The 489,927-nt window shown below is 40.1% G+C and overlaps 17 protein-coding genes and 3 long non-coding RNA genes across 44 annotated transcripts; 10 read left to right on the plus strand and 10 right to left on the minus strand.

The window, feature by feature from the left end:
• Window positions 1–645: 645 nt before the first annotated feature.
• On the plus strand, window positions 646–31,683 carry ubr5 (ubiquitin protein ligase E3 component n-recognin 5). 16 transcript variants are annotated; one of them, XM_037275063.1, is made up of 59 exons: window positions 646–887; window positions 4,285–4,329; window positions 4,417–4,498; window positions 4,829–4,905; window positions 5,506–5,625; window positions 5,998–6,319; window positions 6,539–6,698; window positions 6,888–7,040; window positions 8,939–9,150; window positions 9,922–10,038; window positions 10,149–10,259; window positions 10,453–10,607; window positions 11,105–11,222; window positions 11,648–11,889; window positions 11,965–12,074; window positions 12,729–12,841; window positions 13,284–13,430; window positions 13,510–13,621; window positions 13,724–13,878; window positions 13,949–14,146; window positions 14,274–14,493; window positions 15,416–15,425; window positions 15,501–15,542; window positions 15,986–16,137; window positions 16,577–16,672; window positions 17,096–17,222; window positions 17,343–17,440; window positions 18,165–18,319; window positions 18,417–18,508; window positions 18,625–18,771; window positions 19,120–19,238; window positions 19,322–19,448; window positions 19,666–19,795; window positions 20,152–20,312; window positions 20,537–20,776; window positions 20,925–21,048; window positions 21,873–21,984; window positions 22,117–22,248; window positions 22,654–22,911; window positions 23,034–23,302; window positions 23,484–23,695; window positions 23,801–24,031; window positions 24,709–24,782; window positions 24,860–25,032; window positions 25,457–25,609; window positions 25,965–26,182; window positions 26,398–26,518; window positions 26,680–27,052; window positions 27,170–27,257; window positions 27,337–27,481; window positions 27,745–27,875; window positions 28,081–28,141; window positions 28,531–28,712; window positions 29,052–29,136; window positions 29,220–29,375; window positions 29,780–29,893; window positions 30,056–30,200; window positions 30,304–30,389; window positions 30,947–31,683. In XM_037275063.1, the coding sequence occupies exons 1-59, from the start codon at window positions 826–828 to the stop codon at window positions 31,157–31,159; spliced, it is 8,583 nt and encodes a 2,860-aa protein (XP_037130958.1). In that variant the 5' UTR covers window positions 646–825; the 3' UTR covers window positions 31,160–31,683. The 16 variants fall into 16 exon arrangements, with proteins under 16 accessions (XP_037130958.1, XP_037130959.1, XP_037130945.1 ...); XM_037275064.1 differs by having other exon boundaries at window positions 14,274–14,484; XM_037275050.1 differs by having other exon boundaries at window positions 15,416–15,542.
• A 996-nt stretch (window positions 31,684–32,679) lies between these two features.
• On the plus strand, window positions 32,680–39,553 carry LOC119135890 (protein LYRIC-like). Of its 2 annotated transcripts, XM_037273868.1 has the most exons (13): window positions 32,681–33,415; window positions 33,605–33,727; window positions 34,604–34,679; window positions 35,075–35,257; window positions 35,600–35,650; window positions 35,761–35,904; window positions 36,392–36,463; window positions 36,540–36,608; window positions 36,690–36,823; window positions 37,554–37,667; window positions 38,005–38,139; window positions 38,568–38,691; window positions 38,782–39,553. In XM_037273868.1, the coding sequence occupies exons 1-13, from the start codon at window positions 33,083–33,085 to the stop codon at window positions 38,844–38,846; spliced, it is 1,623 nt and encodes a 540-aa protein (XP_037129763.1). In that variant the 5' UTR covers window positions 32,681–33,082; the 3' UTR covers window positions 38,847–39,553. The 2 variants fall into 2 exon arrangements, with proteins under 2 accessions (XP_037129764.1, XP_037129763.1); XM_037273869.1 differs by lacking the exon at window positions 35,761–35,904 and having other exon boundaries at window positions 32,680–33,415.
• Window positions 39,554–40,313: 760 nt separating this feature from the next.
• Window positions 40,314–45,633, plus strand: LOC119135997 (lysosomal-associated transmembrane protein 4B-like). The gene is made up of 7 exons (XM_037274056.1): window positions 40,314–40,559; window positions 41,145–41,256; window positions 42,429–42,502; window positions 42,754–42,876; window positions 42,961–43,059; window positions 43,646–43,741; window positions 44,685–45,633. The coding sequence occupies exons 1-7, from the start codon at window positions 40,461–40,463 to the stop codon at window positions 44,766–44,768; spliced, it is 687 nt and encodes a 228-aa protein (XP_037129951.1). The 5' UTR covers window positions 40,314–40,460; the 3' UTR covers window positions 44,769–45,633.
• A 797-nt stretch (window positions 45,634–46,430) lies between these two features.
• On the plus strand, window positions 46,431–52,771 carry LOC119135996. Its single transcript, XM_037274055.1, has 4 exons — window positions 46,431–46,746; window positions 49,118–50,269; window positions 51,849–51,914; window positions 52,034–52,771. The coding sequence occupies exons 1-3, from the start codon at window positions 46,659–46,661 to the stop codon at window positions 51,908–51,910; spliced, it is 1,302 nt and encodes a 433-aa protein (XP_037129950.1). The 5' UTR covers window positions 46,431–46,658; the 3' UTR covers window positions 51,911–51,914; window positions 52,034–52,771.
• Window positions 52,772–53,568: 797 nt separating this feature from the next.
• pop1 (POP1 homolog, ribonuclease P/MRP subunit) lies at window positions 53,569–62,029 on the plus strand. The gene is made up of 16 exons (XM_037273920.1): window positions 53,569–53,672; window positions 54,196–54,307; window positions 54,533–54,670; window positions 55,065–55,240; window positions 55,325–55,582; window positions 55,960–56,047; window positions 56,140–56,318; window positions 56,378–56,649; window positions 56,728–56,821; window positions 56,919–57,027; window positions 57,099–57,218; window positions 58,438–58,559; window positions 58,636–58,827; window positions 59,187–59,341; window positions 59,591–59,824; window positions 61,011–62,029. Exons 2-16 carry the CDS (start codon window positions 54,199–54,201, stop codon window positions 61,678–61,680), a joined length of 2,916 nt encoding a protein of 971 aa, XP_037129815.1. The 5' UTR covers window positions 53,569–53,672; window positions 54,196–54,198; the 3' UTR covers window positions 61,681–62,029.
• A 663-nt stretch (window positions 62,030–62,692) lies between these two features.
• LOC119135913 (NIPA-like protein 2) lies at window positions 62,693–80,040 on the minus strand. The gene is made up of 11 exons (XM_037273921.1): window positions 79,789–80,040; window positions 71,649–71,717; window positions 70,740–70,908; window positions 66,348–66,407; window positions 65,714–65,835; window positions 64,552–64,648; window positions 64,169–64,304; window positions 63,944–64,032; window positions 63,511–63,574; window positions 63,340–63,437; window positions 62,693–63,204 (listed from the first exon to the last, which is right to left on the minus strand). The coding sequence occupies exons 1-11, from the start codon at window positions 79,876–79,878 to the stop codon at window positions 63,098–63,100; spliced, it is 1,101 nt and encodes a 366-aa protein (XP_037129816.1). The 5' UTR covers window positions 79,879–80,040; the 3' UTR covers window positions 62,693–63,097.
• A 403-nt stretch (window positions 80,041–80,443) lies between these two features.
• Window positions 80,444–81,444, plus strand: LOC119136389. Its single transcript, XR_005100729.1, has 2 exons — window positions 80,444–81,007; window positions 81,286–81,444. It is a non-coding gene; the product is annotated as an uncharacterized LOC119136389 (long non-coding RNA).
• Window positions 81,445–90,578: 9,134 nt separating this feature from the next.
• LOC119136348 (potassium voltage-gated channel subfamily S member 2-like) lies at window positions 90,579–93,983 on the plus strand. Its single transcript, XM_037274698.1, has 2 exons — window positions 90,579–90,955; window positions 91,134–93,983. The coding sequence occupies exon 2, from the start codon at window positions 91,136–91,138 to the stop codon at window positions 92,573–92,575; it is 1,440 nt and encodes a 479-aa protein (XP_037130593.1). The 5' UTR covers window positions 90,579–90,955; window positions 91,134–91,135; the 3' UTR covers window positions 92,576–93,983.
• Window positions 93,984–141,779: 47,796 nt separating this feature from the next.
• Window positions 141,780–145,158, plus strand: osr2 (odd-skipped related transciption factor 2). Of its 2 annotated transcripts, none has more exons than XM_037274076.1 (4): window positions 141,780–142,037; window positions 143,470–144,165; window positions 144,389–144,488; window positions 144,713–145,130. In XM_037274076.1, exons 2-4 carry the CDS (start codon window positions 143,513–143,515, stop codon window positions 144,893–144,895), a joined length of 936 nt encoding a protein of 311 aa, XP_037129971.1. In that variant the 5' UTR covers window positions 141,780–142,037; window positions 143,470–143,512; the 3' UTR covers window positions 144,896–145,130. The 2 variants fall into 2 exon arrangements, with proteins under 2 accessions (XP_037129971.1, XP_037129972.1); XM_037274077.1 differs by having other exon boundaries at window positions 141,784–142,037; window positions 143,469–144,165; window positions 144,795–145,158.
• A 2,680-nt stretch (window positions 145,159–147,838) lies between these two features.
• LOC119136390 (vacuolar protein sorting-associated protein 13B-like) lies at window positions 147,839–359,528 on the plus strand. 5 transcript variants are annotated; one of them, XM_037274793.1, is made up of 68 exons: window positions 147,839–148,101; window positions 148,724–148,882; window positions 149,487–149,630; window positions 158,429–158,546; window positions 162,876–163,043; window positions 163,293–163,474; window positions 163,775–163,949; window positions 168,735–169,006; window positions 170,890–170,985; window positions 171,682–171,804; window positions 172,118–172,255; window positions 174,832–174,919; window positions 177,730–177,915; window positions 177,990–178,159; window positions 178,779–178,973; window positions 181,131–181,255; window positions 190,103–190,287; window positions 199,081–199,215; window positions 199,847–200,026; window positions 226,786–226,895; window positions 227,266–227,398; window positions 232,008–232,141; window positions 239,750–239,984; window positions 241,663–241,880; window positions 245,074–245,277; window positions 251,399–251,567; window positions 252,814–252,928; window positions 255,351–255,417; window positions 257,233–257,502; window positions 257,589–257,745; window positions 257,827–257,938; window positions 275,768–275,971; window positions 278,849–278,975; window positions 279,582–279,725; window positions 292,445–292,777; window positions 293,563–293,971; window positions 294,095–294,232; window positions 299,395–299,754; window positions 308,633–308,835; window positions 309,923–310,139; window positions 311,569–311,753; window positions 319,241–319,437; window positions 321,653–321,834; window positions 321,929–322,149; window positions 322,347–322,478; window positions 328,237–328,398; window positions 338,526–338,681; window positions 340,071–340,337; window positions 341,726–341,809; window positions 342,030–342,205; window positions 344,519–344,689; window positions 345,812–346,019; window positions 346,107–346,295; window positions 346,494–346,640; window positions 347,430–347,716; window positions 348,044–348,171; window positions 348,266–348,462; window positions 349,125–349,243; window positions 349,678–350,116; window positions 350,302–350,463; window positions 350,553–350,781; window positions 354,062–354,238; window positions 354,313–354,483; window positions 354,836–355,012; window positions 356,924–357,026; window positions 358,280–358,448; window positions 358,527–358,607; window positions 358,781–359,528. In XM_037274793.1, the coding sequence occupies exons 2-68, from the start codon at window positions 148,736–148,738 to the stop codon at window positions 359,027–359,029; spliced, it is 12,051 nt and encodes a 4,016-aa protein (XP_037130688.1). In that variant the 5' UTR covers window positions 147,839–148,101; window positions 148,724–148,735; the 3' UTR covers window positions 359,030–359,528. The 5 variants fall into 5 exon arrangements, 3 of the variants coding, with proteins under 3 accessions (XP_037130688.1, XP_037130687.1, XP_037130689.1); XM_037274792.1 differs by lacking the exon at window positions 255,351–255,417 and adding an exon at window positions 256,139–256,274; XR_005100731.1 differs by lacking the exons at window positions 257,589–257,745; window positions 257,827–257,938; window positions 275,768–275,971; ... (34 more) ...; window positions 358,527–358,607; window positions 358,781–359,528 and adding an exon at window positions 256,139–256,274 and having other exon boundaries at window positions 257,233–257,367.
• Window positions 359,189–369,538, minus strand: LOC119136391 (regulator of G-protein signaling 22). Of its 3 annotated transcripts, none has more exons than XM_037274797.1 (23): window positions 369,415–369,538; window positions 369,310–369,338; window positions 369,158–369,220; window positions 368,878–369,060; window positions 368,681–368,766; window positions 368,331–368,464; window positions 367,605–368,214; window positions 367,336–367,497; window positions 367,117–367,261; window positions 366,917–367,051; window positions 366,721–366,822; window positions 365,868–366,062; window positions 365,609–365,701; window positions 365,283–365,410; window positions 364,741–364,903; window positions 363,263–363,427; window positions 361,909–361,950; window positions 361,260–361,418; window positions 360,634–360,813; window positions 360,319–360,489; window positions 360,116–360,244; window positions 359,917–360,016; window positions 359,189–359,812 (listed from the first exon to the last, which is right to left on the minus strand). In XM_037274797.1, exons 1-23 carry the CDS (start codon window positions 369,434–369,436, stop codon window positions 359,715–359,717), a joined length of 3,294 nt encoding a protein of 1,097 aa, XP_037130692.1. In that variant the 5' UTR covers window positions 369,437–369,538; the 3' UTR covers window positions 359,189–359,714. The 3 variants fall into 3 exon arrangements, with proteins under 3 accessions (XP_037130692.1, XP_037130691.1, XP_037130690.1); XM_037274796.1 differs by having other exon boundaries at window positions 365,283–365,455; XM_037274795.1 differs by having other exon boundaries at window positions 365,283–365,458.
• Window positions 369,539–369,861: 323 nt separating this feature from the next.
• On the minus strand, window positions 369,862–373,953 carry fbxo43 (F-box protein 43). The gene is made up of 6 exons (XM_037273745.1): window positions 373,867–373,953; window positions 372,168–373,005; window positions 371,309–372,046; window positions 370,835–370,937; window positions 370,539–370,733; window positions 369,862–370,388 (listed from the first exon to the last, which is right to left on the minus strand). The coding sequence occupies exons 2-6, from the start codon at window positions 372,959–372,961 to the stop codon at window positions 370,140–370,142; spliced, it is 2,079 nt and encodes a 692-aa protein (XP_037129640.1). The 5' UTR covers window positions 372,962–373,005; window positions 373,867–373,953; the 3' UTR covers window positions 369,862–370,139.
• A 5,903-nt stretch (window positions 373,954–379,856) lies between these two features.
• LOC119135843 lies at window positions 379,857–402,013 on the minus strand. Its single transcript, XR_005100617.1, has 3 exons — window positions 402,002–402,013; window positions 400,782–400,786; window positions 379,857–379,961 (listed from the first exon to the last, which is right to left on the minus strand). It is a non-coding gene; the product is annotated as an uncharacterized LOC119135843 (long non-coding RNA).
• LOC119135837 (sperm-associated antigen 1-like) lies at window positions 380,791–393,038 on the plus strand. Its single transcript, XM_037273789.1, has 18 exons — window positions 380,791–381,055; window positions 381,399–381,558; window positions 381,637–381,759; window positions 381,839–381,894; window positions 381,974–382,074; window positions 382,167–382,272; window positions 382,360–382,490; window positions 382,763–382,869; window positions 383,730–383,859; window positions 385,139–385,597; window positions 386,967–387,066; window positions 387,929–388,081; window positions 388,262–388,419; window positions 389,207–389,348; window positions 390,044–390,170; window positions 390,369–390,527; window positions 390,680–391,006; window positions 391,183–393,038. The coding sequence occupies exons 1-18, from the start codon at window positions 380,916–380,918 to the stop codon at window positions 391,309–391,311; spliced, it is 2,808 nt and encodes a 935-aa protein (XP_037129684.1). The 5' UTR covers window positions 380,791–380,915; the 3' UTR covers window positions 391,312–393,038.
• LOC119135844 lies at window positions 385,412–386,411 on the minus strand. Its single transcript, XR_005100618.1, has 2 exons — window positions 385,929–386,411; window positions 385,412–385,832 (listed from the first exon to the last, which is right to left on the minus strand). It is a non-coding gene; the product is annotated as an uncharacterized LOC119135844 (long non-coding RNA).
• rnf19a (ring finger protein 19A, RBR E3 ubiquitin protein ligase) lies at window positions 393,490–401,918 on the minus strand. Its single transcript, XM_037273790.1, has 10 exons — window positions 401,709–401,918; window positions 397,956–398,943; window positions 397,331–397,539; window positions 396,987–397,131; window positions 396,405–396,567; window positions 395,725–395,839; window positions 395,478–395,639; window positions 394,936–395,149; window positions 394,715–394,858; window positions 393,490–394,628 (listed from the first exon to the last, which is right to left on the minus strand). The coding sequence occupies exons 2-10, from the start codon at window positions 398,669–398,671 to the stop codon at window positions 393,884–393,886; spliced, it is 2,613 nt and encodes an 870-aa protein (XP_037129685.1). The 5' UTR covers window positions 398,672–398,943; window positions 401,709–401,918; the 3' UTR covers window positions 393,490–393,883.
• Window positions 402,014–403,176: 1,163 nt separating the features above from the next.
• LOC119135839 (polyadenylate-binding protein 1A) lies at window positions 403,177–409,147 on the minus strand. Its single transcript, XM_037273791.1, has 15 exons — window positions 408,353–409,147; window positions 407,996–408,189; window positions 407,710–407,825; window positions 406,466–406,605; window positions 406,266–406,360; window positions 406,025–406,162; window positions 405,782–405,877; window positions 405,436–405,708; window positions 405,218–405,308; window positions 405,016–405,138; window positions 404,770–404,912; window positions 404,052–404,136; window positions 403,832–403,962; window positions 403,608–403,698; window positions 403,177–403,527 (listed from the first exon to the last, which is right to left on the minus strand). The coding sequence occupies exons 1-14, from the start codon at window positions 408,543–408,545 to the stop codon at window positions 403,609–403,611; spliced, it is 1,908 nt and encodes a 635-aa protein (XP_037129686.1). The 5' UTR covers window positions 408,546–409,147; the 3' UTR covers window positions 403,177–403,527; window position 403,608.
• A 952-nt stretch (window positions 409,148–410,099) lies between these two features.
• On the minus strand, window positions 410,100–415,568 carry LOC119135840 (14-3-3 protein beta/alpha-like). Its single transcript, XM_037273792.1, has 6 exons — window positions 415,427–415,568; window positions 412,613–412,924; window positions 411,870–411,993; window positions 411,516–411,679; window positions 411,347–411,442; window positions 410,100–410,917 (listed from the first exon to the last, which is right to left on the minus strand). Exons 2-6 carry the CDS (start codon window positions 412,913–412,915, stop codon window positions 410,882–410,884), a joined length of 723 nt encoding a protein of 240 aa, XP_037129687.1. The 5' UTR covers window positions 412,916–412,924; window positions 415,427–415,568; the 3' UTR covers window positions 410,100–410,881.
• Window positions 415,569–418,812: 3,244 nt separating this feature from the next.
• ncalda (neurocalcin delta a) lies at window positions 418,813–434,664 on the minus strand. Of its 2 annotated transcripts, none has more exons than XM_037273793.1 (5): window positions 434,370–434,664; window positions 424,960–425,369; window positions 422,615–422,720; window positions 420,479–420,598; window positions 418,813–420,258 (listed from the first exon to the last, which is right to left on the minus strand). In XM_037273793.1, exons 2-4 carry the CDS (start codon window positions 425,335–425,337, stop codon window positions 420,501–420,503), a joined length of 582 nt encoding a protein of 193 aa, XP_037129688.1. In that variant the 5' UTR covers window positions 425,338–425,369; window positions 434,370–434,664; the 3' UTR covers window positions 418,813–420,258; window positions 420,479–420,500. The 2 variants fall into 2 exon arrangements, with proteins under 2 accessions (XP_037129688.1, XP_037129689.1); XM_037273794.1 differs by having other exon boundaries at window positions 424,960–425,366; window positions 434,370–434,657.
• Window positions 434,665–461,842: 27,178 nt separating this feature from the next.
• id4 (inhibitor of DNA binding 4) lies at window positions 461,843–464,791 on the minus strand. The gene is made up of 3 exons (XM_037273958.1): window positions 464,191–464,791; window positions 463,661–463,722; window positions 461,843–463,138 (listed from the first exon to the last, which is right to left on the minus strand). Exons 1-2 carry the CDS (start codon window positions 464,617–464,619, stop codon window positions 463,675–463,677), a joined length of 477 nt encoding a protein of 158 aa, XP_037129853.1. The 5' UTR covers window positions 464,620–464,791; the 3' UTR covers window positions 461,843–463,138; window positions 463,661–463,674.
• Window positions 464,792–489,927: the final 25,136 nt, after the last annotated feature.

The raw sequence follows: 489,927 nt of genomic DNA on the forward strand, positions 1-489,927 counted from the left end.
TTATTTTGCAGATTTTGTGTAATTACAGCGCAGTAAGTATTAAGTTTTTCACCGGCCCTATAACCAGTTTTCTGTAAACCTCAGCCTCCAAAAGCTCTTAAATCACTGCAGATTCTTTTGGTAACAAAAGGTGCTTGCAATATAATTTCTACAAATGACATTGGGAATTTTGGTAGATTTTTGCAAGAATCATGGAAGTTGATGCATAAGATTTGCTTCTACGGGCCGCATAAAATAAAGTGCCGCCCAGGATCTGGCCCCTGGGCCTTGGGTTTGACACCTGTATGATAGGCTATGGTGGGTCTGAAAATGGATACCAGTCAATTACAATGCATCTATTGTGGAAATTTTGAAGAAAAGTCATCAAATTTCGGGGAATGACAGTCAATGCAGTCAAATGGTAAAAGGGTTCAAATTTGAACCGATCAGTCCTCTGGACCAGAACAGGAGAGATCAGAACAGCATCGTAAGGACAAGCTGGATAGAAAATGGCTGTATGGAATGGCTTCTAAAGTAATATTATTTTTGGACGTAGAATAGTGAGGGGCTTTTAGTACTGAATCCAATCCCGTTAACAGCAGTGTAACACGTTTCCTGTTTGGTGCTCGCGCTCCAACCAGCAGGGCGCGTGCATGTTCTCTCATCAACACACACACAAGAAGCTTGCTAGAGTTAAGATGGCGGCATGTTGGTGAGGAGGCTGTGCTCTAAACTCGAGTTTTCTCACCATTAAACGATTCCTATGAATCCGAAAATAGACAGTAGTCGAAAGAACAACAACTACCATATCTTTCGCACGCCTGGGTGTGATTTAGGATTGCCCCCATGACATCTATACACTTCGTGGTTCACCCGTTGCCCGGGACTGAGGATCAGCTCAATGACAGGTATTTTGTCGTGGCCCTTGGGAAATAATTCTATACCGTCTATTTTAGCGGCTTATGTTATATAGTGTTGGGGTTACGCTTTGTGAACGCTTGACGCTGTCATGTGTGGCAATGATTCCCCAAATAAGTAAAACGCCCCATTACTGTAGCGGCGAGACTAGGCCTGGTATTCCGAACAATCCTCATAGCTTTTTGCTCTATCTATACAAGCGGTATGCCAGTCCGCCGCCAGCTGCTTGCTAACCCGTTTACCTTACGTTAGCGAGCACGGAAAGGGCTAACGCTAGCTGCCTGCATCTCTGGAAGGATTGGCTCGCAGTCAAAGTTGAGATGGACAATGCGGGTTGGGGGATGGGGTAAAAGAAAAAAGAGGTCGAATAAAGCTCGTTAAACACGTCCTTATCCAGAATGCACCACATTTACCTCTACATTACACCCGATCCATTTTGACGGGTTACAAGATTTCTATTGTGCGTGTCTTCACTGTCTTGTCGATAATCCACATCAATGAAGAAGCTAACGTTAGGCTAGTCAGCTCAAGGCTAATGCTAACAAGGTTCCACACTTCCACGCTTTTGTCAACGCGAGACATTTCCATTTCAGGGGCTTTCCTGACGTATGGGGGGTGGTGGTTCGGGCGATCGTTAGCCTTCGTCCTTCGTGTCCTTATTTTTTTTCTATGACCCGAGTTTTAAACATTCTCAAACGCTTATTGTATGTAGCGAAGTGATTTCACGGCACCCAAGACCGAAGAGATAATCTTGTGTAATATGTTTGTTCGCTACCAAAGTCTATTCATTTCAACTAGTGACACTATTTTGTTTCGGTGTTTGCTATTCTACCAACTGGCTAATATATTAATAGTGAATTATACTGCACATGATAGCCTATTCGAGGAAATGACATACTCATGGTTGCATCATAGTACTTCGAGACCTTTACCGTACAATGAAAATTACATTTGGCTCGTAGCAAATGTCAAACCTTAGCTGATGATGAATTGATTTATAAACCCAATGGGGTATTGCTCATCTTTGCTACTCTGGAGACAAAAATGTATGTTTTTTAGACTGGGGGCACTCGAATAAAAACATAAAAGTGGTTTTAATTTAGTGTAAAATAGATAATAGCTAAAGTACATGAATGAAACAAAACACACTGCCCAGTATTAGGGACGTCCTAATTACATCTTTTTTTGCACACGAGCACGAGTTCTCTGATTTTGAGGAGCTGTCGATACCATGTCCCGATCCGATACCTCGGCAATGAGGGGAAAAAGACCATAGAGGTTATTTTAATTTATCCCAACACGAAACCTAATTTATGGCTTGAGCAGTTGCTTAAACCAAGTAAAACATTTAAATCCTTTGGGTTTTTTTGCACATATGTTTATGTGGTGTATTAAATTAGTTGCTTCAAGCTACACGCAGCTTCATTCTTTCTGCCACACGAAATGCTCAATTTAAACCCATTGCAAGTTGCCATTGCATTGACTCCACTTTCCACATTAAAATATTTCCATACTGCAGACAATATCGTTGTTACATCACACAGTATGTATTTGTTCTTTTGGCAATGTCCGTTCACCTCTGGGTTATTTTGTTGTGTTTTTGGCTCCTATAAAATATAAACAAACAAAAACAAAAACATTTGTAAACGCTCAATCTTTTCCCCTGATTAAGATTAGCTGAAAATGACGTGATCAGGCCTGATTATGTGATTGATAACGGGACATTTCTGTCTAGCGTTAGAGCTCGTACCTACTCCCAAAGTCTATTTGAGTTGACAGCAATCAATTACGTTCACGCTTTTCTGAAGAACTCATCATAGTCCGACAAATGAAAATTCCAATTGTATAATTTACATAGCACCTCATTCACACCATCCTTGTGCCAAGTGCTTTAATAATAAATTTTGATATGACAATCTTTGTAATACTTTTCCTCTTTAGGTCAGTATAGCTGGCTTTTATTCACTAGGATCACCCTCTATATCTATGTCAACGGTAGACACCCCCTTTTTTTTCTTTCTTTTGCTAACCTAGCTGGACAGAGTTTGTCTCTGTGCCCTAGCGTTCAAATTTGCAACCTCCTTTTGTTTTATGCTATGACGGTGTGAGAGGTGGGTTTCACTTACTATGCTGGTTTACAGTTAATTTAATGCTCATTAAGCTGTCCGTATTTTGAAAACTCTTTCTTCCTCGTTATGGCCATATTGATTGTTACAGATATTTAAAAAGAAAAGAATCACGTATGTGTTTGATAAGATGCTACAGACGGTGGCACCGCTGCACACTCCACTCCACTTGGGGTGTCAGCTGATAGTTAGTACTCGAGGCAAATCGAGGACCAAGGTCAGCGGTGTAAAGTGAAATTTCATCGCCAGAATATAATGTCCAATGCTAAGACATCAGTTATCTGCTAATGACAGCTTTATTTGTCAGAGAATAAATGTTATGACGCGAACTGTTGGAATACAAACAGTCATGACTCGTTGAAGTGTAGCTTATGGTGAATGATACCTTGAATCATTTCTATTTCTGTCCTTGAAAATATGTCTTTACAGGAAAATTACATTTGGGTCGAAGCAAATGTCAAATCTTAGCTGATGATAAATTGATTTATAAACCCAATAGGGTATTGCTCATTTTTGCTACTCTGGATGGGAAAAGGGTATTTTTAGACTAGGGGTACTCAAATAAAAACATAAAACAAACATTTTGTTTATCCTTTTTGTTCCACACGCTCTCGTAGTATCGAAGCCAGGGATATTTACCAAACACCATTTAGACTGGATAGGAAAAATTTATATAAGCATTAAGTGGTTGTTTCACTCTCTCATTCCACTTGTTTTATTTTTTTGGATACGAAATGGGGGGAATTCAAAGTTGTTTTGCGGGACTAGAGCAATAAGGTTGTTTTTTACTGCAGAAATGTTTTGCATGTTCTGCCATTTTAGGGTTGCAACAAAGGGGCAAACTTGCTAACGCTCGCATTGTCTTTGGAATGATAAATAGTTTTTCTTTAACAGTTTGTATTGGCAAGGGCCCAACGGACATGAATTTTTAATTACAGACTAATTGGCCAATTAAAATAAATCTAGCATTCATGCACAAAATAGTTCTTGCTTTGTTTCACAGCTGCATGTCTAATATTTGTAAAACCAATCTCCGTCAAAATTATTTTGTTGCCGGCTGTCGGGGAAGGCGTCTTTGTTGTGTTGAAATTTCTAAATATTTTTCTACAAGTGAATTTCTATACAATATGTTAGCAGCGCTGCTGCTTGTGATACAAGTGCTTCAAACTGTAATGCTGCGTGTTGATATTTTTTTTTTGTCTGATTCCACACATCACTGAGCTATCTTTCCTGATCAACTATTGCTGTCTTTTCTTTATAGGCTCCGTGAAGTTTCCGAGAAACTAAACAAATATAGTTTCATTAGGTGGGTTGTTTTTTTTATATTGTAACTTGAACACATTTAATTCTTGTATAATATTGTTAATTGACTTGTTTTTGTGTATAAATGCAGTCATCCACATCTTAACCTCCTGGAGCAGGCCACATTGAAACAATGTGTTGTTGGGCCAAACCATGCTGGGTTTCTTCTAGAGGTAATGCTGTTTTGAGATATTACTTGATACACATTATTAGTTGCCCAATTAAGACATAAAATATATTAAATGTGTGATATCTGATTTGATTTAGCAACACATTCAACTTTGTCCTTATGTCTGTTCCAACTCCCACTTCTACAGTTCTTTGGTTTTCATTCTTGCTTGAAGTTGCCAAAATGATCGCTATTTGTTGGAGAACCATTGGTTCTGGCAGGAGTTATTTGAGGATCTGAAAAGCGTCATTTCACATTTGAAAGTGTACTTCACTACCCAACTTGAAGATCTGCACTTCCCTGCCGCTAATTGTCAAAATAAATCTTATCTTAGGATGGACGTGTGTGTAGAATCAGCTTTGCTGTTCAGCCTGATCGCCTGGAGCTGAGCAAACCGGAGGGCGGTGATGGGTGAGTTTTCTTTTTTTTATTGTTTTATCTCAACTTGGCTTGTATGTTGGAAAATATTTAGAATTTGCTAAGGTTAACAGTTGATAGTTACTTCAACCAGACTTACTGTTCTATTTTTATTTATTTATTTATACTTGCCCAAATGGCTGCAATTTGCCTTAAATAAGCTGTTATTTGGTTTGTGTTGTTCGACAGAGCCACTCTCCTACTTCCCCTTGTTTGCCCTCTGTGCGTTTGGGGTTCTACATTTATCCTTAGAATTCAGTGTCACAAGAGTATTTGACATTTTAAACAAACCGACAAAGTTACATGCAAACAGGCATCGTATATCTTGAAATAGGAGAAAGCCGCCGCAGCCCCAAGGCCCTACCCAAGTAGTTTGAAAAATGTGTGGCATCCAATTCTGATACCCAAGGGTGTTGCCAAGCTAGTCTCCAACATACCCCTTTATTTGAATAGCGTAATACTGTAACAAATGGATCACGAGCCTGTCATTTGCTGTATACCTGGGATAATTTTACTTTCTTTGTAACCAGGTATTAAAAAATCAAGTGGGACACTTCCAGGCTTGTAACCGATTTCCCGTTTTTTTGTTTCCAGTTCAAAGTTGAGCACTGGTTCAGGGACAGGAAGGAGCTCCAGGCCAGGCAGGACGAGTGATCCTCCCTGGTTTCTGTCTGGTTCTGACACACTGGGCAGACTGGCAGGCAACACCCTTGGGTAAGTTCTGGCAGGGTTGTCAGAGACAAACGGTCCAATAAACTTTCAACGTATGGACCGCAGCTCGGTTGTTACAGCTGGATCGTGGTGTATTCCCTTGTCACATTTGCTGCCATACAACTGTTGGAGATTGCTCCAGTATAGCCATCAAAGGGGAACAAAAAGCTGTTCACCAGTCGGCACTGTGTCTTGACACATTGAATTAATTCATGTATTGATGATGATAATTTGCCTCACAAACTCCAGTATTGTTAGATATTAAAATTAATCAACTTGGCCTTTCAAAGAATTAATGTAGGAGTTATAAATCACACATGCATTTCTTTTGTTCTTCTGTGTGTAGTACTTTGACAGTCTCGTTATGTTGTGCAGGAGTCGCTGGAGCTCTGGTGTAAATGGAGGCAGTGGCGGAGCTGGAAGTGGTGGTGCAGCAGGTGGGGGTGGAACAGCTGGGGGTGCCAGTGGGAGTGGAGGGAGTGGAGGAGGGGGTGGAGGAGGAGGAGGAGGTGGAGGAGGGGGCGGAGGTGGAAGTGGCAGTGGAGGCACTTCTGGCAGGTCATCAACGGCAGCTCGTGACTCCCGCCGGCAGACCAGGGTGATCCGCACTGGAAGAGATCGGGGATCAGGTCTTCTTGGTAGCCAGCCTCAACCAGTCATACCAGCCTCAGTCATCCCTGAAGAACTCATATCCCAGGTACAATTAATCTTTCATTCATTTTAAAACATCTCAACCATGTCAGACGGATATTAGTCATTTAAATTGACAGGACAAACAACATATCCTGAAACCTCTCCAAAAAAAGAGACAAATTTGACTTAAATCCTACTTGCCTATTAATCTGGAGCTCACTGTCGTCACTAAATGTGCGATAATCTTGACGACTGCTTATGATGTTCCATTATTTATTTTCAGGCCCAAGTCGTCCTTCAGGGGAAATCGAGGAGCGTGATCATTCGGGAACTCCAGAGAACCAACTTGGACGTCAACCTGGCTGTCAACAACCTGCTGAGCAGAGATGATGAAGATGGAGATGATGGAGATGATACAGCCAGCGAGTCCTACCTCCCTGGAGGTATGTCATTCAATCTTAAAACCGGAGATGGGAACAGAAATGGTTTTATTTCTGCTTATGTTTACGTTTTGTCCCTGGGAAACAACACATTTCACTTATGCAACAATATTGGGGTACATGGAAAGAATTTGAAGATTGTTTTGTCGTGAAAATAATTTTAACCCCCAGTCTTTTTTCCTTTGTTCCAAGCAGAGGACCTGATGTCCTTATTGGATGCAGACATTCACTCAGCCCACCCCAGTGTGATTATTGATGCAGATGCTATGTTCTCTGAGGACATAAGTTACTATGGATACCCCTCTTTTCGGCGATCCTCTCTGTCCCGCCTAGGATCATCCAGAGGTACCTCTATAATGCATTTACAACATTTTAGCACAGGAAAGGTGTTGACAACTCGGCTTCAAATGAGTTAGTTCATCAACCATAAATGGAAATTGAACAAGTGACACGTGTGATACTTCTATCGAAAAGTCTCAAGGCAAACATACTGAAAATGGAAACTAGGGCGTGTCCACAATATATAATTATTTGACATGGTACAAAAAGTAAGGAAGGCTGCTTGCAACTGGTGACGTGTTCCATGCTCAATGAACTATCCTACTAGATATGACTCTTGTAAAACAAAAGGTAAGGAAGGCTGCCTGCAACTGGTCATGCGTTCCATGCTCAATTAAAAATCCTACGAGATATGACTCTTTTAAAACACAATATGTACAGCATATGGCCGGTCAGGTCAACCATTATTGGTAAATGATTGCTGGCTTTAAACGCGGAAACGGATGTACTGTGTGTCCCCGGGTTATCACTTGGATCACTTGCACTATATAACAGGCAGATGCTTTTGATTAATTAATATTTGCATTATTGTTTATAATACACTCAATTTTGGTGGCTCAAACAAACAGGGTCGTAATAGGAACGTGACTAACTATTACAGTCGGGCATTTCAAACCCAAACAGAAATAAAGTCTCTCAATGCAGTACATGTTAAAAGCCACGGATATGTAAATAATATGACCTTTCTATCAATTTATAGAAGCTGACATATATCAAGAAGAGTAATAGGTGTGAAATCACTTTGCTAACAAATGTTTTGGTTCCCTAAGACTTTTGTAAAGTTCTGGATATAAATAGAAATATTAGTTGTCTGTAAAAATGTTAACGTTTTTGTGATCAGTTTTAAAGTGTTTAAAAAAATGTTCAAATGTTTTTTAATGTTATCAAAAACGTTTTAGTTTGTATCCTCTAGTAATTTGTTGAATAGTACATATCAAATGAATTTGAAGTCAAGCTTTCCTCTATTATTTCACCGCTTTTTACTGATGTTAGGTTTTTGCATTGTATCGCTTACATGTCTTGTCTTTTTTTATAAGTCATAAAATACACTAACCGACAAACAGAAATCTTATTACAACAAATATTTTGCAAATGTTAGCAATCCGTGCTACCAGCGCAATAGTTAGTGTAGAGATGTGTAGGGATTTTTAGGGTGTTGACACTATATTTACCTGTCATAATGAGCAGACTCCTCTATTTCTTTCCACATATATCTTGTTACACAGTCAATGTTTACATTCTCAGATTTTCACAAAGCAAATATCAAGACATATTTTGCCACCATATTACTAAGGAACGCTATTGCTTGCAAGCTTAAATCCCAGCAGCATTTCAATTTTCATAACTATTAATTTCATGATATTTCCAACAAATATTGTGATGTAATTGCCCATCCCCTTATGCAAAAGTAATACAATGGCTTGAGCTGAGTTGTTTATTTTTAAATGGCCTGAGCTTAATTATCATCCCCTCGGCCTATTCATCTTGGTCTGTAACATGAATGTTTGGTGTCAAAAGCGATACGTGGTTGGTGTCACGTATATGGTGCATGGCTGCAGTACAAAATATGAGCTCTCTGAGAAAGGCCCGCTATGCCCAACTGCCTAAAAAAATAAATATTTAAGTTCTCAAGTTTATCCTTTAAAAATAAAAAGGCCAAGTCCACTGCATGGTTTCTCTGCCAATCCTTATGTCCTTATCTTCTGGCATTTTTAACATGAGAGCGTGTCAAATGACTCACCTATAACTATAGTCTTTTACCCAATCTTGAGCACTTTAATTTTGATTTGCAATACTGATTCTTAAGGATCTTAAATAGTTCTCTATTCTTAAATTCTGTTGACGGGTCTTTCCCAGAGAGTGGCTTACTTCTATCCCACTGGTGTGACCTTATTGCATACCAGTTCTCCTTCTTCCCTTAGAGCGCGACTCTGAGCTGTTGCGTGAACGCGAGTCTGTGTTGAGATTACGTGAGCGCCGATGGCTGGATGGTGCCTCGTTCGACACGGAGAGAGGATCCACTAGCCGTGATGGAGAACCCTGCTTGGACAAGAAGAGCATCCCAGTTCAGAGCCCCGTTTCCCTTGGAGAGGAGCTGCAATGGTGGCCTGACAAGGTAGGAGGAGCGCACACAATTATTTGTGTTGTGCCCGTAATATGATATTTCATACGATGACTCTAACCCAAGGCGGTTTTTATCGCCATTTCATGACCATCAGTTATTGGCACAGTTACATCTCTAATATGGTCCGACATTCTATGAACAATAATTATTGGCACATTTTTACCCCTTTTCTCTTTTTCCGTGTTTACCTCTTTTCCCCCCCTGCCTTTTTATTGTAAGTATTAAGAACAGTTGCAAATATAACATCCATGTTTAATGTTTTCAGTGATGTAGCATTAGTATTGTTTGTTTTTTAGTAGGGAAGTAACAATAACCAGACATTACAATATTATGAAGGTAAACAATGTTACTTGAAGGCATCTCATTGTTGTATTTATTTTAATTCATCCTTGAGTCTTTACTTGGACACACTCACTTTGGTGTTAATTATATTTTAATTGATATTTTATTCGTGTTTTTTTGTTTGAATTATGTTTTATAAAAAAGAAAACGAGAAAAAAAACGAGTATACTGTTATCGGGATACAAAATGTTGTCCCTATTTGCTTAGCTCTAGTGTAGCAATAATGATTATGATGTCATAGTGTCACAAAATTGCTTGTGTCAGCAGAGACACCCTGCGGACATTTTGAGATTAATCCATTGTAGAATGAGGCTTTTTTTAAAAAAACAATTTCAGATAAAAGGTCATAACATGCTTGTTCTAAATGAAATGGTAAAAATGTATGTGCATTCTAACATTGTGTTCCCCCCCCCCCTTCAGGATGGTGTGAAATTTGTCAGCATTGGGGCCATGTTCTCTGAGTTGGTGGCTGTCAGCTCTAAGGGAGAACTTTATCAATGGAAATGGAATGAACCAGAGCCCTACAGGAATGCCCAGGTCAGCAATTGAACATAATTTCACAATGCTCGATCACAGGAAATACATTTGTGACATGCTTTGAACGTACTTAAACGTATGAAATCACTATCACCCATTTTTCTCATCAGAACCCTTCCATTCATCATCCACGTGTGTCTTTCCTGGGGCTGGCCAACGAGAGGATCACCTTATTGTCAGCCAATAGTATCAGAGCCACTGTAGCAACAGAGACCAACAAGGTATACACATACACCCAAATCTCGATTTTTACTTGCTTCGATCCTACGCGACTTTCTAACGTGGTCTGGTCATCGACCCCATTCGAGGTTCAGGTGTATGGCTTTTTAAAATATGGACCTATTAAGTGGCTTACTGTGTTCAATTGCATACAGTAAGAAATTCATAAATCCTTCCTTTTTGTGTGTTGTATAGGTGGCAACTTGGGTTGATGACACACTAAGTACAGTTGCCGCTAAGCTTGAGCACACTGCCCAAGCTTTTCCTGAACTTCAGGGAGAGCGAATGGTGTCCCTCTACTGCTGTGCACTCTACACTTGTGCACAGTTAGAGAATGGCCTCTACTGGTGGTGAGAACACCTTACCTTTTAATATACAGTCATATTAAAGCGAAAGTCAAGACATTTTCTTTGCTGGAATATGTTCTCTGTTCCCCAACTAGTGTAAACACTGTATTCAGAATCCTACTATGCTTGTGGAATAAAAATTTTTTAGACTAATCCACCCATTTTCAACCATTCAAGGAGGCTGACAAGCACGTCCCCCCCTCCCCCCCCAACTGTCGACTGGCTCAGCTTGCTAAATGCCATGGCTTACCTCTTTTCTTGGGGTTTGATCTCGTAGACTTGCGGCGTGGCAATGGTGTGACGTCTCCATGAAATATTTTCACACATCAGACGGAGGGTGCATTTAATATGGACACTTACTGGGAAAAACAAAATCTGATTTCACCCAAAAATCCAAATTGAGCATTAAGAACTGCAATGAAAAATGTCCTTAGGATTTTCCTGCTTGTATAGGAATTGAAGTAAGGCCTAAATATTGGTGGTGTGTCATCTGTTTGCAGGGGTGTTGTGCCTTTTAGTCAACGGAAGAAAATGCTTGAAAAGGCCAGGGCCAAGAATAAAAAGCCAAAGTCTAGTGCTGGCATTTCCTCAATACCCAACATCACTGTGGGAACCCAAGTAAGATCTTGTTTTATTGATATTGTTATTCTTGTTATGACTCTGCTGCAGTCCACATAGAATTTTATTGAATACATATTACTTATGTTGGAAATTCAGTAGCTATCTCTGCCTTGATGTCTAGATCAGTTTGAAGAAAAGGCATACTTTTCACACTTCACAGTCACATTATACCATCAATTATTTTAGGCCAACCATTCTATGAACTGCCACGTATTGAGATCTCCATCCTTTGGGTATTGTACCTCTGGTTATAACCCCGTCATAATCATGCCAAAAAGTTGTACAATTTATGATTGAGTTTTTTTTTTTTACTTTGGTGGATACGCAAAAAAATTGCAAGTTATTGAACTGGAACTGGAGTGCTTGTTTTAATATATTAATTGTTACAACTAGAACATTTTTTTTTTTTTATCTTTCTTTAGGTATGCCTGAGGAATAACCCTCTCTACCATGCTGGGGCAGTGGCCTTTTCAGTAAATGCAGGGATTCCCAAAGTTGGTGTCCTATTGGAGTCTGTGTGGAACATGAATGACAGCTGCAGGTTTCAGCTGCGCTCGCCAGAGAGCCTAAAGAACATGGAGAAGACCACTAAAACCCAAGAAACAAAGTCAGTTTCATTGTATCCCCCATTTTACAGCAAACAAACGCAAATTTGTTTTGACCTGTGAGTGTCTGTAAGTTATAGGAATAAAATAAATCACCTAGATTCAATGAATCTAACAGTTATTATTCCCATTAGGCCTGAAAGCAAGTCAGAGTTGGTGAAGACTGAGATGGGCCCGCCTCCTTCCCCAGCTTCCACATGCAGCGATACCTCGTCCATCGCAAGCAGTGCTTCACTGCCATACAGTATGCATCTCCCGATTGACCTCAGCTTTTTCTCGAGTTGTCATTTTTTGGCTTCTTTCCCTGACTTCCAGCCTCCGCATCCGTCTCACTGTGTTCTCACATGACTTTGAAACAGGTGGTGCATGGGTTTTCATCAGCTTCTTGTTTTCCAAATTTACCGCTGGCTCTTACTCTTCAGTAGTGTGTATGTATGTATGTATACCTGTGTATGAATCATTAAGAAAGAAAATGCTGGTGCCCCGGTATTCGCATGGCATAGCAAGTTTTTGCGAATAACTGACACTCCCCTAAAAATTATGATCATGAGCTCTAGTAATATAGATAAACCATAAACATACAACAGTTTGATCCAAACCCACTCTTCTTAAATATAGTACAGTAAATATACAGAAGTAGCTTAAAATGATTCAACTACTGTCGTATGAAAGTCCCAGGGGAAACACACTTTCATTTACCATAAAATAATTTACTTCATGGGAAATACATTTTTCCCCCGGACCGTAATATATATATTGTATTTAATCAACATTACCAGTCAGTCATTGCATAATTACACTCCCCTGTAAAAAAAGATTAAAAAAATCATCACAGATAATAATGTCTTGTTTAAATTTGCTGCATGCGCTAAAATTTATTATTGTGTAAAACTTGCAGAGCGAAGGCGCTCCACCCCAGCCCCAAAGGAAGAGGAAAAAGTGAATGAAGAACAATGGCCTCTTCGTGAGGTGGTGTTTGTAGAAGATGTTAAAAACGTCCCTGTGGGAAAGGTCAGTACATAAAAGGTTGTGATGTATTGAATGTTTTGCATGTACAGTGTGCATCCGGGAAGTATTCACAGCACATTGCAGCATTATTCTACCATGGATTCAATGTATCGAGATTAAATGGAAACAATTAAATCAAAATTCTACACACACTAGAATCTTGACCGAAGCTGCCTCAAGATTGGTGTGCCAAACCTGTGGTATCATCAAAACAACTTAGGGCTGTTAAATATTTTGGGCAATCGCTGTGAATACTTGAAATTAAATATTTTCCTTGTCATAATGGGTGTGTTTGTAGAAGTAAGCCGCTGTAGTGTAAATAGTTTTCAAGATGGACTGTAATAGCAAGTACCTTAAGAGATCAGTTGTCTTTGGGCTATCCATGGTTCTACACAATGAAGGCCCATTTGAACACATTTCTATTCTATTCTCACCTGGTGCCTAGGTGCTGAAAGTAGATGGTGCATATGTTGCGGTGAAGTTTCCAGGGACAACTAGCAGTGTGAGCAACCAGAGCACTACTGCCCCCCCGGACTCTGACCCATCTTCATTGCTCCAGGACTGTAGGCTCCTCAGAATAGATGAGCTGCAGGTAAGAACAACACTCAAATCTGACTCTTTCCATTCAATGTCAAGTGAAATATTTAATGTCATTTGGTTTGTCTTGGCAGGTGGTCAAAACTGGGGGAACTCCAAAGGTTCCTGACTGTTTTCAGCGCACACCCAAAAAGCTCTGTATCCCAGAAAAGGCAGAGATCCTGGCTGTTAATGTTGATTCCAAAGGTTTGTCATTTGTTTATGTACTAGCATCCAAGTAATTCAAATTGTGCTTGTTTAATGCAAGAGAGAAAATTCCTTTCAGTAAAACATATTGCCGTCTTGCAGGAGTCCATGCAGTACTCAAAACTGGAAATTGGGTTAGGTACTGTATCTTTGACTTGGCCACTGGCAAAGCTGAGCAGGAGAATAACTTTCCGACGAGCAACATGGCTTTCCTAGGACAGAATGAGCGTAATGTGGCCATCTTTACTGCAGGACAGGTAAAATGGTGTACCCAAAGGATTACATGCCTTTTTATAGATTGATCATGTGAAATCATTTTCCCTGTAGGAATCTCCCATTATTCTTCGAGATGGAAATGGCACCATTTACCCAATGGCCAAAGACTGCACGGGTGGAATTCGGGATCCCGATTGGCTCGATCTGCCACCTATAAATAGTCTGGGAATGGGTGTGCACTCTCTTGCCAATCTGCCCTCGAACTCCACCATTAAAAAGAAAGCTGCTATTATCATTATGGCTGTTGAGGTAAATGAGATTTCACATTTAGCTCTGCAATATTCCGTTTTTCTTAGAAGCCAGCTGCTTTTCACTTGGTCTTTGTTTTAAAGTTTTGCCATTCAATGTGTGATAACCTTCTCCATTTCTTATTTAGAAGCAGACGCTGATGCAACATGTTTTGCGATGTGACTATGAAGCATGTCGGCAGTATCTGGTGAACCTTGAACAGGCCTTTCTGTTGGATCAGGGCAGCCATGCCCTCAGTGCACTACTTGGCCACCGTTGTGATGGAAATCGCAACATTCTGCATGCTGCTGTATCTGTATGCTTCCCTGTTAGTAACAAGGAAACCAAAGAAGAGGAGGGTAAGCCTGGTGTGTTATGCATGCATCGTCAAGTTGACTTTAATAGCCTGCATCAATTTCAACTCGACTAATTGCTGTTCACATTTTTGGCTTGTCGTCTTCCAATTGGCCAACTCCCAGAAGACTTTTGACTTAACCAACTGCCACTGTCACAAGATTGTAACGCTCTGTAGAGCAACAAAATGTCTATTCAACAAGACTTCCAGTCTTCATTCATTTGTGTGGGCCCAAGAGTATGAATATAGGCTGGTGGTGGATAAGAATAGCGGTTAGCCCCGCTTGTGTCAGCTATTTTGATCGACCCTAGTATTAAAGAATGCCTTCAAAGGAAGAATTGTGCTCAAAAGGATCTGGGAGTCACTTGGCAATGATGCAGCTGGTTGACATTTGCGCTTTCTTTTACGCCTCAGTGACAGCTAGTGATGGGCAATACAGCAGTTGTATCAGTCACGTGACTTTTTCCTAAAGCTATAACCACACCAACGTGGGCTGCTATGAGATTGGCACACGTGCCCACCCCATCAGTGTTCGGACGCATCGCAATTGGCCACATATTATTGGACATAATCTGTCATCGAAGCCTCACTTTTATGATTACAATTTTGTCGACTGCTTGCCAACCCCCCCCCCCCCCCCTTTTTTTTTCTTTGTCATCCGATTGCACATGGAATCATGCATGTATTAATGCTCCCGCTAACACGGTCTCATTACATCAGACTTGATCGTTGAAAGTCACTCCTTTTAGAGTGATTATGAAAAGATCTTATTGGGTGTATGTATTTGTGGTATATAGCCTATTGTGGCATTTGGATACATTCATGTTTAGAACATTTTCCAAGGACTTTTGTTCCTTTGAGTGAGCATCCCATTATTTCAATGGCTTGCTTTCTTCTGCTTCACATACTAATGCTAAATAATCATTATTTTTCAGAGGCTGAAAGGTCAGAACGAAACACATTTGCAGAGCGCTTATCTGCTGTAGAGGCTATTGCAAATGCCATCTCTGTTGTCTCCAGCAACAGCTCTGGAAATAGGACTGGCTCCTCTAGTAGTAGAGGGTAAGTGTTCGATTGTTCAAAGGGGAAAAAAAAAAGCATGTCACAGCATTTCAGTCTGACTCAAGTCTGGACTTTGACTTTAACCACTCCAAAACAGTCTCTTTTTGGATGATTGGCCTGCTGCAGAAAACTAGCATGTTTCATCTTAAGATCGTGAGCTCATGGCCAAACATTGGCCCTCAGTTTTCTGGTCCAAAGTGGAATTTGTGGTTCCATCATTCACAGCAACTCCTCTCGGTCCTAAATCCCTGAATAAGAGAGGGAAATACTTTAACTGCCCTTTAATGTGTAATTGGGTTATTTTTGTCTGATTCTTAAAGTTGGGAAACTATGCAACAAAGTCAGAGTTTGAGAAAAGTCAGAATTTGAGAAAATCTGTGTTTGAAGCCATTAGACTGTGTAAAGTTTAAATCTTAGATGATAGCAACGTGTCTTGTCTTCAGGCTTCGGCTGAGAGAAATGATGCGGCGCTCCCTCAGGGCTGCCGGCCTTGGCCGTCATGAGTCTGGTCCATCCTCCAGTGACCACCAGGACCCTGTGTCGCCACCAATTGCTCCACCAAGTTGGGTCCCTGATCCGCCGCCCATGGACCCTGGTGAGTGTGTTAAATAATAAAAGGTCACAAAGTACTACAACGTGCTTTATTTAATTTTGACTTGGTGTGGATTGAAACGTCCAATATATTTTCATTTGTCTCTCGACTCTAAGTTGAATGATTGGTCAGCTTAACAAACATCATTACAAACGGACAACAGATTGTAACCACTTGCCGAATTTGACAACAAAGAGGAATGTACATAGGGAATAATGCAGGGCATCTATCGATATCATCTATATCTAACTAGCCTTTTTTTCCATGTTATAGTCCTAATACTGTTTTACAATAATACTTGTGCTGGGCTTGGTTTTTAGTGTACGAGAGCGTGCAGTTACATTATTTTATGCTTTGGGACATTACAGAATTGACCCCATACATTCTGAATGAGGTTAAATATATTATTTTAGTCATGAAGTGATCCATCTTGTCTCTACAGAGGGTGACATTGACTTCATTTTAGCACCACCTATGGGTTCACTAACCACAGCCTCCACTGGGACCAGCCAGGGCCCGAGCACTTCTACCATACCAGGTCACTAAAGGCGCTTTTCCATTACCCTCGCTCCACACCGTAACGGCCTGGGTTGCCCCCGGATGTTTGCTTTTTCATGAGACTTTTTCATACAAATTGATTTTTCATCTCTATTTATCAAAGTCTCCATGCATTTAATGAACTTTACTTTGCAATGTCGCCATACCATGGAATGACTTCATATTTTGAATCACTCCAACAACAATGGCTGAAGTTTAACCAAACTTATGATTGGTTGGTGTAATGATACTTTTTTTTTTTTTTTTTTTTTTGCAAAGTCCTGTTGAGGCCCTTCTATAAGGCAGCCTATAGTGCCGAAATGGTGCGACCAGAGTGATTGTAAAATAATGAATGTAAAAATGTATTGTCACCCCTTCTGTCCTACTGATTCTCTCGATGTGTATCACCCCCTATCAATTTTAGCAGGACCATCCACAGAGCCATCTGTTATTGAATCGAAGGACAGGAAGGCCAATGCCCATCTTATACTGAAGCTGATGTGTGACAGTGTTGTTCTAAGACCACATCTGCGTGAACTACTGTCTGCCAAGTATGGTTCTTTACATTTATAGACATAATAATAGTAAAATACTTTTTGTTGTGCTGAGCAGATTTTGAGGTCATATGAACAGTTTTGCTTTATTTCAATTGTTTTGATTTCCTTTTAAAGGGATGCACGTGGAATGACCCCCTTCATGCTGGCAGTCAGTGGAAGGGCCTACCCAGCAGCCATTACTGTTTTGGAGGCAGCACAAAAAATGGCCAAAGGTAAGTTAAAGACTTTGCGAAGAGACCAAAAAAATGTCATGAAAAAGTTGACACAATGCAGAGAAGAATATTCTTAAAAAGGTAATCAGAGGGCCACTCGGTGTTTGGCCCGGGCCGCCAGTTGTACATCCCTGTACTAGCCACTAGTAGCAGACCAGTTCGCAGTAAAGACGCCCAACTTGCCTCCAGCTTGCTCCTTGTGTGGCATAATACCTCAGGGGAGGTACATTTTTGAACTTATAGTTATGCTGTACAGTACACTGGCTCGATGGCTTCCTGCACTCTGTAGTATGAGAAATATATAAGTATCGTACTGAAAGTGAAAAAGTCGGGACACCATCCCTACTTAGTTGCAATTTGAATAGATTTCATAATGACACAAATTGGTTGAAACTATATTGCTCTTTTTAATTCCTATTAAATCTTTTTTCACTCCTTAACCCCACTATGTGCAACAAACTGTTCTTGCTCATTTTCTATTTGCATTACTGTATCCCAATGGGGCAAGCTAGTTTCCAACAGACATTATTTCCCCCTCTTAGTACTGCTTCAGTACTCCAGGGAGGGATTATCTTTTGATCATGTCAGCTGTTGTTGGTAAAATAAAAACCGACTGCTTGTCTGTAAATTGAGAATCTAGACTTATTTTTTTCCTGCTTAGTAACTGGCATAATTTTTTCAATTGCTTTGTTTTTTGTGCTTGAATGTTTTAAATCCACTGTAGGCGACCCAGGCATTGCAGAAAAGGAGGACTCAGACTCTGTTTTCATGGAAATGATTTGCCCCCTGGGAACTAACCCTGACGATTCCCCCCTTTATGTCCTCTGCTGCAATGACACATGCAGTTTTACTTGGACTGGAGCCGAGCACATTAATCAGGTCAGCCCTCACACTGAACTGATGGACAAGATCTATGCAAATAATTAAATGACTTGAATTTTGAACACAAGCTGTCTCTGACTCATATTATATATAGGACATTTTTGAGTGTCGGACGTGCGGGTTACTTGAGTCTCTTTGCTGCTGCACTGAGTGTGCCAGAGTGTGTCACAAAGGACACGACTGCAAGTAAGTATTGAGTAACTTCTTTTTTTTTTTTTTTTTTTTTTTAAATCTTTGTAGATTTCTCACGTGTTTATAATTCACACCACACGTTGGATAATAATATTGTATTGTTATGACAGGCTCAAAAGGACCTCTCCCACGGCATATTGTGATTGCTGGGAGAAATGCAAGTGTAAAACACTGATTGCTGGACAAAAGGCTGCTCGCCTGGATTTGCTGTACAGGTTGCTCACTACCACTAATTTAGTTACTGCACCAAACAGCAGGTAAGTGATATATTCCCAAAAACGGACTGACTTACTCACACATGTATACAGCTAAAGCTAAATTTTACGTGGACTTTGGCGTCCAGAATATGGGAATCGTGTTAAACCTGAAAGCGCGTTGTATGGAAAGTCTTGTTTTTTTAAACAACTAGCACTAAGGTTTACTCACTAGTCATTTAGTGTCATACGGTCCTTAGCTCGTCCATTTAAGATAGTACTTGGAAATGTATTTACGGCGAAAAAAATTGGGGTCCATGACCAAACTGCTTTAGACAGAAAGTCGTGTAGAATCGAAGCGTGTACAATCGAGCTTCACCTGTATTTGTCTTGTTTTATTTCCATTTCTAGGGGTGAGCATATATTACTGTTCCTAGTGCAAACTGTTGCCAGGCAAAGTGTTGAGCACTGTCAATACAGGCCACCGCGCATCAGAGAGGACAGAAATCGCAAGGCAGCAAGTGCAGATGGTAGGTTCGCCATAAGCTTCCTGTTTTACCTGAGTCTCCTCATATCTATGCAGTATGAAAGTGTTTCCTTTTCCCCATTTGAGATTCTGATATGCCAGATCATGACCTGGAGCCTCCTCGATTTGCTCAATTGGCTCTGGAGAGAGTTCTGCAGGACTGGAATGCCCTTAAGTCCATGATCATGTTTGGTTCGCAAGAGAACAAAGACCCGTAAGTAGCAGTCCTATTCACTTACAGCAATACATTATGAAAAAAATGTAGGCGATAAATGAATATTTTTGCCATTTTGCCCTGGACTGAAACCTTCAAGTGACTGAGATTGGTCTCACATGGCCTATGGGCTCAGCATGCAAATGTCACATACTTGTTTTATGGGTTTGGTCACAAGTTGTTTGCTAATTGAATATTTTCCTGTTTTTGTTGTTAGTCTTAGCGCCAGCAGCAGAATTGCCCATCTCCTTCCTGAAGAGCAGGTCTATTTGAATCAGCAGAGTGGCACCATTCGTCTTGACTGTTTTACCCACTGCCTCATCGTCAAGTGTGCTCCTGACATCACTGTAAGTACACGCTGCACCATATTATTGCACCGTAAAATGTATTTGCTTTATCCAGCTCTTAAACATTCAGTATTAACCAACATGTTAAAGCTTGCATAATCAAGTACGCACCCGAGTGATCACCTATTCTTATACATTTGCTCATTACTTGAGGTTTGTTCCCACCTCCACCATGAATGTGTTGACTAAGATTCTGGATACAGTCCACTTTATCAAATCATGCCTGAGGACCTTACAACAATTTCTCCCAGCCATGTTACTTAGTGAAAAGCGAATGATTTTGTGAACCATTGACTATAACAATCAAATACATTTCTGAAAGCGGCACAGTATTCATTGTCTTTTCCTTGTTTCAGTTCATAGACACTTTACTTGGCACACTGGTGAAGGAGCTCCAGAACAAGTACACTCCTGGTCGAAGAGAGGAGGCGGTCAATGTCACGAGGAGATTTCTACGCTCTGTATCACGAGTATTTGTAATTCTCAGTGTGGAGATGGCCTCATCCAAGAAGAAAAAGTAAGGCCTCCACATATAAGCGAGGGAGCAATTTTTATTGATTTGATTGATTGTTAATGCTACAACAGACCGAGGATGAATTTCTATACCATGGATTTCACTTATTGTGGGGGTATTCTGGAACTTGCGGTGGAGGTGGATTTACTGCATAAATGTTTACTCAAGGTTGTTAATGAGATATCCCTCTGATATTTGTAACCCCAATTTTTTTTTCTTTTTTTCAGCAACTTCATCCCCCAACCGATTGGTAAATGCCGTCGTGTTTTCCAAGCGCTTCTACCCTATGCTGTAGAGGAACTCTGTAATGTGGCAGAGTCACTAATTGTTCCAGTGCGAATGGGCATCGCAAGACCTACAGCCCCATTTACTTTGGCTAGTACAAGTATTGATGCCGTCCAGGGCAGTGAGGAGCTGTTTTCTGTTGAACCACTTCCTCCGAGACCTTCACCCGATCAATCTAGCAAGTGTGTTGATTTTGTTTTTCTCCACTGTGTCTTAAATGAACTTGCAAGCAAACTTTTTATTTTTTATATGTAACTTAATAAAAAAAAAAAGATGACAGAAATCCATAAAAATATCTAAATCTTTTTTTTCCCCCTCCCATTTTCCCAGCTCTAGCCAGACTACTGCTTCTTATATTATTAGGAACCCCCAACCACGGCATAGCAGCCAGTCTCAGCCTGTCAGAGGCAGGGATGAGGAACAGGATGACATCGTTTCTGCAGATGTGGAAGAGGTGAGAGTTTGAAATCATTAAGGCGAAGGTTAACAGAGCATGCATTTTTTTCTGTCTCCTTAAGGACTGAAACTGTTTGAATTCTTTACTTTGAATCATGTCTCAAGAGGTTTTTTTCCTGTCTTAGATTAAATAGTTTTCCAAAATTTAAGCATACAATATGGTACATGTTTGTTCCTTGTCTAAAATGGTTAATACCGTGTCCTACTTGAAGCCCCCTTTGGATGTTGGTCCTGCCAGAGCAGGCATTGGCTCTTAAAAATCATATCATTCGATAAGTTATCGTTCAACCTGCTCCATTGCGCTTTCTTCTGTTGATTTATTTATTTTTTCTTTTAAAGACTCGTGGGCACTCAATCTGGACTTAAGTCAAACTTCAACACAAAACTTATTGTCTTCGTATGGCACTCTTAGATTTCACTGACAAGGTGAATACCAAATTTTATTGGGTGACTAATTTTAATATCTCAGTTTTTTAGTAAAAGATTATCCGAAGCTTACATAAAGTGCACTATGAGCATGCATTGGAAACCAAACCAAAGCAAATCAAAATTAGAGAAGAGCTAAACTCTTGTACAATTTCTTTGTAATTTAAGCAAAGAGTAAAGGCTATACAATATTTCTCTGAAATCATTGGTAAGAACCGCAACAATATGCTCTAGTCAAGAAAATCAATTTCCCAGATCAAGTAGTGCTGATCTATCAACACATGAAAGCAAGTTCTTTGCTGTCTGAATTTTTCATTTTAAACTTATTCAATTCTACAGTATATGTATGAATAGTAATTTGGAACATCCTGTACTTATGTTGTTCTCATCACTCAGGTTGAAGTTGTTGAAGGAGTAGCAGGTGAAGAAGACCATCATGATGATCAAGAAGAACAAGGAGAGGAAAATGCAGAGGCAGAAGGGCAACATGATGAGCATGATGAAGATGGTGCGACATAGATTTTTGGGAAGGGTTTTTTTTTTCTCAAGGTTTTCTTTTTTTTTTTTTTGGGCAGTTGTAGCTATAACCATGTCCTAAACGGAGGTTAAGTTGTTTCCTGTCTGTGCTTATCATTCTCAGGTAGTGACATGGAGCTTGATCTTCTCGCGGCGGCTGAAACGGAGAGCGACAGTGAAAGTAATCATAGCAATCAGGATAATGCTAGTGGCCGTAGGAGTGTTGTCACAGCAGCCACAGCTGGCTCTGAAGCAGGTTGGGTTTCATTTATGTTTGTATGACCTAAATAGCCCATTTACATAGTCCATGGTCTTTCCCTGTTTGTTTTATAAGTTCCCAAATTGTGTAGCACTATTTTTTTAATTTCTACAATATTTGATACTAATATTTCTCATGCTGAACTTGAGAGCAAAGTCATTAAAGCTATCATACAGAAAATCCCATCACAGGAAATATGTCATCACACAAAAGGCACTTTTTAAAATTAAAGCTGATCAACAGTGTACTGTTTAGATTTTTATCATTGTAATATCAAGTGGGCCTTGCAAGTGATGTGACAAACATGCATCCCTGCCTGAAAAATTACTGAAATGAAAATACAGTGCAGAATAATACTCAAACCACTAACTTCATCTGTTTATTTTTTTTTTTATTTGAAAGGTGCCAGCAGTGTCCCTGCCTTCTTTTCAGAGGATGACTCCCAGTCCAATGACTCCAGTGACTCAGACAGCAGCAGTAGTCAGAGCGACGATGTTGACCAAGAGACATTTCTATTTGATGAGCCTCTGGAAAGGACAACTAATGCATCCCATGCCAACAGTGCAGCTCAGGCTCCTCGATCCATGCAGTGGGCTGTTAGAAATACCCCCAGCCAAAGGGCAACTGGGAGTGCCGCACCCAGCTCCTCCACATCAGCTGGTCAGTGAATGATGTTGGCTTTTATTTCTTTGCATGAATACATTCTTCAGTGGTTGTTTTAGTTAAGTGTGTGTAGCAGCTGACGCATCCTGTATGTTAATATGGACACCTCTTGTTAACAGCGAGCTCCACTGGACTCATATATATCGACCCAACCAACTTGCGTCGCTCAAGTGCAATCAGCTCCAGCGCTGCTGCAGCAGCGGCAGCTCTGGAGGCCAGCAACACCAGCAGCTATCTGACATCTGCTAGCAGCCTCGCCCGGGCCTACAGCATTGTCATTAGGCAGATCTCAGATCTAATGAGTTTGATTCCAAAGTACAACCATCTTGTCTACTCGCAGTATCCTGCCTCTGTGAAGCTATCCTATCAGGATGCGGTCAACCTGCAGGTGAGCTATAGCAATTCCACCAATTGTTACATTTCTAAATGTATATACCGTTTCTACTTGTGAAATTTCCTTTTTCGCGGGTGCTTCTGGAACGCATCTCCAGCCAAAAATGAGGGATCACTGTACATTCTTTATTAGACTCCCTTACATTAAACAAGACAAATGTTCTCTGTCTTGAAAGAACTACGTTGAGGAAAAGTTGATTCCCACCTGGAATTGGATGGTGTCCATCATGGATTCCACTGAGGCACAGTTGAGATATGGCTCAGCTTTGTCATCTGCTGGAGACCCGGGTCACCCCAGTCACCCGCTCCATGCCTCTCAACATTCCGCTAGGCGGGAACGCATGACTGCTCGAGAGGAAGCCAACCTCCGCACGCTTGAGGGCCGCAGGTAAAAATCCATGAATGCAAAGCCATCAGTCGCAGTTAACCTTGCGGTGATTTTTGAGCAATTGGTTGTAGTTTAGTAAGGATGTTCTCGCTCATTCTGTTTCAGGAGAGCAGCCACTCTGTTGACAGCTCGCCAGGGCATGTCTGCACGTGGCGACTTCTTGAACTATGCCCTGTCACTCATGCGCTCCCACAATGATGAGCACTCGGATGTTCTTCCTGTGCTGGATGTCTGCTCGCTGAAACACGTGGCATATGTTTTCCAGGCGCTTATCTACTGGATTAAGGCCATGAACCAGCAGACCACTCTAGAGACCCCACAGATTGATAGAAAGAGGTAACCCCTGAGTACACATTAATTTGCTTTTGAAATTTAATGGTAAATGGACTGCACTTATATAGTGCTTTTATGTACACCACATGGTGCCCAAAGCTCTTTACAATGCGGCTCTCACACACACACACACACACACACACACACACACACACACACACACACACACACACACACACACACACACACACACACACACACATTTCTGAATTAAAGTTTCGTAATTGTCAGCATCTAAGTTTAGTTGCAACATGCTAAATTATTTAGACCATTACCAGAACAAATCTCTGATTTCCTACTTTTCGCTCTGTTTACATTTTATCAATACTACTCAAAAACATTGACAGATTTTGCTGAAGACAAGGCCTCCTCAGTTTTTTTGTCAGTTTTTACTCAATACCTATAGGTCTTGAATGGAGGACTGCAGTTTAGCCTGTTAAAATGTACACCCTAGAATGGGAATCCCTTTTTAAATGCAGAACAAGACAACTTGGTCGCCTGACTTTCTCAATCCTTGTGATGCAGCATTTAATGAGCTACAGAACCAAAAGGACATAATATAGTACTATCTGTTTTGTCTGTGCCTGAGATCTGTTCTCCTGTTTCAATGTCTTCCTCTTTTGTTTTAAAATTGTACCTCACTTCAACACATTGTTGTTCAAATTCATGTCTTTATACAGGAATCGAGAGATTTTAGAATTGGGTTTGGACAATGAGGACTCTGAACATGAAAATGATGAGGACACCAATCAAAGTGAGACACATCAATTTGCCCATTTTCAGAAACCGTGTATGTTTTTGTGGCCTAACAATGAGTTTGTCTTGCTCCAGGTTCAAATTTACAGGACAAGGATGAAGAAGCTGTTCCTGCTGAGACCGGTCAGAATCATCCTTTCTTCCGTCGCTCGGATTCAATGACCTTCTTGGGATGTATCCCACCTAACCCATTCGACGTTCCCTTGGCTGAGGCTATTCCATTGGCAGACCAACCTCACCTCTTGCAGGCAAGAATTAGTGCTTAGTCATTGTGCAGGTAACATCCATTATTCGTTATTAGTAAAGACAACCCCTGAAATCCCAGCCGCGGGGCACCCTCCTCAAAAGCCCTGCACACACTGTCTGCAAATAATGCGAATAATACCACAATTCTCCATATCATTGGTTACCATACAAGCATTTGCATCGCCGCTCCGCTCCAAAGAAGACAAAATGGAAGTAGTAGTCCTCATGGCAACTGTTGTATCGCTAGTTTAGCATGCAGCAATCTAGGTTTTCAAAGGAGCTCATGATGTTTTAAGTCACAATTTTACATTAATCATTCCCTGTCTGTATTGGTGAATAAATGAATCTCAGATGAGAGTATCATATCTGGTGTTTTTAATTTGTAGCACTTGCAAGATAAGTCTTCCTTATACTTATCCTTTTCAGCCTAATGCAAGGAAGGAGGATCTGTTCGGGCGACCCTCTCAAGGCTTGTACTCCTCCTCCTCTTCTATGGTAACCAAAGGTCTGGCTGACGCAAACGTGGACAGAAACTGTCTGGAGGTAAACTTGGGCACCTCTCTACCCTCCCCCTCTCAGGTATAACCACCCCCTTCACATGGAAAAACAGGTGGGCAGCTGTGTTCTAATATTCAGGGATGAGAATTTTCCACACCTGAATTTTTCAACCCAAAATTGACCATTCTCAAGAAACATGATTGTCGATTCGTCTATCGCCATTGAATTTAGCGATGCTAAAATGCTCGTCAAATGTTCTAAATTTGAGGACCTTCTTTATGATGGCGATATTGTATGTTCTGTTGCCCAGTCATTCAAATTGATATTAGAACACTAGCTTTTGCTTGCTTTTTTCCCCATTTACATATTACCATTCTTTCACCAACACACTGCCATCCCAGAACACAAGACTACATTAAATTCCACTAACCCACAGGTCCTGCCCACTAAGATGTCTTACTCAGCCAACCTGAAGAATGTGATGAGTATGGAGACTGCTCAGCCGACTTCTGAGAACCAGTCACTTCCAGACCAGGAGCTGGAAGCCTCAAAAGGTGGCCCTTCACCCCACGACCTTGCTGCTCAGCTGAAGAGCTGCCTGCTTGCTGAGATCGGCCTCACTGAAAGTGATGGGCCGCCTCTTCCGTCATTCAGGTAGTATTCCCCTTGTTTTCATGCCAATGTAATGCAGTGGATGTAAAATATTCATACCTGACATGACATGCTGCAGTTAAAAAAACACATCATGTCTGTTAACTGCAAGCAATATTTAGTCATGAGCATAATTTCAGTTATTGACTTTGGTATCTTTTAATGTAGTCAGAATATGACTAAACAGTGACACTCGCTATTTGCCTTACTGTGTGCAGACCTCATTGTAGCTTCATGGGGATGATGATTTCACATGACATGTTGCTTGGACGCTGGCGTCTGTCACTGGAACTGTTTGGTCGTGTCTTCATGGAGGATGTTGGGGCTGAGCCTGGATCGGTACTTATTACGTTGTTTTTATTTTTTATTCAAATGATCAAAGTTTTATTACCTGTCAGTTCATTGAAACCTTTAGTGATGCCTTAAAATAACTGCAGTGTATTGATATATATATATTTTAGGGCGTAATTATATTTAATGACTTTTATTTTTAATTTTAGATTCTCACTGAGCTCGGTGGCTTTGAGGTAAAGGAGTCAAAGTTCCGCCGAGAGATGGAGAAGCTAAGGAACCTGCAGTCCCGAGACTTGGCGTTGGAAGTTGATCGGGATCGAGACCAGTTAATACAACAGACCATGCGTCAGTTGAACACTCACTTTGGCAGGAGGTGCACAACCACACCAATGGCTGTACACCGAGTAAAGGTCACGTTCAAAGATGAGCCGGGCGAGGGCAGTGGCGTAGCCCGTAGCTTCTACACAGCTATCGCGCTGGCACTCCTCTCCAATGACAAGCTGCCCAATTTGGACTGCGTGCAAAGTGTCAGCAAGGGCATGCAGGCCAGCAGTACGTGTCATCACGATTACAATTCAAGTATGAAATTACAAAGAAACTATACTGTATTTTGGAACTTGAGTTCATTCTTGCATACTGAGCAGTTAGAGATTTCAAATGAACTCAAAAGTGAACTTTTTTTTCTCGTTTTTTTAGATCTAATGCAGCGTCTAAGAAACAGAGATCGGGAAAGAGAGAGGAGAAGTGGAGGTCTACGAGCGGGCTCCAGGAGAGACCGGGACAGGTGATCTCTTAACTACGTGGCCACAAGTATGTCATTAAAGCCACGCGGCATGTATGTTACATGTGTTTGTATGTTACAGAGACTCTAGGAGACAACTATCCATAGACACCAGGCCGTTCAGACCATCATCAGAGGGCAACCCAAATGATGAGCCTGACCCACTGCCTGCCCATAGACAAGCTTTAGGAGAAAGACTTTACCCACGTGTTCATGCAATGCAACCGGTAGGTAACAAGAAACCTTGTCAATTACCAGTTAATTTTACTTGGAATACATCAAAATTACTTTTTACACATTGACCATAAAATAATCCTGAAAACTTATTCTTACAAAATCTATCAAAGTGTGGGCGTCTTTGTTTACGTCTGTCAACGTTACCTATTTTTACAACTGCAGCCAGGGGGCGCAATATGGCGCCATAGATGAGATTTTTGGCCTATCTGGTGCCCGTCTGCACCAAATTAGTTGACTTGTTGCTTGTCTACAGGCCTTTGCCAGTAAAATCACAGGCATGTTGCTGGAATTGTCCCCTGCACAACTTCTGCTGCTGCTGGCCAGTGAGGATTCTCTCAGAGCCAGAGTAGAAGAGGCTATGGAGCTGCTCATTGCACATGGAAGGTTAGAATATATTAACCTCTTACACAATACATTCATAAAAACTCTGTAACCAATGCTTAATTTTTACAACAGTAGACCATATTCTTCTGGTTTTATTGTAAAACTATCAATTCCTCTTCATGACTGATACCCAAGTTCAATTAAATATCAGTCTTAGAGCACAACACTATCCAATGGGACTAACTATGAACTCTGTCTTACCCAGGGAAAATGGTGCTGACAGTATATTGGACCTGGGACTTTTGGAGGCTCCAGAGAAAGCACAGGTAAAGGTCTTATCCTTTATGTTCCATAACATAGAGGAACTCATGTCAATAATGTTCTTTACAACAATATGTTCAATGCACCCCTACTAGTCTAAACATGGCCTTCTGATGACTATTGTGTTTGTGGAATATGAATTAACAAGAAAAATCCACCTATTTTGCCACTTGCTGTTGACTTAAAATGACATCAGAGTTTCTCAGGGCTCATGTAGTGCCCGATTACGGCGCTGCTGTTTTCTGTGTTTGGTCATCAAATGACCTAAGTAACTGTGGATGTCATTTTGGGTTGACAGGAAGTAGCAAATTGCCAACCTAGAATCGCTTGACTGTTTTCCTTCACACAGCCCCTGCTGTGCCATTAACCTATTTTTCTCTTGGGTTTTGTATAGCAACAGGATAACCGAAAGCGCCATGGTTCAACACGTAGTGTGGTGGACATGGAGCTTGATGACCCAGAAGATGGGGATGACAACGCTCCACTCTTTACCAGCCGGGGAAAACGAGGCTTCTACTCGCCTCGGCCTGGAAAGAACACAGAGGCCAGACTCAACTGTTTTCGTAACATCGGCAGGTAATGAACATCAGTGGACCATCACATATTTGTGGTTTGGCATTTGTGAATTCCCCTATTTGTAGACTTTTTTTGTATCCTGTTTTTTTTTTGTTTTTGTTTTTTTTGCTCTGTTTTGTTTTTCTTACTTTTTTAAATAAATCACAAATTCTCAATGTAAAATGTGCACAGTTCATATAGTAGGTACTGTAGAATAAGTGGTTCGGAAGATGACTGAATGAACTTTAAACAATTAATTTTCTATCCGCGGTTTGGTTTAGTCCCCGTCTCAGATTCCTGTTGGTCTTCACCGTCAAATTCTTCAGGATTGTCTTTTTAATGTGATTATTTTCATTCTAGGATACTGGGATTGTGTCTCCTCCAAAATGAACTCTGTCCAATAACGTTGAATAGACATGTAATCAAGGTCTTGCTTGGGCGAAAGGTAGGCAAAAACCCTCTTATCAAATACAATTTGTGACATGAAATTGATTGTACTAACAATAGGTACGCTGTCATTCACTGCAGGTGAACTGGCACGATTTTGCATTCTTTGACCCGGTAATGTACGAGAGTCTGAGGCAGCTGATCCGCCATTCACTAGCAGGTGAAGCGGAAGCCGTTTTTGCTGCGATGGATTTGGCCTTTGCCATTGACCTTTGCAAAGAGGAAGGGACCGGACAGGTAATGACACCATTAGTATTCTTTCGCCAAAGAAAAACTTCATCCTAGGTGGTCACACCCACGTAATTTCCAAGTTGAATCACCACCGATATATGCACAGCCCTAGTTAAAACCCACAAACAATTATTTAGAAATTCGCAGTACAGCAGGATTCACTGTACTTCCAAGTACTGTATCCACATTGAGCTGTGATTGTTGCAACATATTTAAATTGTAATTTTTTCGACACCATATGGCCCCACATTCACCAATTCACGCACAGACAGTTGGAATGAGCACCATTACACAGCCAGTGCAAGTTAATGAAAGCCCCACAATGCTTCTAGGTAACTGTGGATAAGACACTTGTTAAATCTTAGTATTTTTAGACCTGATTTAACTTGACTGTGTTCCACCTGATCTAGGTGGAGCTTCTCTCTGGTGGGGTCAACATGCCAGTAACTCCCCTCAATGTGTACGAATATGTGCGGAAGTACGCAGAGCACAGAATGTTGGTTGTGGCTGAACAGCCGCTCCATGTGAGTCCTTTTCCTTGGTTGTGAATATACCATCAAAACATCAACACAATAAGTGTTCGTCCAAACTTTGAAGGTTTATTGTCATTATGTAAAGTAGTGCTGTGGAAAGATTGTCATGTTAATGGACACATATATTCATGTTCTTTATCACATCGATCCAAGGCGATGAGGAAGGGTTTGCTGGATGTACTTCCGAAGAACGCCCTGGAAGATCTGACTGCTGAGGACTTTCGTTTGCTTGTCAATGGTTGCGGAGAGGTCAACGTGCAAATGCTCATTAGCTTCACCTCCTTCAATGACGAGTCTGGTATGTCTGGATCTTGCATCTGTCAGTCATCTTTGTTAACTTGGAATACAGTTCCTGCATGTGTACACTGAAAATACCAAACAAAGACTTGTTTTATCAACAGGGGAGAATGCAGACAAACTACTGCAGTTTAAGCGGTGGTTCTGGTCAATAGTGGAGAAGATGAGCATGACAGAGAGGCAAGATTTGGTAAGATGTGATTCATAAATCTCCACACATGATCGGGCCTAATGGCACAATAGTTTGGAATAAGTAATGCTGAATGAATGGGTGTTACCCCATTTTTCGGAACGTTATGCGCACCGCGCAACGTTGTTTCAGCATCAACGAATGAGTCTATTTTAATACATTTTCATTAGTGCTGTGCACAAATGGGTGGTAATACAGCCATTCGTGCGAGTGGCTGTAGCAAGTAAAAGATCAAATTTTAATTTGCTGACTCGGATCAGATGATGTGGGATCACCAGAATTGACGTTTTGTTTACAAGGTAATCTTTAATACGTTTTCAAAAAATGGAACATCTGATTTTAAAAATGCTAAAGGCAATGTATAGATTTAATTTGTAGATAAAGCGCGATTGAAGTGTTCTCCAGTTCCAATTAGGGGTTTTTTTTAACTTTTTTTTTTAAAAACTTTTTTACGTATCCCCCTCAACAGCAAATTAAAAGATTTCAAGTGTGCCTTACGGTAGAAAAAATGTGGCGCATTCTTGAATGGCTAGACTCAATCATTTTCTGGTTATCAGGTATACTTCTGGACCTCCAGTCCATCCTTGCCAGCCAGTGAAGAGGGCTTTCAGCCAATGCCCTCCATTACCATTCGGCCTCCAGACGACCAGCACCTCCCCACAGCCAATACCTGCATCTCGCGCCTCTATGTGCCACTCTATTCTTCAAAACAGATACTCAAACAGAAGCTCCTGTTAGCCATTAAGACCAAGAACTTTGGTTTTGTGTAGTTATACAAAAAAAGAGTTACAAAAAAAAGTAAAACATGTTTACTGTTGTGTAATATTTACTTAGCTCCATTTTGTAGATTTATTTTTTGTCTATACAATTTTATTAAAATTCGACATACTGTCGCTATCTCCCCAGAAAATATTTGTGTTGTGAACACAAACTGTTAATTTTTTTTTTCCCAATTTTTATTGTTTTTTTCTTTGTGTTAAAATTAAATGAAAAAGATGTATACAGTCCAGAACATTCCTGCATTGGCACTGTAAAATGTAAAGCCCGCAGCTCTACTCTATTAGCCAAAACGTTTGCTTCCCAGGAATTTAGTCTGACAGAAAGCTGTCTGCCGAAACCCAGCCAAAGATAACGGCAGTAGAGGTATTTAAAAAAAAAAAAAAAAGAGACACTGTGATAATAATTTTCCTTCCCAAGAAAAGTGCTATCACTGATAGTTCACTGCTGCCTTTGTTTGTTTTTTCTTGTACAGGGGGAGTAGGGAATTTCAAAATAAACTTGGATGCAAAACGTTTGACATTCTTTTTTTCATGCAGCAAGCATTCAAGGCAACATGTCTGTGACCGCGGTGTCTCGACATATAGAATAGAATAGATCTTTATTTGTCATTGTCACATGTACAACGAAATTTAAAAAGTGCCAATCGATCCGCGCATGTGATAAAAAATAAATAGAATAAAAAGATATCAAAAAAACAAGCTAAAAACCCACAGAAGAACATACACAGACATAATCATTTACGTTTAGCTGCATTCAATGTGACTACCGCTGTAGGGTAAAAACTGTTGTTGGTTTGACAAGCTATGATAAGCTTGATTCACTACAACCATGGTAACGACAAACACGCCTGGATCCAGTTTTTCTTGATAAACTAACTGTTTTTCAGTCTGACAACAGGTACACTTCAATGGGCAACTCAAGTCATATTTTCTTTAAAGTGATATGCAGTAGCCTAAACAGCAATTGCATTAAAACTGCTCTTGTGGAATATAAATTCTGTGGCAAATCCACCTGTTTTTATCCAGCCCACGGAGTTTCCATTTTTTTCATTTATTGTCAACTATAAATGACAGTTGCTCAGGGAACAATCATGTCGCAGTGTTTTGTTGATTGTGATGATTTTTAAATTGATCATTTAAAAAAAAAAAAAGAAATAGAACCCACATGAAGACTGACCATTGTTTTATGAAAAAAGAACATTGACCAAGTTTCAATCCCATATCATCGAATTATGTGACTACAATGAACTTTAAATTTAACGTGGTATCAAATGTAACCTTTCTGTCCCTCAAATGCTGTTTTGTGAATGCAACAAAATCGTGTTTCAAATGAGATTCACAACATTTTAATTTATTTTCATTATGACATTTAATTTTAGTTCAACATTCTGTCTCAGTAAGAAAGAGTCCGTTTTATTCCGTTTCGGTTCACGTCAGATCTTGGAAACGTGTAATGGAGTATGACGTTTTCTGTGTATACTCTTTGTACGACATTGGGATTTTCTAACTTCCGGTGTAAATTGAACGCACCACATATTTGAGAGGGTATCGTTTCTCCTCCTCCTCCAGTCGACTCGAAGCCATATGAGGTGAATGTGGCTTGCTCGTGGTCACTGCAGACACATTGAGAGCAGAGCTTTACAATTGTATCCGCTTTATTACGGCCTACGAAGCGCATATCGGGGTTGAAAAGATTTGTCGATTCAGCTAGGCTAACTGGTTAGCTATCTAGCTAGCTTGGCTACCTGTCTAGTCGTTAGACTGATGTAGTTAGTGGACGGAGGTGATGTGTTTAATGTTTTCCATCATGTCAAAGTCGTCTCGCTGCTATTTTTAGCCAGCACCGCAGGCTCGGTCAGCTCATAAGGGCGGCTTTTAGTTGTGAATCGTTGGGAAGCTTTCTTAGCAACACACATGATTGAACAGTGGAGGGACGCGGCCTCTCAGCAGGCCGAGCAGCTTGTATCTCGTGTGAATGAATTGCTGTCCAAAGGCCAAGAGTTTTTGCGAGAACAGCTCGGTGTGGATTTGGCGATCAAGCCCGAACTCATTCCGCCATGGGTGATACTCGTTGCGGCGTGCACCGGCTTCGTGCTAGTGCTTGTAATATGGGCCTCGATGTGCCAGGCTCTCTTCAAGAAACGGCCTACGATCACCGTTGTGGAGGACAACGTCGAGGTTAAACGAAGTGCCAGTAAATCAGTCAAATCAGAGGAGCCGAAGAAGAAGAAGAAAAGGACGGAAAAGGCACGTAAATAGACCCGCTCTTCCCATTTGAATGACAATGGTACTCTCACCAGAATTAGCTGCTAAGCTAACATTCCGAACCAGAATTCAGTCGGATCCACCCAATGGTCCTATGAAATAAAAAACACTGCATTCATTTTATTTTGCATTTGGCGAAACGTTTTGTGTCGTTCTTAATTTTGTCTTCAGAAAGCTCAGCCAAACGGGAGAGCTGTCACTGAGGAGGTACAGGAAGAAGCGGCCATAGTTGAAGATAAAGTGCCACATCAACAACCACCTCCTTCACAAACCAAGAATGGAAAAGCTGATGAGGTAATTATCCGACCCAACCCACATACGTTGTCTCAAACCGCTAGTTTGATTCCCGTTTCAATATAGTTGTGAGCCACATTACACTCAAAAGGTTTTCAAATGGACGGATTGATGGATTACAAAGATGATTAGTTGTACTCCGTCAAAAGTAATCAACAACACTATCTCTGAAAAGTGTTTCTATTTTCAACATGACCTGCGAAGGGCAAAATGTCCCCTATATTTCTCAATATGAAACTGCACTACTTCATCAAATCTACAATGTTGTGCAACATGCCTAACCGTTGGTTAATGTCAGTGATCTAGTTCTTCTACAAAATGGAAAATTGCAATCATTGATGAAGCATTAACATGACAATCGATAATGGTAAGACCTGAAAAATAAAAAATGTGTGCCGTAAACTTTAGTGTAAAGTAGTCAATGTCTTGAGCTTGCATGTATGCATTTTATTGATTCTGTGAAAAGGAAAGTGTCTGGTGTGAAATGTGTGCGTCACCCTTCAGTGAGGTAACCACAGCAGCTGCGCGTGTTGGGTTTCAGTGTTAACTGTAACCTGCAGATGCTGCAAACACTCACCCTGTCGGCTTAGGTCAAAGCAATTCTATCCATACTACCTCCATGATAGCATGAAGTAGCAACCTGTCAAATAGGTGTTAGATATCAGTGTATGGACTAGTGTAGATGTACTTACAACTTGGGAATTATTAAAAGGGGTCTTACCCTGTGAATATAGTTTCACTTATAAATAGACTTGAGTGTGCGTCTTTCGTTGCTTGCTGATGAAATCTTCTGCTGCAGCTCAATGTGTTGTCGATCTTTTCCCGACAAAATTGCTCTAGTTCTTCTGGTAATTATGGCGATTTCTCATCTTCTAGACAAAGAAGTCCAAAAAGAAAGCCAAACAGCCAGTGAAGGAGACGGTGACTGCCGTTGGAAAGGAGCCGGAGGAAGGTTAAATGTCATTTATACTTTTTTTTTTTAATATTGATTGCGTTCAGACAACAAGAAGTTTCACCAGATGATAATGTGAATGTCTAACATGTTTTCAACCTAATGTTATGTAAGATGGAGCACTCATCATCAATTACTTTATCTTGTGTTTATTCTTCAGATTTTAGTTATCAGTGTTGTAGAGCTGCTCAGTGAAATACTTTGTGAAGGCAGATTTGTTTCAAAGGAGGTTTCTTATGTCTGTATTTCATGTGAAGAAATTGACAATAAAGCAGACTTTGACTTTGACTTATGGTGTATAGGCAGGTGCATTTTCAGTGGAGGATTGTCTCTTTCATCATACTTCCTTATGGACTACTCTCTAAAAAAATGTTTGCAACTAATTCCACATTCAGGGACCTGGGAGACAAAAGTCAGCAACAAGGAAAAACGTGAACAACGCAAGAAGGACAAAAATTCCAGTGATGGCTCCGCCAGTCCTGGTGGTGGTGGTGGTGGCAGCACCCCTGTGAGCGTTACTCCAGAACAGCGTAAGGCTCCAGCAGCCACTGCACCTGCCAACCAGAAGAAGAAAAAAGGTTTGGATTTTCATGAAAGTTGCACTTCTTTCATAGAGTTCATGGCCCAAGGTTTGAACATCACAGTGGTCAACGGACAAACCTTCCACACTTTGCTAATCTATGTCTTTTGCAAATGTCAGTCTCCACTAGGATTGGGTGGTATTTGAATGACTCTGGTTCTAAACGATTCTCGATACTGATCCTCTTTGGGGGCTGGGTCAAAAATGTTTGGATGGTTTAAATTAGGGCTGTCCCATCTGGTTGACAGACAGATGAGCATTGACTGAATGTTGTCTTTATTAGATATGGAAGTGTACCTTATATTTTTTTTCACTTAACTCGATTTTTTTTTCCTGTCAGGGGAGTCATCGAAAGTCACAGCAGAGAAGGTTAATGCTGCCGTATCTCATGGTAATTATCAGTGCAATGGATGTTAACACTGGTATCTTATTCAAGCTTGTAACTTTATTGCGTGTTTCTATATTCTTGCCCTCGACCACACCTTTCATTGTTGGTATCAGTCAACAAGTGTGAGGCACCAACAGTAGCAGCAGGTGTGGGTGACAGTCAAGGGGTCAAGGTTCCTCATACTGTTGCTCCAAAGAATCAAGGCCCTCGGACTGCCACAAAAGACCCAGCGCCACTGTGGAAGAGTGACATTGATGGTAAAATGGAGAAACATTATTTATTTTAATAATTAAAACATCCACAGTACAGCTAGCAATGTGACAAGTGGCGGCCATCTTGGTGAAATTTTCCAAAAAGGATAGAATGAGCACTTCACATGTCTCTTAAGATCCTCCATAACAGATACATTTATGAAAAAAAAACTGTTTGACTGAAGTACGTGACTGTGTTCAAATTATGCTATTGAAGTCGTGTTTCCTTTGAGCAAGTGAAATATCACGGTAATTTGGACACCTTGGAAATTTGGCTTGTATGATCTTATTTGTGGATATTTTTAGCTGATTTTTGCCAGCTTTTGAAAAAAATCAGGTAATTCAAGTTTTGAAATGGTTAGCCTCACATTCGAGGAAGCAATACAAACAAAGCAGTGATAATTTGCCCAATTTACCATTTGGATAATAGGTAATGGCTTCAGCCATTTATCAGCATTCATATGTAAAATGCACTGTTGTCCCCCCCCCTTAGATTCATGGACTGTGATTGACCGTGTTCCAGCTGATCTAGGTTCCTTTACTAAACTGGGTGTTGGCACTGCTGGTAAGTGAAGTGCATTTGCACTGTTTCTTCCCATTGGAGGGAAAACCATGAGATACATGGGGTGTCATGTGTTCAGATCCGCTGCTGGGAGATAACGCCCCATGGCTCAGTCAGCCCAAAGCAGATGATGAGTGGTCCGGATTCAGTAAGAATTGTCAATATTATTCTGATATCCACCTTTTCGCCACAGTTAAGCATGCACTCACTTACCCATATTTCGATTCAGATGGTGGATCAGCAGATACCAGCTCCGACTGGAATGCGCCCGCTGAAGTTTGGGGTAACTATGAGGCGCCGACCCCTGTTCATGAACAGCCTCCAAGTGAGCCCGCTAAATCAAATCTACAGAGTGGAGCTGCTGTAAGTAAGACCGAGCAGAGCCCTAGAAACGTTTGAAACAAAACCTATTCTAGATGCTTCCTGAGGGTGTTGGACCCCAGGTAGCTGTCCTCCTTTTCTGCCTGGAAGCTCCTAATACCTCAATACATAAAAGCATCTTAATTCAAGAAGTGAATCAAAATGTCGAGCTTTTTGGATATAACAATGCTTGCTTTTGGAAAAAAAAACAAGTGGTTTTCTTTTTAATCAACATCCTGAATGTATTTAGGAATTACATACTATATTATTATGGCGTCATTAGAATCCAAACTTAAATAGTATTCTTTAACTTGACCAGCAGATGGCGCAATTATATTGGTCTTTTGTTTTGTTTTTTCTTTTCTCTATGTGCAGCTGTTCTGCTCCGTTAACAGTACAATCATAAAAATATGATTATTTTTAAAACAAATATGTGTACTGATGGATTTGCATGGGGATGTCTTTCCTGCTTAACTCAGTTATGTCAATTAGTGACTCGGGGTGGGAAGAGGTCAGATTTGGGACAACCAGTTCTGTCCATCCATTTAGTTGATTCCAGGTTCTAAAATACTTGGTTACTAATGTTATGCCTGCAATCTTCAGTTCCCACAGAATTTCCTTTAAAAATATTTCTGTGTCATCAGTTTGCTTTTAATATGTAATACATGTACACTTCATGTCTGCTGGTTTTGAGTGAAGCCTCATCAAATGTACTGGTGCATGTTTTTTACAGGAGGAGGAGGATGATGAAAAGGAAAATGGAGAGGCAGCTTCTGATGGAGCTACTAAAAATAAAAAGAAGCGGAAGAAAAAGAAAAAGGCAGCTGAGGAGGGAGAACAAGGCCAGGTAACTGCTAGTCTAGTGCTAATGTTTTGGGCAAATGAATCGTAATTGCACCTAAGTGTGTGTGTGTGTGTGTGTGTATTTTTTTAATTTATAGTGTGGTTAAGTTGTTCTCCAACTCTGACATGTTAAAATGTTACTTTCAAAATAATGCCTCTACATTAAAAGGCAGTTGGAGGCTTTCATTTTTTCAAAATGAAACATCTTGGAAATCTCCAGCATCACTAAAGAGAATGTTTGACTTTTGTCGTATTCAGGGGTGGACATGTAATTTCAGTTTATCATATTTTCAACACAAGCTTGCTAAACACACTAATTCTAACTGCCTGCCCCTGCTTAGCATGAAGTTCCAGAGACGAAGGTAGAAGTTACATCCCTACTGAAAGATGAAAAGGAAAAAGAAAAGGAGAAGAAGAAGAAGAAACCGAAGCAGCAGCAGCCGCCTGCTCAGGAGCATTTTGCTGCTGCTGTCGAGGTTGGTGGCACTGAGATTTTGGGTCATATCACGTGACGCAAAGTATACACAACTGCCATGTTTTGTCTAGTTGAAGAAGTCAACTTTGTAATGTATTTAGTTTTCCCATAATGTTATGTAGGATGGGCATCATTAAGATTTGAGCAATACTCCGCTTTATATTGCTTATCAATCTGGTGCTTTAACTGTGCTTTATCAGTACCTTTTTAATGTAAATTAAATCGTCTTACAACTACAACATTATGGTAAAATAATATCAATATTATCAGGAAAAAAAAGTTTCAACAAATCATCACTCCAATGTTAAACATAGTCATTTAGTACAAAAGTAAAATTGAAAAATGACAAATGTATGAATTTTAGTGCTAATTAGAAAGGTAAAAGGTGCAAAATAACTTTCAAGTATTCGAAATGGATTTGCATCGTAGGTGAAATTGGAGAGACCAGTGAAAGGCAGCACATCTCAGAAACCTCTTGCCACACAAGTGCCGCTGAAGCAACCTGAGAGACATACCACTGCTCACTTAAACCTTCCTGCTCCAGCACAACAGCGTGAGTACAATGACCTGACCACTTTGCATTTACCCCTAAAGGGTAATAATGCCCAAACTGTGTTTTCTTTTTGTTTGTTTTTTTTAATAGAAAAACCAGAGGAAAGTCAGGCCGCCAAGGTGTCAAAGAAGAAGAAGGCAAGAAGGGACACATGAGTCGACTTTGCAGTCAACCATATGCAAACGACTTGACATCCTGATTATGCAACAACTTTTAAAGAAAAGAACTCTGACCTACAGTCAACTAAATGGACTTATCTTAAATCATGACTTAAAAAACGAGAACGTTTTACACTGTCGTTTAGGTCATGGAAAAGTGACCCTAGAAGCAGCTTAATCTAATGTCATGCTTTGTGAATTAATTTTTAAACATGCTTTTGATACGGTCTTGTAATTCTTTTGATTGAACTAAGTGAAGGAGCTAGTCATTAGAAATGTAGATGTAAAGAAATTGTCGTGGTGACTTTTGAGGTTACTCAGCATGACATGCTGAACCGGCCTTTTGTTTTGTCAGCTGTACAGTGAGCATCATTGAGTGAAGAAGCTCAGATGTTAATTTGAACAGTTTGGCTCAGCGGTGCTTGAACATGTCTATTCTGTACTTTTCATGGTCTGTGGGATTCCAGCAGACTCTGTCCATCCGGTTTATTAAGTAACTTGTCTGTTGTGCTGAGACTTCCGATCTTTTGCGGTTTTTACGCCATATGCTTTGTTACCGCAGTTATGTTGGACCCACTGATTGAAGATGCGCCATGTCTTCAACCTGTTTCTGACTTTCCAGCTGTAGTCAAGTCTCAAGATTCTTTTGTAAGAAAAAAAAATGTAATAAAAGTAAAGCGGAAGCCATATGTTAAAAGACCAAAGTTACTGCGCACTGTTATTTTTAACCCCCCATTTCTGTTATTGGTGAACTGGCTTTGCATGTTAGGCCTGCCTTTTTTAAGATAGCAAGTGTTACGGACTACTCAAAGACATTACTTAATATCAAAGAAAAGCCAAGTAAATAAATAGTTTCTAAACAATTTCATAAGTAAACGATCCAAACCTCCAGAATCATCTAAGAAGGTAATTACTCTCTGAAGTGTGTAACTGGTTGAAATCAAGCTTTGGTGATAAATGGCAATGAATCTTTGATCACTGTAGAGTAATTTTGTCCCACCGTTTTGATTCCAGTTTAAGGGCATACCAGAGGATCAATTGGATTTATAGCTAACTCGAGTACGTGAGTTGAAGTCACACTGATAACCTGGCTTCATTTCGTAACGCACCCTGTGTTGAGATGAATCGTTTTTCATTGGCGAGATGCACACTTCAATCAATCTTTTTCTTTTAGGTATATAAAATCAGCATCTAGAATATGATTCTCTGCATTTACCGGAGTTATTTTTGTGCAATATTTTGCTTGATGGTATGAAAATAAAGTGATAAAATATGCAAATGTAAAAGTAAATTAAAAAGGGTGAGGTAAATAATGGTTGAAAGTATATATATATCTCTCTCCATCTCTCAAATTTAAAAATTAAATGTGGCCCTTGTTCACAAAAGTGCGGGTTCCTCTGTGAATTAAAATGTCATGCTTCAGCAAAATGTTTTATTTTGAAAACCGGAAGTTGCATTAAGCATGTCCCGGTTTTTATACGCTGGCGCTCTGCAGGTAATCTGCTCACAGAGCTAAATAAGAAGCAGGGGGCAGAGGTTGTTTGTCATTCCTCGGTGTAGACTGTGAAGGCACGCCCCGAGGGAGCGCCGACATCATTTTCAAAGGTTGACATGATGACAACATCCCCGTGGGACTTGTGGTACTCTACAAGCTGCTGTCTATGCTGTCATGTCCGCACTGGAACCATCATCTTGGGGGTCTGGTACATGGTGAGCACCGCAATCCGCTATTATCTGCAAGCTGTACTACTGTATCTACAAACCCAGAGAGGACCATAAAATTTATTATAATCATGAAATTCATTCCGAATACAATCTCATGATTTCAAATTCCCATGCTTAATATGCTTGATGTTACTCCTGTTAAAGGCAGATCAAATATTTGAATGAATGTATTGGCTTTGAAATAAATGACAAGTTGTGACTAGATGCAATTTCATATGTTCATAAAATATGACAGACTTTCCATAGTGTGGTTGTAAAAGACAGGGTAAACAATCGCACACGTGGAAAAATATTGTGACCCTCCTAATGAATAAATTAACTGCGGTCCTCCTCATGTAGCTTTTGTTACAGGGTGCCTATTGAATTTTCCATGTATGAGTCATCTGCTGAAAAGCTGTGCTTGGCCAGACGAAAGCCCTAAACCTCATTAACTCCATTTCTAAATTTTTACGTCAGTATTATGCACACACTGGAAACTTCATTACATTCGCACAAAAGACCTCCGTCAAAATTGGAAGTGACTGAGTTATTCCTCGTGTCTTATCTGCCCATATGCTGTGTGTCCCTAAGCTCATCAACGCTGTGGTGTTACTCATCCTGCTCACAGCGCTCAGTGATCCTGAGCAGTACCACCTGACCAGTGCTGAGTTGGCTAATGACTTGGATGTCATGGATGATGCCAGTAAGTTACGTTTGTCCCATCAGTTTCACAGAGAGTCTAAATGGAACCTCTCCACAGATGTCCAGAGAATTTTGAATAGCAAGCACAAGGCACAGCATTCATTGATAAGGTGCTGAGCATTCAAAAAGCCTCCTCCTGTTGGAGCAGGTGTCCACTCAAACCAGTTTGACAGGTGGGACGCAGTGAGAGCCACTGTTAGCCTTTGGACTGCGGTGTCCTACTTTTGAGGGATTAAGCTGCCTGATGATAGTTTTCTGCCATGTCAGTGCTTTTGGACTTTTGACCTTCAATCAAAACAGCGCACTGTTGTACAGCAATAAGTAAGAATGAAAGCTTTGAAGGAATGGAAAGTGGCTGGCGTGTCATCTATTATTGATTGTATAACCGGATCCTTCTATGACATTGATCAGTGTGTTTTGCATTCAGGATGAAGAACGTTATACCTGGTTAATAAGAGCTAACTAAATGTTTGATGAAGTAAGGCAAAAGAAATACAGCACCAGGACCTTAGGAATGTTACAGACAAAATAGAAAAGGTACATTTAAGTTTAGAATATTCCCAGGGAATAATTGTTATAATTGTAATAATTGATATCCAAAGGCCCTAAGGATTAAGAATTAATGGCCACTTTATACACCTAGTTTATCGTCTTGCTGAAGTGAGTCCATTTGAGAGGGCGGCATGTCTCATGCAAGTGGACAACTTGACACCCTGGCCCATCTACTGCTGGACCAATAGAGGCCCAAGGATTTTGTTTCCATAATGACTAGAATAGGCGGGGAAAAAAATAGGTGAGCAAGGTCTTTTACTTGGGAGAGCAGGGTGTGGGAGCCCACAAAGACAATAGAAGCATTTGAATTCTTGAAGGTAGCGCTTCATCAATGTCACTGCGTGATATTTTATAAACACAAATCGCATCATGCCGACAGCTTCATCAAGCAGTCAAATATGAGCATAGCAGAAACTGACGTGCTAATGCTAATCTGTGTGTTCAATAAAAGCCAGTGCAGCTCTGCTTACCTTATGGCTTTGATATCATAGCAGCGTTTCTGTATGACAGTTTGTCTGTGTGATAATGCTTGTGCGATTAATATTGTCCACTTTTTACTACGACACATTTTGCATCTTTGTTTTGCAAATACAAAAACGTTGCCTTGTTTTTCTGCTTCAGACATGTGCATTGCCTCGGCCATCTCTCTGCTGATGATACTCATATGTGGGATGGCAACGTATGGGGCATACAAGGTAAAATGCACGTTTTCCCATTTATTTCCCTTACCCTGAACATTTTAATACTTGGGCATGTGCACTCTTGCAATGTAGTTGGGTTTATTTGATCACTCAGTGTGATTTGATTTTGTATATTCAGGGAAATCCAACATATTATACACCTCTATATATTTTCCCTGCAACACAACTTAAGATGTGTTTGGCATTTTAGGTCTTAACAGCTTGTACAAATTGATCCTCAATCTCCTACCAAATCTTCTTTTCAGTTGTGTGCTGCCTGGATCATCCCGTTTTTTTGCTACCAGATCTTTGACTTTGCACTCAACACCTTAGTTGCTGTGAGCATCGTGGTTTATCCAAATACCATCCAGGATTACCTGCAGCAATTGGTAAGTGTACTGAGTGGCAACGTAATAGTGTGTCATCTATACATACATGTTTCTGAGCTGCATACTTTGCTCTTTCCTCTTCAGCCTGACAATTTCCCTTACAAAGAAGAGGTTGCTGCCCTCAGTAATGTGTGCTTGGTTGTCATTGTGTTGATATTCCTCAGCTGTATTCTGGCCTTTAAGGTATGTTGTTTTCATTTAAGTGCATTCTTTTTTCTAGCACAACTTTCGAAGTAAAGTCGGTTGAAAGTCAGTTGCTGATCTGTGAGGCGAAAAAGGGATATTTCTGCTGTACAATGTATCCAAAAAATATTGTCATGTGCAATATGCGTGTGTCACAAAGATCCATGAATCCTTCCATCTGTTTTCTGACCCGCTTATTCTCATGAGAGTCACGAGTATGCTGGAGCATATCCCAGCCGACTTTGGACGGAAGGCTGAGTACATGAGCCTGAACTGGTCGTCAGCCAATTGCAGGCCACGCATAGACGCTCTCACTTGATGTTGTGTACTGCACAAGATCATTTAGATGTGCACACACTACGACACAACATGACCTAAATATTTTTTTGTGGCACCAGAAATTATATATATATTATATACATTATTATTATATATATTATTATAATATTCTATTATATATTATACAATATATATTATTTAATTCACATCATTCACCTTCTCCTCTATTATGAATGAACCAAAAAGGATGTTGGTTTTATTGTATTGTCACTGCTGTCATACTTTTTTTTTTTTTTGCTTCCTCCAGGCTTATCTGATCGCCTGCGTGTGGAACTGCTACAGATATGTGTGCAGCCGCGGCACTGCGGAAATCCTGCTTTATGTCACAACTAATGACACAACTGTAAGTCACACGATTCCAAATAGTCCACAGGATAATGCAGTATAGTTTTAGGCCACTTCAAACTACAACCACAATAACAAACATGCTGGGGAATTGATATTTTTTTGATTAAAAATATGAATTACAATATTTCAGAATTGATACAGCTTTAGTACTGATTCTCATTAGATTGTGCCACTGACCGATTGTAATTTATTCCAATTGCTATGCACAATAATTCATGTGTGTTTTATTTGGGGATGAGCAATCTGTAAAAGACCACATTTTTACAAATTGTGCATATTTTTGTGTGTGAGGCTGATCTTAATTTTCCAGGAGGTACCAGTCTTTCAAATGCTGTGCTCTTGATCGTGTTTGCCTTTTCTGTGGATCTGTGTGTTGAATCAGCCAAGTGGGAATAAAGCTAAGACTGACAATGATTGTTATCGGTGCAACTAATCACAGTTGCAGGCTATCAAAGCGTATTGATTATTGAATGTGTGTTTCCTCCTTATGAGATTAGAGCGGTTTAGCTTGGCAATCAAAGACTGCAGTGAGTGAACCCTCAGTGACTCACTGTTTAAAATGTGGGCTCTGCAGGTCCAATATATTATTATATTATATAGCTTTAAATGCATGTTGAGTCACAAAGAAAAGCTTACATTACATCATTTTGCAGCATTGTTTTGAGTTGAAATCCCTCGTTCCACGATTATAAAAAACAGATCTATTGATTTAGCTAATCAGAGCGTCGCTATTGTTTTGTCAGCTGCTAATAGACTTTAACAGTAAAGCCACAGCAGATGACAGTGAATAATTTTCTGCAAAAAAAAACTGTGGTGAACTCCAGTACTTCTTGTTTCAGTCCTCTTCTTTCAAATTTATGCTTTCTCAAATAAGTGTTAAGGGAGCAGTAGAGCAGTCCCTCTTATTTAAAACTATGTGTCCTTCATTTTGGCTATAGGTCCTGCTTCCTCCATATGATGACTGCATCAGTGTTCCTGGCAAACATGGTGCCCCTCTGTCCTCGCCTCCTATGACAGCATGAGAACATGGCCAGGATCCCTCTGACTGGAGCCTGATGTCAATACGATCCATTTGTGCACCACACTGCCTCTCCGGTGTCCCTTATGCTCATGTTGTTTGTGTCATGAACAAGGTCATCCCGCACACGTATAGTGTAAAATGTACACGCACACCACATACTACCACCAGCGTTACCAAGCCCCTACTTATGTATCTCATTCGTCCTATATACCCTAATTCAGTGCATTCGAGGAATTCCTGAAATATTTTATGCATTCGACTTTAATAATACCATTAAGAACGCAACTGAAAGTTTAGTAGTTGAGAGATTATATATATATTTTTATTAATGCTGCATATGCCGTTTGTGTATTCTGTGACTTTTATATTTGAGCGATCAATGCCCAGAGTAAAGAGTGAGTACGGGGTTAACATGTGATTCTTGTTGGTTGCATCTCTGCTCATGAACTGGCTGGGATGCCTTTGCTGTCTTTGTACTGTCGATTTTTCTCCGATGGGCTTAAAATATCACATTGGCAAAAACACGTTTTGAGAGTGTGTCCTAATGTAATCGTGTGCAAAGTTTTTGTCTCGCTGTTGATGAGAAAAAAAAAACAAATTTGGATGATATAATGGTAGTTTTGATTGAGTGGAAATCCATTTGCAGAGTCTTATCAATTTAGATTTGGAAATGATGTTACACAAGCAAAATGATTATGGACCTCAGCAGTGTTTTTTCTTTCAATCAAGACAGGGTTGTGTTATGTGGAAACACAGTTTTGTTTTGGGATAAGTGTTCTCCAGAACGCAAATGCTATGCTGGGATGTGCAATCAAAGACACAAATTGTTGTTTTCTTGTGCATTAAACTCAAATTCAAATTACAAATGCTTGTGTTTTATAGTTAGTTACAATGTGAAAATCATAATATACTATCAATCATTCATGACAAGGAAATTTTCTCTGTATTCTTTGTCTGTAAATGACATGTGCCCTTGGAAACAATTTGTAAAATATTACAATTTACGCAAAGCGCTAATTGTTTATCATCATATTGGTTGGAATTATGATTATGACTACGTTTTTCCCAAAACAGATGCTCAACTGTGGGTAATATATTTTGCCGAAATAGCCTTTAGAACATTCATAGATGTTTCTGTTTGGACTTTTGGACCAGATACACTTTTCCACATGGATACCAATTTTATTTTTTAAAAATGTTACAATTATTTCCCATTTCCAATTTCGTGGACCACATATAATACCGCTACGAACCACTAGAGGAGCGCGGACCACCGGTTGACAATCCTGCCTTACACCATCAGCGACTCTAATGCCCAACATTTTAAAATAAAATCATATCTGCAGGATCAGTGAACACTTCAATCAGACAGGCACAAGCACAAAACCAGGAATGGTAAATAGAATAAACTACGCAGTTAATTCACACATTACATGCTGATGATCCGTGTAATTGTTAATCCTATGCAGATTTTGTCTTCACAGAAGCCCTTTGCAAAGCGACATTCTTTGATCACATGTTACCACAAGGTGGTCCCAGTCTGTTGGAAGGGAAAGGAACAAACTGCTGAGGTGAGCAAGGGGGTCACACAGTCCATACATGTTTGTCCCCCCCACCTCCACCTCCTGTCTCCTCCTCCTCTTCCTCCTCCTCCTCCTCCTCCTCTTCCTCCTGTGTGAACAATATGAGTGTGTGCACGAGGTAGACAGGGAAGACTGGACAACAGATGTTTGGGGGACATCAGGCAACACATGATCACATAGGCACACAAGGAGTGTCGCTGTGATCACAGCTACAAACTCTCCAAAGTATTTGTCAAATAGGATTGCTAAATTACTACTGTATTTGTTCATTATTTTGTTTTGTTTGTTTGTTTTTTTGCTCTGCAAACATGGGCTGCTCCTCATCCAGTACACAGACTATAGATCAAGAAAAGAAACCAGGTACAAAGCCTGAAGAGAGCAATGGAAGTACATTGGGTAAGTTACTTTTCATTTCAACATCTACCATAATGTAATATGAATCAAGTTACTTTCATTCAGTGAAGCTCTGCTGAAGGGGGTGTGTCCGCTCCCCACTGCTCTGGTACACTGTGTGCTTTCTTGCTTAACTCATATTGCAAATAATAACTTCGAGGTAACTTTATAATGAATGATGCCATTCTCATGAAACTTCAATATCTGTTCTTTTTTGTACCGTTCATAACAAAATTTGAGTATTTGTAAATCCAGTAAATCCAAATAAAGTAAAAACAATCCCAATTATTTCGTTGTATAATCACAATACATTAATTCAACAAACTGTTTATCATTGTAGTTTAGAATAGCCATACATAAAAGCTGAGCTTTTATTTGACCTCTGGAAAGCGATCTGAAAGAATGTACACATCCCCCCCGCGTGGAATGACACAATGGAATAAGGAATTTTCTATCTTAACATTTAGACATAGGCTTTACTGAAATAAGAATCATGCCTAATTATGCAATCATACTTACTTTAACTTTAACTTAACTTATTTACTGCCTCAGTTTTTCCATATGTACAGGGCAGTGCTCGCCACAAACCATAATTGTCCATTCATGGGTCAAACCTACAGGCACATACACAGCTTTGCGCACTCACAAAAACTCCATACATACATGCATGACAATCAACTATTGTTAGCCAATGTTCCCTTTTTATCGTGAATGCACAATTCAAGTTAGCATTGTGCAAAAGCTACATTCATATCTGTGTAGATTTAAAATAACAAGGGTGGGTGGGGGTTACCGTGTGGTAATACTTAGCTATGTACAATAACACAGGTCAATGGAAATTTTCCAAGTACTATGTCAATTTGGGCAAACAATAAGAAACACTGAACAATTGGAAATGTGCATCCCAAAGTATAGAGAAGGCTGGAAACATGGCTGTGTAGCAACTTTGCCATTTGCATCATTACCACTGGGTCACTTTGTGATGTTTTTTTTTCCAGACACTTGTAGCTTGCACACTACAAATGAGAGCAGTTGGCATACACTTTTCCCCAGACGAGCTTGTTTCATGTGACTTGTACAAACACATTGTGTGCTATCCCAGCCACCAGTGGTCCCATCTAGTCCCCCGGAATCCCTGTCAGCCCCCTCCCAACCATGCCACTGTTTTGACTACCACCTCAGTCATCATTGGCAGACTAATCATGTTGTCTCACGAGTCATCCATGTATGCAGGGAACTCAGTTTCAATCCATTCTGATCAGACTTTAAGCAGAAGTTCATAATGTTGCTTTCCAAATTGATATTAAGTTGAAAGAATCATTAATGCTACACCATACAAAGCATAAGTGAGTTGACAATGACAATAAAAGAAAATAACTTGGCAAAGCTTGGTAAGACCCCCAAAAGGCAGAGCAGGTGATTGAAGCTGTTTGACTTACAATCGGTTAGACTTTGGTAAATGCGGTCTCAAGGTGGAGTTTCTGAAATTTTAACAAATTTATTTAATGACATTTTGCTTGTGGATGGACAAAATGCATGCAAATATACATTTTGGAAAGCTTTGTGTTCGTGTGAAGGCCTGATTTGAAAAAGCAGACCATGACATTCCTTTCCACCTATCAACTCTTGGCTCTTTACACCATTTCAGACAGACAAATAAAATCAGACAACCACTGAGTCGAAACATTTCAGCCATTTAGTGAGCAGATCCTTTTTGATTTGGTCTTCTTAGGGGCGATCTTGGTTATAATCAAGTAAGCTTGGCTCTTATGAAACCCGTACGCATTTACTTAAGAACAGGTTGCTTGAAAAACCTCTGCACACTTTGTTTTCTCTCGGATCGTGCTTTTAACCCGATGCATTAACAATTAATTAATTTCAGTGAATGTGACTTAAGGGGTGTGTCTCAAAAAGTCACATGTGATTTATTTGCCCTAAGCAGGTCTCGTCAAGCTTCAGGGATACAGCTAAGAATTTCCAAGCCTCACTTTAAACTAAGGAAATGAAAATTTTGTTGTGGACATTCTTTCTGCTTTTTTGTTTACGTAACATTTCCTCTCATCAATTGACCATTTACGTATACCACATGACCGGGCAAGTAGCCATAAGGTGATGCAAATTCCCCGGCAAACTCGACAAAAATCTGCTTTCCCGCAGGCGGGATGCTGGAAAGTGATACATCATTAAAAAAAGCTAAGTTTCTGGAGATTTGAATAATGCCCAAGATTCTGTTTTGGTTGCTCAACAGTTTTACATACAGTAAATGCTGTGTGACGAATGAATGGATGTCTGACATGTTTTTGTGACATTGGACTTGTAATTATTGATTCACATCAGCCAAAAATCATCATGCCTTTGCTTGTCTGTTTGGCAGCTGCTCGGAGCACTACAGAGACCATTGAGGACAAAGCACAGTTGCCTGTAAGTGCCTTAGCAGATGATCTCCAGCAAGTAGCTGATGATGGGGCAGAGGCAACATTAATGGCAATGGAAGCCCAGGAGGATCTTGGCTCTGGGGAAAACCTCTTGACTGATCTTGAACCACAACCAGATGCTTTCAGTGCTGATGAGCCTTGTTCAGTTGCTTCAGCAGAAGCTTCCAGTGACTCCGGATTCGCGGATGTTGCTGTAGAAGCAGTGGAACGTCTGATGGCCAAACCACTTTCAGAGGAAGAGATCCAAGCCATGGGAGGGTGCGAAATGGAACAAACAGAGGCCCCTGCAAAAAAAGATGATGAATGTTGTAAGACAGATGATCCTGTCCAGCAAGATGATGATCCGATTAAGGGTGAGGCACTTGCTGTAGAAGAAATGAAGGCTGAGAGATCTGAACCTGTCCAGGCTGAGGTTCCTGCTGTCCCAGCTGGGGCATTTCCTGAGTCTTCCAACCCTGTTGATGAGCCTGAGGCACGGGAGGCCGTAGCTGAAGTCCCCGATGACGCAATCCCATCTATAGAGAGTGAAACTGAAAAATCTCCACCGCTTCCAGCTTTACTAACAGCTGAATCTCTTGCTTCAACTGAGACTGCATCAAATGAAGTGGAACCAGTAGCTGAAAGTTCTAATGAAGTAGCTGGAAGTGCTGCTTCGGTAGAAGATTCAACCATTGCTAAGTCTTCGGAGGTAAAAGAAGCTATCATAGATCCAGGGATCGCAGTGGCGACAATTCCCGAGATGCCTCCTTTAGTTCCGGTTACAGATGAGACACAAGCTGCTGTTGACGAGTCCAATGAATCTGTTGTGATGCCTTCAGAATCTGCTCTACAAGCAGAAACTTCTGGTCCTGCAGAAACGACCTCTCTTAAGGAGCCTGCCTTGGTCCTGGATGTCCCAGTATCTTCAACACTGCTTTTAGAAACATCATCAAACAAAGAATCAGAAGTTGCACCAGCTTTTGGAGCCTCTCCATCTACAGTGACGAGTGATTGCACTGTAGAAGTTCATGCAGCTGAACCTACCCAAACAGAAATTGAGGCAAATTCACCAGTCACTGCTGCTGATCAAGCCTCTGAATCTTCGACCGAAGGTATCGACTGACTTTCTTGAGCTCTTTCATTTAACTCTGCCATCCAGTTGAGACGTATTGTATAGATGAGTGTTCATTGATTTCTTTGTTTGATAAACCATGAGAAGGATGGGTGCCAGGTGTCAAGCAAGAATTCATTCAATGTCAGCAAAAATGTGGACTAGCAACTTTTTACTCACTCGTTGAATCTTGATGGAATTCTTACTGACATACTGCATTCGCCTTAACAATTGTCTAACAAAGTGTGCTGCCAGGTCAAACTTTTAGTTCACAATGACAGTTACTTGATTTATTAACGCCCAACCCTGCTAACTTGTCTTGGTGTCATCCCTCATTTCATCATATAAGCTAATTAATGCCTGACAAATTCTGACAATCATTTGGGTAAGTGGTATGTGGCTAATCTACGCAAAGTTGGTCATTGGGCCTGCCCAAACACATTTAGACTGGCAGTGAATACTTTCTAAAAGATAAGATCTTGTTTGCATCCAGATAAATAATTAATGGGAAAAGATACATATCTAAGCACGTAAACATTGAGGAAGATTGACATTCACTATGGCAAAAGTTTTACAATTGTTACCATGCAGACGACTAACACACAGTTGGCTAGCAACCAAAAACACACGATGAATTGTTCCACTGTCTTTGAAATGAACAATCCAATTCACACATCATGTCTGAACTACATTGTTTGCGGCAGACAAGACATCGTTAGTCTGGAAACACACACACGCACACACATAGTTCGAATGCAAAATGTAATGCTTGTTTTGAGCGAGTTCTCTGTGGCAGCATTTTGTCAACGCAACAGACTCAGTCACGCAAGTCTCACGGCAGACTATTCAGTCCCTGCTGCTTCACGTTATGTAAGACAAATGCTCAGCAAGTCTAACCAGATCACAGCCAGCCGGCCATGCACATTATTAGAGGATTGGTGCATTGGAGAAAAGAAATCTGCTGATTTTACTGCATGATACTGTACTGTGCAAAGGTTTCAGCCAACTATTAACTAACTTGAAATAAGCCCTTTTCGCAGCTAGGTTTGAGAGTGGTACGTTCCTTTGTTTGTTTGCCTCAATATAGAGCTTGCCACACAGTTGTAGGAATGCTTTTGATGTGTCTTGATGTATATGTTTCACCACATGGTAAATATAGAAACTATGTACAGGCCAAAATCATTATTTCCTGATTTGTCTATTTTTCTGGCACCAGAAAGTCCTCCAATATGGTACCTTGAGGCATATTAATGAAAACTACTTTGACATTTTGCAAATGAGAACATTCAAATAAATGTAGAATACTGTATCTGCCCGTAGCTAGTATGAATCATTTTGGTCAATGAATGAATAATGCTGTAGATGGTTGCAGAATGCTCCATATTTTTGGGAATAATTCTGCTTCTCTTTAATTCTTAAATCAGCGCATTGTGTGTCATTGGGAATTTAAATAATGGCAGCTACCACCTTTAACATAGGAACCAAGAAAATAATTTCTTGCAAATGAAAATATCAACTGACTGAGTGTGTGTGCGCGTGTGTGTGTGTGTGTGTTTGTTTGTTTGTTTGTGTGTGTTCAGCGATGTCAGCAGCAGAGTGCCATCAGGGTATGGAAAAAGACAGAGCCAAAAAGGAAGAGTGAATTGGTAAGAAAAAATAAACTATCATATGGAATATATGGAAATGGGTCACCATCATAGCTGTAAATAAAATACTGAATAGTAGTACAGTGGTTGTGTTTTTTAACCATTTTCTTATCTTTCAGCCAGAGGAAATCAACTACAAAATGGAAAAACACCCAAAGCTCCAAATGCAAAGGCAACTGAAGGAAAAAATCGATGCAGCACCAAAACCAATGTACCCCAAGTGTATATCTGAAAGATTAATTACACTTGTTGCTTAATTGGTCACTTTTCAGAACAGATATTGGACAGATTCTATTCCTTTGTATTGGAAATAAGCCAGCATGGTCCAAATGTATTCAAGTGACATCTGTGACAAATACTAATGATTAACATTTTACAGACAAAAACAAATACTACATAGTGCCAATAACATATGGTTTTCAGGTGCAAAAAAAAGTCAATGGTATAAAGGTTTTAGTTTAGGTCACTTCCATAAGTGTACTCATAATTACAGTTGGGATTTGCCTACTAATTTGCTTGATGTTTTTCATAGGACAGTGTAAAGAATGAGTCTTAGCATTTGGTTAAGAATACAAAGGATCTATAAATGAAGTTAACAAGATGAGATGGATACAACTATGTTAGCAGAGACAGATCACAAAGCAAGGCACTGGTGCTGACTTCAATTGAATTACCTCTAATTCTGACTGAATATAACTCCTACATGTCTAACAAAATAGAATTCAAATCAGATGGAAGCTGCAGAAATATGTACTTTTTCATGTCTTTTGTCAACCTTTTTGTATATAATACAATATATTCCTTTTATGTAATTCTGCTAACAGTGTACAGAATAAAGTTTCACTCAGTAAATCTCACTGTCTTTTTTTATATAGAGTTGAAGAAACTATTTAGCTCAACCAATCAGATGGCAGAAAAATGCCAATCCATCCATTAAATATGAAATATAAAATGTAAAAATGGTTAAATATATTGTTCATAGTGTTTTTCAATTTGTAAAACCATCACAGATTAAAAATTCCTTCCCTTAAGTAGTGTATTTTCTATCATTCAAACATGTTGGAGTAATAATAAATGATCATTTCCATGAGTTGTTGGGAAAATATTTGAGCACGGAGAAACAGCGTCCTCAAGTGGTTGGAAGATGCTCCAAGCATTATAGCCGAAGAGCAAAACAGCATTCAGCTTTTGATTTTTTTTTTTTTTAAACTTTGGTGCATTTTAGAAAGTTACATTTATTCATGCAGTATTTCGAATACCAGTCCACTCATCTCGTCGATGACGTCACACGGATGATGGCAACTTTACCGTAATGCATCGTGGCGAACGATGTCTGCACAAACAAAAACATCAAATTTGGATGTGAAACACACATATATTTGAGAAATTGTTAAATCAGAGTGAACATTTTATTTCACATAATAAAAATATGAAATTTGGACTTGTTAGAGGCAAGGGTGTAAAACACACATATATTTGAGAAATTGTTGAATCGGAGTGAAATTTTTTACTCCACATAATAACTAACAGTTGCGATATTGGTTCTTGTCATAGAATCAAAGGATTATGCAGCCAACATTGAAAAAATAAATAAAAATTGAGGTTCCTTCTGATAAATGTTGCTGCTCATAAGAACTACAACTCCCATGACCCCCACATATACGGAAGCAACTTGCACGCCGTACGGTACACACGCTGCCTAGCTAGCTTGTCCTGAGCGAAATCGATTTTGAAGCAGAATTCCTCACATCCACCCAGGTAAATGTAGCAACATAATACTATTTCATTGCGATTTAGTTTGACAATCACACAATTGTTCATGTCTCCCTGAAATGACGTTGTTGGTTTAGTAAGAATCTGTGTTGTTTTTAAGTTAGCCTGATGTGTATAGTAGGGAATTACATTAAACGTTTGATTTGTATCATGTCTCTTAATGTCTGAAAAGCAAGCTGAATTGTCACCACAATTCATGCACACATCTCTGCTCGTGCCTACGTCAACCTCTGAAAATATTAGCACGATCGCTTCAATATTTGGGATTTTATAGACATCTATGAGCGGCTATGGGGAGGAGAAAAGGCTTAATCAGGATAAAGCCCCAAATCAGGCAGATTTTTCTGATATTTTCAGAGGTTGGAGTGGACATAAGCCGAGATGCCAACATTAACTGTGATGAAGAATAATTGCAGTATTGTGACATTCAACTTTTATCTGTTCCTGTCTGGATTGGATTAGAACGCCTGCTGAGTCATATTGTGAATACAAACGTCTGCTTTTACAGAAAATGTCTGCAGCTAAAGTCAAAATGCGACTGAAGAAACTGAAAAACCAACCCGCTAATGTGCAGTTTGTGTCCTCGCATGGTCATGAGGAGGGCAGCCCCCATCCCAATGGTAACACTTGATCTTCTGACATCCGTTATTCAATGTTTGTCTATCTTTCTTGTTTCCCTTTGGCTCACTATGTTCCCAATTGTTCTTGCTTCATCAATTTAACCAATTACACAGACAGTCAAACACATTTTACAACAGAACAGCATCTCAGTTATTATCTCGTCTTCAGTATTGTTATAATGACAATAAAGACATCATTCTTCTGTTGGAAACTTTGCCGCTCAGGTGGAATTGGTGATGGTCCATCTGACAAAGGTCCACCTTATGTAAGAAAGAAGAGATCCCACCAAGAGACTGGGTGGGTCCGTGGACACCAGAAAGATGCCGGAGTCTATGCTAACCAGATCCCAAAGATAATTAATGGTAAAGAGACCTTTCTTCTTGTACGTGAGCAGACAGTCAATGAATGAAGGGTTAAGGAGGATTAACCCCTAGCTGCAAATATGAAAATAGCGTAATCAACTTACTATTTGTATTCTTTCAGTGTTTAATTGGAATTGTTTTAGTCATCAAGCTAACATTTGCTCAACAATCTCAATAATGCGACATATGTCTACCAGTAAACTGCAATGTGGTTGGTGCGCAATTCTAAATTTGGAATCTCTTTATTGCACACTGTGAAAATCCATTAAAAAAAAATCTGCAATATAGTGAGTTTGTGAGCAATGAGCTGTGACGTAGTACACGAGAGGCTTCTTGCATTCTTTGAACGACAATTGCTGAAGTTCCTCTTGCCTTTGTCAAACTGTATCTGCAGCTGGAGTTTTTGCCAGAGCCAGGGCAGCAGAAGTAAGTGCCATGCTGAAAGCAGTTACCAAGACAACAGGCAGCTGTCATGTCTTTGGAGCGCTGCCGAAGCACATGAGGAGAAGAGCGATGAGCTACAACACCAAGCGTCTTCCTTGCCGACTCAGAGAGCTGGCCAACAGAATGGTAGTGTTCACAAAGTATTTTCTTTCCTGACCTTTTTGTTCTGTTTGCTGACTTGAGTAATATTTAATTTTGGACTAACCACAGAGAGAGAAATGCCTGCAGGGCAGCGTTAAAAAAAAGGAGCAGGCTAAGAACAAGAGCCGCAAAGCTCGCCGCCGTCATGGAAACGTGCTGCTGGAGTTCAACCGACGGCAGAGAAAAAACGTGTGGCTGGAGACGCACATTTGGCACGCCAAGCGCTTCCACATGGTCAAAAAGTGGGGCTACTGCCTCGGGGACAGACCCACCTTAAAATGTTACCGCCCCAGCTACCGAGCCATGAGCACTCATTGTCTGCTGCAGGTACGGACCCTCACAAAAAGCAGGAAAAGATGTTTTCTAACCTCTTGTTTATTGCACATGATATTTTGAGACCTACCAGTGATGGATGAAAATCTGCTATATAAACACAGTTTATTTAAAAAAAATTTTTTGACATGCATTAAATGTATTTAAGTGCTATCCAGCATGTTGTGGCACAACACTGTACTACCCTAAAAGCACCTAACTTTAAATTCGGACAAGCCTGTATGGTGTAAAAAAACAATTTAAACTAATAAAAGGTTACTTAAAAAAAACAGATATAATGAAGGCTCTAATGATACGTTGTGATAAAGGAGGGTTTGCTGTAATAGGAATATTACTCTGTGAAAGAGATTTTTTTTTTTGTGACCAAACAGGACCTGTCATATTACTGCTGCCTCGAGCTCCAGGGAGAAGAAGACAAGCTCCTGGATTGTCTGTCCCAGCTGACCAGCAAGGAGGCTGGTGAGTGTGCTCCACCTCAAAAACAAATGCAGATTCTGATTTGTTTTATGGAGCTCATTTGCATAGCATGGACTACTTTTCTAACTTGACAGGCCCTACATTTGCCCAGCGGTTGTGTCTGTCTGGACAAAGACAAGGTAGCGTCGTGTTGTACAGGGCTGGACAGTTCCCCTCGCAGCCTTTGGGTCCAGTCACATTCCTCTGGAGACCCCGTACGCCCGGCTCCGCTCACAGGCAACTGTGGACCTGGGTTCATCCTTCTCTTAAACAGGTAAAAAAAAAAAAAAAAGCAAACTTTTACTTCTTTACTCAAATATATTTTGCTTCCAGGATGTCCTCACTGAGTTCCAAAGTGTGTGCCAGTGTCAGCCCGTGGTCCCACTGCCTGTGCCTTCGGTTCTACACGCAGAGGTAATCTCGGCCACAGATTTGGAACCAAAGCCTGATGAAAACCCTGCAACCAAGCAAACACCTGGAACGAAGAGGAAGCAAAACCGCAAGGATGCAAGTGGACCTGTTGCCAAGAAGATCCTGGGCGATGGAACCAGATCTCCCAACACCCCTGTTACTTGGAAATCAAGTTCAACTGGAATATTGATCAAGTTTGTGTTCTTCCTCTATCTGGGTCGTTCGAAAAATCTGCAATAGGCGACATAAAAAATATTGTTTATCTTTTGTAGTGATCTCACAATGGAGATTGTACGATATCGCCTGATTGGGCCGCAGTCCCACTCTGTGCTGACAGACGCTTTGGAAGCTGCTACAGACTGTGATGTGAGAGAGCTGTGAATTTTATCAGCACAGAAAGCAGAATCTTTTGTATACCAATCGAGCCAGTGAAATTGGGTTGCGTTTTTTCTTTTTTTATCAGGAAATAAGCAAATCGCAGTCCTCCTGCCTCTGGTGGCCCGATCACTGCAAAGATGAGAGCAAAGTGAAACTCCATGAGCAGCAAACTGACGTCTTTCATACACTGAAAGGTTGACTATTTCCATCATGGTGGGAATTTGAACGAGTTTGTCATCTAATCGTTGTTTTTGAATACGTCCAGGCATCTACTCAACTGCAGAGCTGCCCCCCGGCACAGTGCTGGGGCTGACAGTTGATGACCCTCGGCTGAATATCCCCGCAAAAGCGGTTAAAGCTTTGCCTTGTGTAAAGGAGGCCCAAGGTAAAATCTGTTCCATCACAACTGAGATGGTGGAAATACTGGTGGCTAATTACAACAGAAATTTTTAATTGAGGTTTACATGTGTCATTTAGCGTAAGTTTGAGTTAGTTACTTTAGAATTTGACTGCTAATTGGAGATATTGAAATGACTTCATTCATACTGTAGGCGTTTTCATAACATTTCTTTGACAGGTCTCTGCTTGATGGCTGTTGCTTGGAAGTGGATTAAGAGCTTTGCCGTGCATAGTTAATTAGTTAATAATGTCGCAAGCAGACAAATGTTTGTAGTGGTCTGATATGGAAATGAACAACCCCACTGTTGTGTATCAGTGTGGCAGACGTGTTGTGACTTTCACAAATAGGCAGCAAAGAAAATATTTACTCGGTTTAATTTCACTCTTGTTGGGTGGGCAGACATTACAAAGACCCAAGTATTTCCTTAGAAGCCATTAAAAAGTCAGTTTTCCATACGTGCAGTACGTCCCTCAAGGTCTTTTTAGATCTTTCATTAGTCCAAGGTACGAAGAGGATTGTGAAGGGCAGGTCCAAATAAGTCTGTTCTTCTCTGTACTGAGGCCGTTTTACAGAGTGCACCTCTGGTCCTGTGCTCCTGGGGGGCCTCTGCTCGGCCATGCAGATGCTCCAGGTTCGAATCCTGGCAGGACCCTGTACTCCAAAAACGGCATCAGTGACAAAAGACGACTTATTCTCTGCCTTGTAGAATTGTCACTTCTTTGAAATGGGTGACACACTTTTCACGCCTCTAAATAATAGAAATGTTGCTCGGCAACATGAAGAGTTTGCCCCAGTTTTCTCCCTCGCTTCCTCACGGGTCTGAGATGAATAAGCAGCGTAGAAAATGAGCAAACTATACAGGAAGACACGCTCTTTCTTATCTGCTTCAAATGAGGCTTATCGAAGGTCATTATGGAGGAGATGGATGCTCTTGTCTGGAGGTTGGAAACGGATAATTACAAAGTCAAATGGCTTTCATTTAGAATACCGCATTTCCCATTCTCAAAATTCTGTAGGTTTGTCTCATTGAATATATTGTGAATATGAGCTGGGTTAGCACATTTATGGATATGACTATTAAATTAGCTCTCTTCGTCGATGACCAAGTGAAGTGATGAATTTCCACAGAATATCACGAAGAAGCCTATCTGCCGAGGTGTTGGATTATGCAGGGGTATGCTCGTGTGTGTGATGTTTCTTCCAGAGGTGGATGACGAGAAGAGAAAGGAGCTGTCATTGCGCGGTGTACCAGAACACTGTTGTCGAAGTTTTCTGTGGGAGCAGTCGGTGCGCAACAATGTCACAGAGAATAAAATTTCAGAGCAGGTATCTGAAAACATAATCATAGCTTTCCTCTAGCTTCATTTTCCAGTCTTTGGACTTATAACTTTACATCTCACAGGACTTAAACCGTATGAGGAGCGAGGTTCTGGTTCCCGGGTCCAGATTTAGGCCTGTTCCCCCGCAGGGTCGAGTTCCCATCCTGCTGGTTCACCAGCCTGGCAAGCAGCTGGGACACGAGATGAATTCCTGGGGTGCCGGATGGGACCTGTTTCTTCCTAAAGGCTGGGGCATGGCTTTTTGGATCCCACTGGTCAGTATTGGGAACCATGCTTTTTATTTGTGGGTCTGTGTGAACATGAGATTCCATTGAAAGCCAAGGGCCCACCATTTTTGAGTGTTTCCTTCTTGATTTTCTTAAACCAGTTATTTTTCTTGGGAGCTTAACCTGCCTGTAACTTGATCTCCCACTTTGCTAGGTTTATTGGAATGTTATTGCCTTGGCGTGTCCATATTTCAAGAGTTTGTTTGTTTCAACATGGCCTGTGAAAATGTTCAATCTACCTTGAAATGGAAGGCAGCCCTGAAGCCCTCAGAGTTATTTTGTTTTTCAATCACAAAGCTCCTAATGCAGCACTTGCGCTTTCTCTCTGTCTTCTGTCCCTCTGCCAGGTATACAGAGGCGTTCGCATTGGTGGACTCAAAATGAGTCTGACGCACTCGCGGAATAAAGGCGTTCCGCACTTCCCCCACGATTACCCAGACTGCCCTGCAGGAGCTCGTTTTCAGGAGGAGCAAGAATCCGAGCTGCTGGAAAAGTTCAAAAGGTCACTTGAAGGAAATAATTTGAGTTTCGTTCAAAATGGATGTACCTTTTTCTTGACAACATAGCAATAGTACTTCATGTCATCTTGAATGGTATTTTTGTAACATCAGTGGGCAGCACAATTTTAAGTTAATGAACTTCTCTAAGAAAAGTATTAGTTAATTTTAGCTGATGCTCGGCACTTGCTTTATCTCCTAAATTGGGAGATTTGTGGGTTGACCAGGGTTTGACCTTTTGCCCTCCACTCTAGACGCCCGCCAGCCAAAAGAACCAATTACATTAAACATGGCTGCCTGGCTCCATTCTGTTGCCCGTGGCAACAGCTGGCTGAGGAGTGGGATGTTATTGGAAGCGATGGAGAGGAGAGAAAAGGAGACATCATGGCTAAAATGTCATCACGGAGTGACGCAGCAATCAAGTGTGAGATAACGTCACATCACGAAGACCCTGTGATGACGGCACAAACACACTTCACTGTCCTGAGGTATTCTGTTTTTCTTCCCATGATAATTGTCATTTATCGATGGTTCCCGTGTCAAACACGAGGTAAATTTGACATAAAATCCGCAAAACATTTACATTTATCATTCCAAACCTTTGAATGACATCATTGCAGTGTCGATGTGCAAATGTCCGCTGACTGGAATTTTGCTCCGAGACCATCTTAATGATTAGTGCGTCTCTTTCATTTCATCTTCCCAATTGATGTGACACATTGTGACTGTTTCATATGTGGAAGTCAATTTAAAAAGATGATGCAAGGTTTGCTTACTATTCTAATAGAGACCAGAGCAAAGAGGGTTTCTTGAGTGCCAAGTACAACTTTTGAAGTTTAATGTGAATGTATGAGGCATCTATGTGCTAGATTAGCTAAATTTATCAGGCTAGATTGATAATAATCTTTTGTAATGACATTACTTTTGGGAAGCATTTGCAGTGATTAATGTTAGCCTTCGCACGGACCCTTTTAGGGACTCGTCTAACTGCATTTAACAAGCTGTCCTTTGGACATTTACAAACTGACTAATCTAATGAGCACAACTTGAACCAGCGTAAGACTCTTTTATGCTGATTCCCTTGTCTTTAAGAGCTTCTGATAGATCTTTGGTATCATTTTTTTGATATTCATGAGTTTTATAGCCTCTCTCACTCTCTCCTCATCCTTCATACAGAGAAAAGATGAAAAAAGAAGAATTGGGGAAAAAGTGGTTATTTTCTGTCTGTGTGTTTATGTAAAGGGGTTTCAGTGTGTAAGGTGGATTTTTAAGAGTGAGAGATGTTATTTTTGGCCTATAGAATGCCTCATAGCCATGCATCTTGTCATGCAATCCCTTATTTTAGAGAGCCTCTAATGTAGTAAAGTGTTTTTTTTGTTTTCTTATATTGTACTTCCAAATGCCACCAGCTAGAAGGGCAAGAAATGCAAATGCCTTTCAACAAAACGCTTGCCCAATACAATATGGCTAAACTGAAAGGTTTCTGATTCTAAAATGGGTTTATATTTAAAGCTCTGTGTAATGTAATTTTGTCCAATGTATTGTCTGTTTGAGAAATGTGCCTAACGGCAAAGGAAGCAATTCATGTTTTTATTCAGTCCTCATCTGCAGCTCTACACATAAAGTGCCTTTTTAAATATTAATCGAACGTTTTTTCTTCCCCCCCCCCCCTAGGAACAGGAAGTCTTTGAAGCTTCTCTCTAGTTGGTGCATACCCACATCATCTAAAGGTCAGAGGTCACACCGTGTCAGGGAAATGCCACTTCTGGACTGTTCAGCAAAGACGTCATTTCTAGCAAGTCACGGAATGAGTTTGGTTTGGGTACGTCTGTCGCTGTTGTTGAAGGGCAAACCGGAGCTCCATGCCATGGTATGTGTGCCGACTGCCGATGATCTCAAGCTACTGAACAAAGGGCTTAGCAGTAGTGGCCCTCAGGAGCCCCCGCACAGGGATCGCTTAAAAAGCACAATCAAGCATGGGAAGAAGGGGACCAAGAAAAAAGCTGTTAAGACAAAAAGTCAAAACACCCCTTCAACATCTGAACAAAAGCCCACCACGGTGGAAGACCTCCAGCTAGCTTGTCCCGCTTCTGATTTTGTTTTGGGAGTGTGGCCAAATCCCCTGCCGAGCGTCACCTCTCACTGCTCACGAGTAACACTCGGTTGGGTGACTCAGGCTGACTTCTCCCTGTCGGCAGGCTGCGGGGAAGCTCTGGGCTTTGTGAGTGTCACGGGCCTCGTTCACACACTCATCAGTCAGCCTGTGGAACACCGAGGAATGGTGGTGCTACGCAACCCCATGTCTCTACAGTATCGCTTTGCTAAAATTAACATAGAAGTTTGAATGGAACATATGCAGAACTTGCTTCATTTTGAGGCAAATGCATTTTTTGGGTTTACGGGAAGCTGAACACTTTCCCTAACAGCTAGACAAAGAAGTTGCATGTTTTTTTTTTTTTTGCACAATGATCTCAAACCATGAGCCATCTTTGATTTGTGCATGATGTAAAATAAACTATCTGCAGATATAAATTACATTTTAGATATGTTAAACTAATACTTATCAACTGATCATGTACTTAAACTAAAAATGTAGATAAACTTTCCTCCCTCCCATCTGGTTATTGAAATGCATTTGTACATTACATGCAGCATTTATATGAAGTTTGTTGAAAATAAAATGCCACCGCATTAAATGTTTTGAGTTCAGGTTAATAAAGGGCACATATGTGATCGAAGTGTTGCATGGAAACAGGATGTCTTAAATCTGTTTAGTGAAGATGATGAAATCATTCTGGTGGAATACGTATATCAGAAAGCTTGGTCCCAGTTGCAGGTCAGGAGAATGACACAAAACCCATCGCTAAAACACACACGTGATATAAGCTGTGGTCCAAATTACGTGTCGACAGGTGGATTAGTCCCACTGAGAATCACAGAAATCATTGATTGTGTAAGACCACTGAACAACAAAATGAATGTACCATCATTTTCATCCAGGTCATGTCTTTATAATTCTGTTGGCCTATAACCCAGTGGCACACTTGAATTCAATTTCAGTAAAATTGTATTCATTAAATCACCCAGTGTTCCAAATTACAGTATTTGATTTACCATTTTTGTGTTATTGTCGAGTTTTCTTTCTTCAACAGAAGGGTACCGACAACTTAGCCTACGTGTATCACATTCACCAGTGGGAACAAAAACTTACCACTCACACAATAGGACACAACACAGGCAATTGTGAGAGAAGGCAGACTCCTACTTAAACATCAAATCTTGTATACACATCCCATAATGTGTGGGTGGTAAGAGGAAAGTAAGGGTTTGGTTGCTTAGCAACCCTTAACTTTAGATTCAGGTCTTCATGTGGTTTATTTGAGGTGTAGTGCTTGATATGTTTTTCATATGCCACAAAGTTTCATTAGCATGTTTAGTTAAGACACTGACATATGCACCAAACACATAGCACATCACTTTACATTTTGTTTCAAATTATGTACATCACACATTGATGGATTTATTGGTTCATATCTGGCCAAAGTGTTTCTCTGGACAAGTTGACATCAGGTCACATGAAGTTCCGCTTTTGGGAGTTGTTAATTAATAGTGCCATAACACTCGGGAGAAGTGGACTATTTTTCTTATCTGCATATAAAGCTAGCCCAGAGAATGTCTTCAAATGTGTTGCCCATTCACATTTGGGCCAGCAGGAGGCATGTGTTCACAGACTTCCTCAGTCTGAACAGATGGGACGGGTCTTAAGAATCTTCTATTTGGTCACCTCTGTTACACATGAACTTGGCCGCCGACGATCCGTATGTCTGAGTTTTGGACTCGGGCTGCACTCTGTTTGTACGACTCTGTCCTGCAAACACAAACAAGAAGGCTCTGGCTGAGACTGCAGATGGAAATAGATTTTGCCAGTGCATGTGCCCCTTGTTGCCTTGTACAAGTCATGATGTAGATCACCTTTTGCTGACTTAAATGTTAGATAGCTTACCAGGTACCATATCCATTTCTATAAAGTTGCAATCTTGTTTCTTTGCTTTTGGTCTATTTCTGGCTATCAGAAAAACTCCCAGGAAGGATAGCAGACACCTACAAAGAATGTAGAAAGAGTTACTCCTCATAAAAAGTTCGTGATGCTTTATTGATGCTTTATATTGCTCACCCAAAAAGGAACATGAAAATATTCAGTAATGCCAAATCCTCAAATTCCTGGTAAAAGATTATCCCTGTAATACAAAATATATTACATCAAATGAAGGTGGTCAAATAGCACATAGAAATATTTCCTTTTACAAACAAATCTTTATCATTAGTGTTGTTGTGGCTCATCAGTTCTTACTAGTATATTTCCATGGTTTTTTTGCATCTTATTTGGATAAAATACAGTGCAATTAATAAAGATCTTTCAAATATTTTGACTACTGCACTTATTGGTGCTCAGCACAACAGAGCTGCTAACGTGTGTAACAAAGTCTCCAGTACTTTGTCTTAGTGCATAAACTCGAATTATTCTTTCCCCACATATTGAAATGACATATTAATTTGGTGCCTTGCTCATTAACTACGTTGATGCGATGCTCTGGTGCTGAACTTACCTGCAACAATGGCACTTGCAGTAAAAAACACAAAGTTGATTGGAACCACCTCTGTGGCATCAAACATTTTCATTGCCTGATTGAGAAACCTGTGGATGAGCCCAAGAAGTATACTGAAGGTTTGTAGGGAATACTTTCAAAAGAGATAAATAAATAGGTGGATTGACAAAATGATTTTGTAGGTTTGCTCAGAAAAAAAGATTTGAGGATGGACGAGGAACTGACTTGATCTGGAAGGCGCAGGAGGCCACCATGATAACGAACATAACGTAGAAGATGGGATAGATGAGCTGCAGGTGACCTTTTATCGTCTCTGTGATCATTCCCGACACAGCTTTCACTGAGATGACTGTAAGCGAGGCTGCAGAAATACAAAACACACTTCTGATAAGTTGCATAGCTAACATGAACCTCTTATGTTTGTGTCCAAAGAAAAGTATCTCGTCTGTCTCGATTAATCCATTATTTCACCGAGACATTGTCTCTGCATAAATGCGGCGTGACCACAGATCCATTTTGGTAACCAGGCAACAAAACAACACGCTACCCAAATTAGTTTAATTCATGACTTGCATGCCCTCAATCAGGCAGCGGGCACTTGTCCATACCAAGCAGCGCTATCAGCAGCATCACAATCACAATCTTCTTCATATTCTTCTTGTAGTATAGGAAGAGCAGGATGCAAAAGGCGATGACCTCGATCATCTAGAGAGAAAGGAGAGTGTCATTTATGCACAGTCCATTTTCTCAAACTTCACACAGAAAATGAAAGTTCCACTTGCCCTATATCTTACCTTGACTACCTCATCTCTATGACAAAAGTGCTTTTTTCAGACAAAGAGCGGCACTCTTTAATTGAAACAAATCATCGTGGCAGGCGGGGGAAAAAAAGAGAAATGTATTGCTGTTTTTGAACGAGAAGAGCTGTGTCCTTGAGAGTCCTAAAGCTTTGAGCTATTCAAGGATGCCACAAAGTGGTGAAAAATGGAGAATGAGAAGGGAATACAAAAGTAGGGTGCGGGGGAAAAGGGCAACCTGACCTTTGAATCAATCCAAATCATCCCTCTGCCCCTAGCTAATGCGTGCGTGCGTCTAAATTGCAGGATATCTTTCAGTGCGGTTCATCTAGTCTCCTATTAATATTACGCTAATTTTGCCCTTGCATCAGTTAAGGAAAGTGGACCAGATTCAAGTGAATTAGAACAACATGCGGCTTGTTGAATATATCGGTATTGCTACACAGGGCACACACACACGGCACTGACTGAAATATTTGGAGAGCTGCTTGCTTTTATCTTTCTAGACACATTCTTGGCTTGCTTTGAACAGCTTGTCCCGCAGGAATAAAAGGGAGAATTTGGAATATAAATGGAGATTTGGCAGAGCCGAATTTATCTGTATATGTTGCTGCGTTAGTACATAGCTTTTGTCATAAGCGCATTGCTCCCTATGGTAACAGCAAAATGATGTTTACAACATCTATGCCTAAGGTTCAAATGGAAAGACCACTATGAATGTGAATGGCCTTGCATCCATCTATCCATTTTCTCTCACGCTTGTCCTTGTCATTGGGGTCACAGGTAATGGATGTGTTGATCACCAAGTATCAGGCTTGTTGTTTTTATCCTTTTCTGTATCTTTTAGAAAAGCAGAGAAACCCACCATGGGTGGTTCTTCAGTTCTTCTGAATGCAGGACTAAATGGCTTTGGCATGAAAACTTTGGATCTGCAATAATTGAATGGACTGTATGTTTGGAAAGGGTTACATACAAGGTACAACAGGAAGTACCAGTTGACGACATTGTACTGGACCAGTTGGGCTGTAATGTGAGTGGACGTGTGGGGGGCAAATGTCACCAAGATGTAGGTTCCTGTTATTGCCAGTGTGACACCTAAAGACACAGACAAGAGGCGGGATGACAACTTGAAAGCATTCATTGCCCTCCGCCACCCCTTCTGGGTGAAGGGGATAGTTTCAATGTATCTCAAATTAAAAAAAAAAAAGACAAAAGAGTTCATTTGTCAACATCTCAACTGCACACATTCCAACATTCCAAATTCAAATATAAACTGGCAGATTTACACGATGAGATTCATACTGAATTTGCTTCATCGCATCAACACATGCTTGTCAGAGGGCATGACGTTAATTTTCGAGACTAAAGACGAAATGTATGGACTGACTGCATTGAAACAGCAGAAAGAAACAAATATAAAAATAAACAGATACTTGTGCCACAAATACAAAATTAGGTTACTGAATAAATCTCTCGGTTTCTCTCACTCTCACAAATAACTTAAAAGCAAATTTGATCAAACGCAACTTTAGGAAATGATTTCTTCACTCATCTGGCAAACTGACAGCAAGTATATGTTCTGTTATTGTTCCTGAGTGTTTGCTTACCCACAACGTCAGAGACACGAAAGTTCTCCTTGAGGAAAATCACAGAGATGAAAGCGCTCGCTAGAAGACAAATAAAAATATATTCCCATTACGTGAACAGTCACTGAAGCATCTGATTCTTTGTTAGCGTTATGAGGAATTATAAGCTCTCTGCAGTTTTGTTGTTTCCCATGCTGACTGAGTTCCTTCAAAATAGAAAAGTCTGGACACAATCAAATTTGTGAATGAAATTTGCAATATTGGTATATTTAACATGTAACTGAAGGAAATTAATTAACCAATTTAATTTTTTATGTGCAGCAAAATAAGCAGACTGTATTCTTAGTTAATTAAATGTAATAACTTTATTTTGATTTGTTTAATATACCGTATTTTTAGTGAGTGCAATGCCTCTCCATCATGTTGACCTGTTGGATATCAATGCGCATTAAATGTTGCAGCCTATTGGTCAAGTCAGATAAAATTTAATTCAAATTCTACGCGAAACTTATTACTAGTCTTATCGTGTTTTCCTATCATGCACAGTCCTATTTGATGAAGGCTTTATTAACCAATTTAGACAGAAATCCAGATCCTACCAAACAGTGAAAATTGTACTTAATAAGTTGACAGCTTAAGCTGCCTGTGAAATTTGTCGGAACGCTGAGATGGATGAAGCTTATTAGAACTTGATAAGAACACCAACATAATATTCCTTGTGGCATGTCAAATGAACTCATGTATCAATATCAGTGTCAGAAGATGAAATATTTCCAAATTTCTTTTTTGACATGGCAAGCCTCACAAATCGTGCTTGTGTTGCCCGAGGAGATGCAGCGAACCGCGATTGACGAGTAACCATTACAGAGTTTGGTTGTGACAGAGATGGATTGTGATGTAGGACCACAGACAAGCATCAATTGGGATGCAAAAAGATGGATGGCCACACAGGCACATAAACTGCAGAAAAAAAAAATGAGAGGAAAACACACAGACACACACTGATATAATATGAAGTAGATAACTGTCGAAATGTTGGTTGTCTCTTAAATGTCATCACCCTCCTGAGTAAATCATTTTCACTGAACTCACTGTAAGACGTATGCCTCATAGAAAATAGTGACAAACACCAACCAAACGACAGACGGCCAGACTGTCACCTTTAAAGTTGAATCAATGACACGAGATAAACAGATCAATATGACACACCCCCATATGTGCAATTAAATGTGCTGAAAAATGATCACTGTCAATTTTTATCACACATTGAATGCCAGGCGTTATTATAGCAGTTTATTTGAAATGTCAGCACAAAGGGTGATTTGTGTGGAAATGAACCCAAGCTAGTTTTAACACACAATATGCTTCAGTTAAAGCGATAATGTCAACACGACTGAAATGTTGCAACTGTCTTGGCGTGTGGCATAAGGCTTGCTTATTGCTGTAAAAGGACATCAGTGACTAATTGGAGGATTCAAAAGACTCTAAAACAGTCAGTTGTCAAATTTTTCATACGGTGGGCATTAAGGGCAAACATTACACGCATATTAAGTAATGTCTGTGCTTCTGGGAGCAGCTGGCTTTTGCCAAGTCACCATAGCAACACCATATAAATTGAGATTCACACAGCTTGATAAAAAGAGAAATGTGACAACAGGAACCTCTGAGGTAAACTGTCCTGTGTGGGTGTGTGTGTGTGCATGTGTGTGTGCGTGCGTGTGCACACTGAGCATGCATCAAATTAGTACGTCCCCACTACACAACCTCTCGCTTGTGTTTCCGGGAAGCCTTCCCGAGGGAGAACTCACGTCACACACGGGAAAATAAATCGAGGTGCCATTTCGGCAAAGAAACATCCAAATAAAAGATATGCCACCATAGAGCTGGGCAATAATTCAATATCAATATACATATATCGCAATTGACACCTGATCAATATCAATACAAATTGCACTCACTGTGATATTGATTAAAATATAAAAAGTCAGGAAGCAAACCCCAAACATGTCATTTACTTACCTTAAAGTCTACAATTTAATCACATCGATGTTTTATTTCAAATTGGGTCAACTACAATTAAATTGTGCTATTGTGATAACATTGCCGCTGTGTAAGGTGACCTTCAGTAGAGCGTGCCAGCTTCATTCCTCCAAGTGATGAATTGACATCTATGTCAAGGAGAGGTGAAACGTGGCTGTGCACAACAATATTTGGAAGGATGCTGTCATACCTAATTGTGACAAGTGGTCTCAGAGGAAAAGGACAGCAGTAACTGCTATCTGTGAACCCCCTACCAAGCCTTCACTCACACGCCACAGCACCATAGTGTGTTAGCTAGTGAAGCATATCTGGAGGAGAAAAAAAAAAACCTTCACACCCCCTGGGTGTCAGCACACTGTTTGCTCTTTAGTATAGAGTGTGACTTGATGAGTAAAGTGCTCTTTTATTGCGTATTTCATTCTATTGTCTTTGGCGGTATCAAAATGCTGAGGTGCTCTTTCAATATGCAATTAACCTGCAGTTTATATCCCACATTGAAGTATCAGACAATGGGCCTTCAAGTAAAATGGCTATTGTTCACACCTTTGATTTCATTGCTGTACGGCAGGGGTGTCAAACTCATTTTTTTCACGGGCCGCATTGTAGTCATAACTTCTTTCGGAGGGCCATTATGACTGTCAACCCAAATAAATGTATGAGCACCTCATATTAAATACAGTAAAAGCTACAAAACAAACTGACAAATAACTCGTTTTCAAATCAGACGAGTAAAAACTGGTCAAATATTTTTTAAAAAAGATATTAAAAGTGAAGACAATTTGCAATTCTAGTAATGACACACAAATTTGATGCACAATTTGTCTTTGCGGGCCACATGTAATGATGTGGCGGGCCGTATGTGGCCCCCGGGCCTTGAGTTTGACACCTGTGCTATACGGTAATTCAAAAGATAATCAAAATGTGTGCATTGAAAGCATCACATAAAGCACTTCAGTAAAGCTAAATTGAGTACAGCATTGCATTCAGCCCTCAACAAGATGCTGTTTACTTGAGTGCATTATTCAAGCTACTCAACACATGGCCATAGGAAAACGGTTTGAAGCATTTGGGTAATTGATATCATTAATAATCATGAGCAGCTGTCACCTCCGTTGTGGTGACTGATGAGTTGCGGGACGTGAAAAATAATATGAAATTGTTTAATGTTTAACCTGTGTTTGGAATGTGTGCTCAGAGCAGCTGTCAGCTGCAACGAGCAGACAGGCTTTGTTTTGATTGGATCGTGAGTCAGGCTTTGTTCATAACGGCTTAGTTCACACTGCAGACACTGTCAAATGAGCAAGTGTGGAAGTGGAGAGGAACAGAGAACGGAAACAAGATTGTAAAAGTGCAAAGCAGTCCAGAACATCACCTGCACCTACACTTGTACACTGGTTGCAATCACAAGGGTCTTAGAACAATAAAGATTTATACGATGGGTGTATCCGGCTATATCCGGCAAGGAGTCATGCCCTATTATTCTTATCTTAGTCCCTTCTGGATTAAGAAAGTATTGTAATTCAGATAAAATGTAATGTCAAAAGTTACATTAGGGGACCAAGCAATCATGGCTCATGTGTTTTGTGAAGGTGAGCCCTGATTGGCTGCGACCTGAGACCTGGCCACACTGATGTCATTTTCACTTGACAGCAAGTGGCAAAAGAGAGATGGATAAAAATGGGCACATTTTGCTTCTTAACTCATATTCCCCAAACGTAATATTAATTAGAATGCCGTGTTTAGACGAGTGGGGGCACATACAACATATTATTGTAAAGTCATTTTTTGGATGACTTCCCCTTTTGTATGTTCAAATATAGATGTGTAATCATCTTTTGTTTTGTGTAATTTTCCAGTAACTGCTTTGCCTCATATTTGGAAAACAGTGGAAAGATGTGTCTTCTTATAGTTTCCTCAAAGAGATATTATATGATAAATCTCCTAGAGAGTGAGAACTGGCAAAAAAAACAATACCTCAAGATGTGTGTTTAAATAAGTTTAAGCATGTTTTAATCACTTTAAATGAGTTTAAAACATGTGGGATGGGTAATACTGGAAAACAATATTTTTTAAATATGGTCTCTCTTTTTCACCTATCGCAGGTTGGTCTGAAAGTTATCTCATGCAATAAACGGGGGTTCACAGTACGAGGTGTTTCTTCCTATTTCTGTAATAGCACAAGAGAGAAACCTGAAATAGGTGACGATCAAACAGGTGCAGCCCTTACACAAATATGCATTTGGTGTTGCCAAATAAAAATCAAACGATCATCAAAACTGGACTGTTGTGTGAATGACAGCGACTGTGAAAAGCAGCCTTCCTAGCTGCCTTTCACAAAATAGAAAAGGAGCAGGTAAGAAGGTCACAATTTACCTATGACAGACACACAGCCCAGTGGGGCGATGAGGGATGCTGGGGCAAAGCCGTAGGCAGCAAAATTCCCCAGTTCACCAACACCCATGAGAAGCAGACCGCACCACCAAATCACGGAGGTGTAGTAAGGCTTGGAGCCTCTCTGGGACAGACAGACGTGGGCATATTTCTGGTAGGAAGAGAGGGAAGATGGGTTTGTGGCAGCTCCAGATTCATGCACTAAACACACTTGCACTTCACACTGTTGGCAATTAATCATACTGAACATTTTCAGTAATATGTTATGATAAGGGTCGTTGCGCTGCTCTTAACATAAACACAAAACTTTCAGCTGATTAGCATTTAATCAAAGAGGTGGCATGACACCAATTAGGCAAATCAATGATTTGAGAAGCTCTTCAAGCTGATTAAGGACACGTTCCTCCATAGACAAGCTGGGTAAGCGAAATAAGCATTCATTTTAAGCATTAAAGCAAACAAAAGTCGTGGGTCAATGCCAAAACAATAGATTTAGAATGATAATAATGTAATATTGATAATAAGTTGAACACCTAGTTTCAGAGTAGCATTTGTTTACCTAATCAAAGAACCTTTTACAGCCACATTTTGACGTAGGCCAACTCCCACAAAATGCTTTTTGGTCAAATATAGTTTAACTTCTTTCCCATAACAAACAATAAGAAAAAAATGATTTGTTCAATATGATGTAAACACAAACAAGACATTGCTAAGGCTATCTATGTCTATGCTTCTTTGAGCACCCTGACAAGAACTTGTGACATATCAGTAAGCGAAGTCATAAATTGGCAGAACTCGGATTATGCTGTGGGAGATTTGCACCAACGTGTGAAAACAAATTGGATTTTCCTCATTTCAAGTGCTGGCCTGCAGGATTGCAGAGCATCCTACCTGTATGTTGAGGGAAATGCTGATGAGAACGTTGCCACATATGGAGATGATGATTCCTATGAGATAGACCTGTGGAGACAAACAGTAAATAGCCGGGAAATTAGGTGTCGCTTCACTAGTCACATAGCAACTCCCCACAAGACTGCGAGTCTTCCCTCCAGCTGTCACTTTTGCAAAACTCATATAGTTGTGCGGGTTCGAGTATTTGCATTGACAGTTGAGACTGGGAATATCAAAGTATTGCATGTTGCATGCAACAAACAGACAGGAAGAATGGCCATGGAACATATGCTGGTAGACACAGTATCAAGGGGGAAAAAAAAAAAAAAGTACAGTCAAAATTAATTTCTGTCCCTCGTTACAATCTACACTAATGTGTCCTCTATGTCACCCAATGTTGCATTTGCTCACTTATTCTCTCTTTTCTATTTCCTCTTCATCCTCTGCTTCACATTCACCTCCACTCAGAACTTCACTTCGGCGTTTGTTGACTTATGAAAGACATAAAGCAAGGACGAGACCACGCCAGAAGTAAACAGCATTACGGCTTTAGTGTGCGAATGGCTTTGTCTAAAAGTGATATGTTTGATGATCATAGTGTGTCAACAGGATTTGGGAGAAGGAGGCGGTAGAAAGTAGATGGGCTGCTGGATAATGAGATTTGGGAAATGATTTCAATTAAACAGTGTGTGTGTCTGTGGAGCAGAATTTGAACAAAAGGACAGAATGTTAAGCGTTGATTAGATTTGATGTGAAATGTGTTTTTGGACTATTTTTGACTTAATTTATTATTGTATGACTTCATTTTGCGTCATTCACAGCACTTTGTATGCAGCGGTCGTTGTTTTAGTAAAGTGCTCTATAAATACAGTTTAGTTGACGTATTTTTCTTCCTAGGACCCGAACGATTAATCGTTCAGCGGATTACATCAACTGATTAAAGCTGATTTAAAAAAAAACATCGGTCAAAATTTGTCCTATTATTCTATTAGTCTCTCATATAACAATAAACATATATGGTCTTTGTTTTTTGCTTATTTTTGCATGTTTTTGCCCCTAAATATCTCTGTTTAAAAAAAAAAATACTGAAGGGCAAAGTATTGCAAAACAGTCAAATGTGATGTCTTTAATTCATTTATTTGTTGGAAGTTGGAAGTCAAAGTCATGCAAAAGGGAAAAGAAAAGAAAACTGCAATTGTGCACAGTTAACTTAAAGGTTTTACAATTTAAGATAATATAAATTCAGATTAGACCAAAGTCAAACACCAAGTCTCACACTTTTGGTATTTAACGCAATGTTGATAGGTGAACCTCACTCTGCCACTGTCTGTTCTTTGTAGTTTGTTTCTTTCGACTCAAGAATGAAGACACTGAAACACCTCAACTACACATGCAAGAAAACCTGAGTTTAAGTGTGAGCGAGTGCTCCTGTCAGAGAAAACAAACGAACCACTGATGTACAAGGCGTGCCTTCTGCTTGTGGCTTATTAACAGACCGTGTCTGATCACATACAGGATACTTTATATCCCAGAGCTCCCAATCAGTTGTGCAGGTTAAAATTAAGCGTATGCTCTCAGAAGGCAGCTGTCACATATTGTTGCACACATCAACTCCCTCAAATTAGATGCATTTGTTGATTGGACTATTTGTGGAATTTTCTTTGGATCTTATCCTTTGTTCTCGGAAAGGGCATGTCGTAGTTCACTGTGACTTTCATGCGGGTAGCGAGGGTTCAGTTGCCACACACGGACGGTGGCATTTTGAGAGTCAAATGGTTGTCTACCTCTACAGGTGTGTGCCCTGTGATTGACTGGCGACCATTCTGGGATGTCGTCTGCCAATCACTGCCTGTCACCTGAGATGGTCTTGAGCTCACTGTGGCCCTTAAGTGCGAAAGAAAGTGGATGTCTAAAATTGAATCATCCCTTTATTCTTGTCCTCAACTCTAGTGCTGTTCCCCAGCACCTGCAAAAAAAGAGACTATTGATGGCTTCATCCAGAGGTCAAATATTTAAAAAAAAGATATTATTAAAAGTGAAGACAATTTTCAATTCTAGTAATGACACACGAATTTGATGCACAATTTGTCTTCGCGGGCAACATAAAATGATGTGGCGGGCCGTATCTGGCCCCCGGGCCTTGAGTTTGACACATGTGCTTTACATGAACAGATTGCTATTGTGAGTTGGACACAAAGAGCCATGTTGTGTCCTTCCAAGGAGGAGGATCAGTGCAGTCAGCTACACCGTTCGCTTGCAACGCCATTATGCTTCCCTCATGTTATCAGATCATTTGGCTTTGAATATGCCACAGGGTTTGCGATTTGATTAGGTAACTACATTGTGCTTTTAGCGAGAATGAACCAACAGCATTCATTAACCCCGCAAAACGTTGTGCGACTGTTGTAATGTGTCTGTATTTTTACGGCTAAAATTATTAACTGATTGAGTGGGCATTTTTATTTTGGGATACTACAAATATTTTGGGTGAACCGATTCTAAAGATTCAGTTCTTAACTGGAATGCACATCACGAGTACAAAACAGTGCAGACGACCATGGGCTGCCAAGTCGAAATAGCCGACTGGCTAGTGACACGGGCTCTCGCTCGGTTGAACCTGGTTCGATCCCAGGTGTGAGCATATTCCTAAAGTTTCTTTTAGACTTGGGACCTTGCTTTGTATGCATATGCAAGTATTTATGTGTAAATACATAAGGTGGCCCTGCCCCTAAGTTGGCGGAGCAAACCAACGGATCACGCCCACAGGTGTCAAGCTCTAGTCCTTGAGGCCGCATTCCAACATGTTTTCCAAGATTCCCTCGTTAAGTGCACCTGCGTGAAAAGTTTTAGCTAGTGCAGAACGTGAAAATGAACAAAATCTTTTCACGCAGGTGCGCTTAACGAGGGTCACTTGGAAAACATATTGGAACGCGGCCCCGAGGACCAGAGCTTGACACCTGACCTTTGACCATGATATTTCCCTAATAAAGTGGCCTGTTATTAGGTACTCTTGAAAATGGCGGTGTACCTAATGGAGTGTCCGTGTGATTCCCTCGTTAAGTGCACCTGCGTGAAAAGTTTTAGCTCCTGCAGAACGTGAAAGGAGCTAAAACTTTTCACGCAGGTGCGCTTAACGAGGGTCACTTGGAAAACATATTGGAACGCGGCCCCGAGGACCAGAGCTTGACACCTGACCTTTGACCATGATATTTCCCTAATAAAGTGGCCTGTTATTAGGTACTCTTGAAAATGGCGGTGTACCTAATGGAGTGTCCGTGTGATTCCCTCGTTAAGTGCACCTGCGTGAAAAGTTTTAGCTCCTGCAGAACGTGAAAGGAGCTAAAACTTTTCACGCAGGTGCGCTTAACGAGGGTCACTTGGAAAACATATTGGAACGCGGCCCCGAGGACCAGAGCTTGACACCTGACCTTTGACCATGATATTTCCCTAATAAAGTGGCCTGTTATTAGGTACTCTTGAAAATGGCGGTGTACCTAATGGAGTGTCCGTGTGATTCCCTCGTTAAGTGCACCTGCGTGAAAAGTTTTAGCTCCTGCAGAACGTGAAAGGAGCTAAAACTTTTCACGCAGGTGCGCTTAACGAGGGTCACTTGGAAAACATATTGGAACGCGGCCCCGAGGACCAGAGCTTGACACCTGACCTTTGACCATGATATTTCCCTAATAAAGTGGCCTGTTATTAGGTACTCTTGAAAATGGCGGTGTACCTAATGGAGTGTCCGTGTGATTCCCTCGTTAAGTGCACCTGCGTGAAAAGTTTTAGCTCCTGCAGAACGTGAAAGGAGCTAAAACTTTTCACGCAGGTGCGCTTAACGAGGGTCACTTGGAAAACATATTGGAACGCGGCCCCGAGGACCAGAGCTTGACACCTGACCTTTGACCTTGATATTTCCCTAATAAAGTGGCCTGTTATTAGGTACTCTTGAAAATGGCGGTGTACCTAATGGAGTGTCCGTGTGATTCCCTCGTTAAGTGCACCTGCGTGAAAAGTTTTAGCTCCTGCAGAACGTGAAAGGAGCTAAAACTTTTCACGCAGGTGCGCTTAACGAGGGTCACTTGGAAAACATATTGGAACGCGGCCCCGAGGACCAGAGCTTGACACCTGACCTTTGACCTTGATATTTCCCTAATAAAGTGGCCTGTTATTAGGTACTCTTGAAAATGGCGGTGTACCTAATGGAGTGTCCGTGTGATTCCCTCGTTAAGTGCACCTGCGTGAAAAGTTTTAGCTCCTGCAGAACGTGAAAGGAGCTAAAACTTTTCACGCAGGTGCGCTTAACGAGGGTCACTTGGAAAACATATTGGAACGCGGCCCCGAGGACCAGAGCTTGACACCTGACCTTTGACCTTGATATTTCCCTAATAAAGTGGCCTGTTATTAGGTACTCTTGAAAATGGCGGTGTACCTAATGGAGTGTCCGTGTGATTCCCTCGTTAAGTGCACCTGCGTGAAAAGTTTTAGCTCCTGCAGAACGTGAAAGGAGCTAAAACTTTTCACGCAGGTGCGCTTAACGAGGGTCACTTGGAAAATATATTGGAACGCGGCCCCGAGGACCAGAGCTTGACACCTGACCTTTGACCATGATATTTCCCTAATAAAGTGGCCTGTTATCAGGTACACTTGAAAATGGCGGTGTACCTAAGGAGTGTCTGTGTGATTCCCTCGTTAAGTGCACCTGCGTGAAAAGTTTTAGCTCCTGCAGAACGTGAAAGGAGCTAAAACTTTTCACGCAGGTGTGCTTAACGAGGGTCACTTGGAAAACATATTGGAACGTGGCCCCGAGGACCAGAGCTTGACACCTGACCTTTGACCATGATATTTCCCTAATAAAGTGGCTGTTATTAGGTACTCTTAAAAATGGCGGTGTACCTAATGGAGTGTCCGTGTGATTCCCTCGTTAAGTGCACCTGCGTGAAAAGTTTTAGCTCCTGCAGAACGTGAAAGGAGCTAAAACTTTTCACGCAGGTGCGCTTAACGAGGGTCACTTGGAAAACATATTGGAACGCGGCCCCGAGGACCAGAGCTTGACACCTGACCTTTGACCATGATATTTCCCTAATAAAGTGGCCTGTTATCAGGTACACTTGAAAATGGCGGTGTACCTAATGGAGTGTCCGTGTGATTCCCTCGTTAAGTGCACCTGCGTGAAAAGTTTTAGCTCCTGCAGAACGTGAAAGGAGCTAAAACTTTTCACGCAGGTGCGCTTAACGAGGGTCACTTGGAAATACATATTGGAACGCGGCCCCGAGCTTGACACCTGACCTTTGACCATGATATTTCCCTAATAAAGTGGCTGTTATTAGGTACTCTTGAAAATGGCGGTGTACCTAATGGAGTGTCCGTGTGATTCCCTCGTTAAGTGCACCTGCGTGAAAAGTTTTAGCTCCTGCAGAACGTGAAAGGAGCTAAAACTTTTCACGCAGGTGCGCTTAACGAGGGTCACTTGGAAAACATATTGGAACGCGGCCCCGAGGACCAGAGCTTGACACCTGACCTTTGACCATGATATTTCCCTAATAAAGTGGCCTGTTATCAGGTACACTTGAAAATGGCGGTGTACCTAATGGAGTGTCCAAGTGACATCACAGATCAAACAGCCAATCAGAAAGTGGGGGTGAGGGCGGGTGTGGCACGTTTCACTTTCACTTAAGCTTTTTCCCTAATGAAGTGGCCTGTGATGAGGTACACCTCATGGACGCTTCAATAGGTACACTACACGAGGTAAAAATAAATAAATAAAGGGTTAAATGCACTTTTAGGGTATATTCTTAAACCTGGGATTGAACCAAGCTCTTACCGAGCAAGAGCCCGTGTCACTAACCAGTCGGCCATCTCGACTTAGTCATCCTTTGGTCGTCTGCACTGTTTTGTACTCGTGATGTGCATTCCAGTTAATCTTTAGAATCGGTCCACTCAAAATATTTGTTCAAAAGAATCGTTCACTGAATCGTTCGCTACACTTTCTTATTTATTTATTCTTTTTTTATATTACATATTACATAACGTAAAGCACATGTACATATTGTTAACCAAATGTCAGATTTTTGTTTTCATGCCCAAAAAATAAAAACAAGGAATAAAACACCAGACAAGTTTTAACAGGTTTTAATGTTCATTAAAATAATAACAATAATAATAATAAAAGTAAATTTCAAACCAGCAATCTAATGTGAAATTGCAGTAGATATATTGGATAACAATATTAAGGCGTATATATGCATACACATTATTGAAAAACTACTATAAGTAGATGACCCAAAGAGAAGCATAATCTCCCCGTTGTTGCATAACGGCGCATCCCTTCATGCAATAAAGTTAGCCGTTAGCTTGGAGAAAACGTGCATAAAAGAAGTGGTGTTTCAGTGAGTGGTTCTTTCTTTCCTTGGCAAATCTACATTCTGGCTTACATAGTTCACGCCAGGAGACGCAACACGTTCACTGACTGATCCGTTGATGCACGGGAAGGAAGGCAGTTCACCCACTGACTCGTTCGCGGACGGGAAAGTCAGGATTCGTTCTCTCACTGATCCGTTCTCGCGATGAACTGGAAATGCAAATCACTCACTCACTGACGCGTTCACTCACAGATCCGTTCAGTTGGAGAACGGGAAATGCAATTCACGACTCGTTCGTGAACGGGAAGTTACGTCATTTTCTTCTTCGTTTTGTTTTACGGCGAGGTGGCACCAGCTTCAATGCGCATTACCGACACCTACTGGTTGAAGTCATATGAACTGAAAAAACTTTAGGAAGTGGTTCGTTCACTGTCGTTCACTGAAAAAAAAACAAAAAAAAAACATCGTTTTTTCTGAACGAATCGTTCACTCACGAGCCAACACTAACAGTTCAGTGGCCTGGCATCCATGCAGCTAGCATTCTTTAATTTCCCCCTCAGCGGCAGTGTGAATGTGAATATGAAAGGTTGTCTGTTTGTATATATATTTGCCCTGTAAATGACTGGAATGGTCTTCCTTTTGCTTGAAGTCTTGCGACCCTGCCATAGAAAATGGATGGACGGATATTTTTGTAGACGCCCTGCAGGAATATGTCATCTGTTGTCCAGTAAAGCATCGAACAGCTATAAACACTAAGCACCGTTAACCTCATTATCTGGAAACATTAATGCGACACGGCTAATCAAACACACCGGATAAACCCGGTTGGGGTGTGCTGCACTGATTTTCATGCACACGACTGCAAATCATTCTAAATGCAGAAGCCATCTGAAGGGTGAGACAGAATGATATTGTTATGATGTTCACTGGCATGGTGGGTAGCTTGGGACAAAGGAGGCTGGGACCATTATCCGGCTCTTCAGGATTCTTACAGTAGATCCATTCTCTAACGCCCACCCGTTAGTCATGACACACTATTTGTGCCTCTCTTGCCTCCTCTGTTACTCTTTCCTCTGCGCCACCCCAAAATGTCACCCACAAGACAAGACAGAGGAGCACACAATTAGAGGAAAAGATGAGCATGAGGAGAATGTGAACATAAGGGTGGGAGGACAGAGGACTGACAAAGCAATGACAAACATGCACCAACTCTTAAATGCATTAATATATACAGACTTTATGGATTAGGACAGTGAGTGGCAGAGTCCAGTCTAAACAGAACCACTTTCAACATAATGATCTAGTCATGATTACTTGAGAAAACAGTGACAGAAGTCAGCATTAATATATCTCTGAGCTGGCTGGCTCCCAATACTCATTACACAAAAAGCTTTAGAGACAACTGTGCATTCTGGGGGGATGAACTTAATTTCTTTTACTGGCAGAAGTTCTCCAAATAGCTGGCACGGAGGTGACATTTTGAAAAAAGGTCCTCAAACTTAACTTTCATGTCTACGTTATGGCCTAATTTGAAAGGAAGGTCATTGGATCAGTGCAATTATACCTTCAATTTACACCAATTGTAGGCATTGGGTATTAAAACAACAAGTAGATGCACAGCCGTTAAAAGCACTTTTTTTTTTTGCAGTAAAGATATCAGATCAAGAACAATCTTTCCAGATTGTCTTTCAATCCATCTTTTGGAGGGGAGAAGAAGATAAAGAAAAATATTCAACGTGACTTTTCTAGGTAAGGGCTATAGTTTTATAAATAGCAAATTTTACCTGAAAAGGGTTTTCCATCATTTCAGCCCGGTGAGCCATGACAATAGTCAAATTAAGAGCATCCCAAGGAAGACTTAAATTCGCCATCATAACTTATTACAGTGCAGATATTTTTGGCTTCACATCTTTGGTCGCCCCTTTTCAGCTCTTTCCATCCCGTGCGCCCCGCGCCCACGCCGCAGCAGAACATTACCAGAGACAACTTATTCAAACTTCACTTTTCGATGACATGGCTGAACACTTTGTGGCAGTAGGAATAATGGAAACTTCCATCAACTAATGCTAAATACCACACATTTTTGGGCGAAGAATGAAATGGCAACTAATATTGTATTTAGACACATTTAGCCTCACCATAAGCCCTCCAAAAAGTTGCAGTAGTCCGGCGTTTCTAGGGAGAAGGGTTGCATTTGAATACGATGGGCATAATTCGGAGTGTCAGTGAATGCCCCATAACCTAAGAGCGACTGTTGCTCGACTGTATAGGTTAGGTCACTATTAATCGATATATGGAAAACTAGATTGATTATTCATAGTTTACTATTGTGTAAATTGCAAAGTAACCTTAAATATTTATTTTTAAATCGGTTATTTGGAGACCTTGTGCATGTGTTTTGATATAGCAAAATGTTTAAAATTGGGGGAAAAAAAAAAGGTTGTTCATATGCACAGTTAATAATTAAAATAATAGTTTATTATGACAGTTGCAGTTACAGATGTTGCCACCTACTGGGCATCTCCAAGGTGACGAAGTAACGTGAGGGATCGTTTATCACGTTTATAAAAGCAAACAGTAAAAAGGGGAGGAGACACATTGAAATTAGTTTCGTTTTGTGCTTCCAACCAAGCACGATCTAAAAACAAAAAACAAAACAAAAACAAAAAAAACTAGTGTCTCATCAAGTACCACCATAATGACCAACATTACAATACAGTAGCAGCCTAACTGGTCATGAAAAAAATATGAGATTTTATCCCTGAAAGCTATATCTAATTGTAATTGTATTATAACATTACTGGCAGTTTTAACAATGGCACTCACTGTACTTCAATAGAGGAAAATGGAAAAACAAAAACAATATTGCAACCTCTGTAAATAATAACATGCTGGATTAAAAAACATTATTAAGAGATTAAACATTTCATTTAATTATTCATTTGCAGTTGGCGCGGAAAAAAGGACTGGTTTGCACATCTGCCTGAAAGCCTGCATGGTAGGGTAAGTGAACACTAAATTGTCCATAGGACATGTGATTGTGGGTGTAAATGGTTGTTGGTTCTGGAGGACATGATGGATGAGTTCTTCTCAGCGATGCTTTAAAAATCCCCCTACTTCTTTTGGAAACATCTCACAGGTACATTTATAAAGTAAATGAGGGGAAATTATAAATATGTCGGTTTAATTATGATGCATTTTCAGTCCATCCTGTAATAAGACTACAAACAGCCACCTGACACTCTAGATGGGCTTCTAATGTTCTCACTTACAATCAACAGGTTTTTCAGTGTCTGAGTCCTCATCGGCCCTTCCATTTTGGGAAGCTCATCTGCAGCTGAAAGGGTGAAAGAGAAAGGCTCATCTAAACAAACGCTGCCCATGAAACCATGACACGCGTCCAGCTGCAGCTCTGTTCTCTGGTCAAAGAGATAAAATGAGAAAATACGGCGTGCCCTTTCATATGAGCTCACTCAGTGATGCGGCTTTATTTCTGTGCGTTTTTTTTCGGTTTCTGGTGTTAGCCATGGAAGCTTCATGCTCTCAACATTAACAGCTCTTGATGGCCTGCGAACAGAACACACATTAGGTGTTAAGGGCGGATCTACAGATGCAGATTACATTTTGCTTCTGTACAGTGTCAAGTCAAAGTCTGCTTTATTGTCAATTTCTTCACGTCAAGACATACAAAGAGATCGAAATTGCGTTTCCTACTATCCCACGGTGTCAAGACATATTACACCCAATTGGTCCACAGACAAACAAAACATTCAAGTAAACAATACAATAAGTAAAAATAAGAAGGCACATACAATGAATAAATAAGAGCAATAAATAAATAAGAGCAACATGCATACAGCAGACAGTCAGTATATAGCGCAAAAGTACAGTGTACTTGTAGTTGTAATCCTTTGTTATGTCCACTACCCTTCGAAATCAGTGTGAATCTGTCCAACTCATTATTGTCTTTCTTTTGAAGAAAAAAAACATTATTTGTGCTCATCTGAGTTCTGAGTCTGCTGGCTCCCTTTGCTTTAATAACCAACACCCATTTGATGGAATTGCTGTGGTGTGATAGCAAAGAGGGACCGGTCCCTAAGAGCACAGGCTCCTTCATTTCACTTGTCAAACTGACATGACCAAACATATTCCCCTTTTTATTTACAGTTTTTAATATTCTCTCAAAATGCTGCAGGTTAATAAATTGGTGTTGGTGGACGATCAGAGTGAGCTCTGACTGGCAGATTTTATTATGCATTTGGGCAGTGACAGTTTTCCCTGTGGCTATGGAGACAGCTTGACATCACACCAAATAAAGGGTTCCAAATATTACTGTTCTGTGACCTACCTGACTGAGAACAATGTTGGTGGGTAAACATGAGGAAATGCTTAGAGTGGAACAACAGTGAGGCAGCGTTTAAATGGTAGCGATAACAGGCTGAATAATGTGGAGTTGACAAAAGCAAGCAAGGGAAGGAGTGAGGTTTTGTGGAGAAAAGCTCAGGAGCAGCAAATGTAGTCGACGTAAAAAGACTCCTACGCACTCTTTGTCGAGCCTACGCCTCTGATTTGGAAGGAAAGGAAAACTTCATTTTCTCTCCTCTTGGTCTCATCCTCAATCTGACATTTTTATCTCCTCCTAATCTTTCTCTGCATTCTATTATACAAAACCACTCCTGTGTGTTCAGGACATGGTGAAAAGCACACAGCACACGGATTATTATTTTCTCTTTACTATTGTGTTATGAGTTATAATTTATGCACCTTACAGGATTAAAAAAAAAAAAGTAAAATACTAAACAATACAGCATAGCAGTATGAAATGTAAAAGCTGAGGGAAGCAATTGGAGTGATTAGACTTACTGTAAATCCTAATCATCTTTATATAGATTTAATTTACATGTCCTTCATCCTGGTATCGCCCCAAAGTAATAGCGACACACTGGTGGATCATTCATAATTACTGCAAATTAATTAAAAAATGATGAGTACTTTTAATGATGTACCTGTGCTCATCATACAAGCTCCCCCAACTGAAATCTAAGTGAGAGTTGTGATGTCATGGAGAAATGTGATGTGACTATTATAAAGCAGCTTTATGATTAAATGCCTTTGAGAAGAATGAAATCTACATTGCATGATGAAATAGTCAATTCATTTCTCTATTTTGAACCTGACCTTACTCTTTGAGCCATATCGCAGAAAAGTATCAATGGATTTTATAGATGGAAGTATAGGTGTCTATAGACCCATCATGGTATGTTGCTCACTTTGTGCTGGACTCTCATGCTTTTTTATTCATATGGCACCTTTCCAGATAGTAGCAACAGATTGGAAGTATTCCTCATTTAACTTTCCCCTTAAACCCTCCCAAAGAATCCTCCTGGAATTTCTAAAACTAGGGCAATTTCTAGGGACGTTTTCGCCAAGAAAACTATCATGTCACCGAAGATATGCTCAGAAAGCCATCTACCTAATAGCAAGATGTAATCCCAAAGTCCCCAACCCATGATCATCTCAACCATAACCAGATAAATAAAACAGACCCCTTGGAGCCCAGTTTTGTTCTCATGGTGAGCATGTTGGGATCAAGCAGCGGACTTCCTCACCCTCTATTAGCCCGGGACCCCATGGGCCAGCCTGCTCCACAAAACACATGGCAAAACACATTTCTTTCAACCACCAAGGACTCCAAGTCCAGTTCACACTTTTACTTTGTGAGCCCATGTAGGCATACAGAGGAACCTTGAGTTAACGGATTTTTAAAGGACAGAAAATAGAGATCAGTGCACACAAATTTCCCCTTTGTATAATTGATGTCTGTTGTTTACTGGTGCTGTGGCGCAAAGAGACTGGAACACATTTTTTTCCCAGTTTGTCTCCATTGACTATGGCATCCAGAGGTGAAAAAGGAAGCACGCTAACCTCATATGATTCAGAAATGTGATCTGCTGCATGCCATTATTTCTCCCAGCACCAGCAAGGTGAGGTAAGATAAGTATTTTAAAAAATCACTTTCAAGCTTTTTAAAAAAAAAAAAAATTTGTAATAATTTTGAACTGTACTGGGTGTTTTTATGCAGTGAAAATGTACAAGGCTATTTTTAGTCATGTTTTTTTTTCTTGGACTTAAAATTGCTTCAATTTAACGCATAATGGGCTTGAACGGACCACCACTCGCCTCTTATCAGTTAAATCAAGGTTCCACCGTAGTCACAGATTGCCCAAAAGGCTTTTTGCTGGAACACACCTTCCTATCCTACATTGGTACACAATTTAGAACCAATTTCATTGCCAGAACATACTGTATATCAAACTGCCACAACACATTGATATGGCACTTCAGTTAAAACTAGAAAGTCTAGAAAAACCACGTCCATGCCCAAAGTTCATGAATAAAGCAAAATGAGATAATCTCCCCAAAATTGACAAAGGTCTCAGTTAAGGCAAACAACAGGTTGAGCTGCAGTCTGCCGAGTTGGGAACTGATTTCTAATCCTAATCCTAAAAGTCATGGCCGAGGAGTGTCCAATCTATTTTAGGATTAAGGTTTCTCCAGATCACCACCAGCCATCAATTATTGTGATACGACCATCAAAGTGCCCAAAGTGTGTAATAGAGTTTAAATCCAAAGGGTGCAAGGCCTCTTCGAGAGCTAGATAATCGAACCCCCCCCCCCTTTTTTTTTTTTTTTTGCTGCAAAAGCACAAATAGTCATACCATGTCTTTCAACGACCCACAGTGTATGTATCCTTCTCATCAGCTGCAGAAAAACAACACTGTCACTGTCCACTGCTGTTTGACTTTAAACCCTCCACCAGTGTATTTTCACACCCCGGTTTAAAATGCAACAACATGACATCTTTTTAACCTTACTTTATAGATGTTTTTTGACTCTTCTGCATATAGAAATGCTCTAACGACTTGTTGGAACTTCCAAACTTATATGATGCAGGTAAGACACAAAATCAACATCTCAATCTTAATATAAAAAAAAATCGTGACAAGTTAAGTCACCAGAAATGAAGGTCTTTTGTTTGTTTCTCCTCATTAGATTGGACTGTTGACAGAACTTTTGCGACTTCAACAGAACAACCTAATCCCACCTGAGGTAACTACTGAAACAATGACTGAACTTCTGGTGGAAGAGACCAATAAATATCTCAAAATAAAGTAAGTGAGATGGCACCTAAACTTTACCCATGTTGACATGATTCATTGTAACAAAGAAACAAAAAGTCCAACCAACCAAACAAACATGTTCTTGCATTTGCAGGCTTTGGGAGTTTGAAGTTGAAGAATGTTTTGAGGCTTATGCCAAATTGGTAAGATTATGCAATCTTGAAAAACATTGGTAATTTATGCAGTTAACAGAATGTTTAGATCATTCTGCAATCTTCTCTTTTCAGACATTTGAGGTGAACACCAGCATGAGGATGCGAGACATTGAGTTTGAAGCGAGGAGGCTCCTGGACTCTCCTGAGATGGTCCCTCCTCAGTTAAAGTCAGTGTCTCTTGATGCACATTCATTATCTGTTCAAGCACATCATTTGTGCAGTAAACATACTAAGACACCATTTTATGATTATCACCCCCAGACATCCTGAGATTATCAACAAAGCTCAGCAGTTGGCTGGGAACTTGAAGCAGCAGGATGCTACTTGCGCCAAGATCTGGACACTGCATGAGATAGTGATAGAGGTGCTTCCAAAGGTCCTGCAGGGCTTCTGGTTCTCTCCACCGAAACCCCATTTTAGCATGCCATCCCTGTATCTCAGCAAAATGGCTGTCGGGGTGACGCAGGCTGTCCTGGATTTTATCTCCTTACCATTTTCCATGAATATCTATATCCACTTTTCCAAGCTCATGAGAGACAATGTGGTCCTGTCTATCAAGGATAAAGTGAGTCAACTTTTCCCGTTGGATGAGCAAGCAAATACCAATCCTGGCTTTCAACCAGAATTGCTTAAGACAATCACACATGTCGCAGTGAGGGAAATCTGCCTGCTTTCTCCTTTCTTCACTCCTTTTTTACCTACCCCATCTGTACCATTTCATGACTACTCCTCAAGCACTGTTTTACCATTATATGATGAAGACCTGAGCGATGAGCTCATCGAAGAACCAAATTCAGCTCAATCAACTTTAGCTCTTCTCCTGTCAAGTGAAGAAAGTGATATTGAGGAGGAAAATACCACAAATGAGACGACAATCAATATAGTTTCTACCTGGTTGAGAAAAAAAATCTGCTGCTGCTGACTATTTGTCTGTGCACATTGAAGAAAGAAGTTTTGTTCATTTGTCTTTAGCTCTTCTCCTGTGAAGTGAAGAAAAATCATGTTAGGCAGGATAGTCTCACAAAGAAGACAAGCAAATATAGGGTGCGTTGAGAAATTCATTCTGACACCTGAGAATGGGTTTGTTCGGAGAGGCGAAGTGCACCGTGTCCCCCGGGGGAATGTCGAGTGGGTGCACAGGCACTTCGTTTTTGGTTGAGTACGCATGCTCGGCGTGATGCGAGTGCACCCATATTTTGTACCTGGTTGAGGAAAAAAACAAACCTACTGATTACTGTCCTGTTAATTCAATGCATTCAAATTCATGACATTTATTCATTCATTATGCGCCTAGGCGAACCTTCTTTTCTTTTGGTTATTTCCTAGATTATAAAGCGCAGGTAGAAGACAGTGTTTGCAGCATTGTGTGCCATTGTCGGAGGGAACGCCGCCAACTCAGCCAATTGAAGCGGTCCAGAGAAAGCTGCACGGTCTTCAGGTCATTTAGATGCAGGAGATCAGCGCGCAAAGTCCATTTAAAAGGAACTGCTAGATCTCCACTATTGGATGATGTAAAGTTGGCCACAGTGAATGGGCACTTAATTCTAGATCGCCTTCCATCCTTGCTCGTGTGTCCATGTGTGCCAATGCACCACTTATTGGAGTCAGATCAAATAGAGAGAAATTCTCTAATACCATTAAAATATATTTGATATAACAACTATAAAATGTGGTTTGTTTATTTTTAAAAGATAATTTTCCCTTCAGTCGATTAAGAAAAAAATGATTGCCAGCTCCTTGTTGGGGTTTTGTATTATGTTTCTGGTTGTATTTTTATTGGTGAAGATGAATTGTGACCTGCCAAGACAGTTCACTCAAACATTTAAGCAGATCAATACAAATCCAGTGTCAGAATGAATGGATCTAAAATTGGCACTTCATTTGGCATGTGATCCAATTTCTATCCAGCAAACTGTACGTGTGTGAGGCAACAATAGATTCCACTTTCCTCGGTGTGCTCACAGATATTGCATTAAGGAAAACTCAATTTAAATAATCTCATCCAGCTATCATTTAAGAATTCGGTTCTGAATGTTGTGACCTTTTAAAAGCATTCAGAAGTGCAGCAGTAAAGACATGTTGGGATTAGGCTGCATCGCCATGCACTGCAATTGGATATATAGTACGCAACATTTAATCAGCATCATATAGAATTTGAGGTAAACACTGCGAGGATGATAATACACAAACACTCAATCAGAAACATTCCCACACAACCACAGATGAATCCCATGAGTGAAGGGGATTAATAGAGAAAATCTGCTATCCTCCAACATTGCGGTTAAGAGTGGTTTCAAGGCTGTTGTTAAGCTTGAAAATACCTCCAAACTGTCAGTGAGAGGATAATGTGATTCTCTAGAGCCTTACAATAGCATCAAATGCCATCCACTCAAGTTCCATACCACCGCCAAACATTCTTGGAAAGGACCGGAGCCAGTCCCATCTGATTTAGTAAAACCCGAAGCCAGATTTGAAATTAAAACCTCCTTGGTGAGAAGCAGCAGTGCGACCTACAAACTGCCAAATGCACACTAATTGGTAATGTTGTATAGAAAGGTCCACAGATTTAAAAAAATACAAATTGAAAGTAATCCTTTTATCAATTTAAAAATGTTTCATCCTTGGTGGGCAATTAAACAAACAAAAAAAACTATAAGAAGTTGTATTGGAGGTTTTGCATTATGGAAATTAGTCACATGCCTGAAAATTAGCAACCCTTATTAGCATATTTGTTATTGTTTCATTTGTTTCCCAACACAATTTAATGTTTCTCTTCAGACTTTAAGATGATGCCTAGTTTCAGTGGGATCTTAATTATGGTGGTGCTCTGACCAGCATCTGAATTTCTCAAAGCTTTCCTTGGAACGTTATTATAATCCATCAGTTTCTAATCAATAATGGCTTTAAAGCACAAAATAGAATAGTTATACCGCCCAATATTCTTTATATTCAAGTGACTATAAACCTCTGAGCCATACTTCTTATTAACAGTGACAAACCACTGAACGCAGTACAAATTGCTTGCTGTGACTTTTTTACACAGTGACCTTTAATACAGTATATCCTCTATACTCTATGACATTCACATAAGACAATCTGGTGTTTGTGTTTCATTAAAAGTATTATGTAACTACTTCTGTGAGGGATTTCTTGTTATCACTGACACGGAAAAGTGCTTTGAATACATTACCCTGACTGATTTTTAGTGCATGTTTCATCTGTAATTTAAGAAACCATCCATCCATTTCATTACCCCACTAATCTGGGGTCTGGTTGACGGGGCAGTGGTTGAAACGGAAATACCTGACTGCAGATGCTGTAACCAATCAGCCTTTCGATCTCCTGCTTTATTCATCCCTCTCTCGTAAACAAGGTCGCAAGATAAAAACACCTCTGCTTCGGACAGGATCTCTAACCCAGCAACCTTTTGGAGAACCACTACCTCAGATCTGAACTACATCTATCTGCAAAAGACAAGGACATAATGCCGAGGTCACCAAACTAGACGCCTGAATCCCTCGATGGCATCTCGAAATTCTGTCAGTAAAGGTAATGAACAGACTCTGTGACAAAAAGGCAGTCTTGTCAGAGTTCTACACTCACTGGAAATAAATGTGACTTATGGCCACAAATGTGGATCAAACTCTGACACGCGTCGCACAGGGACCAATCACTCCTTATTAGTAGGACCGATACTCCATTCTTCAGTAGTCCTCACCACATGACTGTCCAAGGGACACAGTTGAACACCTCCAAGTCCACAAAGCACATATAGACCTTTTGGGCTTACGATAACTGGTCCAGTGTTCCACGGCTAGGACAAAACCGACTGCTAGTCCTGAGATTCAGATTCCTGATGGATGTCCCTCTCCAGCACCCATGAATAGATCTGACTCGTGATATTCCTATAGTTGGAACACACCCTCCAGACAGCCACCATGGTCTTCCCATCCAGATGGTCTGTCCCCAATGTCCACACAATGTTCCAGGGGCGTGTCACCAGGACAGCCCCACATCATCCAGAACTTCGAGAGCTGCGACTTCAACTGTAGCAAGAGGCTAGCCAGCCTCAGAGTCCAAATAGGAAGGCACATCGATGGAATTGAGCAAGTCTATTCTACCCATCGACTCACAACATCCTGAGTTGAGGTCAGCAGTACCCAGTCTCCGCTACACACAACATCAATGATGCACTGCTTCCTTTTGTGATGCCAGACGGTGGACCAGAATTTTCCGTGGCCTCACCAAACTCTCATGCCGGATATCTTGTGTCAATGCCCATCAAAGCTTACCCTGCCAGTAGCCTTCAACTGCCTCCGCAGTTTCTTCTACTCACGCACTTTCATATCTCACCATATATTTCCTACGAGAGCATCGAATACTCCCAGCAGAGCATGAGAGTCTCCAGCAGGAGTACTCTGCAGCAACAGTCATGACACATTGCTCTCTCAAAAGCAGAGGGAGGCTACCCTCCAGTCAACATGAGTGGAGCAACACATCGACTAGCTTCTACTCATCAGAGTGGTGGATTAGCTGGAAGCCTATTCCATCTGATTTTGGAGTAGAGGCACGCTGCAGGCTGGACTTGTTTCCAGCCAGTCACAGGGCCAACAAAAATATAAACGCAAAACTTTTCATAAATATCTGAGCTCAAAGATCTAAGCATTTTGTTATGTACACAAAATGCATATCTTTCAAATATTGCAAACAAATCTGTCTAAATTTGTGTAAGCTGACAATCCAAATACCTCACAAATGTGCCATATTAAGATGCTGATAAATTATGAATTGAGTTACTAGCTTGGTCACGGAATGAAAAAAAGCTCTGAGTCAAGGTAGCACTGTAATTGTTGTCTAGCAATCACAAATGCTCTTGGAGGGCATTTAAAGCCCTCAAGCTGTAGCTTTCCATCTTGTTCTTTTGACCGTGGCTATTGCATGTGACAAATGTGTCTGCTCTCTTTGCTTGCTTTTTCTCTTTTATGATAATGGTTGGATTTACTAACCTGCCTGCCCCACTGTCTCCTATATGTTTACTACCTGGTCAGTGGTGACTCCTCTTAAAAGAGCCGATGTCCTCTCATCACCGTGTTGTTGAAAGTGGAGGGAGGTGGGCGGTGCAGTGGGAGAGCTACGTGTTGCTGCGCAGCAACAGATAGAAACGAGATGTTGGGGAGAGAGAGAGAGAGAGAGAGAGAGAGAGGGAGAGAGAGAGAGAAAGCCAGAGTGAGTGAGAAAGCAAGAGAGAGGGGGATGGAATAGAGCGAGCCAGAGAGAGGAATCCCCCTGTTCAAACAAAAGCAGTTGTCAGGGCGTGTGTCTGCCTGCATGCGCTCATAGTCCAGACCTATCCGAGGCTGTGATGCTGCAAGCACAGACGGACTATTTTCTTGCCTATTTGAGAAAGGAGTGTCAGTTCTTTTTGTATGGCTGCATCTTCACATGTGGCATCACTCCCCTTTGGAGGAGTTCATCCCAATCAACGTGACTGAGACGCGCCTGCAGTTTTCCAGGAAATACATGTTCATTTGTGCAATCTAGGGGGACAACTTGGCCACAAATTGACAGGATGCCATCAGTGGAATCATCTGTCGGGATTTGGTGAGCCGGTTGCGGTAAGTTCTTTGTTTCAGTGTTTGCTTCTAATTCTTGTGAATGCGTGTGAGGGGAACACGTGGTTGTACCGTAAATAGATGGTGGTTAATTACAAAGCACAAGCCAGCAAATAGTTCACTTACATCAATGTTTCTATTGAGACTTTTTTCTTGGATTTTTCTTTGTGTGCGTGCTCAGATATGACGGGTCAGGCCCTGAGGGAACCTGGTGGCAGGGCTCCCGCAGGGGACAGTGCCGCTATCCGCATCAACGTGGGTGGCTTCAAGAAGCGTCTCCACACAGACACGCTGTCTCGGTTTCCGGAGACACGGCTGGCGCGTCTTCTCCAATGCCGCTCCAAGGAGTCCATATTGGAGCTGTGCGACGACTATGATGACGCAGAAAAAGAGTTTTACTTTGACAGGAACCCCACACTTTTCCCCTACGTGTTGAATTTCTACAACACGGGCCGGCTGCATGTCATGGCCGAGCTGTGCATCTTCTCTTTCAGCCAGGAGATCGAGTACTGGGGCATTAACGAGTTCTTTCTCGACTCCTGCTGCAGTGGCTCCTACCACTGCCGGAAAATGAATCAAGACCGGGAAGAGTGGGAGGACAGGAGTGACGAAGGAAGCACCACTTCCTCGTTTGACGAGCTGTTGGAGTTCTACAATGACGCCACTAAATTTGACAAGCAGCCGCTGGGGAGCATCCGCAGGCGCATTTGGTTGATATTGGACAACCCAGGCTACTCTGTGGCCAGCCGCGTGATCAGCATCTTCTCCATCCTGGTGGTGCTTGGCTCCATCGCCACTATGTGCATGAACAGCATGAGTGAGTTCAGCCTCTTAGACGCCGAGGGGCAGCCCAAGGAAGACCTGCGCTTTGAGATCGTGGAACACTTAGGCATCGCCTGGTTCACACTGGAACTGCTGGCCAGGTTCGCAGTGGCCCCGGACCTTGTGCACTTCTTCGAGCTCCCGTTGAACGTGATCGACTTGGTGTCCATACTTCCCTTTTACTTGACGCTCGTCATCAACCTGGTGGTGGAGAGCAGCCCGGCGCTGGCCAACCTAGGCCGCGTTGCTCAAGTGCTGAGGCTCATGAGGATTTTCCGCATTCTGAAGCTGGCGCGCCACTCGACCGGGCTGCGCTCCCTGGGGGCCACCTTGAGAAACAGCTACAAGGAGGTTGGCTTGCTGCTTCTCTATCTCGCGGTCGGAGTGTCTTTCTTCTCTGTCATGGCGTACACGGTCGAGAAAGAAGACAGCGAGGACCTGTCCACCATCCCAGCGTGCTGGTGGTGGGCCACGGTGAGCATGACCACCGTGGGCTACGGAGACGTGGTACCCTTGTCCATTGCGGGCAAGCTGACAGCCTCGGCCTGCATTCTGGCGGGAATCTTAGTCGTAGTGCTTCCGATCACACTCATTTTTAATAAATTCTCCCTGTTTTACAAGAGACAAAAACAACTGGAGATCGCAATGCGAAGCTGTGACTTTGACGAAGGTATCAAAGAGGTCCCCTCGGTCAATTTGAGGAACTATTATGCGCACAAAGTCAAGTCTCTTATGGCCAGCTTGTCAAACATGAGCCGGAGTTCACCCAGTGAGCACAGTCTGAATGAGTCAATACACTGAGGGTGGTCCTTTGGGCACTGGCCCACGTACCGAAGCATCTGGCGTTAAAGCCCTATCAACTTCCATCATGTGGGACACAGGGTTGTGGGAAATTAGAAACACTTTCCATGGCAAGTTGGATGTGTTTTGCAATTGTAGAGTGATGAACTGGAAATTTGGGGTACTGACCATGAATTTCATGCAGTTATAACAAAGAACGTTTTGTTTTAGATGTTTTCTTTATTTGATGCTTTATAGAAAATTGTTTTGTTACTGCAGCTCATATGTTAAAAAAAACAAAAGTAACATTATATAATATGAAGGCAGCACATTGATCTAGGGGGCCGGCCCAGAGTTCTGAGATTTTAAATCTGAATCTCAGATTCGGTCTTTCTGTGTGGAATTTGCATGTTTTTCGTGTGTACTCTGGCCTCCGTATATGCAGGGCAGAGTAAATTAAATAGAAAATCTAAATTGTCTATAGGTGAGAATGAGTTTTAATCGTTATTTCTGTGCCTTGTGAGTGTCTGCTGATCATCTAGCCCAAAGCCAGCTGTGATAAGCTCATGAACACCAGTAACCTTAGGAGAAAAAGTGGGATGTAAATGAATGCATTTCAAACAATCATCTTGAATACTTTGTTTTAGATATTTTATATGTATTTATTTTTTTACATATTATCAATTCTTTGTAGGAAATGTCTTTGTTGCAGCAGCCACACAGTAGTATGCATAAAAGTGGTGTCAAAATGCAAAGTAAAATATGCTTATATACAATTCTGTAAAATCTGTAACTGTCAAAAATCAGACCAGGCAATGATGTACTCACATTCTGAAAACAAGTCAAGGCTATTTTATCTCTGGAAAAAAAAAAAACTGAAACGGATTATCACGTTTTTAAATTTATTTCAATTCAGGGATAGATTTGCACCCGTTTAAGTCAGGTGGTTTTAAATAGGTTTCAAAGACATCATTTGTGTGGATAAGTACAAAAAAAAAAATACATTCATGCTAACAGATACCCTAATTTTCAGTTTATTCAAGTGATTTGTTCTCAATGCCCATGTCTTTCCATGGAAAGTATTCAACTTGGAGTTTTGCAACCTTTCCTACTCTTCTCTGTAGCTGCGTGCAATAATCTTCGTGTCAGTTCTCAGTGGAAATAACAGAAAATTTAGTGGCGTCTGAGTATATCATCTCACCGTGGAGAAACAGTGTTTGACAAAAACATTCAATGAAAAAGACTGAGAATGCCGTGGTCGTTTTTGGTCAGTATATGTAGTCCAGCCTTCACCTACTTGTTGTTAAATCTGAAGTGCACTGTAAAAGGTGTGATTTTAGGAAGAGTCAAACTTGACATTGTGGTTTTGCAACATGGTTACTTCAGATGTCTGTCATGCAAAGTGAATTAAACAAAAGAACTATGTTAATTGTTTTTTGTTTTTCTTCATGTAGATTATGTTTAGCCTAGTGGTACTTATTAATCTAAGACGAACAGATGGACATTTGCATTGTTCTATATACGTAGTTCAGGGATGGCACTACACTAGGTACTATCACTCGATGAGAAATCTGTGTTGGTCCAAGTTAAGCCCCTCCAGCACATTATTTCATATTCTAAAATATATTTCCAAGTTACTTCCTCAGCTCCTTTATCTTTTTGTCAAGTCTCCCTATCGCCCTAGGAGTGAAACAAATCCTGGAGCTGTGCTTGGAGCTGAATGAGTAAAATGCTCAGATACAAATAATTCATACTGTCCACAAGCAGGTTTGGGTTTGAATCTGAATGTTTGGGTTTGAATCTTAGTTCAGACATGTTTAGGTCACGTTAGGTTAAAAGTCAGATGGAACAGGCAGAAATACTAAACAATACAGCTTCCCAACTGAAATAATGGGATATTAATGGATGAGATTTTGAATACCACATTAAAGGTAGTTGCAAAAAAAATAATCTGTTGGTTGGCCCAGAGGACCATTAGAAGGTCATCAAGCTTCCTTGCAGCTGGCACAGGCTGAACTCCTGATTACTAGTTCAGGAAAATGAGGGGATCGGTCCAATGTCATCCAAATATAAGTGTATGTAGGTCACTGGTACTCCTGAGGACGAAGATGGAAACGTCTCACCCCTCCCTTCTCCCCTTTGGTTTGTCTGCACCATTATCCTCTGACAGTAGCGACAGTTAAGAAGAGAGCTTAGCACTTGTTTGACAGTTGGCACACAGCTAAAGTAGACTACACATAATTGGGTCTAATATGAGCCTGTTCCCCCTTCTGATCAAAGTCAACAAAGGCCCCATTATCAGATGTCTATCAAAGATTATTGTGATTATTTATCCTGTGGTATTTACGGTCACAAATCCTGATACGTGTGGTCAACACCAACAATGGGCACAAAACAGGAGCCAATTAGGGAACCCTCTGAAGCTTGGACTGTTGCCACATACAAAAGGAGAGTGTTTGTACTGTATATATTGTGCGTGTATCATATGTGCGACTTCACCTCAGTCATTCAGCACGACAACAAAAAAACAAGAGAGGAGTTTTCAGGGAATAGGCAGATCGTTGCAGCGTCTGCAGTGGTGTGGACTCTGTATTTATCGGTAGGAATGAAGAAGCTGACCTGAAAGGCGGGTTGAGCTACGTTCCTACCGTCATGGGCTGTGGGTCAAGAGTGAAAGAACAAGATCCCAGATAAAAGTGGCCGAGATTAGTTTCTTCTGCAGGGTCTCCGGGCCCCCACTTAGAGATATGGTGAGAAGCTCGGTCATCCGGGAGGGACTCGGAGTTGAGCCGCTGCTCGATTAAGATTCTCGGGTATCTGGTTAGGATGCCGCCGAGACGCCTGCCTCACTGATGATGTGTTCCGAGCATGTCTCGCAGGCATGTGGCCCCGGGGACCAGCCAGGACACACTAGACACTATATTGCCAAATTGGAGACTAAAATCTTCACATATCATGTTGTCTCTTACAAACATGCCAAAATTATTGTCAATGATTGCATTCCTGTTGTCCTCACCTTCAAATGGAAAAACCTTTGAAGTCATGGCTTCCTTATCTCTTTTCCTAAAATAGAAAAAGGAACAACAACGAGTGACAGATGCAAAAGAGTGATAGCCTGGCTGAAACCTGCCACTTCGTGTCTGGGTACCCTTTCAGCTCCAACTCCATTCAAGAAGAAGACGCAAAATAACACTCCTGTCACTGCATACAGAATATGCCTGAAAATAAGGGTTTGGATTTTGACCTTTGCGGCGCTATCGGCAGCCCAACTTCCAGGTGATTCCCCCGAGGCTCTCACCATTCAATGAAAATGTCACAACAGTATTCCTCCCATAAAAGACCCGTTCCCCTCATCATATCTTTAATCATGTCAGACCACAAACTCATTGAAAGCACTTCATTACTTTTTCATAGATGTTCTTCGACTCAATTTAAACACCTTTTCACACCCACACATAGTATTTGCTCCTTAGGCCACCATTTATTTCACTATCTCACAGTTGCAGAGATAGTGACGAATGAGTGAAAGAAAGCCTGCTCTGCTTTGAATGCCAGAGCAAGCCTGCTCTGCTTTGAATGCCAGAGCGAGCCTTTACTCCATCAGTCAGGTTTTCCCTTACTCGGACGCATGAATCAATTTATTCCGGTCTGGTGATGCATCTGTACTCAAGTCACATCAGAGAGAATGGCGTCTGACTAGAATGGGTGTGGACTAAATGATGTTTTGTCGCTGCTGATCTTGTAAACCCTCCTCCAAGGACACTCATTCGTTCATTCAGACGGAACAATGGCAAAGGACCTATCAACACGAATGGTAAATGTCAGAATTGCCTTTTAGAAGTATTGCTCCTTTTATAGCACATGCCAAATACTAAAATTGAATTAGCCCAAAGCTCCTAATGTAATCAGAGGCAGTGCTGTAATGTCAAGACGGCAAATACAAAAAGTCGTACGATTAAACGGTGCCATTTGGAGCATGAATGTAGAACGAGCTAAACTGCATGGCCACATTACGAGCCGCGCTTTCAGACAAAGGTCAAAGTACAGTGAGAGATACTGTATCAGGATTAGTCAGTCTTTGGTAGCTGGACTCATCTTCCATGATGGTCAATCAGTGTTCAGTAAAATATTTACTGGCGTCCTTTTTTTATGGCTGTAGGTACCCTCACGCTATAGAATCACATAATAATAACTGCCCCATATCCATAATTACTATTGTCCAGGCAACTGGTAATCACAGCCTTGAGTAAATGTAAAAGACAGAAACACAGCCAATGACATTTCCAGAGTCGCAACAAAGCTGTTCATTACCGTAAGCAGTCTGTCATCTGTCAAGTCTGTAATGGATTGCAAAGCACTTACACAAATTTCATGCAGAAGAAATTATCCCGTTAAGACAGCCTCTGATCGGGGCCCAAACAGGTGAGTGCCAGTGGCATGGCATATCACAAGCCATAAATGTGCTCAATAAATGTTTTTAATTTTCAATTGTAATAAGTGTCAAGTGAAACAGACGACTCTGTGAACTTTAATTAAAATGCAGTAATAATGTCACTGTCGCGAGGCATTTAGTAAGTCGTTATTTGTGCTGCAATTGACTATTCTACACTTTGTCTTTCTGCTAACCTTGTTGTGTGGCTGAAAATTATAATTTGATTGGTTTAACATGGTATCCACGTGGTGAATGCAAGTCTTTGCAATAGTCTTCATTATTGGGAGTCACAAAGAACATAATGCATTATGCGGTTTTAAGCTAGACAATTAGGAGTGTTAATGTGATGTAATTGTTCAGTCTAATGTTCACACCTCTGGATAAGTTACATTCTTTAATTAAGGTTTTTGAAATGTGGAAGGAAGCTGAACTACCCGTAGCAGCCCGAGGGAGGCAGTTAAAAGGCAGCAATGCAGGGAAATCTCCCCTAAAATATTTATGTAAATAAAATGACAAACATACTGTATTATAGCTACCACATACTGTGGCTGGATAAAATAAAGAATCTTAATTGAAAATTAAAAAAAATAAAAAGTATGAACATACAACCACAGATAATAGGACCTACAACAAATGGCATATTACAATGATGCACACAATACAATTTTACTGTTTGTACTGTACCTCCCAAGAATGTCTAAGCTTGATTCACATAAAAATCTTACATCATACCTGTGTCCTTGTTTCAAACAATTTTCTTGTTGTTAAAGAGCACCACCGGGCTGGAGACATTTCTTCAGTCTGTTTTGGGGAACACAAACAGCACAGAATTTTTGATTGAGGACCGGAGTGAAACACGTCATTTGTGTGCACGCTAATGTGTTTTATTTGTCTGACACAAGTGGATATCGGTCAACGTCATATTGAATTTTTGAAGAAAGAAAAAAAAAATTCAGCTCAAAAGTAACGTTCTGATACCTTCAAACCTAATTTAAGCGGAACAATTGTGACATTTATAGATTTTGGCTGATATGAAAAAATATTTTTATGCCAGCCCTAAATTGTTTTTACGTAATACTGGTTAGAGGTGGAAAAAAAAAAAGTTAAGGAACAAGTCCTCGAATAAAAGGCCACAGGTACATGGAATAAAAAGAGTTACGCTCCATCCGCCCCAGCACACATAGAGGCTCATTATGGAAAGAACCATACAACAGTTGCCTGCACAGCTTCCAGGCTTTTGTAAAGAATTATTGACTTCAAAATGGCACAGTCTGTCACAGTTGCACTGTGGCTATCGACATGCTATCCAGCACCAAGATAGATATCTGCCTATACTAACTTTAATGAGCTGCTTACATTTACACAGAAAAGCATTTCGGAGATTGATTGGTGCCTGCATTCGGCTGTTTTTCAGCTACTCATTTTCAGCATGAGTCAACATATCTTGTCATCTAATACCTTCTCTAATCTCCCAAAAATCGAACCTAAATAAAACAGGCCCAGAAAATCACCACACATTGTCAGAGTGGAGAAATGTACATTTTGTAGTCTGCTTGCATATATACGTACATCCTTCATTCCTTCACATCTACTGTAAGGTTCTCTTTCTCTAGTTCAAATCAAACAAAATGTTTTATCGTTGTCTTGGTTTATTTCCATTCAAAAATTCCAAGAAAGAAAGAAAAAAGAAGGAATTTAAATTATATTCCTATTATTGTTTTATATATGTTGTTTTATTTTTATTATTACTGTTATTATTATTATTACACTGGAAAAACATGAGCATGCTGATGCCAAAATTAATAATGCAGCCTCTGGCAAATAACTGACTATAATGCATAACTGTGTGTCGGGATGTTCAAGCCAAGGACTTATGTATCTTCTGAATGTTACCCGACACTTAATCAGCAACCTTTCTCCCCTCACCATTTTTCCTCATTCCGAGAGGAAACCACTGGGAGTGAGAGAAAGCATCTTGATTGTTTTTAATCAAAACAATAGGCTCTCTCTCCAGGACCAGATGCCTCCAGCAGACCAACCGTATAATTGAGAAGAATTATATTGCCAGGTTGAGACGAGAGAGGGGCTTCTTTTCCATGCATATGCTTTAAGGATCATGGAATAGAAGCACGGAAGGAAAATTTTATGACGCAAATGACGACGCCTACTTATTGGCTGTTCTTGGTAGACACTTGTTTTTTGGGGGCAACAAACTTGATGTGCAGAGAATGGTATTGGGCATCTCTAAATGACCATGTTTTTTTCCATGCAAAATGCTTTAAAAGATTTAGAAGCAATGTAATCAGCAAAGAAAAAGGTGTCATTCAGTGTCACATGAACAGATACGATATAATACAAATAATATGCCGGAAAAGTGTCAAACGTTTTCATACTATATTATTTCTAGGAGTGTGAAATTTATATGGAGTATAGAATTTATGGCACAAAATTTGCTCTTCATAGACAACAGTCCTATTTATATACACTGAATTAACATTCAATATACTACCTCACTATAATTTACACCTAGCAGCAGCAAGACCACATTATATGCAAATTATAATGATGTCCTATACTGTATCAAATATGACTTCATATTGATAATAATGTTTGGTTTTGATGTCAGAGGTTTTCATTTTACAATGATTCTCACATTATTATTGTGGTTGTACGTTGCCAAGGTGAAGAACTTCACCTCAGCATTCTAGGAGTACTCCCTAATGATTTTCCACTCTTTTGTGTTAAAAAAACTAAACAAAATGTCAATGGAATGCATAATGGGCAGTGTCGATCAAAACATGGGCAATTATGCACATGGAGGATTTTCAGGGGAGCTGATTCATTATGGTTCTAAATTGAAACTAGGTAAGATATGCAAACACTAGACATCATATGGTGCACTTACAATAATGAAAATAAATGGTCTTAATGTCACAAGTAATAACCCCCCCCGCCATATCCAGTCTAATATCCCATTTTGTATTATCTTGTTGCATGTTGAAGCGTTCCCTGCTTAATTTTGATGTACTTTTACGTAAATTGCCCAATTTGTAATATCTGGATAACATTCAAACAAGCACAAGGAGAATATGCAAACTCCACACAACTGGAATGCCGCAGCCGATATTTGAACCCGAACCTCAGAACGATGGTACAGACATGGTAACTACTAGTTTACTGTGCTGGCTACTGGGCTAGTTGTTTGCTTATTATTATAATTAACTGCTGCTTCCATTATTGTTAAGAATAATGATCGGTTTGTATTTGTGTTGATTTAACGGCACTGCAAAAATACATATGTACAAATAGAAATGTATAGATCTTCTATTTTAATTGGTAAATTATTAAATGTTTCTCCCTCCATCTCTTTCTGCTATTTTCTTTTTAAAGAATCCACCTTGAATTGAGTGTCCATTTGTTTCACAATTAGCTTTAAAATAACGACAAAAATAGTTCAATACAGCTTTGCAAGTGATGAAGATGCAAAGTACGCTAAAGGAGCTCTAAAAAAAACAAATTGTCACAGCCACAGGAGATTTTGAATGTCACATTAATTTCCCCATTTTTTATCTGTGATCATGCAGAGGCAGTAGTGGCATTTATCTGCATCACTCCTTTGAGGATATTAATTTTAGAGACAATTCATTCCATCAAAACTCCAAATCCTTAATCATAAAAGGCCGCTTTTGCACAGTCGGTCAGAGCAATTGCATACTTGTGTCTTCGTAATATGCAAGAGGAGACATCATTGCAATGGTCATGGTTCCCAAGGAAACAGCTTCCACTCCCCAGAATTATGGGACTTTATTATTCATTTATTACTCTTTCTTAGACAAGAGGGGGGAAAAAAAAAGTTAATTTTCATAATCCCCTATTTTGCTGCATGGGCTGTAATGGAAGGGAAACCTTATAACATTTGTGGGAGCCAAAATAGATGAGACCAAAAAAAAAGGATAGGCGTTCTATATATCAGACTATATACAAATGATTAAAATCACATTCCTCTGGATCCTTTTGATGAACCCTTAGCTGGTTTATTTCAAAATTAGAATGCGTCTACTCTCAGTAGGCAATGCACACTTGGATTTGGGCCACCCAAAATGATGCAAATACATTCAAAAGGAGTTGGAAGAAGACAGAGGACAATTCAGCTCATTAAAGTAAAAGTGTGAATGAAACAAGTCATATTTATAGAACACAACAAATAGGTGTGTGTCAGTTTCTTAGGGTTAGAACCTGCTTTGACAGATCGGAATGAACAGATGGAAGAGGTGGCGACACAAAGCAAGGCGTTCAGCATTTTCATTCTAAAAATGGTTCTCAACGAAAGAATCACGCAAAATTTCAATGCAGCCTCTCATGTTGACAGTGTTGCTATCTAAAGATATACATCTAGATATGTTCAACAACTCAGGACAGAGCAACTTTTCGTCTTTTGATTTGAAACCCAACTGTCTTCCGTATGCAGTAAAAACAAAGGAATGGATCTTGGCGTTCCAATACTTTTGAATGTGGTTGTAAGTACCTGAAGGGAAAGTTGTTGCTGCACTACAGGACGTCTTTCTTTACACAATAATATGTTAAAGTTACAATATGTCATCGTTTTATTTCAAAATATTGCGGGAGAAATGGCTGGATTGTGTTAAACTTGCTTTTGCTCTACCGCAAATTAATTTTTTTTATCTAGTGAAGGTAGAGCATTTTTTCATTTGGTCGATTGAGAGTCTTTACAGTATAATTTCTTTCATCAGTTTCTAATGGGTTTTGAAAATGTCAAAATGTTGTAAAATGGCTTGCAGTGAATGAGTTAAGACCTAAAGTGCCTTTGTCGAGAGCAGCTCCTTAGCATCAATAATGGATGACAAGTCAAGACAACTTTTGAGCCCATCTAGTGCTTGTATAAACATTCCAAAATGGTCACTAAAAAGCCATTTATTTAGACGAGCATTCACGTAACACCTTATTTATGTTTAACTTTCATTATACAGCACAGTGCACAAGTGATAAGCAAGACGGATGAGTGGATGAACTTTAACCACATGAAGCACTTTGGGGGTCCTCTTGGTAAAAAGTGCTGCATCGTGAAAATGTCCTGAGATTCTGTTGGGCCAAACCCAGTGGACTGGATCTCACGCACTGCCTCTTCTCCCCCCGTCGCTCAGTAGCAGGTGTTCCCAGCATCTGGATGCTTTCTCCTATTAGCAGAAGAAGAGCCACAGCGTAGAAAAAAAAAAAGAAAGAGAGGACACTTTGCTAAAAGTGGCAATCTAGTGGAGAAATGACTTATTCATGTAACATAGAAATATGGATGATTGCAAGTTTTTACAACCCAGCAAGCTTTGTGCGATTAAAGTCAACCATCTGTGTGGATATTCAAGCCAAAAGAGAATTTGATTTAATGTAAAATTCCTATTACAGACAAAATCACTCCGTTACGGAGCTCAGGTTGGCAGGACTCGGCTCTCCACCCACAGAGCTCTTTCATAATGTCTAAGAGTGAACTCATGGTCACACACATCTCAAATTTGGATGTGTCCAAGTGTTTGAAAGGAATAACAATGCACTCTGAGTGCTGCGCACAATGCCAAAAATCAGTGTGGAGTGGGTTACAGCACTTTTGATATTCGTCTGCACTGGCTAAAAAATACGATTTTTGTGCCCATCATTTTCACATTCTATAAAGAAATTTATTTAAATGAATGTACAATCTTTCTCTGTATTGTGAAATATGGACAGTCTTGTGTTTTTTTGCCAACACTTATTTATTTATTTGAACACATTGATTTCCCAAGGTGCTTCTCAGCCAATTTCCTCTTGAAACTTGTTTTTTTTCCACATGGCTTCGCTCATGAAGATGAGACGATAGTGCTGGTAATTAGTTGTGAGATGTGCAAGAGGTTCAACAAGGACTTCTAGAGTGAGAGAGCATACTTGACAGCCGGACAAAGATAATGAACAGGTCCAAGATAAGAATCCTTGGCAGCAAGTATTCTGAACTCAGTGCTGCCACTGTGAAGAGGACACCTTTGGGTCTTGAACAGCCAGCCACATTATCGTTCACACTTATTTCATTCGTTCTTTTCCTTTAAAAGCAATGTAAACTCATAACACTTTAAACCTAAATACACTTCTATTGTTCAGTTCCAAAATAGAGCCAGAGAGAGCCAGAAAGAGAGAGAGATTTTAAAAAAGTAAATCAAATTCCATTAAATTACAAGCCATTATATGCAGTTGAATCTTTTGTGATAAATCTTCCAGAGAGAAAGCGTTGAAAAGATGGACAGAGGCAGTCGTGCTCAACAGCAGCATTAATGAGCAGGCGGTTGCTCCCATAAACACACAAACCTGCCCACCCAGCCCACGGTGATTCTCTCATCTCCACCAACATCCACTCAATACGAAACAACAGGATGGCCATGTTCACGACAAACGAGGTAACGACACATAACAGAAATTCAACCAGTGGTGGCCTTAAGTGTGTCAACAAGGAAAAGTGGCATGTCGAATGGTGCTATGACTAAAGTCTATTTTGCCAAAACTAAACGATGAGTTGATAGTTTGTTGAAAATCAACAACCTCCAATGAGACGAGGTGCTCAAGAATTAGAACAGAACACAAAAATACTAAGCTGCAAGCTTAAAGCAAATGTGCATGAAAGAAATTTCACGTTCTGACTGTGCATCCGAGCTTAAATACACAGACACCAGGCCATGCAATCATGACAAAATAAAGGTGACAGCAAAAAGGAGGACAGCAGCTTAGCAAGTGACCCAAAATGCAGTCACCACCAGTCAACAAAATGAGCAGAACCTTGTCACTCTTTTGTTACTCCCATCAACCTCCATTAAATTGGGCATTTGGCAAATAACAAGCACACTGTACCTATAACTGTGAACCCTTGGGGGAAAAAAAGATTCTTCAATCTGAACATTACCACATTGTCTCCAGCAATATATGTTGAAGTTAAATTACTGTATGAAAAACCAGATTGTGAAATGACATTAGTGTGACCAGGGAGGATCATTAGGTAGACAATTGCTCAGATGAGGTGATTTCCCAAATGAGGAGCAGTTATGCTGTGTTCATGTATATTCAGTTTGAAGCAGCAGAGCGTGGATGCTCCAGTCATCTCTTTCCCACCAATCTAGCTCAGTCCTCTGGATTTCTCTGTCATCACTCGACACACCTCTTTGACACTCCGAGTCATGTTCCCAGGCTCGAGACATTGAGGTAAATCTCTACTGATTGCTGTATTGTGTTGTTTCTTGGTGCTTAGAGAGTTGCCAGGGGCTGTAGATCAGCTTTGTTCAAAAAGCTGTTTGTTCTGCAGGCCAGCGAATTGCACCGTCAGAAACCTTAACGTAATTTATTTCCACGGCCATTTAGCACAGGCTCCCCTAACAATGACTCACACAGGAGCAGAGGCACTGCGCTGCTAATGATGCTTAGCACAAATCAACACACAGCTGCATTAAAAATACACCTTCAGAGGAAAAACAACAGTCGAAAGACTTAGCTTCACACAGGGATGCAATTCCACATTTAAAAATAATCATACGCTGTGAATGCGTTCATTAATATTCATCTATGTCAAGACATTCAATTCTCAGTGAAATTATCAACAATTAAACAAGGTAGGAAAAAGATGAAAAATAATATGCAACATTTTAAATTTTTTTAATGCAAATGTAAAATTGCATTACATTATTATGTAATGCTCAGTGTGATCACAGACTGGATAGATGTGTTTAAGACCAAGTGAATAGAGGAGATAGGAAACATGACAGTAGACAGTGAAGTAAAGAAGGAACACACGACACTATGTACGTCACTCTATGGACTCTATTTTCATGGCTGGCATCCATACAAAAATCCACCAAAAAATCTTAAAATAAAAAGAAACTAATTGCTATTCCAATACTGTATAGAAAGAGGAAGGAGAGTGGCAATACTGAATAAGACAAGAGCTCATCTGTATGTGTTCAGGGATTTAGTTGTGTGTTTATCTAATTCTCAACATCACTTTATCATCAATTGTGATTCGCTGACACCATGATGCCAGGATAATGAAGCCAGGGAGATGATTGCCAATTTGACAATTAGGAATTGCAGAAAAGTACACAGTAGGTAGATAGGGTAAAATATAAAAATCATGTGGTGCAACACTTACACCTACTGGTAGAGAATTGAATTGCATCTTCACAAACTAACGTCAAATGTTTGCAAAAAGGATTACAAAAGTAGCAAAACAATTTCCCAAAACAATTTCATAACATTTGCTTATCTGCTGAATGCTGACTTATGTCATGTCATTGTCATTTTCCTCTGAATCTAAATCTAAAAAAAAATATTATTATTAAACAACGTATTTATTTATTTATCTATTTATTTATCTATCGATTTATTTATTTATTTGCTTGTTTACTGGTACTCATACTGTTCAATACGCACAAATACATACAGACACGCTTATGCACTTGTGTGTTTGAAGTGTTAATAGTACATAAAAAGAACCCACATATATATGTTTATATTTTTACATACTCATGTGAGTCTGTAATGTATTCCCTGCGATAAGCAGGGCTTTGACTGTCTTACACATTAATTCACAATTGACTGGTTGACCCCATTAGAATAGGTCACCCACACAGGTGTCAACATAGCAAACAAACTCTGAGACAGAGAATGTCTTCTTTTCACCGCACAAATGAGGACAATGAGTTTGAGTCTTGCACTTTCTATTTGCTTCTAGATTGTCCAGATAAGCCTTGAGGTTCACTGCTTCAGTCTTTCTTGGCCTGTTGTTGCTGGCATTGTTGCCCTCTGTATTTCTTCCTTCCAACCAATTATCTGTGCCTCCTGAATTTTTACATGTTCAAATTTGTTGTTTATTGAAACACTTTATGTCAGACCAATACCAATTATAGTAATCACTCTTTGAGTTCTCACCAATACTGAGTACTAATATCACTAGTCTTTTGAAATCTAAAATTTCATTGAAAACAAAGACCTTTGTGTCTGATAGATGATTTGCCATTGTTTCAGACAGCCAAGGTATAGCGCCAACGAGTGCCAGGAGAACTCACTGTATGTCGGACTTTGAATGTCATAGTGGCCCCTGCATTTATTATGATTACTAAATTACAAGCTCACGTCAAAATAATAACTTTGTCAGGACAAAGTCAGCAATTTTATATTTAAATTGTGTCAGCTCGACCATATCTTATTTCTTTCAGAGCTCCTTACTGTCGTGTCCTTTTCTTTCTTTCTTTCTTTCTTTCCTTCTTTCTTTGTTTCTCCCACACAGTCTTGAGGCCAAGCACATTAAATGAAAGACAGGTTCCATCAACACCTGCGCTACAAGAAGCCCCCTGCGGTCTCATTCGAGACCATTCTCTCCCCGGGGCAATTGGATTTTCACTCAGAAAGAAGGTTCTGGCGACAGCTGTTTGACGTTGCTCTTGAAGCGAAGACTGCTGCTGCTGTCTTTCGGAAAAAACATTTAAAGGACATTAGGCGGCTTGGATCTGACTTCAAATGGAAACTCATTGAGGGTGCGAAAGGGTCTGACTGTGCAGCAGCTTGAACAATTAGCTATTGCTGAGTGTCTGGTTCTATTTAAGAGGAGCAGACAGTGAAAGGCTGTTAAGAAACAAGGATCTCCCCTGTAAACACAATATGTGCAAGGAGAGGGGGCGGGAATGTGAGCTGAGTTTGATATTGTCTGTTTGATATTGACATGTCAAATGTGACAAATATGTGGGATTAAGTTTGGGGTTAAATTAAGAACAGAGAGTTTTTTTTGGGGGGGGTGCATATCTCCTTACAACTGAAATTGTTTTGGTCTGATCTGACTGATATGTGAGGCAATAATCTCTGAAGAGATGGGAAGAAGTGGTCCCACAAAAGTGGAGTCAAAGCCGTGTGCGGCCGGCTTGATGAGATTCATAAAGTCGACTTTTTTTTCACCTTCCCTTCAGGGAGGAGAGAGCCGACCTGATGATGTCATCAACACGGTCACGTTAACCACGAGTGAGTTACAGGAAGCTTGAGCAATCCATCAAAAGTACAAAAGTCATTATTGTAATTCTTTAGGGGCTGAAGGCTACACTGAGCGTGCATTCATCCCTCATTAAAAAAGAGAAGGTTTCTCCACAGGCTAATGATAGAGACGTGTGTGCGGAGGAGCAAAAGTGAAATCATGCATGCATCACTGTGCATGTCATGATTGTGTGTTTAAGTGTGAGAGAGATCGAGCGGGAGATTCGCCTCATTACATTTGCTACCAATCGGACTCCCCTCGTGTTGGGCTCAGTGCTACAGGTCGGGGGTCCTTACCGGAATGCTGTCTGAACAGAAGCCTGAAATGTTATTAAGAAACTGTGGAAGGAAGAGAAAGCGTATGCCATATTTCTTTCCTCGCAAGCTCACATTAAACATCAGTAATTAGCTTTAATTCTTTGCAGATTTCTTGTGAATTGAAGCCACAGTGATGGAACTCTGATAGGTTTGGCACTTATACGACATTGTAATGGTTTCTCATCACTGCTCTCTGTGGGTTATAATTTCAACTGACCTTCATAATTGCTGGAATTATTGCCTTTCGAGTTAGACTTCGTTGACCACAAAGGATTTTAAGATAAGTATTAAAACATATGGTTATATTAACAGTTTTTTTCTTTTTTATAGGAGTAAGCATGTCTGCCTCAGAGTCGAGAGGTTCAATGTTCCAATTGCAGTTCAGGACTTCCTGTGTGGAGTTTCTGTCACTTAGTCCGGTTTCCTCCTACATTCCACAATTATGCGTTAGGTTAACTGACGATTAGTCTAATTGTCCACTTGTGCTGCGTTGTCTTGTCAGTCTGTATTGAGTTCCTGTTTTCCATTCACCTTGTCTCTGGTCATGATCATATGCTGTGTCTTATGTTCTATGTGAGTGTGTTACACATGTTTTCTATTATTTCAGTTTATCTTTTTCTGCTTCTTTTAAAAATGTTTAAATCATCCACTGTCAAAGATCCAACTGTTAAGCAGTGTTTTGGTTGAGAAATCACACATGCATAAGGAAATGGCTAGAGGATTGTTGTCTTCTTAGCTCAGGTGGCATTTGCCCTTTTCAAGCTGATAGCAAGTCTTGCATAGATGTAAAAACAAAATAACGATATTCTGTTTCGAGCCTTTTTTGACAGAGGTTTTGTTTAATCCCTGAATGGTATTTTCCATGAATTGCCATTCTCTGTGACCACGATTGTATATTAATAGCCTTTTGCACTCATTACATAAGTTAGTTTTCTGCACTGACCTTGTTTAGTAATCACAGTTCAAATCTTGCGAAACCATTTTTAATAGCTGCATCATTATTATTACAGATTATTCAGATGACTCTCTTATGCAGTCTTGGTTGGTTCTTTAAAATGACATAATGTCAATTTTATTTGAGGAAATCTACTGGAGTTTGTATAGAAAAAAGAAAATAACCTCAATGTGCGGTCATTAAAGATTTGTTCAAACACGCAATCCCCTGCCAGTGGCCGAGGGGAAAATGTAATCAATTATGCTCACATGGTTCTGCAGGAATTCTGTACTCCAATTTAGTTCTGGTTGGTGGAGAGAGGGGAAGGCAGGAGAGCTGGGGGAGTGAGGGTAGGAGAGCCATTTCATGCTTCTCCTAACCACTTCCACCCATGTATCTCTCAGATCATATCTCATTATAGCACCGGCGCACAGATTCAAGTTGGCATCGAGGAAACTAGGTCCATATTACTTCCTAATTGGTCATTTCCAGGGGAAGCCGTCGTTTGCTAAACCTACTTCCAGGATAGGGATTTCTTAAACAAGCATGGGCTTAAGACGGGGGCTACATCTGGGTGGCGGGCCGGCTGACAGGCAGGCAGTGATTGGGTCCGTCCCAGCAGTAAGTGGGCTGATTACAGAGCAGGCAACGCGTTACATCAGCTTTTAGGTTTCTGTTTACCTTAAGTCACAGGAACAATACTGTACATGTACTGTAATGGCTTCAATGTGAATGGTGACTGTGTCAGGAGACTACAATGTCCTTGAATGCGAACACTACTCGCTGATGCTACTGATTACGCTACTCGGGCCTCCTAATGTCATGTCTGGATTGAATATCTCAACATTGTGGGGTGCTGTGTGCTCATGGAGAAAAACTGGATAAAACACTTGGCTCAGCAACATTCTTCTGTCTTTACTGATTGCCGGTATTTACAACAAAAAGGTATACACCTTCTCACATCCATCATGGAGGCACCTGGTATGAATTCACAGAGATGATTCACTTGTGGAGCTGCACTGCGTTATGAGAATTGCATTTTTACTGCAGTCGGCGAGTATTAGAAACACCTCTCAAAATGAGGTTGTGCAGTTTTATACACCACAGTAATCAATATCTAATATTTCTCAAAGGGAAAGTTTTGAAGGCTGAAAATATGCTACTGTTCTCACATTGGCTCTTAAGTGGATTGTAATGTTTGCTCGGTCAGTGTATATTCAACGTAAATAATAACCTCCTGCTCCTCCCCCCTACAGCACTGCCTGGTAGCTTTAAAGTACTGACAGAACTTGTGCACATAAGAGGCTATTGGGTTTCTAGCTGCGGGTTACTACTGATGAGCAGATCTTTATCTAGTGGATGTTAATGTGTAATTTTTGTGTGACCATGCTGTAAGTTTGCATTTGCCACCGCTCTGGGTCATTAAAATGCTCAAGGACTTTGAAGGGCTGGGAAGTGTTACATGGCATTTTAGCGATGCTTGTTGAATATTCAGGGCAGCAGTGAGCGGTAGGTCCATGATTTAATTTTCCTGTTTTTCCCCAGTAAGAGGACGTGTTGAGCGCTGGGGGGCAGTGCACTGTCGAGTTGAGCACCTTCACCCACCACATGGTTGAGCACATCTAACAATAGACTGACTGTTGTACAGTGTTGGGGTCAGCGCTCCACTCACCTCCGCCAATAGAAATCACTTACAGAATTTCTAGGACTGGCAGAGTGCTGAGTGATCACTAAAAAAATCAATCCACGTCACATAGTTAAGCCACTTTGCTCTTAACGAAATCTGCACGAGCATGAACAGCCAAGTCTAAATAATAAAATGTATTTCACGACATTCTGGTCATGTACATGCACGTACAAGGTCCCATGTTATGTGTGATTTATCAGAAACACGAGGCAAAAAACGTTTCGAATGCGTATGTGAGTGTTTTCGTCTGGGTGCCGCACTACTGTAATAACATTGGCAGGTGGCCCACCCCACCACGGCCCTTTTGCTTCCCCCACCCCCGTCCTCTCCACCGCAATGGAAAGCAGGTGTCCGACCCTGGTCTGGGGACAGAATTGAATTAATGTGCAAAAACAAATGACTCCATCAGCAATGTCTAGAGGGGCTGCAGTGACAGCCCTACGTTTAGAACCCAGAGCCGAGCGCGCCGTCACCCGACACTGAGCCGACCGGGCTAATATCCACACCTATTACACAAGGATTCATGGGAAAACAACGGCAAGGCCAAAGGTGAGGATGAGAGAGGAGGTAGACGTGGAGAGCTGGGAAACGTACAGAGGTTAGAGAGGACAAAGCCGTATTCTTGGAATCACCCAGTTTGGTCGGTAACGGCCTTTTTGTCTGAGGTGAAAATGCACAGAGGAATGTGTTAGTCCTTTCAATCTGGAAGGCTTTGAGGAAATGTTTTGTCTAATTGGAAAGGACGGTAGTCAATACACAGGCGGGATCTCTCCCTTGAACGACATGCCCAAGTCTAATACCGTCTCCAATTTCAGGATTAGCCCGATAATAACTGAGCCAGTCATTTCCAGCATACACGCAATACATGCAAGCAGTTCTGGCAATGACATTGTAGCAGGGCACAGAGACTACATGTCTGAAACTATTAACTGCATCGAGGCTTTCTTGGCAGGGCGCTCATGAGAACCATCTAGAGAAGCTGTAAAAACGACAAAGTCAATATCAGAGATGACCACAATTGCAGGCACTTGGGGGAGTTGCTTCGGCCTTTCTGGGAAACACAGGCCTTCATATGTACACTGTTGTTATCTCTCTGTGGCATTCTTCATGCCGATATATTTCCTTTTTTTTATTTTTTTTTATTTTCTCAGTTTTGTTTCCTGCTTCTCTTGTCAATTTAGAGTTTGCACTCACAGTAAATACCATTTACATAAATAGGTTGCTGTCAGGCATGCGAGGGGCTATATTTATAACTGTTCAACACTAGTTTCCAGGCAACCCAGGGGATACCCCTCGTATGTACCCCGAGCTTCTATAGCCACTCCCACCAAACATTCTTGCACAGCCACCAACCCGCGGTAATCTTATCATCTCCCAGCATTATACCCTTCTCCCCACAACACAAAAGCCACCAGCCAGAACTATCACGCCTGACCCTGCCTTGCCCTTAACTTGCTCTCCTCAATCATGCAGTGATTTGTAACAACCGCTCTCCTCCCCTACTCGCCGCAATAGCTGCTCTATCCCATAATACTCAAACCATCCGCCATACTTTGATATTAAGGATTATGTTCCCTTCTGACGAGACGTAATTTCAGCCCCTCAATTTGTGGAAAAAAATGTATGGAATGACATCAGCAGCTATGAAAACATCAGAGAACGGGGGGGAGGGAAAATCCGGCTTGTTTTCGAGATCCATGCTGCCCGACAGTGGCAGATTACGTTGGATTGCGGTGGGGTGAAATCAGCAGGGAGGGGGGGGTCAGGGGTAGTTATCAGCTCTGATTGCATTATCTGGGAGCAAACAGGGACCGCGCTGAGTTGTGATGTATATGGGCTGGAAAGATTGAACTATGGTGTGCAGCAGGCCGGCCACTGTGTTACGTACAGGCCCGTCTGCATTTTCAGACTCTCACACGAGCTAAAGTAGTCACGCACGCTCATATACAACAAGCCGTCGAGTCATTCATAGAATGTGCTTGGCCCAGTGGGTTCATCTGTTCAGTTCAGTAATAGACCCATCTGTTCCCAAGGAGAGGAAAGCAAAAATCTAATAAGGTTTGAAGGTGCCCTTGCTCTCACTTTCTGAGCCAGCAACAAATGCCAAATGCATTCTGGATATATTGAGCTATCATTATTGAGATTTGATAAAATATCAATCTAAAATTGCCACCACTTTACAATATGGGAACTGTTTTGGAGATTTTATACTGTTCACATATTTTCAATTTGTTTGTTGGGATTGGTCGTTAAATCCAAACCTATATTTAGCACTATTGCTTTTGCCCTGTGTTAATTTAGAAAAAAACAACACAAAAGAGATAACCCTAAGTTCACTTCATTTATCATATTTTACTCAATATAGTAGTTTGATTTTACTCAACATAGTATTTTGAGTTACAATTATCATTTGTAAGAGATAAATCCAACATAAGTGGCTGTATAATATGAATTTATCAAATACTGTTCCAACTCTTGCAATTAATGATTTATAAATACTTCACGACCAATAAGACACCCATTGTAATGCTATCCTTATTGTAAAGTTATTATTACTAAATTTGAACCCAGCAAAAAAAATCTTTGTATGTGATGAATCTTGATTTGTCAGTGAGAAGCAGTTCATATTTATATTAACTTTTGGAAAGATTTACCAGCTCTACAATTTATACATTGTCTGATGAATGACCCTGCTGGGATCTCATCATTTCGTCTCTATCTGTGTGTCGCTTGCACTATTACTCATCACTAAATTTATGACCTCCAGCGAGGTCATCAAAAGACTTACACATTCCCAACAGTAAAGAAGTCAATGGAATGAGAGGGGGGTGGTCCTGTGAAAGGAAAGCAGTGAGTTGTAGTGAAGGATGTTGTGAGGGGAGTGAGGACGAATGGGGAGCAGGAGCAAGAAGAGAGATAAGGAGAGGGAGAGAAGTGCTGATGGCTGTAGGTCAAATGCCGCAAAGCACCAGTCAATAAAATTGAGGCCCACCCTAGAAATGTGATAAGGCGTTTCTCTAAGTGCGCTCGATATATCACAACAATAAACATGTTTCAAATGACATGTTTATACCACTGACAAAAAAAAAAAAGATCGTGTGGTTTTGAAACTCCTGCTTTCTTTTGAAATTTTATTTCTTGTTAGTGTGTATCATTTTGGCTACTGCGTGAAACGGACAAATTCCAGTATTCTCTCTTTCTTACGCTCATATTCTCATTCATCCGGGTCATTTCATTCTCAGCGCAGTGAATCGATTGCAGCTGAACGGCTTTGTTTACCTTAGAAGACTTTTTGCCTCTCATCTTCATCAGTTTGGCCTCAGGCTGGTGTAGTCCTAACCAAGCCTTGCATAAACTCTGTTTTAATAAATAAAAACTGTATCAACCTCAAATTAAGTGAAATGTAATCACTGGTTGAAATCAATTCCAACAGGGCTCGGATTGCAGCTCCAAACACAATTGTAAACTATTCATGTCACGGAAAAAATGATTCACCGGAATTCGCTCTTTAGCTAAACACGAATGTATCAAAGTATCACCTCTAAGACAATCCTAACTACTTTCAAACTGTAATTCTTTAGAAAATTTCATGGATTTTCAATCACTGATGGTGTAGGGGTGCAATGGCTTGACTGATTTCTTTAGATTTATAGCTGTAGCTCAGATGTCTAATGCTGCATACTGGCCCTTCATTCCAACAATATGCATGGCTTCATCTAATGCGTAACATAATACATCCCAAATTGTCATCCCAATCTGTTAAGCGCTCTGTGGGTTGCGTTCATATGGAGTAATACCGACTCTGGAGTATTCAAGGAAACTGGTTATCAATAAATGTGATTAATGATGCAATCAGCAGGCTCTAAAGTGAAAGAATTTATTACTGTCATCTCACTCAACCACTCAACCCTCAGTGGATTCATCCACACACTTGGAGGCCCCACTCACATATGCATGTACAAAAGACAAATTACACTCTCACTCGTACATGAGCACCACCATATGATACAAACACACACACATATACACACAATGCCTGTAAAAAGGCAATGAAATGTTTTTTGTATTTTTTTTAGTCCAGCTTTTCATCAACAAGTCTGCAAATTTGTCAGCCTGAAGTGCGAGTGTCTCACGGATCCTAGGATAGTTTATGGGAATTCTGTAAAAAGTGTGTCATAAAGCTTGAAAAAGAAAAATAGAGGAGAGACAGACAGACATATAGAAAGAATTAGGGCCGAAAAAATGTGCAGAAAAATATTAACCATCGGTGTCTGATGTACCGTGCAAATAAACACTTCCCAATTTCGTCTCTTAATTGCTATCATGCTGTAAATCTGGTAAACACATTAACTGTAGACGCTTAGGATGTGTGAATGTTTAAGTGTGTGTGTGTGCGTGTGTGTGTGTGTCCACGAGTGTGTGTGTGGTGCAGTCTAATATTTCCACCAAGACTGAGGTCCAGGAAACTGCTCCATCTGCTCCCAATGTAGCCGCTTTCATTAAATTTCCTCTTACAAAAGGGCATCACACAAAGCCCATCACTTTTGCGTCTTTATCTTTGGCCTCCTTAAAGACTCTCAAGAGGCTGTAATGGCCGACATTTACCTCAGTCTATCTGATAAAAGACAGTTTATTTGTTGTACAAACACCACAACGTCCCCGAGTACTATTGGAAGGCACACTTTCCCCGACAGGCACACAAAAACAAGTACACACATTTTCCTGTAGGTACAACAAGACTCGGGAGATATTTATGAACATAAACGTGACAGACATAAACCTGAAAGATGTTGTTTCGCAACCAGTATGTCAATAATGACCCTATATTTCGACAATGAAGCATTGCCCATCCTAAGCTTTCATTTATTTATAATTTGAATTTAATTATAACAAGGGCTAAAAAGGCACACTCCTCTTCTGTGACCTTCAATCTGCACGGGTCCCATAGGACATTATCAAAAAAATAATCATCTGTTCCACGGTTTGTATTTTTATGTACAATTTTGTTATTTTCTTGAGTCCACTCCCTTCATGTAACTTTAATTTGATATTCTCCTATTATTGTTTTTCGCTTAGCACCTCTTGCTGAGGCTAGTCCCTTTGTGTCTCACATTTTGGTCGTCTGCATGGTTCCTAAAATTACAACCGCAACAGAAATTGCAATTTTAAAAAGCACATTGCAGTCATTTCGTGTGCTCTGTTTTGAACATGTTTATGTTACACCCAGGCACACAAACCGTTTCTCACTCCTTTTGTGACCCCGATGCAAAAAATGTTTGATTCTGCACTGTCGGACAGTCTGACAAATAAACACAGGCTGACATCACAGAACCAGACTCAAGGGCTAAAAAGGCACACTCCTCTTCTGTGACCTTCTAACATTTATTCACCTCCCCAGTGGAAAGAAAAACAGACTGAGGGTGAGGTCCACTTGGTGTAGGTGGATGTAGAAGGGCTAAGCCCCATAGTGACTGTCAAGCACTGACACCACCTCCTCACATCTGTGCAATGTTAACATTGTAAGGGAGTGTGAAGGAAATAAGAAGACAGGAAGGAGAGACGGACAAAATGACCTTATGTTGCTTTTAGTTACCTGTATATTGCTTTAATTACGGATGTGTGTATGACAATTGACAGTGGGCGAATGGGTACACGGGAAAATTTGTGATACGTTTCTTGCAGATGAACTTGAACTGCCTGTAGCTGAGTCCTCTTACTGCAGTTCAGACACCTCTGAAGAATGCCACCCGTGGGAGGGTGGCTGAAGGCCTTGATGGATAGCTGCGCAGCCGAGACCAAAATAGTAAGAGGCTTCTCCACGAGTTAACTAATCGGGGCTCATTATAGATGATGTCTCGCCAGAACACAAACAGAGGCTCAACAAAGGCTCATGGTGAACTGACACCGTGACAATTGAGCAACGGAGGTTGTTGGCTAAGATCAGTATTTTATCCAACCAAGAATTTTTTTCAAGTCCATAAAACCAACACTTCTACATGTACTGTAAATAAATTCCCATTTAAAAAAAGAAAAAAAAAAAAAGGAATTTCACATAGCAGTAAAACAACAGCGTTCCCTCGTGCGGTATGATGTGCTTTTTAAAAACCCAATTTCTCTTCCCACAGCAATAAATCACAAAGAAAACATTAACTCATTTGTGAATCATTATAAAACTTCCCAAATGAAATACAGTATTATTTAGCTTGCAGACAGATATATTTCTCCACATTACAACTCACAGAATTTTTTTTTTTTAGCTGGGTGGTGAGCAGCAATGGATCCCCACACCAGCTGCATCAAAGGTACCAGCATGTACCACTAACGTGCATTAGTAAAGCAATATAAAAGTAAGATATAATATATATATATTATATATAATATAAATAAAGTAATATAAAATCCCATTGATATTATCATACTGAAAATGTCAAGAAAAAAACATTTAAATCAAGAATAACAGATAAAACAAATTCTCCACAAAGCTTCCATACACTATTCAATATTTCAAATTGTAGTAATTTTATAACTTGTTAATTAAAATCCATGAGTGGATGATTGAACACATCCAACAAAGTGGTAATTTCTATCTACAGTATATTGCTCTATTGATGGAATCTATTAGCAATATGACAAGTGGCCACTATCAAAAAAACATCTCATGGACAAATAAATTAAACAAACTTTATTTTTATTTTTTTTATTGAAGTACATAAGTTCTACCGGCCACCCTGCTCTTATCACAAATACTCATCCATATGTGTTATTTAAGTTGAGTTTTAAAGACAAGAATAGCTGCTTGAAATTTCACAGCAATCTTGGAGAATCTCTTAAAATCTTGGTGTATAATATTATCAAACTTCATGTTGTGAGTATCAAGTGTCAACGGTAACGTGGAAGTGAGATATTTTATGTTGCTAGGAAAACCCAGCATAATTGTTGTCTCATTCATTTGTATCATTTTAAGACCAAGTTGTGTATCATTATCAAACACTTAAAATTCAATATAGGTCATCATCCATGCATTTTTACCAAACTCAAAGTACAGCCGTCACACAAGTCATTGATGGCAAAAGTAAGCGTTGTCATAGCTGCAGCACCAAGACTACAAACAGGGAAGAAAACAAAACTGGAACATGAGGATCATTTAAGGTGAACTGATGTTTTGAACTTTGCGTCAAATACCCTTTGAGCTTGAAGGCACTCAATTGCTTGCTTATCATTCCATGATGATATGACATTTCCATGCACATTTATTTGATTACTGGTTATCAGAGCATTAAAAATAGCCCAAGTAATATCCTCTCTCGGTTGCTGCCGAGAGCTTCTAGATGATGGAAGATGGCACCAATAAACACTTCACCTTTGTACTGGGCTATCAAAATGAGTATCAGCGGTGACAATAGCAAAGATGAGTGAAGGATACGCACAACCTTTGACGGAGGGCAACTAACAGCACTTAATAGCAAACAGAGTACTGTGAAATGTTCCATCTACGTACATCATTTCCATTTTGTATAATCGAATGCAAAGTATTTGGATGGCACAAGTTAGAAATAAATCCTTTCAGCCAACAGTCATGATGATGACATAGGGCGGGACTGTTTATAGGCAAAACAAGCCATCCTTATCATATCACAATCAATATTATATAGCTTCATCAACATCCCTGAGTAGTTAAGTGCACTTTATATTCTGAACTCCACTTTGCCTGCAGGCCTCATTGCTCTAATGAGCCTGTTTGCCGCTCTGTCGTCAGCTTAGGGTGCTGGCGGCTATGTGATCCCACGGTTAACACATCGATGTGGACGCCTGATAACCGTCGTATCATTTATCTTATCACAGGCATTTGCTACAAGTGAGGAACTATGCCCGCAATCAGCTCATTTTTATGCTCCTAAACGGCGTTGTTTGAAAAGTCGTAATGGCAGCCTTCCTGCAACATGCGGATGAGAGTTTTCAACTCTTTCTCTCTCTCACACAAGTACAAACACATGCATGTACTGTACAGACGTATGAGAGCAGAGACTTACGAGATGGGAAGTCAATAGACTGCAGACTAGGAAGACAAACGACTGGCTCCAGACACACAATATGGCTGTTGGTTCCTTTACACATAATAGCATGCAAACACTGGAGAGGGACTTTTCTCACAGGTGTTTTGAGTGCATTATTCAAAATAGTGCAAGATTCAAATATTCAAATGTAGATCAATTGGAAAATCAGTAAAACAAACTATAGTTGTGATATAGAAAATACAGCCAAGGTATTAATGTAATGTACATACGTACATGTAGCAATAATACCACAATGTTATAATATATAATAAAATAATAATAATAATAATAATAACAATTGAATGAGATGATATGACTAGAATATACGATACTCATAATTTATAAATTGTATAATCTGTTTCTGTTTTAGTTGCTGTAGGAAAATGCAGGTTTCTACTGTTTGATAGTATGGTACTGTATGAACTATATTTACCATATACGGTTCCTTCCTGACAAAATCGCTAAAAGATTAATTATCTGCATAGGTAGGTACTGTGTCCTGTCATTGATATAGAACCAGTCATGTAAATATAAGTGATGAAAAGTATTTAATGATTCATTTTAATGTCACTTGCGGCATTAACATTTATAAACTATCAAGCAGGCAGAGAGATTAGATATTTTGTAGATATGTGCAAGTGCAGGAGTTCTTAATCGGTGAATTGGTGTGAAAGTTCAGAGTGACTCGAGTTAAGGAATCAATTGACAGTAGCTCTGATAAGAACTCACTACATTTTCCATTTTATATTTGGTTGATTTGCCATTAGGTGGCACTACTGCTGTTGTTACAAGGCAGTACATTGAAAACGCAGGAGTTTTTACTCCATCTCTCTACTATACACCTTCCTCCTTCCAATTCCTCCTATTTCAAGAAGCCAAATGTCATTTTCTTGACATTCGAAGCACATCGACGCCACATTTTTGCTTCTGTTTACGTTCATATATTATCTGACTGAACTCTGGCTTGGGACAATGAAAGAAGATATACGATCAAACTGTAAGATATGATTAAAAACTACTGTGGTGTTGCATACACATTGAAGTCATTCAGGATGGAAGTTTTATTATATTTGCTCCCAGCTGAAAGACATCTTGTTCAAAAGCCAGTGTCGTTATCTTGTTCAGTGCATCTGCTACATAGCGTTCCAAAGGGTTTGTGCGGCCGCAAAAACCTGAGAGTTGCTTGAAGTTAGCAAAAATATAATTTGAGACAAATCAGCACATATTGTAACAATCGGAAAAGCCCAGATGATGTTTTTTTTCTTTATTAAACAAGATTTTCCACTCATGACAATGACTGGCAAGGAGGCTATTTGTGGTCCAACTCTGACAGGTTGTAATGCGTTCAGCCTTATTTGCCGTACCATTTCACTTCTCAGATTGTAGAATGAGACACTAACATATGTCTTTTATGAATGTTAGAAGAAACAAAGTATTCTGAGGATGATTGTGTCCTTCTCTCGATGTGTTGATACTGAGCGTCAAAACAAATCCTCACATGAATGTCTAACACAGAAAACTGTCAGACATTGTCAAAACTGAAAACCTTGCACGATGAACTTAAAACACATTTTCAATATGGCATCAATGTAATGCAAGCTAAGAACATAACCTTTCTGCTCTTCCTATCAAGAGAGGCCGAAGATGAGCTTCAAATAAAACAATCTTCCCCCTGCCCAGAGCACATCTTGGTTTTTATTGTGAGCAAAGGTCAGCAGCAGCTGGCACAGAGAGGTCCAAAGCTGGAATAATCTTATCTCCCATCAGCTATAAATATTTGACAGAGACAGGCGAAGAGCCACGAGGAGAGAAAAGGGATGAAGAGCAGGGTCAGATGCTCAGTCGAAAGGACTTCAAAATATGAAATGTGATTGGGACAATTACATTTTAATTGCGATCTCAGAAATAAGCATTTAAAGACCAACCCGCTTGACTTCCTTGATACTGTATGTTTCTCATCATAATCGCAAGTTCATTCTTCTGGTTGGAAACACAGGTGGATCCACAAATAAACAAAATAAAACCGTCTGGACAGCGTTTCTATTTATGCAGCACTCCCATAACATTCCTAATCAAAGGAAACAACCCCCAAAACACATTACAGGTGGTCTCTGTTAATGTGTTTGTGTGGGTGGATGACCGGGGTGGGGGATTGGGGGGGGGTTACTATTCTATTCTTACATCCAACTACGTCAGATTTTTTTTTTTTAATCTATTCCATATTATCCAGTACTGACGTGTTCTGGTCCCCGGTTTTTTTTCCAGCATGTGGTCCAAGCCTCACGCAAAAGGAGAAGATTATATGAAGGGTGGAAAAACAAAACTAATTACTGAAGGTATTTCAACAAGCCAGTGCTGCTTAAAATGTAATTACATGGGTTTAGAGCACTGGCTCAGGCTAGGGTGACTGCAAATCTCGCAATGGCTGACCAGTTCCCGCTGCGCATTTTGACTGATGCACGAGATGACAGCAAGGCAAGATGACATTGTACACATGCATCGCAAACACACGCACATACACACATATATAATATATAAATATATATATATATATATAAATATATAATAAATATATATATATTATATATATATATATAAACATGATTCATCTAAGAAAAAATCTTGATACATTACAATGCAAAGTTTAGACTCTGAAGACCATCTCAGTTTAAAGATTTTCTTTTCCCATCGCCAATAAATCAGCTTTAAACAAACATTTAGTTTTAAAACCCAATGAAACGTTCTTCATCTTAAAATAAAACTCTTTTAAAACACTACAACACAGGTAGCGACGTTTTACAAGGACATCTTGTCATTTAATCACCAATTAACTACTGTAAACTGTTATCTTTGGATGGATGCACCTTTGAACGCTATCACAGGTGAAGAGTCGTACACAAAGGGTGGTAAAGCCATAAAATTAGGGGTAGCTGTTTGACTTCAGACAGATCGCTATTTGTATGAGGTAGAGTTGAAGGCTGTGCACTGAAGAAGCTGATAAGAGGAGCTCATCTTTCTTAGACCACTGATAGTTGCAAATACTTTTTAAAGGTGATGTGGATATTGCGAGCAACAGTTTTTTTTTTCCCAACCAATATTGAACTAAATTCAAAGGGGATGTAATATAACTAAGAAAAATCAGATTCAAGGCATATACCATGTCATATGATATTTTTACAACCAGTAAGAAGCCATGCAGTAAATGCGAAGGTATTTGGGGAAGTGGAGTCAACTAATCTTGAACAACAATTTTTTTCTGATCGTGCATAAAACATAATTTAAAGGCTACTGATGCAGATAAGGGCCTATGTTTTAATGTTGCTGTTGTGGGGAAGAAAACATTATCATTAAAAAACATCGCAACATCTGCTTCAAATGTTCTTAAAAAAAAAAAAAGGCCCTGCCTTCTTATGCAATATGACGGTGACACACCAGCCATAAACTACTGTCTGCTTATTCCATGGCTGTAAAAGAAGGTGTGTTTCCTTTGCCTGGTTTACAGCAGCTCCTCTTTAGTTCATCTTTTGACTTTATTCCTGTGGCTGAAAAAGAATCAATTGCAAATGTATGGGAAGAAAAGGCCACTTTGCTTTCCATGGACCGTGTTAATTGTGCTGTTAAAATGATGTATGAGCTTTTCCAGTCAGCAACATAATCCTGTATAGGCCATCACGAATACCCTTAAAACATTGGTTTCTCTCGAGGTCCGGGTGTAAATCTTACATTTACAACATAAAACACCTTCAATAAAACTAGACTCCATAATTTTAATATCCCCCCGACACTATCATTTGAATCGTAACCATCAAATATTCTGCTCCATCTTCTGAAGGACTTTTCCAACATCTCCAACTTGGCAACATGTGCTTTGGCTTCAATTACACAAAGGAGAGAATGTGAGTCACCCGTTATTGGACGTGACAAAAAGGCAGCTCACTCTCTTTCTTAGTCAGCTCCCGTCTCAGAGGGGAACATCTCCAAGAGCAACAAAAATGCACATAGCTATATTACAGCATTAACACAACATCACAGTGCCACAAACCTCTTAGTATTGTATAAAAAGCCTGTGTAAATATCCCTAGACAGCCCCACAAATGGAGAACATGACTTCCTCCTTGAAAGATGAAGGTTTGGAGAATGTAGAGCACACAGGCGGTGTGATTTTACAACAACAAAGCGCAGACATTTCAGTCCCTTGGATCATGCTTCAAAGACGTTAAACACTTGCAGAGAGAAATTCTTTGGATTCACGGTCATTTGGAAAAGTCGGAATTAGGGAGGAAGGAAGTTGAGGAGGAGAACGACTGCAGAGAAGAAGAACAAGGAGCCCAATACTCAAAACAGTCAGACTTTCAAATAGAGCGAACCTGTAAAAATGTCACTTCTGTAATGTTCACACTGCTACAAAACAAAGTTTATTTTTTTACGTTGAAAACGCTCTAGTGTAAATGGTCCCTCGGTCTGATAACATAATTTGAGTCGATCTCCCTTGCCCTGTCATCCTGGTTTCTTCCTGTCCCATAAGAAGCCCACATATACATACACTGTTGCCATTTGAAATAAAAATAATCCAATCTAAATCACGGGGGTCATGTGACTCTGAATGACCCAGTATGAGAGGCATGTGCTGACTTAGCTGCTAAAAAGGGCCATCCTGTGCCAGAAATCCACTCTGTGTCTCATCAGGTGGCTCAGTCCACTTACTGAAACCTCTGGCAGGATGTTTCGGGCCTGCTGGATTAATGGTACTGGCATCAACATCTAAGGGCCAGGACACAATATAATACGAAATAATAAACTCCCCCCAGGAAAGTGAGAGCCAACCATGTGGGTTAAGGGGGCTTTTGTCATGAAATTAATGACAGACCAACTTGACAACAGTATGTGCTGTTCTGACGTGCGGGCGTCTTTTTGTATTATGATTAATTCAGTGGAAAAAATTGTGATAAATATTTTCTGTTTAATCAAACACGATAGAAGAGTGGCGAGGAAATTTCCCTCATAGTCTAAATATTTGTTTGAATCTCGACTGAAGGCGTCACTGAAGAAAAAAAGTTCTGAATTTATTTAATTCAAATATTTACATCTCTTGCAAATGATTCAAATGTGTTATACTGACATTTTATTGGTTTTGTTTTAGGAAAAAGGGGTAAAAATACATCAGTTTAGCTTACATCAACTCAAATTAGGAACTGTTCCCCCTGTGAGTTTGCATGTTGTCTCTGGGCTGGCATTAGATTTTATTTTTTTTGCCTTCACTGGTTCCTCCCACATTGCAAAAACATGCATCTTCGGTTTAATAGAAGACTCTAAATTGTCCATAAATGCAAATTTAAGTGTGAATGGTTGTTTGACTATCTGTGAAAAATTAAATACTACTGTGTCCAACAAAATTTCATTGATTTACAAAACACATGATGGAAAAACAGATTGAATTTTCATGATTTGTTTGGATGGAATTTGGTTTCTGAGATAAAATCATCATCAAGCAAATTATTTTTTGAGTGGCTGTCACTTTATGCAAATACACAAAATTGCAGCAGGGAATTTATTTTATTCCACATCCCATGCCTTCCACTTTTTAGCTAAGCGTCTTTTCAACTTTTTATTCCTCCATGTTTAACTGCATGCAGGATGGTAGATGGATCAAATAAAAGCTACGTATCAAGTGAGGCATGTTTCACATTCCCCCTCACTAGTTACAAATGGCCATCGAGCCTACGCTTATTACAAGTTAACTGAAACCTTGTTTGGAAATGCCAAGTTCAACCTTTCCAGCTATGTTATCCTAATTAGCCTTGCAATGAATCCCTTTAAATATGGGGCTTGGAGTAGCTGACCCAAAGAGCTACTTGAATTCCCTGTGGGACACCCACATTCAGAGCCTGGGAATGACAGAATGGAACTAAAAGGGGGTTATGCTGCTGAAGATGGGAAGTGGTAAATTATTCACATCTATATCGGATATATTTGGCCATCATTTCGTGTCACCACAGTAAGAGTGGACAATAAAATCAGTCTGACCAACACTTCCAATTCTCATATCTCATCTCATCTCGAATTGTGTCACGAGTAGTTGTATATCTATTTTTCTCTTCATGTACCCATCCACCCATTTTCGATAGCACTTTGCCTCTTTGAGCTGGAAACTTTCCCACCTCAGCTCATAAAGCCATCTTTGCTGTTGACCAGTATAACCAGACAAGAGGGTGCAACAAAACTGGATACAAGGGCGTGTAGATAAATCAGTTCAATTTGTGATGATATTGTAATTTGTGAAAAAATATCGATTTTTAAATTGAGAGAGAGAGAGAGAGAGAGAGAGAGAGAGAGAGAGAGAGAGAGAGAGAGAGAGAGAGAGAGAGAGAGAGACCACAGATGGCTGATTATAATCATCAGAACAAGATGCAGCATCTGGAATGCAGTCATGCAGTAATTTTGTTCTTTTTCAAATAAAAACGAAAGCCGATTGTACTGGACACATTCACTTGATTATAGTCCAAGCAAGAGATGCTATTTGATTTCTTCTTACGGTGATGAACTATGTTGGTTGAGAAAAAAAGAAAATGGAAAGTAATTAGACAATAAAAAGGGAGGAATATCTTCAAATAAAGTGAATCTATGAAATTGAAATATACAAAGGACATTGAAGTCCAACTGCTGAGCTTTTTAAAATTAGGACAACATTTCTGGGAAACGTACATTTCTGTATGCCTCTGGTCACACAAATCACTCTCCCTCATTGAATTCAACCAATGTCAGCATTTGACAAGAGAGATCTAAGTAGAGCAAACCTCAAATGATGAATGTCGCATGTGTTTTACTTCTTTTTTTGTCATTTGCGGCTGGTATTCTGATGCTTTTTTCCAAAGAAGGGATCAGCTCCTCTCGCGTGAGGCCTTTGTCATTAGGTCAGAACCGTCTTCTTACTTTTACGTTTTGGTATGAGTGGTTAACCTATTATTATCCTTTGAAAAGAATGTTATAATGAGGAGAATTATAGCCCTATTTTAAAGAAAATGTCAGGTAAAAGCTGATGATGTGACAGAGATTTCAGAAATAATAATGTTTTTTGACTGTTATGGTGTACTTCTTCTCACCATTGAGTGAGACCAGAAGCTTCCCGAGAATAGGCGATGCATATAGACTATGAGTTATGAAGGCTGCCTCAATGGCGGGAACAAATTCCAGCAGCAATCCTGAGCTCTCTGATGTGAATTATAACATGGAGTTACATTGGAGTAGTTATGGCAATTTCCCTACTGTGGTTTCACAGCTTCCAAAAACACAAGCAGACAGTGTCATTACCGCACTTTAAGGCAGCCTTGTCGAACACCACAGCTTCCCTTTTCACTGCATTTCCACTACAAATACACAGATCACTGCACAAGGTTAAGAAAGCAGGGCCTGTGTATTTTGGCAGTTGGAAAATATTCTGAAGCAGCAACAAATCTGCTATATTTAGGCTTTGATAGCTGAGGGAGCAGCAGGAACCAAGGCCGATGTCAGTAGGAAGGAAGGACAAAGTAGCTCCAGCTTGCAAAGGTGATGCGAGAGATGCAAACCATATGCTTGCAGTAATGCTCTTGTGAATGAATGAGAATGTTCCACCAACTCTAGAGTTTGGTGTCAGAAAACCACATTGAGAATGAACATGGTAAAAATCATCATTGATATTCCAGCTGAAGGAGTTTTGCCCATTTGCCAAAAAGTGACAAAAATGACAGTAACGTCTCACTTTCCAGAACATCGCTAGGCTGTCCAGCAGATTTACAGCCCAGCAGTGAAGCAGCAGCTGGCCGTGCAACACGGGAGGGAAGCTAATCTTGTTTACATTCAATCTGCTATTTCCTTCCCTCTGAAGCCTTGAAAGAGCAAAGTCATGTAATACTTTATTGAAATTGTTGCAGAAATGGGCCTACTGGCAGCATGCAGCGAGAAGGGTTTTGCGGCCTGGCCAAGACTGCCTGTAGCAAAACGCAACAGATACACCCGATATTCTGAACATGCCGTCTTCTCGAATAACAATAACGCTAAACCGCAAACTCCAGGAGAAACCAAGGAAGCTTACTTTCTCTGTCCAACTGGATTCAAGCATGTGTTGAATATGATGAAATGTAACATTTACTTATGCGTGCCTGTCAATGTCTGCATTTACATTGATATTCAAGGTAAAGAATTTAGAACAGCAGCATTTTTTTGCCCAGTTAGTCCATACCTCGGAGTAAAAATATATTAATTTGCTGTCATGGTGATTTGCTGCACTTGATGCTGGGAAGCATGTTGGCCGCGATTGAACTATTTTTGAAACGGTCATTGAAAGTTATACTTTGTGTTGATCCCAAGCTGATGTTCAGATCAAAACAAGTTTCTTCATCTCCCTAATTCTGGGAATAGTAATGCCTGGGGGCTTGGATATGTTAAAGCAAGATTTTTGCTACGCTTGCTAATAGACACGTTTTTTTTTTTTCTTTTTTTCTGGTAAATAGAAAAAGAAAAAAGTTCGGCCAAACATTAACACCTATGGAAGAAAAGTTGTCAAAATGAAGTACAACGAAGGCCAATTACTTTGTTTTGGATTGGATCAATGGTAATTACTCAAGATAATAGCACAAGGAAGGAATATATGGAAAATCAGAAGAAAATGAGTCTTTTGACTTCAATCTGTTCATTCTAATAGTCCTGTTGAAGAACACATGAAATACTTTCATTAGAAAAATCTCCCATTTGTATTTCATAGTTAATCCAGAGTAGTGACTTAGGCAAAGCCAGTCAAAGGTTTGCACACCAATCAAATAAATATGAGAAATGCGCCTTTGATTGCAACTCACCCTCTGTCTTAATTTTCACTACGTCTTCATCCCTACAATTTTGCTTTTGAAGTCAGGATTGTCTGACTGTATGTCAAACCAAGTTTATTTATACTACATCCATTACCCCCCAAAAAATCTCAAAGGACTCCACACGCTCACAATTCACAGAAATCTGTTTGTGTGTTGCTGTAGACCTTCCTGGTCTCTCTTGTGTTTGTAACGTAGAGCCCTCTGCTACAACAAAGACTACTTTATCATAATTTATTTTGACAATTTGTTTAATTTGTGCACATGAACATATGGAGACACACACACACACACTCACAGACTTTTTTCCACTCCATGTAAACAAGACAGTTGTTTCATATTGATATACAGAATTTCAGAGTTTTCAGGTGTTAAAAGCACATGTGCAATAATCTGCCTCTCAGAGTAAGTAGTTGAGAGGCTACCACATTCCATGTAACAACACCTCTGGCTGTAATGATCTCCTTCCATCAGGGACGTTCAAGAGAACACAAATAGGCAAGGGAAAACATTGAACAGGCCTTGTTTGAGGGTCATCACAGCGCCCTTGTTTGAAACAAGATCCAAAGCCCAAGGATTATATCAACCCGGCCCAGGTCATCAACACCTAACATCACAATCCCCTCTTACAGTACCTACGTAAAGTGGGGAAAAAAAACATAGGCTGAGTCGTTTAACCATTTAAAAATCTCATGACAACAAATATGGTTTTTCCATTCAACAAATCCATAATTGGTGGTACCGTGCCGGGAAAAAAAATGTCATCCAGATGTTTTTTTAACTTCCAAGTATTCCACCTCACCAAAAATATATGATTTCTTTTCATGAATGTCATCATCCTAAAGACTGCAGCATTAGCGACACCAGAACAAGCTGCCCTTCCTGGCCACCTGACCCAAGTACGTCACTTGCACTTATACGTCGCCCTTATGAACTCATACTTGGCAAAAGTTGCTGTTAAGAGGTACCACAACCAGCCAAGTGCCTGAGCAAAGCCTGGATACACTACAGTGACAACCATGTTTTTGAATGGACCGACATGACATGTATTATAACCCCCCGATTCACCCAAAACGTGGTCAGAGATTTTATTATAGGAAGGAAGCCGTTGCCTCAGTCATACTGAGAGAAAAACACAAAGGCCACTGCCGTATTCACCTCGCATCAAGTTCCGAAGCAGCTGTGGCTTAGCCGTAAACGAAAACTCTGGTTATGAGAACACCTCCCTCAGGTGCCATATGGTCTTTGATTTTCCCGAGACTTCTCGTTTTTTGCCCAAAATCCTTTCCCACTATTCATGGAAGTTTTATGTTTATGTACTTCAGCTGCAATGATGGCAGAGCAATGATGCCAACTGCAGCCACGGGATTTACCACGTTTAAATGTGATGAAAAAAAAAACGGTGAAGAGTTCAGATCTTAGTGACAGTCCCGAGTCAGTTCCCTTGGAAAAAGTGGGATTTTCACTAACAAATGAGATCAAAATACAACAGAAGAGTGTGTTCCCTTTACGGAAACCAACTCTCAGACCAAAGCTGTGCAATCACCACATTAAAGAGCTCCCATTCTTCAGACAACCACTGGTATGCAGTGTGAATGCCAAGCTAGTGTTTTTCATTAGATTTCTCAGTTTTTTTTCATGTTGATCTGGCAAATTAACTTACAACAGGCTGAACACAAGATGCAGCTTGGAAAAGAGCATTGCAGCAAATTGCTTTTATCAAAAACATTCACTAGAGCTGTTTACTTTGGGTGATCTAATAAAAAAAAAAAAGCTCATGCTGAGAGTGTTTCAGTGAGTTCATGTGGATAAAAGACCACAGTAAAGCTCAATACAAGTGCCTAAACCACATGAAGAGGGTACACATTTTATCTTCATCACGGCCATTTGTTTATCACTTATTGCTTGTATCTTTGCGAGACAGTTCCCGATGCAAGCTCAAACATTGGCTTTTGATTGCTCAAATATTGTGGCAATCTTTAATGAAGCACATAAAAATTGTAAATCATTTCATCTGTGAATATGTGCTGAATGGTCCTTTCAAAGCCAAGCACAATAGTTTGGTGTATACTTCAGCACATGATTTGGGTTAGGAAGAAACTATGTGTAAGTAAACTGAAATGAAATAGTATGACGGCCATAAAGAATTTCAATGACGCAGTACATCCTTAGTTTGTTGTTCAACGCAACAATTGTGGAATTTTCAAAAAAATTATCAATTTGGTGAAAATTATGGATAAGGATTTTTGGCATATACTGAATCATTTGACACATCATTTAATGACAGAGCCGCTAACAAAATACTATCAGGTCTTTCTCTCATCCCTCATAGTCTCAAAATCAATATTCACAATGAGCACTTGCATACAAAATATTATGCAAAAAATAAATTATTGTATTAATTCCTGAGATTTTTTTCAAACCATTTCTGTGGTACTGTGTTTGCCCAGGGATTGAATAGTTTAATGTACTATTTCAAGCACTGCATTAAAACCTTAACACTATTCCTATGGCCCCAGTTTGCTCCCAGTGGTTCGCACTAGCTCAATATCAACCAACTCGGGTTCTAGCAGGTCACATTTTTATCGGATCTCCTTAAATCACTAAGTTATCTGCAAAAATCGATACGGATCCAAAAATGTGTGGCAAGGTGAGCAATGGGTCACTGTAGACCATGGACCACCCAGTTAGCGAAACCGGCGGCGGGCCAAGTAAGTTTAAAATCATTTGGCTGTTTCATTTTGAATGACTTTTTTTCTGAGCCAAACTCGTACAAAGATATCACTACAGTATGTGGGCTCCCAAGGGTTATGTGATTTTCTCAGTGGCGAGGTTAAAGGTCAAAATCAGCAATAAACTCACGGTCGCAATGACCTTAACATAAGAGGAAGCTTAACAATCTTTTCACAAGTTTTCGCTAATTTCTTAGAGTACAGGGATCATCAAACAATTGGTTACTGGTGTTCACAGGAAGCTAAAATCTTTTGGGCCCCCCACTGAGGAAAATAGTCATTATACAAGAGCACATTTACAATGTATTCAGCCTTTTGTTTTAAAAGTTTAATTCAGTCACAAGAGGCCATTAAAAAGGGAAAAAAGATCATTTGTCACAATCCCTTGGGGAGACCTTCTTTTTTATGTTGACTTTTCAATAGTCGAAGGCCCAAAGGAGTCAAACTTACCGTCAAATGGCCCGCCGGACCAGATTTAGCCAGTTTCGCATGACCTCCCTTGTCTCAAAGTATATTCCCAGCTTCCATCTCCCTGGTGATTTTCTTCATAAATGCAGATAGCACAGGCTCCTTAAGGTTAATTTGAGGACAAAGGCTGTCTCATCCTATGTGTACAGTAAAAACATTCATTTCTCATTTTTGAGACATGAAGCATTAGATACACAAGTATCGTGGCATCAACGGATACCGTCACAGGGAGCCTGTGTAGCACGTGGCGTACGTTAAAATGGATCGGAGAAGATGATGAATGAGAGTATATTGTGAGGATTATGCAAAGTTTGTTTTCCCTCCCGGTGTGACAAAGATGCGTGGAAGATTGGAAGGCATTCCCATTAAAGGATGAGCAAGGTAGCAAGCTCGCCAAGCGTTCCAATGAGAATGTGCACTTCATTAGTGGGGAAAAGGCTTGGGACAACCATGTTGGGCCAAGTACTTGGAGACTCTGGAACAGCTAATAAAAGTCCAAGCCAAGAGTCATACGAGTACACTTGAACTAGCACCAGTGAGTGAGTGAGGCAACCTAGCTCTCATCAGAAAAATGACTCGAGGTATTTAAAGACTGAAATAATATTCTGATACTCAATTTTTTTGTGTGTATGCAAAATAAGCGTTGAATGTATTTTGTGCGCTTTTTTTTGGGGTGGGAGTTGCGGGGTAGCGGTCGGGGCAGGTGGTGGAGTGCAGTGCTGGTGAACGTTTTTAAAGGCCTCCCAGCATAATAATGAATTTTCTACAAAAACGTCCTCAGGGCCCGAGAAGTCTCTTGACTCCACGATATCTGAATATCCAGATCCCAGCCTTTGCAGCTGGGCTGGAACTGCTCTGGTTGACTTACACTACAACACTGTGGGGTGGGACCTAAAGGGCAGAGGGTCAACACAACTTCAGCAGCCACCCAGCTGTTTCAGCTCAGGGAGTGCGCATGAAACAATCCCTATACAAATATATACTACAATATACTAACTCAATGAGCTAAGTAAAGTGAATTTCAAGTTGCGATACCACAAAGACCCAACTAAGAAAATAATTGTAAGGGGGAGAAATGACAGCACGGGCCAAACAATGCAAACTAGCTGGCATAAAAACACAAGTGATTATATTTGGCAACAAAGTAAAACACAAAACACCTTTTAAAAATGGTACTCTTGTATTCTTAAATAAACTGAAACCAAGGACATGCAGTCCTGGAATGAACATGATGCAACCAATGTTACTGTGCTCCGCTAACCCCAGAAAGACACATCTCGTGGCCAAATCAGGAGAAGTTGGAGGGCAGTCCACAAGGGAGTCCCCAAAGCTGCAGCCCACGAGCCTAAAGGAAGAGGTGGCTGAGCCAGTCCCAGAACTATTTAAAAAACAAATGACAGCCAGATGATAAAGATTTGCAGTATCGGCAATATATTCATTGTCCCTGGCTCTTAGTACCCATAGATCCATAATTGTACCGTGACATACACATGGGAACATGACAAATTTAAAGGTCAAAGGTTAAAGGTATGATCCCAACTGACTGTTGATTGGAATTCTTGCACATCTGTAATTGACACCATTATGATTGGTAGAAATAGGCTGTTGTGACTTTTTCCCCAAACTCCGTCATTACGTGGCTCGGGTCAGGGTCTTATGTAAACCACTTGTTGATAACCTGTTGGTAGTCTCAAGTGGGTGACTGTAATGGGAACATTTATTTCATAGATATCATTAATTGAACTACTTCTTCTAAATATTCCTAAATTTTCTGACTCGTATCCTTCATTGCATTTCCGTGATGACTTCGGTGTACTCACAGATCAGTTGAGTTTCATTTTGTTTTCTTTCACTCTTGAACGCCTTGGGTTTGTTTCCTGCTCGTTGCGCGTGGAGCCACCACCGGCGCTTGGGTGCACGCCGTAATTGGCATACGTGGCTGCTTTCCGACCATGGTTTGACAGTCTATCATTCCTGCGTTTGTTCGTTTGTTGAAATTTACTTTCTGATTGTCATGTCAATACAACACATAATAAGGTTCCAATAATGTAGCAAATTCACTTGATCACACACCGTCGATATCAGCCAAGGTAAAAAAAAAAAAAAAAAAAACGCTTCCGCGGCGTTATTTATACAATTACCCGTATCCATAGCAACCAAGTCTAACGCGTTACTAAACATTCATCAGACTTATTAAACCTAAAAGAAATATAGTAGATCGGATCCAGAGAAGTTGATTTTTCCATTTCTGAGAAAGTACTACACTATTTTTAAATTAAATACTATTTTACTGTAATTAATCATGTTCACCACATTGCCAATATAGGCTGGACAAGAGTTTGCAGTCACTGAAGAGATCCACAGCCTAATTCCGAATACTTTCTAAGGCATGTCCATCTCTTTCCATGGACTTCCTCCAACCCTTATTAATTAATAAACAAATCCAAACAATTTTTGTACATTATTTATACAACTTACAGCTGGTTCAAACTTTAAAATTTCAAAATATGATCATATTTGATGTTTTTAATTTAGTCTATTTTAGGTCTATACCGTGACCAATTTTAGACGTCTAAATTAGGTCTATACAGGACCAGACGTCTAATAGACGTCTATGGCTGACAGGGAATGCACTCTGATACAAAAGGATATGTGACCACAAAGAACTGTATCTTTTGTAATGGCATAACTTATAGGAGCCGTGAGATAAACACAAAGAACTCATGCGTCTGGTTGTCCGGGTTTACAGCTTTCCGACCTGTCCATCCAGTGGAACCTCTTGTGACTCATGTCATGCTGTCTGCCTTCTTACTGGGGTCAGAAACAGTTTGCATTTGTTCACAGCCCAATTAAAACTACTTGCAGCACGCAAGACTGCATTGTTAGTTCGAGCACTCATGGAGAAGCAGGGAGCTCTTTCAAGATAAATAGCTTTACAATGTTGGAGGGTCTCATTACAATGGCACAGCGTTAAATAACGAGCGTGGCCATTCTTACTCTTTGTAAGACCATGTTTCCATGCTGTTTGGCTGACTTTATATATGATGATTTGCCTCCGTCGAAATGTAAGACTCAATAAGAGTGCACTGGTGTTTCAGGAAGGCATTCTGAAAGAGACAATTGAAACACAATTGGAAATGGATACTTTGAGATGTCATTGTATAAAACACACATAAAATGACTTAATCATGTAATTGCCAAGCTGTCACAATTGTACTTAATTGATTTCTCCCCATATTGCCAACATTTTCTTCTCTTTGTGTAAACAAAGTCACTGGACAGTGGCAAAATAACACTGGAATTAGACCACTGCAAAAGCACTCAGCACATTTGAAGCCAAAACCAACTTTGGAATGTCAAATCATGTTATTGCATGACAGGGTAATAAAGAAGAATTGTTTTAAAACATGAAGGGGATAATCACTTCAGTTGAGTCAGCATGAAACAACAGCAGCGATTTTGGTGGCCTTATGCAGTATCACATCTTGAAGTCGATTTTTTGTCTTGTGTACAAGAGTTGCAACAATGTTAGCCTTTTATGTTGCAGAGATGAAATGAAAGAGTCCAGATGGTAAAAATGACAGAGATCAACAGACATCCAGTGTTGCAATCGTAAATAAAAAGCTGGTCCCTTTTGGTTGCAGGGCTGCGGTTGGTGCACTAATAAAGAGCATTTGTATCAACTTCATCTTTGCAGTATGGTGTTTTTTTGACACCATATGTTTGCCTTGCTGTACACAAACACCACCAACTGAAAATTCCAATAACAGCTAAATAAAAAAACATAAGAAATGCGTGAGGACTATTGAACTTCTGAATATCGAGCTTACTTGTCAGGAATTTATTCATTTTCTTTATCGGTTTTGTCTCACAATTCCAAAACATATCGTACACGCAAAACGCTGAGTATCAAAAAAAGGAGACCTAAAGTAGGCTAACTATTCTGTGGACACTTCGAAATAGTTTGCCATCTTCCAACTTGATGCTTGTTATCAAGTGAGTTGAGTTCAATTTGTTCAATTATATGTACCAAGTAAACTGCTATCAAGTCAATTGCAATCAATTAAAGCCAGCTATACCTTTATGAACATTGACACCATTTGATGAAAGGAAAAAAATATTTATACTTTTATAGTATTCTTAACAGGTCCAACAGCAGTGGAAAGAGTCCACGGGCCTTTGGCGTGTCTAGTATGAACATCCCTAACACTGAATCACCTTCCTCCACTTCAAATCCAAATATTCTTCCAGCACATGTGAAATTAATGTTACATCATTTCTACGGAATTCTCACTTGTGCTGTCAAATCTGGAGCATATTGCCAAAAGTATTTCCTTTTTAGTGCTCTCATAACAGAGATAAAACCCACACGGTTTATGAAAAGAAACTCAAATATTGGCAAGATAGTGCAAGGAAATGATATGACACACATTTGCACATTTTGAAGGTGTTTAAGATTTCCCTTTTTTTAGTGTATCATTTTGAATGATGTAGTTCCAGTTTCTCCTTCATAGTAAATTGTTTCCTGACAATAAATTGATATCCAAATGGCAGAGGCATACTGTAGACCGAGAATCAGGAAATGTAGTATTGGCTATGAAGGGGCCTCCACCAACTTGAGACACACTTTTAGGTGTTTAATATAATACAGTAATAGTGTTCATCTACCACTAACACTTTGGCTAAGATTATGTACTTTGCAGATCAACCCCGGGGTCTCTTAAACATTCATAGAACATAACCACTTACACAATCCATGTGACGCACACCACTCATGCAGAAAAAGCTTTTTGTTTCCATGGCAGGTACCTTCAAGGCTTTCTGAAATATCAATTCCACAGAAAAGTGGCATGATTTGTCGATGATTTGTGTTTTCATTCCATCTCTCTCAGTCAAGATAAAAGATGGCTGTGGAAACCAGCACAATACAGTTAACGCCTTATTACAAATTCCAGTGACTTATTTCCATCTACCGTGTTTTCCGCACTATAAGGCGCACCTAAAAACCTCCAATTTTCTCAAAAGCCGACAGTGCGCCTTATAATCCGGTGCGCTTTATATATGGACCAATATGGATTCGTGGATGAGGACTAATTTATTAAAGTAAGCTTTACGTGTTTATTTTGTGTGTTGTGTGATATTAACACTTGAGCAACGTTGAGTTATTGATATATTGTTATTGTTTTCACTATTTCGAGTGTTACTATATTGTGATTGCATTAACGTTTGAGCAACGTTGAGTTATTTATTCCGGTGCGCCTTATATATGGACAAAGTTTCAAAATGGGCCATTCATTGAAGGTGTGCCTTATAATCCGGTGCGCCTTATAGTGCGGAAAATACAGTAAATAGAAAGGAACGTGGTTTAAGAAACACTCTAAATAAACCCGGATATTGATGTAAAGTTGATGTAAACACAAAGTAGCCTGTACTTCTGTGTATTTCAACTCAGCAGACACAGCAGCCCACAACACTTGCATGCTTTTGCCACAGGGGGACCTTTTCCACCCACTTCAAACAAATACTCAAGTTGTGACTCCACTTCCCCCTGGTTTATGACAAAGTGCCTGTGTTAGTATAAAACAGGTCATTTGGACCTCCCTGGGACTAGTATGGTGGAGCTGTGGAACCTGCCAACATGTACAGCTGCCCAGAAGTCCCCAAGAGAGCAATAACTCCACTCTCACCTATATGCCGTAAACAGCTTAAACCCCTCTTAAAAGCACAAATACATTTCAGAAACAAGTAGACTTTTATAAAAAAAAAAAAACATTTCCTGTCTGGGAGTTGACTACATTGACTGTATAGATGCAGAAGCCTCTAAAGTTTCCCTGGCAGTAGCCAAACTTTCCCCTTTACTATAAGTAGTGTGCATGTATTCTATAAATGCATTAGTGAAAAACGGTGATTTTGTGGGCTGGAGGGGAAGTGATTACGAGTGACTGATGAGAGGGAAACACATGCTCCCTGAAGACTGCACCTGTACATTAACATTTATTTAGTGTGTGAGTGACTGTGTGTGTTAGCGTGTTGGAGCTTTTCTCCCCCCATGTTTACGTGTGTTTCCAATTCAACCATACAGACATGCACACTAATAATTCAAACACGAGTGGATCAGTAATCCATCAGCAACATGCTGTTAAAAACGTTTTCAGTTCAAAGTGACGGAGAATAATAAAGAGGAAGGTCTGCAATGCTGAAGGGATATTTTTAGCATTCAGAGGAACAATTGGCTTTTTTATGGTAGTAATTTATTAGTAACTGATGTGCACAGCAAAAACATATGGAACAAATATCGTGGATGACTTGAATTGTTAATTCTATGCTTATTTGAAAATGTGAAGAACCAAAAAATCACTTGCCTCCAGTGTTTTTCCCACAAGTCCTTCACAGCCATAGGTCCTTCTTGAAACAGTGTCAAGATCTGTATACACTTTTTTTTTTTAGATGGAAAACTATTTCCTGGCTTTTTCTGTGCTGGACTTCCATCTGGCACATCACAAAGAGAAAATAAGGCAAGGGAAGCAGAAGAAATTATACAAACTCAAACAGCACTGTTGATGTGGGAAAACGGGCTATTTATTGCAATATTCAGTCCACAACCAAATTAATCACCAAATGTTTTCAAGGTTTTCAAAGGGGACTGAAAATCATGACGAGCAGTCTGGTTCCCGATTCCTTCATCTCTCCATTCCTTACTTCAGCCCCTTTCCAGCTCTCGTTGTATCTCTCCATATTTCCAATGCTTCCACAAACATCTTTCCCTCCTTCCATTCTACAGTTCTTCCATTTGTTCATTTCATTCTCCATCCAGCTCCTTTCCTCTCCACCCATGAACAGTTAAAGCTTTCCATTCCTGCTTTCATCTCTCCATTCTGACTGTATTTCCATCCACCCAGGTAAATATTAAATACAGCGGGCACTGGGACCTTTTAAAAATGTCATTTCTGACAGACTGGATGAGACATGCTTGCTCTCTGTTGATTTATCCTTCCAAGTGTGCTGCAGAAACTTTGTTAATGTCTTCTCATCATGGCAGTAACAACACTTCAGCGTGGCCAGGAAACAGGTGCAAGAATTTTACTGTCCATCAGTTTACCAGTGACATGGAGTAGAATTGTGCCTGATACCTTGCATCAGTAATAACACAAAAGCCAAATATACAATCGAACATATAGACTGGACAATGTTAACATGAATTTGTTTGTAGTGGCTGACACGGTGGATCACTGGTTAGCACATCGCCTCACAGTTCAGAGGTGTGGGTTCCTGCTCCGGTCTTCCTGTGTGGAGTTTGCATGTTCTCCCCATGCCTGCGTGGGTTTCCTCCAGGTAATAAGATTTCCTCCCCCTGCATGGTAGACCGATTCCAAATTGTCCGTAGGTGTGATTGTGGGTGTGAATGGTTATTTGTTTACGTGTGCCCTGTGATTGGCTAGCGACCACCTACCACCCAATGACTGCCAGCACGCCCGCAACCCTCGTGAGGAGAAGCGAGTCGGATGATGCAATAATGGCAACAGAATTGTTGCAACATTTTGGGAAGTAATTTTGTGCACTTAGCACAACAACCTCACTAGAGCTTGTTTTATGATAGCAATCAAAAAATACAATGAAAGCAGGTCACGCTTATGATGTGACAGGAATTAAAGTAATGTCACGAGACATTAATATATATAATAATAATATAGAGAAAACTTTCCAACACCACTGCACAAACTTCAGAACTTTTGCCTACATCTCTTTTGATAATCAATCATGGTCAACAGTAGACATCCACCCTCTGCTTCATCTGTTTACTACATATTTACTCCACTTGCCACTAGATGGACCAGAAAGCAAAAAATAAATGTCATATTAATGGCAGGCAGCACTACAGAAGCATCTGGCCAGGACAAACAGCCCAAGGGAAGCTATTTGCTGACAAATGGGATTCAGTGCTGAGCTTCAGCAGCATTAACTGGTGGGTTTTATTGGTTGAACGAGCACGATATCATGGGTTTCTTCACTATGCTCTCTGGCAGCACGGATGACAGGGCAAGGAGTGAAGGCATTTGGTCACGCAAAGATGTTGGGTGCTGTTTAACAGATGGTGGGAGACCAGTGAAGAAAGTGGCAATGGACAGCAGATGGAGAAAAGATCAACACGAGACCAAAGATCTATTTTGTACATTCTCCATCCTGCCAGTCAACACTACTGGAAACACAACAATCATATTTTCTTAGATGAATGCCTCTGTCAGTGTCATTCAAAACTGAGCATTTATAAATTTTTGACTGGTCGGTGTAGCTCGCAGTGTTGTAGTTTGGTTATTTACCAACAGGAGGCAATCTTGCATTATACAGTAATCAACACTACATGTTTGAACATCCTAAACATGTTTTCAACTGCACGTTGCAATCCTGTTTGAAATATTTTACAGCCAGCTTTTGAGTTAAGTTGAGATAATGCAATATAAAAGAAGTATAATGTAATATAAAAGGAAATGACAACAGGGGTCTTTGAGGGAACTATTGTGCTGCATACAGGCTGAGGGAATGTGTAGGTGGTGATGTGGGTGTTTTGAAACCGCAGGAGGCAGGCAAGAGACACAGCGCTGCCTCCCCCTGCACTTGTAGTATGGACCTGACATCCTGTCAGGCAACATGCTTGAAGACACTAGCATAGAGAAACAAAGCTGGGAACTTCACTTTTTCTGTCTTTGATAGAAAAAGGAAGACAAAGATACCACAAGTGAGTACAGAGCAGAGGTCTTTATATTAAAAATTAGATTGGAATTTTTCTATGAGATTTCCATGCTTCTATGTATCACACATTTTGTCTCTTAAGAAACAAAAGATGGATGTCAAGGTAGGTTCCAGCACGCCCGCAACTCTAGTGAGGAGAAGCGGTTCGGATGATGCAATAATGGCAACAGAATTGTTGCAACATTTTGGGAAGTCATTTTGGGTGCATACTACTTAGCACAACAACCTCACCAGTGCTTGTTTTATGATAGCAATTAAAAAATACAATGAAAGCAGGTCACACCTATGATGTGACAGGAATGAAAGCAACGAGTAGTAACGAGACATTAATATATTAATAAATTAGCCTACATCTCTTTTGATAATGAATCATGGTCACTTTTTTTCTCTTTTGTTTCTTTCTTTTCTTTCTCTCTCTCTCTCTCTATATATATATACACACATATATATGAATTTTTAAAAAGATGCATAATTAGATGTCATTATGGATGTACAGTAAATCTTTTGTGTAAACCTGTGAGAGCTCTCAAGGTCTTTACTGATAATCTAGTATATCCCTTCTCTTTTGATGGTCACTGTTAGAAGAAAAGTGTCGGCCATTACAGGCTTGGCAGCTGCGCGGGCCTCCAACACTAAGGCTCTCTGGGAGTCAGATGATCACAGAGAATGATGGCGGTTGCTGAGACTCAAGCCAGTGTCAAAGGTCATTGCATTAACTCTCTGACATCAAATAAAACGACTGTATGCATGTCTCAAGAAAAAAAATGAACTCTGAGAAGGAAGGGCAGACAAAATTCATCACCTAATATCACTTATTTATCGTTTGAGCTTTTTGGATCATTTGAACAAAAGCAGAAACATTTCCCCTCTTTTACACTATTCACTGTTACTGTTTTATATGAGAGGAAATAAAGAAACCACATAAAAGTTAACACTGGCATTGTAAATTTACCACTGCTATTTGAAATGGATGCAAGCGTAATTGCAAACTTTGACCAAAAATTTAAATGGGATCATATAAATGAGGCTTGAAATACATTCCGAAGAAAAAAGGGTACGTCCATGAGTTTAACATAAAATCTTAAAACTATAAATAACACTGCTGCCGAGGGATTTAATTATCAATCATCAAATTGAAACGTGAAAGTAGTGTTTTTCAAGCAAATTAATGATAATACTAAATTATATTTAGCATTCAAACATGTTTAATCATATTTTAAATAATAATCCAAAATCATAACAAATAACATAAAAGTACATAAAAGTATGAACATAAAAGCTCAAAACTATAAATAACACAGTGTTTTTCAAGCAAATTGATGATAATACTAAATTATATTTGCATTCAAACATGATTAATTGTGTTTTAAATAACAACCCAAAATCATAACAATTGACTTATAAAAAATAATTGGGATGGGGTATATTATACTAAAATAGCTGAATTTGATAATGGAAGTCTGAGTAACATAAGACTGGAAACCACAAGCATGTTGTGTGCAAAAAATGTGTTGCACATGCTCTGCAGCTTGAAGAAAAAAAAAAGAATTCTTCAGTTGTGCTACTGTTGGATATACAATTTGCCTACTCTGTGAGCAGTGCTCATCATTTCACGTGTAACTCAATTTTCCTTAGTCCAAGAACAGTTCTGAGTTTATAATGATCTGTTTTAGTCTTGTCGGTGGCCGAGGTCTGAGATGTTTTATTTTTAAATATTTATTATTACTACTATTTCATGATGTCATTCAGTTCAGTAATCTCTGATTAAAATGTACTATGTTTTGGCAAGCTCATGGTATATAACGTTTCCCTAATGGACAAACACATGAGTAGAGAAGGCCTTGTCGTTATGGTAATGCATCAATAGGTGACGCTGCAGACTCGTGGACTGCACCAACATTTCTGCGCGTCACAGGCAGCCGCTGCAAAACTTCATTCAGTCCTTCTGCTGCCTTTACAGTTACACGACCACATGGAAGTTTGAATGCTGTTGCTATATTCAGTAGAGGTTATACCTATAATAATAATAATAATAATAATTAAACTATATATTGTATTATTACGTGTTCATGTATTTTAAATATTTAAATGTTATGTATTGTAACTTTATTGTTTAATCTAAATTGAATCAGCAAAATAACTAAAATCAACAGTTTTAACGGTTGAAATAGTTTACTTGAAGATACGCATAATGCCCCGTTCCGTGTATGAACCCCAACGTTTGATTTGATGCTCCTATACGTCTTCATAAACTCTATTTCCGAAAACAAAGCAGCGAAATTAATTACATATTGAATAATGGCACTTACAGATAAACAATTCTTCTCATGCATTGACAGGACGTACACATCTACTTAATGATATTTGGTCATGTCGCTTGCTCATGAATTTTAATATTGATTGAATTGTGCATAATATACTTTTACGTATTCGTTGTGAATAACAAAAATAGAAAACATCTCAATTTCAAACAAATTGCATTTTGTGTATTGTAAAAAAAGCTCCATGAATAACGAATGTCATCGCGTTAAGCACATTATTAGCACTTGAATATATATTTCTATACAATAATATCAAGAGCTTCATCAGTAGCCTATGAAATATTTTATTCTTACCCAAATGACACAAATGATTTATTGTGCTCAGCTTGCAGCATGCACTGTAAATGGTTTAAAGAAAATCTTGCAAGGTAGTCACATATCCAAAAGCAAGTATCGTGGACTCGGGGTACAATCAGACTTTCATGTACTTTATGTCTTCAAAAGCATGAGTTCTCTGCTATGTCTATAAGGTGTATTAAAGTGAGGTAAAATTGAGCTTAAAAGGGTGCACGCTTCTCTCGGCTGTGGGGCTCTAGTTGCTATCCAAACACAAATAAACAGAGGAGGAACATTGGACTTAATGATAGAGAAGGAGGGGGCGTGCCGGAGGCGGGCAGAGTGAGCCCATGCAGGAGCCCTAAAAAGTGAAGAATCGGTGCGCATTACGCACACTTGCAGCCTGAGCTGCGAACGGGACTCCCACGGTGCTGCTGCCTGTCTTCCAGACCCACTGATCACACTTCATGAGTGTGCACAGGTCCGAGGCACCGCACTTGGCTGCATGGCTGTGAAAGTTCCATGGACTTGGAACTTGGAAAACTTCTAGTGGCGCTGTACTGGAGCCGGCAGCTTCTGTAGTTACTGTGGATTATTGGCATACCGTAGGATTCTGACAGCTATTTATTGGGGTAAGAATGTGTTTGGAAGGCTCCATTCTGACACGCGTCACTCAAAGTGCACTTGTTTTGTAACTTTTCTGTCACTTTAAATACTTCTGATGAATGCGCGATTAAGAAGCGAGCCTGCAGCAGCACTACCAGCAGCAACAGCTCTTGTCATCTCTGCATAAACTCAATCAATCGATCGTGATTAACGCTCCTTGTTCAGCAATGTGTGGGTGAAACTTCACTCATTTTTTTTTTTTTTTTTTTGCTTTAATGCACACAAAAAATACGCGCAATGTAAACTTTTTTAAGAGTCCGGAAAAATGAACGCACGGAACACGGGCATGCATGCAAGTGTAAATGCAGTCCAAAGGTTAGGGAGAACTTGTTGATCAAAGTAGTGAGTAGGCTATGGGAGAGGAACAAGTGCCTGTATGGTGACTTAAACTGCACCTGTGCAACATTATGTTTAACCCCATCCTGTCTGAGCGGGGAGACCCATGATGAGGCCAAAAGAGCAATTCTGTGAAAGTGAATTCAAACATCTGTGAAATTACCCAGGCCTTTTCATCATCATCATCATCATGTGAACACGTAATCATCGTGCTTACAAGTTGTACGTTTTAACTGTTTCCCATTGTAGGAATATTTAATTTAATTTGCGTTTTATTTCAATAGATTACAACTATTATTCGAAACAAAACACGAGTCTCTTCAAGCAAAAAAGGGGTTATTTTTCTTGTTTTGCTTCTCTGCTATTAAGGATGATTTTCATCGTGAAGTAATCAAGCTCTCGGTCTTCTCTGTGCTGAAATGGACTACAAGTGAAACAATTTAGTTCATTTACTGTTGGCAGCTCACTTGATTTGTCTTATTTTTTTTAATTAATGAAAAAGTAGCTCAATGTCTTGAAGTTAAAACGAGGGAACAGAAATAAGTTGCTCCCAAAAACGATTAAACAATTAAATAAACAAGACGTACGATTTCAGCAATGTAGCACAAGACTATCCACTTTATAATAACTATATCAAACGTTTTAATATGTTTCAACATGGCTCATATGTCCTCAAATAATGTTAATAAATCACGTTCAATTTTAACATATGGCCCCATGAATTGAAATGGGAAACAGCTTGCGTTTAGCGTGCGCTTTATCCAAAGAAATGAATACATAGACTCCATGTCCATTTATGTTTAACTCCATAATAATCACTTCATAGAGTGATAATTTTCTGAGAGCATTTATTATAAAAGTGAAAATATTACGAAAAGTCTCCGCGCGCTCTTCTCTGACTCCCGCTTCGGTGTGTTAAATTGGAGGAAAGTATATTGCTTGCTTACCATTTATTCCCATTGTAAGATTGGACCAAATTCCGAATATGCCTCCTCTTGCAGAAGCATTAATTGTCTGTTGTGCGCACACAACTAACAGTGAACATGTTCTCTCTTTTCCAAGGGGTTGTCGGCGTGTCCCTCTCGCTCCGCAAGTGTGAGCCGCAATGGGGAGCAAAGCTCTGCACGCTCCGATCCCCCTGCACCCGCCCTTGCAGCTCACTAACTACTCCTTCCTGCAGGCCGTCAACACGTTCCCGGCCGACCAGCTGCAAGGACTATACGGCCTTAGCGCGGTGCACACCATGCACATGAACCACTGGACTCTTGGCTACCCGCACATCCAAGGACTGAGATCGACTATAACAGAAATGGCAGCCGCCCAGGGCTTGATGGACCCCAGGATTCCATTCCCGGCTTTGCCCTTCACCGCCGCCGCGCAGCTCTTCCATCCAAAACAAGCCTCAGTCATGCACGGCGTGCCATCGCTGCGCAAGGACAGGCCGAGGTTCGACTTCGCCAATCTGGCCCTGGCCGCAACGCAGGAGGACCCGCCGAAGGCTGCGGATTTGGCCAAGCTGGCGTCGGGACTCGGGGGAACCATAACCGAGCTGAACAAGCTGTCCCCGGACAGAAAACCCACAAGGGGCAGGCTCCCGTCCAAGACTAAAAAGGAATTTATTTGCAAGTTCTGCGGTAGGCATTTCACCAAGTCCTACAACCTCCTCATCCACGAAAGGACCCACACGGACGAGCGACCCTACACCTGTGACATTTGCCACAAGGCCTTCAGAAGACAGGACCACCTCAGAGATCACAGGTAGGTTACTATATATATATAACCCCCGCTTTACTATCCCGTAATAACAATGACATGACGCATAACGTCAGAGATTGTGACATAAGGCATGCTGTCTCCAAAGCTCCGTCAAGCACCCACAATTCAGACTTTTGCAAATGATGAATGGCCACTGTATTAAAATTTTATGAATGTGCGGTCAAAATGTTGCCTTCTTGCGCATATAATTATTTCTGTTTTACAGATACATCCACTCCAAGGAAAAGCCATTCAAATGTCAAGAGTGCGGGAAGGGATTTTGCCAATCCCGAACTCTAGCAGTCCATAAAACCTTGCACATGCAGGTGAGACGGCAATATCACAAACGTATTTATATGCAGCTAGTTTACGATCATGATAGGCTAATTCACGTGATGCACGAACAACTGCATGCGTGGGGATGTTAAAAAGTCGGTTGCGGTCAATCATGTAAACGTTGCAAAAGAGTTAGCACAATGGAAAGATATTCATGATCACAGTTCGATATAATTGAAAGGAATAATCCTTTGCTTGCTTTAAATCTAAACAGGAGTCTCCCCACAAATGCCCCACATGCGGAAGAACCTTTAATCAAAGAAGTAACCTGAAAACTCACCTTCTCACCCATACAGACATCAAGCCCTACAGCTGTTGCCGCTGCGGAAAGGTGTTTCGGCGCAACTGTGACTTGCGACGGCACAGTTTGACACACAGCCCACACCAGGACTTCTAGGTCAGGACAGAAATAAACAAAATAAACGGGGGGGATGAAATGGACACGAGAAGAGGAGTCAGCATTTTTTTTCAATGCATAGACAAGATCCAAACGCGGAAATTGCAAATCGCGCATGAATTGATTGCGCAGCATGTTGGACAACACCATGTAAATATCAAGACCATGTACATAAAAATGTATTTTCTGGCATTCAAATGACAAAGTTGTTATAAAAAAAAAAATTTGAATTGTATTTTAGAAATAAATATTTCCATTGCATATATCTGTGTGCTTTTATTTTTATATGCCTCACATGAACCAACGTTTTTTTTGAATTTATAGGTGCTATATGTTTACAACTCCCGCCGCAGAGAGTTTATAGTGTTCCACAGCGGGTGGAGTAGAAGCAAGCAGATATCGCTCAACAGACAGGCATTTGCACTAAAAAAAAAGAAGAAAAAAAAGCCCTTGGTTCATTTATGAGGAAAAATCAGCTCGTTATGACAGTATTAATACTACAGCAGTGTAACATAGCATAATCAAGCCATCATATTTTTTATCGAAATTACAGATGATCATGTTACTGACCTGCCAAGTCATGGAACGCATATGCGTCAGTATACAGCAGTCAATCATTATATATTTTTGAATACTACGGGGCAGGCTGGAGACAGCTTAATTAACTAAATAATTACGTCATCACCGTGACCGCAATTTTTGCGTCAAGTGAATTTGAAAAACACCGCAAGAGCGGCGTTTAATGCATGAAAACAAACAAAAAAAGTTTTGGAGATAAATTAATGTAAAATAAAAATTATTTATTTATATTTTAATAAAATAAGATAAAAAAAAAACCATGTAGGTCATGGGTACTTGTGAGTGCGCCAAAGTTCATATAGTTGTAGAATGGGTTTAATAGAATCCAGTTTTTGATCTTAAATATTAACCCCCAACACCGTCAGATCTGACAAACGACACAACACAATCATCTTTATAAGATCCTCCATGCATCTTTCTTTAATTGACTTTCAGGCTTGATGTGTGCATGCACAACAGCCACATAAAAAATCTAATTGTGTACAGTTGCTTGAATGTTATATTTCCGTTTAATGGTTTTATAGACCCTCCAAAAACACCAACAACAAACAAATAAAAAAATAATAACAGAAGTTTTTTTTCTTCCTGTTTTTAATTTATTTTTTGATGGGCCGGATTAGCAAGGGCCCATAACTGGAAATCCACTAGACGTTGACTGCGAGCAAGTGTTTGGCAAGTGTAAAATCTCCAGCAATGCCGTACCTTCATATGCTTTTTTATTGTTTAACAATAACAATAATAATAATAATAATAATACAAAGAGCACAGTCGTGGGAATATTATATGTTTCTAGAAATGACAACGTTTCGTGTCAAGATGAAATCATTCAGAGGGCAACATTTGGTCATTTTGCTCTGGCTGGACATCTTACAAACTAGATGCACAGAAGGGCTCGAGTTTCTGGCTGTCGTGTTTAGAGCAAACATAAAAACGGTATTCTGATAAAATAATTAAATTTACTGGAAGTAATAATAACAAAAAATAAAAATAGTAATAATAATAATAATAATAATAATAATAATAATAATGATAATAATGATAATAATGTTAGTATTATTATTTGATGAATCACGTTGTAGTTTCAAGTTGATCACCTCTTTGTCTAGATAGGTCAAGATTGACAAATACCTGAAAGCAAAATAGCAAAAGCAAATGGTTGATTTTAAATATGTACGTCATTTAATTGTCACATATGGCAGTGACTTTGCATACTTTTATGGTTAAATTGTTATCCAGTAATGCTTCCTGGTCAACATCAGACATTTTCAATTATGTTGGCCAACATGCAGTTGTCATTCAGACAGCTCACGAAACTTCACAGATGTCCGTTTGAGCAGTTCATGATTTTGATACAACCTCTCAGATAATTCAAATTGCTCATTGGCAATGCCATAATAAAACTTGATTCACAAGGTTTTGTGATGAAAATACATGAATACAATAATAGTATTGCCTGGATGTATTAATGCAAGTAAACTAGAGACTGAACATGTCTTTAAGTTTGGAGTAAATTTGCAATAACCACTATTCCAGACTTGCTCTGTATAGTTTCATGGCCACCTCTTCCAGTCTACACATAAAGACCGAAAATAAACCCACAAGGAAAACAAAAAGAAAATCACAAATCTTAAATTTGAGATATTGACTCATTTTCTCCAGTCATTTTCCAGTTGATGTAAAATGGAAGTGCTTATTCACAACCTCAAAGTATAGAGAATCACTGCAGATTCGGAGTTGTGCCAGCAATAATAATTCTAAATTTGGTTTCGGCCATTAGTTGGCATTCTTTAAACTTGCATCTATTAATCCACCGACCATCTGAAACTATGCACACACGAAAAGAAAGTGCGCAAGACATAAATGACAAAAAGAACTGACCAATGCATCGAAATGAATGACGGTACAATTATGCATGTAAAAATAATACAGTATTAAGAAATATAGCTGCATAGAGATGCGCATATTCTGTGTGCATGACGTCATTTCTCCCCTCCCTGGTTTGGGAGATGTATGTTTCAAATAAGGCCAAGGTGTAAAATTTAAATCTGAATCCATTTGGTCAGATTACGCCTCCCTTCTTGAATATTCAATTTTATCGCAAAACTTTTAAAAACCCAATTAGATTTAAATGCACAAAACCGGTTGCTTGGCTAAATGACCCCGACTTCCCAAATAATTTTTTGTAGTGGATTATAAAATATTCAGTTGTAAATCCCAAATCATTGATTAGACCTACATGATTACACATACAATACGACAGTGTATTCAGCTCACTCCGTGACACCAGTCGTGAGTAAAGAACTAGAAGCTCACTTTTACCAGCAGCCTTAAAGGCAACACCACCCATGCGGAAGTCGTAATCGTGTTTACTGATGACGTCGACTCCGGAGTGTCTGAGAGCTGCAGCTAGCATTTGATATTGCAATGCAATCGTAATTCTCAGTGCAAATAGAATAACCAGAGAATCCAAGATAGGGTCACGCGAGAGCGTGTTTTTTGTGTTATAATGCGTGTCTACCCGAAACGAAGTTAGATGACTTCTTTTAAGGGTTAGCATAGCTACTCTGCATCAGCGGCGTTGGTCACTTTCAGTGATGACAGTTCAAAGCTAGGCTAATCACATCAAAGTAAGTTTTGTGTCAGACCCTACTGCACCATTTTGGAACAAATGCCGTTGCACACGTGTTTGCGTGCACATTTAAAACGCGATCTCGATGACAGTGTATCTGCTTCACTCCAGTCGCATGTGCAAAAGTGAAGGCAGTTTAGCTAAAAGGTTGACACTGGTACTAAATTGTCGAGTTCATGCATTGAACATGGTCAAATAAGTAGTGACACCAACCTTTGCAAAAGGGTCTACTCTGCACATTCCGCCCTTGAATTGTCTATGCTGTCATGCATGCACCTGAAGTCTCTGCACTTATGTTTACACAGTACACACAAGTGCAACTTTTAAGTCATTTAATTCCTATATTGCAACCGTTTTGTTACAATAATATAACACTTACGGAGTAAGATGACTCCCTTGATAGAACAGCAGTGACATTGAGCAAAACCTACATACAAACATGATGGCTATTTTGTGTATGTGAGTAGTTGTCATCAGCTGGCGTTTGTAGTTAAAACAGAAAGGACTTGTGTATCAGTTGGTGAGTGATCATCAGGCCTTTGCAATAAAAACCCACGAGATTTAAAAGTAACATTGCTTTAAATAACAGTGTTGTCCTTTCTTTAACAATTGGTTTACAGAGGAGGGACAAGATGTTGGAGTCCTATGTCACACCGCTCCTGATGAGCTATGTGAACAAATACATAAAGAATCTGAAGCCATCTGACCTGCAGCTGTCTCTCTGGGGAGGGGATGTCGTGCTCAGCAAGTTAGACCTGAAGCTGGATGTGCTCGAACAGGTACTTTTTGTAGTATGTGACCTCTGCTGTCTTGAGCCTATTTTCATTCCAAAGGCTACACGTATTGGATTGGTAGGTACCTCATTAAAATGAAAATAAAGATGTGTTGTAAATTCAATACACCATAAATAATATTGTTAATCATCCTTGTAAATGTTAATGCTAACAATATAAAATGAGGATTCAAAATTGTGAAAAAGCACATCAATTTCTCTGCTCTCGGACGCTGGTTTTCCATGACACTGTACGGCCAAAGGTTCTTCCATATGGATGCAACCAGCGATGCCGTTATCAAGGCTTGCCGCAGTTTGCAAGCAAATTTACAGGGTAGTCCAAAATGATCCTAAACAATGAATTGCCAAGTAGAAGGCGCTTGCTTCAGGCAGCTACCGTTTGCTTCAGTCACCATGTTATTGTTTGGTTGAATCTGTCCACACAACATGAATCACACGCAAAGTGTCCTCCACTGACTAGGAGGTGAATCGATTCAGTGGATTTTCTGAATTGATATTGAATTGTAAGGGGAACTATTGAAATGTATTGATAAATCGATAATTTCACCCATCCCTAGTTTTTACAAATCTACTGTATTTGTCATTTATAGGAATTGAAGCTTCCTTTTACATTCATGAGCGGTCATATCCATGAGCTGCGTATTCATGTTCCCTGGACCAAGCTGGGCTCTGAGCCTGTCGTCATCACGATCAACACCATGGAGTGCATTCTAAAGCTGAGGGATGGAGACCAGGTTTGTTTGTATTATGAGCAAGACTCTTATTCTTTCGATGTACAGCACATTCTGAGCCTTATTTGGACAATTGCTTTCTCCATATGCCAAATTAAGATATTGTATTCCAGTTTTGTCTGTTACAGGTTCTTTATTAGAGTATATATGCACATTTACACCCTGGTGGCTATGCAACAAAAAGTATCTCTCAACATTCTGCATCTTTTTAATTGATCCTATATCAACCACTCCTATTGGTCATACTGTATTTACTAAATGAGGGGCCTCAAAAAGATAAGAAATGGTTGCAAAATTGCCTTAAATTTGTAGAGACCCCAATTACAGTAAACAAATCAGTCCAATGTGAAATGTATAATTTTTCATATCCGACCAAGGCCCCTTTTGTATATGTGGGTATACAGTACCGTATTTTTCGCACCATTAGGCACACTGGATTATAAGGCGCAGCCTCATTGAATTTTTTCTTTGAGAAATTGTTTCATATATAGGGCACACCAGATTAAAAGGCGCATAAAATAGAAGCTATACTGCATCAAACTCGTGCGTATAGCAGCTATCATTAGCCACCCCCAAACTCCCATGAGCCTCAGCTCGCAGACTCCCATGAGCCTCAGCAAAGTGTAAACAATCACATTTCACAAACTCTCTCCTATAAAAGTGATCGGAACCGACTAAAGACCGATTTAACACATTGGTGCTGCTTATTTATGATTCCATTGCATATTGAACCGTAAACATACTCAAACATTAACGGAACAGCCTATTTTGAAATGAAAGAACCTCGCGGGTACAACAGCTTTTCAGTGACGCCCCCTGACCACGGTTGCCATAATGCTGGGAAGCAATGCGACCTTGTAATTTACTAGTCGTACTAAAACGTACTGAAACATTTTGGCAGAGCGCCGTGTACAACCAGTATGGATCAACAAATTCATCAATTGATCCATATATAAGGCGCTCTGTGTTTTTTTTTTAGTTAATTTTAAGTTTTTAAGTGCGCCTAATACTCTGGAAAATACGGTAAATGGGATATGCATCCTTTGGGATTGTAGTCTGGATGCAGTCTCGATTCTCAGGTGGCTCTCGACCTATACATCATCAGAAGTCGACAAATATCACAATTGTTGAAAAAAACATGATGGCAGATGCTAAAAGGTCTGGAGAAAAACAATGTGTTTCAGAATTTACTGTATAAATATATGGGAGAAGCAGCCAGTTCAAGCTCTCATTCATTCATTCATTCATTCATTCATTCATTCATTCATTTGATTTAGTTCTAACAATTTTGACTTCTCATATTTTCCTTTATTTTTGATGAAAGGCCAAGTCAAACAATTGCCATCCATGCAAGTTAGATATGGCTAGTACATTTTCTTCCCCAAAATAATCTGTAAGATTTTTAGTTTTAAGGTTACAAGATGAGTTTAATGATAAACTGTTAAAGGGTCATAGTTTGGGTTATGTTTACAGTTTGAACCATTATGGACAATTATAAACCTTTTTGGGAAGCGGGTCAGTGTTGGCAATGTTTCTCTTCTAATGTATAGCTTTTGGATATTTATTTGAGTCTTTTTGTTGTGTTTGTATTTGGCTCACAGTCCAAAAATGATCTTATTGAATCGAGGCATAGCAAATATACTGGCACTTTTTTATTTTTATTTTTCTCGACAGCTTGGGAAACTTCTCCAGATATTAGAAGATGAGGCGTTATCAGCAGAGATTCTGGCTTGACAGTGGTTACAGTGGGTGATAACACTCCCAAGCAATCTATATTTCTTTACAAGACAGATAAGGCTTTGCTGAGTAACTCTTTTCCGGTTTTGGCTCTGTCTTTGCCTCATGTGGGAGTTTTAGCACTGCTGAGTGCATTTGCCACTGCTGTTGAGACTGTGATTGATGCACTGCTTCAGGACGATTAGGGGAGGTGTCTCTAAACATGCTCTTGGTATTACTGAACCTTTTCTTCAGTTGAATTCCTTCCAAAGTGTTTTAAGCTTTATAAATAAGAGATAGTATCCATCTAGTGTAATTGCTAATGACGTGATTCTGAGATCCACCTCTTAAATTCCTTTGAATCAAAATAGAACAAAAATAAAAGAGGTAAATACTGCAGACCAAAAATGTAGAAATTGAATGTGATTGTTGGAGAAATTGTAGTATGCTTCCTGAGCACCCGAGGAGGTGCTTTTCAACTGAGCTACTGAACTTACACATTTTTCAGGGTCAAGTAAGTTTGTATCTAAATGTTTTTTTTATCATTCATGATTTCACTTTGCTCCCATCCATTCTACTACATCTGGATCTGTTTTGGTCTTTCGTGAATTATATTCCTTTCTCCCTTTTTGTCCCCCATATATATATTTAATCTTTTGTTTTTGGAAGTGCAATGATCTGCAAAATGCCAATGGGAGAATTGCAAAACATAGTTTTTTTGGTCTGCCACTTTAAGTACCCATCTTCGGAGACAGAACAGGACCAAGTCTATTTGTGCTTGTAAATCTCCACTTACAAGGAGCATAAAAGACACAGGACAAAGTGAAACAAGGAGAAGAAAACAGCCTGTGGGAGTTTGCAATCAGAGAGCAAAAACTGGTTAATCTCTGTCCTGTTACCATCCGGAAATCTAGTCTTTGATTCTCCTGCTTTCAGGCAACAAATGGCTTGCAGAGATTGCACTATAAATCCATCTGAGCATCAGTTAAGCTCGGCTTTGTCTTCAGGGAAGAGGAGTCAGAAGTCGAGAACACGGAGCTTTGAAGCTTTCCTATAACTCAACCGCTTGTGATTAAATAGATAGACACAGACGAACGGAGAGACAGACTGACGGACAGTTTTTGTGTTTTTGTTTAGGCATGCCAAAATCGAATAAAAACAAATGTGGAGACTGCCTTTGAGAATAATATCACCTTTATTTAACCTTGGATTTAATGTTGTAATGATGCTCATAGTTCTGTCACTTTTTATTTGACTTGGAAAGAGTACAAGTCAAACAAATGATTTCTGGCAGGAATGTAACAGTTTAGAAAACATAATCAATTGTGCTTTATCAGTTTCTCCCTGATTTAAGTTGTAACAACTCCAGAGTGACCCAATGCTCGGAGCAGGTTGGCATTCCACGCAGATTTAAAGCATATGTTGTCAGTCATGAATGCAAGGCGTCACGTCATTCCACCAGAAAACTTAGCCGCCATTACCTTTGAGTCAGCTAATTCTGATGCAACGCTGCTTTGTCTTGTCTTTGAGGTTTAATGAAGTTTTGGGTTCCTGGTGGGATGATGTTACTGTTGCTCCTCAGACACAGGAAAGCAAGCCAGAGGAACAAAATTAAGGCCTGCGGCTTCTTCTTCTATCCATTGAGTCAAGTGGTGATCAATACACTCTGGACAGGATGCTGCCACTGCTCTGCTTAATCCTTGCTTTCAGCCCTTCCGGACTGTAGCAATTCCTCAGTGGAGCCGATTACTTGCTTGCCAGGCCCATGCACATATGGAGAATTTTGAATTCAGGTTGCCTTCTCTGGAGTTACAACAGGTTCTTTTCAAATCTGCTGAAATGCTTTTTAAAGCCCTATAAAAGTACTTGTATGTAGTTACTTGTAAGACACTAAGCCACGTTGGGCAATGACTGGTTTAACATGTTTCAAGGACACAATTGAAATGTTGTGTTTACCAAGTATGACAGTTTTCCGTTTGTGAAGTCAATTCAATACTTTTAACAATGCGTCAGTTGTATTAGAACCCGGTGTGTGAAAGCTATGCGAACGTGGCGCCTTATCCGTCCCACTCGCATGCCGAATCCTCCAGCAATTTGGCATTGATGTTTATCAGCTCGGATGAAAAGTCTTCTCCCATTTCTTTCTGTTTGATTTGCTGGGTTTAGAACTTTCAAATTCTCCAAGAACACTTAGGACTTTGCCGTGCCTGCCTTCCAGCTGTACCTCACATGTGCAATTAAGCTGTCAAAGTAGCCTCGGCCACTGCTTGTATTGTTCTTGGCGCTCGATGTGTTGCTCAAGAGATGCTTATGCCTTTTATTATGTGCCTAAAGCAGTGTATACAATAATGACCCAATGCAAGAAAGAGCGACCACCACTGTTGTGAATATACTGTCGTATATAGCGTTAGTCATAAATATTTTGGATTTCCTTTGATTGGGCAAAGTATGTGTTTGATTTACACGTGGTATGGAACTTTGTTGTTATTTGGATTAGAAATCAAGTTGCCCGACATTTTGGAATTTTCTATTGCGGGTTGTGGTTGATTTGACAAAGATGCATGTGTCTGTGTATATGTCAAGGGTCCGTATGGAGTGTTATACAGTACTACTGTATATAACACATTGCAGTAATCAGCATTAAGGGGTGGTAGTGCTGGCGCAAGCGGCATGCCTCTCATGCTCAGCCCGGCCTTGTGGTTAGTTGATGGAGACATCTGACAGACCAGAACTCCTTCGATCTAAATCTGGAAAAAAATCTCCTGTTTTATTTCTATCGAGTCTCCTTCTATTGCTCCCTTTCACTTTCTCGTACTTGTTGACTTGTTGGTCTCTTCACAATAATTTCCATCGTTTGTTCCTTGGTTACCTATTTTGTCTTGAACAAGGGAAATTATGTTTGAATTTGAGATGGTATCCTCGTGAGGACGAGCGGTTGGGAAGATGGATGATTTGAAATGGGAGATACGATGGGACATACTTTTTAATTCCTTGTATATGTAATCGTCGGCTCCTTAACCCTGCCCAACTGTCAAATTCAAAATTCTACCAAACAGTCTTTTGTCAACTGCTTATTTGTGAGACTGGCTCTCTGAGCTAGCCACTGGGAATTCTTTGGAGTCCAAGTCAGTACCTTGGTGAGGAAATGCTGAGTCGGAAAATACTTTGCTGCCCTTGTCAGGGGTTGCGTGTGTTTTTGTGCTCACACTTTTTTGACTTAGGGCTAAACATGCAGCCCCACCCATAAAGTCCACACTCATCATTGGCTCAGAAGTATATGGGGCCAGGTTAACATTGGCTCACTTGGAACCCCCCCCCAACAGCCTAATTTCAACAAGACACAAACTAGGGGGTGTGCATTGTGCTAGAATTTTTATTCATTGGGGTAGTTGATACCTGACAACTGTTTTAAATTATAAAAAATGAATCGTAAGTCTCTTCTAAAGCCCTTGTTTTTTTTTAATACCCCATGGACAGAAAATAAACAAATGTTTCTTTACCACTTTAGCTGACAGTGGTCTTTTTTTTCCCAAATATGTACGAACGAGCAAATTAAACACATCTCTTTAATTGTTTTATAATGACTATCAGACTTCGTAACGGTTTCATTAAAAACCCATTAGTGGCTTTTTTGTGGGGGTTAATCTTACCGATGAGTTTGAAGCCAAGGAACATTAAAAAAGTGTAATTTGATTCAAATGCGATGAGCTCTGTTTCACTCCACTTGCATTCCAGTGGGTTTGTTGTCAATGGGTTAAGCCGCTCTAAAAGGCCCAAGAGAAGTGTAGAAAAAGTGTCCACATACTGACATTACATTACCGACATTACTGAAACAATCACAGTCTTTTTCTTTTTTTTTGAGCCAGCTGCAAACCATTTTCTGAGAGTGTATGTTGTTAGTGTTTAAGCAAGCGTAGATACAAGGCAGTTCAAATACTTTGATATCTGACTGACTATGTGTTTTTTGCACTCGTTATAAATGACTGAATAATTGACTTCGCATTTGTATACCCAAATGTAAATTATTATATTTGCTGATAAAAAACGTATGAAACCCTTTATTTTGGCACACAATATACATGTTTCTAGCTGGTTCATATTCATGCACCTTAATTGAAATCAATATAACTTTTTAAATCAATAACTATATTGTAAAAATAAATGCGACTTTGGTTCAGTTCCCACTCAGAGGGTGAGATGATTCTTTATCTCTATTTCTGCCCTATGATTAACTGGCACTACTGTCCACATGGTTTTGTTGTGGTGACTTTTGGTTTGTCCCATCAGGGATCACCAGTCATTTGTCTGCCCAAATTCTGATGGGATCGGTTTTAATTCCCTGTAAACCTTAACCGAGTAAGCAGTTTCTCAAATGGGTGAATGGATGGTTGACTGTTGAACGTGTGAACCTCATGCACAGCCCGACACAAATATATATATATATATATATATATAATATATATAACTACAATATGTAGTTGTTAAAACACAGTAGGGTCAATAGTTTTGTTGACCCTGACATGAAAGATGGGGCCTCTATATGTCAGTTGTGAGCGGGGTGGTTTGGCGGGGTTCTGTCTTTGATAAAGACCTATTGGGTTTCCTTCATTTATTTTATCATGCCAAGACGTTTGCCCTTAACCGCTTGGCCTCCAATCCCCAGGCCTGCCACTTTGATGTCAGCATGAGTTTGCTCGGGACTCGCAGTGGAAAAACAACAGTAACCGTCAGAGTGTTTGCTTTGTCCCGACTGGTCTCGTTTTAAATTGCTTTTCTTTTACTCATCCTGTGACTTGTTGTTTTATATGTGCGGTTTTATTGCAGTACATTGCTTTTATCTTATTGCTTTATTTATTTATTGCAACTTGCTTCATAGCCTAATTCCAAGTTTTCTATGAGCGAAAGTGTTAGTTGTGGCTGAATATACATTTAGGCCCGGGAATCTACATATGACTAATAAAGTTGTCTGAATCTCAATTTGATTGGACTGTTTATGGCCAAGAAGTCTGTTATAAGAAAAAAAAAAACTATTTGGGATTGGTTTGCGGCCACAGATAAAAAAAAAAAATCTGCTATGGTCTTTCATTGAGTGCAGCAAACGTTTGACAATGCATGTAGCAAATATTGTGTAGTAATACAAAATGTGATGAGAGGCAACAAAGGTTAGATATTTCTAGAACCTCTTTCTCACCGGTTGTATGTTTATACAAAGAAACGTATGACACTATCTATAAAGACAATCTTTCTGATAACCAGCGCTGGCAGCGGGGTTTAACAAATTTTCAAGCGGCTCAGATGAGGGTCAACACTTCAGACATGTTTAAAACATTGCGTCTGGGTCTCTCAGCCATATGTCTGCAGGGGCCTCCCTGTGGCCTGAACCTCAACTGGTGCCCACTTACACCCACCCCCCATTGCCTATAGGCAATGCCACTTTCACAGCTAAATCCTATGCATCTTTTTTTCCTCCTTACTTTTTTCTGTACAATATTTTGTTTCACACTTGAACTGACTTGGCTTCAGGCAGTGCTTGTCCAGCCTCAGTCACCATTATGTGCTTCCTGTGTTCCTCCAGCCCTTGTTCCTCACTTAGTGCCCTTGTGTGGTAACCTCGAGTGATCCATTTGTCAGACTGCCACTGAGGCCACATTATGTTAAAAAAAGTGTTTTGAGCCTCTTGAGAATAGTTTACTGCCTGAAATGATATTGAGTGGTTAATTGCGCCCAATCCTGTTTTTTTAGTTTGAGTTGTTGAAACTAGTCTACTTTTAAACCTTAAACAGCTAGTTGGTTTGTTGGTTGTTGCAACTGCATAAAATTCAACCTGGCTCGTGCTTGTTTACTTGTTTTTAAAAATTATTTATTTGTACTTTTCTGTACGTCACCCTGGTTCAATTTCAAGCGCAAACAAATCTGTGTAGAATCTTTTAATTTCTTACATTGTTTGCATAAAGGCAGACTTGGAAGGCCACAGTGACCGCCATAAAAAAATACACTCGTGTGAATGCGGCTTTTTTTTGTGTTGACCATTTTACCACCTAGGTTGGCTGTTAAACGGTTACAGTGCTCCAGTTACCTTTCAAATTCATACACGGTGCTTATCTCACGCAGCCCACCAAGCTTTTGCCAACATCTCAGATTTTACAATTGTTGAAATGTTTTATCCTAAGCCTTTTCAAGATAATTATTTTTTTAATCCTCCCTACCGTTTACATGAATCAAATTATGAGGTATTTCTTCAAGTCAACCTTTTGTGTCTGGAGAGTTTAGCCTATAATAATCCTTTTGTGTTCTGTGTTATATGATTCTGATGGTGTCCCATATTGGCAAGTTTACATATTCATGACTGCCATCTTTTTAAACCAAAATTGTTAAACGTTAAAAATGTATTACAATATATTTTTTTAGACAACCTATAACAAAACAACCCCAAAAATCAAAACAATGTGCTTAGCGTGGATGTTTCCTGAGCACCTTGGGGTTGCCCTTGAGCAAGATACGAAATTCCCAAATCGCTCACAGGACCGTTGAACTTGAACTCTTTCAAATCTTTCTCGTCCTGCATGTTTGTGCAAGTGTTCTACGTAGTGTGATGAATGTACTGTAATATAAATATAACTATCAATTAAATGCAAAATCTATTTTGTCTCCATGTTTTCCATCTTCTCAATTATACTAAGCACCTTGCAGCAATGTTTCAAAAGGTGCTGTTTAAATTAATTTCTTATTGGTACTAATACATGCCTCCATGTTGCGAATGCATTCCTGACTTGCATTCATTCAGAGGTGATGTATAGTGTTGCGGAGGAAAGACCCTGACTCATCCAAGGCTCACTGTTTATTTGTAGAGCCTGTAGTGGGAGTAATGTCTGCTTGGGACCTCAAGAAACACTCAAAAACAGTGTTGCTTGCTTTCTGCCAGCTGAATGAATCTCACACTACACACATTTGCCGGGACTGTTGTTACTTTAAGCCGAATGAACACAATGACAGAATAATAACATAATTGGTCAGAACGAAATTGTTAGTTTATCACAACTCAGTCATGTCAGTGTCCATTTTTAAATAAGCTTTTTTTTTTTCAGGATGACCATGATAGTGAGTCCAGCTCCACGAGTCGCAGTATGTCAGAGAGTTCCAAGGCTGTAGGCAAGCCCCGCCGACTCCAACAGGCTGCCCCCAGTGACCCAGACCTACCCCCAGGTGAATGATGGCCCAGGGGCCAGTATAGCTACGCTGCCTTCCATCTTTTTGAATGACTGCCAATGAAGGGTGTGGGGGAGGACAGGGACACAGACTAGGCACCTATTCCTTAGGGGTGTAAGGGTCCACTAAAGTCACTTTTTGGTTCAATTCGGTTTCTTGGAGGCTTTGGTTTTGTGTATCTTCATTATGCAAAACACAGAATTTCTTTTTCATGTTTGTTTTGAAGAGATGACAAATAAATAACACAAAAAATAAAAGCGACCCATTTGGGTGATTGTCTGCTAAATTATACTGTAATAAATAAATACACTAACAATGAAGAAATGCAAATTTTTTAAGCAAGTAGGTCACGGAAATCGTTGACCGATCGTGATCGTCCACCGATAGTGATTGGCCGGCTTTTGAAGAAAAGTACGTGATCGGCATGTTGAACAATGCCTTTCATTGCCAATCACAAAAAACGATCACTCGTAGCTTGTACTTTGCAGGCTGCAGTCAACTAGATACCAGCCTAGTATGTGAAATGTAGTGACTCTCCCTGCTGCGCGTTATAGACCACACTGGTAGCTGAATCATAATATATGTTTGGGTGTTTTCTGCACTGTCAAAATAAAATAATATTCTGTTTTTGCATTTTTTTTAATCATCAAATTCAATAATTGATACTCATCAGAATAGCAGATTATTAAAATAATATTTTCATCACTCATTGGAGCTTTAATGACATGTACACCTGGTTGGGAACCATTGAATAAGCCTTGTTAGCCTTTTATATCAATTCACAAGTATATACATTTCTATTAAACAATTCACGTTTTGAAATGTTTTAATAATTGGAAAAACGTTTTTTGGGGGGGTGTAGAAGAAGAAGAAAGAAAGAAGAACGGAAAGGAAGGGGTATTCAGCTTACAGAGTAGGTCACAGTGTAACACCCAAGTTATACGAAACTCAGCGTGCATGAATATATGAACTTATATTCAGTCCTAGTTGGTTGTATCTGGGGAGGATCCATTTCCATGCCTGATGTTATGAGATAATATCTCTCCCCAGCTGTTAAAGCAAGGTACCTCACCTCAGATTCTCCCCTTGGGCCTGCATTTAGCTGAGCTCTGAGGTAGGTGTGAGGGAGAGAAAATCCCACCACACTTTTTCATCAATGCACCAACCAACTACAGTCCAGTAGTAATGGCAGTGCACAACTCCATCCAGTGCTTGGCATTTAACTTGGGATGTGAAGCTCCCATATAAGTGCTTACTAACGGAAACACTTGCCATTAGGCCCTGGAACACAGCTTTTGGGTAACCGCACAAGGACAAAAAGACCAGATCCTTAGATCACTATTCTAGATATTAAAAAAAACATTGAATACATTGAGAAAATACAAAACTACTTGGTAGATAATTGCAATTGTTTGGAATATAGACGGGGAGTTCTTCTGCTGGTGTTTCCAATGACGTAGTACTCAGTCATGGGTAGTTGAAGCTAGCAGACCAGTCTGAAAGCTTACGGGTTGAGGCTAACCCCGATTGCTGCTAGCCCTTGATCGCCAGATAATCTCCAATAACGCGTAGATAACAACTGTGTCCGAATGACAGCTGTATTCGTCATAAAATAACAAATACCATGACAAAAAGTCAACATGATTAGGAAACGGGAATTTTGGGTGCCAGTCCCAGATCTAATTTTAATTTATAAAAGTCGCACCTGACTTTGCAGACCAGCTAAACTACGGAAATAAAGTGTGATTTATAGGCCGAAAAATAAAAAAAAAAAAAAAGAAAAAAGACACAGACATACAGAGGATTGTCTGATTCCGTTCAAAATATTTTTTAACCTGTTTATTGATTGATTTATAATTTCCCCTAAAATTGAATACCAAAGCCTTATTTGCATTAAAAAAAGCAAACTTTTGGACTCTGTTGCAACCTGTGCTTCTGTGGTGGGATGCATTTTAAATTTCACTAGAATAGGATCCTAATTATCATAATTGTTATATGTCTCAGTCAAATATTTGCCATCAGGAATGATCGTTTTCCACTTTGTTAGGATCTTTTCCAGTTCTTATGAATTGCATTTGTTTAAAAACTGGCTTTAACTCTTGCGTAGTGTGAGTATGGTGCCCACTCATAAATGTTCCACAATTGTTGTGCCTCTACTACTCCTTGAGTGTGTCAAGAATTGTGCATGCATGATTGTGTAATTATGTGCGTGATTGGAGGAGATTGAGCTTTGCCTGGGCTGCAGTGCAAACACACTCCTGAGATAAATCCACAGTCCAGTGCTACTGCTGTCGTGGTACTGGGGCCTCTCCAAAGAGAATAAATACGGCAGCTGTTCTGGTATTACTGGCAAATGCTACTTAAGGATACCGAGTATCCCACCCATGCGCTTTTTACATGTACAGCTTACCTCTGTACTAGACAAGTAATATACTAAGCATTTTTGGGTTTGAGATATCTATTTCACTCTCGTACAAGAAAAGGAATGAATGAAATATGTCTATAAAATACATACCGTGATTACTTTGTTACAATTACCCAATTAAGGTTTTGTTTTCTCGCTTTATTGGTGATCCAAAAGAGAGTGAAAAAGTACATTTGTTTTCACAAAAATCCAAGATTTAATAGGGTTGTGTTGGTTGGAGTTGATAGACTTGCCTTGCATGTAGAACATTAAAGTCACAAAATGTTTTGCATTCCCACAAGCCCACTCTTTCCTCTTTTGTGACGTGGGTGAACATTTTTGAACAGCTTATGTTTTTGGCTGTAGGATACGTGCTGGCTATGTCAATTGTTTACAGAAGGTCACACGAGTGTGATAGTTCATAGAGCGTCTTTGTGTGAGGCAAGAATAAGTACAAGTGAAACATCCCAGCAGTGGACAAATTAGATCCAGAAAGGGAAATAACATTGCTGGTTTAATGTCCATGCTGCTGATGCAACAGCAGCTTTCTAACCGACCTCAGAACCACAGCCACACTCATACATGCTGCAGAAGCCAGAACACACACAAACTTTGGCAGGCACATGCTTGCAAAGCCAGGCACCTGTGTGACAAACACGCGTTGCATTTGTAGCTGTGTTTATGTCAGCCTCACCACTTGCAATTTTTCATGTCCAGTCAGGCACAGCAGAACACCTTGCTAATTTATTTGATTTAATTTCATCAAGAGCATCATTTAGTGCTGCTTCGTTATTGGGTCTGTTACTCTTTAGAGTATTTATGAAAATACAGGAAGATAAACATTTGGTTTTGGAAATAAAGTGAAAACTCAAGATGTTTGTATAGTATGTTTTACTATGCCGTGACTGTGTTGAACAGCACATTGGAGAAATAAATGACGGCACCGCTTCGATGGTTTGGAGTATTCTTTTTTCAGTATTTGAAGCACTTAAGGTAGCCCTGTCTTTTATATGGGAAATTTGGGATGGTGCCACAAGTGTAAAATGAAGTTTAAAGTGTTAGTGGATGACACAAACATTACTGAGCCACACAAAATAAATCAATCTCTGTGAAAATTCTGGGGGAGCCAGAAATCATGAGCCAAGCTTTATTTAATAAACTGCAGTGTGTGGCTATGGAAGTGCAACCAGGTAGGTGCCCGTTCTTTTTCCAAAGGTGATGTGACTTCATGTGAAAGGCCTTACATCATTCAGAAGCTCCAAAACTCTGTTGCTGACTAAATTATGTATCACGATCATTTTTGTTGGCTTTTTAAAAATGTTTACATGAAGGGAAAAGTTCTCATTACCTTGCCTCTCATTTTGCCTGTGGTAAGATGACATCACGTTTTTTCATTTTTTTTTGGACCTGCCTTTCAGATGCTCTATTTAAAGACGCAAAATCAGCCAGCTCTATTTCTTTGACAGGTGCAATCCTGGCTGTGTGTGTGTCATCAAATTTATTCCCCTTTTTGCTCGCACAAACCTTTACGGTAATTCAGGCCGTAAGCGGTGCAGTTTATAACTCTAAACACCGACAGATGATCCGGTGTAAATGCGTAAAACTGAAAACTAATTAACAAAGTGAACTTGCCTTAGAGTTGCAATACTTTTTGTAGGGGGTGTGTATGAATAAAATTAAAAGACACAAATGCGACAAAAAATGGCACTAACTTAAGAAAACAAATATTGTCGGATCATAGATTGCATCTAGCCTAAGTGTCTCCTAAGTGGATCGAACAAGATCACAAAAAAAGATAGTATTTAACCCTTCAAATAATTTTGCAATGAACTAGAAATTGTGAGCAAGGTTGTCTTGTCCAACATGTGTTGTACTCGTCTGTTTTATATGTTTCTTAATCGTATGCTTGTTTTGTGTTCTAGGTTATGTGCAAAGCCTCATCAGACGTGTGGTGAATAATGTCAATGTTTTGGTGAACAACTTGATATTGAAATACGTTGAGGATGACATTGTGTTGTCCGTCAACATTACTTCAGCCGAGTGCTACACTGTGGATGATGAGTGGGAGAGGGCCTTCATGGATGTCACAGGTAAGAACGGCAACATTTGTTGTGGTGAACAAAAACCTACACTACACCATTCAAAATCATTATGCATGTAAGATTTAAGTCAAACATTTTTCTTTTTTTTCCCCAAGCTAAATGTTGCCATATGTTGTTTCTCCTGCCAGTTTAAATTAATGTTATCAATGTCAGACAGTTTTGATAATCATTTACAATTTCTGTGAATGAGAGAGTTGGCTCTGAGATCAATATGTTGTAACTGTGCTCTTTCGACAGCCCCGGAACTCGTTCTTCGGAAAGTGATCAACTTTTCTGATTGCACTGTGTGTTTGGACAAACGGAATGGAAGTGGCAAGATTGAGTTCTACCAAGACCCACTGCTGTACAAATGCTCCTTTCGAACGCGGCTTCATTTCAGTTACGACAACATCAATTCTAAGATCCCCGCTATAATTAAAGTAAGTCAAAAAAATAAACAAACATCACCATTTCTGAAAACTACAAGTTCATTTTATCTCCCATATTGCCACATGCTGCAATGGCAGGAAATCTAATAAGACATCAATTAAAAATAGGCTCTGCCCTATAATCTTAAAAATTCATGTTATAGATAATCAGAAATAATTTGGTTTAACTAGAGATTAAATATAATTTTTTCCATTCATACCTCAGTGGACACCTGTGAACTTTGAGAAAAATGAGAAAGCTAAATTCTCCTTTTTTATTAATTTATTTCCTATGTCTTTCCTATGTCTCAGATCCAAACCATGGTGGATAGCCTGAAGTTGTCAATTACGGATCAGCAACTTCCCATGTTTATCCGCATTTTACAACTGATTGTTGCACTCTACTATGGGGAAATAGGAGCGCCTAAAGAAGGAGAACGAGAAGAGGGAAGCTGTCATGTCAGAGAACCTGGAACAAATTTACCTGGTGAGTGAAACGTGTTCTCATATTCATTTGTTCGTTTGTTCTTTCATTCCTTCATTTAAAAAAAAAATTGACTTTAGTGATTAAAACAATGACATCTAGGTCAATTCCTCGCACAGCTTGCATTGCTTAGCAAAGTTTTTTTTTTTCCCCAGATATTAAGATTTGCTTTGGTTTGTCTGATAGGTCCACCTTATCAACAGATTTCAGGTGCTAATTTACTCAGGGAAATAATTGTTGCCGAATAGAAAGACTAGTTATCCCCATGAGGAAAAATTACATCCCCTCACACACGCAAACACACTTCACTTGACATGATGAAATATGGATTTGATTAAGTGAGCATGCAAGGAAGTCAGAGCTCCAGGGATTCATTGAGCACCCCAAAGTGAGGACTAACTATAGTTCCTCGAATAACTCATCCCCGTCCGTCCCTTCTTTTGTCCATAGCAGCACTGGAATCGGCCTCGGTCAAGTTTTTCAAAACGATCTTTTTATAAATGGGACAGTAAGTGATCGTTGTGTATCTTCCTTATGTTGAGCATGGTTAACTGAACACAGACCATTGTCATCAAGCTTGAGCCTCAAGGATCAAGTGAAGAAACAAGGGTAAATCAAACACAGACTCATGTCTTAGTTTTTGATTTGAACCTCATAGGAAATCACACTCTTCACATCCTGGAGCCAACTAAAACACACATGGTCCTGACTTCATTTGCGGACGTGCGCACACTGCATAATACGCAATTGTACCTGGAGCATTTGCGCATGTAAAATTAGGTTTAATGGTCATACGCCTAGTTTTGGTTTTACTACGTCATTATGTAACAGTAACCTTCACTACTGTTTAATTCACTTGCCTATAATACCGTTTACAACAACAGGAACTCAGTATGGTTGTTGATTGCTATGTTGTTATGAGTTTCGGCTTGACCAATCAGAGATCAGCAAAACGAGTCACTCGCATTATTGGTTTGGCACTGAATGCCCTTCCTAATGCAACCCACCTTTTTTTTTCTCATTATTTGAGCTTGCAGCCGGTCGTGGCCGGTTATTGGGGTATTGGCCAGGAATGGAATCGACTCCCTCTGCATTGTTATAAATTTACAATTTTTTTTGTATAACGAAAGACACAACCATAACAAAACCCCACCTCATGCTCATTCTCATCTCAACACAATTGAGTTATCACGTCCCGCGTCTCAATGGGCCAACACCCTATTTGTAGCACTAGGAGCAAATAGAAAAAGTGGTAATCAGAACCAAGGGAGTCATGGAAGAATACAATATATTGTAGCTGCTTCACTTACTCCCACCAACCTTCTCCCTGCCTGTTGGCTGGGAACTGTAAGTTGGCGCCGTTTAGTTTGGTTTCCAATGCCAGATGTAAAAGTTGGTGTCATGCTACTGCTATTTGGAGCCTCTGAGAATAAATTAGTATCCTATCACAAAAATATACAAGGGGGGACCAACTCTTGGAACCCGAGCACCCACAGAGCTTGTTTTGCTGGAAGCCATCGGCAGAGTAAAGAAACTGGGTGTGTGTTTGCTGAGATAAGATTGGGAACAGCTCTGGCTCGTACATGAACATTAGGCTTTACTTGCGATTTTCTCCCAAATAGTAATGCCAGAAGAATTAGAGCTCAAATAATGTATTGTTGAGTTTAGTAATTCCTAACCAGCGCACTGTGGCACACAAGCATGACCATCTGTGGGACTGCTGGAATTCCACTGACCGGTAATTTGTCCCAAACATCTTATTTATTTCATTTCAAATATACCTTTGGCCATCTACCCATGCAGTGACTACATAATGCTCTTCCATTAGATGATAATCTACATTACCTCTGTAGCCAGCCATTACATTACAACAGAATAAGTCAAGGTTTCCTGCAAGTATATCAGCTTTGTGTTCAACTGAACAAGTCCAAATTTGAGTAATTCAATTGGTGAGTGTATGCAAGATAATCATTATTTGAGTACCGTATTTTCCGGACTATAAGGCGCACCTAAAAACCTAAAATTTTCTCAAAAGCCAACAGTGCACCTTATAGTCCGGTGCGCCTTATATATGGACCAAATTCCTAAATTTAAACTGGCAATCAATCATAAGTGGCCCGCTGAAGACTATGAATCATGAATCAAAAAGACTACGGATCATTATTTTGTGATTATAAAGTAATTTGTTGCGTCTGAAGTTGAAATAAAAAAGATAAAATGGAGAATGATTTGATTTGGATTAAAAATCTGACATGATGCATTAATGGTGCGCCTTATAGTCCGGTGCGCCCTATATAAGGACACAGTTTTAAAATGGGCCATTCATTGAAAGTGCACCTTATAGTCCGGTGCGCCTTATAGTCCGGAAAATACGGTATTCTTACTTTTTATGACATATATTTTGGTCTTGTGTCATGAGGTTTTTCTAATGAAATGGGTGGATTGACTCAAATAGGGACCACTGGTTAGTTATTATAGTGCATTGTGTTTCAGGGAAACAAAATAAACCAACAGCTAATAAAAGCCTTACCCATCAGTACATTTTGAATACAACCACATTTGATTGTTTTGACTCTTAGTTATTGATCTCACATGCTGTATGTACAGAAATATGCAAAAGTTTCCTAACGTCACTAATTCTCTTGTTTCAATTAACTTTTTCCACAGCAGCCCTTTTGAAGTAGTGAAACGGATGTTGCTAAATATTGAATGTGTCTACGCCTGAATATTGTTCAAGATTTACTTTGATGAGCCTGTGTCTTATTGACAAATTGTAAGGTCAAGGACTTGACCCATCAACGATTTAGTTGGGAAATTTAGTAGTTTTAGCAAATTTATGTGAGGATTATACATTTGTCTTTCGATGTACGTGTGGGTGCATGCGCACAATTTTATATTTGCGTGCATTAGCAACCTCTCTTTACTGTATGATTTGTGTGTAAGGGCCTGGAGTTTGTCCAATGGCTCATGCATATGATTTGTGCTCTGTAGTGTGTTTGCTTTGAAGGAGTGCTTGCTGTCACTTTTCTCATAGGCTCTTTGAATGGACCAGACTATCACACATATTGGTTAGAGGCCACGGGATAGAAGACGTCATATGGTTCACATATGTCAGGGTGATGACATGTCACAATGTTTTGGATTTAACAAAGCATATTAAGAGCATATTAATCGGGATACAAAAGGATGTAGCAGATAAAAAAACATGTTTATACACTATCACTTTCATACACTATCGTATGTACGGTATCGTATGCATGGGTGTCTGTCCTCTACCTGCGTATCTGTGTATCTGTCATCTGTCTATCTAGCCATTTATGTGTGTATTTGTATGCGCACACACACACACGCACACATATTTAATACTCTGCATTGTAATGATTTTTTTCATTTCTGAAAATTTTACTGAAAGATTATTTCCACACATAAGATACCCTTTAAACCTCAAATATTTGGCCAAGTTGTGAACGCTCTTGGGCTGAACTATATTCCTACATTTTGAGATAAAGTTGCAGAATCATTGAAGTGCATTATATAAAATGTATTGATGTAGGCTCCAAATATATAAACATTACCGGCAAGGGGAATTTGTAGACAAGTTAAATCATGTATACTGTATGCAACAAGAAGACACACCAGAGTAGGAGCAGTTCAGGGTTTGTTCATGTGTCAGGTGATCAGTCCACCTTTCCCTTGCATAAACATGGAGGGACATCTGCTGGCCTTTGAGGGCACAGCCTTTCTCCTATTTGTCCTCTTTGGTTTGTCTCAACGTCAATCAGATGGTCACTCACTTCTAGAGCCACTTGTTCTAAGCTGTGGAGCTATGTGACAGGTGTTAAATGCTGCCCTGGTGCCCTACTTTGGACATTGATACGCTTCTGATTGGAGTTATGTTGAATTCAGCCACTAAAGCTTAGGTTGACCTAATGTGGGAAACAGTGTGTCATTTTATTTCTGCAGATGCAGGAAATCAGCCCCACATCTCTGGGAATTTTTCCACTCACTTCTTTGGATTAAAACTTCAAAGTCTACTTAAGCCGCTGTGTTTTGATCATTTCATTGGTAATTGCGCTCTTATTCTGATTGTCTCATAATTCAAACGTAGGCTCTGTCAGCCTCGGACATGAAACAGAACAGCTTGACTTGTTGAAATGATAGCTCAAAGACTACAACTAAGGGAAAAGAGACCAAATTGAACAGAGAGACTGGAGGAGGGAAAGAGATAATAACCCATAACATTGGACTTCCAACTGCCAATTCACCAAGTGAAAGATTTAATTAAAATATGTCATAATTTCAACCCCTTAGCCTCTGGGATTCCTAAGCAATGACCTCACGGACAGTATTGTTTTTCCGCAGAGGACATGAGGCAGCAAGGAATGGGATTACACATTCTTGTGTATTGACATCAGTTTCCTCTTTCTCCATCTTTATGGAAATAGTCACAAGTTGAAAGGTCGGAATCAGAGAATGAACAGTGTAGTGTACTTTGTTCAAACCTGCGACTGGGGATTGCATTCCGAGCCGTTAGCTTTTGATACAAAACCAACCAATGTGCCAGTGTTTCTGCTTTCTTTACGTCCTTTTTTGTTTCACTCAATCATCACTATATATATTTTTTTAACCATCTCTTTTTCTGTCCGACATTTTTTATTCCCAATTTCTTTGTACCACATGGGTCTATTATTCACATGGTAAGAGACTTGTGTTGCACGACTAGCCACACAAGACTGTACGGTAAAATTGATGTGTGCTGTTTTTGTTATTTATCTATTTGGCTCTTAGGGATGCATATGGACATAGAGAACCAAGTTCCGAGCCAGTACTCCACTCAAGAGTTCTACATGGACTCAGGCCTTTCTGCAGATAGCAACGAAGGCTGGGTGTCTTGGGCGTGGTCCTTTGTTCCAGCCATTGTGAGCTCTGAGGAGGGCGAGGAAGGTCTCTACCAGCAAAGAGAGACTGGCAGCATCCCAAACAATCTCCAGCAACACACACCCAAGGATCCTATTGTTTCAATAGGCTTCTACTGCACCAAGGCTTCTGTAACATTTAAGGTAATTTATCACTTGCAGACTGCTGTTTTTTTTGTTTAATAAAAAGTGATATTAATTCATATTAAAATACTGCTTATTAATAGTATATTTTATTTACTAATTAATACAACATACATACACACGAAGAAGTTGATTCAAACAATTTAATTGAATGCATTGAATTAATACATTTAGTTAATATTGAGGCGTGTCCCTCGACAACCGAAACTGTTACTGTAATGAAAACCTGAACTGAAAAGCTGTGTAAAGAATGTAGTGCATGCATTGCCAACCTTTTTGTATTAGAACTTCCCAAATCACCATCAATTTGTTGTTATATATTATTTGTCGATGTTAACCCTCAGGTTCAGCCCCTCAGATCACATTACTGCACACTATGCCTCTGTGTGCTATGTTTAAATCAGAATTAATTACTTTTTTTTCGGAGTCATTGTAGACATCCAAAAGGATTTTTTATTTTTTTATTTTATTTTATAAATCTCTTACCTTTTCGGAACTGTTAGATAGTGGTTAAATACATATATGCTTATAACAGTTTGAAATTCATTGGCTTGGCAATAGAGGGTTAGTTATAATTGCGGATGAGATACTCTCCAGTTTTGTTTGCTCAGAGAAATTGACTGTATTCATAAAGTACTTTAACAGATGCAATTAAGCTTTCTGTTTCACCTCTGCGCGCCTTCCAAACTTTCATCTGTTCTCCTTCTCATTTGGCATTTTTATTCCAAGATGTGATTTATAGAGGAAAATAAGCACTGAATTTTTTTTGTTCATGGCCAATCAAGTCCACGATTTGCTCTAAAATTGAAACCCTGCAGCCTGACAATGCCTATCCAATGTCCTACTTTTAATTGATCACATTCCCCAAATAGCTTATTCTTCATACTTGTTAATACTTCTGCTCTCACTCTCTTGTCAAAGAGCAAAATATAGCTTCATCCACTTACAATTTAAATCACCTCCTTCCTTAGCATTATATCGAGGAATCTGCAGGTTAGTCCTCATGTGATTAATTGAAAATGGGAGAGGAAGGCCGTGAGTACGAGAGAATCGGCTCCATCAGTCGAAATAATAGGGCACAGCTGCTTCTTGTTCTGCACCTGCTTCCTGTGCAAAAGTTGAATGGGTTAAGGCCTGCACGGTTCCACTCTACACCCGCAGTTGTTACACCAGCCAAACTCGAAAGCATCCACTGCTCTTTCTTGTTGCAGCCAGCTAGCTTTGACCAGATGCTCTTTCGCATCCTTTCTTTGTTCAAGCTTCATTCCGAGGGGTAAACGTTTTGCAGTACAATTCCTATTTTACATCAGCTTTGGAATTTTCTGGGGAGCTCTAGTGGTGTTCTGATTACCATTCCCTGAAGAGCAAATCAGGGGCCTCGCAGAAAACTAGATAGGAGCTGGCGCAGTGTGATTTGTGATTTGATGAAAGTACTTGTGGTAAAGGAAATGACCAAAAGGATCATTTATCTTTTGAACAATATCTTGCAGGGCTTCATTGTTATTGAAATTTGGATGTTATAGTTTTTTTTTTTTTTTTTTTTTTAATCAAATTATTTTCAGAAGACAAATGTAATTTTGTATGCAGACACACACACACACACAGTATCAGACACATGTTTTCAGTTTTTTTAAAAGAACTATTTTTTCAAATTACATTGTGTTTTAATATCAAAGCATTAAGGTTATTAGAATTTTGGACGCAAACGTTTTTGCTTTATATTTATGTAAATAAATGCTAAGCTTGCAACTAAGCTTTATCGTTTGACTGATTCTATGAAACTTAGTATTTGGAAAATAGTATACTTTTAATCGTATAGTCAATCCTACTTATAATTAGAGCAACCTAACATTTTGACAATGGACTCTCTTCCACTATGTCAGCTGACTGAATCCCAGGCAGAGAGCAGCTACTACAGTCCCCAGAAGGTTAAATCAAGAGAAGTCTTGGGCTTGGAACAAGAAGGCATCACTCTTGAGGTAAGAATCATCTTTGTTTGTATTGCAATTATCTGTCAAAAATCCTGATGGTTAAAACGTATGACTATATTGTCTTTCTTTTTGATCCTCTCTTAATGCTTTTATTGCATTTTAAATTGCTGTCATGTTTTCTTTGGAGTAGATAACCAGCATACTTCCATCTCTAACTGTATTTATAAAGTCTCCCTAGTCACTTATCTCTGGCCACTTGTGAATGCAGTGAAATCTCTGCCCGAGTCTGATCATTTTCGCATTTCTCCTTTGGTGTAGATAGAAGTTTTTCTCTGATTGCTTACTTGGGATATCCATGTGTTTTCTATGTTTAAGCTTTTTACCAGATGTAATAATTCACATTTCCAAAGACAATTTTTGTAATTTATGCTTTTTCTGGACCATGTAGAGAGCAGTCTGAAAACCGGACCAGAAATAGAAAGCAAAACGATTCAGAAAGCCAGACCTCGTCATTATTGTTACATTCTGTGAATATTCTGCTTTCTGTAGATTTGCGTTAGCTTAACATAGTGAACATTGTGTAATTTTCATTCACGACTTTTCTCATTTAATGGCATTCCTGTTTCCTTTAAGATCTAGCAATTTCAGCTGCATTTAATTTTGTCTAAAGTTTCAGGCTTGAAGAGTGGATGGTTTTCAAAAGAGTCCATTGGTTTGACTTTTTTGACTTTTTAAAAATTTCAGGTGCTTATGAAAGGAGAGCCCTTCTTTAACTGTCAGATTGGATTCGTGGGCTTCCGCGCTCTCTGTCTAAAAGGCATCATGGGAGTGCGGGATTTTGAAGAAAACATGAACCGACCCGAAGAGGTAAGACAAACCTAAAGCTACAAATGAAGACCAAGAACATGTGGTGTGAAAAAACATGGAACATTTACCCTGGGTTGTAGTTGCTTTATTTACCTAAACCGGTGTTATATGCTCTTTCGTTTTTCCGTCATGCAATCTATGCCTTATTATTTAGTTGTTAAGCATTTAGTTCTTCTTAAAAAAACATCACTATGTAGACAGACAATTATTGACCCTGTTATAACTATAGAACCTGAAAGGCTAGTCAAAAATTAGTATTCTTCATTTCTCTCATCTTTTCTCATTTGTTCCATTTGTCTTTGTGCTCCTCCAGGATGCAGTGTTTTTCAGTTGTGGCGACACCCTAAGCAGCAAAGGAATGACCTACCTTACCAACTCCCTGTTTGACTATCGCAGTCCAGAGAACAATGGCGTCAAGGCTGAGTTCATCCTGGATTCAGTTACTCATAAGGTCTTTTACTTTAAAGTACTGGAGCAATTTCCTTTTTACCTTACCAGTCACAGCATTTAATTCCCATGTATTTTTGGGCCAATTACGTCATTTTACAACTTGTTTGTCAAATTAACATCATTTAGTTGTTGTATATCAATACTTGAGACTCACTTTCTGATTTCTGTTGAAATCAATTGTTGTTGAGACACTGTCATCTAATTACTACGCTCATCAAACGCAAATCTGCAATAACTGAATGCATAGTACGGACATGGCCTCATAATATGTTTCATGTGAAGATGGTGCCTCAGATTGCATGGTACTCTCCTTCCTGCCCACATCATGTGACCACTTAACAGTCGCGTGCGTTGTGATTGGAAAGTCACATTTGATTACAAAGCAGCTTAGGCACATACAAAAATGGCAAGTTATGAGAAAACAATCCCAAAATGATCCCAAGAGGTTTAAAGGAATTAGAGCCATATGAAAATGCTGCCCTTTTTAATTAGCACCTAGCTGTAATACTGTTTTGCTCGGGTTAGTGGTACATTGTAATTACATAAAGTTTTTTATGAAGCAATGACAGCTGTTACTATATTCAGAAGTACTAAGTACAGATGTATATATCTTTTTTTTTTAAGTTTAGTTATGTAGCCTATCATCTCTACATATCAGTAAGAAATAAATGTTTTATTTAACTTTAAATTTGCACATCTAATTTTAACCACTCAGCTGCTTGCACCCTTTAACGGAATTTTCCTCATATTGAACAAATAACTACCAACCCAAAGATTGTGCGACAACTCTAAGCTCCCTTCATCACAGCTTGAGTGTTGACTTTGCTCCCAAATGCTCATGACCATCAGTGAAGCATTTGTTTGGATATCCATCCATCCATCTATTCAGACTCGAAAGTCAAAGAGTCAAAGGTTTTGGTGTTAATTCATTAGCGGTTATGAAATCAGCCAATGGCTTTGATCCAAAAGCATGACAGTCTAATAGAGTTCCCCTTATAAATATTACTCATTAACCTGCTTTTCTGATAAGACTCCATAGAAATCTCTGTTTGGAGAGCTCAAGATTTAGTTTGGGGTTAGGTTAAGTGTGTGTGCACATGTGTGTGTGTGTGTTCTCTGTGTATCTCATACATTCATTTTGTGTTAGTTTGATTGAGTATGGGGATTTACCTTTCTTTTTGTCCTGTGTGGATAAATGCAAAGGTTCTTCTAATGCTATGCGCTTAAAAGGTACATATATGTTGCGCAATTTAAAAATGTCAACCGTCTACACTGTGCCTTGAAAAAGTATTCATACCTCTGGGACTTTTCCAAACTTTGTTTTTGATTGAGGTTCTTTTATGATCGACCAACACAAAGTAGCACATAATTGTGAAGTGGAACGGCAAATAAAAGTTAGAAATAGGTGTTGTCCATTTGTATGCAGCCCCGAATACTTTGTAGAGCCACATTTCGCTGCAATTACAGCTGCAAGTCTTGTCACTACCAACTTTGCACATCTAGACACTGAAATTTTTGCAAACATTTCTGCCAGAATGGATTGAGAGCATCTGTGAAAAGATTACAGGGGGCTCAATACAAACGCCGCAATATTTTTCAAAGTTATAGTCTCTTAAAATCAGGTGGGGATTCTGTCAGAACTGACAGGTCTATCAGTCTCTTACTGCCAAACGTGTTTGGCTGGTGAATGACGAATGACTGGACATTTAATAAACTGTAGCAACACTACTACTTTGTCGTAAAAGTTTTTACAATACCCACAAATGCTTGTGTACAGCACTGCTCGAAGTGCATGGATGTAAACAACATACCAGATATGTAGAGCAGAGAACAAGGGAGACAACAAAACTACCACTACTTTACCAGATCTCATAGAATTTTACAGTTTATCTGACCTTGTATCTCAATTCAGTATGAACTATATGCAGTATTTACCACATTTTTTGGAACCACATGTCAGCAGAACAAAAACGTACAATGCAGCATCATGGACTGCTTCAATGTGGATTTGGAATGAGAACCTTTTATACTTAAATTAGGCCAGCTCACTAGACATCACAAGGATGTCAGAAAATAATCAAGCACAACAGTCAAACTCCTTTTTCTATTGAAGAATGCAAATAATGAATCCTAATTTGACATCTTAATCAAGGAACAAGAATGTGCTTTACTTTCCTGTTTTTTTGTAACAGTAAATTCAATAGCAGACTATTGTATGTGTACCCTGCAATTAAATGGCAACCAATCTCTTTGGCAACGGGAGTTCGGCTTCATAACATTTAAAATGACGCACGGGAGGGACGACAGTTTGTTTCATTCAGCATTAAACTCAGTTTTAAATGACCATAAACACATAGTCATTAAAACCCCAGCAGCTTCTCCTAACTTGTTATACCGTGAACGTCTCTAAAAATGTAGAGATCAATGAGTTTTTAATTTTTAGTATTTTTTTTATCTTGAATTTTCAACCCATCTTTGTCATATCCAAGATGACCCCAGTCATTGCCACTCTTGAAGGCTATCAACTTGTTTGCTCCCTGACTGCCGTGTTTATCTAACTTTTCTTTTGTTTGACAGGTGACCTACACAGAGATAGCAGGCATGCAGCGCTTTGGTGCTTTCTACTTGGATTACCTCTACACAATGGAAAACAGCAGCAGCAAAGGTATTGTTTCAAGTCATTGCTCTTCACGGAGTTTGTTTGCTAACCTTGCCACCCCTACTCTCTTTTTCTTTATCCTTGTCATGTTCTCTTTTGCACTGGCCTGCCCTGCCTTTCTTCCTATCTGTCTTTTGCTTTCTGTTTCCATTCTCCTTCATCCTTCTTTTTCTCCTTTTCTCTCTTCTCCATAAATAAAACACCCTGGAGACTTGAATAAAGACATTGTCTTGTTTGAGTCACAGCCACCTGGTCCTTGACCCTTCCTGTCCTTTCTCTCACCTTCAACTTACCTGGAGGGCAACTGTCACAAAAGTGTTTAGTCTGCTGACACATATTTGAGTTTCATTCTTCACGATGCTTGTTGAAACACTGTTCCTCCTCTGTCTCTCTACCCGTAAGCACTTGAGAAAGTGAATATTACCTAATTAGGTGTCACTCTTTTTGGCTCGTGTTGAGAAGTCGGAAGGGTGTTCTCATTCTTGAACTGAAGCATTCAATGTTTAAGTCTGAAAGATCCAAAGTTTCCATTGAGTAGTAATTTATCTATATCTAACTGCAAAAAAAACAAATCATTGGACCTACAAATGTGCTTGTGTGATTGCTAAGTATTTTAATTTATTGGCAATTTATAATTTAAATTTATAAGAGGCATTCTCAGACATGATGAAGTCTGACTGACATGAAAGATTTATATCAGCTCAGAACTCCAGAGGGACCATGCGGTTTTGGCTTGATTCAAGGGCCCAATCCAGTCTGACAGACAAATGTTGAAGTGGAATCTATTTGAAGTTGAATTCTGGCCAAATTGCCTGTCGTTTATCGTGCAGTTTGCAAAGGATTATTGTGCACGATTCAACACCTGGAGAATAAATGATCCTCCTTCTGGAGAATTGGAACAGATTTTGGCAATCATTTAGTATAGGCAAGTTACATTATATGTTGGACATGGCACTTTTGCAGAAATACCATTTAAAATCTGGAATAACTTAACTAAGGGACTTTATTGATTAAAAACACATGACTTTATTACATATGACCAAATTGGTCAGAAAGCATGGTTGTACAACACTCATAAAATGTGTGGGGAAAAAACATTGGCTGATGATCAAATTTAGCAGTCCTAGTTTAGATGATAATCCAAAATTCAAGAAAAAAACATTGGTGCTGTCATCCTTAGCGGTCAAAGTTTTATTTTACAGTAGGAATAGTGTCAATATTCCTGTGGGATGACGATGGTTACCTTGTCAAATGGAATGCTTCTCTTTTGTCAGTGTGGAAACACACGGACCAGATCTTGTGTCGTCCAAACAAATTACTCTCTATTGCCACTGGACTAACATAAACTCTGAGTCAACTAGAAAACTAACCGATCCAAGTCACACTTACTAATTGACTTCAAATTCAAGTAACTTTCTTTTTAAACTTGAAGAATAGAGAGACCGTTTAAATCGTTTAAGTCCTTACCATAGTCTTCCTTCCTCGTCGTGTCACTATTAGTCAACTGTAGCCATATGGTTGATATTAGACCTAATCCTTCCCAGTGAAGTCAAACTGAAGAAGGGAAGAGGAAGTGGCATTGCCAATTGCCTCTTTTTAAATCTCAAAAATATATTCTCCATCACAGAACCACATTGCTTAGAAGGCAGTTCATACTTTGTCTTGACTTGTAAACTAAAAGAATGTTGTCTGTGGTGGTGGAACTTAAAGCAAGTTGTGACCCTTTGTCCTCTCACTCCCATTCAGCCACCCCTTTTATTTTTAATTTCTTCACTTTTATTGCTGGGGAGCACAGTCTTTTAAGTGGACCTCTGGAACTGAGGCCTGCAGAGACTGAAGGGACAGCTGTGTGAGTGGACATTTGGTATACTCATCATTCGAGAGTTTAATGCTGTGTGAGCCGATTCCTTTGGGCTGCATCCAAACCTTGCACAACATAACTAAACACCATTGTAATTGCTTAATTTTGCGTAAAATATATATTTGATTGATTGAGAAACCAATTAATTCATTTTATGTGAATGGACACATTTAATGATACTTAAAATGAAAATGTCAGCACCTTGAGTTTTTTTTCCCTCTTTAGGGATGTGCACTATCAATCATTTGTCTTTTTCTTAGAAAGGATGCAGACAAGTGTAGTGGCAACAATTTGAACTGTCTGAATCATGGTATGGAAAAAAAAAAAAAATCATGGCATTCACATTTTTGTTTTTCCTTTGACTCCAGCTGGAGTGCCCAGGGGCCTCATGTACAAAGGGTGCGTTTGTACAAAAATGTGGTGTACGCAACTTTGCACTCTCACGTTCAGATGTATCAAGAGTGAAATGACTGTGGGAATGTCCGGTGCTCCACAACAACTTTTTTTGTCGACGTACGCATGTTTTTCGTGCTGCTTCTTGGAGTTGTTGGCCATGGAGATTACTTTTCGCAAGGGGGTGGGTGGAACACAATAAATGATTCATCAAGTTGAATTGAACTAAAAAAAAAAAAAAAAAGAGAACATTTTTAGCACCGTTTTGGGAGCTGCATAGAATGATGTGGGGGGTCGGGTTTGCCCCGTGGGCCTTGAGTTTAACACCGGTGTTTTACACCATCGAATACTGTCGAATCAAGGTGTTTATCAGTTCGTCCCACAGGTATTTGGTTTGGTTGAGGTCAGACTGTCAAATTCACATACGTTTGATTGACAGAAAGTCATCTTTATGCTGTACTGCTTTCCACAAGTTGGACGCATGGAATTTGACAAATGTGACATTGCCGTTCATCTAAATTTCAGATCATTTGGGGTATATCATGGATTTTTCTGTTGGTAGATACTCAGGACTTCTCTGCGGTGAATGTGGAAGAAGTAACGCCAACCATTCAAGAAGCATCGATCAAGAGACTCGTGGTTGGACCTTTAGACATCAAACTGCACAGTAGCGCTGTCCATCGTATACTTAAAATGGTCACTTGTGCTATGGACCACGAGTATGAACCTTACTGCAGAGTGCAGACAGGTAAGCTATCGTTCATAATGTCTATACTTTGCCAATGTTGTTTTTTTTTTTACACACTTGTTTGTTGTTTGCAGAAATTGTGGAGGAAAGTTGTGGTCCAGTCACTCCGGAAGAAATTTCAAGCTTAGAGGAATTCATCCCTACCAGACTCACTTGTCTCACACTCCTCCAAGTATCAGTTACAGTTTCTATGGCCGAATTCAACCTTCTCCACATGCTGATGCCTGTTATCATAGGAGGCAAGGTGAGTGGAAAAATATACATAAAGCACTTTTTTCTCAGATCATTTTACAAAGTTAGGTCCATAGGTATTTGGACAGGAAAAAAGGTTTTCTATATTTTGTTTCTGTACAACACAACAATGAATTTTAAATAAAAAATTCTGATGCATTTTATATGTAGATGACATAAAGTCATTGAAAGGCAAGGTTGAGTAGCACTATTGTATTCCTGTTCCATCGGGCAACCTTGGTTCCCATGAATTAAAATTCGAACCTGTCGAGTTCATTTGCCTCCCACACTGCAGGACATTGCGATGCGATTATTGCGCTCACACTTTACAAGTAGATTTCAACATAAAAAATTGATATGGGACAAAGTACAGAACATAAACATGACACCAAATTGAAAAATGAATCTTTAAAAAAGACACACACCCAAACATGTATTATATATTTGTAGTAATAAGAGACGTATATAATACATACAGTATGTATATAATATATACATACATGTAAATGTGGAACTACATTTTATGTGTAATGTAAAACGTATTAAACAGACAACTAAAGCAAACACTGAGCAACCAGTTTTAGCATTAAGGTTGTCTCCATTATTCTTTCCCTCTATATTTAATTTCCTAGGCTGCACCAGGACCTGTCAACATAGCAGCATTTCAGCCAGTGCGCCCCCTACCATCTCTACAGTTCCAGATGGAGAGAGTGAATGTCGAGCATTCAGTGCCAATGTATGCACTGGCGTTGGCCAACACTGTTAGTGCGCTCAACCAGCCTACTGACAACCTCCTGCATCACTGCTATGCACATTTTTACCTCAAGGTAAATGGGACAGTTTTAATTTTTTTGTTTCATTCTGATACATTTCACGAGTACATCCTAGGAAAGAACAGGTGTTACATGTCCTACACTCGAATAGATTTGAACGACTAAGACACAGTTATTTTCATATTACATTTCCAAAAATTAATTTCTTTAAAAAGATTCCCCACATATGTTGGGAAATCTTAAAGACACACAATGCTTTTATGCCAGATTTTTTTTTTTTAATACACTCTCCCTCGTCCAATGTCTACGGTTAAATAACCACACTTGTAATTCCACCCTGTTATGGTGCAAATGACCCTTTACTGACCTTGATGACCCTTTTCCACCGGGTCATAAAAATCTTAGCACTGTGAGCTTCCTGACGAGTACCAGTCCTGCTCTGGTCCCGCTCAGGCATTGAGATGGGACGCTAAAGACCACTGTTGCCGCTTGCACTATGACCTTCTCATGTTGGTCTGTCGGGTTTTAGGTTTAAATCGTTAGTTTGGCATACATGTTCAATGACAAGTTTATATTCACGTGAACCTTTTATATTATCAGATGTCACTTAATACTATTTACTTATTATTATTTTGTCCTCCTCCTTGGTATGGTTCTGCACTCTTTATTACACAAATGGCTATAATTACCGCATAAACACATTGTACACCATCCAATGACAAGCGAGATCTTTTGAATCTATTGGTGAGTTTATTTTGAATTTATTTTTAAGACATAGCCTTTTTTTCTTTTTAACTTGTCTTTCTCTTACTGCTGGATCTAAACGAAGAAATGTTACACTTGACAAGCCTTGGACAGTGGGACACATGACTTCATCTCAACATTAGTGCCATGGCCAAAGCATGAAAGTCCTGACAACATGACTGCACTGATCTAAGATGCGCCACTCCGGCCTGAAATGGCATGGAAGTATTTTTTTTAAGGCAGGATGTGGGCTGGATGTCATGCTGTTAGCCCTTATCACAGGGTCACTGAAGGGTTAACAATCAACTGGTCAGTGGAGGAGGATCATTCTAACCAAACAGCCAATGAACATCTGCTAATTCTGCAATTAAGCAGTCAAATTCCACTCCTGTATTTTGAGAGTGGGCTCATGTCTTAGTGGAGGTCAGTCCGGCCACATCAGCACCCATTTCAGGAAGTGACTTGCAATGGGTATAAACTCAGGCTTATCTTAATCTTTGTTTTATGGAGATTGGTTGTCAGAGTTAAGGTGTCTGTTTCGATGGTGGTGGTAAGCCATTATCTCACCCCCACAGTTGTTGAAAATAGCTAAACTCAGCTTGGGAGGAAGGCTCAGGGGATGCATTTTCTGACGTTTTAGAACTAATAATAGCATTAACTTGCTTGAAACTAGACTTTTACAATAGAAATGCCTCATACCATATTCCACTTAAAAGTAGAATTAATACATGCAAGCTATTTTACTGTAAACTAAAATGTTTGGAGGACATCTGACACAATATGACCAAGACTGAAAACATTACATTCCTTTTTCAGTGAGCCAATTTTCAAACTACATATAAAAGCCAGAAGAAATTATTTTTTAAATCAGTTTTAAAGAATATCCATCCCAGGTTGTTCCTGGCCTATATACTAGTAATATCTGTATATAAAGTCAGGATTGCTAATCAACACAAAATGACAAATAAACTTTTAATCTGGTTGTAAAATTGGTGGCATGGTGGGACAGTGGTTAGCACGTCTGCCTCACAGTTTAGAGGTTGCGGGTTCGATTCCACCTCTGGCCCTCCCTGTGCGGAGTTTGCATGTTCTCACCATGCCTCCATGTTTTTTTTCCCAAAAACATTCACGGTAGGCCGATTGAGTGCTCCAAAACGTCCGTAGGTGTCCGAATGCGGTTTGTTGTTCATCTCTCTGTGACCTGCGATTGGCTGGCAACTGGTTCAGAGTGTCCGATGACTGCTGGGATAGGCTCCAGCACGCCCGTGACCCCTGTGGGGAAAAGCGGTATGGATGGATGGATAAAACTCTTACCTTAGTTTAAGTACAATATAGTGGTCAAAGCCAAATAGTTTATTAATAAACTTTATCAAGAGGGAAAAAACTGTAACTTTGCAACAATGTAGATTTCTAAACGAGCGAAGCCCTTAGAAATAACCTCTGTCATATTTTTGCTCTTTTCTTTAGGTGTTTGGGTTCCAGGCAGGCCTGACATGCCAAAACAGTACAGGCGGGTTCCCTCCTCTCATTCCTGTTATTCCATCCTTTAGCACAGCAATTTATGGGAAGATGATCCAGATGCCTGCTTGCTGGTGAGTACGAATAAAGGACTATTAATTTTTAGTTGTTTTAAAGCCAACAAAATCATGAAAATACTTCAAGATCCCTTCCACCACTACTTATTTGTTCATTGTGTGGCTGTCATATATTGGAACTGTCAATATACCCGCAATGCCATCAGTAGTATTTTTCTGTTTCTTATATTCTATGATTTTATTTAAAAACAAGGCATTTTCTGTTCTGTCGGAATCATACAAAAAGCTAAATGAATAAGACCGAACGAGATGTTATACGCAAAAATATTGCTAAGATTACTTACTTCATTTATCCATTCTTTTCTATTTATGACGTATCTGGTGAACCCCTGATACAAAACGGCATGTTGCCTGTGCACTTTTACTCACACCTTGCAGTCAAGTGCCTGACTTGGGAATCGATTTCCCCCTCATTACTTAGCCGCTGTCAAAGGGCTGCAGATGATTTAAACTTTTCTTGACTTCTTTTCCAGACAATTGTCGTGCGTGTATGTTTGAGATTAGGTCATACAGGAAACTAGAAATTCGCCATTTAGTCTTCTCTGTGAGCAGGTCTATGTCAAGACTGGTTTACATCTCTGTTCTCAATATGAAACTTGGAGGTGCTTGTTTGATCTCGAAGTGTGCCTTTTCTTCCCTGGCTACATCAAATAGTGGACTCAGATTTGAAACGGATGTTTTATTTTTCACTTTGTTTCTCTTTTAAGAAAACCTCACAGATCATACGGTGCTGGATTTCTTTCTTGTATCTGGGACCAGCCCTTAGAAATAACACTGACAAGCTCTCGCTGCATGTCTACTTCCCTCAGCTGATTAATAGACAGGGTGCCTCTGTGCAAGACTTTCAGATCTTTCAAGTATAACCTGACTTAGGTTTGACCTTTTCTGTCTTAGTGGGTATGCCCTGCTTCCTTAAATCAATCCTTCTGTAGTCAAAATCTAATTAACACAAACGGACAGTGTGTGCCTGTAAGAATGATGGCGAGTACGTTTGACAGAAGCTTAGGTTCAAAAGAGCAGCGACCTTGTGATATTTCGCTAATATGGTTCTTGCTTTTACAACCTGCCGACAAAAGCAACAACATCCCGTGTTCTTCACTTTTACAACATTCCTAGGAAATCACAATGTCTCATTATTTATGAGGGTATTTTTTTGGACAAGCCTACAGATGACTGGTGGTACTGAACGGACAAATAAGCACACACATTTGATATGGTTTGACCAAAACTTCCTTGGATGTATACAATTATGTGATGCAGATTGGATAACCACTGGGCATCTGTAAAGATCCAGATGCTCTCCTGTGAGTTTTCTTACAGTCCTCATGTTGCTTTTGGGCTTACCACAAAGGCTCCTGCCTCGCACAGTGGGCAGCCTGGGACTTTCAGTGGGGAAAGTACATTGCTCTGACATACTTTCTTTGCCAACCCTTAACTAGCCATGATTTATTTTGTCACATCTCGGATCTTGTAAAGTAAACTGCAATGTTTGCAGATTATGTAGAATGGAGAAGATAACCTTACACAAGTGTCTGCTTTTTTTAAAAATCATATGATTTTTGGCTGGAACTCTCCTGTTCAGCTAAACCTTGGGCACCTTACCCAACCCGTAATTTTCTTCGTTGTCGTAGATTGTCATTGTTACAAATCGAACACATGTCTTTTTTTTTTCTTCAAACCATAACACATTTGATTTGAGTGGCATAGTGGAACACTGTGTGAATTGCTTCTGCTAATATTTAACAGACTGTATTAGCAGTTGTTAAACAGTAAACGTGAATCTACCACACAGTCAGGTTCTCAGAGCATCTGAGTGGAGGTGTTCTTTAAGTGTTTTGCCATGAAATGGGATCAGGAGCATGGCAACTATTAGTTTGAGCCTTATTTGGTGCTACAATGTTGGCTCAGTTTGTTAAGATGGAAAAGTGATTTATTTTCTTCTCTATACTACTGCAATTCCTTTGGAAGCGTTTGTTCTAGTCATTTATGTATATTGAAATTTTTGGGTGAAATGACACTGAATTAATAGTACTGTAGTGTACACACTGAACAATATTGTTTGGACACTTCAGTTGACAAAAAAAAGTGGTCACTGAAATAATTTGAAACGGACAAAAGGAATCTTTTAAAAAGCAAAGAAGGGAAATGGACCTTTACAACTTTTATGGTATTTTAGTAATCTAATATTTTGTCAGACAACATTTTGAGGCCAGTCACTTCAGCCAAATTATTTATGCAACTCTGAGACTTTTTCAACTCTAGCTCCTTCCACACGGCTTTAGATTGGTTCTTATAGAAGGTCACTTCAGAATAGTCTACATAAGCTTTGATTCTTACCCATTTTAGGTCATTACCTTGTTGACGGACGATTGACTTGCAGCTGAGACCAAGGTCTCTGACAATCCTGTAGCCAGTAGTTTGCCCCTGATCATTTTTAGAGTTCATTGAAATCTGCAGAGATTTAAGAAAGGCTGTGTCAGATGTAGCAAAGAAGCCCCAGAATATAACTCCTCCATGTTTCTCAATAGGTACGGTCTTTTCTTGGTATTGCTTCATTTTGTTTCTACAAACATGATGTGACTTGCCAGAAAGCTACAGTTTTGGCTCTGTCCAAAGGATATTCTCCTGGAAGCATTTCTGTCAAAATGCATTTTTACTCGGTTTCAAGTTACTTCACTGACCATGCTGAACTTTTTTCAAAAGAAGGGCATCTGCAATCTACTTAGTCTGACATACACTTCTCTACAATTGCAATGTCTGGAGCTTCCAACTTCACCCGTGCCCAGTTTCAATTGTTCTGGCTGCTAAGACCTTAATCCCAAATAAGATCCTTGCCATAAAAAGTATGGATTGTTGAGGGATGTGGCACTTGTAAGGGGTGTTAGAAGTGCCACCTGCATTGATCTGCCCCCCTCACTCTCTGGCCGTGCAATATGCAGGGCCACGTGAAAGCATCAGCACTTGGAGGAAGGCCAAGTCTGGGGCCCGCCAGCCCAACCGACCACCAAACCCACGGCAGCTTAGTGTGGCCGGTCGCTTTGCAGACTATAATTCAGAGCCACGTCAGCTTTTATGTGGCACTTTTAACAGCCCCTGTTTCGCACTCAGCTATTTCAGAGGGGCTAATTTCTTAGACCATGTGGCATTACAGGTGCATGTTATATAGCCACAAAAAGCTCGTTTACCCTGTTAATGTTTCTGAACGCAAAGAGTTTTCCCTTGGTATCCAATTTTTGCTGAAACTCGATTACATTGTCAATAGTTGATTCTATTTTTAACACAACTTGAAGGATTGTTATACGTGGAAGTTGAAAGGTCCATTACGATGTCTGGACCAGTAGTCTAGACTCTAGATTAGCTCATGTGGTGATTTATTAAGGCTGCTTGAGGCATCTGAGACATGAGCCTTTCTGGTGTGATTGTAATGCCTCATTACTTCTGTTCATAGTTCGTCAAAGCTCGCAGCTCCCGGTCTGTGTATCCAAGCGAAACCAAGAATGAAGGAACGACTGCCGAGTTGTCATATACTTAATAGGACAGTCACAATGGGGATATAGTACCGTAATTTTCGGACTATAAGTCGCGGTTTTTTTTCATAGTTTGGGTGGGGGGGCGACTTATACTCAGGAGCGATTTATATACATATATATGTTTTTTTTTCACTTTTTTGGGCATTTTATGGCTGGTGCGACTTATACTCCGGTGCGACTTATAGTCCGAAAATTACGGTACATTATTTTTGATAATTGGCCAAATTGGACTTGTCCGTCCAATCTAATATCTTATTTTTCTTTTCTATAGTATTCATATATTTCAGGCAATACAAAGGCTATGTGGGTTATGTGCATGTGTCAGTGCCTGCGTGTTTTGTGTGTCTGTGTGTGTATGAATACTTTGTCCCATTTTTATTGTGAGGTTTTGTTTTATATTTGGTTTCAATGCAATGTATATTGTTGATGAATATAGCTCTACAGGTGTATTAAGTAACAAGGCAATGGAATAATTCTGAGTGCTTATGCTGACTGAAATCACTATAGTGGACATAATCGTGTCACCGTGGTGATTAACACTTGTCATCTGGTAACTGAAATCAACATTGATTGATAACTCAAACCAAATATATACTGTAAAAATATGTTACGTAACATGTTTAAAAGTCCGAAGAGTATTTATTCAATTTAAATTCTACAGTAAGGCATCTTTGTTAAACAATACGGTGAAATTAAGAGCAGGTGTTGATGTTTTCCGTTGACTGAAACTCGATTAATGCCTGAATCAGTCATCTGAGGAATTGAAGCTTGAGGGAGGGAAAACAGTGGGAAACGGGGAAGGGTGGGTGGATTATCAACTCTAAATGGATTATCACTGTGGTGTGCATTCCACTTTCCTCTCCTCCCCACAATTCCTCAGTCGTCGGTGCTGCTCCACCGCTTCCCATGAACACGTCTGTCCAGTTTTTGCTGATTCGTAGCTCATAATTCCTTTTTCTGTCTTCGGCCTCACAATAATATTGGTCATTTCACTGTGACATAATTAACAAATGTGAGTAACACTTGGAAGTATAACTGTGACAATAATTCTCATCCTAATAATGACCCACACGTCCACCGCAGCTGGACCTGTTAGACAGCAGCAGGAAGCTACGTCCAGTTATACACACAGACACTCACGCACAGGCCTCTTGGTAGTTCTCCTTTAACGCCCGATGAACCACGTCATTGCCATTTTCTCGCCTTGCGATCTGCAGCTGTCCGCACAACTTGATTAAAACATTTCTTTTAGTAATCCCTGTGTAATGAAGCTCTCTCCTGAGAATGTGTGTGTTCATGTGTAGGTCAGGGGTGCTCCAGATGGTGTGTGTGTGTGTGTGTTTATGTGCATGCTTCTGTGCGTGCGTGTTTGTGTGTCCATGTGTGTGGGTATGAGCCAGGGAGGTATGAAGGGGAGAAAGGAGAAGTGAGTTTCACTCTACTGTTTCTTAGTTTAGTTATTACAGGACAGATGACTGAGAAATGCACACATGGAACAAGTTTGACACAAGTCTCAGGAAGAGCAAAACCTCAAAAAGTAACGAGAAATCGAGCCTCTGCATCATCTTAATTTCTCACTCAAATCCAAAGGTGTTAGGTTTGTTGGCTGGATGTCAGAATTGCCTTTGGCCTGTGTGAAACTGCTCAAATTATTTGATGACAATCATTTCCAAATAGCAGCCATGCCATTGATAACATATGTAAGTACCTAATCTGAACTGTTTTATTGGACCTAAGGATGCTTTTCCTTTTTGTGATGCAGTATAACACTGAATACACAATGGTTTTCATACAACACATTTGAGAAATTTTAAAGTCACTGCTTTGAAAATTTGTAATGTAATCACTCCCTAAACAAAAGTTTTGTTAAAGATGGACAATATTTATTTTGTGTAGATATTAGACACATTTTTTGATTTATACTAAATTATATTCAGAATACCAACGTTTTAGCACCCACTAAAAGGTTATTTTTTGGACTTAAAACATGCCCATACTTCTGTTAGCCGAGCTCCGAGGAAGGGATCCAAATTAATTAAAATAGTTTAGTCTTAGTTGTATTTGCAATCGGAAAAAAAGCAGCAGATACTTGTTGACTGTTCTCTTTTGGTAATGTTTGCTTTGGTTAATCAAGTCCGGGTGTGACAGTGAATGATTTAGAGAAACTTAAGATAACGTCACTGGCTCCAAGACAGTGGCTATCAGTTTCGTCTATCTGACAAATATGTCACTCTGTAATGGATTATATTGGAGCTGCTGTGGAGTGAAGTAGTTCAGATAAGACCCATGTCAAGAGAAAGTAGCACAATGTAATGAGGCTTGATACGGATTGACTTAATTGACATTATTCCCACCTACAGCCAATATATATGAAAAGTCCATACTATAATTACAGACAGACAGTGAATATGCCATTGTGTAAATATAGTCTACTACTCCTTTGCGGTCCATTAAAGTGCACCTTGCTCCTCATCTCCTGTCGACCTTCCAAGCCCCACAGCTGTCTTTGTCACTGTATTTTGAAAAGAGCGAGGGAAATGATTTTTGGTCCTCTGCAGGATATGAGTAATAACAAAAATGAACACTGTGGAAAAATGTCTGCCGGTTCCAAGCTTGTATTCTGGGACACTGTATAAACCATTCTGACCAGCTGCTCTTGGCAATATACTTGCAATCATGGCAAGATGCAGGTTTATTTTATTTCTTTTTGGGGGGTATTTTCAGACCACAGGTGGCCCTGAAGTTGAGGAATTCTATTTTTCGCCTCTGTCAGAGCATTGCTATCGCTCACCATTATTTTGCTGGACAATTGATGACACCCATCACACATGTGCAGCAGTTATGGTTTTGGCATAGTGTGTAGTATTGCGCTTGCTTTAAAACTTCCCTCATTAAGGGAATTTCTGCGACTATTTGTCACCATTTGCATTTATGTGCGGATTCTGTTGGTAGAAGTAACATCTGTGTATGAATATATTCTTTTGTGAGGTGAATTTGGTGTTTTTAGAGCTAGACATATTCATTGATAGCTGATGGAAATGGCAGCATTTATCCCGTTACTGTTGATTCACACACCTTTTCGAGTTTACTTATTCATTTTAATCACTATCACTAACAGGTTGTGGCTTCCATCATAATTTGATTTTTTTGCCAGTCAAAAGAAGAAACAGATTCGGAAATAGTACATCTGCTGTTTTTGTTGCCTTAACCCATGACTCATAGCTTCAACATAACACCTTCCTTGTTTTGCTTGATTCAGAAAGGGGCAGTAGAGAGGAAGACAGATGTACCAGTCAGTAAGTAACACAGTCCAGCAGTTTGGGAGTCTTCCAGTTGACTTTGCCTCAATTTGGAGTATGATTTGTCACGGTACCAACAGAGGACAGATCTGGAAATGGGGGTTAATGCTGTTGAAATCCACCTACCACCACGTTAGAGTTATGAGGCCTTGTTTTTCCATAACTCCCGACTACTTTTCAATTTAATTTTAAATCCGACATATTTTTACTCGCTTAAGTGTTTTCAGTTGAGAATTTGTTGATCTAAATGACTTCTGTGGGGTCGGATACCGTCAATGCAACGAGACGTTGATGTTCAAGTCAAGGAGCGGGTGTCTTTTAATTTATGAGCCAAGATCGCAAATGGTTTGCAGGGCCATTTCGCATGGGTCTCTACGTAATTGTTGAAGTATGCTTTAATAAGCTCTAACTTCCCATGGTGGGAAGTCAACTTCAGTGTTCCATACAACAAATTGTTGGATGCCCAATACATGTGGTTATTTATTTAGTGTGGTAGACACTACTTTTGTTAAGGATTCAAATGTTTCTCTTTGGCGACATGAGTTTTTTGTCAGATGCTCTGGTTTCTGACAGAAAGCTCTTCTCCACGTTGCATTGCCAGCTGAAATCCGAAAAGTCTTGCTGTCCTCCCAGCCAACATCCTGACCCTAATGAGACTTTCTGCATCTGATTTAAGTCCATCCACATTGCTTTTTTACGATGAGTCTGGCATAATATAATAAAAGCAGGTGCATAATTAAGGTTTTAGAGGACCGCATGCGCATGACAACTCCCTTGGAATCACACTTGAATAAGCCAACAAACCTTTATCCTTTGCCAATCTGTCTATTGAAGTGGCTTTGCAAACACATTTGCTCCGCATGTGGGGCACATTATTGCTGCATGGTCCCCTTCACTTTCCTTTTGTACATCAGCAAAATGTAACTCTGTGTACACATGCACACAGGCATGCACAAACACATGAAAATCTGTTTGATGTCACGCGATATAGAATGTAACAGTAGTGATTTTAATAGCCGAGAAGCACGGTTGTCAAATGCACCCACATGGAGCTGTGGATTGAAAATATGCATGGTATCAAGTGAAACCTGTTGACCCTGTCACGTTTTCTCTTTGCTTTTATCTTCTTTTCTTTCAAACTGCCTCTATGCCTTTTTGGTGCCCCCTTTCAAGGCAGCATGCGGTTTAGTACTCCGCACCCGTCTGTGTATAGCTAACAGGTCGTGTCACCCTGCTGAACCACCCAGGAGGAGAATAAAGGGAAAGCTGAAGAGACACTGAAAGGAGAGCGAGAGAGAAGTAGAGAAGTTAAACGATTGCAGAGCTGCTTAGTAGGGGAGAACCCCGTGACATACTGCACACTTTAAATGGGATCTGAGCCAAGTGAATGTGTGGTTAAATTAACTGTGATGTTCATTCACATCACTGCCGACATTGGAAACTTAGTCCCTGTTCTCGTTTCACCTCTGTAGTCATTTAATCATAAGTACAGCACAGAATTCATTCATTGTACCAACCTTGAACACGCAGAAAGGAACCACTCTCTCTGACTTCGAGACTTTGTGCATGTGGTGGTGTTTTCTCAGCCAAAAAAAAAAAAAACACTTCTCACCTTGCAAGTAGTTTTAATACCTGACACGTAAATTTGAAAGGTATGTCAAGATGCTTGTGGATGTGCCGTAAAGTTGTCAGGTGAAAATGTACCTGTCAAGATTCTTTTCTGTGTTAGCTTTCTATGCTTGACATTATTTCCCATAAATCATCTTTTCTGTTTGGACTGAGCTCAAGAGAGGGCTTGGTGTCAAAGAAGCAGCCTACCCAAGTATTTTCCAAATAACTGAAGAAGCCTTGCTCTTCCTGTTGAGTTCTATCTTTTTATTTTTTAATCATATTGTGATTAAAAGTCAAGCAGAAACTTCCGCCAGTGTTTTTTTTAATTTTATTCAGCACATATCCTTCGCTTGTACTATCCTTCACATAACCCACTTTCTATGTTACTTTTTATTATCTTGCAGGAGTAAAAGGTCTTCTGTGCCCATCACAGAGTATATTTTGGAGCTTCCTCACTTCACTGTGCAGGCCACAAGAGCCCAGATGCATCTTCTCCAAGCAATCTGGCAGAGCTGGACACATGGCATGGTGAATGGGGCGCCATCAACACTCAGCGAAAGCCTTATCAATGAAGTTTACAAAGCTCCAGGTAATGTTAGACCCTAATCAACTGACATTTGCTCGTTGGTGGCCTCATTTGATTATGGATTTAAACCACCACACAGTTGAAGCTCTTTACTTGTTACTTCACTAATGCCTACAAAACCTGTGGAGGGCTATGGCAGGGGCTCAAGCAGAAGCCAAGGTGACATTCACCTGCTCCATATGCTCGCTTGTTAAAAGTGAACCCCCTCAAAAGTTCTATTGCGTCAGAAAACAGCATTTTGAGATCAGGAAACTGCAGTAGTAAACGTGTGGGGCAGACAGCTCAGCAATGAAATTAAATTGTCCATAGAGCCTAAAGTGAAGCCAAAGTAAACAGCATAGTTGGGTGATATTTTGGAGTTCCGTCATTAATCATGACCACAGAAGCATTAAAAATTGTTCCTTTACATAGTCATCATATAAAATGAAAACAGTCACTATTTCAGTCATATAAATGTTGATGGACTTGTCTTCTACGTGGTAGGGGTCTAAGTGTTGCAAGTGGTTCTGGAGACAAGGTTAAATCAACCCAAAACTCCTTTACGCTTCACATCGTCTGCTATATTAATGTTCAATTTCAGCAGTTTGCCTTTTTTGTTCAAGTCAAATTAAAACAGTAGCGCTTTTCATTTTGGTCACATCTGGACAGTCCTCTGGGGGGGTTCGGGGTTTTCCAACTCATTACGATTGCGTTGTTTGGTAAGCCGTCAGTCTCTGGCTGCCAAACCGGCAAAGCTACCTTTTTACTGTTGTGTGCCTGCCAAAAAGTATGAAACTGGTCTCCCGTGGAGTAAAGTCAAATATTCCTCTTCTCTCACTTTGCCTTCTGTTGGAACAGGGTTGAATAGTTACAAGAAGAAACATTTTAACATCTGGACATTTGGTTGCAGGATCGAAAAAAAAGGTGGCGAGGGAGTTTGCATTTAGGGCTTTGGAGGCAAAGAAGTGTTGAGTATTGCTTGTGTTTTCCCTAAGTTTGTAGTTGAAATGCCGAGATGTTACATGAATTATGGAAACGGCCTGTGAATGTTTGACGGCATTTAGGTCATTTTATTCTCAGTCGCATTGAATCATACAAATTCGGCAGGGATTCACTATTGAATTTGTTTAATATAATGATGTAAAACAATACGATAATGATAACATTGTTGTGGTCAGGGCATGCCGAGGACCGGAGTTGCCTACCCATGCTTTAGGGCATATATTAGGGCTTGAATTTATGGATAAAGTCTTAAGCGCGGATTCTGTAAATTCAAGTGTAAGTTTTTAAATATTTGAAATATTGTGATTTTCTAACCTCATGAGTGAACCTTGGTGATCTTTTTATGCTTGCTAATTGTTTTCAGTAACACAAGTTATTTAAAATAATGATATTTGAAATCCCTGTAGAAACAGTTATGTTTTGCTTTAACAGCACCAAAAGACTTCTGTTTCTTTTTAAAAGTGTTGACATTGTGGCATTCTGTTATTAATGTCATTTTCCATCTTAGCGGTGGGATAATTTTTCTCTTAATGTGGCTTTCTGACAGAGTGGCTATTGGTAATTTACATTGATTACAAAATCCAGAATTGGAACCAGGATTGAAACTTGTGTTTATTCATTTTTCACTTTAATGGCCGTTGCGTAGACCAGGGTTATCAAGCTCAATTACACAAGAGGACAAAACTTAAAACACACTTTAGGTTGATGGCCAACCAGGATAAACATTTATTCAACAGACTAAAATGAAATCTTTTTTTTTAAACATAATTACTAATTGAAACAAACGGTATACAGTATTATTCTAAAATAAATCAACTTAAATGTAAAATACCTTAGATGTTGCTCTACATCTGTCTTGTACAAATTCAAAATATAATATATGCGGCAGAAATTAAAACTGAATGGTCCAAAATCTGAGTTTACCAAGAGATTTTTGATAGTTCCATGCTTCCAAGTTAGTCTGAACAAATTAGAGCTGGCCCCTTTCTCTTCCAACATGACTATGCAGAAGTACACAAAGCAAGGTTCTTTCAGTAAAATGGCCTTTACGCTCTATTTTGGCATCCGTGGTCTTATGTCATCAGCACTGCACATCACAGCACCTCAAAAAATAGTGTGGCGTGTGTTAGGGAATGTAATTCTTTGCTGCTTGTTATCATGCCTCCTAATATGTTATTTTGTGCAGACATGGTGTAATAGTAATGGTGTCATTTCTAGTCATGCATGGTGAAAATTATGACTACTTTGGGAGTTGGTGAATGTGAATTAATGACACTTTGGTCTCTTGTGACATTGGAGAACCACACGAGTGGTTGTGTGAAATAGAAAGTCAGTGTTTGGTGTTTATTTTGAATGCAAGTTGTTTTTGAAGTAATTTCTACCCCCTTCTCTTTTGATGTTAGCTTCTCAATAGTCAAAGGTGTTTCATATTGAGTCAGGCAGATAACACATCTGGTCAATGTCCTTCGTGGGAGAGCTGCCTTGGAATGAGATTTCTTTCCTTGTCCAAAGAGAGAAAATCAAATGCAATCAAATTCACAAAAGCTTCAGGTTTAATCACAGGGTACTGACAGGCATGTTAAGTTTCCTCAAAACAATTTTGGCCTCAGGTTAAAGCAGCAGTTAGAAATTTGAAATCACTGGAGATGACCGCAATGCAACCACATCTTGTAAGACTTGGTTAATTTATTTTTAATTATTGCACAATGGCTGTAATTTTAACTCAACATGCAAAATGGTTAGTTGCCTGCATTTTGCATTTGGCCTTGATAACGTTTGAAATTATGTTTTTGTAGCACAGCACAGATGTCCTGTGGTGTTGTGTGTTCCGCTCAAATATGTTTTCTATGCTGATCAGTGATGGGACTTATGACCTTATAAATAAATGTTTATTTTATTTCTAGTGACACGCAATCTAATTAATTACTGAACAATTTCAGTTTGTTACCTTAAGTATCAGTTAATTAAAGCTGTGTTCATCAAACCAGTGGCATCTCCCTCTTTCTTTGATTCATCTTATCATTTAAGGGTCACAACACAATCATATAAATTATGCTGATTGGCTAAGGTGGAGTTAATTCTTATTGTAAATCAATCAGAGGTGGACTTAATTTATCATGTCAGCTGTCCACCCAGGTTAGAAACTATGTTTTTTTAGCTGTGACGAAACCATCAACTTTTTTGATTTGTTGACTGACTGTTTGATTTTGTTTCAATATTTTCTGAGCTTATCTGAGTCCACATTCTGGTTTTCTGTTGATTGTTTAATCTGATTTTCATTATGTAGACATATTCCTATACCACCGTAATTGTCAGCAGAACCAGTTGTTATTTATTCTGTTATACTTTTGGCATCCTTGTGTGGTTTTCAGTCGCAGTTATCATGGTAGCAGTAGCTGAAGGAAGCGTGTAATTCCCGTCTGCCGTGGCGTGCAGCCACTGCTAACCTCAGGTTCGGTGACACACTGACCACACTGACGTCCCACACACTGTGGCCGTCTCCATTTGTTTTAGCTAAAAGTATGTTCTCCATACTGTGTAATCTTATGGTAAAATTTCATTTAACCGTGCGACTGTAACTTTTGCAATTTTTGTCTGAAATCTTCATACGGACGTATCAAAATAATATAGGTTTCATCAATACACGTGCGTCAGGCGACCTTTAAAGATGAAAGACGTTTTTCCAGCAAATGATAAAACAGGTTATAAGTGAAAAGTTAGTTATTGGTCATAATTTCAGAGTTACACCCTGTATTTTAATGTTAGGGAGAGTTTTTAATTACATTTATGAAGTCAGCCTTGGATCTCAGTGACACAGAACTGTGATGAAAACACAGTCTGTTTCTTATTGTCATTCATTCATTCATTCATTTTTTTTGGGTCATTCTTGCGTTTCAACCCTCAGAGCAGTGTTTCCTTTAATGCAGTGCACACTGAATAAAAAAAAAGTAGTTAACCCCACAATTGCTTATGATATAAGAGGGACCATTGGAACACTGTACTTGTAATGGCTTTAAACACTGAGACAAACATTGCACTCCCTTTCATTGTTGCTCAATGAAAGCAAAATAAGTTGCCATCATAAATTAAAGTTAGGTGTTGAGACAGTTAAAGAAAAAAAACAAAGTCTGTTTCAGTATGGCCTTACCCCCTCACTCAAGACATTTTCTTTGAAGAGGTCGGATTGAGTGGTTGAGTCACCTAGCGTTCTTTAAATGGTAGCAAGAAATCAGGAGGAAGTAAGGAAGAAAGAGGGGCCTTTTTGTCTACACACAACCTTATTACTGACATTAAAAACACGTTATGTCAGCATCAGAAAACTGATAAATAAATCTTGGATGGAACTTGAGACGGCACGGCTCTTGTCAGTGCAAACTTCAATGGGCCACATACGGCCTTGTTCCTTTCCTGGCAGATCGTGATGATGTTTTAAGTCAGTCCAGACAGTCTGTCGTCTTTTGCTTTTGTCCTCCTGCATCTCTGTTCTTTTTTATGTCATTCACTTCTGTCTCGAGTTTGTATATGAAACCGAGGAAATTAATTCAAAACAGGAGATTTTGAGCTGTATTTTCCCATAATCATTCAAAGCATTGGATTGTTCCTTTTGAAGAAATCAAAGCAAAATGAAGCACATTTGTTAACCCTTAAACCAACATCGCTGGTCAACTTTAAACTGACACAAAAACACCGACTTAGTCTTTTGCCAGTGGTTTTTGTGTTGATATTTTGCTATCTTCCCAGTGGTGTGCAGTCAAGGCCTTCTTTGCTTGACTAAACATTATCAGAAACATTGACCTTCATTTAAAACTTTGATTAAATTGGATTATTTATTTCCAACCATTATTTATGTGTGTTTCTCGGTCGCCCAACTCATAGTTATGTGGATGTAGATTTATTTTTGTCCAATTAGAATCCAGGGTCTGTGTTGCCATGTTGATCTAATCTGCGCGGAGCCTTCAGAATCTGGCATGTGGCTCTTAAACGCTCACCTTAGTAATAGCTGTTCCTTTTTTAACGCAGTCACAATTTAGCTTGACCACTCTTCGCTCATGCTCAAAGTGATGTCTTTTTTGTGTTGTGTAAATATGCCCACCAAAGATTGGGTGATCGGGAGAACAATGTCAGACATAATTTAAAAATGTGTTTTCAAGTCGGTCTTTACAGAAAACCAGAACATTGTGAGGTTTGGTTGGTTGTTTTTTCTTTTTATGGGACGAGCGTCTTCATTGATTCACTGTGGTTAGCTGTTGCAGGCAAACTGCAGTACACTAATTGTCTCCTTACGAGTGCCAATGTCGGACTCTTGTAGGTCCCAGCAAATTCTTCTCACACTCCTCGCACATCCTTCGTCTCGTCTATTTTGCCCTGCATCTTCTATCCCCAACTCCATGACTCCACTTTCACTGTCTTCCAAGCACTGTGCCAAGACCCATTAGTGTTGACCAAATGACTTCCGCAAGACTTAATTGAGGTAATTCGGTGGCAGGGAGAGTCATGGTCTGGAAAAGCCAGGAACATGTGTCACTGCTTTACTGAGCAGACTGAAATGTAGGCAGCACCTGGGAAGGATGGAAATCATGAAAATTAGACCCCCAGTATTTGCCACCATCAACACTAACACACCAAGTTTTCCTTCACACGCACACATATACATTCATACATGCTGAAACTGGCATACACTATTCCTGTACCCCCCCCCCCCCTTCCCGAACAATGCTGGCACTGGGTCTATCAGTGCAAATACACTTACTTTTGTTGTTTGACTCTTCATTTTTCTAGACCTGTTGCTCAGTTTCAGAATGACAAATCCAGCTGCCCATATTTGCCCTCATGGTGTGTGTTTGATGGTGTGATGTAGCCTCTGGCCTCTAGCTGTGTGTTTATGTACTCCTTGCACCTGCCCTCATTTGACAAATAACAGCACCACACGCATTCAATTCTCTCGGTCACACACAGAAACACTCACACGTGTGCTTGTAATAGACACACTAATGCATTGCACCAAACAAAATACCACGTCTCACGGCAACAAACTACAACCCTGTGTGTTTTCTCTTCCTGGGTACCCCACTTTTTATAGTCTTAACAGCTGGACAAAACATTATTAAGTGCAGCTACTACCACCCCAGCAGGTGCAGTGTGCCCTTTAGGACAAATCTACGTGGCTAAGGGCTGTAGAAATACTTCTCTATTTCATGATTGTTGTCATATTCATGTATTTATAAAATGAACGATGGTCAATTATTGCAATTTCTAGAAAATATAATCAAATGGCTTAAAACACATTGAGAATATTTGCAGTACAAATCTCAACTGTTGGGTTTGCACTGAAAAGTGGCATTTAAAATTTATTTTCAAGCAGGACATGACTTGCTACAGACGGAGGAATTGTTTAAGGTCGATGGGCAACAAAAAATCAGTTGCACTACTTGCATCAAGAGGCAGGCTGGGAGACATAGACATTTGTTAACGTCTGGAGCTTAAGATCAGGGGATGCTTTGAGAATAATTGTCAATTTTTGTCTATGTGAAGCCCTTTGAGACTGCTTGTGATTTAGGGCTATACAAATAAACTTGACTTGACTTGATAATACAAGAGGGACTTTCATATAGAGAGAGATAGAAGAGAAGTTAGTGGTTAAGATTTTAGCAAATTGGCTGCAATTTTTTCGATTAAATGGTTGTGTTAAAAAAAAGAGACACGCTGGACAGACTGTTTCTCGGCTGGCTTGGGAATCCCCCAGGGTGAGCTGGACGAAGTTTGGGGTTCTCTGCTGAAGCTGCTGCCCCCGCAACCTGACTCTGGCTAAGGGGTGGAAAATGGATGGATGGATGGATGCATTACATTTAAGTGAATTTTAGCTAACCACAAGCAAGTTAGTCAGCCGATTAACACATTAGGGGTTCCTAACTGTCCTGCAAAAGATGAAAATTACCCTCAGTGACAGTTTACGACATGCAGTTAATGTAAATATTATTTGTTCATCTGCATTTGCTTATATCAGAAGAAAAAAAAAACATGAATGTCAAAAGAATGCTTGCTGGGTATCAAATAAAAGGAGGTTATTTTCACTCGTAAGTCCTATCAAAAGAGATAATGCAAGAATGACTATGATGCGTTCTGACACTTTTAGCTTCTTGGAAGAATGTGCATGTGATGAATGAATCCTCCTCTTTTCTCTCAACAGGTGGCCTGGCACATAACTCCCTAAGTTATCTTGAGTTCTTGAGCCATCCAGCTTTGTACTTGTTTGAAATTCCATTGCAGTATAGAAATAATCTTGACTGTATACATTAGAGCTGTCACAATCTGATCATGTCATTTTAAAATGATTTTGGGTGAAGTATATTTTTTATTTTTCTAGTATGCAAAGATATTTCCAAGTGGAACAACAATCGCATAGGTTTGTATTACACAACAAAACAATTTGAGTTTGAGCGAAAAAGGTGAGGGCCAAAAAGAACAAAACGGGTGCAAACAAAATGTGATTGGAGCGTCCCATCCCTTTCAATTTTGTTGTTGTACGCAAACAACAACAACAACGATGATTGTATATATTGTAAGAATAACATGCATTCAATATTAGTTTTATTAGTTTTGTAATTGCCATGTTTACACTAACGAGCAATACAGTAAATTAAATCATTCTTTTTGGGTTTTCATCATGGAATATCCTTGTTTTGGTCAATCAGCTCATGTTAAGACCTCAGTAGCCAGCTAATCTGTTTTACCTTTCTTTCTCTATGCAGAGAGGTAACAGCTCTGCGTAACAGCGGCGTAGCATTCCTGGCCTTAAACGGCAGTGTAAAAGTGGCTAATGACTGCCTGAAATCTGGAACCCATCAAAAAGGTTTCTCTCCCTGAAATGTTCTGCCGCGCCTTTGCTGCAACAGTCTTCATGGCTTGCTTCAGGGACTTTGCTTCAATGTGTGAAAGAGGGCAATCAACATATTGTCACAAGCGCTTAAAAGGAAGTTAAACAGAATCGTATCAATATTTCATAATTGTTGTGATCCCCAGCAGTGAAGACTTCTGTGAAGGGGAATCATTTTGATGTTGAGGATTTTGTTTTTTCTTCGTCACACCAATATTAATGCGTCTGTCTGTCCGTCTGCCCGTCCATCCTCCCTCTTCTTCCTTATCTGGGCTCAGCAATTTTTATGGGGAAGCTGAGACTTTTCTCTCCCCAGCCACTTTACCCACCAGAAGAGGTGGGATCTTGAGTTTTTCCCAGGACGGCCAGGAAACTTACGCCTAATTCACATTGACTGTGGAACGGATGCATTGCGGTGTCTGTACGGAATCTGTACAGCCTGCAATGCACACCGGCTGCGGTGCCTATGCGGGTCTGTGAATTTCCACGAGAAGATCACACTGAAGAGTCTTTTGTTCAAATTGACACACCTTTTGGACATTATTTCCGTGACTTTAGCCGCAATGCATCCGTTCCGCAGTCAGTGTGAATTAGGGCGTTAGTATCTCCAGTATCTCCAGCATGTCCTGGGTCTTCCCCAAGGCCTCCTTATGGTGGGATGTGCCCAGAACACATCACCTGGGAAGCATCCAGGATGCATCCTGATCACATTCTCGAGCCACCTCATTTGGCTCGGAGGCAGAGCGGCTCTACTTTGAGCCCCTTGGTAGGTTCTCCCATTTCTCGCATTTCCTTTGCAAAGGAAAGGGGTCAAGAACAACTAAAGTGCAATCAAGTGTTTAACGAAGCCAAAGCTACGGTATTCAAAGCTGTCGGATTTCACCTCACGTTCCCTGTTTTCTGCTTTTTCCTTGTTCTTCCTTCCCCCCACCTTTTATTAGGTGTGAAATCTTTAGGCTCGTCACCGACTCTTGAGGGCTCGCTCCAAAATCTCGAGCTGAAGTTCTGCAGCCGCGCATCGGTGAAATGTGCCTCTGGAACCGTGGGAGCTGTAAAAGTGTGTGCCAGGACCCCAGGTGTGTGCAGCTGTGCCCTGTTAAAACTTTACTGCCTGTGTAGGAGGGAGAGAGTGAGAGCGACTGCACTGCACTGCACCGCACTGGACTGTCTTTTACTTTTTCAAATCTTTACTTTTATGTCCTACATTCTGTCTCCTCGCTTTCCTTCTTTATGTTGATTCACTTCCAGCTGTGTGATTAAGTTGCCGTTTTCTCCTATGGTGTTGTCACTGGGCCTTTGGTCATGTCTTTGACGCAAGGATGTTATTGGAGACAGAGTCCAACAGGTCAACCTGAACATATGATGTCAGAAGCGTAAGATTTACTGCAGCTGTGGATATAGAAATCCAAAGAAAGAAATCTTAGCACTCACATTTTGTTCTAATCAAATATTCAACATCCATAGTGATGTAGTATGACAATGTTAAATAAAGACTGTGTATCAAAATCAATGTAATTTAAAAATAGTGTAGGTGACTGTACTTTGCAGAATTTTTGTAGTTGGCTTTGACTTGCTATTTTTTATGAATTTATCGTTACGTTCAGTCTAAGGAATAGATTGTTTGATATTTTCAATTAAAAAAATAGTACACTGTGTTTTAATGTTTTTAATTGTGATTACTGGAGAAACTGTGCTTATGCCCGGCAGGCTCAGGAGAAGTTGTAAAGGAGAAGCTTGTTCCTCTGATCCAGGGGCCATCTGATACTAAGGATCTTCATATGAGGCGATGGCTAAATGAGAGCCGCAAGCCTGAATCCCTTTTGGCTCCCGACCTGCTGGCATTTTCTGTGCAGGTTCCACAGCAAGGAGAGGATTGCAGGAACTCAGGTAAAATACTTCAACTATTATAAGGTGGCATTTTGCCTATGTGATGGCCATGTTAGCAATGCATGGACACACCATGTTGGAAGGGACAAGAAACCCATTATAGGCAATGAAAATCATGGCTGTTAGCTTAGCAACACTGTTGTTTAATGGCGTGAGTGCTCGTCGTGTCGTGCGTGTACATACGTATCTCTCAAATGTGCTATTTTTGGTACAGCACACAGTTTCTTTGTCAAGCCCTTACCTATTTCTCAACATTGGTTTCTCCCTTTAATATACTCCATTTAAATGTCACACTTGTACTGTTAACCTTTCTTTCATAATGCATTTATCTTACAAGTTGGTGGAAAGGTCAAATGCATAATAATAAACTTAATTCACATATCAATAAAAAAAAGACAGCAAAACAGCTGGCACGCATGTACACACACACACACACACACACACACACACACACACACACACACACACACACACACACACACACACACACACACACACACACACACACACACACACACACACACACACGCCTTGTGCACACACAGACCCGCTGAATAGAATAGAATCTGTTCTTAATATTTCTTTTATCTGTTAATCCTGTCAGAGTTGAAAAGAACCTATTGTTTGACAAGTTACAATTTGACCACAGTGCTACATTTTACTCAGCGCATGTGTCATGTCAAACATCTGAGAGATGAATTTCAAAACTAACCGTGACTTTCTGTGTTCAAGTGCTCGTGTGCAAATGTTTGTATGTAACAGACATATTTTGGGTATCTGATTGTAGGCCTGTGTTTTGTATGGTGGTCGGGGGCTTTCATCAAAGCCTTTGGTCCACATATTCAATGTCCAGAGGGTGACAGGAAGCCTGTTAGAGCAGTGTTAATGGAATGATGAATGTAAAGTTTCAGTGTGGCTGAGATGAAAAGAAGAATTGCACCAGTCTAAATGAGCTTCACCCTTTGCTCCCATAGGACGGAATCATGGGCCAACATTTTGTTATCATGACATTACTGAATTTCTGCTCATTTGGCCTTGTTATCGACCACAATTGATTTGTCCCATGTGGTTCTATGGAATCCAATCCATGTGTGATCACTGTATGAAAAGTGCAGGACTGCTGAAGTGGAGCAAACACTATGGCTGTAAAAAAATGAACTCCATGTTTAAAGTCACTAAAGGTATAAGGGGTTCAGGTCTAGTGTCACAAAAGACATATTTCAACCCCAAACTACAAGGTTTATTTTTTAATGTGGGCCAGACAATCAACCAGTCTTGTCCACAAAGAGCTCCTGCGACGTTTGCTTCGTTCAGTCCATGAGTAGAGGCAACTGTTTAGGCAGAACAACTTGTGGCTGACTTACTATGACAAGTTGTCCTAAGCATCTCACAGTTTCTGAAAGAGAAGAACATTATCTGGGGCGAATTTTTCTTGAACATGGCTGTGATAACAAGGTTGAGTGGAACCCTGGAAGATTCTTTCCAGGAGAGAAGTCTGGGAAAGTGTGTTACAGTCCAGGATGGTTAAAAATATTGACATCAGTGTAGGTCAGCCAGTCTATATTTAATCATTTACATTTAGATTGTTGAGCCTACTGATAAGAACTCTTTGGCCACATCTTTCACAATCTCCAGTAATGCTCAAGTGACTTGTTGTTTTGGTCCAAGGACATTTGCAGTCCTCTTTGGCTTGATCTCGGCCTGTCACAGCTGATTGATGAGAAAAACTTTGGGGGCCTTGGACAAGCCTAATGTTAGGGACCAGAGGGAGCAGAGGGCCAGAGGGCGTGTGAGGAGCTTGGCTTTATGCTCAACTTCAGGGCGAGCAGCGGCCTGCAGGTGTTTCCCGCCACCCTCCACCACAGTGACTTGCAACAGAGGAGGAGGGACTGTTGGGTCGGGTGTGCTTTATGATCATAGCAAAGACAAAACGAGAGAGTGAGTGAGGGATAGCATGTGTTCTCCCTAAGCACGCCAGCAGCTGCAAGACAGTGATTTATGCTTTTCTTAGAACTCTTAGCGCTCTGAAAATGTTACATTTAATCAAGCATACTGAGAGTAGAGCAAATGTTAAAGATGTTCCCTATAAAAGCCCCCTAGTTTTGATCTCTTTCCCAAACCATGGATGCTGTGGAAATAAGAGTACAAAGCGATGCGATCTTTCATCTTCATTTAAATATATTGAAACTTCCATAAAATGTATCCGCGGGAAGTGAACTGGCTCTTTTAATAAGAACATTTGTGTGTAGTTTTCCGATAGTTATTGGAGCTGTTTTCTCTTCAATCAGTCCTGCATTCGAAAGATGGAAGTACAAAAGGAGTTCATTCTTCAATGTCCCATTTTGGTGTAATGGTGTCTACCTTTTAAAATTCAAAACTTTGTGCTTTAATTGTTTATCATGACTGAGTGACCTGTCCACAGGAGTAGCACAGGTGGCATCGTGAACTACGTAAGCTTGTAGACCAGGAGTGTCAAACTCATTTTTCTCGTGGGCCGCATTGTAGTCATAGCTTCTTTCGGAGGGTCATTATGATTGTCAACCCAAATAAATGTATGAGCACCTCATATTATATACAGTAAAAGCTACAAAACAAACTGACAAATAACTGGTTTTCAAATCAGACGAGTAAAAACTGGTCAACTATTTAAAAAAAAGATATTATTAAAAGTGAAGACAATTTGCAATTCTAGTAAGGACACACGAATTTGATGCACAATTTGTCTTCGTGGGCCACATAGAATGATGTGGCGGGCCGTATCTGGGCCCCGGGCCTTAAGTTTGACACCTGTGCTGTAGACCAAAGACTAATGTGAGCAGATGGAAAAGAAGCGCCACCTGCCTTTGATCTGAATACTTCACCCAAAGACACACTCCAGCAAGTGTAGCGCCTGCATGTATTGAACCACACATGCTCTCGTTTTCGGAAACTGGAGCCTTTGAATGGGTTGCACCGTAGATGAGGTGTGAAGTTTAGGATATCCCTTGGTAGTCTCCTCCATTACAATATTTCAAAGACCTGCTGTACTTTCATATGTCCATCTATCATACTCCCTTTCACTCCTGTGCATGTGTTCATGCACTCCGTCGAGTGGTAAATCAACAGGCTGGCTTTGTTTCAGGCAGCAGCATGATGGCTTTAAGCTGCTGGCTTGAACTTTGGCTGGCTGATAAATCCACAGTAGACAAACTTAGACTAAAACTAAATTTCATGCCTCAATATAAGACAAATTTTGTGTTGCTCTGTGAAAGTTAGACCAGTCATTTATGGTATTTAGCAAAAATTCCCAAAAGTGCAAGTCACAAGCACCACTGGTGCCATGAAGATTGATGATGATTTTCTTACCAGTTTGTTTTAGTTTGTCCTGATTGATTGAATTTATAAACTTTGTAAGAACACCCAAAAATTTAGAAATTTTGGCCACACATGTAAACTGACTGACCTAAAGCAAGGGTTTTGTTTGCCTTGGCTCTCTTTGCCTTGAGCCCCAAAAAACTAGCTACGGCCATGGGCTAAACTAGTGACGTCGCGCACCGGTTGACATACCCAATGGGATAACTTGCGGCTCCAGCATTGATGAAGAAGGCAGATAGTAGCTGTAAGAACTATTGTGATTTGCACGACACATTGACCATCGACACTTCATACGTATGCCGATGAATATGCATCAGTATATAAAGCCCTCAGTTGCAGTGACCCCTCTGATGATTTTTTTTCTTTTTAAATATTCAGAGCAATTGGCGTCACAGATGTGATGAGTCACAGTTTGAGTCTGTGATTTCTGTAACATTTGGCAACTCTGCATCGTGCCAAAAAAATGTTCGTTCACAGTTTTGCTTTTTAGCGTGTCTTATTGAAACACAAAAACTTGAACCTTATGATGTCAGTTTGTTTATTTTGAGCCTTGGACAGGAAATGGGATACAAGTCAGGAATGAGGAAAACAAGATTGTTGTAATGTGCCGAGATATCCTGGATGAGAAACTGGTCCAGAGCTCACTTAAGATCACACTGGACAATGATCCTAAACACACAGCCAGATCTTAAACGAGACACAGAGATCTAAAAAAGGCTAAACCAGATAGTGCTTGAATAATGGTTGAAACAGCTTAAAGGTATCTGTGAGCTAATTTAAAAAGTAGAGGATGTAATTTTTGCAAAAGGTGCATCAACAATGTCTTTATCTGAAGTTGGAAATACTTTTGTACCTGCAGTTTCTTTTCTTTTTTTTTCATTCATTTCCTCCACGTCAAATTGCCATTCTAGTGTGTCGTCGGTAGACTATTGGTACATTAATAATCCTTGAGAATGAGTTTATTCCTTTTTGTAATGTAGAAAACGTTGAAGCACTGTATACCTCAGATATCTTTTTAATCTTTCTGACTGTTTGCCTCGTCATATTCTTCAGTACATATGTGGGAAACAGAACTGGTAATAGGGAGATTAGACTTGAGGGAACTCACTCCAAGCTGGCTATTGAGGTCAATCACAGCCCATTACCAGAGCTGCTCATCTGTGAAGTATACTTAGGCCAGTCTCACAGTGCTTAACGTTTGACTGGCGCTTGGCTGAGACGCAGTGGGCAGAGATTTGAAACAATGTCCGAAAGAATAAGAGTTGGTAGTGATAAGAGTGCTGAGGTTAGTTTGGCGTGTGGCTGGGGCTGCGCCTGTGGCTCAGTCTACTTTTTCCCTCTCTCATGATATCACTGCCTCCATGTGTTTACTTGACACTAACCAAGTCACAATTAGTTTGACTAGGAGTTAGTTAAGATCAAAATGACATAAGTTTGTTGTCAAAATGACATAAGAAGTAACTGACACTTTTCTATAGTCTCATAGAAGCAAGAAAAAGTATAAACATATTGCAATTATATATAATACACAACATGGTCAACTGATGGGAGAAGTTAATTATGAATAAACAAAAAGGTACTCGGATGGTGATGCTTTGAATTTGGAAGGAGATACTGCTAGTCCATGAAAAAGGATGTTATTGACATAATAGCACACATTTCTTACCTTAACCTTAGTCAAGTCAAAATCAAGGTGTTCCAAAGACACAGTTTCTTAGAGGACAAACACCCAAATACCGAGCCACCATTCATTTTATTCCCACTTGCTTTGGTGGCTGTCTGAACAGATTAGTTTTGAGTTTTTTTTCAAGTCATTCTTATTTCACCTAGGTTTTCAGTTTTGTGTGAATAGACCCATAATTGTCGGCAACATAGTGTAGTAAGTGGGCCAAACATAAAGATTTGGCCTTGAAGAGTAAAGAGAGGTCACTGTGGGTCAAGGGGTTCTCAAGTTGTCTTCTAAGAAGGGCAAGGTCAGAGAGAAAGAGAGCAGTAATGATCCTTATTCACCGTGTGAAAGTTAACCCATCAATTTTGTAAATGTCTAAATGCATTAAAAGTACTAAATGGCTTGTATATCGTGTGCACGTGTGTGCAGTTGTGTGCGTGTGGGAGAGAAACCACTAAAAAGACTTCAAATCATGCATTCACTATATTGTTATTATAATCATCTTTAATGTGTAGTTTTTAACTCTAGATTACCTAGCTGTCTGATACTTTGCAATTTCGAAGTTGCACTTACATTTAGTAAATTGATGAGAAAATTCAAGACTATTTCCCTTAGTGAAATGATTAGAGCTCAAATGATTAATCAATAACTCATAGATTATCAAATTAATCAATGTTATTAGTAAAATTAAATTATATCTAATTATTAAAATTAGTATTAAAATTATTAAAATTCCCTGTTCTCGTTAAATGATGTGCTTATTTTGATTTATAGGATGGAAATTGAGAACTGAAAACATCAGATTCATCAATGAATTTGCAAAATAAATGACAGATTAATCGATTATTAAAATAATGGTTAGTTGGAACGGAATGCCAGATTTTTCTTTTCCTACTTAATTTCAGGCTCAGATCAAAAATCCTAAATTGATATATGGATTGCATTTAATTGATTGTGTTTGTGACCTGGGAGTTTGGAACTAAGTACTGGCTTGTTAGCTATAACAGTCAGTCGTGACCATGACCACCAGTCCGTCAAATCATCCATCAACCATATTGTGTTGCAAGCCATATTGTACTCAGCTCCATTCTTTCTTTCTGCCACAGAAAATATGCTTTCGCCGCTATTTTTCTATATGATCACATTGTCTTCATCTCATTCTTGTCCAAACGGAACAGCATCATTTTCACAATCATGACACCATTGTTTTCATTCATTTTATTTCAACCTTTGTACAATGTCACACAAGCAAATATGTGACATTTTATCGAGCGGGGGTAATGGCCCATATTAGTCAACATGGCAGAACAATAACATTGACACATTGGTTCTGACTGCAGCTAATTCTTTTCTTTTGAATGAGAAGTGAAAGATAAGAGATTCAAGTGGACACTTGAGCAAAGTGTGATCTCGGACAGCTGTACTTGAACCCCAGATGCAACGTAATGAAGCAAGGTCCAGATGTTTTCTTCCCTACTACTATACCACCAACTACCACAATTTCACTTGCATACAATGTGGACATTTACACTTGAACGGGTTAATCGAAGGTATGCGTACAAGAAAGCAATTTAACTCTAAGATTCTTGAAACGCAAACATCTGATATAATTGTATATTTAAAAGCAAATTGATGAAGATTAGACTTGGTATAAAAACACGTATGAATTTTTCTTTTGCATTTGCATTGTTTTGAACGTTTACCATTTTGTTTGATTTTCGTCATCAAGCCTTTCACATATGCTGGCCAAACAGTTGGCATTGAAACCCGTCCATGGTTGTTTATAATCTTAACCAAATATTTGCCCACAACCATCCACCCACAGTTCTTTGCGTTTCGTTCTAAAGTTGTTGAAAGTAAACCAAAGTGAGATTTTTTTCGAACTAGGACAAGTGTGCTTCTGATATGATAGATGGTGGAAGGGAACATCACAGCAACTTCCCAGCATCCCATGCTTCTTTCATAGTTTGAGGTGTGAGTAAATTGAGTTCACAAGATAACATATCTTTACCACTGCTCCTAAAAAAAAAAACGGTTTACGTAAATGCAACTACTGGTAATTAAATATTAAAATCAAATTCAGTCCTGTGTCATGGTTTTACTTTTTGAATTTTTAATCTGAAACTAAAATGTAAGATTAAATTTAAAATCAGGCAAACAAACAAACATTCATTTACTTTTTAATTTTTGCATTTATTTTATTGACAATTTAGAATCTACAGAATGAGTGATTAATCTTGATTTTCTAAATTTGCACAGCGGTAATCTCTGGTTCACTCTGTACCAAACAAGCCGTTTACACTTTATCCAGCTCTTAGCTGAGTGGCAGAGGTGGGGGAGGTCAATTTAGTTAACCTTATCTAATTGAATGTTGTCACCAGATCAAAGGTCACCACATTCCACACAGTCAGATCAAACATCACACAACGCAGTCAAAACAATTGGCTTTCCCAGATCGCCTGATCATGGTCTTGGGGTTTTATTTTCACACATTAGAGGGGATAATATCTAGACTGACTATAGCAAGCTTAAAACATTGTTTTTCCTTGGATTCAGTTTAATTCCGTCCGTGCATCTGTATGGCATTCAACTATTTCCCATTACTCTAATGTACGTAAATATTAACTGGTGAGATCTGAAGAAAAGCCACACCTGTCCATTGTCAACATGAGTGATGAATGCTAAATTCTGCTGAACTTAACAAACGTAAAAGCAGCAGGCTGTCTTTTGTTAGCTTGTGAAATAAGCCTTTGTTCAATATCATAGCTTAATTTTTGACGTGGGCCCTGTGTGTCACGTAACTGCTGACAACGACTGAATAGTTTTCCATTTATCGTCTCCCAGTTTTGTAGTGTCCCATCTTGAAGTGAGATCCCCTCCCACATCCTGATATTTGAATTTGGTTACTGATTCATACGCATTCATACAGCAGTTCATACAGACCAACCAGAGTTCAGGCACCTACAAAGTGCTACTGAAGCATGTCGACTGGAGTTCTGTGCCAGCAGCTTCACCAATATGGGCTTGACCGCTCCACTGGCCATCAGAAAACATACTGCTGCCGTGGGAAAGGGAATGGGATGGGAACCCATTAGCTTCTTCACAGCTCAACTGTTGTAACCTGCCTCCTCCCATGTTCCATCCATTCCTAGTGTCTCCTAGCCTGTTCCTCCCACACTAATTCCAAAATCAAGCTCATTTTTTTTCCCCTTACCCACACTTTCGCAGGCTACACTGTTGCCCAAATCGCTGGCCTGAACCTCAGCAGTAGCCGTTTCAACAGATTTCAGTTTGTGGGTGTTTACAGTTTCACATTAAGCAGCAGTAGAGTGGCGAGGGATGACAAATTTGTCATGTTTTAAAGAATGGATTATGAATTAGCTTGACTTGGGTGATAAGGGCAGGGATGTAACAAATGTAGTTTACATATACTCACACGTGCATTCGGTCACAATGTCCTTTATTGATGGCTTGACTGAAATTTATATTGACTGGATCTAACAATAAAAAGTGTTTAGGATGCCTTCGCCACGATAAGGAGGAGGAGGTGCACGTCTTCCCAAGTTAAATCTTTCCATTCATTCTGTGTTAATGTCGATACCTGTTGTTCAACAGCAGCTGATGTGACTCCTCTTTTGGTAGGCTTTTGTGGCCCCCATCCTTTCGAAATGGGCATGGAAATAGAAAGGGTTGCATGCAGACTCAAAGTAAGATAGCCAAGTTAATGTGTTTGGATGTAAAAAGGCTTATACCCTCCACTCCCTCATCCCACTTAACCTTCATTCACTCCTCTGCCATGTTAGGCAGGAATGTTAATGCCAGCTGTCAATGAGACCAGTTTTGGAATGTGAATGAGATCTCCTGACAACGTAAACTTGAGTGGAATAGGTTCTAGTCCAGCAAGAGTTATGATCATTCAGGTGAGGAGTGCATCTCGCTCCCTTGGCCCTTCGACCACCTCTGGAAACCTAAGCCTCAGTGTTTGTGAAGGCCAGACAAAATCTTTTGACTGGTCATCTTCAGCTTTGCTAAACTTTTATGACCAGTTGTCATTCTCTGACTCGGAACACTCCTCATTTATGTGTCCTGTGCCTCTGTTTCTCATCACCCCTCTATTTCTTTTTTTCTTCCTGACTCACACTGTGACAAGTTTAGTTGGGGTACTGTAACTACATCTCTAAATTTCTATCAAAGGGTCATAGTTATGTTTGAAGTTTTTTAATTTCATATCCAGAGGAATAATGACAAATCATATAACTTCAGATTAGGGTGAGAAAGTTATAAATGTGTAACATTCTTTTTGCCATTAATATCTGTGTATAATCGCACGCTTGATGAATTACACGAATTGACCTGACCACATGCTCATTAAAGAAATTAATAAGGAAAACATTTTTGACCATGAAATATTATCCAATGTTTTGAAAGCTGTGGCTAATATGCCTCTGTGCCCACAGTGTGTATCAGCTTAATCAGCTTCCAGACTGCACAAATTGTCTGGACTGGGAGGTTTAACACCAGGCCTAGAGGCTATGTCCTTGCTTCTGTGTGAGTGAGCTCCACAGTTAAGGTGTAGACTGTGATCTGGGGCCTTGGACCTCAGAGACCTATCAGCTCGATGTCTGACAGCACCATTAGGGCTCTGTTTCTTTAAAACTGGGGGAGTTGATTCCCCTCATATTCTGTAAGCCTTATACAGACAGATAGGATCTGTAAGCATTTGTGCAAAGTGGTTTAGTAATCTCGTTTTTACCAATGTTTGTAACGTAATGCTTAGGGTATTTCCTCAAAGACCGGCCATGCCTTTAGTGTACGCCACGTCCCAGTTTGCTTGTTACTTTTTCAAATTATAGGGCGGATTATGTCAGGTACAGGTTAGGGATGGGTGAAGATCGATGCCAGGTATTACTTCATGATATCGGGACTCGTGTTGTTCACCGATACCAGTAACAGCCGCCGTTTTACGATCAGGAACAAGAAATTAGAAATAAAATTACAAAACCGCCATTAATTTTAAGCAATTTTAAGGACCGGTTACTACTCAATATCTGGTATCGTTCTGACAAAAATTGCTATTGACCATCCCTAGTTCTGATACTAGCATGATTGTTGAATGAAAGGCTTGTTGTACCAAACCATGCAATTTGAATTTATTTTTCAAGCAAAAATACATGGGCGGTAGTTGAACCCTTCCTTGAGGACAAGTTGCTTAGTAAGTTATAGCCTTTCTGTTCTTTATCCTTGCGTTGATCTCATTTTCATTTTCTATCTGATTAATGTGCCATGTTTTGTGACTACATCGCTGTCCTCTTGCTGCACTTTACATATTTTCCCCATACCGTCACCTTCCTGCTAATTGTAAATCACTGAAATTCTTAATGAGAAGACTTTTGTCTTGTATTAAAAAAATGTGGAATATAATCATTTGCACAAAGGCGTTTGGGTGTGCATACCGAATTTATTTGTTCTTGCTTTCTGGTTAAAGCGTCCCTATTGTCAATTGTCTCCTTACTGTTGAGCTTGGTGGCTCTTGTGAAGTTGTCCAATTTTACCGGCTCATGGAATCACTCTCAACCTTTAACCTCCAACTGCCTCTGACAGACAGACACCTAGCCTCTCTGAGACAGGTTCTAGATGGCTAAGCGGTAAAGAGATGTGTGACAATCCTGAGAGGGTGGAAGGCCTCAAAAGTGAACTAATAAACTTGGCTAATCTGTAAGCCCGATGATGGCCAACACTCTCCCACCACCTCTGCCACCTTCGATGTGTTGGCAAAAGCATTTCAGCATCGCTGCTTCTGGATCCGTCTTAGTCTCTGGGCTAGTCAGTCAGTCGCCCTGTCATTCCAATCTACCCAGTCCGCCAAATTCATTTTAGAGGTCCTTTAATGCCTCTGATTAAGGTGTCAAAGGTCACACTGTCGTGCTTTTCTATAATATGTAGAAAGACGGAAGGTGGGCTGGTGGAGTGGAGGGAGTATTCAGCAGTGTGATATGAAGCAGATGGGGGGGCTCAGCCCAGGGACCTAAATCACCTAGTCACATGGCAGATTTATGACTGTAGAACTTATGGTGCATTCACACTAACACCCTTCAGTTAGTGTTAATTGAATGAATAGTTTGTGTACCACGGTTCAGTAGGATTCACACCTATCCTACACACAGCAAACAAACTGGTTCGGATTAAATGAACTAACCCGAGACTACTTGTAAGAGACAATCTTCAAGCGCTAGTTCCATGTGATGTGAAAGCCAAGATGAAGCAGGTTGTGATTGATTTGCTCCAACCATGCTTGAAAATGATACTAGATGCATAAGTGTGTGCCATGTAAACCGAGTAAACCGTCAATTTATTGGATACATGTTGGGTTTAGCATGGTTACAGTTAGCACCGGGTCTTCCTTTCACCCGTAAGAATAAGTATAATGTGGCCAAGTCGTAAAAAAAAAAAAAAAAGGAACATGGCTATTTTCTGATGTATTGTATCTGAATAATTTGTCTTGTCAACACTAAATTTTGATCAGAGGTAGTAGCTTTATGTGCCCCTAAATTTGAATGCTGATTTTAAAAAAAATAAAATAAAAACATCTTTATTTTTCTAGCACTTCCATTTTTTTTTCTTTTATTTTTTTATTTTTAGATCTTTTCAACTTCTTCCTGTAAGACTTTGCGGAATATGGAATTCATCATGTGTTGCAATTTTTCTAGCACTTCTGTTTTTTTTTAGATCTTTTTAACTGTGGATTTCACCATTTGTTGCAATTTTCAGCTGTCGTTTCAGGGAAAAAAAAACCAACCTAACTATTAATTCATATGACCAAATATATATCTATATTACATATTTTTTAATGGCTAGATAATAAAACAAGGGCAAATTCTCAATTGGTGTAAAATAAAAATCATCTGGTATAAAACCCATCTTGCATCTCCAATTAAAATATTTAGAATTTTTTTTTGACCAGTGTTACTAAAGTAACATCACAGTTTGTCCATTTAGTATTTATTTTTGCTGATCCATTCACAAAGCAGTTGCTAGTACTTTACAATGAACATTGTTGTTTGCATTCTTGTCACCATTAAGCAAAAAAGCAACATTATTCACATTTGTATTTTGATTTGACAAACCAATGCCAGTGGGGTCAAAGATGTTGATACCCACCAACTGATTTTGGGCCAAGTAAGCGAACTCCAGGTGTGAAAGAAGCTTTAGTGCAGCATTAGTTCTTGCCATTGTCATAAATGAAATAATGTCATCTCAAGTGAAGGTGAAAGCAACTCAAATTCTGTCCAACGTGAGCCATAACGCCCCATAAATTAAAGTTGTGATGATAAGTAGCGCTACCTTGTGACACGCTGTTAGCGCCATAACCCTTTAACCTCTGATCTGTCAAGGTAGCCCCCTGCAGTGACAAGTTTACACTGCTGTTCACACCTTGCTTATCAAGCACCAGTCCTTCTCTGCTATCACAAAGCTTCACGGGGGCTTCCTCTATGCCACAGGGAAACTCGACAGGCCACAGCACTTGGGAGTTAAGGCCCTGCCTGTCAAAGAGACAAGGGGGAATAATCTGCAAATGACATGTTAATGACATTGTAAAATTGGATGTTCTGTACAATGTTTCTTTTACATTTTTAAGTATGGCTATGTTCTGCTCTTGTTTGCTAAAATATTTTGTAATCCAAATTCTTGTCAAACTTCACTGATGAGCTCATGACTTCCAACAGATCCTCTCAGCTGGTTGCTCACACAGTAGGTTGCAGGCAGACAATCAAGAGTTGCAGCGGAACATTTCGAGTGTTGTTACTGCTATCGGGGAGTTAACATGGGGTCACTAGTGACAAGGGAGGGAAAGAACAGCACACATCAGCAGGGTGCTGGAGACGGTGGTCCGACACCCACTGGTTAACGCCTGGCCTTTATTTCTTTTTGCTATACAAGTTTTTCAATTTGAAAATCTTAAAGTATAGTTTGTTTTTTTATAAGGAAGTATTAATGGCTGTACCCCAAAATTATACATTGTATAAATTGTACAACTTAAAGACATACTACGTGATCCACATATTGAAGCAACTCTTACCAAGGATCAAGAATGAGAGGATGATTCTCTGTTTTTGTGTCTAAAAAATGCAGTTGAAATTCAAATAACCCTTGCAAATACCCTTGCTAACATGATCCACATCTACATTTAACTTTTTATATTTATTCTACTTTGTCATTGTCAGCTCTTTGACCCCCAAACTGGCCTTTTGTCCGTGCACACACACGCATGTGTATTTGTGTGTATGTGTGTTTTTAGGAAGTGTCAATACATATAGATCTATATAATTTTGCCTTTGTCACATTTCCTTTCCCTTTCTCCCTGACCCATGTCTGTGACAAGAGTCCTTTTTGACCTCTGCTATGACTTTGTTACATCACTGCCCCCTTGTGGTTTGATACATCTAATGGGAAACCCTCCACCTATAACCTGGTGACAAACCACCACCCATGGTACAATGACAATGTTGTCAAGTGTTGTATTTTGGGATATGCCTGGTCCATTGTCTCTTTGCTGGTTAACTCATCGTAACTCTAGCTATCGTTTGAATGTTGACAGTTTGTGATGTGAAACATTTATTTGATGGTACTGATGATCTTTTTCCATTTGTTGAGGAAATGTACTTTTTTAAACAATTTATATGTCTCACCTCAATAGGAATTTATGACCTAGATTGCATAATTTCGCAAGATCAAAAGACTAAAAAGAGGGTCTGACATCCCCCCCCTAAAATACCTGAGCAAGTCACTTTTCAAAATATGATGAGTTCAGCCAGGATTCTATATGAATCTCCAAAGTGGTTGTGTGAAATATTTTTGTAAACATATCTAGTCTTGGCTGTGTGTGTGTATGTGTGTGTGTGTGTTTGTGAAGAAAGTTTTGTAAATGTTGTGAGGCAAAAGGAATGTGGCCATTCAGAGGTCTTCTCCTCTCCAAATAAATATTTGGTGATGACAGTATTGAAGATATGTTAAACACAAGCGGGGTCATTTTCTATTCAAATAAACCTCCAGTGTGGTGTTGGTGATGGGGGCACATGTGTGTCCGTATTTCTGTTGTGTTCCGACGAGGGAAGGAACGGCAGAGGCGGAGAGAGAGCTAAACATTGACAGTGAAGCTGACAACTTGACATTACTGTTGCAGTGGATTTTTACCCATTTATTGTGGTGCAAATTATTATTTCTATCAACAACGTGGAGTGATGGTGGGAAGAGGTGTTGATCTGATTTGACAAAGCGGCAACAATTCTAAAGTACAGTGATGGAAAAAGTATTTGCACACTTTGCAAATTCTTACTTTTTCAAAAGTTTGTTTAAAATCCTCAAACTAATATTCATATCAGGAAAAGATAACCCAAGCAAACATAAAATCGAGTGCTAAGTTTAATTTTTCAAAGCTACTTGGCCCTGTGTGGAAAAAAGTCAAACATATCGTTGGGCCATTCTTAGCATCAACAACTGAACTCAAAATTCTATGACATCAAGTTTTCTATAACCAGCAATGAGTCTTTTTTTTTTCAAAACCCAACAGTAAGTCTCTCCTCTGTCTTTATTTTTAATCAACAGTGGTTTTCATGTCGTCATGTCGCAGTTGTTGTTTTTGCCCAGTCTCTTTGTCATTGTTGAGTCATGAACACTGACCTTAACGGAGGCCTGCATTTTCGAAGAAGTTTCACAAGATTACTTTGCAATTGTTTTCCAACACATACGTGTTGTGACTTGATTTAGATGTGCCCCTCCTGTACTACCTATAAATATTAGATTGAACACGATTAAGGTTGGGTGTTGTCCCTAAATTTATGGAATAAATGTGAGCAATCTCCCTTTACCCTGAATCTTAATTAGATGCTATTTCTCATAAAGATTCATCTTCTTCTGTATTGTAAACCTTGTCTCACTTGTGTTACTCATTCATAAATGAATATTTATCGTTTACCATTGTAATGAGATGTGGTCCTCACTTGATTTTATCTGACTATGTCCTCAGATTTTATTTTCATTGAGTGTATTCTTTACAGTAAATATACTGCCGTACTGATTAGCCAAGAGAGAAGGTGGGATTCCACTACAGCATATCAATATGTCTGGCCTTTACGTGCCCCAAGAGGCAAAAGGCACACCACAATAAAAAGGAGAAAGTGATTTTACTGGGACTCCGTTTGACTTAAAAATAATCTCTTTGATTAAATGTGGAAGAACCTAGCATCGAGTAATAGTTAGGAGCCGGTACTTTTCGTGGTTAAAATGTCATCGGCCAACAGTGTCGTGTGCCGCAATGTCAACTTGGTTTTGATTGAAAGTCAAATTTTAACTCTGTCCCTTTAAACTGTGCTTTTGAATTTGTCACACCTCTATAAGCTATTGCTTATACTCAGCAGATATTTCTGAGGTACACTACTCCAAGGAGGTAATCTCTCTCTGGGTCCTCCTCAGTGGTTGACAGAAAAAGATGTAATCAGCCTTAGTAAAGCATATGAGGCGGGTCAGAGACGGGGGAGCCAGAAGCGTCACAGACTTTGTCCGCACTCCTTAAACTTTATGGTGGGCTGGGATGACAGCAAAGCAGAAAGGTCAAAGCTAGGACAGCATCAGTTTTAAGTAAATGTAAAGTTCCATTAAAATAGGAAAATTAAAAACAATGTTTTTCACCTTTTTTTGTGATCAAATTAAACATTTGCATCAAATTCGTTCAATGTTTTAAATCAGTAAAACATGAAATATTCTTTACACTTCTATGAATGAGTGACAGTGGCTGCGTCTCAGTTAGCCGTGAAACCCAATGTCTTCATTGATGTCACAATCGTCATTCTCCTATCAACTCTTGGGTCAATTTGGCATCATGTCAAGCAGATGAAATACTGAAATACGCTGCTGGCCACTCCAGTGAGATGCAAACCAGTGTTTTTTTTTTTTTTTTATCTGAAATTTCACCCGCTTATTTTGGTCTTCATTCTAATTTTGCAGCTGGTCATCTTTCAGTAAAAAATAAATCCCATGTCTGATCACAGTCGAACGATCAGTTGTTTTTTCCTGCTAAAGTATGCATTGTTGGATAGATACTGGTCAGCGCCTTGACGACTGTCATGGTACCTTTAGTATGCCGCTTGAACTCCCCCAAGTTCACTGTTCTTCGTCACTCTGACAAGTCTGCCTGTATGCATGCATGGTTGTGGTTTGCCTCTCCGCGGTTTAGAACAGAAATATACAGCAGAGTGATAATTGGATTTCCCCTGGCCGATTCAAATTACTATAGTAAAATTGAAAACCTAACATAATGATAGGTATTTTTTTGTTTGTTCTGAACAGCAAAAGATCACTCTGTATGATTGATAATGATTTCAAATAAAGTAGAAGTTTTTAACTACCGTATAGCCAACATTTAGATTCCCTGTTAGCAGTCATGCACTGTATATTATGTCTCATGGATCATTGCATCAGCATTCACTGTGAGACTAGATGTCCTGCAAACATGCCGAGGTTTCTTTGGACAGCAGCTCCACTTAACCTTTTCAAAGTGTGAGAAAGGATTTATTGTTTAGCCGCGAGTCTGTCGGTGACATTCTTTTTTCATGACTTATCGGATGGGTCCAAGAAAAATAATCCTGCACCTGAACTAGGTTTATGGGTCTGCCTGACGTCAATCCCCGCATCCACAGCAGTGACTTCACATGTATGTCCATCTGCTATTTGTATTGTTTTTGCTTTTAATGGGTAAAGTAGCTGTGGTGACCGTCAAATGCTTCTTCTTGAGATGAAAGCATGTTTGAGACTTGAATATAAAATGAGATAACGAAAAAGGACATTAAAATGAACTATGATCCTGCCCTGCAGGGAGGAGGACAGAAACTAATGACTGGTCATACAAGGTGGTATGGAACATTAAAAAACATTATGAAGTAATAAATCCACTGTGATCTATACGTTGTCTGAGTTTTAGATCAGCATTGTAAAATGCACAGTTAAGATCTATGTTTTACTGCATTCCTCGTTCTTCTTGTCATGAGCACAAAAGACTGACCTGTGTGCGACATCATGTGGGTCAATTCCATGACTTGGATATTTTGCTGCAGTAAAGCTCGCTATTTTGCAACACTATCTCCTGCTTTATCCAACATTTTCTGGGGCCTGACCTCACTGCAACCAAAACATGAGCTGAACACAATCCTTCAAAGTTAGGTAATGCACCATGGACCCATGTTGATCATCCCCCGGGCTTGAAATCGGGGATCAGTTCATTCTCTCCTGTTGTCTGGTCCTTATTACTTAGCTTCTCTGGAGCTGTTTGAGATGAGTGGCTACACCCAACTAAGGATCTCTATTCCCAAAAGTGGCCTCCAAGATCCTATTAAACCAGTAAGTTGAAGTGAGAATTTCAACACTGAGTAACTTTTCAACTTCAGCAGTGGGAAAATTTCAGCACCAGGGGAAAATTCTAGCAGTGGCCAGATCCGTTACTTGCATACTTCTTTTGTACTCAGATTAGAGATGTGTGATATAGACAAATATTAAAATTCCGACAAAGGCAATTTTAGATCATAATCAGGATGTCTATCCCAATATATTATTTCTTTAAAACTGCATGAAATTGATGGATATTTTTTTTTAGGATCTTGTCTTTTAAGGGCACCATGTAAAAGGAAATCCTATTAAACATTTGATTTTCATTTGGTAACTGTAATTTCATTTTTTTACTATTGTAAACACTTTTTTTTCTTTCGCCAACAATTTTGTCCACAGAAACAAAAAGTACTAAAGGAATAGATGATATTAGTTTGTGGTCAGCTCATATTTAGCTTATCATTGTTTCCCCTCCCTTTGGAGTGAGTGATGCCTGGGCAGAGGGAGGATATGTAGAGAAAGAAGGTTGATCGTCATGTTCCTCCAATGGAACTCTTTTGATGTGGGTTGTTTTTGTTTCTTTGAGGCTCTCTGCTTGGACTCATCCCCTACAGCAGCTGTTCACTTGGTCAAAAGCACAGAGGGTGAGATGTACTGAGCATTCTTTTATGCTATGCACACCGACCAAATTGGATTTTCAGACTGACTTGAATAATAATAATGAGACATCTATTTTATGTTTAAAACGGACACATGCAATAATGGGGATTATGGAGGTCCCAGGATGCAAGTGATATAAACTCAACCTTAAGAAATAAATAAATAGACCTGAGCTGAACTGAAGCTGTTCCGACTGGTCTTCTTGCCATTTGTTTTCTTGAGCTGTGTGCCTTCTGTGTTGACCTTACACTGTTGGTCAGAGTTAGTACTGGCTAAAATATAGAAAGAAAAACACAACATTGAAGCTAGGTCTCAATGGTTTCAACTTTCCTGCTCCTCTAACTTTCCCATTTGGCTTTGTGATTTCAGTTTCTTTCCACCATCTCTCCTTCCATATTTGTCCAACTTGGCTTAGTTGACCCACCTTTCTGACGTTTGGCTACCAGTAAGACAAATGACAACCACCTGTGCCACAAATTTGAACATAACCCTTTGTTTACTTATTTATGTAATTCCATGATTAATAATAGTGACACATTTAGACTCATTTGGGACCGATTGAGTTTTTTTTTTTTATCGAATAAATACCTCACCGCTACGCATGACCTCAGTATAGCAATTAAAGGTCCAGGTGCCTGTTATCACCCTTGTGATGGGCAGCTCCCTACACAACCAAGATAACATGTGCAGCCATAACAGCAAACATGAAAGCTAGTTGCAGAGAGATTGTGTACACTTTACTCCACAGCAAGTTGTTTAATGGGAGGAATGTTGCCACTTCATGTTTCAACCTTATGCCAAACAAATGATTACACGTGAGGAGAAATAAAAAGATACAAGCTCAATCGCCCTTGTTTGTAATACCATCCATACATTGTGAGATGTTGTTATTCTCAGGCCATGACGGATGGACTTTGCTCTTTACTGCTTCAATGCCTTAACTTTTCCTATTTTACAGCACTCTTATTCACTTTTTTCTCCCTCTCGCGCTCTCTCTCTCTTTCTCACTCAACCACTCTTTCCTCCCTTTCCTCACTAGTCCCCATGCCTCGGGCGGTTGTCTTCATTAACCCGGATTGTAATTATTTTTGTTTTAGTCTCGTATTGCTGACATCTCAGCTCAGGGGCTCCTCAATCAGGATTAACCCAAACCACAAGAAATCACACTTCACAGTCTTTTACAGCAGCCCCTGTTGCCGGCAATTTCAGTCAAATTAAAGGTTTATTTTATTTAGCTGTTTCTCCCCTCGACTCCCCCCACTCAAACCCTCCTCTACGAGAAAACAAACTCAATTGCTTAGCTTTCAATTTGCTGGTTGCCAGTGGCTGTCCTACGCTCTCTCTTGGTCTAAACAAAGTGGTCCTCTGTGCAGAGTTTTAATAGCAACACCAAGTTAGCACAGGTGGTAGTGGTATGACGGCCTGCTAGGAGAGAAAATTCAGTTTGGCTTTCTTGGTATGCTTTTATATCATTTAGTTGTTTGCAAGGCTTTCTTCACTGGCCAATGAAAGCACATACACATGTGGACAAAAGTTTTGGTACTCTTCTGTAAATAAAAACCTAGTGGCCACAAAAATGACTTTAATATGACAAAAGTAATAATGTATGAACATGTAATGAGATTTTTACCTATAAAACTCATGTGCTGCTTTTTGATTGTTGTTCATCATAATTATTTCACTAATAAATTCAATATTTTTTTTATTAAATTTTTTTATTGTACTTCTGATAAAAACAAAGATTAAACAATATTCTAAAATCCATGTTTGCCGTATGTAGAGCCCAACACTGTTCAAGCTGGTATTATTTCTCTGTTTTGTGGTTCTTCATCTCATCTTCCCACCCCAGGGCCATCTACTCTCAACACAGTAGTAATAAACTCACAACACCGAGTCAAGGATGTGTGTGTGTGTTTGTGCGCGCTGGTGCATGTGTGTGTGCGCGCGCGCATCGGCAGCAGTAGTCATAGACCAAGCAGTAGTTGTAAAACTTCATCACTTTGAGTAGTCCTTCGGGGGTCCTGGACTCCTCTCGCCGTGTGTGGTTTGACCTGCTTTGGCCCTCCAGGCCTCACATGCCCACTTAGATAAACAGGCAGTAAACACCGGCAGTTCAAGCACCACTCTCTTCTGCTCACAGCATATACAAGCTCGGGAGATGAAAGGACGGGTTGCCGACACTATTACCTTCTTCTAACCTCTGTCTCATAATTAAGAGTCCTGCCACCATGATCATGAAGCTTCTAATAATAATAAAATATCCAACCCGGATCACTGACTTGCAGCTTGCATGTGCTCTCGCTCTCCTATAAAGCCCCCCCCAGTCAGCCCCTGTACAAAACAACTCAAATGTGCCAAGCCAGCATGTCTTAATATGGGTTGTATAAGGTAGTGATTTTGCTTTACGTTGGAAACACATAGTACTCTTAACACAGGCCTCAGACTGGCTGAAGCTTGGGGAGGTTTTTATTTGCTTATCATGCTCTTGCTCTTATCCCAAAACAAGCTTGAATTAGTGTGTGCAGTCAGGGCCTCATTGTAAGCCTAATATTATGTTTTCTGATATCACACCCCGATTTATGTGAGGTCATGGTTGAAGATTGAATGTTTGGGTCTTGTTTTTTCTCATTGAGTGTATAGGCTCGGCTAACGTTGCCACAATATAAGGCTAACGTTGATCACTTGAGTCAGTTTTTTGGGTTCATTTTTGCATTAGTGGCAGATCATTCCACTTGTGTGCACTTCAGTCATTGCACTTGTGTGTGCGCCATCCCTAAGCAGAGACAGTGAAAGTGCCATCATTTTTTTAAAATATTGTCACAATAAAATATAGCATGTTTCAACTTAATACATTCACATTTTATTGGTTAGTGCTATTACTCTTTCCAAATTCTTGCGTAACTGGCTATATTGTATCCTTTAGGGGGGACCCAGTCATAAATTGCTGTCTCAGATTTTCTTCGAGCAGAACACTCATCAAAGTTAAAACTGACAGAAACGACTTTCGTTTTGATGCACTGTCGACACAATCATACATGACAATCTTGACATTCCTGTGTGATTTCATTGTGAGAAGTTGTACTTGTGGCCTGTTGTGGTATCTGTTAGAAAAACAGTTAATTAATCAGTTAGTCAAATTAATGGAAAATGGCATTTATTATTGGAACCTGATTTTGCTTATGGTTTTTCTATATGTACCGCATGCATTGAGGAATGTGCAGTCAAATACATTGTGGTAGTCTGCCAATATTTTATAGAGTTTGTAAGTTTTGCATCAAGATAAATGTTGAACTCTTCAATGTGTATGAACATAGCTATGTTCAAAAATTTAGGTCATTATAAAATACACAGAAGGAGGCCCAGTTAATGACAGACATTAGAGTTAAACTACCCCCTCACCCTTCATGATAAACTGAAAGTACTGAGCTTGAACTGTAGTAAAAGCCCATGAGCCGGCTGAAGGATAGCTGCGATAAGGACTTTTCAAGGTAACTATGCAAAATTCTGTCTATCTGTCGGAATTCAGCAGCAGAAGCAGAAGTCTGTTTATTTTAATAAGCTCAGAAGTCTCTCCTCCGTTTGCCTTATGTTACCCTGGAGCTCATTTTTAGTTCACACAGTGCACTCTATATCCATGATGGATATAGTAATGATACATTAATGCAATCAGGCCCTTGTCTGTTTTGTCTCTCATTAAGAAGGCTAGCTATCTTGCTGACAAGAGCCAGGTCATGACTTTAATTTTACATTAGAATGACATGAAATGAGAAAGACAAAACTATTATTTTTTGGGTCATGGTGAGGAAAAAGTGCCTTAAGGATACAGGAGGAGATAACAGTTGGGTAAATCCAAATCCTTGCAGCATGTTTCATTCGGGGCACAGGAAGGAGCTGCATTCTGTTTGGCTATTTTTCAGAGTCATTGTTAATTTATGAAGTCTAGGAGTTGGCGATAAAAGGGGATATGTTATAACTGTGTAGCTTCTTATCAACATCGGCCAAGCTGCTGTCCTGCCTCACTGCTAGTCCACAGTTCATGTAAAAAGAATTTTCCCCACATGCATCTTATATAGTATTGCATGAGATTACCTTTTAAATAATTTTAGAGTTTATGGAAAAATACTTAACTGTTTTGTATGTATGCATACTCTTTTTAGATATTTTTTGTTTTGTTGTTGTTGATTTCCTTTTAGTGTTCTTAAGGTAATCATATTGCATTGCTTAATCTCACATTTTGAAAATATTTGCTACTTAGGCCAGCACATACTTTTTGGGATTTTCTAGTTGATAGTTTTTCCATCTGTGATTCCTTATTTCGCTGATAAGAGTGGCTTGATGAGAGCCACTCGAAAAAGTTGTTCACACGCACAGTCATACACATGCTCATGCAGAGATAATGCATTAAACTGTACTACTGCATTATCTCGTCTAGCTGTATGTAATGTACCCAGTTCAATTTACATGACATAGGATGTACTGATTATAGTACTAATGCCATAAATCATACAGATACAGGCCCATTTACTTTCCAATATTCTCAGTTTTAGATAGTCCATCTGTTTATTTTCACTATCTTAGCCTTTGTGTCTTTTTCACTATCGCAATGTATGTCTCTCCTTTATGTCATCAATTTTGTATTTTTTTTCCCACGTTGACACTGTCTCTGGCTGAAGCACATATCCAGTACCTCTCTCTAATTATCATTAATCATTAATCATTGCCCCAACTACGCGCACACACATAAAACCACTGTTTGGCCTTTTTGTTTGCCAGGTGTCTGTTTCCAGTCAACCAGCCTGTGTGGCTCCTTCGGCAGCATTGCCCTCAGGTTGCAGCCCCACGTGGAAACAGCAAACAATGATTTTGAGGAAGAGTTAGTTTACATAGGCAGTATTTCGCTCACTTTTTTGGCTCTGTTAGTCAATGAAAATAGAAACACTCCCATAGCTTGACAAAGATGCATGTACATATTTTTATTTGAAATTTGAACATACTGTTCCTTACAACCAACCACCCACCCACCCACACACAGCTGAGTCATTTTTGCACAGTGCCAGCAGCTCCTGGTCTGTCACGAGCATACATGCACATAAACACACACACATACATTTATAGTTACCGACACTCACAGCGACTCCCAAACCAGTAGAACACCTGTCGAACGGCATGGCTCACTCCAGGACACCTTCAAGTTATGAGCTCATCGGAAAAGCAATTAAAGGCAGCATAGGCCCTGCACGCTTGCGTAATGTTTTGTTTTGCTACTTGGCTTCGAAATTAACTAAACCTGTCAGAAGTCATCTGGCTGACGTGAGCTGGGCTATATTTATTTATTTTCAGTTGGAGAAGCTGGACACATAGTTCCAGCACTGCCTCATGTCCAATAATGAACCAATTCTGAGGGGGCGATTAGCTGGCTTTACTCCCACCCTCTACTTGATGGGGGCGGGAGGCGGGCATGTCTTTTTTTGCCTGTCTAAAATTCTGATGGTTGGGTCATGGCCCTGTAGTTTGGAGGTTGTGCCCTTTTTAAGGTTGGGCCCTCTTTAACTCGCCACTTGAGGAACATTATGCTGTACACAGACTTTGCATTGTAACATAATATATGGTGATAAATACATAAAGAGAGGATATGACTTCAGAGGGATGATATGAAAGAAGTATTTGAGGAGTCAAGAAAAAAAAAAAGACATCAGAATATGGATAACATTTGTTCTAGAGATTTTAGAGGCCTTGCCTTAGTCCGTCCGGTCTCATGAGTCGACATGGACGCAGCCTGGGAGCAGCCTGATGTCAGAGAGCTGTAAAACAACACCAGCAGCCTCACACTCTCTTTTAAGTCTACTGGTCTTAAGCCTTTGGAGAAAAAAAAAAAATCACCTTTGACATTAATAGGTCCATTGTGGGTGAGTCAAGGTAAGTGTGTCCTCATATGTCGGCACATTCACGGCGCAGTTCACGAGTGTTTTCTCCAAGAATAATTTATGAAGTAAGAAAAACACATCTGTTATCATTGTCGTCACTTGCGGTAATTACCCATGTGCCGCCTTTTTAGAGCAGAGAAAACAACAGTTAGCGTGCTGCTGAGGTTGCCCCCCTAAGCATGTCAGGCTTTTTCACGATGCTGCCTGCTTCAAAGCGACTGTTGTGCCAACAATATGATTGAACAAGAACACAGTTGTGTTAATAGCCCGGGCCTTCAAAGATCCAAAAATCAGGTCAACACGTTGTGTCTCTGTGTTACTCTGAGATTACTACGGAAATTTTTCACTCTTGAAGAAAAAGACCATGACAATAAACATGTGTGGCCATATTTTCAATTTGTAAAACATACTGTATTTAGGGTGTTTTATTTATTTTATTTGTTTCCAAATGTGGACCAGTAACACCCCGTCCATTTTGGAGTACAATCAGTCTTCACTGAAACACACTCAGCCAATTTTGTGCCACTTTATACAACCTGGCAATCAAATGTCTTCCAAGTACAACTCTTTGAATTACAACTGTTGTAAAAGTGATGGGGAAATCCAATGGACTCAAAATATATCTTTGTTGTATAAGAGCATTTGTGACTTCTTTTCTGTATCGGAAAGCAGTTTTAGACTTGTAGTGTAAAATCAGTGGAGATCCTCCTTATTTCCTGACAGTGAAATACAGTTGCAAGGAAAAGAAAAGTGTGGATCCTTTGGGAATTGTTGGAATTGGAACAATCTGTTGGATGTTCCATAGCATATGGCAAACAATTGTGTGGACAAATGTTGTTTGGAAAGACCACACAATGCTATGTGTGGCAAAAAAAATAAATAAAAATAACTCGCAACACATCACCATCAAAACTCATTCCAACTTAAGTACGATGGAAGGGGCATCAGTGTTTGTTATTGCTTTGCTACCTCAGGGACTGGACCCATTGCTGGTGACAGGAAAAATGAATTTTCAAGTTTGACTTAAGACCTTATGTCTGCTAATGGAAACTGAAGGATGATACATGGGGACAACGACCCAAAGGGCTGAAGCAATGCAAAAACTGAATGGCTTCAACAGAAAAAGTACATTTTTCTGGAGTGTTTCAGAGTCCTGGCCTCATCCCGATTCAGATGCTGTGGCATGACCTCAAGAGAGTGATTTATACGACTAATGTTTGCTGAACTGAAAAGGAGGATTTTTTTTCTGTCTTTCTTTTTTTTTTAGATTGAGACTATTTCCAAACTGTTTTGTTGCACTTTTACAATTACATGAAGATAACATTTATTACCTACATTATTTATACATTTCTGTGGGTTTACATACTTTACTCTGTTTTTGTGTTGGTGTCTTGACAGCAGATAAGCTTCTTTGGTTGGGATACTTGGATTCAATTACACATGATGCATATTTTCTGTGCTTATTTATCTCTGTAATAATAAATCAGATAGGTTGCTGGTGATAAAGTTGACTTGTGGTGTGACTCACGAATATGTTTTATCCCGTACAGTTTTCACCCAAACCCTATATTTAAAGTCAATTTACAAAATACATCTTCACTATGTAGCTCATTCACTCCCTTCTGGGTTCTTTCTTGCTCACGCTGTTCTGCTCTATGATGGAACTCGTAGAAGTTGGCTTCCAGCACTGCACCTAAAGCCAAGTCCTATTAGGCAGCCACATTGTGGTAAAGGAGTTCAAGCCACAGGGTTGAGATTATGATTCCTATTTAGGAAAAGGCGAGAGTGGATGCATGGTGACAAAAGAAGACTGAAGGTGGAAAAAGTAGTGCAAAATGGAGGATGACAGCGATCTGGACGATGAAGTGAGAGATTGTAATGGTAATGTGGTGTGGAGGTTGTGGTACAAGGGAAGGAGGGGTGGAAGATGGATGGGAAAACACAAGGGCGGGTTATGGAATAGATTTGAATTAGGGAGAGATGCCAGAAAAGCTGTTGTTGAGGACACAAGATATTTGGGAGGTGCGAAAGGAAACATTACGGCGGAACTGATGGAAATTAAACGATGTCAGTCAAAAGATAGATGAAACAGTAAAGGAAGGATCCTAAGTTTGACTTGATGAAAGTGTTTGTCCTTTTTTGTCATTAAGTACACCAGAAACACAAATTTGATGCACGCACGCACCCACGCACGCACGCACGCACACGCACACACACACACATATGCACTCACTGATTTCCCCTTTGCCTTGGGGCCTGAAACAGCAGATTGGGGTCTTGTCCAAAGTACCATTAAACTTCTTGAAAGTCCTGCTGCTAGAGCTAAAACATCCTCCTGTCGTCATGCTGGGACATTCCACGGCACGCCAGAGATCCCGCACTAATCCTGCCGGCATGGGAATCATTATTGATAGGATCCTAACGCATTACCTCAGGGCTCGCTTATTGTTGGTAAAGATTATTATTTAAGAGTAAACCAAAACACGGCCAAAGTCTCAAGTTTCATAGAAATTTATCAGAAGAAAATGTTATTATTGGCTTAGAGTGCTACCTCTTTGAACAGTGCATTTGGAGGAAAAATAGTGCCTGCTGCTCTCCAACTAACAGCTTTATACACTCAAGATATTTAGGTCACACTGAGTACTGTGAGAGTAGAACAAGAAAGATGCAACACGATTGATATTCTTTGTATGGTAATCAAATTGTTCAGTCTCACTTGAGCAATTTTGTGAATTACACTTTTGCAATTCATTTTCTTTGGCCTCTCGTGCGTCCAGGTGCAGTTTTGCTGGCTAGTGTCCAAGGTATATCTATCAACGTGGACCCAATCATCTGCACATGGTTGCTGCATCAGCCTCACAGAGGGAACAGCAGGCAACAACAACAGGTGTGAGATGCTTCTTTTAGTTATGTTAGCGTTCAAACATCTTTTCCGTCTTCATTTGTGTTGATAAAATATAGCAACTATTGTGCTGTTGCACTCCCTCTGGTGTGAGTGAACGTGATACAGGAGTCCTTATGATAAATCACCCAATGTCTGGGGTGAGCGGCAACCATCATTATTTTGCCATGGTTGGGTCCTCATCCAAGTCGAACCTGACCCTGACAAGACCAATACAATAAAATTTTCTTAATAGGTATCTTGTATGTACAGTTCGTTATAATTCAAGTTAGACAGCCATTCGGCAACTTTCTGGAAATTTGAGATTGGAGCTAAACCAATCTATTGCTATAATCCAATCTATAATCTATTGCAGAATCCAGGTCCAGTTCCCTTGGCAAAGCGAAGAGAGGATGAGGTATCGGTTGCCAGCACACCATTGGTCAAGCAGCCCTCCAATCAAGCTTCTGATTATGAAAGCAGCCCTGTCAAAACCAAGACTGTCACAGGTAAATTTACAGTACTACCGTAATTTCCGGACTATGAGGCACAAGATGTGAACTGGTGCAGTTTATCTATGGATTTTTCATGATTTTTATGTCATTGTGAAAGGATTTTTTATTTTGGTAATACTGTTAATAGAATTTAGGACATTTCATTTAAAACACCTGCGTTTTACAGTCTGGTATGTCTTATATATGAACAAAACAGGATTTGCCCCTAATTTTAGCTAGTGCAGTTTATATTCTGGTGCATTTTATAGTCCAGAAATTACGGTAATCATCAAACGTATCCCACTGGCAGACCCTCTTTGATCAGAGGTATTACCACATTTCAAACATACTTATCATATTAACCATAACATTACATGAAATGTAAACATTTTTTGGTGTAGCAGCAGAATGCGTCCGTATTAAATGAAAGCGATGGTGAAAAAAGTGGCATATTTTTCAGGCCCTGTTTTGTATTTGTGCTATCTTTAGAAAACAGGCTACATTTGTGTTCTTGGGATTCCTCAGACTACCTTTGAAATAAATCAAAAATTACACAGATGGCTAATTGTGTTTGGAATGAACATAATAAATCAGGGGAAAAAAATTCAATGTCTCGCAACTGCATTTGTAGTGGATATTTACCTTGCTTCCATCTGGCCATGTAAAGAGCGTACAATGCTGTTATGGTAGCATCGCTACATTGTAATCAAGGGGACTTTTCTCCAGGCTTTTAGTGGGTGCCTGTTAATGTGCAAGCAAATGTACCTAGACGCACACATCCCGCTCATTGCAGATCATTTCCCGAGAAAGCGCTAAGGGCAAGGTGATATCATCCTGTAGTGTTGTTGCTGCCCAGCTCAAATCTCAGAAGCAATAATCTCTGCATTTGGCAAGAAAATATGTTACTCTGTTTTTCTTCCCCTCAGGTTTTAGTGGCTGCATGTTAAATATACATGGAGATGTTAAAAATAGCACTGATTTGTAGAACAAGCATTGCTGAATGGAATTGAATGGCTTTGTATATAGAATAGTGTGTTTTCATGTTATGGCATCACCCTCATACCTTAGTGACCCTGGCTTTTTTGTTTACTATTTTATCAAAATGTTTGTTTGTTTTTTTAACTATGGTGTGTGTTGTGATTGTTTGTTGCTGGAGTTTGAAATCAATATACGTCTGCCCGGACAATTACTTAAAGTGGTTCACATAAAAGTAACCTCTAAGTAGTTTTTTATCTCTCTCGAATGAATGTTCTTTTGGGAAGGAGAATCATGTTCCAAGTCCCAACCTTCTCATTGTTCGCTAACATCTACCAGAGAAATGAGCTCACTGGCCTTGCTTTTCAATCCTTCAATTAGCCATTGGCGCCCTAAGAGAATTCTGCTTTGCTGAGAAACCTATCCTCCAATCTGGCTCCGCTTCCCAAAGTTTGGAACGAGAAGTGCTGCCTTTGTTCCTGTCTGCTAGTGGTCTGGATGATGGGATTATGTGTAATTTTCTTGTTTACTGGGAGTACGAGAAAACGATAGAGTGAAATGGAAACATTTGTATTGTTTGTGCCATTAATCTATAAGGTTGTCAAAAAATATAGTTTGGTGGTCAGAGCCGCGCTCGTCAGAAAACCTTTTGGTAATCTCAGCTATGTAAGCATAATAATTTTCAACTGGGAACAGGAAAGTTCCTGGGTAAGAGACATTCGGTATAGACCTCACTTGCTATGTATTTGGTATAAATAAACAAAAAGAGCTGAGAGATGCATTTATGTACAGTTCACATAAATGATGGAGGGAACAGACGGGAAGACATATGCAGGCAGAATTTCGCAGTGTTCATAATCTCTTAGTAGCCTGATGGAAGTCTGGCGGGTTTTTATTGGCTGCTGTGTGCTTTTCAGAATGGGATAATATTTTCATTGTGGAGTTTATATATTTAAACTTTTTTTTCTTGTACAGCTAATAATTTATCAAGGTAAGGATGGTTGACTTGGCAAAGAAAACAAGACAAATTATAAATAATGAGATATGAGGCCCCTTCCCGAGAATACTGGTTATAGTCTCAGAGGGACTCTTACTGCTAAATTTGAAGGTATTTGGATGCCTCATACTGATTAGCCCATTCAAACAAGAGGGACTACATTTTCCTTTGTGTTTCCTTTTTGTGCTTTTATGAATGATAAGGGTATTAGTTCTTGTGGATCTTGGCTAGATGCTTCTAGGTCAAAGTGAAATGAACAGAAAGGGAAGTTGGAATTGTGAGAATAGGAGGAGATACCGTGATTCGAAACTGGACTCACTCAATGTCAGGGACACCTCAAGTCAGGTCAAGTCAAGTTTATAACCCTTAATCGCAGGGTTTTGCTGTCGTAAGTCCTTTTTAACATTTATATTCTGACCCGGCAACACATGCCAGAGGGACCCGATTGTTTCGTTCTTTTCTCCGTTCTTTCACTTACCTTAGATGACTTCATAACAATCTACTCATTCTTGGCCCCACTTTTAGCAAGGGGAAGCGATACTTGATCCGGAATCTAACAGGTATAATAATAACTGACTGAAGACCGACCACAGCTTCAAGAGCCAGCCCGGTTGTGGTAGTAAGAGCCACATGCAATATCGTAACAATCGTAAACCATCTCATGACATCATGTACATTCCATTCGAATCCCGTCCGCCGGACTACAATCACATGTTCATGTCCACTCCGATTGTGCTCTATACAGATGGTCAGATATATATTTAAATAAACAACTTGCATCTAAGTCAAATAGGCAGGAATTCTTTTTAGAGAATGCATTTTGCTGCCTTTTCTGTGCAACACTTCCCTTCACTAGAACCCTTTTATAATGCGTAACATGCCAGAGGACGTAGTGAAGAAGTGTGAAAAAATGGAGGGAATGAACTACATTTGTTACCTCATTAATGTGTGCCCATTTGTTTGTTCTTTGATTGCGCTATACCTTAGACTTGTTCTAGTCTTACATACCGATCATATGAGGCAGTGAGAGCCTGGGAATACATATGTTTGTAAATCCAATGTCTGCTGTAAAACCAACACCTTTTTATATTGGCACAGAGAACCTGCCAGCTGCCGTCAATCATGAACTTTTCCCTGGAACTTTAGAAGCTGTGGTTTCATTGGGACATTTGTTTTTTCTTTCACCACCTTTGCAGTAAAAATCTAAGAAGATATACATGTTATTCTTTTTACCATGTCTGCACACTTTCTTGTTCCAGAAAACTAAATAGGAATTAATAATGGTGCATTCTTACCTTAAGAAATATCCTGGAAAAAATGACCCACTTCGTCAGATATAATTTCAGAAAAAAATTTAAACTACGATACGAAATATGAATATTATACGAATACTAATAGAAAAACAAAATTCTAAAGCATTCTACATACTACAGATACCTTTATTTTGGCCGTAGTGTGTCTGTATATTGACATCCAACTTGGAGCCATGCAGTACACGTTATACACACATCACAAGTTGCAGGACTATTCTTCAGTGTCCAAGTGATTCACATATGTTGATCCATGTGGCCATATTATTGATGCATAGATGAGTGGTATCTGAGGAGGATTGAGTTTCTGTGACATCACCAAAGTTTCATGACAAATGTGGGATAGAGCTGCCGAGCAAGGCGGGTCTAAATCATGGAATATGTCTAAATTTGTCTTCTGAGAAAACTCTTGTTAATCTCTGACACCATGATGGCTTTAACAGGCACAGACGTCAGGCTAATCTGGTAGAAAGTGGATTCTGCCTGTCTACTGTACGTTCCTCTCAAGGGCTCTGTTTCTGCCTCTGTACTTAACCTTTCTCATCCCTCGTTTTGCTTCTCACATTTTTCCCACAGTGACTGTGCCTTAAACGCTTCTGGTGTGTTCTAAGATTCATTCAATCTGTGAAATATGAGGGCTTATTGCTGCTGTTCAGAATGAGTGTCTGCACAATCTGCTTTTGTCTGGACCACAGCAGGCATACCAGGATGTGTCATGTCTAGCTATTACTGTCTTGTGCATCTGTGTGTATAATATACGTGTGTGCACATTCTCAGTCGAAGAAAACCCAATATTGTCCAGCTAAATTGATCTTTATTTGAAGATCATTAACAGCACCCATCCAGTCATTCTATAGACTGTGATCTCAAAATATGATCATGATCCACTCAATTTCAATTTGTAATTATTTGTCCCTGTGTCCAAATGATCATCATCATAAAACATGTTTACTGTACAATTTATATTTTATATGATACTTTGTTGTCACCCAAATAATAGTATATTTATATCGTTTATAAATAGTGTGAAATTGCTGGGAAACTGGAGCCCATTCCAAGCTCAAAAATCAGACAAAACCCAAATAATAGTATACTTATATAGTTTATGAATGGTGTGAAATTTCTGGGAAGCTGGAGTCCATTTCAAGCTCAAAGCAGAGAATTGATGAAGGGATATTTATTTTCCCTACACAGGGACTTTAATACAGTTTATTGATACAAAATAGTTGAAGCCGACACTTAGGTCAATATTTGTTGCTATTAAAAACTTTGCTGAAAAAGTAATAACTCAAGCAGTTTTTTTGAGTCTTGTGTAATTTGTCATTTCCCAACTGTGCTCCAGAATCCCGTCCGCTTTCCGTTCCCATGAAAGTGATGCCCGACACCACAGCAGTCGAGTCATTGGCAACGTCAGAGGAACGGATGAAGCAGCTCATTGGCCATGCCTGGGATGCTGTTAAACGTCTTACTCTACAGGTAACAAAGCAAACCTCTTTTCCTGTTAATGTTAATGTAAGATGCATGTAAACAACCAGTAATGCAAATCCAATCGGATTCTTTAATTTCATTTAATTTTCATTGCTGGGACCACACAAACCGATGTATGTCAAACATGAAAGAGAGCATGACGTGTGCGAATCGAGGGGGGGGCTCCTTGAACCCAGATCTCATGTCAGGCCATTAAGCTGTTTACAGTACTTCCTCAAAAGTTAACTCAACCTTCTAATAGTTTGCCGAGCCCGTCATTGCCTCCACTTTCCTCTGTCCCCTTTGGCTGTGCAACTAGGACCACACCGAGCACTACAGCAGTAATTAGTAAACAGCCTGCCCTGTTGACACGGAGGTAGGACTGAACCAAACCGACAACCTGACAGCTGGTACCCCCACGCCTTGGATATCTCAAAACTGAGAGCATTCAATTGATTTTAGTGCCATGTAAACAGAATACCTATTGTATCACGCACGCTACATCTGCACATGTGCACGTTGGAATCCATTTCTTGCATCTTTTACAGATGAAGTTTGTGCTAAAAATAGCGAACGTTACAAGAAGAACATGTTGGCATTTAAATGCCTAATTTTCTACGGTTTCTGAGAACATTTAATTCTTATTAAAAGTAAAGACAGTTGACAAATGTCCATTGAATCCAATTCAGTTCAATAGGTTTGATCAACAAAAACAAACAGAATAGTGCAATTGTAGGGAGTAAAATATTTAAGTGGCATTTTGTCAGGATAAACCAAAAAAGTGAGTCTTAGGGCAACAATATACATGACAAAAAATTAACTTTAACTTCAATAAGGTTTTAAAAATTCAACCGCGTTTTTTGCACAACTAGGAAAGAAAACCCCAATGATGCAATACAGAAAGAGAATTACTCAAATGACCATCACAAATTACAGCAGTTGGCCTGCTTTACTAGAGGAGAGCATAATTATAAGATTCTATACCTGCTGAAGTGTTATGTGCTCTCGTTTTACATCTACAATGTTGAATTAGATTCATTGAGCTAGGTTTTAGTTCAAGTCAGAACATTTAAACTTAGTTTGCAGTGTCATTTTGTGCTTCACCATTGATATGCTTGTAAGCGATTTTGTTTGGCTGGTTTGAACCATGGCTCCGCTTAACTCATTGTGAAATGATATTTGGATTTGATTAAAAAAAAAAAAAACTTTTACTGTTAATAACTATTTCCCAAATATTCATCCCCTACCTGCATATTCATCCAGTCATCTCTTCCTCTCATTCATGTTCCCCAGTGGACACTCGTGTTTCCACACATGATATTAATGGCTTGTGATCAGGACTGCAATTTCATCTCAGGAATTTAGCAATGATTCCTTCTATTTATGTCTTCAATTCTGGCAAAGGGACATGTTGCTACCAAAACTGAAATGGGATCTACTTAAACAGAGAGATCGTTGCCATGGAAAAATGAAGTAACACTGCTCCTTGCAGCTGCTCGGAGATCGGGGTAGACTAAGGAGTAATATAGACAGAGGTGCTTTTTAAGGAAGAAGGTAAAGGAGATATAGAAAGGACCATTTGGTGTTGCTCTGATGGAGCTAGCCTGATAGTTTCCATGAGCAGGATTTGACCCCGAGCTGGAGCATTTTCTGCAGGCACATTACGTTTTCTTCTGACCCCTCCCCCCATTTTATCATCTCTCAATTGAGCATCTCATCTTGTAATGTTGCAAATCACTTTCAAACGAATATGCAAACAAAAGGAACATTTCGTACCTCATTTAATGTTTGATCGTATACTCATTAACTAGTAGAGTGTTTTCTTCTGTCTGTGATGATCTCATAAATGTATAATAATTCGATAAAACATACCAAAAAGTCAACCAGTCCACATTTTTGTGACAAATATGGAAGAGTGAAGTAAATTTTACTTGACTTTGACTGGCAACATGTTAGAGCGCAGTGGCATGGCTTAATTTGAAGGAAACTGTTCTTAAAAAGTATAGGACTGACAAATTCATGTCTGAAGAAATTGACTGAAACATGTTTTTTGGAATCTGTGTGATGGTGAATCTGGACAAGCTTTGTGGCAAATATCCGCCCTTTGTCTTGGGATGGAAGAAGATGAAGCCTTGCCAAACACAGGTCCGGTCAGCTCAGCTGAGGATTCAGTTTGGCTTGCTGTTTTCCATCGCACTACATAAATCAGCAGTGTATGCTGCAACCCAGTTCATTCCATCCGTTTTGAATACCTCTTGTCCTCATTTGGGTCACAAGTGAGCTGGAGCCCATCCCAGCTAACTTGGCAAGAGGCGACGTACACCCTGCCCTGATCACAAGTCAATTGCCGGTTACATATAGACAAGCAACCAATCACGCACACATTCATGCCTACGGACAATTTAGAGGCTTTATTTAACCTAACATATTTTAGATGTGCTCTGGAATGTAAAAGCAAGTGCTTGGAGAAAACACGCATGAGAAAATGCAAACTGCACCCAAACCGAGATTCAAACCCAGAATCTTACTGCTGTGGGGCATTCCATTCCTTGTTAAGTCTTACTTACGTATCACTCAGTTAACTGCATACTCTCTCTGTCTGGGCATAGCTTTTGCTTTGGAACTGGAGCCTTTAAGGACATCCTCCGGCCTAATTTATCCGAGGCCACCCCTTCGAACCCATCTGCAGTGGCTCAGTATGCAAAAAAAAGAGTCGAGAGTTGATTGTTTGAGCTCAGAGGGTGGGATCAGCCGATGCAGGCCAGGCCAGCCGCACTCTAAGGCCACTGTTGGATCAATAAACGTAGCGATCAAAGTTGCAATTAACCCACTGCGCTAACACAAACATCTAGGCCAGCAGAAACAAACAAAGCCTTCATGTCACCTAAAGCGTTTATTTTTGCAGATTTCCACCTCAGCCAAGGAGACCTCCAGTGCTTGTCAGCTTCTGTAAGCACTGTTAGAAGAGAGGAATGTGGGGCTTCAGGGATGGCTGACTGCCTTGCCGTGCTCCTGTGCCAGGCCACAAGCTCATTGCTTGTGGTGGCATGCGGCTGAGAGCGAGCCTATCTCTTGTCAGAGGGCATCATGCCTACATGCTTTTCCCGTAGTACTTTGGAAACCAAGCAGTTTATTGAGGTGGCAACAAATGCAGCGTGTATACATCCACACACCACAATGCACATCTGCACAGTTTCATCTTTGGATACACACATTAATCATCTACATTTCTAGAAGACACTGTTTACACGGCTACAACCACTATTCCAATTGTGTTTTGGGATACAGCTGGAAATGCAGCCTATGCCGAAGTAAGGGGAGCAAAAGGTGAACAGTGGGCGGAGTGCCCAGAGAGATATTTGGGGGGGATGCTCTGTGGACCTTCTATTCATCCGACCAGCCACTTCGGAAACACTGTCCCGTCTAGTGCAGGCACAGGAAGATTACATTTGGAGAGGTTTCAGGTTTTTAAAAACAAAGGGATGTGTTTTTCCGTTCACTGCCTGTCCCCCCAGTGAGATTTTTCTTCTCCTGAGTTGCAAATGTTTTCATCTGGGATGCGAGGAGGGTGTTTCTAATTTCCTTTTCTGCAGCACTGCGTCTCTGGTTCTGAATTGCTTTTGTGTGTATATGTGTGAGAATGAAAAGTGTTTGGGAAGAATTTGATATCAACGTCAGATAATGTGTGGCTGTGTTTAATATATTTTTTTTTCTCTCTCTCTGTGGACACCGTGTCTGTCCAAGGAGACCTTCTTGCCTTCTGGCAGTTACAACAGAAATTTGTCATTTTTCCTACCCTGCTGTTATTTGAAAGCAGAATAGGCAGACGATCTCATCATGATACCGCCGGTATAATGTCAGACATTTTTATTTTGTGCCAGAGCATGACATAAAAGTGCTGGTTTCGGCTGGTTTGGTAGCGAAAGAAATATATATGCCATCTATGAATTCATTATTTCATAAAATTAAATCTATTTAACAGTACTTTTCTTTGAAAAGTATCATAAATACTATTTCTCTTAAATCACAAATATTCATTGTCACTTCTCAATAAAAAAAATTTTAATGGGATGGTTTTTGGATGTAATTCAACTCCACTGTAAACTTATAAACAACTTTACTGATGCACAACCATTAGTAGAACACATCAATGCCCCATTTTAGAAATTAAATCTACACACTGAATCCACTGGGAGAAACGGCTGTATTTTTTTTAACCCACCTCTTTTTTTTCTACTGCTCATTATAATAGAAGGCAAAAAGGGAGAATCTGACTTTTTTTTCCCCTGGTGAAAGGAGAGAGTCTATTCTTTCATTTGGTAATTTGGTGTGTATATAACCATTGACCACAATATCCTGTGGGTCTTGAAAATGGCAAATTGCTCTAAAATGGCCTCTGCACAGTTGTTAACCCAAAGCATAACATAGAAAGATAAAATGGCTTGAAAGTTGCAAAAAACAACAAATAAACATGCAAGGTAGAAGCAATTGCTAGTAGTACATTTTTGGGCGTTGCCCCTGTCTCACTTTTTCTCAAAGTGGATGGGAAATCCTTATTTGTGGAAACGGACCCCAAATGCCTTCTGTGGTTCTATAGAAGATCTTCCTTTGGCCATACCTTTCAAAAGTATGTACGTTGGTGTTGTGGCTTCCTTTCTGGTGACATCTGTTCTGATGGAACCAGATAACTATCTTCACAAAGACTCAAGGGGAAAATGATATGCGAGTCAGAGGATATGCTCTCACTGCTGTGCATTGACAGAGGAAGTCGGGGACATTTTGTAGGTTGTGGTAGTGCTCGTGGAAGAGGAGAGTAGCTATTTGAAGCAGTTCACATGTGGCTGGAGTTGTAACACTATCTGATGGAGGAAAGAAGCGATTAGAAATAAAAGTGAGCAGAATTTGCCACAAAAAAGGGAAACGGTTTCAAGCTCTGTGATGTGATGCCAGATTTAAGTGAATATATTAAAATGGGGGGAAATGCAATTCAATTAACATACCCAACAACTTGATAAGCTTTTAAATATTTTATCATATGTCTCTTTATATTTATTTATTGCCGACCAGCAGATGCTGGTGCTGTGATCCACAATCCAGATTGAGTTAGTGCCTGAGTGATTGCAGATCAAAGTGTAAGAAGGTCCTGCTCCTTTTGAAGGCCTAAAATGACGGGATAAGGGCCTAAATCCCAGGATAAGCAAAATTCACCTCACAAATAGCCTGCATGCTGTCACTCAAAAATGACATCCGTTCTTGTCGTTGTTAGAAGTTGAACAGATTTTTTTTGTTCACGTGTGAAATGTTGAAGTTCAATATTTGATATTTTTCATCAGATTTGGATCAGATGAAAAAGATTAGATTTTGAAGTGCTGGAATTCCTCCCAAATGCTCGTTGTTAGTTCAAACTACAACTTTTTAAGACCAATTGTACAGCATCTACTTGTACAAATATGTACAAATATAAGCCCATTTGGTGCCTCATGTCATGCGATGAGTTTATTGACAAAATAAAGGTGATTATAATTATTCAATGACTAAAATGACACTAAGGACGTCACTTTTAGGCGACAAACAGTAAGGCCATGTCCAGTCATACAAACACGGATGTTTTTGTTTTTGGTTTTAAAAGACATTAAGAAGCCCGTGTGACAAACATACTAGCAGCAATGAATAGCACTGACGTTTTTGTTAGTCATTGTGCTTTGTTTGTTTGTGCGACTTTGATTCTGGGTACCTGTCTCCCCTTTGAAGGCAAAACGTTTTTTTGTTTTTTTAATGTAATTTATTATTTATTAGAAGTCTGGGTTTAGAGTTTAAGTCTTCAGGAAATTAAAGTAAGTCATATGTCCTCTGTAGTAATGTTTTCACAGTTAAGCCCTGGCACGTGCAGCTGCATATGGAATTGATTGGTTTAAAGCATACATAATATCGAGTTCCTGATCAAAATGGAACTATTTCTATCAATTTTGAATGGTTTTGACAGTACCGTGACATTGCATTGCACACTCACCGACACTGACATTGCCCCTTTGTTTTGTCCTGAATCATCCCGTCAATAGACATATTAGTTAACAAAAGCAGTTCCTGAGTAACTTTTTGCTTGATTGAATTGCTCTTTGACATCTTGTCATGGTGTAGACGTAATAACAAATCATATTCCATATGGTTCACAAGAGATGCCTTTAATGATATGTACTTTTCAAACCTCTTACCAACAGGACAGTGGATTCCAAATTTCTTATTGTACCCGAGTTCCAGTGGCAATCTATCCGTAATTTACGGTTTTTTTTTTTTCATATTACCCTGAACCACGGAGGACAGAGTTGTGTAACGGATATTCCACACAGCAATTACACTCTTGGCTTTCAGCTTGTTTTGTGCCCATTTCTAATTTTAGAATGTTCCTTTCACATCACTTGGAAATCCTGCTGTTCCATGGGTTTACCCTCAAATGATTATTAATTTTCCACTATTCTATTATGATAAAACACAAATTTATGAGTGGCTATTGCGTCTAGTTTCATGTGGCAGCTGTGGGCCTTACGCCCTGAGCATCTGATGGAACAAACCTTCGGTCATCCTGGCATCCTTGGTTTCCTGTCCTGACATTGTGCATGCTTTTTTCCCCCCCCAAAAAACACACACAGACCTGACATGCCCATCAGCGCATACTAAAGAGGCATCGTCATACAGGCTAACTTCTTCCATTCTTTTGTTTATTGGCTTGTTACGGAGCTGTTAAACATAATTGTGGGGAATACCATACTTGACCCTACACAACCTCAACTCAACTGCTATGCCTTTAGACAAGACACAAAGGCCGCACGCCCATTCTTTGCTCACTGTGTCGAGTACAAAACCATATTCATTATTGTAATTTCACTGTGAATGCAACTACATAATTACCCTTAACACATTCCCCTCAGCTCTTCCAAACTCTTTTGTTTTCCCTGCCTCCTGTCCCCTCCACATGGGCTTTCCATCTGGAGTCAATGGCCGGTCATGGAGGGAGATTTCTATGCCAATCTTTTACCTTGACCAATAGGCTGATGCAAAATTCGGTTGGGTGACGGAGTAAGATGGATATAGAGTCAGTCAGGGAAAAGGGATGTTGTCAGTGGTTTGGCTGCGATCAAATTATTGATTTATTTGCAACATTCTGACCTCAGGCTATTTCTGTCGTTGGATCTGTCAACTCTGTCAGGTCTTTCAGGTTGGTTTCAGAAATTGCATGTTTCGCTCGCCGTGCTTATGCGTGAGATACAAGTCAAACATGAGACCACAGTGGATTCATGGAGTTTTCTGAGGTAAACCACAGTGACCTGTTGTTAACAGTAGCTCGGGAAAGAGGATGAATGATAGCCAGTCAGCTATGGGGTCTTCCAAAATGATGTTGAGTCGACATTTTAAGCCCATGCTGTCCTTAGATTCGATGTGCTTGATAAGAAATGCAGCGTATTTACATGGTGACATCTTAACATAATAGACATTATGCGTAGCAAGATGATTTGACGCCAGATACAATTAGAATTTAAACATTCATTACAGGAGCCTCCACTGGTTTATTCTATTTAAGCTCTATGTCATGTTTTTCGTTTTTCTAATTGTTCTCTCTAGTTGGAGCTGCAATCGTGTTGTGTGTTCGTGCCCAATGACAGCCTTCCATCCCCGAGCACCATCATCTTTGGTGACATTCCTGGTACGGTGCGAAGCTGGTACCACAACCAAGCATCTATGCCAGGAACCCTTGTGGTCTGCCTGCCCCAGGTCACTGTCCTCAGTGCAGGGCACAAGTACATGGAACCGGTGCAGGAGCTCCCTTTTGTGGTCTCCAAGCCCATCCTAGAAGAAGGTAAGGTTTCACAATTGATGTAGTTAAATGCATTAAAAAAAAATCTAGTATGTCAAACTATGCTTTTAGTTTAATTAATAACAGACTTGCTGGGACAGGTTCCAGCACGCCCGCGACCCCCGTGAGAATAAGCCGTTCGGAAGATGGATGGATAAAAAATATACATTAGGACGAAAGAGTTTGAAACGTGAATACACCTAGAGATCCGAAGTTTGATATGACTATGAATTGACTTTAATGATATGAAATTAATCATTACAGACCAATTTTTTTAATAGAGTATTTTCAACACGTGGAGCTAATAATAGCATTGCGAGCTAAGATGGGAATTCATCATCATTATGGCCTTTTCATCACTAAGCAAACCTTTGACCGAATAGTACTCATTTACCATGACAAAAGACAAACAAACTTAAGTAGACCAACTTTGAGAGATAGAGATAGATTCTTGCACATGTGGTCTGCACACCTGGCAAAGTTGACATAAGCCCTGACAGTCCCGCAGTGTTTTTTCTTAAAATAACAAAAGTTGGGGGCACCCCGCTTTCAAGTGACATCAGAATTGGGCATACAGATTTTTAAAAAAAAAATTAGGAGAAAAAACAAAAACAGTGACATCAATAATTTGGTGATAATACTGGTAAAAGGATGGTGTTAACAATATATTCCTGCCCTTGAGAATGTCTCAATCTTCCCTTTCCATTTAATACAGCAGAGTATCTCAGCTTTAAGTTCATTAAAAGTGTATGCTTTTAGATTCACACGTGTGCATTGAATTTATGCTTTTTATTTCCTTGTATGTTGTACAGCACTCCACTCATGAAAATCAGAATTGCCTTTATTGGCCAACTATGTGAAATGTTTATAAGGGGAAAATGGATGAATGAATGAACAAATGAACGAACAAATAAATGAAAGAACGAACAAAAAATGAATGAACAAATGAATGAATGTATGTATGATTGAATGAACGAACAAAGAAAAAACGAATGAATGTACGAATGGATGGATGGATGGATGGATGGATGGATGGATGGATGGATGGATGGATGGATGGATGGATGGATGGATGGATGGATGGATGGATGGATGGATGGATGGATGGATGGATGGATGGATGGATGGATAGATAGATAGATAGATAGATAGATAGATAGATAGATAGATAGATAGATAGATAGATAGATAGATAGATAGATAGATAGATGGATGGATGGATGGATGGATGGATGGATGGATGGATGGATGGATGGATGGATGGATGGATGGATGGATGGATGGATGGATGGATGGATGGATGGATGGATGGATGGATGGATGGATGGATGGATGGATGGATGGATGGATGGATGGATGGATGGATGGATGGATGGATGGATGGATGGATGGATGGATGGATGGATGGATGGATGGATGGATGGATGGATGGATGGATGGATGGATGGATGGATGGATGGATGGATGGATGGATGGATGGATGGATGGATGGATGGATGGATGGATGGATGGATGGATGGATGGATGGAAGTTCATAACTGTCACAAACATCCCCAAATACGCTGCATACGTACACTGCATACTTCTCTCAACTTTCACATTTCATCTGGTTATCAATATCTACATTACTATGTTCGAATGCTCATGTTGTCTTGCTTTCTGTGATTTATACACTCACCAGGTGATGCTTTCCCATGGACAATCAGCCTGAGTCACTTTAGTGTGTACACTTTGCTGGGGCAGCAGCGCAGCCTGAACCTCCTCAAACCAATGGGGTGTACCTCCACACTGGCAGTCACGTCACACAAGTCACCCAACTGTTCAGAAGGAAGGCACTCTTTTGTCGTCTGCCTCCATGTTGATCTGCAACCCATCCAAGTCAAGTGCTCCAACCCTCAGGTCAGTCAGAAATCCCACAAATGTCTGAACCAGACGGTCAAATTCTATGTTTCATGGGGGCATTGTTTACTGTTGATGTTGCTACAAATAGGAAATCAAGATGGTCCTTCATGGAAATTACTTACCTGCTGTAGATACTGTATGTCCACACATCTACCTCACTATTAATATAATTCGCAAACCCTTCTACTGTGTGCGTCCCTTTTTTTCTCAGTTTTCTGCTGACTATATGAGCACAGACCACTAATTGATTGTGATTAGCTGTTCTGAGTTGGGAATCACAAATCATTAGGAAAATTTCCCCTTTTACCTCCAGCATGCAGCAAATGGCAACGTTGCTAACATAAATAGCACTATGTATGTGTGGTGAAAATAACAACCAAATGTTCCATGTAGGCTCCGTCATTTCTTTCAGCGTTTCTCCCAGCAATGAAATGGATCAGGTATTTTACCACTAATCACCATAGTTGTGATTTTCCTTTCTTGAGGAATTATCAAATAAAATTATTTTGCTTCATTTATGGTCAGATTGAAGCAATGTGTTGGCTTATTAGTTAAACACATCGTGGAAACCAAAGTTATTATACCATACTTTTGGTGAGCTCATGTTTAATATATGTTTAATACTGATATTAGCTGTATGAAATGAGTTTTTTTTTGTACACACTTTCCCGAGGCAACCTTTAGAGTGGTCAAAATGCCTCAGACCATAGAGATGAGATGTGGAGACGTTGCCAGAAATTGGTAACAGACATAGGCAACAGTACGTAATGTGTTAGTGGTGAAAACTCTATTTGAAGAGCTGGCCTTGGAAAGTTTTTTTGCCCTTTCAATGTGTAATTCCGTTTGAAATGGCATGCCCATGTCTGGCAGTGCTGTGTTTGGCTATTTTGATTATCTGCCGAGTCATTACTAATATTTAGACCTTTTGAATCTCTTTCCTACTTCTTTCCACGCAGCGGCTTTTGAAGAAGTCCTGCCAGGGTAAATCCACTCTTTGAGAACAGAGCAGACTTCCCACTCCCCTCCAGTTCTGCAATAAAAGAGTGAATATACAGTATATAAAATATATAACATATACATCAAGGCCTGGTTAGGAATGACTAGCCTGAGTTGGTGTGAAAAAGCCAACTATTTATGCTCCTCGCTGGCGGCATGCCCCATGACCATGAATGGTATCATTCTTTTGGGATGCAAAACAGCAACTGACATCTCACAATATTTTTATGTGAAGATGACAGGTCTTTGGATTGTGATGGATCAAATGCAGTGGTCAAATTTCATGTACTTTTGTGTACATGACAAATAAAGATGGCAGTGGTGATTATGATGGTGCTTCTTCTTCTACTTCTTCTTTTTCCTCTTGATAGGAAAAGACTACCGTATTTTCCGGACTATAAGGCGCACCTTCAATGAAGGGCCCATTTTGAAACTTTGTCCTTATATAGGGCGCACCGGACTGTAAGGCGCACCATTAATGCATCATGTCAGATTTTTAATCCAAATCAAATCATTCTCCATTTTATCTTTTTTTATTTCAACTACAGACGCAACAAATTAATTTTTAATCACAAAATAATGATCCATAGTCTTTTTGATTCATGATTCATAGTCTTCAGTGGGCCACTTATGATTGATTTCATAACACAATGCTTCGGGCCAGTTTAAATTTAGGAATTTGGTCCATATATATATAAGGTGCACCGGACTATAAGGCACACTGTCGGCGTTCGAGAAAATTTTAGGTTTTTAGGTGTGCCTTATAGTCTGGAAAATACGGTAAATAAAATACCAGGACGTACAATATTTGAATTTGATATAGTACGTACTGTAGTAAGTGGCTAACATTTTCATGGTAGCAGTTGGGATTAGAGTCAAGACTTTGCTCAGAACAGTGGTAATTTATTGGCCGTGGCTTTCCTTCTCCAGCTGCGTCACTTGCTCTTCTCTAGGCCTTGTGTTTGGTTTGATTTACTGGCCCCAGTTTTGGAGAATGGTGCATGGTGTAAGGTCCCTGTTGCCTTAGGCGCAGTCCACTTGCTTGGGTATGGCTAACAGCTGTTGGCTCTGTCCCTTCATGGCTGCTGGACTAATGTTAGCAGGTCTTCCTAGACATGTTTGAAATAAGCCAGCTGTAATGAATTGCACTGATTTCCATTTATTTATAGAAAGAATTCCCTCAAATGTATGTGCTAACAGGCTTACGTGTGTGGGCGGGCGAATGAGCAGCTGAGAAAAATAAAATTGTGTTTGGAGTTGTTTGAAGTTGTTGTTTTTTCTATACATATCGGTGCACCTTTTTCTTTCGGCGCACCGGCGGTAGTCGGGATATGGTGGGTTTATATGGGGTTGGTTGGCTTCAGAAACAAAACATTGGAATCCACGACTGAGCTCATGGTGAAAGTGTCGCTTTTTTAGCGTTCCCTCTTGTTTAAATAAGTCTTAGCTGAATGCATGAATAACTGAAAGCATCACACCACGTCCCCCTGCTTTCCCCTGTCATGTTTTCCACTCATGTTTTTGGCTTTGTTGTTGTTAAAAGTTAGGGCCTCAAGTGAGCACATGATAAATTGCTCTGAACACTTTGACGCCAAGCCTTCAGTTTTTCCTTACTGTGGTGAGGTTTTTTTTAAGGGGAAATTGATGAGACAACAGAAGTTTCCTCTGTGGCTAATTCTTTGGGATTTTTGTTGTGATAGATAAAGAAAAAACATTCAGAATCGTACGGCACATGTGTTAGCAGGCGGTGCCTTTCAAATGATTGCACATTCAAAATAATCACTTTTTGTGCCGTCTCAGAGTTTCAGACAAAATCCATCAGTGTTCAAGTTCAAGAGAATATGGGAATGGATTGTGGTCCATCTCTGGCTACTCATCTCTTTCGTCTGTCTCTTCAAGCTGTAACAAGATTTAGTGTCACGCAACTAACAAGCTGTCATGCCAAATCAGTGGTAATGACCTCAACTACACGAGAACTTCCCAAAGCAGCTGCTGGAGTAAAATTTTGGCCAAAATACATTTGAATCTGCTTTCAAATGCTACATATGACATGTCCTTGCTCTTGTAGGGGCAATTCTAAACATTTCTCGAAGAGGTGTCTCTGTTGTCCGCTATGCAAAGCGAGGCTCGGGGTTTACTGTATTTCGTTCATATTCCTTCTAAACATGTTCTTACCCATTTGGTCACTCCTCAGGTGCAGCTCTTGTATAAGCTCCTTCTCAGCTGGACGTCCACGTGGGCTCGTCTCCAGAAGCATGGTATTTTACGCCAGTCCACCAGTATCCCGGAGCCCCCCGGAGGTGCTGCTCCATCTTCTTCAGTACACAGCAGTGCTGGTACAGCTCTACCTGACACCAGCACGTACAGCCCATCTGCAGATGTGGGGTCCCCTACTGAGGTTTGTTTTACAGTCTTAAGGTTCTGCGTGTTAGAAATTTACCTGTCAAAAGAAACTTTTATTTAAAGTTAACCCGAACCCGAACCCTAACCCAATTCGTTTTTAGAAGTATTGCATACTCAACAAAGAATTAATTTAACTCCAAAAAATACCCAGTTACATTTTTCCACAAACTGTCTTGATTTTCAAGACTGTGGTGCCATTTTATTTTCTGAGGGAAATTAAGGTACTTTGTTAAAGTAGTTCCTGTTGTTGTCGATCAGATAATCATTCTTCTCTGAAAAAACGTATTCATTTGGTAATTATGCTTTTGCAGACATTATACATGCTCGAAAGGTCATGCAAGTCATTGCGTGTATGGTCCCATGAAACATACTTAAATTTACTACGACAATAGAGCTATTTAGCTTGCCTTGTTGTTCAGGTTTGGTTGGTGATGATTCAAAGGAGTTGATGTGTAAAAAGCAACAGTCATGCTAACAGCTTGAAATTGCTTCACTGTTTCTCGGTAAACTATTTCATCGCTAGAGCATCGTGTGATTTTTTTTGCGAAAGGTTGAAAAGCCAGCTCCATTAAAATGATGGTCTCGATGAGTGTTTGTGTTGTTAAGCTGTGGCAACCAGCCAATACTTTAATGACTACTCTTTGACCACATTGGACCTGTCAGAAATATGTGGCCCACCGGGATCATAGAAAAACGTTCGGACATTTGAGAGGCAATCAAGTGAGTCAGTATTCATGGTATTTTCATACCATGTGCCTATGTGCATTGGTTTCTGTGTTCATTTTACAGCCATCAACATTTGTTTATTCTTGCATCATTTGTGGAACCAGTGGCAAAGCAACATTTTCGTTAGTCAGGGACGGGTTTTGTGCGTGTGTCTATAACACAGCCTTAGAGTCCCCTGACAACCCACTTGTAACTGTTTACTTAAGTACAAACATTGGTAGAAGTGTTTAGTCCTGTGGAAGGTTGATGATTAAGCAAGAATGTAGGAGCTGTTTTGATAAGTCTCAGCAGTGGTGGCAGCACACTCTCCCCAAGAAGCACACCCCATGACCTCCTCCTACTCCCTCATTTTTAACTATAGCCAGACCATTACACATGCCAACTGTTACCCATCCCCACTAACAATTAAATCTTTCAATAAATGACAAATGTGATTTTGTCCTATAAATGGAAATAAACTTCTATATGTCTTCATGGTAAATGTTGTTTCTTGGATTGATTAATAATGGGCTTACCGTAGAAGAAATTACTTTTCTTGGTATTCTGTAATAAACGTAACAGTCATATTTTCCATTTATTTTCCATTTTCCCAGACATTGAATAATTCCTGACCACAGAAAAGTAATCTTTCATTTCACAAAGTCACTCATAGTGCAAAACCCCTGGCCCGCCACACCCACCCCACATCTTATTCTGCCAACAGAAAAGCGCTGCCCTCCACCCACCTATCACAACATAGTAGCATGCCATGAAGCCATAAAGTTGACAAAATTGCTAATTTAGCTTGTCTGTGTGTTGAGATTCAGCAAGTTACATTCCAAGGTCATTGTTAGTGACAATGCATGGAATAAGCTTTAAAAAAATCTTTGCCATTGATGGCTTTGTTCTATCCTCCTATCGTATCTTGTATTATCCACTTTTTTCCATCCTATCTTTCTTTTTCTACCTCACCAATAACAACCTATGTGAGTAGTTCCAGTCTGATTTTTTTTTAGGTGTTTTTGTTTTCCCCTCCACAACGAATCAGAAATAATAAAAATTAGCAATGGCCTTCCCTTGTCAACTGACTTTCAGCATCCTTCTTATCCTTGATGTTTGTGCGGCCTTTTGCACCAAATGCTACACATCCTCTTTAATATTCTAATCTCCAATGACATCAAACTGGTTTGAATCCTGCCCTACTGGCCCCATTCAGTTCATTCAACCTAAACTATTCAACACCCGGCCACCCCCTGCTCACCGAGGTGACCCCTCCTCTTCCCACTTATCTTCATTCCCATCTGCAATATGTTTTACAAATACAACATTCACCTTCATTGCCTTGTGGTCAACACCCAGTTTTACCTCTCCAGCAAACCCTCTTATCTCAGTCTCACTGAACACAAATCGTGATTCAGAGGTTTTCTCAAACTTATTTTTTCTCTGCCCAGGTTAAGAGAGTGGGCGTCAGCACTCTATAATTTCAAGCTCATACACTTTAGTGTAGATAGTATCACAAGGTCCACATACGTCAGATCGGCAGTAAAAATGTCGACTGTCATGTTGACGAGTATTCGTTTTCATCACTTTGGTCTCACTCACAAATCCCTCCATAAAAAAACTGGTTCATAATTCAGCTGAGTCATAACAAGACCCCCCCCCCCCCATCACCCCAGTCTTAAGGCACCTCCACCGAATGCCAGTTAAATGTCAACTCCATTTCCAAAATGTTCTGCTTACTTTCAAGACAATCCAAAACTTCACCCCTTTGCCTCCTCCAATGTTATTAAAATTTTAACCATACGATCTCGCTCACTCCGATTTATGTCCCCATCTCCATGTCAATATGTCGCCTGCCCTCCTCAACTCTGGGGGTCATTTTGCTACCCTTCTCTGGAATGCAATACCACCTGAGTTGAGCAATACAGACTCTTCAAAATCAAACTCAAAAGATTCGTGTTCAGAATTTCTTACTGGCCCTCTTCTAGTCACCCCCACACACGCATTTATGTTGGCCTATCAAGTTTTTTTTCTCAATATGTTTAACTTAATTTGAATCTTTGTGTGAGATCCTTGTGTGCTTTGAAACGCACATTTAAATAAGTTTAACTTGCACTACGACACCCAAGTCTACGTCCTTGCCTGTTTCATTCCCTGAAACATCACAGCCTGCTGTTGTCTGCCAGTGTTTGGGTCTTTCTGATGAGCAAAGACAAACTTTGCCGAAAAAATAAACTTGGATTCTCAACCCATGTATAGCTCAGAGGCCCCAAAATTAAACTGTATACTACTTTTGAAGGTGTGGGGAAAAAGAGGATGTGTGTGTGTATTTGGGGCCCCAACTTGGCAGTTTAGGAATGTGAAGGAACCCGCCTCACCTCGTGTTTTCTTTAAGTTATCACCTTGATGAGTGGAGCAGGAATAATTTCAAACAGATTAAACGTGAACTGAATTAGGTTTTATTCTTTCTTTTTTGGGCTAATGTGCTTTTTTCTAATTTTTGTTTTGTTTTATGTTTTCATGTTCTTATTTTAATCATTGTATTTATCTAATCTACCCATCTAGTAAAGATGGAAACCCCACAATGGTCACAAAATAACTTGGGCGGAATAGGGGCTGAATTTTGAACAGTCATTCAACAAAAACTGAAATCTTAAAGTATGAACACTTGTTCATTCATCAAGTAAAAACAGTGTAAGTACAAAGCCTTCAAGCTTCTGCTAAAAAGAAGATGTTCTTCTTTTCGTTGTACGTGAAGGTGGTAGAAGGCAAGCAAAAGGCAAAACGTGTTGGCAGCCTAGGAGCTGAATGCGATGAGCAACATAGCTCGGTAGAGTAGCATGAACGGCCTCGTCTCAAGTACAGATAGATGAGATCTTGAAATCCTACTTTTGCCTGATAGGCAAGCTGCAAGGGGATCTAGGGTGTGTTGAACTTGTCATCTCAAGTCGGGGAGCAGAAGTCTTTCGGCGGTTTTCATTTAAGCTGAATTCGGGGTCACAGGTCTGAAGTCCTCTGAGTTGGGTTAAGGTTCTTGGGGACTGGGATGAGACATGATGTCTTCCACGGGTTGGAATCTTCCCCAGATCTAGACTCATGTTGAAAACATGCTGGAAGGGCTCCCCCCAGCTCAGCAGCGCACGCCTTCAGCATTCTTGGACACACTTTGCATGGGCCTGCTGCTGCTGCCTTGCCAGGGTGGAGACGGCTTGCTCACCACTGACTTGATGTCTGTTAATGGTCGGGGAGAGGGAGGCCCTCGCACTGTCAATGTCCTCCCTTTGATTTATGTGGGTGTGTGTTGAGAAGGTAGAGGTTGATGTTCTGTCACACCAAATGTCATATAGCATAAATTCCTTGTGCTATTGTGAGGCCATTAAATAAAAATCACTGCACTACACTATTGATGACCCTCTTGTATTGTTGCATTGTTCACTTGACGGCTTGGTTCAGTTTCATTAAAAGTAGGTGTATACATGTATTCTAAATTTCATTTTCCACCCTGAACATTTGAGGTAAGTGACATGAAGTATAACTGCCTCACACTTTAGCCACTCACCATTCTGTAAACAAATACAGCGATGCTCAACCTCTGGCTTGTGGAACCATGGCTAGCGACATGCACTGTTGTTAACTCATTCTAAATGGCATCACAAACCTTTTATGTAGCACTGTGTGCATTGCTCATCCACAAAATATTTAAGTGTAACATATTATTAAATATTAATAGAAATAATGATTACAATATAAAACATTTTTGAGAATATTGATATTTTAGGAGATTTTAGCACAAGCATATTTCATTTTGACTGATTCCTATTTACCCATTAAATAATTTCAGTTTGCATTCTCTTCCCTTACTATGTCAACTGTGAACTGAATTGTGACCAAGTGACATAAAGAACCGTACTTTTAAATCCCCAATTTTAAGCCATTTGAACCATGTGAAAAAATTCTAAAAACTCTGGCTCCTTTTTTTTTTTTTTGTGGGGGGGTGTCCAGTGTTACAGCCTAACAACTCTTCACTACACTGTGGTCAGTCCCACAGTGCCAGCGGCCAGCTCCTACTTGGACTCTTGACATCACAGAGTGTAATCCCACTGACTGGCTAAAACTGTAAACTAAACAGTCGTAACCGCACACACACACGTACACACACACACACACACACACACACACACACACACACACACACTCACCGAGGGATATGTTTTGACTCCAGTTCAGCAATAATTAGTCCCCAAATGGCAGTTGACATTATATCTTATGAGACGGACCGAGCACCATTACTGCTGGGCTCATGTTACTCGCTGCCAGTCGTTGTTATTACATAGCACAGTGACACACAACAACCGTGTTTCTCTCCATGGAAACATATAATAACTGTTTTGACAGTGGATTGGAATTTCACTTATATGATCATTCGTACATACTTTGTCTTGGAATATAATTCTTTGGAAACAATTAAGTTCACCGTGTCGATGCTGCTAATAATGTTGAAAACATTATGTGTAATGTTATGTATTATTTATTAGTAATAATAACATTAATAATAAGGAATGGCTGTCATTGTTCATTTTTTTCTCATTCAGAGCTACATCTGATCATACTTCCCTAGATGTCTTTAATCAGTTCCAAAACATTATACTCTGAGAACGTGCCTCAACCTTTTTTTCTCACTTAAAATATATTTGACGGTGCACATGTTTCTCATCAGTGTATTGTGGTCTCCATACACTTCAATGTTGAATATGTTTTTAAATCAGCACGATCCAGCTATATTTTTAACACGATTGTCACTGAGCCCTTGTTGTCAGCCACTCCAAACTGTGCGATTAAATTCAATTTGCAAATTAGTGTTCTGCTCTTATCCTTCCCAAACTTTGGAATGGGGACATAGTTTCCTCATCTGGATCCTCTTAAAGACGCTGTAATCATCCCAGCAGCTGTGGTGTTTCTAATTGAGATGGTTGATAACCTCCCCCACCAGCCACAGCCAGGCTCAATAACCATGACATAATCTGTCATTACAAGGCAGCAATGGAATAAGCTGTGGAAAAAAAGAAAGAAAGAAAATCCCACATTTCTAGTGCTTCAAATTACCACATTGTTTATTTGCAGGTCTCTCACTTTCCAGTCATGCAAATATGTGTTTGGAACACAGATTTACTCACAAGAAACAACCCATATACCCGTCTCTGTGATCCTCAGCAACCTCTGTGCTAAGATGCTATATGATGGGAAAAAAAATCCAGATATATGTTGTTAAAAAAAATATGATGGAAATTAAGAATGTCATTTTCTTTTATGCAATATAAATCATCATTTGGGTCTTGTTACTTGCTTACTCACTTACAGTAATAAACTAAATAAACAGAAGCGTACCCTCTTAATTTTTCTTTTCTCCCTAGGGTGATTCGGTACCAGGAGGTGATGATGGTCCTTTTGCTGACACAGTGACCCTGGAACAGAAAACTAGCAGCATTGGAGGGACTAGTGGAAAAGTCAGCCTTTGGATGCAATGGATGTTACCCAAGGTTATTGTTAAACTGTTTGCTCCTGATCCAGCAGTCAAGACGGGTGTGTATTTTTTAAAATCTTTCAAACTTTGAAATGATATTCAACTTCATATTTTACTGGTCATCAGTGATAATGTAGTGGGAAAAAATAGATCCAAATTGTATCGTAAACATTAAATTGCTCACATTTACCTCTTGAGGTAGGTAGGCTACTTGACGACAAAATTAGATTATTTTTCCCTAGTATGTTTCCAATGTCACCAGAAACAGTTGGAATAAAGAAACAAAACTGTGTTCAAAATGTGTCAATATGTTAGAAATGAGCGATGTTATGGTATTAGAAAGGCTTCACAAAAAGGGCAAATACGTATCAAAACATTCTCTATTGTAACAACTGTACAAAGCAGTGTGGGGGTGTTCAGGGGCAAGGAAGAGCAAATAGAAGCATTTTGAGTCAAGAGAAGCATAGGGAAAGACTTTAACGAGTGAAATGCAGCATGCACTGAGCATAAACGTTCATTCATGTAACACCTTTGGAGTCTATGACTTGCTGGTGACCTCTTATACCAACCTGGGCACGTTCGTTCTACACATTATGCTGAAAAATCTTGTTTTTTAACGTAAGAACCCGCTTGGAACTTCGGTTTCTCAAAACCCCCACAAGGCAACAGTAATAACATTCTCAAAGTCCATTTTCCCAAGCCACTCTTTGACTGTGGGACTTTCTCAGTGGAAACAATGACAAAGATCCGCTCAGCTCACAGGCTTGCTTCAATAGTCTTAATCAGTTTGTTGAACGTGAAACTCATTTTGCCTGTGGTAGGTCAGTTTAGTTTTCACACAAGGCTCGGTGAGGAATGCACGTAGTATATGTACAGTATGTCTGTATAAATGCAAGTCTTTTATGAACAATCAGTGTTGGGTGACATGTACTGTACATTCCTCATTTTGGCAAGCTTAGGTTGTACTTAAGTCATTTTGCCTTCTTACTCATTCTCGTTTTCCAATGTGGTTCTTTCTGCCAGCGTGAAAGTATGACCATTGAAACAAAAACTATGAGAGCCCCTCCCATCATTAGCAGTCTTCCATTTTAAGGATTCATGTGCAGCCAAGCATTTGTAATGCATCTATGTCAGCATTTCCCAATGTCATATGAAAATATGGAGAGAGAAAAAAAAAAAATGTTGTTATTTCCCAACAGAAGTCTGCGTGGTCAGTGAACTGGAAAACAAAATTGCCTCAGTCGATATACAGGAATAATATATCTTAATAAATATATATATCTGTTTTTTTTTGTTTACCAACAGAAGTCTGCGTGGTCAGCGAACTGGAAGACTTGAGTGCTTCAGTCGATATCCAGGATGTATACACTAAGATCAAATGTAAAGTTGGCAGTTTCAACATTGACCACTACAGATGCAGGTGGAGTATTGCTAGCACACAAACACACATGTGCATACACACACAGCATCTCTCTCTCTGCACATGTGTATTCATGGGGAAACCATGACCATCACCACTTAAAACCCCAGTAATAAAAATAACACCCCTGCAACACGTACGCACACACTTTAGCGCCACTGCCAATAACACTTTTCTGTTCCCGTTCCACCTTCGTGAGGGGGACTTTTGGGATTATCACCCCAGCGTCATCGTCTTTCCAGACAGCTTGAGACCAGAAAAAATTGGATGGACGATTTGACTCTGCTTTGGGCTGGCCCAAGTCTGACTCACAGAGCAGATGAGTTCAGTTAGGCCATCAGTCATTTTATTTGCGCCTGTGGTGTCTGAATTGATTCATAGAAACATTAACACACTGGAGGAAAACCGCTTGGCGCTGTTCCATGACATCCTAATATATAGTAATCCTTCTCCAAGTCAAGTTGCATTTGGAATTCTATGATTTACTTTCTCCAAAGAAATTATCAAAGATCACGAAGCCAAACAAAGTGAAACTGGGGCGAAATTACAGTATACTTGTAATTGCTGTTTTTCTTTCCACATTTGCATGTTTCCAGTCTCTTTCTCCTCGTGTTTTCCCGGCTCGTCCTCATCGCATTTATATTGTTAGACTGGGTAATTCAAGAGTGCCTACTATGTACGTGCCTGAGGTCCACTTAGCAGGAGGCAATTCCCTCTTCCTTAGTATCGGAAGAAAAACCCAGCTTCTTGGATACCATAGACCATAATGTGTATGTGTGTGCGTTTCCAGTTCACTGTGCTTACATGCCTGTGTAAATACGTTCTTGGCTTTAAGTGCCTCCTTCTCTCATCGAGCCAGACAGTGAAGTGGGGATGGAACCTCCTTGCTTGAGTCCATATTGAAGCCTGTCGTTTGCAATGAGTCCATGAACCACCAAAATGATAACAGAAAAGGATTCTCGTTTGCCAGATTTTGCAATCACTTTAGCTGGTTCCAATTTGGTTTGTAATTGTCTTATGTGTTACTTACTGGCCAGAGGGGGATTCAAACAACTGACTTGGCTTTAAACATAAACATCAGACTTGTGCAGACCTCCCTGTTTTTTTTTTGTTTTGTTTTTCCTGTGGTCATTTGAGTTTGATTCCATGGGCAAAATGTGTTCCATTAAGTTTGCTCCACCACACTAAGCCAGGACAATGTCATTGGTGAGAAATCGTTTTCCAGTGTTAAGGTGTCATGGGTGATTACGTAATCTTACCTCTCTCTACAGGTGTGCACCGCTCAATTGTCACAAAGACTGGGCCAAGCTTACTCTTTTTGTAGACATCCATGTTTTTGCAAGAAGATACATAATGGTTCAATTTTCACATTTTCCAGTCATTTCTGTTGAATGCACGTTAATAAACACCCTTTAAACTGATCAGAGTTTTGGCAGGAAGCAGCGCTCCACAATGTCAGCCAGGTAACATCAATGTTTGTTCAGGACATAGTGGAGGCTCTATGGGCTCCTTGCCCACGGTAATCTCTATCATCTACATATACAAGAGAGCCCACTGGGATGGAGGTCCATATTCATCATTCGGAACAGATAATTGTTTGGTATTTCTGCACCCAGCCCAGTTTATTTGTGTGCAGTGGGTTGGTTTAAATTAAACCTGACACAAAAAATGTCTCATCTGGCTCTTGATGTCTCTCTGCTGGAAAAAATGTAAAATAGTTGGGTCAGTCTAGTGTTAGTGGTACATATATCCAAAAAGCCTAATTTTAATTGAACATTGACAAGAGCAGAGGAGTTGAGGGGGGAATGGGGAGAACAGAGAGAGGCCCCTCAGATGAATAGCAACATGTACGTGTAGTTTTAGGATACGCCAAGAAAGGTTCTCTAGGGCATAGAGTCAAGCAATATTCAAAATATATTTACACTTCTATGAGGCATGTATTTACTAGTTAGTTGCACAGACAATAAAAACAGTCCTAGAAGGGACTAGTGCATCTGAGCAGATGTGTTCACATACTGGGAGTCAAAACCAGGCCACCTGGTTTGAACATCCTAATTGCTAAACCAAATGGAAACAAATGAGATGAATGCTATGTTTATTTTAATGTTGTGCATTTTATTTCTTTACAGGTGCTCTTTGTTTCTGTGTGCCACAACAGTAATTATACACCAGAAGGAATATCTGGAGTTCATATCATTTGTTGATCTTGTCTCCATTAATGACTTTGAGGACTGTCTCTTTTAAAATGCTGTCCCGGTTGCAATTATATACACATACATACATGCACACCTCACCCTATGATTTGTTTATCTCTAAGATAGTTTAGAAGTTCTCCCATTAAAGAGATATCATCAAACTGTGTCACAGTCATGTAATCAATTCCAGATGCCCCATTAAAACTTGGCAATGTGTGTGTCTTCAGGCCAGGTCAAGGCTGGCACTCTGGGCTTTATGAAGGACTCCTTCTGCAGTGCAAGGAGACAGCTGTGGTGAGGCCTCTGCCTGTCTCAGAACAGCCAGCGCTAGGCCTCCTTCAAATTTATCTCTGCCATTCTATTGCTCCTAATCAGAGTTCTTATCATCGGCTCATGCTGGACAGACAGGAAAAGACATCATGATTCTGGTTGTGACTCAGAGTGCCCAGAGATGTTGCATTAAGATACACCCTAAAAAAATTTAAAAAAAATGATAGTCTGACATGACATTGAGACAATAGCATTCCCTGTCTCTCCAGTGGTTCTGATTGTCTTCATAATCAAGTGGATGGAATCTGGTGACATGGGCCTCCATTCTCTTGTTGATTCAAGCTAATACTGCAGATGGTCTTATACTGTTAACATATGTTAAATCCAGAAGTACTTTTGTAATTAACATCGTCATCCAATCATGCTTTTCTTGGATTGAGTGTACTTTACTACAAAAAACACAATTTAACAATTGAAATCACATTGTGATGACATATTCATACTCTGTTATAGTATCTGACCATCCCACAGTATTTCTGCTGGTTTAAGATTTTGCAGTTTCCCTTGGTTTTTACTGATTAACTCTTAACAGGTTCCAACCCATCATTCGATGAACTTCAATGAACTTGAGTCATCATCTCAGTAATGTTTGCTGTTTCTTCCCGATCATGCACACTTATATTTCCTCCCTCTCCTGCTCTCTCTGTCTCCCTTGTGCACCTATTGTGTCTTTCTTCACCTCCAGTACGGAGGAGTGTGTTCGACAAAGCTGTGGAGAAGTGGTCCTCTGTTGCACTGACAAGCTGAACAGGCGCACTGTGTTGGTTCGACCGGTCAGCAAGCAAGATTCTTTCAGCCAATTCTCTGGCTTTTTCCCTCCTGTAAGAAAATGGCTCTTCTGCTTTGTAGCTTTCTCTGCTATGCTTCATCTGTAGTGGCTTAGGTTTTGTACGTTCCTCAGAGATGTTTTGGCAAACAGTGCTTTTAGAATTTGACTTTGAAACGTGCCAGCTATAAAATATATTCCAAGCACTCACACTTAATTCAAATCAGTCACATATGATTCTAAAGGGCTGTAACTCTTAAGATATGACACTCTGAGGAATGTAAGTTAGTTTGCTTCAATTTTCGCCGAACCTCTCCCAAATCTATGTAATTTCACATGTACTATGTTTCATGCTGTTTTAATTTAAAAAAAAAATCTAATTTACAACACAATGATTTAAGGTTAATTTCAGAGATATTAACTGTCACTGTGTGTTTTTGAGGACACTTCTGGGTTTTAAGCAAAGTTGTCTTCAGGAGGAGTGTATTTTACATTACGGCTGTATACGGCTCAACCTTGATTTTACGTGGACTTTGGGGTCCAGAATCTGGGAATCGTTTTAACCCCGAAAGCGCGTTATTTAGAAAGTCTTGAAAATTTAATAAAATCAGAGACATGCATACGAGTGTATCGAGAAATAGCAGTAGGGAAACATATACTAAGATACACGTGTTTGCATTTGGGGAATAACATCATTGTTCTGGGTGAAAATTAATATGATAGAATTATGAATAATTATTATATTACCAATCGGGGTAGCGATTATGGAGGGACATCCAATCATTTTAGTATAAGCAGTCATGAAGATCAAACAGCATTTATTTCTGAATAATATTGGCCTGGTATAAACTGTAATGTCCATTTCAGATTTATAAAAAACATCCTAAAAGTGTCACTATTAATGTCCGTTGAATCTTCAGTTAGTATATTTAGTTATCATTAGTCGTACTGTATTTAGTTAAACATGATTCCGGTCCTGTTGCGGTAATTATTTTGTCCCACTCTCTCACCAGACGGCAGCTAAGGTCTTGGAAGGCTCTCACCAGCAACATGGATTCTTGTCCATTACCTACACACAGGCTGTCACCAAAAATGTTCGTCATAAACTCACCACACGACCTGAGCGGCCAGCACGCAGTTCTGCCACAGCCGGTCAGCGGCTTGCTGCTGATCCACTTGCGGATGGCTCACCTCAGTACCTGAGAGAAATCCTTTTGACAGCTCAGCCGTTTGATGTTGTGCTGTCCTGTCCTTTGTTAACTACTGTAGTTGGAATATTTCAGGTGAGAAATAGTTAATGTCCAAGTTATCAATTGTATTGTTGCTTTAAAAGCATGTTGACGATCTTTTGAATCATCCCAATTATTAGACGACAGTACCAAGACGCTACAAAGATCGTGGAAAGTCAGTGGGGCAACCAATGAGGAGCCACACATTGACTTCTCGGTCTTTACCTCTCATCTACATCAACACCAATCTGATCAGGGTTTTCTGCCCTAGAGCACCTGACAAATCTACTACACCAGGTACAAAATAGTCACTTGAAGACATTCTTAATTGGAATTCTTCTTCAGATTTATGCAGCTGTTGATTGTGTGTTTCAACAGATCTCCATGCAAATAAAGAAGACACCTTGGTATTAAAGTTGGGTTCCCTTAGCATGGCTCCTCAGGCTGATAACCCACTTACCCGGACAGTTCTACGCAAAGACCTCTACCAGTAAGATGAGCCATTTCTTCCCCAAAAAGAGCCTAAGCTACAAATCCCAATTCTGATCAAGTTGGGACGTTGTGTTAAACATAAATAAAACAAACATTTGATTTGCAAATCATTTTTCATCCGCATTTAATTGAATAAAAGCCAAGGTATTTGTTTTGTTTTTCCTCCCAAATATTCATCAATTGTAAATTTGATGTCTGCAACACATTCCAAAGAGAAGCTGGGACAGTGGCATGTTTACCAATTTGTTGCGTCACGATGTTGCTTGAATGGCAACATGTGTTGCTCTAACACGCATGTACCTTTCAGCATTGATGGTGCCTTTGCAGATGTACAACTTGATTTGCAAATCATTGTATTGTGTTTTGGTTTACATTTTACACAACGTTCCAACTTAATTGCTCTTGGGGTTTGTATTTCAGAAGTCTTCCATGACCTGATTACTGATTTATTGTTGCAATATACACTGCTGCCATACTACAGAGTCTAACAAATTTGATGTGGCCTATTAATTGAGGTGGTGTGACAGAGAACACAACCTGTTTTTAGGCAAGATTTTTAGGATTCCTCACAACCTCTAATTTGTCTTGTAAGTGTTTCCCCTCGTTTAATTATTTCACTATACAGCTAGTGGCTGCGCCACATCACAGTTAAGCTGCATCAGCAGTGACAAAGCACAATGAATGACATCTTTAGGGTCTACAGCTTCGGCCAGCTCAAACAAACGACTCATCTGGTTGAAAGCTGCTAGGCCGGGAAAATCTCAACTTCTAAAGGGAATATCTCGGCACAAAACATATTTCCCTGCTATAGGCAGCGTTGAGTCTCTGGATTGTGTCACAGCTGCCTGGAAACCACAGCCCCACATTGTGTCTGTGAGAAAGCATTTGTTTGAATGGGCAGATATGTTGCTGGCAAACATATGTAATGGGGGGGATAAAAGTGATGCCTTGTGCAGCTGCAAGTAAGATGTGTGCTGACACACGACGTAATGTGCAGGAAAAAAGGATGGATGACAACACTTGCTTAAGCCAGCGGGAATGTCTTAAAAAGGGAAAATGCAAGCAGCAGGCAGGCAGGGATGGCCTATGCTCAGGGGCATGCCCGCCAACCTGAAACAGATATTGAGAAAAACATGCATGGTATTGATCAGTTACCATAGCTACTGTTTTGACTGCCTCTTGTCAAGTTTTTTTTTTTTTTGTTCAACCCAGTTTCACTCGCTTAATTTATGTTTGTCATAAATGTTTGTTCGGCGTATACGTACTTTGGTTCCACAAAAATGTGTTGACCATGTTGTTATCTTGTCAAATGATGACTGATGAGCTTGTACACATCGAAGTAATTTGGTGAGGTGAAAAAAACAGCCTTGCAATTTCACCCTACGTATATATTGGCCTGAAAAGATCTCCTTCTGGTAGTTTGAGGCTCTGTGGCTATGTTGCCACATCTCCGCAAAAGAGAATGATGGGCTCATACAAATCTCTAGCCTGACTTCCATGCACACTATATTGACTTACTGCAAATGTATGATAGTTAGTGATGTGCACATAACATTCATAATGTTGTGCATATACTATAAGTGACGTGCGCACAACATACTGTACATATTCAAGATTCATTTTTGCACCCACCCTTCCCAATAGCACGTCCAGTCAGCATGTGTGTGTGTGTGTGTCTGTGTGCCAACAAACCACATTTGGAGTCACCACTTCCCTTTCTGTCTAGAACCCAGGAATTAAATCAAATTACTTTGTGTGAATATTTTTCTTGTCCTAACCAGGAGTTTTCTTCCTTGGTAACGTCTGCACATCACTTCAATGCGACCTTTGATGTTCCATTGCCACGAATGCATTTGCTTTATTTGCGCTGAATCATGCTGTATTTGCCCCCCCCCCCCCCCCATATAAAGTAAGTCACAGTCGATGGGCTGCGATCATGTAAACATGTGCGTGTTTACAAACTATAACCATATGTGGCTGCAAACGGCACAATATGTGCCAGTAGCCATTTGCTGTAGCTGCGTATAAAGCGCACCTCTAATTACATCCGTTGACATAAGGGAATGACTAATCCGAGATACAGCTATGGTGTTATTGTCTTCTGCACATGAAGTTGGTTAGAATGTCTAACACAAGGTTTGATTTTAATGCCACCCTGGGAGACAAGAGGCCGGCGAAGGCTAAGGAGAGAGCTACTATAAACATTCTGACAGCATATCTAGATGAGGGTCCTCCAAAGCTATCTCCAACTTCCATTTCATCCTGAACGTTTTCACGGCACTTCAGCCTCTCCAAAGAAGGCTAAATAAACCTGCGCCTGTAAGACTGCTGGCCCACGACGCGGTTCATTTGGTAGCAGTTTACGGTTTCATTTGATCATGTGATGTTGAATTTAGTTTCCATAAAAGAGGAGGTCCCCAGCGGCTTCTCTGCTAAGAAGGAATTATTACACAGGCCTCAAGGCGAAGCCTTTTTCTTCCCTCTCCATCTTGAGCTTACAAGGCCGCTGTCAATTTACACAGCTGAAATCATTTTCCTGTCTTAAAAAATTGTGCGCATGAGTGCTTGTCCGAGGAACGTCCAGCATGCGTTCAACCCTGCCTTTCTTGTGGTTTGGACCCTTTCTGAAATCACACAGATCTTTTACTCCCCACTTATGTGCATTTTTTTCTTAATTTTTTTGTGCCCGTTGCGGAACACCCAATTGAAAGCTTCTTGTTGGGTCACAAGTTTGTTTGACAAGGGAATACAGGTACCCCAGGGATGACAGTGTAGCATCTCCATAAAGCCACTGCGAGTGGGTTAAACCACATTTGTGTTCTCTTTTCTGGCCAGCGATTATTGATCGATTCCGGTCAACATTTGGTCGGAGAAGCAAGCTGGACAGGTGACTTTTTTTTTTTACTTGAGAAAAAAGAATTGTAAAATGAAATTAATATATTAAAGAAAGAACCTTTCACCACTATAAAACACTTTTTACTTGCATTGACAAGCAACATTTGAACAGTTTAAACTTTCATACAAGCAATGGAAATCACTTTATTTTATAGTATGCCATAGAAAATGTTGGTTCTCCAAGGAAAACCCAAGGTTTTCTAACAAGTGTGTCATTTATGTTGAATCCTGGATTTGTGGATATATTCGTGTCCTGCACATTTCCCGACAACTCCTAAATGACACATCTCTAGATTCCATCACATACCCGTTACCTCATGGTCTGTCTGAGAGAGACCAAGGGAGCATCCCGCAGTGCTTCAAAATATGTGTTTTGTTATTTTGTTTTGATTGGTGCACATGTCTGCGTTTCCATGGCAACAGAGGGGAAGGCTACTGCTGCTTTGTCAGCAGTAAGTGAGCGCAAAACCAAATGCTGTACTGTATCTAAAATTATTTCAATCTTCTCTTTTGTTATTTACTTTTCCGTATAAGTTGTGCACCTTTTTCATGTTAAATTTTCCAATTCCATATTAATTTCCTACAATGTATGGTATTGTGAAAACTAAAAATAAATAACAGTTGTGGTTATCACTCAGACAATTAGACAATTCTACTGTATCTTTCTATCTTGAAGTGCACATGTGCACACTCGTCATCTTTCTTTTCCTCATAAAATCCAGAATTCCCAGAAAATGGTTCATTAGATGCTTCAGTGCACACTTGCTTCATCACTTTAGTCTGCTGCCAAATTTCCCCATTTGTTTACACCAGCAAAAAGTGTGTCAACTCTGCTACACTGCTGCAGTGGAAATTGGCCACACACAGCGACAACTGGACATATATATTATATACAGTATGTATAATATATATATTGATTTATAGATTTTGCGGATGACACAAACATGTTCCATAGTATGTAAGCTGATCTCGATAAATGAAACAATGGCATTTTTTGCGAATGCCTCCAGGGAACTTTGTTTATGGAGCTAATTCTATGATAGAAGAACAGAGGAAACGAAAAAAAATGTTTGTGGTTTTGAACTTTGATCTGTGAACTACACTACCACTTTATTTAATAAAGTCAGCCACTCAGAATGAGGCTATCATTCTTTTTAAGGGCGTACGCCACACTGTCTAGACTGACCACTAGTCATCCCTCTTGCTTTTTAACTTTAGGCCCTAAAAGAGATTTGCTGAAAGTGCTGAGATCTATGAAAATTTGCAATTCAAACAAACTCAGACTTATGTATGTATCATACTTGGGGCTTAATCATCTTTTGCTGTTCTCCTAATTCCACTTAACCCTCATCCTAAAGTTGTTCTGCAGCTCCTCATTGTGTTCAGTGTCAGCAGTCTGTATGCAAACAGGGAGCTGTATACGGGGTCTTGTGTTGTGGTGTCTGCTGACTTCTGTGTACAGCTTGTGGTTCATTCCTTAAATATCTGTGGCCTCTCTGATGTTATTCTCGGGCTCTTTAGCTCATTGAGATGGTTGCAACGTAACACTTGTATTCCCCTGTTGGATTTCAGACATTTGCGGATGTTAGGAAGAAATACCTCCCTTGCTACGATTCCACTTTGCATTGTGTAGCAATATTAGTTGAACAGTTGTGATGGATTCTGTGAAGAAAAGGGGAATGCTGGGATTTCAAACAAATACACCACATTAAACTAGTACATTTGTTTTCATTCTTTTTGGTGGAAGCTGTTGGTCTTGGAGCTTGGTCGAAGGTTTTTCCCCTAGCCTGTGGTCTCTTAATTACCTTTGCAAGACTGAGAATTTATGGAATTTTTGACTGACCAAAGAAGATAGATTCTTGTCATTCTGATGACACGCTGATCTTTTCTCTAATCACACTGGGAGGTCGCCCAAGTTTTCTTTACATAATCATTTGACAGAAAATGTTTTCAAACATTTAAAACTAGAATAACAGTCAGTAGAGCAGCCCTTTGTCGAGGTTGAATTGCAACAAAGGACAAACATTGTAAAGCCCCATGTTTGTGTTTGACTAACCACATCACAGTGAGCTCCGTTTTGTTCAATCTGCAGTGTGCTCTCACAATAATGATAGCAAAGGTCTTAATTTGTTTTAGTTCAATTTTAACTTGCTGGCTCAATGTTGGCATATGACATTTTGTTGGTTTACTTACCCATTGGTGACTTGGTGTGGTCAGTGTGGTACCAGCTGAAGTTAGATGTTTGTATTGTGACCTCCTTTGCACCATATTATTTTTTTTTATCCCCACTAAGTAGTGTCAATTATCACAACTTGCAAGCTTGATGCTCACCCACTCTTCCTGGTAGTTGTTTTTGTTGCACACCGCAAACACACATTTATTGCTGTTTCTGTTACTGTTTGTGTTTGCTGGTTCCCGCGTGGAAAACTTGGCGTCAAACTTTGATGCCCAACCATCGTTAAGACCAAAGTTTGGTGCTGCAACATTGCTCTGGGAGAAGCCACCTATTAAACCTGAGACTGGTGGAGCAGTTTGCTTCTAAGGGGTGGGACAAAATACTTGTTGAAAGGTGATAAGACTCATTGACATTACAGAAAGTGTTTGATTTCAGTGGAGCTTGGACTGACCCTGTAAATTCCTGTTTACTATTCATGACAGTAACAAATGACTCCTTGTACTTGTCAAAAATAAAGATGTCATAATCCAACAATGAAGAATCTAAATGATAAATGGAGTGTACTTAAGTGCATTGGCTACAAAATATTGTGCTAAAATGCTTTCGAAAGCCTCACCTTCACTTATCCTAAGTATTTTAATGTCAAATGGCTTACTTTATCTAGTATCATTTACTGTATCATGGTCAAAGATACAACCCGGGATGGTTTTCCATGCCATAAATACTTGCTGGCAGTTAGCCGGCAATCTGTCATCATAGATTGCAGAAATTGCGTTGAAAGTCTTAGGAAAAAAATGTCAAGGGTGCCATCATTTTTCTGTATGTCAGTTTATTTATTATTTTATTATTATTAAAATTATTCTAGTGAACCACAATTCAAAAGGAAAGTTTATTGATATTTTTCTGTATTTTTTAAATCATATTATCATGAGTTATTTCAGTTGACGATTGTGTGTTTTTCATGAAATGGGGGTGGTATCAATGGGCTTTTATTTCCAAATAAATTTCCAAGTCCAAATCACTGTTTTACCGTATGGCCCTAAAAAAAGAATCGCGCAAGGTGACAGACCTCATCTGCGAGCTGACCGGAAACTGCTCTTGTGTTTTGGCATGCTGCTGCCAGTCAGGTTGGGGTGCATGATGACAGATGTCGTTGGGTTGACCACTCAGCTGTGCTCCTTTCATAAAAGTGCCTGATTCAGGGGTTGAATGCTTGGCCACTGGACTGTGACCTCAGTGACCTCATGTGTGTGTCCTCGTGCATCACCTTCATCCTGAAGCAGGATATGAGGCTCTAAGAATATACCCTATCACAAACTAGGAAGCCCGACTGCAAAATGCAATACACACATTTTCTTGTCAGTATGTGATGTGTGCGCGCTCAGCGGAAATTGTGTGTGCGTATTATCTTTGTGCTTGTATGTCCGTGTGTGTTGTCAAACCCCAGCCTCGCATATTATGATGTTTTTGTTCTTTTTCTCGCTGCGCATGACATGTTGATATTCTGGCATCCTGTGGTTGGTTTGAAGCTGTCAGAGAGCCTTTGAGTGGTCAACCACACAGCGTATCACGCACCAGGTGGTCGGCAGTATGTCGCCACTAATTTCTTTTTGGGAAGATTTACCTTGAAGTATCAGAAAGCGAGCAATTCATCAATATACAAAGCAAGGACTTTGAATATACAGTTCAGAGGTGTTCACATGGAAACATTCTTGTTTAAGCTTGAGAGTGTGCGTGCGGTCAGTAGTTACCTGCTACACAGTAGAACATCGCATCAAAGAAAAGACAATTGGCTGGCTGAAGCGAGGAGGAGGGGGGTCGACCTCAACCTAAAAAAAAAAAAAAGAAGGAATGTGCAGATGCTTTTAAATGCCCATGTGTGAAGCCACAAGCATAGCTCTGGGAAACCAATGAGAATCCAGTGGTAATTGTCTAATGCTTGTGTAATGAGAGGCATATTATAACCCCAGGAGGTCCAACCAAACTAAAGAACCAGAAGCTGTGCTCAGAACTTTTTTTTTTTTTTGCTCCAAGTCCTTGAGGGGGGTATTGGACATTTACACGAGCCATGGCTCAGTTTCTTTCTCCAGTAGACACTGGCTGGAGAAATTATCGAATTGCACACAGGTTCGTTTGGTTACATTTGATAACGATTTTTAGCCAGAAGGGACTCATAGTTGTTCCTACGGACATACAGTGAAAGCGTAAAGCAGAGCTGCAAAATATGTTTCTTATTCAGTTTGTGGACATTGAGCACATAATATAATCAATGTCAAAGACATAAAATAATCGCTTTGACACAAATTATTAATGAAAACGTTTTTCCATCTGTAATCCAGAACAAAATGAACTGATTTGTAAAAGCCAGATTGCAGAACACTACAAGTAACAGAACTCATGGAATATAAAAGTGGAACACAGACAGTGGAGGTATGTCCAAATAGGTCTCATCTAGCCAGATCCCTAAGCTTGAAACCTAACCTCGACCACAGACACTCGGCATGGTTATGACCCCTAAGTGCCTTCTATCAAATAACCCAAAACCGAATATTAACCTCAACCACCCCAGGGATTGCACTGTCTGCTGGGTACATGTGGTCCTGTACCCATCCCAATCATCTTTTGACCCCAAATTTAAAACTCAGAGATCTAGAGCCAACGTCGACTCCCTCGTTTCAACACATTGGACGACATGCTTCCGTCAGCTGTTTGACACTTTGTTCACTCCAAATGGACATCAAAATGGACGTTCCTACCACCTCTGGAGTTAGACATTTAGCTCAACCCACATCTAATCCAACCCCATTCTGTGGGCTGCAATGAGAAGCAATTGGACAGATTACGAGAGATTGTTGTCACATGTACAACTGTAATTGCCAGAAATTCCTGCGGCGCCTTCAATGTTGTAGCAGCATGTTGGCAGCCTCTCCGACCAGTTTTCAACAATTTTGGTGGGATGTCCAGTGCTGAGATTGTTCCTGTTGTGCCATATTTTCTTCACTCAGTAATGAGGGTCTTCCATGTCTTCGTTGGATATTTAATATCTTGGAAATTATTTGGCACCCTTCTCCTCAATGATACCTTTGAACAATGAGACACTGCAGATACTCTGGAAATGCTCTGCCGGACCATGATCTCTGCTGTGAGATGGGACTTCAAAAATGTCACAAAAAACATACTAGAACATCTGCACTTTGGGGATCTTAATCAAAGGCACTATAAATGGTGGCAGGTGTGTGCTGACCCCCCATTTAACTTGGATTTAACATGACTGGTTTATTCTGAACACAGCCACATTCCCACTTATTACCACATTATCTCATAGGTTTATTTTTACTTCCCCACTGGAAATGATTTATTTTTTTCCAGTTGACTTATAAAGGTTATAGATCACATTAATGGTGGAAAAAGTTTTGAAATGATTTATCTTGGTGTCATTTTTTTATATTGTAAAATCCTGGTAGAACAGGGGTGTGTAGATTTTTGATATCCAGTGTGTGTATGTGTGTATGTGTGTGCGTGCGTGTGTCCATTGTAGATTTGAATTAACCACAGAGGGAAATGTGAAGCCACCACATGGACAGCTCTACTGTGGTGGTCCTCTTTCTTCTCTCCATAGCATACCCGGCGCGCACACACACAGCAGCCCGCCAGTCAGCGCCCGAACCCCCTCAATTTATTACTGCCCAGCTCCAGTTTCACACATGTAATCAGGGGAAAAATTATTAACTCAAGCAAAATGCTTTGGTACATACGGTATATACGTATGTTGTAATAAAATATCAGATTGTTGGCTCAATTTCCATCCTTTCTCAGTAATGCTGAATGCAAGGTTTAAAGTATCACGCTTTCCAATGTCCTACTTTCATATCATCATTGAACAATTGTCGAGGTGCGGTGCCTGGCATTTATTTATTTTTCTGCTCAGGTCTCTCCATTTGTGTGACTGGTAATGAGATCATCCATGATGTAAAGTGTCATTATACATTTCGGATGCCTGTCTTGAAGTTTCAAAGAAAGACCAGTTAGTCAACTACAGACATGCACTTCATAAACAGAAGACCCCTGCCTTTCTTTAAAATTTGTATAAAAGTAGTCCCAAATAATATTATTAATAGTAGTATTTTATCACTTTGAAACAGGCATTGACATACAGTATGCGTAGAGGTAAACCGTACATTTTCTGTATCTGTGCTTGCTTGCATGTGTGTGCTAGTGAGCTGTGCAATATGTACAATAGTTGTTTTTTAAGGACTAATTTGTGTGACCGATCCATTCGTAAGGATGTGAGAAAGAACACCCATTATTGTGTCAGATGAATGCAAATGTTCCAATCATATCTTTCTTCTTTTAAATGCTTTGTATAAAATACAACTGGTCACCATACTTGCACTGTCCAGGATTGTGCACATGGACACACAGACACTGTCTTAACATCTGGGAACACTTTTTAACGTAAAACCTGCCCAAGTGTTATTTTAAAATCCATACGTCTTTATTTTTTTCCCCTTCGTCTTCTTCCTCAATTAATTTCTTTTATTCTCCATCCAACTAAAACAAGGCGAGTTCACCTTCAGATGACTGTTTTGTATTAGGCGATGCACTGCAGTCATTATTATGTATCTTATGTGACCACCCCCAATCCCCACTTCTCTGCAGGATGCTCTTGAACATTTTCTACATGTTCTTAACCTCCCGTTTTATTTGGACGCCTCTCTGCTGTCACTTTCTGGTCAGATCACAGGATGCTGTAGAGCATTTCCTGCCACCATGGCTGCAGGAAAGAGACAAAAAAGGCCCTGTTTGATGTGCCATCTCCTCTAATGCTTTCCACCTGGAATGTGCTCTGCACACATTTTGTGTTCAACAGAAGCACTTACATTACATCCTCCCTTCCTAGCCAATCCTGTCATTGCTCCAACTACAGCCTTTTGCAATAGCCATTCGTGTTTAGTGCCATTTAAGATAAGGCTTTGGAGCTAAGATTAGTTTACATTGGATTACTGAGCCATTCACCTTGGCATACGCATGCAGTGTAATGAATTTTTTTTTTCTAAATAAGGACTGAGGCACAGGAATGTCAGTTTTATCACGACTTATATGTTTCCTAGAATTATTGTGTCCATTTAAAGTTCCCACAAGTACATGCAACTATTTGGGTTGGGTGGATTTAAATGCCGTTAGGGGCCAATTTATTTTCACTTACACATGTTCTATATTGTTGTCATTTATTTTCGTAATGGACCATTTAAACTAGTTGGAACTTTTACTGTTCAGGGGATTTCTGCTTTTTGTGGGGGTGAGGGGACTGCTGTATCAGTCATTTTCTTTTACACAATTTGCACTGCTACTTAAACGTTTCTCTTTCATAAGTGTTTTTTTACAGTACTACTCTTCATTTTATCAGCATTTCTAATTGCAATAATGAAGCAGAGTACGTTACTCTCTTAGTGAGCTTTCCTCAAAGCGGTACAGAAGGAAAATGGAAGTGTCCTGCACTTTGTGGAGATGTCAGCTACTTTTACGTTGCAAATCTGATTTTATTTTGTGCACATATGTGACATGAATCAGATGGAGATTTTTTTCATTCTAACGACACTCATGGTTGTATTAGATGTTTTATAATTTTGTACAATTACGTGTTCTGGGTTGTTGGTAAACGTTCGCTATAGAGCTAGTTTAAACGTCATTGAAGGGAAATAGTCTGCTTCCAACACAACCAGCATGTAACCCCAAGTAGTGACGTTGCACGTTTATTACGCCATTTTTTTTATTTTCTATTTACCCCTTTGTCTTTGCCTCTCCAAAGAATATTTACGGCAAGGTTTTAGGTTTAGGACGGAATGGGATTGAGCCTGAGTTTCATCCTCCCTACAGTATTTAAGACAAACAAACTGTCATTAAGAATTGAGGCAGACGTGACCACAAAGAACCTACTGTCAAATGATGTGTTTTTTCAGCTTGTCCGCAAAGCAGATACAATACTCCATGTATACAATACTCATCAAATATGGCCATTATCTCCCTGATTTTTGTTTGTCGGAAAAAAATCAGCTTCTATCCAAAGAAGGATACGGCCTTGATATATAATCTTGCAGCTTTAAACAGTTGTCAGGATTCAATAATTGTTGTAAACAATGGGTAATTTACTTCAAAGTGCTTTGCCAATGGCCCGCTCTTTGACAGATAAAAATGGCCATCTTCATAAACAGTCTTAGCGTGTCTGTCTGGAATGTTAACCAGAATTGCAATACATGACCTCCTAATCAATATCAAGTGGGGGAAAAAATGCTCGTTGTTTCAGCTATTAAGTGGGCCTAATTTCTAATTTTACAACTCTATGAAACCCGCTCCCAGCCAAAGTATGAGTCAATAGTCCTACCACACAGTGAACAATCATACTTTGCTTTTCACAGCAGACTTAGATTTGCTATTCCCAAAACGTTTTGAGAAATGCACTGACAGGACAAAACTTTTTGGAAGGTCTGTAGCCCATTAGATCTGTTTTAAAAATAACACAGCATTTAGTATAATAACAGCATGCAAATAAACAAACTTGGTGGTGGCAATCTGATGGTCTGGGGCTGCTTTGCTACCGACGGACCGGACGATTTGTTGCGAACAAAGAATTCCAATGTCTTCCAAAAAAAATCATGCAGGGGAGCGTTTGGTCATCAGTTTGTGCCATTGAGATCAAGCGCTTGTGCTGTGCAGCAGGACGATGACGCGAAACATTTTAGCAAGTCCACCTCTGAAAGGCTAAAATAATAATAATAATAAAGGTTTCGGAGTGGCCAAATCAGCATTTGGTCTTAGATCCAATTTAGCTTATGTGATATGGCCTAAATGGCCTGTTCACATTTCCTGTATGAATTCTGTGGATTGGGATGGACCACCCCTATTTGGGAACCCAGATTCCACTATAAATTACCTGTGTAAAATACTGTTAAACATCCTTTGGACCCATAAATGACACTATATGGTATACTGTATATCGAACTTAACTTTAAGTTACTGCTATATGTGCTTTGTCTAATATAGTAGCTTAAAATGACTCCGTATGAGAAACCTCCCTGACCCCTCCCTTCTTCCCTACCACAGCCAGTTAGGAGTAATCTCTTCCATCCATGTGCTGAAAGATTAATTGATAAATTGACTCAGAATAAAATGGTGTTATTATATCAATATGGAAGTGCTTGGCAGGAAATAAGCATAGTTTCAAACTGGCGTCTGAAAAGTCATGTACACCTCCAATTCTTAAGATCCAAACTCAGCCTGACATGTTTTATAAAACATAACTATTCACTAGGTGAGTTTATGGAGCCTTGTCTTCCACTTACCATTAAACCGAATAACCAAAAAGATTTATAGTAGTAATACAGAATATTTTTAAAAGAGATGAAATCAAAATCTTATTTTGATGTGCTGACACTGAGAGTCGCATAGCATATGTGCCTATTTTCCATATCTGTGGAACTGGAGCTTCTGTAGGATACAAACACCTTTTTTGCACAATACCCGTTAAAACCACACATTGAACAGGTAGTTGTTGTTTTTTTTAAATTAAAATTTAACTCCTAATCATTGAAAGCAATCAGTTCCTTTATTTTGGTGGCCATCAAATGAGCTCTGTAATGGCGGTACCAACAGTGGGTGCACTAACAAAGGTTCTACATTGTTTGGAAGGCAAACATATAAAATTGTATCCTTCTTTATGGCCAGCTTCTTCTTTCTTGGCAATCGCTCCATGTTTTTGCGTTTCAACAAAGAATAATACTGCACAGTATGTGGAGACTCAAAACCCAGTACGAGATTGCAGCACATTGTCGATGTGCGGTACTCAACATGTTGTTGTTTGGTTTCCTAATTGTAAAACATTTAAGGTCACCTTTAAATGTGAATTACATAAAATACACATACATGACTAAGGTCAAATGAAGTACACATGGATTCTTTCTTGGATGAGCCGGATATGTCAAACGGGCCAGCCATCACGGAGAGCACGTCTGCCAGTGTTTAGATTTACACATCCGACACCCACTGTGTATAGAACAATATCACTTCCCTGACATGTAAATTGCGAGGGCGATCTACGACTTATGTTGAAATACTGCAAACACTGATTTTGTGTTGTATACTGCAGTGTAAACAGAGGGCCTCATTGTCTGGTTGCGATCATACATGACTTTCCTGAGGGTGGTATACGTTTGAGTTTTGAGAGATGAGATGAGTCATGCTGAGCAAGATTGTCGCGAAACTGCCAATTTGATCAATTCTAAATCACAGAGCCAGAAAGCTGCACTTTTCTTTATCATGTGTCAGCCCATTTAAGGGGAAAACACACTTGACTTAAAATACCAAAATTAAGTTCCTTTCTTCAGCCAAGTGTGACACAGTTGGAGTAGCTTGTTGTTGTCGTCTTCAAAATGTTATTTTCTTTGTGGCTGGGTTTCATCCATGTTGAAGTCATCGAAAATTAATGAGGAGAAACTGTGACTGACGGTGTTTTATATTTTGCTGACCATATATTCCACCACATCATTTTGCCCCCTCATTCTGAGGCTTGGTAAGCATTGTAATTCAAACCATCTAATTCAGATAATCGGTGGATGAAGCTTAACAGTTATTTGATTAGTTGACTGGGATCGTAAATCCACAGTTCATACGTTGCAGAATGTCTGGCAATTCATTGTAGGCAGGGAGGGAAATTAACCTACTAAATAATTGCAAGTTGTATGAATCATGATGCTTATGAATTCCCCCTCAACAGCCACACTTGCCAAGTGGCAGTCAAAGCAAACTGATTGAGAAGCCACTGTGCAGTTTAATGCTTTCACAGAGCTGCTGGGTGCCAATAAGGACTTGCTGGGTGAACTTTGAGCTGTGATGGAACAACACCAGAACCTCAAATCATTAAAAAAACAAATATAGAAGGACATCTCAGGTCAAACACAATCTATCCCAATTGTTTTTGCTATTTTTACATTTGCCAAATAAGTGTAAGAAAAAAAACATACTCTACCTTAACTGTGATAACGAGTGACAACAGCATCCAAAAGTTTTGGGACACCAAACTTACTGTTTTTCTTGACACATTCGTAATAACCTTTGCGTGCTTCTTTTATAAAAAAATAAAAAAACGTTTTTAAAGTCACGAAAATCTAAAGAAAAAGCATGAAACGCCCACCATAAATTATTTTTGACATTGTATGACTTCAGAGGCATTCAATGTTGGAAGCTCCAATGTGCGTGGTGCACTCTCGAATTGGAACATCTCTATTTTAACATTGCTGAATTAGTTGAGAAAAGGACATGCTGAACTTTCTATTTCAATGTAAAAACAGAGGACCTCATCTCCCCTAAATACACACACATTGGCTCATAGTCGCCTCAGTGAAGAAGTGCAAGGAGACATGAATTGCAAGTGATTGTTGGGGAAATGAAGTGAAAAACAGGTCCGGGATTGTGGGTTCAAGTTGTGGCTTTCGGAGTGACAAGACCCAGAAGCTGGCACTGCTCAGTATTCCACTGTTGCTTCCTGTACCACTGGCCGGGGGGCAGGGGTTTGGGAAAGGGTATGCATGGAAGTTGCAAAAGTCATGTGTGAGTGCGTGCACGTGTGCGCGTTACCCTGTACGATCACCCCTGTTAGTGTTTTAACACAGCTCACTGCTCTCACACTCCAACCATCAGGCCGTGAGCCTCAACCAGATCCCATTGTGGTTTATTTTACAACCTTGAACCACAGTTAGCCTTCAAAACCTCAGCATGGTAATCAGTCCGTCGCAGGATTGCACTTTTAACAAGCCCTTTTACTTATTTACAATATGAATTGCTGTACAATATAATTTGCTGCAATATTCTCAAGGTATTCAACTTTATTTTTCTAGCAATTATTTCGCCGCTGTCATGCAAATATATAGTCCATGTCTGGATTTGATTTTTAAAGGCATTGTTTCCCCATGTTTTAGGCTTCCACTTAACTTTGCTACAACATGCAGCAGCAGAGTTGGCGCGCATGCCTGTGTCTGTGTTTGCTATTTATCGGCATTCAAGGCATCAGCTAACGCAATACGGTTTCCAGAAGGTGCCTCCTTTAATTCTATCAGCACATGATCCCCTAATCTGCAACACCTCAATCACCAATACTCCCAGAAGTCTTCCCGATGAGACTAATCAAGATTAATGTTCTGTCAAACACATGCGTAGACCCAAAGAACATCAAAACATGAACGATAGGGCGTAACTATTTTACTATTATTGCTTTAACATTTCTTTTGATATATCTTGGGAATTTGGGCTATCAAGATTTGTACCGTATGTTACTGTGATGACTCACCTGTGGATTTGCAGGTCCTTCGTTCAACATACTGCCAGTGCTCAAACTGGTAGTGTTTGACTTGCCTGCCAAAATAATTTGGAACAACCTGCCTCATTTGAACTCCAATTGGCTCCTCTAACTTAAATTGAGTAGTTGCCTAAAGAAGGTAAACTGCTTCTTGCTATAATGACCATGAATGCCACAATACGTGCACTTACGGCATTTACGGCACTTTTGATCTTTTTTTTTGCTGTACATAATGTACAGTATTTTGTCGTTAAAAAAAATTGTCTGGTATTTCCCAGCTATTAAATAAAGTTGGCTCACGAACAAGGACAAACCAATGTACGATGTGCCCCCCTCTCCTCAAATACTCTCCCTCCTGTCCTGCCTCTCACCTGGAAAAGGGTGTCAATTATTAGTTGTTGTTTTCATTTTCCTCACTATTTTCCATGCGTTAGTGGCGCACAGATGTGTGATAAAAGCATGAGAAGAAATGGTGGGTTCCACCTGCCTTGCTCTACATGTTTAGGTCATACGTGGGTAGTGGGAGTGCTGTGCTTTCCCAAGGCCTTCTCTGTCTCTTGTTGGCCATGCAGTGTGGTCCTCACATGACCAATCAAATATGTCAAACCACCAGTCCCCCCCCCCAACACACATGTACAACAAGAGATCTGGCTTCAATTATTATTGCACCCCAAGGGAAGCTCCCAAAATTCCTCCCCTCCTTATTTGTCAGAAATGAAGCTCTCTTGTTTCCTACAATTGGCTGAAACATGTCGTTTGATATTAAATCACACAGGTTTCCATTGGGTACATGACCAAGAAAAATGTTTATCATTTATATTGATATCACCGGGGGGATGACCCTGCAGCTGAGCAATGTAGAAACTTGGCTGCAGATTGTCATGTTATGTTGATTATGAGTAAGAGGCTCTGCTAAGTGGAGAGGTAATTTGGAAAGCATATGAGGGAACTTGGGTTTGTTTAATGTGAAAGATAGTTTGTGGATGGGCAGAAGATGGAGGTTATGTTACGCGAAAAAAATACAACAATCAATCTAGACTGACATATCCCACCCAAATCATACTTGGGCTCTTGGCTTGATTCAAATCTAACTATGTTGATAAATGTGGTTCCAAATGTTGATTAAGGATCTGTTTCACTTGTTTGTGTGTCAACAAATCCAGCTAACTCTGGTTATGCGCCTCTGATCTCCCATCACAGTTGTTTTTGTATTTGATGCATATGTCATAACATAACGCACTCGCGGAGGCTTTTCTCGTGTGGCTAAGGGAGGAAAACGCTGAATGAAAATTAGCACTGACATTGCCGAACTAAATAAAACTACTCGGCTTGCCACTACATCTGTAGTCATTTTAAGCTCTTATTTATTCCATTTAAGCACTCATTTGAATTCACCAGCACAAATAAACATATCATAACAAACCAAAAGCTCTGATGTCATAAGCAGATGCTCGATTGTGATTGTTCCTTTCTGCTTTGTGAAATCATGCGCATCTTGTCTTTGGAGTGCATCATCTTTTCTTGGCACTGTTGGAACAGTGTTTGGATCTTTTCAAGTACTGAGCCAGCTATACCTACATATGATGTCTTTTCTCCATCTCTTGCCAGATTTGTGTTTGTGTCCAGGGAGTAACAAAAAGTGGGGCGATAAAGATATTATCTAAAAACGATGGTGCTCTTTTGCTACTGCCGAGACACTATTTTCTGCCAATAGTAGGTTGTCATTAAACTAAACTTGATGACACAGGTGAAGTCTGTGGGCTTGTTTGGTTGAGTAGTACCGAACGACTTGGTGGGGAAAAGATTTTGTAAGAAAGGCTCATCGGATTTCTTTAGCGATGAAAAAAGATGTATACTCTGTGGTCGGCATGTAATTGTTGGTGTATAGAACATATGTTGGACTTCTACATAAAAACCTTCGGAATAAAATATTTGTTTTGGTTTATTGCTCACATTATTTTACATAAATAAACCCCTTCGGCTGATAATTTAAATAAATTAACGTAAAAAAGGACCCTTTCGGCTGCCTAAAAACATACCTTTCTAAAAAGAAAAAAACAATACTTTTTATTCAACGCGCTTTCGGGGTTGACGCGATTCCCAATTCTGGACCCCAAAGTATGCGTAAAATCGAGAATTAGATGTATTTGAGAAGCTTTCATTTATTGGAGAATGTATTGCTTTTTATGTTTCTTTTTTCCCCCCATGTTATTAAATCCTTTCCTTATGTTTTTAATTCTCTTCCCTTACTGTATCGAATCGGAAGCCAACTGGGACCTTAAATCGCACCGTTCCGCCCCTGCTATGTGGAATTCATATAACATAATTTTGTGTGACAATCATGTGCTATGTTTCTGTTGAATTGTGCACCAAAGTAACAATCCAATCTTTTTTTTTTTTTCTTTTAGACGTGCATCAAACCTTGGTATCCTACGTGACCCAGGCTCAGAGGTTGAGGATCGTCAATATCAAGTCGACCTTCAGTCTATCAACATTGGCACAGCTCAATGGGAGCAACTTAAGCCAGAGAAGGAGGGAATAAAGGGAGGTGTATCCGCGGACAGTGAGAGGAACTCCCAGAACCCGGCCCTGGAATGGAACATGGCTAGCAGGTCAGAAGAAATATTATTGCTTTATCGCGTACAGACATTTTAACTCCATCATCATTTGTAAGGAAGTCATCACACTTTACCCCACCTTTTTCATTAAACTAATGTCTGGCGGAATCATTTATAACAGCGGCTGTCACAAACACATATGTAAGATGCACATAATATGCCTTTGCCAAAGAAACTGAGTGAGAGGTGAAGTTAAACATTTAGCACGTCAAACACAGCCAGATATTTTTATGACTTGGCAGCTTAACCAGTGGTGAAAACTTGAGTTATCATTGGACTTACTGTTCAGTAAATCTGTTTACTTGATGGAGGGACAACCCTTTTGGGCTTTGGACAGATGAAAGTTGCTTGAGGCTGTCGTTAATTGTGAGTGACTCACAATTCTGTCTTCTGATGGTGTTGTGGCATTTGGTCTGGCAAAAGGCTCAACTGGTAGTTTCAAGAGGTTTTAATGGTGGAGGAAAGTCTCCACTCGACACCGCTTTTTATTAGATAATACAAGTGTATTTAAAGTTGTTTAGGGTAAGTCTAAATATTTTTTGTCTCATCAATTTTTTTTTAAAGCGATCTTTCTGGCCATCAGTCATGAAGAAACAGATATTTTGGACAATATTAATACATTTTGTATTGATTTATTCTAATAATATTTTAGGTAATGTGTGTTGTCAGCAATAAATGTCCTCTAATTTATTTCTGAAGTATTGATCTGGGAGCAATATGCTTTCATTGAGGTAGCGCTCCCTTTAATGGAGCCTCTCTGAACACGTAATTACACACATTTGATGCTTCTTTTGTAATAGGCTTGGGAGCTAAAACAAGCATGAGCGTTACAGCCTGTATGGCCTCACATCCGTTTTTCATCTCATGTTTTGTGTGGGAACAGACCCAAAAATCACACAATCATGGGCTAAGAATTCTAATTTTGTCTTTGTCTACTAAAAACAAGTGTGAAAGAGTGCGGTGAGTAATCAATGCAGACCTGATATCTGGTCATTCGAAACATACCAAGCCATCGAAAGCATGGTCCAAACAAAGATTATTACAATGGTGACACATTTTAAAAATCTGAGAGGCCTCACATTGGACATCAACTGGTTGCAGGGCCTGACTTACTAAGATCCCAAATCACAGCTAATTAGCTGCTCTTAAAAATTGTGCACACTGATGATTGCCATGTTGCTTGTGATCCTATACAAAGATCCCAAATAAGACATTAAATTGCACCTTAATTTACACGAATAGACTATGTTTGATGTTGGCAATGGGTTTAAAACTGGGGCAAACTGCCCAATTTAAAAGGTTTTCCCCACAAAAAAGTTGGGAGCGCATCCCAAGCGTAAAATGACATTTGAAGTGATGCATTGGAGGGATAGTGGAGGCATATAAAACATTACTGCAGAAAAAAAATACATTGCAAACAGTAAGAATTGTTTTTATTTTAATTCACCCTTAGTGCATATATGACTTTTTCTGCATGAATTTTACTGTTGCACTCTCAATTGAAATCTTTTTGGGATGAACATGGAGCAGAGTTTCTGCGGGTCATTAAAAAACATTAAAAGTCAGTAATTGCATTTTCAGAAAATTAAGGCCTTAAAAGAAATCATTAAACATAATGCATCGCTTTACTTGTCATCTTTATTCACCTGAAAAATTAACACCTCAATCCTAACAAGATTTGATGCACGCCACTTCCCAAGCACTCACGTTCCCCTTGTTTTCCACATCGATACCCTCGCACTCTCTCCTGTTTTGGAGACTTGAGGCATGTTCTCTCCACAGTTTTTTGGGTTCACTAGAGTTCCAGTAGTTTTGGATCAACAGTGGCCTCAGTCAGCTTCCTGAGGTTTTGTGAGGAAATTCCAGCACCATGGATCCACTGACAGGATCTGTCCTCATCCCAGTGTGTAGTTGCTGGATAGGAAAGACCCTTTGTCAGGGCACTGTGAACTTTCTCCATCCCTCCGCTTGTCAGGCCTTTCTCATTTTGCACATGCCACTGATATTGCTGCTGTTTAGTTTTGTGCAAAATAAAAGCCACACTTTCCATGTATTCTTGTTTCCACCACATCCACTCTAAGGTGTAGGGAGACACACACACACGGCTCAATGTCAGAGGCCCCCGTATATCACGGGTAAACTGAGCCCTATGCGTTTTTGCTTTTCTGCTGAATGATAGCACCTGTCCCCTGCAACGAGACACTCATTGTTTCAATCCCTGTCTGAGGAGAGATTAGCTAACACCAATTGCCCCCATAGATCATGTCACCTCCGAATTAAACCTCTTTTGCCCGCTATTCAAAGAAATGTGTCAGAAAATAATAGCTTGAGGGCAGCAGTAATGCACATCTGTATTGGAGAAGTGAACCTGATATTGGTTCTGGCTGAGTACTGTACACCGGGCCACCTAGAAACAGGGCTTTTTATAATCCCGGCCAACTATAAATATTGTAAGCCATACAGCGTGATTGTTTTAATAGCAGCAGATGTGGCAATTAACACCACCTTATAAAACGGGCCTGTATATTTGTTTTACTGCTAACAAATGTTCCCACAAATATGACTTGATTGTGGGAATGCACATAAGTGAAATGAAGAAAGCCGACGTGAGAAGGTCTCAGTTTGATCTTGTGTATAGAATTAAAGGTTGTTCCCAATTGGGACTTGTCAAATAATGTCTCACTATGTGTCTAACCATGTTCGTGCCAGGAAGGTACCGTAAAAGTAGGTGTATATCTATAGTTTAAAATTGAAAGATTCCATTCGGTTCGATTAGATGCACTCGCACTTTTTAAATCAAAACAGTTTATTTTTGAATGAAAATCACCTTTAATACTTAACAATTGTTTGTTTTTCCATGTATTTGCGTAGTATCAGGAGGCACCAGGAGCGTCGGGCCATCCTGACACCCATTGTGACAGACTTCTCTGTACGAGTGACTGCTGCCCCCGCAATCATCTTCTGTAAGAATCTCTCCCTTGACACGGGGCAAGCAGAGGTCAGTGGACTCAGCACAAAGCATGTCAAAGTTCTCTTTTAGTTTGCATCATGGAAAGTTGGATACTCAATTCAGTAGAAGTTTGATCACTAATGGTGCCTGATTGTACCTTGACCTTCTTGGAATGGGTACTGCGGGCTTTGTTCACTGCTCTTGATTTATGGAGATGTCAGATGTACTCAACTTTCACCTCTTTACATACAGTAAGACCTTCATTAGGAATCCCACAGCCAGAAAAGCATGTAATGGAGGCTTTTGACCCCCAGAGTTCAAACCTCTGCTTATACAGCTGATGTTTTCTGGCACAGCTCACTCCAACTTCCTGCCTCTTTGATGCCTACTTTCTCCACGCTAACATGCCCCTTGACAATGCATATCAGTTAATTCATAAATTGCACTGACATCTTAAATATGATATGTTTAGGTCCCAAGGATTTGGAAAACGCAGGAGGAATTATAATGATTTATGTGCGATGACTCAAGCAGTGTATTACTGTAGATAGAATACATCTAAGACAATTATAATTCTTGACATTGTTTATGAATTGTCCATTTTCATCAGCTTCAATGATTGATTTGCAATTTGAACTGTTGGTCCTTTTCTAGGATATAGTGGTGTGTGGCCATTCCCTTGAAGTTAATGTGACCAGCAGTTTGGATTTTTACCTCAGCGTTGCTCAGGTGCACCTCCTTCAACAGCTTCTCAGAGACAACGTGGGGGGCATGGACACTCCTGTGCAAGGCACTGAGGTATCGACTACGCATTTCACATGCATGCGTTGCATTTCCCAGTAATTCACGTGTGGTTCTTTCACAAAAACACTGCTATAACTTTGTTATGTTGACTTCGCTAATTTGGTGACATGAAGATGCTCCTACAAAATAGTACAGTTTTACGCTTTATATATTGTACATATGTTATGATACAAAGTTGAGTTATCTATCCACTGACCTTTGTCGGCTTTGGATTTAAAAAGAAAATCCATCTTGAGTGTTTTCTTGAAATATTTCCCCCCCAACTCGCGCCTATACTGATGTGCATCCAACACATTTAAATATTTACTCAGCACACAGTGGATCTCTAATGTGGCTTTAGTTTACTGCGCTGTGCTCAGCTGCAGCTTTCAGGGCCTTTTTCTATTGTTTACAGGACAGGGAGCTCCCAGGCGCCATTTGCCCAGTCTGACCGCTCAATAAAACTTGCTAATGGAACACAATATAAAAATATTTACCAGCTGTGGTGAGGATGAGAGTCATAAGGAAGAGCTAAGGACAGGGAAAAGAAGACATGGTTAAATGAAATGAAAAGAATTGAGTTGACGGGCATGAAGCAATTCTGCTGAGCCACCTGTAGTTCTTTTCCAATTTTAATCCAAATAATGTGAATTTTCTCAAAGCTAAGAAGCATTCACTTTTCTGGTAAGAATAAAGGTAATCACAATTTTGAAATTAACTTATGTCATATCTAATATTACAACAGCGTGTTATAATGAATCTTGATGAATCAGTTGTGAATCTCCTTTGTTGCTTAAACAGTCAGAGCCATGGAGGTGCTAACTTTACATCTGCTCTTGATTTGGTCTCGAAGGCCTCACCTTTGACTGCTAATGATTCATGACTTGATTCTGCTGAGGGGCAGCTAATGGAAGGTTCATCCAGGTTCAAGGCGAGATGGGAAAGAATAGCAAGTACTCTGGGAGGTCTGTTACAAACTTGATGGGATAGTGGTGATCCACTCTTCAATGATCAGATTCAAAATCATCACAAGGAATTTGTCACCAACTGTTGAGTCACGTTAGTATTATCGCAGAACATTATACAGTAACCTGGTGGCATTGGAATGGAAGTGCTGCTTCCACAAGTGAAAATTATTTTCTTCACTGAGCTAGTAGTAGCCCTGGCCTATATTCTGCATTGGCTCAGCACTTATGGGGGGCCAGAGTCAGCAGTGGTTAATTTGATGAGACAGTAGCACCACTTCAAAGCAGGCTAATATCAGCGAGACAAAAAAGGGAGGTGTTTAACATTTGCTGTGATCAGAGACTTTTTGTGTTATCTTAATCAAAACAGGTTTCATGCATATTATTAAGACACTTTGAAAGTGTTTTATATTGGGGGCACATGCAAAATATGTGTTTCCACCTATGTAGGATTATGCTTCTATTGCCATGAACTTTTTTTCTCCGAGTAATTCTTTCTAAATCCTAAATTTACCATAGCATGCGTGGCTATTATTCACCATAAATATGTTCTGTATTTAGCTCAGTGGCTCCACGTGTTTAAACTCTGCATCTTCATCTGTGTCAGTGGTGTGAGTTAACTGTAACTGCTTCTTCCCGCTTCTTGGCTAGTAGCAAAGAATTCTTTTGGTCAATCAGCAGGAGCCCCATTGTGCAAACTACGAGGCCCTCTCGTGGTGTTTTTGATCACCGCATCCCCCCCAACTCAAAGGCCTACCAATCTGCTGTGCCAGAAATCTGTCTCACCCCTGTTAATACATTCGACTCGCCACACCAAAACAATCGTATCAGTCGTATGGATTCTGACATTGTTTGCTGTTGGAAGTTCCGAGAGTGAAAGCTTTTGATGTATTCAGAATACAACACAATAGATGCCAGTTTCTTTGCTCACGCCGTACAAAGAAGCCATAAAAGATTCAATTCATTTTCATTTGACAGTTTCCAAGGAATAAAAGATTGGATTTGGAAGGGTTATATTTGTAAATTACCAGTCAATTTCATGGGTGATATTTATAGTGTTTGACAGTTTTGTTTGGACTTCATTTATATATCGTGTTCATAACATGCTATCAACATTCTATTAAAAACAGTTGCTTATTGTGTTTTAGGAAAGCTTAAAAGGCATATCTGCTCTCAGTCAGCAATTTGGATTAAACACTGCTTCTTCCTCAGTGTCCCCTACTTCTAAGTCTTTTTTTTTTCCTTTCTTTTCCTTCCCACTCATTTTGAGAACATGCTGTTTGACTTGAACAGATTCCCCGCAATCCCGCGCACTGATTTCAAACAGTTCCCATCATCCCTCACAGCTGTGTTTTATTGTCCGGGTTAATGAATTTGTTTTGTAGAGGCTTTTGGGTTCCCTGGCAGTGGTGAGGCGAAGCAGGCATGTGGGCAATGTGCGCACATGCCTTCCATGGAGGCCTTGTGTGGGACTCGCTCGTTTCAATTCACTGAGCTGTGTGTGTGAGAAAGTCACGTATTGTCATCGGCTGTGATTGTTCCCATGATCTGTGGCATTTTATGCCATTGTGCAAAATAGTCTTTCATCCACAGTTTCCGCTGTTCACCCCTCGCCACTTAAATCATAATTAGACTACATGCAGATTGATTGAAGTCAAATATAGACACATCCAATTTACTCACACAATAAATGCATCGGTAATGTTCTTGTTTTTCTTGCTAGAGTGCTAAAATGTCCTGACTTTTATGTCTGGGGTGTTGCAGTGTTCCTGGATGAATTCATAACTTTTTGCATGGGTTACTTTTCCACACTCGCTTCCTGGTGGACCTGCTCCATAAGATGGTTTACGTTAATCATGATGAAGTGAAGCTGGGCTTGGTTCAGGCAGCTTTCAGCAGCAGGAGATGATTCAGTCAAGCAGTTCTGAATAGATAACAGAAGAGCTTGGACTTGGGCGGCAGTGTCATAACACACAAGAGTCTGTCCTCACTCGCACACGCATGCACATACATACATACACATGGTCCCCATACTCTCTGCATGCTAACATTATCACAGTGTGCAGATTGCTACCTGAGGGACAGTGGTACTGTAATGTAGCGCTGTCACTGCCAATCGATTAGTCTATCGATTAATTCAATAATCTGATCAAATTAAATCAAATGAGACAGGCTCAAAACCAGCTGTTCAGAAAATGGATGGATCAATCAATCAATAGATGGATGGATGACAAAACGTGTTACCCCATTATTGTTTTTGAACCATTTTTTCCATTAATCAATATCAAATAGGAGGATTGATGTTAGGAGTACTACTTGCTATTCTTATTTAACCCTTTGAACTGATTCAGTTACTGCTTTGGTTATGTTTATCCAAAGTTAAAGCAGTTGTTTGCAAATGTCTTAATTGGGGTCATTTTAAATGAAACAATTATTTTGTATTTAAAATAGCTGTAATTTATTTTTATTATCGATTTATTTATCATTTTTGACACTTTGATTGTACTCAGCTCTGCTTTGCTCACATTTAGAGTCCAGGACAAATTTCCGTTTGCTTCTTATCTCACTTTTTTGTCACACCTGCACAATGTTGTCACAGAATACAATATTATGCAATCATCTTTCAAAGATAATAATGATTACTTGATTTGGCAGTTTGATGATCAATCACGGTGGTTTTGCTTTGATATGTTAATCTTTTTGGTGATTATGTTTTGTTTTTTAAATCGGGTATTAACATAAAAAAATAACTTAAGTATTCAAAAGTGTGAATGCTTGTCTCAACATTCAACTCTTTTCCAGAACATTTCTGTCGAGGTAATTTGATTGTGTGAAACGTCTGCTGAGTGTACAGCTTTTCATTTGATTTTGACTTTTATCCATCACCTGTCCATCGACAAATCATTCTTGTTTGGCAACCGTGTGCGGCTCATATATAATTTGTCATTACCACGATCGTTCTCTCACGTTTCCCAAAAGTTGCCCAGCTATTTTCTCCGTCAAACGGTTAGCCCGATCAAGAGCAGCTCGTGTCTCTATGACTCTTTGCTCACACACGGATGCGGACGAGGTCAGCCATGTGCTTGTACCACAGTGGAAGAGGAAAATACCCTCTGGTGCAGGGGAAGTCCCACACGGCTTCATCCTCCACCTCATCCTGGGATGATTACACGCATGGGAAACGGGGCTTTAGACTTCCTTCAGCACTCACACAAGTGCACGTATAGAAGCGCGCACACCACGGCTGAGAGAAAAGGGTACTCTACAAAAGAACCTCTAAATTCTAAATCCTTCACTTGTTCATAACTTATAAGTTCATACTTCTTTTGCTCAAGTAGGCACATTGACTGCACTCACGCAGAGCTTCACTATTACAGCACCTAATTATAAAGCAGAGTACATTGCCAGCCAACACGAACTGCGGCGAGACGTGGATTTACAGAAGACATGAAACACGTTGGTTGGTAGCTGCTTTGGTTTGTCAGTGGGTTCGGAGAACACTTTGAAGCGGCCAGCAGTTCTCTGATGTTTCTTTCTTGTGTGCGTATTTCGAAGGTGGCCATTATACGAGTATGTCAAACTTCTAAGGTGTCACTTTTAGTTAAATGTTGTTGTCTAGTCTTTGCCTTTTAATGGACTGCTTGGAAATGTTACTGTCCAAAGCTTGGAAGCTCACTTGATCTTCTCCTTTTGTATCAGTTGATCATTTTTGTCAGTGTCGGCTAAATATCAGGAGCACATAAGATTTGGACCTGAATCTGGATCCTTTTTTTGTCTACAGTAAAGTTTCAAGTGAGCTGTCTCCAGAAGTGCTCCTCCTTGTGATGAGTGTTTCATTATTGTCTTTGAGAGGTAGAATGTCTCACTCGAAACTTTCCAAGACAGTGATGTGTCACAGCAGCGTTTTATGGCCAAGACAAATAACGAGTGAGGTCGGGAACAGACCGGTGGAAGCCTGAGCACGAATGGATGGAGAATGCAGCAGAAGTAGAAAAAAACGGACATGGCAGCGAGAAGAAGAAAAGCTGATGTTTGCTTTGATTTCTTTCTTTTTCCAAAGTATTTTCTGTAAATGTGGCCTTCCTCGGAGGTCTACTCTTAACCAATCAACTTGGCCATTAACACTCTCTGAGGGCGAGATTGCTTTTCCGCTCCCACCTTTTCCCACCCTGCTTAACTCTGTTCTCATTTGCCCTGTTGCCGCTGAGTACGATAATAAATAACCATCCCTCTACAGCCATCTCCTTTTCCATTTTGGCAGTCTTGCATCTGTTTAGGAAACACCGTTGACTCATCTTTTCTTCAACACCGTTTCTTAGCCAGTGTCCATCTCGCTGCCCTTCTTTTGTTATGAAACTATAGCTTTTTTTCACCCCTTTTCCCCATCTCTTACTGACCCCCCTGTTTGAATCAACTGCTAATTGACAGCCAGTCATAACAACTCACCTTGCCTTTTCAGTTCCCTCCACCCTAACCGTCCGACTTCTCAAAGCACACTTAAATTGGCCCCTTGGAAACTCAATCTATTTGAGATCAGTAGCAGCTGAATTTGCTCGTTCTTCAATCGGTTTTGGCGAAATTGGCGTGAAAACTCCAGATTAAATCATCAGGGTTGGAATTCTGTTTGAGCAGACAGCATCTTTTCAGAGAGGCAACGGGCCCCCTGTGGTCTACTGTGAGATCGGGTGTCAACTCAGGTGAAGGGAGTGAGGAATGCCCTCTGCCTGCAGTAGAGAGGGAGGCCGAGACTCGAGTGACCAATAAAAGCAGGGCTATCCTGCAGAGACGTGTACACATACGGTGATGGACTTCAGTAGAAAAAACAACAGGGTGCCAAGCATGCCACGCCAATGTTCACATTTTGTCATCGCCTCAGCATTGGAACATTTGAGGCTAGAAAAGACCAAAATCAACCAACACACAGGGCCTCCTGCTCAGCATGGAGTATTATACGTACTTCCGTTTTCATTTGCCTGCCACGTCCACTTTCCTCTCGAATAAAATGCGTCACCATAGTCAACATGCTGAGAAATAAGCGCCACTTGGTCCCCTTCTGTGTTGTTGTTCTGTAGCTTCTCTCATTAAAACTGATGTGTGATTTGATTTTTCAGCTTTTTGTGCTGAGACATGCCACTGCTATGCTTGCATGTGATTAAGGTTTTCATTGCTTGTTTTGCCAGCTGAATATGTTTGGTTTTAGCGTCAAACCCTTCCTTAAAAAACAGTGATTATGAAAGATACTTTCCTCTCATCTTGAACTATCTCTATCAGTTCAGCCAGAATGCAATAAAATCAGAATGTTCTTTTTTTTTTTTTCTATTTTTCTAATCTTTGTGGTACATCTATCCCCCATAGAACAAAAACACCCCGCTATTGTTGATGAGGGAATGGTGGGGGTCTTACACAACTGCCCTTTGTGAACTTAACACAGAGTACATCACATGTTTTCTCCCCCAGTCCTAGGAACATATTCAGACAGTAATTAATCAGTGAGTACTTTTTTTTCCTTTCTCGTCATTTTGAGACATAAACAGGATTCCTGGACTCAATTTTTGTTTTTTAATATTCATACCACATTTTAAACTATTAATAGGTGTCTTCTAAGAGTCCGTCATCATCAGACCACACATCTTTGCTACCGTAAGCCACACTGGCTTATTTGAATCGTCCCCATCCCGCCTCATGCCACTGCTGTTTTCCCTTCTGAGGAACACAATGTTATCTTGCAGCACTTACGGGAATTTCAGAAGAACCCTTCATGAACTAATGAAAAGCATCTCTCCTGTTTTTGAAGTCTCTCAAGTCTTTTCTTTTGTCAACCGCAAACTCATACTGAAGACAATGCATGGTGAAGTATCTTTTATTGTTTGTTTGTTGAAATCTTGATGCCAAAGCTAACGATGTTAAGTTAAAAGCATTACTAAATCTTCAATGACTTCTCCTATGAGCCAATATTGTAACCTAAGAATGTGTCCTTTCTGTTTCATTGCCTCTCTTTGTTTTCACCCTTAAATGTAAACTTGAGAAAAGAATTACAATGAGTCACTATGCCTTAAAATGTACTTTTTTTTTTTTTTACTATTACACATTGTTTTATAGGACGATGTCCAATGTTGTGAGAGTTAGATGACAAAATCCTATCAGCTATTAGTAGGCATCTGCACGTCTTCCTTTGAGTGTCGTGGTTTGAATCATGGTTACGGGCTCACTGTAATGTGTATACATGGTCTCTCTGCTGAAATAGGCCGTATAGCTCACCCGTAACCCTAATGAGTTCAAGCAGTCTATCATCCATCTTAAAATGAATGAATGGGTAGCTGCTAGTGGTTCCCTCGTTGAATGAGAAAGGAAGCAGATGAGGATGATTCTTTGCTTTGAAGTAAAGTCATTGTGTCCTAGTGCCATTGAAGAGAAACATGTTGACTTCATTCTGTGAATTGCAATCTTTCCCCACAATTCATTGTGTTTGACAAGCTTTGTGTGAGCTGTTATTGTAGTGTTTTTTGTTGCAAATTGACTTAATTTTTTAGTTCTGTTTTAGTTGCATGTGATTGTTGTTGTTTTTTTTACATCTAGGGATGCATAAATCTACATAGTTGGTATCATCTTATAAATGCTTTTAATCTATTTTATTCCGTGACAGCAAAATTCTCCCACTATCTTTAGCTTGATAACTTATCTCCCAATTATATGTTTCTATTTGGATTGCTGTTTTATCAGCTTATACAGAGTGAAAATATGTTGGTGATAAGGACTATTCTGAAATAAGCTGTTGGCTAGACCTTATTCTAAATCACCTCCTGGGTTTATATTGGTACATCTGACGGGGATGCTGAAGCAATAAATCATCTGTGCTCTCAGGGTGGTGTCTGTCAGAGCTTTTAAATCATTCTTGATTGCTCAAGATCAAGAGTGGAGTGAGTTAGGAAGTTTGAGAGTCGCACTCAGTCAACCTGCTTTAGGCTGCTAAATGTCATTACTCTGCATGTAGCTCAGTTTTGTTGAGCAACAGAAATCTGGGCTCTATTTGTAACAGCATATTTATAAGTAAACTAAGGCTGCACAAAGGCACAGGAGAGAAGCTGTTTTTGAAGTTTAAACAATTACAAAACCAAGGCTGTGGCTGCCATGTGTCCTAAGAACCAGTTTTTTGTTAAGTAGCTTGTCGTTCTCCATTTGGACTGCATTAACTCTCGCTTTTGCCAATTTTTCTTTTCATCATCCATCCTTTATAACACTGCATCTTTGTGTTTGAGCCAGGGCTTTCCCAAACCTTAAGGCATTTGAAAACTGATCAAAATCATTGTTGATTTCCCTTTCTGTTTTATTTATTTATTTGTACAGAACTAAAGACAGTGTCCAGTAGACATCCCTGAATGTGTAGTGAGCAGCAATTACTTTTTTTTAAGAAACCGTGGGTCTCTTTTGAGAATCAGTATTTCTAATTTTGATACCATACCCATAATAATCCCCCAAATATAGAAGTATTTTTCCATATGGGCAAATACAAATAAATGTAATATTGCAATGTAGCAAAATGAGAAAATACCTAGTAATTAAAGTTAATTATAACAATTGAACCACAGGTTTTTAATCAACATCAAAACTCTGATTATGGTTCAAGTTTGTATACTCATTTTTGTTGAGCTCCAAAGTATTTTCTTTCCAGTCTTGGCTTTGCTTCCTCTTGAAAAGTGCTCCACCTGACCCAATGCATTTGGAATGTCCAGATGCATAAATTGTACTGTCATTAAGATTTTTCTTTTCCTTAAGTATGTCCCGTGCACCCCACCCCCACCCCTCCCCGCACCCTGCATATTATTACATATCCAATCCTTCCTGAACAGATAAGATGGTGTTACCCTGCAAAATGTCAATGTAAAGTACATATAATATGATGTTGTCCCTGATTTTCCTAAAAGATTTGTCATTAAACCCCAAGGAGTAAAACCACCCACCAGCATTACAGAGCGCAGGGAGCTTGTTAAAATGGCCCCTCTTGGCGCCCTGAGCTTTGGAGTATGCCATGTTTAAAGTACAGTTGACAGTCACACTGGAGCACTCAACATCTATTTCCAAGCTCCAAAGTCATGACCTTCTATTGCTACTTTGTTGTGGTTCACTTTAAGTGCATTGCAGGTTGCATTTGTTAGTGAAACAACGTTGAATGTATGAAATGGCTGCCTTTGATGCCTTTCTTTGCTTAGTGGCTGCCATGAATGCATACAGAGTGAGGTGACTTCACATTATAAATGTCTTCCACCCACTGTTTAGCACAAGAAAATGAAAGGTTGAATGAAAGTCTTTTTGGCATTTAGTAAAGTATTATTGTTATTATTTTTTGACCTATTTGAGTGTTTTCTACCTTGGGCACAAAAGAACAGAGGCCTGCTATCGGCTTTATGGTTCTGGTAAACAATGGCAAGTAGCGCAACAGGGGGGTGAACTTGTAAGGGCAGATGTAGTCAAGATACAGAAGTTGATTCTCATGCAGACGTCCTGCAAGCAAGTAGCTCAACTGTATTGTGCCGTCACAAAGATTTAGTAATATGATTTCCTATGATTTTATTGAGAATGTTGCTGTAGTCACTGGAGAACATGAGAAACCTCTGCCAAACATTAATTCAACAATAAATATTGAAAGGTAGCACGACATTCCAGACCACCTCCACTCAGTCTTGCATGTTATCATCGAAAGTGAATGTAATCTTCATGTTTTTGGATTGGAAAAAGTTATAACTAACCATACTGTATTTTCTTTTCTTTTAGCAGTTCGACTCAACCTTTATCTGTGTGCAGTTACCATAGGTTGTTGTCATTTCCAATCTAAAAACCTTTGACATTTTCATCATTCACATATTGGAGAAAATATGTATCGTACCATTAAGCTATTACAAGACTTATTATCCCGTTTTTGTTTTACTTCTTTCCCCCTTGCATGTTTGTTGCTTGTCCCCCTTGAACATAATCATTTAACCAATGAATCCACTCTCTTTCAATAAAAGAAGTTGGACTTCACTATGGATATATGGCTTCTAAATAGACCCATGTGAAATAACATTCACCTACAGTATGTCACTTATGCTAAATTTACCGTATTCATTTGAGACCATATGGACTTTCCAACAAGTGAAAACCTCCAGAATTTCTTATTCCGTGATGGCTCAACCTGAATTGCAACCTACTTTTGATTCATCTGGAAACACTCAAGTTCATATGTGCTATTCAGATGTAAACCGTCTGTTGTCATATTGGACTAGCAAGCCAACACTGTAAACGGGTGGCATTTGGATGATGTGACATTTGCTTCCGCTTATTAGCCTTGTTCTAGCCAAGCTGTTCTGAGTTACACTGACAGAAATTGGGGTCACACAGATGCGCACTGATATGATTGGCACCTGGGAGACTCATGGTTTCACACTTTGGGGATTATCCTCCATTTTCCAGGACGTTATGCCGAGAGACTGTGAGAAGCATGACATCATGATTGGCCAATGGATGTTGTGGGTTGCGTGTGTGTGTCATCGCACATTCACGTTCACGATCAACTCACAGTTCCAGAGAAAGATTACACTGGGACGTGGAAACTGTGTTTCAGTGCAGCTATTATATAATGTAATCGAAAGTAATGGCTGGAAAGGGGGATTTCAGATGGGAGCAGGCATGTAGCTGCAGTGCATGTTTGTATTTGAAATTTATTGCCTTCTGTCAGTGAATAAATTGGCGTAACGCTTAAATCTACAGCCTTCAGAGCCATACGTTGTTAATACCTGCTCCCCTTGTCTGTGTGTAATCATAAAGGTGTATAACCAAGTCCAGAAATTCTGTGAGAAATCCAGCTGTGCGCTCTACTTGTTTTCATTATAGTAAAATTTATATTAAATCCTCGGTTTGTGAATGTGCTAATTGTGCACGCTTTGATTCAAACTCCAGTTTAAGCAACTGTATTTTCTCATTGTTTTTTTTTCCCCCCCTCTACCCCGCAATTGTGTTCCCCATTATCCCATATTCCACTTGTAAGCACATCTAAATATAGATCAAGAATTTGCTTAGGGGGCACTCTTTTGCGGTGGTGGTTATAGAGACGATTGGGTATTTGCCATAATTGTAAATGCATGTGTACAGCCTAAGCTCATGAAGAGAGACGGGGGAGTAAAAGGAGTGTTTTGCTTTTTTTCCCCCCAAACTCATGCTCTTTCCCAGCTGCTACACTTGGTTGTCCCTTCCAACAAAGGGTACTCATTAAGCAGACATTTAAACTGTGGTTGTTTTCTCCTCTTTACCTCCACAAAAGTCTTACCTGCTTAGCAAAACATTCTTGGAAATCAGCCCATACTCTTCATTTTTTAGCAAAACCTTACTTTTCTACAGAAATAGAAGTGCACATGCACATCCTGTCTACAATCAGCCTTGGGGGAAAAAAAAAAGGGATCTGACAGGGCCTATCCTGTGAAAGCCGGGCCTAAAAGAACAGAACAGGCAGGCGTGCCGCGGCGTTTTATATGGCTCTTGTTCTTAGCCTTTGATGACACTGTTTAGTTTAGGAAATATCTAATAAGTCAAGTATTCTGTCTAATGTGCTGCCAGTGGGTTTACTATTTGCTCAGAGGTCTTGAAACACTATCTCTGCCACGGCAATAATATACATTTAAAATTCCCATGGAGTGGGCGGGAGGGAGTGATGTAGAGTGCAAGGGGGGCAGCTGAGCGTACAGGCTGTAATAGCAACCATGTGCAAGTTGATCAGATGAGGGTACAATTGGATGCTCTGCACCTTGCATTCATTGGAAGCACTCCTTTCCAAAATAATGTAAATGTAAAAATAGCAGTGGATAACTGAATACAAACACGTGTACTGATGTGATCTGAAAACACGGTGTGGTAGTTGGCCACTAACCTTTAGTTATGCAGGCCTTTATAAAAAAAACTGAACTATTAACGGGAGTTTATATTTCATTTAGTTTTTTTATTTCAATCATCAATTTAAGTAATACACAAATAATTGCTTGCTTGTCATTTTGGTTCTTTAAGAGCCATGTTTTGTCATTTAAACATGTCCATTTGTTCATTATCGTTCGGATCCCTGCAGTCTGGCCTCGAACCGTATCTTCTGGCTATGAAATCTTTTATAGCCAGTATGGTTGGAACTCTCAACATCTGGAGCCAAGCATACAATTTGGGTTGCTTTATGCCCGATACCACAGCCACTGCAAAAAACAATTGGATTTTAATAGAGTGAAGCCCTTCGTAAAAGATATCTTCAATATTTCAAAGTTACTCAATGATGTTGGAGACCACAAAAAAGATCCCACAGCATGCCTTTAATGTTTCTGTGGCTATACGATGCTCTTTTTCATTGGTCAATTGGTCCATGGTTTTAATCAAGTCAGCTATTTGGTTTATGCCTCGTAAAGGATCAGAACACAATAACGCTCTGCAAAGATGAAAATGCTTCCATCTTTGTTCTTCCTTTCATTTATGCCAACCATTTATGCCAGTTTTTTCAAGTGTTTTGGTGTTTGTATTTGTAAAGTTTTCTACACCTTGATGTCAATCATTGTCATCTTTTCCTATGGTTTTTTTTTTTTAGCTGTCTGCGGATGTTAAAGTAACCATGATACATCCATCACCACACTATTGATCTTATCTAATCAGGCAATGGCATGTTGGTGTTCCAAGTGGTTGCAAATCCAATAATATAAGTGCAACACAAGCAGTAGTAACTTGAGAATCAAATGTGGCCTTTGTTTTCTTTGTGCTTGTGTGCAGATGCGCAAACATGAGCAGAAGCAGAGCAGTCGAGGCTCCTTGACAGGCATCGACTCCTCTTCTCGTCACAGTGGGAACGGGCAGGACAGTGGCTTCGGTAGCGACAGCGCTCGCATCCGAATTGTCCAGATTGAGCAGCAAAGTGGGACCAGTCACCACTGCATAGCCAGGCCCTCCCAGAAGTCCACCATTACCAAAAACCTCAACTTTATTCCATTCGACATCTTTCTTACTGCTAGTAGGCTGTCTGTCATGGCCTATGAATGTTCGAATCCCCCACAGGTCCCCACTTCGTTAGACAGCACACAGGATAGGAAAGAGCCCATTGAAAAGGTAAACACAACAACTGTGACTTGGAAGCTCCTTCTGGTGTCTGTGGTCATATCCCGTCTGTCTATACGTGTGTGTGTGCGTTCGTGTGTGTGCCTGTGTTTAACATAAGTAAGCATTTGTTATGTAAACAAATAATGAAACTTACTCAAATTAGGGCTCACGTTTCTTTTTCATTATTGATTAATCTGTTGATTATTTTATTGATTAATGGGGTTAAAAATGTGTTTTAATTTTCAAATCATCATTGAAAAACATTACTTTTTTCGAATCGACTGTGTAGAGAATGCACGAGTAAATAATGATTGTTTGTTTCGTAACATGTAAGAAAATTGGCAAGAACTTTGCCATTGTTTTCCAAATTCAAAGCAAATGTTTTATTTTGATTCAACACAAGAGTAATCAGTCCCATTTCATGGAGGACTACAGAAACTATTTAAATATATTTTGTAGAGAAGAAATTCCGACCATCTGGACAATCTTAAATTAAAACACAATCTAAACAATTCAGCAATTAACAAATAATGGATTAATTTGATAATCATAATGCAGAAAGAATAGATATCAATGCAGCATGCCAGGATTGCAGTAAAATGATAACTGGGAATTTTACGCATATTAATAATGCCTGTATTTGTTGAATGGGGAAAATATTTAATCTGACACCACTAATGCACAGTAAGAAATTTGTTAAATTATGTGTGGGCCTGTGAAAATAGTCACGGTATTTTCTTAATGTTTTAGTAAATTATCAAATAAATGTAGCAATCTGGTGACACCTTTTTCAGGTCGGTAAGAGTGCTCTCAATCAGCCCGAGATTCTGCCTGAGCCACCTCCAGCCTCGACCTTGGTATCTCCAGACTCCGCTGCCCAGGTTACTCTGACAGACCTAACGGCTGAAGACATCCTCAACAGCAATGTCCCCCAGCCTGTCTCCCCGATGCTGAGAGGCAGTCTGCTCTCCCTAAACTCCCTGTCAACCCCCAGCCGCTCCTCAGCTCGCCAAGCGCTCGGGGTGACAGTTGTAAGGCAGCCCGGAAGAAGAGGGCCTGCTGACCAGGTGCTGGAACCGCTGCTCTACCTGCAGGTGATCCAACCTTCTGCTCTTCTCAGCTGCCACCATCGTAAGCAGAGAATGGAGTTCTCTGTGTTTGATGTCGCCTTAAAAGGAGTGGCTTCCGACTACAAGTGCCTAGGTATGAGAGAGCCAAACAACGCTTGCAATGTTGCTTGGCGTATAATGTTTTACCCCTAAAATAATTTGCTTTTGATGTTGTTTCCTTGCTTTTTAATATTTCCATTCATGTCGTCCTGTTCAGACCAAGGAAAGACTTTGCCAGAGTCTTTGGATTACAATGTGTGCTGGCTCCAGACAGCAGCAGGCGAGGTGGACAGTGAAACAGGCATCCCTCCACCTCTGCTGTGCCTTCAGATTAAAGACTTCCTCAATGGACCTGGTAGGTTGCATCCACTTTTGACACGGCTTTTTTTTAAGAGATTAAATTTAAGATGATTTTTTTTAATCTAACGTGAACGCTCCTTGGGATTTCATTGTGTGTACCGCGTGTTTGCTTTTCACAAGGCTCGGGCCTGAAGCTAAATATTGAAACCCATGGGTTTGTCTTACGTTTTATCCAAATTGATCTGTAATAAACAACTGTGTGCGTGGGCTTTTGAATGGATGAGTAAGTGGAACTTCCTCATCCCTTTTGGGACTTCATCAATCCATGAACAGTGTGTGTAGGCGCAGGAAATCCTTCATAGTTTAGCTCCCTGATCCCAGTAGACCGCCCGGACTGTAGTTGTTATTGATGAATTTTGCCCCCTCAGCCACACACATCCCTTCCTGCTGTCCACGGAAAGCCCTCAGCATATCCGTCCACCAAGGATCGTTCAGAGCCACACAATGCTGCTCTGTACACCACAGAAAATACACAATGCAGCCACACACAGATTTCCAACTACCCATCTGCTTCTTTCAGAGGACACCAGAAGTAAAAAAAAAAAAAGAGTGAACCTTGACTTTCAATATCAAAGTCATAATTTTAAAATTTTAGCCTCAGAATTCTTTATCTTTGTTTTATTTTAGTGTACATCACGAAACATAGTAACGTGTAATAGTTCTGGAGTTATACCGCTGAGTCTCCTACTGGGCAGGCTACGCTGCAAATCCTCTGGATTCTTGTGTAATCTGTTGATCTCACAAATCCAACACTTTTACAACCTAATGTGATTTGGACAGACAAGGGGGAGGAAGGTAGAAATGTACCGTAAATCTGGAGGCGCTGGAGGCAACAAAAGCAGGTCAAGATAAAATGAAGACTGTTTTATCGGTTTTATTAAAACTCTCCTTGATTTTGTTTGTTCAGAAATTCTAAATATGTGAATAATATGCGGTGGCCACAGCAAATCACCCGCATGATTTGTTTGGTACTTTTTTGAGGGATAGCAGTTCCTCTTGTTCAGAATTCACCATAGAGTGTGTTTGTGTGAGAGATGAAGTATAAATTTGGTTTATCAAATTAAAGGCTTGTTAGAAAACTATAAAAAGCAGTGGCTCACAACAGGTATTCAAGTTTGATACAAATAATAGTTCAACCATTAAATTACTGATTGACAGAGCAAACCAGCAGCAGTCCATTTTATATAGGCTCCATCCTATTCTGTATATTGATTGATGGGGATTATTCCAGTTGACAGTCAGATACGAGGCTTATCAACTCCCGGCGGATGCTCAAATAGAAACAGACACTCGTTTAAGAGAACCCTTGGGGGGGGGGGAAATCACACAGTAAACACCAGTAATGAAATTGTCCCACCCGAATGCTAACTTAAATCTAAAGATGACTTGATAAATTACTAGTGTACAGTATTGTCTCAGTCGTGGAAGTAAAGGGAAGAGGCCATCATGAACAAGCTTAGTGTGAGGTTGTCCCTGCCTCCCACACACATCACAGGTCAACCTACGTAGGTTGCAAAGATCTGGAATTGACTACACATGCTACTGGTTTCCCTTCACCTAGGGCACCCTTCAAAGTTGCACACTTCTTCCTACACTTTTATTTATTTATTTATTGTTATTTATTTGGGCCGTCATTATTGGGGACAATCGGCTCCTAATGAAGATGAAGCAAATTTGCTTGTGCTTTGTGTACAAAGAACACAGGACCTACTATCTAACATTGAAGGAGGCATATTCATGTTATTGGGCCGCTTTGTTAAATAAAATAAAAAAAATATCATGCTTGATTTGCATGAGTTAGTTTTTATTTTTTATTACTAATGCCGTTCAGATGTATTGTAACTGCAATTTTGTCCATGTGTAACAACCAAGTAGAAAGAAATCGAAAGAGTGATGTATGCCGAAATTGTCTTCTGGATTTTTTCTAACCATCCACAATTTAATTGGTTTCTTGTGTAAGCCCCCCTAATGTTTTTTCCCCAGGGTGTGCACTGCAGGTGTATCATCTGCTTTGACACTGCTTCAGATATGTGATTTATTTAAATGAGATGTCATCGGGGCACATACCAGTTTGAGGCTATTTTTTGCTGTATGTTTGAAGCAATCTGCTTGCAATTTGAGCTTGCCTTTCTTTCAAATGACCCATCCAACCGACCCTCTCAAGGTCTTGATTCATGTTCAACTGGATGGTGTGTAAGCAGAGGCATCACAAACTGCAATTAACATAACTAATATACAATTTGGATTTTTAACTCCCCAATGTTTATCTGCGATTGCCTTAAAGTAGGTCAGTCTTTTTTTTTCCCCTCGCTCTTTAGTCATTGACAGAGTGGCACACCCTCAAACATTGTCTTTTCTGCCTTGTGTCATCTTCCCTAAACAGTTCCAGTCTCATAGCAGGTCATTCGGCAAGTCCAAAGATGTAACTGCTACCACTTGGAAACGAGAGCTCAGCCTTCTCTCCAATGAGAGGCAGGAGGTGATAGATTAGCTAGAACAAATTGGAACCATTACTCTTCTACGTCCCTGGTTCCCGTCAAAGTACGGCTTTTAAGAATTTCTGTCAGTTACTGTATACAAGCTTGTGCACCTCCGAACCATCTAGAACCGGTCTAATTTGGTTCAGATGGCATCCTAGGCATGTATCACTGGCCTTATATATGCATGAGGCTCTTTTGTGACTTTGGGATTCTACAGATACCCTTTAAGCATTTTTGGTCACACAAACACATCCTTGCACAAACATCCTCTACCCATACAGGAAGCGTGTAATTGGACACATCGCCACCTGTGTCTGACACAGCTGCTCTGCTGTCAAAAGTCAAGCAGAAAATGTCAGCCCGAGACTCAAAGGAGGGCGGAGATGAAAACAAACTTTGTGGTTGTTGCGCACACACGCAGCAGGTTCAAAGGGACAATGTTACGCTTGACCTTGCCAAAAATGCAAGGTAACCTGCTTAATAAGCACATTTTATCCGAGCACCACTGCCGTTGTGCATAAACGTAGATGTGTATGCACCGTTGTCACAGTTTCAGTAGTGCTAATCAAAGCTGACATCAGAGAGGGCCTGTGTATGATTCCTCCCAGCCTGTTCATATTAAGGACTGTTTTTTTTAACGACCAGCAGTAATTTTTGATCTACAGAACTGATGCCCGCTCCTTTTTTAGGCTTTCTACCCATAGCAACTACTCAAATACCTGCACTATTGAGGGCTCTTTCATATAAGCCACACATTTATAGGCTGCATTTATTCATCCATTTTGTAACATGGATTATTTATACAGAAAGGTGCCACACAGAAAAACCTTTAATGAATTCTTCAGAGCACCCGTCTCTATTACCTGCCCAACACTCACCCTTCGAAAAAAAAAAAAAATCCCTCTCTTTATATAATTATACAGTCCAATAGATATGCACATTTAAGAGGTAGGCCAGGTACGGATCTGTGTGAAGTCAGCAAGTCGACATACTATGAGTGAGATCTGACCAACAGCAGCGCCTGTGTGTGTTCATTGTGTTTTACTCTTTTCTCAATGTTTGACACACAACTGTAAAGTTCAAGGGCATTACAGGAAACACTATAATGTACTATAAAAAAACAACAACAAAACAATCCCAAAATTGTGATAGCTTAACAGAAATACACAACTATATAGCGGAGAAACACTTGGGGACTGGTATGGCAGAGAACACAGAGCCAGGCACAGCCCATGATGAGAGCCAACTTTATGTGATTGCAGCCTGGGTGGGGTTGATTAGGCTGGGGCCTGGTGGAAAAGTAACAGATCTGGTTGACTACAAGAGGACAGAAGCAAGATGAGCTACATGAAATTTGGAGAAAAAAAAACAGGAAGAGGGGGTGCACAGTAACTTACTGGTATGCTGAATGAACAGCTGCAATGCATGCTTTTTTTATTCCATCTCCGGAAAATTCCTAGTGTAAGTCAGATGGAAATGATAAGCTACATTGCACAGCAAATTGCACCTATCTGCCCTCCAGTTGCATCCTTCCTTTTGACCATCTGCCTCACTTCCACTGGATTAAACAAAAGAATCCAAGTTACAGTGGCTGGGTCTGTGTTTGCATGTGCTTGCTTGCGTACATTGGCTCTTTTGTCAATGCTCCTACTCATGTCATCTCGTTCTTGTACCTGGGAACAAGACATACTACGAAAGGTCTAAACCTCCTTAAAAGCACTAGTGAGGATACCATGAAAAGCAGCTGGACTTGTTTTGAGCTGCTTCCCTCTCCCATCGTCATGACCAAGTGGAAAAATGGGATAATGGAAGTGGTGTAACACGGCATGGAGTTAATTCATGTGTCTCTGTAAATTCCAGTCAAGTGTTTGAAGACTGCAGCGCACAAAGGCACAAGCAAAAGACGCCTTGAATTTATGTCTTTCATAAAGGAAAGATTCCCTTTCATGCTCTTCCACATTCATTTATGTTTTGTATATGTTTGATTATAAGAACAGGAGAGTGAGACTGAGACCATCTGTTCTCAAACACATTTTTGCAAGCAAAGCTGAACGATTAGAGAGAAGGACTTGAAGTTTGATTTATGAGATGCGATAAAATGCAGCGTCCCGTGGGTTTGGTAGCAGCACGTTTTGCTCAGTGGAACACTGATGAAGCCTGTCCCCTTTTTTATGGAACCAAATGAAATTTGTTCTGTTATGTTGGATTTTCAAATCACTAGCAGGGACCGTACCCAACTCCCTATTTATTCAGGTCGCGTCCTGGGTTAACACTAACATTAAGAAGACTTGTTTTAGCATTTGCACACACTAAATAGCCCATCACTAAATTGCCTATCATAAAATGAATAGACTAGAAAATTGCAATTTCACATTCACTGATGCAAAACCACAGAAGTCGGAACACCCACAAAGCCCTAAGACCAGTGTGTGTATGTGTGTGTAAGCATGATGACAATGCGTTTGTCACTTCCTCACTGAAAGCATTGCTCCTTTTAGCAGCCTTGATATCGTCCTAACTCACCATGTCATAAATATTACACAGTCAAGCACATTGTCTGGTTTTTAAAATATTGCCCTAAATCCATTCCAGGGAACTTGTGGTAAAATGTTGATAGTACAGTGTGTTTTCATCTTTTTTTATCCCTCTAATTCCATCTCTCTGCTTCCCTTGACAGCCGAACTGAATTTACAGTTCTCCCGCCCCTTGAAAATCAACCCAACACTGGTCAAACTGGAGCAGACCAAAGCCTACCTGAAGAAAATCTTGCCAAACCACACATGGAGCACCCTCACCTCTCATTCATCACCTGCCAAGATGCCAACCAGGGCCTTTTCCCCACCCTATCCAAGTCAAGGCCCGAGTAAAGCAAGCAGCATTGATGCCTTGGCTTTGTCCTTCCACAAGGTCTCGCTCCACACTACACAGATTGTGGTTGTCCTGGAAACGGAGGCCCATCCGATGAGGCCCAGCGTGACTGTGTCTGTGTCATCACTGATGGGAAATCTCAACTTAAAGACAGGCCCAAGTATTGAGGGTGAGTAAAACTAATTTGTTTTGGTGCACATGGAAATAACATTAAGATAAAAGATCACATTTTACAGTTGAGTTCAAAACCTCTTGTTTAAATGTGTTAATCGCTTCTGAAAAATTAATGCATTCTCGGTTGTACAAAAATGAAAAGTAGTCGACAATAGCAATACAATTCATTCACTCAAAACAAAGTCTCATCAAATTACATGCCTCAAGGTTAGAATGATCCAAAGGCAGCATTTTTGGACAGTTTGTATACAAGGGGGTTACTTGCTTCTTTCCTTTAGTTTGGGAATTTTCACATCTACATTTGCACTTCAGAAGTGCAGAGATATTTGCATTTGTTGTCATTGTTGCATCTTGCACCGTTTGAAATGTTCTTTCCTGTCTGACTACGATGCAGGCAGCGGGTGGCTAGCCACCTTGGTGTAATAGCAGTTTCTCTAAAAATCACTCTTCATCATTGTCTCCATGGCAACAAATAGGCTACAATTCTGACAGGTATCGCTATCAAAGAAGGGTGATGAGTAGTAATTAACAAGAGAGAAGACTGCTAAACTGCTCACAAACCGAGCAGTAATCGTAGTTACGAAACATTGAAGGATTTGCTTGGTGCTACAGTACACTTTTCACTGTAGCTTTGCTGGAATGACATGTCCAAGGTTTCTGCTCAATGGGTGCTATGACTTTGAACACATAATCAGCACACCAGATGATGCAAAAGTAGCACTTTGTGAAGCTTTCTTAAACGTTAACTCAAGATGAATGTTGAACAGCAGTTCATGTAGCGGAAACATCCATCTTCTACCCCACCGAAGAAAGTCGAGATGGTTTAATCAGCAGGGAATGTGATGGCCTCCGTCTTCTGGGAAACAAACTGTTACATTAATTACCTTCAGAAAGGCTATGCTATCAATAAAGGTCACTATACCAACTTGCTGAGGCAGCTGTGGAAGGTAATGAAGTCAAAACAGCTTGTAAAACTGACAAAAAAGGTTCTGTTTTCCCAGGAAAATGCTCTCGCACCCAAGTCTGTTGCAATCCGTCCATATTCTCCTGATTCGGCACACTCTTTTTTTTCATTGGCTGGGAAGATAAGGTCATATCTGCTTTTTGAGGGGTCAGGATGAGAATTATTCCATGAGAATCCAACACCGCTTGAAGAAGTGACTGGACCTCAAGGGACAGTATGTTGAGAAATAAAACACATTTGGCCATGTTTGCAAAGTTTGACCATTTCATCACTGTCAGACTACTAAATTTTTAGCATCACTGTCAGACTACAAATTTATTCGCAGCCCCCTTCCCCCCCTCCCTCTCTTGTGCTTGCAACTGTGAAACAATGCTGTTGTCGACAAAACAAAATCGTGCCTTCAAAGATGGTCTTGTGGGGGCTTTTCACAGCCTTCTTGATCAGTATTCTTCTTGTTCATCAGCTTTGAAGTAATGTCACTGCCATGTTTTATCCTCACGCAAAAGAATGTCCTTGTGGCATTCCGTTGTGTGCATTTAAATGTCATTTCTCACTTCTGTGCTTAACCACATCTGCAGTCATAACAGCTTGTGCATGCATTGCTAATTATAACAGAAGAACCAGAGACAGTGGCTCTTTCTCATGGAGTTAGAAGTTTCTTTTCTAAGTGGCTAGTTTGTACAGACTACATTGCTGTGGAACCTCTCACGACGGTTGCTGAGGGACAAAGACAAAATTGAAGCAGGGCTACATAAGTGCCTACATCTGTTTTACAGATGCTGATATAGGATTACATTATACTTTGATATGTGTGGGTCAGTGTCTAATTAAAACCTCCAACAACTTGCATTTTGTTTACTTTAGTATACTTAACTGCACAATGAAACAATACTACATGCTGCCCCAATTTTCATCAGCTTTTTCCATCTCGGATGTGTTGACGTTGACAAAAATGCACAATGGAACCTCTTAAGGGTGAAGACAAGTTGTTACCGGATGCTAGTTTGTCTCAGATTTGGTCAGATCTTTAGATAGGGAGAAAAAAATTCCATCGTGCCTTATGTAGTTTTGCGTAATAAAGAAAGGTGTTTCCCTCTGTTTTTATTTAAAAAGGTAGAAGCAAAAAGAAGCACTGGCGGACATTTATAAGGGAAAGAAAGCACGTGTTCAAAGTTAATCATTGGATGGTTATTGTTTTCCATACAAGTTTCACTGTATTGGTAAAAACATGCCGTCATTGAATTACAAATTGACAGGAGATACGGTACAAATATTTAGTTTGGACCAAAGTTGTTTTACTGATATTAATGCAATTTGTCTCCAAACTGGTTGTTGATATGTCCCAGCAAGATTATGTAGACATGCACATCTGTTCTGAGCGGCACTGCCATAAATATAACACTGTCACAATATGCTGCAAAACTTTTATTTGCTTCCTCGTAATTCCTATTTGAGCACTTGGTGAAAACCTGTGTGGTTTCTTTTTGTCTAGCTCATTATGGTTGCTAATATTTCTTCTCTTGGCCCCATCAGTGAAAGAATGTTGAAAAGTTCACGTGGGGTGAAAGTTGTCGATGTTGCCAGTGGAATACCAGAAAGTCAGTGTATGCTTGTGTGTGGGAAAGAGTATTTTGAAAGCAGATGTCCAAAACTTTGCTGTTGAGTGACTTGTTTGCCTCACCTTTTTTTTTTACTCACTGGAGAATTCTAGGACTCTTCTACACGTCTGTCATATCCCAAATTGTCTATGTTCCCCCAAAATACCTTCTCACAGTCTTTCCAGATTTGTTGCCATCATAAGAAGGCAGATGTCTTCAATTATAACAACTGATTGTTTGTTAGGATAGATCTCTCTCACAACGTTACATTTTTTTCTTTTTAACTTAGCCGAATCACCTCCATCACTCACCACTCCGGACTCTTCTGTCCAGTCCTTACCTCTGAAAAAAGATACCTTGGAAATTTACTCAGATGGAAGTTAGGATTTCATCTGGAGTAGCCTCAATCAGTCAGTTGAAATGACCCCCACGGGACTGGCTGTATATATGTGAGATGTTAGACAGGAGAATGTAATAAGACTACCGGTACAATATCTGCCACTACCGCTGCTACTCGTGTTGCTCTCCCAGCCCTGAGTAGATGATAGTTGATATTGATGAACCATGGCAGAACTGACCAGAAAGTCAGTGTGCTTGGAAGGAGACATAAGGTCAGGGGAAAGAAAGAGGGAAGGAAAATAGTTTCAAAGGAAGCATTGTAGAAGATTGATGAAACATTGAGGAAAAACAAAATAGATGAAACAGAATGAGGATACAGGCAAAATTAATCAATGCGCAAAGAGCAGATGTTGTGGAGGGGAGTCAAGATTCACTGGAAAAAGACGTCAGTGAACAAGAGAATGGCAAAAAGGGAAAGAATGAGATATGATAGAGGGCATAAAGTAGGCGAGAAAGCGGGCAAAACGGAGGTCTCGCCTGAATGTGTCATTGCACTCAACCCACCCCGGCCGGCTTGTCTTCATGAGACTCGAGCTGCTCTAACATCTGGGGATCTGTACCTGGTCAGAGCAGCCATGCTCTGCCAAGGAACAAGATGGAGAGAGGGGGGGATTAGGTTGACAGTGAGGTGTGTTACCAGATCCTGTGTTAATGAAAAGCAAGTGGGAGCCCCACATCCCTCCCTCCCTCCCTCCGTCCACGGCTCACCACTCCCCAAGGTAGAGGGGCATTCATAGTTCATTGGAAGAAAGGAGGGAGGTAGGCAAAAATAGAGAGAACAGATGTCCAAAGGTCCGTGAAATAGGACCTTCCCTAATCTCTCAACTCTCCGTCAGACTGCCCAAAGAGTGCCCCCGACTTCCTACGAACACACACGCCTACTTTTTCATGTGCATGTGTAGTCTGACATGCCAAGCTTTCACCTCGGTCCAGTGCCTCTGTGGACCCCTCCCAACAGCCGTGACACCCTGCCACCCTTAGCCCTCCTCCCAACCTTACCACCCCACTACTAGGGTAATTTGCTCTTGCACACTTGTAACGAAAAACGTCTGCAACAATGTGACAGTGACCCAATATTTATTTTGTGTCAATCGGTTGAATATTAATTGTTTTCTTGGATAATATTTGAATGATGATCAAATCTCTTGGTTTTCTCACTAAAAAAAATGCAACACAGTTCCAAGTTGTATTCTGTTATTCTACTTCAACTAACTTTATTGTATTCATTACTCATTATTTGTTCCCACAAAACAGACTTGTCAGTTTCCTCTTGCCACTCACAGGTGGAAAAGGCCAAAGAAACAGACATAATGATGAATTGTTACTTTTTTCCTCATGTGACTTAGATATTTGCCTTGTCTGAGATAGGCTACTCATAAACATTTATGTCATCAGTACTTATAGTATCACAATTGGGACATAAAAATTAAATATACCCGTAGTTGTAGCAATAAACTATTTATTTAAATGTTTACTAATATATTGCTATTTTAAAACTATGTTTTTTTAAAGATGTAAATTTGGAAAATGAACAAAAATATCTACAGCATTATCTTTTTGCCGCACTTTATGTGCACATAAATGTTAGTGCTTCCCACACTGCAGAATCTAACATGCCACGATTAAGTATAGAAATGTGAACACAGCTATTACTATTCATCAACTTTTTTTCTGCTTCGCTTACATGCAATTTCGCTATAAAAAAAGTTTTTCCTTTCTCGTGTGTGCGATATGGGAGGTTCTTGGTGATAAAAGACAAGAATTTAGAATCTGCAGTCTTTGTTCCGCTTGCCATTCCAGAACTTTGACAACAAATGAAAACATGTTTCCTAAAATTTCCCAAGCATTACTCGCCTTTTCTTCTGGATAATGAATTGGCTTGGCACATGTGTTACAGACCAACATTTATCACGTAGGGAACGTCTAATGACTTAGATGACATACAACACTTGTACTCGGGCTGTGATGTCCGCCCCTATGGAACCAGTTTCCCCTATAGTGGTCTAGTGGTAAGTGGAAAGTGTATTCCTGTGGTGAGTGACAATATATTATTTCTATTACTCTAAGCATCCCAGCTAGTCTACTGAGGGCTCTGCTACTTAGGTAATGACTCCTTTAGGTTTCATCTAATTGATACCAGTTCACCCTGAAGTATAAATCAGCCAGCCAGTGGTCAGATAAGGGCTGCCAGAAAGAAACTGAGACAGTAAATCAGCCTCGATCCTATCTAATCTTACCCAAGTGTTTGCCAGAGATGTATTTTACTTCACAAAAACTTCCATACACACCACCCACTTAGTTGCTGGAATGACATGTTATATGTTAGTCTGCAGAGAAAGGCTGGTGTGCACTGTATTAATGGCAGGTCTGTAGAATATTATACAGGTGAAGGTTAGCATATGCACGTCTCTGATTGAATGTTCTCAGCGTTTTGACATTGTTCCAGTTCTTTACATCAGTCAGCCACGCATGCACCAAGCTTCCTGGAATATGCTATCCTCATCTGATCATATACAGGGCCAATATATGTCGAGTTCTTATTTGCTGATTTACTAATGTCCACAGATTGGTACTGAAGTCGACAGTTACACACATACATATATGGTAAGGTATGAACCTAACGTATATGCCCACAAGTTAGCGAAAGTCCAAAAATGATTTAAAAGCCTATAATTTGGAATCCAATCACAATGAGTGAATGCGTGTACGGTACATGTTTATATACAAGTATGATTTTGCCATGTTACCTTATAAGGCTTTCAAACTGTGAATGCTAACACAGCATCAACTGCCCCCCGAAACAACAGCTGTAGGAGTTCCCCCGTGTGTGGTTGTTTGACTCTGCGTGTGCATACTGTACATGTCCATGCCTAATAAAGTTCTCCCGGTTGGTCATGTGTGAACCTCTTATTTTTATCTCCAACGTGACCAGCAGGTGTGCTTATTTTCCACTCAGAGCTCTGCTTAAGCATAGTTTTGCAACTTCTACACTGGCTTTTGTCGCTTCCTCATTGTGTGTTTAGCTTTCTGGTGCAATCAGGCCCTTAGAATGAATCTGACAGTAAAACAATATTGGATTGATACTGCAGTATTAAAAATGATATGTTATGAAGAGATTTCCAGCGGTTTGTGAACCAAAATGGCAGACGCGGTCAAGGTCAAAGGTTCACATTCCCAAGATGGCTGAGGTAGCTAAAGTCAAAGGTCAACATTCTGCTGTGCACAAATTTCAGTCCATCTTTTTCAGGATTATTTTTCTATGTCAAAGCAAGAACCTCCCCCTTTATGCAGAGCCTACAATGTCTGCATTTACCAAAATCTTCCGTTTTTATCAACATGCTCCCCATAAAAAGAAAAAAACAAGTTGGTGAAATATTACATGCATTAGAATCTCTTCCTGTTGAGTTTCTGTGTCATTTGTTCTGTAAACGCAACAAATTGTATTTGATTACCTCGACAGAACACTGCCGACACCTGGTTCATGCTCCTGTATTCCAAGTAGTTTTATTGCACGTTTCTGTTATGCCGCTTAATGTCTTTAGCTGTCTGCTGACTCATCTCCCGGGGCCCAAAATACAGTTACAGAGGAGGTTACAACAAGAGTCTGACTTGACTGGATGGAAAAATGGCATGTGATTCCCCCCGCCACCCCAAGCCCAGTAATCATTCCAAATTAAGCTAATTATTGTGAGCTGCTGCTGTTGGTGCTTCTGGTTCAAACTGCAGCATCGTGAGGTCAACTAGGCTATAAATGTTGATGAGAGTGTTACAGTAATTCCCCATTGTACTGTTTTTAAACACTTGTGTGTGATCTAAAGAGCATGTAGTGTGGTTTTGGGCTCACTAGTTTATACGTTCTGTAGTTTAACTATGGATTAGCATGTGTCTGTATTTGTGTCTCCCACTCAGAATCACTATTCAACATCTAAACAACCCTGCTCGGGGGTTTCCTTGAGCTGTCAAATAAATCCTCACCATGAAAATAATCCTGTTTAATAAATAACAACTCTCACAACACAACACCAGGAGACATCAGCAGGTAAACTGCCAACATGTATCAAGAGCATCTCGCCTGGAGAAATGACTCATCCCTGTGTAATCTTTCAAAATGATTTATACAAGAAAATCCCTCTTTCATTGGAACAGTGCTGCTGCAGTGTTACCACCAAATTTTGAATGAGATGCATCTTAGTCAGTTTTCCAATTCTGGAAGGATATGTGTCCACATACGTCGCTCACAAACCTCCACCCTCTGTCGTTAGTTAATCAGCGCCTGTTCCACTCCCACTTTCCAGTTCTCCTTAAAAGTCCACCTATCCTACATCACCCCAGACGAGCCCACTGGAATTTCTGCAAACAGCTGTGGCTTGAATGTGAAATGTTTTGCATTATTATTGATTGGATACAGGAATTGGCAAATGAATCCTGTGCCAAGTATGTAGTCCACTGGATATCACTTTCCAAATGGAACACTGGCAACAACCTTACCTGTATGCAGCTGCATTTTTTTGTTTGAGGCTGATGGATAGAATTCCCCCACTCTCTTTGTCCAAGTCAATAAAAAAACAAAGATGTCATGACGTTGATACGGTATCGGTTACATTTAACTGTAGCTAAGCTAAATTAGTCATAGCTGTTGAAAAGTGAAATGTTGTGTATTACACACTAGCTATGTTTGCAGAAGGTCATATTCATATGTGTTTGGAAAATAAGAAAACACAAGAAATTCACCTGACAAAAAAAAAATCCAGTTGCTTCAATTCCACCTTTGTAGATTGCTATGACCTGGATGACTGAGAATATAAGCAAACAAAGAAAAAGCACAATTTATACCTAGCACATTTTTCTGACACTTCAATCAAGCTGCAGGCTAAAATATATATATATATATAATATATTTTTAATGATCCCCTTTGACATCTGTGTAAGATAATACGGACTCTAGTTGTATGTGCACGCTCTATTTTTTGCTTCCCAGGACTCCGAGCCAAGCTCAGTGGGACCATAACTGCCGTCAAAAGGCAAAGGGCCACTTCACAGGGCATTATTAGTCATTCTGGTTTGAGGTTTCCAATGGGCTGGCTGCTCTTCTGTTGCCGGTGCTGTGACTGACCAGCTCAGCCCTGCCATGTTAACACTACTAGATGGGGTTGGAGTCTGCTGATTTATGAAGACTTAGAGGCCAACTTCTGGACAGCCGGTGACCACAGTTATGACCCATCTACGATTAAATGGAAGGACAGAGAGTGCTGTCTTATTGTGGTGGCTTTTGCTATGTTTGCTTCTTCAGGATGAGTGGGTGTTTGGCTTCATCATGCAGATTTCACCACAGGGTTTTTTTTTGTTCAGTCTCACTGTCTTGTTCAAAACATGTTGGCCAAGCCGACGTGAGATGATGGGACACATACTGGGTTTGTCAAATTCAGAAGTTTATTCAATAAGATTTAGTGTAGTCCACTTTGTTAGTGTAAAAGTGCATTCCTTGTTCTTCTATCATTTGTAATACTCTAATGAGCATACTCTGGAGCAGAGGCATAGAATATTTCAATTCTATATTTTTTCATACATTTTCTCCTTTTTTCAGTTATCGGTGGTGTTCTTTCTGTGTTGACACTCGTATGATGTCATGCACACGTTTTTTTTAGGACAGTTCTTGGCAGGAATGATTGAGTTGCAAGCTGTTCAACCTTATTTGGATTTGTAGGTTTCAAGGTAGTTATTAAATCAACAAACCTTGATTCTGTTTGATTGCCTTTTCCTGTATTTCATCTAATTCATAAGGTAATGTAATATGTCTGTGGATACTGTTTGCTATGTATGAGTGCTCTAACATTTTCCATCGTCCTTGTCCAATGTTTCTAAACGGTTGTGTAACCTTTCATCATTTCTTGTCACTTTTCCTGTTCTCCCAGATGCGGTACAATCTGCTTCTGTGCAGCTGCAGCTACAAGATGTGCTGATGAGAACAGGGCTGAAGGATAGAAGCCATCTCCTACTGGGGCCATTTTCTTGCAGCAGCTCACTGGAGGCAAGGTGGTGTCGGCACAGTGGTAGCCCTGGACCTGAAACCGGTCCCCCCAAACTGCTGCTGGATTTGAAAGGAGGCTTGCTGCAGGTCTAAATACCCTTTATATGTCATAGTTGCAGAACATTTCTCTCAGGAATATTCAGGGCTGAATACTTTTTGCAATTGTTAGATGCAATTGAAATTCCTTTTTACTTTGAGTTCTTTTTGGTTTCACTTCAATAGTATATATATGCTGATTAGTCTGTTTATTCTGCTTTTCCTCTTGGATTCAGCATTAACAGGTTAAGTTGTAGTACAGTGTGTGTGTGTGACTTCAGGTCTCATCTGCCATTTAAGTCATGGAAAATTATTTGGCTATTTCTAGGCCGGGTTATATTTTATATGTGGCTTTTTGCTCAAAGTTACATAATGCCCAAGCTGAGAAATCCCCTTTCCAATGTGACGAACTGTTTGCATTATTACTAATGTATTGTTCCACATCACTACTTCTGAGTGACCCCGCTCTTTATCTTTTTCAGTGGTTGCTCGTAGTACATAATTGCATGTTTCCTTTTGAAAATATTGGTGTTTGTGGTGTTTTAATCAAGTGCTGCACAAAAACCACTGGAATTCCTTCCGATTTCTTCATCTGATTTTCTCTCTCCAAATGCCTGACAGAAACTCCCTGAATTTTCCTGTTTTCAGAGTTTAGTCATAAATCTGTATGCACACGTTAGTTGGTAGTAGGCACACAGCGCCCACCATGTGTGAAAATCTTTTGCCTCAAAGATTCCTGGTCCTTTGTCCAAACCCCAGCAGGACCACATTGGTGGCGTGTGGGAATGGGGACATCGTGTAAGGAGCATGCTAGGTTGTGTTATTGCTGATGCACTGTAAAATGGTGACTCATGTGAATGCCTCATCATGTTTTGGAGGAAAAATAATGACCAACATCTGCATTTACGGTGCCCTCCTGAATTATTGGCACCCCTGGATAAATGTGTCCTTCAGCTTCTAAATTGTGGTATCAAATATTTATAATTGACTAGGGTCAATTGTGCTCTGGAGCAGGTTTTCCAAATGCACTGTGCTACCTGATCTTTCCATGAATTACTCTTATAGCTTTATTAGTTTGGTAAATCCTTCCATTTTCTCCACCCACCTAAAATCTAGCCACTCTACTTTTGCTCAACAGGTTTTCTGGGGACAAGAGCATCTTACCTGTCTGAAGCTGGTGGCGGAGCATCTACAAGCATATCACGCCACTCAGACAGAGCACTTGCTGGAAAACTGCCCGAAAGCCAAGACCTTCCAGACCCAGCCACCACCCTCCCCAGGTTCCTCTTGTTCTCGCTCAGAACACAGCTCTGATGATCTGCGAACAGGGCACTTTCAGTACATCCAGGACTCAGGTGAATATTAATAGTACTTGTATCTTGACTGGCAAAATTTGGGTGACACATTGGTTATCTGATGGCAGTGTCCACCAGAGATTTTTTGTATGAAAAGGAGTTTGAGCAGACTTGTTCTACTTAAAGTAACATGCTGTTTATTCACTTTCTTGGTGCTTTGTGTGTGCTGCTCTCAACATGCACACATAGGAACATACAAAGATACAAAGAGCATGAGACTACTCCTTGGCCGTGGACTAGTCATCCACTTTGTCAACCGTGGTTAATCTTTGTTTTTGGTCTGTTTTACATCTTTGAAGAACGTATATTGCTAGCACAAGGAACCAGGGAACAATCTGTTTGCAACATGTTGTCAACTGGCAGAGGAAAGCAGTCCCCTAAATACAGAGAAGTGCAAGTACACCCCCAAGGGCTGACAAAGGGACGGGAAGAACTCAAGGAGAACTGAAAGATAGAGAGAGAAAAAAACAAAAGGGTCTCTGCTAATGCGACTGAAAGTAAAACCATGAAAGTGTCTGTTTTTGCTTTTGTTTCGTCGTCTGTTTGCAGGAGAGTAATATGCTGGCCTCTTAACATGAAAGAAGCATTTGCCCACAGACAGATTTTGCTACTCCCTGAAATGTGTTCTCAACAAAGAATATCAGTTTTGTACCCCCTAAGGACAAAAAAATTATTCCCCACAAATAAACATTTTTCCAAAGCACTTGGATCCGAAACAGCAGCCACAGTTTTATTCAAACAGCACTCAGATGTTTCGATCCATGTCATCCAGCTTTTCAGGTGCTTGGCATGGTGCAGTCAATGGCTGTTTACAGAAAAAAGGTTTACTCAAGCCCTCTGTTTATATTTTGCTTCTTCGGCGCATGAACATTCTGAAGGCATGGAAACATTTGTTTTGTTTTAGGTTCCATAGAAACACCTATAAATGCATCAGCACGACATTTTACAATCTGGTCAAATCCCAGGTCCGATTTTTATTCCGAATGTGGAAATGAGATCCGAGAAGCCCTGACTAAAAACAAAAGGAAGTGCTTCTCAGAGAAATAGAGACGAGAAACAAAAAAGGCACAGGATTTGCCCTCTTCCTGAAAAAAATCATGTTATACCTGAAATTCATCTTTTATGAGGAATCCATGCTAGGTATAAATTGAATTTATAATAGATATTTTTTCCAAATTGATAAACTTGACAAAAACCACAGCTTTACCATATCAAATCGCAATCCCACTGAATGGAATCACCCTTAAAAATGGACCCATGTATCGAGGTACTCATAAAATCATTTTGTATTTGTCTTCTTCTGTGTGTTGTTGAAAACACTTGTTCATGATACATATCACTGCTTACAAATTTGGTGTACAATTGTTTCGACTTAGATGAAGATCTGATTACATTTTATGACCAATTATTACCAATTACTTTTTGACAGCTTCCCAAAGATGGCCAGGACCACATGAGGTTGTGTTCTACAGTGAAACAGAAGATAGCCCAGGACTAATGCTGTGGAGGTATCCTGAGCCTCGTGTCCTTACCTTCATCAGGATAACTCCAGTTCCTTTCAACACCACAGAAGACCCAGAAATCAGTACGGCTGACCTTGGGGACGCCTTACAGGTAAAAAAGGGAACATTCATTTGTGACATTGCCGACTGGGAACAGCAGAAATTCCCAGCATAGGACAAAAGTGTTGGTTTATGTCAATGTGAGTGTGCTGACCCAACTGTATAACCTGTCTGTTCCTGACAGAATTGGTCTCATCGGAGCATCTGTAGTTGGGAATGCCAAGATGACATATCATAAAATAACGTACACCTTAGTCTTGCAACACTGCTCAAACACAGACATACTGTACGCTCGTACACAGACGTAGATCACATTATCAACGATGTCACATCTGGAGGATGCAAAGAGTGACGGTGCGTTATGCATCTATGCAGGATATATTAGCTGTCTTGGAGTCGTGCTGCTAAGTCGAAGGTGGTAGGCACCTACAGAGCAGAGATAATCCTCAGTTCCTTCACTCCTCCTTGCTCAACATCGGTCACAGTGAAGTACAAATAAATTCTCCAAGCTGGGCTGCGTGCCAATATGATTCTCATGATCTGAGTCCAGAGAGACCCACACCTTACATGTTATTGAATGACATGGAGCCATACTGCCCCTCCAAACATGTAATGTACGGTGAGACAGCTGTGAAAGTCATCTTACATGCCCTGGTGTGAAAAGCCAGGTGTCTTCAAACCCAGATGAGGTTATGTTTTTGGCAGGCTGTTGCAGCTACTGAGTCTACTGAGGTTCAGTGAGGGATGAGACATGCTATTTATTTCTTCTGTCACAAGTTTTATCCATTTCTGTACCGTTCCAGCATAGTTATTTGAATGGCATGTTCCTCTTTGTTGAATCACTCTCCTTATTGTCTCCTTTGTGTCTGATGTACAAACATACTGCTATTTCTGACAACAATTTTACACCATCTCATAGTTTTGTCGAGACTAAAGTACAAATGTTATTCTATGAATGTACCAGCATAAGTTCTTCCCCAAGATTTCACAAGTTGCCCAGTCTCGGCCATTAGTTTTGCTATGATTCAAAATTTAATGTGGCGACAATCAACAAAAGTGTTGACATGGGCGAGAAAGAAATTTCTGTCTCATCCGCCCACCACAAATCACCACGCGAAAGAATTGAAGTACATTCGAAACACATTGTATTTTACACACATTCATTTTACTTTTTTGCCATGGTCCCATCCTAGTTGGATTCAGAAGCACTGCACAGTATCTTGCGGCCCAGAGATTCTGTGCAAGCTGGGCCCACAGCTGTAAAATCCGGAATGAGCAAAGCTCATAGACTTGAGCTGATTGGCCTCATATAGTGTTACAGTTGAAGGAGGCAGAGAGCGATTAGGCTAGAGAGTGAATGCTTGATTGAAATAGATGGCAAAGATGATTGGGGGAACTTCAGAATCAAGACTAAGCCAAAAGCAGGAGATAAATTATCATCCGAAGGATAATGCTAATATTTGGGTTACCTGATTTAGTAACCTGAAGGTGTCAAAAATTTAGAAACACTTCTCACTCTGATGCCGTGCAGTTGTAAACCACAATGAACGACAATCACAATCATTAGGGTGTTAATTTTAATACTTAAGACTTAACCCAATACCAAAATGTAGTGTTATCTATAAATAAAGTTGAGTTGAGTTAATGCACACTTGTGATGTTTAGGTCCTGGGCCAAATGTAAATTCCAAAATGAAATAAACTATCATTTTTGCATTGTTCTTTTATGAACCAAAGAAGAGCTTTTATTAGTTCAATAAGTGTTTTTGATACGTAACTAAATTGATGCTTGCTGTGGGAATCGGGTGGTTGTGTTTCCTTGTTCCATTATCTTCCATGAAGGGTAAACCCTTCATCTTATCTTCCACAAATGGTTTAAGTCTTGCTTTTAGAGCCCCTTTCTTTTCCTCTGTGGATGCAGTTTCAGTATTTTCTATGCATGAGTGTCTTTCGACGTTTTGGCTGAAACAGTGACCATTCATTAATATGTTATTTTGGAAGCCATTGAACTACAATGACTTTGGATATACAGGTACAATATGTTTGAGCTCCAACCACAACAATGATCTGCTCAAAAATCCAGAAGTAGTCATACTTTTTCAATATTAATCGCCAAAGCCACATATCAGTTGAATTTTCCAGTAATTTGTCCCACATAAAAAAGTTCCAATCACTAGTCGGTACCGGTCAAACAAGTCAATGACGTACTACAAGGCTCCAGAAGAAATGTCTGTCCTTTGTCCGTATGTTATGCTGCAAATGTGACTGATGAGGTTGGGCCTGTCTGTTTTTCCTGGACAATAGCCTTGCTTCAAAGTTTTCCTTGGCATAGATAAAGTATCTACCTAACTTATGTTGACACTTGTTTCATCAGCGTTCAGTTTATGACAAGCCTTGTTGATTTCTGAATTGTTACTTGTACACAATGTTTGGGCGGATGATCCTGGCATGTGCGTGACATTCCTGATTTATGTAAATCAAATACTTTCTTTTTTAGATGTGTACAGATCTAATTGTACTTGATGTGATCATCATAATCATTAACAGGCAGTTGGGAGAGACAGACTTGGCCATGACAAGTTAAAACACTTTGCAATGTTCCGCATAATCTTGAGTTAGTGCACTTAAATTTGGGCAAAAATAAATTCAAATTTGTGTGTAACTTAATTTTGGGTGAAGGTGTCTGTACACTTACACCAAGACCTTTAACTCCTGTCCATCATCTGTCTTGTCTGACTTTTTGTTAGAGAAACATGTTACTGCATATCTCAGATTTTGCATCAAAATATAAAAAAACAGTCATGAATAATAAACTTTCTGCCCTTAATGAAGGCAATTAGTCCATCGACTGCCAATACCGCAAATAGCACATTGATGACATCATTAACATGCATGAGACTACTCATGTGTGAAAATGAGTTGGACGGCAAAAATGCAGAATGCAACCTGTGGTTGATGAACATGTGTTTTCCACATCTTCTAATCCCTCTGTCATCTGGCATGTTTCTGGCCTAAAATAAGTCTGTTAAACAAATGATGAGTGCTTCATTCAAGTGTTGAAAGGAGCAGGTTCTCAGCCCCCCTCTATTACTGAAATCACCTTTGGGTAATGTGAAATGGCGACATAATTTATCTCTACGGAATCCATGCTGGACACGACGGAGCCCACTGTGTAATAAGCCATGAGAAAGTCATAGATGTATATTTGTCAATGCTGGATGGCAGGAAAGTTACCGAAAACTCAAAGGCTATACACTGCAGGTATATTGGACAATAAACATTATTCAAGAGGCCACGAAGCAATAGCCTTGACGCATGTTGCCCTCATTTGAAAAATGCATGACCTTTTGAAAAATATGATTGGGAAGTAATGATAATTTATTGGCTCCACAGCTTATGGTGTTACACAGCCAAACTAGCTTAAAACTTGTGTCCAAATACTCACATCAGTCTGTCAGTTGTGTGCGAGCACAGGGCTCAGGTTCAAGAGGGTTATTTGAACTGGACCCCTCAGTCATCAGCCAGAAGTCATTGTGATCCCAGATGTAATAGATTCAAGCCTCTGGCCAACAAGCAGCTAGCTTTACTTTATGCAGAAGTGCACATGTTTTAATTATTTCACTTCCTCCCAAGACCAGAAAAAAAAATACAAAAGAGTCAAAGGACGGAAATGCAGCCATAAAAAACACAAATGATTCGGTTTCTTTTCCAAAAAGAATTTAACTCACTTTGCATCTAGACACTACAGAGTGAGGGGGGGAAACTAAGGCAGTCATTATTTCTCAGGCCTCTAGAATTACCACGGAGCCACACAGAGATGGAGGCTGATAGATTTTGAGAAATGTAAAGTGAGAGGCGTAGGAAAAGAAAAAGAAATAGGGAGCAAAGAGAGCTGTCTTGTAATTCCTCTCCGTCTCCTACCTGTCATGTAAGGTTTTTCTGAAAATAGCTCTTAAGGAGTGATTGCAAGTGGACAAAATGCGATCCATATTTTCATTCTTCTTTCATTCTCTTCCTGTAACTGCCACACATCCTATCTGCTGCTCATGTGCTCCCTGTCTATACTTTGCCAAATAGATAAAGGCACTGGTTGAGTGGCTGTCGTTCTGTCCCCAGAGCATATCGTATTTATAAAATCAAGTTACCCTGCATTTAAATAGTTGCGGTTTCTCACTAGTTCCAGTGTTGTCCAGTGGGAATTCCAAATTACTACTTTCCCTCAATCACTGCTTACAAAATGTTCACGCAAAGATGAGGGGAAGTTGAAGGATGAAGGGAGTTGGTATGACAAACGGGAATGTGAATGTAAATCAACAAAGGGCCCGGTGAATAACTTTGTGACTTGACTTGGTTCTGGGGCTGGAATGGATTAACAAAAATCCTACGCCCAAATGGTGTTGCTGCTATTTCCACAATGAAGGGGACACTGTGCTTTGCTGTGAGCCGCTCAGAACTGTGAGTTGGATGGAGCAGTCAGACTCCAATTAATAAAAAAACCTAAGGAAAGTCACTGAGCTCAACCAGATCAGGGTGTCCCCCGCCTGCTGCCCGATGATTGCTAGGATAGGCTCCAACATGCCCGCGACCCCCGTGGGGTCAAGCGGTACAGAAAATGGATGGATGGAAGTCACTGAGCTGTTTAGCTTAAGTGTGACGTTGAACCAATAAGCACGTAAATGGATTTCAGCCAAGATAACTATTGTTTTAACAGGACAGCACTCAAGTGGACTTGTATTAGTCACAGTTAATGCAGTATAAAAGGAAAATACGGTTCATGTGTTTAATTGAATTTTGGGTTTTTACACCTCATCCACCAAAAACGTCAGAGTCCCACTTAACAACTTTGGCATTCCATCTTATCCCTGATTTGCCACAGTGATTAATGTTAACATAAATTAGCCCACATGAGACACCATAGCGGGAGTCATTTTCATAAAATAAAAACATTGCATATCCTGATTAAACATTTGCTCAAACTGATGTCAATTCAATTTTTCTGCTGGCTGACAAGACGTACAGAGCTGTGGATTTTTTTTCTACATCTATAGACAACAGTCACAGAACTACCTCATCAGTGTTTATCTTTTTAATAAAAGCCATGGAAAACAGGGCAGGGTACGTTAGCAGTCAGAGCCTCAGAGCAAGCTAAGGGAGTCTTCAGTTGCACAGGCATACTTGAACTTTGATTCAGAGATCACACCTGGGTTCATTGTGGAAATTGAAATCATTTCTTCATGCTGTGTGTTTGCTTTAGGTCGCCTGTCTTTAATTATCCTTCAGAGGGACTGTAATGTGTCAATCAGTCCAAGACAAGTAACTCCATGCAAAATAATAGTTTGAGGTTTGGCAGAAACTGAAGTACTTGACAGTGATGGAAGTCAGATCAACCAGCCCGCTCGAGATGTAAAGATATTTATAAATAGTTTTGAATATTTACTGTACTTGCCCTCAACATGTACATTTCCTTGGCATTTAAATAGCTTTCAAAATGGAACGTTAACTCAAGAAAAAGGGTTACCTGGCAGTCTCACATCATCAAGTCCTTAAGGTTTTCCAGCAGAGTGTGTGACGTATCTATAGTTACATTGTGTTCATCAGATAAGATATACACATACGATCACAGTGAAACTAACACGACTGACTGTATTTACTTCTACTTCAAAAGAACACCTGTATATACAAATACAGTATACAACCATATTGTCTTTCATAGTCTCATTTATTGTCGTTTCTTGAAAGCAGCCAGGTGATGTAAACAAAGCTGCATTTTCCACCTCAAGTCCATGATGGTTAAAAAAAAAAAAAAAAAGAAAACTCCCACATTTTTTTTTAAATATTGAAAGAGATTTGTTTTCCATCTGACTTAAATCGAGTTTGTGCATCACGCACTGCCAGAATATGAGGTAGACTATATGAATAAATAGAGAAACTATACATACATATATACATACATACATACATACATACATATAAAAAAGAAGCTTTACCGGCTGACTAAATTGAAGCAGTTTTTGTTTTATTAATTTTAGGTTTTGCAAATTTTAAAACTGTACTCTACTACATTCATGTAAATTTGAATTTGGTTAATTGTGCAGCTCTAAAATCAACCCAGGCAAAAAGTGCAGCAGTATCCCATGTTAAGAGGAGTATGATAGAAATACAACACTCTATCCTTTTAGTACATAAACTTTGTCGTATCAGCTATTGTGTGTTTGCAATAAAAGAAGTGGGGAAAAAAAATATGTCCTGCGAATTCTCTCTAGAGACTGTAAGTTTCCGCACCAGTGGCGAGTGTTAAGGTGGCGGGTGCACAAGTCTGTCGGCTGCAATTATGAAAAGTTGATTCCAGGAAGCCCTACGTGGCAATTCATACACAATGTAAACTATGGTTACCTCATCTGACCAAGGTTTGAGACCCCGCATACAAATTCAGGGGGTTCCCACTATACATGTGCACACTGGCCCTCTTGACAGTTCCAAATTGTCCTGGGAGCACCATAGCTTAGTAAACAATTTGATTTAGACAGACAATGCACTCCACGCACAGCTTCATGCCTTGGTGTCTGGCATTATCAGGTGGGCTGCTGAGAGCTCCTGCCACTACTGATTCATCAGTAAGCAGGGTTCTGCAGGTGGTCAGTGAAACCGGAGAACTTGGTTTTGTTCACACAGGAGCACCCACCCACCACATGCATGCTAATGTTGGCTCACTGTAACTGAAATGAATAAAGCCCTGCCAGCTATCAAATTGTGAAATGCTCACATAACCTGATTGTTATTCAGTATGAAAGAGAGCCCTAGGACCTAAATGTAAATGGTGCCTTTTAGCCTGCAGTTAAATTATGCTGTGGTCATGCAATTTTTGTTATGGATGTGACTTGTCATCTCATGCTTTGTTGGTGTTCTGTGGTGAAACTATTTTGTTGACTTGATGAGAAATGAACTTGTTTTTAGATAAATGAAAAGCATAGCACTGTGCCAATTACCATAAGAGAATGGCTATGTATCAAACTCTTTTTTGCTCAGTTGACAACAAAAGTACCTTAAATTGTACAGGGATACACTGAAAAGTATAGTTTGTGCAATAATAAATCATTGCAGTGATGCTATTTTTTGTCAGTCATGATTGTATTAGTGGGCTTGTTGGGTTTTGATCCACAAGTTGAAATAATGTAGTGTTCTGAACAGGAGTGGTGAAACAGAAAAATAAGTACTGGGACATTAGAGACCAACTACTACAAAAACCATTAGAATGTCGGGAGCACACATTACTGTAAGTGCGTTTGAGAAAGCAGCTAAATTTGTCTCTACAACAAGCAGTACTGTTCAGTTGGGTTCACCGCTGTTTAGTATGGCATGTTGGAGGAATTAGGGTTAGGGTTAAGAGTGTTCATCTAATCATGGCATGGTGGTGTAGAAGTAGTCCACTTTTGTTGGTCGTTGTGAAATGTGCCAATTCTCTGTCGATGGACAGAATGTGGTCATGGAATTAATAAACCTAATAAATAAATATTATGTAATTTTGTCACTTTTTTCCCAGGTACCATGCGGCCTAGAGTACTGGGATGAGCTCCAGCAGGCCTTTGTTCCATATCGGGACTTCAGCCTGTCGGAGAGCCGCCCCTGCCAGCTGCAGCTTCCCAGCCTCAGCTTCACGGATCAACAGAAGGAACTGGTGGCCTCAGACGTGTGGAGGATCGTCCTCAATAATAACAGCGAGGGAGGAGATGAGCAGAGGTAAAGGAGTGTTCATCTTATTGTTGTTCATACTGTATGTCCATCTCATTAATTAGAAGCTAAGCAAGACCACTTCACACCGCCTTGTTTCTACTAAGCATCATGGTCTGCTTTAGGGCCCAAAAAAAAGGGAAGAAAACATTTTCTTCCTGATCCAAACTGTACAGTGGCGAACTGAACTGAACAGTGCAGCTTGGTGGAAATTTATGTTCCCACTGCACTGTAACACTGCAGCATTCCCAGACATTTTCTAAATTCTGACTCTCACTTTGCGGAAGCTTGGAGAGGCCCCTTTGTTCCAGCATGGATGTGCCCCAACACATAATAAGATACATTCAAAAAAAGGTGGTGGCTTTCATCCCAAACACATTTGTGATGAATTAGAATCGAAGTTGTGAGCCAGGCCCTCTCATCCAACATAGGTGACCTCTGACCTCACAAAAGCTCAGCTCAATGAACGGACAAAAATTCCCACAGATATATTCCTGTTTTACAAACTCTTCCCAAAAAGGTGCAAGGTGTTGTTTGTCTAATTTTAAGTAGCTGTTGGAGTCGTGACACGGCGTCCCCGCTTTTAATATGAATCTATTCGTTCTGGCTTGCCTCTCTGTACACCAATTTTTGTTAAGATATTTGAGCTATTTTTACTATACTGTTTACATTTACATCCACAACGGGTGCAAAGGAAACTAATGAGAGTGCGACTAGCGCAGAGTGAGCAATGTCCCTTATCCCACATATGGTGAGCAGGAGCTGGGAGTGGGTTTGGAAGGCGTTCAGATCGGCCTAATGAGATTTCCCAGCACACCAAGTGCCTGTCAGGCCCCATCCGGATTCCTTCCTGCTTACCTTGAGTGTATCTAATCGAGGGAAAGCTCACGGGAAGCATGAGGAGTGAAAGCCCCCTTTGGTTTGGCTCACAAGTTGCCAGAAGGGTTGGGTCAACTTGTAACACCTCAAAAAGAATGTGTTTGGTCTTCCAGTCTTACTACCACTGCTTCTCTTCTCCAATATGTCAGCAAACACCTTCTGACTTCTTATGGGCTTCATGCATTTTCCTTTCAGTTTCTTCCCATCTTAATTCACTTATTTCCTTTCTCCTGTTTCCTCCTGAGATTTAGGGAACTTTAAGTGGAATAGAATTTGCCAAGCCCACATTCTGTGTGGCTTAGTGGGCTAGATGAGTAGAAAGGGAAGGACCACAAAAACATGGAAGAGAAGAAACCGGGAAAAAAAGACTTGCCAGAAAGAGTGTAAAACTAAATATACATCTGACATTCATTATAATCATACTCCAAACACGAGATGTCCTTTGTTTAAATCATTTGTCTTTTTCGATCACAAACGATTCTACTCTCCTAACTCACTCCTTTCATCTGTACTTAAGTTTCCAGAAAAAAAACACCAAGAAAAAACTTCAACATACAAATTACATTACAAATCATCAACATAAGATGCTTAACTCTTTTAAAGTGCGCCATACTATGACCATTGTTTTTACAATATTACTTGCATTTCGTCGCCATTATTTATTTGTATATATTAACTTATCATCATGATTATTTTATATTTTATTTATGTTTTGTTCATTTAAGGTTTTCATTTTTTAGGTATATTGGTTTTATCATTTTAGTTTAAGTATTTTGATTGTCCACAGAGGTAGGCCTTTGAACCGGGAGCTGCAGTGGGCCCTGGCCCTTGTTCTGTCTCGTGGGATCTCTAATCGCTCTTTGCAATTTCTTGCTGCACTGGGAGCGCCTTTCTACTGGCCTGTTGGTGCAGCTAATAGTCCAGTCCTGGTGCAGACTGCTGCTTTAAATTCATTCATTTTTTCAATGGGGTCAGGTGGTATCAATTTCAAACTTAGGAACAGTTTTGCTGATGCACATCAACCAAAAGGTGACATTGTGGTGCCCCAATTTAGATACTTTTTCTACTGCTGATTATAAAACAAGAACAAAAAAGAAGAATCAAACTTTATGCCTGGTGAAAGGAGAAAGGCTATTTTCTGTGAGTCTTGAAAATGCTCTAAAATGGCTGCCAGTGAATGAGTTTTAAGGTTGTGTTTTCTCACCTGCATGCTCTGTAACTTGCCTTAGGTCTAGTGAGTGTGTTTCTCTCAGATCATTTTGAACAAGTACTATGTGTGTTTCTGTCTGTGTCCTTGGGGACAAGCAGTGCATCTGAATTTTTGTCTGCTTCTCATCGCCTTCAGTTCAGATAGTGAGTCTGGATCCCAACTACCATGTGATCAGCTGGTATCTCCCATGGCCCTGGCAGCATGCACCCGTGTGGACTCCTGCTTTGCACCTTGGTTTGTCCCCTCCCTGGGTGTGTCCCTCCAGCTAGCACAGATGCAAGTCCACCTCTGCCACCATCTAGAACAACTGGGAACAGGTTAGGATACAGAAAACAGATCCATACTAAAATCAGTCAAGATGCAAAGTTTGAATCAAATTACATACATTTTGAATTTTCCCTCTTTTCACAGTTCCATCTCAAAAATGTCGACCCTTCCTGCCAGACAGGAAGATACCTCAGAAACAAGAGTTCATGGTCATTGGTACTTGTGAGCCACAGATCTTCTTGCGTCAGTGGACCAGTGGACCCAAACGTTGTCAGGAGTTCAACTTTTCCACGCAGCTAGACTGCAAGCTGCTAGAGTATAGGAATTTAACACACCTGCACGTTCTGCAGCCCTGTGTGATACAGGTAATTTACACTATAACTATTCAATATGATGAGGACCAATACTCTAACATAACATTTCCTTGCAATGGGCAGTGGTATAGAAATCCAAAACAAGATTAAATTGACTAAACAAGTGTGATGTAGTTGTAACAAATTGTATCGTACAACATTGATTGTAGTCTGTTGCTCAAGAGATCTGATTTACATTTCCGTTTCAGGGCCAGGCTACGGCCTCATGTTTACCCCAAACCAGTGTGTGGGATGCAAACATCTTTATGGAACCTATGTTTGCTACGGTCAGTCAGTATGCCATCCACACATTGGACACTGCCCTGAAAAGCTGGCAACAGGTAAAACTGACAACACTGTATATTCCACCACAAATGCATGGTTCATATTTTTTGAGCACTGCCAAAAATCTGCTCTCTGAGAGGCCAGCACCACATGGTGCACTCAAATCGAATGACCTAGATGCACGGCAATGTGGAGTTGAGAGGGGTTTTGTCATCATTGATATGGAATGATTCCTTCTTGTGACTGGTTCCAGGTCACAAGTCCAAGCTTTGATCATTCAGAAGCTTCAAAATTGCATTGCTCAATAGGTTATGCATTGGAATATGTTTTGTTTCTGACATTTCAAAGATGGAAATATTTCAACCCGTCATAGTACTTGCAAGTTTGTTCCTGCCTCACAGATGGGGTATAATGATCCAAAATCAGTCTTTGCAATTTGTATTTGTCTCTGGTGTGATAAATCACATTGCACATGCTAAATTTGCAGTATGTGCATTCACTCCTCCCAGAATGGAACATGTAAAATGAACTGTGCAGCAATATTGCCCATTTGGCAGAAGCAACCCGGGCACACCTGGTTAGTAGATCAGCTTCCACATCTCTTTGCGTGAGCAATCAATTATGCGGCCGATTTCGCAACTGCAATTCTGTATTTACAGAATTAGGGAAGAGCGTTAGTACTCACAAAAATTGTGCCAACGGATAGTTTGCATCTGGAGAAAATGTGGACTGTCAGTTTAAAAAAAAATAAAAATAATTAGATGATGCCTGTTAAGTATTCTTTCTCTTGAGTAATACAAACAAGCATAGGAAAGAATGGCATACAAAAACAGCTATTACATTTTTAGTTATTTTATGTCAACATATCAAAAACGTTTGTTTGTTTGTTTGTTTGTTTGTTTGTTTGTTTGTTTGTTTGTTTGTTTGTTTGTGGGAAAATTGTGGCAATTTAGTGCTTTTTGCTCTGTCTCAACCCCAATGTCAGTAGTGGATACAAAGATTTTAGGAGATGGACACTGCAATTTGTGCAGACAAAGAATTGTACTTTGTTGCACTTACATAACTTGACGTTCACATAGTTGACTTAATTGAGACAAATAAAACAACTTGAGGTTCATCTCCTCATTTTTGTCTGTCAGCGAAGTCCCAAGAAAATACTGTGTATGCTCTAATATAGAATATGCAGAAAAATATTGGCTTAAAAAAATGCAGAATGAAAACCTATAGCAAAATAGAGCACTTTACAAGAATAGTTTGGATTTTATACTTTGCTACATACACACACGTATAATGTGCAGAATGGGGCCGCATTTTTAGTTCGTTGTAAATCTTGACAAAGACGACTGCAACATATCTGTTGTAGGACTTAAGCACGCTGGTCCTCATCTTCCCTCCTTTCTCAACACTCACCACTGCCTCTGGTAGCCAGCACTGCACAGTGTTTGATGTAATGCCCAAGAAAATAGTGTAATATTTGAGTGATGACACCTGCCAAGACTTCATCTGGCCCAGGTCCTCCACCCACTTCTCTACCACACATACATGCTCACACACTAGGGACGCTCTGGTTTTGCATGGCTCTGCTCAGCTGTGCTGACTCATTATACTGGCCTCTGGAGACGTGAAGTATCCTCATGGTTTTACTTGTGAGAAATAATAGCTGTTTGAGGGTTTTATATCGAAAAACAGCTGTGGTCTTTACCTGTGGAAAATAAAATCTATCAAATACAAGTCAGTCCTAAATCAATCATTCAGCTGAGATTTTATTTTTACTCCATCTTCAAAGTTCTAATTTGGTCTTTTGGATGATTGATTATATTTGAGCATTGGTTTCATTATTTTATTGGTGCACGTTCCCAATTTCTATCCGGTAATTTAGCCGTAAATAATGCTTGTATGAATAAGCACACTGATGGAAACGCGTAGTGCAGCACGGAAGTAGTGTTTTAGACATGTTGATGTCTTTACCCAACTTGCCAAGCATGACCACTTGGTCATGTCATATTCCACAGGGATATTCTGAAATTCACTCGGGGAGTTGTTGAGTTTATGTATTGTTTTGATTGGACTAAACAGCAGCAACCTTGGAACGTCTACGTACTTTGCTTAACACAAGGGGGAAACACCATAATGAGGTAAATGTGCTGTACGTGGGTATGGGCGTTTTGGAGACGAGGGTAGAGAGAGGTCAATCACAAAACACAGATCTTTTTGAAAATGGTAGAGCACTGGGAAAGGACGGAGCTTTAAATGTGTGTTTAATTTAATTGTGACTGAAGCTTAGACGTACACACATGCTCTCACATGCGCACATGGTTCATACATCATAAAACGTGATCCAAATTGAAAACCTGCTTACTTGGACATTTAAACAGCCTTTGTCCTGCCACAACAGAAGACTGTATCCTCACTTGTTGTAAACATGTTGCGATTTCACATGGTTCCTGGTTTCAAGGCTGTCAGGAAGGTCTTTTGTGATGTGGCCTTAAGGGTCATCATTGAACCATATAGAAGAATCCTCAACTACCACACAAGTTAATGCTATTGAAGTCAGCCCTCTTTATTATATTTTAGCCTCATTTTCTCCATCCCCATCTTTACTCCTCTCCAAGCCCCTAAACCTCAGGGAAGTGGCTTTGGGAGCCACACAAAAGCTTGACACTATGTATTTTCTCACAAAGTCTTCACGGGCCTTTGTATATGCAAGCTCTGTTCTCCTTTGTCTGTTGCATACATGAACACAAACACTGCACATAGTGTTTCTTCCTCTGCAAATTGAAACAACATGCCAAAAGATAGCTTCCCCGGTAGTCGCAGATGTATGGGTGCGAGTCATCTATAGAAGAATATTGAGATCAGAGGTTCTTCTCGGCCGCTTCAGTGCGGCTCGCAGATGTACATTTTTATTAGGATCAACCCCTGGAGATAAATCATTTTGTTTCAGAGGGGGTCCCATCATACATTAAAAACACCAAAATTGAAACCAAAAAGAACTCAGTCGAGAAAAGAAAGGGCAGTAAAATACAGCCAAAAGGTTTGTTCAAATAAAAAAATTACACAAACATGTGTCCTAACTAAATACGTACCACTGTTAGGTAATTCTGATACAGCTAGTACATGAAGAGAGTTAAGTCTCAGACTGTTAAGCCCTGGGGTACGTAAAAGAAATCTGATTTTTCAGTCATGAAGATGAGCGCTGAAGAAAGGCCAATAGAATAAGGTTTGTTGTAAAACAAATTGCAAACAACAAATTCAAATTTTTGGGTCAGCTCACTAACGATAGCACCGGTAAGACCTCCATTATCAGTAGCAGAGAATTTATCGTTTAGTGAACTTTTAGACATGAAGCCAGATTGAATTGGTGATAAGTTATTGATATTAACAATGTACAACTATAAAATAACTTTTCAAACACCTTTGCAATGTAACAGACAATGTATGTAGACCAAATGTCATTTAGATCAAAACCACTATCTAGTAGTTATGTATCCATTTTTCCATATAGCAGATAGCTCACGTCATCGTAGATCATCGTCACTCATTTATAGCTCGATCTTGAGTGCATGTGTTCTTACAAGAATAAAACCGGATCCTTTTTTTGTGACATCCACCAAATGCAGCATGACAAGAGCGTCACCTTTAAAGGGGAAGTTGAGTCAAAAATTATCTTTGCAGAATTATATTTTATGTGCTCCCACTAGTCTAAACATGGTATTCTGTTGAATATTTTGTTCGTGTACAGGAAAATGAAATTAAGAAGATGAATTCAGCCATTTTCATTCATCTAAGGGGACTGACATTTTGACATTCTGCCGCCTTCTGCTGTCAACTGAAGTTGGCCTCAAAGTACCCCTGGGCTTGCATTGCAAATGTCACATGACCAAAACTAGAAAACAGGTGAGCTGTGACTTTTGCAATGCCAGCGGGGAATACAGAAAGGGCTTCGCAATGGAGTGGAGAGTTTCTGACTTTATGTTCATCTGGTTGGCCACTGTTAATGTGGACGAGTGTACATCTAACAATTGTTTCCTTATGTCCATTTTACAGGCTTCACTCTCTAGTTTCACATTTTATGTGTTCTTATTTTGAATGGGTATCATTATTTACAATTTGTATTCCAGACATTTTATAGGCATGCATGTAGTATGTGCCACTTGCATAGACTCTGAATACTCGAGTAACAGTATCTGGCTTGATGGGTGAAATTGATACGTTGATTCCTGATGCAGAAGCTGATAGAACTTCTCGTTTCATCTTGCTCTATTTAACAAGGCAGATTTTTCTTTTCAAATGTATTTTTCCTTATACGGTATTTATACACTTAAAATAGGTGATGGGAATCACGGTAGGAAAGTGTTGTGACGTGCCTAACATGTTGTCTTGTGGATTGGCCCAGAAAGATGATATCATCAAAGTACAGGATTAGCAAGATGGCACCACAAAGTTTGTAAACGTGCAGTGTCAGCTTTGATATGGAGCACATATAGTGTTCCACTGTAAAACTGAAAGTGGATTTGAAACTGGTGCAGCTGTTCCATTTGTATTTCGGTCAACCCCCCCCCCCCTCTTTTTCGCTCTCTCTCTCCATCCCTTTCTCTCTGTCTCACTCTTTCTCTCTCTCTCTCTCTCTCTCGCTCTGTCCTTCTATTTCTTTCTCGTTCTGTGTCCCTGTTTCCCTCTCAGTTTCTCCATCCCTCACATCCATCATCAAGTCCTGTTTCAGTGGGTTAAACTTTCCCATCCGTTTTCAATAGGCTCAGGACCTTAAACGTGCTTGGCAGTCAGACTGTAAGCTTTTACTGCCAGCCTCTTATAACCACCACCCCTTCCGCCATTTAAAAGTCTGTCATTTTTTGGAGTCGTGGGGCAGCAGTAAATAAGCTCTCTGAACTACATGCTGGGAGGAGTGCGCACAAGAGATCCCCTTGGGGCTGAAATGCTTTGAATGGAGTTCAAATAAAATTATAAATTGTACATAGTATGTTTGCCCATAAGCTGTGTATTTGATTCCATCAAATGATTTACAAGGCATCCATCTCTGCATAACACATCTTGGTTTTATCCGTGTGTTTAGATGAGATTAAGTACGCAGTATCACAATAACTCCTCGATTTAAGTTACTTTCTTTTTAATCCTTTTTTCAAAATATATCAAGATGGTCCTGAGCTCATTAATTAAATATGATCATCATAGTCATCATCATCATTTGCTGAAACAGCAAATAGGATGAATGAGTTATCGTTGAGTGTACAGTACAATTCATTACAGTTCATTACAAATAAATCAAAATCACAGTCACTCAGAAAAACACCAATTCACTTTTTTTCCTCAAATCATTCAGGCCGAGATGTGACCCGACTTGTTCACAGCTCATACTTGCCACAGTGGTTAAGTATAAATTACGATTATTAAGTGGTTGAGTTACTAAAACAATTGCTTTATGCCACTTAAGGAAATAGGATGTGTAAAAGTCAAGTATTTCTGACGTATAGAAACCAAGATGTATATCTGGCTCTCAGGTTCATTCTAGGCAGTATCCCGGTTCACTGTCAGCCTGTGATTTGTTTTACTACCCTGCTCCCACAAGTGAAATCACCACAATCTCCTACTGACTCACAGCTGACCTGGCAAAATCAGATATATTTATTTTTATGTAAGGACTCATACACTGCTATCTTGATGTTGTAAATGCACTCGCAAGCAGGGCACAATTCATGATCACATGCCTCAGAGCTTTCTCCCTCCTCTCACCCTCCTAAAAAGCTATGATTGATGATAGCGCTCACCTCTAACCATTGTATTGCTCATTCACAGAATGGAAATCCAGAGGCTGAGGAACTAGTTTACAGCCACTATGTCATCTGCAATGATACCCATGAGACTCTGCGCTTTGGCCAGGTGGACACAGATGAGAATGTGCTGCTGGCAAGCCTCCACAGCCACCAGTACAGCTGGAGATCCCACAAATCTCCCCAGGTAACATAAACACACAAAAGCGGGGGAAGTACCTGACTACCCAGTGCTCAGATGACGTGCTACTTTATACAACTTATATAGTAAAGACAGCAAACTAGTCATTATTAGTGGTGCTTCTAGACAAGGCCTCTGGATTTGACTAAATTTCCTTCAAGTAATTGAGTTTTTATATGTTTCGATTTCACTCATGATATGGCTTCATTCCATCACAATGTATTCTTACCAAGTCAAGCGCAGATATTTACATGTTGCACATGTAGTCAATGACAAATATGTTAAATTGTGATCTTCAGAAAGCAAACTAACTTTGCTTTTTGTTTTACGTCAGTCTTAACTAAGGTTAATTCTGGTTTGTTTTTGCCATGCGGTATGACATCATACCATTGTGAATTTACACTGCATGTTCACATTCACCCGTCCATTCATCCAGCCATTTTCTATACCGCTTGTTCTCATGAGTGTCATGGGTGGGCTGGAGCCTATCCCAGCTGACTTTGGACAAGGGGTGGTGATCATTCTGAATTGCTCCCCACTCAATCAGGCACACACTCACATTCACACCCAAGGACAATTTAGAGTCATCTGTTAACCTACTAAGCATGTTTTGGGAATAGGGAAAACCCACACAAGCCGATGTAGAACATGCAAACGGCACACAGAGAGGCCCGAGTTGAGATTCAAACCTGGTGTCAACTGTGACATGCTAACAGCTACCTCACCCCTCTCCTAATTTCCCATTCCATTCCAGAAGTAATTATTCTCTGTTGACCGATCATACAAAGTTGGATCCGTTTTTTACATACATAGTTGGAACTCTTTACTGTGTGGGTGTCAATATTGTGGTTTGATGTAGATCTGTTAATTTGCTACTCTATGGCTTTTGACAACATAAACTGAAAAAGGTCAATACTGTTCCAAACAGAGCATAACTGTACTGCGTGGCAGGCAGAGTGTTTCTTTAGTGGATCTGTCTGTGCCCAGACAGTGTTGGTAAAGAAGATTGATGATATTTAACCCTTTGTGGTTTTGAGGTTGAGTGGAGTGTGGGCTTGGCTGTTCAGAGCGTAAACGTGTGGGCTCGTTGAACACATTTACTCTACGACAAGTGTGAGAAAGTCAAGTTTGAGCAAAGACATTGCTATAATTACTCACAGTAAGTCGAGTTTTATTAATATTTCATTCTGGTTAAGCTTTGCTCTTGCATCATTTCAAACACCCACTTGGGAACTTGTAATCTGCCATATTGGCACGGCAAACATCACATCTCATGTCTGAAGTGAGTCAAAATAACCTCTGTATCTTCAATATGTCTCTGAAGAAACATTGTCCAATGATAAATAATGCTATTCCAAGATGGTTTTCTCATGTTATTTTATCATGCGGTTGTGATACAGCATATTAAATGTGTTCTCAAGATGAGCATGATTTGTGAAAGTAGATAAATAAGTAGAAGTGCAAGTCTGCCAAAACAATCCGCTAACTTATTAAGCTCGATGATAAATGTGGGCCCATACGTCCGCCTTAGGACACAAAATTATTTTTCAGGGTTACACAAATAATCAAACTGATAAAAGAAAGGGTTGTATTTCCTAAATGACAGCTTAGAGGTTTGTTTTTGTTGCTTTTGCAAATCATTTCCCAACAATTAATTGGCTGTGCTATTTTGCTTACATCCCATGCTGCTTCGGAGCGTCTCTAAAACAAGTGAACGTGATGAGCCATTAATCCCCCCAGACATCCTCTGTCATCACCGTGCAGTAACTTGTGTAGTGCAATACAACGTTGCTCCCTTTTACTGTACTTGGAAATTCATTTGAATAACTCATGACCTTTGCACCACTTATTTGCTTCCAACTGCAGACTCATTTCCCAGCTTATCTGATGGATCACCACAAAATGCTCAGATCAGTAAACCTGAGTCATGGAGGGGTTATTAACTGCTTTTGAACTTCACATGGATATCACAATTGCAACTGTTTTTCCTGGTACAGTGACTTTGCCAGTTCCCCCTACTCACATGAAAGATACAGTGAGCATACTGCCCATGGCCATTTTTGAACAAGTTTTTTTCCCCCCATGAAGGTACTATACTGTAGATCCTCTTTATCCCCCTTGTTCATAGTAATTTGTACTGCGCATAATGATTGGGGCCTTCAACATTTCCTCATGGCTCTGGTATGATGTTTGTGTCCCAGCTAAAATGTCCCACAGGCACACATAAACCAGAACTTGATTTTTCTGCTGTAAAACTATCTGTCCCCTTTTCTTGAATTCTCTTTCTTTCCCTGCGGATCCCCTGAAAACCCACAAAATGGGAAGCGGGTAATTGGTGGGAATTTGGGGCAGAAAGGATTGGATTAATCAAAGAAATTTAAAGAGTTGTAAAATCCACTGGGAAGAATGAAGCAAAAGCAAAGGGGCAGAGAATAATCTACGCTCACTGGTCCAGAGAACCCACAATAATAACACAGAGGAAACTCAATACAGTAGTACCTTGACAAGTGCACGAACTTGAGTTTTCCAAGTTGAAAGCCATCACACTTTCTTTCTTCTTTTGGGGGTGGTTACATGAAAGCCCCAGACACTCCTGCTAGATGGAGGCAGAGAATGCCAAAACTTCCAGCAACCATCCAGTGTCTCACTCACAATTTGTGAAATGTCTAAATTGAACTATGGACATTGTCAAAGAGCAGATTAAACTCGTAAGTCAAGGTAGCACTGGACTATGAAATTGCTCCAAAATGGCTCTCCAAAGTCTCCACTTTGCAGTAGCTATTTGTTCTCCTCCTGCTCTCATGCACAAATGAGCTAGTTCCTCAGGAGCTCTTTTACCTGTTGATTAGAAGCAGCCCTGGCTAAAGCGAAACTGTGGCAGGGTATGTACTTTCTGGACCTGGATTTGACACCTCTGTTCAAATCTAAACAGCTCCATGCCTAAAATCAGATTCAGGACACCATCATTCTCCTCCATTGGTGTTTTTTTTCTATCTTTAAATCTATTCCAACTGATCTGGTAATTGCTCCATGAGTTTCTGCATTCTGCCACATACAATGGAAACAAAATATCTAGCACCACTTGAAACCAAAGCAAGTAGAGATTGAGGCAGTAGCTGTGGAGATGCAGCATTCTTTCACCTGTTCTCACCTAATAGATGTGCTTGTAAAGAGTAAGGAGAGAAGGCAATACCTTGAAATGCAGTAACTTCTCATGTGCTTGTGTTCAAGCAAGAGCGCATAGCGTTAACATCTAAAAATCAAGTGAGTAATGTGTCTGTGTCCGAGCAGTCCAACCAGACAACGCTTCCAATGATGTTGACATACCTCTGAATATCTGTCACTTCTCTCCCAAGAAACGCTCCAGCAGAGTGTTTTCTCAGTGAAATGCGAACCTTGACTCAGGTCACACTCCCTCTCAGTGCTCCTATGTTTTTTTTTCTTACACCCTCTTTCTTCTGCCAATCATAACCATAAGTTGCATTAACAAGGATAAATGAGGCAGTCACGTTCTTCAGGTCGGCTGTTACCTGACCCTTACGCACACCTACAATACGTGATTGAATGTGTCCTACAGTCTGGAAATTGTCAGCACTGGAAGTCCAGTTTTGCTTTTCAAACTCCCGCATGCCTTCACACGCCAGCATTTACCAACCAAGTTAATGTGTATTTATATTGTATAACTATGCTATATATCATAGACTACTAGCCATTCGGTGATTAACAACATCCATTAAAAACACATCACCGCGTCGTGCTGTATACTATACTTTTGTATTTGGAAGCACGTAACATCTATTCCTCCCACACTCCACCCTGTTGTTTTTCAGGACTCTGGCGTGTGGTGTGGATAGTTGAAATATCTGACTACTCAGTACAGGAAGCAGCCTGGCTGATGAAAATCCTTGTGGTTCTTGTGGTTCAGCAGGGAGAGGGGCGTAGAAAGCCCCCAGGATTTAGGACTTTCAAGTGCCTTCAAGGAATTATCAGAATTTGAATAAATAGTGATTTACTTCGCCGGCAGGCTTCTAAGGTTTACTCTTTGTAGTGATTTTTATTCCCCAAAAGTGTATTCATTAGAGCATGAGCAAGAGTGGTCATTGCTTCAATCCCTCGGCTGATGTTATAAACCGTTGTGGGAAAAGTGAGTGCTTGGAAGTTCTTTGAGTAAAGGTTCTACCCAATGGATTAATGAAGTTGCGTCTAGGTCTAAATCATTTAATTAACTCCATTGAATTAACGGTGATTGAATGTTAGCAAAGTTGTTGATGTGGGGGTAGCATTCATCCCATGCACAAATACACTACACTAATTGGCATGTTTAATTCAGCAGCTTGATCAAGTCCTATCTCCTCGAGTGAAATTACAAATCATCTTCAAATCAGCACCTGGAGAACTCTTAAGACCACAGGCTTAAACTCTCTTTCCCATTTGTGCTCATTGAGCGCTTATGATTTGTTGCTATGGAAATAAAATTGAATTGACTTACTTGGAATGTTTGTCCATCCATCTTGCAAATCGCTTCTCCTCACGACCGTCGCTGAATTGGTCATCCAACAATATAAAGTAATGATTGGTTGTAGACACATTAACATTTTCACAACCCACCCTTTGTTCAACCTTTTAAAAAAAAGAATCAATTCGTTACATTCCCTGGTGCCTTACTTCAACTTCTATCGCCAGAACTTCACGAAAAATACAAAGACAATCACTCATTCATCATCACCCCGTTTTTACTGTTTTATCTCAGCATTCTTAAATCCCTCTCATCACTATCAGTCCAATATTTACTTAAGAGTGTTGTTTTTATCTCTCTGATTTTGCCTGAGATCGCATTATGACTCCATGGTTTGTATCAGATGATCCATTGTTCTGTCATGGCTCCTAGTGTGTGTGTATCTATGTTTATGTATTGAAGTAATTCAACTCCCTCTGTAGTTTGTCCCACAGGAAGTGCTCCTTCTCTGACATGGGGAATTAATTCAATTATCATGTTGATGAGAGTTGAACTTGGAGAATCTTTTTTTTTTTTCCTTTGTAATTTTTTTAACATGTCAATCTGTTAGCGTTTTAAAAATGAAAGGATGAAAATATTTGCACTTTCCTGCCAAGTCTCTGGCCTTGAATCTACAACAAAGGGCTGTAACTGTGTTTGGGCAGCAAAACCATTTCTGGTCAAACTCCACATGACAAAAGTCCCCTTAATGACTCTGCCGCATTGTGACTCCAGATTTAAGCAATTGAGATCCATCTTCCAACAAGTTCCTCCAATCAAATTGGGCTATGATGTCAGCCACACAATAAAGTCTCCTACTGTGACTGAAGTCTTTTGTTTTGACTCGACTCATATCTTTTTATTTATCTTTCCATTGCTTTATGAACACTTTCTGTTAGATTGCAATTATTTTTGGGTGTGTAATCCTAAATAAAATTTATTGAGTTTTATTAAATAAATGCGTAACAGATTGAGTCATGGTAAAAGTTAAATATTGAAATGTTCCAGGGAATGTTGGTCGACTGACGCAGACAGACCATACAGATAAATAAGGGAACATATTATTGAAAACTGATTAAAAATTGTTGACTCTACGAGGTCTGTGTTGAAGTGTAAAAAAATAAACAACAAAATAGAGGTTTAGTTGTCAGACTATTTCTAAAAATGTGTTATTGGATTTCAGAATGCACCTGGCACGATTAGGGAACAGGGACCCCGATTGGATTTTTGAAAAATAAATTTCCCTTCAAAAAATGAATGTGTCTTAGACCCCGGAGCGGCTTATATGATTTTGTTTTCTTCTTCATGATGCATTTATTTTGGAAATCCCCGCAAAACAATGCAACATCTATGATTTTGTTCATTTTTTTCTTGTGATTTCTATTTTTTTCTTTGTCCCACTTTAATCATTCCAACTTTAATCTGTTTTCCTTATCCTTATCAATAGTCCCACCTACCGAAAATTAATTCCTGGTCATTGTATATCATTCTGTCCTTCAGTGTCATTTCACATCATTAAATATCATTCCACAAGTTTTCATTCCACCTTCACATGCAATTTCTCCCAAAATTGCATTCCCTAGTTTACTGTCTTTTCCTCTCCTCCTGCCATTCAACATTGTGTTCCTCTTCCAGAGCACAATCATCCACATTCTTTCATGTTCTTGGGAACCTGTTTCCAATTTGTTAGGTGGCTAGGCCAGCTAAGTGGTCTCAAAGTCATTTCACCAGGAAACACATGCCACTGTTGCTCCATAATAGGATTTATAGCCCAGAGTATGAACTATATTCATATAATTTTTCCAATTTGAAATGTTTTATGGTGGTAAATTTAGGGCTATGTACAGTATATAAGTTACAAAAAAAGCTCACTTGAGTTTCTCCATGTCTAACTCGCAGGATTCTTTTAGGCCTCAGAGACTTGGAGAATGTGTTTATTTGTGTAAGATTTGTCCCTCTTTGAACTATACTGCACAGTGGCAGTTCCTGGCATGATGTGTGGCCACACAGGGCCTCAATAACTCCTAGACCAATTCTAAATCCATTATTACTCTGTAATGAACCTAGTGATGTAGAACAGTACTGTTATTCCATCCTCAACTCACAGTAAAATAAACAAGGTGGTCACTAAAAGAATATTGACCTTATCCATGCTGTAAGCAAAAGTGCCAACATGACACATATAGGTATGTAAAACAAGCACATGACTAATAACTAATTTAACAATAAGACCTAGGAGTTCCCAATGCTATTTTGTTTTCATTTATAAATATATAAAAATGTTAATTTGCAAAGGGACCACAATCATTATCTCCAAATGATTTGGAATCTTTTTTTTTTGTCTTGCAAATTGAGGAAACCTCAAACTAACGTGACCTTTCAAACTCAGTGTCCGGATGACAGACAGTGTGCAGCTCAGAGTGAGCATGTTTTGTGTGATTACATTCAACCATTTAGTTTCATAATCCCTCAGTAGATCATTGTGACACATGCATTGTGCTGGTTCCAGTCCGGTGCTGGAAGCTAACCAACCACCATCATTTAACCATAATCACAATATCTCCCCATGGATTTGTGTAAAAGAAAAATGGTTTGAAATTGGACTTTCACATTTATTTCTCACTCAATATACAACTTTGGAAATGCTTAATAATCTCTAATATTGAAGATTAGCTTTTGGCAAACGATTCCAGACAGTCGTGCACAAGTTCTGGAGTTCATTGGACGAGGCAGTAGATCATTCATTAGGTCTTGGGCTTCGGGACTGAAAGGTTCAGCTTGTTTGTTGGAGAGATGTTTGTCTGCTTGCCAAATATGTCGAGGTGCCCTTGAGGAAGGCATCAAACGCACTCAGAGCAGCTCAGGGGCTCAGAAGCGTTTATGCACCCCTTGACATCTTTCCATGAAAACATGCATGAGAGTCTCTTGAGAAAATGGAAATTTGGCAAGGGTATGAATAATTTAGGCCTTAATTTTCATTTAGCTGTCAGTTACAATGCTCTTGGCCCACTGGCCTGATGGTTATTCTCGTATTGGCATTCTTTTTACACAATAGTGTCAATTTATCATTAACGGTATACTTTACATTGTTAAAAAAATTCATTGAACAATAATGCTTACTCTTGGTAGGGTTCTCCCTTTATTGAATGTGAGTGCAAGGTCTGGCTTAATTCCTGGGCTAAAAGCCACCACATGTGGCAGGCTGTCTTTTTTTTTTTCTGTCACAAAAGTTGGATAAGTCAGAAAGAGGCAAAACAGCTTTGTATTTTTCATTCTTGTTGTCTTACGTGTTCAATTTGAGTTAGTGATGTTTTCTTGTTTTTCATTGCTTGAGTCAGAGCTGTGATGACTTAGATGTAGTCACCGTTTGAAGTTTGAGGAGAGACACTGTTATGACGTCTGCCTCAAAGGTCAAGTTGAGCCACAAGCGTGATAACGTGCGCAGAGAGCAGGGAGGGACGACGAGGTTAAAGGAGAGAAAAGTGTTGAAATAACAAAACAGTCCTCACAGATGGTGCCGAGGTGCAACACAGACTTCCAGTAAGTGCACTACCAAACAATTTAGACCATAATTAAGTTCAGTCCAGTCCTTCTCAACGACTCACTAAGACTGAAACTAATACTAAGAATGTAAAGCAGGCTTTTAAGTTGACTGCAACTTAAAAGGTTTCCATTTCATACCGGACAGCTTAGAAAGCGGCTCAAACTTGAAGGTCCTTTCTTCTAATGCTAGTGCTGCTTTAGGGGATTATATAGTAGTTCTCCACCCCGAGGCTTAACCATAACTTCCACCACCTGGTAGTTTACACCACGTCGCCACTTTCCCTGTGATCAAGCCCACAGGGAAGGAGATCCTGGAAATTATGTCACTTCCACTCACCCAAAAGGAAGTAAAGACAGTCGCAAATAAAGTGAATTCAGGCTTTGATTAAGAATGTTATTGTAAAGAAATCTGCCTTCAAACACTGAGGAAGGATTGCAGTGGAGGGAAACATGGAAGGTCTTGACCACGGCTCCCCGTGCCCTCCGACCCGAGGAGAAATTTGTTTTTTCTTTAAAGAAAAGAAGATTGCTTAAAAGTTGAGAACATTAAAGTAATGTGTAAATCCCCAAAACTACTTCAAAACCACTCAAGTCCAGTTGCTTCTCCTCTGAGAGTATATTGAAGCCAGCCGCTGTGTATTTCTCACTCCTTGCCTCAGTCCACTCTTTACCTTTCTGGCATTTTGCCTCCTGTACTGTGACTGAGGCAAGCTGAAAGTTGTGTTGGCGGCAACACTAACAGAGAGTTCACTCGGGTGGAATGTCAACCTCGTAGCCTCCAGAGCGGAGAGGACTTTAGATCTAGCATGAGTATTTATGATTCAGCTCCTGTATTGTGACTATCATTTCATGACAACACTGCATTGTTTGACACATGAGCTCTCGTCATGTCACGCTCGGAATAAAAACGTGAGACGAGAATGACCCTACTATAGCACACATGTGCTTTGTGCGTCAGTGAACTGGTCAGTAGTGATGAACTTTGCGAATACAGTACCTTCATTGTTATAGTAAAATGGCACTCTCTGGATAAAATCACATATCTTAACTGTCTGAACTTGATGATTATGTAGATATCAGTTTGCTAAATAGTAGAAATCCTAATTTTGTTGTATTGAAAATGATGACTTGACAAAAAGAATTGTCCCGTTTTGATAAGTTGTATTTCTGTCAGTTTTGGTGTAGAGTAAGGGTGTCAAACTCTTTTTTTTCGCGGGCCGCATTGTAGTCATACCTTCTTTCGGCGGGCCATTATGACTGTCAACCCAAATAAATGTATGAGCACCTCATATTATATACAGTAAAAGCTACAAAACAAACTGACAAATAACTCGTTTTCAAATCAGACGAGTAAAAACTGGTCAAATATTAAAAAAAAGATATTAAAAGTGAAGACAATTTGCCATTCTAGTAATGACACACGAATTTGATGCACAATTTGTCTTCGCGGGCCACATAAAATGATGTGGCGGGCCGTATCTGGCCCCCGGGCCTTGAGTTTGACACCTGTGGACAGCATCATTTTGATCCACTCACTGTGAAATCTGCAAACACAGAATTGAGTTGTCATCCTCATCACTATTGCCATATTGTGACCCATGGTTCAAGGAATTATATAAAACACAGTTGGAAAATGTTATCCAATGTAAATTTGGTCACCATCTGTTTATTGTCCTCCCAACGTCATGTGTTTACAGTCAGGCGCACACGCGGGTGTGCTCCATATTGAAGTGATGGATATGAAGCTGAAACAGTTGAGGGCCAAACTATCTGCCTCCTATTTTGACGTGTGCGGAACAGACTCGTCCGCATCCATCACACATGCAGCCACAATTAGCTTCCACATCAGCTGTTTTCCACCAACCAGTTCATTGAGTGTGCCGCCTTCTAGTTTTGTACAGCAGTAGGCCTGTTCTGCACCAGTAAACAGGAACTTTGTGTTTGTCCCCCTACCAAAATCTTTTAAACAAAGAATCCTGTTGTTTATGTGCCTTTTGCTTAGCAGTAAATAAAGAGCAAAGCGACTACCCTCTGATGTTAAGTGTGCCTCTGTCTTTGTTTTTGTGTGTGTTCTCGTCTCTGTTCCCCGCCGCAGCTGCTCCACATCTGCATCGAAGGCTGGGGTAACTGGCGCTGGTCTGAGGCTTTCAGTGTGGACAATGCGGGGACCCTGCTCAGGACCATTGAGTACAAAGGCCGCACAGCCTCACTCATCATCAAGGTGGTGCAGCTTAATGGGGTCCAGAAACAGGTACGCTACACGTCACAATATCTTTACAGTGACAAAAACAACAAGAAAATAACAAATAACTATCATTCAAAATCCTCCCTCCATTTATTTTTAATAAAAACAAAATGTAGTGTCTTAAAAACTTAATTATATCTTTACCTGCAAGAATACAACCACATAAATCCTTGTAGCTGTATATTGCTGTAACCTTCCAGAACCAGACGATCGGAAACTTGGTTGGATCCTATTGTTTTTGTAGATTTCAAGTGTGACAGTTAAATAACAGCCACATTTAAATTTAAAAAAATATCCACCACATGAAATGGTACGTTTTCAAAATAAAAGAAAAAAGAAGGAAAACTAGTAATGTCATATGTGACAGACTGGACATTTTCTTAATCTGAATTTCATGATGTGTATTTATCACTCTTAAAACTGTCTTGTTTATTTTTTCAACATTGTTCTTGGTTGTCTGTGCTACTGCATTGACCTTTTTGTTTTGCTTTATACCAATAGAAGCAATATGACATAATGTGTACCCACTTAGTCCACATCACAGGCAATCACAAACCTTGAACCATCTGTATTTGTATTTTTACACCAAAAGTCATGTTGTAATTTCCACAAATACAAAACAGTCACTGCATTTTGAAAAGACATCATGTCATCCATAGTAATGACACATTCTTGTTGACAGTGTCAATGACCCAACACATTTCCTTCTTGTCATCCAGACAGAACAGACTTAGACAACAATTTTCACAAGTTTCCTCGTACTCCCACACACGCCCTCCATCTTTTTTCCATTGGCTGGAATGATAGGCCAAGGGTGTTGGTCCAGTCCAACTCACAAACAACCTCAACATGGGACTGTTGACTACTCTGTCTCTTTTTTCACAATAAACCCTCACCACTCTATCAGTTGTATCAAAGAAGAAGCTGCTTAGGTCAGATGGCATCTGGGCCTGTCCACAGTCAGTCCCTTGTTGAGTCAAAATAAAATGTAAAAATAATAGTAACAATCATGTGGCCCCTCTGGAAATTAATTGGCCACGCCTGATTTAAATACACTGTCCTTATTCATTATTCATTCATCTGTTTATTCTTCATTTATTTATTCTTTATTGATTAATTCACTTCACCAGACAATTCAAAGTTGACATGATATATGACAGGCCAGAGGTGAGGTAAACCTTTTGCCCATCAAGTACCTTTGCCACCCAGTCGCAGAGTACATACAGTATAGACAAAAAAAAACATGCATGTCTTTGGAGTGTATGACAAATAATGAAAGAATAAATTAAAAAAACAGGCAAGCACAAGCAGACTGCAAGGACCAAACCGGAGATCAGATTCTGCTCATCATATAAAATGTATTTATTTCTATTGTGTCTATATTTGCCTCTGCAGGTGATAATATGCGGGCGACAGGTCATGTGCAGCTACTTAACTGAGGATATTGAACTTCGGTTGGTGCAGCACTATGTTGGCCCTGATGCTCAGACAGTAGTCAGAGAACACTGTGACTGCTTGGAGGCAGGAACAAAGTTGCCTTCATATATTCTGGAAGATGCTGAACTGACAGAGTTGTGCGTGAGGGCCAAAGGAGATGACGACTGGTCCCAGGATGTGCAACTGGAGAGGAGGGACAAGGGCACCAGCAGCTCTGTTGTACAGGTAAACTGACACTATTTGAGCGCAATCATCAGAAGGAAACCGCTTCAAAGTTTCTCACACTTTAAAATAAATTGCAAAAGGGTAGAAGTAAAAGACAAAATGTTGGGTTGAAATCTCAAATCTAGCTGTAATTAAATTGGCTGTCTGAAACCAAGTTTGAAGTAATTGTTGATTTTAACATTTTATCTGGTTCGTCACTAAGGTAGTACACTCAAAGGTATGCTTAAGCTAAAACCACAATAGATTGGACACACACAAAGACCCTTTGGCCTTGAAGAGCATGTCGACTTCCTGTATAGCAAATTTAAGGTTTGATTGGACCATTAGACACAGTAATAGAATCTTACAGTAATACTTACTATGACTGTAGCCCTCTTTCTGACAGTATAAATATACACAGAGTCCATTTATAGTTTCCTTCTCCATTCATTACGATGGTAGAATTTGCAAGGCAGGAAAGCTGATAAGCACACATATTGTACAATCCTATCTTCATCTTGCTGTTGTCTGGACCACCAACTGTGAGCGTATCCGGGTGGCCACCAAGGCACGTCACTTGAGAACAAACCGTTATCATCCCTTTACAAATGTGTTCCATTTTTGTAGTCTGTAAACCAAAGATGTTGAGAGGTACAAAATACAGTTTATGCTCCCCTCATAACATCACAAACTATAAACAGGAAACACTAGCTGATATGTGGGCACAAGCAGATGCTTGAGAGACACTTTCTCGTCACTAGATTAGCACCAGATGATCTCTGCTTCACTTATGTTTGTCACGCTGATTCTTGAATTGTTCTCGGCTTGGTCTGTCTTTTTCTTTTGTTTTGATATTTTATGAGCCTCTTGCAATTTTGCCACCCCAGCTGACTCCACTCCACGCCAGCCTCTCTGCAGACATTCATTCCACAGGCCAGATTGTCTCGTAGGGAAGGCTTGCTTTCCTTCTGGTTTTGCTCTTGCGCCCACAAACAGGCAACCTTGATTATCTTGTAGTTAACTCCCTTATTTTGTACTTCATCCTCTGGCAACCTGCTCGTGTTGCATTTCCATCCTTCTTACCACGTACTTTCCATGTCTCTACTGTCTCGTATTTGGCCCTAAAGCTTTGGATGTTATGATGATCTTCCCCATAGGTTCAACTCCAACATTCTAAGAATTGTATTCTCATTTATGCTCTGTCAACCTTAAACACTAGTGAAAAAGCACCCACTTAACAAGGTTTTTTCAACAACAAAAAAATGAATACAGTTATTTATTCTTACCTCTAAAAAAACAAGTACAAGTGCTTATGTCTGCTGAGTTTTGGATGAAATTACCACATCCTCCAGTCTGGTCAAAGCAAGAATGAAGTTTGTCCCACTAAAAAGGATTTTGCCTTCTTTCAGGTTCCATGTTCTGGTGGTTCTTTGCTCTTTGTCTGGTGTAATCTAATCATTATTGAGCCTGATTCACATATGCAACAAAGAGTGGTAAGTGTCCTGCATTCATACTTAAATTTAGATTTTTTTTCCGTTTACTTTGCAATGGGAAAATCGTGTCGCTCATATCTTACTGTTATTTGATCTAAAGACTGCAGTGTGCCTAATGTCATTCAGCCTTTTACAATTTTATTTCAGAAGTGCAATCCAGTTTGCATATGCTTAACAAGATGATGCACAATACTCTCTCCCTATCGATTTCCTCATTCAGGTTGTTTTTAGTCCACTGTTTGTAATGAGGAGCCACTTGCCAGACCCAGTAATCATCCACATAGAGAAGAAAAGCCTTGGACTGAGAGAGAGCCAGCTGGTTCCAGGACAGGGTCACCAGGAGCCCCTGTTCAACACAGAAGCAGACCTCACGCATCACCTCACTTTTCAGGCCAGGTAAATAGTAAGACATCGAAATAATAGTGAATAAAACCCATTGGCATCACCCTTTCTTGTGTGAATATTCATACATGAGTAAATTATTAGACATTTGTCATGCTCCTTCTCATTGTGGCAGATCATTGGTCTTGTAGTCGTGTTTTGTTGCAAAGGACAGTCTGACTCTTTTCCTGGCTTGTTATGCTTCGATCCAATGTAGTGGGAGAGACACGTAGGATTTTGTTCCACCACATTTTACTTTCTGTTAGCCAACATTAGCTCACAATCCAGGGAGATCCAAGCACCATTTCAGGGTAGAAGGAAGTGAGCTTGGCAGGAGAAACCCAAGCTCGATTCCAACATGTCAGGTCTCACCATAATTACCCCCAATTTACATAGAGGCTCTAACAGAGAGCAGGTTTTTGGTCCTACCTTGGCTCAGTGTGTGTTGTAGTGGAAGATAGATGTATCCACTCGTGTTCATGTGGATATACATCTGTGTGTAGTCTATTTGGTCGCTTAGTAATGTGTGAGTTAATATGTGTCAGATTAGGTGTGACAGTCATCGCTTCACGCGGACAGTCGCCACTGTCTGCCGCACCCACTAAATCACTTTGTGTCTGTGGGGGTGTGTGCGTACGTGGGTGTCTGTGTGTGTTTGTTCACTTGCTCAAAACATCCCGTAAGACGCTGTTTACGCTTTCTTGGGATAAAAATGTCGTTTGAATCAACACTTGCCCTCTAATAATTGTCATGCATCTGTAATCCATCTGAAGGAAACTGGATAACATCATCTTCATACCTCGTGTGTCATGTCACGCAGTGTATAAATGTCAGTTGCTTTGACTTTCAGTAACATTGGTGTTTACGCGTCAGTGTGGGTGGCCCCTTGGGAAATTACTACCAGATGTATACAGTGTATGGTAGCTACTCCTACCGTATTTGTCATCTGTGCATGAATAAACTGTCGTGTTATGAGAATGAACTGAGGGAAGTTCACTCTTTTGGTAGCAACTACTGATTGAATGTAATTGACTCCCCTGAGAAAGTTTCTTTGGGGGGGTGGAGAGTTGATATCTGGTCGCAAGTTTGTTTTGATTAGAGCTGCCTTTAAAAGAACCACAATAATATTGAGGTATATTTAGCTCCTGTAATTTCAGATAAGTCTCAAAAAGATTAAAGAAAAAAAACATTTCAGTGTCTTGTCCTTCTGAGTTGCAACCACAGTGATCCTTGGGTTTACCGTTTCCCCTGAGTAAACTGTGTCTCACCACAGACTTCCATTCTGCTTTCCCTGGTAGCCCAACTCAAGCCATGCCTCATCCCTTTTCCGTACTCACTCAACAGAAGCCACAAGTGGGAATGTACCTTTACGCGTGCACACACACACACACATCCACGCACATGTAAACCTCAAGGATGGATTCAATTTTCAATGTTCAATGGTCAAGGGCTCATATTTCCTTCCTGTAATTACACATAGTTGCGGGTTATAATGGACAGCGCTGCGGGTTCAACACAAGAGAGACAGACAGGTCTTAAACACAACCACCATGTCCTGATCAGGTCATCTAGGCAACCGCAATCGAAAACCGAGGCTTACAATCAGAAGCCTCTTCAAGTTTAACCCCACAGGAGGTGTTTGGAATGAAAAGCTTGGTGTCAACACCTTGTCCTTCTCATCTTTCTTGTCCCAGAACCTATACAAACTCCTTTTTATAGCAGAATGGATGAAGTAATTCATTAACATCCATAATTGTCGCCCTTTGTAGGCATTTGTACCCAATCATTAATGTTTTTGTTTTTTTAAAGCCCCAATATTTTCCCATTGTATTGTACCAGGGTTGATTAAAAATTGAACATAATTTGGGGAATTCTTTTTTTTTTTTTTTTTAAATAAATGCTTTGGATGACCTTTAATCATAGTTAATGGGTTAAAAAGCAGTGGGTTTTAACCTGGATTTAAAAGGATTTACTTCACTGTTATGTTTTGAATCTGTGTTCACTCATATTTGGATGCCAGCAAATTGGGGTACTGTAACAAGTATGTACTGAAAAGAATAAATGCTTTTTAAAGGTGATTTTGGGGAAATGGGTTATTTGCGTGGAAATTACGGTATGCATTACGTTCAAGTTTGCCTGTGAGTAGTTTCAGCTTTCATCAAACCTTTTCTATTTGAGTTTTGTCAACATTCAACATACACTTTATAGATGAACTCTTGTGTACACGGTATGAAGGGCTTCATTTCAAGTATTCACATCAGCTAACTGGGTCCCAGCTTTCTGGAAGGACCTTTAGACCTGATTGCATGTTCTTGCTGTCTTTTTCAGTGAGGATAAAGACGCTTCCCACTGTGCTGTGCCCATCTCTACAAGCCTCATCAAACAGATATTGGACAAAAATGGAGATGAGGACAACCTGGTGAACGTCCTGGGTGATTTCTATGGTCAAAAAGCGTCTGTTGAATTACCATGGCCCTACATCTCCAAAGACACTGACAGGTTAGTAGCGCCCTCCTCAGTGCCCTGTCTACATGAGCGCTAGTAAAGAATAGTTACGTTTTACACATTGGGCTATGCAGCAGTACAATATATAGTACAACTTAGATATTCTTTACAACTTGGGTATTTTTCCGTGGCATTCTATGTATTAGTTTCAGCAAGATTTATTCTACTCCACCGGTTGAGTGAAGTAAAAAGAAAAAACAATGCCCAGGCCATGTGGATAACAAAGAAGTGTTTATTACAATTATTTTGAAAGATGGATCCATGTCACTAAGGTCGCCACTCGGTGTAGGCCTGAAAGCTTAAAATATATTTTTGCCCTTATTAAATAAAAACATAATTGAAAAACATTTTACATTACTTGGGTTATCTTTGATATCTGTGATCTTCACATTTGTTTGATGTTAGAAATTAAAATGGAGGGAAAAATAGAATTTTGCTGCTTTACTTAAGAAGTGTAAAACAGCAAGTGGAGAGGAAAACTGTCCACTTTAGATAGATATGAATAATTAAATAGATCAAATACATAAATTAATAATTAATGGATCAAATAAATAAACCATAAACAGTGTCACGACCGTGACCGCGTGCCAAATCCCCGCGACGAGTTAAAAAATCTCACGGCATAGGGAAGGAATGAACCCCTCAGCCTCTCTGTAGAGCAAGACGGTTAGTTTTGGTAATTAAGGTAATTTGTTTAGTTAACTAAACTGACAGTGACATTTGTTTATCAGAGTTGCATTACAGGTAGCTGTGTGCTTGTTTCATATTTGTTTATGTGTCTGCGGGAAGAAGTTTAAAGTCAAGGAGTCATGGTGCTGCAGCTTACATTTATGTATACCAAGTTCAACACTGTATTGGTATGTTTGTGTCATCTGGCTAAACTCACTGTAGAGAACAAGCCATTAACATTGCCTGTATTACAGGTTTCCTCAAAACCACTCATGCTCAAGCAATGCATGTCAATTTATTACTATGTATAAAAATATGAATGCCCATTTGTTCTTGTGTTCCCTGTCTGCTTCCATTTATTGAATTATGTACATATACTACTCATTAGCCGCAGTAAAAATAAATTGTTGAATAGAAATGAGGTTCTTCCAATACTGCCTCTAACAGGTCCGTGTCGGAGCCTCTTGCCCAGTGGGATAGTCCCATGCAGGTGAAGTTATCGTGCTGGAAATCGGGCCTTCGCACCCTGCTGGTGGAGTTGCTGCCATGGGCCCTGTTAGCTAATAACTCCCAGTGGGATCTGTGGCTTTTTGAGGGAGAGACCATTGTGCTGCAGATACCAGCTGGCAAGGTCATAGTACCACCCAACTTCAAGGTACAGAGGCATCCATAGCATGTAGTTTTTAGTCTAAATAAATGACTATCTCTTTTCATTTTCCTCTGTCCCCTCTGCCTCTGACAGGAAGCTTTCCAGATCGGCATCTACTGGGCTCAAACAAACACTGTCCACAAGTCCACAGCCATGAAACTCGTCCATGATTTAACCTCACCTCGATGGAAGGAGGGCACAGATTCAGAGGTGGTAACCTTGGATGAGGAAGCTTATGTAGAGGCAAACATCACCTTGGGAGCATTCCGTGGCAAACAGAAGGTGAGGCACATGATTCACAACTCAGCCTTGGTGGACGATTTATCATTCTATTATGCAGTCAAGCCTTGTAAGTGTTGTCTCAATATAAGACCTATCTGCTTTTAATGCAACAGTAACGACAGCAAGTAAATAAATGCCTTGATTTATGAAGCATTTTATGACTAATATTTCTGTCTGTGTCTGTCGTTTCATCCATAGCTGTGTCAGTTCTGTGTGTCATCTACAATAAAACATGGCATCCAGATTCTCCAGATAGAGGACAGAACGATCCTTATCAACAACACTCCTTACACAATACACTACAGACCTCTGCTGACTGACCACAGGCTGGGAAGTGATGACCAGGTAGGTCATAAGTTGAATGGAAGTGTGTTTCTGTATCTCAAAATGGTAAATTACTAAAACAGTATTTTGTGTTGGGGAAAAACTGACAACTCAATGCACTTTTTTTTTTTTTTTTTTATTGTAAGAGGAAAGTTCCTGCAAGGCCAACATGTGTTTGCTTGTGTATGGCACTGCTTTAGGTCTGTCCTGTCCTCCTCCGGCTTCACACGTACAGTAAATACACTGTGTATATGACTCATACACACCCAGTAACGACCACACAAATGGATTAGAAGGCCATTGCAAACCATTTTCCATCAGATCATTTTGCTCCCCCTCTCCCCTTCCACTGTTTTCACCATGAGTCAATGGCACTTGGTAGGGGTATTAGACTAACAGCCAGAATTGGATGCAGGTTTCCCTGCTCGCTTTCATCTGCTACTTGTCCCCAAAGAGAGCAACAATGTAATGATGTCATTTTGCAAGCTTTCAGATCTCCCTAAAGAAAAAAGCCAAAGTGTGCCAGCTGCCACTAAAGTACATACTGAAATCCTAAAACAAAATGCCATAAGTAACAACAAAGAGTGTGCGAGAAAACATTACAGAGCACAATTCTCTGTTCCTCATCATGTGAGATCCTATCTCAGTGGCTCTTTACTGGGCCCAACACATATCAGCTACACAATTAACACAAAGCTGAGTTGGAAAAAGTAAATACAATAAATTACTATAATAATGAGGTTTGAACACGAGTACAGTACATTCATCTATATTTTAAAGATGAATGTTTCTGACATGTACTTTGCACAGGCTTGTGATATACCAGAGACGACCTCTTTCAACCTGGCTCCATCTGAACCATCATCTCAGACCAAACCCTGCTCTCTGCCATGCTGGGATCATCTTCACACCAGCATTGAGGGAAAAATGGATTTCCCCTTGCCAGTGAAATGCGTGCTTTTCAGCTCATTATCACGGCCTGATGCCAGACATGAGTCTACAGCATGGAGCCTTCCCGCACTCATCCGACCAGACTTCCTTAGGCAGAGTGTGTCGGTTCCGGGTGAAACAAGCTCCGGTGGTGGCCCGATCAGCAGGTGGGTAAACTGGACCACAGACTCTATGGCAGCAACAGTCAATTTAGTGCTGGGTACTGGACCAAGATGGCACAGAACTAAAAGAAAGATGTGCTGGGCAGTTTGTAGCTCACTAAGCAACAGCAATGAAACAAAGGTGGAATTTCCCTCAGCATTCCCACTCTCACTTCCAGAGCTTGTCTTGATACATCACAGATTGTCCCAAGTTTTCCCATGACTTTTGTTGGAGCTCTGTCAATGAATGCTTCTCAGATTAATTTTGTGAGGCAACAAGAAATTGTTATAATGTTAATCGTGGATTTTTTTGTTCATATTTGTATTTTCCAGGGCCATAGTCTTGACTTACCAGGAGCATCTTGGAGTTACGTACATGACTCTAAATGAGGACTCTTGTCCTCCCATGCTGGTTCACAATAAATGTCCTATCCAACTTTTGCTTAAGGAGAATGTCAAAGGTGAGAAGGAAAGACTGTGACCTTTCCACTGCCCCACATCTCCCATCTTAAATTGCTGAGATGTAACTAAATTTGTGAACTTCATATTTTACAGAAACTCCAAGGGCAGAGATCTACTGTTGTCCCCTTCCTGCAAATAGCTCGGTTCACCATGAGCTCTACTATCACTTTTCTAGTTTCCCAGACTGCAGGCAGAGAGAGGCACTGCCCACGCTCTTGCTCAAAACCACAGCAGATGTTGGCAGCACAGATTGGACCGACCCCATTGACATCAATTGCCCTGGTACTCAGGTAAAAAATATTTCTTTGTAGGAGGAATGACTCATCATTCACACAAAATTAGATTTCTTTTTTCTTTTCTAGTGGATTTGTGGTGTTGTGGCGCAATAGGTCTTAGGTTTTTATCTTGATGATGAACCACGATTGCAGGATCATAATGGGAGGCTTCTGATAACATACAGAAATGTGTTACAGGGTTAATGATTTCAGTTTTGATTGACACACACTCTGGTTATACAGTACAAGAGGATGTCACATGCAATGAATGTTTTGTGTGATCAGCTGGTGAGGGATTAGTGTAACCAGGAAAAGTGCGTAATGTTTAGTGTTGTGTCTAGCCTGCCACAGGTTGGGGTTGAGGCTGAGGCCGCGCTTCTCTGGTTACTGTGAGGTCCTCATCTGACCTCTGTGGTACGGGTGAGAGGTCAAAGTTGAGGCTTGTTATGACTGCTGAGTGAAGTTTTCAGTGGGCTCTTCGTTTTGTCACATGAGGAGTTGATCATGCTGGTCTGGGAGTGATGGAGGTTAAAATCTGACACACGCATGTTCGAGCACACATCTGTGAAAAGAATGTTGGGGGCCAGCTATGAATCTGATAGTTCTTTAGGTGAAAATCTGTTTATTTTTATGCTGATCGTGAATACCTTTGCTATGAATTGTTTTTTGTTGCTCAGGTGGTGTTCCTGCCAGGTTTTGGTTGCCTCTACATTGATGTGGGATATGAGAGCGGAACCTTGGTTCTGTCTCTGTCACCAGAGGGCGGTGTGGATTCTGTAATCACCCAACACAGCAGGTAGGCATGCTTGCTTGTCTTTCTTTCAACTAATGCATTTCTATGACCCAAATGGACCCAGGTGACATTGATTTGCAGTTGCTACACAGAAATCATTAATAAATGTGACATGCAAAGTGCTATTTTTTCCCCACCACAGCAGGGGAATAAAAGCCCGCTGTGTTACAATGACGTTGCGTTTCAGAACACGGTTCTTACAACTTTATTCCATTACATCAACACTAAACATCATTAAAGTTTGAATAGCAGAATATCTATGTGATTAAATATCAGGTTAATGTAAGCATATGACCTCAGACAATGTTTGTTATTGTGTTCTGTTGGTAGGGAACTCACTTTTGTTATGCTCTCTACTGTAAACAATCTGAACGCTTTAATTAATCTGTTTTTGAAGGAGAATGGGAATTAATTTTCACGCTCCTTTTTTTTCTCAGGCCAAGCAAGCTGTCCTTAACTGTCCTTCTGAGTGAGGCCAGCGTAGTGTTGAGTGATGACATCACCAGCCCCTTAGGATCTGTGGAGCTGCTAAGGCTCACGCTGACCAACGTCTTCCTCAGATTGGCCCCAGCATCCACCTCCCTGCCCCGTGAGGTGACCCTCGAGCCTGGAGGAGCTACGGAGTCCATTTTGTCTCTGCTGCCCGACGCTTCGCTGATCGAAGTGTACTGCTTGTGCCTGCAAGTGGACAACCAGCTATACAATCGTGCAAGCTTCCACTTCCCCGTGCTGCTGTGCCAGGAGCAGAAAGGAGTGTTTGAATGGAGTAACCGTGACATTCCCACTGAGACTCCTGAACTCCTCGAGGAGTTTAAACGTTCATGTTTCCTTCAGCTGAGGCTGACCCTGGCTGCAGACGGATGCACTCTGGAAGAGGTTGGAGTCCATTTTCAAAGCCTTGCATGTGTTCATCAGCGTACAGTGGGCACCTGTATGTTCACAGTTCGACATATGTGAATTTGATCAGCCGCTGGTTTTCGGGGGGTTTTATTTTACATTTTAAAAATCAGTGCACTCATTCAACAATCTCATAGCTACTTTGCTTGTTGTGTCCTCCACAGGTCAACTTCCAGGTACAGCCCGCTAGAGTGTACCTTGAAGATACATTTGTTTACTGTGTTAAAACCCTGTTCCACACCTTCATCCCTGACTCTGCTATTGCCTCAGTGAAGCCCCACAAGTATAAAGTAGAGTCGGGATCAGCCAACAGCCTCCCTGAACAGGTGCTTAAATCATGCCAGTAGAATTTGAATGAGCTGAAACAATCCGGGCCAATATGCAATACGTCATGTATGGTGTAAATGTCCTGCAGGTACTTCAATCAGTACAGGCGCTGGTCCGGCCTGTGCGTCTGCAGAAACTGACTATTCAGCCAATCAACCTGCTGGTCAGCATCCATGCCTCCCTCAAGCTCTACATTGCTTCTGACCACACTCCTCTAGCCTTCTCCTTGTTTGAGAGAGGGCCACTCTGCACAACAGCCAGACAGCTGGTCCACGCTCTGGCTATGCATTATGCTGCTGGGGCCCTCTTCAGAGCCGGTACGTAGTACTCTAGTTTTTTTCCTTTGACAATTACCAAGCATAAATATGTGAGATATAGGAGGTGAAGTGATAAAAGTTTGCTGTGTTTGTCAATTTTCTTTACTTCCACCTAGTGGACGAGTCAAATTCAATCTAATCCTGTGCTTCGTGAAAGTTATGGTTGCCATCACAAGGCCAAAAATCTGTCAAGTCATATGAAAATAAAGTCCTCAATATAAGCATGTGTTGAAAGTACAATTAATATACCGTAATTTCTGGACTATAAACCACACCAGAATATAAGACGCACTGTAAACCGGACTATAAACTATGAGGTGTTTTAAATTTTATTACCTTATGTAAGAGAATATGCACAAAGGGGATTGTCATGATAGAGATGGCTCTTTGAGGACGCATCCCCTTTATTGACATTTTGACAAACAAGTTACCAGTACATATTTGCATATTTTGCAGAATTTATACTTAATAAGTATAAGGGTACTCGTACTTAGGTACAGTACGAAATATGTACTCTGCTGTGTAAACTAGTACCACATGTACGGTATAATAATGACCTACACCATACCAGAAAAACATCATCAGTCTAACTTTTACACCTTACCAAAACAAATCCTCAAACCTTGTGCAAAAAGTAGCGATTTATAGTCCGGACATTACAGTACATTTCTTGGTGAACACAAGAATTTTAGATTAGATTAGATTAGATTAGATTTGGATATATTACATTACATTACATTAGTTTCTTTTTAGCAGTTATAGGTATCCTGTTGTCATTTATGTTGAGTACTGTATAATCGTCTCACCATATATGTAATTACACAAATTGATCAAGTTGATGGCTATCTAATCTTGACAATATTCAGTTTTTATGGCCTCGCTGCATAGTGTTTCCTGGTGACAGATACAGTAATACTACTCTGCGCAATACTCCCTTGGCATCTTCTCTCGTATCGTTTCCATTAATAAGGTGCTCATGAGTTTGTTCCAAGGCCATTTCATGTCTTTGACATGAGTGCACATTTCTTCAAATGTATTGTTTCCCGGGATTTTGTCATGCAGTGATTTATTAGTACCTAAAAGCTCGTCTGTAATGCACAAAGATAAAAAGTGCCAGCTGCACAATGTCAGTCATGCCAGTGCTCTCAACCACAACAAGGTTACACATATGCAATGAAGTCTTCCCTTTTCCATCACCTGTGAATGTAAGCTCACATATCTAATCAGCAACAGTGTTTCTGCTGAGGCTTACATTAAAAAACACTAACTTGTGAGGACATACGACATCATACACTTTAATCATGCAGCATTTGCCAAATGTGGCACGCGGGCCTTGAGTTTAACAAGGCTTCTCTAGAGGAAAAGTAGCAAAATCTGAATCCCCTTATGCCTGGCAAAGGCCTCCTCTTGTTTGACAGATTACTTGTGATACATTATGGTTAATCTAAGCAGTCACCATGGAGAAATCTGGCTATCAGGCCTTACTGAGGAAAGCCTCTGGCCCGTGCTCTTGTCCTGTCTCGTCGAAGCCTCCACATGTGGTCTGATTTAACCCATCATTTCCACATCAGAAATTATTGTTCTGGCTGGCTTCTTCCTTTTCCGCTGTATTTCATCACAGCCCTCATTTCTGCTTGTATTTCAACACCTCGCCATGTTCTCCACTTCCTGAGTCATCATTAAGTTGGGCAACCGTTGCATTCTGGGACTGATTAGCCTCAGGATGTATGTACAATGGTACATTTAAACACGCACACAATGTAGGCATATGGATAGCATGCTCATACTTACCCATATGTCCAGTTTGTGTGTGTGTGTCTGTTTGTGTGTGTACTATGAGTAGAAAGTCTACACGCCTCTGTTCAATTGCCAGGTTTTTATAATCTGAAAAAAATCCACCATTGATATGATTTAGTAATAATAAAGTATATAATAAATATATAATATATATAATAATATAATAAAAAAAGTAATAATAATAAGACAAAATAGTCATCATCAAGTGGAGAAGATATGGCGTTCCCAATAACTAGAAGACGTTCTTCCAAAGTTGCTGAAAGGTTTTCTCCTTGTAAAACTGGTCAGAGAGCGGCTGAAGCATATAGCATACCAAGAGATTTCGGACAATTCCATGCTGCCAACTTTATGGGAGCCGTTTGGTGCTGGCCCCCTTCCTTTTACAACGTCTAGTGTGGATGAATTTAACTGGCCTGCACAGAGTCCTGACCTCAACCCAGTACAACACCTTTGGGATGAATTAGGGCGGAGACTGAAAAGCAGGCATCCTCATCCAACATGAATGTGTGACCTCATAAAAGGTCTTCTGGAATAATGGTAAAAAATCCCCATAAACACATTCCTAATCCTTGTGGACTGTCTTCTCAGAAGAGTTGACGCTGCAAAGGGTGGACTGACGTCACATTGAACCCTATGGATTAGGGATGGGATGTCAGTTAAGTTTATATGTGAGTCAAGACTTTTGGAAACAGTTTTTTTTTCTCAGTTGCATGGGGAACATGAAAAAAAAAAAGGAAAAAAAAAAAGCTTTGACCCCCCACCTCTCCATAAAAACCTGGCATTTGATTATGGCTGTGTAAACTATTTATATCCAATCTATAAGAGCATAAGAGCACTGTAAATTGTAGCTTAGCTCCTGGCTGGCCTCAGTCCCTCAAATAGACCTTGATGGCCTCTGACTGACCACCATGACCTGAGAAATGAAAGTGGACAAGAAAGGTCGATTTTTTTCCCCACACATTATAGGGCAATGTCTGATTATGTGAACATGAACATGTGAGTAGAGATAGTATGAAACATTAACTTCATCAATTTACACATGCATGAGCAATTGTGTAACATTGTGAATGCAGTGATCGAGTTCATGTTGAAGATAAAATCCCAATGTTGAACATATTTTTAGGGAGAGCCTCACAGGCTATTGAGGTTTTGGCAAGAAACTGTTCAAACTCTCAGCAGGCTAGTTTGTGAGCAGGTGCTGCTGGTTTATTTTCTTACTCATAAAACCATTGCGGCTTCCACTAACATCGCACGTTACACTTCTGTTTGGGCTAAAATATTGGGACATTAGGCCATGACGCCTACAGTCACTAAGTATGGGGGAAAAAAATGTTTGTTTGTTTTTTTATTGAGAGTAATGTCTCGCTACATCAGATGAGATTGTGTAGTTTGTTTAATTCATCCATCTTGTAACAGCTTTCTAATTTCTCAGCATACATTCAGCTTCACAGTAGGCCTGTGCCTGTGTTTGTTCCTGTGTTAGGCTGGGTAGTGGGGTCTTTGGAGATCCTGGGCAGTCCTGCCAGCCTGGTGCGCAGCATCGGAAACGGCGTGTCCGATTTCTTCCGCTTGCCCTACGAGGGTCTGACTCGCGGACCTGGTGCCTTTGTCAGTGGCGTCTCCAGGGGAACCACTTCTTTCGTCAAGCACATCTCAAAAGGTAATAAGGAATGTTTGGTTTTGTTTTGTTTTTATGTTCTCATTATTAAACTGTGTCCATATGTGCCCATGCAGGCACGCTGACATCCATCACCAACTTGGCAACCAGCCTGGCCAGAAACATGGACCGTCTGTCTCTGGATGAGGAGCACTACACCAGGCAGGAGGAGTGGAGAAAGCAACTACCAGAAAGTCTGGGAGACGGACTTAGGCAGGGGCTTTCACGACTTGGCATAAGTCTGTTAGGTATGATGTAGATCAAACACTCGTCTAAGTGGTGCAAAAACACACTGGGTTTGAACTACAGTGACAGAAGGTGGAACACATTGGTTTTGTTGATGTTTAGTGTATTTCTAACAGTAGTGTATCGTTTGAAAATGTTTGAAAGGCTATTAAAATGATTTGGGGTCATAGTTTTGTCATATATGTACATATGTTTTCAATGCGGCAATATTTCACAAAGCACGTGCCATGTAAAGTCTATGCCCTGCCTCTTGTCCAAAGTTTGCTGGGATAAGCTCCATCTTAGCCTAATTAGGACAAGCCGTATAGAAAATGGATAAATTTCCAAACTAAACCCCGTTTGTTTTCGTTCCAGGAGCAATAGCGGGCATCGTGGACCAGCCCATGCAGAATTTCCAAAAGAACTGGGAGATGCAGAGCACAGCTGGTAGCAAAGCCAAAGGCGTCATCTCTGGCATGGGGAAAGGAATTGTGGGAGTTTTCACAAAGCCCATTGGAGGAGCAGCTGAACTGGTATCCCAGACTGGATATGGTGCGTTCAAAGTTGAGCTTCATGTTGTTTGTTTAAAACAAATGAGGTCGTTTCTGTCATGGTGTTTCACAATCATACAAAACTCAATTTTCACGGATCATCACACATGAAAACTAAGCGTATAACAGCTCCGTTTGAGATGCATTGAAAGATTTATTGCGTGCGTGCAAACAGACGTTTTGTGGCCGTTTGTTTATTCGAAAAGAAAATAGTGACTTGACTCAACAAGTTTTTCTAAGTTATGTGAAGCGGACTCACATTCAATTCAAGATAAGGCTGACTGTTTTGTTTAACTTAATACTCATTTAACTTTAAGACAATGGTTGAAATATTAGCCATACATTTTTTCTACATTTATTAAGATGTTTAAGATGGTGACACTTTGAACCCATTATTTCCGATAGAAAATAAAATCTTCCAAATCCCTCCCAATTTGTTATGGTTGGGACTAATTGCATTTAATTTGCATTTGCAATTCTATTCATGCAGCCTTGTCGTACGACACAGGGTTGTGTTGCTGATAAATCCCCACCATGACCTTTTGGGCTGTTTGAGCCAGTGGAATTAATTTACTCGGACGGAGTTGAGGAGTAAAGTCAGCGGGCGGTGTGTTTTGTCAACTAACAGTTTATAGCCTCGGCACACGACTATTGTGGTGAACCGCCCCCAAGCGAAGCGATGACTCCCTGAGTCCGCGTGGCACTCTTTCACTGAGTCCAACACAAACATGATTATAATATATTGGCATTAGCTGGAGATCATCTGCATTGATTTGTGTCATCATTCTTTCACTTCATTGTGTTCTATAAAAGTGCCTTGTATAAACAGCCACTCAGCTCTGCAGAGTACCTCTGGAGTGACATCATTAATAGAGCACTCCGCGTTCTTTATGGCTCTATTTCACTTGATGACTTCACTGGCTCGCCGTTGCCCCTCTGTTGACAGAGAGAACGGGATGAAGGAAAACCGACCACACGCACATGAACTCATTCGGACATACACATGCCAAACATGTCTTGTTTCCTAAACCCATGTATAGACCAGACCGTGAAAGAGGATGTAATATTGCCCTGGAAACAAAGGAAACCTCAAACACAAGTTTCTCTGATAGAAAATAATGGAAAGAGAAGTAATCCGTTCCAAAGTCAAAGTGTCTGCAACATAAAACCTTTATTAACTGCACAGGCAGGTTTTAATAACATCTCAACATCCTAAACTGTCATGCACATGTGAAATAAATCAGCCACTGGTAAAATACATTCCAGTTCATTCTTTTAACTTGGACGGACAGCCATGCTGAGGATGACTGCTTATGATTTTAGAGGTATATTTGCATTTACGTTGCCGTATTCAAATGAGCAGTCAGGATAGACACGTGTACCACTTCTTTTAGTTGTAGTTTCCGTTTCATATGCTTCTCTCACCTGCAGTGTTAATACTTTGGATCAACATGGTCACGGTAGGCACTCTATAGCTCCCACCGACCACATAAGTAGTCATCAAGGCCTATTCTAAAATGAGCTCACTTATGAGGGGTGTTGTGATTAATAATATAATAATTAGTATTATTGTTGAATAAATATTTCCTTCGATCTTAAATCTTTGTTGATATTCTTGGCAAAATGAGATGAACATGATCAGTGTCTTTACATACATGAATATCAATAATCGGTACCAAAGAAGTAGCTCTTGGTTTGGAACATTTTTGGTGACTCCTGCTATTGATGCTTTTTTTTGTCATTTTTATGCTGCAGTCCAGTTTGCCATTCATGACAAGCAGTCTCAACTCACTTTTTGTCCAATGTGTATTTATAACTAAAAATGTCGATTTGCCTCCATGTTGGAAGTTCTGTTTTGTATCTGATTAACCTCAGTGATAATATGAGAGGGTTTGTTGACATGTGCCTACAGGGATCCTCCACGGAGCAGGACTCTGGCAGCATCCTAAACAACTTTACCTGCCAACAGAAGAAAAATCCGCCGAAGCCCCCAACAGCCACCTCAAATATGTTTGGTATGATTTCCTCCCAAAATAAAATAACATGCCTTGTTCCTGCAGACACGGTCTTGAAGCCGTGCGTTTCAAGTGGGACATGTGGGCCTTTGCTTTTGTTGGCTCCTCTCCAGAACCTGGCGTTCCTTTTCTCCCACTTACCTCTCATCATTTTCTCTGTCTTGAAGGGTTCATTAACACCACCCCACTCCCCGAAAAGTCTGTTTGACCTTGATTCCACACATGGTAGCCAGCCTGCCCTCCCTTGTTCTCATCAAGCCATGTTAAAAGGTTTTTGTAAGCACTCTGCCAAAGCCTCCAGCTCAAAGTTGTGAGCTGTGAGTGGATCCAGAGAGATGCCTTCACGCGGAGGAGGGACACGTTACTCTTTGCGCCAGATGCTCTGGCGTTTGATCAATGAGCTCAAATGTTGTACAGAGCAGGCGTGGTTACCTTCAGCTTCTGCATTATTGAAATCGGACCAGAAATGCAGCGCTGCATCACATTTTGGCCTGCATTGCAGAATTACCTCTCAGTGGAATGCTTATAATATTAACAACGTTTATTAGAGGCCCGAGGGGAAGGGTGAATTGCATTCTATAATGAGCTTTCCCCAATGTCGTTTGGTTTCCATAGTTATGAAACACATATTTTTAATAGCAGCCGGTGATGGAAAACGGCAAATCTTAAATTCAATATTCCTTTGGAACATTCCACCTTAGATGTCGACACCAGAGAAGTTAGTGCTACGTAAAGGGGTGGAAAAGGGATAAAAATACATGAACGCTGAGAGAATTCTCCCTCGTGGCGTTATTGTTTTTGCATTTGCACTGAAACTGGTTTCCATCGGGTGTCCATCAATTATTTTTACTACTGCAGGTAGCCCAGACACTTGAAGGGTCAGATGCTTTGAGCCTAGTTACACTGAACAGAAACAAACCGTCCCTTCTGCTGCTTCTCACATCTGCTGTGCAATTGGAGCACCTGCCTTCCAAAGTAAACACAGCGTCCCAGAAACACCGCCGAACACTCGCCTTCCTTCACACGTACATCCCGGGCTGAGCACATGTGAAATAGGAGACACACGTTCTGTAGACATGTAAATTACAGGATGTATCCAGAAACATGTTGTCACTTCTTTGGGTGTATTGTGGCACTTTGTGTGGTCTATATGATGTGTATATAGTTCTATCATTGGAAGCATGTTTTTAACTGACTTTGTTATATGTTGACAAAATGTGAAATGAGAGACTGGAACTTCTCTCTGGCCACAGGAAAATGCTCCAATCTTTAGGTCGACCAGAGCTGCATATGGCCTTAGAGGTGACTATCGTGAGCGGGTCCGGCCTGGAGCATGCCGGATGTCTGCTGCTTACCTCGGAGGTCCTCTTTGTGGTCAGCCTCAGTGAGGACACGCAGCAGCAGGCCTTCCCCATCACAGAGGTGAACTCATGCATGACTGGAGGAAAAGTTTATGTGTGTTGCTATGCGCACTAAATGTTGCAGCTGCGTCCTCTGCAGGTCGAGTGTCAGCAGGAAGCGGGACAGCAGGGGCAGCTCACGCTCACATTGCAGCAGCAGACGGTAGCCAGTGACACAGAGGTGAGATCTTTGCCCTCATTGGGCTCATTTGAAGAAATTCAATTTCAATGAATGGAGCAGCCATCTTCAGTGATGTAGCGACTCAAGGCAGGTTGTGAGAACTCTCGCTTATGCGGGAGGTGCTTGAAGCCTAAAGTTGATAATTGTTCTCGTGATTTCTTGTCCTCCCTCAGGGCGAAGGTGTGCGAGAGCGTCTGTCGGAGCAGCAATATCAGCGCCTGGTGGAGTATGTGAAGCGAGCCTCCCACTATTTCCCTCCCTCTGCTTCATCACTGCAACTGCAGCCTACAGTGACGCTCGCTGAGCCGCCGCCCACTGTCACCAAGTCATACCGCTATCTGGTCGATCCCGCATTCGCTAAGGTATTTGTAAGCAAGTTCACCATGGTAAAGGATAAAGCCTTAAAAATCGGATTCCACTAATAGTTGTCTTGCTGAAATCGATCAGCTGCACTTTTTCACCTACCCATTGATGCAAAATATGCTCTAAAGGAACCGTTTGTTAATGATATGAAGAATTGCCATTTTGAATCCTTATTTTCTACTAAACAAGCATAAGAAATGAATGGCAGACACCAGAACTCAGATTCATTTTTTATTCATCATTGCAAAACAGTTTCTTATGTGTAGACCTAATGTACATGGTACATATAGTTCATAAAAGAGCAAAAGACTTCCTGTCAGCTATCATGTAGAATGAAGCCACAAACAGCAGCTGCCAACCAAATCAATCGATGTTATTTGATATTGTGTGATGTAACATGTTTTAGAGTAACACTGTACTTTATCACTGTACATTGATGCCAAACCCATGTTTTTGCCTTTTATAATGCGATTGTACTTTGGGGATCTGGGTAAGGTTTCATTGCTATGCCTTACAAATTATATTTAGAGAGTATTTATAATAAAAAAATACTATTTGTGTCTGGCTGTCATATGGCTTTAACTGCCACATTAAAAAAATACATTTTTAGGTGTATATATTGGTGTGTGTGTACATACATACATACATATGTATACATATACCCATTTACACACAGTATATACATCTGGAAAGGTTTTCTTGCATCTCTGATCTAAAAATCTAGTCATAATTCTTTGTTCCATGTTACTGACTTTCTTTCACATGTGACTTGGAGGATGGCCGTGAGGCCTTCTGGTGGCTGCCTTTTCTTCCTGTTGACGTCACACTGCCGTCAGAGGACACTGTGTAGACAGATGTGTTGAGTAGCAGTGACTTCAATGAGATGTCAAGATTAGAATTGCCAGTAGCAGAGATAAGGTCAAAGTTCGAGGTTGAGTGTAAAAACCTGAGTATGTGGAGAATGAGGCTTCTTTCTGACTTTGTCTCTTTAGCAGCCTCTCGTTTCTCTTCAGAGCTGCCATGTATTTGGAATACGACCACGAGAACTGAGGGAACATGTTATAAAAATGAATGGACTACATGGCTATGGTAGTTTGAGCTCATTTTATCTTATAGAATTTCATTTGTGTTGTAAATGATCTTACTGGCTTTGGCGAAAACAGCGTCAGGCCGCTCGTAGTCTGAGATGCTCTTTTTTCTACTCCCTTATCCTTCTCATTTTGCATATCATCATTTTCACTAGAACTGCGAGTTAGCCGTTTCACATATTCCTCCTGTACCAAGAGAAGAACTTTAATTTCAAAGTAAGACATGCACAATTATCATGACCATCTCTCTTGTAGCAGACCTGAGCTCTCCTCTCATCCTCTTCCTCCTCCTTCCTCCTTTGTCTCCGCACTCTGGCTTTGTGTTTGACTCGTTCATCTTGAAGCATTTCCAGCAACTGACCCTCTAGTACACTGCTGCTAAGCTCCTGAAACTTGGGCCAAAATCTGAGCAACTCACTGAAAACTGACATCTATGAACATATCGAAACACACACACGGCATAGTGTGAAAATGTATGTGCTCCCTTCTTGAATTGTGACTTTTCATATCACAAATGTTGCTGATCATAAAGCCAGTTTTTCATCTTACAAAAACCACCCAAGCAAATACATTACCTGTGCCTCTCTGAAAATATAAGGGCCCAGTTTGTGACGTTTCTCCATAATGTGCTTTGCCTGCTCCAGAGGGATGTCTATCTGCAGGGCCGGAGGTGAGGATGAATTGATGAAACACTTAATGATTGTGGAGATCTTCTGTTGAATTGTGGCCTCGTCACTGTGAGAATGACACAGGTCCTATAGGAAGGAGCCCAATGTAAACAAAAATTCAAAATGGCTGATGGTGTTTACAAAGTAGAGATGCATAATGATAAACATCAACATGTCTCATAATCATAATCGTCTCATAATTAGTCATTTGGAGAAGATAGCCCAATATTTATTGTAAATTATGTACACATTTATGCAAACATAAGTTCTTAATGTACTAATACTTCATACTATAACCAAAAAATTCTTCTTGGGGCCCCAACAGATTTTGAATCGGCTCTGCTCTCAGAAGGTATATAATGGAACCTGAGATGCTTGTCGTACTCGTCACCAATTTACTATGCCAGAATGTCATCTGTTATTCATTAAAATCACAATGCTACTGGTGGCCCGAGAGCCTTTACCAACTGTCCGCTAAAGTCATGTGACAAGTGGGTTGCTGCCCGTTTGCATACAATCCTGTATTGTTGTACCTTGTACCGCTGCACCTCCAGCCAAAAGAGCACATCATTCTCTAGGAAGTCACCCCTCGGAGAAACAAAGTGCTGGAAGTGCAAACAGGAGGCGGGGTTGAGGAGAAGCCGTCGAAAAAGAAGGATCTCCTTGGAGGAACTCATCCACAAGCCCTGACTCTGTGGAGAAGCGTGAGTAGCTTTAGAGATGATCAGAAGTGTCCACAGAGGTCAATAAATAGCATTGTTGCCTCCTCTTGCGGTAAAAGATCATCAACAACAAAAGTAACAATGGTATGGGAGCAATGATCTCACACAAAAATGAAATAATGATACTGTTCCCTGGAGAGGCCGCTCTTTTCTAGTGATGACATCATGATCATAAAGATCAAAGTCACAATCATGTTGGTCCTGTAATCACGCTGCTGCAAATGTTCATGTTTTATATCTGTGACATGCCGCCGTGCAGTAGGGATGACAACAGAGCTGCATGGAAAACACTATTAAAGCAAGGTTAGTTATGCTGATGCTTTAATCTTATTTATCCTGGATCCCATTTGGGAAAATTAACCGCTGGGCCAAAATGAAGTTTGACAAAGCCAGTGCTGGAAGCCAAGTGGTGAAGTAAATCACACGTCTCTCCATTCTAACGCTGTGCATGTCGCCTCACCTTCCAGCCTTCTTTTCTTGTCTTGTGTCGATGCGTGCTGTCCTATGACACAAAGTCAAAATGATCACCATAAACATTTGGACTCGTGTGGAAATGCTGCCCACCCTCGTTAATACTTCCCCTCAGCATTTTGTCCCTATGTTCTTGTAGGAAAACCCAAATTTCAACATGCCCTCCTCCTCCTCATTTATTATTTGCACCTTTCTACTCTAATCTCCTGCGGCATGTAATGCTAAACTACCACTGCTCCCTCTCCCTAATGAGAAGATCCATGTGGTAACCTTGATAACATGAGTCAGAGCAGCAGAATCTGTGCTTCGTGTGTTACCTGATGAGGCAACCTGAGAGAGAAAGACAGAGTAGTGATGCCATTTTGCGGTTTCTCACAAGTAGCAGACTTGCTAATGAGAACCTGGCGTCTTATCTCAAGGCCGTTAGGCAACAGGAAGCAAAGGCCGCATGGTTTATGTAGAGGAAGCCAAGGCTAGCAAGAGTCCGACATCTTACTCAAGAAATAAATGTGTTAGTATGCAGGAAAATGACTTGGCAAGAAAGATAGTTATTTAATTTATGCCCTTCAAACAAGATGACACTTGCAATTTAGTCATTTGTCTTCCATTTAGAATGGAACTCATGATTTCAACACCTTGGAGATATCTGGCTTATCATCTTCTGGCTTGAAATAACAGTTCTCAAGGCCTCATCGCTCATGTTAATGCAATCTGGCAAAATCTAATATCATTTTTAAAGGTCATTTAAGAGTTTTATGTCCAATGTTGGAAGACGAGTGAGAATAGAAAAATAGAAACAAAAGTGGAAAGGTGAGAGGTCAAAACAGTTTTAGTTGTCAGTATATTACAAGATATGCCATATGACTGAAAAATAATCTGCATTATGAGGACACATTTATCTCCTCCAACCAACACTGCAGTGTCACGATGGATTTTTTTAATCATGTCACTTTATTGCAGGGGTGTGGTGACAATAGACTTGAGACAACTTCTGTTAAACTTGACACTAACTTACACCAGTAGCATTTTGAGTTTTAATTTATTTGCAACTGTGGACTGTCTATTACAATTTCTTAGTTTTTTTTTTTGCCACTAAGCTCTTGCCAACATGACCACACGTGCTAAGCCACATTCGAGTCTGTTTCAAATTAGTGCCTGTTTGGATTGGAGATGTCAGCTTGAATGTGTCTGCTCCCACACCTCTGATCTGTTTTTGGGTGACATCACTAGGTCTGCCTAAGACCACCAATTTAGAGGAAAAAGAAAAATCTGAAATGTGATTTGTCCTTTCAGCTCTACCAAGAATGAGTAATCAGTATCAGTCGTATTGCCGTCTGCTGTACCTTTGCTTTGCGTTTCCACCGCTCTCTAAACTCTGCTGTGGCCAGAAACTCAGGCAGCCATTTTTTCTCAATGTGACATCGGATGATCTCCTGGATCTCCACGGTAACTGGCTTTGAGAGACATTCGAATTGCAGAAGCTCCAGTCCACCTGCCAAGTGCAATATCTACACACAAACAGAAACACATTTACAAACACACACACACAGGACTTTAGAGAGTCACTGTCAGACACAGGAAAGCCATGTCGTAGGTGGATGAGTGCACATGTCATTAAATCCACATGAGGCAGTGAGTCTAGTCAGATTAAACCTTCCCACTACGGGAAACCAGACTGAAAATTTCTGACTCATGCTGTTCTCAATATCATTCCCACAATTCACTTATTCCCTTCATCTCCTTTGTCTGCTTTCAGTCCTCATTTATCAGTGTCTTTCCTATTTATAATGGGAACGGAAAATACTGTAGATCTGCAGAATATCATTTGAAAAATGTATTTTAAGAAAAGAAAAATGGGCCAAAGATATTTGAGAAATTGTATACCTTCAGCATCAGAAAGTACCAGAAGGATTTTCTGTGAATGAATGATTGAATTTGTGGAAGGTTAACACAATAGGTCTGTCACTCAGATGATAGGGGAGGGAAAACAGTTGAAATTCAAGTGTAGTCATAAATACTGAACAATACAATTGTACAGCGATCTCCTTGAGTTGTCACTTTATTGTGATGGAGGCACTTGAGTACCCAAATGCTCCTAAAAGTCTAGAAAAAGTGAGCTTCACACCAATGATGTTGGTCCAAGGTGCAAAACCAGACTAGGCAAAGAAAGTCCATTAGCAGTTGAGTGGACTTTTTGGAATAGACATGGGAAATGATGCTTATGCACATCATATATTGAAGATACATATAATAACTTAATATGTTCGTCTTGGAGCTTTGCCCGCTTTGAGCAATCTTTCAGGCATATTGCTCGAGGCATTGCGTTGAATGGTTCAGTTTTATCGAATGTTTTCTCCAGTGACTTCAATCCTAAACTTTAGTCCCTTGATCTACAAAATCAAAGTGACCAGTTCCCTTAGACAGAATTCCCCCCTACAGGTTGTTTCAATCTAAAAAACTAACTTTAGACAAGAGTTTTTCCTCCTACTAGGCTTTCTCTTGTATTGTGGATCCAAACCACAAACCTCGAGCCCACCTCATTTTAATTCTAACCATGTCCGCTATTCTCTGATCCTCCAGTAACACCCTGTCAGAACTGTCAGCAGCAGGTCCACATAAGAGCAGAAGAGAAGAAGTAGAACATTCTAGGAGACCAACAGAGGTCTCAGTGTATTAGATGGGATTTGAAGCCTCGGCGGGAGCTCACGCTAAATCTGGACCATCATGTTCAATAGAACTTTCCCACGTTCTTGATTGACGATACGGTAATTCTAATTTGAAATGCCGTGACACATTCTTTGTACTGAGTTTTTCTACGTACATGATTCTGTTGCTCTTCAGTAGCAGGACTTTGGGAACTAAAGAAATAGTTTGAGTTGAGATATTTTCTCGCAATGTGAGAAGACCGGTCCTGTGTCAATGCCTTGTTCCTCTGAGGAGTCTGCCTGTACTGCTCCAGGTCCAGCCAGCATTCCAGGTGGATACTGAAGAAACATTTTTAAACACATTTTCAATTCAAACCGATGCACACACTTGGATGAAGTTTATTTACAGCACATTTGTGCGACAAGATAAGAGAAATTCTATTATCTTGTTTACATGACAAAAACAGATAAGCTATATGAGCAGTTGAGCACACATGCACATGACGACAAAAATAATTTTTATGATTACAAGATTAATATTCTTTCTCATTATGCGTGTGTGTGTACACACACACTGGACAAATCATTGTTGAGTATAGGCATAATGTGTCTGCTTTTCCAGATTACAGGACCACAATTAATTGAATAATAACACTTTAGAGCTTCTTAGGAAACAACAGTCCAAGATGAAAACAATGTGTTGCATCCAGTAACTAACCTGGCATCTTTATTTCGGAGGAAAGACATAAAATGCCAGATCTCATGATGGTGTCGAAGTAAAGAGCCTAAGCGGTAACCTTGGTACTGTGCTGGCACATTGGACCAAGACTCAAGGTCCCGGTGACCCTGAGAGAAGAGCCCGGATGCAGTATTCAATGGTGATGTTATTTGCTGCTGCACACAAAACACACAAAAACAAATGTGTACTTATATCTTACATGGAATATGTTTTCTGCACAGAAGAGTAGTGCCCCTGCACTGTTGAACTAAACATGACTTACTTTTGCACATTTGCTCTTTTAGGCTCACGTGTTTCTTACTCACTTGATGCTTGTTTTGTTTGAATTCTGCATACAAGTTCTGGAGCTCCCTGAATTGCCAAGTGTTCACACAGCGTACATTCTTGTACACGTCTACCTGAACACGTGCAGACATAGAGTAACTTCTGAACACAAAGTCTTACACTTCATTATTAAGGATTACATAGTGTATGTTATTGATATTTGCTATTTAAAACACTGTATGGTTGCACATTCTCGTGAAAAAGAATATTATTAATAGAAGCAGCAGAAACCATGCTAACCTGCAGGAAGGCTTTTTTGTCCAGGTCAACAAGCGCTGTCCAAGCCTCCATGAGGATGTTCAAGATGTGGTCTTCAACTTTATCAAAGAGCTCCTCAAAAGCAGGCGTCAGCTGGTTGTACACCTCCTTCTTAATCTCCTCTTTCATGCCAATGCTCCTGCTGGCAGAACTATGGAGGTATGTGGAGCAGATAACCTGAAAATTTACAAAAACAATTTAAACACTTCAACAGAGTTTAATACTCAGTTTTAAATAACATTTGCACTAAAACTAACTTGGGCTCCTTCATGTCTAAATGTAGTCTAAACATTAAACTTGCAGCCCAGTTAGCGCTGTTATCGATCATTTAGAAAGTAAGTAAATCCAGTTCTATATTACAAATAAACTAAAACGTGATTTTCTTTCAATATAATGTTTATTAGAGTGGTGGGGCTTAGGTGGTGGCCATAATATTTAATAAATAAAAAATTTGCACACACAAAAAAAAAAGGGGTGAATTGACTGCATGTTATGTATGGTTCCAAATATTTGTTAAGGACACCTCTGTAGCCAAAAATGCCTCACTACCAGCCAAAAAAAAAGTTTTATAATCTCTCTTGCAGTATTAGAAAGAAAATGAGTGCTATTTGTCATTTTTCCCAGAATGAACCATTTTCCTATTTTAGGCTGGCTGGATTTTCCTCGCTATAAAATGGAGTTGTGTGCCTACCAGGGGTCCCCAAGACTGATTTTGTGATTCTGTGTGTGAAATAATCAATGCTTGGGTAGCCTCTAAGAGCGCATTGTAATTTCTTTGAGTCATTTTTAGTTCAACTGTCTGTCAAAGGTATTCTATATTTGTGTGTTTGTGTACCTGAGCTATTCTCTGCACTCTGTAGGGATCCAGTCTGTCCTGGTAGAAGAGCTCATGATGGTGCTGGAGGTCATTCCAAAAATAAACTGCATTCTCCCATAACTTTAAAGGGAAAGAAATAATCCTCACAAACACATTGAATCACTTGGTGTCATTAAAATAAAGCTTAAATGTGAATGTATCTTATGGATTCTACCTGGTTTCCAGACTGCTCACAAAAATGAGTGAAGTATGAGCCAGCCTCAGGGTCAACAAATAATGCCTGTAAAACCTTTTCCAGTCTTGTGCGCTCTAGTGATTGGCTTCTGCTTGGGTGAGAATGCTCGCAAAACTGTAATATGCAGAACATGAAATCAGCCATTTGCAGCCATTCGAAAAATGTCTTAATTCTTTCACCTGTGGATTGTAGGGAAGCGGAAGCCAAGGTTCAGGACAAAGAGAACAAGGGGTCATTGAGGCCAAATAAGGGCTTACACACCACTCCCTATCAGGATCATTCAGGTCTACTTGAACTTGAGGGGATGTCCAGTAACGAGGAACCCTGTGGGGACAGCAGGAGCATAAATACAGGTAATATATAGTCAAAACTCACAAATGCGTGCAAAAAAATATCACCAATAGGATGTGATTGACTCCATGACTTTGGGCTGTACTGAGCACAGTCTCTCTTTTGTCCAGCAGGGGGAGGTAGTCAGCCCGAACCTGCAGAGCTGTTGCAAGCGTAGACTGTTCTGACTGCTGCTTAGCAGGTAGCGGCTCCTCATTAAAGCCAAAAAGCTGAGACAAACAACATATAGCATTTCAAACACACTGCTGCATCTTGCTAAATTTCTTAGAATGTAAAAAAAAAGATAGGAAAGACAAAGCAGTAGTGCGCTGATCACCTGTTCTCCCTCTCCCTGTTTAGGGTTTTCAGCCTCTCAATGTCCATCCAAAGACTTAACAACCTGCCTCCTGTTGTTCCACGCAAAAACTCCTTGAAGTCATCCATGCCTGGTTGGTTGCCTTGGTGACAGCCACCATGGCAGCAAACATCCTGGACTGTTTCCGTTTCTGAACTTGCCTCCGACATTTTGCTCTTATTCCCATCACAAATGTCATTGCCTCGACTCCATTTTTGGCATTCTTTACAGGATTTTTTAGTGTTCTCATCAACTGAACAGTGCCAATGCATACACTTGCATTTTTTATCGATGCAAGTACACTTTTTGTGGTTCTGTGCGGTCAACTTAAAGACAGCATCGTCAACTACCTTGTGAACTATTTGGGCAGCCAGGTTTTGCAAATCCAGTTCCGAGGCCTCTTCATGTATTTGCTTTTCTTGAGATGCGTCTGATGTCTCTCGGATGTTGATGTCAGCACCGTAGAGGGTTGACGCAAAGGAAGTGGAGGAAGACAGCTTAGAAGAACGCCTTGATGATTCACTGACATTTCTGTGGACTTGTGCGCTGTGGCCAGAGGATGTACCGAGCAGCTGATGTATTCTCACACAACCTTTACAGGGATGAAATAGCATTAGTTTGTGCTCAGAAGTTTGTATAACCTGGTTATGTAAACTTATGAGCACAACTGTATTTTGACTGGCAAATGTATCATTTATAAGCATCAACCTTGTTTGGATGAATTGTTCTCGTGAGCACGGAATCCTTCTTTGTCACTCAGAACAGCCGTGGCTAGACGACAGTTGCATGTACTCCTGTCGATGTTTATATTTCGTGCCCACTGAAACAACAACTTGGATAATCTACAGATGAAATGGGATGCACTCAGAAACACAGTACACATATAAATGAGATGCAACATATCCTGTTACACAAACTGTATCAAAAGTAATAAGGAAATGCACCTTATGCAATGATAGAATTTTCTTTTAATAAATGAAGTACAGTAATATGATGTGAAGCATACATTGTGCTGTATAGACAAATTCATACTGATGTTTTCATTTCATGCATTGTACCTGTACTCATGGTAGCAGCTACTTTGAAGGAAATAAGTCAATCTTTCCTTTATAATCCACTGAACCCCCTGTTTTCTGTCCAGACACTACAATGCCAGGGAGCGTGACAAAAGAAGAAGAAAAAAGACATTCTTTTATCAACAAAGTAATAATTATATTCTGTCTTGCTCTGGAAATGATAATCATACTTTACTTACCGAGACAGCGTAACTGTTGTCCACCAAAGGGGTTTTTGCCAGCGCTTTGACATTCTTATGAAGGATCTGTGATTTGGTGTATTCTAGTGCCGATCTGATTTTGTTGAAGGTGAACTCTGCCGCGTCGCTTGGCACCTCGAACTGATCCGTCTCCTCATTGTACAGCAAAGCCTGTGGGAAACACTGGGAAGAGATGCAAGACACAACGAGAATGAAGGTTTGTATTATTTTTTTCTCTAAAAATGCTTGACCTCAATATTAATAATATAAATGAATTTACCGGCAGACTTAAAAATCGATTTAACGTGTGAACAAACAGGTGATCGGAGGTCAGGAAGTTCTCCTGTGAGCAGGTGAAAGGGCACAACATTAAACTACCATGTTGTAAATTGTGAAATAACTTGTCAAATAAGTTTTAAAAGGTGTACTCACAAAATTATGAACAGTAAGCTGGGGAAACTCTGCCAAAACAAATGTTGGTAGAAAATTTCAAATGTGACAAATTCCAAAAGTAAAGTTTTGAGAGACAACTCTTACCTATTGAAATGTCACTATGCATGACTAGTGCCTCAAAAAGACCAATTCCTTATGCAATACTTGTGGAAAATCGGGTAACAAAGCTTTATGTAACTACACACTGTAGGTTGCTATGGAAGTGGATTCACTTTCACAATGGGAGGGGGTGGTTGGAGGTAAAAGTTTAACAAAAGACCAGTGGAATGTGAAAGGATGTATTTAGTCTCGTTGGAGACCCTTTAAACTCCAAATCACAATGTAGGATTTTTTTTTTTTTAAATCTTAAATGGTTATATGTTGATCCCCCTTCCCCAATATTGTATTACTTATTCTGAGTCGGTAGTTTTATTAAACAGCAAGAAAATGACAGATGCGATAAATGACCACTAGATGTCACTAGATATCTACAAATACATGTTTCCACAGACGAGGTCAAACAAGGTGATCAAATTATGTTAAAGACCGTTTTATTTAAGAAATGCGATTGATTAAAAATGATCTGAAATCACAACGAAGCCTCAAAGCATACTTCAATATATGTATAAAAGTACATCAACCACAGATGCCATGTGATTTAAGATTTTACAAAATTTGATTAAAAATGCAAACTTTGCTAGGGAAAAAAAATAGTACAGAAGTTGCCCATAGACTCCTAGCAACATAGGACTTCGTTTAACTTAGTCTCCTCAGTGTCATAAATACATTTATAAAACAATCAGTGAATGGAATCCTTTGCATCGACTTGATCATAGTCTCCTAATGTTTCGCTTGCTCTCTGCACTGCCCGGAAGTAATCCGTCTTTCTTGCGACGGCCTGCAGACTTGCTGGCACATTCTTTGGAGCCATGGAAAGCACACAAGCACTTTGTGCAAAACTCAAACGCACAGTCAGCTCTGGTGCAAATACCCTCGCCTTTCACAGTTTGACACTTTGCAGGATGCTGACATCGAGGACAATGTCTGAGGCATTCGTCGTTGAAGAGGGTTTTAGCAACCTGAAAGAAAAAGGTTTATAATATAATAATATAACCCAACTTTTTTTTTTTGGCAGGCACACTTTTATTTATGCCAAGCACTTCAAAGTATTTAAAATTCAAAAAATCAAAAGCCAAACACAACCACCACCAGGCAGTTATGAAACGTACCTCGATGAACTTGTCTCGTTTGCTGCTGCTGCCCAAAGATAAAGTGCTGTAATGTAAAGGGGTTAATGTGCGGGTTCCAGACTGTGGGGTGCAATAATTGGAGGTTCTAGACTGGGCCTGGACAGTTTTGAGGGTTGACCTTTTAAGAAGAGTCAATCTCGTCTCAGCATCAGCAACATGCGCAGTGGCGCCATTCTGGAAAATGACAAAGATTAAAGATTTGGGAGGAGAAGAAAAAAAAAAAAAAAAGTGTGACGCACACTAAGCGTCTGATATAGTTTCTCCTGTTTCTCTACCTCTTGAGCAGCTTCCACTTCACTCTGGTAAATTGTTCTCCTGGAATGAGCTTGCTTGTCCTGCTGGATTATTTCATCCCAGTCCTTACACACCTGACCACACCTGCAAAAACATCAATCAATGCATTTTACTTAACTTCATACTGAAAATTTTTGCCACAATGCATGGGGTCTATTTCTTTTATTGTGTATTTATTTAGTTTATTACATGAACCCCTTTATTGAGGAACACTCAGACTAGCTCAAGTGGAACCCTAATACGCAAGTTGAGTTTAAAACAATTGGTCTATGGACACAGTGAACTGTCAACACACTGTATACAGAAACTAACATTTTTAAGTTTAAAAAAATAATAAAAAAAAATCTGCTCCAATACAACGTAAAAGTCAATGTAGCGGTTACAAAAAAACAAAACAAAAAAAAAAAACCTTGAATTGGCCCACCTATAATGAATGATAAAAATCTAAATCTGACCTGCAGACACAGTCGGCAGACAGAAGACTCAATATGACAGCCAAGATGTGCCTGAGGTTCCTCTTCCTCAGCTCCGTCAATATGTCCACCTTCCCTAGGCCCATCTTGCGGCCAATCAGCCCTGCCAGCGGCATAGTTATCCCGAACAACTCGGGCGCCTCACCAAGAGCTGCGATGGTCCTCAGCTCCTCTTTTAAACTTGGACTTTGGCCAGCAAACATCTTGGCCCTCTGCTCACACAAAGTGTGTATCAGCTGTAAAGCGGGCGTCAGTGAGAGCTTGGATGTCTCCAAGGGGGTCACATTGGAATTCACAGATGTGGCGCTAGAAGGTGTGATGCTGTCAAGCTTGGCTGTGCTTTCACTTTGAGGCGTTGTATAGCCTTGTTGGGTTGACGTCAGTCCATCAGAGGTTGTATTGATACATTTCACAGAGAGAACCCTGCTAGGGGTCTCCCTGACAAAAACCTCATCTTCTTTACACGTTCCGCGGCGACACTGAATACGTTGATGTTTTCTGTCCGTCGGGTCTTCCTCAGACAACGAGCCTCCTTCCTTTAGAGTGGAAAGTCTGCGCTGCCGTTGCAAACGGGAACGCCGTTTCCCATCCGTCAGGTTGGGGGTTTCTGCGTTTCCTTTTGAGGCAGAAAGCAGCAATTCTTGGAAAGAGCCATCGTGGTCGACAGAAGAGTCTTGGGATTTATCGAGGGAGCTGAAGCCGCTGTCCTCGGATGGAGACCTGCAGCAGGATTCGCATCACATGTTACTTGATTGAGAAGTAAATTTAAAAAAAACATCACTGACAAGTGAAAGATGGATAATGTTTTTTTTTTTTTTTTTTTTTAAACGGGTAAGCATACCTGATACATTTAGGTGTATCTGTGGAAGACAGTGTGCACAAGACATTGGATGATTCATGCAGGGCACTCGTCAGGTTGTTGACTGGAGATGGAGAGTTGTCCTTGGATGAGCCTAGCAGCAATTTGCTTAAGCACGGTGCTTCTACATTAAGTTGATCAGCAGCATGAAAGTGCTGACTGAAATCGTCCGAGAGCGAAAGTCGTCCCTCCAATCTGTTGCTGTCACCTAGGTTGAGGGTACCATCCTCAAGAGTGGAAGTCCTTACCTGAGAGAAGAGCAGACGGCGTTTCCTACTACATAACGGGAAATCCTGCTCCAATTTTAAAGCGCCTAAGGTCAAAGCCTGTGGCGCTGGGTCCAGAGAGTCAAAAGACACACTAAGATCATGGTCGGACCCAATTGACGATTCTATCGGTGCGGTACATGGAGACTTTGTGTTGTCCCTTTTGACAGCTTTCGTGGCATTGCACATTGCAAGTCTATGTCGCAGAAAGCCATAGCTCTTGGATGCTCTGGGAGTTTCACACCAGTTCAGAGTGGAGGAGCGCTGAAGCCCCCGGGTGTCTTTGTGCAAAGATCTGATCCTGCTGCTTTCCTGAGGGGTGACAGCAAGTCTGACATTCTCTTTGGGCGTGTCACTGAGGTCCACTGAAGCCAAAGATCTGCAGGAGTCAAATCCACTAATGCTCTGTGGACTGTGGAATGAACCTGAGTAGCCGCTGTCAAAACACTCATAACATTCTTTGCCTTTGCAGTTGACATGGTGGACATTGGACTCAGGGGTACACTGCATTTTTGACCTCCTGTCTCCCCAAACAGCAGCACTCCTACAGAGGCCTGCAAAAGACAAAACAGAAATACAAATTCCAAGCCATGTCAGACACACACACACCGTTATAGCTTGAATGTCAAGAGATAGGTTAGGCTCAAACTCACTAAATTTGGGGTGGATCAGTGTGCATTGAGTTTTTAGTATACAGATGCACTTTTCCTGTGCAGGGATTTTCAACTTGCCAGTTTGGAATGCCACTTTAGCAAGGTGGTGATACCACCACATGTGTGCTCCAGTGTTTGTGCATCTGTTTGTTTGAGTGAGGAAAGTATTAGCACACCCCTGTGAATGAAGTAGAATGTTCTTTGCATTCAAATGCGGCATTTTTGTAAAGACCATCTATAGCTAAATTGGAACGATGTTTTATTCAACAATGATTTAATAATCTTGGTCCAACATTTTGGATCCAATACAAATCTGGACTGAGAAGACACTTATCCTCTCCTACTGTACAAGCAGCAAAGTTTTCACACCCTCTATGTTGCAAATCTCTTTGGTCATCAAAAGACATTGTCATTTTACTCTGCTCACAAAAAGTCATATGGGCATATTCAACTGATCGCCATGATACCGAATGTCAAACCCGACTGCATGGTGCCGCCGTTTGGCGAGCTGTTGACGCCAAACCTGCCAGACGAGATGACTGACCATAGACTTGTGCAGCTTGCATCACATTTTATGCGACTGGTGTCAATCAACACTGCTACCTTACGATTTTATTGTGTTCTTTCTGTTTTGCATCTATTTTCACTCATGCAATCACGGTAGCCTGACTACAAGTAGAAATTTAAGTCAAGCCAAACACTCTACCAGTTAAATTATTACCTGGACGGGATTTAATTTGTTAAAAGAATAAAGACACTTACCCTAAAATACCACAGAAGTACCACGGTCGGGCGAGTGTGGACCTCAGTTGACACCGCGTGCCCTAATTGCAGTCAAGTACTTTTTTTTGCAAACATTGCAACTCAAGCTGAAGCTAGTGTTGGCTCGTGAGTGAACGATTCGTTCAAAAGAACGATTCTTTCAGTGAACGCGAGTGACCGAATCACTTCCTAAAGTGATTCGTTCTTTTTTCAGTTCATATTACTTCAACCAGTAGGTGTCGGTAATGCGCATTGAAGCTGGTGCCACCTCGCCGTAAAACAAAACGAAGAAGAAACTGACGTAACTTCCCGTTCACGAACGAGTCGTGAATTGCATTTCCCGTTCTCCAACTGAACGGATCTGTGAGTGAACGCGTCAGTGATTTGCATTTCGTTCATCGCGAGAACGGATCAGTGAGAGAACGAATCCTGACTTTCCCGTTCGCGAACGAGTCAGTGGGTGAACTGCCTTCCTTCCCGTGCATCAACGGATCAGTCAGTAAACGTGTTGCGTCCCTCCTGGCGTGAACTACAGTATGTCAGCCAGAATGTAGATTTACGATTTGCCAAGGAAAGAAAGAACCAATCACTGAAGCACCACTTCTTTTATGCACTCCAAGCTAACGGCTAACTTCATTGCATGAAGCGATGCGCCGTTATGCAACAATTATGCTTCTCTTTGGGTAATCTTGATTTTATAACACTTATAGTAGTTTTTCAATAACGTGTATGCATATATACGCCTTAATATTGTTATCCAATATATCTACTGCAATTTCACATTAGATTGCTGGTTTGCAATTTACTTTTATTATTATTATTTTATTATTATTATTTTAATAAACATTAAAACCTGTTAAAACTTGCCTGGTGTTTTATTCCTTGTTTTTATTTTTTGGGCATGAAAACAAAAATCTGACATTTGGTTAACTGCTTTATATGACAATATGTACATGTGTTTTACGTTATGTAATATGTAATATAAAAAAAGAATAAATAAATAAATAAAGTGTAGCGAACGATTCCGTGAACGATTCTTTTTAACAAATATTTTGAGTGAACCTATTCTAAAGATTCAGTTCTAAACTGGAATGCACATCACTACTATAAAACCGTGCAGACGACCATGGGCTGCCAAGTCGAAATAGCCGACTGGCTAGTGACACGGGCTGTCGCTCGGTGGAACCTGGTTCGATCCCAGGTGTGAGCATACTCCTGAAGTTACTTTTAGAATTGGGACCTTGCTTTGTATGCATATGCAATCAAATGCAAGTATTTATGTGTAAATACATAAGGTGGCCCTGCCCCTAAGTTGGCGGAGTAAACCAATGTGGCCGCATTCCAACATGTTTTTAACGAGGGTAACTTGGAAAACATATTGGAACGCGACCCCGAGGACTAGAGCTTGACACCTGTGATCTTTGACCATGATATTTCCCTAATAAAGTGGCCTGTTATTAGGTACACTTGAAAATGGCGGTGTACCTAATGGAGTGTCCGTGTGATTCCCTCGTTAAGTGCACCTGCGTGAAAAGTTTTAGCTCCTGCAGTACGTGAAAGTGACCAAAAACTTTTCACGCAGGTGCGCTTAACGAGGGTCACTTGGAAAACATGTTGGAACGCGGCCCTGAGGACTAAAGTTTGACACCTGTGACCTTTGACCATGATATTTCCCTAATAAAGTGGCCTGTTATTAGGTACACTTGAAAATGGCGGTGTACCTAATGGAGTGTCCGTGTGATTCCCTCGTTAAGTGCACCTGCGTGAAAAGTTTTAGCTTCTACAGTACGTGAAAGTGACCAAAAACTTTTCACGCAGGTGCGTTTAACGAGGGTCACTTGGAAAACATGTTGGAACGCGGCCCCGAGGACTAGAGCTTGACACCTGTGACCTTTGACCATGATATTTCCCTAATAAAGTGGCCTGTTATTAGGTACACTTGAAAATGGCGGTGTACCTAATGGAGTGTCCGTGTGATTCCCTCGTTAAGTGCAGCTGCGTGAAAAGTTTTAGCTCCTGCAGAACGTGAAAGGAGCTAAAACTTTTCACGCAGGTGCGCTTAACGAGGGTCACTTGGAAAACATGTTGGAACGCGGCCCTGAGGACTAAAGTTTGACACCTGTGACCTTTGACCATGATATTTCCCTAATAAAGTGGCCTGTTATTAGGTAGGCGGCTCGGTGGCGCACTGGGTAGCACGTCCGCCTCACAGTTAGGAGGGTGCGGGTTCGATTCCACCTCCGGCCCTCCCTGTGTGGAGTTTGCATGTTCTCCCCGGGCCCGCGTGGGTTTTCTCCGGGCACTCCGGTTTCCTCCCACATCCCAAAAACATGCTTGGTAGGCCGATTGAAGACTCCGAATTGTCCCTAGGTGTGAGTGCGAGTGCAAATGGTTGTTTGTCTCTGTGTGCCCTGCGATCGGCTGGCAACCGGTTCAGGGTGTCCCCCGCCTACTGCCCGTTGACGGCTGGGATAGGCTCCAGCACTCCCGCGACCCCCGTGGGGACTAAGCGGTTCAGAAAATGGATGGATGGATGGATGGATGTTATTAGGTACACTTGAAAATGGCGGTGTACCTAATGGAGTGTCCATGTGATTCCCTCGTTAAGTGCACCTGCGTGAAAAGTTTTAGCTTCTGCAGTACGTGAAAGTGACCAAAAACTTTTCACGCAGGTGCGTTTAACGAGGGTCACTTGGAAAACATGTTGGAACGCGGCCCCGAGGACTAGAGCTTGACACCTGTGACCTTTGACCATGATATTTCCCTAATAAAGTGGCCTGTTATTAGGTACACTTGAAAATGGCGGTGTACCTAATGGAGTGTCCGTGTGATTCCCTCGTTAAGTGCACCTGCGTGAAAAGTTTTAGCTCCTGCAGAACGTGAAAGGAGCTAAAACTTTTCACGCAGGTGCGCTTAACGAGGGTAACTTGGAAAACATGTTGGAACGCGGCCCTGAGGACTAAAGTTTGACACCTGTGACCTTTGACCATGATATTTCCCTAATAAAGTGGCCTGTTATTAGGTACACTTGAAAATGGCGGTGTACCTAATGGAGTGTCCGTGTGATTCCCTCGTTAAGTGCACCTGCGTGAAAAGTTTTAGCTTCTGCAGTACGTGAAAGTGACCAAAAACTTTTCACGCAGGTGCGTTTAACGAGGGTCACTTGGAAAACATGTTGGAACGCGGCCCCGAGGACTAAAGCTTGACACCTGTGACCTTTGACCATGATATTTCCCTAATAAAGTGGCCTGTTATTAGGTACACTTGAAAATGGCGGTGTACCTAATGGAGTGTCCGTGTGATTCCCTCGTTAAGTGCAGCTGCGTGAAAAGTTTTAGCTCCTGCAGAACGTGAAAGGAGCTAAAACTTTTCACGCAGGTGCGCTTAACGAGGGTAACTTGGAAATCATATTGGAACGCGGCCCCAAGGACTAGAGCTTGACACCTGTGACCTTTGACCATGATATTTCCCTAATAAAGTGACCTGTTATTAGGTACACTTGAAAATGGCAGTGTACCTAATTGAGTGTCCAAGTGACGTCACAGATCAAACAGCCAATCAGAAAGTGGGGGTGAGGGCGGGTGTGGCACTTTTCACTTTCCGTGAAGCTTTGACCATTATTTGATTTATAAAAATAAAAAAAAGGATCAGTGTGTGTGTGTGGGGGGGGGACGATTTGAACGATTCGTATGAACAAATCTTTTGAGTGAACTAATTCTAAAGATTCAGTTCACTTAAAAGAACTGGAATGCACATCACTATCATGCGATGTTTAGATGATTTAAGATAAGCAAGTTCTAACAGAGAAGAGTGCGCATGGAGTTTTTTTTTTTTTAACACATATAAAAAGAAAGAAAAAGTGGCTCCAGACCATTTTAGCCAATTTGGTTGTCACTTTCAATCTCAAACTATTTATCGTATTCAGGAATAAATAATGACCTCAAATGTAATGTGCATATTAACAAAAAGATGATAATGAAACACAACGACGACCATACTATCGCGCACATGCAGACGTGAGGAGCGTAGAATTCAAATAACCTCTCGGTTTTATTCCATCAGTACGGTGAAGAATTGAACTGCAAACGCATCCAAAATGAAAAACCATGTCACGAGTGTAGCAGAGATAATGCTGATCACTTTGAGTTCAACAAGTCTCTGGTCAATTCGCTTGAGCTGCTCGCTCCATTAAACCATATAGTGGAAGTACCTTCCACTCAGTACAAGCGAGTGTTCCGTACTGTAGTGGTTAGTGCTCTGGACTCTCACCCCAGCAACTTGAGTTCAAATCCCAGTGGGACCAAAAAAATATTTTATCATGGAAAAATTTGCAACACAGGGTTAGAGGTTAGGGCTGGTGCTAGGGTTAGGGTTATAACCCTAGCCCTAGCCCTTACCTTAACCCCAACCCTAGTTCTAACCCTAACCGCAACTCCAGCCCTAACACTAACCCTAGCTCTAACCCTAACCCTAGTCAACCCTAACCCTAGCCCCAACCCTAACCCTAGCTCTAACCCCAGCCCTAGCTCTAACCCTAACCCTAACCCTAACCCTAGCCCTAACCCTAGCCCTAACCCCAACCCTAACCCTAGTAACCCCAACCCTAGCTATAACCCCAACCCCAACCCTAACCCTAACCCCAACCCTAGCCCTAACCCCAACCCTAGCTATGACCCTAGCCCTAACCCTAGCTCTAACCCTAACCCTAGCTCTAACCCTAACCCTAGCTCTAACCCTAACCCTAGCTCTAACACGAACCCTAACCCTAACCCCAACCCTAGCTATGACCCTAACTCTAACCCTAGCTCTAACCCTAATCCCAACTCTAGCCCTAACCCTAGCTCTAACACGAACCCTAGCTCTAACCCTAAACCTAACCCTAGCTCTAACCCTAACCCTAGCCCTAACCCTAACCCTAGCCCTAACCCCAACCCTAACCCTAGTAACCCCAACCCTAGCTATAACCCCAACCCCAACCCCAACCCTAACCCTAACCCCAACCCTAGCCCTAACCCCAACCCTAGCTATGACCCTAGCCCTAACCCTAGCTCTAACCCTAACCCTAGCTCTAACCCTAACCCTAGCTCTAACCCTAACCCTAGCTCTAACACGAACCCTAACCCTAACCCCAACCCTAGCTATGACCCTAACTCTAACCCTAGCTCTAACCCTAATCCCAACTCTAGCCCTAACCCTAGCTCTAACCCTAGCTCTAACACGAACCCTAGCTCTAACCCTAAACCTAGCTCTAACCCTAACCTCTAACCCTGTGTTGCAAATTTTTCCATGATAAAATATATTTTTGGTCCCACAGGGATTTGAACTCAGGTCGCTGGGGTGAGAGTCCAGAGCACTAACCACTACACTATGGAACACTCGCTTGTGTTGAGTGGAAGGTACTTCCACTATATGGTTTAATGGAGCGAGCGGCTCAAGCGAATTGACCAGAGACTTGTTGAACTCAAAGTGATCAGCATTATCTCTGCTACACTCGTGACATGGTTTTTCATTTTGGATGCGTTTGCAGTTCAATTCTTCACCGTACTGATGGAATAAAATCGAGAGGTTATTTGAATTCTACGCTCCTCACGTCTGCATGTGCGCTATAGTATGGTCGTCGTTTTGTTTCATTATCATCTTTAATGTCTGCAGGTGCAAAGCATTAAATGTCGGTAATGACGCTGTAGGGCGACGTTGTAAATGTATATCTTTTATGCAGTTTTGACCTTTTTGTTAACATGCACATTACATTTGAGGTCATTGTTTATTCCTGAATACTATAAATAGTTTGAAAGTGACAACCAAATTGGCTAAAATGGTCTGGAGCCACTTTTTCTTTCTTTTTATAAGCACTTACATGTGTGTTAAAAAAAAAAAAAAAAAAACTCCTTGCACACTCTTCTCTGTTAGAACTTGCTTACCTTAAAGCATCCAAACATCTCATGACAGTTGATGCTGAGCTCCCATCAGGCAATGGTAACATTAACGGGAATTTACGTCATTTTCTTCTTCGTTTTGTTTTACGGCGAGATGGCACCAGCTTCAATGCGCTTTACCGACACCTACTGATTGAAGTCATACGAACTGAAAAAAGACTCTGGTTCACTGAAAAAAAAATCGTTCTTTTGAATGAATCGTTCACTCACGAGCCAACACTATTTTGTATTTACCCAACGCGCGCGGAAATACTGAACGGATAAGAATGAGTCGAAGTGAAAGCGGGGTGACCACCGAGCTCGCCACGTTTGGCGAGTGGCTCCGTCGCTGCGCTTGAACACCTCAGATTAAGGGTTCGACTCCCCACCCCTGCGAAATGTGCTGAGTGTACTAATGCTTGACGAATTTCTCCCCGCAGCACAATCCGCATTGCATTGCGCTCTTCTCTCAACAGGGAAAAAAAATAAGCCAGTAACTTTTTCTCTGGTGAATACAGAATTTTTTTCGGGATTTTTTAATCATGTTCTTCTTTGGAGTGTTATATTAGACATTAAGGAAGAAATATGAATAAATGAATAAATGAATAAATAAATGCATACATACATACATACATACATACATACATACATACATACATACATACATACATACATACATACATACAATACATACAATACATACATACATACATACATACATACATACATACATACATACATACATACATACATACATACACACATACATACATAGATATAAATACACTTGAATCGTTTATTCACTTGTATTGTTTTGTTATATTTCTTTTTATGAATAATTCGAATAAATGAATGAATGAAATTGTTCGGGTTTGACAATTTTGAATCGTAAATTATAAATGCGAACGGAACTATTTGACGTCATCGGATGACGTATGAAATGTTGTCCCGTCTCCATGGGCAACGCTTTATAACGCCGTTTCCGGGGGTCTTAGTGTGGGTGATTAACAACAAGCACTAGAGGAAATAACGATAAGTAGTGCCTTTGCATTTACATTGAGAAAAGTATTCGCTATTCAAAGTTTTGTTTTTTGGTTTTATTGAAGTTGGGTGCACTAAAGTGGGTTTATAGCCATGAGTTCAGCTGCCTTTCTTCAAAATGTTACTTCTTCTGACTGCAGATCTATGAAGATCCCTGTGGAGCATATGGAATATGATTATATTGATAAATGCAAGGATGCCAAATACTTGGAGAAAATCCTTATATTACTCAGGTAATTGCAAAGATGCACGTTGTCTGTTAATTGTGCTTGACAAACAACATTTTCAGCTTTCATTGACCAGCTATTATGGCTATGTTGTTGTAGTTTGTGTAAAATTTTGGCTCATCTAGGCAAACCAAAGTATCATAACATCATGATATTTTTCAGGTTTCATTAAAATGTCAATAATATATTCAACAGTTTCTGTTATGGTTGTTAAGGTTAATCTGTTTGAATTTATACATCTTAAAAAGCATCCACACATGCAGTACAATAGACCGAACAATAATACATGAGGTCATCAGCTCTAAAATGGAAACAAGCACATTTAGCCTCACAATGTTGTTATGTCCAGGTCTGGCAAGGAGGGCATTTATCCTCATCTAATTGAGTTCTGTGAAAGTCGACTAGAGAAAATGAACCCTCGGAGCCGAGCTCTTAGGAAGGAAAATCCTGTGACCACATCCTCCAGCCTCCCAGCAGATGAATGGAGCCTTATTGCCGATGAGTTGAGGGTGCTCTATTTTACTTAATTATTTATTGTTATGGAGGTATCCTGAAAATTGTTCAAAAAGTTTGATTTTTTTCCCCAGATTTGGCAAGATGAAACCAAGGTGACAGAGACTTCCCTTAAAAAACATTTAATGTTTGAGGATGTTATGGATCAAAACATGCCACCTATAAGAGGGTCCAATTGCTCGGTTCCACTCAGCAGAGTAACGTCTCATTCGTCTACAGAAATATTTAAATAATTTATTCAACTGGATAACAACATGATCTTCCCCCCCCCAGCAGAACATTCCTCATAAACAAAACCGTGTACAGCCACGAGATTATCGAGAATGGGACAAGTAAGCGTTTCTGTTTCAAGATTTTTTTTTTTTAAAACAAAAGGTCTAAATAAGAAAAAGAACAAACATCTTCCTCTAGGTTTGATGTGGAGAAAGAATGTCAGAAAATTGATGGTGATGTCATAAACGAACCGCCTCCTATTAGCGACGCACATCCTACGACTAAAGTGGATCCTTTATGTAATTCATTTCAATTCATTTTTAGTCATACAGTGCCGAATACATCGTTTTGCAACTCTAACATCAAAATTGTGTCTCACCAATACATCTAGTGCTGACAGCAGAAATGAAACATCTTCTGGCAGAGCGTGAAAAAGACAAAGGAAATGAAGCTTTTAGGGCAAATGATTACGAGGAGGCAGTTGCGTACTACTCCAGGTTAGACTTTTAAAATGTTCTCTATATGTTGGGCCTCTCTGCCTGCCTTGAGATATTCGGTGATGTGGTTGTATTATCTAATCACAGGAGCATAGCCATCATGCCCTCGGTGGCTGCATACAATAACAGAGCCCAAGCGGGGATCAAACTCAAGCAATTTCAAAAGGCCATGAACGACTGCAACAGTGTATTGGATCTAGAACCCTGCAACGTGAAAGGTTCTGTATTCCCTTAAATAAATATATCTATTTTCTGGTGTTTTACTGTTCAATTCAAAAAAGTGAAATGTGGATATATTCATGCAACAGTAAAATATTTGTCATATTTTTTTAACACTTGACTTGAAGCAAGGTGTGGCTTTCCCCCCAGAAAATCGGAAAATAAAATGCAAAATTGTATTTAATCTGAAAACAGATTTAGGATTTTTGACCAATAGTCCGGTTTATTTTCTCTTTACAGTACTAGTAATGAGTTATTATCTCCTCTCCAGCTTTATTACGACGTGCCGCTGTGCACAAAGAAATGGGTAACTTCCAAATGGCTGTTGAAGACCTGACAGTGGTGCTGAGAGAAGAGCCACAAAATGTTGCAGCCACTGTAAGTTATACAAAGGTTCATCTTTGTTATGACATTTCAAGGTTATGAGCAGTGCACATTGGACAGGTTTTTTGTAGCCAAGTTCCGCCTACCTTTACAAAACGTGTGGTTGAGCAAATGCTTGGTTGGTTGAGCAAACAGCTATTTTCCACTGCTTAGGCTAAAAATAATTGTTCATTGTCTCAAATGTAGATACCACAATAGAAACATACTGGAGACAATAATTTGCCAGGATAAATACAAGAATAATTGTATTTCTTTGTGCCACGTTATAATGCGTGAACCGGTGAATTTGCAAGTACTAAATAGTAAATGTGTGGGGGTCTAGTAAAATGAAGATGATCTCATTTCAATTTACTCTCAAATTTTATGAATGGCAAATGGTGGATACATTTACTTGGATGACAACATGAACAGTGGATATAAAAAGTCTACACACATAAATAAATGAGATTAAGATACAGTCATTTAAATAAGTGCAATATTACAGTAACCTATAACCTAAAAATTCAAATGGGGGAAAAAAAAGTTTTAGGGAGGGGAAGTAGAACAACAGATAATGTTGCACAAGTGAGCAAACCTCTGTATGCACTGTTACCATTTGATAACATTCATGCCCTAAAATTCATTGAAATATTTTCTGCTAACGTTACTTAATTTTAATATTTTACGATTGTCATTTTGTGTCGTATTGTTGTTATTGCAGTTGCCCTGTTTGTCCCCCAGGTGTCGTTGCTTTTGTGTAACATCACTACAGCACGAAAACTGTTGAAGTACCGTAGATGGTCATTGTGATCATCTGTCCTGACGTAATAACATGTCATCACCAATTCTGATGTGTGTAATTATTTGTGATGTAGCAACTTCTGGCTGAAACTACAAAGAAGGTGAAAGAGGTGCGACACGGAAAAGAGAGAAAAGGCAAAAAAATAATCATCCAAGAGGAGCAGGAGGAGGATTTCCAAGAGACAATATTGGAGCAGACTCGTGGTGAGAATTGTTAAATATTAAAAACAAACTAACGTTATAAATGACTGATTCGCACTTGCACAGAAAAACCAATTAATCGAATCTTATCAACTGTTTAAAATAATTAGGACCAGAGAACGCAATGTAATTGCATCAATTCGTTATTTTTTATTTTGCAACATGTCAGTCTGAAGATGATTTACTGTTACGTGAGTTAAAGTGGCAAATCAAAAGTGCCTGAACTGATGCATTTATTTAAAATCCATATTTCCACCTTCCACAGCATTTACAAACGCATCAAAAGGTCTACCGTTGCAAAAATATTACGCTCCGTTTTAATTGACACCGTCTGAGAGGTATGCTTCATTTAGTGAGATATTTACTTTTGTGATTTTTATTCTAAATGTATGTATAAGAACGACAAAGCATATTGAGAGTGCTTAATTTTTGGAGAGTCATATTACAAACACCTCAATTCATGCAGTTTGTTTCACACCATTCAAATCATCAGAACAGTGAATTAAAAATGCCCGAGACAAATCCCAATACTATACCAGCACCCAGCCTTATTTACATCACTGCAGTTAACATGTTTTTTTTTTACTATGATGAATGTATGAATTAATAGCTCTATCATATTACAGTAATACATGTCAATAGTTTTAAAAGTACATCACTGCCCGTTTGCCAGTTACATCATTGTTTACATCATTGTTTCTTGTATATACTTGTAGTAGTTTTGTCATTACAATTGACACTGCACCTTATTATATGCACGTTATATATTGTTTTTGCTGGTGTATAGTATAGAATTAAGTGTGTCTTAACTATGATTTTTATATTATGCTGATGTGTGCTAAGCGTTTTTTAATTTATCTGCCACTGACAATATTACAATATGCTCAAGGCAGACTTTAATCATCCAGCTTCTGTATTGCATTTTAATAGACTGTGGAGCTGTAAAATTGTGGCATGTAATTTTAGCCTGCAGTATATTTGTGAGCTATAGTTGCCATTGTGGATGGCTGCCCTTAGGTTGTGGCCTTACTCCTGCTGGTGAAGTCATTCTGACCACAAATCTCTTCCCGCATGACCACGTGACACGACTGTACGCACGCATATGTTTTTTGCCCTACCCCCAACCCAACCAATGCTCTTGTAATTCCCCCTTCCGCTTCCTGCAAGTGCTCTGAATCCTAACCCTCCCCCAACTGTGATGTAACCACTGACTGCTTCCTGTGGGTGTGTTTCATCCTTCCTCCCTTCACACACTCTGTCTCACTCTCTTTCTCCCCCCTAGATTGTCCGGTTGAACCCAGCCAGATTGTGGGAGGGGACGGCTGCTCAGCTGCTCCTGCGGAGAGGGGAGACATGGGTAACGCGCAAAAGAGGCCCCATGGCAAAGGGGACGGGGCCCCACACAACGAGTCTTCGCACTCCCATCACGGACACTGGAAAGGCAAATGTGGCAGCTCAGACAAGTACAAAGTCCCACAAGAAAGCAAGGAAAAGGCAGCTAATGGAGCAGTCAAGAGGGGCTCAGTGTCCCCCCAGGCTGATCAGGCCGGCAGCAGCAGCAGCAAGAAAGCTCCAGCAGCTCCAAATGTTGGCGAACCTGTCAATCTCGATGTGCTGTGTGGAGCCCTCCCCTTGTCTCTATCCCGCTTAAAGAATGAAGGAAACCTGCTGTTTAAGAATGGACAGTTTGGCGAAGCGCTGGAAAAATACTCCCAAGCCATTCAAGGATATAGTGAAGAAGGTAAGGCCGAGCATCTTGTTATTAAAGTCTTAGGATATAAACAAAGGTTGTTGTGCGACATGAATGACATTGAGCTAACTACTCAACTGATTAGCTTGTTAATGTGTTGAGAGAAGAAGCTGGTACGTGTCCCCCTCACCTTCTTACACCTCCGCCCACATCTGAATAAATATAGCTTCTAATGATCAACACTGGAAAAGGCATGACCTTGCCGACGTAATGTCTGAATTTCAATCTGTTTCAAATGAAATTCAAGCAAAGCAATTGGTATGTTCCTCAGCAAGTCATAGAAGTTGTAACCTCACAAGTGGATGTGAGTCACGACTCTCACCCTAGAAGAGTGATGCGACACTTTGGGGTTGCTCCAAATGGACGGCGTTTTGGTTTTAGCCTCAGATTGGTACTAAGCCTCTCTGCTCAGGTCTGTTCTGGTCACATGACTGCCGGTCAGTCGCTGTGAAATTCGATGGCACTGCTGCTGTAAATCTCACTGGGGAAGCAAGCGAATGAATGAGGAGGAATGATACATGAATGAAGGGAAATTGATGGTAGCTTATTGTTTCTCTACTTTGCGCTGGACTCCCTTAATGTAGTCACCACCGCAGTGCTAGTTTGTGACTGTTTCCTTATGATGAAAGTCTGTGACTGACTGTTTAAAGTCATCATGTCTTTGCAACATTCTACACATGACTGTCACCTCCCATAATCTAATTTCATTCCATTTTAGATCATCTTTAAAAGTTTAGTCTTGATGTTCTGGACAGTAAATGTACTTTTTGCACACAATGGGATTGAGATCCAAATGTGTTGTAAATATTAATAATACAATATGGCTCTCACTGTATTCTGCCTCATCTCAGTATAATGCAATGCAATTATTTATCATTATAAACTACGACCACATTTTTCGATTAATAACTCTCTGACTTTGGTAAAGGATAAATCTTTTATACAACTTTTAATCGTATATCGAGTACCTAATATTGCCAGTGAATGTATGTAATCGGGAACTCGGACCCAAAATTAAAAATCGGCTCAGGCTATGTTTTCTCTGTAAGCAATTGAAGGAACTCGAAAACAAGTTGAAGTGGTTGAGCTTGTCAGGCTTGTTTTGAGTTTTTCAAACTTGGAATAATCATCCTTTTACGGGTTGGAACTTGTGTTTGTATCACATCATAAAATAGATCTATCACAAAAGAATGTTATACATTATTATTGCCTTGACGTAATTGAAAGAGACAAATGTTGATAATGCAAGAAACACTAACCCCTCACTTATTTGCTTGTCATTTTTAGGTGGACATTGTTGGAAATGTTCATTCTAGATTAAATGTTCAGCATTTATAGTTTGATTTTGTTTTTCTTGCAGGTATTGATAGTCCAGATGACCTGTGTATTCTGTACTCGAACAGAGCAGCTTGTTACCTGAAAGATGGCAACAGTCAAGAATGCATACAGGACTGCACACAGTGAGTTCCACCTTGACCATGAGTGAAAAGGAACGTTAATGGTTAATGGTGACAAATCTTCAAAAACGATTCATACAATGTTGTAATTGACCACTTTAATATAATAGTTCATCTCTATATTATAATTTTTAAAGCGGAGGTCAACCCAAAGAAATGCTTGTATGTGCCTCCACTAGTCTAAACACGACACTCTGATTAATATTGCGTTTGTGGAACATGAGTTAAGCAGCAAAATCTACCTGTTTTTATCCATGTCAGGGGGTGTCCATTTTGCCACTTGCTGTCGACCAAAAATGACATCACAGTTGCCAGGTCTCGGGTCACAGCCAGTCACGGCTTAGCTTCACAAAACTGGTGAGCCGTGATTGGCTGTGACCTGAGATGGCAACTGTGATATCATTTTTGGTCGACAGCCAGTTGCAAAATGTCTGCCCCCTGAGATGGGTTTTGTCTCTTTAACAAAACATTAATCAGAACAGTGTTTTGACTAGTTGGGTTTCATAATTTGGGGGTTGACTTTCCCTTTTAAGAGTAAGCACAAACAGTTGTATTAAGAGGCCATTTTGATGTTATGCTGCTTTCATAAAGACAAATTAGGTAACCAAAATGTTAGGAAAAAAAATCCTCACATCATATTGAGAGGTGTTTCTAACATTTTGGTTTCCCTATTGCTACAGAAGAGGGGTGCATTATGATACAAATATTTTTCAGTCGATACTTTTCCGACAACTGCATTAGCCACTGAATATACACAGTAATTGTCCAAGCAGGCATGTCTAGATGGACACCTCTCTCACACCGGCATCTGCTACGCAAATTGATCCTTTGCTGTGGTTTCCTCACATCTATTTATACTCGGCAGAGCTCTGGAGCTACAGCCTTACTCCCTCAAGCCCCTCCTGCGGCGGGCCATGGCTTATGAGTCCCTGGAGCGCTACCGTAAGGCCTACGTGGATTACAAGACGGTTCTCCAGATAGACGTCAGCGTGCAGGCAGCACATGACAGTGTCAATAGGTATTAGCCTCTACTTCTCGCTAAACTGTTCACTGGCTACTCACAGTCTCATGCACATTTTTCACGAGCCAGTATTATAATAATGCATCTTACGTTATGTTTGTACTTAACTCTTCCTTTACGTTTTGTTTGAGGGATGTTACATTCATATGTTCGCATTCCTGTCAATCAATCGTTCAGGATCACCCGCTTGCTGATTGAGGAGGACGGTGCGGACTGGCGAGAGAAACTCCCAGATATTCCTTTGGTTCCTCTTGGGGCACAGCAGCACCGCAGAGAGGAGCCGCCCAGCTCCGAAGTCCTCCAGGCTCGGGCCGAGAAGGCTGCCAAAGATGCAGGTTTGCGATTAAAAAAAAAAAAAAAAGCGACTTACTCTTGCTGTTTTTAGCCTATCTGCAGACAGACTGGGGGATTATGCTCTTAAGTGTGAAAGGAGGCTATAAATGTTCTCTCAGCTATTACGTCGCCAAGACACATCCTTGAGCTGTGATTGACTCATTCATGCACTTGCCTGCTCTCTGCTTGAATAAGATAAGATAAGAGGAACTTTATTAATCTCACGTGTGAGAAACTGCATGTAACAACAGCTCGATTTACAGGAAGGTACAAGTTGGGGGATAAAAGTGCAAAAAGAGACTTCAGGACCGAGCTTGACCGAATGAGCTTGAACAGAACTTTGCATAACATTGCCATCGCGGCACATACGGTGTTGGGAAGGTTACTTAAATATTGCTTGTTAATATGACGTTTAACTGACTCAGAAGCTCTCCTTGTAAAATGTATTGATTATTTCCGAGTGTCGGGGCAAGTGACTATCAGTACAAATTGCATAAGTGTAAAAAATTACTCTGAATACTTTACTCTCTTCCAAGTGTTATTTTTCTCCCTGTTTTCAGAGTGGAACCAAATAGACTTGTTTTGGAGTAAAATATACTCTACCACATGTAATTTGTAGAATTAGAATACTGTTTTTCCACCAGTTTTGAACTCAGACCGTTTTACAAATAAGTCAGGTCTGCACGTCCTCGACGCACAAATCAGCCCTAGTTGACTTTTCTTTCTTTTTAAATGCCATAAATTAGATTGGATTTGCGTCTTTCAGACAATGTGTTTTTTGTCATCTAGAAAGGAAAGCAGAAGTTCATTTTGCAGATATGAAGCAAGCTGGGAACGAGTTTGTGAAAAGGGGCCAATACCAAGAAGCCCTGGGAAAGTATTCGGACTGCCTTAAGATAAAGTCAGAGGAATGTACTATCTACACCAACAGGTTAGAAACATTTGAGTTCATTTTTTTTCCCTTCAAATTTATACACTGTAAATACCAAATATTTCATTTACTTTTTTACATTAATAATGAGCATTAAACATTCTACAGTATTGAAGAATTAAAAACTTGCTGTAGTGACATACGTGTTCCTCATAGTTCCTACTTGTTTTCTGCATTCCCAAAAATAATACCCCCTCCCCTTTAGTTTCATTCATGTCATTGATTATGCGATGGTGGAAACAGCCTATTGTGTTTGTGTTTGTTTTGCTCCGGGCTTTGCTGTAGAGCAACTTAGACTTTGGAGCCACACCTGAGCAAACATACAGTAAACACATGCTGCTGTTAAGACACATCAATGACATAACTACAAGGAAAATTGAGAGGGAAAAAAACACTTAACCATATTCAAAAGCAAACATTGCTTTAAAAAAAAAAAAAAAAACGAAGTGAAACCACTTGTCACGACAACTAACTATAATTATAACCAAAATGCCGGTTTAAACTAGTACTTCGTCGATCACATTTGTTTTTCTCACTCAAGAACATTTAAAAACCAAACAACACAAAAACCTACAAGCAATACTCAACCTAATACAAACTGAACTAAAATGGAAATGACACGACATGAGTCATAATCAGATGTGATATTAGTGGACAGAAACATAACGTATGTGTGTGCGTATCTGTGCTGGCAGAGCTCTGTGCTACTTGAAGCTTGAAAGATTTTCTGAGGCCAAGCAAGACTGTGACGCCGCACTCCAACTGGAGCCAAGCAATAAGAAGGCTTTCTACAGACGAGCAATGGCCAATAAAGGGCTAAAGGTGAGGACAGATGGCCAATATGATAAAAGTCATGCAGGTTAAGGTTCAATCCATTTTTGAATTTATGATTCGCTTTTGGCAGTCATCTGTAATGTTAGTATAAAAGTCACCAATGTTTGTTATGTTTTCTCTTCAATGCAGTTTTTAGACCTATTGTGTGAGTGACCTCCTATATTTTTTTATTGTTCCTCACGCCAGGACTACCTGGCATGCAGCACAGACCTCCAGGAGGTGCTACATCGGGATCCCAATGTGCAGGAGGCAGAGAAGGAGTTGGAGGAGGTGACAATTTTGCTCAAGCAAAGTCTCATCGATGCGTCACCAACTAAATCTCGGAAGGTCATCCCCATCACAGAGGTAGAGACACACCTTTTGAATAAATACAAAGCATATTTGCCATCCCTGAGACATTATTGGTCGTGAATTAATAAAGAGCATATGCTCTTAACTTCTACTCTACAAAGCCATCTTAACATAAATGCATGTCTATGCTTTCTTCTCCGTCACAGGTGGATGGGGATCAGGAAGCATCAACTGTAGCAAACTCTCAGTCTGACAGCTGTTTCGGGGAAGACTTGAGCAGAAAATTCCAACCCAGCAACGCGTACGAGTTTGGCCAAGCATTAAACAACGCCTGCAGTAGTGGCAACATGGCGGCGTGCGCCGACATGTTGGCTTCAACAGATCCAGAGCTACTTCCGCAGTTTTTGAGCACTCAGCTCAATGGGCAGACCATCAGCTTCATTGTCAAAGTGCTAGACTCTCACCTTCTGGAAAAGGACCCCAACCTAGTTTACAAACACCTCAATCATCTTCATACTACTGACAGGTTCTCGGTGAGTGAGCGCATTCCACATATACGACACTAGCTAACCTCATCCGTGCACAGAATTAAGGTGAAGTGAGGACAGAGCTTGTCAGGAAGGGTCTGGAACTAATACGGATGCCTGGCTGCGTTGGCACACGGTTCCTTTTCCATTCTAAATGAAGGCCTGTGTTTGCGTGTCCTCAGGTCGCACTGATGCTGCTGGAGAAGGACGAGCGGCGCCTCGTGAACCAATTGTTTGAGCACCTGTCATGTGTGGAAGGCACAGAGTTCACTAAGAATGATGTTCAGAACCTGGCCAACAAATACATCTGAGCCATCTGCATCCTCCCTGCCTGGCCTGAACTGCATGAGCTGCTGCTGCTGCTGCTGCTGCATTACCACAACTCTTGGATCTATGCAAAACTCCCCAAAAGATGCGGGATACTGCAGAATGTGTTCCAGAGTAAACACATTCAGTCAAACTGTTCTGTAAATAATCTGAGATTATCCAGTATGTTTAAAGAGTGTGTAAGGAATATCTATTTTCTTTGAAGATAATTTTGCTATGGAGAATTACTTTTTTTACCAGTCTAATGGATTCTGTACAAAGGACCTTGATTGTACTGGAAAATCGGGCTCAAAATGAGCCACATTTTCACAGTGACGTACAGTAGCCCAGTGCTTGTGGTCCTTGCACTCTCTGTCCTTTCATGTCAGATGGTTGATGAATGAGCTGCTGTCCAAGCTGCTGATATTCAGTGCATGATGACTTTCATTTCAGGGAATTTTAAGCTATTTAAGACTTTCCTTGCCTTTGGGAAAGATCATACTAATAGGATATACTGTATTATTATGGAAGATACAGGTTGGCATGATAGAACTGTTTAGCCACTAACAGCAACACCACCTGTGGAAAATACAACTCAAAACTTTAAATCATGATTATGTTGTTGGTCTGTTTTTTTCAGTAGCTTTTGATAGTATAGTGCTTAAAATAAGGTAACTCCCTAGTTCGCTTCAGTGTAATTTTGCCATTTCGGTTTGTAATCATGGACAAAAATGAATGAGGCAAATCCTAATTTATTTATTAGAAAACAGAGCTGGCACTATGAGGTGATGATCTAAAAAATGAGAGAAAATTGACTATTAATGCAAATAAGATCATGGTGATGAATGATTTCAAATGATAGAAGAAAGTTGCAACAATAAAAATATGTATTGTAATATTGCTGTTATCAGCCCCATAAATCTAAATCCTCTCATGATGTTTCTGTTCAAACTGGCCCCTTGCAATGAGCAGGGAAGAGTGGAGAATACTTCCCCAGATGCGTGCTTTATTCTGCCAATTTAAGATGTATTTTTTTGGAAAGCCCTCAGACAAGTCGTGCATGGGGGGTTTATTGGTTTAGTTAAAGGCAATAACTACATAGAGCACCTGTTGGAGTCTGGTTGAAGATACATCCAGCGAAGAGGAGGGTGGGGTTGGGGGAACAAACAAACATTTGGTTAAATTAACGAAAATAAGTCTCGAATCATTCCGAAATTCAAATATTTCCGGCCATTTCAAATCAAACTTATGGAAAATGTAGAAATACTGTATATAAATAAAAAAACGATATTTTGAAAGTAAAATTGACATTGTCAAGTGTTTTGAATGAGTGGAACATTTTGATGTTTGAAGGCTTTGAATCTGTTGACTAAGTTAAGTGTGGAATAATAAAGCTGAAAAATTTTGGAAGAACAGATTTACTCTGAAAACATCAAACATTCTCCACCTTGGATTTTGATATGCATTTACATGTACGTAATAAAGCAAATGAAAAACCACTCTCCGCAATTCTATCTGGCACTAGTGGTGTGTCTAAGTCAGAACCAATCTTGGGGATAAAGTGAGAAAAATGTTGAGAGTTGCGACATGCAGCTTTATTCAACTGAAAAAGAAAAAAAAGAATTCGGTAACATTTCCGGGTCAAAATCCAATTCAAACTGCCTGTAGCCACCTAAATGATACCAGCCACTGATCAGAAGCTCAACTGAAACAGCTGTGTACAAAAAAAGAACATTTAATGTGTCGCAGCACCAATATGCAACACAACAGCAAGCGAAGATGAACCCTTTACAGTATGCAGTATGTCATGGAACGTCGCAGATCAACAATATTACAGAAGAACAGATAACAGTGCAGGTGCCTTTGGCAGCTCTGTGTCGTCCGCTATTAGTAAAGTGTGTATGAAATCTGGATAGTTGATTGCTGTATAAAGAAAAGTGCACCAGGGTGTCTACTGGCCACAAGTCAACGATTAACAAGAGCCTGAGTGTTATCTTTGGTAGGTGATTGCAAATTATTCTTCATTTAGCATATTTAGTGTGCCTCAGAATCTGTTATTCGAGTAATGCTCCCCCCTACATTCTGCAGTATACAACGCGTCATTGTCTGGGGGGTTCTTAAGACACAGTGGGGAGAAAGTGAGAGAGAGAGAGAGAGAGAGAGAGAGCGAGACACGCAAAGAACACAAACTGCTTTTAAAGGCACCATGAGTGAACAAACAAAAGGTATCAAAACACACTCTCGTCTTACATCATGAGGCATGATGAAACGTTCCAAAACAAATGTTAGCAATCAAAGTTAAAGTAACTTTGTTGTCAATCAAGGCCTCTAGAGAAGCGCCCAAAGCTGAATGGAGAACAGTTTCCTCACAGGAACAACAAGGAAAACTAATCCAAACTGGCACAATGGTTTTCATCTCAAACCTCCACAGACTCAAAGAAATGGTCTAGCTCCTCCCACCAGCGGCCAGTTGACACGCAAGGCTCCATCCATGTCGTCGAAGGTGGCTGTTTTCTGTTGGTAACGTGACTGACTGAAAAGAGGGCCAATCTATGCAGCACTTGTGGTATTGATGTTTTATATGTCCGTCTGCTTACATGAATTCTTGTGCTGGGTTTGATTGGTATGTTGTAGTGGGAGCTGATTGTTGTTGCTTTCTTTTGTTAGCTGCACAGTGTCTCTCTGAGAGTCCCACTCGGTGGGGCACACCATGACGTTGTCCTCTGCGATGAAGCGGAGGGAGCAGAGCTCTGCAGCACGAGCCGGCGAGGAGGTAGGCGAGCGGGGAACCAGGGGCGGAGTCCGTGAAGCAGGGCAAGTCTCCAGCCTGTCGTTCTCCACCTCGGGCAAGGGGCTGATGGCGGCGAAACGTGCGTGGTAGTCGCCTCCGCCAGAGCCGTGGCTACACGACGTTTTCATGCTCTCCCGATCACAACAGCTCAACTCGGAGAAGTGGCTGGAGTGGGAGTCCGAAACGGAGGCTAGACTGCCGCTCAGAGAAGGAGAGTCGCACTCTAAAGAGTTAGGGCTACGCTGCCCCAAAACCTGAGCATCCAAGTCCTCCTTTGGCTCGTTCATCTTTGTGCCTCTGTTCCCCTTCTTGTGCAGTTTGCTGTTGCTCTTTTTGACTCCCGAGTTGGTAGAGGAAAGGCATTTGGCAGCTGCTCCTTGGCCCTCCGGGGTCGAGCAGTCGTTAGATGGGCAGTTTGAGCAACAGTGGCCAATGTGGCCGCTGTCGTCCACACTGCTGCTGCCGCTGTGGTTGCGCAGCTTGGCAGGTTTGGATTCAATGTCCACTTGGACTTCCATACTGTTCCCATCCCTAAGAGCAAGGACGGTTGGGGTGCAATGAGACAAAGAGAGGTAATGCATTAAGAAAAACAAATATAACACATTTAGTCTTCTTACCTTTCAAGTGGAATGTGAGCATTTAGAATAGATCCAGCCATCGCTTTAGTGCTTGCATTGTCGCTGACGGCACTGAGGCTGACGGTGCCAGATTCACCACTGAGACTGCAATGGTCCTTTTGCACATCAGCTTGCACTTCCAACCTGGAAGAGAGAATTGTTTTGACAAGGCACTAACATCAACATGGAAAGCTGGCAGGATGAGTTGCCGCCTGTGTAACCTGCTTAAGTAGTGGACCATGGCGCTGCCCGAGAGGCTGCCAGTGATGCTGGCTCCGGCGAGGGCTGTGGTGGATGCCGTTTCACTCAGGTTGTCCCTCATGGCCCCAAGTCGGTCCATTTGGCTGCCACTGGCACTCAAACTGCCTGTCAGACCCCCAACACTGCCTTCGCTGATGCTGGGATTGTTTCTAGTGTCTGCCACAGATGTGGAATCTACAAATGATAAAATCATAAAATGCGTAAGTGTTGAAAGCAAAGGGTGTTGAAAGCAAAACTCCACTGTGTGTGTGAATTAAGAATCAACATCTGAACAAATATTCATGACAATGCCCTTGGATTATGATAAGGAAACAAGTACAATCAAAATGGAAAAGAAAACAAAATCTAGATTTGGTTTTGGGCAGGAAGGTAGCTAATGGTTAGCACATCAGTCTTGCAGTTCTGAGTTTTGGGAATTTAACCTCATTTCCTTTCCCATACTCCAGGATATAAGTGGTGCGAGGCACACTTTTGGTTTGCACGCGAGTTGAGGTTAGCTTACCAGTTGCTGCTGTTCCGGTGGCGACATTCATGTCATTCTCATCATCAAATTCTATCCGAACACCTTTTCCATTGCCCGTGGAGACGCCACAGCCCCCGCTCCGGCACAAAGAGATGGGCACCACACCGTAAACATAAGCAAGCATAATGGGAACTCCAATGCCTGGAAAACAAGTGACAAACATAAGTCAAAAAGAAGAGCTACTAATTAATGGAATAAGATGTAAGAAACATAAGCGTAAACTGACCAACAGTGACTGCTGCAACCACTGGAGACACAATGACAGAAAGTGTCACGCCTCCTGCAATCACGAGATTCCTTTTGTGTTTGGTGATATCTTTACCTTCATAGCGATTATGAATCTGGGGAGTTAAGAAGATCATCAATTTCTCACAAAGAATCCAAAGAGACAATCCTGTGTGCATAAATAGATGTTTGTGTTGCGATTTACAAAACAAGGAGCGAATATTGAGAGTAGAGGGCATTTATGTACACTTAAGTCAAACTTACGTAATCATAAAAAGATGATTATTGAAGACACAGTGTGGTGTTTTTGCAAGTTCCTGACGTGAAAGTGCCATGAATGCACCATGTTGCTTGTGCTGCATGAGTGTGACGTGTATGTGATAGGGCTAGGAGCCTGCTTAAGCTCTTTAATGACGCCCCACTAAACCTCTGGTAAGGTAAGCCAAGTTGTCGAGAAGGTAAGACAAGCTAGCTGTCACGCTACCACGTGGGCCTATTTCAGAATAAAAGCATTTCATGGTATTGCACTGGCTTCAATGTATTGGTTGATAAGCTTCTACGCATTTTGAAGCGACCCACTACCATGACTGAAAGTGGCGATATCGTGACGCTGTACAGCGTCGACTAAAATAACGGGGGAGCTTCATCATATTCCAAATGAGTGAATGTTTGCAATCTCACCTTTCTTCCCACATAAACAGGGATGCCAATAACCATAGCAGGGATCGCTATACCAGCGATCAGCGCAATACCAACAGGGGCACCAACCAGTGTTCCCAACTGCCAAAGAATCTTCTTCTTTCTACTCCATGGTTTCTTCCCCCAAAAGGTACAACCTGACGGACTGGGAAAAGAGTAAAAAAAAAAAGTTTACTCTTTATCCGGTCATTCATTCATAAACATGTGGGTGTTTGTTTGTTGACCAAAAATTACATTTCTTCCTTTAATTTTGATGAAATCATGACTTTTTTTTTTGCTTACATTCTGAGTCAACTCACACACAATCCATACGTGACACAATTGCGCAACATTTCAATTGAGTGTAAATTGATCAGTCATGCATGCTGAAATAGAAACGTGACATAGTTGTATTAGTTTCTCAGACACCATTAGTAGTGTAAGGCTAACAAAGTGACAAAATGAAAATAATGATATAAACGATAGAGGGTGTCAGTATATCAGATGGCAGACATTTTTATATCCAATATAATATCGCACAGCTCTACCCCGCTCATTGATAGTCCTGAGCAGGCAGTTACTCACCTCAAGTAATGTAGGTCTGAGATCTCTTTCATGCAAAGCCAGCAGAACTCACAGCCACAGACAGCACAGGTCATGTGGTTACAGCTGCCATCATTCATTTTGATAATATAAGCAGCGCAGCGTGGGCATGGCTTGATGTCATCGGCTGTGGGCAAGACGGAACAAAAGAGGAATCAAAACAATTATGTCATTTTAGAAGACATACGGTTTATTCCAGTGGTACATCAACAGTTCAATGTTCTCAATTATATACTTTTGAAACAGCCCAGACCATTTCTAGGAAAATATGTCTTCAAACGTGTCATGACGCCATTAAAAGTTTTGCTTGTGTTGAGTCAATCAACCTGTGGCCGCGCTCTCTTGGCTGGAGCTGAGGGATGACGAGCGAACCGTCCGGAGGCGAAGACTTTGGGCTCTCTGCTGTCGTGCTGCGTCACAGGTTTGGTTGGGGTGCCACAACTGCTTACAGAGATAACAGAACTCTGTACCACAACTCTCCCTCCCGCAGGTGATTTTGGGGCAGCTAGCACAACCAAAGGCAATAACCGCATACCTAGCAGAAAAGAACAGGGTGGTCATGACACGAACATGGTGTGCGTGCTCGTGCATACGATGTCATATTTGATGATAGTCGCGAATATGGTTGATGCAACCCTGCTGCCAAAGAACCTAAAGCTAGTTGCACTTAGATTTTGATCTTCATTGTGGTTTGCAAGCAATGATGATTTTAGTCATTTGAGATTTACCTGTCGTTTCACATTGCGACTGGAAATAAAAAAAGATCTGTCTGATAATGCTGATCTTGTTTAAATCAATTAATCCTTAAAATTTGACACCCTTTGACTTTTGGAAAGCAAAAGAAATGACCTAGCTGAGGAATTAATTTAAGGTGATCATTTCTTTTCAGCCTTGGTTTCCTCATTTCAGTGAATCTCTGTTTTATTCGATTTATTAATTCAAAATGCTTACCCACAATCGGGCGCCGGACACCAACGGCAGTCAGGGTCAGCCACCAACCACCTTCTGAGCATGAACTCTTCATATTTCTCCATCAGACTCCGGTCGCCGAGAATCAGGCAGATGTCATGTGGATTGAAACGCTCCGAGCACTCGGGGCAACAAATGTTGACACGCGACTCTGAGATTTCAATGCGCAAGTACTGCCGAAGGCAGTCAACGCAAGAGCGGTGGTGACAAGTCATGATGTCAGGGAAACTCTCCCTCGAGCGTTGCAGAAGGCAGAGGGGGCACTCCAAAAGCTCCGTCTCCATTCCACTCTCCGTCTTGGGAGAAGACGGGGTGGAGGCAGTTACACAAGGTCCCGAGGCAGATGAGGTGGAGGCAGCAACATAAGCGGCAGAGGGAGCTTCGGTCCCAGCCACAGTGAAGAAGGCAGAGGTCTTTTCGCAACACATCTCGGAGTGGATGTTCTCAATGCTAGCGATGCCATCTACACCTGTGAGCCCACCCGGCCCGGGGTTTTGCAGCTCACGAGATTTTCGCCGTACTGATTTGGCCTCCCGCCCTCGCCATCTAAACAGAGAAGCCAGGGATAGGCGCCTTTTCTTGGGAGCTTTCTTCACAGAGGAAATGGAAATGGAAGAGGCGGTGGATTGCAGATCCCTGTCAGAGCCCATGACCCCGCCACTACCACTGCCAAACTGATGGTGCTTAGCTAAGCTCATTTCACCAGGATGACCAGAGGGGTGGGCCAGCGAGCATCCAGGGCAGGCAAGCCTGTTCCTCACATGTGCCGGGGGATCAGGGAGGAGAGCGGGGCTGGATGAAGGGCTATGGTGATGATGGGTGGGGGTGGGGGGATGTGGTTCAGGGTGGGGGGAGCGGGCTCTGGGGGGCCTTTCTGTACTCAAGGCATGGTGGCTTCTCCTGATCAACCTCGAGGTCACATCTAATAGTTGGATGATTGCGGAAAAGTAGTCACTTGGTCAGAAACAACCTAGCAAGAGAAAGGAATAGTAGGAGGGGAGTTAGAGATGAATCCATACTAATACAAATTGGAAAGGCTTTTGAAAAAAATGATCTTAGTCTTAACATCAAAACCTGGCATTTGAACAGAGCTGTATAGACTTCATATAGGCCGCTATACTGTAGCAAGGAGATTAGACAGGCGGCAATGCGCTACACAGTGATGGCAGCTTTGACGACAAACAAATGTGAACGCTGGTGAAATACACAGCAGCTGAGCCGGCGTAGTAGCTGGCCAGACGACATGACTGCGGCTGCATTCCTGGCCTGCCTGTCCTCTGTGTAATGTTGCCTTCATGCACATTCTGTGGCTTCTTTGGGACGAGGGACAGTCTCATGAACAATAAAGGTTTGGATTGGTGAATAGGTGATTAAAAGCTGTTTTTTGTCTTAAGTATAAAAACAGCATGATATGAACTTAATGTGAGATTAATGTGCGGCGACTGAAGGCTCCCATTGGGACACTGTTAAAACAAAAAGAAGCAGACATATACGTACTACATGGCTAATAGTTTCTAAAAACCATGCTCAACAATCAACTCAATTTATGTGAACATCGTTACTAATGCTCACATAAACGTCTGAGAACAATCATAAGAATTAGGCTCTCTATGGCGGACTTGCATGCAGTTTCTCTCATGCCAGATTTATGTTCTTTGCTAAGTCCCAAAGATATGAACACAATGTGTTCCGAGAGGATTTCCATAAGCTGAATAGTTCATAGGTCATTCTATATTCAATTTGAATCTCTAGCAGTGGTTCTCGATCTTCTTTCAGTCATGTACCCCATGAGATTTTTTTCCCCGCAGCCAAACAGCACAATGCATTTTTTTGGGGGGGTTGAAAACAGAAAACAAAAGACGCCAGACATTTGCCTGTACTCTTCTTGTCACAAGAGAATTTCCTTGCAACACAAAAAAACACTTCAACAGTTGCCAAATGTCTGGCGACCATTTGTTGAGTATTGCCGACCTTGAACGAACCCTGATTTGAGTGCACGTTTTGCTGTCTTTTTTTTTGGACCCTCAGTTCAAGATTTTGAAAACTGAGCAACAAGCACAACTATTCTAGTCTGGTGTATTTCTTCCCCCAATCACTACTAGAATTCTAAACGTTTAACTGTTTGACATGCCTAGCAACCAAGAAGTCAATTCTGTACAGGATATTCTTGTTCTCTACCTCCATTGTCACCTTGCTTGTCTTGTTCTAATCAAATTTTAAGTTTGCAAAGATTACGCCTTACGCCATCCTTTAAAACAGAGACAATTTGTCACATGTAATCTCACTATGACTCATCTGTCTGCTCAAAATTGTGTCCATGTTAATGGTGACAGCAGCGGCAAACGTGTGGTCACAAAACTGCTTTTTTTTATTACAGTAATTTATAGTGTATCTTGGCAAGACACACAAAAAGGTAATGCCATTCAAATCCCTTATCACCTATTGTGTTGACATAATTTGTATCACGACAGCTCCCTGTTGTGTTGACCTGGCCAACACACCCTAACCTTGCAGCTGTGTTTACAGTAGGCCAAAAGATGGGAGAGCATTGACAGCTCCTGATTAACACACACACAAACACACACACACACACCACTGGACAGCTCACATGCACAAACACACTATTGGAAAGATCATCATGCTAGGCCGATGACCTTTCTTTGGAAGAACACACACTGGACTGGTCTGTGTAACATGATGCAACATTTAACATTCATTCCTCAGAATAGACAGTGAATCTGTCAAAGTACTTCAGTTTTCATTCTTCAGCAATCTATACTACTTCATTTTGAGAAAGAGAGCGAAAACAAGAACTGATCACAAAAGAAACATGATGATGTTCTATATTTCGTTTTCCTGCAAAGTTTGAAGAACAAAATCAAGTACGACACTTGTGGTTTGCTTAAGAGCGTAAAGTCCAGCCCAATGTTGTACTTGTTTCCACTTTAGGTAAGGACAATAACAGGGTGTGCTGTGCACGGGAAAAAATAAAGATTTTGCTTACTTTGGCAGATTAAGCCAAGTATCTCAGAAAACAAAAGGGCAGCTGGAAAGGTGGCATTCACAACAGTAGCCTACACTTTTTATTTTACGTGTAAAAGCAAATGGTGGTAGAGATTTGGGGCTCATTCTACTATTGTTGCTTTCAGTTTCCTTTAATCGTAATGTGTATTATTTGAATGTGTCTAGTTTGCGAGGGGGCATCCATCCTTATGGTTATAAAGGGTCACAAAAGGCCATGTTACACCGAGAAGAACAACTAGCAAATAGCTAGTACGAGCGTATCTCTAAAGTCTCTTCGATTTCAGTACTTGTCACTCTACCATCTGGCGCTAGTTAGGATGGGCGTAGTTGAAGCAAAACGCATTGCTGCTAGTAGATTTACCACATTGTTAGAATTTTACCCAGGTTAAATTATACTGGTTAATACAGTAAACTACTCAAAAATCATAATTAATAGTAGGTAGCTGGCGCAATTTACAACCTAAACTAAGCCAACTGTGATGGTGCGGAACTATTCACGGGTTTTGGGTTCTTCCTAACTAGCTGCACAATTGAGAGTTCGTGTCAATTTATATTTGTTTTTTATTTTTAGTCAAACTAAGGCGCATGACTGGCTGCGGTGTTCTTAGTACGCCCGTGCTGCCCAACGTAAACCCGAGTTTGAGGAAGCCAAGGTTGCCAACCACTAGCGTGCATCAAGCTAGCAAGGTTAGCTTGGAAAAGAGAACATACCCTCTGGTGCCGTTCGCTTTTCCCCCGAGCAGTGACGATGAATGAAGGCAAGGCTTTTCGTAAAAAAATAAAAATACAAATGCCGTAATCCTGGTGCAGTACCGCAAAGTACTTCCCACTGGCGATTGCACTTGCACAGGATTTCCAGTCTCCCAGTCCAGGCTCGCATCACTGGTAGGGAGACCAGCAGCGAACCAAAGCACAGGCTCACGCTAGTGTTGGCTCGTGAGTGAACGATCCGTTCAAAATAAGGAATCCTTTCAGTGAACGAGAGTGAACGAATCACTTCCAACAGTGATTCGTTCTTTTTTCAGTTCATATGACTAGTATGGTAGTTGTATTGTTTGATGTGTATGTGTTGTTTCCACTGGATATAAAAAAAAAAAAAAAAAAAGCCGTATCATTGTGTGTGTGTGTGGATTCATTGAACGATTCGTTTGAACGAAAACGAATCTTTTGCGTGAACTGATTCTAAAGATTCAGTTCACCTAAAATAACTGGAATGCACATCACTAACCAGCAGCGAACCAAAGCACAGGCTCAAGCTGTAGCCCCAACTCGCAAATTCAAATTTCATCGCGAGAGTTTGGGAGTTAGTGCGGCGTGGTCCTAACAGGTCCACTAAGCAAACCGTGCATAGAGAACCTAATGAGAGCAAAATAGTGATCTCTCTAAAATACACCAGAAAAAAAATTCTGCAAACGGAGGGATTAATTTGAGACCTGTATTGCCCTATTCATGCATTTTACCCCAAAACAGAATGATGCAAAATATAAAAATATGGGGATTTTTTTTTTTTCTTCTGCTGACTTGCTTGCAGACAGGCAAATGCAGATTCACTAATTCGTGAATTTTCCTGTATGATTTCAAAACCCTTTGTTAAGGTTTATCTTTTACATCTGCATCAAATAGAAAGTTTCAATATATGCAGATTGGTTCATCCAAAAAAGACAAGCATTTTATCTATACTGGATAGGACGTTTGTCAGTTCTAGGGTATTAATGTCAAAGTCATTGGTCCATATTACAGTAGGCACGTGATCCATGGTCAGTGGCTTCTCGAATACAGGCAGCAATCAGGACTTGGTCAAGGCTGCCCCACAGTACAAGGGAAAGTTGATTATGCAATTTTGTTACATTTTACTCATCTATAAATACAAAATTACACTAAGTATTTGGCACTGTCAGATAGATTCTTATGTATGATTCAGTTCTATACCACTGCAAAACATTACAGCTTTTTATCTACATTGTGTTCCATAACACTTGCTTGTCTTGGCTGCTGCATTGAGTGGTCATGTTGCGATTGTCAGAGTTCCTAACAGTATTTTTTGTTTAAAGAATCGATTAGTGCGGTGCAATGGTACATTCCAGTACCTGACATCCTACAGTGCACAGTTCAATAGTCAGATGTGTAAATTTTGACTCAACCAAAAGTTTAAATTTGGACAACAATAATTCACACACAATTTGAATGAGAATTTATTAGCCAGTAGTTAACTATAAACTTTCAAAAATGCTCTGGTACCTCCATCCAATACCATGGCTGATATTTTGAGCATTGACACAGTAAAATGACATAAAACAGAAGAACGCATTCAAATTTAATTCAATTTTAGCTATTTTGCTTTTTTTTAAAGAACTTTTTTTGTATATGATCAAGGTCTAGTCAAACCTTACCTAGACCTGGCAGAGTAAATGGTTTTCTTTTTTTTAAGAAAAAAATTTATCATTTTGCAATGTTTTCAGTGTTTTAGGTTTTTCAATGTTTACTTTTTTTTCTCTTTTTCCATCGGTGAAGCAGGTTTCAAAAGCTCAATCTGTAGAGAAGAACAAGAAATATTTATTTTAATAAAATGCTAATCTTGGGCGTTGTGGTCGAACAGGACTCCTAACACACCTTAGACACTGGGAACACCAGCAGGAGTGGTAGACTTCTGAGCAGCCTCTTTGGCTTGGTGAGCCTGGAGCACAGCAACTGCCTCATCCACCTAAATCGAAACAATACTTGATGAACCACTGCACACGAGGTGGTGATAAATCATAGCAGAGCTGGGTATGCTGAATGGAACACACTGCAAAAGGTTTGCACCCAGTGTTGGGTAGGTTAAGACATTCATTGACCTTTGAGCGCAAGGATTCGGGCGATTCAAGCATGTGAAGAAGCTCAGAGTTGTCGATCTCCAGCAGCATGCCAGTGATCTTGCCCGCCAGACTGGGGTGCATGTTCTGAATCAGGGGGAACAGTCGCTCACCTGAAGGAACAAGTGTGCTTTTTAGTAAGATGTATAATGGGTCCAGTGAAACATTCATGTGTCCCAAAACAAGCAACTAAAATACTGACCCAGCATCTGCTTCTGTTCCTGAGGAGGGGCAGCAGCTAGCATGGAGGCAGTCAGTGGCTCCTGTCCTTGGACGTGGACAGCAGGCTAAAAAACAAAAACACATCCCATCATCTCAACATCACCCTTAAACATCTCAGGGTAAAAGCGCTGAGAGGAAAACAGATTACAGTGGTATCTCTACTTATAAATGCCTGTACTTACGAACTTTTCGAGATACGAACCGGAGCCTAGCGATATTTTTTAATCTACTTTGAACAGATGCCCCAGTCACCCCCCCATGGATCTGCCACTCTATTCGTCTTAGTAATGTAAAAAAAAACAAAAAAAAAAAACAAGTAGGGCAAATTTAGTATGTCTCCCAAACCTACCAATTTGAAACTCGAAATCATAAAGAAGAATGGCGAATGCATATGTATTGTCGAGCTCACAACGGAATATGGCTGGTATTGTGCCAAAGTAGGTTTTAAAAAATAAATAAATAAATAAGGGGGGGTATCTCCTGCTGCAGGAGCGTGCACGCATGCAGACAAAGGCAGACAGTACCAGCTTGTTTTCAATAAAAAGATGAAGAAAACACTTCTACTTCCAAAAGTTTCTACTTACAAACGTGATGGCAGCAGAACCAATTAAGTTTGTAAGTAGAGGTACCACTGTATATGGTTTCAGAAAGTCTTGAGGTGCATTCAAGCAAAACTGAAAGCAAATTTAACTATGAACCTGCTGCATGGGGACTTGAGGCTGGGAGGCCATGTGCTGCTGAGGATTGCGGACACTGGCGGCATATTTGTAGTGTGGCATTGCACGCACTGGGGCGGCAGTGGCCGAAGCACTGGCAGGGCGCTGGCTGAGGGCCTGGGTGGCTGCAGTGCAGATAACAAATTGGAAGGGGTTTGGGGGAATACAACCTCTTAATGTTACTTTGATAAAATCCAAGGCTAAAGTAAAGACATTAGTTATACTCACGCATGCGTTGAGAGGCCATCATGCGTGGGACCTGGGTGTTGGTGGCGGCAGTGGGACGGATGGCGCTGAAAGTCTGGGGCCTGGGCGCTGAAGGCCGCATGGCATTGGGCATGTTCTGGAAGTCTGGAGATAGAAAATGGTGTTTTAGATCTTAACATCAGCAAAACTAAATATATCATCAACAATGCAAATGATTACTTACGCTGTGGGCGCACAGCCTGAGTGGCCCATCGAGGGCTGGGACGCAGTTGGGCCAACTGGTTGGCAGAGTAATATGCAGCACGGTTTTGGGCCTAAAGACAAATGCCAATATATGATCATCTCTTTGAAAACATTGAATTCCTAATTATTAAGAGATAACCAGCCACAGAACAGAGAAAAAAAATTAAAATCCAAAATGCTTGACGTTGCAAGACTCACCGGAGGAATAGCTGTCATAAAGTAGCCAGAAGGAGGAGCCGTTTGGTAAGGGTTGAGAACAGGGTTGGGCACAGCCCGGACAGTAGCCATCCTCTGCATGTACTGATTGGTTAGATGGGCCTGACGCTCTTCTTTGCGTTGAGCCAGAGCCACATACAATGGTTTAGTGGCAACTATACGCCCATTCATCTCAGTCACTGCTTTGGTGGCCTCTTCAGGAGAAGAAAAGCACACAAACCCAAAGCCTTTGCTGCGACCACCCTCCATCATAACCTGGGGAGAAGAAACTCAAATTAAGTGCTGGTGAACTTCAATTCAACATTAGCTGTTCCATTCAAGACCACACCTTAGCACTTGTTATTGTTCCAAATGGGGAGAATTCCTTGCGTAGCCGCTCATCATCAAGGCCGTCATCCAAGTTTTTCACATACAGGTTGACACCCTGGCGAACAAGATCACAAGTTGCTTTCGAGTCTGAACTTTAAATTGCTGCACATGAGGTTAAAAAAAAGTCTTTCAATACAATTCCGAATGAATATCATTAAATTTCAAGGACACAAAAACATTCCAAGTGTACTTCGAAACAAACCTGGTATCTGGTCATGCGATCCTGTTTCATCTGCTCAAATTTGCGCTTGAGCTCATTCTGGCGCTCCCCCTTTTTCTGGGCACGCCCAACATAAACTTGTCTGCCATTCAGTTCTTTACCGTTCATATCATCCACAGCCTACAAATAGATATATAATTAAAAGATATACATATTGTACACCATGAGATGAAACATTGGCAAGTTTCTACCCCACGGTCCAAAGGACTTTAATCCCTCCTACCTTTTGTGCATCTTCATGTCTTTCAAAGCTGACAAAGCCAAATCCTTTGGATTTGCCGCTTTCATCTGTCATAACGCGGATACTGAGTGCTGGGCCTAAAGAAAAGACAATTGGCAAAAACTGAATACCACTGGCCAAGCAAGGAAGAAGACATTTTTGTTGATTTAGCCTGTGAAAAATTGTTTTTATCCAATACTTACCATATTTTCCAAACAACTCCTTGAGCTTTTCATCATCCATATCCTCCCCAAAATTTTTGATATACACATTGGTGAACTCTCTTGCACGGGCTCCAAGTTCTGCTTCCCTCTCTTTACGTGACTTGAATCGCCCAACAAATCTATTAACCGAAGAAAAACAAAAAACATTAGCCAATGTGTCTTGATTACAATTTGACTTAAATCTATAGCTATTATTTACATCATACTAGTTACCGCTCAGTCCATCTGGGGTATTCTAATTTGTAAGACTAAGAGTTGTCATACAACATGGCAATGAGGTATGGGCCATTGATATTTTTTTCATCAAATATGTCAAAGCGAATCCAATGTAGTCAACATAAGTTCAGCAATTTGATTTAGTTGAAACAGCCCAGACCTCAGTCTTGTAGAAGCCTTTTTCACATTACATTTGACAGAGCGCAGTACGCTCTCAGACTCGCTCATTGTGTTTGAAGGGCTGGGACCACAAAACGGAGCGCTGCTGTGCGGCACAACCAGGACTTCTGACTACGCCCTGAATTGGGAATTTTATTGTTCGAGAATGGTGGCGTAATGTCATAAGCGTCTCCAATCGGAGAATAGCCGACAGTGTGAATTAGCGCTATTTTAGCTTATTGAAAGGTAACAACGTCCTTAAAATATCCAAGTTCTGTAGAGTAATTAGTGTCTCCTTTGCTGTGTGTCTCCTTATAACAAGCAAAGTGGGGACTTTTTATTATTACGACAAATTCTTGTCAAGGTGTGGTCTAACCAGAAAAAAAAAAAAAGGAAATCTTTTACTCCAACAAACTGCGACGTTAGCACTTATAAATATGGACATATTGGCAACTCGGGTGTTGCAGAGCAACTCTTTCATACTAAGTGCAGTGTGAAAAGGGCTTCATGGGTGACAATTACATAGGAAATTAGCAATTGTTTTTGTATGTCGTTATTTTATTATATAGACAAATGCCTATGGATACACATGTTAATGTGTGACTAAATTACCTGGTAGTAAACTGTGCCTTAGTTACGCGGTTTAAGAAATGAATTAATTTGATCTCAATATTTAAGTTTGTATAAAGCATATTTTGCTTTACAGCAAAGAATTTTAAGCCTTGATACATTCAAACAAGATACTGTTCATTAGATTTTGTTAATCATTAAACACACAGACTGTCATTTCATTTGATTAATATTAGTAAAACACTTCACTCAATATTGTCAATCATAAACCCACTTACACTTTTCTGTCATTGAGCAACATGCCATTCATTTTCTCAATGGCCCGCTCAGCAGCCTCGTGGGTCTCAAAGTGCACAAAGCCGTAACCCTTTGACCCATTTTCATCACAAACCACCTTGGAGAGGGAACATTGAGCACTTCAGTAACAATCTCCACCACCATGCATTGCAGTAAATACATTTGACCAACAATGTGATTCTATGCCATGCAAAGTAGTAGTGAGTATGCAAATCTTTCAAGCCACAAACTAACATGTGCACAAGACATGCTGACAGCTCCACCTACCTTACAGGATAGGATATTTCCAAATGCTGAAAACGTATCATAGAGGGCCTTGTTATCTATAGACTTGTCCAGGTTCTTGATGAAGATGTTGCCCACTCCACTCTTCCTCAAAGAGGGGTCTCGTTGAGACCACATTATGCGAAGTGGCCTGCCTTTGATCACGTCAAAATTCATGGTGTCCAGGGCTCTCTCGGCTGAAAAGATCGGTATAATCAGAAAGCGATAAACACGGCAGTGCTCACATATTCGCTGACGAATGCATTCCTTTACTACAGTGGTCTCGAACGCGACACTGCTGTTGAGCTAGCTTGCAGTTTAATCATTACAACTAGCTTTCGACAATCGTTGAAGACTCACCGTCAGCTGGCTGCTGGAAGTTCACATATGCGTAACCAAGGGACCGACGGGTGATCATGTCCCTGCATACTCTAATAGATAAGATGGGCCCAGCCGGGCTGAATTTCTCGTAGAGCATGGCCTCGGTTACGTCTGGATGCAGGTCCCCCACATAGAGGGAGGCCATGGGATAGCTAGGAGCGCTAGGGTTCATGACGACGACGCGTGTTCAGACACGACACGTTATGACAATCGACGCTCTATTAAAGGTCTCAAAACGCCCGTCTTCAATGTGAAGCGGCTATTTTCTTTATCCCGTCGCAAACGACTGGGCGCCCAGACGAGTTTTTCCGTACGTTACCTCCCAAAGGTGGCAACGTGGGCTAGCTGGCCTGATTAGCAAAGCTATCGAAGCGTGGCCTAAGCGATGCGGCTCGTGGGACTTATTTTGTTGCGTATCGTTCACAAGCAAAACGAAATGGTGCGTAAACTCGCGAAGCTATCGATACAATCAACAAGAATGACTAACACTGCTTCTAGAAACGTGGTAGACAGCGATTGAATTACCACCCACGTTTTCAATAATGGCGGTTATCTTCACGTTAGCGTGCTAAGGTCCGTCTAAGGTTCTTCTTTTACGCGTTGCTTGAGTTGGCAAATGAAATCCTGCTTCACCGATTTTTTTTTTCTTATAAAAATATGTCTGCGTGTGCGCTCTAGCTTTTGGTTTGTTTCATAATAATAAAATGTGTGCCGTGGCTAGCTACGGAGCACACCCAACGCAGACGGATTACAGGAATGAAAGGAAGGTCGGTAGAGGTTGTTTCCCGATATCAGTCCAAACGTCGGGGCGGTCGACACTAACTATGACGTCACAAATCTCGCGATAGTTTATGTTGCCTTCGTGACGCTTTTTATCATCCTCAGCTGCCCTCCCAACGTCCACTTCCAACTCAGCCGCACCCATTTACTTTTTTTTTTTTTTTTTTTTTTTAAAGAGGTAACGCATTCGTTGAGCATTGTAGGAACAATTTCTTAATTTTCTTTTTTTTTCTCTTCTGTTAATGTATTTTTCAAGTCAGAAAGTGGACCTCTAGAAAAATAGTCAAATTCACAAGACTACCATTATTAATGCAAAACCTCTTTCATAATCCTTGGCAAAGGTGGTTGAAGTAAAATTTGATATTTCTGTGTACTACGGCTTCCTTCCACATTTCCAAACATCATTCCCAGGTCGATAGTGGGGAGAAGGATTTTTTAAAAAAGCGTCATTATGTACTGTATACATAGCAATTTAAAAATACCATTCAAACTTGGCAGGGTTGACACTAACTCTAGGCTGTGCATCAAATTTTATTTGTATTTTGTTTTATACTTTTTTCCACTTTTCAGGGACTTGAAGAGAAATTATATAAACAAGAAAGCTACAATGTTGTTCCACAAACAAAAATACAGAATATAACTTTCCATTTGAAAACTAAACTCTTCTGTGTGACCTTGGCTCATGGTTTGATGAGACGTGGCTGCTTTGAACTTCCGCTGTAGATTTTGTTCAGTCTGCATTTTGGGTAACCACACGCTTGTTGATCAGAGTCAGTGTTCAACATTTTGCATGAAAATGCTGATGTTAGTGGTATAACCAAGTCTACAAATACCAATGACTCACACAGTAAAAACTACCATTGAAAATTCTATTTTGAGTTCTAAACAATTAATCATTCCTGTGGGCAGAAGAATATTGCGCAATAAAAACACAGTTCCAGTCAACTTCTTAGCCTGACAAATTTAAATTATCTTTATTCTTTATTTTATTACATATCTATCACCCCTCCAAATAAAGTGGGGATTGCTTTGAGTGATTCCAAATCAAGTTAACAAAGCCAGCTAACCTGACAAATATCTCCACCAATTGTCTTACCAATAGATGCACTTTAGATTGACAAAAGGTAGCGTATTAAAACAAAAAAATCAAAAAAAGTAACAAGCATTATTTTCTGTGACAAAAAGAAACCCATTAAAGACGTGTGGAGTCCAAACTTTGTAACTTCTACATTGTGAACAGGCATATCATCCCCCCCCCCCCCCCCCCCCAACGAAAACCTCAAATTCCAACATTTGACAATGATGGAATGTAACCTTTCATTTCTGTTGTAGATTCAACAACTCCTGTGAGGAGATAATGGTGATATTCACCTTTACCACAAAACCATACAAAGAAATGAGATAAACAGTAGAACTGCTTGCTAACTTTTAAGGGTTGAAAACATGCTATCCGACCCACAACTACAATAGTATAAAAGCTACATCCCCCAGCCAAAAAGTAGTCAGATTAGCAGCAAATAACAAAAGCACCCTTTAATTTTCAACTGTACCCCATTATCTCATCCTCATTTCTACAAAAGAAAACAACATGTAACATGCTGAATTAAAAAAAAAGGACAACAATAATGTTATGGTGGTCTCAGTGGTTATGGTCCTGATGAAGGAAGAGTCAGGATGATGGCAGGTAGACAGAAAGGACTGACGGGGTTTTGCTTGATGTCTTGGTTTCTATACATCCTCGCCCTGGTTGTCAGCGTTCCACAACTGAAAGGAGGTACAGAAAATGGGTGAGAGGGAAAAAAAAGAGAATTAAGCAACACAAAGCATTTCTATTTATTTTAAGGCCCCCCCTTTCTATGGGCTCACCACCTATGTGATGGGCGAACCCATTAGAGCCTTTCTTGTTATGTTGGAAGCCTTTAATGCTCAGGTTGACAATGACACTAAGATCTGGAAAGGTGTGACTGGAAAGAACGGTTGCTCCCAATCTGAACGCGAGTGGTGTTTAGTTATTGGATGTCTATGCTTATCGCGGGTTGTCCATGTATTGGTCGTAAATGTTCTGCTTGAACCCATAAAATTTGGAGTTGGGGCAACTGTTGTCCTTGTCAAAAAAAAGTCTGCAGCCCTACCCTGGATATCATAGGTATAAAAATCCAAAGTAGACTGAGCATTGTAAACTGAGAAACTTACTGTCAAGTTGTCTCTTAGTAGCTGCATGATAAGTGTGCTGTCTTTGTATGAATCATCTGTCACCGTTTCCAGCTCTGCAATGGCGTCATCAAAAGCCTGCAAGATAAAAGAATAGTTTGAAGGGTTCGGAATTTGTCCTCTTTTGTCAAGCATTAGTAGAAGTTCTTACTGTTTTAGCCAATTGGCAGGCCTTTTCAGGTGAGTTGATGATCTCGTAGTAAAACACAGAGAAATTGAGCGCGAGACCAAGTCGGATTGGGTGTGTGGGCTGCATCTCTTCTGAGCTGGTTTTAAGAGCCTCCTGGTAGGCTTGTTCTGAGTTTGTGATGATTTCTGAAGTTAAACAAAGATTAGACACTTAAAAACCCATCAAAGAACCAAAATACATAAAGGATAAATGCCAAACACAATTATTCCATGCATCATTCAACACAATCTAACCTTCACCACAGGAGTAACACACAAAAAATGAACATTCAAACACAACCACACCAACAGATTCCTTAGATAAAATCTCACATACTCTGCTTGTCATCCCCTATTGCCACTTCGGCCTGGTAGCGATGGTAGTCGCCTTTCATTTTCAAATAGAAGACTTTGCTCTCCGGCAAAGTGGCTTTTGGAATGAGATGAACATTCAAGAGATCCTGAGCAGAAAAAGATCATTACAATTTTGAAATAAACTATTAAGCGTCCGGAGCCTTTAGAACTGAATAAATTCAATATTGGGCTCATGTACAAGGGGTGTGAATGCACTTTGCCCACACGCACGGTCAGACTTTTATTAAGTGTAAGACGACCATGGTTATGGCATGAGGAAACCGATATTGTATGCAACATTGTTATGCTAACGCTGCGAGTGCATCTATTTTCGAATGATCACTTCTACAATGTTCCTATTTACCACAAATTCAAATGTAATTGGTTTATTCTGAAAAGCGGCACACCCCACAAGAGACTGTCAACATGGTTTTTTTCTTATTGTTGCATTTTTATGTTCTTTAAATCATTATTATAATCTTTGTGGTTTGTGTGTTGGTGGGAAGTAGGAAGCGGTTCCATTTTCAAATCATCCAGAAGGAAATTTGGAAGTCACAGTCAAAAACTTGAACATTCTTTAAAAATGTAAACACCACTCTCTCGAATGGAGTTTGACAATTGATAATCTGATTCTTTTTCCTGGTTTAAAAAGGACAGAGTTAAGCACAAGTAATTAAGTGAAGCTCAAATAAATATAATGTACATCATTTACAAAAGAAAGCTCACCAGAACATCTTGACAGATTCGATTGAGCTCTGTCTCAATTTTCTCCTGGTACTCTTTGGACAATTCCTTTTTTCTGTCGTCTTCGACCTTCAACGCAATGTTGCTCAAAACCCGCCAAGAAGAACGACGGGCCCCAACTACATTTTTGTAGGCAACAGAAAGCAGATTGCGCTCCTCATTGGTCAGTTCGCTGTCATTATTCTCTGTGGCAGACTTCATCGCTGCAGCCATGTCATCATAGCGCTCCGCTTGCTCGGCCAGTTTAGCCATTCTGATCAAGTTCTCCTTGGATTCCCCACTCATGATGGCTTACTGGAAAAACAAATGCAAAAGGAAAGATGTGTTCAAAAATAAAAAAAGAACTAGCCAGGCATTTCCCATTCGCATACAAAAGCAGTTTAAACTTCTCAGAGGCCTCCGTGCTTTTAAACATGTTGCAGCTTGCATGTTTATTGCGTCACTTGCAATTATGTCAATACTAAAACCATTTTTTTTCTTGACTTTGCAAACGTGGGCAAAGTGCAGCCCACAGGTTACGTTCAGCTCTCCCACTATCCCTATTGGCCCTCATAGTCTTTATAAAGTAGGGGTGTAAAGATGAGTTTTTTTTGGTTTTTTTTTTAACCAATGAGATATATATCGATACAAGGCCTAATGTTTTGACAGATTTTTTTTGCGAAACAATAAAGGCAATTTCGATACAATACCAAAGGCTTTTGTAAATAAACCTATACTAATTAAAGGGTGAATGGAACTGCTAATTAAGACACGGATTCACTGAATACAGTTTCATACTAAAAAAAATTAATTAAAACATGTAACATTGCTGATATCATATCAGACTACATCGGCATCGGACGGTATTCTAGGACACAATATCGGTGTCATACTTGAAGTGATAATGTTGTACAAGGACACACCTAAATTTGATACGTACAGTATCTCGATAGGTGGGGTACAACAATTTTCAAGCAGAGTGCATTTTCAAGTGGACCGACTCCATTCAGTTTGATTCTATCTGGTATCTTACGGCTGGAGCTCAGACTCACTGTAAGAAGCCATCCTGTGACCATTCCTCCTCCGTTATAACCTTGTCAATATTTTGAAGCAGATGAAACAACTCCTTTAGTACTTTTTATTTTTATTTTTAATAGACCTGCAGATTTTCTCCGAATCTATGCTGCTTCTGCAGAGCTTAATAAAGAAAAAAAGAGCTTAAGTCTTGCACAACGGATGCGTTTATTTAATAAATATTGTTTATATATTGCAAAGAAAATGATAGTATTCATCTTATTTGGTCCTGATCTTGGAGCTGATATTAATTTGCACTTAGTTTCAGTGATATGATGATACGAATTTGCAAACACAGTTAAACGGTCAATGTTTAGAATTTAGTGCAGTCTAATGGTGAACCAATAAAATACTGTACGATGAAGTTTAAGGCATGTGCATTTTGAAGTACACACACTAAGGTGCCTCAGAAAGATCACTCTTTGAAAGCCTATTACCAATTTCTTCAGAAGTCTTTTGGTATAGATTGACCTGCCACCTATCAGATGATCCAGTATCCCCTCAAAGTTACTAAGTAAGAGCATTGCATTTGTGACAGATGCTATAATTACAAGCTTGTGATCGGGGGACTTACTCCGTAGCAGAAAGTTGGCTGCAAAACATGTCTGTGTACAATCCAGTGAGGCGTGACCATATATTTAAAATGTAAAACGTTTTCATTATTGAAATTCATTTTTATTGTTTTGTTTTAAATGAATGCACACTGAAAAATCAAAACATTCAACACACTGTCTCTTTAAGAAACATCTCAACTGCTCATTAGGCTGCGGGACAGCGACAAATAAAGACAAATCAAGTATTGTGTGACTAATAATATGGCAGTTTTTATAAATAACGTACCGGGAATGCTGTATATTCATAGTTATTCTAATTTCTCACAAACCTGCAGGGCAAACACAACCCCCCCCCCCCCCCGCTCTTTTCCTGCATACATAAACCACACCCATGCCCATACCTGCGTCTCGCCCAACAAACTTTTAGGATCAGGCTTTACCTGCTCGTGGCCGATTGACGATTACACCCAAACTACATCTCTTTGAAAGGCAAATTATGAAGGAAAATATCAACCGCGTAAAGGATGCGACATTATTTGCCCTCGTGACACATTTCCTGTAACATCCGCCCCCGACAACGTTTGACATCGCAATGAGGTTCCACACATAGCTTTTATCTAATGCAATTCCCACTAAAGCAACGCATTTGTCAAAATGTGACAAAGGTTGTTCGATGTTTAACAATCTGTCAGATGTTTACAAAATAATTGTTAAAATCCTGCGTTAAGATCCTCACAAATAATCAATGCTCAGGATCTCAATTGAACTTAATAACGAAAGCAAACAAGAATTCCATTAGCTACAAGATACCAGCAGCGATCGCGCAAGCACCACGACCAACGTGGGTTTCCATCACAGTTAACTACTGTTGGACAGTGAGCAAACCCAACCCAACAGGTTCAAGTTAGTTGGTAGAGACACGTTGTATCAGCTTAGTCTTGACGTGATACGCCTTCCTCGCGTTCCATTTTCGAGTTGAAAGCAGCTACGAGACACGTTTCATTGTAATGGAGCTAGCCATTGTTCCTTGTCAGTGATGAATTGTCGGCATTTTCCCGCAAACCCAAGGTCAATTACAATTACAAAAACCTGGAGGATTTTTCGCTGCATTTGTTACGCAACAAAAGTCGAGCAATCGCCTATGCCAACGCGACACAGTAGTTACAATACGTTTGTGTTCATTTCCTACCCGTGTAATGGTAGATCGCAGAAGCTTGGGCTTTCAACTTCCAGCTGATTCTCTCAGCGTTGTCAGCGTGAAGAGTCGACGGGGTTTCCTTGCAATTCTAATGGTTAAAGGCGCTGCCCGTGCAAGGGCGGATGACGTCAACATCACCATGGTAACCATGCACTAGCCATCAAGGGAGTTGTAGTTTCACAGGGCCAAGAGAGAATTCACCACCATTATGAAACATGCTTAAAAAAACAAACATATTTCGTATATTTATAATATTTTATATATAATATAAAATATTTTGTAGTTGCACACATACATATTTAATTAAAAAGAAGCATCTCAGCTTGTCGTCAATGTGGAAAAAAGTGTATTTTAAAGGATAAAAAATGTTGACTAAATAAATTATGATACCTTTTAACGTTAACATTTATTACAATTTAAAAAACAACATATTTTTATTACACTTGTCCCCAGCATAGTCATGGTTCGGCACAATTTCGTCCCCCCCAAAAAAACTCTACTAGTCACCCTGCTGTGCATGGATGGCAGGGATGCACCTTGGACACTCCTGAGTTAGCTATTAATGTTTCTACACATGAATAAAACACCCTTCTTTGTGTCTAAAAGAACCCCACAATGTGTAGTTTTCTTGTCAAGGTGTGGTTCCATGGAAAAGATAAGAACTAAAAAGAAACTTAGGGAATGAGATGTCTAACCTGATAAACCAGTTCTAATTCAGTTCAGTCTCGCAGACAGACACAAACGTCAGTTGAAGCAAATCGATTAATTTATGCATTACACGTATCAATCTTGGAAAAGCTGTTGGAAATAGTCAATATGTGTGGCATTAATGCCATCCTCTGTGCTGCTCGCATGGCAGTGTATATACTATATGCATACATGCACACAAATTCATACACATGTATTATTCATTCATTCATTCATTCATTTATCTTCCGATCTGCTTATCCTCATTAGGGTCCCGGGGGTGCTGTAGTCTACAATACATTAGACTCATTAAAAAAAGGGCGAAGAGTTGGCGTGACAAGCAGCAAACAGGTAAAGATTGAAACTGTGTTACATTAGAAAATCCTTCATATGTGGGAACCAAAATTGTATTGGAAAGTTCCCTGTACAATATTTCAGTTTGGCGGGGAACATTAGCGAGCATTGTCTGTCCAGGCCACATCTAATATAGGAACTAGCAACTGTTTATTTTTTAAATTATGGTAGTTGCTTAACCTATCAGGCTACAAAATCTGAGTTTAAATTGCTCAACTTCTCAAGTTGCGGTATGTTTCCTGTGGTAAGAGGTGCGAGAGCAAGTAGTATTTGTCTCCAGGGTGAAACAGAAAATTGCAGTGCACAAAACCTGTTAGTCCACTGCAAAGTCGACTGACCTCAGCGATTACAATACCTCAGTCACAAGATGAGCACAACGCTTGTTCTTATCAACTTACAGTGTATGTTGGTACACAGAACGGCCATGACATGTATGATTTGTCAACAGTTACAAACAAACGTAATTCTGTCTGTAGTCCATATGTTCAATTACTAAGTATCATCACATTCTCACTACTTCCAAGTTGGGTATGAGCCCCTAAGTGTATATCCATGTTTTATTGATTTAAAAGTGCACAATGTCTGTTTTTCTTGTTTTGATCAAGGTACGGTTTGAAGTAGGAATCTCAAACCTGACAGTGAATCATGACCTCTCGGGTAGAAAGTGGTCTGCAAGTAGCCATTTCACAGGTCTATGATTTCCAACTTTATATCATCTGCCTGTGGAGGTTTGCTTGCAGTTCCTTATAAAGGTACTTTTCATGGATGGTCACCAGCTGCAGAGCGCCTTGTTCTTCAGCCTCCAGTAAGTGATTGCTTCATATTGTTTATTGGTGTGTTATCAATAGACTGTATTTCTGGACCCCTTTTCTAACTCCATTTTGGGTGTGTGTTTTTTTTTTTTTACACATACACATACACACGCACACACAAGCGGGAATCAAACTCACAATACAGACAAGCTACCCCTACACCATAGGTGTCAAACTCAAGGCACGGGGGCCAGATACGGCCCATCATTTCATTTTATGTGGCCCGCGAAGACAAATTTTGCATCGACTTTGTGTCATTCCTAAAATTACAAATTGTCTACACTTTAAAAAATATGTATAGATATTGCTTGCAATTTTCATTACCATTCGTCTTTTTAAGAAATTTGAATCCGTTTGTTTTGTAACCTATACTTTATATTGGCAATCATAATGGCCCTACGAAGGAAACTATGGCTACGATGCGGCCCGTGACAAAAATGAGTTTGACATCCCTGCGGCCTACACCATCAGCGACTCCCAACTCCATTTTGAGTGTGAAGAAACCTAACACCGCGCGATGACGTCAGCCTGACTGTGCTGCTACCCACAGCCCCTCTAGAGGGCGTACTTGCTTAGCATTTGCTGACTGCTATGACGCTGTGATGCATTTTCCACACCTACACTGCTCAATTAATGTCTTTATTTGGCAGTATTCACATGTGACATCGTGAATTGTAATAGGTTAAATTTTGGTGACCAAAGATGTATTTCAGTACAGTTGGTGTATGTGAGATTTCTGTGGAACAGACTTTGAATAGAGAGCTTTTTCTGAAGGAATATCCTAGAAAATAATTTGTTTTGTGTTTCTTTGCTACGACTAAGATCAATCTGGATGCCCTATTAGCCTACAATGAGTATACTTAAAAACGTACATTTTTGGTGTAAATGATTAGTTTTGGTTTCGTTTTGTCATGGCTTTGCTGTTTCCCCGGCAACAATGATTTTAATAATTATTAAAGAATGTGAAATGTGTTGGTAGAGACCATCTTCGTTCCCTTCCCTTTCATTCTTTTTTGCAACCATTTATCACTCCAAGTTATTATTAACATTGCTTGCCACTATATCTTTGCACCAATTCTGCTATTTAATGTTGATTGTTTTTTTACCAAAAATTTATTTTGGACTTGAGTAGTCCAGATAGGGTTTCTATTTTTCACAGTTTCCATTGTCAGTCAGTTTTTGTTTAATTTTGTACATCATTCATTTATTTCTGTAGCCTTGTTTTCTTTTTTGTGTTCATTTCTCTTGTAGTTTCACCCCCTTAGCCTGGTCACAAGACTTGACTTGTACTTATCACAATAAAAGAAATCATAGTTTCCTGTAAGTAGCTACATCAGATTTCAGTTTCATTTTTCAGTATCCATAGTTTTGGTAATGTTTTGTTTGGTAGTGTGCCGTGAGATCTCTCAAAGATAAAAGCCGTGTCTTCGCACCACTCAAACTTTGAGAAACAGCTAGAAGAAGAATTCAGAGATCAGTCTGTAACCAAAATGTCATTAACACCGAACTCAAGAAACTGCGTCAAACTGTAAACTTAATTCTTTACTTTTAAGGCTGACCAAAATCAGAATCGTGTATTTCGCCAACTTTAGCCATTCAACAAAGATACCATACAAAACCTACAAAAATGCAACAACTACAAACATTCCATTGAACAAATCACAATGTACAGTATACGTTTATACAATACTGCTTGTGTTGCTTATTTGGCACTTAACCACAAGATTTTTTTTTTTTTTTAATTTGACAGAAAAGTTACACCTCTGACATGGTCCTGGAAACAAAAAAAGAAGAAGAAGAAGAAGAAAAAAAAAGAAACTCTCACAATTACAATAAAAGCAACCCATTCGGGATATCATTGCAGTAGTTTATGGAGTGATTATGTTTTTATCTGCATGGTAGAAATAAAAACAGCAGTTCTTTAATACTTCAATACAGTTCTTCAGTCCCAAAGCTAAGCCCAAGTGAAAATGCTCCTCCACGATAATGGGGCCAAGGTGCCTCTAAGATTCGCACTTTTTCAAAGAAACTTCCAACAGTGGTTTCAATAATACTGACTACTGGTAGTACGGATCCTAGCAATAACAGTACTCGAGAACAGAGGCACAGAACTGCATGTGAGATTCAGCCACTCACAACAGTTGTAAATAAACACAAGCATAAGCTCCATGCATATGTGCTTTCAGTACTGATTGATCCCACCAGACATGCAGCATTTACAAACGTTTAAAATTAAGTGAAGTCTTGTTTTTTTTTATACTGGAAATCCCACATAAGCGTGAATACATATATGCAAATGTGACAGACCATCGCAGGTTGGATCTGCTTAACAAATTGCTCTTCTTTTTCTCTCCTGACATTGTATTCAAGAACTAGAGAGACCACAAGTTCTCTGTCAATCATCTTTAAGGGATATAAACCATCCTTCCATTTGTGAGACCTTGCAAGTGCTGTGAAATGCAAATAAGAGCATATTGGGGTTTTTTTTGCAAAAGAAACACATTTTGGGAATTCACCATATACATTGATATACATTCTCACACAATGTAGCAAAGAGGAAGTCAAACATAATTCTTGTTCTCAAGTCTGCTCTGCAGATTAAATTCTTCTGCTTACACAAAGTAATTTTTAACAGACCGCTGCTGCGGTTCTCATTATTGTACACCCTTCTCTACCATGCACACTGCGCCGTCCTCAAAGAGCCAAGCAAGGACAATGATACAGAAATGCCAGTGTATATACAACCTAGTGGGAATCTTCTCTATGAGCCTGCTGACGAGGCTTTCAAACCAATGATAGGTCTGGCAGTTGGGGTTTGCCTGGATTTAGGAAAACTGCTCGTGGGTCAGGAGTTTGACGTCTTCAGTCCATACTGAAGGCCTGTCGTCTTCTTTGTCACATGCTTGACATTTTTCGTCAGTCTTCTCCACAGTGGAGGGTGAAGGGCGTTGTCGATGACCCAGACAAGTTCTAAAGGAGAAGAAATGACCAGTGTGAATATTTTCATCAAATACAACAGTTGAAAATCCTTGGACAGTGCTTCTATCAAATTACAAGACTACAGAACCCTTTCTTTTTTAAAGGATGAGTTTCCAGCAGGGCACACGAAAGGTCACAAATGCACTTCCACACGCTATGTAATCTAGTTGAAAGGCTGACATCATTTTTTGATTATCAACACGAGTCTTACAAGTCAAGTCGGTGCCTCGTCTTTAAAACTGTCCAGCACTGCTGGGATCACATTGCAACAGGCGTACAATGGAAGGGTCACTCTTTGCCCCCTTGATGAACTCCTCCAGGGACAGTTTTCCTAAAACACAGTAGTAGTAAACACATTATTTATTCAAATAGCAAATTTCAGTACTGTACCATTTTAAATCCGCAGCTCCGCAAGGTACATATTCTCCCATTCACACTTGAATCAATTTCTTATGAAAGTGTGATATTTCTCCTGTCTCGGCTTGTAACACACCCACCATGTGTAACTTAGAAATTCATGTATAACCACCAAAGAGGCCTAATTGGGGAAAGTCTGCGTTCACATTTTAATAAGACAGGAAATTCCATTGAGATCCAGTTGGAAAAAAGGTCACATTTTATATGTGAAATGAACTATTGGATCTGGAAGTCATACTGATTTGGCGTATGACGTGTGCGTGGCTCATCTACAGTCTACTTTGACAGGAAGTGTCTTTTTTTCCATTCACCTTTGTATTAAATCCAATACAAGCAATTTAAACAGAATACCATCCTGAACGCTTCGGAGATGGTGCAAAGGGAATGAAAGCTAACCAGGTTGCCAAGCAACACCATGTGCTTGGCACACGTGTAATCAAATACTAAAAAAAAATGTATAACTCACGGACCATTTTTCGGACTGTATTGTTTTTGATCAAAATTTCAAATACAAGGATGTGGAAATGCTCCTCACAAGTGAAGAAAAAAGTCTGCTGGTGTTGATTCTTTTTTTCCTCACTAATTAAGTTATAATGTCAACATTCGACCGTCGTTGTAAGTAGGGACACATATAATACGGTCATCGTAAAAATAACCCCACACTATGAAATTACTTAAAAGGTGCAATATGGTGTTTCCCGTTCAACTCAAGAAGTGGAACAGTGAGGCGGATTCTTTTATAGTTGCCGTTTACAGAAACACGAGTTACAAATCAAAAGCTAATTTTGGTGTAAAAGATAAACATTTCACCTTTAATTTCCAGGTATTTACAATGCACCGATCAAACCCAAATGTTTTTAGTCTTCACTAAAAATAAAATAATTTGTCTCACTGTTCCGTATGTTTCCCAATACTCACTGCGATTCTTACGGCTGATTACACTACAGATCCGAGTGTCCAATCATGGTTCCATGGCAATATCAGATTGTCACCCCCATTTACATGCAAATTTCAAGTGACACATTTCCAATATGACATTGTTTGCATACACTGAACACTGGAACAACCCGCAACTGCAGACTCGCAAATTGGACAATCATAACATAACTACATAAGTGGCAAAACCCATGTTGAAAAACATCTCATAAAAAAATAAAATATTGTACCATTTAGTACTTGGCCAATACTGCCAAAATGTTTTTTGGCTTAATAAATCTGAAGTGTTCTTTGGTAATAAGTTGTGCATTGCTAATGTTTCATATTTATTGGTCGATGCCATTGTCATAGTTAAGATTTACTGCTGTGTTTGTGAAACAAATTGAAGTGGCTCACATTGATGGTGTGTGTCTAATCTGTCGGATACGCTGCGGGCGAATTGGCCGATTTTTTTTTTATCCACATTTAGAAGAGGCCTGATTCCCATCATTCTTTTTTTCCTCTTCCTTCTCCCAGAAATAGGAACCGGGTAACTTCTCCCCACTTATAGTGGAAATTCAGTCAAAGATGAAAAGTGTTCTCACAGGTCAGCAGTACAGTGCATGAATGCAGGAAGTGTGTGCAAGATGGATCAATATCAGGTCTGTGTCAATTAAGTTGTCAATGCTTCAAATTGGAGTATCGCTTGAAAAGTCAGGCAGACAAAGGTCAGAAGAACGCAGCTGACGGCCAGCAAACCAGCTGGCAGTGACATGTTTTGACACACATGCACTTCAAAATAACATGCTTCTATCTCAATTCAACTTTAAAGCTAGATTTACACTGTATAGTTCAAAAGATACAATTGCATCTTTTTTTGCTCTATAATATAGAAAGAAAAATGCATGAATTGAACATATATTTCTAAATGTTGAAAAGTCAGACAGGAATTGAATAATGTGTGCGTGTGTTTGCGTCTGTGTGTGAACAGCTTAAAAAAGAGCAGCATGTTTACCATCTCTGTTGGTGTCCATTTGCCTGAAGATCTTCTCTGTCCTTTTCTCAGGCGTTGACTCATCCTCAGGCATCTTCATCACTGAGGACACCATCTTATAAATAGCCTGAATGAAGGCATACAAAGGGTTGGTCAGTAATTTTTCCAAATCCCTTTGATGGAAGTAACCAGTTTGTTTCATTTCAGATAGACAATTTACAACACAACTGAAACTTCTACCAACCGTAAAATTACTGTTACATAGTACAAAATAGTAAAAAAAATAGAAACTTTTCCTTTTTTTTTTTTTAAAAATGGTTAAAATCAGGGTGGCATCTTCACAGTTCAGAGGGTGTGGGTTCGATTCCACCTTTTACACTCCTCTCAACCAAACATAGCTTATTTATATATCGAGCTGGAGTCAATCTCAGCTGACATAGAGTGAGCTCAGAACTTGAGCAGTGTTCAGTGACCCGGCTTTGTGGTCGTGTCATTGGATTTCTCAGGGTGAGAGAGGAGGAGTAGAGCTGTCAAATATGGACCATTGGATTTCTTGTTATCTAACATAAGATGGCTAAGGGGATTTTTAAGAACCATTTTTTAAAAATGTTTTCCCCTGCTAATGAGTCCCTTCAAAATGCAATACATTAATTTGTATGAAAATGGACAGATCTTGAAAATAATGATGCTCGTGCGTACACACACGTACACACACGTACACACTATCATCTGTTGTCTGAATCCTTGCAGGCTGCTCAGTGGTAAACACCAAAATGATAGCCTACTCTTGCTGTCTCTAATAAGGAGGCGGCCCTGAGGAGAATGAGAGCTGACATGTGAACAGAAGAGGGCTGATTGTGATTACAGTGCTTTATATAGGAGATGGTTATGCTTCCCATTACAAAGTGTCAGGGAAGTTCATCTTTTAGGTCACAAAAGAGCTGATCCTGTAGATGTGTGAGCAACACAAACCTGAGTGCCATGAAAAATGGTTACTGTGATTGTTTCTTGTTACACTGTAGTAGTTTGTGAGTCAAAATACACATCTTGCGCTTGCAACAGTCACATCAAAACACCAAACTGCAAATGGGTTGTGTTTATGTTATAAACGCAGAGCTGTCAAATATTACGGAAATCACCTAAGGCAGATTTGCGCCCGTAACACGTTGTGATTATTCAGAATATATTGCGGCTGTGCTGGAGACTGTCCCACTGACTTTGGCTCGAGGCATGACACACCTTGGAGTGATCACCAGCCGAATCGCAGCTGTCATGTCAAGAGTAAACCAACTTCAGGAAGGTTTTTATATCCGAGCTGTCATAGTAGGAGACACCAGACAACTTTAAACCACTGTCTAATTCACAGGTGTCAAACTCAAGGCCCGGGGGCCAGATACAGCCCGCCATATCATTTTATGTGGCCCGCAAATTCGTGTGTCATTACTAGAATTGCAAATTGTCTTCACTTTTAAAAATATCTTTTTTTTTTAAATATTTGACCAGTTTTTACTCATCTGATTTGAAAACGAGTTGGTTGTCAGTTTGTTTTGTAGCTTTTACTGTATATAATATGAGGTGCTCATACATTTATTTAGGTTGACAGTCATAATGGCCCTCCGAAAGAAGCTATGACTACAATGTTGGCCCGCGAAAAAATGAGTTTGACATCCCTGGTCTAATTGGAACACTGATGCTCAAGATTTTATTGTTTTATACCTGTCACTTCTTCTAATAATCATTGCACTTTAAAGCAAGACAATCATATTCCATTGTGCCAGTACGATGACAATGAAGACATTGTATTGTAGTAGTAACAGTAAAATGATTGGTGAAGTTTGCATCAAATATCAATGGGCTAAGCTTAAAGGAGGAGTCAACAGCCAAATTTTCGTAGTAATCATATGTTCTGCGGAGCCCGACTAGTCGAAACACAGTGTTCCTGATGCATGTTTCATTTGTGGGATATGACTTAAACAAGCAAAATCCATTCGTTTTTTTATCCATCGCAGCAGTGTTTCGCAACCTTTATTAAGCCAAGGCACATTTCACGGCACTCCACTAAGCAAAATGTTTCACAAAACATTAATTCTATATCTATGTGAGTGAGTCATCTAATGGAAGTGCATTTCAATGTATTGTCTATATATACACGTGGTTGCCATAGATAGTAAATGAACAAAAAGGACCTTTTAGCATTTTTGAGCAAAAGTGTCCTCATTTGCCAATAGTAGTGTTTGTCCTAATCTCACCAAGGGATCTTTTGGTTCACTGTTACTACAACCTTTGTCAGGACTAATGTTAAATTTGCCACAAAATGTTATATTCTGTATTTTAGCCCTTGTAAAAAACAAAGAGGACTTACTCACCTGTACAATCTCCAACATTTCAGATTTACTGATATAGCCGTTTCCATCCAGGTCGTACATACTAAAGGCCCATTTTAGCTTCTGCTCCAGCTTTCCTCGTGATGTCACACTTAGAGCAATGATGAACTCCCGAAAGTCTATTGTCCCATCACCATTTGCGTCGAATGTGCGAAAGACATGCTCTGCAAACTTTGAGGCATCTCCATACGGGAAAAAGTTGCCGTAGATCTTCTTAAACTCCTCCATGGACAGGTTTCCACTGGGGCAATCTCGCAAGAAGCCTTTGTACCACTCTTGGATCTCATGCTCGGTGAAGTCGGTGCTCTCCAGCAGGTCCTGCATCACCTCAGGACGAAGCTTGCTGTTCTGCTTCCCCATGTCTGGCAGTCCTTCAAATAGTAGACTCACTGCTGGAGGACACAGAAATTAAGAAGCTTTGATTTTCAAATGCAAAGGATGTCGTCAGCGCAGAGCTTTGAAAATGTGAATTGACATCCTCATTGCCAGTTTCGTATGAAGCGGACTGAAGTTTGCATTTTAAACAACCCTGTAAGCAAAGTAAGATGTGCCAAAAGTTATTTTGACTGACAAACACGAATACATACAGTAGCTATTAGCAATTTACAAAATAATCGTCTTGTCCAGTCAAAAGGATTCAAACGTCTAACCTTAAGTGGCTTTTGTGAAGTGCTGCCCGAAAATGCAAACTGCATGCACTTCACGTTTAACAGGATGAAATCACTCCCATTTTTACAAACAAACGGAACATTACATGGAAACTAGTTCTGTGTACAAAGTACACTCAGCACCATATGCTCAGCATGAGCTTAAGGTGTCTATAAAATCACTTGACACACATTAAACTCAGACTTTGATAGAGGTTCAGCTTTACTACATGAGTAACTCGGAGAGGAGAAAATGGTCTTGTCAAATTACATTCGAATGCAACAAGCACCATAGAGAATTACAGCAATCTGCTGGATAATTTTATAAAATGGGACAAAAGTAATTGTCAAAAAACCCCATCTTTTTTTTTGTCTTTTAGATTAGCTTTGACATAAAGACATACAGATCAACCGCTTCTGAAAAATGCCAAGCAGAAACTATTTAGTTGTGTTTTCTGAGTATTTAAAGAAAATAACTTTTTCTCTCTGTGAAGTGAGTAAGGTGCCGTCTCATGACAGGTTACGAAGATCTGCCCAAAGACTTATTAGACTTTTGACTTTTGACCCAACTTCCTGGGTTTGTCGGAATTTTTAACCCGATTGGGTTGTTTTTAACCCAGCAATTTTAAGTGTGCACATAATTCCAAAGTAACATTACTTATAAGTGCAGTTTGGGGCTACTTTATCCATCTCTGGAAATAATACCAAAGTAGTTGCGGTATTGGGGAAGCCAGGGGAAAGAATGGATGTTGGCGCCAGTCCACAGCATAGTTTCACACAGGGTCACTCACTCGCATGATCAGCCACTACAAGTGTTACAAATGTGAAAAGGAAGGATTCCTAGTAAGTTGAGCTGGCCCCTTTTGCACCATTTCCTGATGTTGACTCACAGTTCGGAGACACCCATTTGTTGATGGGGAACTGAAGATTGTGTGATGACGTGTGCTGCTGAACAATTCTGCTCTTTGTGTAAAGGCAGAGGGCGAACGTCTTTTTCACTTGTAATATTTCTCCTAATTTGCAAAGCTGATAGTCTTGGATAGAAACAAAATTGCATTATTGAAGTTGCATTTAACCACATTGTGCACTTAATTTGGAATCACCTACGCATAAAATCCCAGCCAATGCTCTGGGAGATAGCTGCATATTTGCCAAACACATCTGTTAGTCCTTCTCGAAAGTAACATCAAAAGTCAAATTTACTGTTTGTAGAAGTGCATGCTAAGCAGCCAAACATGGTAATGTTTTTGTTGGTGAAATAGCTTCCAATGTTACAAGGGAAAATGTCATCGCAGCTCTGATAAAGTATGTTTAATAAATCAGAACAGGACACTTTTATTTCTCTGACAAATAGTTTTTAACAGAAACATACCTGTTATATCAATCAGGCTGCATCAAGTCAAAACTTAATTCGAATGGATTATCACGCAAATACATTTTGCAGTGTTTACTGTTTTAGTATTGTGAAAGTAGGTGGTTGGGGAATGTTAATGTACAATCACTGAAAAATTGTAGTTCAATTCCCAGATTCACACTAAAATAAAATACACAAAAACATGCGGATGAACTATAAGCTTCCATGATGTAGCATAAATCTACGCTTAAACCAGACCCGGATTTAAGTGAAGTTTTGCCTTTGGCTTGATTGTAGCATAAGTCACATAAGGCACAGTTAAGCATGCATGAAAACATCAATTAAGTAGGAGCGCTGCTGGTGTACTGAATCTCAAAAAGCTGGTGAGATGGCAAAATATAGACAGCGGGGTTGACTACTATTGTTTTAATCACGAGGAATAATTAATTTCATTTTTATCATTTTTTCAATCCAGAAATCGGAGGTTGACGAGAAAAGACTATTGCAATTTTAGTATTCCACAGTAATAGTCACACATACTGCAACTTGTTACTTCCACAATGTGGGGCTAAATTAAAAAGTTCAATAAACATTTATCAACTAGATTTCACTTCCAAAACAAGACTGCAAATATAAAACAAGCAGGAACGTAAAAAAAGCCCCTTGAACACAAATAATTAGTCAATCTCAACACTACTCTTTTTTTGCTTATACATTAATTCCATACACTAACCCATTCACTGCAACCTACACTCGCTTATGAAGCTTATTTTAATAGTAGTTACCATAGAAACATACTGTTCACATAACGTGAGCATTGGGGAGTTTTCTGGCGGAATGCAGTGACATGTTCATCCACTTATACATGCATTCACACTTTACTCCCAGTTAAAACAGAGAGGCTGGAACTGCGTGATGTATGTGTCTACATGTGTGGGTGAAGGTACGTGAGGTGAGGAGCAGGCAGCCAGCCTATTGGAAAGACAAAGTCCTTCTGACAGCTGAAATGAAATTTATGAAGGCTGGCTTTACAATGTGAGAAACAGCAAAACAAAATGCTCAAGTGACGAAAACACACACACAAAGTGTCAGTCCTAATTTAGTCTCAAAATTAAACATTTCATCCAAATCTAATTTCCATGAAAAACAATATATTTTCAATCCCACGGTGTTTGTCACATGTGCTCTGGTGGACCCACAAAGGTTAAATCCATTCAAACATTCTGACGAGAATTTGGTGACCAGGCTATAGCTGAATAGAGGGCGAACATACCTTTATATTTTTCCTTCCTTCATTAGGTTACCATAGTAACAGAACTTGCAAAAGGAAGAGTAGGTGCTCAAGCCTCATTGATTCATTCAGAAAAACATGCACTAGTCTATTTTATGTTCATTAAAAAGATCACAGCGTTTCATTTGTGCTTAAGGTAAAGGAAAAAATACATAAAATACATTTTGCATAAAAATGATGTAATGTGAAAGAAAAGGTGTATGAAGAATAAAGCACCGGTGGATTCAGCACCCACTCAACTGAGTCATACTCGACAACTATTTTGGGAGCAAGCGGGTGTCAGCTCAGCTTCCTTGCTGCTTTGTACTCCCAATATTGGTTATGATGAGTTTGATGTCCATGTCTGGTCAGCCTGACATGACAATCGGGCCTGACAAACACTTGGGTCACGGCTTGGAATGATACTATGATGATTTGCTGTGAAGATGAGTTTGAACTTGACAAATTTGAACTGGTAAAATTCCCCAAAAATATGTCAATGCTTTCTTTACGAAAAGGGGGAATCCAAGTTGTATTTCAACCACACCTTGAGGCTGGCAGAAAATATAATACAGTTGTTCCATCACTTTTATACAATTGTGAACTGAAATTTACACATGCTTGTTCGTTGTTGTTCTTAACAATTAATTAACCAAGAAAACCATATACAAGAGTGTCCTGGCCAAGACTAGCAATGGAACAGTTAGTAAAGTTCCAGATGGACAATAATCGTAGCAGCTACACAAACAAAAACATGGATTAAACAATTTCAATTTTGCACAATTTTGTCAGAATCTGAACCCAATCATTAAACTCATAAATCAAGCAGAACATCTACAAATACATGGGTGAGCCTCCTGATTACCAACTTAAAAGCATCCAGTGAAACCACGGTAAGGACAGAAGAGGATTAGGGCCAGTGACGAAAGAAAAAGGGGGGTGACAAGATTCTGACTTTTTTTCTCAGCATTCTGACTTTAAAGTCAGAATTCCCACTTCAAAGTCAGAATTCTGAGAATAAAGTCAGAATTCTGACTTTAAAGTCAGAAAGTGGGAATTCTAACTTTAAAGTCAGAATTCTGAGAAAAAAAAAGTCTGAATCCTGTCACCCCCCCTTTTTTCTTCTTCACCTGCCCTAATCCTTTTTCGTAGGAAAGGGAGTAGAAAACGAAATTGCCTTTTTTCTCCAAGTTCATTTCAGACCCTTTGGACATACACCATACATACAATAAAAAGGAGAAGCCCCAGGACTGACCCCTGAGGCACTCCCTTTGTTACTGTAAGAGACAGTTAACAGTTAACACAGAGGTATATCCTTCAGCCTGTTCAATAGTTGACAGACCAACAAACACTTTCTGCAGACAGAGGCGCTCGAGTTAAACTTTGCATTAGAAGGTTGTGGTTCACTTATTCAAACCAACAAAACAATCTGGCCTTAATAACACCTGCTCATACGTAAAACCATCAGTGTTGGGCAATGGAATGGTGGTTCCAAAATGTGCCAAGTCAAGGCTGACACTTGACTAGAACAGACATCAAGAAGGGTATGCCATTGTGGCAGACAGTGAGAGTGGTCTGGAGGCAAAGCTCGGGGCTTGAGATGGTTCTCATTAAGTATGCCCCCAGGGATGGACCAGAGCTCGCTTTACTTCCTGTGCAGAAAAATATAGAAACAGGATGTGGCATCACGGAAAATAACCAAAAGAACGGAAGTCACATCAGGGGAGGTCAGGAGACAGGATGACTCCACGAAACTAGAACGTCTTTGTTTGTTTGTTTGTTTGTTTCGAACATTAAAGAAATACAAGAAAAAAAGTAAAAATACAGAAAAATGATAACTCCATAGTACAATAGAACATAAAAAGAAAAAATAGAAAAAAAACATCTTTGAATTTCTTCTGAAAATACAGACTGCTGGAAAGCTTGCTTTTGGATTATGATCCTAATTTAGTGTGCTTCCCACATAAAACAGTTTATGGAAAAAACACAAAAACAGGATTATTGAAATGTAAGTTAATAACAATAACAATAATGATAATAATAATAATAATAATAATATCTGAAATATTTTCAAAATAAGATATATTTTTTTTATTCTAGACATGATTATCTTATGGTGGCTTGAACAATTTACTATATCACGGAAAGTGACAAGGTTAGCTTACGAAATCGTATCAAATATTCAAATATAGTCTAGAAAGTAAGTGACAACTTCCTTTTTATCATTTGCTTATCTCCAGCATGACATTTCAGTGTGTGGGAATTCCACTCTGTGGATAAAAATAGAACATCTGCTTCTCATAGGTCCGGCAAATACATGAGAGCCTATAGGCCCGGGTTATCCTTTACAAATGCGTGGACTGCAGGCGACCCCTTTGAGCTTTCAGCAAACACTGGACGTAGGATTTCAGTTAAATGACCCATGACCCCTCTTTATAAAGAACCCAATTGCAAAATGACAAAGCGTCTGTGGCAGGCCAGATGTCCTTTGCATTGATCATAAACATGGAACTGCATCCATAACTCATCAATTACAGATGACACGGATGGCACCTTTGCAAAGAGAAGAAAGAGCAAAGACATGCAACAGTGCTCTGAAGATTAATTAGGGCCCATGAATGAGGTCTCAAGAACCCAAACCGAAAAGATGGAAAGTTGGCTATTTTAGTGTGGAACCGTCCTTTTGGGGTTAATTGGGTACATCAAAGTAGAACATTATGTCGATTACAACTAAATTTGAGCCACACATAGACAGAAAGGTACCTCAAGAATGTTGTTGTTTTTTTGGCAAACTGCTTGAGATTTTAAGCAATAAGCACCTGTGTGAAAATAATATTTAAATTTGCCAATTATATTAACACTATACTCATGTTAAAGTGAACAATATATTTTCTTTATATTAATTTACATATTAACCAGGGTCTTGTGTCCTGCTCCCCTGCAGGATTTAAGAGCTTCTCACAGCTACTGCAATGTTCTGATGATTAATTATTTTCTCTTCCTTGGAATCACCTTTAGGATCCTAGCAAAGAGGTTTTAGGGAATCACCACATTATTACAAACAAGCTACACCTCATGTCCATTTACCTCTGAAAATGGGTTTGAGCTGAACATCCAAGACGTTGGTGTATAAAAGCACATATAAGTGAGCAACACTGCAAGCTTGTGATGGTACTACACCTAATAGTATTGGTCCCAAAAGGGGGATAATCAATTAGTCCTTGACAACCAGTGGCAGTTCTTCATAGCCCCCCCCATCCCCAGTACCCATAAATGCAATTATGATTGAACATCACAATACAACTCTTACACAAAACATCCCTCCATTAATTATATATTTAAATAAACATGCCTTTACATGGTAAATATCATTAATGTAAACATCATAATAACATAAGGAATGATTTAATAATAATAATAAGTCATAAATGACCTTAATCTGTCTTTCAAGGAAGGAGGAATGATTAGCTCCTTGGTAAGTGCCCCGAATTCTGTCCATGTCGCCTGTGCCCAAAACTGCTACTGTAGAGAACCTACATATAATGCCCCAGTTGCAATACAAGCTCAAGAAGTGCTTGAAAAAAGATGACCTTGCTGACAAAGGAAGGAAACTGTGAAAGGTCATTGAATTGTGTTGAATACTATGGTTAGAAAAGGGCTAAGCAACTAACACAATGGCAGACAAGCAAGTTTGGACAATGTGGAATGCACCAAGTGTAATTTCTGATGAGATTTTTGATTCCCCATGTGCTTTTGTTCCATCAAAAGAAAGAAAGAAAGAAAGAAAGAAAGAAAGAAAGAAAGAAAGAAAGAAAGAAAGAAAGAAAGAAAGAAAGAAAGATGGACTGAACAGATAGAGGTCGACTAGCGTCACAAAACGGATTGTGATTGTCCTCAGGTTCAGCATAAGGAATATTTTGTTCTACCTTACTTTTTTGATGGTCAGACACATTATTTAAATATTTATTTAACCTTTCAGTCTTTGAAAAGAATCTGATTAAAACTTCAGCATATGTATCTTCTCTTATCTGTTTAGTTTCTTTCTCACACATTTTCTTTCCATCTCTTTCTTCCTGACTGCGGTCATAAATCACTGGTTACATAAACTGCCTTCAAGTTAGTTTCCACTAGTGTTACATGAGTCCTCTAAAATACAAAACAGGATGTTATAGAAACCTTAAGAAGTTTCGCCAAACTTGTGATATTTAGCTTTATAAAGTTTGGAACTTCAATTGCAGTAAATGTAGCATCCAAATCGTATTTGCAATAAATACTGCAGCTCTACATTGTGCATGCATGCAAGCGTGTCACTAAGGTTGATATGAATGGTTTCCAAAGGAAATAAAGTGGACCGCTGCTTTTCACAGGGGACAGGGGCTAGGTCGGCACAAATATAATACCACAAATATGCTTATAAATCCATTTAAAAAAAATAATGTATCAAACTTCACGCATTTTTGAAAAACACACACACGTGCGTATATATATATATATATATATATATATATATATATATAAATAAAACACACAAATCAAATTGCTCAAAAGTTGAGACAAAGCCATTTTCAATACTGCAACTCATCCTTTTCTGTTTCTCAAGTTTAGACATAGGAATGTTTTTCCATTCTTGTCTATTACTATTCCAGTTCAAATGTCTTTGGCTTTTGCGTCTTCCACTTTATATGATGTGCAAAATGTGAGGTGAACGATCTACAGTGCCTTTCATTCCGGATGACATGTTGGTCCTGCTTTTCCTTAACGAACTTAATCGTAATTCGTCTGAGCACAGAACAGTTTTGCACCGTAAATGACTGAGAGAAAACGTCTGCACTTCTGGCTTGTGTTTAGAAATGGCTTCTACTTTGCACTGTAGAGTTTCAGCTAGCAACAGCGGATGGAACGGTGGTTTGCGTTCACCAACAATATTTTCTGGAAGTATTGCTGAGCTTATTCTGTAATATCCTTTACAGTTGCATTCCTCCTTGTGGTGCAGTGCCATTTAAGGGCCCGAAAATCACGAGCATCCAGTGTGGTTTTTCGGCCTTGACCCTCACACACAGAGATTGTTGCAGATTCTCTCAATCTTTGGATGATGTTATGTGATCACTTGAAAGCATTTCACTGGGAAGTGGCTACGATGGGGCAAATTGCAAGACCACGATCTCCTCTAATTAGTGAATGTAAATATGAATCTTCTTCAAGACATTGAGCTGCTGCATGTTCTGGACTCACAAAGTTGGAGGGCAGATGGAGAGAAAGAGATTGAAAAAAAGTCTCACAGCAGATGAAAAAAAGCTAAGCGTGGGTAAGAGTGGGGAGTTTGATTGGAAGATTAAACCACTTGTTGTCAATGTTTCTTTCATTCCGCCCTCTCTGGGCTAATGTGGGCTGGCATGCTTTTGTTTGAGGCGTGCAACGAGACGAGTGGGTTTGTGTGTGAGGGTCTTGAAAGGATGGAGGAGGGGTTCTTAAGTGCAACCTGCAACGAGGAAAAAAATCGGGGAAACTCTTACCCTATTAGTTGTGTGTGTGCTTCACATCGTAACGATTCAAATTTGACATGAAGACTACAAGACATGCACTGCATGCCACTCATGCTTTCCCATTCTCTCCAAGGGGGGCAGGTGGCAGCTGCTCAGCCCCCTCCCCGTCTTGCCGGCACTGGCAGGCAGAAGAAACAGCTCCGGCCCACGACTGCCAGTAACATTAGAATGCTTGAGAGAGGGAAAGCCATGTGGCGCAGCACATCACTCGTGGCTAGAGACCACATAACACTCTCAGCCCCCGTAATGATCGCACTCGCCTTAGCATAACCGCCCCTCCGGCCCCCACCCCCATCACTTCCTGCAGCGGCTTTGAAAAAAGATCAGGCTGTTTGCTGAGACAGAAAGCAACTTGTCTTGCAATCGGGATTGATCTTTTACGAAGAATGTCACAACCACGTTGACTTTGGTTGACCAAAAAGACACATAAGGAGTATAGGCAGTTAATACACATCCCCCGAACAAGTATAGGAATCTTCTTGCAATGCAACAAAAAGCAGAAACCTTTTCAGCTGTGGTTCCAGACGCAGCCACTAGTCATTCTAAAAATCCATCATACGAATACACACGGTGCTTACCTCACTTTGTAGCGATGTACAAGTTGTTTAGCAGTCCATCACTCAGCAGTCTGTACACCAAGTTTGTGGAGGGAGAGGAGGAAGCAACAGGCCAGAATAGTAACAGGAAAACACACAAGAGAATTGAGAACGATGTGGACGAAACCAAAAACTGACTGAGTTATAGAGAGACAGACTTCCAGAGATTCGTTCAAGCAAGAGGGTTTGTTTAAAACACACACGCACATCCACGCACGCACACACAAGCCAACGCTCTCCCTCGCCTGCCTCTCCAACCTGACGTCAGCACAGTCACATGACCTTACTCTGGCGTGGAGGGGAAATGCAATGGGAGGGGAAACTGAGAGAAAAGAGACAGAAGCCTGCATTGCCATGACAACAGGGACACTGCTCTGAAATGATTTCAATAGGTCAACACACACACGCACGCACGCACACACGCACACACACACAATGACTGGAGCTGACAGTCTCCTTTGGACAACCTGTGCAGAAAAAGGGGACTGGCAATGGTAAGATATATGCCAACCATTTCATTGCACGTAATTAACCCAAAATTACAGAAATGTTTCGTCAGAAATGTGGAGCACACTAAAGTCCAAAGTGGTAGTAAGATACAAAGAAATAAGGACACCCACAAACTTCTATTTCTAATCCACGTGTCCGGTGGCATTTGGAAACCAATAAAACATCTTATCATCCCATCCTCCCCTCAGCCAGCAGCTTTGGTCAGACTGCATTCATCTAAATAGCATCTGCTGGACAACTGAATGTGGCAAAGGGGGGCCCTGACCAGCATGGGGTAGCGTGGAGGGTGGGGCGAGGTCAGCCATGTGAACACCACCCCCCACTAAGAGAGAGTAAGCAGTGTGAAAGACTCACGAAAAATCACATGAGCCGCAATGCCACGCAGAGCCGAGGGAATCGATACTGGGCAGTGAAACGGAACACAAAGAACTTGATGTTAAAAGTGAGTGAACTGATTTTAGGCATTCTACTTATGTGAGATGCTTGTGAGAGTTTGCAGGGGTTACAGAAACAAACAGCAGACAACCTCAGCCTATAAAATATTTGTATTTGGCAAGAAATAATGGAAAATTTTAGCATCCACAAATCTGTCCCTGAAATCTTTTCATCATTCTAAAATTCCCAACAGTTTTGCATGTGTAATAATAACACATATGTATACTTGCAACACTATCAATAAATTTCATTCACAGTTAGTTTGTGGTCATTGTCATTGTCTGTGTATATTTGAAGCCAGGAGAATTGTGTGACGTTCCACAGAGTGACAATAAGGCCTCCAAATTTTTGCAAGGCTCATCAATCACTTAAAAGGCCCTGTGAAGTCCCTCTGTTAAAAAAAAAAAAAAAAAAGCTGTACTCAAGAGGTTATTGTTTTTGAAAGAACTCATCGAGGGGTCTAAACATTTTGTGGACTGATTAAAGTAAAGTAACAAATGAACACTAAACACAAAAATGCAATCTTTTATTTCTGCACCTATTCATATTTATTCCCTTTATTTGATAGTTAAGTTATGTAAAGTTTGTTTACTGACTGTGTTTATTGAATGGCAATAAAACAAGTAAGCGTGCATGCATTCGGAAAGAGAGTGGGCAAGAGGCACTAGAGGGAATTCCTCCCTGCTGAAGATTCAGGAAGCAACAGCCTGGGGCGGAAGCGAAAACAACTTCTCTCTCCAAAGCAAATCATTTGGAGGTTCCTTTGAAAAAGGAAACCGCCTCACACTGTTCCTTTGTTAGATCCACACGCTTAGGGAACTACATTGTCTACATGCAACTGAAATCAGCTGAGTGAAAAAAAAATTTGGGAAAATTCATAAAGTGTGAAACCTTGACTGTAATTTCACCTTTTTTAGGCGGGCGAATATAAAGAGCGAGTGAGGCGTAAGAAAAATATTGTTGCTCTGTGGGATGAGGTTATGTAAGACTTTAGGTTGTCAAAACGAAAAGCTGCAAATAAAAGCAGATCAAAAATAGAACATATTTATGCAGTCGTGAGGTTTGTGTGTGTCTTATGTTTTGAAAAATATTATTTTGGTGGCTAGGTTGACAACACCACCAAAGTAGCATCCGCACATGAAGATCTTTTAGAACCTCAAATCTTCTTGCTATAAAGTAGCACTGCTTATAATCACACTGTAGCCTGGCTACAAGTTTTGAAAATTGCCCAACAAATTCTGCCATGATCAAAAAGATTGCTAGGATGTGGGTGTCCATGGTTTGGTTATCAGCCAAGAATGTTTCCTACTGCATTCAAAAGATAGACCTGTCAAGCAATAAATAAACTGTCAAAAATAATTCTCGCGGTGTGAAATTGACGCACAAAACATCACGCTGATTATTGACCACCTCCAGAGTAAAGTTTTCTTTCTTGCCCACAGACATGATTCCATTCTCATCACTCTCACTTGCTTTGCAGTGAGGCTGGATGTAAACTGCAAGTCCAAGTGACCATTTCAAATCTAATGCCTCTTGTTTATCTATCGATTGCCATGTTTGCATTTACTGAACATATGATTATTATTATTATTATCATTATTATTATTGCTCATGGGAGTTTTTTTGTCAGTGTAAAGCATATTGCAAAAAAGCAACATTGTGTTGGCCTGTTTACAAAAAAGGCAGCGTTCAGCCAATGGTAAAAGAGTCACAGTGCTGTGTGCAATTTGATCAAGAGACTTGTTTCAATGCAAATGTACCTCAAGTATGCTAAATTGAAATGTGTCTATTAATAAAAAAAATACACAGTAAGTCCGCAGCGACTTTCGAAATACCCTCTTCGAGACCAGTACAGTAAAGCACTCAAGATATGACCCAAGGCATTGCAAGATCTGCAGCCAAATGGTGAAAATGACACAATGCACAGAGTGTTCTGCAGATAAAGATGCAACAATGTTTTGCTTATCTCCTAGGACACCAGCGTATGCAGTGTGGGTGTGTGGACCAGACATGCTTGCCTGTTCATTGGCTTATCCTCTTAGTAAAGCTATGCAGCGGCTGCAATGTCTTGCTAGCTGTGGTATACTCCCCCACATGTAATCCATTTCTCTTTTTCACTCGCTTACACTCGTCACAGTCGCCATCCCACTCACTCATTATTGCTTTTTACCTCGCATAACCAACCACCTCTCCAAGAAGCTTTCAAGCCACCCCCTCCTTCAACACAACCTGGTTGGCAAAAGGAAATGATGACGCTCATTATGTGCTGTTACCTAAAAACATTGAGTGGCAATGATCCAGCAAATTTGGTGAAGTGTTGTCATGCGTTTGAGTTTGGGATGCAAAATTGTGACTTTTGCATTTAGGTTTGTCCACCCAAAACAAGTAATATTGTCATAGCACTAGTACAACGTACAACATACAATGGTGATTGTCAAAAAGTATAACACAACTGATTATTAAATGAGAATGATTTTGTTCTGTTTCCTTAATTCTTAAAAAGGCATTGACTTCTTTTTAACTCAAATGGTTTATGTTGCTGTGAAAATGAAGTAATATAAATAAATAAAATACATATCAAAACAAGGATATAGTGAGCTGTTTTTTTTTACATATGACTATTAACGTATACCACAAAAATGAGCTTCTAAACAGGCATTTAAACTTTAATTTGTCTGTAGTGATTTTGGCATGGCTGTGCTACATGTTATCAATCTGGGAAATAAGTTGTTAAAGGTTGCTAAATGCATTAAAAGATGACTTAGGATAAATCATTTGTATGCAAATGTCACACTGCTGGCAGGAAAACAGAATATCGATTGGCAGATCTGCCTCATCGTCTAGAGCTCTGGGCTCAATTCTCTGTTGGAACATTTCTGTGTGGTTTTTGCATGTTCTCATGTGTGCCTGTGTGGATTTTCTCAGGGTTATTTTTGTTTCTTCCCACAGTCAAACCATGACATGCTTCTACAACAGCAATAATTGACAAGTTTGTTGCTTGTCATTCGAATTTGACAAAATTTACATGGAAGGTTATGTAATTCTGTGCTCTCTCTCTCTCTCTTGACTGACAAGTCTCACTCCTTGCTGGAAGGGTCAGTTAAGGTTGTCTACAGTGCCATCTGTTGGTCGTTGTTAGCATGCAGAATTACTGTCAGCATTTGCTCATTTCAGATCTAAGAATTGATTTTTTAAACATCATCGAAGTTAAATAAGTGCGTAACTGACTCCAGATGATGCATGAGAAGAAAAGTGACGTTAAAATTACATAACCCATGCATGGTCACATATTATGACACAGGAATTTTGAATTCATGCCAATCAAGCAGATGGGCACAGACGCAATTTTAAGACAGACATGCACGCAAGCACAATTCAAGAGCGGAGACAAATCAACCAGATGGAGCTGTGCAGCTGACTGTAGGGGAAAACTGAGGATAATGACATGCACCCCAAGATGGCAATGATTAAAAGCAAAAAGGGGATTCAAATAAAGAGTGACGATATGTTACATAATCAGGGATGCACAAAACAATTTCGGTCTAGTTTTCAAAGGAGCACCAATCACTGCATCTGAACAGCAGTATTAATAATGTCTCAGCATCTGAGTACACAAATGCAATTAGGCTTTATCCCCCTAAAATCCCCCTCTGTAGGGTGCCAAGGGATATTCTACATTTTAATTTCAACATACTGTATACTCGCATGGTTTGTCGTCTTTCCAGCACACGTTTGGTTGTCGGATGAGTTCTATTTTGTAGTCTTTAGCACCCTCTACTGGCCGTTATCGGTAAAAGAAATCTCACGGCAATATGTGCCTCCGTTTTTATTTTAAGTAAAATGACAAGACTAAACAGAAAGTATTGTGTCATTTGAAAATGTCTCATCGCAATTCAAGATTAAAGGTGGAGAATTGATTAAACTATAGCAATTTTTGTGTTGCTCATATAGGGTTCAGTGTAGTTTTTATATTTGGAAAAAACTAATTTAAAATTCAAACAAAACCGTTGTTTGGCGTCAAATTCAACATCCTAGTCAATCATGTCAAAATTCTGAGTAGGCCTATATATTTCAGACTATATCACACAGAACTGTAATAACAGAAGAAACTAAAGGCCACTAGATGGTGATAAAAGCTAGAATATTTTTCTAAAGATGAAACTGCAGTCTCTACGTCCATTTTCACACTAAGCCGTGACCAATAAGTGATTAAAATCCAGAATTAGGAATTGGCCGAATTTATTTGCATGGCAAATCACATACGAACCTCTCAGTCATCACCATAGAACAAACGTATCAAATTTTATGTTTTGAACAAAAAAAAAATAAAATACGTACACAGATAGGTGTTGGCAATCAAAATGAATAGAAAGCCATGTGAAAATCAGTGACAGTTGCCCTTTAAACAATATAATGAACAAAACCCTCACCACATTTCTCACTGCTTTTACGAGCTTCTGTTATTTACTATAGTGCGCATTGTCTAAAGCATAAATAAGTCAGTTTCCTCATAGAAATCTTAATTGCCCAAAACTAAAATTAACAAGTCATAAAAAATGAATGCATAATTTCTAAGCTTCAACAATACCCAGAGAATGAAGCAAATAATTATATTAAAAGTGAAGCTTATGGAGATGAAAGCAAAGTATGGAAATTGTCTAAAAGACAAAAGAATGTGTTCAGGGGTGGGATGGGGGTTTGCAATTATCAAGGCCGCAGACAGTGACATGATCAGAGAGGGATAACTAACAGCAAGCAAGCTTAGTGAAATGGGATGTAATTTGAACAATAAATATGGAATTGTATTAAACATAAAAATAAAAATAGTGTCATCTTATTTCGGAACATGCTAATTGTGTAAACCATAATGAATCTGTTGAATTGATATCTCCCAAAAAGATTTACTGGAGGCTTGAATGCCCCCCCTTTAAATGAATTAATTAGGATCAGTAATTACTGTTTATATTGTCCTTAATGAGCCCAAAGGCAAAAAACTTCACTCAACCAAATTAAACACAAAAGGCAAAAAGCCAGTGTGGCCCAATAACACTATGAACACACATCACTGAAAATGAAATAAAACAGATTTCACATTTCCATGCTAAAATCGCTCATTATAAGCAGCAGCGTAACACGTGTAAACTCAGGACACTGCATCACAAACCCAAACCATTTTATCTAGATTTTCTCTTTGTGTCTGTCAAATTGATCTGGCATTTACAGCTGATATTTTGTCAAATCATCAAGTACAATAGTGCTTCATTATCACAGTAAAGGTCTGAAAGGAAATGTGAAAAGTCCATCAGGTATTTCAATCAAATGTGCTTGAGTGACGTGTCAAAGTTTATTTGTGCAAATGTGAAAGTTTTTCTTTCTTTCTTTCTTTCTTTCTTTCTTTCTTTCTTTCTTTCTTTCTTTCTTTCTTTCTTTCTTTCTTTCTTTCTTTCTTTCTTTCTTTCTTTCATGGGTTAATTTAAATTGGATTACCACATATTTTACTCACGCCTCACCCATGCATGATTCTCGTGTCCATAAATCCATGTATAATTGACATTTTTATTGATCGTTGACATACACCTTACAGCACAACATTGTGATCACTCGTACAGCTAATGCATCCAATAAAAGAGCTGTATCAGAAATTCTGCACTTATGGGATTCAGAGGCATGACATTCATGCAAAAAAAGAAACACGAGCAAACAGACAAAAAGGGACACTTAACTTGAAGGGCGAGCTAAGAAATGATGGCAGCAGGCGTACACAGATGTGTACACTAAGTGAGGTGAACAAAGACAAGCTAATAGAGAGTCTCCAATGTTTCCAAGTATGTGCTGGTGACACATGCATGCACTCGCGTTTTTAACTGTCTTGTTAGAACATCTCACTCTTGAGGTGTAGATTGTGTCCTGAGAGACTACATTGCATGAAAATTAGATTTTGCCACCTTTATCTTTTTACTTGTAACACATTATGAATACACATAATGTTTTGTTTTACTTTACAATCAAAGAACAATGGTAGATAATATGTTTTAATTGTAAAAATATATAATTGATGTCATTACTTTTTGTGTTGCCTGAAAGTAAGGCTATTTCTTTTTGGACAGTTACATTCTGTTATATGGCTTTGATGAAATATTAACAGCTTGGGCTAGCTTGGGCTGTATAAATGGATTTTCTCAATCAATAAATAGTTATTTTAAAAATAGACAGCAAATGTGGAAATTCATGAATGTAAAACAATATTGTCAGACAAATGGTGTAGAGATGGGACATCTGTGGCATAAACCTTACTTCTATTCAATTTTGTACCATCGATGAAACACAAATTACTGGAAATTACTGGAAATATAAAATATTATCCTCTTCAAAATAACTGTTTTATCAATAATAAAATTATGTATGCCAAACGACATGTATTTTTTTCATCTCTCTCTTTCTCTCTGTCTCTCTCTCTCTGACATTTATCTAAATAGATGCTAGATGCTCTCTAATTAATATGTCTGGTGGCCTTATTATTCTTTGAGGGTGATATTTTCCTGTGATGAAAGGCAGAGAAGGTCAATTTTAACAGAGACCCTTGGGAGAAAACAGGACAAGTCGAAGTGCGTGTCTGTACGCATGCTTTTGTGTGAGTGAGTGTGTGTGTGTGTGCAAATTACCTCTCTGTGCTCTTCTTGCTAATCAAAACAATTAGGAAATAAATGATTTTTACTGTCTAGTCTTGTTGAGCTAGAGTATCATACTTCCTTTTGTACGTTTGAAGTGTGCCTGCTGCACTTTTGGCTTGATTATGCAGAAGTATTTATGGGGAAGAGAAACTGAATATGACTGGCTAGATCTATCTACTTATAAATAATGTACATTCTGTTTGTGTAATGATGGAAGATGACTTACATTTTTCTATGGATTTTATTCAACAATACCAATGTTGGTTTTTTAACTAAATATCTTTGCCTTTTTTGAAAATACTTTTGAGTGTCTTCAGAAAATGAAAATAATCCTTTCTGATAACATTAAATGGTTCTTTTTAACTAGTTTTCTCTCTCGAACCACATTTACATATTTATTTCAGCAGACCAATTACCACTGGGTGGCTGTAGCTGCATTTCATTACCAGCCTACTGTAATAGATTTTAATCTATTGTTCTCTGCATTCATTTAAGAATGTGACAGACACCCGCAGTCAACTGTGGGAAATATTCAATCACACACCCTCCGCCCCAAAACTATCACATTAACATGCTAGTAGAAAAAAGAAAACGCTTCTTCAAGCACTCTCCGTCCTTCCTTTACTGTATTCAACAAAGCCAGTTTATTCATCCAAAGGGGCAAGTAAGGTAAAAGAAACAGAGAAATTGAGCAAGAAAGAAAAGTAGGGGGTAGCGGCATGAATGGAAAAAAAGCCTGTCAAAGCAGTTTTGAGCTTCATCTCATTTTTCTTTGAGGACTACAGGGTGGGGGGAAAAAAGAAATCAATTATAGAGCACACCTGAATATTATTTCGAGCACCCAGCCAGCCACTCTAGTCCCTGGCTGTCCCCTAGAAAACCAAATTACTCAGCAAACTTATCGCTTGCCATAGCAGGTCTGGTATTAAAGAAAACAATCAAGCAGGACTGGATTAATCTCTGACAAGCACCTTATCTTTAACTTGCACCTTTGTTATTTTCTGATGAGCTGCTCTTTTACCCCCGTCACATTGTACCATACCTCACTGCCCCCTTTCATTTTCTCCACGGGCCGCGGTAGAGGACCTTCCAGTTTATTAAAAAAAAAAAAAAAAGGAACCTTTATTTGTGAAGAACAAAAAGGGGGTGACGGCAAACAATAAGGTCAGGCAATCTCTCTTCTGCCAGCAGTCACTCACCTGATATTTGGAGTGTTATCAGTGCCAGGAAAGGATTTGCTGTAGGTGAGAGAGGTAGACGCTATGGCAGTGTGAGGTGTGGAAAAAAAAAAGGCTGATTGGCATATAGCAACGTCCAACGAGTGATCTTTAGATGTCTCTACATATCAAACGAAAAAAGGCGTCTGGTCACAGCACAGCTCGGCTGAATTATGTTAACAGAGGGCAACGTCGCAGACAAGTATAGAAGTACTAACTATTAAAGACTAATATGCAAAATGCAAATAAAACATCAATAGTCCAAAAGCCTAATTTACCAGAGTTACTGCAATATGATTCGATTTGTGCCTGATGAAGTTGAATAGAGTAGTAGACCTTTACCAGATTGGTCCTTGTTTCTCATCACTGAACTTCCCATTTCCACTATTTGTCCTTGATAGACCAAACAGGCAGACATCACATCTGAAATGCTACATATGGCAAAGATAATGAAAATATTAATAAGAATGATCATCATCATCATCATCATCATCATCATCTTCAGGCCTTGCAGCAATGTCTTCATTTTAACTCAGCCAAGAAGATCTATTAGTGTGAAAATTTCACACATCCTTTTTTGATATTGCACAGCATAAACGGATCACAAAGAGCGGAAGCATATTCCAGCTACCTCAGGGCAGAAGTGGCTACACCCCTGGACCGGTTGGCATTCAATCACAACCGCGTTCACACCATATGTGGAAAGAAAGGGGCCGTGGACTAGTGAGCGTCATGGGCACTATCCAGGAGGAAACGACAGGCCTCCAAGAAGATGCCATCGGTGACAATCTGCTCAGTGAATGCTTCAAGCTACAGAAGCTGAGTAAGGTGAATGAACCAGATGCACAGTCATGGAAAGACGAGGCCCTGCATGGTATGTCCCACCAACAAAATGAACAAGTGGCTGACATCAATAAAACATTGGATAGACACAGCACTGATAGGTACTAATAATGGTATGTTTCTTCTCTCTCTCTCCCTCAAACATAGAACAAAGAAGCCAAACATGCAAACTCTTCACATTCTACATTCTTCTCATCTTCGTTATACTATAATGATGACCTGGCGTGGAGCATTGCTGATTCACGATTTTCATTTTGACTTGAAGCTGAAGGCTATGCTATAAATTCTTTGTCTATTGCTTCCTTTACTCTTTATCTGTCCTTCTCCTACTCTCAACATCCCCCACAGCCAGGGCGTCATCGTAGCCACATGTGAATACTGTTTGATGTCGTTCTAGAGGTAAATAGACGTGGCAAACACTTGACACAGTTGTTAAACAGAGAGCGTTTAAATGTCTCCTAACTTGACATCAAACACTATGCTAATGTCTGTTGCGCATTAGTGATAGCGGGCGTAGCAGAGAGGAGGAAGTGTATAGAAACAACCAGGGCGACACGGTACAGCTCAACACCATGCAGAAAATCTGTGCACAACTTGAGAAAAAAAAATATAGGTAATGCAAACAAAGGAGTTGCATAAATAAGCTTGCTGTATTGCAGAGTGATTTGAAGATTGAAAATTGCTTCAGTGCCTGCATTTATATAAAGCTGCCACCCCACTATTGCTGATGTCTCCTTTCCACCATTCAAATGGTTCACAATTCTATTCACTCGCTAAGACAACTCTCATATGGTGCGGATTTAAGACCACACACCTTATATGTACATTCAAAAGATCAATCACGCATAAATCCTTGTGAATCGTTGATCCTTGAATCCTTGATCGGTTGAGTTTAAAAAGCAATATAAAAGAGCGAGCGATTGTGAGCGAGGAACAATGATGAATGCAAATGAAATGTAAATACAGTATGTAATATAAATAATCCAATCAAATTGAATGAAGCAAATGCATACATATTGCAGATTGAGACCAAAGACACTATTTTAAGGAACAACAGTGGAAAGCACAGCCAAATGAGAAAAGCAAGAGATTTATATGAGCACTACAACCAGGAGGGGGTAGCTATCAGACTATGATGCCGCCATAGTAACTAGGCACCTTTGATACAAAGTAAAGCCGAAATGAATCAAATCCATTAGTGATATGATAGTTTTGATAGGTATGGTTCACCACAGTAGAGACCAAAGTACAGAAAGGAAATTAATGATAATCAAGCTTTTTAATAATCGGATAATCTCATTACTTTTGTGCCCAGAATAACCAACGTTTCCCAGCTAAATCATATTTTGATTTGTTAAATACATTTTTTAATTTGTTTCTTGGTATATTAAAGACCATACTGGTCTGTGTCTGCTTTGTCGTCTGATTAATTACAAATGATTACAGTAGCAACAGAGCATTATATCATATAATGTTTTGTAATGCAAACCCACTGCTCTCGCTTCTTTGTGGCCGTTAATAAATAAAATGTGCAGTATAAAAAATAGACGGATGGAATAAATAATTCAGAATGCTACGCTGCCCATTGTAGTCTGTGTGTGAAGAATGATAAGTGAAAGGGAATGATTAAAACCTACATTATATACATTTCAAACAGCTGACAAGTAGGCAGATGGAGAGAGCAGAGGTGAGAAAGCAGGACAAAGCAGCGAGGTAAAGTCGAGAGACAGCTGGTGGAAGGGGCAGGGAGACTTAGAAGAGCCACATCCTAATTGCAATGCACTCACCACCACTACAACACTAAAAGGCTCATGTCTTGCGCACAACACCCACACCTGAGATGTGCCATTTCCCCCAAAATGGGCTAATTTGAGTCAACGGGAGGTCTGCAGAAATCATTTAATACAGAACAATAACCCTTGACACAGACACGTGCACCTGCACCAAATCACAAGTTACCAATTGGCCTATCCAACCATCCATCCGTCCGATCGGTCTATCCCTCCGTTCAATCGGTCTGTCTGTCCGTCCGTCCGATCGGTCCGTCCGTGTCTGTCATGTATCCACCCATCTATCGACCGACCGGTCCGTCCGTGTCTGTCATGTATCCACCCATCGACCGATCTACCGACCGATCTACCGACCTACCTACCTACCTACCTACCTACCTACCTACCTACCTACCTACCTACCTACCTACCTACCTACCTACCTACCTACCTACCTACCTACCTACCTATCTATCTATCTATCCAGTATATTCATGCCACCCTTGTTGGTGCCTTTTGCTCACCATAGCAAATTCACTCTCCCTCCCTCTACTCCTCCTACTAAGCACCTAGAAACAAACAATATTCTCTATAAACATCAATACGGTTTCCGCAAAAAGTTTTCTACTGAGCATGCACTGCTTCAGCTTGCCAACCACATCTCAACGGCTCTTGACAATAAGAAATTCGCTCTTGGTGTCTTTCTAGATTTAAGCAAAGCATTTGATACTGTCGACCATAAGATCCTCATCGCTAAGCTAGAGAGATATGGAGTGAACGATTCTGCCCTGAAATGGTTCACAAACTATCTCGCCAACAGAGAACAATATGTATATATAAATGGTTGTTCTTCCAACAGATCTAAAATACTATTTGGGGTCCCGCAGGGCTCAATATTGGGTCCTCTATTATTTTTGGTGTACATAAATGATTTTTCCATGTCTTGTTCAAATTTTCTTCCTTTGTTATTTGCGGATGATACCAATCTCATTGCCACCCACGAGGATTTTAATTTCCTCATTGCACGTGTGAATACTGAGTTGCACGCTGTTACAAAATGGTTCAAAATAAATAAGTTGTCACTCAATATAAACAAATGTAACTTCATGATCTTCTGCAATATAAATAAATCTTACCCCAAAGAACAGGCCAAAATTTACATAAATAATAACGAAATCCATCAAGTTACTAGCACTAAATTCCTAGGAGTTATAGTAGATAAACACTTAAACTGGTCTGAACACATTGATTTGGTTTGCAAAAGATCCATGAAAACGCTAGGTATCTTACGAAAAGTTTGTCCCTTGGTCCATCCGTCTGCTCATCTCACTCTGTATTATAGTTTCCTCTTTCCTTTACTCAATTACTGCAACATAGTCTGGGCAGCTACATATCCAACATACCTCAGCAAATTACTCATCATACAAAAGAAGTTCCTAAAAATGATCTCTTTTTCAAATAGATATGAACCATCGGCACCATTGTTTAGAAACTATTCATTACTGCCAATTGATAAAGTAAATATTCATCAAACCTGTCTACTCACCCATAAATATATATACAGGAAACACTGTCTTCCAGCCACTTTTCATAATTTCTTCGCATTTGTATCGGAATTACATTCTTATCCTACAAGACAGGGGGACAATCTCCACCCACCGTCCTGTCGAACATCACGCCATCAATACAATATCCATTTTAGAGGGCCCTCACTCTGGAATGAGCTACCAATCCATATTCGATCCATATCTTCACAGGTTGCTTTTAGAAAGCACCTGAAACACCACCTTCTCCACTCATGATCCTACCAGTCCAAAATTACTCCACCGCACTCAGCTGATCCATACTAAGAACATCAACTTAAACCACTATTTATACCCTGATTCTTCCTTGTTTTGTTATTTTCTGTTTGCAGTTCTTCTGCTTCCGCTCAGCTATTTTCTTACCTGGTGTTTTTTGATTGTTTCAACATCACTAAAGTGTCAAATTTTGTTTCTCTTGTTTCTCATTTTGTATAGTGTATTTGTTTATGTATGTATACGTTCACTTTCGTATATATGCATATATAAATATGACGATTTAATATTTAGCTAGTTATGCTTGTGTTTATTCATTGATGTTTATTCATTTATACTCCTCTCTCACCCTTGTCTTTCTCTTTGCAGCTGCACACTTAAAGACCCTTGCTGTATTATCCTTTCAATAAAGGCCCAGGCAGGAAGCAGAGAGGTAAAGGACAGCGAGGGAAAAAAAGATGAGGCTGCCTCTGCCACAGCAGCCTTCAAACCTCATTAACTTTTGTCTTGTTGCAGCGCTTTCTCTTTCTCTCGCAACACACACACACACACACACACACACACACACACACACACACACACACACACACACACACACACACACACACACACACACACACACACACACACACACACACACACACACACACACACACACACACACACACACACACACACACACACACACACACACACACACACACACACACACACACACACACACACACACACAGCACGGTCGCTCGGGCAAGCACACCCACACACAAACATACATGTACTCTGTGACCCACACTTACATGCACTGAACATGTTTCCATTTTGTCTTTTGCAAACACACACAGCCTTTGCTGTTGTCAATCTTGCGTGCTGAAGGTTTTTCAACAGATGTTGCTTTGATAGTCTCACCAAAAATACATCTAACAATATTAGAACCGTATCTTAGTTCAGAGATGCTTTAATTTGTCCATCAACAATTAGGTGGGCTTGTCTGCTCGTAAGTATCCATTTGTTACTGTCTGTTGTAAGTCCATCTTGTTGCAATGCTTGTTACAAAAGCTACAAAAAAAAAAAACTGTAATTGTAATAATTTTATAATGGGCAAAAAAAATCAATAAACTTAGCAAGGCTTAGCGTCAGTTTCATGCTGGGCAAAGTGAGTGAAGTACTTTGCCTCCAGTGTCCCTCGCATGTGCAAATGATGTTCAATCTAAAAAAGAAAATGCTTTGGTCTGAAATCTAATGTCAAGGTGGCCTTGGTAGACTGAATAGAATTCATTTAATTACGTATTCTCTTTATTCCAATGTAACAAACAAACAGGCAAAAATTCAAACACAAACCTGAACCTGTGGTTGAATTGAATGTACAGTCATTGTAACAATGCTGTACTTGTTTGTCTTGGCTCTCATTGAAAAGATTACACTAGATATTTTTTTCATATTTACAGTATGTTTGACTTTGTGTCTGATTTTTGGTTTCATCCGGTTACCCCTTGAATACATGACAGGAGGTGTCATTTTTTAGCTATAACCTACTGAAGGCCAGTTAATATAATGATTTCTTGCATTGTCATTTTTTTTCTGAATTGTGTTTTTACCAACCGCAAAGTTAGATAAATAACTTGAAAGCCTTTTTGAACAGTTGTAACATGACGCTACTAAAGGCAAATTTTATCGTTCTACCTTTGACAAAACTTTGCCTATCAATTTTGATATAGTCAACTGCTTCACAATATAAAGTACAGCACAGAAGAGTTACTAATTTACACAATATGGAGAAGCTTCCGAAGGTGTCAAGGTGGTTTGTGCCACTCAGTCACCTGCTAATGAATAATCAACTTTCACAGCTTGAATGTTGGGGTGCTAATTCGCATTGCACACCATGTTCCTGAATCATGGTGTACTAATTCATTATCATGGAGATGTGTATAATCAAACAATTAGTGAATTTCTTCTCATGAACAAGGCCTGCTCAGTGTCTCTGATGTGCTTGTTTGTGATGAGTTCAGGTTGACTGAGGATCTCATGCATGCATGCTGGCCCGGCAAGGCTTCCTGGCTGCTTTCCAGTTTTTGAAATTGTGAGAGTTAAAAAGCTCTTGACGAATTCTCACACACTCAGTGAAGGTGCCAGACGGAGGAGTTAAACCACTATAAATGAAAGAGTCCACGTTAAACTACTTTATGACGCTGGATGGTCTCTGAGGGAAACATGTGTTTGATTATCTACTTAATGTGTTAAGCACTCTACGTGTTTTCGTCTAGCTTGTGCACACATTTATAAAATTGCTGGTTATTGCCTTTTTTTTTTTAAAAAAGAGAAAACGCCATGGTAATAGATGAACTGAAATTATTTCTCCAATTCTGAATTTGACTTGTGCATCTGTCAATAGGTACAAACTGGAACAAACATCATTTTTTTCTTTCGCAGAAGTTAATTAGGATTTCAAGCTTTTCAAAAATAATTCACTATATCCCGATAAGCCATTCTTGTTATTTTATCTGTGCGTATTGGATCATTATGTTGGAGGAGCCATGTCCTGTGGCTGAGACTACATCCGTTTGGTCCACTTTAAAAAGACCTTTAAACAGGTATGAATACACACAAACGGATCCTGGTGTAGACCAAACAACCGAATTGAGAACCACCTTCTGAGGTCATCTCTTATTGGTGTGGTTTGCTACATGTCTGAATACAAAACCACAGCAGCACAAAATAAGGATGCGAGCGACATTTTGGATTTTACGAGCCCTCCATTTATACTTATATCAGTTATGATCATTTAAACATTAGTATTTTTCAGAAAGAAAGGTTAATTGGACAATAAAAAAACGTTTCTTTGGATTATTTTAAACAATTGAAACAATCAATTTTCCAAACCAATGGAATAGGTGTTTTTGTTTTAACCAGGCAACCATTTTAGACCACATAAAAAAGTCATTTTGTTTTGCCATCTAATCACATTCATGGTTAAAAGAACCAATAAAGAGTTGTGTGTTCACTTAGTTTATAGTACATCCTGTATGTGGCAAATAAAATTGGTGCACCTGGAACATTAGAAAAACTAACCACATGAAGCCATTTATATTGGTTTTGCTTGATGAGATTATCAATCCTCTCTGTGAATAATTCACAGCCAAAAATCAAATTTGTCTCAGATTTGATGAATAGTATTTCATAAAGTCAACAAGCCGCTTCCATTAACCAACCGGCATGATTCTGTATATTACTTATCTTGGTCAGAATTGTTATGCATATAATGAATAATGCAGTGTCGCAATATTAGGGGAAGTTATATTCAGGATTGCATGTGTGTGAGTTGAGAAGGGTTGCTTGTGAGAGAGGGGGGGGGGGGATTATAGTTGCATCAATTGAATTGTAGATAGAAAACACAGTACTGCTGTTCCTTTGTTTGGTGTGCTACCCTTCAATCCGGCAAATAGTTGTTGGAGAGATGCTAGTTTGCTTCATCACCCTTCGCTTCCAAGACAAGCTGAAGCTGTGCTGACCCCTTGTCACTCTGAGGTCTCTTCCTGCATGCTTGCACGTGTGTAATCTGGTGATTGTCTGTGTTGTGTGCAATAAAGAAAGTATACAGCAGTGTCAATTAATTTCCCCCTTGATGAAAGATAAATATCAGAATACTCTAAATGAAAATATAAAGGCCACAAAAAATATCTTATCTTGCACTAGTGCAGAATGGACATCTGTGGAGAGACTGACTCACTGTCCCATGAACCCACCATCATTTCTGCCTAGTCAGATGGTCCCCTGCAATGCATCTTTGTGTGTGTGTGTGTGTGTGTGTGAGTGTGTGTGTGTCTGCACGTGGTAGCGGGGACCTGATAAGGTTCATGTTTGGTAAGGCATTGACAGAGTCAAAAGTTACAAATTGTAACCACTCAACGTGATGCTTTTCCATTAAATTAGAAGCTCAACAATAAAGTGTTCTCCGTGTGATGTTTGAATTAGAGCTTTATTGTCTACCATTAGACTTTCTGTATTAATTAGATTCCATACCATTTGGTTGTCCAGTTTTTTTTTATACTAGTTACTTATGGAAGATATTATTGTCCATGGTTGGCTATGATTTGAAGCATTGAAGCAAGCATATGACCTGTGACTAAGGTTAAACTTTCTGACACACTCTAGAGTGCAGAGAGTCCTGATCGCTTTGATATTCAGTTGTACCGTCCACAGATCCAAGACATTCTGTGTGGACTGCAACACAGAAGCTCGAGAACTTAAGCGAGCCTCCTCCGTGCATCAGGTACATTAAGTCCATAGGCTTCAAAGGCATCAATGTCTCTACCAGTGCCTGATCACTGCACAAAAACAACTCAACAGATTTAAGTTAGGTGTAAAAATATTTGGTTGTTCGTTTGTCACATTCGGGCCCACATTGTTTAGTGTTGAGATCCTTTCATCTCTGAGGACTGTCATCTCTCTCCTTCAGCATCTTTCTCTGCTAGTGCTCTGCGTCTTGTCATGTAATCAGCAGCTGTTAGTATTTTTAGACCAGTCCACAAAGGAAGAATAGAAGATTTTACTATCATTATGAACAATGGATTTAGAATAGGACAAGCCACATTGAAAGCCTGGAGCTCTTATTGAGATTGTGGCCGTCTTTGCACAACTGATTTCACACCTAACGTGTTAATACAGACTGAATCTCTGAAAGAACAGATTTCCAGAATGTTTCAGTTCATTGTAGATTTACATTCCACTTACAGATGTCTCCTGTGTGTCCATGACACACACAATGTGGTGAAGGATCTGTGTAGCACCAATGTCGGACGATAGTGGCTGATACCCAGTCCACTTGTGCCATACGCACAATGGAACCCCGAGGGCAGCTGCATCACACTAATGGAGCGGCCATATCGCCCATCGGTACGAAAAAGTAAAACATTTATCAGGGCCGTTGTGCACTAAAAGAAGTTTAAGTGCCCCTGAGAAGTTTTGAAAGTCTTCCCAAGAGGGCTTGGAATGGTGACATCTGTAAAAAAAATGACTGCAGACTAAACCCATTCCATGCTACTTGAGTAATTTGGTGTGCATCTGCCGACAAAAGTGTTTTAAAAATTTAAAAAGGGAACGAGACCAAAAAGATCATAATGTTATTTCAAAGTTAATGTTTAATTTTGCAGAAATATCTATTTTTCTCTTAACCTTTGCTACTCAATGTGTTATGCATTGTAAATAGTTTGATTTTGGATTATGTGGAAAGCTGTCATTGATTAGAATTTCAGTCACCTCTATACGCATTTTAGTCTGTTCTTCATCGAGCCTTCTTATTTCCATTCCTCTAAATTTTCTTTCTAATAGTCTATTTTGTTTCCCTTTATCGTTGAACTTGCACAGTTGCTTATTTTAGTGATTAGGAGGGTGTGTTTGTACAAATAAAAGACCACACCCACAACTAAACATCTTTTCTTAATTACACACTTGCTCCTCTGTGTAGCGAAGCACTACTGGCTGAGAAAGTATGTTAATAACAACTGTCAACTAAAATTGTGTTGTTCTAAAAGTCATTCAAAAAGTTTCATCTAATTAACTCTTAAGGCTCACCTCCACCTAGTTCATTCTCAGATCCATATAGATTATCAGTGTTTTTCCATTAAAAAGAAATGCCCCAGCCAACATTTTCTCTTTATCTTCTTTCCTCTCCTTGTCTTTGAACTGAATCTTTGTTGTTTATGAGACTTCTGTTGTTGTAACCAAACTTGCCTCAGCAACTCGGGCTGTCCAGTGGGACAAGCATTCCATTTCCGCACTTTTAACAAGTTGCTACGATATGTTTAAAGGAGGTACGGGTGGAAGAGATGAGAAAGGGTGATGGCATGGCAGGGGTGGCTTCTGGGCTCTTTCTCCTCCAGCACTCTCTCAGAGATAATGGGGCAGCTGATAGCAGCCTTGGAGACTTGTGTGGCTCCAAGCAGAGATATGGAACGATAACGTCTGCAGCAGCAGCCCGCTGCTGCTGTTCTTTGTGTCTTTCTATCTAACGTTTGACTGTGGACACACGGATGTGCCAGTGTCCTTTTGCAAGTTCTGCGTGTCTGTTTTTGCAAGGGCCGTACACATACTATGCTGTGCATTATGTGTGTGTAGCTGCTGCTCATTAAAACTGTAAGCCTACACCACCCTGCCTACCATCACACCACACAATCTCTATGTGCACAAGAAAAGTCAGTTTTGATATAATGTTCCCCTGCTGCACCGAGGTTTCACCTTTGTGCCCCTGCTGCTGTACATCACGTTTTTAATACTACTACTGAAATTATGAACTTTGCACACATACATTCTTGTGAGATAAAACTTTTCTATAATTTGCTGCACTGTATTCATCGTTTCCTTCAGAGGGCCATGATGACTGTCAACGCCTAATATTAGATACAGTAAAAGCTACACAACAAACTGACGAATAACTAGCTTTGAAATCAGAGACTAGTAAAAACTGATCAAATATTTTAAAAAGATGAATGGTAATAGAAATTGCTAGCAATATCTGTAGTTTTTAAAAGTGAAGACAATTTGCAATTTTAGTATTGACACATGAAGATGACCCACAATTTGTCTTCGCGGGCCTCATAAAATTATGTGACGGGTCGTATGTGGCCCCCGGGCCTTGAGTTTGACACCTATGGCGTATTGGTTTACAATATATGTTGCTATCAGGTTATCAAAAAAAAAGCAAAATTAATTTGGACTGTCACCATCTTTTATGCTAACAAATTTGATATACATATATGCACAAAAATAATGCGGAGACCTTCGATTATTTCCCCGTAGTACAAAACGTATCCTTACTGTTTTTGTTAGTGTACCGCATCCAATTCTAAAGCTTTGCTCAATGACTTTCATTCCAATGTGTGCATTTCTTTCTTGCCACATTGATGAATGGTAAAAGGCCAAGCATTTCTCCGTGCTTTAAACGAATAATCTTTTCGTGTAACAATCATTTCTTGACAGCTCAAATGAGAAAATGATTAATAGGTCTTGCAATTAACATAATGAGGTATCAGTCCGGACAGGTAGAAAAAATACTTAATCAAGCCAAGCTATATTTATCTTATGCACCTGTTCTACTCATTTTAGCACATAGATTGCGGTCTTTGTGGCCACACGCTGATTACTTTTGATCAGCTATATGATTGGCTATCATTTTTCTCTCACTCTTGCTCTCTCTCTCTTGCTCTCTCGCCATCCTCCCTTCCTTCCTCCCTCCCTCCCTCTTCCTCTCCCATTAGTGCACTGTAAGGACATCATGTTGAACCAAGACTTAGCATGCATATGGAGCAATTCAATAAATAAATAAACAAACAAACCAAACAATAGGCTTATCTTTAAAAATCTCTTAAGCTGCACCACTTGATTTCATGGAAAAGTCATTTTAACACGCACGCACACACACACACACGTGCCACCGTGACATGTACAGCTCATTGTTTCACAAAGTCGAGTATACCACTTAGAGTATTTTCCTTTCCGGTATCATGTGACTCGTTAGTGTTACAAGGTCTCAGGTCTGAATGGGGAGTAGATGTGTTAAAGATGGTGTTATCGCTCTTACACCCTTTCGTAGTGGTCGCTAGAAATTCAATATGGCACCTCAACTCTCTGAAGGTCTGAAGAAAAGAATTGTTGCTGTACATAAAAATGGCCTATTGTATAAGGAGCTTGCCAACACCTATAACTGTGCTCCAGCGGTATGAGATCTGCAATCTTTTTTTATTCTTTCTCATTTAAAAAAAAAAAAAACCAAAATACAATTCAAAGTTTACTTGTAATTATCTTTACGACATGGAGACCAAGGTTGGCGATGAAATTAAAAATATAATGGCAATATAATTTGTTCGAGTGGATTTGCCATAGTGATATGATATACCAGCCAGTCAAAATGATCACTATTTTACATCCTGCAAGTGATGGCCAAACAAAATCAGATCTAAAATCAAATCGAAAAGCACAATTATTCTTGTTTCCTCACATTTTATTTGCTGCTTTTTACTTAGAACAAACGTTCGCGCATTTTGAATTAGCATTTTATTTCATGAAACCTTGACAGTGATTCGCATTACAAAGATTTATGAGAATGTGATTACACATTGACAACAATAGCACCACTGACTGATGCTGCAATGACAAAAAGTGCAGGAAAAAGTCTCCTGAGAAAGATTGCTCAGAGCCCAAAAGTAGAGTTGGAGGAAGGAACAACAAGATGAGCGAAAGGTGAGAAGGAGATGTGTGGGAGGAGGAGGAGTGAGAGAGTCAAAAAATACAGTAAATGCATTTCACCTGCTGCAGCTGTTTGTATATTTGCGTCAGACCTCGCTGCGCTTTGATAGATTTTAGCACATTTGTCTGTATTGATTGCAGTCTTGGCAAGCACAAGAACAAATCAATTAAGCCCGGTGACTGATACCGTGTCTAAACTTTTGCCCTTTCTCAACAGCAACAAACAGTAATTAAAAGCCGACTGTAGCACATGATGTGACAGTAATGACCATAATTGATCGTCGTCAAGGTTCACATGCCAGATAATGTTGTTGTTTATCTGGATAATTATTTGTGTTTATTCATAAGCTCAGGAAATCCTCCGCCCCTCCTCAAACGAGCCTTTGCCAAGCATACCCTGAGCCCAACACAAACTGGCATCTGTGATATTGAAAAGTGGCCATCTGTCCAATCAGAAAATCAAGTCAATAAAAGGAGTCGTTTTGGGAGGGGTGGGGGACTCGCACAACGACTGAGACCAGATCTAGAAAACATTAGCATGTAAATTAATTGTTGACTGTGTGTCAAAGCCAACAGACTAATAATGGCTGCCAACTAGATGACAACAGTCTCATAATCGATGCCTTGATATCTATATGGAAACATATGGAGGGATCAGACTCACAGCTTGTGCCGTTTCATTTGGATCCAATTTCTTTCTCACTTCTTTTCTATTGCGCCTCATCCCGTGTGAATGTATTAGAAAATATGAATGAGAAATTTGATGTGAATTAACACAGCGACAACAAAGACATATCACTTGCTGTTAAATTTTGTCAAACTGTATCGTTTGAATTTATTATTGAATTAGCAAGACTAACATTGTCTTAATAGTAGACATAAAAGTGAATCAGAGATCAAAATGAGCTGTTTTAAAAAAAGAGTTGGAGTCTGTCTTCAGAAGTAATGGAGAACAGAATACTCGATTTACAACATACAGTCTGAGATTTCCATTTTTTAAGCAATTCAGAAGTTGACTAAGTGTGTTTTAAATTGTTGTCCTGCTACAGAACACAAGTACGCTTCTATTTGTGACGGCCAAATATTTCCCCAGGCGTTTCTGTTGGAGAACAATTTGTGATTCCATCAATCACGGCAAGTCATCCAGGTCCTGAAGAAGAAAAGCAACCCCAGACTGCTACACCACCACCGCCATGTTTTACTGTTGCTATGATGGATACTTTCTCAGGGCACTGTATGCCTTAACTTATAACATTTGATATTGTCTATGTCAAAAGACATTTGTTCAACAGGGAGATTGAAATATTGCAGAGCCCTGAAAATGAAGTTTTCCCATTTAGGTAATGCAGTTATTCAAGGCCTGCATTTGTCATCCCCGACTCTAATGTCTGTTTGGTTTGATGTACTTTCCCCTCAGGCAGTCACTGAAATACTTATACTGATATAATTCTTCCCCCTCAAGAGACAATTTTGTCTCAGGGAATCTATCTGTATGTCCTGTTTTTCCCTCTAACAAAACACGTTTTCAGTGAAAAATGAAATTTTCTACAAAGTAGCATTACTTAAAAAAATATATAAATAAATTAAATAAAAACACAATTTGATTACTATTGTTAATATAAGAATTTGTTCTTTGATGTGTTGATACTTTTGGGGGTGTTTGTACTAAAATGTCAAATGTTTAATTAAAGTCATTTCATGGAGGATTATTTTAATCTTATTTTCTATGTAGCTCAGGGATGGGAAAACTAAATGTTGGAGGAGGCCACAATTTTTCATTAGCTCTACTTGAGGGTGGACAACCACGCATTTCCTAACAAAACTGCCATTTTTATTGGGACAAAATATGTGCTATGTATTTTTTTTTAACCAATCTATAGAGGACTTCATGGATTTTATTTTTCCAATACATGAAGAAAAAATCCACAGGTCAATGACAAGACAAAAAACACATCCTGTGACTCCCCCGCCCCATGTGCAAAGGTCTCTTGCGTAACAACTCACATTCAAAGATAGCACAATACTGTTCAACTGCAAAAACAAGTGCAAGATCTCTTTTTGTGCATGTTTTTTCAAAAATCAACTCAATCAAAGATTGTGTGCATGTTTGTCCAGCATGTCATTCGATATCTCCAAAGGACTCATTCACTCACCTGTGTGAAGGCGAGTCCATCACAATGATCACTTGTCCAGTTCAGCAACCATTTGTAACATTATTGAGTGATAATAATATCCATGGTTATGGAGGACACAAGTTTACTAAATCATTCTATTTAACTGAACTATCAACATTGTGAGGGAAAAGAAAATCCCCATGGTTTGGGTACTTTTGAGATAGGTGTTGCAGAGGCCATGACATGCTCTTCTTCACAATTACAGCCTTGGCATTGCAGATGCTGCTGAGCGATACCTGCCATCCTATGGTTAACACTGGTATTACATTTTCCAACAGTAAACTTTTTTTTTTCCAAAAATTAATCGAGGGTCTCTCTGAGTGTGGGCAAGGGCCGCATGTGGCCCGCAGGCTGCTTGTTGCCCACCCCTAAGGTAGATTTTTCCCCTTTCATTTCAGAGACATAACTGTCACGCCATTGTGTCTTTGGGAGCAAAACATTGTAAATGCAGCCTCATTAATTAGGCTCATTAGGTGAACAAAAACCTGTTGGATTGGAGGCAGTTGGAGCGCTTCCGCCCTGATGGAGCAGCGGTATTTAGCGCACCATATTGGCTGTCTGATGGTTGCACCTCAGGGTCATGTTCTGTGACATGGCTGTTGGCCACCCCCTTCGAACACACACACACATACACACACACGCCTATGCACATCCCAATCCTTCAATCTTTCAGGGCCTTGGCAGACTTCTGGTTTCCCTTCTCTAATCTCTGTGTTCTCCAGGGGCATGCAGCCATTCTCGCTGCTATTTAGAGAAGCTTGGCATTTGTCTCATTTCTGTTATTCATCGCCCGTCTCCTGGGAGCCTCAGTTGGCACTGGCGATACCAAATTTTCTCTCCTTCTTCCAAGTCTTCCCCCGTTCCCTCCTTACATGCTCTCACAATGTTGTTCTCAATGTGAATGCGGGGCTTCCTTTGTCAAGCATCGTCTTCCGCTATAAACGTTCATTGATTCTTCTTATTTAACTCCCACGTGTGAAAACACGAAATGTCAAAACATCAACGTAAACACAACCCAAATGGAAATATAACTGTTCATCAATTACCATGAGTAATGTGAATTTGAAAAATAGAATTGGAATTAATGAGATATCATTAAAAACCCAAGGGCGGCATATTTAATCAAAATGTTTCGGTGGATCAAGTAATCATTTATTTGGAGGAAAAACATTTTGTTCTTTATAACGTGCCATAAGGACATGCAGATGTAAAGTCTTTTCTTCAGTTTGAGCATTGCAGGCAAATGAGTGCAACTCACACTTTATGAGTACACGGCTGTTTGCGGCAGGCATTTTAAGCTAATAGCTGCTTTAAATAGCTGCAATTAGTGAGAAGCATGAGATATTTAATCACTCTAGACCAATTAGACTGTAATCAAGTAGTGTCCAAGAGTGAGCACGTTTTTGTCCTCCACCGTTCAGCTGCAAGCGGTCGCCATATATTTCTGCAAACGCCGCGAAGAGCAGTGATTAACACGCAGGGATATAGGCCCCCGCGGAACGCCATAATGTGGAGTTAAATCAGCGAGAGAAGGAGGTGAGACAGCACAGCTAAACCTGTTATTGCCGTTTAACATATGCCGAAGGTTAATTCAAAGCAGCAACAATTGCAAGCTTCCTCGTTTTATGGATTTGTGTCAGTGTGTGTTGTGCAGACTTGAGTAATTAAAATCCTGTGTTGGAATCACAGTCGACCCTGAAGAAGATGAAATGAATTCCAAAATCTAGTTCTTAGATTCCATCTTAGTGTTTACTGTTATTCTGAATTACAATTTGTACACACAAATATGAGGCCTACATGAGTGTAGGCCGTTTATGCCATTGATGGCAATAAACGGGCTGATAAGGTGCATACTATTGAAATAAAAAAAAAAACGTAATTTTCCTGTTCAAATACCAGGTTTTATGATACAAAAGATTTCGAAACTCTTTTATCTTTTAAAACAATGGAAGTAAAAACAGACTACTGAAATAATGTGGTTGCACAAACTACAATTTGCCTGTGTTCATTATTAACCAATCACATCTGGGAGATTTTTGTATGGTTCGATAAAACCGAGGCTGCACTTTTTGACCATCATTTTGAAAAGGAAAAATCATCGAAAAAGTGGAAAAAGTTTGTTTTTGTTTTTTTACATGTGTGCAGAAGTCTCATCAGTATTATATGCTGTATAGTTATGAAACTACAAATATTAAAAAGCTAGTTAGCATTATTTTCTTTGTACTAGCAGAATTGTGATTGTAGTGATATCAAATTTCAAAGTATCTTAAAAATATTTTACTGGTGTACATGGAGAAATGTGTTTACATATGTATCTAAAATCAAGAGATTACAAACACATTAGAGTCACGTATAAATTGTGAATCTTTGATATTAAAGATACCTTTTAGTAAAGCCAAGAATGCAAATAAACTTTACATGGTGCCGATTGATGATAAGCACGCATCACCTAACTGATTTTCATTTCATATGCGCTAACAGATGCTATCGTTTAAAATCCCTTTAATGCTGAGAACATCTTGGATGATTGTGCATATAATTAATCAAAGCCGGTGTATGTGTAAAATAGCGTGAAACAGAAGCTTTTCAATTAGATTCGTTAAATGTGTTGTGAGGGTTAATCTTTGTTCCAGCTCGTCCTCTCCTTGAAAAAAAAACATTCATGGTAGTCGTAGGTGAATCGCATCACGAGGAACTCAAGTTCGAATCTAAGCATGCACACTTGGGGGTTACATATGACAGCTATGTTTGTGAAGGACGTGCCAAGGACAAATAGATAACCCACACTCAGCAAGATTTGGCGGACAAGTACACAAGGGTCAGTTTATAGACATAAATAAAATAAATAAAGCTATGTGAGATACGGACGGAATATATAATCCCACATTTACCACCATTGCTAAATGAATGACCAGGATGATGGTGAAGCCGAGCTCAGTTCATTTTCAGACAAGAGAAACTTAATTACTGGAGCATTTTGTGTGCGGTGCGGTGCATAAAATGTGTACCTATCTACCGATATCTCCTTGTCTCCTCCATCTGTGTTCCTTTTTGGTTGTTTCTTTCAACTAATACAATTTGTTAAAAGTGCCACCAATTTGTACAGCATCGTTTCTACTTTTTTATATGCGGTGCGGCATAAATTTGTACTTTCCAAACAGAAGTATCATTGAGTAAATTATAGAACGCTCCGGATACACACGAGGCTTGAATGGATTGTTTACCGGTGACACCCTGTACACTATCATTATTCCGTGCAAAAGCGGTTTGAGTGTCTTCATTTCAGCTCACTGAGCATTTTCATTTATTTCAATCTTTAACAATTACAGGTGTTATTTTCACAGATGTTGAGTAGGTTATAGGTCTACCCATGTTAACTGTTTGACAGTCACTCGAGTAAATTAAATGATGACTCAGCATAACCATGACCGTAAGTGACCATTTCCATGTTTTGATAAATATTCTGAAAATAAAGCGTATGTCATACTTTTTAAATTTTAAAACATTTCTAACGCTGCACACAAACTATTATTTTATTTAAATGGTGACTTTTTTTTTTTTTTCTCAGAAATGTCAAAAGAAATTAAAACTGTGTTAAATGTCTTCTTTCTGAAAGAATTTGTCCAGGTTGCTGTATTTCTGCTAGATAACTGCTCTCTGAGATCAAATTACAATTTTCATCCAAATGTTTTCCCTCTTGCATTAGTGTTTTGGCACATTCCCTGTTTGGCTCATTATTTCACTTGCCTGCGCCAGCACTGCAAATATTATACCTCTGGAGACAAATAATGAGACGACGCAGTTCTTCCTGGAAACTTTAATTGTTTTGACAACTCCTCGCAAGCCAGTGAAGGTCAATTCCAACAGAGCAGCTGACAGTCATGTACATGTGCCCTCCCACACTGGCAGCAGGGTGGTGAGGTAAAGTCGGTGTTTGAAAAAACATCCTTCCGTATTTTAATTGAACCATATGGCTGCTGAAATGTGTTAATAATCGCAGAAAAACATGCAAATCACAATTAATTGTTGTCCGTGTAATTCATGGTTGCACTGTCCTAACCAAATGAAAAATTATTTTTATAGCATCCTTCGGTATAATTACATTTTTAGAAACGCCATTGTACTGTACACTGGTAGAAGTGCTGTATGTTGTGATATTTCTTAAAATTTGTTTTCATAAGAGTGCATTGTAAAATAATGAAGTCTGTCCTTTTTTTTTTTCATAAACAACAACAATTACAACAACCTAACATTTAAAATAGCTGAGCGACATTCCTGCCCAGAATGGTTCAAGTGAGTATAAAAACAACAAGGGAAAGCTGAGCAAATAAAAGCACTTATCTACACAGGGAGGCCTGCTTCGGTGCACATTTGACATCTCTGCACTGAGCATGACATGCTACATATTAAACTAATCCAAAACATTGCAAAGATTTCATCATGTGAGGACAAATACAAATTCATTCACTAAAGACTTCAAAGTGAAAACACAATATTTACAAAACAACCAACCAAACTTTTAATAAAAATATCTTATAATTACAATAGTCTATTTGAATCATATATGTATTCCTTTCACATACTTTTGTCATAGAACATTTGTTTCTCTTCATGTACAATCGTAATTGTTTTTTTTCATTCAAATTGAATCGTTTGTCTTTCTAATGTCAATTAAGATATGATGACAGGAATGGCATTCCTGCTCAACACATTCCATCTATTTTAAACAATAGATGTCCAAAATATACACAGCAGTTTTGCAGTTCAGTAAAGCTTTAAACTCACTTTTTCTTGAAACACAATTCACAATGTAATATTTGTTTATGACTGGGGTTTCAAAAAAAAGAAGTCTAAAAATGTTGACACTGTTAATTTAAATTTTATAAAATAAACATGGGAGGGGGGGGGATACGGTTGGCTTGGGACAAACACACTTTTATGCTCATTCCATGCTCTATATGGAACTAAAACAGTCATTATATTTAAGATTAGTTCCTTACAATAGTTTCCAAATTCCCTCGAGATTGTGCGTCCAGTTGGCTGTGAGTCCCTGGAGAAGCTTTGCTGGCTTTGGAGCGGTTCTGTGCAGCCTGCACACCTGTGGAGGGCATGAATAGAGGTGGGGGGAGTGAGCTTCAGAGCTCCAGACTGACTGGCGCCACCAACAAAACAGAGGCCATGCTTGATCAACAACCCAAAACAAACCAGGTCAAACATCCACCCGCTTCGCCGGGCTACTGGCCGGGCGACTGGCTGACCTCCGAGAGGCCGGTACACTTGAAATCCACCAAATAGATGGTGCAAAGGCCGATTTTACACACAAGGACTGAGAGTCGGTGTCAAAGAGAGGCCAACATAATGTTTGAACCCTGGCTTCTTCTATGATTGCTACACCGGTGACCGTTATTGCACAAAGCACAGCTGCCTCTGTTCATGTTCCTCAATTCTTTTCCTTGCTGCATTTACAACATGATATTGTGTTTATTTCATTGAGAATGCTTCAATGACCGATGTAGTGTTTTAATTAAATTCTGATTAAAAGCAGATGAATGTATAGAAATAAAAATAATTGTAATAATTAAAATATAACAAGCAGTATAATAAAAACAGTAATACTTACCATAGCAATATGCTTCAGCGGCATAAAATTGAGTCCTCGGGCTTTTTGACAATTGATGTCCTCTAAAGACAAAAAAAGAAATAAAATGACCTGTCAGACAGTAAATGTAATGGTTACGCTTGATAAAAGGGCAAAGCAGCACCAAATGGCCTGAAATAATACATTAGATGGAAAAATCGCAGCCACAATAAATTATTTTATGGCCTATTGAATAACAAATTGCCCTTTTTGTGCGCAGTGGAGTGGACTGCAGCCTGAGGTACTTCACCAGCCGTGGGTTGAGGTGGGCCTCTGACACACACACTATTCATTATCATGCAAATCATAAAGCCTGCAATCAAGTGCGCAATCTAAGAAACACCAAATGCGCTTTTCCTACACCAGAAGCACGTGTACGATTATTCTATATCGCACATCATTTCACTTCCATTGACGGGACAATGACAAATAGCGGCGATGACGCGCTTTGTCTGCATACAGCCGGGAAAAAGATTCTCCGAGAGAAGCGGACACTAGTAAACAATTGGTACCTGGTGGTAGTCAACGTTAAGCACTGTAAGCGGTGTTCGGCTGGGGTTGGACGCCAGAGGAACGCACGTTCCGGTCCGCTGAGGCGCCTGTTTGTGGAGAGAAGGGTGCGTCTCCAGGGCCAATTGCAGGTCCAGAATGTAGTCAATGACGTGCTGGAGGATCTCCACTTTGCTGACTTTCTTATCCTGGGGAATGGTGGGCACCAGTCGCTTCAGTCGGCTGTAGCAGTCGTTCATGTCGTACTGCAAACAGTGGCGGTCCTCCTCTTCCATCCTGGACCGAGCGGCGTTCAGGCTCTGCTTGGTCAGATAGTGGAGGGAGTGCTGCCGACTGCTGCTGCTGCTGTTGCTGGAGGAGGAGGAGGAGGAGGAGGAGGAGGAAGAGTAAGACGAAGAGTCCTGGGGGTACGCAGGGGGAACAGCCTTCATCGCAGACAACGAGAAAAATCAACAATTAGGAGCAGGAGATGCAAATTAAACTGCTTCAAATGTGAAGATTATTATATATATATTTTTTTTTTTAAAGACGCGCTTCAGTTAATATCCCGTGAGGCCACAGTCGCTCCTACTCGATCTGACTGAGAGCACACAAGGAGCAGACTGTGCACATTTATAGAGAGGAGAAAGGAGGGGAGGCGCCAAGCCAGCAGTCACACATGAGGGGGAGAAGCTGGTCAGTCACCGCCCGGCATGCAAGCAGGCAGGCAGGCAGCCCGCTGCCCACCGACCGATCACAACTGGGGGGTGCAGAGGGGGTGAAGGCGTGTCTCGCTTCTCAGTGTGCTGATAGTTGTGCATTTCAAACATTTAACTGTCAAATCCTATTTGATCCAAGCAGAGAAAATAGCTCGACTATCTTCACACTTAGCCATTCTACAGGTTTGATGCGAGAATTATTTGATGCACGTTTCTCAATAAATAAATAAATAAATAAATAAATAAATAAGACCATATGTGCCAATCAGATTGTCATAAAGAACATTAGCACAATGCACCCGTGGTAACTTGAAATTAATGTCAGCAATGTAGTTTGCGATGCACAAGCAGCCAGTGGCCAAAAACTGCCAATACTGGTTATTGAGCCTTTGTTTGTGTTTACCTCTATCATATCATATATCAGATCATTTGAGGGATCCTCAAATTTTCTGTGAATGCACAAGACAGTACTTGTCATATGCTGACTTAATTCCATCCATCCATCCATCCATCTATTTAGTTTTGTCCTTGCCCTCATTAGGATAGCAGGTGAGCTGAACCCTACCACTGGCTTTGGGTGAGAGGTCGCCAGTCATCTGCAGGGTACATAAAGACAGACAGACAACCATCAATACTTGCATTCACACTAGCTGAAAATTGCAATCGTTCAATCATCACAAGCGTTTGGAATGTGAGAGGAAGCATTAGTACCCAGAGAAAACCCACCCAAATGCTAACGTGAAGAAAACATCCTTCCACCAAGTTGCCTTCATTAGCATAATTAACTATAAGAAATTATTATTATAGTCATACATCAATCATGCAAAAAAAATTCCACTGGATTTTGTTTGCCTCGAATACATGACACAAGAAAAGAAAGAAAAAAAATGTCTACCCAATTCCATAATTCTAATGTGACCTGGAATAAAACCTGTTTGCAAGCACCCCCCCCCCACCTGCCTTGACCCAGCTGTGTGCTTATTGTGCCTCTTAAATTCCTCCACTTTGGGATCCACGCCGCAACGCCTCTCCCTCCTTTTACAGTGTTCATTGAGAAGCTGAGTCGAGCAGACTACTTGGCGCCATATTGGGACCTTATCCATTCACACCTACGTAACTCCTCTACTCTGCGTTCTTTGTTCACTCTTGTTGCGCGGGTTGCCATGGATGCTCAGCTGCATGTCAGCCTCACTTCAGAATGTTTCCCAACCCAAATGCATGTAGGGGGGCCCCAAGGTCTGAGTCAAGCATGGATGACACCCACCTCAGTGCCTCTTTGGAGGGTTAATGTCCCAAACATTATGGGAAGCACCACAATCTCCTCTGCAATGAATAATGAAAAGCTTAAATGGGTTCAGTTTTTGCTTGTTGTCTTGTCTCATTCACTGTGTTTTCTGTTGCTATGGGAAGTGACTGTTAAACTCAGTAATTTGAGCATATATTTGACAACTTCAGACTATCAAACCGCTGTGTGAAGCAGCCTTCAAATTTGCCACTGGATATTCTGGATGTTCAGGGAGTCTGGAGATGACCACCATCACAATACAGGTTAACTTCTTTTTACACTTGTGCGCCAATTCACGTTAAAATAGAAATATGTGAGGCACATTTTGTTGACATCTAGTCATGCAGGCATCCAGAGAAGAGCACGATTGCTTTGCCCTCTTCTTGAATCTGTATTCAGTTTAAGTATCTACGCTTTGTTCCAAGTAACCTTCTTGTCTTAGTTGTGCAACACTTTAACACCTGCAGTAAAATCCAAACGGTTATAGGTTTCATCTGGTGACCTTCACTTTGCTTTCTTTAATTGTAGCCCTTCTGGCTGTACTTCCCCAGAGGTTTATTACTGTGCTGACTGGGGACTGGTGCTTGGTAACTAGAGACTCATTACCAGACAAGCCTAATGTGATGGCTAAACAACAACAAACAGAGTGTTTGTTGTGACAGAGATGCAGAAACAGATCAAATCTCAAACTTTCAGTCTGTTCTGACTAAACATAGTCAGATACCGCATTCACGTAAGGATGCCATACATGTTTGGAAACTTCCATTTATGGTATTTCAGTGCGATCACCTTACAGTAGGCCCATTGAGGGTGGGTGTGCAATTTTTGGCATTCATGGAGGTCACAACACTTATGTATACACATGGCAAGTACCAAAATAAACAGGTAGCCCTAAAATATTAACACATCTTCAACTCCTGTGTGGAATTTAATTAAAATGCTGATTTTTTTTAAATTTAGATGTTAACAGCATTCATTTCCATTTGATGATCTTGTGTTGAACCCTACTATCTATTGACTCAGTTATATAGGGTTGATTTTAAACAGCATGGTGAGTAGTGGTCTCACAATTCCAAAGATTGAGGTTACTTGTTTGGGTATCGCATGCAAAAAAAACAAAAACATGTTCGCTTAATTGAGGAGTAAGAATTGCCTTTCAGTGTGAATATGAGTGTGTGTTTGTTTGTGTAGTGTATGTGCCTTGTAATTGGCTGGCCACTAGTGTAGGGTGTATCCCGCCTCTCACCCAAAGTCATCTGGGATAGGTGCCAGCTTAATGCTGGCCTGAGTACAAGCGGTACAAAAAACTGATGGATGGTTAGATGAATGCTTGTTGAACGTGTTAAAAAAGGGGACAATAAGTAGGATATTACTCTAATCTAGAGTGCCTCTTTTGTAATTGATTTGCAGTGAGTAGTAGGAAAAAACTTTTAACTGGTTGGCTGTGGGTCACGATTGCCGGAGAAAGTTGCTGATCGTCTTGTTGTGACAGGTCACACCCGACTAATTTCTTCCAGCATTTGTAGCATGTGCAGTTGACTATTGGGTGGCGACTCGAGGCTGGCAACATCCGAGTCCTCACCTCAAAGTTAGCTGCCACGGCTTTGGTGCCTGACTTTTTTTTTTTTTTGGTGTGTGTCTATGACGCAGTTTGCACAACATGTCTAAGTCCCTGATGGTCTCGCAGCTCAACACACAACTTCCCTGTGTGTCATTTACACAGGTGCATTTACTGTTTACTCTGTGCAACCTGAGTAACTGTCTACACACATGCATGCATACGCACCTATTTCCAAACCAACGCAAATGGATGCACCACATTGAATGATTTCTGAGTGTGAGAAGTCATACGTGCACTATGATACTGTGCAATGAATAGCTACACAAGAAGACAGCAAATCCATCCAGTCTTTAATGTTTGGGTGATAAGGAGGTCAGCCATACTTAAAAACAAAGCAGATTAGTTATGGCATGAACATTTGTATTTTTTTTCGTAATTCTTCCAGCTGGTACTTTCAGTTCCTCGGTTCCAAATGTATACACATCAAACACTCCTTATCTGCCGTTTTGAATCTTCACTATGTGCTGCTGGATGCTGTTTGTCGTACAAACGTTGGAGAAGCAACAACAACAGACCAAGATTGAATTGAATGTTTCAGTGTGTGTGTGTGTGTGTGTGTGTAAGCAATAACAGGTGCACCATTGTAGCATCCTGTTGTAATGTCCAACTGCTGTCGTTTTTCATAACCTTAACCGTATCAACTGAGCAGCGACAACGTTGACTAGTTGCGCAATACGATGTTATCCATTAGAACTGTATTTAAATACGCCTTACAGAAATACTGCTAATTGAGGACAATATTATTTTTTGGAGTTGTGTATCATAATGAAAGTGGTCTCTAAGCACCGGACCACTTTGGAGCGGGCTGGAGCAGGCCACACAGATGAAAGAAAAAAAAACAGAACAGTACTTTGGGTTTACTTGTTATCTGTGGCTGAAAAATATTTTATTTTGAAACGTGATCATATTCGCATCATATGTGTTAATGTGTACAGCAAATTTTGACAAATTAGCATCGGATTTTTTAATTAAGATATAGTAGACAGCCAAACATTATGTTTAGTGTTGAAAAATGACCTCTAAATGAGCCACATTTGTCTTTTAAGATAATTGCAAATGATCTCTGTAGTCTGGCCTCGTGAAAGAGACTAATTAAATATTAACGGAAAACAGACGAAATCATCATGCATTAAAATTAATATCACTTTTTGTAAGCCTAACAAATGAAACTGGTGAGTCATGTAAGCTTGCATTTGTTACAAATATTCACCCAAATAGGTTGTTCAGTTTTAAAGGATGAAAGAGAAAGTTTATAAGACAACTGCTGAGGCTGGCCATGATTTACAGATTTGAGAGTGGCACTGAAAAAAAAAACAGGAAGTAGAGCTGGAGGTGGTGGAAATGAAGTCGAGATTTTTTTTTTCATGGTGATTGATGCCCAATTATATGGCAGTATAATTTCACTTTGATATGTATATACATTGTGCACATTGGCTATAAACATAAAAGACCGCCCATCTGCTCTGTTCCAGTTCTCAAAAGTATGCGCGACGATACCAGTGACAGAGTTAATGAGGGACTCAACCTTGTGACCTGTAGGCTCATTAGTAAATTTCTAATGCAGCGTGGTGACAGATTACAGCCCCTGTGCTCCTGTTGGGATACCAAGAACAACAGACTGTTTGACACAAAAAGGCTGCAGATGATGGACAGATTGACTGATAGGTCGATTGATCTCTCAGGACAGCTTATCGTTTGACATGGTTGAATCTTGATTATAATTATAGGACCACTTCAATGAACATCACGTTAGATTATTTTGTGTTTAACCGATATCGTTCAGAAATCCAAAGTGGAAATCCAGCCTCTTTTCATTAAGAAAGTTCCCATGAAAGCATTCGGGTTTTGGCGCGCTTTTCTTCCCTGGACAAAACTCCTCCTTCCTTTTCTCCCTTTCGCCTCAGGGAAACACCCTTCTCCTTAGAATTTTTTTAGGGTGGAATGCCATTGAACACATTCAGTGTGTGTCCTCAAATCTCTGCTGCAAACATGTTCCTATTGATGCTCTCAAAGAATTAATTGCCTCAAATAATCTCACCAGATGGTTGCAGAGATCCCTGCAAAGGCGGATGCTTGTATTGCCCATGTTGGAGTCTATTCAGAGGCTTGCAATGCTGCTGTGGTGAAGAGAGGAAGAGCGAGATAGAGAGGTGGCCAATGCTTGACGGGAAACTGAAAAGATTTGGCAAGAAGGGAGGGACGGCCACCATCTGCTCCTTGTCTTTCTTATTGGTGACCTCAAACACCAGCAGAGACCTTGCATCTCTATGATCTAACTGCAGACCAGTGGCTGGAATGTTATTGAGAGAAAGCCTTAGAAAAAGCACAAAGACAGAAAATCTGTCGTCACAATGTTCCCGCGCTGTCCGCAGTGGCTTTCGACCGCCATTACCTTCCATCACAGTATCCTACAAAGTTTGAAATTGTTTCAAAAGATGGACGTTCAATTTTGTTTCTATACACAAAGGCTACAATGTATCACCTGATCAGTGGTTGTACAACTTGTGGTTGAGACTGCTGTAGAATCATTCATTCATTCATTCATTCATTCATTCATTCATTCATTCATTCATTCATCAAAAGCCAAATATTGATGCCCTCCTTAAACCTATTGGTAAGGTTATTTTTGTTTATCAGCCCCGTTGTCGTCCATTCTTGCTCATGCCTACTGTTAACCCAGTAAATATCATTGACGTCTATAACCGTCAATGGCACAGCATGAGTTAACCTAATAATCTGGCTTGAAAGCAGAATCGTAGTTATTTGTTGACCTTGTGTTCCAGATTTCTCTCAAGCCAATTGGTATAATTTGGGCTACTTTTTCTCTATGCATCTCGAAAAATATCATCTCTACCATTTTGACTTAAGCAAACAGGAAAATAATGTAGGCACAGCTCCACTTGTCGTGCTGGAATGTAGGTTGAGGGTGAATAAAGGTTGCGGGCCCAAGTGTGTGCAGTGTGGGCGGATGCTTTCACTGCCCCTCCTATGTGTGAAGTGCGCGCGTGTGTTTTCTTTGTGCTTCAGGGTGGCTGTGGCCCTCCACCTCCGCACCACACCCCTGGGAAAGTGTAACAGGTGTGCCTTGGAGTGCTGCAGCAGCAGGGCCGAGGGGCTGAAGACAGACGGGTGCTGCGGTGCGCCCTCCCACTTGCTCAGCATGAACCCTGTCAATGAAATTGCCCACACCATCAACCACCCACCATCTTGCCAATGCTGACCAAAACACAAGCTCGACAATCATACACTGTAACTCACGCACAAAGAGTGAATAATCAGTTGGAGTAGTGAATGGTAAATGACGATAGTAAGCGATTTTACACTTAAGATGGCGCAGAAGAAGTAGCTTTGTCTTCATGATTGTACCGCGAGATTCTTCGGTCACTCCTGCATTGTCTAAGAGGAGGAAACCACTTATTGATGCAAAATAAGACCCCTTGGCCTTGATGCTTTGAATTTGGATAGTCCAAAGAAAACGGAAGACCGCAACGAAAGCGTTACTTCAATAACAGATTTGACCAAGGATGGGATCGAATCTAATTTAAGGCGACGTTCACATTGCAGCTCAGTTCGGATTTTTTTTTTCCCATATGCAACCAATATCTGTCAGCCCAATTCCATTTTCTTTCTTGGGTGTTTGTCATTGATTACATGATTGTGGACACTTCTTTTGGCACTTTGAAAACTAAATTGTATCTCCTTAACAGATATTTGTTAAAGAACCAAATCACATGAAGCTTAAAACGATTTGAGCGATTGAGTAACTATTTCCGTTTGCAGCATTTAATTGTAGGCTGTCAACAATTTAATGCAGGCTGATGGATAAAGTGTTTGAGTGGTTCCTAATACTGTTATCTACAGAAAGTTTGATGTGTTTTGAGTTGCTGTTGTAGTCCTAACCCATTCTACAGCAGCCCTGTGGTTTATAACTCCAAATCCACAAAGGAATGGAGAGATTTTCAAATGGGACTTTTCCATGAAAAATTGCCTTCTCAGTCCAGAGTCCAAACAGATTTATTTGGATGGGCAGAAGCACTGGAGCCTGAATTCTGAATTAATAGATGTGGTGCAAGAAAGGCTTATTTTCAGAGGCCGGGCTCAAAGTATGTGGCGTTTGTTCCTTGAGCTCCAGGCGGCTCCCGAGGTAGTGTTTGCAATGCAAGAAGGGAAGCCAGCGCGCCAGCACAGATGGTTGAGTACCAAAGGCAGCAGACTTTTTCTCATGCCTTTAGACGGGAACCCTTTCTTAGCTAATATTTAGCTCCTTCAAATGCTAATGACATGGCTTCGCACTCCAAGGTTAGCACAACAGCAATGGGAAAGCTTTTAGATCTCGGGCATTTGTTTACCACATGAAAGAGGCTGCAAACAGGAAGGGTGAGTGAGGCCTCAAACTAGTAAATCTCTAAGGCCAGTCAATTCCGTGTCCTTATTTTGTGCCATTTAACACAACTACTTAATTTCCCCTTAAAATAAATGTGGGAAAGGGAAATCGAGGAAATAACAAAAGCAAAGTGAGACAAACTAATGGCGACATACAATACATACATAATTTATCATAGCCAATAAAGATCTTCAGTCTGTATTTACCTATATAATAATGGCTAACAGTCAGAGAGATTATTATTATTTTTTACACATATTAAATGTATTTTAAAACAATTGCTGTCAGTGTAAACCATGTAAATATGATTAATGCATTTTCTGCCATTAATTTAAAAAAAAAAACTGACTTGTACAGTAACATTTTAACATTATTTTAACTGGTCTATACAAAACACAAGTCATACAGTACATTAAGTCACAAGATGTTACGGCTGTATTACCAGATGCTAAAAACAAACAATAAAATAATAATAATAATAATAGTTGTATAATGCATAAGTAAAACAAAGTTTCACACCACTGCAAACAACATGCAATTGTTGTTAGTCCAATCTATCTGGCAGTCAATCAAAAGTGAAAATGACCTTTTTAAAAGGAGTGTGCCAGTGAGTCATTCAACTAAACAAAGAAACATAATTTCCATTTCATGAATAAACAATTACATTATCAACAGAACAAAAATCCCATATCACCGACCTTATTCCTCTAAAAGGTGCCCTTAGCAATTATTTTTGATATTGCCATGGCAACAGGTAAAGAAAACAAACTATAAAGAACCAAAATGGCATACCTTAAAAGAAAAGAAGCTTAATTTGTTCAAAGCACACACTTTTTTTGCTTAAAAAACATTCTCCTTTGTGTGTCTCGTGTTTTGTTGAAGATAGATAACATCAATTATTAATTATAAATCAAAGAGAATGAAAAATGTAGGCTTGCCCATAAAATGTCTATAATAATCCCCAGCTGAATAGTTCCAGAGGCAAACAACTCATAATATTTTTGAGAACTGTAATAAAGTACTATCTTCACAGCATCTTTGCAATGTATTATTCACTTTCAGTTGCCAAGAGGAGACTCAAGGGGATGTTAAGAAATGGCTACAATATTTATTTGGGCTACTATGCTGCATTTCTGCCACAAGCACAGTCAGACAAATAGAATTCTTATGGCAGCGCTTTAGTGGGTCAAAGGGACATTTACGAGGATAGATTGTCTTCCAGATTCTCCCTGTGATAGCCCCTTGTTGTTGTTGTCGTTAACCCCTCGCCTTATTAGTCTTTTAAATCAAGGTTCCATCGTATATGTGAAACATTCATAGTTGGTCAATCATGCTCATTTTCCAGAAAAGTTACGCACTATTTCGGTCCCTCCTTCCTTTCATAATCTGTGATTAGCCCTCTGCACTCCTCACATCCTGGTAACTCTTAAGTTTTGTCGCCTTTATGGCCGACATACGAGGACATGAGCTGTCTCCATTTTGGCTTCCAGAGAGTGAATAAGATAGCAGAAATGTGTGTGCTCCAATAAAGAGAAGGAGGACAGACTTTTCTGCAGCAGATAGGGCTCTTTGTGCTGATGTGTTCAGTGACCTTGTGCTTTCAATGATGGGCCTCTAGCTCCACTCCCACAATAGCGAGTCAAAATAGGATTCTTAGATACAGCAGCACACAGGGAAGCTGGAGACTGGATCTCACGGATGCAACGGATCCAACACCTAAGGGGTCGTGCCATGAGATTGTGTGGATGCGCTTCACTATGAACACACGTGTGTGCAGTGCGATAGTGGAAATGGCCCAAATAAAGAAAAATGAATGGCATCTATCACAAAAGGCTAGATAAACCCCTGCAGAGCTGCAGGGTGCTTATTATGCTGCAGCCACAACCTGGTAGATTTACAGTCAAGGTCTTGTGGTTCAGAGCAAATCAAATTAAATACACCTTAAAAAGTCAACTACATACGTAAGTACAAAAATGAGAACTTTATACGTGTATTAAGGATGGATCTGCAGCGCTGGAAAAACCAAGATTTTAAAAATGCAAAATAAACGTAGATGTTCAAAGACTTTTCTTGACATAAAAAAAAATAACAATCCGCACATGAAATTTAATCTCGATGTGCTTCGAAGTAGCACATCCTCAGCACTCGCTGCGCTCCGTCACCCGTCTATCATCTGCCCGTTTAGCTGTGATGCGATAAGACAGGTAGGGCTACGCCCACGCGAGATACATACTTGATACATGGCTGGCTTTGTGGTGCATAAAACCTGACATCTTTGTGCTCCTCATGTTGTGCAGATCAATCTCCTAGGCAGGTTCCCTAGAGGAACACAAAGCCTTACAGCTGACACTCCGCTGTCCCTCGCAGCGCCCGCCTGCCTCAGCGAGAAGGGGGCAGTGGGATTGAGGAGGGGGTAGTTTGGTGTGGGGGAATGGATTAAGTCTTTTCACCCAGGATAAGAACCTGTCTTTTACAGAGAGAGGCTCCCTTGGAGAAGGACTTGATCCTTGGTCCTCCATACCTATTCTTTTTCCACCCTTTCTCTCATTTCCTTCCCGCTTTTGTATTTCTCTCCCACTCACTGTAATCCAACGTGACACAGTTACAGATGGTCTATCAATGCCACAGCCCATCAGGGCCCCGTGAGCGAGGCTACCGGGGGTCTTTGGGGACCTGGTGGTCTGTCCAGAAGCCTGCTTGCACGTTTTCTTAAGCGTGTACACGGACATGTTTGCATCTGTGTTTGTTTTTACCCCAACATTTTATATATGAAGGATCCACAATTGACAAGGAACGACAAGTCAATGCATTGGGAGTCCTCGCAAAATATTTCTTCGGGGGGGGAGCAGAAACCAGAGTGACACTTTGATGGATGGATGCAGAGTGGTTGCAGAAGTGAGGATGGGCCTTGTGTGCCATCTCACCACAGATATGGCATCCCTCAGGACAGGTCTTAAGATGTCTTATCCCATACATCCACTCCAAGTCTGAGATCTCATCTGTAAGCATCTGAAAAGGCATCGCTCACTAATCGATGTTGAAGGTCGAAAACACGTAGCTCTTTCTTATGATAATCACGCACAGAGCAAAGAGTATGCCCCGTATTGGACAGATGTTATTTTTACACATATAGAATACAAGCTATACAAAAGAGACAATGTAATATTCTTGAATATGGTAATCATCATGCAAATAATTGTCACTAAGCTGATGCTGATGTCAAATGCATATCATTAGATTTTGTTTGAAGTGCACAGCAAAAAAAGAATGATCAAGAAGTAAAAGCACAAATTGTACAAAGTCACAAGTACAACAGGTTACATTTAAAATCCAGTTATTTCAGGCAAACCTGACTGTGCATGATGTAGATTTAATGTGAAAAAATAAATGAGGTCTGGGGCTGCATACAAGTGAGCATTAGTGAGATGAAAAACAATTGTACAAGTATGAGAAGTCAGAGCCCGGGGCGGGGAATGGGGCGGTGTAAGAGCTACTGCATGGTTGGCCTACATTTTAACATGTGACAGAATTTCCTGTAGGATTCATTTAATTGAAAAGACAACAAATTAAATGACAATACTGCATAGAGAATGCTTTTAGAACCATTAAAAAAAGCCCAAAATGGCAAATTTGTCTGCGCAAGCAAGATCGTATGACATCACTTTATCCAACTAACATTAACTTGCTTGAAATTTTGCTGTGACTACCCTTGACTTGCTTGATTTTTGCAACAATCACTTGAGACTTGTGACATACTGTACACAAAGTATGCGGCTTAGTTGTCTACCTACCTACCACACATTATTTTAACTCCGGACAACCTTTGTTCTTTCTTATAAGATGTATAGCAGATATTATTGTTGCTGTTTTTGTCTCTTACTGCTTTTTTTTCCTCTTCTTTCTCCCTTGTTCCCTTCCTCATTGTGGGCCAAACCAATTCCAACACAAAATACCAATGGAGTCCAAAAGACATATTGCTACATTGCTGGTGTATCATTTCACTGCACACTGTCAAGCACTGTCACACGCTTTCACACCTTTGTGGGAAGAGAATGAGCTCCTTTAAACAGCATCACATTCTTACATATAATTGTGCACATATGAAGAGAACAGCCTTTAGTGAAATTGAGGCCAAGTATGAGAAGATACAAATAACTGATGCGATTATGTGAACTTTTTGTAACGTGTGTATTTGTGTCACAAATTGAATGTGCATGTGTGTGTGCGTGTGTGTGTGTGACATCAAGGCGTGGGGGTGTTGTGTGCCACACGGGGGCCTCTCTTGTCAATTGCCTGCGTATCCCGGATTCCTATTAGGAGCAAGTCACACTTGGGTGGCACATTCATCATGGGCCCTGCACATTCAGATTGCTGTTATGAATATAATTAGAGACGAGCGCAGAGGAGATGTGCGGGGTGCACACGTACACGTCTTTCTAGTCATTTGAGTGCACAAACATATATGTCACAGCAAACACTTCTCTGTGTACCATATTACCTGAATGCATACAAAACATGAACTCACAATCACATTATACTGTCCAAATGACACTTTAGGTTCATGTCTTATTCATAAACACTCTGAACAATCTCCAAAGCAACACAAACACAGCACTTGCACTTATCTTGATGAAACGGTATATTTTTAGAGTGACTCGCTTCAAGTGTGAACCGATGAGCTCTTGTGGAACTATGTATTGAATGATATTTAATGAATTAAAGATAAGATCATGTAAGATGAAAGTATGTCTGGATAAAGTTTCAACTTTAAATAGAACATTAACAGAAGTGAAGGCGGGAGGGACAACATTGAGGGAAGGTGAAACTTTACCCTGAAAACCGAAAATGGCAAATTAAAAAACATGAAGGCTGTGACTAAAATGTGCAACTAACCACACTTGGATTTCTAAATAAATGTAATTTTAAATAGAAACAAGAAGAGTCTATTGAATATACTATTGAATATTAATGTACAAGTAACCAGATAAAAAAAAAAAAAAGAATCCACAAACTCAATGGGCCACCGAATGACTTTGGCTCATTAAAAAAGAGAAAAATGTATTATGCACAAACAGTAGTCCCATTTATAAGATTTGAGGTCAAAAAGGAAAAAAAAACATCCATATCTGCAATTCATGTGAGGCTTGTGCAAAACTCTTAATTAACATAGGAATGCTGCCCTACTGTGATGCCATTGTCATGTTCCTCCGCCTGCATGTTCTTCCCTATTTATTTGCTTCCCCAGTCTCCTCTGTGAGCGCTTGTGTGCAGAGCTTCCGGCACCGCGCCTGCTGACAGTGACAATCAGCTGGGTTTTCAGGCCCAGCAGAAGCATAAGGCAAGACGCCAGAATATCGCTTATGTGTCCTGTTATCTTCTCACGCGCTTCCTGGGTTAAATAAACTTGATCATTTTAGTCAGTGCTGGGATCCAAAACTCGAACACGTCATTACAGGCACGCACCCACATTGCGCGCCCTCGTCTGTCTCCTTGTAACTCTCTCACGCTCTCGGTGAATGTGCGAGCAGGAATGTGGCCAAGAGTCTTGGAGAGTCAGCATGTGTTTACCACCCTCTAAATGAGTGCCACGTGGAGAGAAATGCCTGCCATCTGAATGCTCTGTAATATCAATAATTGATGCTCTTGAGGAGTAGTAATTAAATTAGTTAATTATGCCAGTGAAATTACATGTAATTATGAGACTGGAGGGTATGTTTAGTAAATTAGTCTCATCCATGCTCTGTGTGTGAACTGCTGCCAAATCGTATTCCTCGATGATTCGGTAATTCCGATCCGCTCGCTGCTTCTCCTCATTCAGATGCCATCTGATCAGGATTACGTCTCTGTCACTAGAGGTATTTGTTTGTGTCCTACCAAATTACAATGCATGACAGAAATGCACTAAATGTTTCTGGAACTAACATCTTCAAACTTTTTGCCAAGCAATACAGTACAGTGTTAACAAATGTAAATATTTTTGCCTTGCATTCACAGCTGACTCATTTTACAATTTATTTGAGTAGAGAGTAAGAAGAACAGCATTATTTATTTGGTTATTTATTTATTATTCTTTATCTACAAAGGTCCTTCAGCCATCATCTACTAAATATCTGAAGTACGTTTTAGACTTGTGAATTAACCGAAATGAATAAAATTAAATATTTGACATCCATATACGGTATAACATGTATAATTTACAAATGCAGGATTGCTGGAAGTGAAATCTTTTCTTTGCATCTTAGCATGATCATTACACAAATGCCATCAACAGGACATACCAAATTTCAAAATACATTATTGCAGAGGAACATCTTCACTGATAATGAAAATGATAATAATGAACACGAAGTGAGGAATTCACACTGGCTAACTCTTGGTGTGTCAAAACATACCATATAACGTATTATGCTTGACTTAAATGATGGGTTAGTTTTTTTAATTTAAGACCTCCTTATTGAAGCAATATGCATAATAACATTTAAAAAGATCAAAATTCAATGGGAAATAATTTTTCATTTCTCAATGGTTTGGAACACAAGCTACACACATTTTGGACTGCAACTCAAATAACAAAACATACAAGGTCAGACTATTATGAAACACATTGTGGAACAATTTTATATCATCTTAACGTTGCAAGCAATTTCAACCTTGATATAGACAGAAGACCTCTAATGAAAGGAATTTCAGAAAAATGAAATGTCCAAATGTTGCACTCTGAGAAAGACTTATGAGTTGCTCAGTGTGCTAATGTTGCATTCCCTAAAATAATTTAAATTAATGTGCCATGAAATAGATCATTAACAAGGATGCATGGGCCATACGTGCAGACAGACAGATGAGGATGCTGCGGCTTCCATAAAATAGCAGACATCATTACACAAGGCCAGACTCAGCAATGTTAATAACTTCAAGAGAAGAGCTGCACTTTTATTGTGATAAATATGAGCTTCTTTTCTACAAGTGGTACAATAAATCCAATCCCACTTTTCATTGAAGCAAAACTCATTTACATGGGTCATAATAACCACCTACCCAGATATTATCAGTCTGACTTTGCTGAATCTTTTTTTATTGGGAAGAAATTGTGTCAGGTAGTTTCAATTTGTAGAAACACCTCGACTGAGCTAACCTGTCAAGTCAAATAACCATCAACGCATTGCTCATCATACAGTGCTGTGGGAAAAAAAAAAATCAGCCTTGGTTGTGGTCAGTGAAAATGAATTCAGCTTTCCAAAAACGTGATTGGCTGCAGTTAATCCATAATTGAAGATGGGGCAAGTGCTTTTTCCATACAGGGCCTCGGTGTGTGTGTGTGTGTGTGTGTGTGTGTGTGTGTGTGTGTGTGTGTGTGTGTGTGTGTGTGTGTGTGTGTGTGTGTGTGTGTGTGTGTGTGTGTGTGTATATATATATATATATATATATATATTTATGTTTTCATTTTATGTTTACTTCAATTATCAAGAAAACAAGATTATCAAAAAAACAAAAACAAATTTAGAAGACATCAAATATGTACTGTGCCTTCCTTTCCACGTATTCCAGATCTATAAATAACTCATTGAAGTACAAGTTGTCAAGGACACACTTGCTCTGTCACCAAAATATTCCATTTTTTCCCACATCTCATTTTACACTTGTTTGCAAAATAGAACATCAAGCAAGCAAAACTGGCAACCCATCATGTCTCACACCTGTATGATCGACCATCTCATCTTATAATTTTTTCTGATTGGCTGCCAATTTAATTTCAGAGAAGAAGGCTTCGTGTTGTACACGCTTCTCTTAGTCTGAAGAATAAATGAGGAACGCCTTCTTCCCTCCTTCCAGTTAATTGGAGCTTCCTTGCACTCAGAGCAATTCCATAAGTGTTCCTTGTGTCTACCACTTCTGTAATGAACAATTTTAACCTCAAGAAGTTGTTCTTGCCTGTGTTCTACAAAGCCAAAGTGAGCCAAAAATAATTACAAACAGTCTTTCCGTGTCTTGAAGTCTTTCTGAGACCTAAGCGAAAGATGTGAATGCTGAGAAGATGACATCAGTAGCTTGGGTTCGACCTCAGCTGCACTACTGGTGTGGCTGACATCAAAGTTGTCAAAACACTCTTTTTCACTAGTGATGACAAAAAAAAATAACATCTATGATGAGACATGTGCTGTGACAGTGCCATCAGGGAAAGTGTTGTTGAAAGATAGGAAGTGTAAATAAAACACATTCTGAAACTGTGAGAATAGCTATCAACTTCTCCATCCTACTGTATACGTGTTAAGTATACAAGTTAAGTCAAAGAAACGTCACTCTCAAAAGGCTTCACATACCCACAGTTGACAAATATTAATGGCATCCCCTGACCTTGACTCCCAGGAGGGCAATAAAAAAAAAACTCCCCCACCAATGATCAAAATATAAAAATGATTAAGTTCTTAAATTGTACATTCACTGAGTTTAAATCCATCAGTTTTAATTCAACTGTGACATCTTTGCAACAAGCCTACGCCTGATGTGACAACACATTTGACACAATACTGTAACAGATGGTGATGGCGGTGCCAGGAAATGTATTCTCTCCAGAATGGCTTGACACATTTATTGTAGCATAAACACAAAAGTGGGATCACTCAAAGATGTTTTCATACAAGACACAGGCGTTCTGAACCAAAAAGTGTCGATATTTCGTTAAATTGATTTTTTGTTTATTACACTCATTATAAAATTTCTAATTCAACTTGCACTCTGTTGTATATTTTTGTGTTACACATCACAGAGAATAAAACTAATAACTGGGCACGAGAATAATCGAATTTGCCCAAGGCAGAACAGTTCATTTTGTATGTTGCATGAGGAATACGGTGTATGTTTGCATTCATTTAGCACATTCAGTGTCATTTATCAAACCTGAGATCATTTGTGGTGGCTAATTTTACTATTCAAATACTGTAACGTCTGAAAAGCAGGTCGTAAACCAGGCCTTTGGTGTGGTAGTGGTTATTATGTTATGTTGGCGTTGCAGAGCAGCTCGCTCACAGACCCGTTTTCCAAAATAGCCAGATAACGTAGTTTAATTTCACACTTGATTGGACATATCCATTTTTTGTGTGTACAAACTTTAAAAAGTGAAGTTTTGAAATTTACTAGTACCCTTAATTCTTCAGTGTAGGTACACTTTGTCGAAGATTGTGAATATCTTGTTTTTGCAAATCGAAGTGGTATCTCAAAATGCCTCACCCTGGATTGGTCGCCAGCCAATCGCATGGCAGGCATAGACAAACTCGAACATGCACCTGGAGAAACGCCACGTCGGTGTAATTTTTATAATCAAGCAAACGATGTCACTGTAATGAATGTTAATTTTGTAATTATCTCGTTAAAAAAATTATGATTGTAGTTAAATAATCAGTTATTTTCAGTCCGTGTAGCCACACCAGTTTTAGGCATATTGCTCCTAACATTGACTGATCGTTGCACATTTTGAGTTATTGTGGATACAGTAAATAACTACCTGTATGTTGTCGCCCTTTGATACTGTGCAATATGTGCACTAAACGCTCTTATGAACGTGTTATTCCCCAATCTGTTTGTAGCACCCTCAGTGCATCCCTAATTAGATCCACGCATCACACACGAATTGTAGCAATACCGAAGCTGAGGAGGCATTTGGGAGTGAGGAAAGCAGGAATGTGAAAGGATTACGTCAAACTGTTGCAAATCTTTTTCAGGGATTAGAGAGGCTTAAAGTCAGGAGAAAACCCAAGGGTGCCTTCTCAAGGTCTGTGTATGATGTGTGTTTACTCTCGAGATGGCACACACACCGATATGCACGTATAAACACACCACATGCACCTGAGTGAGATTCAAGCAAATCATTACATTCGTGTACAGACCTGCCTTTTCACATCGTGAGCACGCACACACTCGCAGCCATATACTGTATGATGCTTTGATTGAATCCTATGGACAGACATGTTTGTGTGTGTGGTTGTCTGGCTGTTATTGAGGTGTGAATAGGCTTTTGGTGTCTGCCAAGACGTCATTAATCTGCGAGATGACCCGCAGGGTCAAACCCATTCTCTCGGACGTGTCCCTTATTGTAGCAGGCAGTTTAGAAGCTCATCCACAGTCAAGCTCGGTTAAAGCGTGAACAACTTGGGGGCTAACGCACAGTGTGGCCATCACATCTCGTCTATGTCTGTGTCCATGTGCCTGACAGGGAAGGCAGAGAGGTTTCAGACACAGAGCAAGAGTCAACCTGACAGCTGTCAGACTTGAAGACTAAAATGACAGACAGGACAACAGTCAGGTCGAACGAATTTGGACTCGGGCATGTATCTGCCAAATGATGGATAATGATCTGCATATGCACGCAAACATGGCAAACTAGTGAACACACACACATGCACACACACACACGCACATACAAAAAACGACGGTTAGTGGTCTAGCCCGAATGAAAACGGCGCTAAGCAAAGGTTTGCTATTTAAATGAATGCCAAGCATTCTGTAAACAATATACGCCTGGGTGAAGATCAACAATAAAGTGCATTTTAAATGCTGCAAGCCATGCATGCTAGCTGCTCAATGCAAATTGATGGATGGATGGCCACTTCAGATTAAAAAAAAATAATTGCACAATTCCGCTGCATTGTCTACTTATGAGACAATGTTAACACCTTCAAAACCATCTACAATCACTCATGTACATCTCCCAAATGAGTTAGTTAGCAGTCTTTCTTACACCTCCTTCCAGTGTAATGATGCTGGTTGAATTTGTGTAGCAGTGGAAAAAAGCATGTGATCCAAAGCATTCGTTTTCCCAAAGCTTTCCCTGATAGAGACAGATGGCGTCAATTTAAAAGGTCCCATGGAAGTGTTATTTCTGGTGCTTACAACCCACACAGATACCGAAACACGATGGGAAACACACTCTCGGCCAGATGTATACTGTACACTCATTTGTATCCACGTCTGTGGGTGTGCTTGCAAAAAACATAAATATATACATCGCATGCAAATAAAACACAAGATGAAAGTGCCGTACCGATATGGGACGTAACAGCGCACAAATGTCACCTATTGTTCCCCGGCCAATTCCAGGAGCAATGCATAAATATCAGCGTTTATGCTCGCGCCTGCTAGTCCCCACCCCCACTTGTTTTCAGCTATGAAAATAAAGGCAAACGAAATTCTGCTGATGCATGAAATTTGGATGGGAAAGGCACACAGTAGCACCTGGTGGGATAGCCTCAATTGGTGGCTGTTAAATAGCTCCCTGTTTGTGCCAGCTGCTGCATTGTTGGACTGAGACAATATGAGAGTTCCAGTCGCTTGACAGAGCCGTGTGTGTGTGTGTGTCTGTGTGTGTAGGTCCATTTTTTTTCTCCCAATCCCCTGAATGTTTATGAGTGTTTTCTAGACTTTCTGGATTCACACGTAATTCTATTATGTAAAAGTGCGGGTCGCACACAAAAGCACCCCTGAATTCCAGAAGGCAGCTGCTTGTTAGTTCATAATGGTACTCACACAGACACACAGACACACACACAGACACACACACAATAGTAGATGTGCACAGTGTGGAGTTGCTCTGCTGGGACTGGAAGAAAATGTTAATTAATGCTCAGCAATGCATGCTTTCATACTTCATTGGTTTGCCATTTTTCAAAGTGTAATATTTTGGTCTACATATTGTGATTGCAACCCAGTGGTGTCAGTCACTGATGACGATGATGATGGTAATGATGATGCAATTATTAATGTAGTTTGAGGCATTTCCTTGTTTTTTGGAGCATTTTGGCTTTATAAAGTAAATCACGACTGTGTTTGTTCCTGAATGATGAAAATTTAAATATTGTTCTTTAACCTTTCCCTTCTCAGAGTGTGGGGTACGTCGCTCTACAGTATACTGTTACATAGGATTTGGGTTAAATAAACGTTGTGAAGTCTGGGGGCTCCATTTTCGTCGCAGGTTGTGCGTAAAAACTAGTGCGCTTTCAGTTTTGTGCTGTGCCGTGGCTACTACGAGTATAAAGAAATCATTACCTGTAGTAAAAATAAAGCCGCAATCAAATTATTGTGTGAACACATTTCATCAAGCGCTTCATACAATTTAATTGCATTCAATATTTGGTTTATGATGTTGCAGTGTGACAGCAACTCCATAGATCCTGCTGTTAAGAAAGATGACAAACAACATTACCTGGTTACTTTTACCCAAACTATCAAAACTACATTTTATCAATGTGGAGTTAATGACGTTTACTATCTCCTACAGAGCACATCTCATTAGTGCTCCCTACTAACCTTCAACAACTCACTGACTCTTTATGCGAAAGCTATTAATGAGGGACCTGAGGGTTCCTAATAAGCAGTTTTTCTTTTAATTAAAAAGTCTCCATAAATAATCACCTCATAATCTCCCTGTCAAATTCCATCCAGCTCCCACTTAGTTCGACTCTGAAATTAGCGACAGTGCTATCTATCTATCTATCTATCTATCTATCTATCTATCTATCTATCTATCTATCTATCTATCTATCTATCTATCTATCTATCTATCTATCTATCTATCTATCTATCTTCCTCCAGTTACAGTATAGCTCACAAGAATATGGTAATAATGTTAGTGTGTCTTAATTATTGATGATCATATAAGACTTAATTGGCTCTGCTCTGCTGATTTGGCGGTATTAGCGAGGGTGGCTGGCCATGCTAAATGATTTATTGTGGCCGTTATTCTTTGTGGGACTATTTTGAAATTCTAATAAGCAAATATTTCCTCTGTGCCAGCAAAGTTATCAAGCATAAGCTGTTGGCTGATAGTCCTTGCAAGTCTCTTGGTTTCTGCACAATATCTAAGTCCTACCTCTTTAATCCTGACATTTATTGTCATATTTATACTTTATTATAAATGCTCCATTTTACTGATAGGCACAACTTGACAGCTGTGAAGATTTTGTTTCTGGAAATTTCGGATTGTACGACACTTGAAGACAATTTAATCTTGGCTCCATTCACTGAAGAGTGCCACTATTGACTTTGTGTGTACGCAGGACAAGCCATTGCATGTGCCTGTGCTACCATTCCTAATTTTGTCAAAGCAAAATATGTGGTGGAATGTACATTCAAAACATTCAAGTAAAGTATAAAATTTGTGATAAAGAAATGTTCTTGTTGAATCATTTGAAAACCCTTCTGTTTGACAAAGGTGAGGTCTTCACACAAAGTTTTACCCTGAAGTCAATTCAGTATACAGCAAAACTCTTAACACCTACCTTTATTGACTTGTGGATTACCTGGTACAATAGCTTGAATAAATAAACCATCTCACTCAAGTAGTTGACATAGCAAAGTGACTGATGAAAGAGCAGGAACACATTTCATTTACGTACAGTTTTTCTCAGTTGCAGACAAGTCAACCCCATGTCTTATCGATGCTTGAAACATTAACAAACTTATTCATTTCAAATTCTAGCACACATGTCCCCAACCACAGTGTCCACACAGAGAGACTATCAAAAAATGTTATTGACTTGCCTCATATTGTCACGTTCGGGAATGGAGCAGGGTGACCAAATGCATCTTGGACCATGGTTTATTGAGGGAAAAGAGAGTTGGAAGGGAGGCTGAGGGGAACTATCCAACAGGAACCAGCATACTAACATATACTGCGGGGGCAGAGTGACAGGGGGATCTGTCAAAAACCGACTAGAGACGAGAATAACCGGACAGAAAGACAATGAGACAAGACAATCCAACAGGGAAGTGAAGCGAAGACCGGACTTAAATACATGACAGGTAACAACAGGCAGGTGACTGTGATCAGTACATTGAGTATGAGCAGACACAGGAGGGGAGGGGCGAGTACACAGAGACGCCAACAGAAACCATGACAACATAGGCACATAATAAGACGACCAGAGACGAGTCGACCATTAGACATGCAGTCAGTCCCAAGCACTGTGTTTGAATTGATGAATTTAATCTATTAATATAAAAATCTAAGGTTCGTTGGCATGATCTGCAAGCTGGCCCATTTACAGGATTTCCATGCAACATGCATTGGCAATCGTTTTGGTGTTTATCCACATCTTAGAGGAAGTCAGAGTACCCAGAGAGAACATGCATGCCCAGTGAGAACATGCAAAAGCCTGATTCAGCCCCCAACCCAAGAACTGTGAGACTCGCCCAACACACCAGCCAAGTGGGAAGACCATTAGCTGAAAACAAATCTTCCCAAATGTCCAGTAAGGTTGTAAACGAATGCATCTACTCTACTCTGACCTTTGCACTGTTTACTTTTTCTGAATTGCAACACTCAACCAAAGACTAAAGAAGCTCAAAATCAGTGTGAAAGAAATGTGACAAAGGCGTGTGTGGGAAAACCTGCCTGACCTGCGCTCTCATAAATGTCCATCTTGTAAAAACAGAGAACATCCAATTCTCAAGCTCCACTGTGTGCGGTGTTTATTGAAACACAGCTGATTTACAGCGGATGAAACCGAACCCTAAATATACAACGCTCATCTGCACATTCCCACCTCGTACAAAAAAATCATGTGGTTTACACCCCAGGCCTCCACACTGTTCAATTCATGATTAACTATCATAATTGTTTTGATATGGCGGTGTGTGAGGTTTAATCTATACTAAAATATAGACTCACGTTTCAGAGTCATGTCGGGTTCTCCACTCGCACCTGTTGTTCTCATGCTAATGTCAACAAAGTCTTGTCTCAGCATCAATCTACCATGGATGGATGGATGGATGGATGGATGGATGGATGGATGGATGGATGGATGGATGGATGGATGGATGGATGGATGGATGGATGGATGGATGGATGGATGGACGGACGGACGGGCGGACGGATGGACGGCAGAAATTAGAAAGCAACTTCCAGATCTCATCGAAAATACACACTGCGTGTTGTCGTTCCAGGCCAGCCGAAGAGAAGAGCAGGACTGTTGACAAGAGAGAAGGTAAGCGCATGATGAGCCAAAGTCAAGACAAGTGGTCCATAATAAAAGGCCAGCTTGGAAAAATAAAGTACCATTGTTTCGATTGTTGACAAGAAGGTTTCTGATTTTTTTTTCCAAATGCTTTATTAGCTTCCTTTTTGGTATATTTTGGCTTCTTCTGCAGCCATATCCTGCTGCTTCTTTAATGTGATGCGAAATAGAGAGCGACATGGTCAACATGCCCAGTGGAGCCAAAGATTACCAGGTTCTAAACAGCAATCAAAGGAGCCTCCAGTGATCCAAGAGACATACATGCGGGACCAGCCACTTGCTAATAGAGACATTTACACCTTAGTAAAATTTGGCAGGTGTTACCCTGCTGTTGTTGAGAGCAGACGCATGCCCGAGCATCATTAGGCCCCGTGCCAAGCCTGCTTTGGCTGCGAGCCTCAGTGCGCGCACGATTGTGTGTGCATGTGTGTGTGAGTTTCAGTGCAACAGCAGTGTCGCAAGGGACTCCTTGTTGAAACTGAGAGTGGTGTTATGCTGCTGATCTGTGCGCAACATGTACAGTATGTGTTGGGACCAGTAGTTTGAAGAACAGTATAGCAGACATATTATGGAAAATGTCCTTTTTAATTCCTCTGAAATGTCTGCCCACCAAACAAGTGTGAAATTACACAACCAACATTCATTTTCCTTGTGAGCTGCCTCTCGTATGTCCGAAAATTTAAGCCCTAGTGTTACATAATATTTTGGCTCATTTTGATAATGATGGTACAAATGACATTACTTCATCTTTATCAAGCAATTTTAGAAATGCAAAACGTTTAGAATGGTAACTACTGTAATTTCCCGACTATAAGCAGCTACTTTTTGCACAAGCTTTGAACCCTGTGGCTTATACCCGGGTGCGACATATCGATGGATTTTTCATTATTTTTATGATATTGCAAGAGGATTTGTTTTGGTAATACAGGTCATAGAGCGCTGCACCACTTGAGCAAGGGGTGGTCGTGGGGACAAAGGCTCTTTGGTAGTAGCCGACAAACAAACTCGCATCTCTTTGTTTTTTGTTGTTGTTGTTTTTCACAATTGTTTTGCCATCCCCCTCCAATCCCCAAATCCTTACAGACTGAGATATTTCTATTTCAATCTTTTGTCTCTTTCTTGTTGCATTTCCATACAGAAGATACCCATTCAACATTCCCTTGGCAACAAAAGGCCAGGCTATGAATAATACTGTGCACAATAATGTAAATTGTTTGACAAAAACACACAAGCGCACACACAGTTTCAATAACAGGTTCACGTTTTTTTCTGCTGCAGAGAGCCTCTCGCATTTACATATGTAAATATTGCTGAAAGGTTTATTTTGTGGCCCACTTTTTCTAGCAGCTTCAATCAAGTCTCCATCGTGTGACATCTCCCAAATAAGGGACAGAACAAAAAAAAGCAGGCACAGACATAAAGTTGCAAGCTTGTGTTTATAAAGGATGGAATGTAAATTGATTTCAAACTAAAATTCATTAATCATGTTGGATGTAACAACAATTTAGTGGCAGGGGATTCACACACTTAGCCATGCAATGAAAAATCCATCTGCAGATGTGTTAATATTAAAGAGGAGGTTGATGGCACAGAGAAAAGAACAAAACACGGCAGCATCTAAATATGTAATGACAACTGGGAGGCCATAACAAACGCTGCTTTTATGTTGAGTATTACTTATTAAAATAGCTTCTTAAATATTTATCCCTTCATAGATGGCCCCTGCCACTGCTCTTTATTTGTTTTCTTAAGATTTCTGGCTCTCAGACTTGAGAATCAATGAACTCCATCACCCGACCCCTTTTTCCTCCTTAATGACCCGATTCAAAATCAAACGTCATGTAGATTGTGATGAATTATGCAGATTTTGGTGAAGCATGAAAAACAATTTTTTTAATAACGTAGTTCTTTGGTAAATGAAATTCAGGAGGTAGTGCATATTGATAAGGTAGTGTTTTGGGGCACATTGTTTTACAGGTGAGCAGTTAGCACAGACAGATGTACTCATCATGTGACTTATCACTGTCTACTCTATGAGGCTAGAATATTGAAAGACTATCAAATGAGTGACAAATTCCATATCACATTAAATAAATTACTGTCTAAAAAAAAATAAAGAAAAAAAGGCTTTATGGCTTTGCTTTCTCTTTATTGCAGTGAGCTGTCGGCCTATATTGTTATGATTTATTTCAGGTTAGACTAGATTTTATGAAAGCAACAGCTTCTAACACATTCTTTTATTTCCGTTCATTTGTCTGCTGGTAATTTCTGAAACATTCAGTGTGGCATGTTTATATGACTACCTCCCCAAAGATCTGTAGAGTGGAATACAGAGCCACAATTGTGGACAAAAAGAACAGCATAAATCATTGATACAATAGCTGCTAACAAAATAATAAGCATGAAAAGTATGTCATTATATTTTTCTTATATCGCTGTTACATTTGCAGTGAAATCATTTTTAAGAGCAAATTGGAAGTCGCCAAACATCATGGACTGTTCTTCTGGAGGTTTTTGTACGAGTGGCAGAATAACTTGTGTGTTTTTAATTTCCACAATCAAAAACTAGTATTTATGTAACTGCTGGTGGTTTTACCCCGCTGTGTCTACCCATTCAGAAATTCTGAGCTGCCAGCTGAGTGCCCAGCACCTTATTTAAAATACAACTACGAAGCTCAACCTGCCATCTTTTCCATTTGGCTGTATAAGGAGATGAAGGTGCGGCTCTTATGAATTTAGGAGAGGT

This window comes from Syngnathus acus, chromosome 16 (genome assembly GCF_901709675.1).
Source record: "Syngnathus acus chromosome 16, fSynAcu1.2, whole genome shotgun sequence".
Classification (NCBI taxonomy): domain Eukaryota; kingdom Metazoa; phylum Chordata; class Actinopteri; order Syngnathiformes; family Syngnathidae; genus Syngnathus; species Syngnathus acus.

Coding starts and splice junctions, on each gene's coding strand:
- ubr5 (XM_037275050.1), top strand. CDS start 826: ATGACATCTATACACTTCGTGGTTCACCCGTTGCCCGGGACTGAGGAT. Junction 14,147..14,273: donor TTATCATTATGGCTGTTGAG/GTAAATGAGATT, acceptor TTTCTTATTTAG/AAGCAGACGCTGATGCAACA. Junction 26,183..26,397: donor CCGCCTCTTCCGTCATTCAG/GTAGTATTCCCC, acceptor TACTGTGTGCAG/ACCTCATTGTAGCTTCATGG.
- LOC119135890 (XM_037273868.1), top strand. CDS start 33,083: ATGATTGAACAGTGGAGGGACGCGGCCTCTCAGCAGGCCGAGCAGCTT. Junction 34,680..35,074: donor TGGAAAGGAGCCGGAGGAAG/GTTAAATGTCAT, acceptor TTCCACATTCAG/GGACCTGGGAGACAAAAGTC. Junction 35,651..35,760: donor TAATGCTGCCGTATCTCATG/GTAATTATCAGT, acceptor TGTTGGTATCAG/TCAACAAGTGTGAGGCACCA.
- LOC119135997 (XM_037274056.1), top strand. CDS start 40,461: ATGATGACAACATCCCCGTGGGACTTGTGGTACTCTACAAGCTGCTGT. Junction 42,877..42,960: donor AGGATTACCTGCAGCAATTG/GTAAGTGTACTG, acceptor TTTCCTCTTCAG/CCTGACAATTTCCCTTACAA. Junction 43,742..44,684: donor TCACAACTAATGACACAACT/GTAAGTCACACG, acceptor TTTTGGCTATAG/GTCCTGCTTCCTCCATATGA.
- LOC119135996 (XM_037274055.1), top strand. CDS start 46,659: ATGGGCTGCTCCTCATCCAGTACACAGACTATAGATCAAGAAAAGAAA. Junction 46,747..49,117: donor GAGCAATGGAAGTACATTGG/GTAAGTTACTTT, acceptor TCTGTTTGGCAG/CTGCTCGGAGCACTACAGAG. Junction 50,270..51,848: donor CTCTGAATCTTCGACCGAAG/GTATCGACTGAC, acceptor GTGTGTGTTCAG/CGATGTCAGCAGCAGAGTGC.
- pop1 (XM_037273920.1), top strand. CDS start 54,199: ATGTCTGCAGCTAAAGTCAAAATGCGACTGAAGAAACTGAAAAACCAA. Junction 56,048..56,139: donor GCTGACCAGCAAGGAGGCTG/GTGAGTGTGCTC, acceptor CTAACTTGACAG/GCCCTACATTTGCCCAGCGG. Junction 58,828..59,186: donor TGGCTTTTTGGATCCCACTG/GTCAGTATTGGG, acceptor TCCCTCTGCCAG/GTATACAGAGGCGTTCGCAT.
- LOC119135913 (XM_037273921.1), bottom strand. CDS start 79,878: ATGATGGCGAATTTAAGTCTTCCTTGGGATGCTCTTAATTTGACTATT. Junction 71,718..79,788: donor TGATGGAAAACCCTTTTCAG/GTAAAATTTGCT, acceptor TTGTCTCCACAG/GTCTATCTCATAGGAATCAT. Junction 63,438..63,510: donor ATTTTCATGTTCCTTTTTGG/GTGAGCAATATA, acceptor CATTCTTTGTAG/GTGTCTGCTATCCTTCCTGG.
- LOC119136348 (XM_037274698.1), top strand. CDS start 91,136: ATGACGGGTCAGGCCCTGAGGGAACCTGGTGGCAGGGCTCCCGCAGGG.
- osr2 (XM_037274076.1), top strand. CDS start 143,513: ATGGGGAGCAAAGCTCTGCACGCTCCGATCCCCCTGCACCCGCCCTTG. Junction 144,166..144,388: donor GACCACCTCAGAGATCACAG/GTAGGTTACTAT, acceptor TCTGTTTTACAG/ATACATCCACTCCAAGGAAA. Junction 144,489..144,712: donor ATAAAACCTTGCACATGCAG/GTGAGACGGCAA, acceptor AAATCTAAACAG/GAGTCTCCCCACAAATGCCC.
- LOC119136390 (XM_037274792.1), top strand. CDS start 148,736: ATGTTGGAGTCCTATGTCACACCGCTCCTGATGAGCTATGTGAACAAA. Junction 257,939..275,767: donor CTACGCAAAGACCTCTACCA/GTAAGATGAGCC, acceptor TTTTTCTTTTAG/ACGTGCATCAAACCTTGGTA. Junction 278,976..279,581: donor TTGACACGGGGCAAGCAGAG/GTCAGTGGACTC, acceptor GTCCTTTTCTAG/GATATAGTGGTGTGTGGCCA.
- LOC119136391 (XM_037274795.1), bottom strand. CDS start 369,436: ATGCATAGTGACATTTCAATAG. Junction 369,221..369,309: donor AGCTTACTGTTCATAATTTT/GTGAGTACACCT, acceptor ACCTGCTCACAG/GAGAACTTCCTGACCTCCGA. Junction 368,215..368,330: donor GAACAATTCATCCAAACAAG/GTTGATGCTTAT, acceptor ATCCCTGTAAAG/GTTGTGTGAGAATACATCAG.
- fbxo43 (XM_037273745.1), bottom strand. CDS start 372,961: ATGCAGTGTACCCCTGAGTCCAATGTCCACCATGTCAACTGCAAAGGC. Junction 372,047..372,167: donor GATACACCTAAATGTATCAG/GTATGCTTACCC, acceptor ATCCTGCTGCAG/GTCTCCATCCGAGGACAGCG. Junction 370,938..371,308: donor TCTGCCGACTGTGTCTGCAG/GTCAGATTTAGA, acceptor ATGTTTTTGCAG/GTGTGGTCAGGTGTGTAAGG.
- LOC119135837 (XM_037273789.1), top strand. CDS start 380,916: ATGAGTTCAGCTGCCTTTCTTCAAAATGTTACTTCTTCTGACTGCAGA. Junction 381,895..381,973: donor GATTATCGAGAATGGGACAA/GTAAGCGTTTCT, acceptor ATCTTCCTCTAG/GTTTGATGTGGAGAAAGAAT. Junction 383,860..385,138: donor AATATTGGAGCAGACTCGTG/GTGAGAATTGTT, acceptor TCTCCCCCCTAG/ATTGTCCGGTTGAACCCAGC.
- rnf19a (XM_037273790.1), bottom strand. CDS start 398,671: ATGAGCTTAGCTAAGCACCATCAGTTTGGCAGTGGTAGTGGCGGGGTC. Junction 396,568..396,986: donor TCAGACCTACATTACTTGAG/GTGAGTAACTGC, acceptor CTCTTTTCCCAG/TCCGTCAGGTTGTACCTTTT. Junction 395,840..396,404: donor CTGTTTATGTGGGAAGAAAG/GTGAGATTGCAA, acceptor TTAACTCCCCAG/ATTCATAATCGCTATGAAGG.
- LOC119135839 (XM_037273791.1), bottom strand. CDS start 408,545: ATGAACCCTAGCGCTCCTAGCTATCCCATGGCCTCCCTCTATGTGGGG. Junction 408,190..408,352: donor CTTCCAGCAGCCAGCTGACG/GTGAGTCTTCAA, acceptor CGATCTTTTCAG/CCGAGAGAGCCCTGGACACC. Junction 403,963..404,051: donor GGAACAGAAGCAGATGCTGG/GTCAGTATTTTA, acceptor TTGTTCCTTCAG/GTGAGCGACTGTTCCCCCTG.
- LOC119135840 (XM_037273792.1), bottom strand. CDS start 412,915: ATGAGTGGGGAATCCAAGGAGAACTTGATCAGAATGGCTAAACTGGCC. Junction 411,994..412,612: donor GAATCTGTCAAGATGTTCTG/GTGAGCTTTCTT, acceptor TTTTCTGCTCAG/GATCTCTTGAATGTTCATCT. Junction 410,918..411,346: donor TACTAAGAGACAACTTGACA/GTAAGTTTCTCA, acceptor ACCTCCTTTCAG/TTGTGGAACGCTGACAACCA.
- ncalda (XM_037273793.1), bottom strand. CDS start 425,337: ATGGGGAAGCAGAACAGCAAGCTTCGTCCTGAGGTGATGCAGGACCTG. Junction 422,721..424,959: donor AAATGTTGGAGATTGTACAG/GTGAGTAAGTCC, acceptor GCCTTCATTCAG/GCTATTTATAAGATGGTGTC. Junction 420,599..422,614: donor AATGGACACCAACAGAGATG/GTAAACATGCTG, acceptor ACTGTGTTTTAG/GAAAACTGTCCCTGGAGGAG.
- id4 (XM_037273958.1), bottom strand. CDS start 464,619: ATGAAGGCTGTTCCCCCTGCGTACCCCCAGGACTCTTCGTCTTACTCT. Junction 463,723..464,190: donor TTAACGTTGACTACCACCAG/GTACCAATTGTT, acceptor TTTTGTCTTTAG/AGGACATCAATTGTCAAAAA.